Source organism: Diceros bicornis, chromosome 1 (assembly GCF_020826845.1).
Source record: "Diceros bicornis minor isolate mBicDic1 chromosome 1, mDicBic1.mat.cur, whole genome shotgun sequence".
Taxonomy (NCBI): Eukaryota; Metazoa; Chordata; class Mammalia; order Perissodactyla; family Rhinocerotidae; genus Diceros; species Diceros bicornis.
The window spans coordinates 83858045-84434760 of record NC_080740.1 but is presented as its reverse complement, the minus strand read 5'-3'; the positions used below and the strand labels follow the sequence as shown (position 1 = coordinate 84434760).

Below are 576716 nucleotides of genomic sequence, written 5' to 3'. Positions count from 1 at the left end.
TACAGAATCAAATGGTGATGAAATGGGGGAGTGGGCAGCCGCAGGGCTCCCTTACTCCATTCCAAGGACAGCAGGATTCAAATTTTCCCCTCAGTAGATGTCAACCGACCATGTGCCGCTCATTAACCTCTGGGGTGCCTGCCCATAGTCAAAGCCAGCAACGCCAGGGGATGGTAGTGTTGTGAAGCCACTATGGGTCATCTCTTCCGCAAGGCCAAATCCAACCGTCTTTCAGGCCACAAACACCCTCTCTTATTTTGATCTTGAGCTTTCAAACATTTCCAGGCTTATGTCTTATTATAGTTGATTTATTATTTTAAAATTTTTCCTAGTTACAAAACCAAAACCATCATGGAAGACTCAGAAAAGTACCCAAAAAGAAAAACAAAAAAGTCACCTGTAATCTCTCCGCGTAGGAAATGTAACTGCTAACATTTTTGCGCAAGTCCTCCAGTCTTTTCCCCCCATGTTGTACAGCTTTTGAAAAAGGATTATTCCTTCAAATGTCCTTATGCTTAAGAAAAGGGGATAAAAAAGTCCTTATGTTATCCCTTCCAGAAAGAACCCAAGTAATCCCTATTATGTAAACTCTTTCAAAGAAACAGTCTGTTCAGAACTGTCAGTAAGTCATTTGTTGCTATAGCAACGCTTGGCTCTACAGTGCAATAAACAACCATCCTGACTCTAGCCTCATAACAGAAGCCACCATTATCTCCCTCAGAGCTCTTCAGGGGGGCTCATTTTGCCAAAGCCATTCATTTAAATTAGCAGCTCCCTTCTTAGTCACTCGAATTTCTTTTGCTTCTTACCAAGCACGCCGGGGGGCTGAGAAAAGAGTTAGAGCAATAAATTGAGATGCTGAGGGCTGGGGGCAGCACTCCTTTGGTTGGTGGCCTTCTGGGGATCTGAGGGAAACGCAGTTTCTGTTCTGAGGAGCTCTCTCTTTGGGCACACAGTCTACCATCTTAGATGCATGTCATCCACGGCAAAGCAAGGTTAGGTTTCAGGCTTATGGGTGAAGTCCTATTATAGTGAAAATTCTGACAACACCATATTTAACCAACCCCATGTAACTTTTTTGAACTAAAAGTGCTGAGAAAATCTCACAGAGAACATTCTGGAAAGCTCTTTGTAACGTTGTGTACAGCTGCAGAATATTATAGCTGAAGGGCTGAGGGTTGGGAGTGGGGGAAGCGCTTTACACGCGTTATTTTATTTGATTCTGACAACAATCCAATAGCGGCAGGCAGCCTTTTTTTTTTTGTTTCCTGTTTTACAGAGGAGGAAGCAGAGGCTTAGAGAGATTAAGTGATTCGCCCAAGGTCCCTGACCAGAAAGTGGTAAAGCCGGTTTCAAACCCACGCTGTCTACCTCGGAGCCTGCTCTCTTGACCCTCGTGACATATTACCTTGAAGGACAGAAACAGACACATGTGGGCCCCTGCTAGAGATTTTACATACATTGTTTAAATGTCATGATTGGCCTGCATGGACATTATCATCCCCATTTGCCAGATAGGGAAGCTGAGACCCAGAGATGTGGTGTGCCCAAGGTTATCCAGCCAGTTGTAGTACAGAGAGATTTGAACTCACAGCTGCCTGACTTCAAAGCCTGTTCTTCTTCCCCTACACAGCATTGCCTGGAACTAGAGATCGTGAAGCCTACTGCCCTCTTTTTACAAATGAGGAAACTGAGGCTGGAAATACTAGGTGGCTTGCCCAAGCTCATCTCTGAAGGTCTAGAAACCACCTCCCTCCAGCCTGACAAGGAAGATGGAAGAGACTTCGTTTGCTCTAAGCTGGCCTGGTGTGCGAATAGCCCCTGTTCACTGGGCCAAGTCCCAGTGGTGTCTGCAAAAGCAACTGCCCTTGAAGAGTGTGTGTCTATTGTGGGATTACAATGGAGTCGAGCCCTTTCTGCTCTGTGCCTGGCCATCTCTTCTCCCTAAGCTGGCTTCGTCAAGCCTTACATCCAGAGAAGATCATCCTGGAAGTGGAGAATCAAAGGGATTCCTCCGAACGACAATTCTATTTATTACTCCTGCCCCCCTACCTCCACCCCATTGAGGCCGGTGCTGTCCTTTCCAAAGGTCACAGCTCCAGTCATCTCCAGTGACCTCTTGTTCCAGGTTCTGGTAACCGCTCTCTCCTCTTGTTCCTTCAGGCTAGGGGCAGAAATAGTGTGCCACTGTTTTTAGCCCTGGGGTTACTGCCCTATAACTTCTTACTTTATCTGGTCTTACCCACACCTTTGTAAACCGTCTCTATAATAAGCCCTCCTCATATTACCTAATTTGAATGTCTCCTTCTGGGACTCTGACTGATTCACACCCCCAGTTATTCTCTGACTCATCAACCAATTTATTTCCTTCCCCGTACTTACCACAATCAGTAATTGTTTCATTTATTATGTGTTTGCTTTCTTAATGTCTTTTTCCCCTCTAGACAATGAGCTTCAAGAGAACCAAGACTTTATTGGTTTATTATCAAACATTTTTCCCTAAAGTCAGGATGGCCATTTTTGCAGCCCAGCTGTCAGTTTTGTAGGAAGTTTGCAGGAAGGCCTGTGGGACGATTGGTTGCAACTGGATGTAATGTTGGTGTTTGCCTCAATTGAAAGGTCCCTTCCAAGACTCTTTCAGGGTAAGAGCACAGGTTGCATTTCAGATCTGTATCTGGCCCTGACTGCTATTTGCTTCTCCGGATTTGTCCTGGATAATTCCCACTGTCAAATTCATCTCAACCAACAGGTTGTGTCCACCTAGGACGTGCACTGGATGGTGCTGTGGTGCTGTGGCCTGTATCTGCTGGGAGGGGAAACCCACCCATGCAGAGCACGACCTGCCTTCAGCTGCCATCCTCAGATGGGTGTTCTCAGTAGAGCTGAGCACTTTTCAAGGAATCACATGGAACATACACTTGATTGGCAAAAGAAATGAAAACCCCACCCATAGATCCATTCAGATAATTTATCAAAGGCCGTTCAGAAGGAGCTGTGGAGTCCTCCATTTATTTGGTCCCTGAAGGGCGACACATTTCAGACACAAAGGGACCAGCAACTCCCAACATCAGGAGTCCCAGGGAAGCCCCTGGCTGCCTTGCGAGGATAGTCTCACCTCCACTTTGCTGGCCAAAGCTTTCCATCTATCATCAGCTTGAGAGACAGACAGCACTGAGCTTCAGAGTTCAGGCTCTGGAGTCTGATAATTTGGTTCAAATTCTGGCTTCTTCACTCACTAGCTCTGAGACTCGGTAATTTACTTAACTTTCCTAAACCTCAGTTTTTTCAGCTGTAAAATGGCAACACTCCAACGTACTCCCTAAACCGAAAGAGAGAATGCAAGAGAGAATGCAGGTAAGGTACCGGGCACTTGCTCGGTAAATGGTAACTCTAGCGATTTTAAGGAGGTGTCCGATTTTCCATCTGCCAAGTCTGCTGGGTAATTTTTAAATAATCCAGTTTCCTAGCCACTTACCCTTCCAACCCTTCTGTATTGTCTCACTTTGAGTTTCAGTGTTTTCCCAAAGCAGTCATTTAGATTGTTTTTTATTTCTAATCCAAGCCAAATTTAAAAGGTTTACTTGTCATTGCTATTGAATCTCCTAGAGTCCAGCGGAAGAAAATGCATTTGTGATATGAAATATTTCCCCACCAGTGCCCCCAGTCCTGCCCTGGGCTCTTTGACCACCCCATCTCACCCACCAGGTCGATCGTCTCCCAGGTCACCAGCTCTGCAGCTTGCCTGGAGCCCAGGAGTGTGTCAACTAGTGGAAAGAAGCATAGGCTCTGGGCCTGCACAGGTCTGGCTTGGGGTCCTGCGTCTGCCATTTACTCAGTTGCGTGGATTCAGGTGCCTTATGTAATTGCCCTGAGCCTCGGTTTCCTCATTTATGAATATAGTGTGAAAAACATTTGCACCCAGGGCTTGGAAATGGAAGTGATTTCTATTATATTTAGGATTTTATTCTTTGCCCTGGAGGAGCTCCTCATGTACTTGAGATGATAAAATGACTATTTCTAAAATACTCGTGATTGGGTCAAATAGTCACTAGCAGGTATAGGGCACTCCTACTGGTAAAAGTTCTTCAGCGACTGCATTTCTTAGCTTTCTAATCAAATTATAGATGGCTGCTTTTGACTGAAGTATTGATCTAATCAAAGGCTAATTTCTTTTCTTTGCTTTCTTTTTTCTTTCTTTTTTTTTTTGGAGGGAGTATGCTGAGGTTGGCATTCAGATGCACAAAACAGGACAATTCATGCAAATGGAACTGCCCCTGGCTGCTTCACAACCCTCAAAAGAGAGCAAGACCCTGGCAAGTGCTTTTGCAATTAGGGTCTATCACTCAATTCTTCATCACAGCTGAGAAAGCCCTCCAAGACCCCAGCCTGCCTCCCAGTCTCACTTCTCCAGCCCATCTACTCGATAATCCGCCATTCCCCAATCACACCAGGCTGCTTCACATGGCTCTGCCTCTGCCCTCAATGCCCTCCTCTCTTGTTGCTGTCTCCTTTCCCCTGGCTGAGTGTTACTTATTCTCGAAGCAGTGCTTCTCAAAGGGCGGTCCTTGACAGGTGCCAGTTTGCAAACTGTTACTGCTCCACGGTGAGATAGGTACAAAAACAGCAGTTTGACAGAGTAATTTTATGTCTGTTGAATCTAGTAACCATAAGTTTGTGCTCCTATTTTGTATGTCTTTGATTTTTTATTTGCATTTTTATTGTATTTTACAAAAGTCCTGGTGCGTGAGGGAGCAGAGAAACAGAAACAGAACTTGTGCTTCCCACAGCTGGTTAGAGAAGCTCTGCTCCAGCCAAAGTTCCCAGCCCTTATCTTGGCCTGCTTGCCTGTGACCCCTCCCCAGCCTCACCTTGCTCCCCATCTCTCCTTTCCACAGCATTCCTGCTCCCACCTGCTCCCTGCTTTGAGCCTTCAGGTGTGTGCTTCCTCCTGCCCGAGCCCTTCCATCCTCTCTCCACTCAGCCCTCTGCTCTCCAGCCCTCTAGGGCAGCTCAAATGTGACTTCCTCACCAGGCCTTCCCAACACACCCTAGTCTCACTTAGGGTGCTCCTTGTATTCCTGGAACACCTGTTATTCCTCTTTCTTCCTAGCACCAGATCCCAATTGAGAGTTTACTGGGTGTTCCACCGTTTAACACTAGACCTCCCTTATCCCCCCAACTCTAAGCTCCACAATGGTGGGTGTCATCATGCTACCCTGTCCATCACCATCTCCCTGGTTTCCAGTAAGATGCCTAGCACATAGTAGGTGCTCAGTAAACGTTTTTTTTTGCTCATCGGATAATTGAGGAAATGGATGATCACCGGAAGAGTTGCTCATTCCATCTTCCTGACCCCCTCTTAAGCCTCAATAAACCTTTTTTAAAAATAGAATTTTTCCAATATATACACTCAAAAAGCAAGGCTTTGGCATCAGAGAGAATTGAGTTTAAATCTTGGCTTCTCCACCAACAAGCTGTACAACCTTAGGCAAGTCATTTGAACTCTCTGAGACTCAGTTTTCTCATCTGTAAAATGGACATATAAACACCTACCTTACAGGATTGTTGGAGGATTAGATGAGATAGTGCAACTTAAAACACTGAGCAGAATGGCACAGAGTAGCTGCTCAATCGATATTAGTTCTTTCTCTTGTTCCCCCTCCTCACTCTGTTATGAGTTCATGAAGGCAAAGGTCGTGCCTTGTTTGTCATAGTACTTCTGGAGCCTGAGATACAGCGGGTGCTAGATGCAAGGGTGTTGAGTGAATGAATTATTAAATAATTATTGTTATTATTATTAAATTAAAAATAACTATACCAAGTGATCAATGTTTTCAATTTCTTAATCCACAAAATGGGGAAAATAACCTTTATTGTTGAGAGAATTAAATAAAATAATATATATGTGTTTAACACAATAAATGTTTGATAATTGGTAATTGTTATTATAATTAATAATAACAATATACCAGATGATATCCCCAAATCCTCAAGCACCAAGTTCACCTGAAATAAAGCAAACAGGCAAAGAGATAAAGGCAGTGAACAGTGGTCTGGCTGGACTTCTTTCCAGAAGTGTAGTGAGGGGATGTAAATTAAATCCCCACCCGCTCCAGGCACAGCTCAGGTCAGAAGCTCTAAAGCAAGTCTGGCTATAGTCAGGAGTGACAGCAGGGGGTGCTGTTTCCTTAATTAAGACACAGCCGACGCAGCGCAGCTTTGATACAGAACTTGAGAACTGACTTGAGTCGGAGGTTTGAGGAGCGGTAAGGTCCTTGTGGCAGGAACTGTGTAGGTTCTGAACAGAAATCCGTTGACTGACGCGCTCAAGTTTGGAGCCCTGAATATCAGCCTCTTTTCATCTTTGGCTGGCTTTAGGGTCGTGGGCTAGTCACTTACCCTCTCTTGCATTATCAACTTAAGGGAGGTATCATGTGTATACAGAGGGAGAGAAGCAGAGACATAGGACCCTAAGACCTCAAGGGGCCCTTCCCACTGTGTCTGGGTCATGCTTCTCTCAGCAGACCACCCTGGGGGCAGTGCGGAGAGGGAGTAGTGCTAAGGCTGCTGCGGGCTGCCTCTCCCTAATTCCTCTGCCTAGACATGTGAGATTTTCTCACTTGCACCAAGACCCTCTGTGAGCTTGCAGTAGCCTTTTAAAGCATACCTGGTATTCATCCGGGTGACCTTCTCTATTAGATGGGAAAGGCTTAGGCTTGGTCCTGTCCGCATGATTATTAACAACTTGGAGGAAGACATAGAAGGCTCATGTATCAGACACAATGATGCACAATATCTGGTCATCCTCTCTGATGACACTTAATTCCTGTGTCACCTCCTCCAGAAGCCTTCTCTTGCCTTCTAGCCTGGTTTAGGTGTCCCTCTATGAGCTCAGTACCTCCATTCTCCTCTACCATCACGCTCACCCCATGAGTTATCGTCAACTTTTTACCTGCACATTGCCTCCTTTGGACTATGTCATAGATTCTCAGGGGCAGAGACAGGTCATTCATCTCTGTGCCTTCAGCACAGTGTTTGGCTCAGAACAGGTGCTCAGGGAATGTGTGATGAACACATGAATGAATGAAAGAAAGAAAGAATGAATGAATGAGAACAAGGCTTGGGAAAATAGCTAGTATGCTGAATAATAAATAAGGACCTAAAAAAAGATGATACTCAATGGGAGGAGTTGCTGAAAGAAACAAGACAAAATGTATTCAGATTTAAGTGTGAAGTCCTGCTCCCAGTCCTAAGAAATCAACTGCACAAGGATAGGATGGGCCAGCGCTGGCCTGACAGAGCTCGTGTGTGTATGTGGTGGGGGGTGGAGGGGTAGAGACAGACCTAGGATGGAGAAGGGACGAGTTAGGAGAAGTGAAATCTTAGAATTTAGAAATTTCACTTAGAAGTGAAATTTCACGAGAAGTGAAATCTTAGAATTAACAGGAATATAGTGTTCAGAGCATGGAAGATGACAGCCTTTTCCATAGTCTGTTCTGGTTTGATCACATCTGGAGTCTAGGGATGTGAAGGAAGGAGGTACCCTTCTGGGCAGGGGATAGGGTGAGGCAAGAGGGGCTCCCAGGGAGCAAAGTCTAATAAGGTCCTCACTTACAGGCTCCTGCAATTCCAGGATGGGCACCTGAGACCTAGTGCTTCTTCAATGTTGCAACCTGGGCGTCTCTCTTTCTCACCTCCTGACCCTAGGGGCCTTAGAGAAAGTTCTAAGAAGTGAGGAACATTGAACATGGGAGGAATGTTTACCCTAAAGACGAGAAAACTGCATAGGGATCTGATAACAACAATTAGTTAATTAATTAAATGAGTATTTATTGGATACCCACACTGTAGAAGGCACCGTACTACATATTGGAGAGAGGTCTTCGGTACAAAAATGAGTCGGACAGTGTACTGCCTTCAATGAAGGCAAAGAGCTGGGCTGACTCTAGAATTGGTGAGCACCTATTGTGAAGGTACCCAAACAAAGCTGAGCGGCTCTCTGTAAGGGAGGTTTTAGAGAGATTCCTGCACAGGGTAGCAATTTGCACTACATGGTCTTCCTCTTATATGCTCAAAATCCTTGAAGACTTTAGGCCAGGGCAGCAAACTCTACGGCCCAGGGGTCATGTCTATGTGAGCAGGGGCAGGGAGTGGGAGGTGTGTATCTTCCAACTCACATTCAAGAACAAATCTTATTGAATGGTCAGTCATAACTTTCTTGCCATTGTTTGGCATAATGGTCTGAAGCTCTGGGGTCTGACTGTCTTGAATAATAACCTCCTGGCTGTGAACATAACAATATAACTTTGGGCCAGTTTCCTCCCTTGTAAATGGGGATGGAGGGTCTTCATAAGGAGGTAACAATGCAATGCCTGAAGAGCAGTAGAAGAATGTCTTATGCATGTAGGTGCTCATGGTTAATACCATAGTTGTTGGTGTTATTATTATTGTTGTTGTTACTTCGGCATCCTAAGTTGTATTTCTTTGGCACTCCTACACTCTGCATATTAAACAGATCTGGAATAGAGTGGTCTTCACTGCCACGGAGGAATGTGCTCTCTCAAATGTTTTCTTGAGATGCACAGATCTCTTGTGTCTACACTTTATTTTCTCGCTTTTGGCAGAGACAAAAGGAGTTGCAGATAAATATTCCCTATTATGAGAGAAAAATCTCCAGCTAAACTGTGGTGATTAATGGCCCTGACGCTGGGCATCTTGTGGGGGATGTGACAGAGGACGGGAGAGACTTGATGAACTAAGGAAAATGGGGCCTGTTTACAGAGGGCACCCACGCTTGAGCTCCAGTCAGCTGTTGAAAGGGAGAATGCGGGTACTACATCGCTAAATCTTCCAATTTTTCAAGAAATTTAGCAATTCAGATTTTTAGGAGAAGTCTCTTGAAATTTTTCTTTTTATTTTAATATTGGCTCAATTAAAACATACACACTAACAGTCCAAAGACTTTACATTGGTCCATGGACCATCAGTTTTCCACTCCGGCTTACCTAAAAGTCCATCCTTAGCATGATACTCAAAGACCGTCACTAATTCTCTGCTGCCTAATCTCTTTGACTCTGCCTACACCCGGCTGCTTATTCCTCTCAAGTTTATTTCAAACTTTTTACCTCCCCAGCACCTCTGCCTAGACCACCCTTCCTGCTTCTATCTGCTTGATGAACGTACACTCATCCTTCAAGGCCCAGTCAAATGTTACCCCCTTCCTCTTCTGGAAGAATCACTTAAACAGGATCACCTACTGCACTCCTTTTATCCAGTTCTGATGTTGGCTGGCTTTTCTGAGAATAAAAAACACCACCTACCAAGGCCGTTCTGTGCCTGTCTCCTCTTGTCTTCATTTGGAAAGATTCTCAATATTGCCAAGTAAAATCTTAGGTAAAGAATTATGTATCCCGTTTAAAAAATTTGATTATGGAAAAATTTTAAATACACTTAGAAGTAGAAAGAGAAGTACAATGAACCCACACGTATCATCACACAGCCTCAGTTATCAACTCATGACCAATCTTGTGTCATTTATATCCTCCTCCACTCCCTTGTTAAAATCATTTTGAAACAAATTTAAAACAATATATTTTCACCTGTAAATATTTCTATATATCTCTCTAAAAGATAAAGCCCTTATTTTATTATACAAAATTAAAAAAATATACAGAAGTGGGTAGACTACTATAATGAATCTCCATGTACTCATTATCTGACTTCAACTATGATCAATCCATAGCAATTTTATATTATCTATATACTCCATTTTCTCCTTCCATAGAATTTTTGAAACAAATTCTAGACAACATATCAATTCATCTTTAAATATTTTTATGTATGAGAACTCTGAAAATTAAATAACCCACGTGCAAAAGTGTGAAGTTGGACCCCTAACTCACACCATATACAAAAATTAACTCAAAACGGATCAATGACCTAAATGTAAGAGCTAATACTATAGAACTCTTAGAAGAAAATATAGCAATAAATATCCAAGACCTTGGATTTGGCATTGGGCTCTTAGATATGACATCGAAAGCACAAGCAACAAAAGAAAAAATATGTCAGTTGATAAATAGACAAATTAAAAATTTTTTGCATCAAAGAACATTATCAAGAAACAGAAAAGACAACCTACAGAATGAGAGAAAATATTTGCAAATATATATCTAAGCATCTAGTATCCAGAATATGTAAAGAACTCTTATAAGTAAACAATCAAAAAGATAAACAACTTAATGTAAAAAATGAGCAAAAGACTTGAATAGACATTTCTCCAAAGAAGATATGGCCAACAAGCACGTGAAAAGATGCTTGACATTATTAGTCATTAGGGAAATGCAAATTTATAATTTTATTTATTTAGTTTTTCCCCCAAAGCCCCAGTAGACAGTTGTATATCATAGCTGCACATCCTTCTAGCTGCTATATGTGGGACGCGGCCTCAGCATGGCTGGAGAAGTGGTGCGTCGGTGCGTGCCTGGGATCGAACCCGGGCCGCCAGCAGCAGAGCGCGTGCACTTAACTGCTAAGCCACAGGGCCGGCCCCTGGAAATGCAAATTTAAACCTCAATGAGACGCTACGTCACATGTACTAGGATGGTTATGATAAAAAAATGGAAAGTAACAAGTGTTGTGAGTATGGAGAAACTGGAACCTTCATACGTTGCTGGTGGGAATGTAAAATGGTGCAGCTACCATGGAACATGGTTTAGTGTTTCCTCAACAAGTTAAACATAGAATTACCCAGCAATTCCACTCCTAGGCATATCCCCCACAAAACTGAAAACACGTACTCAAATAAGTACCTGTACATGCATGATCATAACAGCTCTATTCACAATAGCTAAAAGATGGAAACAGCCCAATGGTCCATTAACAAATGAATGGATAAATAAATTGTGTGTGTGTGCATATATATATATATATATATATGCACACACACATATAATGGAATATTATTTAGTCGTATAAAGGAATGAAGTACTGATACGTACTAAAACATAGACGGACCTGAAAAACACTATCCTAAGTGAAAAAAGTCAATCACAAAGGTCACATATTGTATGATTCGTTTATATGAAATATCCAGAATAGGTAAATCCATAAAGTCAGATGCAGAATGGTACTTACCAGAGGAAGGGAAGGAGGAATGGGGAGCAACTGCTTAATGGATATGGAGTTTCTTTTGGTGGCGATGAAAATGTTTTGAAATTAGACAGAGGTGATGGTTGCACAACATTGTGAATGTACTAAATTGTTCACTTTAAAATGGTTAATTTTATATTATATGAATTTCATCTCAATTAAAATAAGTAAAATAACCCTAATACCATTTCCATACCTAAAAAATTAAGAATAATTCCTTTAATATCGTCATATATCCGGTCAGTATTCAAATTTTCCTCACATCTTTTTTTTTAAAACAGATTACTTAAATTGGGATCCAAATAAGGTTCATACATTCCAAACGGTTAATATATTTTTCAGTCTCTTTTAATCTACAGATTCCTCCTCCTTCTCTCTTTTCCTTTTCAATCTCTCTCTCCTTTTACCAATTTTGTTAAATTAAAGAAACTGGGTTATTTGTCTTGCAGATTGCTAATTTTGCTGACTGTATCTCTGTGGTGGTGTTGAACATATTCCTTTGTCTGCTGCATTTTCCATAATCTGATAATTAGACCTAGAAGCCTGGTAAGATTCTGTGTTTTTGTTTTGTTTTACTCTGTTTTTGTTCCCTTAAGGGGCAAGATTACTTCACAGGCACATAATATGTGGTTGTCTCTCTTTGGTGACATGAGCAACCACGGCCATCACTGACTAGATCCACTAATTCATTAGGAGTGTGCAAAATGGTGATATCTACCATTGCCTCTGCGTTTATTAGCTGGAATCCTCCTAGACAAAGAGTCTTCTCCTACTTAACTATTTGATTAGGCAAAGGAATGGTTCATATAGGAAAGGCAGGATAAATGCTTGACTTTTTCCCCTTTATTAACCAGTGTTGCAAATAAATGAGTTGGCTCTCTAGAATCTTCCAAAAGTGGTCATTTTTCCAATATCATTTATAAACTCATGAATTTGTGCATAGTTGATGTGTCTCGATCCTTTGCTGTTATCATCTTTATTGGTGCTCAAGTTGTTTCATGTTTGGCCAGGGGAAGCCTCTTCAAGTTGTCTTCTGAGTCCTTTTGTCACAGCCCTGGGCATCTTTGATGACTCTCTTGCTGACAAGATGTCTCAGGCTTATCTTGTACATTTCCTGCCCCAGACCTGGAATCAGCCATTTTTCCCATGAAGCCCTGGTTCATGTTAGTGGTTAATGACATTGAGAAGCTACAATCTGGAAGGGTCTCTTTTAAAAACATAACCCTACTGCCATTATCATACCTAGAAATTTAACAATCATTCCTTAATATATGAATCCCACTTAAAATAATACCCCTCATATGAAATTTTCAAGGCACTTTCACTTAACTTGACTTTCACATTCTATTCTCATAATCTATACTTCAAAAAACTTATTGTGTGAGTCAACAATACCAACAATATGTGCCAGTCACCATGTGAGAGGCTTCACACAGCTCACTCACTTTATACTTGCAACACACCACAGGGTAAGGAATATTATCCCCACTTCATAGATAGGAAAATGGAGGCTTAGAAACATGAAACCACCTGCTTATGAATAGAAGCTCATACAGAATAGTGTAAGTCACCTAATTCTGGGCCCTGTGCTCTTTATTCTGCAGCACATGAGGAATGGGGCATGTGTGGAAGGCAGTAAAATATGCAAATATGTTTCGAGATCTTTAAAGTGCATTTACATGTATAGTATTTGTTAGAAGCTCCAGTTGCCTAATGGATAAGGCATTGGTCTTCTAAATGTATAATATTTTTTGCTAGTTATTATGATTAGTGCTATCTTATTCTATATTTGACCAACTCCTCATAAAATAAATTACTTTTGATTTGGATGTAACTAGTTTATCTTTTTTAGAAGTATTATTATTATGGGAAATAAAATTTCACTTCCTAGCTTACAGAAAAGTCTGTGTTTATTTTTGTCTTTTTTATAGAGGACTTGAAAGTCAGGATCTTAGTGGAATCAATTTTAGGGATTTGCTGGAAAGAGTTGCAAAGCTGTTTATCAAATTCTCATTGATTTCTCCCCCATAGGAATTGCCAACTACACAGGCGGAACAAAAAAAGATTTTCTTTCTGCCTCCTTCCTGTCCTCCTGAACAGATAACCTTTGAAACAAAAATGCAGAAATAAATATACAAATCCATGGGCCCCAAGGCTCTGGGTCACAACCTGTAATTTTCTCTCTAGTTTGAGTTGACCACAAAGTACTGTCATTTACTTTATTTAACAAACACTTAGTATGAGGCACTGTTCAAAGCACTTTACAAATACCTACTCCTTCAATACTATCATTAGTCCCATTTTACTGATGAAGAAACTGAGGCACAGATAGGTGATTTGCCCAAGGTGTTACAGTTAGTAAGCTGTGGGACCGGGATCTGAAGTCTGTGCCTAACCACTGGGCTATGCTGCCTCTCCTGCCATGGGCCTTTCCAGCTGCAACATCCATGCCCACAGGACTGAAGACTCTGTAGCTGGTAGCCCATTTTCTATTGGTAAATGTACCCAAAAAAAGTACTTTGAAGACCCAAGAATTATCCTGCCTGACTCAAGTTTTCAGACCAGATTTAGCAGAACAAATCTGTCTTGGTTCTGGACTCCAGGGACCAGGAATTTGAAACGATGTGCTTTATTTTTCCCTAATCAAGTTTGAGTTTGACAAAGGAAACAGAAATCTTGTTTGCAGAGCTAGATTCTGCTTGAGGCAACACCCCCAGATGTACATCCAACATCTGGATGAAAAGTCAGCTACACTCCAGGTTTTTAGCCAGGTTTCCATGGCAGCAGCCTGCTGAACGTCTGTGTCTGATTCTTTTACTTTTAATGTGGCTTTAACAATAATAATAATGATAATTATAACACCATCACAAGTCATAATCCTAATGGCCAACATTTATCCAGTATTCGCCCGGGTCAGTCACAGTGCGAAGAGCTCCGTGCGTCTAACGTTTGATGCTCACAATAAAACCACGAGGCAGCGGCAATGCTTATCTGCATTTTACAGATGAGAAAACTGAGGTGTAGAGAAGTTAGGTAACTTGCTTAAAGCCACAGAGAGTAGCAGATCTGGGATTTGAAACCAGGTCTGTTTGACCAGGGCCTGAGTTAGTTTTCTAAACTGCCTCTCACGTTATGGAATCATGGCCTTCACTCAAAGCTCTCATCAATGCACATAGAAATTCAGTTTAACATTACTGTTTCGTTCTCCTTCCTTTATTTATTCATGGACCAAATATTTCCTGAGTCATCGTTCTGTACTAGGCTATGGCCAATAAATGGGGAACAAAACATAGTCTCTGCTGCATGGGACTAAAAAGAGCCTATAAAAGCAGAGACATGGGGCTTTCCAAGGAGATTAAGCTAATACCTTAGTGCCTGGAGAGCCCATAGGACGGGCACCTACCCTAGTCTAGGATTCGGGGACAGCTTCCTGGAGGAAGCAACATCTAGCCTGGAACAAAAAGAACAAACCAGTCTAGCAGGAAAAGTTGGAGTTAGGAAAAGAGCATTCTGGGCATAGGGAACAGCATTTACCCAAATGTGAAACAAAATCAGACCCTTTCAGGGAAATGTAAAAAATTTAGTACCGTCTGAATTAGGGGTGATGGAGGGTAGTAAGAGATGAAACCAGGAAGATGAAGACTGATTATTTAGGGGCTTATATGCTCTGCAAGAGTTTATACTCCATTCCTAGGGTGATGGGGAGCCTTCCAAAGTGGGTTCTCTCTTTGGATTCTCGTGAGCTGTCAGTCACAGAGGTCAGCCTTTTTCAACCCACTTATGAGGAGCTGTGGTCGACAGTGGGACCTGCCATTTGACAAGGAGACAAGCTGGGAAAGTGAGAATGCCTGGTGATGTTAACGATGGCACCTGGGGAATTGCCGGGGATTTCTAAATTCCCTATGGTTGCTCAGCAGCCAGTTGATGTCCCAAGGCAGGGAACTATTCATGCTACCTTTCTGAAGACACTTCTGCGGTAGATGAAGATTACTGACCCAGCACAGAAGATCGGTGCCCGGAACACTGAGTAGAGATTAGGAAGTCAGGTGTGCATCGTGGGCAGCACGCAAGCTGCTGTGTTAATGGGCATCTAGTTTATTCTTCTGCTGTGAAAGCAAACTGTTTATTTGTTAGAAATATTGCACTTCTATAGAAGTGAAGAGTTCGGGCTTTGGACTCAGATGTGTCTCAGTCCAAATCTGGGCTTTGTTGCTTATTTGCTGAGGGACTTGGGGCCAGTTAAGACACTCTCTGTGCCCAGGTTTCCTGGACTCTAAAATGAGGACAGTAAGAGAGGTACCTTTTTTTTTTTTTTGTGAGGAAGATCAGCCCTGACCTAACATCTATGCCAATCTTCCTCTTTTTGCTGAGGAAGACTGGCCCTGGGCTAACATCTGTGCCCATCTTCCTCCACTTTATATGAGATGCCGCCACAGCGTGGCCAGACAAGCAGTGCATCAGTGTGCGCCTGGGATCTGAACCGGCGAACCCCGGGCCACCGCAGCGGAGCGCGTGCACTTAACTGCTACCACACGGGGCTGGCCCCAAGAGTAGGTACCTTTTTGGCATTTGGAACTATCAGGTCGATTAGGTCAGACAATGCAGAGAAAGTGCTTACCATCGCACTTGGCACGTAACACTCACTGATGGTGAGTATTAACATTTCAAACTCAGTCTCCTTAAAACCTGAATGAGAAAGAACTCTCAAACGTATGTTCATTTAAAAACTGGACATGTAAAGCTGAAGGAATGAATTAGCATTGGTGGAATTCAGACAGAGGGTAAGAATTGGGACACAAAAAAGGGTTGAACTACCCTTGGAGTAGGACTCAGGAAATAGCTGCAAGCTCCTCCTACGACATCTGGCAATGCTCTTTCTCTCTCCTCTCTTTTTAACTTCTTATTTGGAAATAATTTCAAACACAGAAAAGTAAATATACCTATTAGATTCGTCTATTGTTCACATTTTGCCTCATTTGCTTTTTTCTCTGTATACACACACACACATGCATGCATGCACTCTCACACACAATTTTTTTTTCTGAACCATAGGAAGAAGATGCAAATACCATGGCCTTTACCTCTGAATACTTTACTGCATGTTTCCTGAGGATGAAGATATCCTTTTGCATAATCACAGCAGAGTCACCAACATCGTAAATTCAAGATGGATACAACACTTTTATCTCGTCTACCATCCACATTCCAGTTTTGTCAGTGGACCACAAAAGGCCCTTTACAGTATTTTTCCCTTCAGTATAGTTTTAGTCTAGGATCAGACTTTGCATTTAGTTTTCATATCTCTTTGGTCTCTTTTAATATAGAACATTCCATCTTTCCCTCTCTTGACATCAATTTCTCTTTCTAGGGAAAAAAAGGACGTCCGACATATCTGGGTTTGCACCCTAGCTTAACACTTAGGAGCTGAGTGACCCCAGGCAAGCTACTTCACCTCCTGGTGTCTCTGTCTTCTCCTCTGCTAGGTGAGAATAGTAATAATATATGGTGAGAATTCAGTGAAATCACATGGGACCCTAAGGCATCTAACAAGGAGGAGCCTGGGACCTAGTAAATGATCAATACATTTCATTACTATAACTAATGTAATACAATCAGCAATGTATTAGTGATTTATGTAATTAGTCCTGGCTCTGCCACTTGCTTGCTGTGTGACCTTGAGGAAGTTGCTTTGCCTCTCAGAGACCCAATGTCCTGAAATGTAAAACTGAGGTTTAACACCTCCCTCCTGGGATGGAAGGAGACAACACAGGTGAAGCATCCAGCTCAGGGCCGGTGCGTAGAGGTGTTCAGTTAACGCCAGCTCCCTTTCCCCTTGCTAAATGCCGACTAGCCTCTACCAGCAATAAAGCCTCCTGCTCCATTTCCCCTATCAGCACCTCTTTCATGCACAATTCTCAAAAGGCCAATACAGTCTTAGTGGACACTAATTCCAGGGACAGAGCCCTTACACAGGTGCTATCCTGTGAGAAGTTCTGCAATCCCAAAGGTGACAGCTGTGTAAAGGAGAAACTGGAGACCTCACCCTCCCCGTGGAGGCTTTTCACCGAGTGTATTTTGGAATCATCTTTCTCTGTTGGTCAAACATACTGCCATCGTGGGTGTGGTGGGCATGGTGGGTATGGGGGATGTGGTGGTGCTGGCAGAGTGATCGTGATTCATTGTTGATTGAAATTGGAGTCTGGGGAGCCTATGACCTGTGTGTCATCATGGAAACTCTGACATGGTAACTGCCCCAAAACAGAGCTCTCCAGGGCTGCCCAAAAGGCCCAGGTCTTCCTAGGGCTGGCTCCTTCTCAGCAGTCAGGTCTTGGTTCAGTGTCACCTCCTCTGGGAAGCCTTCTCTGGCCTCTGCATCTGATGATGACCCCCCTCCCACCATATCCCATCCCCTATTTTATGGTCTTCTTGACACTTAGCATGATCTGATAGCTGGTCTGGTTCATCTGTTTACCTGATTCTTCTCTGTTTCCCCACTAGGATGTAAGCCCCACGTATCAGGGAACATACCTGTGTTACTCTCCATTGAATCCCCAGCCTACAACACGGGAGGTCACCAATTTCATTGGTCACCAATGTTTGTTGCCTGAATAAATGAATCTTCTCCCATTTTGACCTCCCTGTGACAGTGGGGCCCAGCGAAGGCAAACTGGTGGGGCTCCCCATGCCGTGGAAACTGTTCCGACTTCAGGGCCACTTGGTGGGAGCTCAGGAGGGGATCTGTGATGGATGGACTAGGACTGAATTAGGAGAATCACGGCATTTGAGCCCCGGGAGCAGGGAGACAAGTTTCCTCTGTGGGATGGGGTTTCCTCTTCTCCTTCTTTAATCCAAGTTGGTGGTTGAGATCCCTCCAGCCCATCCTGGAGTCAGAAACCCTGGGGATTGCCAAGAGCTCCTGTCTCAACCGTTTTCTCAAACATGGGGGACATTCCTTGTCCAAATGAGCTGTAGGTAAAAAAATATGAATTTGTGGGTGCAACATGAGGTTACTGACTTGGTTGCTGAAACTCATACGACTCACCTAACGCACAGGACTGGTGTGGAGTGTGGTGGTCTGGAAAACGCATAACTGCTCACCTTTGTGCCCTCATTCTATACCCTTGGGCCATGGAATCAGAGCTTGGGGTGTGGATCTCAGTCAAACTACATAATATCTGTGTGACTTGGGAAAATCTTTTTCCTCTCTTGAGCATCAGTTTCCTCATTGTGAGTAGGAATGATAATGCCTACCTGACCTGTGAGGACTGAGTGACCTACCGTGTCGGGCCAGGCACCCAGCACATAAGGGCTTTCCTGACAGCAGGGAAGGGGGTGTCAGGCGGCGTCAGGCAGGATAGGGTTGAATTCAGGACCTAGACCTTTGAGTCAGACAGATCTGAACTTGTATCTCAACTCTCCCTCTTACAAGCTGGGTGACCATGGTCAATGCACTTCATTTCTCTCAAGCCTTTATTTTCTCATCTGTAAAGTGCCTATACCAATACTTGCATATTTCTTAGGGCTGTTCGGAGAATCAGATAGGGTGTAGTTTTTATGCAAAATGTCAGGCGTTTATTACTGTTTAAGTTCTTATAAATTTAAATCTTTCCCTCTCAGACAGAAATGAAACTATCACTGTAACCAGGTCTAATATGACACCCAAATTCCTAAATAAAATAACAGATTTATTATTCAACCAAATCCACGAAAATAGCTGATCTCGTTAGTTGTCAGTATGCTGCGTGACAAAAGGGTTGACGGCATGACCTTCAGCGTTTGCAGTGTGTGTTTGGAGGGGATAATGTCGCAGGGATAAATCCTAGAGAAACGATGGAGATCACCACCTCCTGTGCTTGCTCTGCTGCCTCTCCCCTTTACAGCCTCCTTTTGCCCAAAGCAACACTCATCATGCGTTTACTCAACCTCTCCCATGTCTCCCTCTAGGTCCTCAGGAAGCCAAGTCAGCAACACCTCAGATACCTTATCCTGAGATGTGCAAATCGGGTATGGCCTGCCGCAGAGGGCCTCTCTGTCCGAATAAATCTATACTGTAGGTGAGGTAGGCGGCCTGTGGCTCAGAACGGCAGGCTGGAAGTGACCTTCTTCAGCTCAGCTCCACAGGTTTGTTTGCAAGAACACAGAGACATGAGTGGCCGCTGACAATATGTGTTCCGACATCATATATGGGGCATATTTTGCTCAGAAACATGCCCTGTTAGTTGTTGAAACCTTTTTTGCATTCCCTGAAACAAAGGACACTACAGTGTATTTTCTTTTGGGGGGCAGTAAATAAAAGTCTTTTATGTTGACAATGATAATATTATATTCTACAATCTATTTGCATTTCTCTATTCTGTGGATTTTATTGCTTGGTATAAATCCCCGGGCTGAGGCACATTAAGCTTCACTCAGGCAGAAACAGTGCGTTTTATCATAGGGCTGGACAGCTACATGCAAGATGTCACCTGCAGCCATTGGTTTTTGCCCAGATGTGCAGGAGGAAAAAGAAATTTGTACATGTGTGCAGGTTTTGGTGGGTGCACACGAAGCCTGGAAGGATTTTCCTTGGATCCACAATCAAAATGGATTTCCAAGAAGGAGCTGGTCTGAGCACATGCCTCTTTCATATGCTACATATGGGCCCATCCCACCAGTCACGTCCTCAAGAAAGTGTTTGGCACCTGCTTCTGCTCTGGCCAGAGCTCTTCGGCCCATGTGGTGGGCAGAAAACTGAAATGACGACAGAGAAGCAACTCAGAGACTCGCAGAGGAGTGAGTCTCTCACCACCTTCCTGAAGGTCTCCTGAATACTTCTGAGCGTAGGAGCATCTTCTCAACAGGCAAGTCAGTAATTGCTGAGATAGACCTGGACGCGAGCTTGAGCCAGGGTTAATATTAACTGTTGACACCACTGAGCACTGACTGTGTGCCATGCATTGTGCTAAGCGCTCTCTCACTTAATCCTTACAACACTCCTGTGAGGTAGGTGCTATTATCCCCATTTTACAGATAGGGAACTGAGGCCCGAAGTTCCACAGCTGATAACTTGCAGAGAAGGAATTCAATGCCTGGGCAGTCTGGTTCCAGCTGTAGTTATTCATGCTGGGAGAAAATATGCTGTCTAAGTTTGCCTTGAGAAACCATCAGTGGTAGTCACAAAACCACTTGTATGGCCTTGCCCAGCAGGAGTAAAAACATAAAGACAGAATGAATGAGTAGTGGTTTTAATAGAATAATTGTGTCTGTTTGGTTGTCTGGTATATGTTAATTTATGTACTGTCTTTCTATTTCAATCAAGGCTGACTTCTTTTTTCTTTTCTAGTGAAGTTTCCTAGGCGAAGGCAGTGGGAGGTTATTGGGCAGACATATCTAAGAGTTTATGGCTCTGTTAAAGGGTTTGGTTGCAACTTCACCCCAAATCTCCTGGAAAAGAGCAGAGTCCCTGCTTCAGCTCCACCCCAAAGAATACCTCAAACCTGGTGGTTTCTGGGTCACTAGACTGGTTAGGTTAAGCAAACGGGTATTCTAAATAGCCAACATATTTTTTTATTGATGTTTTAATAGTTTATAACATTGTGAAATTTTGGGTTGTACATTTTTGTTTGTCCATCACCACATATATGTCTCCCTTAACCCCTTGTGCCCACCCCCCACTCCCATTGCCCCTGGTAACCACAATACAGTTTTCTCTGTCCATGTGTTGGTTTATATTCCACATATGAGTGAGATCATACAGTGTTTGTCTTTCTCTTTCTGGCTTATTTCACTTAACATAATACCCTCCAGGCCCACCCATGTTGTTGCAAATGGGACGATTTTGTCTTTTTTTATGGCTGAGTAGTATTCCATTGTATATATATACCACATCTTCTTGATCCAGTCATCAGTCGAGGGACACTTAGGTTGCTTCCACTTCTTGGCTATTGTGAATAATGCTGCAATGAACATAGGGGTGCATATGCCTCTTTGGATTGTTGATTTCAGGTTCGTTGGATAGATTCCCAGTAGTGGCATAGCTGGATCATAGGGTATTTCTATTTTTAATTCTTTGAGGACTCTCCATACTGTTTTCCATAGAGGCTGCACCAGTTTGCATTCCCACCAGCTGTGTATGAGGGTTCCTGTTTCTCCACATCCTCTCCAATATTTGTTGTTTTTGTCTTGGTGAATATAGCCATTCTAACGGGTGTGAGGTGATATCTTAGTGTTGTTTTGATTTGCATTTCCCTGATGATTAGTGATGTTGAGCATGTTTTCATGTGCCTGTTGGCCATCTGTATATCTTCTTTGGAGAAGTGTGTGTTCACTAAATAGCCAACTTTTAATGGAAAAGTTCTGTGGCTTGGATTATTAAAGTCATAAAATACTTATTTAATTGTGTTTCAAGTCCATTTACCATTTTTGAGTCTAAGGAAGATTCACTCAGTCAGAAGGGGTAGATGGAACGGGATTATTCAATGATTTCTCTTTTTTTCCCTTTCAACTTGTCTTGGGTCTCATTTGAATGACTGTTTTCAAATTGAGCTTTGAAGTAGTATGGCATTTGTGAGTGAAATTTCCCCTTTTGCTTTCAAGGTAATTGAATCCCATTTTTCACTTTCCATTTCCCTCTAGAAAAATGAAAATGTTTTTAGAACTTAGCTTCTCAGTGGGCGATTTTATAAAATGAGAACTTTGGCATCATAGAAGAGACTAGTCTGGCAATGACATTCAGGACAGGGGTGGTCAAGGCCGTCCTCGGCAGGTGAACCAACCCCACCAGCCAGCTTCGGATTGCATACTGATTTCACTGTGTTTGTACTTGAAACACCAAAGGAATGTCCACACCTCGTCCTTGGGCCAGGGCTGGGGGATGAGAGAGCTGGAATTCTGGTCAGAATTTTGTCATCATAGAGCAGCTGAGGGGCAGTATTACTCAGCGGAAAAGCTTGGAACCGTGTGGTAAATAGGCTTAGATCAGTGTCTCTGAAAGAGTTGGACAAATGAGAGTTGATTTTAGGTGCACTTGGATAGGCCTTTAAACAACATTGAATCACACAGTGACATAATGATTATCTTTCCAGCTCTCTTTCAATACCTCTGATGAGATCAAGGACAAAGTCTCAGTTTGATGTTCTGTGTCTTTAACATTTTTCTCATCTCTATCTTTTAAATAAGGAAAGACCAGGCCTGAGCCTTGGGCCTTTAGAAGGTAACAGTTTCTGGTTTGGATTTAATAGCTGTGTTTTGTTTTTATGATAATCTTGGATTCATGGCAATTTTAAAGGCAAAATATAAAGTTTCATTTTAAAACAAATGAGTTTAAGATGTTTTTCCCTATTAAGTAAATGATAGTGTTTGCGGATGTGGCAAAACTCACCCGCGTGGCACATGAACCCTAAACTTTGGGATGCACTGGGTTAAGTGGCACGGTGGGAAATGAAAGGAGGTTGGTTTCTCCCAAACTCGTGGGTGTTTGCCATTTCCTAGAAGGCTGTGTTCCAACGGTGGAGGCACCAGCATGGAGATCAGAGCTGATTTCCCATCTTCCCTCTGCTCTCACTAGCTGTGCGCCTCAGCTTCCTCGACTTTGGTTTTCTCACCTGTAAAGTGGGTATTGTGAGCAGCTGGAGGAAAGTGGGTGAGCTTCATTTCCTAAGACAGGGTGGGCGATGTGGTTGACATTCACCAGAAAGGTAAAACAACACAGACCTGACCGCTGGACCGAGCCTTGGGAAGGGCAGATTCCCCACCCCCAGGTCAGGCATCTTCTGTTTCCTTGTTGCCAGGGCTCTGAGGTTGCCACTGGGTGGGAGGGAGGGTGGGATGTAGCTCCTATCCCCTGCAGCCTGGTGAAGAAATGTCCTCCTGAGGCCAGAAAATCAAAGCAAACCCATCTGGCTGAGATAGCTCAGGAGCATGAAGGTCAAAGTTTTGTGCACAGGCAGCCTTTCCCCTTCTCAGGCTGCAAATCTTGGGCAATTGGAGGCAGGCTCTGAATTAAGCTTAATTAAAATCCACTCTTAATTAGAGCCATTACTTAAAATCAGCTCTATGTAATGAAGCTGTGTAATCATAATTAAGCCCCAGAAGTGGAATTAGAAAGCAGAGAATGCGAAAGCCAAACACGGATGCGCCCAGTGTTGGTGGGAACAGCAGTGGGACTTCTCGAATCAACAGAATTTTCAAATAGTCAAGAACCAATGATGCATTGAGAACCTCGGCAGCCATCGGGACAACACACTCATCAGAAAAAGGATTTGGGATAAACGCAACCCGGAAAGGCAAAGCTTGGTGATGTTGCCAGTGAGAGGATGGTGCAGCATCAGGTAGAGGGGCCACCTTGTGGTGAGGAGGAACAGGGATCCTCTTGGGGACAAAGCCTGAGGCTGGGCCCCCGACTTGTGGGTGATGAGGGCAAGTCTGCTTTCCAGACCCTGTTTCCCCAGCTGCGAAACCAGGGTCTAGGGCAGCTGTTTGCCAAACAAGGATGTCTCTAATGACTCTTTTTTTTTTTTTTTTTTAATTTTTGGTGAGGAAGAGTCACTCTGAGCTAACATCTGTGGCCAATCTTCCTCTTTTTGCTTCTGGAAGATTCACCCTGAGGTAACATCTGTGCCAATCTTTCTCTGTTTTGTATGTGGGTTGCTGCCACAGCATGGCAGCCACCGAGTGGTATAGGTCTGTACCCGGGATCCGAACTGGGGCTGCTGAAGCAGAGCACGCTGAACTTAACCACTAGGCCACAGGGCCGGCCCCTCTAATGACTCCTTAAACTCCTGCGGGGCTCTCTTTAGGGGATCTAAGGGCAGCAAGGTCAGGATCAATGCCATCTGCTTGTAGCACCAGAGGGGCCCACGTGGGGTTAGTTTTGAGGTTGTGGGCACCACCACTGTGGTGGTGGGTCAGTTTTAACTGCAGAAGGGAGGGTGGTGAGTGGCAGGGGACGTCTCCTGCTTCTACAGTGATAAGCACGTAAAGATTAGGAGCAGGAGTTTTGGAGTGAGATGATCAGAGTTTGACTCTGGATGTGCCAATTACTGGCCTAGCGATCTAGGCAGCCTTTACTTCACTTCTCACTTTCTTCATCTATAATGTGAGAATTATAATAGTAGATATCTCAAAGGATGGTCTGAGATTATACATCCGAAGCACTTACCACACAGGCCTGACACAAAACGACAACTAATTTTATATTGAGAACTCACTGTATATCCAGCACTGTTCTGCTTGTTATATATAAGCTGATTTTATTGTCACAGTTGCCCTAAGAATAAGTATTACTATTTTCTCTGACTTATAGATAAGGCATCTGAGGCTGAGTGAGGTTAAGTAACTCGCTCGAGGTCACACAGCAAGTATGTGGCAAATAGTAAGAGCTGCACAAATGATAGTTATTATTATAAACATACTATCTATCTGTCTGTTTGATCTGTTAGTCAGAGTTGGTAAGACCTACAGCCAACAAGTGTCCAGAAGCTATACATAAGTTACAAGAGAAGTCATCACTCATGCTTGTCCCCATGTCCCAAGCCTGTGCCTCTAACATGCCAGAGTAGGCCAGGGATTTGGGTTCAGAGAGGAAGGAGCTGTTGGATGCTGATTACAGAGCTGTGGACTTGGAGGAGGAAGAGAAAGCAAGAGAGATCCCCACCTCATATCTGTTTTCTGACTTAGCCTTTCAGTTTTCCTTGCTCGGGAGACCCTGGGAATTACGCTCAGTGAGGGGGAGGGGATGTCTAGGCACCTGCAGCTGACAAAAAGCTGGTTCCTCCATCAAGCCCCTAACTGTTCAGAGGATGCGCATTCCTCCTATGCCACATATATGAGTGCCAGCTGTGTGCCTGGCACTGAGTTGGGCTCCACGCATTATCTCATCTGGTTTTCATCAAAGCCCAGCAGGTCAGGAATGATTACTCCCGTTCTGTAGATGGGGAAACTGAGACGCAGAGAAGCAAAGCTATTGGCTCATTTGCCAACGTGAGCTACATCCTTTGACCCTCATATTAGGTTTTTAATTCACTCCACCATATACCATGCTGTCCCGGAGATGCTGTCCAGGTGGGGGTGCCTGCAGGGCCTGAGTGGGTGAATCAGCCTCCATGCCCAGATTTAGAACCAGCTGTGCCTTTGGTGCTGGAAAGTTCCTGCAGTTCATGTTTCCCAAACAGCCTCAGGCTGATGCAGTGATTCCCCTCGGGGCCATTCACTCTGTTTGCATGCCTCCAGTGATGGGGACATCACTACTTACCGAGTTAAATTCTTTGCTTTTGGACGACAGTGTAGAGCAGGAGGGAAATTTGGCCTAAACCTAATATTCAGGAAGGCCTTCCGATTCAGACTTGACATCATCTCTCTGATTTATACACATAGTCAGTATGCAAAAAGTGTTCATCTGTTAAATGCAAATGTTTCAATCATATCATAGTTTTTTGCAAAGCTGTGTTAGCATTTTCTCGTGTTTTAGTATTCCAAGAACCCGAATTGAAAAAGAAAACAGGATGTGGCCTGTTTTCTGTCCATGTCTGGGAGGCCCCAAGAATTAGCAAGAACATTCTTTATTGGGCTCTCGCCTGTACATTTTCAGTGCTTCTGCTTCCTGGGGAGGGTCCAGAGAGCCCTGGTTCAATTACGGCCTCTTGTGCCCATGCTGTCCTTAACTTGGGGGTGTGGGACCTGGAGGGAGGTCTTGCATTGATAAGGAAAGGTTCAAGATTACTGCTCAGTACCAACATTATACAGCCACGAACCCTGCTGCTTTTGAGAGGAGAGTACATGGTGGCGGGTAGGGAGGCTGATGGCCACCTCAGGTTTCTTAAGATTCTAGAGGCCCTGCTTTACAAGGAATAGTAGCACCTTCCCTGTGTGCATGCCAAGCTGCCCCACCGCACAACTCCAGGGGGCACCCTTCACATGGTGTTCTACATAAATGCCTCCCTATGGGATTGTGTTACGTGGAAGCCCGAATGCAAGCCCCAATCCCAGAGAGTACTCCAGAGGGAGCTAATGTCACATCAGTGGGCCGAACCCCAGATTGCAAAGGTGTTCACAGATATTGGCTCATGAGGAGGCCACTGTCCCTCTCCGGCCGTGACCTCTTTGTCCTTTATCCTGAGAGAATTTGCCTCTATTTACACTAAATAGATTCAGTGCCATTTGCCGGTTCCTGTATTTTGGGCAAGCCCAGCTGGAGGCCCCCGCAGCTGGTCTGAGCAGGTGGCTGTTCTGGTGGTGGTCACGCGGCAGGTCCTGCTCTTCCAACAAAGTTTAGCAAACACCTTATCTCCCACAAAGCAGGTGAGGTAATGTTTATGAGAGATCGCTCTGTCCCCTTCCACCAAGTGTGGGGGTGCCAATGTGACCACCTCATGCCCGTGGGTGGACTCCACTCAGCCACCTTGCTTCTCTCGTTCTCTTCTCTGCTCCCCTCCTTTGGGTGGAAAACCACACTGATTGATATCCTTTCTCACTGTAGGTCTTGGTGGAGTAAGACTCTCTGCTGACCTTCCCATTGGCCTTCATGTCTCTACTTTCTACATTCACAGCACTCTTGAGAAGTGTTATGGGCCTCATTTTACATATAAGGAAACTGAGGCAGAGAAAAGTAAGGCATCTTGTCCAAAGTTAAAAAGTAGGTTGGTGACTGGGCTGGGGACCCAGGGTCCTACCTCCTAAAGTCCCTTCTGAACTACTTAATTTGTGATAATCATTCACTTAAAGATTCCTGAGTTTTGATATGGAGGGATGGATGCATGGGTGGATGGATGGGTGCATGGATGGAGGAGTAGCTAGCTACGTGGATGGATTGATGGGTGAGTAGCTGGCTATATAGATGGAAAAACATAGCTGGACAAGTGAATAGATAGGTAAGTAGAGATATGGTTGTGTAAGTGTAGACAGTCCTCAAAGGATACATAAGAAACTATGGGCAATGGTTGCCTCTGGAAAGAGAATGGGGAATTTGGGTGAGAGAGAGAGTATTCTTTGTTTTTTCTTTGTTCCCTCTGAACTGTTGGAAAGTTTTTCATGTGCACATAGTAATTTAAAATTTTTCCTTTTCTACTTTTTTGCCCTCTCTGTCCTTATGTGTTTATCCACAGGGGAGATCAGAAGCTGAGACACTAGAAAAATTGCAGGAGGTTCCTACGGGGAATCCACAAAATAAGAATTTCCTTGTCAGGAACCTCCTCCTCCAGATGAATCAAATCCATCATCTGTCTCAGATCCTCGGGCAGATCAGGCTTATACTGACAAGAACAATAGTGGAAGGTGGGTGAAACCCAGCCTTTGGAGTCTGAGAGCCCACGTGGTTGCCCAGGTTACCTCCACCTCCGATTCAGTGACCAGAGAGGCCCTTAGCAGATGTTTATTTCACGGGTGCTTACAAATGTGACTGATTGAAAACTACCTACATGCCCAACAACTTGGAACTGGTGAAACGATTTTTGGTTCAGCCACACAATGGAATATCATGCAATCATTCAGAATAAATAAAAGATCTTATACTTTCCACCTTCAGTGTTAGATCAAGACTGAGCAAACACCTCTGCCTTATGCATCTGGGTTTGTGTGTCGAAGATGGGTTTCTCGGCTGATTTGAAACTCAGCCAGGGCTGGGGGCCGTCCTTCTGCAATTAGGGTTCCTCTGAATAGAATGCAGAGAAGTCCAGTCAAAATGTGCCAAAGATGTTAACAGTAATTATCTCTTGGATGTGATATTTTGAGAAACTTGTATTATTTTTCAGGCTTTTCCCCCCATTTCCAATGAGCAAATATACTTTTTTATTGCAAAAATATAAACATTTATAAAGAATACTCTCTTAGATTAAGAGCAATGACAAAAATCTCTGCACAGGTAGATTGGAAGGAAATAAGAAAAATTGATACCTTTGGGTGGTAATATCATAAATTATTTTTTTCTCCTTTGTCTTTATAGTTTTCTGAATTTTCTGCATTTGATATGTTTATTTTTATAATGGAACATTCATATTTAAGATGATTTCTTTTTTTAAATGAGTGGAGAGGGAAAGAGAGATGACACCGTTGAAGAAGCCAGAGCTTCAGGCTCCGGAAAGCTTATGCATGTTAATTGGTTGCAATTTCATGAGCGCCTGAAATGTGCGAGTGACTGGGCTGGGGGGATACAGAGGTGAAGGAGATGCAAATCCTTTAATCAGAGAAATCAGTCCAGTTGAGGAGATAAGACCCTTCATGACACAAGACACAAGGTCTTATCCTGGAGGTTAGGCTATTAGGATATCAAGAGTAATAATCACAACACGACGATCTGCAGACGGGCCAGGAGCTCCAGCTTCAAAACCGCCTCACCTGGGGAGAAACTCATCTCCATTTCTTAACCACTTCAGGTCTGAGCCTCAGTCTCCTCTTCTGTAAATGCAACCTCACTCATGGGGTCGTTGGGAGATTAAGTGGAGCCTGCACGTGTAGGGCTGAGCAAGGTGCTCTGCAAGCAGTCCGTCCTCAGCTTGGATCCCTGTCATCGTCATTCTGGCTCTTGTGTGCCGGGCCTGCTCTCTGGGAGGCAGGCTTCCACAGAGGTGGCAGAATTGGGATTTGAACCCACATTTATCTGATCTCAAAGCCAATGATCTTACCAACCAGCCACTGCATTTCCCCTCTAGGCTCAACCTAAATTCCTTCTAAACCTCACCCCATGTCTTGCGGGAAGAAAATCTAAATTTTCGTGAAAACATCAAAGGAGAAATGAATCTGTTTCAAACAACATCAGAGGAAGATAGAAACATCCCTTCATGAGAGATCTTGCATCTTTATCCTCCATCCTGCAGTTCGTGTCTCTTGGTGCAGGAGATGGCTTCGGCAGCCGTGGTGGCGACGCAGCACGGCAGGGCGAGTCCCACGCTGTGAGTGTGGCAGAGGGCCTGGTTTGCTCTAGCTGGAGGTAAGAGGGGCATGAATGGAGAGCAGGAGGAAGCGTAGGGAAGGGCCCGTGGCGTCTGGGAGAGCCCCAAGAAGCTTGACAACGAAAGCCTAGAGGAGTGCACCAATTGCCCACATGCTGAGGTCAAAAAAAACCCAACAGAGGTTCAGCAAAGGGAACAAGCAAAATCAAAGCAGAGGGAAAGTTCCAGTTATGAACCTCCACGTCATTCAGAAACTGGTTGACTCCTCGGGAGAGGCTTAATATTGACAGTTTCTCCCTGTCCTTCTGGTCAACTGTCTTTTTATGGGATCTGTGTAAACCCAACTATAGCTCATCCCACCTCATTCCTTTCTATTCCATTCACCACACTCTGTGCCAGGCACTGTGCGTGGCATGAGGAGTTCAGATAGGGACACTGGAGCACTGGAGGACTGTGCATTGGGATAAGGAGGAAACAACACATCAGGTGACAGTGTAGTCCTGGAGGCAGGAGCAACATGGTGGCTAATGGGGCAAGGTGGGCAGAAAAGGCTTCCCTGGGGAGCAGGTACTGAGTGGGTCTTCAAGAATATTGTGAGCAGTCTCCTAGTGGATCCGAGAGAGGAAGGTGATTCCGGGCAGAGGCACGAGAGTGAAGGATGTCCCAGGTGGACTGTAGTATCTGGATCACAGGCTTGTGCAGAGAAGGTTGGGGGCAAAAAGGCTACAGTGCAGGTGGGGTGGCCCCCAGAGGGCCTCGGCTGACCTGGTGAGGGACATTTCCCAGCAGAGGGAAGAGCCGGGTCTGGTTTGTCCCTGGCAGCAGGTACCCTGTGGGCTCAGGACCAGGACCCACGTCGGGCAAGATGGAGATAAGGCCGTGCTATCTGCTCTATCCCATCTTCAGTTGGGGAGAAGAAATTCAAAATTTATTATTTATTTAGCAGATGACTTTGGAAAAGCAGAGATCTTGGTGCTGAGGCAATCCTATCATTCATCCATTTGTTCATTCATTCATTCAGAACAGTTCTCATATGTCAGTTTATACTCAGTACTGCTGAAGTACTCTGGGGGCTACACAGTTGGTGAGACTTGGTTCTAATCTCAGCAACCTTCCAGCCCGAAGGAGAGGGAGGTGAGTACCAACTCCATGGTGTTAACCCACAAAGTGAGCTGGTCACGTCGCCTCCCCATCACCACTTAGAGCACTCAGAGGACTTCTGTTTCTCTCAGGAACATCACAAACTCTTATCCAGGCTGAAGCTCCCCTCTAGGGGCTGCCCCTGCTCACCCATCTCCTACTACCTCCCTCCTTCGCCTCCCACTTCAGCCTGTTTGCCCTCCTTTCAGTGGTCCTCACCATTCCCTTCCACCACAGGCCCTTAGCATGTGCTGTGCCCTCTGGCCAAGTCATCTCCGCTGGTTCATGTCTGCTCATCCTCCTAAGCTCAGGTAAATGTTGCCTCCTCAGGGAAGGCTTTTCTGGTCTCCCTGAATCAACCCTGTCCTTATTACACACTCTCACATGCCATATAACACCCTCAGTAAATCTTATCTCACTTACAATTATTTTGCATTTATTTGCGTGATAACTTTATTAATATCTGTATTCTCCACCAGATTGTAAGTGCCATGAGAGCAAGAACTGTGTCTTTTTTGAAAATCAATTTTATTGAGGTACAATTTATGTACAACAAACACACTCATTTTACACGTACATTTCAATGAATATTGACAAATCTATACAAAAATTTATGCACTTGTGTAACCGCCACCACAATCAAGATACAGGACACTTCCATCACCCCAAAAAGTTCCTCTGTGCCTCTTCGCAGGGGATCTGCCCCCTGCCCCAGGCAACCACTGCTCTGCTTCCTGCCTCTGTAGATTAGTCTTTTCTAGAGTTTCATATAAATGGAATCACACAAGAAGTGTTCTTTTATGCCTGGCTTCTTCCATTCAACATGTTTTTAAGAATCATCCGTGCTGTCATGTGTATCCTTTTTATCCTTTCTGAAAGGTTTGTTCTCTTTTTTTTGCTGAATAATACTGTTCCCCAATTGGTTCACGGGAGTAATCCATCAGCTTCTTGAGGACAGGGGCCACATTCTCTGATGCCTTTGATATTTGGAATGGGCCTAGGCACCCAAGGCATGTGAGTGACCACTCTGGACCCACACTCGACAGTCTCCCTGACACTCACAGCCTTTCGCTCCACACCCGCAGGCTGACCTTCTGGGCCCGGAGAACACAGCACATCTGTCTCCTTTCAGAATCAGTCTGATGCCTTCCACAGCCACAGAGGAAAGTTCTGGGTCAGCCACGGTAATTAGGGGCAAGGCCTGGAAATGGAGGGCAGATCCCTCCAATACTGTGAGCTTTGATTTCCTTACTTGTCAAACGGAGACACTGAGATATCTACCTCATTGGGGCCATTAAGTGGGCACAGGTGTGTGAAAGTGTTAGGCGAAGTAGAAAATAAGATACTGTACAGTGACAGTTAATTTGATCATTTAGTTTCATCCTAATCTGGATTAACTGCCTGTGTTACCTGGGACTCCCTTTTTCTCTCTGGATCTTCTGTTCCTTCACTTGTCAGATGAGGGGTTGAACCAGAGTTCTCTATGGCGCCTTTCATCTTGAATCTTCTTGGATTCTAAGGTGCTGGAATGCTGAGGAAAGAGCCTATCTGATCATCCAGGATTGGAAAAATTTGGGTGATTTTTTAGAGAACATCTGGCTTCTCTGAAAATTCTCTTCCCAGGTAAAGGATTCAACTCTAGTTCCCAGAACAAACCAGTGTTTTTGCAACAATAGGCTTAAGTGGGAAGCTAGTTTCAAGCCCACTGTGGAAATAATAGAGCTCCTTACTTCTGGGTGTGCTGGCTGGTGCTCTGAAGCATGTCTTGCTGGGACCTGGATCTTTGATGGATATGGTGTCCCCAAGGCACTGGTGGGGCAGGAGCAGCATTCCATTTTGTAAGTCAGAAATTTAGTTCAAACCATCTCTATGTGGGCTCTGTCATTCAACAGAGGATTTCTGAGGGCCTACTAGGTGTTAGGGGCTTTATATATATTGTCACTCTCAACAGCCCTGTGATAGAGGTATTAGACCATGTTTTAAGATGGAGAAATGGGCTCAGTGAGGTGAGGCTTGCTGTGTTCCCTCAGTTAGTAAACGACCAAGTTGAGGCTAGAACACCAAGCCCTTTCCACTGTAAGTGGGCCTGGATTAGGCACAGGGAATGCGAAGACAGTGCAGACAGACTTGAATTCTTTGTGGCCAGGAAGAGAAAGCAATAGTTTAATATTTACTGAAGAGAAATCCAAGAATGTCAAGATATCAGTAACTTATCACCTAGGTCAACTCCCTCATTTTACTGATGAGCAGACGGAGGTCCAGAGAGGGGATCTGACTTGTACAGGGTGAAACAGCTGGCTGGCTGCAGGCGGGAAGTGTTAACCAGCCTCCTGACTCCCAGGTTAGAGCTGTCATGGCTGCAGCACGCTCAAGGGCAGAATGGGGACTATTGCCAGAAAGAATAGAACAGAGAATTAGGAACAAGGCTATTTCCAAATCACTGTCTCCGGTCTGCCCTGTTCAGAGTAAAGAAGAGCTGAGGTCTGGGAACCAGTCAGCAGAGACGCTTTCATATCTGCCCTTAAAATAGCACAATGCCGTGTCCTTTTCCTGTGACCTCTGGCAGACTCAAGGACAAATTTCAAAACAGCCATTTTGTGAGACCTGTTCCTTGCTCCCAGCCCGCAGAGACCCTCACTTCTCCTTAAGAGCCAACGACTTCAGAGCAGCAATTCCTACTGTACAATCAAGGACTCCGTTTACTATTGGGCCCAACTACCCTTTGTTTGGAAAGATCTCGGCTAACTATGAAGTTATCTTTATTAATCAATCACAAATTACTTTTCCCATTCTATCTTTATCAAACACAAAATCTTCGGATCAGTGTGAGATGATCAGTGCATCGACAGTGCTAATGACAGCGGCCCCTGATTGAGCACCCACCACCTGTGAGGGGTTGTGCTGGGTGAGTACGGGATAGTTTTAGCTCGTTGGCTCCTCCCACCAACGCTTGGAGGTCATCCACTTATCATCCTCATTTCACTGTTCAGGGACCAGTGTTCAGGGAGGCCATCATGCTAGGAAGTGGCAGAGCTGGGAAACCTGAGCCCCTGAGCTGTGCTGGGAAGGATCCCCCATACCTCAGTGCAACTCACTGAGGCTGGAAGAGCCGGCACTCAGGTATTTTGAACCTAGAGCCCGTGACTGTCTCTGAGGGGCCTGACAGAGTGGGCTTTCTCTGTCTGGGAGGCCATTCCAGGGTTTGAGGTGGCTGAGGAGCTGTAGAGGGCAAAGGTGAGATCCAGGAGGACCCCAGCCGTCCTGGGAACACTGGGGCCACAGGGCTTCTCAGCACTGTGCGCGGCGACTGCTCACCTAATAGGACACAGGCTTCTTACAAGTGGGCACGTTCCCACGGATGACCCAGGAGGCAAGACAGCAGAGTGGGGTTGGGAAGCCATGTCAACTGGGATTCAGACCCGGATTCTTCCATCTAATAGCTGTGTGAACTTGAGAAGAGTTTTCATCTCTTCAAGCTTTGGTTTTCTCACCTGTAAAATGGGGCCAGTACAACCTATCTCAGTGTTACTTCCGATGATTAGGTGAGAGAAGATGTTGCTGATGCATTATTAAGTGCTTAATATTTGAGAGCTGCCATTCTTGCTATGTGGCAGGTCATCCTCTAAGAGTCCCCTTGCCCGTAAACCTGAAATACTGTATTTCTGCCTCACCCAGAGTCTGGAGCACAGTAAGACTGTGGCTCTGTCCTCAGTCATCTCTTGCACCAGCCTCCAGGTCCAGAGGAGCCCTCTGTGGGTCACGGTCCCCTACTTCACAATCTGGGTAGAAGTGTGCCTCCTCTGTGCAAAGACCTGGGTGTACCCCGTGGCGGGACAATGGTGCTGGATGCTTGACCTACAGAGTTTGACAAGCGAATCAATTCAAGGCAACAGAGAAGAGGAAGGATGAAAGAGAAGGCTGGGAAAGAGATGCAGAGGTGATGGTGGAGGCTAAATTGAACTTGCTAGGAGGCAGGACGTTGTGGCGGGTGGAGGACGCAGGGTCTGGCATCACACAGACCTGGGCGGGAAGCCTGGCTCTACCCTTCGCTACGTGTACATTTGGGCAAACCTCCAACTCTCTCTGCCTCAGTTTTCTTATTTGTAAAAAGGGGATAATAATGGCTCCTCCTTCAGAAGTTTGTTTTCAGAGAGGATTTAATGAAGTCCCATATATAAAGCACAGTGCCTGGCTCGTAATAACTGCTCAATACAACTGAGCCATAATCACAATAATTATTATTCTCTCCTACTGGCCAAGTACTCCTCTAGCTCTCTCCAAGGCTGTGTGTGGGTGCCATCATCATTATTCCCATTTTACAGACAGGGAAGTCAAGGGCAGTGGCAGAACCACCCCAGTGTGCCGATCCTTCACTTGCACCCTGTTGCCACACAGGTGGGCGCTGGGTGCCAGTCGGCGAGTGCCACATGCAGGAGCAGAGCCATTCTCAGCCTCCTGCCCTCCCTCACTGTCCTGCCACTCCCTCCCTGGGGCTGTCTGTCCCAGACTGAGACTCCCCAGCCTCCTCAAAGCAGGGCCAGCCGGGGCTCAGGAGCAAAAGCTGCAGAAGCCGGCCTCCAGGGGGCAGCAGGAGCCTTGGAAACCCCAGGCTGGCTGCAGGGCTGGGCGGAGCTGGCTGCCAGCTGGGAAGCCCAGCGCACTCAAGAAGCAAGGGGACGCTGGGGAGGGGGCTGACCTGCTGTGGCCCCACTGCTTGTGCTGGGAGCTGGAGTCAGGGCTAGGCTGCGAGAGAGGAGAAAGCAGAGGGTCACTGAATTAGGATCCTGGGCCTCCTCCCTGAATCCCCTCTCCCCGGACAGCCATTTCCATTCTGCTCAGTAAATAAGGGCTACACTGGGCCAGGTGCCATGGGGGAATAAATGCAACACATTCCCAGCCCTCCAGGCAGTGAGGGAGGCCAGGGCAGCCCAGGGAGTGGCAGGACAGGGGAGTGGGGGTGGTTGGGGTGCGTCACGCTGGAATCCAGCAGGGAGAGCATGTCCCAAGCCACTAAGGACTGCACAGAGCCCAGGGCATTTCTTAAGTCTACACCTGGACCCCTCTGGCCTCTGCTGAAGGAATTTGCTCACCACGTGGTTCTAGAGCCCAATGAGGGCCAGATTTCTAGGCCTTCCCCCAGGCTCCTGAATTAGAAGTTATGTCCTTTGGGCCAGTGGTTCAGGGGATCCATGTGCAGGCTCACATCTGACTGCGTCTGCTCTGTGCTGGCCCCAAGAAACCCTGACAGAAGGACCATAGTAAAGGAAGGTATGGCCGTTTACTGATCACCCCTTGCCAGGCTCTGAGCTAAGGGCCCAGTAGATATTGTTCTATGCATTTTCCCCTTCACAGTATTCCTGCATCTGTTCTTTACATATGATGACGTGCACTGAGGCTCAGAGAAGTGAAGTGATGTGCCCAGGGAACACAGCAGTCAGTACATGAGGCAGGATCAGAACTCAGGGGTGCCTGGTTCTAAAACATGATCACTTTCCCTCTCCAGGTAACCGGGCTTAGGGTGGGAGAAGCAGTGAGGCTGTGCCCAGGCCATGGTGAGGAAAGGACCCAGGATGCCCCTGGCCCTCAAAAGGGGTGCCTGCCCTGGACCCCCACCCTGGGGCCTGGCATGTATCAAACACTGAAACACTTGGACTTTTTAGAAACATTTGGTGATACAGGAAAGCTAAGCCTTCTGTTCTTGCCTCCATCCTGGCCTCTGCCAGAGATGGCTCAGTCCTCCTGAGCAGACCAGAGTCCATGCGGCTCTGGGCTCCAACCCTCTGCATTTTGGCAGGAAAGGGGCTGGGAGTGAGAGGGGAAGTGTCTGGGGCTGAGGTCCCTGGCAAGTGCTCTTCAGACACCTTCTGCTTCCTAGAAGCCAGGCCTTCCAGCTCTGCTTCCCTTCACCCTTGGTTTTCAATCTCAGTTCCCTTATATGAAAAATGGATCACCTGTTTGGCTTCTCTGGCAATTTGCCAGGATTCCATGAGATCATGCGGGAGAAGGGGGCTCTGGGAACCAAATGTGAAGCACAGATGTCAGTCATGACTTAGGACAACTGCTGGGCACTGTCTTGCTTTGGGATCAGAAATTGGGATCAGTGCAGGGTGACCCTCTGACCACACCGTCTCTCTACCCCACTAGGCAAATAAGATTCAAATACTCCGTTTGAATGATCCCTATGATGACCTTGTAAAAGTCAGGCTCTGGCTCGGGTAACTCAGACCTCTCTCTCATTGTGTCTCTCCTGGTGTCTCCTCACCCTATTCCATCTCTGATCTGTCTATCTCAGTTTCTTCCCTATTCAAATTAGTTATTTGAATGACTAGAAGCCAGAAGTTTCTTCCCAGGCCCCATGGCCCAGAACTTTCTGAAGAACTCTCCTCCCTCAGGCTTCTGTTGATTGAGAAATGCCAAAGTTCCCACTGGGCCCTGGCCAGTCCTTTTGCCACCTGAGATTTCTGCCAGGTAACGTGGTGTGGCCTACAGGTTATCAGCAAAGGATCAGCTTCCTCCCCAGCCTGTAGAGACAAGAAAAGGAAAAGCGGCCACATGGGCATCCTTAGGCATTCTAGGCAGGTGAATCTCTTCTGTCTTCTGGTCAAAGGTGGCACTTGGCCAGGATGTTGATGGATTGGTACCAGGGAGAAGAAAAGACAGTGACATTAATCACATTGATTGTTCCTGAGCAGAGACATGGCCCTCAGAGGCTATCCAGATGCTCCGCCACCAGACACCTCTCACCTTGGGGATCTTTCTGGTCTTCCTGCACCAGACATCTTCTGCTTATGCTCAACACACACCAGCAACTATGAGTGGTGACAGCTCTTCGTCTCCCTGGAGTTTGGCTGAGGTCTCAGAATCCCCCCATTTGGGAAAGTGCTTTCCTCTCTCTGGGCCTCCATTTCCACATCTGTATAGTGGGTACTCCCTATCCCTGCCCCCAAATTCTAGGATTAATAGGAAGATTTGATGAGATAATCTGTAGAGGCGAGTGCTTGGAGCTTAATAGAAATGGACCCCACCCTTCCAACAAATCTCCAGGCTTTCTAGAATATTGTCCCTTTGTAGTCAACAAATCTCTGACTCCTCAAGTAACGGTGCACGTAGTAGTTTCATTTTGACTAGAAATTGCACTTCTGGGACGCTAACCAGTAGAAATGAAAACTCGTAAGGATACATGGACATGGATGATTATTGCCCCATTGGTTGTATTTGTGGAGAGGGAACTAGAAAAAACCCTACAAAACTAATGCACATCAATAAGGGATAGACTGAATAAACTATGGTACATCCACAGTATTGGATTAAGCAGCTTACGAGCAATAATGAATTTTTACTCTTTCTATTGATCTGGAGAGATGGCCATGATGCATTCAGTGAAAAATGTATACACGGAAATACGTATAGTATAATTATTTATTTATTTTTTTTTTGAGGAAGATCAGCCCTGAGCTAACATCCATGCTAATCCTCCTCTTTTTGCTGAGGAAGACTGGCTCTGAGCTAACATCTATTGCCAATCCTCCTCCTTTTTCTTCCCCCAAAGCCCCAGTAGATAGTTGTATATCATAGTTGCACGTCCTTCTAGTTGCTGTATGTGGGACGTGGCCTCAGCATGGTCAGAGAAGTGGTGCGCGCCCGGGATCCGAACCCAGGCCGCCAGTAGCGGAGCGCGCGCACTTAACCGCTAAGCCACTGGGCCGGCCCAGTATAATTATTTTTTAAACAAACAACCTTTCCTTTCTCTCCACTTCTATAGATGAAAGTATATGTTTCTATGAACCTAACAAGAGATGTGGAATGATCCATACCAGCTGTCAACATTATTTACCTGCAAGAGAGGTACAGAAGGGAGACTTGAAGGGGGGAAAAGAGATTTGAGTCTATTAAATTTATTTCTATTCATCTCTGAATTGTTTGCTGTTTTCTAAACATGTGTCTTTTTTTTTTTTTGTAATGAAATAAAGTTGTTAGAAGGCCACTGCACAAAAAAATCCTCAGTGAATGAATGAAGCCTTTCAATCCTACCAGCTCACTCTTTTCAAATGGGAAGTGTTTTCATGTTCCAGATTCTCTACCAACATGCAGATACCTCTGAGGGGGGCTGATAAAGCCAACTTTGTCAGTGATCACTAATCTGGGGCTTGTCAGCCTCAAGTCCAAGATCAAAAAGTGTGTGTGTCTGTGTGTGTGTGCATGTGCACTTATGTGTGGGTATGCTTGTGTGTGTGTTTGGAGGGAGGAGGACAGAAAAGTATCATCTGTCAGATGCCTTCCGCGAGTCTAGCAACATGCTAGGTATCTTCATACATCAGTTCCTTGAGTACAGACACAACCCTGCAGTGTAGCCATTAGCCTCATGTTATGAACAAGAAAACGCAGGCTTAAAGGGTTTGTGATCATCTTGCCTAAGGTTATACCCCCAAAGGCTGAGCTGGATGCAATCTCAGGCCATCTGACTCTAAGGCAAAGTAGGATGGTTCCAACACTAGGAACTTTCTGCTTTAAAACCACACTAATGATAATAATGTAAGTAGTAAGACAGCTAACATTCATTCAGTCTTAGCGCCATCCTTGCCAGACCCTTTGCAAATACTTTAGATGGTTATCTCGGTTAATCCTTAAGAGGACCAATGATAGGCACCATTATTATTCCCATTTAATAGATGAGGAAACTGAGCCACAAGGAGGTAAGTACATTGTGGAAGGACACAAACTTGAAAGTGAAGAGAAGAAATTTGAAGGCAGTCTGTCCCAGGGCCGGCCTCTTCTGCCCCCTGGGGACACAGCAAATCCTTGCAGCTCCCTGTGCAGCGCTCTTCCCTCTATGCCAGGCTAACATGGGTCCTCAGGTGCTGCTCAAAAAGAGCAAACCCCGGTAGAGGGAGTTTGGAGGTCCCCAGTTTGCCTCTGGCTTCCTTGACAGGCTTTAGTGAAGCTTCCAGGGGTGACTCCAGCCTTCTCCGAGTCATCTCTGAGCATCTCAGTTCCGGCATCCTCCTGAACTTCCCGCTGCTCACTGTCCCCACGGCAAACCCCAAGCCGTCCAGGCCTGATGCGGCACACCTCCAGGGTGGCCAGGCAACTGCCTTCAGGGCTCTGCTCAGGAGAAGGCCATCTTCATTTATCTGAGACAGTGTAAGCCAGAATTCAGCCATTTCCTTCCCAACAGAGCCATTTTTGTCGTTTCTGCCAATCACCTGAAAAATTACTCATTACTATTTTAATTTAAATCATTGTTTAAAATTTAAAAAAATAAACTTTATTTTTAAGAGGAAATCTATATCACTGCTATAAATGGAAAACCAACCTGGCTTACCACAGATAGAAGGTGATTGTGACGTGAAGGTGATAAAAGCAGAGCAAAGCCATTCCATTCTAGCTGGATGCTGCAGCTTACAGAAGGGCCAAGCCTAGGCAGGCCTGCCCTCTGCTTGTTAAATGGAGAGAGTAGGGGTTGGAGAGGAGGTCAAGGCCTCTCACCACCCGCTGAGACTTTCTCCTGCTCCCTTCCGTGGGGCCGGGGTGGTTCCTATTGCAGCGGCGCCAGCCTCCGGGGCAGAGACAGGCTTGGATTCCAGTCCTCCCGGAGCTGGGGACACAGTGCACCTTGTGCTGTATTTTGAATCCAGGCTGAGCACTTACCAACCGGGTGATATTTGGCAAGTCGTTCTACCCCTCTGAGCTTTCGTGGGGATAAGACAACCTACCTTGAAGAGCTGCTGTGAAGCTTAACAAGACACCACACCCTGGTGCCCTGATCCACAACGTGACTTTGGTGTCTTGGCAATCAACTTGCCGTGCAACGCTGGGCAAATCACTGTCCCTTACTGGACCTCGGTCCTCTCACTAGCAAATTGAGGGTGTGATTAGATCAGAGGTCCCCAACTAGAACCCATTGGTCAGATCCGATTTTCAGATATGTTTTTGTAGGCTAGAAATATTTTCTGATTAGTTGCCAACATTTAAAAATCAGGCGATCGCATAAAGAAATCCAGGTTTTGCATGTCTCCTAAAAAATTTACAGGTCTGACAACATTGGGCCCATGTGGTACATTTGCTGAATGCTGGATAGGGGCTGCCCCTGAAGACAGGACTCAGCTAATGGGCTTTTTAGCCACTTAAGGTATTGGGCATTTAATATTCACAACAGCTGTATTTTACAGATGAGGAAACTGAGGCACAGAGAAGTTAAATAACTAGACGCAGGTCATACAAAGATGAATGAGAGAACCAGGACTTGAACTCACACAGTCTGGTTCTGGGTACATATTTATTTCATCTTGCTGCCTCTCAGCCAGAGAGCCAAGAACTGTGCCAGATGCTGGGGAGACAGATGGAGGCAGAGCGAGACCTCCAGTCTGCAGGTTCTCTTATCCCCTTCCTTTGCTGGGGAGGAGAGGGTTAATCCTACACTACTTGTCTCCACCTGTCCAGAAGCTGCCAGGATGGAGTGTGCGGGAGCTCACTGGAGGTGGATGAAGCACAGCCTCCCCATCTAATGACATCTAGTGTTGACCCTGACAGCAGCCCCTGGCCCAGGCTGGCCCCCAGCTGGCCCTCAGGGGCCCCGGGGTGCATGGGGTGCCCTGCGCTACGCTCGCTCTCTGTTTTGGCTTGGTAGAGGTGCATACCTGCGACCCCGTCACTCCATCCCTCCTGTTTACCCTACAAACAGCCAAATGCTCCACACTGTCATTTAGAGGCCAGGGGGCGGCTGCCGTGGGGCACCAGGCGGCCCAGGCCTGTTTGAGCTGTCCTGGGACCTGCTGCATGCACACGCGCCCAGAGCCCATTTGCCTAGGAATTAATGGGCCCCCACACCCCTTCTAGGCGCAGACACGAGCCAGGGAGGCAGCCAGGGAAAGCAAAGGGGAAGAGGTGGGGGAAGGAGGTGCTGCTGGGCTCTGGCTGACTCAGCTCCTGTGAACCTTGTGACCTTGAGCCTCTGGGGCTTGGTGCCTCAGTTTCCCCATCAGTATCTGGCTTTCCAGAACTTTGGAGAGTAGCAAACTCATGGACTCAGAAGATTCTGGTGAGGCACCTACTGCGGGCATGGCAGTGGGACAATAACACCAACATTTGACATTTATTGTAGTTAAAAGTGTTCAATAACAGGCATTGAACTAAGTCTTTGAAAACTTTTCATTGAAGTATCACATACTTTCAGAAAAGTGTACAAATTATAAATGTTTTGCTCAATGAATTTTCACACACTGAACATACCTGTGCAATTAACACCCAGATCAAAAAGTGAAAGATCCCCAGCACTTTGGAAAAAGTCCTCATGCCCCTGTAACCACTCACCACCATCTGACTGGTATTATCTCATTTAATCCTCACCACAATTTCATGAAGAAGGTACCAGACCATTCTTGTTTTATAAATGAAGGAACAGGGGCTCGATGTGGTCCATCACACCAGCTGGTGATTAGACCAAGATTTGAACCCAGGCCCTTTATCTCCAGAGCCCACATGTTAACCACTGTGCTGGGAAAAGGGGTGAGCATCCACTGAGGTCCAGACAGGGTCCTGTTACCTACATGTCCTTGTCTTCCAGGCACTTCCAGTCTTGGGGAGCTAGGGTAGAAAGTCTTAACTGCTCCTCAGAAGGCATAAATGTCCTGTTATTTCTCGTCTGTCTTCCCTAGCCCCTAGAGACAAGGACTGTGCCCTGTTTGTTTGCCATGCCAAGCCCTGCCCAGTGCCTGGCACACAGCAGGTGCTCAATAAATATTTGTCAGTCAGGTACCTGAATGAATGAATGAGGGAACAAATGGAAAGACAGGTAGAAAGAGAGGGAGGGAATGAGAATAGAAGGGAGGGAGCAAGGGAGAGTAAGAGCAAGTTCTCCTCCCCATTCCTAGGCTTTCTCTCTGGCCAGCCTCCCACTTCCGTCTACGAGGACCCACGCCCATCACGGAATCAGAACCATTGCTCCATACTCCTCTTTCTAAGTGTTTCCTCAGAGCAGCCCCAGGCCTCCCTAATGCCGCAGTGACTGCTTAGAAATGTGGATACCCAACTTGGACTTGACTTCCCTGAGGGTGGGCACAGGCCAGAGAGGGGTGAAGGAGTCAAGCTCACTTCCAATGGCTCCCGGAGCCCAGCCCCACTCACCTCCCCGACGCCTCTCCCCCCTGCCCCCCACCCCCACTACTCTTCCCTACTTATACCCTGCACTCCCCCAACCCCAGCCTTTGCTCACACTGCTCCTTCTGCCTGGGGGGGAGCCTCCCCTTGGTCAGCTCACCTGGCAGGAAGGTCAACTCGTCTGATCCTGTGGGACTTGCTCAAGGGTCACCCCCTGTCTCCTTGATGATGTCCTTCTTAGATGACTTCCCCTGCCCAGAGGCAGAATGCCTGCCCCTGTACCCCTTCCTCGAGTACATAAACCCACCTCCATAATCATTCACACCTAGTGAGCTCCGGGGACATATTCCTGGGTCTCTCTCCCTCATTAGACAATGAGCTGTGAGGCAGGCTCTTGGGTTAATTGTCTTTGTAGTCAGTGTTTGCCATAGTGCTGGATGCAGAGTAGATCCCAATAGAGCTTTACTCAGCCAAGGAATTAATGGATATCTATCCTACCTAGGTCCCCTATGCCTAAAATTCCACCTTTCAGACATATGCCTTTGTAATGAACAAAATTCAAATGCTTGCCGCCCCTGCAACTTGGTGGAAATGAGTGTATCAGATTAATTTGTTTCCAAGAACATATGTTAGAGATGAGCAGGGGGAGAAAGCAGGTTACTGGGGAGAATGGAGGAACTGACATTGCAGAGCAAGGAGCAGAAGCTTACCTCTCCAACTCTCTAAGGACTGGCCCCAAGTAGCTCAAGTTTTCTCCACCTGTTCCCCTCTGTTCCTCTTCCCAACATTATATACAGCCAGAAATCCTGACTTTCTTGTCTCCATCGCTAACTTTCAATGCTTTTGCTTTGGGATGGCATTATCCTGGAAGTCAGGAGATCTGGGCCTCTGCTGTGTGATCTTGGGAGAGCCTGTTCCCCTCTCTGAGCTTCAGTTTCCTTGTTGGTGAAATGGAAGGTGGGTGGTGTGGATCAAGATGATGGTTACAGTGTCCTCTGCTCTGACATTCTGACTCTCCTGTGGTTTCTTTGGTTTGTGCAGATATTCTCTTCTCCCCTACCTGAAGTTATGTCTCTCGCTTAAGTTAAAATGAATTTTATCAGGAGAGTTTTCTTAGGCTTTCATAGAAAAGGTTTCAAGAAGACTGGAGATCTCCTAACAGTAACAAGAACGCCAACAGAAACAAAAATAGCCATTATTTATGGAGTGTTTTCTTGTGCCAAGAACTTACCTTACATAGCTAAGTGCAGTGAATCCTGTTAATACTCTGTGAGATGGGTGCTATATGTCCCCATGTATAGGTGCAGATGCTGAGGCCCAGAGATGTAAAATGATTTGTTTGGGGTTACAGCATAAATAATTGGCAAATATTCCAGACCAAGTCTGCTTGATTTCAGAGCACGCGATCTTGATGAAGCTAGATCCTCCTGTGGCAGTGCGTTTCTGCCTTTTGAAAACTTCTTAAAACCATGACTGCTCATTGATCCTTGGTTAGAACCAATGCGGCAACCTGAGGAAGTTATGTTAGCTTCTGTTTCAGATAAGGAAACAGGCACAGAAGGGTTAGTGACTTGCGCAATATGGTGGTTCCGAACATTTCTGTGTCCATGGACCACTTTGGAATATTGGAATTTGACGGGCATACTCAAGAGGATTTCAAAGCAAACACCAAATTTTATAAAAGTAGGTTTGGGGGATACTGAAGGTTTGGATAGGTTTACTAAGTGCATAAATGAACGCCTGAATAGAGGAGTGTATTTTCAGCTCTGAGTCTCCATCACCTTCTCCAGGGCTGGCCACTTTGTAGGCCGGGTGTCTACTTTTGTTCATGGGAGGAGTGAGCACATCGAATGACACTTGAAATCTTAGTAACTTGCCAAATTCTGTCTGGAGGCCTGGGGTGCTGGGATGTGGTGTGGCCTCAGATCCAGCAGCCTTCTGGGGCGTCCCAAGGTGTGCAATTCCCACGCAGGCCAGAGAAGGTCAGTAGGAGGCTCTGGGACAGCTGCTATATAGCCTTTGACCCACAGCAGGTCAAGATGCCTTCTCAAGCTTAAAAAGGTTGGTGCTGGGGGGCCGGCCCCGTGGCTTAGAGGTTAAGTGCACACACTCCACTACTTGCGGCCCGGGTTCGGATCCCGGGCGCGCACCGACGCACTGCTTCTCTGGCCGTGCTGAGGCCATGTCCCACATACAGCAACTAGAAAGATGTGCAGCTATGACATAGAACTCTCTACTGGGGCTTTGGGGAAAAAAAAAAAGGAGGAGGATTGGCAATAGATGTTAGCTCAGAGCCGGTCACCCTCAGCAAAAAGAGGAGGATTAGCATGGATGTTAGCTCAAGGCTGATCTTCCTCACACAAAAAAAATAAAAATAAAAAAAATAAAAAATAAAAAGGTTGGTGCTGAGATGCTTTTTGTTTCAAATAATAAAAGACCTGGCAAAAGTGGCTTGAGCGGTGACTTCATTTATTCTCCCATTACAAGAACTCTGGAGTTATGAAAGTTCCAGAAAGTTCCTCCCATCTTTCTAATCCTTTGTACATTGGTTGATCTTGGGCTTGTCCCTTCATGGTTACAACATGGCAGCTGCAGATCACAGCATCACAGATATTCACGTCAATGTCCGGCCTAAGAAGTGTGTTTCCTTCCATGAGTGGATCACAAGCCCATGTGTAAGGAAGCCTGGGGAAGACAATGTCTAGCCTTTCCAGTCTCTATGATGAGAAGCAGGCTCTGCCAGCAAGGAAGAAGTGGGTGTGGGTTGCAGGAGAATGGCTGTTGGTAGGGTAATCAATAGCACATGCCACAACCAGCAAAGAAGAATCTATTGCTCACTCTGCCAATATAGTTCTGCAGTTGTCTCTCATGTGGGACGTGCACTGATGCAGCCAAGGGAAGCTCCTGCTGAGGTCAACTGTCCCAGCAGTGGCTTGTTCTCAGGCCTCTCCCCTTTCTCCTCATCCCAGACTGCTCACTTCATCTATGCCCCTACCCTGTGAGAGGATGGGAGGATGTAAGCGTGGAGAATCTCTTACTACAAAAACTGGTTGCCTTGAGTGTGCACAGTTTGCCAGGTTCTATGCTGAGCACTTAATCTATTGTTTCGTTTGTCCTCACAACAATCCCCATCTTACAGATGAGGAAGTTGAGGCTCAGGGAGGTGAAGGGACTTGCCCAGGTCACACAGATAGTATGAGAAGAAACTGGAGTTGGAACCTGGTTCTCTTTGACTCAGACTTGCCCTCTTAGAAGCTATTATTAAATTGCTCTGACTTAGAGGCTCTGGGGCTCCAATTCTAGAGCCTGGGCTGGAGCCTTAATTTGCATTCTGTTAGCATCTCCCTAGCATAAGGCCAAGCAGGCAGCTCCTCTTTTCCCCACCTGGCCTGGCCTCAGCTGACCTTTAATCTGGGTTCTGTCTCCTGGCTGACTCCTTCGTTCCTACTACTTACTTTCTTCTCTTGTGTGAGGAGGGGAGCGGGGAATGGGAGGGTCATTTCTACCTGCTGCCTTCAGGAGTGCCTCTCTCCAAGCGGCTCAGACCCATAGCTCCTCCAAGCCCCTGGCTCTGCCCCGGGCAGGCCTCAGAAGGTGCATGGGCAATCAGACCTGATCTTGGAATCACCGATGTGGAAAATCCAGGGGAACAAATCCTGTTGGCTCTGGGCAGGTGCAGCTGTCACTGTCCTCAGCCCCAAGTTCTGGCTGGCTGGACCCCTCCCTCGGGCTCAGGCGCAGGCAGGGGAGGGTGAGGGTGCTGCAGGAGACAGATGGAGCAGCGTGCTGTGCGTGCTCCACGCTGGCCCCAGCAGCCCCACTGCTAGAACAAACCTGTTCCTCACCTCATCAAGAAAACCCATTGGACAGAGTGAGGTTGGGCCTGCCAAATAAACATAGTTAAGCTTGTGGTGCGTTTTCCCCAAAGTAAAGGCTGTCAGACACCCTCAGTCTCCAGGGCCAGGCTCTTTGGGAAGTGATCCCCTCCTCCAGCTAGTCACCATGAGAGAATTCTGGCTCAGGGAGAGCCGTCAGATACACAGCAAACAACCTGCTGCATCTTGTCCATCTCCCTCCCCATGCCCCCTTCTCTGGGTCTCAGACGCCCTTATACGAAGGACACTCATCCTCCTCATACGGTGGCAGGAAGTGGTTGCCCCACAAATATTTCTAGAGCCCCTGAAGTGGGTTCACGCAGTCCTCCCCAGCTTAGACTCTGCACGTGCCTGGACCAGTATCCATCTATCTGTCCATCCATTCACACCCATCCATCCAACCAGCATTTGCTGTGTGCCGGCTGTGTGCCAAGCCCTGTGCCAGACACCGAGGACCACGGAATGGGATGTCCTGCCTGTGCAGAGCAGACAGACAGGTGGAGGAGACAGACAGGTCACGCTCTGATCACAGTGCAGGGAGCTACATGCCTTGATAGGGTCCATCCACGCTTCACCCCAGAGCTTTCAGTTTAACTGGGCTTTGCCGTCACTTCAACTCTTTCAGGAGCCGTGGATGCTCTCAGGAAACACCCAAGGCAAGGAATGATCGGATTTATGTTTTAGGAAGATAACCCTGGACTTGAGAGGGTGAGATTGGAGGTAGAAGCAGGCTGGGAGGCTGAGCCAGAGGTGAGAGGATGGCGCCCTGAACCAAGGCAGCTGGGAGAGAATGGAGAGGAGGGGAGAAGGGAATGGACGGGGCTGGATTTGAACACTATTTAGGAGGTACTGCCCGTAGGACTGGCTGAGAGATAAGATGGGGGTGGTGAGGAAGAGAGGGTCAAGGCTGATGTCCATATTTCTGCATTGGGCAATTAGGTGAATGTTGGGGGCCTTTGCGGAGAAGCAAAGGGACGCTGCGAGAGGGGCTGACTCACCAGGTCACCCACAAGTCAGTGGAGCTGGAACAGCGCTCTGCTTCCTGTCAAGGCATGCCATCCAGGGGACATGGGCTTTGGGTATCGATGGGGAGAGAGCTGCTGTTGGCTTAGGAGAGGGGAAAGGTGCTGTCCCCATATTATGATGGTTTTCAACTGAGGGTGCCCAGTTGACAAGGGACATTTACTAACGTCCGGAAATATTTTTGTTGTCACAACTCAGGGTGAGGGGTGGGGTGCTACTGGCATCTAGTGGGTAGAGACAGGCATGTTGCTAAACCCCTCTAAAGCACAGGGCAGCCCCGATAATGAAGAATGATCTGGCTCCAAATGCCAATAGTGTTGAGGTTGTGAAACTGCCTTAGAGAAGCCAAATAGCGAAATTCAATCAGCTCTTCAGGTTGAAATCTCAGCTCTACAACTTAGTGCTTGTCTGAGCCTGGGCACGTTACTCTGCGGCTCTGTGCCTCTGTGTTAACACATGCCAAGCATTCAGCACGGTGCCTAGTGTATAGGAGATGAGCATTTTGGAAAAGGTGAGCAGTCTCTAAGCTTGTCCACCAATCAGTTCAGAGGGCTGCCCCCTGGGAATGTGAGGGAGCTGACCTTTACCTGCACCTGCTCAGCCCTAGACACTGGGTGTGACACCTTTACGCAAGTTGGTTATGATCCCTCTTGTCATAATTGGGCTCTTATACAGAGTGCCAGGCACCACGCAAAGTGCTTTGCACACATTAGCTCATGTTACCCTTACAAAACCCTGTCAAGTAGGGATTTTATTCCCCATTTTACAGGTAGGAAAACTGAGACTCAGAGAGGTTGTATGCTAGGTACTAGTAATACAGAGAAGAATAAGGCTTATCTGGGATCTCTAGGACCTCAGTCTAGTTAGGGAGATAGGAAAATAAATCGACACAATAATAAAACAACAGAAAGTGTAATTTCCATTCTGCCTCATCTGCTATGCATTCAACAAATAATTGATGAGCATCTACTATGCGCCGGGCCTTGTCTCGGTCACTGGGTTCCTGCCTCGAATAGCTCACAGTCTAGTGGGCGAGACAGATTACAGGATAACGCCAGCTATGCAGATGCACCAGCATCCGTATTACTTGGCATTTCCCCAGTGCCAGGCACTAACATGCTTTGGCTCATTTAACCTTCAAATTTGTCATGACAAGGTATTATTGCTATCTTCATTTTACAGTTTGGGGCCTGGGGTTTTGAAAGATTAAGGAACTTGTCCAAAGTATTACAGCTGGTTTTTGGTGGAGCCAAGTGGAGGGGACTTGGTCTTTCTGACCCCACAGCTCAAGGTCTTAACCACTCAGATGGACCCCTGCCCTGTTCTATAGGTGCCACCTGCGCATGCCTGGCACAGTTCCTATCACCTCTGTCTGTTTGTCTCAGACGTCCCTTTGAACTTCATTCTTCTGGGAGTGATCAGCAAATCGGCCCTGGGCTTGCTCAACATTGAGGGGAGGAGCCTATTAATGGTTCCAAGATGGTGGGATCCTGAGAGATGGCAGCCAGAAGCTTGTTCCTATGGAGCCCGGATAGCGATAGACAGAGCAGGGTGACCCTAAGTCACCTCCTGGTCCTCAGACAGCATCCTGAGGGCACTTCTTACTCGCTAGACAGGATCTACCTGCACTGATGTGATCAGGGAAGTACAGGTTCAACCTGTTCTCTGAGAGAGGCTGTGGGCATGTGTGTAGCAAAGGAAGAGAAAGAGGGAAGCTGAAATGACATCTCATAAAAGGTGCTCCCCACAGGAACCCAGGGATATTCGTTCAGCTTCCTTTCCAAGTTTCTTTCAATGAAACCCAGTCAAACGACTCCAGGGAACTCACATTTTAGAAAAATGCAGGCCAGGGGATGCCCCTCTTCTAGGCACAGACTCCAGGGGAACCTGTGAGTTATTACAGGGTGCCAGCACACCAACCGAAGCCCCTGTTATTGCCTGCACACTGAACAACCAGCAAGTTGCACATTTATGTTCAACTCTTTTTTTAGTTCCATTTATTCCACGAATATTCCACAAATATTCAGTGAGCATCTCTAAGGTGCCAGACACTGGCATCTGAAAGTCATAATGTAAACGGAAGGCGTAATGGTAAGCCAAGCAGATATGGCGCCTGTCCTCAAGGGCACAGGGAATGGAAGCTGTTTTCGGGACTACTGTTATGGCTGGGGGTATGGTCTCTTGCCTCCAACAATAGACAGTCTTTTTAGCCAAAGAACAGACTCATCTAACTAGGATGTGGAATGTTCTGAGATAAGAGTGTCAGACAGCCTCTGCATTCATCTGGGGTCCCCAGAAAACCTCTCAGAGGTGAGGGCCGCTGACCAGGCAGGATTTCCACGGGTGGAGTTAGAGAAGTCCTTTAGGTGGAGAAAAAATTCTCAGAAAAAAATTTCCAACTAATTCTGAAGATTAGCTGGAAACCTTGCCATGTTCTGGACTCAATATGAGCTCCACAAATCACAGATGAACACAGGGCTTTCAATAGAGCTGGAGCTGAGTTGCCTCCCAGTCATTCACCCTTTCCCTCACCTGTTCATTCAACAGGTTTTTACTGTGTGCCTGGCACGCTGCTTTACATGGGTTATTTCATTCAAGCTACATAACACCTCTGTGAGGTAGGTACCATTAGCGCCCACATTGTACAGATATGGAAACTGAAGCCCGGAAAGGCACAAGGTGTCGCCCAAGTTTGCACAGCCGGTAAGTAGCACTAAGGCGACTTAGGTCAAATCCTGGTTCTGCCACCTTCAGCTATGTGACCCTGGGAAGTGATAACTTCACAAACCTTGGTTTTCTCCTGTGCAAAATGGCTATGATAATCCTTACCCCACAGCTGCTGTGGGGCCTACATGAGATAACGTCCCCAAAGGACCTGGTCCCTAGATGCTTTTAGTACACTTCAAATCTCCTTCCCTGTCCTGGCTCCCGGGGGTCTGGGCTGCATGCAACTCCCTTAGAACCAGACAGGGTTTGCTCTGTCCCTGAAAATTAGCCTCCTCAGCCCTCAGCCCACCCACTCCTGACCTGGGCACAGCCAGGACAGCCAAGTGGAGGTGTCCAGGCCCAGATCCCTGGCGCGTGTGCCCTGGTGTGCCCGCACTGCAGAGCAGGGCGTGGGGAGGGCAGAAGTTTCCTACAGCCAAGAATTTAAGGACTCAGCAGGCCTATTTCTCCTATCTCTGTGCCTGGGCACGGCTGCTGGAAACTAGCAAGGCAGTAAATGTTTTAAATGTAAGGTAATAAAAATTTGGAAAGAAAAAAATTGAAATCTTGCTGAAGTGCCAGCTCCTGAAAGGGCCCGTTTGTCTTATTCGGAGCAAGGTGAACCGGTTTTAACAGAAACACTGGTGCCTCAGCCCAAGAGGGATCCCCACTGCCTTCAACTCCTGGGACCTCAGTGTCCTAATGTCATTTTGAGGAGGGGACTCCCTGAGAAAACGGGCCTGGGATCCACTGGGCTGGACGATGCAGAAACCCAGCTTGCAAGACGGGAGTCAGATGAGGGGCAGAGAAGAGGTAAAGCTGGGATTTTAATCCTGGTTTAGCTCCATGCTATTTGGCACTGTCTCTTGCCAGGCACTGTGTGGGGTGCTATAATAAACGCACCATCTCAGGGCCTGACAGAAGCCCTACGAGGTGACAGCACGGACGTGATATCAGACACACCTAAGATTCACGGCTCTGTGTTGGGGCAGGCACTACAGTCAGGCAACGTAGGTGCCCAGCCACAATTTAAGGAGGCTCCCACTCTCAGGGTCGTGAAAGCACAGGGTCAGCATTTGAGAGTGAAGGCCCCCTTAAATGATGTGCTCTGGGGAACCAACTTTGCCTCACCCTAGTCCTCGTCCTGCTCTGTGACCTTAGGACAGTTACTTTTCCAGGCCTGGATTTCCTCGGCTGTGAAATTGGGTCTGACAGTGCCCACCTCCAAAAGTCATCGTGAGGGTGAAATGAGACGCACTGGGTGAAGGTCCTTAGATCATTGCGAGCACTTCCTAAACGCTAACTGATGTTATTATTGGGCCATTTTACAGATGAGGAAACTGAGGCTTAGAAAGACCACACAGCTAGGAGGCAGAGCTGGATTGAACCCCGGCTGGGGTGGGGGGTTTAGAGTGAGGTGAGGGTTGAGAGGAGGCCTTTGGATTTGAGGCCTGGAGGTAAGATAAAGAGGTAGGACTGTTATAAGGTCAGGTGGCTTGGACTTGGGTGGTAGCAGCATTGGGGCCTTGCTGTCAGATTCTGGATCTATCATGAAGCTATAGCCAGCTTCTTTGAGAATCTGATGGAAGCTGGCAACCTTCTTCCCCAAAACTGTACCCACCACACACCATACAACCTGTTGCACACACTCTCGGGAGGCCTGGACCTCTCTGAAGCCATCTTCGGTCTGCTCACGAAAGAAGCCCTTGGCTTTAGGATATTGCGTGCGTGCAGCGCAGCACGAGTCCTGGCCCATCCCTTTGTATGCCCAGCTTTGCTCAGAGTTTGTGTCCATTGCCCCGTCTCCCCTTCCTTCCCCTGGCGCTGTCCCGTCTCTCTCTTGCTAGGACCTGCTTGGATGGGAAGGCAGAGCCACTGGGCTTCCCAAGGGTTTCCCAGGTCTCCCTGCCCCCTGCTTGTGTGGGCCCAAGTGGTCCACGTTGAATTCCGGTGTCGTGAGCTACACCCTAGTGGATCTTCCTGCTATGGGCACTGCACACAGTGTGGGGCCAGCTCAGGTTACAGAAATGGAAGGGGAGGAGTGTAGAGCTGGCATTTACCAGGCACCCAAAAGAAGTTTGTGGAATCAGTACATACTTTTGCCATAGTCCTGATAATAAAATGTTATAGTTATTGTTATGTGGCCAGTGTCTTCCCCATTAGACTGTAAGATCTTTGAGGACAGAGGATAGCGACTGTGTTTCATTTACTTCTGAATAAGAGAGAGAAAGAGAGTTGAAAGGGAGGAGAAAAAGATGTGTGGACATCGTAGTTTCTGTTGGCCTAGCTAAAACCTCTTTCCTACAGGTTAACTAGGCTGAGAGAATGTCAAGTTGAGTTGCAGATTGTCAGAAGCAATCTGGTAGGAGAGAATGGTTGCAACACGGTGGGAGAAAGCCAGTCTTGACAGAATCATTAGAGCCACTGAATCCAGCCAGACCTGAAGGCACTTACTGGTTGTATGAGCCAATGGTTTTCTGTTTTGTCCTTGTATTTATATTTTTCCCCTGAAGCTAGTTTGCCTGGGGTATCCATCACTTGTAACTAAGAATCCCGACTAATACAGAAGGGGGAAAAAGTGAAGAGGGCAGGAGGGAGGGAGGGATGTCTGCGCTGTGCGGGGAGTACACCGGGGCTTGTGCCAGTTCTGATACAACAGACGGATCCTGAGGCCCCGGGCTTCTCTCGCTGTGGATCATGGGCTAGAATGCAGTCTTCAGGGTCAGTCAGAGAAGAGGGGTTTAGGGCAGGGTGAGAGGGAGGCTGCAGGAGGGGGGAGGTGGGGGAGCAGAGGCCTGGGAGGCGTGGAGACAGGATTAGTGGAGCCCAAGCAGCAGCTCCCCGTGTTTACAGCAAACAGGAGATGGGTGGCTGGCCTCCCCCTGGACCTCAGAGGGGAGGGATGGTTGACGGAGAACTCCTCCCTCCCGCCCCTCTGGGTTATTAAACAGGGTGGGGAGTGACAGTTGGGGAGCGTGGAGGCATGTAGGCGAGAGGGGGAGTCATATCCCCAGGTTTTCAGCCCCTCATCCCTGTAACCTTGGCTTCTTTCCCCTTGTCCTCTACTTCCCAGCAGACCCTGTCTGAGCTCTCCCCCAACCTCTCCCCACCACTATCCAAAGATCTAGATCTCAGTTGGGTCCTGGGGATCAGGATTTTATCAAACTTCCCAGGTGATTCTCATGACCTTCCAGGTTTGGAAACCACTGACCTAATTCAAAGCTCTGCCTTTTACAGACCGGAGACTGAGGACTGAGAAGGGGAGGGGCTTACTCATCACCGCAGAGTAAGCCAGTGGCTGAGCCTAGCACCCAGGTGCCCCAAGCAGAGTAAACAACGCTGTGTCCATGTCTCAGGGCCTGGGCTGTTGAACCCAGCAGGGCCTGGATTGTCTCCCTGGGCCTTGTTAAATTTGCACACCTTGAGGAGCAGGGTGAAGGTCTAGAGCCAGCCTTTGTGCTGTGAGAAGGTACAGATCGTGTTAAGTGAGAGTCGCTTGGCTCTGAGTGAGGGCTGAAGGCACCTACCCAGCTGCAAGGACTGATGGCGGCTGTAGAGTGACTGTCGATGCCTTTCCCTGCTCCTCTGGGCTTTTCAGGTTCCAGGGAAGCCTGACCTCCGAATAAGACAGTTACCGCTCTTGAACCTCTTGCTGCTCAAAGTACAGGCCCTGGACCCGCGCATCAGCCAGGAGCTTGTAGCAGCGCAGGCTCTCAGGCCCCACACCACGTCTACTGAATCAGGATCTGCATTTTAACCCTGGGGGTGATTCTCAAACACACTGCGGTTGGAGACGCACTGTTACGCTCCACTGCGCAGCGTGAAATAAACACAGGTGATTCTGCTGCAACGCAAATTGGCCTCGTTGCTGTATTTGGACGGGCTGCGAAATATTTGGTGTCAAATGAATTTTTGCAAGTCAAGTCTTCTTGGAAATCCACCAAAGGCATTAGCGAGTTAAAACAAAACAGCAGCAGCAGCAACAAGAAGCGTGGAAGCCTTGCTTTTTCATGTGAAGTGGCCCAACTTCCCATAGGAAGTTTACGTGTTATTTGATTAAATTTACTCAAACTGAAGCATGACAGCTCAGCCAATGTGCTCACGCCTGTTGAAGAGTTTGCATCTGGGGAGCTGTTGGTTGTGCCAGGAACTGTGCTGAGCGTTTTACCCACCTGACCTTGTGAACGCCTCACCACACCTTTGAGGGAGGTGTTGCTTCTCTTCTCATTCAGCAAATGAAGGTGAAATCACTCTGATTTTTGCATTTTATCTTGCCTGTTACTTTTGTTTTATAATCCTTTCCCTAGCATCTCCCACACCCCACTGTTCTGTGTTTCCTTAGATTCTGTGTGTCTACTCAGCATCCATTCATCAGAGGGCCATACTCTTGGCCAAAGTGTTGGCCTCTCTCCTGCAAGTCAGCTTGCCCAGAACTGGCCTTTCTTGTGCAGGCCAGCAGGTCCAAGCCTGAGTCCCCACCACCTTCTTCTCAGACTCTCACACACCAGGCCAATATTTCCCTTGCCCTAGGTCATCCCAGGGCCAGATACCACAACCAGACCTATCCGTCACCTCTGTTGTCCAAAGCCCGCCAGAATTACTCACACTGGCCAATCCTAAACTGCTTACCCTGCCTTCCTTTCCCCATGGGAACCCCAATGAAGGCTGTGGCCTCGGCCCTCCTCTCGCTTCTGCTTCAGCCTCCTGACGAAAACCTGATGCTTCCCACGTGGTCCTGCACAGCATGGGCCATCCTCTTGGGAAATGTAAATAATGGCATTGACCTCTCTGTGCTGTCACCTCCATAAATTAAAACCCCGCAGGTACCAATAAAACACCCACCCCCGTCACTGCCACGCCCTGACATTCAAGACTTTGAGCCTCCTGGCTCCTGGCTTCTGGCAGTTGACAAAGGCTTGTTGTGCAATGCCGATCATGTGTCTGTTGGGATAAGAGGCACCACACTCCCTGCTCTGAGGGTCCCCCAGACCTTGCTTGTCCTGCGCCTTGGACAAGGTGACATATCCAGGAAGGTAATGTGGGAAGTCTGCGCGATTCTGAGTAGTGAAAGACAATTCTCCATGGGTCTCTTGTGTTTCTACACATCTTGCAAGCTGGTTGTCTTTATTCTAGACTATCTTAAGACTGTGTGCATATTGAGCAGCCTTGGAAGCTAGTGATAGTGTCTTCCTCCAGAACAAAGAGCAGGTTTGCTTACTATCCAGAAAAATAAAGATAATGTCTCCCTCGGGGTAAAGGTCAAGCAGGTCATTATAAAATACTTACATTCCCTCGGCTTGGGGTTCCTCTCCCATAACACACCCCGCTGCATGTGCCAGTGTCACCTGGCTCTCTTCACTTCAATCTGTGGGAAGTGGGACAAGGGAAAACTGATGTGAATACGAAGCTCATGCTGCTTGCTGTGCTGTGATTAACAGTCCTTTGTCTCTGTCCCATGCGTCTTGTGTCTTCCGCCAGCATCTGGGAGACTGTAGCATGCAAATGTTTTAGCATGCAAGCAGGGTAAAATCTTAGATTCTTCACAATTCTTGACATTGGAGTCTTCTGGTTCATGGAGTTAAATAGACAAGTTCTACTTCCCTTGGAAGAAAAGACTTGGTCTTCTCACTAAGAACGCTGAAGAAGGACTCATGAGATTGTAGAGTGTGAGAGCATTGGGTCTGTGGTATTTACCCAAAAGAGCTGAAAACTTACATCTACACAAAGACCTGCACACAGATTTTCATAGCAGCTTTTTTCATAATTGCCCAAACTTGGAAGCAACCAAGATATCCTTCAGTAGGTGAATGGATAAATAAACTGTGGTACATCTAGACAATGGAATATTATTCAGTGCTAGAAACAAATGAGTTATCAGGCCACGAAAAGATATGGAGGAAACTTAAATGTATATTTAAGTAAAAGAAGCCAATCTGAAAAGGCTACATACTGTATGATTCCAACTATATGACATTCTGGAAAAGACAAAACTGTGGAGACAGTAAAATGATCAGTGGTTTCCAGGAGTTGGGGGAGAGTGGGGAGGGATGGATAGGTGGAGCACAGAGGATTTTTAGGGCAGTAAAATACTCTGTGTGATACCATAATGATGAATACATGTCGTTATACATTTATCCCAACCCATAGAATGTATAACACCAAGAGTGACCTCTAATGTAAACTAAGGACTTCAGGTGATTATAGTGTGTCAATGTAGGTCCGTTTGTAACAAATATACCACTCTGGTGAGTGATGCTGATAAAGTGGGAGGCTATGCACGGGTGGAGGCAGAGGGTATGTGAGAATTCTCTAGTATCTCCCTCCTAATGTTGGTGTGAACCTAAAACTGCTTTAAAAAATAAAGTCTTAAAAAAAAAAAAGCATTGGGTCTGGAGTCAGATGGCCTTGGTTTGAAGCCAGACTCCTGACCTAGGGCAATTTTTTAACCTCACTGAGCCTTAGTGGCCTCATCGGTAAAGTAGGGCTAAAAATTGTTCCTGTTTCATGGATTGTTGTAAACATTAAATGAGATAATAATATGATTCATTGAGTAAGTGCTTTGCAAATGTTAGTTTTTTATGGCTATCACTATAATCATGATCATTTTTCATCCTCCAGCCACTCATTTGCCTAGAGGCAGTCACTGAGGCTGGGTGGAGCTAGTAACAGTGACCCTTGACAGTGAAGGGTCATCCAGACCAGCTGTGAGGCATCCTCTGCTGGAACTCCAATTGATAGTTTAAGAACTGTCACCACCTCCCCTCTGTGCTAGATGTTCTCTAGAGGTCTCTTCCCCACCAACTTTACTCTCTCTTTATTAGTCTGCTCAGGCTGCCATAACAAAATAACATAGACTGGGTGACTGAAACTACAGATATTTATTTTCTCACAGTTCTGGAGGCTGGAAGTCTAAGATAAGGGGGCCAGCGTGGTCTCTGGTGAGGCTCTGGTGAGAGCTCTCTTGGTGGCTCAGAGATGGCCTCCTTCTCTGTGTGTCCTCACACGGTGGAGAGAGAGCTCTGGTGTCTCTCCTCTTCTTGTAAGGCACCCATCCCATCATGGGGGCTCCACCTTTATGACCTCATCTAAACCTAATTGTCTTCCAAAGGCATCTCCAAATACCATCACATTGAGGGTTAGAGCTTCAACGTATGAATTTGGGGGGGACACAATTCAGTCTATAGCACTCTCTATGCTTGTCCACCTTGCTCTGAACCCCAGGAGACTGGCCTCCATAGACTGCACCACCAGACACCTTTTCCCTCTGCCTTGTAGTTGGGGCCAGCCAACTGGTGGCACCAAATGGAGACTGAAGAGCCAGAGGAGAGAGAGATCAGAGCATTTATTTCCCCATGTCCTTCCCTCTGGACCACAGGTTGGCTGTGACTGTGCTTCTCCGCTGAAGGCATAACTGCTCCTCTGCAGGTCTCTCTTGTAGCTACAGATCTGGCTTGGTTCAGATGACCCCCCTCCTTTGTCCATGCCAGGGTGGCAAGGGCATCATGCGGTTGGCAGCCCAGCTGTGTTCTCATCCCTCTTGGTTTCCCTTGGCCCTGTCCACACTTTGGTAAGGAGTCCCTTCACTGAATTCTCCTCAGGTACCCCTTCTGAATGTGCCATCTGTTTCCAGTCAGGACCCTGTCTCCCCTGACACAGCCTGACCCCAGAAGGCAAGATTAACAGGCCTGAAAGGGTGCCGGGCACAGCTGGGCTGCAATCATAAGAGCACGGCAGGCCTTCCTCCTCTGCCTCATGGCAGCAGTTCTCAGGTTTCAGGACCCCTTCATATTCTTAGAAATTATTGAGGACGTCAAATAGTTTTTGTAAAAGTGGATTATGTTGACCCATGTTTATTAGAAATAAAAATAAGAAAATCTAAAACCATTTACTAGTTATATAAAAAATAAACACAAATACTTTAAGACAAATGTCAATGAAAGACATCTATAATTTCCCAAACAATACAATTAGTGAAAAAGATGACATTGCTTTACCTTTTTGCAAATCTCTTTAATATCTGGCTTACTAGAAGACAGTGGGATTCTTATATCTGCTTCTGCATTCAGTCTGCATTCAGTTGTGCTGCGTTGTTTTGGTTGAAGTATGTTAGAAAATGTGAGTGATGCTGTGCTGAGTTATTTTGAAACATATCCTTATATAATGTCTTTTTTTTTGATTAATAATAATATCACCAATCTCATCAGGAGTCTTTAAGTATTGGGAAGTTGTCAAGCTCACCAAGGCAGATACAAGTTTTCCAAAAGTCTATTTTTTGCACAAAAGCTCTAATTTTATCAATGCAATCAATCCTTTTCTTGAATTGACATGTTTACTTCATTTCATTTTCAAGAAAATGTCTGCCAAATGCTCTAGATGGAATAACCATAGTCATCTGTCAGTTGTTCTTTCAGGTGAAGATGGTGTTCCATGAACAATGTGGCTATTTCCTGGGCTGGCCCTGTGGCATAGTGGTTAAGTTTGGCACACTCCACTTCAGCGGCCCGGGTTCATGGGTTCTGATCCCGGGCACCAACCTACACCATTTATCAGCCATGCTGAGGTGGCATCCCACATACAAAATAGAGGAATATTGGCACAGATGTTAGCTCAGGGTGAATCTTCCTCACCAAAAACAAAAAAGAAAAAAAGTGGCTAGTTCAACTTGCAACGCAAATCCTAGCAGAAACATTTTCCTGGAGTCAACCACTGTGTGCAAACTTCAAATGCTGCACGCATGCTTTACACACTTCCTAGTTCATTTGCTAGAATATTGAAAAGACATGCTCAAGGGTCAAGATTTAATAAAATTAGTCATTGTTACTGCTTGATCAAGGGCATTCTTGAGTGAAACTAGCTTTCTCCTCTCCATGTGAGTAGTGGTGAAGAACGCAGTGACTGCTGGTGCAGTCTGCTGCCGCTGCCTTAAGTCCCTCTAGGCCTCAGCAGTTTGCGCTCCGTTGCTTTTGTACCATCAGTGCAAATGTCAACACAGTAAAAAAGGCAAATAATGTCTAGTGTTATCATTAGCTTGGACCCTGCGAATCCCTTGCAAGCGTCTTGGGGCCCCCAGAGGTTCTGGAATCACACTTTGAAAACCGCTGCCCTACAGCATAGAGTGAAGTGATGGGAAGCGTGACCACATCTTTATTTTGTTCAAGGGCCTTTCTACTCTGAAACTCACTTGAGCCTCTGGAATCTAAGCTCCATGAGGGCAGGAAGTCTTCATCCACAGAGTTTAGCGGTGCTTGCATATGAGATACCAATAAATAGTTAGAGTCTTATTTAGAACAATCACAAATAATTAGAAAGATTATAAATTATTAGAAAGATGATTAAAAAGACTTAGAGAATTTAAGTTCAGTATAAACCAAAAATACCATGTGTGCTTTCGATTTTTTTCAAGGAAAAGCTTCAGCCAAAAGGATGTAGTAAAGCATTTAGTATCTGTAAAATTGCACAGTTGAATCCACTTTTAATCTATTTTTCCATCTAAGGACTTCAGACAGCAAAGGATAGCTAATGGCTATCTCCCAGGGAGACAGAAGTAATCTGCATCCAGCAAACATGTTTTCCGAAATCTCCTGTGTTTTACTTTCCACGATTTGAGGGACCTTGTAATTCCGGTCTGTAAAATGTCACTGTTTATCTTAATAGAAAGCAACGTTTTAAACTACTTAGCAACAGCAAATTTTTGAACATTGATGCTCTATTTAAAGATTGATGGTCTGTTTATCCAGACGCAGTGTGGGGTCGCAAAGATTACAACGTGTGAATTTAAGTAAAAGTCCCAAGTTTGGGTGTCATTTCTGCCACTGTTTGTGTGACCTTAGGTGAGTCACATTCCTTTGGGTCTCAGTGTCTTCACTTTAAAAAATCAGAAAGATGCTGATCACAACTATAATAGTAAAACCATAATCAAGACAAATAGCGCCATCAATTGTATGGGGAGAATTCATGCGAGAATAAGACAGCAATGTATCTCTGAGTTTATGCAGAAATTCTGAGTGTCATGAAGTCACCCCTGACCCCCTGCCAACCCCTTAGATTCTCAGAAGCACCCACAGATGTTTTTACAGTATACTCCTGGTGCCCTAGGATTCCTCAGGGATGTGTCAGAGCCCTGGTGAGCTGTGTTAAAGAAAAAATTAAAACAGTGTGAGAGACTTTATTTAAGGCTATTGAAATAAGTGTCAAGACTATTGCAATAGGAGAGAGATCAGGCTCCATTCTGAATACAATGATGACAGCTGGGGATTTATAGCCAAAGAATAGGATAGTGGGTCAGTGGATGGAAAATTACTAAGAGGAAACAGAATTCTTGCTAAATTGACTTAGAATTCCTGCGGAAGGCAGTCAAAAGACTGCCCATCAAAGGTGGGGGATGAGGAATTTGATCAGATATCAAAGGTGATCAGATATCAAGGGTGGGGGGATTCTCACAGACTGACTTAGCAGGATTTTTCTAGAACTGGATTAATCATCATTCTGATTTTTTAAAGTGAAGACACTGAGACCCTAGGCAGGCCAAAGGCAAGGCCCAAGGATGAGGCCTAGTCAAAAAGAGGGCTCAGAGGAGTCCGTCTAAAGTTTGGCTAAGGAGAGTCTTTATCGGTTGGGCATGGGGTCCTCCTCTCCCCATACCCTATCCATGTGCACCTTATCAACTCTGTTTGCATTTGTTTTGATTTGGATTCTGGTTCTTCAGGTTAAAAAATATTGGGTAAATGGAGAGATATGCCATGTCCATGGATAGGAGGACTTAATATTGTCAAGATGTCAGTTCTTCCCAACTTGATCTATAGATTCAGTACAATCCCAATCAAAATCCCAGCAAGTTACTTTGTAAATATCAATAGTGATTCTAAAGTTTATATGAAGAGGCAAAAGATCCAGAGTAGCCAACACAGCATTGAAGGAGAAGAACAGTCAGAGGACTCATACTATCTGACTTCAAGAATTACCATAAAACTACAGTAATCAAGACAGGGTGGTATTGGTGAAAGATTGGACAAATAGATCCACGGAACAGAATAGAGAGCCCAGACATACACCCAGATAAAGATAGTCAACTGATCTTAGACAAAGGACCACAGACGACACAATAGAGAAAAGATAGTCTTTCTAACAAATGGTGCTGGAGGAACTGGTAACCATATGCAAAAATATCAAGCTAAACAAAGGCCTTACACCTTTCACAAAATTAACTCAAACTGGACTATAGAATTAAATGTAAACTGCAAAACTATAAAACTCCTAGATGATAACACAGCAGAAACTCTAGATGACTTCGGATTTGGTGATGACTTTTTAGACACAACACCAAAGGCACAGTGTACTGACAGGCTTTCGGCAAATGTTGACTATTTTCATGGTGAAATTCTTATGTGTATATGGACAAAGATTGAATAAAGTTTGTTTGCTGTTGTGATGGAATTGCAGGTAAGCCATTCTGTTGTTGTTGTTGTTGTGATTTAAATAATGTTAATGTTTCAAAATATATTGTATTTTTAACCAAAGCAGTCCCTTTCTTCCTCCTCCCTCCCTCCTTCCCTTCCTTCCTTACTTCTTTTTTTATAGGAGCAAAGCCAAAAAGTCTGCCCTAAAAGGGTACTGATGGTCTAGAGGGAAAAAGAATGAACCAAATAACCCTTCTGAGCCTGGGGCTATGTCTGGAAGAGCTTGATCCTGGTAGTTTTTCAACTAAGAGAATGAGGGCTCTTGTCCAGGAGGAAGAAATAGGCCGGAAAGTATGCATCCGGGCAATACAGAGGTCACAGATGACACTCTCCTCCCCATCCCAGGGGACTCAGTCTCACAGGGAGCATTCCCTGGTTCTCGGGGCACTGCATTCTGGCCAAGGGAGAGCTGGGTATGTTGTCCATTGCAAATAGTCAGAGGCTCATCATACAAACTTGGGGCTGTAAAGCAGAACATATCTCAGGTGGCTATGAGGCATCACATGAGGAGTCCAAGGCTCAGGGAGCTTGGGTGACTTGTCCTAACTCACATGGTGAGGTGGCAGAGCCTGACCCTGTGCTGCAGCAGGGCCTGGTGGGTAACGTGCATGACATAAGCAGACCTGGTGGGGAACATGTGTCTGTTTACAGGGAGCAGCTGTTACTCAGAGACTCAAAATGCTTGCCTAGTTTTTCCAGATCTTTCCAGATTGTTTTCAAGCAGAAGCAGAAAATATATACTGTCATGTGAAATCCCCCAAGTTTTGAATGAGGGCAATTCATTCAATATATTAAAGGACCACATGGGTCAAACACAGCTGGGGGTCTGCCATCGTGCCTTCGTGTACATTCTTCTGAACACTAGCGAAGATTTTTGAATTATGCTGGAGAGATAAATGAAAGCTCTTATAGATTAAGACAATCTTAATCAGTGAAAAAACTTTAGACCAAAGCGCACGTTTGCTTTTTCTTCTCTCAAACTAATATTTAAAGACTTTGGTTGAGACAAATTGAGCAGCCCTGGATATACTCAAGTGACATATTTCAATATTTAGGCTACAAATTAGGCTTTCATCTAGACGGGAACAAAAAGTCAAGCGAAAGTTAGAAGGCCTGGTAGTGTTTAAGGGTGGGATTGAAGCTAGAGAGGAAAGGATCATATTCTGAGGATTTTCCTTTCAAACCAAAGTGAGGGGGGTGAGAAATAGCGATCAGAGGCAAAACATTTCTGGAAAATGCTGAGTGATGAAGAGTCTATAGAAACAAACCTATTAAAGAAACTTAAAAATTGAGAATAGAAGCTGGGCTGATGTCTTCTTCCCTAGTGTAGCCAAGAAGCTCCGGCAAAGCTATAATGCTAGCTCATTGCGGCTCTCTGGGGACCTGGGTTCAAATCTCAGCCCCCTACTCACTAGGTGCTGTGATCTACGGCAGGATGCGAACCTCACTGAGCTTCAGGGCTGTTGTGGATAAAATGGGAAATGTAATACCAACAAGAGGGCTGTTATGGGAAAGAAGATTGATAAACGTAACCGCTCGCAATTGATGAACGCTTGCAGTGTGTCAGGTATGGATCGCTTCACTTAACCTTGTTACTCCTGCATTCTCACCATCCTCATTGTTGTCAGGATGTGTATAAGGCCCCAGTTAAGTGTAACAGTGCCACTTATATTATTGTCATCATTTTATTACAGGAGATGTACATACCTGATAGTCCAGGGCAGGAGGCAGCTTCTCTGAATCATGTTATTGATGCCCTGGGGAGCCCTAAACACACAAGAGTCCTAAATGATCCTGCCCCACAGAATCGTCCTCTAAAACATATGTAGGCTCTCTTGTCCTATGTTCTAACCCTTGAATGTATTAAGCAGTTTGAAATACAAATAGATTGTCTTTTTTTGCAAGCAGATTTGAAGAGTTCTCTTCCACATCTATTACCTCTCCCATAATGCTTGCCCAAGTACTGGACGTGTCATACCTGCTAAATAAATTTCGTGAAAAATAAGTTGTTTGTGTTTCCCATTACAAAAACAATTTCAACTAGTTATAATAAACTTGGGAGCTACTTGGGAGGCAGGAAGAAGTAAGCTCTGAAGGGCAGTGGATAATGCTAAGTGGTCTTTGGAAAGCAAAACACAAATCCCAACTTGGAAACTGGAGGTTGGAGGGTGGCTTTTTTCCTTGTCAAACCCCAACAAGCTGTGACATGTGGCTTACAAGGCTCTCGAGGGCATCTTGCTCATCTCAGCCCTGGACCCAGCACAGAGCCTGGCAGGAGAGAGCTGCTTGGTGAAGTTCTGAGTGCGATGCTGCTAACTGCCCCTGCCCAGGGTGTGTGCAGAAATGTCGGGGGCGGGGGAGCTTCTGATTGTCATAAGAACCTCAGTGGGACACTGGTAATGTGTGGGGAAGAGCTAGGGATGTGAGGGACAGTCCTGCACCCCCGAAGGCCATGAATGCACGGAGTGAGTCTGGATGAACATACAGCCCCGAAAGCTAATGGCGGTGACCCCCCTGGGCAGTGGAATGACGGGAGCTTTAGAATCATGTATCCTTTTTTTGGCTTTGCGTATCTGTATTTTAATTTTTTTTCCTGCAAAGAATTTATGTGATCAACAAAAAAAGTTAATGTATTTTCTTTCAGATTTTTTTCCCTGAAGGTAAGTATTATTTGTACACGCAGTTGGAAGATTCACATAGTGAAGGAGGAAATGATTGAGTGGAGTCCTTTCTGATTAAAATAGTAATAGATCAATGGACAGAAACCCTCCTTAGGGGCAGCGATACCCTCACCCTGCTCCTCACACTTGATCTCAACGGAACCTGGAGGGACAGAAAGAGTCCTTTATCTTTCTCCCAGGTCCCACCGCAAGCAGGTGGCTTGTTAGTCACCGAGGGGCCGGGGCCAGTGAAATGGAGAAGGCTGCTTATCGGCCAGGGCTGGGGCAGATCCTATCACTGTGGCCCAGACCGACACAAAGGCCTCAGCCCCGACTTGTGTTTCTAGCCTGTTCCCCCAAGATTCCCTGATAAGATGCATTTAGCTGTCTAGTTTGCATGGTCCTGACAATTTTCATTCAAAACATATGCAAATACTGGGGGCAGGTTGCTGGGGACAGAGGCTGTGGTGAAATGCTTCTAAACTTTTAACCAAATCAATCTATTAACCTCGAGAAGAGGAGCTTTTGATTTCGGCCTCTATTTGCATCAAAAGGACAGTTAGACCCCGTTCATTCCTTTTCCCATCTGGCAGCTTATCTTATTTCTGGGAAGGTGAAATTAATAGTGTGACCCGGTGACTTTCCCAAAGTCGCTAGGCTCCTTGGCTCCCAGTGAGGTGGCCGTGAAGGCCCTCTGAACGCTCTAGCTGGGCCCCGTGTGAGATGGAGGAGCGGGCTCCGGGCACCTTCCCAAGCCACTGGGCAGTGGTTGGAGCCAGCGCTTACCAGGAGCTGGCTCCCAGGTCTTCCGGGGCACCTGCCTCGTGTGTTTATACAGTGCAGGGTCAGCCAGCCAAGGAATTAGTGCACGAAGAGGAAAGGGCTGCAGAAACCCCACTGATTAATTAGTGCTCTGAAAACAGTGCCTCTGGAGGGGTAACCCGATACCCTGCCCAGGGAGGCTCAGGGAGGCCAGGGGAATTTTGCAGAGGCATTTCCTGCTTCCTCACCCAGGCCTGGTGGGCTCAGGCTACCATCTCCTAAATCCCAGATAGGACATCTGTTCAGACCAGTGGCCTCAGGCAGCGCCAACTTCACAGGCATGCAACCTGCAACCTGCGCTTTCAAGGGCCTGCCTTAGTTTAGTGCTCTGCTCTCACTATCTTGAAGTTCTTCAACATTTTTGAACAAGGGGCTTCCCCCTTTTCAGTTTGCATTGGGCCCCACAAACTATGTAGCTGTTCCTGGGCCTGGGTTATAGCATGGGGCCCTGGGAATTGCCAAGGGGAGCTGTAGCTCCTTAGCTTGGCATTCAAGGCCCTTTCCAATTTAGTTTCCTGAGTACCTTTCCGACAATCTCCACATTCTATACTCTCAGGAACCTGTGGCCTTCAGCCTAAGGTTCTGTCACACACCTCACTGCACGTGCACTTCTTGTTCCCTGTGTCTATAAAACTTTCCCTCTCCTCATCTGCCTGCAGACTCCTATTCATCCTTCAAGACCCTGGAGAAGAATTATTTTTTTTTCCCTGAAGATTTGTTTGAGGTCCTGCAGGCAGAGTTAGGGCTCCATCAGTGCTTTCAGAGGCCCTGACCACCTCCATTGGTGCTCCTAGTGAGCGGCAGCCTCTGTCTCCCTGCAGTGTTTAGAAGTATTTAACAGCTGGTATGGCAGAGGAACCAACCAATGAGAGCTGATGGAAGAAGGCTGGGCTTAGCTCAAGAGCAGGGTCACCAGAGGCCCACTGCAGGGCCTAGGGTTAACCCTTCACTTGCGGGATCATGGGAATCAGACGTCATTAGGATCCCAAGGCAGAGTCTGTTTACCAATGTTAAGGAATATTTCAGCCTTTTAGAGGTGTGTCCTGCTGTCCTGGAGCATCCTGGCTGACCAGCATCCTCGAAAGCTCCTCACTCGAACATGAGCTGACTTTCAGCAGGGCCCGTGGGATTCATCTCTCTGTCCAGGTGTCTGGGACAAGGATTGGCCCAGAGTCAGTGCTCAGAAAGGAGGATGGAAGGGTGTGGGGAAAGGCAGGATGGTCTATGGTACCCTGGGTTCCAGCATCCTCCTCAAGGGAGAGGGAACAAAGAGCCTGCTCTGGAATCTGGAGTCATCCATCTCTCCAGCTTTCCCCAAAGAACCACCCACAGCCAATGAGTCCAGCATATTGCAAAGAGTCCTGTGGTGGCTGGAAGAAAACAGAAAAAGGGGGCAGTCCCAGGCCACACGCACACAAGACACAGAAACACACACTTACTCACCAACATACACACAAACATGTCCAGTGCACACGCAAATCTACATATTCATGCTACTCACACACACCACATACTCCCAAATACACCCCCACATGCCCTAAAGCCAGGGGCGACCCTTAGAAGCCAGAGTGCGTCCAAGGCAGGCGTCTGTGCTGGGTTAGGAAGGTGGCCAGAGGGTGGGGCTGCACGGGTGCTCTGGAGGAAGAGAGGCCCGTGTGCTGGGTGGGTTTGGAGAGGCAGAGAGGCTGGAGGCAGAGGGCGCCAAGGAGGGGCTGGCTGAACAGGGGGGCAGAGCAGGGGGTCTTAGGAGGGCATGACGGAAGGAGGCTGCAGACGGAAAGGTTATGGAAAGATGAGTGTGGGGAATAGAGAGGAGGCTGGCATGTGCCGAGAACCTTCCATGCACCAGGCATACACTAGGTACTTCACAGACATCACCCCTTCTCATTCTCCACCCACCCCGTGAGGTGCAGGTGGTGATCTCATTTCACAGATCAGGCTCAGACCCGTGAACGTCTTGCCCAGGGCTCCACAGCCACGGAGTGGAGCCCACGCGTGGATCCAGGTCTGCTGGATTCTAATCCCCTGTTATTTCTACTTTGCACCCATTGGGTGAGCTGTGTATATTGGCCTTTATTCCCCTCCCCACCCTCCTCCCCCTTCCTAAAGGGTGCACCTAGGCTGACTGCCCTTCATCCCCTTATTACATTCTCACGAAGTCTAACTGGGAAAAAGTGGGAGAAGATGCCGTGCCAGGGATTTTGGCCGAAGCCGGGTTTCTCAACCTCGACACTGTTGTCATTTGGGGCCAGATCATTCTTTGTGGTGTGGGGCTGTCTTGTGCCTTGCAGGAAGTTTAAAAGCACCTTTGGCTAGTAGCATCCATTCCTTCTCCTCCACCCCTCCACTTCAGTTGTGAAGACCAAAAATGTCTCCAGACATTTCCAAGCGTCCCCTGGGGGGCACAGTCAGCCCCGCATTGAGAACCGCAGGGTTAGACAGATGGCGGGCTTGTGAGGCTCTGGAGGGGCTTTCACAAGTCTCCCGGGCCCTCCACACAGGTGTTTCAGCACTCCGGCAGACACCTGTCCCTCCGGCTTAGGTGCCCATGAGTCAGGCCTGGGGGCAGGGGGATGGACGCCACGACCTCCCAAGCGCCTTCCGGGCGGCCCTGCAGATCTGGGCGGGGCCTCCCACCCCCACCACGGGCAGCTGGGCTCCATAGAGACACTGTGTCCAGCAACTCTCTTCCGCCTGCACCCCCAGGACGTGCAGACCCAGGGGCCAATTATACAAATGAAGAATCTAGGCCTTGGCCTCAAATGAGTATTTTCCTTTGGCGTTTTGATTCTCCTGTAATAAGTGCCTGGTCACCAAGGAATCCCAGGAATGCTGCCTTGATAATGAAAATAGGCACCTGGCCCAGAGGGGCCCGCTCCCTGGGCTGGCACCGAGGCTGAGCAGGCGGCCTCCAAATCTGGAGCTGCCCTTCCCCTGCTAGGCAGGGGCACTTGCTGAAATTGGCTGTCCCCTCTCAGCCCTGGGCCTGTTCCCACATCCCTTCTTCCGGCTGCCTGACTGCAACACCTGCCACCTGAAGCAAGAATCTTTATGAATGTTTGGATTCACATCAGGATAAACAAAACAAAACACGCCTCCACCTCCAACTTAACATTTTTTGATTGTTTACTTTCTCATTTACAATCACCACAATGATACTATTATTATTACCATTTTACAGGTGAAGACATTGAGGCACAGAGAGGTTAAGTCACTTGCCCAAGGGCTCATAGCTGGCAAGTAGAGTTGCTGGGAGCTGAACTCAGACAGCAGTTTCCAGAGCTGGTGCTCTGAACAACTGAGCCTCGACTGCAGAATGACCAAATGGTCTGGGGCCCCCGGGGCTGAAACCTGGGTGCAGGGAGCCTTGGTTTTGAGTGTATTCTGGGTGGCTGGGACGGTGAGGAGCTCCGCAGGAGGCTGTGAGGACTCCTGGTCACTCCATGTCTCCTTGGCTCCGGGAATCTCACCATACTCTGTAAATGACGATATACAGTTGACAGGGAGGAGGGCTACCTGGCCGAGCTGGCCAGGGAATCCCACCTTCCTCGGGGCTCCGCCTGACGTTCTAATTCTTGACGGTTTACTTCAAAAGAGCATGCCCCAGTGCAGGACGCAGTCAGTGGTGTTTCCGTAGGAATCAGCCTAGTGAGGTAGTTTAGGGCACAGGCTTGGATCCCGAGGGGCTAGGGCTGTAGGGCCATCTCTGCTACCTGATACTATGTGCTCTCGGGCAAGTCCCTGAACACGTGGCCCTCCTCATCTGTAAACCTGAGAGAATAAAACCGGCTTTACAGAGTTGTGATGTTTAGTGAGATAGTGAACGTGAAGCCTGGCACCCTGGGACTCTCTGGAGATGCTTGGTTACTATTTTGGTGGAAGATGTGTGTGTGTGTGTGTTTGGGGGGGGGGGGGGGTCAATAAGGCCCTTGGGAGTTAGGAGTGCCTGCATCACCTGGGGCAGGCGGCAAAGCTCTCTGGGACTCAGTTGTCTCACCTGCAAAATAAGGGAAATAATGACATCCCATTTCATGGCACTGGGAGCGACAGGTGGCAGGCAAGGCGTGTGCAACAGCTCAGATGTGGGGACCACGCTGGCTGCTTCAGGAGTTCAGGTGGTTGAGGATGCCCAGAGAGGGCTACCCACAGGGTACTTTCGAGAGTTGAGGCTCCAAGGTGGGCTGGCTCCAGTTTTGAGGCTGAAATCCTCTCCTGGCTTCTGAAGTCCAGGGACTTGGAGGTACAAGGGATGGTGACACAACTGAAATGGTTATTGACTGCACGCTTTTATTCCCACCACCCCTGGGGCCCAGAGCCGGGTTCCCAGAGGAGTGAAGGCCTGCAGAGGGAAGGGAACAGCTTGGCTGGGCTGAAGAGGAAGAGAATTCCAGGGCATGAGGCCCTGGGGGCAGGCACCTCCTCCTCCTGCCCTGTGCCTTGGTCCCTCCCTGCACACATACACCATTATGTGGCGCTCACAGTGGGCTGATTGTGGTCACTGAGGACCCAGGGCAGGGGCTGGGCTGAGTATAATACTACTAATAATAGCCATCATTTTTCAAGGGCTTGCTGCGTGCGGGACATGGAGCTAAAAGCATCCCAGGCATTATCTCATTTAATCCTCACCAGGGGTCTGCAGCATAGGGATTATGCTACCTATTTCAGGAGGAAACTAAAGTTCAGGGAGGTTAAGCACTTTGCTCAAGGTCACACAGCTGGCAAATGGTAGAGGCAGGATTTGGCTGCAGGTGATCCAATCCCAAGGCCTTGACTAGTACACTCTCTGCAGCCCTTTCAGAGCCTGTTTCTCCTAAACAGGTGATTAAGGTATGGTGGGTACCCCTAAACCTCCTTTTCAAGCTCCATTTAGAGTTTATCCCATTGCATTTCTTTTTTCTTTTTTTTAATTTATTTTTTTTGTGAGGAAGATCAGCCCTGAGCTAACATCCATGCCAATCCTCCTCTTTTTGGCTGAGGAAGACTGGCCCTGAGCTAACATCTGTGCCCATCTTCCTCCACTTTATGTGGGACGCCGCCACAGCATGGCCTGACAAGCGGTGTGTAGGTGCGCGCCTGGGGTTCTGAACCAGGGCCGCTAGCAGCGGAGCGCGCGCACTTAACCACTAAGCCACGGGGCCGGCCCCCTCCCATTGCATTTCAAGTCAAGTTAGTTCAACATGTAGTGAACGATGTCTATAGACTGTGTTTTCTATATTCAGTGTTCTAAGATGTACCTATTTTAAGATGCATCATTGGTTTAATGGCGACTTTCGAGAGGAAATAAAGAATTCTGCCACTTGACGCCACCGGAATGTGAGCATCTCAGAATGGAGGAAATATTGGGCCAGTCTCCATGTTAAATGCCTGTAATGGAAATACGAATAATAAGGCTCATAGGCAAATTCATGCATTTATCTGTTCTTTCAAATATTCAATAGATTTTGTATATATTTTTTATTAAAGTGTAATTTACATATGGTAAAATGCACACATATTAAGTGAATTCCTTCATATGTGTACACCCACGTCACCACTATCTCTTCAGTGAATATTTATTAAGCACTATTTTTCAAAGGCCAGGAATACAATGGTGAATATCATTGGTGAGGTCTCCTCCCTCCACGGAGTGCAAAGTCTAGCAGACAGGAGACAATAACCAAGTAAACAAAGAGGTCTACAGCGTTAATGCAATTGTGTTTGTATTATGAGAAAACAAGCGGTGTGTGAAGATACAGAAGAAAGAGGAAGAATCTCCATTTTCAGTAGGGTGGTGGGGAGAATCTCTCTCCTGCAGGTAGCAGGAGCCTGAAAAATTAAATTGTGGTCCCCAGAGAAAAACATTACAGGCAGAGAGAACAGAAAATGTGATGTTCCTGAGGCAGCAAAGAGCTAGCAATTGAGCAGACCAGTGTCACTGATAAGACACAGGTAATGGAGAGATAGGTGGGCGTTGGCCAAGACATGCCAGGTCTCCCCAAACAGCCAAACATGGTGGGGAATTGGGAGTTGCTTCTTTGTACAGTGCCGACCACATAGGGGTATGGGTGTTGCTGCTGAGAGGTCAGAGAAGGCTTCTCAAGGTGGTACCTTCCAACTGCCATGAGGGCAGGGCAGGGAAAGGGCATTCCAGGTAGGATACTGTGTGTGTAAAGGCTCTGTGTTATGAAGCAAGAGTGCTTGCTCAAGTGTCTCCCTGGAGTGCTGCCTGGCCGAAGCCTAGTGGAAAATGAGTTGGGTGGGAAGGCTGAGCGATGAGTCAGGAGAGGCAGCCAGAGACCAGTCCTTGGTGGGCACTGAAGGAGTTTGGATTTCATCCAGAAAGCAATGCTTCAGAAAGGTCTTCTGGGCAGCGTGTAAGACGAAGTGGAGACTGCACAGGTGTGGCATGTGGTTGGTCCCCAGAGGCACTGGGACTGTTGAAAACAGCAATGGATGGGTCTCCTGTGAGCATCACAGTGCTGGGTACACTGTTCCCAGAACACCAGCGTCTGTCTCTGAGTCCCATCTGAGGGAAGGTGCTGTTTCAGTTTTAGGTCTGCAGTACCTGGACATAGTAGGAGCTCAGGAGTAACTGGCTGAAAGAAGGGATTCCCACCTCACATGCACCTCTTACCACCCCGGCCCCTTATCCATCCCTCGCCCCAGCATCCCTTCTGCAGACTCATTCAGCACTGCAGATGCCTACCCACCACACCCGCCCCAGTTGTACAGAGAAACACTTACAGGCCATGGGTATAGACAGACTTGGGGTCAAATCCTGGCTCTGCCACCTACTTGCTGTGTGACCCTGGGCAAGGTAATTAACCTCTCTGAGACTCTGTTTCCCTATTCCCTAAATGGAGGTAATAATAGTTGTGGAGGGCTGTGGAGAAGATCCAGTAAGCTAACGCACACTTCGTGGCCCATAGTGAGCCTTCGTAGGAAAGGAAGAGGTCAGGGAGCTATAAGCCTGCCCTGGCCGGTCTCAGTCCTCCCACTGCCACCCACAACAGAACAGACCAGGCCAGAAGGGGAGAAGCACAGGCTGTGGAAACCTGCGTGTGGTCTCTCTCCCTCTTGTGTCCCGGACTGCAGGTTGGTTATTTCTCCAAAGCCAGTATTAATCTGTAAACCAACCCAAGAGAAGAGTGTACGCTCCTGGGATCATTCAGTGACAAGCTGAAGTCTCCCCCCGGGACTGTGGTGACTCGTGGAGAGAGGCCCCACCACTGTGCCTTCCCCAGCACACATGCCAGTCCTGACTCGAGAAACATCACTGCATCTCCAGCTGGGAGAGGGCTATTCATTCACTGGAGTGAGGTGCTTAATTTGAAAATACTAAGTGATATAATAATAAGGATGGGAAGGTCTAGATAGTCCCCGAAGCCAGGACTTACTAAAATGCTTTTAACTGTGAATGAAGCCCTCTGAACAACTTTTCTTAGAACAATGTTAAGACTAGAGGGGCTGCTCACTCCTCCCTTTCTACTCCTCCACCACTGCCAGCACTCCCCGGCCCGAGGGCAGTGATCCAAGCTGTCTGGACTACCATCAGGGTCTTCCTTGGGCCAGCAGGTAGGCCCAGGGCTGAGTGGCTGCTGTCAGGGATTCAGCAGTGGGAGGAGAAGCTAGATCCCCATGGGCTTCTGCATAAGCTTTGAATGATGGGCTGGTGCTAAAACCCTGAGGCTGCTGGACCCACAGTCAAACCAAACACATGTACAGGTTACTTAGGGAGATGTTTAAGGCTCCCACTTGGAATGGGAGAGGCTGTATTCCCAATCTTGCCCCTTATTTACCATCTGACTTTGGAAAATCAATTGGAATTAAGTTCATGTGTGAATTGATAATAAATAATAGCAACTAAGTAAAATAGAAGTAAAAGTCTGAAGGTCAATAGTCCAGGGCTGATATGGCAGTCTTTGGTGCTAGGGACCCAGACTCTGCCATGGATGAATTTTTCCCAAGATCACCTTATAGGCCAAGATAGTTGCTGAAGCTCCAGCCATTATGCACACATTCTAGTTGACAAGAAGAAGTAAGGAAGGAGACAGAGGAGCCCCTCCCCACACCTCCTTTAAGAACACTTTCTGGAATTGCACACACCACTTCAACCTATATCCCATTGGCCAGCCTTAGTCATACGGCCACACTTGGACATAAGGGAGGCTGGGAAGATCATTATTCTGGTTGCCTATTTGTCCATATAAGAATCAGAGTCCAGACCTAAGGAACTAGGGAATATCATGTATTGAGGGACATCTAGTAGCCTCTGCCACCACTGGGAAAAATTGCTTCCTCTCTCTGATCGTCAGTTTCTTCATCTGCAAAATGGGGTTGACAGTAGTATTCATAGTGTTGTTATGAGAACTGACTGAGATTCTGTAAAGAACCAAGCACATTTCCTGGGATGTGGTAAGAGTTCAATGTGTTTAAAGAAATACTAATATTCTTGTGACCCACGACCCTCATCTTTAAATATCTACAATAAGAAGAGGAGGAATTGCCCTTTCAAAACCAGCTCAGGCTGTATTCAAGCCTACGCTGGACTGAGTTACTGTCACGTTATCTCAATGGCAGCACCTGGTTTGGAAGTGGAGCAGAGAGGAGCTTCACGGGGGATCCGCTGCAGGAATTGTCATTATCCCTATTCTGCAAATCAGTACACTGAGGCTCACGAAGGTGAAAGGGCATGTGCAAGTTCACCCAGTTAAGTAAGAGAAAGTGCTGGAATTTGAACCCAGTCTTCTTCCCAAGCCTTGGCCCCTAACCACTACACTGCACTGCCACTCTTCTGTGAATGCCTGTGGGCAAGCATCCTTCTGGCCAGGAGATTCCAAAGGGAAAGGCTTTCCTTGGCAGGCCTGTCTCATGCTGCAGGGACTTTTATAGCCAACCTTGTGTGCTCCAAGGGATGCTACCCAAACACCCCTGCCTGGGGATGAGCTCAGGGGCCCCATCCACCTCCCCTGGGAAGCCTGCAGCCCCTAGACCATGGCGGGAGGCTGGGCTTCAGGGTGAGCACCAGCCGCCACACCTCATAGCACCACAGCGTTGCAATGTGGGGCTCACATTGGTCCCAGCCTGAGCCCTGTGTGACATCACAGTGTTTCACTTTTTCACAATCACTACCAGTGGGTGCCTGTCTGGTGCTGGGGCTGGGGCTGGGGTTCCGGGTTGGCTGAGATACCCATAAAGAACCACGATTGCTCAGGGGCCTTCCACCTACAGGAGCCAAGGAAACCAAGCCAAGGAGCTCTGCCAAACCTGGTTCCAACTCTGCCCTTGGGGAGGTATTGGCAAAGACAGGGCTTGCTCTGCCTTCTCCTTGAGCTCTGGACGCTCGTGCCTGGGGACTTCAAGCTGAATTCACAGGATCCGGGCCCAGGTCCTTCTTGCAGCTGTGTCCTAGAAAGTTCTAGAAGACCTGCAGGGTGGTGGGTAAAGGAAATGTAGGGATGTAGAAAGAGGTCTACTTCTGAGAGTCTTGGGCTCTTGTCCTCACAATATCTCTTCACTGCTCAGGCTGGCTGAAGAATAGAGTACCAGGATGGGGAGAGGAGAGGAAGTCTCAGGGAACTGGGGAAACTGAGGCTGAGAGTCAACCAGGATTCCACCCTTAGAAGTCACCTGGGAGGGTTTGGATTTTTATCCTAAGAGTATGGGGAATTAAATATAGGCTTAAGCAGAAGTGGGACACCATTCAACTAGTATTCTAGAAAGATCTCTGAGGCAGTGTGGAGGTGGATACCCAAGTCTATATCAGTCAGGGTTCTCCAGAGAGATAGAACCAATTGGAGATGATCTATCTATCTATCTATCTATCTATCTATCTATCTATCTATCTATCTATCAATCATCTATCTATCATCTATCTATCTATCTATCTATCATCTATCTATCTATCTATCTATTGGGATCTTAAGGAATTGGCTCACGTGATTGTAGGGGCTGGCACGTATGAACACTGCAGGGCAGCCCAGAAAGCTGGAAACTCAGGCAGGAGTTGATGCTGCAGTTCGGGGGCAGGGATACCTCACCTATGTGCTATGATGTGCACCCAGAGGCCTCTGGGAGATCGAGGGTAGGTCATGGCCCTGAGCTGTGGGACAGTTTCTGCCCAAGCCAACCATGGTCTGGGCTTACCTTCTCCTGCGTCAAAATGACCTCCACACTCCCTCCCAGCACCCATCAGTGTATCTGTCCAGTCTGAATTGTGAACTTGAGGGCAGAGGCCAGGTCTTATATGCAGCTTTACTGCATTAACACAGTGCCTGGTGCATAGAAGGTGCTCAAGAAATATGAAAGAATCAATGAACTTCCATCCGGAGCCCATCCCTATGCCATGTATATCTCTCATCACCCGCTACCCTCCTTCTCCCCGTCTGGACCTCCTGGACACTCTGGTAGCCCACGTATCCCTGCAGAACAGAGGCGCTCACAGGCCGTGGGGTTTGGTATGAAGCAGGCCTGGGGCTGAATTGCGGTTTTGATATTCACATGCAACCTGTTAGTTTTGATTGATTGATTGATTCCTTCATTCATTCTTTTTTCTTCCTGTGTCTGTTCATTAAGCTTTTGTCAGACACCTGTGTGAGCCAGATTCAGATGCTGGATTCATACAGCAGAGACCGGCTATGATCTCTGATCTTAACAAGGTCACCATCTGGGCAGGAAGGATTCACAGAGAATAACAAAACAATGCGTCTTGAGGGCAGTGATAGGAGAGATGAGCATACACGGGAAGGGACACCTAACCCAGCTGGAGGGAGGGGCTCACTTCCTGCTGGAGGAGACGGCTGAGCTGAGCCTGAACAATGCATAAGAGTCATCCAGGCAGAGAGCAGAGTGAGGGCTGGCAGGGAGAAAGCAACCCAGGAAAAGGGTCTGCCTGGTATGGCCAGTGCAGCCCTGGAGCCCAGCGTACAGCGGGGGAGAGATTTCCCCATAGAGCAATTCTTTGTCGATCCTCCTGGGAATTGGGTATTTCTCTTCCTGAGCTGCCCAGCATCCAGGCCACCTGCTCATCTGGTTCCTACCTTAAAGAATCCACCTTATGCCAGGCTGAAATGAGGGCTCCCTCCCCTCCTCTGCTCTTCCCCTCACCCTGGCTTGGCGCATATCTTCTGCAGGGACACTGAGCCAATGGGGAGGGGCCTGGGGGTACTGACAGAGGCAGGAAGGGCAGCAGGGACAACCTCAGCAAGCTGGCTGTTGGCGGATGCCAGGCTTTCCTCATCCACAGAAATCCACGCCTGTCAAATGCAGGCTTAGGTGTTCCGCCTTGTTGTTCCATCTGTAAAATGGGGTTACACAAGCACATTTCAGTTAAATGAGGGCCATTTTATTCCCTGAGCCTGGCACAGAATTGGCCCAGAGTAATAGCTAGAACGTACTTGTTGAATAAATGAAAGGATTGGGGAAGACAGATGTTAAGCATCTGATTACAAGTGGGAGGAATGATCCCTCTGCAACGGAAACATCCCGGGGGCTGCTTCCCTTTACAATCTCCTGAGGTTAGTGCTTACCAGTGGTTTTGCTAGTTTCTCCTTTAGGGCAGGGACAATGTCTTATGGGATCCACCAAAATGTCTGGAGGAGCCAACGACCATTTACTAAATGCTCATCCTGTACCTCCCACTGTGTTCAGGCCCTTTCCGACAGGTTCTCTCTCCTGGTTTTCACCACAGCCCCTTGCACAGTTGAGAGCACTGAGGCTCTTACATCACTGGCCTTCTACAAACTTTTACAGTTAGATTGAATCACTGGGTTTGATTTAGACCAAAGATTATAAAAGGTTTTCGTTTCATGGGTCAACATCTCCGTGTATGGGTCAATTAATTTGAACACTATGCTGAGAAGGATTCTGTGGCTGTAGTGGGCTGCACGGTGGCCCCTAAAAACAAAAGTCCATGTCCTAACCCTTGGAGCCCGTGAATGGGATCTTATTGGAAAATAAGGACTGGAAAATTACATTTGCAGATGTAATTAAGTTAAGGGTCTTGAGACGAGCTTATCCTAGATTCCCAGGATAGGTCCTAAAATCATTAACAAGTATTCTTATAGGAAGCAGAAGAGGAGAAGACACAGAGAAGGGGACAAGGCCCCCTGAAGACAGACACAAAAGTTGGGGTTATGCAGCCACAAGCCAAGGAAGGTCTGGAAATGCCAGAAGTTGTAAGGGGCAAGGAATGATTCTCCCCTAGAGCCTTCGGAGGGAGTATGGCCCTGCTGACACGTAAGTTTTGGACTTCTGGCCTCCAGAACTGTGCGAGAATAATTTTCTGCCATATTAAGCCACCCAGTTTGTGGTAGTTTGTTAAGGCAGCACTAGGAAACTAACACATTGGCCTTCTCAGGGCTTGTGGGGAGGAGCGCCACGATAGATTAGTGATGTCTGCATGGGCAAGCAAGGGCACAGTCTCAGGGCACAAGCTCAGTATCAGCCAACCTTGATTTACATCAGCCAGGTCTCCGGTTGGGTCTTCCTCTGTGTAAGCAGATACCAGATCATTCTATCACAGTGATTCAGCACTAAATGGTACAGACATCCATCAGGACTTGTCTCCTTTAGCTGAGGGGAGGAGGGTGGAGGTGTGGGATGCAACAGCAGCATCAATGGCTTCGCCGACATGACATTGGCTGAATGAAATAATCCTGAAGGTGGAAAACCTTCTGGGAACTTGGCAGTGGCTGGTCTTTTTTTTCATTCCCCCTCCTGCCGCTCTGGGCAGGACCACAGAGAATCATCCAGAAACGATAAGTCCTGGCATTGGCAGAGAAGTCATCCTGGACGGACTTCTGCTTTTGTTGGAGTCTTCGGTTCCAGAGTCTGACAATCCTTCCTGTCAGCGCCTCCCCATCACCTTTCAGCCCTTCCTGCTACCATTTAAACCTTGGTTTTCCTGTCTTATCCTTAGCAGAATAGCAGCCGAACTCCCTCCTCCATGTAGCAAGAGGGCAGCCCAGTGTGGGGACAAGCATTTGGGGACATGGTCTCAATCCCTGGCTTTTACCTTTTCTTGCTGTGTGATCTTGGAGAACTTCATATCATCGGCCCTTAGTTTCCTCATCTGCAAAAAGGGAAGAAAATAACAATACCTGCTTCAAGGTGTTGCTTTGAGGATTCCACTAGATCACAGCTATAAATGTGCCCCGTATGTACACTTGATAACTGTGCAAAAATGTTTAATCCAAAAACAAAATGTTGAGACAAACAAACAGACACAAAATCAGTTGTCCAACTGAATTCTAGATCCTTTTACCCATCCTTATGGGTTTTCTTTCTGGACTTTTAGTAATCACCATTTATTGAGCACTGACTGTGTGCCAGGTGCTGTGTCAGGCTCTTTACATGTCACCTTATTCAGCCCATCACAACAGCCCACTGAAGTAGGTACTGTTGCTATGCCCATTTAACAGATGAGGAAACTGATGTTCAGAGACGAAAGTGGTTTGACTAAGATGATGGAGTAAATGGAAAGTCTGTCTCTGAGCCATCATATGGTGCAGCCTCCGTGCTGAGGATCCCCCTCCAAGGGCTCCTTTACTCCATTCGGCTTGGAGAGTGGAGCCCAGGACCCCTGTGATCCCCTTAGGGGATCTTTGAGGAAAGGACTTACAGACTCTTTGAGGAAAGGGAGCAAGCTCCTTTGTCTTTACATCCCAAGCACTCCACACTGAGTGTGGTGCAGGCTAACACTCACTAGCATAGGTCAGAAAAGGTGAAAGAGTGAATAAGCGAATAGTGGAGGGTTTTTAAAAACTGTCTTGTGTTTTAACAACGTGGAAACTTCATGCTCAGATGAAGGAGGTCTGAGTTATTGTCCCCCTTCTACCCTTATTTCCTGGGTGACCCTGTGCATGTCAGATGTTTCTTTTGTGAAATGGGGATAATAATATACTCTCCGCCTTGGCATGGAGATGGGGCTAGGGGGTCTTTTAAGAACGATTCAGCTTGAACACAGCTGGATGATGCTGGTCTTGTTCAGGCTACATCCCAACAATGCCAGCATACAGTAGGTGCCATGGTTACCTGCTGCATGAGTAAATGACTCAGCGCTTTTCTCAGCCGTTTCAGAGTTATTAAAAGCTCCAACGCCAGCTTTACATTGGCAGGAGCCAGGGTGGGGCTGAACTGTCCTGGTTTGGAGCAGGGCTCTCCTCTCTCCTGTAGGAACCAGCCGAAAACAGGGGGTTTGGTTAGAGCTGGTCCTTCAGTTGGAGTGGTGCGTATGTATCCACCTGCTGCCGCCTAGAAACGGTTAAACCTTCGGCAGCAGGGCCTGGGTGCTCTCCAACACTGCCTTGCCCCATTACCTTGCCTCCAGCTGAGATTAGGCCATTAGTTTACTTATAAACAGGTGGCACACTCCACCTGAGCAGCCAAAGATAAGGGCCATTTTCAAGCTGCAGCACTAAATGCTGCTCTCTGCTCCCCAGCCCACCCACACCTTGGTCACAGCAGTCTGGGAGGTTGTCTTTTTCAGGCAGCTGCTCTGTCCTTGGGAAACCCCAGTGTTTGTGTTGAGACTTTGGGGGCCGGGAATGGCCACACAGACAGAAATGGAATCCATGATCAGGCTTCCAGAATTGAAGGAGTCTTGGGCCAGGAGGGCGCTGGTCAAGTCCTGCCAAACTCGCCAAGGCAGGGGCAGTCTGGAGAACCCTCATTCCAGAACTGAGGCTGGTGTCTGCCCAAGGCTCCAGAAGCTTCAGTAGCTCCTTATTTCTAGTCACATCTAATCTCAATGCTTTGGCCTTCTTCCCAGGTCCTTCTTCCCTGCCAATCAGGTATTAGGGATGACCACAGAACATCAGAGCTGTCCCCTGACAATCCTGATTATGAATGACTGAACTTGTCATGTTAGACTGTGACCCGTGTGCCAGATCTGGCCCCCTACTTGTTTTTGTATGGCCCATGGGCTAAGAATGGTTTTTGCATTCCTAAATGATTGAAAAAAATCTAAAGCAGAAGACTATTTTGTGACACGTGAAAATTATAGGAAAGTCAAATTTCAGTGTCTTGGAACAAGACATGCTCGTTCATTTACCTGCCATCTCTGGTGGCTTCTGTGCTCTCACAGAACAGCATGGCTGCTTGGTGCCCCATGGATCGCAGGCTGCCACACATCTCAGCTGTCTGCCTGAAAGACACTGTCAAATACGAAATACGTAACATCCATTACAGATCAGCATCAACAGATGGACATTGCAACTGACTTCGATGATAGGTGACACTCACTTTGAATCCCAATGAAATGAAACATTATCCCCCCCAAGGGATCCCATCTTCTCATTAGTAGAACTGTATTTCAATGAATTGGACTCAATTTTTACGACTATATTTTTTCATGAATAAAAACTTTGGAGAATTTTTTTCTTTCTTGTACCTTCATAGTATCCTAGATTTTGCCTCTTGGCCTGCAAAGTCTAAAATGTTTGCTATCTGGTCCTTTACAGAAAATGTTTGCTGATCTTTGACCCAGACCATTGGACTGGGCCAGAAATTTCATTATTTTCATCTCCCAGTTCCATGTCCTAGGTTGTCTTACATCCACACAGAGCCTGGGAGTCCTTTACAGCCCACAGTCAGATTTGGGTTCAATTGTTCTCACCACTCTTAGGAGGCCATGAAAAATTAACAGGAAGCCTTGTTAAAACGCATCCCTTGTCCTGGCCTCCTGGAGGCTCTCTCCTCCCCTCCTGCTGTACCCAAGACCTCCTTCACACTCTCAGGGAAGCCTCTCAGGCTCATCAAGGGCTCATTGATTTTCCTCTCCTCTGCCCTGACTCCCCATAAGAGAAATTTAATTAATCCTGGTCGCTTGGTGATCAACTGCTACCAAACCAATGGAAAATTAATTCCCTTATATAAATATTTATCAAACATTGTGCTAGTGGCTAGATCAGTGGGAGATTCTATTTGGCATAAATCGCAACCCCCAGGACCAGGGTGGCACAGGGGCGCTGGATTCCACTGGCAGTCAGGAATCTTGAGCCAGATTCAGCTTGTGCCCCAAATCTTCCTAACTGTGCGACCTTCTTTAGTTGCTCCATCTCTCGCAGTCTGTATTTCCTCATCTGCAAAAGGCGGCGCTCAGGTCGAGTTCCCTTCAGGCTAGCCCGAAGATTTACTTTAAACCGGCTAAGCTGGCAACCAGGCACATCTGCAGGGACAGCACTGGGTATTGCCAACATCCTCCTCCTTTCCAAGCAATAAAACCCAGGCCTCCAGATTTTCCCACCCCAGGTCGGACAAAATGTCTCTTTAAGCATTTGCAGCCACATCCCTCCCTCCTTCCCCCTCACCCTGCAACCGCATGCCCCCAAGGAATTCTGGAGCAGACTCACCTCCCACAGCCCCAGGCTCAGCCAAGCCCAATTTCTTCATTCAGGATCAATTATTTTGTCTTCTTCTTACCTTAGAGAACAATAATGAATCAGACTGTCAACCCCACACTTTCTATTATTCCCCGGCTGCCTTTGGATTTCCTCTTTGGTTGCGTAATTTGGCCTTTACAATATCCTTTCCTTGCTAACAAAAATGAAGCCCTTGGGAGGAGGTGTTTGAGGACGATGGGTCTCCTATGCCAGGAATTTGGTGAGTTCCTGACTCCTACTTCTCCCTCACTCACCGCGTCCCTTCAGTCACCAAACCCTGCTGCCTTTTTCTCTTAAGAATGTCTCAAGTCCATCCCTCCTTCCAAGCCCCACAGCCACTGCTTGATTTGCTGGCCCCATGGCCTCTCTCTTAGTTTCCTGGGACTCCACTCTCTTCCCCAGCAATCCACTCTCCACAAAGGAGCCACAGGGATCTTTCTCAGTGCTGGTCTGGTCACATGCCTCTCCCCTCTTGCTTAAATCCTTCTATGGCTCCCCATTACCCGAAGGATACAGTCTAAGTTTCCTTACATATTGGTGGCTCACAGCTGAACCTGACACGGTTTGTCTGTCCAAAAGAATAATTTCTAAAACCACATTTGGATGACTTTAGTAAGGACACATGCTTAGCTGGCCCCCAAAGTGTCTGAGTGTGAGCTCCTACGAGGTTCTTACTCTGCTCACCTCCTGAAATGGAATTTGTTACATTTTTTTGTAGTTGTTCCTCCAGATTGGCATCCAGCCCCCTTTTTATTAGGGAAGAATTCTGTGTGAGTCTTGGAAGAAGGCAGGGCCCAGATGCCACCCCTCCCTACCCAGGCAGAAAGGGGGTGTAGGACCTCACTTGGTCAATTGCGTATTGCCCCTTGGGCTTTGAGTCTTGAGGAGTGGCCCAGGTAGGGATTTACTCCTGGAGGAGTGAGGATGTGCCAGCCCTGGGATTCTAACCACAGGGCCCAATGGCTGACCTAGACTGCAATCCGTGCACCTGGTCTTCCTCCCTCACCTTTCTCCTAAACCTGGTTTCCCAGTCTTATATTTGACCCATGAGCCACTCAAGAGCCTGCCCTTGTCCTTTTCCCCTTATCATTACCCAGAGTGAGTTTCTGTGGCTGCAAATAAGATTCCCAGCTACTGCCCTGAGTCCACCCCGTCTATGTCCCCTTTGCTCCTAGAGCTCAAGGCTCTGGCCCTGCTCTTTCATGTTGCTATAGATTTGCACTTGCTGGTGGTGGTGGGGAGCAGCCAGCTATATCATAAGAGTTTTCTGTTACGTGGGCCAACGAAATTCTCTTGGGAGGGAGTTTCTGCTGCTTGCAACCGAGAGTCCTAACTAACACAGTCATTAAATGATGCATTTCATTAAATTTAGAAAACATTTACTGAGCACCTACTATAGGCCAGGCTCAAGGGGATACCAGTGCTGAGCCTCATTGGCTGGCCCTGGATTGTTTGCCCACCCTGGAGCTGTTGCCCAAGGGAAAAATCAGGGCGCTTTACCAGAAGGAGGAGGTGGGGAATAGATGCTGAGCAGACAAGCACAATAGTCTCAATAGACACTGACTATCATCACTGTTGTCTTACTAATTTTGAAATTAAGGAAATGTGCTTTCATTAGGACATAAGATAATGGACACTGGAGCAGGAGCAGATGGGAGACAAGCTGTGACCAGGGCCAGAATGCGTTTCCCGGCGCCGGTTAGTGTTAACATCCTCAGTGCTGGGAAGAGAGGACGGGCAGACCATTTGCTCCGAGGTCGGCCATCAGCCGACTTTCTGCTCACACCTACTCAGATTGCCCCACTGCAGATCCCCGTTTTCAGTGTTATCAGGGAGAGTCACAGGGAGAGAACGTGGCACTCTTCTAATTCCCAGTTCCTTACGCTCCTTCCCACACTCCGTTTGTTCATTGATAGATTGAGGTTGCTCCCAAGGCCACAATTCAGAGTTGCCTTGCCCCATCTAGTCAAGTGACTTTTATCAAGCTCTCCTGTGTCCCCGTGCCTCAGTTTCCTCATCTGTAACACGAAGGAGAGTTTGAACCGCACTATTGACCTTGCATGCTTGCTGTGAAGACCAAACATGAGATTCCAGTTTTGAACATGCTGAAATGTGCAAAGTCTCATGGAAACATCAGCCAAAGGGATTTCAAAAGGTAAATGTGTTCACGTTTCTACTTGACTTAAACCATTTTGGTGGTGTTGCCTTGTTTGTAGATTGACTCCAAGGCTTTTCTCAGGTCCACAGAGCCCTGCCTGACCCGCCCCCTGCCAAACCTCCAACGTTGTCATGTGTTCCTTTCCTCTTCGTCAGCCTCCCTTCTGATCCTCAAAAATGCAAGGCCTCACTCAGGACTGGGCCTCATGCCAGCTGGTCCCTCCACCTGGCTCAGAGCTCTCCTCTCCTTTCCTCTCCTCTTTGAGGCTCAGCACACACCTGGCCTCCTCATGGAAGCCTTCCTTGATACACTGGTCCAAGTCGGGTGCCCTGATGGACATACTCGCAGCACCTGCACTGGGCCTGCTTCGCTCTGATCTCGACTGCAGTGAATTAATTATTTGTAGAGTGAGTTGATTTATGTCCGTCTCTCCTGCTAGAATATAAACTCCTGGAGGGCAGGGACTGTGAGAGACTTCCTCCATGCTCAGTCTCACAGTCCAGTTGAAGGTTCTCAGTAAATATTTACTGAAAAGAAGAAAGAATGAATAAATGCATAAAATAAAGATATTAATTTAATTCCTTTTCTATAGTAGGTGTTGGGGTAGACACTGGTTATGTCATATAATCTACTCAAATCAACAGATTGTGTAGAAATCCCAAGGCAGTTGGGATCTGTTAACAGATTCACGAGCAAATCTGCTCATTCAGAGAGAAACTTCACGGAAACCACTATTGCTACCAACCTTAAGACAATAGAAATCATGCAGGGGTGATTTGGACCTGACAGAGAAAATCCTCTTTCGTAATATTCAGAAACTAAAAAATCCTGAAGCCACATCCAACATTATATTTTCAGATAATTAATTAATAAACGTATACTATTCATTAATTGAGCAAATAATTATTGAGTGCCTCTGGGTGCCAGGCTCTGTGTTCTGCCCTGGAGTGGCTGAGATGAGCCACAGACAGGACCCTGCTCTCAAGGAGTCTACAGTCTAGTTGGAGAGACAGAAAAGAAACATATAAATGAACTGGTCCTGCACAAAGTGTCTTCAAAAAACCTAACTTGATTAATTATGAACTACTCTATAAATTAGGCATGGGTAGCCCCATTGTACAGAGGAGGGAACTGAGGCTCAGAGAAGAGAAGTGATTCACCCAAGGTCACATAGTTGGCGAGAGGTGGGGCTGGTGTCTGTTCACTTTGTCACTGAGCAACATTGTTTCTCTCTTTGTCTGGCACATCCTGCAGCCAGAGATTCAGGTGGAATGTGTCAGAGGCTTTGGTGACTGAGATGGAGCTGGAATTTTGCATAAGAAGGATTTACCGAAACCAGACCAGGTATCATCACCACCCTGCTGGAAACCAGGCTATCACCATCTGTATTTTGGAAAAAACAACCAATTTGAAGCACTGCTGGTTGCCCTTTAATTGACAGACATGTTCAGGAGCACTGAGGGCTGCTTCTGGATGGGTGGTAAGTCCTTTGATGGCCCTTCAGAGAGTCCCCAACTTACTCTCTTCCATCTCTCCTTCCATGAAAATTCTTGCCACCACCATTCTCCCTTTTAGATGTAATAAAATCCACACTCTTGCCAAGACCTGTGAGGTCCTACTAGTTTCTGCTCCTTGACCCTCCTGACCATACCGGTCTTGGGTTGTTCCTCATTCCCTCTCCCGGGCCTTTGCACTTGGCTCTTCCCACCACTTCTGCTGGAGTGGAGCTTCTTTCAGATCTTTGTATGGCTGGCTCCTTCACATCCCCAAGTCTCTGCTCAAATGTCATCTCTTCAGAGAGCCTTCTTGGACCTCCCTATCTTAAATAGTGTTTCAGTCACTGTCTGAGCCTTGCCTCTGCTTCAGTTTACTTCATAGCAATGATCACTACCTGGCATGGTACTAAATGTTAATAAGATTACATACCATGCTTGTGTTTTATTGGCTGTTTCTCCCATGGGAAGGTAACCTCCATGAGAGAATGGACTTTGCCCGCTGTTGTGTCACTAGATCAGCACCCGGCACAGAGTAGGTACAAAAGAAAATCTTGTTGAATGAATTAAATTCACAGATCTAGAGGGACCCCCACCCCCCACCCCCAGTCTCCATCAGCTACAGAGTCCTTCAGTTTTTCAAGGAGAAACCTCTCCTTGTTACAAGACACAGGAAGGCACCACTTGCATTGTGTTCTGTGTGAGTGGCGCCCCCTGGAGCCCACATAGTGCAGTGGAATTCCACGTAGGCCTAGCCTCCTGGAGTTGAGCAGCAGGGCATCCCTGGACAAGCAAAAGCCCTAACGTCAGACTGCTCTGGGTTTGGATTCTGGCTCCGCCACTTATCGCCTGTGTAGACTGGGGCATGTATTTAAGCTCTCTGTGTCTTAGCATTCTTATCTGCAAAATGGGATGATGAGATTACCTGCATTGTAGGGTTGTTATAAGGATTTAATAAGCTAATATACGTAAAGTGCTTAGCAATGTAGCTTACATATGGTAAATGCTCAAATATAAAAACAAAACTGCATACATCTATGCCTGGTAGGAGTATAAGTCAGATGCTGAATGGCACATGTGGAAGCTGTAGGGGCTAAATTAGGTACTAAGTGGTAACCACTACTATCACTCTAGCCATGGGTCACAAACCCAAAGGCTTCTAGGGCTAGGTGGGTCGCTTAAACGAGGGACACTGGCAGGGCGGCCACTGGAGAGGCAGCGCTGCATCCGCAGGCGTAGCTGCTGCTCAGCTCCAGCCATGGTTTGGTGGGGCATGGAGCGTGGAATCTTGGCTCAGCATTGCCAGAGCTTCCTACTTTTCAGAGAAGCCTAAATCTTCACATTTATCTGAAACCTCATAGGTTTTAAATATTGGCCACTAATTCATTCCGGTTCTGGAACCAGCCTCCACGAGGGCTCTAACCAGCATTGTCACTTCCTGGTGTGAATTTCAAAAGTCTCCTTTTTTTGATCAACTTCATTGAGGTATAATTTACCTGCAGTAAAATGCACCTATTTTAAGTGTACGTATCTATGAATTTTGATAAATGCATGCACCCATGTAATAACCACAACGATCAAGACATAGAACATTTCTATCATCCAAGAAAGATCCCTGGGGTCTCTTCCCAATCAGTCTTCACCTCTGCCCCCACACCAGTCCTAGACAACTACTGACCTGCCTTCTGTCACTATAGATCTGTTTTGCGTATTCCAGAATTCCACATAAATGGAATAATTCAGTATTTACTCTTTGTGTCTGGCTTCTTTCACACAGCATGATGTTTTAAAATCCTTTTAAATGTTGTGAGACTTGTTTTATGGCCCAGCACATGGTGAATAAACCATATGCCCTTGAAAATAATACATATTCTGCATTGTTGAATGTAGTGTTCTGGAATATCAATTAGGTCAAGGTGGTTGCTAGTGTTGTTCAGATCCTCTCAGTCTTTACTGATTGTTGTGACTGTTTGTTCTATCAATTATTGAGAGACAGGTGTTAAAATCTCCAACCAGGATTGTGGAATTGTCTACTTCTCCCTTTCATTCTGTCAATTTTTGTTCATGCATTTAAAGTTCCTCTATTTGTGAATATTTGTTTACAACATTGATGAGTTGACCATTTCATTATTCTAAAAGTCCCCTTTTTGCTCTGGTAATGCTCCTGGTTCAAGGTCTATTTTATCTAGTGTTAATATAGCTGCTCCTGCTTCCTGTGTTCACTGTTTGTGTCCATTTGCTTTCAGCTGATTTGTGTCCTATCTGTTTAAAACATACCTCTTATAGACAGTATATAGCTGAGTTGCTCTCTTGTATTCATTCTGAAAATCTCTGCCATTTACTTGTAGTGTTTAGTTCATTAACAATTAATGTAGTTAATAATATGGTTGTATTTAGAGCTACTATTTTATTGTTTATGCTGTGTTTTTTGATTGTTTTGTAATTTCTCTATTCCTCTGTTTCTGCCTTTTAAAAAATTATTTGAGTATTTTTAAAGTTCCATTTCAGTGTATATATTGGCTTGTTAGTTGCACATTGCATTACTTTGCTCTAGAGATTATAACAACTTCCTTAACTTTTCTATTAACAATCTACTTACAGTTAAGCCTATACCACTTCACAAAATATGCAGAAAAACTCTTGCAATCATATAGATCCCTTTACCCCGAACCCCCATCCCTTATGGTCAAGTTGCCATTTGTATTACATCTACATACATTATAGACTGTATGGGACAGTGTTATACTTTTTGTGGGCTTATGTATTTTAAGGAAATTAGGAAGGAAAAATAGACTTTAATATTTACGCAGATTTTTACCATTTCTGGTGCTTCTCATTCTTGTTGAAAGATCTGAGTTTCCATCTACTATCATTTCCCTTCAGTCTGAGCAACTTCTTTAGTTCAGATCTGCTGGTGATAAATTCTCTTAGCTTCCTTTTATCTGAAAATTCTTTATTTTTACATTCATTCCTGGTTTAAAAATAGCTTTACTGAGACGTAATTTGCATACCATACAATTTATCCATTTAAAATGTACAAATCAGTGTTTTTAACTATATTCAGAGATATGTACCACTATCACTACAGTCAATTTTAGAACGTTTTCGTTACCTCAAAAAGAAACCTTGTACCCTTTAGCCATCATCTCTGTAACACTCCATCCTTCCCCAGTCCTAAGCAACCACTAATCTACTTTCTGTCTCTGTAGACTTCTTTATTTCGGGCTTTCATATGAATGGAAATATATATTATGTGGATTTTTGTGACTGGTTTCTTTCACTTAGCATAATGTTTTTAAAGTTCATCCAAGTTGTAACATGTATCAGTACCTCATTCTTTCTTATGGCCAAATAAATCATTATATGGATATACCTCATCTTGTTTATCTATTTGCCCACTGGTGGACGTTTGGGTTGTTTCTACCTTTTGACTATTATAAACAATGCTGCTATAAACATGTGTGTACAGGCTTTTGTGTGGACATATATATTTTTTCATTTCTCTTGCTTATAGACCTAGGGGTGGAATTGCTGATTCATATGATAACTCAATGTTTAATTATTTGAGGAACTGCCAGACTGTTTTCCAAAGTGACTGCACCATTTTACATTCCCACCAGCAGTGTATGAAGGTTCTTGTTTCTCCACATCCTCACCAATACTTGTTATTACTTGACTTTTTGATTCTAGCCATTGTAGTGGAAGCAAAGTGGTATCTCATAGTGTTATTGCCCATTTTAAAATTGGGTTATTTATCTTTTTGTTATAGAGTTGTAGGAGTTCTTTATATATCTAGATACAATTACCTTATCAGATATATGATTTGCAAATAGTTTATTTCATTCTGTGGGTTGTCCTTGCACTTTCTTGTTGGTGTCCTTTGAATCACACAAGTTTTTAATTTTGATGATGTCCGATTTATCTTTTTCTTTTGTTGCTTGTTCCTTTGGTGTCGTATTTAAGAATCCTTTACCAAACCGAAGGCCATGAAGGTTTACCTCTGTGTCTTATTCTAAGAGTTTTATACTTTTTGCTCTTTGTAGTGTAAGTGCCCAACATTAAGCTTTTGATTGCCAAGGCGTCCATTTCAAAGACATCTATCTCAAATGAACATATTGCCAGCTACCAACTAAATAAAGAGCCAGGCCATCTCACCCATGAAGTTCCCCTTTTAGAAATTTCTGGGTAACCTAGATAACTGAATGTCTGAATGACTCTCCTTTTCCCTTCCTGTGCTTTAATTCCCACTCTTATGTTTTAAATTTACCAATAAAGTGTGAATCCATGAAACCATAGGCACCCCACCCTCAACTCCAATGAAGGCAGAACCCCAGGGTCATGCTCTGTTTTTCTCTCTCTCTCTACTGGCGACCTTGCTGCACGGCCCCAGGGGTGCCATGTGGCCTCCAGGACTTGTGAGTAATAAATAGTTTTGCAGAAGTGTGTCTTGCAATCATAATAAGAACAACAAGGGCCAGTCCACCCACAACCTTGGCTCCGGTTGGGGAAATGTCTGTGGGGGCTTGCCACAAGTAGTACGGGCCTAGATAAGAGCCCCCAAGCATTCCTAGCAGACAGCATCATTATCAACAGGCTGAGACTGACACAAAACACTCTTAAATTTAGGTCTTTGATCCAGTTTGAGTTAATTTTTGTATATGGTGTGAGGTAAGGGTTCAACTTTATTCTTTTGCATGTGGCTGTCCAGTTTGTCTCAGTGACATTTGTGTCAATACCACATCTGTCTTAATTACCATTGCTCCGTGGTAAGTTTTGAGACCATAAAGTGTGACTCCTCCTACTTTGCTCTTTTTGTTCAGAATTATTTTGGTTATTCTGGGTTCCTTCCAGTTCCATATGAATTTTAGAATCAGTTTATCAATTTCCACAAAGAAGTCAGCTGGCATCCTGATAGGGATTGCATTGAATCTGTAGATCACTTTGGAGATTATTGTCATTTTAACAGTGTTAAGTCTTCTGATCTAGGAACATGGGAGTATACTTATTCTTGAAGGATATTTTCCTGGGCCTTGTGTTTGTGACCCAGGCAGCCAGTTAACAATGCCAATTGTGTGCTTTGCATGGGTTGGTTAGAAAATGATGAGTGGGGCCACCAGTGATGAGAGGGGCCACATTGGTTACTTTTGGGGTGGTTTGAGCCCCCGGCCTGGAGGCAGGGCCAGGAAGCCAAGCCTTCTCTGTGGCCTCATATAGAAGGCAGTGTAGAAAATTTCACCAGGCCAAGGGTAGCATCCATGTAGGTGACAAGAGACCAGGCTTGCCTGAGGTGATGGCCTGTTATCACTGTTGGCAACATCTCCCATGGGTGCTGGCCAACCTCCTCCTTCCAGAATGCAAACCACTCAGCAGCCCTGACGGGGCAGACACCTGGAGGGTCTCACGGGAGGGACCACCTGCTCCAGCCAGACACAGATGGGGTCATCCCCTCTGGGGAAGGGAACAGGAGGGAGATGCCATCATAATCAACTATCAAGGGCAGGATCAGGTCCGACACTTTACCTCCAGCAACAGAGTTGCACAAATGTGGTCATTAAAGCATTACTTTTGCTTGTTTTTGTTTTATTTTTAGCCATGATCGCCTATTACCTATACCGTCATTCAGTTAATGTTTTTTCTTTAAATCAACTCATTTTTTCTAAAATAAATTTATTTGAAAAGGAAACTTTATGCCATTACTTTGGAAAGTGAACCAGCATCACTTGCTACAGAGAGAAGGCAATTGTAAAAGTAAATACAATAAAATAAGCTGTTATTCAATTATCATGGATACCATTTCCTCAAAGGGCTTTGAGCCTTTGTTAAATGGGAGATTAGCAAGCGTTAGGGAGGTGCTGCAGGCGCAGCACTGGCCCGGGGATTTCTCCTCTGCTGAAACAAGGCCTGAGCAGAAAAAGGAAAAGCTTTCTCCCATGGGTCAGTGTCACTGAATGCCTCGCCCATGACCCACCTAAAACCATCCTGTGCACGCCAGTGCTAGGCAGCCCCACGCTGGGAAATGCTGCCATACCTCATGCAGTCTTCATGGTCACTTGGCGAATCAGTGAGGAGGGCAATATGATCACCAGTATGTACGTGAGAAACTGGAGGCTTCAGTTGTCCAAGAACGGTGGCGGGAGCTAGGGTCTGGACTGGGGCTGTTGCTTTCCAAAATGCACAGTTGTTTCATGGCCTACCTCTCCCCTAGAAGTCCAGCTTCAGGGACCCCGGCCTGGAAGACTTGGATTCAAGAGCTGCCTCTCGGTTCTAAGGCCTGAAGTTCATTCCGTGTCTCTTTTTGTGTCAGTAGTTTCTCCCCCTCATATCCTGGACTGAATTGCCCCCTCTAAATTCATACGTTGAGGCCATAACTCCTAATGTGACTGTATTTGGAGATAGAGCTTTTAGGAAGTAATTAAGTTTAAAGGTCATAAGTGTGGGGTCCTAATCTGATAAGATTGATGGCCTTATAAGAAGAGGAAAAGACACCAGAGATGTCTCTTTCTCTCTGCCACATGAAGACACAGTGAGAAGGTGACCATTTACAAGCCAGGAAATGGAAGCTCTCACCAGAACCAGACCACGCTGGCACCCTGATCTTGGACTTCCAGCCTCCAGAACTGTGAGAAATAAATGTCTGTTGTTTAAGCCACCTAGACTATGGTATTTTGTTATGGCAGCCTAAGTAGACCAAATTTGGGGGATTTTGGCATCTACATTATCACTGATATGCTCTCACTGACTCTGTGACAGTACAGACAGCTCACAGAACCCTCTGGTCCCTCAAACCTGCTCTGTCCCTAATGTAAGGGCTCAGCATCTCCCCGTCCATCATCTGGGAAAGGGAGATAATTCGCTCCCTCATCTATCTCTCAGGGCTCTTTTGGGCATCCAAATATGATCATGGATGTAAAAAAGACAGTCAAAGCTAAAGGGAGCCTAGAGTTCATTTTGTCCTGCCCTTTCCTCTTCCAGATGAGTAAACCAAGGCTCTTGAGGGCCTGGACCACATTAAATAGGGCTCAGGCCAGAACGCAGACTCGGGGTATCTCCCAGCCCAGTGCTCTCTCCAGGGCCCCACAACTTAAGTAAAAACTGCTGGAGAAAGTGAGACTAGTACTCTTTGTAGGAGCAACAGAAGAAAGAATCCTCTGTGTCCACATTCACTCTCTCTGACAGTGCCATCTTCCTGTGGACTCACAGTGCTGGCGGTCAAGATGGCCAGTTATAGTCTCTTCCCACAGCTGCCCTTGGATTAGCCATTCTTCCTCCCTCCCTCTACTCCAGGTCAGAGAGCAGGGTCATTGTTTCTACCTGTCCCAGATCCAAGAGAGCAGCTCTTGGCCCAGAAGAAAGTGTCCTCCCCACCCCTCATCATTCCGGCAAAACTCTGTGGCTAAAGAATGTCCATCTTGAATTTGTGGCATTGTATATTTCCAACCACAGTTTCCTTCAAAATGCATAGTGTATTCTAAATAAACAGCCACCTTCACTCCCTTCTCCCCAGAGGTGAGGCAGATCGAGAAAACGGGCAGGACATGGCCCAGCTGGGGTGGGGCCTGGAACCTGGCGGGATGGAGGACCCTCAGTCAGGTGTATCTGGGTGCCTGGTACCCAACAATTTGTTCTGAGCTCCACGGCCTTTGCTAGGAGGCCAGTCCTATTATGAAGATTCTTACTACTGTTTCCCTATTATTTTTATTGTTGGAAAGACCTTGAGCTCCTGAGCCAGACGGACCTGGGCATAAATCTTGCCTCTGTGGGAATGTGAGCAAAACAATGTCTCTAAGTCACCTTTCCTTACCTGCTAAATCGGGATAATAGTGCCTACCTCGTGGGATTTTCACATCTGGCTTATGGCAGGTGCTTAAAACATGACAGCTGTTAATGTAAGCCCTTGTCTGTAGCGGTGCTTAAAGCTTTCTAAAGTACTTTCACATCCAATAGCAAACTCGTGCTCATTTTGTAGAAGAGGAAGCCGAGGCTTGGAGGGAGGGGGGTGCGCACAGTGTTAGGTGGCGGGGGTGGCTGTTGATGAAGTGACAGCTCCTCTGGGCATCTGTGAGCCGACTCTCTTTCCTGGTCTCTCTGTCACAGGGAGCAGAAGCAATGGCTCTCCCACGCGTCTTCCTGAGCCTTTTCACCAAGGTTAAGCTGGCAGTTAGTTGTCCGCAGGACATTTAACCCTGAGACATGCCTGGGTCAAACAGCTTGAGAGATCTGCCTCATGTATTTCCCCCGGTACTGTGTGCTGGGAGCTCTGAAGACTGTTCTGGATCCTGGGGGCCAGAGTCGGGGAAGAGGGTCCTTAGGAGCCATGGGGCTCTGGAAGAGCTGGCAAGAGTGCCAGTCCACGTTGGGACAGCATAGGACCTCTGAGGCCCAGTGACCATGTGCTAAAGTTCTGTGACCTGTGGAAGCGCAGAGGCTGGGGAGAGGTCGGCAGCCTCCTCACATGCAGGATTGATGAGGTCCTGAGGGTAGTCGGTCCCTCCCAGCAAGGATGCAGAAGGTGGGCAGGTGTGCCTGGGTGAGGAATGCCCCCATGTCACTGCCCCTGCTCCCCTTGTCTGTGGCCTGCAGCCATCAGATGGGAAGGAACGCACAGGTGCATTATGACCCAAATTGTACATCCATTTCCTCGTTGCTGGGCCTTTCAAGACCAAGAGCTGCAGGTGGGACCGAGATGGGACTATTCAGAGAGACAGATTGTCCTGATCGCCTCCTGTGTGCACATACATGTGCACATGCACGTTCTCATTGAATTCTCAAAACAGCCTTGGAGGCTATGACGATGGTGAATTTCTGTCTAAGATTGTGACCTCTGGCATCCCAGCTCTGCCATTTACTTGCCTGTGATCTTGGACAAGCTATAGTCTCTGATTCTTGGTTTCCTTGTCTTTAAAATTAGGCTGACAATAATCCAAGAGTTTATTGTGCAGGCTAAATGAGGTCCTAGGTAACAAGCACCTCACAGAGTGTCTGGGGCATATTTAGTACCAACAAATGTGAGTTCCCTGACTCTGTGTAACCCACACAGTGAGCCCCTTCCCTGAACATACACAGGCATCGGGTGGCCCTCTCAGATCTTCCTGAGAGCAAATCTCTACTTCCCAATCAGAGGACAAACTCCAGGGCAGCAGAGGCAATCCTGTCCCTCCTGGTCCAATGGTCTAGGTCCAAGCAGCAGAGGATAAAGCTCTTCCCCATCACCTATCGTCCAATAGCGGAAGCCTCTGCAGACAGGAGACTCACCATTGGTCACCTCAAGGACCACACTGTAGCGTCTGGTACAGAGGGGAGGGGGCCCCTTGCAAAAAGGCTTTGCTAACAAAGGCCCTTTGACCTCTGTAAGCAGAACTTCAGGCCCAAGGCAGGATGACATGTTAAGTTTGCCCATCATCAAGGATTATGGAATGATAGTTCCCTGGGCATAGCACCAACATTGCCAAGCCTGGGGGGTGTACTGGCTTGAATAACATGGCCCCCCTCCCCCAAATTCTTGTCCACTCAGAACTACAGAATGTGACATTATTTGGAAACAGCGTGTTTGCAGATATAATTAGTAAAGTTAAGATGAGGTTATACCGGGCCCTAAATCCAATATGCCTGGCATCCTTATAAGAAGAGGAGAAAACACACAGACGCAGACACACAGGGAAGAATGTCATGTGAAGAGGAGGCAGAGACTGGAGTGATGTGACCCCAAGCCAAGGAACGTCAAGGGTTACTGGTGACCACCAGAAGCTAGAAAGAGGCAAGGAAGGAATCTTCTCTAGAGCCTTTGGAGGGAGTGTGGCCCAGCCTTGGGATTTAGCCTTGATTTCACCTTGATTTCGGCTTTAGCCTTCAGGGAACTGTGAGAGAATACATCTCTGCTGTTTTAAGCCACCCAGTTTGTGGTAATTTGTTAGGACAGCTCTTAGAAGTGAATACAGAGGATGGCCAGAGTCTTCGGAGCCACAGAAGGATTTAGCCATGTGAGTAAGGGCTTGGCGAAGTCATTTGCGTATGAGAACAGGACTTAGTAATAAACGCTACTGCTTCCTGAGCGAATGCCTTGTGCCTGGGGCTTTACATTCATATCTGCTTTATTCCTCCTGGCAACTCTGCTGGGGTCTTATGATTATTCCCATTTTACAGACAAGGAAACTGAGGCTCCAGGAGGAGGTCATACTGGTGGTAGACGATATAACTAAGATTTGAACCCAGTCTGTGTGACACCCAAGACTTTGTGCTTTGTGCCCATGAGGGTTTCCAGGAGCTAGAGCCAGAGACTAGAGTTCTCAGAGTTCCTGTGACTGTCAGCCTCACTAGAAGGGTTTGAGGAGACAACAGTGCTTGGGCCTCCTGCAGATCTGCGTGAGGGGCCGGGAGCCTCCCTGGAGTGTACCGTGAGGGGCGTGCAAATGGCAAACCCCTCCTTCTTCCCCTCGTGCCTGGTCGAGGGCTGAGCTTGGGCCTTGCTCTCTGCCTTCTGCTAACACATGGGGTGGGGGTGGGGGTAAGGCTGGGGGAGGGTAGAGGGCCGAGCAAAGTGGGGCCAAGGAGGGGGAGTTCAGGTCTTTTGAAAATTACTTTTGTTGGCTTCATGTTTTTCTTCTTATAATAACAACGAATGTTTGCTACCTTAAAAAAATTAGAAAATATGGACAAAGGAGAAAATGAGAGAGAGAGAGAGTAGGGGAGGGAGATGAGGGGGAGGGAGAAGGAGGGAGAGAGTGGAGGAGGAGAGGAGAGTTCACAAGGGAAGGGAAGGGAAGGGAAAACTGTTACCCATTCAGAGGTTGGTATTAACTTGATTAGCTATCCTTCCACGTCTCCTTGCTTCTCCCTTCCTTCCCTCCGCTCTGTCTCCCTTTCTCTTGTGACATTCCTCCTTTCTCTCTTGATTTTCTTCCCCTCCTTTCTCTTGTGTATATTTTGCTCCATACATTTAAAAACCTGTAGCATATATTTCCATAAATAGGATATTTGACAACCTGTTTTATAACTTGCTCCCACTCCTCCCCTTTCAGTGTATTGTTCAGTGTATCTTTTCAGTTAGACCTGCAGGATCTAGCTCAGTCCTTTTAACAGCTGCATAGTATTCCAGTGTAACTGTACGCCAGTGTTATTTACTCAATTTTCTGTTCATGAACACGCAAGTTACTTACCATTTCACTAATATAAACTATACACTAATATGAACATCTCTGTGATGGACATTTTTGTATATACATCTCAGCTTCAAAAATAAAATTCCTAGAAGAGAAATATCTAAGTCAAAAGAGATTCACAATAGACCCTATCAAAATGTATCCTTTTCATGCACACTGTCAAAATCATCCTTAGGAAAGATTGCTTTGCCTTGTTCCCCCACCGAGAACGTGTGAGACGAGGGCACCCACTGTCTCCTGTGCTTGACAGCTCTAGGCGTTGTTAATGTGCACAAGAAGAGGGTATATCACTATTTTTTTTGATCATTAGTGAGACTGGGCATCTTTTCATATGTTTATTATCTATTTGCATTTCTTCTTTGGTGAAAATAGATTTGCCCATATTCTACTTAGAAGGTCTTTAACTTATTAATTTGTCAGAGACCTTCCTATATAAGGTTATTACAATTTTGACATGTATGCTGTAATATTTCCCTCTGTTTGTGTTCACTTTTCTACTCTGTTGATGGAGACTTTGCCGTGCAGACCCCTCTCATTTGTATGTGGTCTACTTTGTAAATCATTCTTTCACAGTTTCCACCTCAGTTGCCGTGCTCAGACAGGCTTCCGCCTGAGCTATGTTCTAGGAACTCAGGTTAATGCAGGAGGGGCAATGGCACCAGCCGTTCAGTGTCTCCAGTGTGACTCCCAGCATTGTCGCTCTCCTGCTTGCAACCTTTCCCTGATGGCAAGAGGAGGAAGGGTGAGTGCCTTAGCTGGATTCAGACCCCCACCATCCTGTCCCTGCTGCTCTGCTTCCTTTGCACGCTGAACTCCTGCCGTCTTGGAGCACTTGCACCTCCCTCTCATATCCAGGCCTTTGTGCATTTTCTATCTCTGCCCTCAATATTCATTCCTTTTCCTTTCCCCAGGAGAAATCCTCCTGGACCTTGAAGTCTGAGCCCAGGGGTCACAGACTCCAGGGAGCCTGCCTGTCCCCTCCCCTCCTCTGTGCCAATACATCCCGGCACAGGCCACAGGAGCTGTGTGAAGGGGTGTGCTTGTCTGTCTTTCCACCAGCCTATGATACCCTGGAGGGTGGGACTGTGTTGCTCACTGTTAAACCTCTAACTCCTAACACAGTGCTGGGCACACTGTAGCTGCTCAAAAGACATTTGATGAATAAATGGACTCTTGAATGAGTTTTAAACCCACCCGGTGTCAACGTCCTCCAGTCAAAGGCCACCAGGGACACATCTGTGGTTGAACAAGTTGGGTTTATTACTCGCTGCAGCGAGGGGAAGCGTTCAACACGGGCATCTCACTGAGAGGGTGTTAGAAAGGACTTGAAGGATTTGGGCTTGTATTAGGTATTTCAGGGAGAGTTCAAGGAAATGGGGCTTTGCCCTGGATGGGAGGGATGCTGTCAGGAAGTGGGTGTAATCCTAAGATTGGGCATCTCATTAAATCTTACGTGGACGGAGGGAGGACTAGACTGAGGCTGAAGCTGGAATGGGTGAAGAAGCAGGAGCCCCTCACGTGAGCCAGGATACGGGATGTTTGGTCATTTTTGTGTCTTAAACAATGTGTACGCTTTGTCTGTGTTTACACATGATTGCAGAGGGGGCTCGTGTCTTGATCCATTGTGGTCGCAGAGTGGGCCTGTCTGATGTGGATGTTCTGAGAAATTGTGCTCAACAGGAGAACGCAAGGCCTAGCTGTGAGTGCCGGGCCAGCTCCTGGATTGCCCACCAGCTGCTCACCTGCTCAGTCACCTATCAGTACCTCTCCTTTCCCCTCCTTCCTCCTTTCCCTCCCAGCCTCCCCCATTTGCTTCCCATCACCTCCATGCACCTCCTGCTCTCGCCCACTGTCAAACCTGCTCTCTAGACAGGGTCTGAAACAGATGATGTGGGCAGTGTGTCGAAGCACAAAGAACCCTGGACCACACAGGAAATGAGCATATTCACGCCTGGATGTGTGTCTGTTACTGACAGGCAATGTGCCACGGCCAGTCGCATTCACTCTGCAGAGCACAGAAGGCACTGCTGCTCCTTCCCTTTGTGAGTTCAGTTTCCTCAGCTCTGAAGTCATGGCCTTAGGACCAGATTTCTAATAAGCCATTTTGTTTCACTCTGAGGAGGATTGAAAGACCTCATTATGCTCTGGTGTAAGTCTTTATTCCCTGTTAAAACAAACAGCTTCTGGCATCTGTGGACAAGTGTGGGAGTTAAATGTGTATGTAAGAGTGTGTGTGTGTGTGTGTGTTAGGGGAGATGATTTTCTGGCACTTCTAAACCCCACCAGGAAGCAGCCTCCCACGTTACCTACTTTGAGGGCCACCTCTGAGTTTGGGAGCTTGGGAGCATGAGCATGGGAGGAGGGGAGCCAAGGGTGGTTCTTCGATTCCTGGGAAGGCACCATGTGTGTGTGGCCAAAATCATGGAGCTGTCCCAAAGGTGGGGTTAGGAAAGGCATGTTGGTGGACAGAAGGGGAGAGACCTCATTCTCCTTGTAATCTGTAGATTTGCTAGGTATCATGTGATTGGGACTTTGTTCTTCAAGATATATTGTTTTTCCAAAAAGAAACTATAAAATTGACCCAGCGCAGGATGTTAATGATCTACTGATTTGCATCAAATTGCAATTTGAAGGATATTTCCTCTGGGCAAGCTGCCGTGCCAGGCCTTTCCTGCACATTATCCTGCTTGATGTTCATAGGAATCCTGGCACTGCGTACATCCCTTATCGCCATTTAATAGCTGATGGGTCAGAGGCTCAGAGAAATGATGACACTTGCCCTAGGTCTCTAGCAAGTAAAAGCCAAATCAGGATTTGAACCTAGTTCTGTCTAGATCTAAACCTATGTTCTTTTTATTTCTTTTATTCTTTTTTCTTCCAAAGTCTGCCAGCTTGAAATGGTGAGTATGAGCCTTCTGTGTTTGGCATAAAAATAAGGCAATCCCCCTTTGCTTTCCTGTCTCAGTGTAAAGTTATCTAGACAAGCCGGGGCCTGGGATGGGGGTAGTAAGCAATAGCTTTTTATTGTTTCCTCTTTGATCCTCTTTCTTCCAACAGACACAGGCCCAGAGTTAAACCCAGTCATTACTAGACAAAGAGCCACTTGACTATCCCAGGGAAGGCCTGGGAGTGACTTGGGGGTGCATCATGACCAAGATTAATCTTGAGAGTCTGTCACGAGCCCAACCCCCCAACCCCCCCAGCCCCCACCCTGGGGCCTCAGAGAGTGTTAGGAGTGCTGGACCAGCCCGCACGCATGGGAGCCGGGGCTGCTGAGCGATTAGGAATTCCTCGCGGAGATGAATAGGTGTGAAAGATTAATGTCTAGTGGGAGATTTCATTCATTCATTCATTCATTCAACATTCACCAAGCACATTCACCATACCAGGGACTATGCCAACTGCCAAGAAAGCCATCAAGACCTGGTTCCTGTCCTCAGAGCTCACGGTCTACAGGAAGCCAGACAAGTAGAGAGAAAATGACAACACGTGGGAAGGGTCTCATGCTCTAAGAACACACAGGGCTGGGCCTTTGCCAGTCAGGACGGCTTCCTGGAGCAAGTGGCTTCTTAGACAAGAACTGAAGGCTGGGCGTGGAAAAGGAGGGGTTGGCAAAGAAGAAAGGACACCCTGGCAGAGAGAACAGCCTCTGGAAAAGCCCAGAGATGAGACGACAACAGCAGGAATGTGAGCGCACTAGTGTTGCAGGGCAGGGGAGTTGGGGGCAGGAACTTACCGGTGTTTATACCAGCGGTGTGCTGGAGCCTGCTCACATTGGCTCATAAGAACTGGTGGTTAAGGTTTTAGGAATTTTATAAACCAGTTGTTAAACACAGTTGTTATTAAATATTAAATTAAATAAACTTGCGGTTAAACAACTTACATTTAAAACAAAGGGAATAAATACTCAAATCTCATCGCTTCCAAATATTTTACTATTACCTATGCTCTTGATGTTATTTACATCTATTGTATCTGTGTGGTGGAAATAATATTTAACGTTGTGCTGTTGCACACATCTTCCCAACTCTGCCTTCAGTTGCATCACATGGATCGCTTGAAATCAGCTATGAAGGGAGTATTTACACCATGGAAATGGGCAAACTCTACAAATCTAGGCCCCTCTTTTTTTCTCCCGAGAGCCAGTTGTTAAACATTTACCAGCACACAACTGAGTTTAATGAACATACATAAAAATGCAGAAATCACAAGTGTTATCTCAATACATTCCCCTGAAGTGAACATATCTGCGTGTCCAGCCCTCAGGTAAAAAAATAGATCAGCAGCACCCCAGAAGCCCCCTCACCCCCTGTTCCTGTCACTAGCACCCTCCCTATATACACACAAGGGTACTCACTATGCTGACCTCCCTCACCCTCTTAGGAACTCTAAGGAGGGCTTCTGCCAGCCCCTCATTCCCATAGCCCCTCTTCCACATCTTGGGGTTAGCACTTAGTTACTTATTTTCTCACTATCCTGTTTTAAATATTTTAAAGTTACACTAAGAATACAGAATCACAGGCAGAAAAATTAGAGCACACACAAACGGAAGCCATCTCTTGAAGTAGCTGCCGCTTACATTGCTTGCCCTGGATGGGCAGAGGGGATTTGAATTTGGTTTGGTCTGATGCCACGTCCAAGGCCATAACCAGAGAGAGGCAGAGATAGATCATGAAAGGCTTGTGAGCCATGAGTGTGGGCCTAGAGGTGATGGGACCACTGAGGACAAGGGAGGCATGACAGCCTCGCCCCTTAGAAGCTCATTCTCTGCATGGGGAGGGAGAGACTGGAGGCAGGAGTCCACCTGGAGGCTGTCGCTGATCAGGAATGCAGAGATGACCGTGGCCCGAGCTGGGGCAGCATCTTTCTGAAGACCATCATCCTCCATATCATTGTTCCAGAGTCTGTGGAAAGAAAACTGTACAGTTAGGAGATGAGGAGTAGAAGGCAATTCTGCTCCTGGGGGGATACTGTCTCCTAATTCCCAGACTACCAGGCTCTCCTCGCATCCAGGTGAAGAGCACCAGCTCTGGAGCCAGGCGCACCTGTGTTTGAGGTCTGCCTGTGAGTCTTACTGGCTGCGTGAGCTTGGGAAAGTGACGACTTCTCTGAACACCAGTTTGCCTTCATACCAAATTAAAATAACTGTAGCTCCAGCCTCAGAGCTTGTGGTGATCATTAAGTAATCTCTGGAAGTACTTAGTTCATAGTAAGCACTCAATACGTGTTAAACCTACCTGACGCTGTGGCACCAGCTGCCTGGCCTGAAAGAAAGGCAGGAGAGACTCCCAAATAGCTGCACCACTTTCAGGACAGACCCTGCGTTCTTGGTCTTCTGAGAACCAAGGCCAGTGGGCTTGGGGTCCTGGCAGCTTCTACAAAGAACGAACATATGTCCAAGGGTCCTTTGGGGCCCGCAGGGAACTGGAAGGAAACAGATGGTGCTTGAACGTTACAGCAGTTCTGCCCCCGCAGAACCTCAAAGAAGCACTGAGTTGAAAGGTCAATTCCACAGAGTTTTCACCGCAGCCCCTGAGGGGAGACTCCCAGACAGGTTAGCAGAAAAGCAGCTTAGGCCTGTCTCCTCCCGGGCTGGAGGGAAGCAGCGGGCAGTGGACAATGTCTGTGTGCAGGGCAGGGGCTGAGCTAAGCCTTCCACAGGACACGGCTTGCACCCCCGTTGATGCGCTGGCTGACTCGGCCCCTCCTGATTGCGGTGCTGTGTCCCCACGTCCCTGCAGCAAGAAGACTCGGATGAGCTTGTTCAACAGCAGGCCTCACACAGCTCATTTCCAGGGGTATGAGAGCCTGAGATTTATCACATGGACCAGGGTTCGAATCTCTGAGCTGCCCCCCTTCCCTTTGACCTGAGAGATCTTCATATGTTTCCTAAACCTCCATAGTTTCTTGATCAGCCAAAGGGACACAACAGCAGCACACCCGCCCCACAGGGTCGTTGTGAAGATTACGTGAGATAAGAGTGTGCTGGCGTGCCTCCATGCCTGGTGCAGAGCAGGGCTCAGCAAATGCGCCTGCTCTGCTGCAGCCCCTCTTCCCTCTCCTCAAGCTCTCCTCCCTTCCCAGCCTCGTGCCTCATCTGTCTCTCCACCAGATCCACCAGGACCACTAAGGAGCACCTTAAAACCCTAAAACCCCCACTTGCATGGCTTGAGCATTTCAGGAAATCTGAAAATTTATTTTTCTGACTCTCATGTTCTAGATAGGCTGCTGGCCTTACACTGAACCACGTTACTGTGGTTCTAATGGTGGCTGCCTAAGGGCCGTACCATAGCAGCCTGGGTTCAGCTTGGCTCAGGTGTCAATAGGACCAATCATGGCGGGGGGGTTTGGGTGGGGGTATCACGGAACAACATGGCAGGTCTCTTGGGCCCCGTCATTGGAGGAGCTGGTTTCTGCAACGGAGGACTGGGCTGACAATGTGTTCACTACACATGAAGATAAGCATAAGGACGAAAAAATCACCTAATATTCCCTCACCCACCAGATGATGACTGTTAATATTTTCCAGGTAGTATTTCTTGATTTTTTTCCCTTGTAATTTTATCTATTAGAATAAATGGGATTATTATATAGTCCTATATTATACATATATATTCTTCTTGAGGCATGCTTCCCCCAGCCCCCCGTGTAACTTGGAAATTGAGATGTTCTAATTCAGGGTGTGGGGGCATTGGAGTTAGGTTGTTGAGGGTGAGCGCGTAAACCAGTGGTTTGGAGACCTCTTTGCATGAGTTCACGTCTACATTCCTTTGGCTCCAGTCTCACCTCCTCCATACAGCCTTCCCGGGCTCTCCAACATAGAGGAAGCCCTCTTCTCAGACCCTTTATTGGTGTTGGGGCACATATCTTCACTGTAGAGCCCAGTTGTAGGAAGCTAATAAGTGCATAAGTCCATCCATAGCAGGGTACACAGAACTAACGTTGGGAGGGAAGTCCTCTTCCCTCCGTCCCTTCCTTCCTCCCTCCTTGTCTTCCTTCCCTCCCTCTCTCAGAGGAAGAGAATCAAAAAAGGGGCAAGACCGGGCCGGCCCCGTGGCTTAGCGGTTAAGTGCGCGCGCTCCGCTGCTGGCGGCCCGGGTCCTGATCCCGGGCGCGCACCGACGCACCGCTTCTCCTGCCATGCTGAGGCTGCGTCCCACATACAGCAACTAGAAGGATGTGCAACTATGACGTACAACTATCTACTGGGGCTTTGGGGGGAAAAGTAAATAAATAAAATTATAAAAAAAAAAAAAAAAAGAGGGCCAAGACACAGCCAGTGGAAGCTGACCGGGGACACCCCCTTCGTGACCCGGGTCCTACCCTCCATCAGTGCACCCCGGGTACCTCTTGCGCCTCCCTTCCCGTGAGCTCCTGGGGTTGCTACCAGGAACTCCCCGCGTCACAGACGAGGGTGGGCAGGTCTTCCTGCTGTCAGAGCCCTGCAGACATTCTTTTACTGCTGTGCCTGTTAAATCCGGGGCTGAAGAAGAATGGAGACTTGAGTGTTGTGGACCTTGGCTCTAAACTGCCACGTCTCTCCCGGGCTGGGCTGGTGTCTCTTTGGGCCCCTTCACCCCCAGCGTCTTGCCCACAGCGCACCCCGGACAGACCTGCTGCAGGGAAGGGGTGGGGCTTGAAGAGCAGGCAGTGAGATTATCAATGGAGAGGGTGGGATTTTAGGGTCAGTTTGGGCAAATTTGGTGGCAATGGGATCTAGAGTGACAAAAAATCCTGGTCTGGGCTTCAGGGACCTGCATTTTACTTCCGCCTCTGACCCCATCTCTGGGTGATATTTGTGGAGTCCCTGCCTCTCCCAGCCTCAGGTTTCCTTTCTGTGCAGCAAGGAGTCAGCCTATTCTGAGTTTCCTAAGGCTTTTTATGGTCTGACACTGTATCCCTTCCCTTTAGCTCCCTCAGCCACCAGCGCATCTGCCTCTACTGCCAGGAGAAGTCTGCTCCCTGTAGGAAGGGATTCCCCAGGAAAGACTCTGAGGGGTTTCTAGGAGGCCCTGCTTTTTCTTTTCTCAGTTTCCCTGATTTTGCTGTCTCATGGTGAGTCCTGGGCGCCCCAGGGCTCAGTGCAGCGGATAAAAATTTCAGCCATGGCACCCACGGATCTGCGTTGGAATCTTGGCTGTGTGTCCTTGATCAAGCTACAGAATCTCTCCAGGCCCCAGTTTTCTCGCCTATAAAGTGGAGATCAATAGTATGGACTGCATTGGCTTATTTTGAGGATTAAATGCAATAAAGCAGGTCAAGTCCTAACACAGTGCCTGGCACAGAGTAAGCTTGCAGTGATCATCATCATCATCATCATCATTATTGTTGTTATTGCTGTTATTTACCACCTGCCCTCTGTCACTTCAGGGAAAGAGAGCCCCCACCTGATTCAGAGCCCGCAGTTTAGCGTGGCCTGTGTAGGTGGCCAAGGGGCCCCAGCTTGAGCCCTCTGTATGCACACCCGAGAAGGAGACTCCAACTAGAAGACCTCCAGCTTCCGTGCACGACTCCCCCAGCACGCATTGTGTGAGGGCCCCAGTGAATCGCCGGTGTACATACTCGTGGGCCGTTGTGAGGAGAGCTCCCAGCTGCACAACACTTGACCCAGAGCCGGCCCACAGCTTTCAGTGAGTTGTAGCCAACAGTACTGTTGTCATTGCCGCTAGGATTAGCCACATCTGAGGCTGTACTGCAGCATGATGAGGTGCAGGAGTCAGAAGACCTGGGCATGGACTGGCTGTGGACTTCAGGCAAATCGCTCAACCACCCTGACCCTCAGTTTTCTCCTCTGTATAATGGGACAATACCACCTTCACAGGGTTGTTAGGGGGATTAAATGATCACAGCACAGTTATAAGGATTGCATGAGCTATAAAGACTGGGATACGCCCAGTCCATGGTTTGTGTTCAATATAGATGGGTTCCTTCCATGCTCCTACCCCATCCCCCAGGCACCTCTCTTTTCACTGGTAGCCTTTGTCCTGTCTCCACACTGGTGTGGAGGAGGGAAAGAGCTTTGATAACCATTCTTTCTCTGCCTCCTGTTCCAAAAGCCATCAGCTCCAGGCTGTACTTGGCCCCATGTTGAGTTGCCCAGCAGATGAGAGACAGAACTCACAAGAAAGGCCACATGCAGTCTTTTTTGTTTTTTAATTAAAAAGAAAATAAGAAAAAAAACAAAAAAACACTTCCCAGGGTGTGCTGTGATGGAACATTACAGGCGTATAAAGTACACAGAAAAACGAGACACAAGTCCCAGGAGCTGCACATGTGGACCCCTGTGCGGCGGGCTGCAGGCCCCTTCCTGGAGGCCTTGTTTTCTCAGACAGTCACCTCTCCCTGGCCATAAGAAAGGAAGTGCTTATTCAGCCTTGTTTCTCTTGGAAGACTCACCATCTCCAGCTCACTGGTCCATGACGTGCACACAGGAAATTGGGCTTCACAAGATTTTTGCAGAAGGGCAGTGCCGGGGTAGGGGGGTTTGGGGCACATACCACTCCTCTCCCTGCCCTGCTCGAGGGCCCCAGGGCTGGGGAAGTGATGTCGCTCTGTGGGGAGAGGCTGGACATTGCCCTGCAGGGGCATGGGGCTAGCCTTCTGGAAGTAAGCCCACTGGTAGCTTCCCTCCTTGAGTGGAAGCAAAAGGAGTGTCTGCAGGTAAGTGGCGGGCACAGAATAAGGACTTGGACCAGGATGAGACGTGCCAGGGGCTGGTGCTAATTTTCGATGGTCAGCCAGAAGGCAGTGGGAGATTTGGACATGCTTGCCATAATCAGCTTTTCACACTGACCTTTCTTAGCTGCTCACCAATTCCTCCATCCCTGCCTCCGTTGACCCAAACCGGGGGTCACATAGACCCGGATTTGACTCCTGGCTCTGCCACTTCTAGTTTGTACAGCCCTGGGAAAGTTACTTAATTTCCTTGAGCCTCAGTTTCCTCATTTGTTAAGTGGGGAGGTTCATGTGGACCCCACAGCTGGCTGTAAATAGTAAGTGTGATCACACCTTCAAAGAGCCTATGACAGCACCCAGCACAGAGTCCGTGCTCAACAAGTGGCCGCCATGATTACTGCGATCCAGGCACCAGTATTTCCACTGCAAGGTTGGTGAGTGTGTGTGTGGATGTGTGACAAAAAGAAGGTTAACACAGTGTTCTAGAAAAAGGATGAATTCCTCTGAGCCTCCTGTGTGTGTCCGGGCAGTTCAGAGGTGCTGGACCACAGGGATGCTGGCATGGAGGGCCTCAAGTGCTTTTCTCTTGGGCGTGTCCATCTGGCTCAGGAGCTGTTCTGTTTCTAGACCTCGGTGCCCTCCCTGGGGTAGAGGACATTGTTCGTGTTGATGCTGTTGTAGAAATGAGGGCTGAATTGGTTGAGGACAGAGCCTCCGTAGCCGACAGCGTTGGTGGGCATGGGGTTGGCCCATTCGCCCCCGCCCCCGTGGCCGCTGAGGTTGCTGAGGGGGGTGTAGGAGCTAAAGTTCAGCAAGTTCTGTCCCAGCTTGTCAGTGGGCTCGGGGCTCAGTCCTGGTGTGGCCACAGGGCGGCTCACGGGGCTCGACCCGCTCACATAGGGTGTCATGGTGGAGAGGAAGTTGTTGAGGCAAGGGGTGCCGGATGGCGGAGGGGAGGGCTGCTTCTCTGGGGAGCCGGTGGTGCCCAGGGAAGTGCTGTCCAGGATGTCCTGGGGCTCCGTGGTCTTGGGGCTGCCCACCAGGAAACCGGTCTCTGTTTTCTCTGAGGCCAAGGAGCCCGTGCTGGAGGAAACATCCGATTTTCTCTTCCTCTTCCTGCGGAAATTTCCATTATCGAACATCTTCTCACAGTTGGGGTCCAAGGTCCAGTAATTCCCTTTGCCTGGTGCAAAAGTGGGAGAAGGTAAGTAGCGAGATTGACAAGATGCTTTGCTTCTGTTCCTTTTTATTGTCATAAACTAAAAACAAAGGTAACAAATGCAGAAGACAGAGCACAAAAGGCAGGGACTGAGAATGGAGGAATTCCACCAACCGACCACACACCTCAGCACACCCACCTTCATTCAAGCACCCACCCCACACCCAGGCGCTCTGGGGGCACAGAGCAAGTGAGGCAAGCGGTGAAGGAGTTTACAGCGCAGATCTCTTTAAGAAGGTCAAGAACGGGGGATGGGGGGGGTTCCTCCAATGCTGTCCTGAAAGAAAACTCAGGAAAAAATTCAGGGCTCCCTTGGGCGTGGAGTCTCAAGATGGACTTGAGTCCCGGCTTTGCTCCTGACTGACTGAGGGACCCTGGGCAACCCTCGGTTTCCTAGTCTGAAAAGTGGGCCCGTCGCATCTGTCCCTTCTTCCGCAGGCTGACAGTGAGAAAGGACAAATGTCCATGTGTAAAAGGGCCTTGTAACTGTGAGGTGCTGCCCCAGGGAAGCCTGCACTCTGCCTGCTCGTCTCTCCGCCTGAGGGGGAGGCCAGTCATTGGACAGGACGCCTGCCCTCCTCTGGGGGACAGACAGTCCCGCCCTCCCCAGCCTTGAAGGGGGCAGAGGTGGGGTCCTCTGAGCCTGACCCTGGCTTCCTGTGGTGGAACAAGAATGGACTTGAATTCTAGGAAATGGATACATGACTATATATCACTCTCTGCAGTCTCTGTATTTTAGAAATTCATCATTAAAAAGGAGAAGTTCACAGTCTTTGGTGTTGGATCTCCATTCAGATTCATGATCCATCACTATCACTTCATCTGTGTCACCCCAGGGGGGCTGTTTCACCTCAGTGTTATTTTCTTTATCTGTAAAATGGGTTTAATAAAAGCTACCCTGCAGGAGTGGCTTAAAGGGGATTACATAACAAGGGCAGGCAGCTCACTGTGGCCCTTAGTGGTTGCTCATCAAATGTCCCATCTCTTCCCAGCAGGCAGGAGGCACCTGGGCATCGTCTAGTCCAATCGCCCACCCCCAAGGCCTTTCCATGAGCTGGGCGCTGGGGCTTCAGATTCATCACAGCAATTACTGCAGGCCCTGGAGCACTTGCTGGCACCCATTACCTCATGACCCTGCCACAAGTCTGCAAGGAGCCACCGTTACCATCCCTATTTTTCAGACAGGGAAACTGAGTCTCAGAGATCTAGCCTGCCCGGGGTCACTGACTGGTCAGCGGTGCAGCGAGGATGGAAACCCAAATCTGCCTCCAGGGCCCACGTTCTCCTTCACTGCTGACTCCCCTCAGCCCCCAGTCTTGGGAGGCACGGCCATATTCAGAGCTTTCTAGAATGAGGTGTCAGGGAGGAATGAAGTGAGCCTTCCTGGGACGTTGCTGAAGCAGTGGGCCTCGCCCACAGGGCTGGCGGCCTCCCCACCCGCGCTCGCAGCCCCCTTACCGGGGTCGTCCTCGTCGCGGGGCACCTTCTTGAAGCAGTCGTTGAGCGACAGGTTGTGGCGGATGGAGTTCTGCCAGCCGGCCTTGCTCTTGTTGTAGAAGGGGAAGTTGTCGGCCACGTACTGGTAGATCTGGCTGAGGGTCAGGCGCTTGTCGGGCGCCCCGTGGATGGCCATGGCGATGAGCGCCGAGTAGGAATAGGGGGGCCGCACCAGCTTCATCAGCTCCTCCTGCGAGGGGATGGGCAGCCAGCCCAGGTCGCCGCCCCCCAGGCCGGACATGCTGGGCAGCAGCTGCCTCTGCACCCCGTAGGCCTGGGGCAGGAAGGGGCTGGCGTTGGTGCCGGGCAGGTAGGGCGGCGGGGTCATGGCCGGCCCGTTGAGCCAGAGGTAGGGGTTGGGGGTGGCCCCGTACTCGCCACCTCCTTCGAAGGAGGGGGGCCGCTGAGGGCTGGGCACGCCCTGGGGGTGGAAGAAGTTCTCATAGTAAAGGTTCATCTCGGGGGGCTCCTGACCGATGCTGGGGAACTGGGGGCTGCAGCGAGGTGGGGAGGGCGCCTGGAGGTCGAAGGAGCTCATGGTGCGGCTGGGCTGGCGGAGCCACCTGCCTGGCACCTGCACAGGGAGCTGTTCCCGACAGGTGCTCCGCAGGCCCCAGCCGCCCACTTATACCCCCGCGGGCTTGGCCGGCGGCCCCACCCAGGGGCGGCCACCTGCGGCGGGCCGCCCCGCCCTCCTCCGACGGCCGTGCCGAGGGGAGCCGGCCTCCCGCCGCCCCGCACGCTAGTGACGCGCTCAGAGCGGCGGCACGGCCGAGATTGGCACCGACGGGGCGCCCCTCTCCGCCCCGGGCCCTTTTCCCTCTCCTCACTCGCTCTCCTCGTGCTCATCACCGCATTCTGTCTCAGTTTGTCTCTCTTGCCTCTTTCTCTGCCTCTCCCATTTCTCTCCCCTTCTCTCTGCCCTGTCGTCCTCTCTGCATCTTTTTCTTTGTTTCTTTCCGTCTTTCTTTCCCATTTTCTTTCCCTTCTCTTTGCCTGTTATGTCTTCTCTCTCTCTCTCTCCTTTCTCCTCCTGCTTCTTTTCTGTGTGCTGCTCTGGCCACGTCTCCCTCCCTCACTCTCTCTCTCTCTGAGCTTGTTTCCAGCTCCTTCTACTTCTCTGTCTCCTCTCCCTCACTTCCTCACATCTCTGCTTCTCTCCGGCCTTTTGCTCTCTCTCTCTCTGTCTCACATTTTCTCTGTGTCTCGGAGACACATCCTCGGACTCCCTCTGCTTTCCCACCTGACCTTCCTTCTCTGCCCCCTCATCCTGACTGGGCAAGGCAGTTTATCAGAAGCCACATATTTTGTCTTTTGATGGAAGACACACTTTCTGGAGTTTCCAGGAAAGAGCCTGGCCCTGGAGAACAAGGAGAGCAGAGAGGCAGCCGGTTACAGAGAGCCTCCCTCCACACACACACACACACACACACACACACACACGCACACACGCACGCACGCACTGCAGGCACGCAGAGAAGGAAGGAGCTGTGCACAAGGTCCGTGGATTCTCCCAAAGGAGCAGAGCTCATAAAAATAACAACAAAGGAAGAGAATGTGAATGAGACTTCAGGGTAAAACACGAGAGAACTTGCACTATCCAAGTTTCTTTCTGGCTGCAGGGACAAGGCAGGTCCCAGCTCCTTATCTGATCAAAGTCCTTTCATGTTTCAGCTTGCAGAGGCCCGGGGAGCTGAGGGCAGGAGGAGAGCCCTCACCTCCTCGACTGGCCATTCCCCTCACCCCATCTCTGCCTCAGGCTCCAGAGGCAGGAGCTCCAGCCTGGCCCAGCTTCTCCGAGCCTTGTGGCGAGTCCCCCCATCTGGGCTCCATTCTCCATCTGTAGCTTGGAGATGACTTGTCATCCCAGGGGTGGGCCTTCAGCTTGGGGACTGGGTCCCCCTTCTCAGAGGATAGGCTGCTGTCCCCTGAGCAGCCTTCAGTAGCAGCCTGAGACTTCTCTCTGGGATCAGCAGTTAATATTTCGAGCCTCTCTTGTCACCATCCCTCCTACCCTCTCACCTCTACTTCCTTCTCCCCATTCAGCTTCCTCTCTTCCTCCAGACCCCATGTGCCTTTGAGGCCAGAGAAGGAGGTCGCCTACTGTCTCAGCTGGAGGAGGTGCTTCTCAGAGGATTCTCCTCTCCTCTCTCTGCTCCCCTCCACAGCGGCATCAGGATGCACGTGGGAAACCTGGACGCCATGGAATAAATCTCAGTGGCAGCATCTTGGTGCCCAGAGGATGAGTTCAGGTAACTGGGTGGGAGGCATCCTCCCAGGCCCTGAGAAACCACCTGTCCCCGCCGTGGAACAGTGAAACAAGTGACTCTGAAAGGGCTTCAGTGCCCAGGTGAAGCACGGGGTAAGCACACTTTACACTTTTTTTCCAAAGAGGAAAGCAAAAGAGGCCACATCTTTGTTTAGAGTTTCTCTATCAGGCCTGGCTTGCTGAGGGCGGGGCCCTGACTTTTCAAAGAACAGTCACATTGGAGCCCACCAGCACAACCCAAAGCCTTGCTGTGAACCTGGCAACCCCACTTCTGATAATTCATCCTATGGAATTAGAGCAAGAATTAGCTACAGGGGTGTCCACGATGGCATGATTTATAGCTGTACCAAACTGTAATTCACCTGAATGCCCAAAATAGGGGATTGGTTAAATAAATTGCACATCATCCAAATGATGAAATATTATGCAGCTATGAAAAAAATAGATTGTAGATTATTTAGTGATGTGGAAAGATGTTTATGTTCTAATAATAATTATTTGGAGAAACAGGCTGCAAAATTCCATGATTTTTGGGGGGAGTAAAAATATATATTCATACATGTATATGAAATATGTAAATATAAATGCCAAACTGTTAATTATTATTTCTGGGTGGAGCTGTAGTTTGACTTAAATGATTAGAGAAAGGCAAGCACACTGGTGATTTGCCTTTAGGATTCCGTATAAAAGGCCAGCCAGAGGCCATGTAGAAGAGACATAGCAGACACGGGCTCTGAGATCAGGAGGACCTGGGTTCAAATCCCAGCTTTGCCACTGAATAACTGCAAACCTTGACAAGTGGTTTAACTTTCCTCGGCCTTGGTTTTCTCAGGTGAAAATGGGAATGACACCACTACTAAACTTGCATAGTTGCTGTGAGCATTCAACGAAGGGATTACCGTAATCAATGTAAGCATTTCACATGGTGCAGAGAAGCACTCAAAAATATCAGTTATTATTACATAGGAGAGCCAATGCACATGTGATATGTACAGTCCATCCCTGAGTTTGCTACCTCAAGAGTTAATCGTCCCCTCTCAGTAGCCTGCAGGGAGGAGTGAGGAGGGGGGTGACAATGGAGGAATGGAGGGAGGAATACTCAGTGCAGACACGGATTGTACACCTACCATCTGCAGCTGATGGTCAGAGAGGCCCCGAGTCACATGACAAGTTCACGACTGAGCTGGGTCAGGACCCGGTCTCCCAACCCCCTCTTCTGCCCTCTGCCTGTTGCTGGGGTCTCCTTCCCAGAGATGTTTTTTGAGGAATGCTCACCTGAGCCGCCCTGTCGCACCTGGGCCCTTGTTCTTTCCCCTGGAGATCAGAGAAAGCCTGGCCTGTCTTGGGAGGCCATGCCCACCTGGAGCCTCTGGCCTCCGGAGTCTGTGGCTGGGATCACAGGCTCTCATGCCCTCCCCGCACCTGGCCACAGCGTCAGGCTGGGGGTGCCCCAAGCATCCCCAGAGGCCCTCACTGCAGAGTTTCATGAGCACCGCCTGTTCTTGGGGTAGTAACAAGAGCTGTCTGTTCCTACTCCCCAGGGGAGGGTTGAGAGTTACATCCCGGAGGCCCCCTGACCAGTCCCAGGGCCTCTGGGAAAAGAATCAAAGGTCTCTATAAACTAGGGTCCTTTTGTAGATGAAATTATTTCAGGCTTTTCCTATTTTAGGAAATTTCCCAGAAGTGGCAGTCCAAACCTGAGAAGATACGGCCTGCTCAACTTGAGGGGAAAAGATGGAAAGTCAGGCTCGTGGGGGCTGAGCCAGCCTAGACAGTGCTGGGGCTGCAGTTTGCATATTACAGCACAGAGGGAGGCCTTGAGTGAGAAAGACCATACATTCTGAACCCCAAATGGGGATATTTGAGATGAGGCAATAGAACCTGGAAAACATGGGCTCGGGTGTTGGGTGGAGCTGGGTTCAAATCCCTGCCTTGCTAATGGCGGCTGTGTGATCTTGGCCACATTTCTTAATCTCACAAGGCCTCAGTTTGCTTATCTCTTAAATGGAGCTGCAAACAGAACCTGTCTCGTGGATATTGCTGGAAAAAGGAATGTGATATATATATAAAGTGTAGAGCCCAAGATCTGGCAAAAACTGCTGCTGACGAGGATGATGATGATGGCTGCCTGGGTACCAGAGGACGGGAATTGACGAGGAGGTGGCTGTGGGCAGGAGGCCCAGCTTAACCCTCCTCCAGCCAAGCTTTTACCATTTGCTCTGCCCTTGGGAAAACCTTGCCATTTGGGGGCGCTGCCCGGGGAAGGAGGGAAGGCCTGCCACCCTCTGGAGTATGTGCCCAGCAGTCAGCTGGTGTGCACTGCCGGGTCCAGAAGCCCAAGCTGGCTCAAGGGCTGCAGAAAGGGTGAATGTGCACAGGCCCCACCCAGACGGCAGCCAGCCAGGACCACCACCTCTGGCCTTGACTTTCAGGGGGTAGAGGATGCTGTGAGGAAACAGGCAGGGGAGGGTGAACAGCCAGAGACACAGGAGGCGGGTGGGATCTGAAGTGGCTGCTACTGCATCACGGGACAGTGAGGGCACAGAAAGCTCAGGTTCCGGGTCTCCATCCTGCCTCTGCTCCTTAGGTGCTGTAGTTCTCAGATAGCAAGCGATGGTTCTGGGCCTGTTTCCTCGTCTGTAAAATGGGGAAACCCAACTCCCCTCGAGTGTTGCTTTGAGGAGTAAGTGCCAGGCGTGTAGCATGTGCTCAGTAAACGTGAGCTCTCATTAGGGACCAGGGAGCCCGAGAGTGAGGGAGAGGCTGGTGGTCCGCCAGCTGGGGCTGCCACATCCCCCTGCTCGTGGATCTTACCTGCCTCCCCCGCCCCATTCCCCTTTGATAGGGGCTTGGCTTCCAGGGCTCTTCTTTCTACACGTAAAACACAAACAGCCTCTGACTTCCAGGGTTTCCGGGAGCCTGATGGTGGAAATAGGCTGGGATGGGGAATCAGGGGATCTGGGACTAGTTGGAATCTATCTGAAACTCTCTGCCCCACAAGTTTCCTTTTCTGTAAAATGGGGGATAAGATACCGCAGTTCTCCCTGCTGTCTACAAATGGTTCTCCATGGACGGCAGTGAGCTGTTATCTGAGCTTCCTGTCCTGCTGTGTCTTGTGTACTTTGGAGCCTGTCGTGGGCTGGCTTCTCAGTCCTGACTGTGGGCTTCTAGGAAATCTGGCCGCGCCGTCAGCCAGGCTGAAGCTGGTCTTGGTGCTCTCTGCTGCTTTTTGGCGTCTGGTTGCGCTGGCGAAACCTAGGCCAACACCGCCCTCTGGTGGACATCTTTTTAAAAGCAGGAGCGGAGTGCAGCGACATTTCAGGTTGCCGCCAAGGGTTTCCCAGCCTCTTAATAAAGGGACGGGTTCCCTGGACCAACAGCAGCTTCAAGGAGGAAGTGCGCCCCTGGAGAAAAACACCTTCGCTCCACTGCGATGGAAATAGTGGGAACTGGCTTGGCAATGGGGCAAAATGTCTTAGAAGGCGGCCAAGGGGCGGGTGGACTGGCCTGGATTTGAAGGCGACTCTTCAGGTTATATTTTCTGAGGGCCTCGATGTTGTTGAATCTCCCAGCCTCTGTTTGCTCCTCTGTAAGGTGAGGATTGTCCGGGTTCCCTCCCTCAGAGGCCTGTGGCAAGGACTGAATGAGACAATACAGGACATGCCTCTGAAGTGATGGTCGGCAAGAACTCATTCCTTCACTTCTTCAGCAAGCTCTGATCGCTGATAGACGGTCCCCGCTGTAGCGCTCCGGGCGGCTCTGCAAGACCCTCACAGTCACAGTGTTGAGGGTCGCACCTGCGGGATCTGCCATCTTTGCGTAGTGCCTGTAGTTGGATTTACTTATAATTGTTTACTTGGCTCTCATGCTCTCTTTTTTTACTTAATGAATTTATTTTAAAAATAAATTTCAGATGATATCTGGAAGTGGGTCATCAGTAATCATATCTCTTGCCATAAATAAAATAAGAAGAATTGGCATTTATTTAGAGCTTACCCTGTGCGGGGCACAGCCTGAGCTCCTCACCTGTGTTATCTGTCAGTCCTCAACCTCACCCGCAGGTACTATAATCATCCCCATTTGCTAGATGGGTAAACTGAGGCAGCACAGGCCTGAGCGTGCTCACTCTGCTACAATGAGAGATCAGCAGGTGTCAGAGAGGTGATGAAACATGCTGACCAAGGACTTTCTCCTTGGAGAAGGCAGAGGGATTGGATGAGGATTGAAAAGGGGGGATTTTTCTCACCGTGAGTGTGGTAGGCAGAACAATGACAACCCCTCAAGAGGTGGACGTCCAAACCCCCGGAATCTGTGAGTTTGTCATCTTCCAAGGTAAAAGGGACTTGGAAGAAGTGATTAAGTTAAAGACCAAATGGAGCAATTATCCTGCTTTATCCAGGTCAGTCCAGCATAATCAGAATTGTCCTTATAAGAGGGAGACAGGGAGATGGACTAATAGAGAGAAGGTGTGACAGCAGAAGCAGAGATTGGAGTGGTGCAGCCACAAGCCAAGGAATGCTGAAGGCCTTGCAGCCTTCAGAAGTTGGAAGAGGCAAGGAAATAGCCTGTCCCCTGGAATCTTCTGAAGGAACCAGCCCTGCTGACACCCTAAGACTTTGATTTTCACCTGTGAGACTTATTTCAGAGTTCTGACCTCAAGAACAGGAAGAGAGTAAATTTATGTTGTTTTAAGCCACTAAGTTTGTGGTTCTTTGCTATAGTGACAATAGAAAACTAATACAACTGGATTCCAGGTTATGTGAAGCTGTGACCCCGTCCACCCACCATACCACCAGCGGCCTTTGTCCTGCCCCTGGGGAAACACGGTCTGCTTGACAAGGGGTTCCCCCTCCCTCCCACTCCCCCCCTTTCCCCTGCCCTCCCCCATCTCTGGGTGAAGAACTCTGGTTCGTTGGGAGCAGTGGATCTGGGCTGGGCTTGGTTACTTATTCCTGTCTCACTCTGGGACTTTGGTGGGCCATGATGGCTCCTCACCCCTGACCTCAGTTTCCTCATCTAGCAAATGAGAGGCAAAGCTGTGTGGTTTTGAAGGATCTGCCGAGCAGGTCTCACCTATGGAGCTGGTAAAACACACTCTCCTATGTCCAGGCCCCAGAGAGTCTGACTGGTGAGGCCTGGGCAAAGATGCTCTTAATGAGTTCTCCAGCAGCTCCGATGCACACCCAGCTTAGAGAGCAAGTGATCTGGGGATCCAGGCCGTGTCCCCAAAGTTACCCGTTGGAAACATGCCACTCAACCGTCTGTTCCATGGACCCTGAAGCATAAAGTCCTTGTTCTACCACTTCCAAGCTGTGTGACCCAGGACAAGTGCCTGTGCCTCTCTGGGCCTGCTTCCTCACTGTAAACTGAGACTTGTAATAGTCTGTATTTCAGAGGATGGTCGTGAAGGTTCAAACATTATTAATTGCATGTAGTAGGTCTCGTGCATGTTGCTTCCCAAAGTACCAGCTCCTCAGCATGGCATTCAAGAACAAGCACACACTTGGCCCCAGCCGACCTCTCCTGTCCCATTCCCGTCCACTCTTGATGCCCCTTCTCAGGTTGTGGCCACATGAGCTCCTCACAATTGCTCAGGCCTCTGCCTGTCCACGTCATCTGGAATGCCCTTCTCCCTCTTCTCCACCCAGAGAACTCCGACTTACCTTCAGTGCCAGCTCAAATGCCACCTCCCCCGGGAAGCCTTCCTCCTGGTTTCCAGGCCACTGCTTCCTCCACCTGCTGCATTCCTCCACACCTAGAACCCACCATGGCTCACACTTTCTGTGATGACCAGTTTATCTCCTGACTTCACTATGGGACTGTTACTGCACAAAATTGGGGTTCACTTGCCCTATGAGCATAAACAAGCCAATTAATTATGGCATCAGCCTTAAAGGGAACAGCTTTATTCTGTGAGATTGATCTGCAGGGAGAACAGGGGGCATGTGCTCTCAGATCTGTCTCCCAGATTCAGGATTTGGGGTGAAATTTAAGAGGTTAGGGAGACAGGCTGGCATGCAGAAACGCTGGTGGGACAGGTTTTGATTGGTGGGCTTCAAACATTTATGGTAGAGTTTTAACCATTTATGACAGGCTTCTAAACACTTATGATGGGGTTCTAAACATTTTTGTGAGATAGGGAAGGAATTTTAACACAGGATCTTCCTGAATGAGGGATCCCTCGCTTCTGATAAGAGCCCAACTGTCAGGTTCTGGTCGTGTCCCGGTCCTTGGGTTCCATGGGAAGGAAGATCTTTGGATCCGTGGTTGTTTCTGGTGACGATTTCTTCCTTTGCGCATGCCCCGGCTACATGACGTTGCAGATTTTCTGAAAAGCAATCCTTAATCACTCTGTTGATAAGAGATGGGGTCAGTTGAACTGGCCCTGGAGGGCCCACAGTTACAGGACCCTTGAGGGTGGGGATGGTGTTTCCTTCAAGCCTTTGGATAATGCTCAGCACAGATTAAGCTCTTAGCACATTTGTGAGGGAGGGAGAACAGGCTGTGAAATGATCTCTTCACTTTGGTTCATCTTGTGGAAATTGGGGCCACGGCGGTGACCATCCCATGGGTCTCTGTAAATCAGAAATGAGTTGACGCCTCTGCCTGGCCCAGTGATCACTCACTCTCATCTCTGTGTACCTCCTCACGGTCAAGTACGCTCACCCAGGTCCAGCTGGGTGGATTTTCACGTGACCTTCCTCGAATGCAGTTCCTAAGATCAAGGGAAACCACACAGATTCACTTGTAAATGTGGACACTTAACCTTGGAAGCCAGGCAGCCACTGTTCACATGAACCTCATACTTTACCAAGTGTTCATTGCTTTAAACTTTTGGTAATTAACATTAGATGTTTTATAACATTTAACACTAACTACGTTATCTATTTTAAATTTTAAGCTCTTTTTAAGATCTGTGTGAACTTTTGGGGTGTGTCCTAGGGACTGATTTTTCACAAAATCTACTTCCCTTCCTCCCCAATTTCATAAATAGTCATAAATAACTGGATCCAACACTCTTAAGAATTTTCTCATTGGAGTCATTGAGTTGAGTCTAAGAAAGGAAAATTGTACTTATTATTATAAGAGTGTGGGTTATTAGCTCTTATAATTATAAGGGTTATTTATTATAAACCCCTCCATAGATCACATTAATATTTTATAATCCACTGTTGAAGTCCTCCAGCGTGGGCCTGCTCTGTGGGTTTGCTGAGGATCAGCTCTTGCCTTTTCTGTACCCTGTCCTGACTCCCGGTGGGCAGAGGAAACCCGCTCTAAACGCCCTGCCCGCTCCCCTCAGAGGGGACGATTTCCTTTCCCGCCAACGTCTCTGTTCTTCTGCTGACCCGCACTCTTCCTTCTCCAGCCTACCTCTGGCAAGAATCCTGTGAAGAGAAAATTTGGCTTCGGAGCCGGTCCCTTCCTCTTCCAGTGACCCTCATTCCCTATCCTGGGTCTCATTCCCCTAAGGTCTTGCTCTTGGCAGTATTAAACTTCTCCACCCACACTCATGATGACCCTGTCCGATGGCATGTGCCCCGTCCCAGGGACACTTGCACCGTGGAGAGCAAACGGATGGGTGCTCTGCATTGAATATCCCTACGTGAGAGGCCCTGGGCTGGAGGTTCTCCATTTAGCCCTCAGTCTCAGGACCATTATGAGGACAAGGATGGGAGCTCTCCACGCACTGTTCTTGGGTTATGTCTTTCCTTTGGGAAAGGGAGAGTGAGAGTTATTCTGGACCCAAGTCCAGAACTTGGCACTGGCCAATAAGTTCTATTCACAAGAATGTTTTAATTGCTACCATTAGTAAATGTTGTCTCTTTAAGCCAAGTCAAGCAGTTGAGCCAATGGCAGTCTGGAGCCCTCTCCAATGGGCGGATCTTGGGAGTGAGTCAATCAACGATCATTGAGCCCGCACTTCCTCTTAAGGAATGAGGCTAGTGATGGCCTTCGCTGCTTTTGTATCTCCAGCATCTGCTGCAGCACCAGACAACAGTGGATGCTCCCTCACTGTCTGTGATTGCCCCTGGGGGCATGGGCCTGTGGGGCAGAAGCGGGAGTCCGGGACCTCTGAGCCAGAAGCATTCTGTCTGTTGCGCAGTGCCTGAGATTCGGCTGATCTCTTTGAGGGTCCCTGGAAGACGCCTTGGCAGGGCCCCGGTGCAGACAGTCTGGTGCAGCTGCGGTCTGTGTGTCGCTGATGATGCAGCCGGCACCCGCCATATGCGCCCTGAGCTTGTACCTCCTTGGGACGGGGGTGGGAGGTCAGGGAGGGCAGGTGAGTGGCGCCACTTCCATTACTGTCCTCTGTCACGACTGAAGGTCTAGCCTCTTGTCAGGAGTGCGCAATGTAATGAGCTGCAGGGCTGACTCGGGGAGAACCGGGAAACACCGTTGCCCCATGGCCTTATCCTCCAGCTGGCTTAATGGCTGTCTGGCATTGTCCCTTGTCACAGATGAGGAAACTGAGGCTTAGAGAGGTCAAGTGCGTTTTCCAAGGTCACAGTCTCTGATTACATCTCTCTGCGAACCACAGATTCTTCTGGAATGACATTCCCTCATTAATATCCTCAGGGATTTCTGGGGCGCTTCCGAGGTGAAACGCAGAGAAAAAGGGTGCCGTCTAAGCCAGCTTCAGTCTGGGGGCCGTGTCCCTCTGCACACCAGTTCTTCAGATCAGAATACTCCCTCACTCTCTGCTAAAAACAAACCAGAAACAACCAAGCAACAAAAATGGTGGTGGGGACAGTCCACCTGGCCCCCAAGTCCCAGCGAATGTTCGGAACACAGGGCTCAAAAGAACGAATGAGTGTGGGGAGGTCTGAGCCAGGTCTCATCTGGCTGGGGTGATCCTGTGTCTTCCAGTGGGAGTCAGTTAAACCTGCCCCACTGGGTCTGTGTCGTCCACACCAGGACCAGGGAGGCATCTGGACAGGAAAGCTGACCACTGCCCCTACCCCGACTCCGCACAGCCAGGCTGACCAGCCACACTCCCTGAGTTTCCGGCTGATCCTGATGTAAGTAAAATGCTGTATGATACGATGTGAGATCTGCCTTCCCAAGTGCTGCCCGAGGGGCTGGAGAATGTGGCCTGAAAGTGCAGGGAATTAGTAATTCTCTTTGACCGGTGAGAAGCGGGAGACGGAAGGTTCTCCGTAAAGCCTGTGTCCCGGGCTGCAGGAGCGGACGAGCAGCCCGTCTGTGAGCAGCCGGCGTCTCTGCAGCTTGTCGTGAGGCTGTGGCAGCATCTTGAGTTGCTCCCCGGCCTTCCCTGCCTCACTTCTCTCTTCCCTCACCCTGCTGCCTGGACCTGCCCTCCCAAATCCCCGGGGTTGTGTTTTCTTGGACCGCGCTTCTCAAATTTTAACAAGCATTTGAATCACCACGGGGCTCTTGTTAAAATGTAGAGTTGCTTCAGTGAGTCGGGGTGGAGCCTGAGATTCTGCATTTCAGAACGCTCCCAGGTGATGCTGATAATGCCGGTCTGCAGACCACTCTCTGAGTAGCGAGATTCTAGGGGACTCAGGTTATCATAATTGGAACAGAACAGATTTAGAAAACAAACTCTTGGGATGGGATTTCGGAGCTGCACTGGCCATGTGTCTGAAGGCAATAGGACCACAGTGCTGGTAGCAGGCGGGGTGCTGACAGCACATTCGGTGAAGTCATAATTCCTCATGCTTCCCCCTGTGAAATGCGGTGCAGGGGGAGCATGGCATTGGGTGGTCAAGTAGCTGGGTGCTTAACTGGTTACAGGATAATGAAGTTACAAGAACTGTGGAGTAAGGAGGCTACTCTGATAGCACTGGAGATCTTCCAAACAGAAAACGATGGGCTGGGGCAGCTGCAGGTCAAAGGGCCTATACCAGTTTCCTAATGCTGTAACAAATTGTCACAACGTAATGACTTAAAGCAACACCAAAGCATTATCTTAGTTCTGTAGATTGGAAGTCTGGTGTGGGTCTCACTTGGCTAAAATCAGAGTGTTGGCAGAGCTGTTTTCCTTTCTGGAGGCTCCAGGGGAGCATGTTTCCTTGCCTTTCCACCTTCCAGAGGTTTCCTGCTTCCCTTGGCTCATGGACCCTCCATCCATCTTCGAGGCCAGCAATGGGCAGTGAGTTCACTTCACAATGCATCTTCTCTTCTGCTGCCTCCCTTTCCCACTTTTAAAGACCCTTGTGATTGCATTGGGCCCACCTGGGTAATCCAGGATACTCTCCCTTATCTTAAGGTCCACTGATTAGCAATCTTAATTCCATCTGCAACCTTAACTCCCTCTGCCACATAACTGGCCATATTCAGTTTCTGGGATTAGGATGTGGACATTTTTGCAGAGGGACATTATTCTGCCTATCACACACCCTTTGGAATTTTTCAGAGAGACTCTATCTCATGCAGCTGCAGAGCAGACTGTGCTGAAATCGGGTCAGAATCTGATGATAAGGGTGACAGAGTTTCAAAGACACTAGTGCAAAGCCTCAACAAGTCTCCTATGGTAGAGTTAGGACCCTGACAGGAAAAGAACAGATCCAAAGATCTGATATAGGACCATTTGGTGTATGACCCTGAGAATCTGCTCATATAGGCTAAAAAACCTCCTGCCTGGCAGAAGGAGCCCCTTCTCTGTTGTCAGAAGAGAACAGCCTCCCCTGTGTCAGAGATTCACCTGCAGCTGCAGCCCTGCTAGTTGATGCTTTTCCTCCAGAGAATTGACCCACCATCACCTCTCACTGCCTCTGCCTGGTAAGCACAGTGAGGTCCTCGCACAGCTGGAGAGAGATGTTGTCTGTCCTGCTTTGGGAAGATACAGCTTACACGCAAGGGAATTGGGCACCTGGATGTAGGTACTGGGAACATGCACAGGAGTGGAGCTGGGGGTGTTGAGGCTTAGGTGGTTGTAGAAAATAAGGCTGGATAGGGGAAAGTTCATTGGCATAGGGCAATTATTCCTTACTCAGGATTCAGTGTTATAGCAAGGAAATCTGGAGTTGGTTTTAATAATTTTCTCAGATGGTTTCTGGAAGCTTGAATTGATAGTGGCCTACAGTGAATGGAGTGGAGATGTTTTGGTTTATTTAATACTATTATTGAAGAAGAGGCCTGCCCCACTTCACCAATGTGAATGTCACCAGTTTTTAGGGCTCCAGGGATCAGGACATGCTGGGACAACCTCTTTATACATGACAAGCTGTTGCATCTCACATTTCCTACCACTAAAAAAGAGGCATAGAAGTTGAGTCTTTTTGGATTTTGGACAAAGAAAATTTGGGAATACTGCTTCACACTCTCTATCAAGTGACTCTAGAGTAAGCCAATTTGAGTGAGGCCTAGAGAAAAAATACTCTGTAGCAGGTCCAGGCTGTGGTTCAAGCAATTCTGCCTCTGGGGCCATCTGGTCCAGCAGATCTGGTGATGCAGGAGCTATTTGCGGTAGACGTGCACGCCGAATGGAGTCTCTAACAAGGTCCAACAGGATCACCACAGCACATACCTGTAGGAATCTAATGCAAAGCTATGTTCCCCTCAACCCCTGTTTGAAAAATAGTTCCCAGAGTGCTACTGGGTCCTAGCAACGGCTGAGCATCTCACCAGGGAACACCAGGTGACTATGCAGCCTGAGATGTCCATCATGGGTGTCTCCAAGTCATAAGGTGGGTGGACATGGCAGAAATCCATCAAATTATAGAAGTGGAACATCTGGGATGAGGCTCAAGCAAATATGGAAAGTATGAGGAAATCACATAAACTGGTGGCCCAGAATCGCATGGTACCTACTTTTGCTACACTGATGTCTCTCCTTCAACCCACACCTATGGACTCATGGAGGAGTTCCATATGGCCAACTTACGGAGAAGGTAAGGACTAAAGCCTTGCTTACTCACATGGGGGCCCTACTGTGTTGGTGCTAGCTGGAGATGGGCTGATGCTATGTTATAGCCCCACTCAGGGCTGAATGGAAACCCTCCCAGTGGCAGAGCTACAAGCAGTACACCGGGCTGTCCTTGGGCTGAGACAGACATTTACACTCCCGGGTGGTAAAGAATGACTTTGTTGGTTGGTTGGTCGGAGGACTGAAGAGAGTAATACTGAAAGATTGATCACTGGGGGTCTAGGGAAGGGGTACATGTGTGGTCCAGCAGGAGTAGACTCAAAGCTTGTAGACCCATGTTTTAATGCCCACCAGAAAGTCACCAGATCAATCTTGCCAGAATCAGGTTCAGTGGATGACCGGTCCTGTCACTCAGCGTGGCTCCTCAGGAACCCCTTGCTTGCTCAGGGAGCCCACGAGATGAGCAGGGGTGGAGTCTCTGCATGGGTCCAACAGCGTGGGATCCCTCTCATCAAGGATGACATAGTTATGGCTACTACTAAGTGACCAACAGAGACTGACACTGAGTCTGTGACATGGGACCATTCCTCAGGCCAGCGCAGTAACACCCCACCTCCCATCACTTCCTATCTCTTTCCTCCCTCTCTCAATGCCCCAGGATTGCTCAGCCCCCCAAAAAGCATGGGCATTCACTCAATTTCTGAGGATCTGTTTCCTGGGGAACCGGAGTTACAACAGGAAGGCAGAGGCTCCCAGGGTTCCGAAGGAGCAGCCAACAAATGTGTTCCAGGTTACAATGTCTGAGGGCAGAGCCCAGCCTGATTATAGATGCTGGGAAGGCCATTTGTTTTCTCAATTTCTCTCCTACTTGTTGACATAAGCCTGAAAGTCTGGAAGAAAGAAAGAAAGCTTCCCTTCCACACTTAGAGATATGGCTAAAAATGCCCCTCCCCTAAGGAGAGGGAACTTGGTGCCTTAGATCACACTCAAGTGTGAATGGCAGATATCAGCCCTGTGTCGAAGGCGGAGGAAGGGAAAGCTGCAAGCAGGAAGTCTCTGAGTGTTTACAGGGAGGCTGAGGGAGCGCCACTGAGGGGGAGTACCTAGAAGGAGACCCAGGCTTCGAGTCAGGCGGGCCTGACTCCAGATTGAGCCCTGCTGATCACAGCTGCGTGGCCTTGCGTGAGTCATTTAACTCTGTGAAATGAGAGGGTTAGATGAAATGATCTCTAACGGTCCTTGAAAACTCTACATCAGGAAAGGAAAAGATACATGGAGTGGATCCATTCCATCCCCACCCCATTCCATCCTCCCACCTGGGAGCTCTGAAGGCACCCATACCCCTTCCTTGACATTACTAGCTTGTTTAGGACAGCCCTTGCTCACAATAAGGGAACATCTGGTGACACAAGTAGAGTGTGCTGGTCACACAGCCCCACCTTCATTTACCCTGGTTGCCATCAGTGGCATTCTGGGGGAGACTTTCAAAACGGGCATGGAATATATGAGTCTGACATTGAGCTGAGGTCAAAGGTAGAAGAGTAACGTGTGGATTAAGATGTTGAGGCTGGAAGTGCACAGAGCTGGCTGTGCCCCTTACTGGCCGGGTGACAAGGGCACAGAGCAAACTCCCGGAGCCTGGGTCTTCACGTCAATGCAGTTGGGACCCTCGTACCTGCCTCGTGGGATGTGTGAGGATTTAAGGGAAGGTACAGAGAGTAAGCGCCTGGTAAATGGCAGCTGTATTATTATTGTTTGTTGTTGTTATTACTGTTGGCATTGTTACGGCCATGTAACCACAGCCTCTGGAATTCTCCTGACAAAGTGCCGACTGGGCCATCATCCTGATGACTGGCCTAATGGAAATGAGATTCGACTCTCAAACTCTGTTTAAATAAGAATCTACAAGTTTCATTTTTTGCTCCATTTCTATGGGAAAAGGGGAGTGCCCAAGGCCCCTTCAGACTTAATAAAAACTCACCGATACTGATAATTTTCAGAAAACAGGAACTCAGAAATATTACCGGGGCCACACATAGTTGAGTGAGGAGATCAGAGCAATGGGATTTTTAGAAGTTAAAGCTGACTTCCCTGGACGTAGCAAGTCTCTGAATCCGGGAGTCTTGCAAGACTCCTTAGTGAGAAATGACGTTGGCAGTTTCAGGGTGTAGTTCCTCTCTGTTGTCTGCAGTTGTGGGAAAAGGGGGAACCATTTTCTCGTCCTTGATGAGATTTTTCCCACCAGTGGTCGGAAGGGCTGACATTTCAAGGTTAAACTTTAGGATTTCATTAGTTTGGACGGGGAGAAAAAGCAGGCCTGAGAGCTCAAACCTGTAACCTGGAGAAGAAAGGACGGGACGGGCTTGACAGACACCACAGGGACACAGAGCTCCGGCGTGTGCACGAAGCTACGAAGATGCCCAGGGGTCCAGCTCCTCAGCTGCTCGGGGACGCCCCCCATCCACGTGCACTCCTCTCACCCCTCTGGAAAGTGAATTCAGCCAGATTCCAAGCCTTCGTGATACAGACAAAACCCAACCACCACCGTAACAGGACCTTCTGGACTGCTGAGGAAATTGGAAGCTGGACCAGCAATTGGTGAGGGGACATGGAGGCCACCAGGAAGAGACTGGGCTGGACAAAGGCTACAGGGACTCAGGATGTCCTGTGCACGAAGGCGTCCACGAGACAGCGCAGGGTAGTGGTGAAAAGCCAAGCTCCCCACCCGGCCGCCGGGTTGCAATCCCAGCCTTTCCACGTACCGAGTGTACGATCTGAGGTCGCTTCAGCCTCTGCGTCTCAGCTTCTTCATCGGGTGATAATCGCACCCGCCCCCCAGGGCTGCTGTCAAGATTTAGGAAGCGAATTCTGTCATGTCTATAACACTGTGCTGGGGACAGTCAGAGCCCAATAAATTTGAGCATCATCATCATTCTCTCTCATGCCTCACTATCCCCAGGGACTCAGCCCCTAAGAAGTGAGCTTCTACCCCGAGGTCTAGACAGCTCGAGCTCTGAATGCCATGCTGCCCTGCACTTAAATCCACCCAGTATCGACTTCCTCCCCTTTTGGAGTCCTCAGCCAGGACCCCTCCCCTGCACAGCTCCCTTCAGGCTGTGGAGGTGGGTCCCACTTCTGCTCCCATCCTCTCCTCTCTGCCTGGAGGATTTCCTCGCCTCCCTTGGGCCTCATCTGAGGAACCTGGGGAGTCCTCCCAGAAGAGCCACCACTTCTGACCTGGTGACAAGATCCAAAGGCCGGACCATCAGTCACTGGACATCAGCCCTCTCTTTTCCTAACTCTTGAGCATTTGGGTGGGTGGCTTTGCCGTCTCTTTCCAGAAGGAAAGAAATGTCGTATGACACTCCCCACTGTGCAGATCACATGAGGAAGATTCTGGCAGACTTTGCTGGCATCCCTGTGCCCCAGCGTTCAGCCCCTAAGGAACCAGAGTCATGGAGAAGATTCTTGGGGGTGGCACGAACAAAGTGGGCAAATTTGGCATTGGGACGGGCTGGAGCGAGGCCTCGTACCACCACTGCAGGCCCTGGGCTGGCCTGCTTGCCTTCCCGACCATCTCCAGAAGCCACCCACCCAGTCCTGGGCCTCAGGGATTCGGGTGACAGAATTATGCAACAAGGCTTCCTTCCTTGAGCCGTGGATCCATTTTTATTGTCAGTAAGAAATAGCAACACTTCGGAGATGATCAGCTGGAAAAAAGACTGGTTGGCTGTATTAAAAATGTCAAGTACAAAACTGTTAAGCAAAAATAAAAGAATATTTAAAAGGCTTTTCTGTTAAGTGCTAGGACTTAGAAAAGGAAATAAAAATACAGCTCCTTATACCTAAGAAACTGGGCTATAAAAAATGTGCCAAGGATGCTGGGGAGAGCCTAGGGAGAAAGCATTCTTGCTGGTTCCTCGTGCGGGCAAGAGTCCGGTGTGGGGCGTCCTCACCCACCACCTGGGTCACTGTCCCCAGTGATGCTGGGTCTGTTACCACTAAAGTTCTGGGGCCCGGCTCAGCCTCTGTTTCCTCTGTCCGAGTGAGGGCAACTGACAGGAGGTCTCCCACTCTTCAAGCCCTCATGTCGCACCGTGTGTCTCCTCTTCTGGAAACTCCTCTCCCTGGCTCCCTGCGTGCAGCACTAGGCAGCAGCAGCTCACGGGTCGGCAGACGGTACGTCCTGCTTGCCTTCTTCAGCAGCTTTGCTGGCCAGCTTTGTGGGAGAAGAGAAAAAACAGAACCCCGAGATGGGATTCTTATGAGCAGCCAAGCGGGGCTTCCCAGTCCCAATCACAAGGGCCCCTAAACTGACCCCTGCCCAAAGCCCAGTGAGTGTAAGCTGCCGTGCCCTTGAGTGTGGCCAGGAAGGCAGTACCACTCAGTGGTTAGAGCATAGGCTTTGCTGTTTTGTGGACCATGTGAACTTTGGCAAGTCACTTAGCCAACTCCGTGAGCCTTATAAAACCCCATAGGGAGAGCGGAGGGTCAATGAGCTAATGTCGGACGGTGCTCGGCACGGCCCCTGACTCACCGCGTGCTCGCGGTAAACTTGCCGTTATTAGTAGCAGCAGAGCACTGCTTTAATTCCATTTGGAGGATCAGAAGGATCAACGGTACCTTCTTTACCTTGAGCAAAGACCGACAAGTAACAACAGGAGATGGGACTTGAAAAGTCAGGGCTTGGAAACTAACTTTTAATTAGTAGGATTTTGTAATGTAAGTTGAATAGGAAAGCTCTTCCAACAAAATTAAAAAGCACTTTGAACTTCCAAAGACAGCCGGCTGTTGTGGCTCTGACAGGCGCACAAAAGGCAGTTAGGCAAAGGACGGCTACCAGTTCTGAGGTCCCAGGGGCCCCGCACATCCCCTTGACACATTCCTGCAGCCCAGCTGGGGTCAGTCCTGCTCAGAGGAGTGACCAGGGCCCAAGAGGAGAACTGCACTGTGGGCATTGCTGGCCCTCGGGCCCCTGACCATGCCTCCCCGGAGTGACCACACACACATGTCCATTTCCTCCTCTTTCTGCGTTGCTCTCTTCCTTCCTCCTCCCCACATCCCCATCCTTCTACCCGTCTGGGTCCTCACCATCGTCTTGAAGAACTGATTTACTTTCTTCCGTTTGAGCGTCTTCTTGTCGCTGTCTGAGAGAGGGAGGAAGGTCTGGCTGAGGCGCGGGGATGAGTTGGTGTCGTCTGTCCCGGGCACGCCCGCCACCGAGAGCGTGAGGGCTAGAAGAGAGCAGAGAGCAGGCGTGAGCGGGTGGGTGGAGGAGGGGCGGTGCCCAAGGGGCAGGAAGGGTGACTTGGAGGAGGCAGATGGGAGACAGGCAGGGGGACAGAGACAGAATCCGGGGAGCACGGGGTGTGGTGAAGCAGGAGGCGGGGAGGCCCGTGTCCTGTGGAAGCTGTCCTCTTCTGTGAGGCTGGCCAAACCCCACGGACACTGGCCTGCCTCCTGGCCTCACTGAAGCCTTGTCTGAGGGCTTCTGGGTGGGACACAGGGGGCTGAGGTGGGGAAAGGACCCCTGCCCCGGGGCCCTGACTTTCTCAGAGAACACAGGGCCTTTTGCCCCAAGGTGGGGAGACAATGCGACCTCAGTCTTCCTTCACCTTCCAACACCAAAAGCCTGCATTTCTTGTTGTCCCTGGAGGCCAGGGCCAGCGGGGAGAGCCGGTGGTTACAGCCCCTGGCTTGGAGGCACACAGACGTGAAAAATCAGCTACCTCCTGACCCTCGGATTTGACATTGGTAAAATGGGGTAAAGGCACACCCTCCAGGTATCATGAGGCCTACTGAGGGGACGAGAGTGAAATGGCTGGTGCTGGACAAACAGCACAGCTGTGTGGGGCCATCCTGCCCAGTGTGGCTGGGCAGGGTTAGGGGACAGTTCCAGGGCAGAGGGCCTCCGCCACTTAGTCACCTGCGACAGGCAGGAGACTGACACTCTCGGTGCCTCAATTTCCTCATCCATACAATGAGCTAATAACACTATCTCCTTCAGAGGTGTGTAGAAGTGTAGATGAAATGATGAGGCAGAGGCAGTTAGCACAGGGCTGGGCACCAGTCAGCACTCAGAAGATGGCAGTGCAGAGATAGCAGACATCTTCGCTGAGACCTGCCTGCCGAGTCCCATGGGGCAGCCCCAGCTGGGTCTGTCCCTTGCTGCCCTAGCCCTTGGCACAGAGCGCCTGACAGAGGGGCAGACACTGGAGCCGGCTCCAGGCTGGATGGAGTACTCTTGGGCATGCCACGTGCCCAGTTAGGGCCTCGGGTCCCCCTCTGTGAATCAGGAATGGTCATCTGTGCACTGCCAACCTCCTCACGGGACAATGAACAGCAGCATCTGTGCATCAAACACTCTACATCTGTAAGGGGTGGTGGCAGTTTTTGTAAGCTCCAGAAATGGTCTTTGAGGCCCAAAAAGGAAACACGAGGCTTAGGGACATACCAGGGACAGACTTCTGGCCCCTGGGGAGGCCTGGCTAACCGCGAATAGAGGGCCACCCAGGTGACAAATGGATTCCCAGCACATCCTGAGGACCAGAGGGACAGCAGGCCTCCACCCTGCTCTAGCTGGAACCTGCTGGGATGGCCTCACCCATAGGAGAGGTGGGCGTGGGGAGAATTCAGAGGACAGGAGGGCTCTGAGCAGAGCCTCTTGCCCCCAGGATGCCTGGCCTACTCTGCCATGTAGACGTGGTCTCCGCTCATCTTCCACCCCCAGGCTGGTGGCCCGCACTACCTCTATATCCCCGTGCTGGTGGTGGCAAGGTGCATACCTGGGATGGTGGGCATGGACTGGCTGGCAAAACTCATTTGAGAGAGGATGGATGCCCTGGGGGGGATGGCCGCATGCTCCGAGAGGTTGGTGTCACTCATGAACTCGTGCTTCCTGGAAAGCTGATGAATACACCACACACAAACACACACACAACACAGAGGCTTAATATAAGGCAGCTCTGGGCCCTGAAAAGTCAATGGTGAGAGCTTGGCAGGGCTTCTGTGGCCCCAGCTCCAAGTTCCTTTATTCTCTTTTGTATCATTCCATGCCAGCTTGCCACGTGTGGCTGCACAGGTTGCATACTATACAACTCCAGGGGTGGGGGGGCATTCATTTAGACTATCATGTGAATGACATCCCCCAGAATTGTGAAACACAGAAGACGTAGTTCCAGCCTTCTTCCCCTGGAAAGAGTAGCCTCTGACGCCTATAATGAAGTTGTGGAGGATCGTTTCTTCACTGGAAGGCATCTCAGCTGGCCCCTTGCCGTTTCTTCTGGCCCCCCTCACTTGCCAGGACAGTTAATTCTCTCCCCCTCCCAGGCTCCCAGAATGCGTTCAACAAACCTCTCCTTCAGGGGGAAGGCAGGATTGAACCCAGGGCTGCTGGCACCAAGTCTCATATTAAATAGTTACTAGTTTATAAGACGAAAACTCCCCAAGTCGAGGCAGTGAGATTTTCCACTCTGCGTCCCTAGCAGGGCTCCCGGTACACTGGAGGGGCCTAGCGGAGTCTGAGGGGTCAGTAGTTAGAATGGCCCTGGGGACAGAAGCCGAGAGATGCGGAGACGCCCGGGCCGGCCTTCAGTTCAGCGGGTGAGACGGGCGGCTTCTCCACAGCCTCACAAAGCCCCGTGCGATGGTGGAAAGGACACACACAGGCTGGAGGCCCACGGCCTGGGTTCAAATCCCGGCTCTGCCACGTCCAGGCCGTGTGGGCCCCGGCGAGCACTCCCCCTCCCCGCTCCTCAGACGCTGCCTCTGTCACACCCGCCCACCGAGAAAGCGAGGCTCGAGAGAAGCCATGGCTCAGAGCCTGGGTGCTGTGCCCGCGCGCAGCAGAGCTTCGCTAATGGTGGAGGACGGGCACCCTGTCTCGGCCACTCACCCGCTTCAGGTCGGAGTCGGCCGCTGCCTTCTCGTCCGCGAACACCACGCTGCTCCTCTTGGCCCTCTTCTTGGACCTGCGCAGCTTGACCTCCGGCAGAGTGCTCCCGGGAGAGATCGGCTCCTCCGGCTCCACTTTCGGAGTCTTGGGCGATGCTAATTCCAGGTCGAAGCTGAACGGCAAGAGAGACAGCAGTAGAAACTGCAGTTAGAGCTTCAGTGGCACTGCCTCTCAGGGATCCAGGGGGCTTCAGCCTGACCCAACTGTCACTGCAGTCTCAGGGGGGTGGATCAGCTAACCTGGCAGAGTTTGGGGAGTCTCTTCCTTAATTTGCAAACATTCAAAATACAGGGTAAAATGCAATTGAAGGAAGACAGTCATAAGAAAGAAAGACTGGTGGTGAGAAGAGAAAACTGGTTAAAAATATAGTTCTGGATTCAAATCCAGACACTGCCATTTTTTAGCTGAGTGACTGTGGGCAAATCACTCAACCTCCCTGAGCGGTTATTTCCTTTTTGGTAAATGAAGGTGTTTGCAGTGACCTTGCAGAGTGGCCACGAGATGAGGTCTGAGGGCCCCTAGCACGTTCTTGGCCCATGGAGAGCACTTAGTTCTCCGTACCTATTATTCGAGTGTCGAGTCGGGCAGTGTAGAGCAGAGGGCTCCAGGAAGGTGGTAGGGGAGAGGCTTTTCTTTGGGTGGGTGGGGGGACCCCAGCAGAGGGATGGGTGGGTGCAGGAGGAGAAGCTCTGACAGGATGGGGAGGGACAGGAGCCCCAGCAGAGGCAGAGGTGAGAAGGGGCCAGACTGAAGCCGGGGCTGAGAGGAGCTCTGGCCGCCGAGATCACTGGACGCGCAGTCTGCAGGCTGCGGGCGAGTCCTGCTGGGTCCTCGGGAAAAGCCACCTGCCTCCCGGGCCTCGAATGACCCTCTAGCAATGGCACTAAGGACGGCATCTCACGGGGTGGTTGTGAGGGTTTTAATGAGGCACCAGGTGGGGAAAGGCTTTCAAGCAAAAGGGCGCGGAGACAGGAAAAGGGTGGCCCTGGGGCAGAAGGAGAAGCAGGAGGCTCTGCGGGGGGGCTGGGCCAGGCGGCGGGGCTGCGGGGGCTGCCTGGGGCAGGGACTGACCTCTCCGAGGTGGTCTTGCTGGGGGTGCTGCAGTCAGAGTTCATAGAAGCCATGGAGATGATGGACATCTGCCTGTAGGAGCGCAGCATCGACCGCGGGCGGCCCACTCGCCGGTCCTCGAAGTCGGGCTGCGGGCGGGGAGAGCAGGGTGGTTAGCAGCGAGGCCCCACAGGTGACGGGAGCTGGGGTGATGTACCCTCCACTTTCTTGCCCCCTTCCTCCTCCACCAGGGCAGGCGGAGCTGTGGGGCAGAGCAGGACATCAGGGCAAAACTTCCTGGCTGGCCGAGGCTGGGGGTGGCTGTTTGATAAAGAATTTGGCTGGCCTTCATTCCTGGTTCCTGGGAGGTGATCTCTAAATCCTCCGTGCAATGTCGCCAGTGACAGGAGTGTCTTTCTTATTCACGGTGGCCCCTTTATCCTAATGAGAAGACTCAGAGTGGCGGCTGCCAGGCCAGAAAGACCAACCACGTGATTCCAGGGCTGGGGCTTTGAGCCAGGTAATATCAGTTCAACCTCCGGGAGGGGCTTCTGGGAGCTGGAGATTGATTCGAATCACATGGCCCATGATTCATTCAATCATGCCTCTCTAACATAACCCCGATACAAACCCCGGACACTCAGGCTAGTGTGCTCTTTCCTGGTTGGTAATCCCACATCGATGTGCCGGTAGGGTTGGTGGGGTGACGTGTCCCGAGGACACAGAAGCTGTGCATTTGGGACCCTCCCCGACCTCACCCTATGTGTCTTCATTAGGCTGGTCTTGATTTGTATTCTTTATAATAAAACTGTAGTCATAAGTATAGCACTTTCTTGAGTTCCGTGGAATCATCAGACTTCAAAGGATAGTGAGAACCCCCAAAGTTATAAGCAGATGATCAGAAGTGTAGGTGACCTGCGGACCCTGGAGCTGGCAGCTGGTGTCTGCGGTGAGGGGAGTCTTGTGGAGGACTTGCCCTTAACCCTGAGATCTGACCTCACCAGGTAGTTGATCCCTCAGTCATGATCCCTCAGCATTGCCTGAGGGATCATGCAGGAATGTTGGAAGACAAGCTGTCTCAAAGAAAAACTCTTGGGCCAGAAGACATGAGACCTGAGTTCACCTCCATGCTCTTCCAGTAACTCACTTCCCCTCCTAGGCCCCAGTTTTCCCATCTGTAAAATGAGAGGGTTGGGCCAGATGGCCTCTAAGGGACTGCGCAGCCTTGACACTTGAGGACTCCACTTTCTGGGGAAGAGGATAAAGAAGATGTCGCTGTGAGCACCAGGCCAATGGCCTCTTTAGGTCATGGAGTGGCCAAAAGCACTGGCTTTGGAGGCCAGCAGAGCCAGGTGCAAATTCTGACCTGCACTCACTTGCTATGTAGCCTTCAGCAAGCTACTTAAGGCCTCTGAACCCCGAGAAGAGACATGAGGGGTTAAAATCATTCCCACCTCCCAGGCTGTTGTGAGGACTAAATGATGTAGTAGATGTCAAGTGCTTAGAGCAGACCAGGCACATAGTAGGTGCTTCATCAACGTCAGTTTTATTATTAGCACAGTCCCTTAATTGCAAGGGCTCAATTTGTACCTGGTGTTTACCTGGGGGCGACTTGTGAGGGACCATGTTTACAGGACGCTTCCCCTGGATCACCAGCTCCAGCAAGGCTGGCCCACAGGCCCTTCTCCTCCAGGGCAGCCTCCTCTACTCTGGTGCCCATGGTCCTCCGCTGCCCCACCTCGCCCTGGCTCACCCTCCCGGCCACAGGGACTGCTCGTACCATCTCTCTGACGCCATACTCCTTCTCCACCTTCACCTTCAGGTTCTTGAAACACTCTTCCATCCGGTCGTGGAAGGGCCGCAGATTTTCGGACACTCTTCTCTCGTGGATCTTAATCCCAGCTCCCAGGAAGGGGATCTGGAGAGAAAGGTGCTAATTGATGAGCCAGAAAAGCTAGGGTGAGCCGAGAGGCTGAACACAGAGGAATGGGTTGAAATTCTGTGCAGGTGTGTTAGATCTCCAGGCCCCACCACTTCACCTTGTGGCCAAGTGTTATATTTTCCCATTTCCCCAACAAGCAGGAGCTTAGCCTCTGGAACAATCAGAACAAAGAGCTCTGGCGCAGGGTATCAGGCACAACAGAGGGCAGGGATGAGGAGCTAGACTGGAAACAGGGGGTTGAAGGCAGAGTCTGCATTCTGATTGCCAGGCCTTCACTTCCCAGATCCCAAATTCCAGCAGCGCAGCAGCCAGGAGTATCTCCCTAGACAACAGCCTGTGGGATGTGTCTCTGGAGGAGCTGAATGGCCCCATGTTGGCACAGACATCTGTGGCTCACTCAGGTACCATACAGTAACGCCCTCAGTTGACGAGGCCCCTCCCACCTTCACAGGTTTCCATCCAGCCCTTAGCGCCTCCCTATTAATGATGAAGAGACTGCCAAGGGTCACCAGGCAGTGGAGGAAATTCTCCAATATTAAAGTCACAGGAAAGAAAGCAAAAAAGGAAGGAAGGAAGGAAGGGATAAACTTGGAAGAAACAGAGAGAATGAAGACAGCCTAAGAAAACATTATTTTTAAAATATTTTAATTAATATATAATTAAATATATATAATATATAATTAATAAATAACAGAAAAGATCATCCATCCATGAAACAAGACAAAGATTTTATACACACACACACATATAAAAGGAAGGAATGATAATGGAAATGCTATATAAAAAAACTTGTGAGATATAGTTAAAATTGTAAATAAAGGTAAATTTATAGCTTCAGTTTTACATTTTAGAAAAGACAGAAAATCAATAACTAAGCATCCTTCTCAAGACGTTAGTAAAAGAACAGCCAATTAAACCCAGAGAGAGTAAAGGGAAAAAAATAATAAAAGAGTAGACATGAATGAAAAAGAAAACAAACTTACAACAGAGAAAACTGAAAAAGCTAAAAATTGGTTCTTTGAAAAGATATAACATTGATAAACCTCTAAAAAGACTAATCAAAAAAATAGAAGGTACCAATAACCCATATCAGGATTAAAAAAGGAATATCACTATAGGAAGTAAAAATGTTATAAAAGATCATAAGAGGATATTATAAAAAAGTTTATGTCAATAAGTGTAATATTTAGATAAAATGGACAAATTGCTAGAAAAACTCAATGTACCAAAAGGACACAAAAGAAACTGGAAATCTGAAAACTATTAAATAAATTGAATACATACTTTAAAACATTCCTGGCCCATACGGCTTCACCAACAAATTCTAGCAAACAGTTAGTGGATAAATATTATACAAACTCTTCAAAAAAAATTGAAAAATAGGGAATAATATCCAACTCACTTTTTGAGATTAGGATAACTTTGTTATAAAAATTGAACAACGATATTACAAGAGAGTAATTATAGGCTAATCTCTCTTTTGAGCATAGATACAAAAATCTAAAAGAACATATCTGCAAACAGAATTCAGCAATATATAAAGATGATACATTGTGACCAAGTGGGGTTTATGTCATATATGCAAGGTTGGTTTAATATTCCAAAATAAACTAATATAATTCACTGCATTAGCAGAATAAAGGACAAAAACAATATGAGTATCTCAATTGATGCAGAAAAGGCATTTGACAAATTGAAAGCCCATTCATGGTAAGCTAGCAAACTAGGCAGAGAATCAAGAATCATCACAACATCCTGCTCTGTGAAATACCGACTGTTGCCCTGACACAGGGGCACGGACGTACTCTCTCTCTTACATTCATCAGTGTAATAAAGCAAGAAAAATGATGAAATGGTATGAGACTGGAAAGGAAGAAGTAAAACTGTTCATATTAGCTGATGATATGATTGTATCTGCAGAACATCCACAAGAATGTACAATTTGACAAGTGAATTTTGTAAGGTTGCTGGATACAAGGTCAACATACAAAAAAAAATCGATTGTGTTCATACTGACAAACAGAAAGTAAAAATTAAAAAACAGTACCATATGTAATAGAATTAAAAATATCAAATACCTAGAAACAAATCTAATAAAATATATGAAAGACCTCTACACTGAAAACTACAAAATTTTGCTGAGGGAAGTTAAAGAACTAAATAAAAGAAGAGAGATTCCACGCTCATACAATGGAAGATTCAGTATCGTTAAGATAGCAATTCTCCCCAAATTAACCTATATATTTAATGTATTCCTAACCAAAATCTCAATGTGTTTTGGGGGTGTGTGAAAATTGGCAAGCTGATTTTAAAATTTATTTGGAGATACAAGGACTAGAAGAGCCAAGACAAATTTGAAGAAAACAAAAGTTTGGAGTACCTTCTCTACCAGATCTCAAGACTTACTATAAAACTAAGTAATTAAGATAGCATGGTATTGGTGCAAGCATGGACAATACACCAATGGAACAGAATAGAAAGTCCAGAAACAGACTGACACATTTATGATCAGTGTATCTCAAAGTTGGGGGAAATAATAGTCTTTTCAACAAAAGGTGCTGGAGTAACTGGAAATCTGTATAGAAAAATAATTTACCCCTTACTTCACATCAATCAAAATGGAAAATAAATGTGTAAGACAAAATCATAAAACTTCCAAATAAAACAGGAGAATATCTTCATGATCTTGGGGTTGTCAGAGATTTCTTAAAGTGGATATGAAAGTGCTAATCATTAAAAAAAATTCAGGGGCCGGCCCGGTGGCGTAGCGATTAAGTTTGTGTGCTCCACTTCAGTGGCCCAGGGTTCGCAGGTTTGGATCCTGGGTGCAGACCTACACACCGCTCATCAAGCTGTGTTGTGGCGGTGTCCCATATACAAAATAGAGGAAGATTGGCAACAGATGTTAGCTCAGGGCTAATCTTCCTCACCAAAAAAAAAAAAAAAATTGATAAATTGGACTTTATCAAAATTGCAAACTTCCGTTCATCAAAATACATCATTAAGAAAGTAAACAGGCATGCCACAGACTGAGAGAAGATATTTGTAATACATATACTTGACAAAGGACTCGTATCTAGAATATATATAAACTCCTATAAATTAGTAATAAAGGACAATTTAGCTAATAAAATAAGTAAAAGATTTGAAGTAGCATTTCACAAAAGGGTTATCCAGTTAGCCAATAAACACATGAAAAGGTGATGAATTGCTCATGAAGGAAATGCAAATTAAAATTAAACTGAGATACCACCTCACAACCACCAGAAAGACTAAAATTAAAAAGTCTCACAGTATGAAGTGTCAGTGAGAATGTGGAGCAACTCAGACTCACAGAAGTTGTTGGAGGGAGTGTAAACTTGTTCATCCACTTTGGAAAACTGTTTCCTGGTTTCCAGTAAGACTAGACATGCATGACCCAGGATCCCACTACTAGATCTATACTGAGGGAATTGAGCGCTCTGTCCACCGAAAGACACGAACAAGAATGTTCATAGCCACTTTATTTATACTACACAAACTCTGAAAACAACCCCAATAACCACCAACAGAAAAATTGAAAAATAAATCGGTGTATTATTGGCATATTGTATATTCATACAACAGATAACACTTAGAAAGAAAAACGTCTGATATATGCAACAACCTGGATGAATCTCAAAGGCATTATGTTGAGCAAAGGAAGCCAGACACACCACAGTACATACTGTATAATACCATTGATACCAAGTTCAAGAACAGGCAAAACTAAGCTATGCTGATAGGAGTTCGGCAGGATCTCCTAGAGCCAGACATCCTCACATACCACAACAGGCAATTCCACGCCTAGGTGCCCACCTGACAGGAACTGTGCCTGTGTGTGCCAAAAAGACGTGTACGAAGGTGTTCAGAACAGCATTACACGTGATAGCCCCAAACTGAAATCAACCCAGCTCTCCATCAGCTGAAAAACGTTTCAAATAAATACGTTTTGGTCTAGTTATACAATTTAGCAGTATAGACTAATATATAGCAACGAAAAGGAATGGATGATAATTATGTACAACAAAATGAATGAACTTTACAGACATAACATTGAGAGAAATCAGACACAAAAGAATGCATAGTGTGTGATTCCATTTGTATATAGGTCAAAACCAAGCAAAAGTAAACAACAGTGTTTAGGAGTGAGTGCTTTGTGATAAAAACTTCCTGTAAAAAGCAAGGAAATGATTACTGATTTCAAGCAGGATCATGGTCAACCTTGGGGAGGCTGGCAGTGACTACAAGGAACACGAGATGGCCTTCTGTGTGCTGGCAGAATTCTGTTTCTTCATCTGGGTGGCAGTCACACGGGTGTACGCCTTGTGACAAACGAATGTGCTGTATATTTTTGTTATGCGTACTTTTCTGTATGTACTATTTCACAAAACATTTAAAAGAATATATTATAGACATCTTTTCATGCCAATAAATATAGAGAAAATCTTTACAAAGAAAAAGTTAAGAAGCCATCAATCTTGAAATCTGTAAAATCTTGAACATAACAAGCTTTAGCTTTTGTTGGATTGCTAGAGGCACAAGTACATTCTCCTTTGAAATCTAAGGTTCTCATGTTTTGAGAAAATCCAAAGAGTATGTGGCTTTGCGTAACCAAGATCCAATTGAGAATTCAGCTCCAAGAGGGCAGGGAGCAGGCCCAGTTTTGTCCAGCACTCTATTTCTGTTGCTTGGCACACAGTAGGGGCTCAGTAAATGTAAGTTGCAAGAATGAATGGAATGAATGGATGAGGAAAAGCTAATTTGCTGTGGGTGCTAATGTAACATGGCAGCCTGCACCATGAGCAGGGCAGCACCTTTTGAGTGCAGGTGCCCACAGTTAGGGTGCCTGGACTCTAGGTGGGAGGGAGGTGGCCCAGGGCAATTGTCTTTGCTGGGTTGAGCGGGCCTCAGTCTGTAACATGGCGGCAAGGGGAGGGAGGATGGTGCTAAAGAGAAGGCAGCCATTAGGGGGCGCTGTCTGAGGAGGCCTCGCTAATGGCTCTTAGATGCTGTGACATCTAGTGTATACTTTCAAAGTCTCCTTTCTTCATAGCGCTCTTCCATTAGCGCCAAGACTTGGGCGGAATTTCCTTAGAAGGCACAGCTTGGTATTAGCTGTGCTGTGAGGCCGAGGTCCATGCCTTGGGTGAGGTGGACACAGCATGAAGAAGCCATTATTGGGTGATAAGACTTCCCAGTGGAGAGGCCCAGGGCAGGGATATGGACCGAGAGTGACACCCGACAACTAAACAAATTTGTGTGACATGTGAGCCCTCCCTGGGCACCCCAGGAATATCTGAGGAAGGGAACGAATCGAAGCCGGGCCTTCCTCCTTCCCCAGCTGTGGGTGGTGAGGGGGAATATTATTATTTGAGTATTAAAGGGCATGATGACCTCAGGGACAAGGCTGGGGACCTTGAGATGTTTGGGTTTCACAGGTGGCACAAGGTAAGAAGGGAGAGAAAATTCCAGACACACAAAATGCATTCAGGAAACAGCATCTGTGCAGCACTTGGCATTTCATTTTTAAAGCCTCACTTTGCATAAATTGGCAGAGGCAGAGAAGGACCTGCATTAGGAATCCTTATTTTAAGAAAAGAGGCTGCACCCAGTGCTTCTCATTCCCTGATTTCCCTGGAGTAACAAAAACTGCTGCCACAATAGCTTGCTTTTCTTTGCATGGTGACTGGCAAGAAGGGAGGGAGGGAGGACAGGCAGCTGCAGATGGCTGCCCCTGCTCTGGCACTCACCCCCTCCTGCTGGAGCCCACCGGCTGCTCTGGGTGCTGAGTGGTCCCAGCAGAGCAGGGGGATGTTTGAGGATGGGGCTGCCGCGGGCCTGGAGGGAGAGCCTGGTCCTTTGAAAGCCTTTGGGGGAGGGGTCTGGTGGACTGTTTCTTCTCTAGGGAGTGGGAGAGAGGGAGAGAGAAAAATAAAGGGAGACAGAGGGAGAGAAAGGAGGGGAGAAAGAGGGAGGGAAGTGGAGAGAGAAGAGGAAGGGAAGCAGAGAGGAGTAAGATGTGAGGGGGGCAGAGAGAGGCAAAAGCAGAGGGGAGGGATAGAAGGAAAGAACTTCTGAGAGAAGGAGAAAGACAGACAGAGGCACAGCAAGAAAGAGTCAGGGAGAAGGAGAGCCTGAGGGGAAGGGAAGGAGTGCAAGGAGAGGGATGGAGGGAAGACAGCGGTTAGCACTAGCATGAGAGCGGGGGAAGGACTCAGCCTTCCCGCTCCTGGGGCTTGGCTCTGAGGGGCTGAGCCGCCTGTGCAGAAGGCAGGCCCTCTGACCAAAAACCAACCGAACAAAGGCCTCAATTATTTTCAAAACCTGATATCCATCTGGGCATTGTCTGCAACAAACTGGGTCAGCCTTACGAGGAGGGGAGGTGGGGGTGCGGGCCGAATTCTGCTATTATGTGATTGGTGTGCTGGCTGTGGCAGAAGGTGGTGGTGAGTGTGGGGGCCTGCCTTTCATTTCAGTCCCCCGGGGAAAAGCCACCTCCTGAATGCAACATCCAGTAAAGCAGTCTTAGCAACACGCAGCACAGCATCGCTGCCTGGCACCTACGCGGCACCCCAAGAGTGCAGTGCCCCAAAGCCCAGGTCCAGGAGGAGCCTGCTCAGGCGAGACAGAGTCAGGAGGGCTGAAAGCCGAGGGACAGGAGACCGGGTGAGGCTAGGCCACTCCAGCCAGAGGCCAGCCGGGAGAGGAGAGGAGGGAGGGGCTGGCCTCTCCCCGTCCAGCTCCACTTTACCTGCCAGGCAATCAGGTCCTTGAGGCGGCTCAGCCTGTCCTGGTCCTCAGGGTGGTCCCTGGTGTACTCTTCAGTGAAGAAGGCCTGGGAGGACAGACAGGCACATGCGGTTCATTTGGCGTGGACCCCACCACCCATCGCCACGGCACTGGGGAGGATTCCACTTGAGAGGGGCAGGAAAGAAGTCACATGTAGTTGGATGGGGCACTAGTCAGGACCTGTGGGGACTGACATCTTTCTCCTTCCTGGAGGCTCAGGTCAGTACCCACCGGGAATATGGGGCACAAACCCCACGAAAGTAGTTTTCGAAGTGGGGTCCCCAGACCAGCAGCATCAGCATCACCTGGAAACTTGTCGGAGATGCAAATTCTCGGGCCCCACCCAGACCCCCACCTAGAATAAGAACCTCTGGGGGTGGGGTGGCGGTGGAGGTGGGGGTCTGCGTGTTAAGAAGCCCTGCAGGGGATTCTGATGCACATTCAAGTTTGAGAGCATTGCTGCAGGAAACAGAACTCAGTAAGGAATTTCACCTGTGGGTGTTCCAGCTCACCTCACCACCTCCCTCATTGCGTGTGACTTTGGCAGCCCCTAGCAATTTCTGGGGCTCATGTCCTGAGTGTGTGCACATATATATAGAGACACATCTTACCAGCTCTCAGGGCTGAACAAAGGGTTACCAGTGATGACTACTCTTGGGGTATCCAAGAGTAGCTGGAAGGACTGATTGGGTGACTGGAATTACTGTCCCTGAATTATACTACTGTGTTGTATTCTTAGTTTTACATCAATGGACAACATAGAAAAAATAATAGGGAATTCATCATGAGACTTATTTGAATAAGGAGTCCATTTTCCCCTCTGTGTCCCATTAATGTATGGCTTAGGTGAAAACCAAATAAGGACTTTCTATTCTACTTCAATGCCAGGAAAAGCTACATTCTCCTACTGAGAAATTGGTATTTTCCCCAAGTGGAAAATGTGACTCATATAACTGATGGTTTTCCCTTTTTGCCATGGACGCTAGGAGGCTCAAAAATGAAATCTGTGGCTCAAATGTGTGGGGATTTCTGGAGGGACCTTATAGCCTGGATATCTAGATTATAACTCCCCCATCCGGAGTTCATCTCCTATCCTTTCTATATTTTCACAGATTCTGGGTTTCATTTCTTTCCATTTGTATAGGTCATTTCAAATCATGTACTTTGATGTGTGGTTCCTGTACTTTTATGGTCTGGCTTACGGTCATCCCAGAGCTTTTCCTTGACAGAGGCATCTGGACGTGCCCAATGAAATAAGGGGCCCTTATGGCCCCTGCTCCTTCCTGCCCCAGCAGAGTGTGACAATGAGGGTGGGAAGGCGATGAGATCGAGGCATAGAAACTGGAAGATGTGTAACGTCAACCAAGCTGAAGTGTTCCTTTAGAGGGCAAACAGCCACAGTAAGATGAGTGACATGTAGCTGCGTCTGCCCCCTGGGCCCTCCTGCCACTGCTCTGCCCCCCACCAGGGCCCAGAGAGCAGAAGCCCTCACCTTCTCGTACTTGGCGAACCCTCCCATGACAGCAGGGTCCACGATCCCATTCAGGAGCATGGAGAGTGGGTTAATGGGCAGGCTCTCGTCACTCTGGTACTGGTTTATCATCATCAGGATCTTTTCGTTGGCCGTAGACATGGTTTCGATGGCATTCTCCAGAGGGCTAATTGTGGTCTGTTAAAAACAAGATCACAGGAAGGAAAGGCCTTAGCTGGTCCTTTAAAAACGGATATAATCATTGGTACTGATTTCATTTGGGGTTGGAATTCAGAGGAGGCGATGCTCTCTGAGGGGCTGTAGCGGGCTCTTGTGGTAATCAGTAAGCTGTGGGGGCTGTCTGCTGTCTAGGGAGAGAGGCTGACTTTCTGCTCAGTGAGAAAGGGATTTCCCTGGGGAGGTGGAGGCAGGCAGTGTAAGGCACTTGCTGGGTTTTCAGAGGCTGGGTGTGCTCCAGGAGGGTTTTCTCTTATTATATGGGTGAAACGTGCTCCAACTCAACCCATCGGTATCCATTGTGCACCTACTATGTGTGAGCTGTCAGCGGGAGGGATCAGAGCAGCTGGCAACGTGATCACCCAGCCTGGCCCGTCAGGGGTCCAAAGACTGGTTGTTGTATGAGGGTCGCTGGTCCAAGGTAGATTGGGTTTAGTTGGGAAGATAAAACTGAACACCTCTCAGACACCTCTTAGAAAGTGATATAAACAGAGCGCCATCAAATGCCAACTGGCAAAACAGCGCGGTTCTCACGAGTATGGGATCTGGAGGAAAAAACGAAACAAGCAGTCTGCAAACTTTTTCTGTGAAAGGGCCAGATAGTAAATATTTTAGGCTTTGCAGGCCATATGTTGTCTGTTGCAACTACTCGATTCTGTTGTTGTAGGGAGACAGCATCTACAGGCAACATGTAAATGGATGAGCATGGTTGTTCCAATAAAACTGTTTACAAAAACAGGTGGCAGGTAGGCTCTGGCCTACAGGCCATAGTTTGCTGACCCCTGAACTAAACTAACCAAATTAAAACTAAGTACAAATCTCAGCTCTGCCATTTTTGCTAGGTGTGTGACCTTGGGCAAGTTTCCTGACCCCTCTGAGCCTCACTTGACTAATTGGTAAAATGATATAGGAAAATCTACTTCAGAGAGTAGCTGGTAGCTATTGTTATTAACTCTTGTGGGTATTAGGACAGAGAACAGCAGTTGTCCTAAGAGGAGGAGACTCACTGGCAGGGTGGGGGGGGAGCTGGAGGGAAGGGTCAAGTAATCAGAGAAGACCTCCTGGAGGAAGGGATCCTAAGTTTTATCATCTGTAAAGTGGTGGTGATACAGTGCCTGCCTCATTGGGTATGCAGCAAAGATGGGTTGACATAATATGACACTTAACTCCTAGCAGAGTTCTTTAAATAAAATAGTTATTATAACCATTGGGTATATGAGAAGGGCAGAACCAGCCTCTAGAGCCATGTCGTGGGTCATCTTCTTAAACCATTCTAGCCTCCTCACCGCCTTCCTTGTTTCTGGACATTTTGGAAGATGGCTGCTCCCTGCAAGGAGAAGGCCCTGGGAGTAGACTCTCCCTCTCTGCATCACTGTCACGCTCTCTTTCTGTCACACGCACACACTTATACACATGCACACACACGTGCACTCACACTATGCACATATACACACACCCACAATGTGAGCTGGAGGGGAGGCTGCTCAGCCTGGGGGGGCCGCAGTCCGGAGTCCACAGGTGGCAGCCCATGGTCTCGTTTCCATCAAGCGCAAAGACCAGCCCAGCAGGGCTTTACAAAGCCAGGTCCAGACTGAGTTCTAAGGAGAATCTCTCCCGACCACTTGGCTGGAGCCAGCACCGCACCTGGATTCCCACAATAGCCTGGCGTGTCAGAAAGGCGCGGGCTTTAAGGCGAGTTATTAAAAACGGAAAGTCCTATTGATTGGCTTTCCTCCTCATTTCTGAAGCTATTTTTGAATCTTGGAGTCTTTAACCTCATTATAGCCATCAGGAACAGAGAATGAGAATAAAACTTCCTTTGGTTTCTCACCTACGGGCATTTGTGTAGACTGAGTATAAAGCTCTCAGAGCAGAGCAATGGGGGCTAATATATTTGATGGTTGAAAGGCCGAGATGTCAGGAGCTGATAACAGGAATAAAAGCAGTGAGCATGATAATGGAGATGGCTCCATTTAGCGATTGCCTCCTGTGTGCCAGCCCACGGTGGGCACGTCCACACATGCTCTCGTTTAATGCCCCCAACAACAGGTCACGTCGCTTGCCCAAGGGCGGATGGTGGCAGAGCTGGGGAGAGAACTCGGGTATTCCCGATTCCCAAGGCAGGCTTCTCCCACGACATGCAGACCAGGCTCTGCTACCAAACTTGTCTTAGACTGGTTGTTAGGACTTAGTCAAGCCCTCATATCTCTGGTCTCTCTCCTAAGCTGAGTCTCAGTTTCCTTATCAGCAGTATAGGTGCCCAACTTGCTGTGAGGTGGAAATAAACGATCGAGGGAAAATATTTTGGAAACAATTTTAAATGGGGCGAGAAACATCAGTCAGAAGATGAAGTGATGGTACTCCCTTGCGATCAAGTGGTGTTTCATGTTCTTCAAAGACATTTCCCCCATATAGCCTTTTTTTTTTTTTTCAGGAAGATTGGTCCTGAGCTAACATCTGTTGCCAATCTTCCTCTTTTTTCTCTTTTCTCCCCAAAGCCCCAGTACATAGTTGTGTAACATAGTTGTAGAGTTGTAGCTCTTGTATGTGGGACGCCACCTCAGCATGGCTTGATGAGCGGTGAGTAGGTCTGCGCCCAGGGTCTGAACTGGCGAACCCAGGGCCACTGAAGCGGAATGCGCAAACTTAACCACTACGCCACCGGGCCAGCCCCCTCATATCACTTTCTTAAATCCTCTTAGGAATCCCATGAGTGGCACAAGACAGCGTGATTATTACAGCTGACTTCTGCCACGGATTACTTTGGCAGTTTAAGCCCCATCTTCGAAGGGGCCTCAGTTTCCTCATATGCAAAATAATAGGGCTGGACAAGAATCAGGAGGGGATGGAAAATTGGAGATCTGTGGGCCAACCTGGGCCTAGAGAGGCCTATTGTGTAGCCAGCACAGGAGTTCTAATTTTTTAAAATTTAATTCACTTGGGCCGGCCCTGTGGCTTGGCGGTTAAGTTCGCGCGCTCCACTGCTGGCGGCCCGGGTTCGGATCCCGGGCGCGCACCGACCCACCACTTCTCCGGCCATGCTGAGGCCGCGTCCCACATACAGCAACTAGAAGGATGTGCAACTATGACATACAACTATCTACTGGGGCTTTGGGGGGAAAATAAGTAAATAAAATTAAAAAAAAATAAAAATTTAATTCACTTATTTGCCACAGTTTCCACCACTGTCTGTTGTCTTAATGTGACTATTTCACATATCTTCCTGGGCTCTGAAGGTATCTGAATTTGTAGCTCTTGGACTAAACAACCTCTAGAATCCCTTCTAGCTTTGAAATTCCATAGTTTTGCAATCTGTTTTACGGATGATGAAAACTAAGGCCCAGAGATACACACTGTTTGTCCAACATCACGTAGCTAATGACTGAGTTGAATTTGGGTCTCAGACCCCTAGATCAGGGCTCATTGTAAAGACTACACATTCTCAGGACCAGGAACAAGGACAGAACCCTCAATAAGTAGAACTTACACTTGAACCCTATCAGAAAACACCTCTCTGTACAAACAGTACTGTAGCCATGACAATTCACGAAAGAAACAATTGAGAATGAGATACAAATTCATAAAACACAGAAGCAATGCTTGGAAATGGACTCACTCAGCAGGCAGGAAACTTGTGTCTGAGACATCCTGGGATTCCTGGTAACTCAACGGAGGGAGGCTCTTAGAGAGAAATCGTCTCCAGGCAGCTTGTTGGAGTTTTCCCAGCCCCTTCTATCACAAGGCATCGGGATAAAAGGAGCAAAGCAAAAATGCTATTTCTTTCCTAACTTCAGAATCCTGAGATCATAAGATGAGGGAACCGGCTCAGACACTATGGTGCCTGCACAGTGATTGATGATTGACTGACTGATTTAGTTAACAAATACTCTTGAGCACCAGTTATGGGGCTGGGGCTACTTGTACTTGGAGATATGACAAGAACAAAACACACAAAAATCCATCTTCCTGGAGATTATATTCTAATAGGTTATATTATATCTAATATTCTCGATATTAGAAATCCACACAGAGGCGCAGTAGTCTCTCGGGGCTGATGGGGGCTTTGAGGAGAAACACAGTGGTGGAGGGAGCGGGGAGTGCAGGCAGGGCTCCCGCAGTTTGCCTGAGTCTAGAGGGGTTGGCTGAGGGGAGCGGCGCCTTGCTGATCGCCCCCAGAGGGAGCGGCACAGCCAGGACCGATGGGCAGAGGCTACAGACTTTAGAAAGCTTCTGATTCCTCACCTCAGAAATGGGACTAAGAATAGTATGCACCTCACAGGGTTTTATGAGGATTAAATGAGATTTTGCTATAAAGCCCTTGACACAGTGCCTGGGACACCTGTCGAGGCTTATCATCCATCAGTTTTTCCCATGAGCAAGTGCGTGAATAGTTTCTTCCTTTCCAGGGTATTACTTATTGTTGGGGTGGGCTGGGGACCCACTGAGGAAGAGGGAGAGAGTGAGTCCAGTCCAGTACCTGACATGGGGGGTTAAAGTCAAACCCCACTTCTTTTACAAACCTTGGACAACCTACTAACTCACTCGCACCTCAGTTCCCTCATCTGTAAAATGGGAGAGTAATAATCTCTCTCTCTCTCTCTCTCTCTCAGTGTTGTGGAGGGGTTTAAATGAGATCATGGATGTGAACAGTTTAGCTCATGCTTGATAAATGTTTGTTAATGGCTTCATCATTATTATATTTTCCCCAAAGTCTAGGCCAAGCCTGTGGAAAGGAGATTGGAAGGCCACTGGGCTGCTGAGTTTACTGGGAGGGAGGTGGCCATTAAGGGCTGGAGTGGGATGGTCTCAATGCTGACAATACAGTAGCTTGAAACTGTCAGTCAGGCCACATCCCTCCTCTACTCATGGCTCCAGGCCACTCGGTGGAAAAGCCAAAGTTCTTATGGCCTATAAGGTCCTACATAATCTGGTATCAAACTACTACTACTCACCCCTCACTTGTTCTGATTCAGCTACAAGCATGTTCTGGCCCCAGGGCCTTTGCACTTGCTGTTCCCTCTGAAAGAATGTCCTTCTCTTCAATATCTGCATGGACCACTCCCTCACTTCCTCCAGGCCTTGCTCAAAAGCCATTTTATCTAGGAGGCTTTCTCTGACCCCTCCTCTGTCATTTTTCTCTTTTATTTTTCTCCATAATGGTTATCACCATCTGGAATATTATATATTTACCTTGACTTTTTAGTCTGTCTCCCCTACTAGAATGTAAGCTCCATTGCAAAATATCCAGATGTAAGTGCTTGACGTGTGTTAGGTACTCATTAAGTATTTGTTTAATGAATAAATGAATAAGAAATCCTGAATATGTCCCTACTTTTCAGGTTTCCTCACAACCACCTTGGCCCTTCCCCTGTATCCTGGGAGCTGCAAGATCCTCAGCTGTCTGACAAGGAGACCCTGCAGTGTGTTGAGAAGCAACATACATGCTCTCTGCACAAAGGAGTTCAGACATCTGCCTTCTAGCCAGAGCTTTGCCTCTGCGTGATTTCCTCCCTCTGAGCCTCAGTTTATCCAGCTATAAAATAGGTTCATTCTGCAGAGTTGCCCTGAGGGACTGCTGGGATGGGAAGAAATGAGGGGGTGACGGAGCAGATGGAGTTCCAGGCCTCTGCTCCCCCCTGCACCCTACCACTGAAGTGCCCCAGCCATCAGCTTTATTGCTGGATTCTGTGGTAGGTTTCATTTGCAGGGGAAAAAAAATTATCTGACACTTAAAAAACAAACCTGAAAGCAGGTAATCTGAATGCTGCCTCAGGTCCCTTCCTGCACCGGAATTCCAGGATTCTCACAGTGGCTTTGGACAAAAGCGGATCCCCTTTTTACAGTCAAAGGGGCCCCCCGAGGCTGGCTGTGCCCTGCCTGTAGCAGGGAGAGGGTGTGCCCCAAGGCCCGTAGACTCACCTGGGACATGTGAACCACCTCAAACCAGCGCAGGATCCCTGGAAGCTTGTACGCAGTCACGAAGGAGGTTCTCTCGATCCACATCGACTGTCCAGTAGGGGGTGGCAGGGGCAGGAAAGCAAGATACTTATGAAAGACCAGAGAGATTTGGCGGGAACCCAGCCAGGCCCCCAGGGCTCCCATCTACCCGAAACTGAAATAAATATTGCAGGACCCAGAAACACACTCCCACTTTACCCTTAAGAATTCTTTCCCAACTTGAAGTTTGTTTTCCCTGGATTTAGGCCCTGTAAATTGTAACCTGGGTCCCTGAACGGCCAGATGTTTTAGGCAATATTGAATGCATCCACCTGCATTTTCTGGGGGAGGGTCACAGTGTCCATGAGACTCTCACAGGGGCAGGGACTCCCAAAATATGGAGAATCACAGTCTAAGGCAAAGAGCTGAGAGAGACCTGGAGCCACCTCCTCATGCCATCCTTGGCCCTTGGGAAGAGAAGACAGGTCCTCGCCGGGAAACACAACGGGGACAGTGGGGACTGAAATCGCTGTGACTTCTTATTGGTATTTCCTGGAAGGTTTGACTTTATCAATACCCCTTCTTAGCTGGAGGGTTCCTACCTTCTGGAAATGCCCGAATGCCCTGTGGTTGAAAGGTGCATCTCACACAGGCCCGGGTTATATCTTAAAAGTGGAAAAGCTCAGGAAATGAGGGAATGGGTGTCATGGTATCAGTGGATGTTGCTTTTACTTCCTTTGGCTTTGGATCAAATTCCCACCCCTTCTGAGGCTACAGGTGTGTGCTCTGGCTGGTGGCCCAGGAGAATGACCAAGGCTGCTGACGGGTAGGGAGATACTCACAGCAAACTCATTCTCGGGGTCGACGGTGCCCTTGCGCACAGGCCGGGAGTAGTGGAACTTTTGCACATAGTTGGATTTATAAAAGCTGCAAGACAGGAAGAGGCTGAGGCTGCTGGTAGCATGCTCGCTGCTGACACAGAACCTGGCCTGACCCCGTGCTGTCCAGGGAGGCCCACTGCACTAAACCTCAGTCTGGCAGAGTCCTTGTGGTTGCATTTAAAATCAGGCTTTCTTTGCAGGGTGATCTAGAAGCTAGACTTATGGTCTTATGCCCTCATGAGAACACAGCATCCCTTAGGGTACCCAAGGGGGTGGAATTCTAGCATTAATGCACATAGAGTTGCCTGGCTCATCATTTTCTGTGACTTCAATGAAGGATCTACAATCACCTAAGGTCTGAGCCTAATGTCCCAGGGATGTCTTCCAGGAATTTCTTTAAGTACCCCAGCCGGCCCCCGAATCGCTCTTCCTGTATGTCTAGGGAGATTCTAACATCAGGCCAGCAGGGCATAGAGCTGGCTGTACAGTTGTCATCCCCCGCCCACGGTGCCTGACTGACAGGTGACAGGCAGCTGAGATCCAAGCTGAGCTGCACCTGCTCTGCTGCGTGCACTGGTGTAGAGCTGCTGGGCGGACCACCCCACCCTGAAGTAATGGGCCCTTCTTCTCACAAAGGAGCTCATGCTTCTGACTGGTCCTCCCAGAGGAGAGCCTTTTACTGAGGCACTCGAGGTGCTATATTTGGTGCCCAGGCCTGAGGGAGGTGAGCTGGGAAGGGTGCAGCCTTGGGCCCCAGAGACCCCACAGGCCCCCTGCCTCATCACTGACCTTACAATCTGGTATTGGACAGATTGACACCTGCCTTCATGCTGCTTCCTCTAAGGCCCCTTTATCACAGTCTGAACATATCCATGGTCAACGCACAACCTTCACAAATACTGGAAAGATGTCCCTTTGGGAGAATGTGCTCAGCATGAGCACTGTCCCCAGGCCCCACCCTGCCTGTCACCTGCCCGGCCTGTGCTCTCTAGCTGTGTGGATTCCTTGGAGCCACTCTGAGATCAACTGCTCCACAGGCTTTCCGCATCCAGTTCAGTGGATCTCCTGCTTACTGCTCGATTTGCTGGGCTGCAAGGTGAGCCGTACCCTCGTTCCTCCCATCCATCTCTGGCTTCAGCCTTTTCTGGGGCAAAGCCCAGATGGCTAGTTGGGGTTGATTCTTCTCCCAAGAGGAAAGGCGGAACAGGCTAAGATAGAGAAGGAACTAGAAGGGCACAAGGGCCTGTCCTGCCAACAGCTCAGCTTGGTGGCCCCATGGGATTTTCTTCCCCAGCCCTCCTTCCAGGGAGCTTCGGGTCTTACTTTATAATCTGGTCAGGCACGGGCTTATTCTTGAACCTGGGGTGTTCATCCAAGACAGGCTGGACGGTGAAGCACTGGATGTCTGGGATCCCTGCAGTTAAGGGCTCACAACACGTCTGTCAGCTGCAGAGACAGCTCCAAGCGTAGCGGGCTCGGGCTGAGACCTTTCAGGCCAGCCCTTCTGAGGCCAAGTTTCTCTTGAATGACCAACCTCAGCTTGCTGGCTGCCAAATAGGTCCTAATGACCATTTAGCAGTCACCGTGGTCCTTATCGGAGCTGCCCTAGCCCAGGGCTCAGCCCCTGCTCACAGTTGGTTAGGGGTCCTTAGTCATCACTATGATTGCTATATTAGCAATAACACCATCTCAGTCAACTGTAGAGCATGTCTCCCCATGGTCTTCTTTCACCTCTCCAATTCCACTGAGCACATTATTAATATAAATTGTCCCCATTTCATAGACAAAGACATCAAGGTCCAAGAAGCCAGACAACCTGTTGAAGGTCACACAGCTTGTGAGAACAGAGCAGAAATTCGTATTTAGGGCTTTTCACCCAAAGCTCAGGGTTCTTGGACTCTAGATTGCTACGCAATGTGGTCCTCTAACCAGCAGCATCGGCACCACCTGAGAGCTTGTTAGAAATGTGAATCTCATGCCCTACCTCAGACCTACTGGAGCAGAGTCTGTATTTTTATAAGGTCTTCAGGTGATGCATATGCATCCTCAAGTTTGAGAAGCACTGCTTTAGAGCATGCTAATAGATATCATTTTGCATTCTAACTCTGCAAGTTTGAAAGTGACTGCCTGATGCAGGGTTGCAAGGCTGTGTCCAGGCTCAGTGGGAAAGAGTTCCATGATTGATTAGTGATGCCTGCCGTGGGCACAGGACATAGGAGAGGCACTATGTGGGCCAGATCTTTCTCATGCCTATTCTAGACCTGTATTCATTTTAAGCCAATAATACAGCAAATCAAATGAACAAAATCAGTCGTCACTGGTCCCATCCCTGACTCCTACTTCCCTTTCCCTCCCTTCCATGTCTCCTTTACCCATCTCTCTTCTTTAGGTATCCAAGTTCTCTCATCCTTCTATTCTACCCGATGACCACCATAACTCCAAAACTCCTCTCCTGGGCCTGATATTTCTGCCAACTAAGGAAGCACAAACTCCTTTTGCTGGCATTCACAGCTACTCTAGCACGACCCCAACCCATATCCCACCATGATCTCTCAGTATCCAAAAGATTCTACTATTCCCTTTGCTTGAAATATTTCCTCACATTACCACCTCTCCCTGCGAGCCCTTTAGGGAGATGTCAAATACCACAGCCTCCACGAACATTCAATTTACCCTCAGTCAGGTGTCATCTTCCTCCTTTGACTCTCCACAGTATTTTTTCTGTACTTAGGACTCTTTTCTCTCCAGCCCTGTCTTCCCCCACCCTCACCCCCTCCTCCTCAGATTATGAGCTTTCTGATGGAAGAAGCTGTGACTCTTTCACACATAAGAAATGCCCAAAATATAATAACAAGTTAAATTCAATTGTCCCCCCTCTGATAAACTCATTCCATACTAATATGTCGAGGATTTAATTGTTTTACCTCTGAAGAATATTTCCACGTTAAAGGAGAGTCCCTCAGAGAGAGAGAAGGAGAGGGAGAGAGGGGGAGAGAGAAAGAGAGAGAGATGGAATATAATGCTTAACACAAATGAATAAACCTCACTGGAAGGATTTCTGTAATAGTCAGGAAAACCATTTTCTTTCTCAAGCCATATAGCCAACAGCCTTCTCCGGGAGGGAGACCTCTCTGGATAAAGTCTAGGGCAGGAGTTGGCAAACCATGGCCCCCGAGTCAAATCCGGCTCACTGCCTGATCTTGTAGGTTCACAGCTAAGAATAATTTTTATATTTTTAAATGTTTGAAGCAAAAGTATTTTGTGACATGTGAAAATATTAAATTCAAATTTCAGTGTTCACAAATAAAGTTTGTTGGAACAGAGCCACACCCAGCCATTTATGCATTCTCCATGGCTGCTCTCCCCACCAGAGTTGAGTAGTTGTAACAGAGACCACATGGCCCACAGAGACTAAAATATTTCCCATCTGGTCCTTTACAGAGAAATTTTCCAACTCCTGTTTTAGAGAAGATTCAAGGTCATGTCTACTGATCTTACCGACTGGTCTTGGTCCAAAAGGAGAATCCAAACATGTCCTGGGGAAGCCAGTGACACCAGAGCCCTCGAATCATGTCCAGGAGAATGCATGGCTAGACTCTCACCATGTGCTGAATCTATGCATGGAATTGTGGCCCCAAGGTCTGGGCAGGGGGAGGGTGGGGGACAGGAGACACCCAATTAAGAGACTTTTGCTTTCAAAATTTGTCTTCCCCCACTTGGATACTTAAGTGAGAAGACATGAGATCCGTCACCTTTCCAAACTGATTGTCAACTTCTCACTCAGGGAAGCAAGAGAACAGAGTGTTAAGAGCCCAGATTTTGGCAAAAAGCAGACCTGAGTTCAAATCCTAGCTCCCTCACTTCCTGGGACCATGTGCACACTGCTTATATTTTTTTGAGTATCAGTTTTCTTATTTGCAAAATGCAGAGAGTAATAATACCCAGCTCACAGGATTATTATGAAGATAAAATGAAACAGTGCATTAAAAATGCCTAGGACATCGTGAACAGCTAATAAAGAACATTCTGTTCATTAATCTTAAACAAAATTATGGCATTATAGAAAGAATATAGACTTTGAGACAGATAGATGTGGGAGTTCAAATCTCAACTCCATCACTAACTACCTTTGTAATCTTAGGCAAATCACTTTACCTCTCTGCCCCACATATTCTTTCTCTATGAAATAGGGAAAATTAATATCCATCTTATAGGGTTTTATGGGGATTAAAGAAATAGTGGTTAAAAAGCTCTCAGTCTCACGTGTGGCATGAAGAGGACATTTAGCAAATGTCAGCCCATCCTCTTTCCTTTTCCACCGCGTTCCTGGTGCCAAGTCAGGCCTACGGATGATGATTGGCCAAGTAACACCTGCTTTCTCCTCCACCCCAAGTTAAAAGCCCACGGGCCCAAGCTGTCCACTTTGAAGGGCCTCACTACTATCCCGTGTCTCACCTGTAATCAAACTCACATTTGTAACCAGCCAGCCCTGCCACCAGTTGCATTTCCTCCTGCAAATAACCCTGGTAGAGCAGGCATGAAGGGCAGGCGAGCATAATGAAAAGGTTACAGATGAATATTTATCACCCTAGGGAAAAATATTTGGATTAAGGTTCGCCAGACTTAGCAGACCAGTCATGCAACACGTCAACCCCATTTTAAAGGCTGTAACTTAATTTGTGCTAAAGGGTGCAATGCTGGGAGCTGGGCTGGGCTAACCCACCCTCGCTCAGCTGTCGGCTTGATCCTTGGCTTATGTGCTCCCTGCCTCCTGAGTCCCGCCTCCTGCCCCGCGTCAGCTCCTAGCCCTACGGACACCACACTCTGCTGCACGGGAGCCGTCTACACCCCACCCACCCAACCTCACAGCATCCTTTCAGGTCACCTCTGTGCACCCCAGTGAGCTGTCTCCTCCCTGCCTCCCTCCCTCCTTCCTTTCTCTATTTATCGATCTCGCTTTTCTTTCTTTTTCCTCCTCTCTTGTTGTCTTTGTCTTTCTACTAACCAGCAAGTATTTTCTGTGAGTCAGATGTGTGCCCAGGACTGTGGGAGATGGGGACTTACTCCAGAGAACAGGCAGCAAGTCTCTGCCTTCTGGAAGCCTACCTTCTAGCTTACACATAACTCTAAAAAGCACAAACAACGACGACAGATTGAGATCAGTTCTCTAAAGAAAACAAACAGGGTTTGAGATTACAGGGCCATGAAGAGTTCAGACAAGGCCACTTTAGAGAAGGTGACCAGGGAAGTTGTCTTCTAGGACGTGACACTGAGTTAGGATCTGATGGGTGAGAAAGGAGCTGGGGGAAGGGCATCCCAAGCAGAGGGAACAGACAATGCGCAGGCCCAGAGGTGTGAACAAGCTGGGCGTGTGTAAGGAGCAGAAACGAGGCCCCTATGGGCAGAGGGGCAGGAGAAAGGGGAGAAAGAGTCGGGGGCGATGACATCGGAGAGGCAGCCAGGGGCAGATGATGGACAGCCGCACAGGCCTCGCTCAGGAGTGCTAATTTTATTATAAGAGCAGTGCGGTGCCATTTCAGTTCTTGGAACCTGCTATGCTCCTTCCCACTCAAGGCCTTTGCACATGATGGTCGTCCCTCTGTCTGGGACATTCTCTCCCCCTCCTACTAACCTTTGGCTGGTGACTCACCTTAAACATCATCTTCCTCAAGGTAGCCTTCCCTGCCCTCCCAATCATAGTACCCTTCATGGCTTCCTCTCGGCATTGATCACATTTTTATAAATACATATTTAACGGTGCAATTAGTTGTTAAATGTCTCCTTTACTTGCTAGACTGAAACTCCCTGAAGGCAGGACCACTTTGTGAGTGTAATCTCCAGAGCTTTGGACAATGCTTGGCATAGAGTCAGGGCTTGATAGACTCATTACAAGAATGAATGAATGAGTGAATTAATCAATGAATGCAACATTTAGAGTTTCCTGAGATGGGTTCTTTGGATCCAACACTGGACACTAATATTGGCTCCACTGCAATGATTCTGGCAGCCGCTCTGAGCTAAAGGTGGGGCTCTGTGGGCTGAAGTCCTCGCAGGGCTGCCCATGCCTAGCCCTGGGCTCGGGCATTCTCCAAGGATACACTGGCCGGGGGCATTCTTCACATCATCCCCGGGGGCAGAAGTTGTGTTCATCTTCTCTGCATTGGGGAACTGGCTCATCAGCTGCATCTGAAAATCTTCTCTTCGCTCATACTCCTTCCCGCGGTAGATGAACACTTTGTTCTGCAGAGAAATGATACCCATCAGAGATTCCAGGGCCCAGGCTTGGAGGACGTGGTCCAAGCAAAGTTGGGAGGCTTGTGACACGAGCACAGGGCTATGGTGACCTCCTATAGATCTCTCTCCTCTCTGTTTCCCCACCAGGGAAAGGAGGAGCTCAACTCATTGACCTTTAGCTGGGCACACCACTTCTTAAAAATATGTTTCTAAAGGGAGAGAAGATCATGGGCGCTGAGAATTTCTCCTTCACACTGTCCTATGTACAGCTTTCAGAATAATTCCTTATCCAACTTCCACTGTGTCTCATCTACTTTCCTATTTACATGACCACAGATTTTCCCTCCTGCCTTTAATGGCCCATATGGGCTGGACCTGTGGGCTAGAAGGGACCAACATTCGGGTCCTTTGTCACTTGGCTCCTGGCCCTAATTCCGTGGAAACACACTCTTTACCCTTCTTGGACCCTCTTCTAGACCAGTAGTTTTCAAACAGGGCGTAGTTTTGCCTCCTAGGGGACACTGGCAATGTCTGGAAACATTTTTGGTTGTCACAACTTGGGGTAGGGGAGCTACTGGCATCTAGTGGGTAGAGGCCCAGGATTCTGCTGAGCATCCTTCAATGCACAGGACAGCCCCCACAGCAAAGAATGACCTGGTCCAAATGTCAGCAGAGCTGAGGTTGAGAAACCCTGTTCTAGACCACATCTGTGCCACCTGTGCCACCTCTAACGGCCCTAAGTTCTTCTGTCCAAACCCGTATAATCTAGCAGATCCTTGAAGCACAGAGGGACAGATGAGATGCCAAGGCCCTGGGACCCTGGCCTGTGTCTGAGTTACCCGCAAACTCACCCGCAGAAAGGAGGGGAACCCCTGGCCGTAGTATCCAACAGCAAAGTAGTCTGGCTTGGGCCTGAGAATTTTCATGATATTTTCATAGAATTTTGCCTGCTGGATCTGAAAGAGGAAAACTCACAGCTTGTAACAACACAGATGTATATCAAAGGCACATTCAACTCAGAGAGGCCATGGTTAAGACATAATCGTTATATCAGCACCAATATGCCAAGTGCACATATTTGCATATTTGTGGAAATGTCTGTAATCGTAACAGTAATAGCTCTATTTACAATATACCAGGTACTGTGTTCATCACTCTACCCACACTAGCTTGTTCACTTGCATCATCCACACAACAACCCCATGAGCATTGTATTTCTGTTTTGCAGATAAAGAAATGGTTTTTCACAGTGTAGCCAATACGTATGGAACTGAACCCAGCCAGCTGTGCAGCGCCCCCACCATTGCCTCTCTGCACCCCCCTCCATGCACGCTGGGCATGTGCTTGTGACAGTCCATGGATGGATGCGTGTCTCTGGATACAGATGTCTTCCGGTGTATACACACTTATATTTCATCAATTCTGAGAGGTGCGTGTTCTTCATGTTTTGACATTCCTTTTTTTTTTTTTTTTTTTTTGTGAGGAGATCAGCCTTGTGCTACCATCTGCCAATCCTCCTCTTTTTTTGCTGAGGAAGACTGGCCCTGGGCTAACATCCATGCCCATCTTCCTCCACTTTATATGTGACGCCGCCACAGCATGGCTTGCCAAGAAGTGCGTGGGTGCGCGCCCGGGATCCGAACCGGCAAACCCCGGGCCGCCGCAGCAGAGCACGCGCACTTAACCGCTTGCGCCACCAGGCCGGCCCCATGACATTTCTGAAAACAGTCTGCATCTTACTTTACACATGATGGCATCTTACAACTGCTATCAACCAGACAGAAATCATGACACGGCACATAAAAAGAGAATGGTGCACCTCACAAATGATGGCATCTTAATTTTGATACAACATGGAAGATAAATGTGCATGGACCTGAACATGGGCCGGTGCAATGTGGGCTTCGTACACAGATTTGCATGTAGATCAGCATGTGCATGAATGTGTACTGGGTGTGTGTGCATGTGCATGAATGCACACATTTAGAAGGCACATGTGCCTCCATGTCTGCAAACATCTATGTGGATGTATGCGTGGGGCAGATATAAGTGTTTCTTGGTGTGAGTACGTGTGTGTTTGCATTACATCTTACACACAGTGCAAACAGCCAACAGTTGTTTTTAACAAGAATACTATGCTCCATACCCAGCCCCCTCACCCAAAAAAGCTATAAATCCTCCCAACATTCTGACTCTCATTTTATAATTCCCTGGAAACAGCTGGACTGGCCTCTCAAAATGGGCTAAGATGGGGCCCTGGAGTCCTGGCTCTCAGGCAGCAAGGAAATCTGTGGAGGGGTGTGAGGGGGAGCAGCTAAAATGTCCTGTATTTTCCCTGCAGAGGTCACCTCCCGCCAAGCCCTGGCCTCTGCAGCAGAAGCCGGATAAGCTGGCTTCCTCCCACTTTTCACTTCCTTCACCAAATCACGAGCACCAAGGAGCTAATGGGGAATGGCCAGATGGGGAGCATTTTAATGTGATTTATCTGTTAATCAGAAAGCACAAATTTGCGTTTTTATTTAATTGGCTTAGTGATTTGTGGGAATTTTACTGCAAATGAAGCACAGTGTTTATCGGGTGTGCAGCAGCCGCAGCAGCCCCAGTGCCAAGCAGGGACTTAATGCTCCATCCAAGGAACGGGCACTGATGGGTTTTCCCAGAATACCTCCCTTTGGAAATATTCCCAACTGGGAGGGAGCCACTCAGCACAGCCTGGCTCAGTCTGGACCCTGCTTGCATTCTTTCTCTAGAGTCCTAACCCAGCCTGGCCTCCCACCCCTCGCCCCATCTCTCTGGTGAGCTGAGGCCCTGAGTGCCCAGCCTCCAGGGCACATGGCGCCTCTCGGGCTGCCTTACCAGGTTCTGGCTCAGCAGCTCGTAGTCAAAGATCTCCATCTCGTACTGTTCCGCCAGCTCCTTGCACAGACTGATGGCCTCTTCCCACATCTACAGGGTGGTCAGGGAGACAAAGGTGAGGGGGCGCCTGAGGTTTGCAGAGCCCTAGCTGCAGAAGGGACCTGCGCGGCTCTGCCTCCTGGGACTGGGCCGCAAGCCTCGCTCTGGCCCAGACCCGGCCCCACATACAGAGAGCCGAGTGCTTCTCAGGAGCATGACCCTTCCTCTGCCTCTCACTCGAGTTTCTTCATAAATAATGGAGCAGCCACAGACTAGGCTAAACACTTTATTCGCATGCTTTCTGGATCTTCACAGCCGCTCTGAGAGGTGACTAGTAACATCTTCATTTCCCAGGACAAAATGGAGGTTCAGAGAGGCAGAGCAACCGCCCCAGGGCAGATGCCCAAGAAGAAGCAGGGCCAGGATGCCTACACGCGTGTGACCTGTGGCCTTGCACTTAATTCCCTGCTTTAGGAGATCTCAGTAAATTAACCCTTGACTCCCTCGGCTTCCCCGTGTGGGGGTGGGGCAGGGAGGTATTGGCCCCATTTTCCAAAGAGGAATGGTTCACACAGAAGTAAGCAGGAGGCCTAAGGCCAGAGAGTTTCTGGAGACAAAGTCGGGGCCAGACCCAGTTCTCCTGATGTTCACTCTTGGGATCTTCCCACTCTGCCAATCCTGTCACTTGTATTTTCTTTGGCGAACTTTCTTTCCTCCCTCCCTCCCTCCGTCCATCCTTCCTTCCTTTCTCTCACTCTTCTCTTTCTTTTCTCTTTATTGTAGTAAGGACACAACATGAGATCTACCCTCTTAACAGAATTTTAAGTGCACAGGACAGCACTGTTAACACAGGCCCAGTGCTGCACAGCCGACCTCCAGGACTCAGCAGTCATCCTGTGTGACTGAAGCTTTATGCCCACCCCTTCTTCCTGGGGCTATTTGGGGTGTGTGAGTGGGCAGGGGCAGCACAGAGGGGAGGTAAGGGTGCTACTAGAGTATTAAAAAGAGTGATGAAAACTTTTTTTAGTATGTCTTTTCCATCTTTAAAAAAAAATTCTGAAAAAACAAACCCTGGAACAGGGGACCCTTTCCCTCTGCTCTGTCTTAGGCTGGAGTCAATAGATCATCCCTCTGTCTTAGACTGAAGCGGGTCGGGAACTCTTGCAGAGCGCAGAGGGAGAGGTAGGGTGGGTGGGTGATCTGGCAGTCTTAAGGGACACCCGTGACATTTCACAATCGGTTTAAAATGGGAAACGCACCTAACTGGAGAAGCTGGGGGAGGAGGTGGAGGAGAGAGGGGAGGCTGCCAAAATGCAGTGTGTGCTCTGTAGCAAAGTGCTCTCTCTGCATCCAAGCATAAAAATAAATAAAAGCAAGTGCCGAGTGGAGGAGCCGCGGCTGTAAACCCACAGACAGCTTGGTGAATGGCATAAAGATGCTTTATGTGCCAGGAGGAGCCAAGCCTGTGGGGCAGCCTGGGCTGGTGCTCTCTCTTCAGCCTGAACAAGAAGGTGGTGGTAACAACCCTGGGCTGGGCCAGGGGACTGTTTGGCTCAAGTGGAGGTCTTTGCCAACTTCCCACCATAATGTGCTGAGATGCTCTCCCCATGTGTTAAGACACCACTAAGGGACCAGGGAGGGGGCCAGGCAGGGAGTCAGAAACCTGGGATTGCCTCCCAGGTCTGCTCGTGTGGTCACTGGGAACTCTGAGTCACTGATCCCTCTGAGCCTCACACATTCATTATTGAGGACCTGCTAGGTCTTAGGCATGGCATGATATGCAGTGATGGAGCAGACATACAGATGGCCAAGACACAGTTTCTGCTTTCATGAAACATAAGTGGGTAAAGCATACACACAAATAGATGTAATAGTTGGGTTTTGAGGGATGTACAGGAGTCCACCAGGTGATGACAGGTGGACTTACGGAGTAGAAAGCCATTGTGTGTGTCTGGAGCAATGAGTCTTCATGAGGGGAGGTGTGGGGAAAGGAAGTTGACCGGGTGCTAAAGAATTTGGGCTTCATTCTAGAGGCTTCAACAGCAGTGGCTTTCAGAGTGAGCTGTACCCATCTGCTCCCACCTCTCTGCTCCCAAAGTACTCTGACACCACCCTGTGCCCGCCCCCTTACCCGTTATCGCACAACACCCAAGGGTAGTGTGCAGAAAAGATCGTGATTGGCATGCTTTGCCAACTGGACAATGAGGTCCTTGAGATGGGGATCGTGCCTTTTTCCTCTCTGCTCAGCACAGGGCAAGCTGAACTGGTACCTCGCAAAGGACAGCTCAACACGGACTTCTGGACTCGCACACTGTGGCTGACTGACTCAGCCGGGAAACCAACAGCGAGCTCTGACCTGAGGCCCAGCGGGCAAGAGGCTCTGGAGATGGCCGAGTCTCTGCCCTCAAGAAGCTTATAATTGTAAATTATAAAAACAGCGTTCAACTGCTCAACTCCTGGGAATTTACAAGCCCTTCTACAGACATTACCTCATTTTATCTTTCCAGGGAAGGTGGGGAGATCAGACTAAGACAGATGCGATGAACTGCAGCGACAGGGCAGACCAGAATTAAGTGTTAAATTATGTCCTGAGGAACTGGAAGAGGCCGTGCAATTCAGAGGGGAGCAGGGCTGTAGCGAGGCTGGGGGACTCAAGAAAGGCCTGATGGAGGGAATGGCCAGTCAGCGGGTGCCTTGAAGGAGGAGGGTAATGCTGATGACAGTAACACCTAACAAGATATTACTATGTACCAGCTCCTACACTAGGTGCTCTACATGCACTTTCTCACCTAATTTTCACAATACAACTAGGAAATAGGTACTATTAGTATCTCACTACCGTGGGTGGGGAATTGGAGTCTCTGAGAGGCCAGGGGAATTACAGGTGGTAGAGGAGCACGGTGTGAAAACCAGGCTGTCTGGCTCCAGAGCACTTAGCCACCACGCCATGTCTCCTACAGCATGAATGGTAGCATTTGGGTAGCTGTTTCCTGAAGGTCCACTGGAGACTGGAGGATGGGCAGCAGTTGGTCTGGCCAATTTCCTGACCAAACCCAACAAGCCTCCTGTCCTTGTTGTTTGGAGATCAATGCTGGCACCACAATGTCATTCACACCTTCAATTCATTAATGTATTCAACATGTATTTATTGGGCCCTGCATGTCAGGATCTGTGCTAGCCACTGGGCGTTCAGCAGTGGACAAGACAAGTCTCTGTGCTCACAGCATTCTAAAGTGGGGAACCAGACAATGAACATGTAAAAACAAAATGAACAAGGTGATGTCTGATAGTGACAGACTTTGAAGAAGCAATAGGGTGACTCAGGGTAGGGGTGCTGCTTTGTCTAGGGTGGTCAAGGAAGGCCTCCTTGAGGAGGTGACATCGAGCAAAGCCCTGAGCTGTGAGAAGGAGCCAGCCATGGGAAGCTTCGGAGGAGAAATGCTCTAAGCTGGAGAAAGCAAATGCAAAGGCCCTGAGGTGGAAAAGAGCTTGGTATAGAGCATGTGAGCAAGAAGGAGCCTGGTAGGGATGAAATGAGAAAAGCAGTCAGGGGACAGCTCACGTGGGGCCTCACAGGTCATAGGAAGGATTGTGTAATTGGTTCTAAGTGGGGGATCTCATCTAATGGGGGAGCCATTGAGACGATCACCCTGTTTCCTATATGGAGGAAGACGTGTTGGGGGCAAGAGAGGAAGCAGGGAGACTGCGTAGGACTCACTGAGTGTCCAGGTGAGCAATGTTGGTGCCTTGAATGGAGGTGGTAGGAATGGAGATGGAGAAAAGGTGGAGAGAAGTGATAGGACTTAGGATCTGGAGGGAGAGCTGACCAGACCTGCAGATGGATTGAGTATGGGGTACAGGAGAGAACTGCCCTTCCCAGTAGACAGGGTCCCCACAGAGAGAGGAAGGGCAGGGACAAATTACCTTTCCTTTGTCAAAGTAGCCTATGATGGTCTCATAGAGAGTCTCCTTCAGCTGTCGGTGGGTCTGGGGGTGCTGCTGGCCCGTCTGCATGACCTGTGATGCACACTGTTCATCTGACCACTGTGGAGAGAGAACACACGGGTCACTGGGGGCTGAGGGGCAGCCAAGGGCAGGTGTCTTCCCCACTGATGAGCCTGCAAGAAGCCCTGCAAACACCCCTGCCGGCTTGCCTGCCACCCTGGGTGTCAGGGTCGGTCAGAGAGATGCTGGTCTGCAGTTTCCATTGGGAAGCACCTCCTGATTTTTGCTGAGTTGTGCTTATTTGACTCTCTATTGGCTCATGTGTGGTTGGTAGGAATTTTCTCTGAATCCCGAGGAGACGTGGTCCCAGTTCTTCAAAAGCCAAAGGAAATACTTCTGATTTTGTCCAGCCACAGCAACATTTTCAAGAGAAGGAAAACAGCTCACTGGGCGTGCTAATGATTTATAGTTGATGTTTGGATGTTATATAAAGCAGTTTGGATGTTATAAAACCGAAAAACATATCTCGGGGGGTTATTGTTGCTGCTAAATGTGAAGGTCACTCGAAACCTCACGTGACAAGGTGACACAGTGCAGAAAAGTAACCCGCCTGGTCAAGAGCTTCAGGATACACAGAAAACAAAATTTATTTGGCTAATTCTTTTTCTTTTCTTTCTAACTTTTCAACTCGCTATGAGGGCCCTAGCAGATCCTAGCATGAATCTGCTTTGCTGGAAGGGCAATACCTTTAGAAGCCAGGTGTGGAGAAGGAGCGTGTACGCAGCCTCTGTGTAATTGTCACAGTCCAGGTGAAGATCACGGAGCTTGTACAGGTACCTGTTTGGGGAGATATGCTGAGTGACCAGGTACAGGTGATAAGGAAGCAGGTGGTAGGGCCAGGTAGGAGTCAGATAGAACAACTGGGCACAACTGGGGTCACGGGGAGGCCTCTACCCAAGCTAACCAGCCCCCCTGCATGGGTGATAATGATAGCACCCAGTGTGTGGGGGCACTCATGACAGGTACTGTGCTAAGTGTTTTAAATTCCTTAGGTCATTTAATCCTCATGACAACCCTATGAGATGGGCCCATTGAGGAATCCCATTTTTAGCTGAGAAAACTATGGCTTAGAGAAGTTAGGTACCATTCCAGTTGGTATTCAACTTGATACTGACGACTCTGGCCAATGCAATATGACAAGTAAAGGAAATCAAGGAAGGAAATATAAAGAACTTGTCAGAAGTAATGTGCTAATAAATGTAAGAGCTGGAATGTTATCCCAGACTGACTCCCCTCAGAGCCCATGCTCTGATCATTATACCATTCCAGGAGCATGAACGAGCCATAGCACTGTAAAGGGCAGCTCCTTCCCTCTCTTCAGAGTTCTCTGGGTGTAAAGGAAGCACATTTTCTAGTAAGAAAAGGAAGTGGACCAGGGGCTAGAGAATATTTAGTCTCCTCATGTGGGGGCCTCGAGCCGACAGCAGAGAGAATCTACTATTCAACCATAATCACATTCCCACCTCCTGTCCCTTTGCAAAGTGACGTTCAGTTCTGAACCCTGGGATGACACTACAGTCGAGGCATATTGAGGACAGGAACAGGAACAAAGGAAGAAAGCTTTGGTCAATTCTTAGATATTTGATACATAATAAGTATTAAGGGCCAGTGAATTAACTTCTCTGTGCCCTAGTTTGCTCATCTGTAAAATGGAAATGCTCACTGAACCTACCTATAGAGTTGCTGAGCATTTAAAGGACCAAAAAGGCCACGTACGTAAGGCTCAGTAAGTGACAGCTAGCATTGCTGCTAATAAATGTGAGTGTGCACTGAAAGTGATTAGCCTATAGCCAGTACTGAGCAATGACAGCTATTATCTATTATCGTTGTGAACTAGGTTCTTCTACAAAACATTCCCTCCTGCCCCTGATGGAAACAGAATCCAGAGCCAAGAACCACTGCTTTGGTGGGTTGCATGTCACCAGAAGCATTTATTTAAACCCAACCGGTAGTAATTTGGTGCAGGGAAGATGCTGTGATGTGATGTCCTTGGTCCCTTCCTCTGAGAGGAAAGGCTCTGTCCATAATCATGCCAAGATTCTGCCTGACTGTCTGACCACAGGGAACAAAGGGCTTCTCAAGCATCTGCACTCAAAGCAGGTCTCAGTGCTCAGGCTTAGGTTCCTTAGAAGAAAGCTTTCCGCACAGAATGTCACCAAAGGAGGAGCTAAGCATTTAATGTCCTTGGCCATGTAAGACGCGGTTGGTGGGCCAAATGCGGGCTGCCTGACCTCAGGATAACGACTGCCAAAGATTTTTAGTTGAAGGAAGGTCCACTGGTAGTTTTTTATAACTAATGAGCCAGGACACTCTAGTGACCTTTTGCTCGTTCCTTTACTCAATCAGCAGAGTTGTACTGCGCACACAGGCTATACCAGGCATTAGCGATAAATGATGGCAAAAGCAGACACCATTCTCAGGGTTCCAAATTTATAGTGTAGGAAAAGAGACAGATGTGAATCAAATAATCAAGTAAATAATTGCAGAAATAGAGCTGTGATCAGTGTTGTGAAGGAGAGGTCGATGGTACTACGAGAGCAGGATTTATTCAGGTGGGGAGAGGAACAACTTCCAGAAAGGTTTCTGTAGTGTGACAGGTAGGCTGGGATCTGAAGGCGAGTGGGGGAGACTTCCAGATGGAAAGACTCATTCATTCATTTGCCTGTTCACAAATGAGAGCTTTATATAGTATATCAATTCATCTTCCCAATAATCCTTTTATAGATAAGAAAACTGAGACCTCTGTTAAAGTAGACAGAGCTAGAAAGAGGTTCAACACCAGCTATTTCTGCCTCTATTGTCATGGCCTTTCCACTCTCCTCCTCCTTTAACTTTCTGCTGATCAATCAGAGCTATCAGTGAACTTGCACATGGCCTGCACGTAGGGAGTGTTGAGCCTGTAGTCCACCTTTAGAGACCCCTATGAACATGGCTGAATCCTACCCTATCTCTTCCTGCCCATCCCTTAGATCCCTAGATGTGGGTCCAAAAAACTTGGGAGAGCAGCCAGAGAGACAGCTTCCCTGCTACTTTTAACTCCTTAAGAGGCCAAGGCACTCTCTCCTCTCCTTTGTCAACTCAAGAGTTTGAGGATCTACTACAGAGCCCAAAGGAAGCCATCCTGATGTGCCTGAGCAGGGATTCAAACTCAACACCTACAGGTGCCAGACGGGCAGCTTGAGTGAGGTGTACGGGTTGCAGTTCAACAGGAATGGAGACGATGTCGTGACTAGAGCGCTCCAGCCTCGTCTGAGGGGGCTGCCACCAGCCAGTCTAGGCCACGGCTGTCAGGACAAGATGAGTGTCCAGTGTTGCCACACCTTCTGAGTTTTTCTGAGAAGACGGAATTTTTGATTTTTATGTAAAATCTCTAGATTTTTAAAATTTGGCAACCAATTAAAAAATGTCTTTAAATACTACGCCTGCCAAACAGAACAGGTTTTCAGACTATGTCCTATTTACAACGTCTGTTTTAGGCAAATGTGGTTTTCCTAGATTACTATAGAACTCAAATCTCCAAAGCTTATGGAGATCTGGGATTCACCATCTGTGTTTCTAAAATGGGAAGGAGAGGAAAGAGGGTGGAGGGAGGGAACCATGTGCCAGGTACTTTAACTATAGCATCTCATTTAATCCTCAGAACTGAAGGTAGAACGGAAACATTCTACAGGGGGAAACCTCAGCCCAGGGAGACAGAGTGATATATCCAGGGTCACAGAAAAAACAAGGGACACTCTCAGGCCCTGTGATCCCCAAAGCTTGGTGCTACTACAATAAGTCATGTCGAGTGATGTTATAAATACTATCCAAGCTCAGGACAACCTACGGAATTATCTTTTTTTCCAAATGATAGTTCCTATTTCTGGAATAACACTAAACTAAGTACCTAAAAATATCTGCAGTAATAGCAGAGTGAGTTCAGATTCGGAGTCTCCGGCCTTGGACAGAACGTGTCGAAAGCCTTGAAAGTGCCGTGCTCCTTAACCTTCTGGTCAATTCCACTTTGTGGGTTCTTTTCTCACAAGGATATACACATAGACATGTGTGCAAGAATTTTGTCATTGTGCTATTTTTGACAGGAAAAAATTGGAAACAACCTAAATAGTCAACAATGTAAGATTGGCTATATAAATTACGGTATATTCTAGAAAGGGAATTTTATAGTTTCATTAAAAATGATGTCGAAATACATCTGTTGACATGAAATTCTTGTCAAGCAAAGAATAAATTATGAGCAATAAGATCCCATTTTTACAAAGAAAATGCATGCATAGAATTTGATCTATATACAAACATAAGAGGGTCTGGGAGTATGTATGGATTATGGCAGTTTATTTCATTTTTTTTGTTTTGCTTGTTTGTATATTATGAGTTCTTTTTGTTTTGTTTTGGTAATAAGTATGTATTATTTTTGTAATGACTAAAAATAACAGTAATAATAATAATGATTAAAAAAACTTTGGAGAAAAAATATGAGATTCTGAGAAAAACTGGCAAGGGAGTTCTTTGCTCCAGGCTAATATCCCCCCAAAAACCTTCATGATATGTTCAAATAAATATCTTTTAAATGCCTACAAGGAAGTGGGCATCATGCATCTTCGTATATTTTTTCCTTCAAAACTGGGCTGGCCATGGTCTAACTACATGCCTCACAAACTCTGGACTGGGCTCCACGTGCCAGCCCTGTAACTAATGCAGATGCAGTCACCAGCTCAGTCCACAAGGTGGGTGAAGGAAAGTATGATCTGTGGATACAGCAAAACAGCATGGCGGCTCAGAGAACTCCAAGCGGACTTTGGAGGTTGACTGTAGGAGAATGAAAGGAGCTGAATCTGGAGAGATTGATAGCAATAAGAACACAGAGGGCCTCAGTGTCAAGAAGATAAGTTTAAATTCTATCCTGAAGGCAGTGGGGAGCCATTGATGAATATTGAGCAGGAAAGTGACAGAGCAGGTCTGGGTTTTAGAAAACAGAAATCTTACCTTATGTACATCTCCTCCCGATTGTTATCTTTGTAGAAATTCTAGGTAGGGGAGGAAAAACAGCAATGAGTGTTTTTCTTTGCAGAGCAGCAGCGGTGGAGGGTGTAATGATGGAGATAAGAAGAAGATTGCTATTTGCTGTCTGGGCACCCTGAGATGGGAGCAAGAAATTTACTTTCCTGAATGCATCAAACAGTCTCATGAGGAGATTCTGCCTTGAAAGTCACTTCCCTGATCCTTAGACTGTAAAGGGACAGACGAAGTATTTCAGCCATCACATATCAGGGGGAGCCATTGAGCTATTTGCTGCACTAAGAGCTGGGCTGCCAAGACTGAGGCAGTCTACTTCAGCAAAGTCTTCTGTAAAAGGCAGCCCGGTTTGATCTTTAAAAGCTCAGATCCTGTACTGGGCTGCCCTGAGTTGGAATCAGAGTTATAGCAATCATCAGAGTCATAGTACAGTCGTCCCCCCTTATCTGGGGACACATTCCAAGACCCCCAGTGGATGCCTGAAACCACGGAGAGTACTGACCCCTGTATAGACTATGTTTTTTCCTGTACATACATCCCTATGGTAAAGTTTAATTTATAAATTAGGCACAGTAAGAGATTAACAACAATAACTAATAACAAAATAGAACAATTATAACAGTACACTGTAATAAAAGTTACTGCAGATCTTAGCAACCTCGGCATACGATTTTTTTTCTTTCCTTATTAACTCAAGAACTTGCACCCTTTTACATAAAGGAAGCACTTTATAGCATCTCTCTGGCATATATCTGATCTGTCAGCATCACTACTCTTGTACATTGGGTGCATTATTGAGTAAAATAAGGGTTACTTGAACACAACACTGTGATACTACGACAGTTGATCTGATAACCTAGACGGCTACTAAGTGACTAACTAAGTGGGGGCAGGAGGGGGCTAGCATATACAGCATGGATAAGCTGGACAAAGGGGTGATTCACGTCCCAGGTGGGATGCAGCAGGATGGTGTGAGATCTTATCACACTACTTAGAATGGCGTGTATCTTAAAACTTATAAATTATTTATTTCTAGAATTTTCCATTTATTTTTTTTGGACTACAGTTGACGGCGGGTAACTGAAACCATGGACAGTGAAATCATGGATAAAGGGGGACTACTGTAATAGTAATCATAATAGATCCCAGTGATAATAACAGATCATAACTCCTGATAGTGCAGAACTATCCTGACATAACTCCTAATAGTGCAGAACTATCAACAGTTATAAGATTCCACAGCCAAAAACATTTAAACTAGCAATACCCAGGAAGCCTGATTCCTATTCCAGCTCAGGGTCCTTTAGGCCATTAGTCATCCTGGGCTCCACCACCAGAGATCCCAGTTCCATGCATTTTTAAATAAGTCCTTACAGATTTTGAGGCAGGAGGTCATGATCCGATCTGTGAGCCACATTTTGAGAAAACCCTGTTTCAGTTTTGTTTTGTTTTGCTTTGTGAGGAAGATTAGTCCTGAGCTAACGTCTGTTGCCAATCTTCTTCTTTTTGCTGAGGAAGATTGGCCCTGGGCTAACATCCGTGCCCATCTTCCTCTACTTTATATGTGAGATGCCACCACAGCATGGCTTGATGAGCGGTATGTAGGTCCGTGCCTGGGATCAGAACCTGCGAACCCTGGGCCGCCACTGGGCCGGCCCCAAGAAGACCCTGTTTTAATCCAATGCACCCACATGCACCTGAGGCTCAGAGAGGGGGAGGTGATGTGTTTCAGGGCACACAGTCAGGGGACAGAACCACACTAACCTCAGCTCTCCTTACATCTCCCTTCATATCCTGTCCTCTTCCCTGATACCATGTTTAAGCCACACACTAAAAACTAGCAGGGTCTAATTGCTTATGGAACTGCCTGTCCCAAGCTTTCTCCCTGGTCAGAGTCTGACTGTTCAAGGTCAATTTCTTCAACCAACTTCTGTCTCTCCATAGAGAGAATCTGCTGAACTCCTGGAGAACCCCTCCTCATGCTCTTGATGTAAATCGGGCCTGGTGGAGTTATTAACAGTGAATTCTTTTCTGCTGTAATCAGGATTTTTAAACTCCCATTAGCATTTAAGAAAATCAATGGCAATGTCTAGGCTGTTAAAAAAGAGTCAACCTAGGGTAAACAGAGGCCACACAACGGAACCACGGGGACAGGATTTGCATTTCTGGAGCACGAGGGTTGATGTGATGGATGCCACGTGGTCTTTTGGCCAAATTGATTCACTTAAGCCACTTTAGCGGGGGCTGACATGGTGGGTATGAAGCACTGTGGCTGTTACCACCTGTCTCATGACCACATCACAGGACGTATGAACGGAGACTGCTGGGGAGCTGGCCCAGGGCTGGTCACGTGGTATAGGGGTGAAGAGCCTGGTTTGGGATTAGCTGCTCTGGTTAGCCTGTCCCATAGTAATTTTCTATAAATTCTAGTTATTAGTATTACTCCATTCTGTAAGAGAAGGGAAGTAATATGCAGTGAGCATTTAACCATGGGCTAGGACTGCATAACCTATAAAACAGGTGCTAGTATTTTCTCCACGGAACAGATAAGCAAACGAAACCTTCAGAAAACTTCCTTGACTTGTCCATTCTGTTAAAGACTAGGGGTAGGATGAGAACCCATGGGCTGTGTGACTCTAAAGCTCATACTCTTAACCCATCTCTATGGCCATCTTCCTTCTAGGTCATGTGTTCAGTGCTAAAGGGAATATTCATTATTCTCATTTCATATATAGGGAAAGTGAGGCACAGGAAGGTAAAGCGACTGGCCTCAAGACACAGAGATAGCAGATGGCAGAGCAGGGATTCAATCCCACGTTTTTCCGGTCTCCAAAGCCCTTAGTGCTACTTCTCTATCAAGAGCAATAGTGAAACCAAAGCCAGGCCTGCCCCAGGTCTCTGGTCTGACCGGCCCATAGGAGGGCTGGCCAGCCCCACATACCAGCAGGTTCACAGTGCAGCTCATGCGGTTGTCTTTGCTCTCATCTGTCCTCACAGCCCGGTAATCCAGCAGCTTCTCCAGGAGGCCTTTGACCAGGGTCACAAAGTTCTCCACTGACTTGGAAATAGTTGGGTGTTCCGCAGCACACTCCATCAGGCTGTGGGCAAAGATGGGAAGGCAGTGAGCTCATGGCCAGGGAAGAAAGAGTGAATCAGTGAAGCCAACACAGGAACCAGGATTGGTTCCTGTGTTGACTCATTTTGTTCATTTACTCAATCACTTACTCATTTATACACTTATTTGTCCATATAGTGTTGCAAGTATTTAATTTTTTTTCCCACTCTGGTATGGGAAAAATAAAAATAGAAATGAATTTCCAGTGTGGGCAGTAGTGTGGGGAAATGGTCACTCTTACACACACACATTGAGAGGAAATCAGTACAACCTTTTTAGATAGCAATTTGCACAATATCTATCAAAATTGTAAATGCATATATCCTTTGACTCAACAATTCTACTTTGGGGAATCTAGTCTAGAGAAATATTCCCAGAAGTACACAAGGATATATTTATAATAATTATAAATTGCGTCTAATAGTGAAGTAGCTGGAAACATCTTAAAGGTCCATCAATAGGGAAATGGTTAAATAAAGCATATTCACAAAAGTAATTCTACAAAGCCATTAAAAAGTATGAGAGATCAATATATTTTGACACAAAAAGCTCTATAAAATATACAGTTGAGAAAAGTGATGTCTCAGAACAATATTTGTTTTTTAATTAACCAACTCACATTATGTCCCAGGTATTATTCTACCTCTTACAAATTTTAACTCATTGAATCTCCCATCACAGTCTTATGAGATGGGATGTTTGCAGATGGGGAAACTAAGGCATGGAGAGGTCAGCTAACTTGTTCCAGGTCACACAGTGGTAAATATCAACAGTCTTGCACCAGCATCTGTGCTTCAACCACCAAACACTGCATGTGAGTGGAAGTGCGTGTCTCTATGTATTTATAAACGTGCCATATGTAGTCAGGAAGGATAAACATCAAACTCTTCAGAGTGATTGCTTCTGACAAGGAGTATAGGTGGGGGAATAGAGGAGGACAATGTTCATTTTTCAATTTAAATGTGAATGTATTATTTGAAAAATTTACATTTTTGTAATATTAATATTCTAAATTTTAAAAACAAAAATAAAAAAAGTGGCATTCTTTAAGCATCTATGAGTTGCTAGGCGTTGTGTGGGGTAGGGATGGGGAGAAAGACATAAAATAAAGAAAGAAATATAAAAAAAATCATGCCTACCCTCAGACGGCCCATGGGTTAGGTAGGGAGAGCCAGGTGGACCAAAATTTTGATTAGTGACTACTTCTTATTAATCACTTATTCTGCACCAGACACTGTACTAATCACTTTTTCTTAAGATATCATCACGGTAATTCTGATAAGTAAAAAGTATTCCCCTCATTTTACAGAAGAGGAAATCAAGGCTCAGAGAGGTTAATGACCTTCCCAGAATCACTCGGTAGTCACCGATGACCTTGGGAATCAAGACAATCGCTGTTCAGTATCTTCCTGCAGAGAAACACTGCCGTGTTCTCAGACATTCCAGTAGACAAGCGTTACCTGGGCTACCATTTGTTTCTGGCTACTCTCCCAGGGGCAGTTTAAGTCCCAAGAGCTCCTAGGAGGGGCAAGGGGACAAAGGCAAGGACTTCAGAGGGTCATTTCCTCCCAGAAGCCAAACCAGGCTGCAAGGAGGCGACGTCTCAAACTGTGGCCGTGATCAGACAAATCCGTCTTCACGGTGAGAGAAGCACCTGTTCCTGGGATCTCAAGGAGAGACGCAAACTGCCCTGTGATTTAGGCCTGTCTGGCTCAGTCACAGCAGTGCCTGACTCCTTCTGGGACGGGGCACTCCCGGCCCTGCTTCCCACCCTACTGACAATGCAGTGAAGTTCCATCACAGTGTTTGGGTGTGATTCCTCACAGCCCCCCCGGCGCAGAAGGCATCTCAGGGCCTGAACGCAGCCAGACCAGTGGTTCTCTGCCCTGGCCGCAGGTTAGAACCACCAGGGGGACTTTTACAAAGCTCAGTGCTCACCCTGGGTCAATGACTTTGTATCTTTGGGGGTGGGAGCTAGGCAGCAGTATTTTATTTTTTAAGCTCTCCAGGTGATTCCGATGTGCAGCCAACATTAAGCAGCACTGGTTTAGCCCACTGTTGTGCAAACTTCAGTGTGCATGGGAATCTCCTGGGCATTGTGTTAATCAACTCTGTTTCAGCAGGTTTGGGTTAGGGCCTAAGATTCTGTGTTTCTAACAAGCTCCCAGGCGATGCCAATGCTATTGATCCTTTGAGAAGCAAGGATTTAGAAGAACAAAATTTTGGCTTTCTTAGTTTTTCTATTCTTTAGGCATGAGGTAAGAAAGCTGCTCACATGGTCTAGGATTGGTGAGATGGATGGGCAGATTGACTTGAAATCATCCGTCCATCCATCTATCCATCCATCCACTCAACATGTAAAGTTATAGGAACTAGGGATTCACTGACCTCCAGGAGGTCATAGTCTAGCAGGGGAAGCAGATATAGAAATAAAGCCTAACCATAAAATATAATGATACTACCACTTATTGAATACTTCCTGTGTTCTAGACGCTCTGCCAAGCCCGTTTTATTGATTATCTTGTTTAACACTCACAGAATCTCCTTGAGGTGGGCATTATGATAACCTTCAATTTATAGATGAGGCCTGAGGCCCCGAGAGCTGGGTCTAATCTTGGTCCTGCCAAAGTCACACAGCTGTTCCTTTCCTTTGTGTCCCATAATGGAGTATAAGTGACAATGAAAAAGAGCTGTGAGACTCTGGAGGCGATGCAGATGATTCTCCACTCAGTGGAAGGAGGGATGGCAGAACACTCAGCTCCTGGAGTTTATGCTCCTGCCTTGTGGGGCATGGGGGTGGCTGGAGGGAGCTCATGGCTCCCTGGAATTGACTGGCTTTCTGCCTGGGAGGCCTTCAGAGAGGAGCCCAGGCTCATACCCTCGGTCGGTGCTGACAGAACTGGATTTTCACTTATTCTTTTAAAAACTATTTTTGGTGGTGAACATGATGTGGTCTATACAGAAGTCAAAATATAATGATGTACATCTGAAATTTATATCATGTTATAAACCAATGTGACCTCAATAAAAAAAATTAAACCAGGGCCAGCCCCGGTGGCCTAGTGGTTAAGTTTGGCATGTTCTGCTTTGGTGGCCCGGGTTTGGTTCCTAGGCACAGACCTATACCATTTGTCTGTTGGTGGCCATGCTGTGGCGGCAACCCACATACAAAAAGAGGAAGATTGGCAACAGATGCTAACTTCCTCAGCAAAAAAAAAAACAGAAAAAAATAAAATAACTAAAAGCTATGTGTGAAGAGCCTCTTAGGACAGATCCTCTTTCAGGTACCAAACTGGTTTGGGTGGGATCTAGGTCCCTGGAACACACATTTTCTGTTCTCTTCAGTCTTTCAGCCCCCTTGCCGCTTCTAGAAAAATTCCTAGACAGGCGGAATACAGGAGGGTAGAGTGTGTCTCATTACTCCATTCAATGTGGGACCCTCACTTTAAGACAGATGCGGACTAATGGGAGTGGGCTCTGAGGAGAGCGCTGAGGGTAGGGAGGAGTGGAATGCTGTGTAAGGTTGTATAGCTTGTGCACTGTGCAAGAGCACATGAGGGCTGAAATGCATCCCCACTCCATGCCCTAAGCCTTGTGCCCTGGTGCAGGGCTGCAGCTGCCACAGGAAGGGAAGCCACGTTCTAGTCACAAAGGCACTATGTAATTACCAAGCTGTGTGCCCACAGGACTGTGTCTGCCCAGAGCGGGCCCTATATACCAGTGGAGGCCCTGAGTGAGGGGCAGAGAAGAAGCGCTGGAGGAACTGAGGATGGCTAGCCTGGAAGAGGAAAGACAGGTAGGCTCATGGCCTCAAACAGACACATCAGTATCCACCTGGAGAACAATAATAATAGCTAATATTTCCAGACTACCTACTAGGTATCAGAAACTGTGCTAAGCCCTTTACATGACTTTTCTTATTTAATCTCAACAAAAACTCTAAGAGCTGGATAGTATTTTTATCTCCAATTTGCAGATAGGGAAACTGAGGCTCAGAAAGTTCAAAGGAAGGAGCAGGGACTGGGCCCTGGACGTTTTGATGGGGCCCTGACTCCTCGGGTTGGGCTTGATTAGTTCGGTAAAAAATCATTCACACCTGTCTCTCAGGAAAAAAGTAATGAGCTGTTTTTAATTTCCTCGACCTTTAAGGACTCCTTTTATAAATAATCACTCAGGAAGGATTTGGAAATCCTGCTGATGGTCTGAAGACTGCCGCAGAGCCCCATCCGCTTATAAAAATGGAAATTGCCAGCGCCGTACATGGTTTCACTCCTGGTCAATATTTAGATTTTCCTTTTTAGAACTTTAAGATAAACACTGACTCAGGCAAAATGTCATTTTTTCCCTCAGACAATCAGCCTAGATACCCACCTGAGGAGCAGGTGGTGGGTTTCTCCTTCTGGCTGAGCGGTGTTGGCATTCTAGGTGTTTAGTGAGGGCTGTGCCCAGTGACAGGAGGGGCTGCCTGGGATTCCATTCTGCCCGCTGGGCAGGGCAGGGAGGGTCATTGTGAGGGTCAGAGCAAGGCCTTTAGTTTGCTTTTGTTGTTAAAGTTTTAATATTCAAAAAAGATTGGGGAAAGAATTAAAAATCAGAGTTATATCAGAGAATCATACAAATCAGGGAATCTACAATTAGGAGGAAATTTGGGGTGTCTGAACCACACTCCTAAACCTTGGGAGAAGTCCTCATGAGGGTGGCAATTACCACAGTGTCAGGGACAGAGACAGAAACTGGGAGCAAGGTGAGGGATCAAGGTACATTTACTGAGCTTTGACCTGCTGTGTGCCAGATGCTTTATAGCTGTTCAGTCTTCAAAACAACCACAGGAGGCTTATTATCCCAATTTTATTACAGATGGGGATACTGAGGCCAAAGATGCTGTGTGATTGGCCCAAAGTTGTGCAGCTGCTAGGTGATGGAGCCAGGATTAAAACCCAATATCTTTCTCCAAAGATATGCAAATGGACAACACACACATGACAAGATGCTCAACGTCATTAGTCATGAAGGAAATGCAAATCAAAATGCCAATGAGATATCACTTCACGCCCACTAGGATGGCTGTAATCAGTAAGACAGATATTAACAAGTGTTGAGGAGGATGTGGAGAAATTGGAACCCTCTACACTGCTGGTAGGAATTTGAGTGGTACAGTTGCTTTGGAAAAAAGTCTGATGATTCCTCAAAAGGTTAAATATAGAGTTACCATATGACCCTGAAATTCCACTCCTAGGCATGCACCCAAGGGAACTGCAAACATATGTTCATACAAAACTTGTACATGAACGCTCACAGTAGCATCATTCCTAATAGCCAAAAAGTGGAAACAGCCTGAATGTCCATCAACTGATGAATAAACAAACAAAATGAGGTATATCCAAAAGTGGAATATTATTCAACAAAAAGAATGGCAATAAAAAGAAATGAAGTATTGACATGCCACAGCGTGGATGAACCTTGAAAACAAGCTATATGAAGGAAGTCAGTCACAAAGGAACATACGTTGTATGATTCCATTTATATGAAATGTCCAGAACAGACAAATCCACAGAGACAGAAAATAGGTGGGGGGTGGGGAGTGGGAGGGAGAGAGAATGACAGCTAAGGGGTTCTGGGCTTCTTTTGGGAGGTAACAAAAATGTTCTAAAATTGACTGTGGTCTTGATTGCACAGTTCTGTGAATATACGAAAGGCCATTGAAGTGTACATTTTAGGTGAATTGTATGATATGTGAATTATATCTCAATAAGCTGTGAAAACAAAACAGTGTCCTGATTGCAAGTCCAGCGCTCTTGAGTACTGTCCACCGTCCACTGCCTCACCCAGGCCTGCGCGCTGGAGTCAGGCAGAGCCGGGTTTGGGTCCCGGCTTGTCCACCCGACTAGCTTGGCCCAGTTTCCTTGGACAAGAGACTTCTCTGAGCCTCAGGAGCCACCTCTGCGACATGGGGATCAAAGAGAATAAATGCCACTAAACGAGACAATACACAGCACTTAGCATGGTGGCCATGCTGTTGGCTGTGATCAGTATCTGCCAAAGACTAAAAAGGAAAAAATAGCAAGAATTTTTCCACAGCTAAGAGAAAACAAAAGCAAACATTTTGGTGGATTACTTCCCTCTTCCCAACACAAAGTTTCTTTTTATCTGGCTCATCAATATCCAAAGAATAGCCACTCTAGAGAGAAATGTGAGGTTTCTTCCAACAGTGGAGATTCTCCAAGACCCGGGAGCCTCCAGGCTGATCTTCAGGGGAGCACAGAGCCCCCAGAGCCCCGGAGCCCTGAGCCCTCCAGCCTCCCCCAGCCCTCCCTGCTGGGCGCCGAACTTACATCGACTGCAGGAGCTGCATGTACTGCTCGTCCCCTCGGCCCCCTTCCACCTCGTGGTCCAGCTTGAGGATGATTTCGTTTTCAAACTGAAGAAGTCGGAGATGAAAATCAACCATAACAACATTAGAAGGCTCAATGTTGAAATTAGTCAATTCGGTATTTTAACCCAAGCTTTAGGGAGCACCTGTCATCTCCTGGGTTTAGTGCTGGGATCCGGGAATGCAAAATGGAACAGGATACTATGTCTGCCTTTTACGAGTTCCCAGAGAATGAAGAGGAACAAGAGATGATAAGTGCTGGAGCAGAGAGATGCGCATGAGGGAGACAGAGGGGGGGAGGGGAAGGAGGGAGGGAGGGAGGGAGGGAGAAAGGAAGAGAGAGAGAGACACAGAGATAGAGAGATGGAGAGAGAAAGGAGAGTCAGGAAAGGCTTCTCATGGCCCATGCCATTTGAGGTTGTTCTCAAAGTTTACGTTGAAATTTTGCAGGAAGATGAAAAGGGGAACGGCATTTCAAGCAGAGGGCACAGGCACAGCACGTACAAAGACACGCAGGTATGTGACAGAGCACTGCATCCTCAGGGAATGGCATGTTGTCACGAACAGCTATTATTTCTGCTGGCCTAGCATTCTTCTCTCCCTATGGTGATCACACGGGCCCTAATTTTAGTCTGGGGTACTCGGGTGAACTGACCACACCTCCCTAGCTCCAGGTGTGGGTACCTGACACAGGCCTAGCTCCTAATCTGTATCTTCCATCAGCCAGACCCCAGGAATAGTAATTGCCCAGGCCAACCCAGTGAGACTCAGATCTGAGGCTTAGTTGGAACTCTTAGTAAAAAGAGTCTTTCTGTTCAATTTGAAGATGGAAGGTTGTAAGCCTGAGGCTGCTGGAAATGACCACAATGAAAGAGCCTGCCTGAGAATGACACCAGTACAGAGGAAAGCAGAGAGGAAGAGACGAAGAGAGACTGAAACCTGATGCCATTTTTGAGCCCTGGGATCCAGCCACACCTGAAGCTGTCCCATTTAACGAGCTGAAGCCCCAGAGATCAAGACTGGTGACAACCGTAATGGTCAGAGACCAGACTTTATAAATGATCTGAAAGTAAATACGGACCTACAGTTCCACCAAATCTTGTTACACTGAAGTCAGAGAGTGTTCTATCTCCCTATTTTCAATGTCAAGAAGCATCTCACTCAGTTGAGTTCATGGCTTATTCAACATTTTGAAGGGCCATACTGTATCTCTTTTGCATGGCTGTAATGCAAAATTGTTTGTACTGTTTTAATATCATAGCCTGATGAGTCTATCCAAATCATGCAGTCCACCGCCCCCCCTTCCCTTCCATTTTATCACCAAATAAGAAACTGGCACCTGCAGAAGGGAAGGAGGCCTTGGTAAAGGTCACCAAGGTCAAGGGAGCCCTTGGGTGCTCCTGGCTCCTAACCCAGCCTCTTCACACTCCGTCCTCACAATAACTCCATGAGGTCTGGAGGTTAAGGATCGCCTTTACATGCGATAATGCATGAAGAGCAGCCAGCCCCTGCTTGGCACCAGTTTCAGTGTCAGTTACTATTACAGATGAAGAAGTAGAGGCTCAGAGAGTTTAAGTGGCCTGTCTAAAGTCTCAGATGAATGGCAGAGATCTTTGGCACTCTTTCCAGAGCACAAAGGATCAAGCCCCGTCTGGTTAATTGGAATCTTTAGGTGATGAAGGGCAGGGCCCAGATTCACATTTCCTCTGGTTCACATATCATCCGTGCTGCCATTGTTCTCTCACTTTGGTGTGCTGAGGGTCAAAGGAAAGGACCAGAAGCTTGTGCTGATACAACACAAATGAGAAAGAATGGCCTGTGAGTTTCCCCAGTTAAGTAAGATTTATGGAGGGAGATACACAGGCCTGGAAGACTGGTAGGTTTGTGATAAATATGAAAAGGGTAGAGGGAGTGGAGTGAGCAGAGGTGTGAAGGTGGCAATATGGAGAAAAATGAGGACAGCAGGTCAGCTGGAGAGGAGAGTTCAAGAAAGAAAGGAAGAAGAACCGAGACCTAGATGAGGGCCAATCTGGCGAGGGTCTGGCTGCCAGTCTGCACGAGAATCACGCCCCTTAGAGGATGCATGTTGTGAAGCATTTTGTGTGTGTCCAGTATTATCCAAAGCTGGGGGCTGGGGGCTATCACGATTAGAGATATCTACTGTGCCAAGCCTCGGGCAGGAAGAAATACGCCCAGGGACTACAAAAGTGGGCTCTGATGAAAGACTGTCTGGCTCTAAATGTCTGCTCCATTCCTTCCCCCATCTTGGGAAAGCTAGCAGGTCTTTCCAATCCTCAGTTTCATAGTTTATATCAGGGGTCGGCAAACATTTCTGTAAAGGGCCACGTAGTAAATATTTTAGTCTCTGTAGCAACTACTCAACTCTGCTGTTGTAGCACAAGAGCAGCCAGAGATAATACATAAACAAATCGCCACGGCTGTATTCCAATAAAACTTTATTTACAAATGTAGGTGGCAGGACAGATTTGGGCTATGGGCCATAGTTTGTCAATTCCCTATCAATATCATAGGGATAATAGTGGTACCGACCACATGGGGTAGTTAGGGGCCTAGAGGAGATTATATATATAAAGCACCAGGGAGCGCATCCACTCAAGCGTGCCCTGGGTTTGCTCATCTACGTATGATTACTGCTAATGTTATTGTTATTCCTGCTGAGTGTTACTGGAAAGCAGCTCTGGGGGAGAAACTAGCATTGTTTCCTGTCTGAGTTGTTCAGTGGTAAATGCTGGCACGATTCCTCCTTGTGAAATGAACTTTTGTTCGGAGCAGAGAAGTGGATGGGGTAAATAAGCACTTGTCTCAGGGTCACAAAAGAGCCACAGGGAGGGAAATTACAGGGTGCTAGGGGATGTGCAGAGCTGGATGACGCCCGCCACGCCCTAGCCCTCGGGGCAGGCTGGAGAGTGAGGGTCTCAGTCAAGTGTAACCCCGGGCAGACTCTGGCCCATCCTGCTCCCAGGCAGGCACTGGGCTCAGGAGGGGCTGTGACCACAGCCTCTGGCATCAGACAGACTCGGTTTGTATCTTGCTTTTATTATTTTCCCCCTGCCATGTGACCTTGGGCAAATTAATAAGCATTTCTGAGGCTCAATTTTCTCATCTATTGAATGGAGATTTAAAATAGGCCCTGCTTTACAGTGGTGCTGGGAGAAGTTAATGGGAAAACCCACGTGAGAGGCCTCGCAGGGCACCTGGCCCATAGTAAGTGCTCAGTAACTGTTAGCAATTATCATGACATTGTAGACATTGTCCTCATCATTGGCATCGCAATCTCATTTAATCTTCAAACAGCCAAAGGAGACGGATATCATCATCCCCGTTTTACAAATGAGGAAACTGAGGCAAAGCAGGACCTTTGTCTTAGGTTTCAAAGGATGCATGAACTTGACCTAGGTAGGCCCAAGGGTCCAGCATATGGTCCCAAACATACACCACGCCGTGTCACTGTGACAGGCCTTACCCCCAACAGTGTCACTATGCAGAGCTTAGGATGAAGCTCGGCTCCTCCAAATTAACTTCACTTTCACCCACAGCTACACGACGGCATCACATCATTGGCTCACCCCACCCCTGAAAGGTGAATGTTTGTTAAGGAGTGTCCTTAACAGCTTACTTTCACAGAAGTCAGATGCTAGAGACCTGACATGAATCTCAAGAAGCCCTCCTCAGGAAAGAGGGAGTGAGCTCCAGGAGCCCAGACCCCAGTGGGCCTCCCTCTTCCACCAGAATAACCTCACATGGGCCTCACATTTGCATCCTGCCTTCCCTGGGTTGCTTCTGCTGCCTCTCCCGTCTGCTTTAGAACATCTTGGCTATTTTCACCATCTTCTTTGCCTAGAACCCTGCTGAAGTGTGCAACTGAGGGAACAAGAGCCCTTCCTCAAATGTATGGTGCTGCCTTTGACCTGGGAGGGGCAGAGAAGGTGTGAAAGGCCAGGACGGCAGAGGGATGAGGATGAAACTGACACCTGTAAGTCAGCCTTCAGCCTCCTTTGTTAATGAAATGCCCATTGTCCTGGAGCGGGCGGAAGCAGACTTGGGAGGAAGCTGGAGAAGATAATGTCATGTGAGAAGGGATCCCTGGGGGAAACAGTCCAGCTTCCTAATTTTCTTTGAGTTATCTCATCTCTGCCTGCTCCAGCTCATCCCCCATGGGGCTTGGGTTTGGGAACCTATAATGGTATTATGATACCCATTTTATAGATAGAGAAACTGAGACTGAGAGAGGTTAAATAACTCACTCAAATTTATTCAGCTTATCAGCAGCAAGTCTGTCTGACTCCAAAGCACAGTGTCCAGAAGACAGTGGGTGCTCAGTACATATTTACTGAATTGATTTGCTCTTTTCCACATTATGTTCTAAGTCATTTGAATCATCAACTTACTCCATGCCAAGACTTAGTCTCAGTGAAATCTGCCAAACTGATATCTCTGCCCATTAATTCATTCAACAAGCAATTATTGAGCTCCTGCTGTGTTCCAGACACTGTTCTAGGTGCTGCTGTCCAATGCTATCATCTCTTCCTCTCTGAGAGATGGGTTCTCCCCGGGACCCCCTGCCTGCCGCAGGCTCAGACCCTCAGGCTGACTGGTACACAGGCTTGTTCTACAATCTGCATCATAGGTAGCTGCTCTACAATCTGCATCATAGGTAGCTCCAGTCTCTATGCTCCAGGATCCCCATTCCTTCCCACTAACACCATCTAGAAAGCCCACAGCCCCTCCCTCCACAGAGAACGGGCCAGCAAGACAGCTGGTCTATCTAGCCCTAGGGGTTACTCAAGCAGCGGTCAGCCACCCTCATTACCCTACACTATAAAAACATTCGCTGGAATGTTTCTCCCTATTCTGAGGCCCTTCCTCTGAAATGTGGTGGGATGGGGGTATAAATGCCTCCATTCACCCTGGGAACGTTGACATGGTACACACCACACTCATGTCATGCTCTCACAGGTGCTGGCAGGTCAGGGCTGAGAGATTGGCTTTGGCCTTCACAGAGCTCACAGTCCCGTGATGGAGACAGACCTGTGAGCAGATCCTCATGCTCTGTGGGACAAGTGATACCCCTGCACCCCACGCAGGCAGGAAGAGATGCACGTCACCCTGACCGGGTCATGGCCATGCCAGCCAGAATATGGCCAATCCAAGGCCCCTCTTGCCAAAACCGCCCTGTCCACAGTCCCACTGAGAGAATGGTGGAGGGTATCAAGGATGGGGCATCCAGTCCTGGGCAAAGGACAGACACCCTGAGATGGTCTGAGTGAAGTGCCGTATCATGAGGGGTAAAGGTTATCAGTCAAATGCATCCGCTCTCTAATTCGGGCTAGAGGGGGAGACAGGGAAATCCCGCAATGAGGTTGCAAAAGAAACCCAAAGCAGAAAGAGAGATTGCCCTGGAGCCCGCTCCCCAACCCCCCCACCTCCCACCCCTCAGTCTAACCCTTCCCGTCCCAGTTCCAGCCCAGCACAGCCTGTTTGAGCACATCTCTGTCTTGCATCCGGATGAACTACTGCCCCAGGCTCAGGAAGGGCTTTCCCAAAACGTGAGGCCTCAGCTGAAGGATGACGGGGATCTCTCTCTTCAGGTGAAGAAGTTGAAAGGAGAGCCCAAGCAAAGGCGTGACAGCAAAGGAACTGCCAGAAGCTGGGCGTCAGGCCAGGGGGCCTGGTGTGAGTTGGGAGCAAAGGCTCTGTTACGTTTGCCTCTTGGCTCCGCTATTTCCTTTAAGAAACTCAAAGGTTTGAAGAAAACCCTGTCATCTTCCGGGCACCTGGTTCTTCTCTTAGCTGAATACTTTGGCATCATGCACCAATGCCAGTTTGCACACGAGGCCCCCTGGATTTCAGACCCCGGTTCTGGGGTTCACTCTGGATCTGGCCGTCAGGGCTGCTTGGGGCTCATGGCGGCCTTGCCTGTGCCCTTTCCTGGGACACCCTCCACGCTGCCCACTCTGAACCAAACAGCCACACCTGGGCCCGCCAACCCACAGCTGAGCTCCCACCAAGCATGCCGGCTGGGTTTCCACGGGAAGCTGCCCCGTTAGTCAGCGATTGTCCCGTCTCTTTTGATAAGGGAGAAGCGAAGAGAAGCAAGTGGGGAACATGCTTACGGTGAACACACACCTAGAGTGGGAAGCCCAGGGAGGACCTCACTCACGGAAAACAGGTGGGGGCACGTCATGGGGATGTCGCAGTAAGGAAATCCTTCAGGACAAGAAAGTCACACCACAGGCAAGCCTCTGAAGACATGAGGCCCCCAAACCCCACTGTCAGGTCGCAGTCCAGAAATGACTGGTTCACTTCTCTTTAGGACCATCAGCTACTTGGAGTGTTTCTTTTGCACACCTGTTTCCAGGACATCTTCTAAACCAGCTGGTGCCCACACTTTTGGAGGGAGTGCTGATCTGAGGGTAAGCTCGATGCCCTTCATCTCATGTTGTGTGCCCGTCACATGTTCCGAAGCTCACAGACTTGGCTTCCCCCTCAAAAGGCAGCAGATTCCAAACTGCCTTCAAATGCTCAGCCCAGGGTTTCACCTTCCACTCTCCCCCACCCCAGCTGGCTGGATATGATCTCTTTCTCCATCTGAACTCTTCAGCCTTTTTTTCCTTTTTTATTTTTTTACAGGCACCTTGCAGAGAGGGCAGCTAGTCACTGGCCTTCCTGGGACTAGAAAGCCCCCACTAATCCCTGAGTGGGGAGATGGCCCTCTCACAGTGGTACCATCACAGCCAACTGTCAGTCTCTTTTTCTTCTCAGAACAATGTTTTCCAATGTGATTGGCAGAGTGGTACATCCAATAGACATTTATTGCACAAATAAATTTGAGAAATTAAACAGGTCTGTTCACTGTGGAACCTCCCAGTGCCTCGACTATGTTAACGTGCACTGGAAGTCTCCAAGAAGCATCATGATACGCAGTGGCTTCTTCAGGTATTTAACCTGGAAACCCTCCTCCCTAGAGCCTCTGGTGAGATCAGTGCTCCTCAGAACATATTCTGAGAAGGCACTGCTTGAGAAGATGCCATTCATTCCTTCAGTCCGTCAACGTTTACTGCGACCATACCGGTGGCTGGATGGGGCAGAGGACACAAAATGGGTTTGGAATCAACATGACTTGTGTGTTGCAGCCTCTGCTCTGCTTCTTTCTGATGTGTGACTTCAAGCAACTGCTTTCACCTTGCTCAGCCTCAGTGTTTTCATCCTTAAAATGGGGATGATAATGCTACCTACCTCACAGGGTTGTAATAAAAAAGACTGCATGAACTAACGTATGGAAAGTACTTATAGTGCCTGACACACAGTAAACACATGGTTAAAGACAGTCACTGTTGTCATCGTCATCACTTTTATTAGATGAGGATGAGGAAGACACAGGAAAACACACAGAAGTGAGTATAATGCAAGGTAGTATATAATAATCATACCTCAGACAGATCAAATGAAAGGCATAGAGGGCAAAGACCTCTTAAAGGACAAAGCATTGGGATGGGCTTTGCAGGATGAATAGGAGTTTAGACGGTGTTGGCAGGCAGGACTGCGAATGCAGCAGAGAAGTAGCAGGAATAGGAAATGCATGAAGGAAGATGCTCACTGAGGCCACACAATTCAGGTGAGCTGCGGGCATGTCTGGAGAATAGGTGAGGTGGAGGAAAAAGCTGGAGAAAATGGCTGAAAAGTTTGACTGAAAGCCAGAGCCAGGAGGGCCCTGAATGCAGGCTGAAGGGTTTGGACTCTACTGGGTGAGGATTAGAGAACCAATGAGCAATGGAGGGGTAAGATCCCTGAGGATTTTAAGGAAAAGCTGTTTGGAATCTGTTGCCTTTAAGCACCTGCTTTTAGGAAAATTGTCTGGAGCAGGATATGGTACAGAATGAGAGACGGAAATGCCGGGGGTGGGAGGGGAGGAGCCCAGTTAGGGGTAACAGGAGGTGAGCAGGGGGAGGAGAGGACAGGAGGGCAAGGTCGGGGGAACTGCTAAGCAGCCTCGACAGGACATAATGACCAACCTTCCTAAACTGGGTGAAGCTACTGAACGTTGCCAGGAACCTGTGTGGAAATGGGTGCTTATTCCACTCTCAGAAGCTTCCAGAGTGACTGGGCCCAGAAAATGGTCCTCATCCTTCAAGTTTGATGGAATTTTCAATGAAAATACTTGGCCAATGACCCTTGCGGTTTACACAAGTTGCTCACTCCCTCTCATTGGGGAAAGCCTCCTATTCCCACGGCAGTCCCACAGGTCCCTCCTGAGCAACTGGCCCCCAACTCCACTTGCTGTCAACCTGGATGCGTGGCCGTGTACAACACCTGGCAAGGGCGGCTCTTTCTAGACAACATAGATCTTCCAAGTGATCCTGACAGAGGAAGTGATGGACAGAGGTGGGTGCGAGATCAGGGCAGGTAGGAGGGCTAGGCCTTCAGACACACCTTGAGGGAACTCTCAGGTAGGGAAGTAAGATTCTTATACTACTGAGAAAGGGACCAAGCTGATACACAGCAAGAAAGTGCATTTTAATCTTGGCCTTGGGCAGGACAGCATGATAGAATACTGACCAAATCCGATCTGCCAGCTCATTCCGGGTACACGAATAAATGTCCCCAGCCTATCGCCAAGCCTCTGAATGAAGCCCAGGCAGATGGAAGGAGGATATCATTATGGGGAAATGGGCTGGGGATTAGGGATGCTGGCATGAGTTTCCAGCCTCATTTTTTACCTTTTTGAAATCCCCACTCCTTTGATATTCACACAGCATCATGTCGAAGAAGATTGGTATAGTGGCTTTCCGGAGCTCAGCCTCAGGGATAAGTGTCATCTCTAATATAGGTCCCACCATGCCTGGGATGAAGCAGATTTTGTTCTGGCCTAAAAGAGAAGAGGAACATGGACACATAAAACAGTTTTCATGATGCACAGGTCCTGCTCAGACCAAGCCTGTGGGAAGAAAAAGGTAGGCAGGACAGTAAAAACAATAGTTAACATCCATACGGTTGTTTACCAGGAGCCAGGCACCATTTGAACACTTTACATACATTACCAGCTGTGGCAGACGCACACATCATCCCAAACGAGTTCCGTTATTAAGGATAATAACCCGGGTGTGTGTAAAGCACATCACTGTTTACAAGGGTTTTCAGTTGCACCATCTCCTTTGCAAATGGGCCCCTGATGGAATAGGTTAGTGATAGTAAATCACAGCGATATTTGAAATTATGCCTGTTTGCAGCACAAGCGTCTTTCTGAGATTGGGAAAAAATGCGTTTACCAACTGCTTCATGAAACAAGAAAAGCACAATTTGCTGCTAAGAATCTGCTGTAATAGTATGGTCAACGGAATAGTGGGGTTAAAACATTGTTTAGGGTCAGATGAACTACAAGTTCTCATTTCTTCTGCCTCACTTCAAGGCACTCCCATGCCCCCTCCCCTCGCTCTCAGCATTCTAGCCACGCTGGCCTGGTTCCAGTGTCACAAACTCACCTTGCTTCCTCCACCGCCAGGCCTCTGCACACACTGCTCCTCTGTTGACAATATTTTCCCCTGCCTGTTCCCCAACACCTCCCATTACCACCTGGCTTCCCTACGATGAGTCCCACTGGGTGGACGTGCTGAGAAAAGCCCCCACCACATGCTCAGCCCACCCCCAGCTAGGTCAGATACCCTGCCCTGACTTCACGTGTTCTGTCTTCTCATCCAACTCTGCGATGATGTCTTTATTGGTGGAATCATTTGATAAATGTCTGCCTCCCCCACTGAGAGCTTTGTGAGAGTAAAGACCATGTCTGTTCTCACTATTGTGTCTGTAGCACTGAGAACAGAACATATTAGATGCCCTAAAAAATGTCTTTCGATTGAGGAAATAAATTTGTCTAATTCCTACACTCCTAGCTATATGCCTTGGATATGTGTCTTATAAAAATGCAATAGCAATACCCACCTGTTGAGAAGACCATGTGAAAATATGCCTGTGTGTACTTAGCACAGACCCTGGAAGAATCAGGGCCCAGGGGCACGGGTAGTGTGGCCTAATGGTTAAGAGCACTGATTCCAGAGCTAGATTGACTGAATTTGTAAACCGACTCCACCATCAACTAGCTATGGGGTTAGGCAAGTTGATCTCACCTCTTGGGACCTCTGTGTCCTCATCTGTAACATGGGATAATAATAGCATTTATTTCATACGGTCGTTGTGAGAAATAAACGTATTATTATTTATCAAGTGCCCAGGACAGTGCTCGGCACATGGCACACTTTACATAGCGTTAGCTATTACTGTTGTGGTGTTTGGCCAAAATGAACCATGAAGGGCAGCCTTGTTGAGCAGCACTGAACAGACTCCTCAGAACACACACATCAGATGTGGCCCAGAAGGGGAACGAAGAGGGGCACTAGGAACAGTGGGGATTTCCTGGGGATCGAGGGCAGCACGTCCAAGCAACTGTCATTGAAGCTGACACCCAAGTGTTTCATCGGCAGCTGCCTCCTTCTCCTCCTGAGTTTCAGAGCCCAAGAAGCCCATTCTGGTGTTCTCCATTGTCAGGTTGAACATTGGTGGTCCTCGCCTGGAGGAGAGGGCTCCTGGGGGTGCAGAGACTCACGTGGTATGGTGTATTGCCTGGCACTGCTGCTTTTGATTAAAGCTGAGGAAAGGAGCCAAGAGGGAAGGCAGCAAGAAAATGAATTTCATTCAGCCCAAATGAGACTTAATGTTGGAGTATTTCCCTAGAATTCAGATAAAAAAGGGCATCATCCTAGGAATATCTTCAGTTAGTGAGAATGAAATGGTGAAGTCAGGCAGAGAGTTGAATGAAACATAAAGACATTTTTCCAGGATATCAGCTTCATTATATGATGCATTTGGATTACACCTGAGCCTCAAGTCTTCGCTTTGGACCAAACAGAAAAAAAAAATCTTACTTTCTTGCAGGTTTATAGTAATTGCTAATCTAGGTTTCTGATTTCGTCCTTCAAGATCCTTTAAACCCACAGTGGGGTTTTAAAATTCAAAGTCGAGTGCAATAATAAGTAGAAGGTAAATGGAAAACTGTCAGATAAGCCACCACAGAATGGAGAAATTGCTTATGCAACAAAGGCCTTTAGAATTCTGGAGGGCATTGAGTATGATAATGATATATTTAAGGTAGTTTAAAATAAAAAGTGGACATGCTGTAGACCAGGGATTTCTTAGATACTTTTGACCTGCATTCTATGCAGTCAGTTGAAGAGACAGTTGGAGGAACAGGGAGAGAGGAGAGAGATGCTGATCTCTAAATATAGTATAATCTCAATGGCCCTTACAATGCTCCATAAAGAAATTGTATTTATTTATATCAAAAATGGAATTTCAGCACTTTGGATTTTGTGTTCAAGTAATGCAAATGTGTGTATATGTGTATTTTTATATACATAGATGAATACACACACACACACACAGAACATATTTGTGGCTAATTGAATGCAAACTCATTTGGGAAAAAAATCCTCATTCAAGAGACACACCTGCTGCTGTATTTGACAAAAGACAAGGAAGGGAATTGGTGAGAGGGTCTTTTTTATATAGTGGAAGCTCAATCTCACTGGGAACAGATACCAATTAGAACAGGCTTTTAAAATGCCAACAAGCCAACAGGATAAATCCAAATGCCGAATTACACAGGCTTTGGGAAAGGATCTGGTGGTAATGAGAGCAGAGAGAAGAGCTTAGGTGTGTGGGTGGAAAGGAGTCCTGTGTGTTCTCCGGCCTCGGTTTCTAATCTGTACAATGGCCTCACCCATCACACTTCTCAGGAGGAGAGTGTAAGACTGAATGTGACGGGTCTAAGGGCACTAAGATGATGACCGGGCGAAAAAGAAAAAAAGAGAGAAGGAAGGGAGGGAGGAAGGAGACAATTGAGCCCGGCAGATTTGGGCAAGTTGGGTAAGGCATCGACTTCATGAGGCTGATGTGAGGCAGAGTGGCACTTGGGCTGAGGGTACATCTCTCTCTAAAGGCTGCACAGAGTCTGAAATGAACAGGGATGAGAGCGAGTTACGACCCCCTGGATTTCAGAGTCCTGCAAGACTCCTGGGGACTCTGAAATAAAGCTCACAGATCAGAAAAGATCATTCATTTAGTTCAACAGGGGGAGAAAGTACATGGATCTTTGCTCTTCTGTCTCAGGCTTGGAAGAACTCCCTCCTGGCCCTGCTCTGAGACGGCTGGCAGTTCTTCCTCCAACGCAGAGCAGGCCCAGCCCCAGGCGCCCTCCAGGCCCTGCAGAATCTCTGAGCTCAACAACCTGGGTCAGGTCCCGCCACTGCCACTCCATGGGCATGTGCCTTTGTGGTGCCTGTCATTTAACTTCCCTCAGCCTCTGTTATCTCATCTGTAAAATGGAGATCATAATAATCCCTGCCTGGCAGAATTGTTAAGAAGCTTAAAAAGAGTTAATATAAACAAAGGGCTTTGCCTGGTGTCTGGCTCCTTAGAACGGCTCAGTAAGTGTTAATGTTGATTGTGATGATGACGGTAAGTATTGTAAGCTCAGCCTAGGCTGGGTTCTGGAAAAAGCAACATGAAAGGACATGGTCCAACCTCATGGAGCCCCCTGGAGCTTTTCGTGGAACTTTTCAGGTGGTCGGTTTATTTGTTCACCTCTAGAGTAAAGAGCTGGCATGGGGAGAGGGTTGGACGGGTTCATCTTCTCTCCCATGGCTGACATTCACGACTCTCCAAGCCCTTCTCTATCCCATCTAAATATGTTATAATCTGCCCTCAAAGAGGTTTGAAAAGCCCCAAGCTGATCACGCTGATCCACAGAAGCCTTCCATGGCTTTTGTCGCTATGGGGATGGAGCTCTGCAGGCCCGTGTGGTCTGAGGCTCCCTCCGCATACCCTATCTCATCCTCTCCTCTGCCTGCCCTCCCTCCTGTGGCCTGCCTCCCACCCCACCCCCTACCCCGGCACACCCTGCTCCCTCCTCCTTGGGCCTGCACACACACCCTCCCTTGCCCCCATGCTCTTCCTGCCCTCTCCCTGACCCCACTCCCACTCTGAACCCTATCCTCATACACCCCCACAAGTGAATCCTGCTTATTCGCTAACGTTGTTCTAGCCAATATGAAAGCTACTGGCCACGTGTGTCTTTTGAGCATTTGAAATATGGCTAGTCCAAGTGGAGACGTGATATGAGTATAAAAATTCCACTAGATTTCAAAGAATGAGTTCTGGAAAACAACAAAAAAACTTACTATCTCTCTAATGTTTTGTAGTGATTACATGTTGAAATGCTAACACTTTGGAATATGAGGTTAAATAAACTATATTGTTAACATTAATCTGTTTCTTTTTACTGTTTTTGTTTTTGCTGAGGAAGATTCACCCTGAGCTAACATCTGTGCCCATCTTCCTCTATTTTGTACATGGGTCGCCACCACAGCATTGCCACTGATGAGTGGTGTAGGTCCATGCTCCGGAACCGAACCTGGGCCGCTGAAGCAGAGTGTGCTGATCCTAACCACTAGGCCATGGGGCTGGCCCTGTTTATTTTTCTCTTTTAAAAAATGTGGACCCTAGAGCATTTAAATTTAGACAGGTGGCTCACATTCTAGTTCCACAGGAGAACACAGCCTGGAGCTCAGGGCACCCCGCTCTTCCCCATCGAGGCTGTCTTCAGCTCACTCACTAGGCAGGAGTCCTTCGTGGACTCTCTGGGTGCCCCAAGCTTCTGCTCTACACCTATTTCCCTTTTGAAACCATAATTAAATAGCTCTTCAGTTAGCCTGTGACTATTCAGTGTACTGATCGCCAGTCCGTGAGGTCAGGGGCTGTATCTCTAACCTGTTCTCAGTGGTAGCCCCAGCCGCTGGCATAGTGCCTGGCATTTAGAGGGTGCTTGTTTTGGTTTCCTGTTGCTGCTGTTATAAATCACCACAAGCTTCGTGGCTTAACAGAGCACAAATGCATAATCTTATACTCCTGGAGGTCAGAAGTCTGGGTTTCACTGGGCTAAAATCAAGGTGTGAGAAGGGCTGAGTTCCTCCCGGAGGGTCTAAGGAAGAAACTCTCTCCTTCCCTTTTCCAGCTTCTAGAGGCCACACACATTCCTTTGCTCATGGTTGCTTCCCTCATCTTCGAAGCCATGAGCGTAGCTTCTTCAAATCTCTCTCTGACTCCCCTGCCTCCTTTTTTGACTTATAAGGACCCTGTCACCACACTGTGTCCACCTGGATAGTCCAGGATGCTCTCACCACCTTCAAAATCCTAACGTAATCACACCTGAAAAGGCCACCTTGCCACGTCAGGTAATACATATATACAGGTTCTGGGGATTAAGACATGGACATCTTTGCGGAGCTATTATTCTGCCTACCACAGTGCTTAATATTTGTCATCAAATGAATGAATGGTAGGGTGGATGGATGGATGGATGGAAGGATGGATGGATGGATGCCTCTCTAATCCCATTTCCTATTTCTTCCCAGCAGCTTCTCCTCAACCCTAAGGAGCCATGCTTGCTTAGGCTGGTTGCTCCCCTGGAACACTTGCCCTTTCCCCCTCTTTCTTTGAGTCCTGACATGGGCCACCCTTTGGGGTCGAATTCAAGAGCCGTTTTCCCCAATGGAGCCATCCTTATTGTCCTCACATCTCCCATTTGCCTGAACTCCTGAGCCTCCACCACACAGTTCATGTTAAAGAACATACTCTTAATTTGTTCTTTAAACTCTTAGTTTGTTCTACTCTTAGAACTAGATGGTGGGCTCTTCCTGGCAGGGCAGGAACCATGCCTTATACTTCCCAAACTCTCTCACCCTTCCCTGGAGCTTAACACTGAGCTGGGCACTTTGTAGATGTTTAAAAAGTAATGGCCCAGTTGCTCTCACAGCTCTGGCAGGAGTGACCTCCCCACATCAGAAGCCATGATGCCAGCCACTGGAATTTGTCTGTCTTTCCCACAAAAACTGTTAACCCAAGTGAATGTGAGATGGTTAAGTGCAAAGTCATTTTGGCAAAATGTGCATTGCTTCACTCCAAGCAGTAATCAGATGTTATGATGCTACACTATCAGGAGAAGTACGTTACATTTGGCATTGTCCCAGGATCCAAAAACACAAATGGCACTAACCCTTCAGGGGCTGGGTCCTGGTAACCACATGCGGTCCTTCTCCCCATCAAGACCTCCCTGCACATACCCTCTCTCACAAAAGTGTGCACACACACACACACACACACACATCTAGACTTTTCCCTGAAGAATGCTGAATAATCTTCAAGCCTGAGATTATCTTTGCAATTAGCTATCTTATAATCACAGAGCTGCTCAAGTCTTTCCTGATGAGAAGAAGGAGATGATGATATGGATGATCATAGTGATGATGCCCTGATTACTTTGGGCATTAAAACAAAATTTTAAAACTTAACATGCATTATGATCTACTCATTATCAGCCATCTTTGAAAAACAGTTAGTTGGCTATTTCACACCCTTTAAACATAATTTGCATATTCTGAAAAAATTATTAGTAAGAACATTGGATTTGAGGTCAAGAGTCAGGCCCTTTTGCCTCAGCTGAGTCATTGACTTGTTGTTGACCTGGGGAGTGTCCTTGTGTTCTCTGGGCCTCAGCGACCTCATCTATAAAATTGGGGGGTTGAATTAGATGATGTATCAGTTAGGGATATAACAAAAATACGATTACCATGGCTAAACTCTGCTTTAGTCTTCTTCCTTAACAAGAAGTCAAAAGACAGTCCAGAGCTGCTCTTCTATTCTTAGCATGGCTTCAAGGTGGCTGCTGCACCTCCAGGCGTCTCGTTGTTTTCCAGAAAGCAAGAGGGGAAAGGACAATGGGCAAAAAATGTGTTGTGCTCAATGAATTTGTCCCCCTCCCTTTTGTTTAATTGGGAAAAAATGTTTTCCTGAAGCCCCAAGAAGTTTGTTCTTGCTGATTCTCATCAGACAGAGCTAGGACACACGGCCATCACCTGCCACAGGATACTGTCAACTGAGCAAACTGTGATCATGAAAAGAAATCAGGGTTCAGTCAGCCAGGAAGAAGGAAAGAATGGCTGTTGTGTGGGTACTCAGCCGCATCTGCCACAGATAGCCTCTAAGTTTCAGTCTGTCTTGGAGATTCCACGGATTGCACTTGAAAATCTATCATTACCCAAGGCAGTGTTCTAACTACATTGGCCCCTAGTGTAGACAGTGCTTGGTCTTGGTTTGGATTAGCAGGTTAACCTCATTAGCATATTAGGAGAAAGCATGCTAATGCCGGCTTCTGGTAGAACACAGGGTGGGGTGGGGATGGGAAACCATCCATTCGCTCTGCCACCTCTGTCTTGTTTTCTTATTCCTCTAATCCCATATCCTCCTGCCTGAAGAAAACAGGCAAGGAGAGGGCAGCCATGTAACTAATCAGCAACGGGAAAACCCCTTCAGGCTCATATACTTTCCTCTTTTTCAGGAGCCGGGCCAAAAGGTGAGGGAGGTGGCCACCTTTGCAAAAGCATCCTTTACTTCTTGTTTTCTGCAGTGGACATCTGTGGCTTTGTTTGACCTCTCCATAACTCCTTTTGCCGGTAATATCACCTTGGATTTTACTTTGGGAAACTCTGCCTCCCTCAATGAATATAGGCTTGGTGGGAGTATCACTGGAGAGGTCAACCAAGGAAGGCCGATGAAATGGTGTCCCCTGGAGACTGGATCTTTAGCAGAGTGCTACAGAAATGGAACATCCTGAAGGCAAAGTCACACCACCAGCCCTGGATCCTAGAGTGGCTCTGGCTTGTCCTTCGCAGCCTGGTTCTCCTTGCCCTTCCGATAAGTGCCTTCTTGGATTAAGGCAGCCATAGTCAGCATCTCTTTCTTGCAACCCCAAAATTCTGACAAGCATATCTTTTAATTGCATTAATTTATCCTACGGGTATTTGCAAACAGCAAGGAGTCTGTGATGTTTCAGGACAAACAGGCCAGTGTGCTTATCCTGAATCTGCCTGTAGTCGCCTATATGACCTGTACACACCTCTTCGCTTCTCTCTGCCTCCGTTTCCTCACTGGTAAAATGGTGAATTGGACCAGACCTGTAGCTTCAAACTGTTCTCTGAAGTGCTTCAGGATTTCTCCCCAGAAAATCCTCAGGGGTCTACGTGGGGAGCTCAGGAGCAGCCCCCCACCCCATTTCAGTTAGAATAGCTCGGCTTTCATCTAATTTATCTATTGAGCATGAGATTGTTTTTATTGGTCCTCAGCTAAAAATAAATGTTTGAAAAATGTTGGGCAATATGATCTCTAAAGGGCCCTTCCAGCTCTGATGTTCTGTGATTCTGAACAGGTGGAATATTTGGTAATATCTTTTCATTCATCAGCATAATTGGGAGCACAAGAACGCCTGCCAAAACATAATCTATATCTCAATAAAATCTTCTGCGTGCAGAACAACGGCAATGAAGGACATTCAGAAAAGAGCAGGCTGTGTGGAAGAACTGGAGACAAACAGGCACAGATCCCTGTTTTGCAATTCTGGCGATGCCTGGGGTGTAGATCTGGGAAAGGAAGCTCACCACCGCTTTGTCTAGTCTTTGCTATTGTAAAGCAAAGAATGCAAACTCATATTTGAACTGAATCTGGGCCCCGTGCTTCATTGAGCATACGCAATGTTTTAAAAACTTTCAATTAGTTATCATCAATATTCATAAACTGGAAAATGCATTTAAAAATTCTGTTTCCTGGCTTCTTTTGAAAGACTAGAAGATGTGACAATGTCGGCCCTGCATTCTAATAGGACAGCAGTCAACCAGAGCAGGACAGCGACTGCCCCTGTTAGCCGGGGCACATCTGCTTCACTTTGTTCCAGGCCCAGCTACTCCTCCCACATTCCCAACCCTGAGGCCAAGTGTTGGCTACCAGGTAGGCCTCCACTTGCACTATGCTTTTTTTGTTTATTCCTATTGCAGAGTAATGGTAAATGAAACATAAAATATTTCTTATATTCTTGTCCTTATCCAAAGTAGAGAAACAAAAGATAAACTGAGAAAGGCATCCTTTTCTAGAAAAACAGCGTAGAGATGGTATTTCTTTATGATAGTGGTTTTCAAACAGGGGTAGTTTTGCACTCCCTCCCTCTGGGGACATTTGGCAATGTCTGGAGACTTTTTTTGGTTGTTACAACTAGGGAAGATGCTGTTGGCAGATAGCGGGTAGAGGTCAGGGATGCTACCTAATATCTTACAATGCACAGGCAGCCCCTACGACAAAGCATTATCCAACCCCAAATGTTGACAGTGCCGTGCTTTACGGATTCCTGGGGATTTAACATGCCCCAGCCCCTTCACTCTTTTACATTACCTGCCTGGGCCCTGCCCTTCAGGCCCTAGTGGTACAGGCCCAGCTTTGATGATTAAGGAGCCAGAACAGGAAAATTAGGTTCTGTTCTGATGGGGCAAGAGTGAAAACAATGATAAAAACTCTGACAAGGGTGTGGCCCCCATGGCTTCACTCTCCCAGATTTTGCTCTTATGATCCTCATCAGTACCCTGGGAGAAGGTGCTATTTTCCCAGCCTAGGCCCAGTGCTGCTCAGTCCCCTCACTTTGGACCTCATAGCTTATAAATGGCAGGGCAAGGCCCAAGGCAGAAATGTGGCAGTCTGTTCTGGGCCTGGTTGTCAGCTCTCCCTCTGCTTTTGTGAGCCAATCCACAGCCTTCCCATACCAGTATACGTTCTCAGCCTGAGTCCCATGCTGCCAGCAAGCACAGAACCCAGACTGATAGTCTATCCACTGTGCTCCCTGTAGTGAATGGACCTTGCTGGAAAGGGCAAGAAACCGCTGTCCAGGAAATCAGATGGGGATGGAAAGACCCTAAGAGGTCTAGGGAAGCAAGAAACAAAGTCTGGAGAGGTAATTTAGGTTGAATCCAAGAGATGGGCAAGTCCCTGCAAGTGCCTCCTCTGAAGAGGGTCAACATCCAAGCCCAGGGCAGAGCAATCAGGCAGCAGAAAGTCAAAAAGGACGTATCAAATTGGAGGTAAAAATACCTCATTACTCATTACTGTTCATCCATCCATCCATCCTTTCAGCACATATTTATGGAGCAGGATTCAGGCCTGGGGCAAGGTATATGGTCTCTATCCTTGCGGAGTCAACACCAAGCTCTGGACTTGCAGCTGTTTGATCTCAAGCAAGTTACTTCCCTCTCTGAGTTTCCTGATCAATAAAAAGGAGGGGGAAGCTTTCTACCTTGCAGGAGGTGATGTGAAGATTAAATAAGATCTCTTTAACTCAGACTCTCAATAAATTTCTCCCTAATTCTATCTCTCTTTCCTTCTTCTCGTGGGTACCACTCAGCTCACACACGATTCGATTCCCATAGCTTCGGGGGTCACCTTCCAGCTTAAATCATGTCACAAATGACCCTCATCTTTCCTAGAATTGATTCTCCCCCAGGAGGTTGGAGGGTCTTTTGTGGATCACAACATTACATGAGAAGCAGGATGCAGAATAGCCCACCAATCAGCAGGAAGCATGCATGTGACGTGTAAGGACGTGAGTTCCCACAGCAGTCCTGCCCTTCCTCCTTCTTGTAAATTCCAATTTGACTTCTCAACCCCTTAGGGGTATCAAGCAGAAGCAGATCCACAGCTGTTTGGGGGGTGGGAGGTGGGGGTGGGTACCCTCTCTCATCAGGCTCTTATTAAGGATTTGGGGCACACACAGTGGTAAACTGTTATTTCAAGCTTCCACTGCTGAAACCCCTGTGGCCCTCCAACAGATGGCCTTCAAGAAGGAACTTGGCACGTGCAGATGTGTCTGTCTGGATGCATGGGCCTACTCACCAAGCTTGTACCACATATCACGGATGGAGAAGCCAATGAGCCGTCTCATGTCCCCGTACCTAGGAGGAACAAAACATGCCTGCTTCAGGTACCATCTCAGAGAATTTCATGAATCCCCCTGCAGGAAACCCAAACACGCAACCTACTTATTCAGGATTTTGTTGTACTTCGCGTGTGAGAACTGCTCCAGCTGCAGAGAATCCTGAGTGATAAAAGCCACCGCCAGATGAAAATAGTTGTTCCACAGCTGTAAATGAAAGAGTAGAGAACAGTCATGGAGACGGTCTGAAGTGGGAAGGCATATTAAATGCTGGGTAATGTGAATAATTTATGAAGATGGCAGAAGATAGAGGCAGAACCAGTTTAATTCTGTGCACTGCAATTTTCTAACTGGCACTGACTCTGAAATTAACATCCCGGCCAAAGCTAGGACACTGGATGGATTTCTCTAGGCGCTGACCATTGCCCTCTCTGACAACAGGATTTGGGCAAGGAGCAGGATTTTAGGGCTGCGTTTTTTTTTTTTTTCTTTGGTTTGGTTTTGCTTTGTTTTGTTTTTTGAAAGACAACTTGCCTCAGCTGGGTGCCCTGTTAAAATGGTTCCTCTGCCCTAGAATTAGAGGGTGATGAGAGATAAGCATTTCAGGGATTCTCAGCCTCTCTGGAAATCCTCCCTAATTCACCCAACAGTTCAGAGGACCAGCCTGCAACCCATTCTGTCTTAGAATACTTTGCCTTCTCCTTCCTCTTTGTTCAATGGTTTAAAAATATGGCCCCACACCAGCGGCATTGGCATCACCCGGGAACTTGTTAGAAATGTACATTCTCTGGCTCCACTCAAGGCCTATGGAATCAGACCCCAGAAACCTGTGTGTTCACAAACACTCCAAGTGGTTCTGATGCTCATTTAAGTTCAAGAACCACTGAGGGCCCAGCCGATATGCAAGTTTGTCATAATTTTAACATTTACATGATCTGTTGGTGCTAAATGCAAAGACTAATGCTAGAACCCACTCCACCGGCTCGTGGTGAAATAAAGTTGGCAAAGGGCTCAGCACATGGCAAGTGCCCCAAAAGATTAGCTGCAGTGATGGCAATACTGATACATGCTACAGAACTGAGAGATGGAGACCCGAACCAAGGTGTTGTTGAACCTAAGTGAACCTGTCTATAAATGGGTACCCTCTCTACCCACTGCAGAGGGCTGCAGTAAAGATGGCACGGGATGATGTGTTTAAAGGGCATGAATCTCAGTAAGAGCTCAAAAGCACTTGTTCCAGTAATTCCTTTGGTACCAAAGCAAATAGTACAACCTTGCTTCTTGGCTGCTCAAGGGCAATTATTACAAGATGCCATGTCCCTGCGAGAAGCAGGTGGGGGACAGCTGTGCTAGACAAAGCCCATCCACTTTCAGCCCCTTCTCAGAACTGAATAGCAAGAGGAGGGGTGACTCTGGCTAGAGAAATCACCCGCCATTGAGACCTTCGTCCTTAACTCATAGATGTTCATCGGAGGTTCAGATGGCCAAGACTAAGTAAAAGTCAGCTCTACGCTTACTAATGTCATTGTTGCTGCCCAGAACACTTTCAAATGGGCATGTGGCTCCAGTTTCAGAAAGAAGCAAAACAAGCGCTCCATTTCTATCATGGGCCAGGCACTTGCCCACACATCCCTTCTTTCATCTCTCAAAACTTGATAGCTCTTATTAGTCCCATTTTCAGATGAGGAGACTGAGGCCTGGAGGGCTTAAGTATTTTGCTGAAGGTCACTCAGCTTGTTATATACACAGCAGAGCTGGGATTTGAACTCAGGTCTTCTGAATGGCGTTCGAGGCTCTTTCCACACTCCAAGGTCAGTCTTCGGCTGAGGATGCATTAATACATGTTTAATGAACATCTTCTATGTGCCAGGCATTGTCACAGTGGGGGGATAGGGCAGCGGGTGCACAGACAGCAGGCCCTGCCCTCGTGCAGCTCACATTCTGTGGAGGGAATACGCTTTCCTTTACTCGAAACTTGATCTTCCCAGATCCAAGAGACCCAGCCGCTCCTGGGGTGCAGTGAGGCAACCTCCTGGCTTATGGCCCCCATGAAGTCAACTCTCCACACAGACCAGAAGGATCTTTTTAAAACAAGTTGGGTCCTATCACCCCCTTCCTCAAAGTCCTCCAAAGGCTTCCCATAACCCTTAGAATCAGATCCCAAGCCCCTCGTTTCTGCAGTAACCTCGCTTATCCAAACACACAGTGCAGGTTGGGTCTCCCCAGCCACGCAGACTGTCTTTCCTCCTGGCGCCCCCGGGACGTGCAGGTTGCAGTTTCTGAAAATGTGCTGCTTTGTCTGCTTACGCCCAGAGCTCACTCCTCCTCGTATTTAAGACCAGGGTATGAAACAACAAGCCAGGGGAAGGGAAAATCTGGCCACAGGACATGGAAACGGTTATTTTTAAGGTGAGAAATTCCTGATTTTAGGGGATGTCATAAGAGTAATCAGAGTACAAGTGGAAATAGACATATGACAAAGTAAGTTGAATTGCTGTTACTTTTGAGAATAACTCCAGAAATGTCTCAACACATTTGAGAACTCATAGATATGTCAAGTCTAGACAAGTCTAGGCTAGCCTCCATTCCACCTGACTTAGTCCTTCAAAAGAGTGTTTTCTCTGTCACTTAATTCCTGATTCTTTTTTTAAAATTGAGATATAATTCACATATATCATTCACTTTTTTTTTTTTTTTGCTGAGGAAGATTTGCCCTGAGCTAACATCTGTGCCAATCTTCCTCTATTTTGTATGTGGGTCGCTGCCATAGCATGGCTGCCGACGAGGGGTGTAGGTCTGCCTCCAGGAACTGAACCCGGGCTGCCAAAGCAGAGTGCACCAAACTTAACCACTAGGCCACAGGGCTGGCCCCTCATTTACTTTTCATAGTGTATAATTCAGGGTTTTTTAGTATATTCACAAGGTAGTAAAATCATCACCACTATCTAATTTCAGAACATTTTCATCAGCCCAAAAAGAAACCTTCTACCTATTAGCAATCACTCCCCATTCTCCCTCCCACCCCTAGCCCCTGCCAATCACTAATCTACTTTCTGTCTCTGTGGATTTGCCTAGTCTGACATTTTATAGAAATGGAATCATAAAATACGTGATCTTTTGTGTCTGCCTCCTTTCACTTATAATGTTTTCAAGGTTCATCCATGTTGTCACATGTATGAGTACTTTATTAATTTTTATCACCCAATAATATTCTATCATGGACATACCATATTTTATTTACCCATTCATTCATTGCTGGACATTTGGATTGTTTCCACCTTTTGGCTATTATGAATAATGCTGCTATGAACATCTACGTATAGGTTTTTGTGTTGATGCATGTTTTCAATTCTCTTGGGTATACACTTAGGAGTGGACCTGATTTTCTTTTGGTTCCCCTCCTTGAAGATCTTTGTGGACCATGACACCATAGACCCAAGTATCCTCTTTTCTTAGTGGATCAGAAATGGTGCCCCTATGCACCTCACCCACAGCCCCTGCCCGTTCTGCCCATAGGGTGTAACCCATAGGGCAGAACTGACCTTTGGAACTGAGGGGAGGTTGTCCCGGTCACTGACTCGGTGCAGTGCCCTGATAGGTGAGCAGTGGCCACGTCTAGACTGGCACTCACTGCCTCTGCCCTGGATCTTCCTTGACTCTTGCTCCTGAAGAATCAGGACCAAATGCACTAACCTGGCTTTTCAGGCCTCATTCAATTTCCAGTGTTTTCTCCCTCAACAAACTGCCTATTCCAGGGGGGCTGGTCTGCTCAGACTCCACAGATGCAACACAAGCACCTTTGCCTCCTTGGCTCTGCTCTGGGGTTCTCACATTTGCGACATCTAAGTCCTATTCTTTCATCAAAGCCCGGTTCGAGACCCACACCTTCATGATGGCAGAGCACATCAGGTCTGCCCAATCCCTTCCTCATCTGAGCAGCACTCAGTATGTGCCTCCACAGACTTTGGTCCACTGTTCCACAGCTGGCCGTGTGCTCCACTCACTTCCCATGACAGGATCACCCAGTGGTCAGGAGCACAACGCTGGCGTCTCCCAGACCAGGGTGTAGACACCAGCTCTCTCTCTTACTAGCTGCATTGTCTTCTGCTAGTTACTTGACCTTTCGAGCCTCATTTTCCTTACCTGTAAAATGGGAAAAATAATGGTGACTACCATAAAGGATTGTTGTAAGTGCTGGATGAAATATACACATGAGGGCATCCCCCACAGGTCTGGCACATGCCAGGTGCTCAGCCAAGGGAGCAGTGGTGTTGGCGGTGGCGCTGGTCGTGGAGTATTTGCACGCCCTGTCTTTCAACTATAAGCTCCACAATTACCAACAGTCCTGTCTGCCACTTATTTGTAACCTTAATGTCATATTTAACACAATGGCTCAAATACAGCCGGGCTCCAGAAAATACTTACTTATTGAGTGCTGTATTGTTAGAGAAATTTTCTGGTTGTTTCAAAAGGTCCCAGATTTTTCTTTTCTCCCTGCCTCAAGCTGCCTGGTGGCATTTCTACTACGTGCCCAGCTCAGCTGGCTCAGAGAAGCCAGACGGGCTTTAGCAAAACACCTAGGTCCCTTTTCCCCAGGGAAGAGGTGAAGTGATTTCCGATTGGGAATTTAATATTTTGAAATCATTGGACAATAGAAGGTGAGGGCTGGAATGAATTTAAGGGTCATCTGCTCCAACTCCCTCATTTCACAGATGCAAACAGTGAGATCCAGATAAACTAAATGAGCATCTAAACGCTAGTGGGTGTAACCAGAATTTATTTTTAATTAACTCTCAGAAAAATTGTGAGAGTAATACATGGTAAGAAAATTAAATGGTAGGAAAGATTAAATAATAAAAAGTTATTTTCCATCCTACCTTGGACCCTAGTCTAATTTCGCAGAAGAAAATTTTAACAATTTCCCGGATAGCCTTCCAAAAATTTTTTACGTACAAACAAATATATGCATAGACATGTTGTTTTAATAGTCTGCTGTACTTTGCTTTTTTCTCTCAGCCATATATCTTGCAGGTGTTTCTATATTAGCATATACAGATCTGCTCCATTCTTTTCTATTGCTGTGTGGTATTCTGCTATAAGGCTGTACTTTAATTTTAACCAGTTCCCTATTTATAGACATTTAGCTTGACTCCAACTTTTTTTTCCTCTAGCAACACTGCTGTAATCAACGTCCTTGTTTATACATCTTTATGCATGAGAGACTATGAGGGAGAATACATTCTTGGAGTTGGAATTGCTAAGACATAGGGTCTATGCAGATTTTGTTGTTGTTTGTTTGTTGTCTTTGTTTTCATAGACACTGTCAGGGTGCCTTCCAGGATTCTAATCCAATTACCAGCTCCATCATCATGGGCAAGTCACCCTCTCTCTCTGAGTCTCAGTTTCCTCATTTGGAAAATGAGACTAATCGTATCTAACTGGGTGGTTGTAAAGACTAAATGAGGAAATCGTTGCCTAGTAAACTCCTACTCAGGCTTACCAGTTCAAAATTTAAATTTATCAGTTCAAAAACTACTTCCCCGGGAAGAAGTCCCAACTTGCCCCGACGTAGTGGATTCGCCCATTGTTCACCATCATTACACCCTGTTCACGGGATTTATGACCTATTTTAAGCAGGACTAATTTATTTTCTGTCTCTTCTACTAGATGCAAGCATCATGCAAACAAACCTCATCTTTTTATTCACTGTTCTGTATCCAGTGTCTAGCGTTGTGTCTAACCCAGCAAGTGCTCAGGAAATATTTGTTGGATGACTGCACTAACGAGTCCAGCACTCTGCATGCATTCTTGTTAAATCCTTGCCAGAAACTGTGAGATTTGTATTCCTATTCTCCCCATGTTTGAAATCAGGAAACTGAGGCCAGAGAGGTTAAATAACTTGCCCAAGGTCACACAGCTACAAAATGGCGAAGCTGGCATTTGAATCCAAGTGTCTATCTCTCTCCAGAACTTGTATTCTCTACCACTCTACTCTTCTGCTAAAACCCCTTTTCTTTTCCTTTCTCAGTTTCCTTTAGCCTTTGCTGTTGGCTAAGCTTTCCACAGGTTCATCTGATGTTTTAGTCTTTACAGCAGAGACATCAAGGGTTTTTAATCCTATAAGATTCTTTCTCAACAGCCTTGAATTATTATTTACCCCAAATTCCAATTAAAAAGAAGAAAAAGCACCTAGCACATGGTGGTGCTGAAATGCAGTCAGTGAGCCCTCCTCTGAGCTGCTGTCACAGCTGCCATGGCCCTTCTGGGGATGCCGTTGATTCTGGGAGTGGAAGGTTCCAGTTATCGACTTGGGTTAGGAACATCAGGCCAGAGGTTGTCTGGGCCCCTCAAGCTGAGCAGGCAGGGCCAAACGAAGCAGCCATGCCCAAGCACGTGACCATCTTTCTGCCTGGTGGAGCCATTCCACTGTGAGCCTGGGCTTCCCTGCGGAGGTGCTGTGGGCCTCTTCAAGGCTTCAGTGAGTGCTCCCTCTGTGTGGTGCTCCCTCTCTCACCTTTTTTGCCATTACTGGTTACATTTCCCATTATAAAGACAAGCCTGCCCTCATTCCTCCACTAATGGCTGGGAATATTCTAGAAGCTTTTCATTTCACAGGGTCTCCAGTATAGGTTCAAAAATGATCCCCAAGGTGGTCTGGTGCCCAGAAGCTGATCCAGAAATTTCTCGAGGCCAAGGCTGGAGCTACCAAATGCAGAACCAATTACAGCTTCCCAGGAAGAAAGAATGATCTTAATAGCAATAAGAAACAGAAACAATTTCCCTGGAGCCAAAGAGTACATCCCAAGTGTAACCACTGATTCCTGGGTCAGAGTTTCCACTACGACAGTCTAATCCTACAGCCAATCACTGTAGAACTCTCTATCTCAGGGCCAGCAAGAGCTACCAAGGGCAGACAGTGTTTCTGGAGCTAAATAGACCTCTCTCCTAGATCCAAGAGGCACCCTGTTTCTAAGAGACAGTGCAGAAGAGTGGGAAGAGCTTGGGCTTTGCAGACAGGCCTGGGGTTGCCAGCAGCCCCACTTGGCAGTTAGATGGCCTTTAACAGAATAGTTAACCACTTCTCTGAAGCTCAGTTTATTCACCAGTAAAATGGGTATATCCAACCTAACAAAGTTATGATGAGGATCAAAGTGCCCTAAGTAGATGCCTAATAAAGGTTAGTCACCCTCTTCAAAGGCTTGGATGCTAGAAGACAGATTTATAGCATACTATCAAGGCTCCAAGATCCTTGAGGGCATGGCAATGTTCTACTTTGCTTCCAAATTCCTCAAAGCATATTGCAATAGCCTGTCCCATGAGAACTGCTCTTAAACATAAAGACTTGCTGAGTTGAATTCGAAATCCTCTCTTGGTCTTCCATGACCATACAAATGGATGTGAATGCCAGGGTCCAGCATCCTGAACAGGGCCTGAGAATACAAATTATTTCAGCCCCAAGCAAAAAACATCATTTTGGTAATTCCCAGGTCTTGTCACCTACTGAGTGGCACCCACAGAGCTCTTGCTTTCTGCCCTTTGAATCATAAAACCACAGTTCCGGAAAAGATATTAAGGATAATCTCATTGCACCTGCCCCTCCTCTGGACAGTGGCTGCCAAGGCCGGCCATGCTTAGTGATGGATGCTGTTCCTGCTGATATTAAATGCATAATTAATGAAACTGTAATAAGGAAACAAGGCGTGTTCCAGGCAGGGTACAGAGAACAAATCCATTCTCACCGGGGTGAGGAGAAGGTGGGCGAACAAAGATAAGGTTGAAAAATGATCCTGTTCTTGAATACTTTTCAATAAATATCTATGGAAGTCTCATTAGAAAAAGAAACTTATTTCATTTTGTAATGTTGGCCACTTTCCTGTTTTACAAAATCTTGTGGGTGTGACAGCCCTAGGCAATATTGTGGTGACCAGAAAGATGCCTACCTAATGTCCTGTTTATCCAGGACTGACATATGAGTTCCCAGACCTGACACATTTAGGACCATCATTATCATCGTCATACTGATAACAATTATATAATTATAATGAGCTAATATGTATTAAATAGCGACCATGTTCCTGGCACTCTTCTAAGTGCTTTACATAAATTAATCCATTTAATCCTCTCAACAATCCAATGAGGTAGCTACTATTAGTGTCATAATTCGATATTGAGGCAATGAGGAACAGAGAGGTGAAGTAATTTGCCGAAAGTCACACAGCTCATAAGCTCATACTTTCCATGTATGAAACCCCCACTTCTCTGGTCATCTCCAGATGCAGATTTTTTTTCAGGAAAACAAGATAAAACCTAAAAGAATGGCATGAAGGACTGAAGCTGAGCTTCTCTTGGAAAGTACCCCCCTAAGACCATGGAGGAGAGCCAGAGCCAGGAAAACAGGTCTGAAGCTGTAATTGCCAACGCCCACGGAAAGAGATGAATAAACCAGCCAGCAGTTTTATGGCCCAAACACTGCCCTGCTGCTGGCCTCTAGGTGTGTTGTTCCAAGCTGCCCCTCCAAAAAAGCAATGGCCTTATTAACTTCCCTGAACATACTCGGAAGCAGAGCCTGCAGGCATCTGGGCCACATTCAGAAGGGGATCAAATAGCCAAAATGACATGTTTTGTTCCCATGTCAAAGATGAATAACTCTCACCCAGACCCTGCCAGGCAGTCAACTCCACGCCGTGCTGAGACGCCATATCTACCACGTGGCCATGGTGATCCGTGGGCGTTGGTGTCAGCCACGCTGAGCTCTTGTCCCAACTCTGCACTGACACGCTGTGTGACTTCAAGCTATCTAACCATCACCTCAGGGTCTTAGTTCCTGCAGCCTTGCAGCTGAAAAAATGGTAGTAACTAACTTGTAGGGTACTTGTAAGGACTGAGAAAGATAATGTTCACAGAGCACATCCCACGAGATCTGCATGCATAAGCCGTCAGAAAATGGCAGCTCCTCTGTTTATCATCATTAGAGTTCAGTTGCCTGATTTGAATGCAAGGTAGTGCAAGAGAATCTTGTTCAAAGACAATGTTCACTAAATACTTATAGGCTGGTCCTCTCCAGCAGGGTTTGTCTCAGAGACCTCAGCCCAGGCATCCCTCCTCAAGGAAACCTCCTATGCCAGGCACAAAGCACAGGGTCTCTGTGAGTACAAGGTCTTTGCATCCATAAAGCTTACACTCTACCAGGAGAAAAGGGAAAGTGTGCACGTAGACAAATAAGAAAGATTATTTCAAATAACATTTAGTGCTATGAAGAGACCGCAACAGGCTAAGTGGTGATATATGACGGGGGGTCTGTGAGGGCCCCTCAGAGAGGAGTCAGTCAAGGGAGGCTCTTGGAGGAAGAAATATTTAAGTGGAAACCAGTGGGACCTTACAGGTGAATTTTCCTAGCAAATCCTTTGGCACATTCCAGTTCTAGAAAAACCCTATGAAGTAGAAAGAGTAGGTGTAAGCATGTTACAGGTGAGTCAACTTAGTCACGCACGCAGTCCAGGCCTTGCTGAGGTTGCTCAGCTGGTCTGTTCCTGTCAGCCCAGATAGGAACCGAACTCCTCAGATGAGCAGGCAGAAAACGCCATCGCCCAGTTCACTGGCTACTCCCCAAGCTTGCACTGCAAGAGATCTGGCGGTCAGGAACTTCCCTGGAGGGGGGCCTTCTCTCTCACATCTGTAGCCAGGGGTAGCAATCTGGACTTTTCCATGAGGCTCTGAAGAGTTGGTTCCTCTTGCCTGGGACTTGAGCAGATATGTCACTGTTTGCCCTAGGGACATGCTTTGAGGCCCTCCGGATCTCACAGAGGCCCCATGTCTTGTCTGAGGACTAAAAGTACCTTCCAGAGGAATCAGGAAGTCACAGAGATGTACTAGTGAGCTTTATTTTTCAGTGTCTATGAGGGGCTGCTTTTATCTAGGCTCCAATGAATAAAAAGTAGGAAAATGTGATACATTTTTAAAAGGTGGCACCCACTCTGATGATGAATGAATGCGAGTCTCCTCTTTAGCACAAGATACATTATACAGTCACATTTGCATATGCTGCTCAGTTAATAACTCTTTAATCAAGGGCCCAGTTCCAAACCCTGAGTACTTCCCTCCCCGCCCACACCCCTCTACGGAAACCCCCAGAGACACCAGCATACCTTGCATGTGCTTTGGGATGTGTTTGATGGAGCAATCAGCCCAAGATGCCAGAGCAGCCCTGCCAGGGCACCCCAAGTGCAGCTCCGATGCTGCACACTCACCTGGAACTCAAAGTTCGTGTGCTCCAGGAACTTCTGGTTCATGGTTTCCGCAAACTTGTTGATAGCTCTCAAGAAGACCCTAGGAGAGGGGAGAAGGCCACCAGGTCACCCGAGCATGCTACCTCAGGCATCCCTCCCCATGCTCCAGACCGCAAAGTTCTCTCAGGGAGGGGCTCAAAGGCCCAAGGGGGGCAGTCAACTGACTCACATTAACACTTGCTCACACCGCAGACCTGGGGCCACGTTTGCCCCAGTTTGCAAGAACTCAGGCACTGTCTGTTTGAATTCCTTTACAAAACCTGTATTATCTTTTGTTTAAACTATTACAGGCTTATGGTAGAAAATTCACGCCATCCAGAAAGATAGAAAGAGAAATTGCCCCCTCCAAAAACAAACAACACACCACCAAATCCTATCATCTAAAGAAAACCATCATCGATATGTTGATGAACATAATTTCAGAGGTCTCCCTAGACATATATACACGAATGATATTTTAAAGATACAATTTGACAAATGGGGTTAAACAATAAATGCTGTTTCACAGCCTGTTTTTTTCACTCAACAATAAATTGTGTCTTCCTTTCACACCAATGAATTCAGATATACATCATCCCTTTTAATCACTGAAGAGCATTCCCTTGTATGGATGTATCACAATTTATTTAATCAGTTTTTTATTGATGGACCTTTATTTTGTTTCTCAGCTTTTACTGTTATAAACAGTGTTTCAATGATCACTCTTCTGTGTACACCTTGCCCCTCATATATACATCTCTTCTCCAGTCTTCTCCTCAAAGTGGTAATACTGATCAAATGTGAGGCACATTTAACATTCTTGTACCTGTTGTCAAGTTGCATTTCTCCTTAAATGTCTTCCTGTCCTCTTTTCCTCCCCTTCCTCCTGCCAAGCCCTACTGACTGGTCTTGCAGCCTCCTAACTCTTGCCCCTTCAACCTCAAAAGCACCTTGCCCTATAGGACAGCTCCAATGGTGTCAATCACCCACTTCAGTGGCTCCCACTGCCCACAGACTAAGTCCAAACTCTTTCTCTTGACAGTCAGTGCCTTCCACGATTGAATCCCACATTCTTTTCTAGACTCATTTCTCACTATTACCCTGTGCTTCTAGTTGTTTTCTGAGTACATAGATGTATTCTTCCTTTGTATATAATGCCCCTCTCTTTCTAATCTCTTTAGGGCAGGGTCTGCTGCATCTTTGGGTCCCCCAAAGGATACTCATTGCAATTTCCTTTCCCGGCAGTCATCATGGTCTAGGATGATTTATTTGTGTGACTCAATAATGTCTGTCTCCTCCACTAGACTGTACTTTCCTTGAAATCAGAGACTCCTCCCATGATCTCACCCACTCACCAATCCACATGCCTTTCACTCCCAAATTTATGTCTTCATCCCTGGCCTCTCTTGAGCTCCAGCTCGCATTGCAGCTCTACGCTCTCCATCCTCAAAGGGACGACTAATAGTCATCTCAAACACACATCTCAAAAACTCAACTCCTAGTAACTGCCCTCTTTCTGTAGTCTTCTCATCTAAGTTAAGGATAACTCCAGTCGTCTAATTGCTCAGAGAGGGAAAAAATTTGGTAGCATCCTTGACTTTTCTCTCTCTCACATCCTACACCTGGCCTGTTAGCAAAACCTCTTAGCATTAGTTTCAACATATATCCACAATACGACTACTTCTCATCACCCCAATGCCACTGACCTGAACCCAGCCATCATCATTTCTCTCCTGGATTTTTGCAGTCACCTCCCAACTGCTACATGCCCTACTGTGGCCAAGTCTCCATTGTGTGTGTGTGTTTCTAAAGTCTTAGAGGGCAGTGGCCAGATCTTACCTGTACTACCGTCTATAATTTTTGATCAGTACACAATCAACAATTTCTCTATTGAATGGCTTGTCCAGGGAAAAACGCCTATTTGACCTACCTGAGACACAATGGGAAGCCATTAAAGGAAGTGTTTAGAGAATGTTATTGCTTTGGGTGATAACTGGGACTCAATTCTGCTTGGGAACCTCTGAGAGACTGTATAGAACACACCTGTGCATCAGAAGTATCCCCGCCAGGGGGTGAAGAATCTGGGCTAATTATCCACTAATGCCAACCCCTCACTGGCTGAAAGTTGCTGCTATGGACATTAAGCCCCTAGCACTTCTGGCCTGCCCTGAAGGTGGGCTGAGAACTCTCCTGCAGCCAGAGAAAGCCAAAAGAATGAAAGCAGGAGGAAGCTCTCAGGGTGTATGGGAAATGTCCACTGAAGTGGCAGGTATGTTTTGGGTGGGCCAAGAGTGTGGGCAGGGCACCTACAGCACCTGCTACATCGGGCATTGCTTGAAAGAAACCCCAGGCTGTGTATTCACTAAACACTTAAAGTTTGTTCAACAAAGAAGGGAGTACATCCTGGTATCGGGATCACAAGATGTGTACACACACATACACAATTGGATGTGATTTCTGGCTTTGCCACTTCCCAGCTGTGTGGATTTGGGACATGTTAATATCACCTTCGAAGTCTTGGTTTCCTTGTTTGTGAAAGAGCAGCAATGTAACCCCTTTCACAGGGCCGCTGCAGGGTTTAATGGCGAATGCATGGTAAGTGCTGAACACAGTGTCTGACACACGGTGACAGCAGTAACGTGGCAGCTATGGCCGCTTCAGACCCCTTTGGGTTGCTTCATTCTTCTTCAAAAGTCAGGGACCGACAGCACAATGGGCAGTCAGAGGACAAGGATCAGCCAGCAACCAGTTCGGAGGCAGGCAGGACCACGTGCCTCCTGGAAATCCAGGAAAGAAACGTCTCACAAAATCCGCCACCCCATCAGCCTGCCAAAAAGTGAGATTTCTTTGGTTTTGCTATTCTGTCACTTGCTAATATGCCTTTGAAAAATATCTATATTTTCTGCTTAAAGATTAGTATCTGATTCCTCAGATGGAAGTGCCTTGAGTGGACCTATAAACATCTCGGACTCTCTAATATGATACCAAAATGAGGGGTTTTACACATTCTCAGCAACAACAAAGCGCTCAGTAGTTTCAGTAACACTCATTATTTTGACTGTCAGCCTAAACCTGTTTTCAGCTCTCAAAGGCCAATACAATAACCAGGAATTGATCAGCCCCCTGTGCTGATGGTGGGGACCAGTGGCAGATGGGGGCTGGGGGACAGTAAATCAAGTGTCCTCCTCTCTCTGGATTCTTCTGCAGTCACCCTCTGGGAATCAGAATATCACTTAACTTTGGTTTCCCACATATGGGTTTGGAAAAGTACGTCTTTTTTCTTCTCTTTCTTCCTCTTTTTAAAAAATAATTGTACTTAAAGCCTAAGCACTAATATGTTGAAGTGGGTTGGAATGAAAACAGACTCAGCTCTCTCTGTTACTCTCAACAATGAACTTGAATTGTTGAAAACAAAGTTCATTATCAAATCTCAACCTAACACTTTCTGCATCTCATCTGTGATGCTTAACAGGCTCTATAAGGTCAATAATAATCACAGCCACAGTTACCAACAATGTGCTGGGCTCTTGCTAAGTACTTTGCACGGATTATTTCTTTCTTTCGCTTTTTTCTTTCTTTTCGTGAGGAAGATTGGCCCTGAGCTAACATGTGTGCCCATCTTCCTCTATTTTGTACATGGGACGCCATCACATTATGGCTTGATGAGCATGTGTAGGTCCGTGCCCAGAATCCAAATCTGAGAACCCTGGGCCGCCGAAGCAGAGCGCACGAACTTAACCACTATGCCACCAGGCCGGCCTCCCCCTTTTTCTTTTTTAACTCTCACATTGACTTTCTGAGTTAGATATTGTTTTCATTTTAGAAATGTGAGTTTAGGTAACTTTCCCAATGACCCAGCCAGTCTGTGGAGAACCAAGATTTAAACAAAGGTATGCTGCCTTCAGAACCTTGATATTTACCACTATGCTATTCTGTCTACAAGGAAAGCTCTGTAATTCTGCTCAATCCAAGTTATGAGCTCACCTAGCAATGACGGAAGTATCATGATTATCATTCATGTACCCTGCGCTAAGTGCTTTCCAGATATTATTTCATTTAATTCTACAAATTGAGATAGGTGCTATCATGGTACCCATTTAACAGAAGAGGAAACTGAGCACTGGAAAGAGCGTATAATTTCCCCACATTCACACAGCTAATAAACAGCAGAGTCCAGACCCAACCTCAGGTTTGTCTTTCTCTAAAGCCTCTGCAATTAACCAGAAGGATACACTGGCTCCCTTGAAGGCCAGCCTGCGTGGTCTGTGGCACTGGGCACACTCCTATTAATGCCCACCATGCACAGAGCCCCTTCATACTCTGTCCCTGTCATGCTGCCACCCTGCCCACAGCCAACTGGGCCCAGGGCCAACACTTGACTCAGGCAGTCTTCCACGGATGGCCAGCAGCCTATGGGTGATCCTGTGGGTACCCAGTGGGGGCACCCAAGCCTGGACAGCAGTAGATTAAATCCTTTCAGGCAGTCTAAAAGCAGGACAACCAGGGAGAATGCAGTTAACCTGGGCTCTAAGTAGAAGCCGTGAGCAGATTCTTCTGTGGGGAAGCAGAAGCCATATGCAAGAGACGTCAGCTGCTGTGAGTCGGAAGAAGCTGGCAGAAAGAGGAGCCAAAGCCAGGGCTGATATCCTGAACACCGCTCCACCGGAAGCCTCACTGCAGCTGCCGGACCCAGTCCCCTGCTTCCTACTTCCCTTCGTGTGGCAGAACCAATCCTGGTTACTGCAGGCAACCACGAGGCCCTGTGCTTTGTCTCCCGAGTAAGCCTAACACACCCACATGCACTAGTCCTCGGACTAGATGCCGGCGTGGGAAGCACACAGACTCCTGCAGGTGCTGCAGCAACTCTGCTCGGGTCAAATCCCCACTCGGCCACTCTCCCGTGCTGTGGCCTGGAGCTGGTCGCTTGACCGCTGGGAATCTCAACTGCCCCGTCTGTAAAATGAGCTGGTGTGAGGGCTAGAGGAGATGCAGCACATGAAGCTGGTGGCCCAGAGCCTCAGCACACAGGAGTCTCAATAAACGCCATTTGTCGCTGGTGTCATTATCCTTAACTGCCCAGGCACCATGCAGCTCTGGGGCAGGAGGAGCTAAGGCTGAAAATACTCTGACGTGACAACCAGCCCAGGGCCACAGGTTGTATGACGTGAATAAAAGAGGGAATGGGAGGTGGACATGCCCTTTCTGGGGAGAATGCCCAAGGCAGGGGAGGACCTCTCTGAATCCCATCCCCCTCCCTGCTGCGGCTCCTGCGATGTAGTTGATTCTCCTGGCCAAATCCTGAAGACGGAAATACAAAAGCTGGCCAGGAGAAGGGAGGTCTTACTCCTCCCCTTGAGGCACTGAGAAATCCACTCTCCCAGAGCCTTTAAGCTGCTTCCCTCGCGAGACACAGAGGCTCTATGCACGGAGAGGTTCGAGGGAATCAGCAGCTGCCAGCTCAGGGTCAGGGCACAGCCGACCCCGAGTGCCCCCGACACTTCTGCGTAATTTGAGATTCCAGTTAGGGATGCAGTAGGCTCCCGGAATCTAGAATCCTGCGGCCAGCTGGACGTCAGAATTAGGTGTGCTGTGCTGGCTAAAGAATCCATGGAGAGGTCTCCTTCTGGGCCATATGGATTGGAGGAGGTGGGGTCTACAAAAGGGACAGGCACGACAAGTTACTGTAGGTGGGAGGATGGGGAAGTGGTGTCGATGACTCATCCCTACACTGACGGAGCCCCCGCAGGATGGCTGGGCACTGCCCTACTCAACTCCCTTGGGTCAACTACTGTGACCCACTATGTCCTTTTATGTGCCTGAGACAATGTCAGACCTTGAAAGGTGTCACTGATAAAGGCAGACAAAGTCCGACCCAGATTTGCCTCTTCCATGAAATACTTTGGGTATTCCCAGACCATAGGTACATGAAAATAAAAACAATAGCTAACACTTATGAAATGCTTGCTGTGCACCAAATAACTGTTCTAACTACTTTATACATATTAATTAATTTCATTTTGATCCTCACAAAAATCCCTTGTGATAGGTACTATTATTAGCCCCATTTTACAGTGAGAAAAACTGAGTCCAGAGTGGTTAAGTAACTTTGCCCAAGGTCACATAACTATTAAATGGTAGAGGCAGGATTTGAACCCAAGCAGTCATAAATCCTAACTTCTTTGGGCTCCCTCTGTGCTCTGAAATCACTACAGTGACTGCAGCACTGCAGGGCCATATTTACCGCCTCACAACTAGACTGTAAGCCCCCTGCCTTCTGTGACCACAGCATAAATGGGCCTGTCCCTAGAGCCCTGAATGCCAGGACACTCAATAAATATGTATTGGTTGATTGCATTTAGAGAAGCTTGAGGGATGTGTATAAATCCCCAAGCCCTCTCAAAATGTTGGCTTTCCAGATCGAGGTGCAGATGGAAGAGGGGAAATGAGGTTCCTTGGCATAATTTTGTTAATTTACGATATTGTAAAGAACTTGTTCATTTAAAAATTAACCACATCATGTAAATCAGATCTTACTGAACACTGCATCTTACAAAAAGGAAAATGCTCTAACAGGAAGTATTTCTTGCAGTAGACACAACACTGCATCTGCATACACAAACAGTACACAGCGGAGGAGACACTCGCATCTGGAAAACTCCATTCCCTCCTCCAACAAACAGATAAACAAATAATATGTGGCTAACACATACATACATAAATCATAAGTGATAACAGATAAATTATAAAAACATAAATTATAACAGTATATAAATAATAAGAAAGAAAGAAGGAAGATAGTTGTGATGTATAGACTAACCAACATACGAAGTTTGCCTTGGCCACATGAATGAATGGAGCTGAGGCTGCATATTTTTAGAGAAGAGAAGATGGTGTTCTGGGGAATAGTGATCTGGGCTGAACTATGGTGTATGTTCTGTTTTCCCGATTTATGCTGCAATCTTTCACTAACTAGCTGCATGATCTTAGGCAAGTTACCTTTTGGGCCTTTTTCAGTTATCTGAGCCAATAAATAAGCAGTTTGCACATCCTTACAATGAACTTAATAATACAACCTCACTATTTCATAGGATGAAGCAGTACAGATTAAGACCATGGGCTCTGATTACATGGCTTCTCCGTTTCTTATTAGCAACTCGACATTGAGTAAGTTGCTCATCTATTCTGTGCCTCAGTTTCCTCATACATAAAATGTGGATTATAATAGTTTTCCATCATAAAGTTGTAAAGATTAAATGAACTAATACACGGGAAGTATTTACAACACTGTTGGATCTAAGTGCTTAATACATGTTAGCTATCATAACATCACAGTAAATGCAAAAACAGTGCGAAAGTGTCAAGTGCTCCATAAACATAAGGGATCCTTGTGGCCTGAAGCTGAAGGAAATCTAAGCTGTGTGCCTACAAGGAGAAAAATGGCCATCTTTCCTGGTTGACATTAGGCACATGCTTCTCTGGTCCAAGGTGAGTCTGTTGTCTGCATCTGGAGATGGCAAGGCTGCCACTCAGTGAGATCTTCCTGGGGACAAGCACTGTGCTGAGGAGTAACTCATCCTATCATCACAAAAAACACCATCAAATGGACACTATCATCATCCTCATTTTACAGATCAGGAAACTGAGATTCCGAGAGATTAAATGATGTCTTAAGAAAGAGAAGGTGACAGAACCAAGAAGTCTGCAACCTACGCTGTGTTTCTAAGTTTTTTGTTTTTTTTTAATGTAGAGACTTAAGTACTCAGCTGATCCTTAAGAGATACAAATGTTTCTATTTAGGAGACAATTTCACTTTCTTAGGTCCCTTAGAAAATTTTATTCTAATTTTATAGGTAGAAAGAAACAAGGATTATTGTATCTTCTCTAGAGGCCTGTCCCCAAAAAAGACTAATGTCCATAGCTAGCTGGGATTTCAGGAGGGGATATTCCTGCAAAGTACCTCCTCGTGTTTCGTCCAGAATGACTGGAGGCAGCTCAGAAGGAGAAGCTGGGCTAGTCAGGGCTCCAGAACTCTCTGGGCTCCCATCCCCCTCACCCTGTATCAGTGGTGAATGTCTGTGCATTTATTTGCCTATCCATCATCCTTTCCTCCTTCTGCTAATAACTCCTAGATTTGCCTTTCGAGAGCTACTCCCCCTGCCTCCCCCTTTGCTCCTAGGCTTTGTGGTATGGATAGATCTAACCACAGCATCCCAGGTCCAAAAGTGGGTCATATGACCCAAGTCTGATGAAACAGCATATTTCCTTCTCCTAGCCACAGAGGTTTATGAATGGGCATAGAGCTCAAGCCAAACCTTTGAAGATTAGCCTGGGAACTTTTGCTGCACCTATTGAAGAAGAGGCTTTTTCTTTCTATTGTGGTTGTTAGTCCAATGAGGCATATATCTGGAACTTCTAGAGCCCATTTTTCCCAGCAGAAAGAGAGCATCTGCCTAAGAATGAAGTCAACAGGGAAAGGAGCAGAGGTAGAGACACAGATTCCCTACAACACCTTTTGAGCACCCAGATACCTCCATGCCTGAAGTCATAACTCTGGGCTCTTTCAGTTGTTTGAGCCAAAAAATTCTCTTTCTGTTTAGACAAATTTGAATTGAATTTCTTTAAAAACCCTAATCAATAAGTATCCATTATTTACACAGAGTTCATTATACATATTTATGAATGTAAGGCTCTGTGCTAGGAGCTGGAAACACAGAGATAAACTGGACATAAGTGTTTGCCCTCAAGAAGCCCATTCTCTAGTGGTAGAAACAGTAATATGAAGAGATAATTACAGTACAGAAGGATAAGTGCTACAATATGGGAATGTGTGGAAACACAGAGGAGGGAACACATTCTCCTACTATGAGGGAATCTTGGAAGGATCCACAAAGGAGAGATCACATGGTCTAGAATTTGAAGGATGCTTTCACGTTGAGTTTGGTCTAGAAGTGAGGAAAGCCACAGTTTATGTCACTTCATTGGATAGGAATTGAGAAACAGGTTCTGAGAGAGACTTGGGTAAACGATGGAATATGAGAGACTTTGAGAGCCAGAGGAATGGAGAAAGTGAATATTAGAAAATATTGCTGAGTGTTATAATTTGAATTTCATTTTGATGAAATAACATTATTTGAGAGAAAGCATTAAAGACTGAAATTGTTTATAATTACCTCTCTCTAATGCCATGCTGGGCCACGTGGAATCTGAGCTATACTTGGGTTACATCGGTATTCTATGCGATGTCAATAGGTATTATACATACACACAGAGACACACATATATGCACACTAAATGATTCCAGGGGCAAAAAAGTCTGTGAAATGCTGTATCCTAAATCGTCCTTTCAGAGAATTCCAATTGCACATTAAAGGCTCTGAGAAGTCCTGCAGCACTGAAATCTGTTCAAAGTTGTTTAATCCAATGCTTCCTAAACTTATTTTACTGTATGTCACAGAATATATTTTATTATTTTGAATAAATTTTAAAATAATATAATTTTAATAAGGCTGACTTTTAGCTCTCCTGTCTCGAGAGTTTAGGGAAGACTTCACAGACAAAGTAGCATATTTTAACTGGTACTTGAAGAATGTGGGAGAAGGTGGGGAGTAGCCATATAAAAAGTATATTAAAAGGCATGAGAAGTAAAAAATTAATAAAAAGAAGGTTCAAGATTGGTGAGGAGTTCCCTGGGGTTTAAAAGTAGAAAGAAAGGATCTGTTCCACTTCAGTTTGTTTTCACCAGGGAGAAACTACCCCCACCTTATCTCCATCAGTACTCTTTAAAGTGACTGTTGGGGTGACATGGCTGTTAGGCAGTAGATGGCAGCTCACCTGTTCTGGACCATACTCATGGCCATCCAGTCTACAGGATACACATTTTTCCCAATGAGGTCCTTGAACATGATGAATGTCTCCATCAGGAAGTCCTGAAATAGTAAAGCAAAACACACTTGCCATCTTGTTTTAGAGGGACTGACTGGAACTGCCCAGATCTTGTTGGCTGTTTAAATTTTTTCTTTATTACAGTCATGTACTGCATAACGATGTTTCAGTCAAGAACAGACTGCATATAAGATGGTGGTCCCATAAGATTAGTACCTATAGCCTACATACGTAGTAGGCTATACCATCTAGGTTTGTGTAAATACACTCTATGATGTTCGCATAACAACAGAATCGCCTAACGATGCATTTCTCAGAATGTATCCCTGTCATTAAGCAGTGCACGACTATATTTTTTGGAAGGGCAGAAAAAGAAGGGGCACAGCCTTTCATTAAGTAAATCCAATGAAACCAATAGCAGTGGATTTTTAAATGAAAGCTTAAAGTTGGTTACCAGGAGACTGTTTCACAAATACAAGTGGAACGTGAATATGGAATGCAAAAACACTCAAAATAAAGCACGATTAATTCTGTCTTTGGGCGTAAAGAAGTAAATGCATTCCTCGATGTGGCAATTTTATAATCATCTTCTCCCAAATATGTATTTGAGAAGGAAATAATCTACACTATGTGAAAGCATCTCAGGTCATTGAGCAAACAAACTATTATTAAAATGAACATCTAATTAGCAGTACTGTAAACACAGCTAATTCATATGTCACAGCCATGTGCGTAGGCCGATTAGAGGAAATACAACAGGAATTCTTTTCCTCTCCTTTGAAGAGGTTCCAAGTGGACCTCAACACACCCCATCCAATTTTTCAGTGGGCCAAACTTGTTCTCCATCTTTGGAGAACACAAATTCAAGACAAATCCAGATAGCAAAGACCAGAACCACTGGCACTGGGACCCTTCAGAGTTGGAGGAAATGAAGGCATATTGCCTATACGCTTTAGGTAAAATTTAAAATCCATAGGAAACCTGTTCAGAGCTCTTTCCTTAGCCAGTGGCTTTCAAATTATTTTAACAGCAGAATTATTTGTTCAAAGAAGTTCTTACCTGGAATCTAATATATAAAATAGATAAAAGTAGAATAGCTGCGGTTGAACTGTGTGTGTATGTGTGTGTGTGCATGTTTATGGTAGAGGATAGCGAGGCTGGGAGGAATATAATTTGAAAATCACTGCTTTAAGCTAAATTGCAAAATTCTAGAAATGACATTGGTTCCTTTCCAGCAATCTTTACTTCTAGGGAAAATTACTTTAAGTCCCAGTTTCTGCATCAGCAGAATGGAGATAGCATCTATCTCGAAGGGTCACTGTGAGCATTAAGTACACACTGTCTATAAGACGCCTAGCACAGAGCCTGGCCCATTATAAGTGCTCATTAAGTGCTTGATGATGACGATGGTATTATTATTCATCCGTGATGTCACCTGGGGAAGTGTGGCTACTATCATAGGCACATTCCCTTCCTATGGGAATGGAGAAGCCCTCTGGCTCATGGATGGAACACTTGGCTTCTGAATGAGAAGATGTAGCACGGTGTGAGGGTTAGAGTAGATGTTCAAATCCTACCTCTGCCACATACTAGCCATGTGGCCTGAGCAAGCAGATTGTAGACTTGCAAAATGTGACTACTAACACCTATGTTATACTGTTATGAGGATTAGTTAAGAAAGTGTATGTTCAGCAAATAATTCCCTTTCCTACCTTCCTTCCCACCTATCCTTCCATTGAGGATCAAAAGTTAGGAATCAGTCTTTTTATTTCCATGTCCCATGACATAGAGAACTTGATGGGGGAAAATCCTGGGTTATTGAGCTTTCTTTTTGTTTTAATTTTTGTATATCCAGAAAGAGGTTCCATTTCTTGCCAATCTTACTCCAATGAGGAGACTGTCTCACTGCTGAATGGATGAAGGGACATTGACTTTCTAATGATTCTCTTTTTATGGACCACTCTCTGAAGTTGGTCCAGTTCTGATTCCCTTGGTCCCTCCAAGGAGAGTTGAAAGTAAGCCCCTGGCAGGAGAACTCCTGAATCTGGCAGTAGAAGGGGACAATGACAAAGGCGAGCATGCTGAGGACAAAGGGACTGCTATATCCCTGGGACAGCCCCGGCTGGGCTCTGTGTTGATGAAGTCATCTGTGGCAGAGGTGTGGGCCCACAGGTCACAGGCCACAGGCAGACAGTCCTGTAGCAAATGAGTCCCAAGAGGCTAGAAGAAAAAAGAGGCTCAGAGGCCAGGTTCCTCTTTGCGTTTGTTACCATAACATAACAACAGCTATCTTTTACTGGGCACTTAATATGTGAGAGCTACTGTGCTCTCATTTAACCCCTTCACAACCCTGTGACATAAATGATATTATCCCTACCTTACAGATGGGGAACTGAGGCTTAAGAGAGGTTAACATGCCCATGGTCACACAGCCAGCCAGTGACAAACTCTGGATTCAAATTCAAGACTGTGTGACTCTAACATTCATGCTCTTAAGCCCCAAAATGTCCATCATTCATCAACACATATTTGTTAACCCATATCTAGACTAGACATTCAGATCTTATCTCTGATATGGACTGAAGACATGTTCCAGAAGATATATACAAACCTGACTAGGAATGAGAAATAGGGAATCACACGATCATGTCTCTAAACTTAGACACACACATCCTCAAGGTCTGTGGGGAGACTTCATGCCCTCAACTCTTGAGAATCAAGAGTATGATATGTCTTCCCTACACTGCGCCCCCACCCCCAACATCCTATAGACTCACCACAAGTTCGGAGCTGGTCTGGAAGGTCTCGATATAGAAAGAATAGTGCTGGTCACCCATCTGGTTTAAGATGGCTGTCATACATGCCACAAAGTGACTCTGCAAGAAATAAAGAAAAACGTCATGAAATAGTGGAGAGGAGACCATGAGATTCACCTTCTCCATTTCCTTGACTTCAGACTGGAAAACACTCCAACCATCCCAGGCAAGGGATGGAGAATCTGTCTTGACCAGATCAGCAGGTGAAACTTCCCCATGAGGAAATGGCTCATTCATGGGATCATTCTTCCAAAAAGCATTTACTGAACACCTATTATGTGCCTAGGACTCTAGTAGGAGCTCCAGATATAGAAAATAGGGTCCGATCCATTACCTTTCCAACTGCTTGTACATTGGGAAAAGGGCACTGTGTTGGTGTCAGGAGATCCAGCCTATATCAAGATCCTGGAGACAGTTTGATTTTCTGATAAATAACTTTACCTGTTTAAGACCTAATTGTTTAGTCTGTGAAGTGGGACAATAATCCATCTGTATCGACTACCCCCAGAGGTGTATCAAAAGGATCAGATGGTTCCTATAGTGCCTCGAATGTACTGAAGTTCTCTGCAGAAGGATCAGTTGTTGGACCACCATGACTCAGCCAGTGAGAAGCCAGCAGCTACCAGGGACCAGCACTTAAGGGCTGTGGAGGATGAAAGAAATGAGAAGAGGTGGTTCTTGCTCTGCAGGAGTTCGTGATCCAGTTGGGAAAGCAAGATTAACATCCATGAGGGAAAAAGTAGAAGACCCTTGATCTGCAAAGCAGACCAAGTGCCAGAGGGATTCAGACAGGAGCAAAACCAATGCAAGGACTTGGAAAGGAGGTATGTCTGGAAGGATCCCTGGGATCAGAGGAGCGAGAACCACATCCTTTCATGTACTATAATACATCACTATACCCTTTTCTCCTTTTTCCCTCCCATATTTTATGAGTCTGTATCAGGGTGCATTTTCTGTTTGGGCTAGAGCCTGCAAGCAGCATTTAGGGAGATCTACTCTGGAAACCTGGTAAAGGAAAATCCACCACGGGGGAGAAGCCACTCGAGATTGTCTCCTGCAAGATTCCACTGGGGCTGCCATCTTAGCCAAAGGAAGTCTCACCAGGCTTAGTCAAGGGCAGGGTTGTGGGAGATGGCCTGCTTGTGTGATGCAGGCATCTCCAGGGACCCCCACTGCTAAAGGGAGTCAGACATAATGCACACCAGAGAGGTTGGCCTGGAAGTATTATGTTTGAACCAAGAAAATGGGTTTGGTATCACAAACAACTGTCTTTGTTAAAAACAAAAAACAAAAAAAAAACTTCTTCCTTTGTTAACAAAGTATAACAAATATCAAGGAAAAAATATCCTCCCAGATTATAGGTTTCCAGTTTAGTTACAGTGGTGGAGGAACAGCCTTGGTGTGACCAGGAGGCTCCTTCTACATTTCTCCACAGGAAGTCTTTTGGGTAATTGGATGTTCCTCAAGTCCACATTCCCAAAAATAACTCCCAAAGATACAGATTCTCATTACCTTCTAGGTTCTTTCCAATTAGGAGGTTAGGGAGAGTAAGCTTTCCCAGTCAGCAGGACCAGCTATGGAATTTGTGGGGCTCAGAATGAAATGAAAATGAAGAGTTCTTGTTAAAAATTATTCAGAATTTCAAGACAGCCATGGGGGTCTTCTGAGCACCAGGTCAGGTCACACGTCCAGGAAGCCAGCCCTGCCTATCAGTGACCACCACACTCACACACCAGAAATGTTTAGAAAACATGCAAAACTGGCAGAGAGTGCAAAGCTGGGACTCGCAGGAGAACACCTATGACGCTTTTAACAGGGACCTGGAGCCTCTACCCTGGGGTGAACCACCTTGGCCATCCAGGGAGTCAAATCCCCTCACCCCTCAGGCACCCAGGAGGTGGTGGTGAGTTTGTGAAATTATCCATGCCTTTCGAACCCGACAGAACACCACCATCACTACTATCTTAACCAGGTCCCACTGAAACCAAGAAACAAGCCTTACTATTGTTTATCCCTCTGGCCAGGCTGGATGCAAGAAAGGAGAGATCTTAGAGTCTGAGAGGTGTTTGTGTGCATGTGTGTGTGTGTGTGTGTGTGAGAGCACGCATGCAGGTGTTTCCTCTACTCCCTCCGTCCCTTTTTGGAGGAGCTTCCTCACAGAATTCAGCTCGTGGCCACTAGAGGTCTTTTCTTTTCACACGGAAGCCACTGTGCAGTTTGTTCGGCTTTTCATTTATTCCTACGTGAGCAGACCCACTACACTTCTTGCATATAAACAGTGAAAATTACAATGTAAAGGACTTATTATTCCTTCTTTCGGAGTAATGCTGCTGCTGGCCAAAGTCTGGGTCCTTTTGCAAGGAAAGGAGGACGTCTCTGCAGGTGATCACACTGCTTCAAGGTAAGAGATTGGGGCAGGTTTATTTTTTGTGATGGATGATCCTCTAAGAAAAAATGCTATTGTCTCTCGGACAGTAGTTTACTTTTAAAGCTTTGGCTTAAATGAGTCCTGGGATTGTGAGCTTGTGTGTGTGTGTGTGTGTGTGTGTGTGTGGTGGAAAATCCACCGTTGTCAGAACTGCAGGCTGCCCCAAATGCATAGATAGGGAATGCTTGTTATTTCCAATGGTTTGATTTGAATTTGAAGAGTGAAAAAAAAGCAGAAAACAAACCTCAGAGCTCAAGTTGCCTGGAATTACCTTGAAAAGGCTGCATTATCTTAAGCCTTGTTTAGAGAAACTTCCAGGCTTAATTTTAAAGGGAAATAAAAGGGGGAGGGGGTCCTAGTCCCTGTCTAGAGAGAGTAACCATTTTATGAAACAAAGCATCATCGTTTTAGAAGGATTTGTTCAGGGCGTACCGTTCACCGAGCCATCAAAATTACTTTGATGAGCTTGTGCATTTCTTCGTTCTAACCACCACATAGAACACCCAGCCGAGTGCCTTTCGGTGCAGTCTGTAGTGCGATGTGACTGAAGTTTGGACAAGTTACCTCCATTTGGCTGTTAATGAAAAATGACGGTGTTTGACTTCTGACTGAAAGCACCCTTTTCTTTCTACTCTGCTGTCTGGCCCACGTTAGTATCAGGTTTCTCAGAAATCACACCCGTGTGACTGATTGATTTGTGACATGGCATGAGAAACCAGCAGCAGGTTCGTATTCAGAAAAGTCTCCTCTCTGTCATTTAAATTAAAAAACAAAACAGAAAAACCTCTCTGTCACGCAATGATAGAATGACAGGATAACAGGTATCTCTGACATTTACCCCCTTTAGAGTAGGATCCTCAACATGGCAATCTACCTCTTTGCTTCCTGCCCCCTTCTCTTTTTACAAGTTCGAGACCTTAATCCTACATGGACCATGTTTTAAATGATTAGAAAGAGATATAGGGATCGGGGGTGGGGTGATGATCAGACTGCATTTGCCCAAGCAACTGAGATACTCCTAATGCTGACATTGCTCAAACTTTACAGTGTAGGAGACCAAACTCCCAGGCCAGTCGGCAACAAGGAAAAGCCTGAATACTGCACGGGGGCCAGCGCCGGGGAGGGATGCCCTGCAGTCCAGGCCAGTGAGAGCCCCCTCTTCCCATCCCTGGCAGAAAGTCTATACATCGACATATATTTATTACCCAGGCATGGGGCAGCCACTCATCCATCCGCAAGCAGCACGCCAGGTGCCTGGTTGGGAAATTGCTTCTTAAAACAGAATACCAGGGGGACCTGCATATTAAATTCTGGAGTGAAATTGTATCTGAGACGCTGGCACAAACCAGGCAGAGTCACCTCGGCTCCATTCGGAGTGGTTTAAAATGTAGCTAATGAATCACAGCATGAAGAGACAAGGTTTGAAACTAGGTCAAACGTGTAAAAATAAGTGCAATCATCACAGGCACTTGGCTGACGAGGGGCTACTTAACACCTTGAGTGGCAGGGCTTATTTGCCATATAGAACCCTCTTCGGTGGTCCCCGACAACCAACCCTCTTAATTAATTCAGCCCATCATTATGAAGGGAGGTCTTGCAAACCTGGAAGAGAGCTGAATCTCCAAAGGAAAAGAGTCAGAGTCTCTTCACCACGTGATGGTAACAGAGAAAAACAGAAACTCAATATTGTGAGATTAATATTAATTAGCTGGGATACTAGGTGCTTTCAATCAGGAGAGTAGCCCTCCCTTTGCATAAAAAAATCATCATTGTCATCACCATCATCATCATCACATTGATAAGGCCAATAGTTTTGGTGCACAACATGCAACTTAAACATATCTATTTAACCACCTCTACTGCAAACACACCTCCACACACAGTCAGGACCCCTGCAGTGCTGAGCGACCCAGGAAGAGGCTGTCAGTGTGCCCTGCCTTGAAGAACAAACAAAACGGGGAGAGGCGTATGGTTGCTGCGGATGTGTCCCCCACTCACCTGAGATTAGTGGGAGTGATGAGATCGCAGAGGGAGGGTAACAGCCAACTTCAAGAGCTTGCTACCTAAATGCCAACATTACTATGAGATACCAGCTGGTGACACGTTGCTATAGGAACTTCAAATAACGTGCACGACCAAAATAAAATAAAATATAGAAAGCGCCAAGGAGAGGAGATGGGGAAAGTTTGCATGCCGAGGGAGGCTTTTAGGGAGATGAAAAGTTCCGTCTACTGGGCCATCTATTTCCTTTGGAAACCAAGAGCAGCCAAACGCCACTCTCAGGTTGCTTCTCCATTCACCTCAGTGTCTGCCGTGCGGTTATATAACAGATTTTATTGTTGATGGAATTGGCGCTGTTAGGTGAATCCAGGACCGGAGGTGGGAGTCTATGGTGTCAGGAAAAACAGGGACCCTAAAACCCCTTCATCTTAGAGCTTTGCAGGCAGCTCAGAGCTGTAGTTCGCAACACTCTTTGGGTAAATCAGTGTGCACGTTCTGTCTTAGCAACCATCAAGTTCTGGGCACCGTGCTTGGTGCCAGGGTACAGCAATGAGCAAGATGGATAAGGTTGTGCTCCAAAGAGCTTACACCTGGTTCTGCCAGGATGGAGAGCCTCAAAGTGGGGGCCTGGGAGCCAGATAGCTTGAGTTCAAATCTCAGCTCTACCTCTGACTAGTCGTGTGACCTTGGGTAGGGTTTTGTGCCTCACTGTTCTCATCTGTAAAAGGGGATAGAAATATTCTGTACTTGATAAAGTTTTGATAAGGATTAAATGAATTTGTGTAAAGCAATTAGAACATAGAAAGCCCTCAGTAATTATCAGCTATTATTATCATTGTTGTTGTCGATGACTCTGGTCCAAAGAAACTATGCAGATTAGCTCATTGAAATTCCTGACCTGGGCAGAGGCAATGCTGTCTCCACCTACCCGTGACTGTCTGTGGACACATCAGGTGCTCCCAGTCACAGCTTGGGACAAACAGTTGAGTGCCCTTTGACTCTGAACACGCCTTTGGTTAACAACATGCCCAAAATGCAGTGTTTAGTAAATCAAGTGTTTACCTCTTGGAGCAGAGCATGCTGGGAGGTTTCTTTTATTTGGGGACAGTTGCTGGCAGGTAGGAAGAATGACAACAGTACCCAAAGTGTTCAAAAGCGTGAAATATAACTGTCTTCATTGAAAACTTAGCTCCCCAGCTGTTTGACTTCAGGAGGGACCTGTCTTTGTGTGCAGTGACATTCTTTGGTTACCCAGGGAGCCTGCCGTGTGATAGGTGACACCAAGTCACCTTCCTGGGGAAGCTTCTTGATGGGCACAGATCGCAGGGTTCTGTGTAGCCTGCTCTATGTCACAGGCATAACATCACAGGAAAACAGAAACGTGCCACTTGGATGCTGTGTACTCTGGACACACCCTGACACGTTCTGTCTGTACAACATGGCAACTCTCGTGGAGTTTGCCATGTGCAGCCCTGTCTGGCACTGTGGGCATTAATGATGGATCAGCTCGCTAGCTTCACTAGGGCTGGAGCTGCAGGCATGGAGTCTCCTCAGAGCTATCCTCAATGACAAGGAGCAGGAGGGGAGGGGTGACAAGGCTGCTTTGAATCAAGGATAGAAGAGGAGCCTGAATTGGTCACATACTCTTCCTTTCAAACTAACACTTTCTGACCCTGGTTGGAGTCTGTGCATGTGGCTCTGTAGTGTGGGGTCACTGTAAGTCTTCCAAAGAATACAGTGGGATGTTTAATCACAAGGGGAGGTGGAAGGCAAGCAAATTCCATTCATTCATTCCTTGTGCTCAGGACTCTACGTTCATCATCTCACTGAAGCATCTCAACAACCTCCTGAGGTGAGCTTTATGCCCATTTTACAGATGAGGAAAGTGAGATGCATGGAGGTCAAACAGCTTGCCTAGACAGACATTTATTATATGATGGGATAGGAATTAAAATCTAGGTCTTTCTGACTTTAAAACCTGTGTTCTTTTCATAAATCCATGAGGTCTCCCATGTCCCCATTGTCAGCTCCACCTGGGCAGAGATTTTTGTCCGTTCATTCATTGTTACATCGCCAGATTCTGGAATTGGACTTGCACATAGTATGAGCTCAATAAATATTTGTTATATGAGAGACTGAATTTACTACAGTATTCTCCATCTCTAAAAGAATGTTACAGGGACCACCCCCTGTTCACAAATTCTGAAAAGTTAGGGTTGTGTGTAGACAACCTTTGCCTTAGGAGAGACCAGAAATGAAAGAAGTTTTGTTCTACTTCTGAGCATACTCCATCTCAAATGATATTTAATCAAACCAGAGTGAGATCATTTTTTCACACATTCCTTAATTTAACAAATATTTCTTGAGTACCCACTATGTTCCAGACATGGTTCTAGATGCTGGGGATAGAGTCATGCACGAGAGTAACAAGAGATTTGTTCTTAAGGAGCTCACATCCCCATTGGGTTAGAGGCCCAGGGATGGGGAAACACACCATAAGCAAGTGAATACATAAGTAAGATCATTTTAGGCAGTGATATCAGCTACTAATGAAATATTACAAAGCAACAAGATAGAGATGGAGTAGGAAGGGACCTATTTTCAATAGGAGAGATAAAGGTGGCCTCTTAGAGAGCTGACATTTGAGTGGAGATCTGAATGATGAGAGTCAGTCATGCAAAAATCTGGCAGAATAGCATTTGAGAGCAACTGAACAGCAGGTGCAAAGGCTCTGAGGTAGGATGTGCTTGGAGTGCTGGAGGATCCAAAAGACCAGCAGCACAGCTGGACAGTACGAAATGAGGGAAGGCACAGCAAAAGATGACATCAGAGAGATAGGCCGGGGCCAGACCCTGTGGGCCCTTGGGGGTCAGGGGCGAGCGGCTGGATTTTCTTCCCAGGACAGAGGGAGGCCATTGATTTGGGTTTTAAGAAGTTTGCTCCAGCTGCTGTGTGTTTCAAGAACTCCTCTTTAAAGAGGTGGTTTGCATGTCTTACCACACAAGCCCAGCTCCAAGACACTATACTGGAGTTGTTCCCAATGTTGTGTCCCTGAAAAGCACACACTATGTTTTCAATGTTGACTCTTCCTCATTCGTGGTGGTGTCACCACTCCTCAGCAAATGTTTCTCACTAGATTATTTTATAGCAGAGTCTGGCCCTCCTTTGCCAGATGTGGATGTGGACTCTAGTTTTACGTGGATCCCATTTGTCTTCAAGTTCAGCAGGCTTGTCTCCCTGTCACTCAGAGCTGAATGAAGGGGAGCCTGCTCCGGCGGCTCCCAGTCTCTGATTAAAGCCATTTGAGTCTGTGGGACCTGAGAAGCCTGCTTGCCAGGAGAGGGGCTATCATTCAAGACTCCCCAGTTTTAACTGAACAGAAGATGATTTTTCTAAATGTTTCTAATTACATCCATGGAGGTGTGGGTGGGGAAGTTCACAAATGTGATTGCTAAAAGAACAATTTCAGAAACAAGGATTTATTCTCGGCACATCCACCAATGATGGTCTTCCAAGCTTCGCACTGATTGCCTTAGGAAAGGTTGTGCGGAAAAGTCTGTTTCGAGTCCTGGACAATATGGTACTGTCCTCAGCTCACATCTCCCTGAGAAAAATCAAAGCCGGGAGCATCACTAGGATGTGGCTCTGGGTGATTATCCTAAGCAGCCCCTGACCTTCTCCTGCAAACATCTGTACCAAGGTTATATATGACACAAAGGTCAACCTTCAACAGGAAAGGGTGTCCCAAAAGGATGTTATGTCTCAGGCAGGAGGCACTGTGTGCTGCAGGATAACAATAGTAACTACCATCTAAAGGGCTAAGCATGTGTTGGGCAGTGTGCTAAGCCCTCTATTTATCCATCAGTAAGGACTTCTTACAGGGTCGTGGCAAAGGAAGAAGCAGAAGCTAATATTAGTTGGACATCTATGTCTCAGACACTGTGCTACAAAGTATGCTGATGATCCAACAGCCACCAGTGTTGAGCAGTTACTATGGGCCGAGCACTGCATATGCTTTATCTCATTTAAGCCTCCAACATTCAGTCTATGTTGGTAAAACCATGTGTACTTTACAGATGAGGAAACCAAGGAGCATGAGGTGACATGACTTGCCTACATCAGCTTGACTCTAGAACGCTTTTGTTTTCTTTAGAAAAAAGAAAAAACCTTATTGTTTTGTAAACATGATATAATCTTATTAATGTGAAAATTAAGCAATACCTCAAAGTACAATGAAAAGGAAAAGTGCATAATATTTCACCTCGCCATGCCCCCTGCCTAACTAACTTTGAATATTAAGAAACATTCTAGACATCTCTTGTGCCTAATATAGAGACGGAAAGATGGACGTAGAGATGGATGGATAGATGAATAGATGGATGGATGGACGGATGGATGAATGGATGGATGGATGGAGCTAGCTCAGCAAATGATGTAGGCAGACAGACAAGTTGATAAGATAGACACACAGCTACATAAACAAGACCAGCCCTCTCAATGGCTATGTGTCATGGTTTATGAGTCTCCCATGATTTTAGGCTCAAATGAGGATAACCCCTCCATTTTCTGCATTGCTTGGGTCTTTGAAGGCCAGCAAGGGTTCAGTGTGGGATGCCAATGCCACAAACTAGAAAATATATCTGGTTTCCCATAAAAGCAGCTTTTCTGGAAGGCACTGAACAGGGGATCCTAAGTCCTGGGATCAAATCCCAGCTCTCTGACATGCTGTGGAACTTTGGACAGTTGCTTTACCTCTCTGAGCCTCAGTTCTCTTCCCTCTGATACAGGGGATAACAGTGCTGACTACAGGACTGCTGTGAGGACGGAGTAGAAGGCAGGTACAGAGGGTCCCGTGTAGAGCCTGGCACACCAGAAACACTCAAGAGGCTCTCTTGCAACGCTCAGCCTCAGCCCCCTTCCCGGCTCACCCAAAACAGTTTGTTGAGCAGCCGGGAAGTGTGGAGTTAGCTTTCGGTTGCCTCGTGGAGGATGATTTAAACCTCCCTGTGGACCTGGAGAGCTGCATTGCGGATAGTGATTTACACACTCTCTCCCTGCCCTTGGTGTCCCTTTACAGAGCCATCGCGGTAAAAGGAGTGGGGGCAGGCAGGCAAATAGGTTCCCAGACAACCACGCAGCCAAGCAAGAGAGTTTTCAGGAAGGAGTTTGTCATCCTCCTTAAGGATAAAAGGATTTCTTTAGTTTACCCTTTGTGTTTCCTTCATGAAGAATGAAGAAGAGGGAAGGAAGTCTCTCACATCATGTTTGAAACTTCAAGCCCAACTTTTCAACCAGACCTCTCCTAGTACCTCCCCTACATCCCCCAAATAGGTCTGGTTGTCCCTGCTGCAAGCAATCTGCTAGTCCCAGCACACTCAGGTGCCAGGGTCTGATAACAGCTTATGCGTGTGTGTGCAGGTGGCCTCTTTTCAAGCTCCCTGAATTGCTCAACTCAGCAGTGCTTAACCAAACCAATGACACATGCATGATATAACTCTTAATCCACATTAGGGGAGGGTTTCCCCCTTCCCAGACAACTCTTCACTCCTCACTTCCAATTAATCAATCAATTAGAAATATTTGCTCAGCACCTATTATGTGCAAGGAGCCATATCAGGTATGATCAGGACTCACACCCTGAAGGTCTCAGACTAACAGGGCAGATTATCTATATCATCTATCTATCTATCTATCTATCTATCTATCTATCTATCCATCCATCCATCTATCTATCATCTATCTAATACAGTGTTCTCAACTGGGGACAATTTTGTCCCTTAGAGGACATTTAACAATGTCTGGAAACATTTTAGTCTGTCACAATTGGGGAAGGGGGGAGGTTGCTACTGACATCTATCAGGTAAAGGCTAGGGATGCTGCTAAACATCCTACAATACACAGGTCAGCCCCCACAACAAATAATGATCCAGCCCAAAGCGCTGCTAGTGCTGAAGCTGAGAAACTCTGATCTGTAGAGAGATGTACATTAGGATGCTGAATGACAGGTGCACAATGAGTGCTGTGGGTAGAGTTTTCTCCAGGCTTTTAAGAAGTAGAATGACCTCTGCGGGTAGGGATGTTCAGGGAAAATTTCACAGAACATATGAGATTTGAGGAACTACAAGATTGAAAGAGATTAAGCCAACAATGGGGAAGGACATCTTAGATCTATAAGAGAAAATACATTTCATTTTATAATTTGATTGATTGGTAGTAACTGCCTAAAGAGCTGTGTGGGAAACGATTCTAAGGCCAAGTCCTAGCTCAGCAGGAAAGAGTGTGGCGATTGATTAGTGATGTCTACCATAGGCAAGGGAGGGGGAGGGATAGTACATATGCTGAGAAATTGCTGTCCCACTTTTATATGTGGAACAGGACGAGGAAAGAGGCAGAGGTGGAAATGAGCCAAGTGTTTTGGTACAGCAGAAGTTCACAGAGGAAGATCACGGGAGGTATCTGGAGGGGCAGCCTGGTAGGGCCTTGAATGCCAGGCTGAGGGCTTTGAACCTCAATCTGCAGGTAATGGGATGCCAGGCAGGCACCTGCCTGAGGGGTTGCCTTCAGGCCAGCTCTGCTGACAAGGTCTTGAGAACTAAAGAAAGCTACCCAAAGTCCTTGCTCTTCATTTCTATAAAGGGAGTACTATTTCATCTGTTAACAGTAAAAACCGGCAGAATCATCATGCTCTGGCTTTTGTGACACTGATCCCAATGATGAGAAAAACCCTATGAAGCTGAACTCAGAGATAACTGCTTGAAAAGCTGACTCCAAGGTTCACGTTAATGAGCTCCTGTAAAGCCCTTTTGGATAGAGCATTCCTTCTGATGTTATTCGTGCAAAAAAAAAAAAAAAGGCTCAAGGAGGAGAGGGCAGAAGGGAGTGGAGGGCCATTCCTGGGGCTCCTGTTCCAGCTGACCCCCTGGCGAGGACAGGGCACGCCTACTATCTTGTGCTTCCTGTCAGCCCCTGGCTCCCCGACAGGCTGGCTCCTTCTTAGGCAGTTTCCTCTCTGCCCTGGGAATGATACCTCATTGATTTACTGTTTGCAATTTTCCAAATGACATCATACTCCATTTTTTTCATTTTGTCCCTCTGCTCCCCTCCCTCCTCTTACATTCCCGTTTGTCCCACTTCCACTTCCCTGTCCTCTGGAGTGGCAGCAACACCTTCCAGTTACTACCCTCTGCAGTCCGCATCAGCCGCCTGCTGTCTCCCTCTCCCCGTCATCACTAATAAAGGTGACACTGCAGCTTGGCAGGAATGCAGTTCCTCCCCCACCTGCCCCACCCTCTCCTCTCCTGGAGCAGAAGGCTCCCTGGCCACAAAGCCCCTGCCTTTGATGCTTTCTTCCCACACGTAGCTCCCATCCCTATGTTCTGATCCACACTCAATTAAAGAAAAATCAAGTGACACAATGAAAAATGCCATCCAGACAGCTGGCCTGGTGGTACTCAGATATCCGATCAACTTACTACAGCCCCAAATCTACTAATTCCATCTGGAAAAGAAAAAAGATGTCACAGTTGTCTGGACTGGTTCTTTAAAACCCCCGCTGACTCTTTCGCCCTGGCAAGCCTGAGGAAATCTTAGCAAAAGTCTAATCAAAGTTAAAGCTCAGAGTTAGAGAGTTGATGGGGACGGTGATCCTTGGGAGTCCTTGCAAGCCAGCCTCCTTGTAGCACAATTGGGGAAACCATGGACCAGAGAGGTTAGGTGGTTTCCCCATGGTCACACAGCCTCTGAAAGTGGCAGAACTGATACTAAAACCCAGCCATTCTGAGCACACTGTTAAATCAACTATACCATTCTCTACCACCTCCAAACTCCAGCCCCTGAGCCTCCAAGTTCCCCATAAACAAAATGACTATTCTTTCCCAGGCCAGGGGGTGGCCTGATACCCAGAATAAATGACTTCAATTCATAAAGAAGGCTGATGTTTGAGATGCACGGTCTTCTTTATCTTCCTCACCACATAGGTTTCCAGATTTGGGAAGAACAAGCCATTGAGCACTAATTTCATTTTTCAAAAAAACTTAATAGTTGTCTCTATGACCACTATTCATCCGTGTTTTGATCTATTACATTCTGTGCCCAGCATCCAAATCTGGTTAAGAATGTCAAATTAAAAACCAAACGATTGATCACTGAAGTCACTCTGCATAGTGAACATCATCTGAATGTGTGTTTACGGGGCCTCAGGGCAGGAACAGGGTGGGATGTGGGAGGCCCTGCTTACGTCATTTTGCTCAGAGATCCTCACACTGGCAACCCACGGGCCTCACATAGCCCACAGAAATGCTTTGTTTGGCCAGCACGATGTTTTTAAAACATTTGACTTTTGTGTCAACACTTAAAAACCAGAAGCTATTGCATAACACTCTGGAAGATCCGAGATGCTATTCTGCATTCCCATAGGGCAGCACTGGGAGCTGCCTCCTGAATTGGGTGCGGGCTGGGGGAGGTGGAAATGCACTTTCCAGGTAGCCAAGTCCTGGCCTCGTTCTAGTGACTAACTCGTCCCAGTTTGCCTGGGACTTTCCTGGTTTTAGCACTGAAAGTCCTGTGTCCCAGGAAACCCTTCGGGCCCTGGCAAACCGAGGCAGTTGGTCACCCTACCCAGTTCTTCTTTTATGTACCTGCCTGGTCCCTGTGGGCACTTGCACGTCTGGCCTCTTCCCTACTGCTTCCTTTATGCCCACATGCCTCCCCAGAATGACGTTCAAGGCGGCCCACCATCTAAATCCTGCTTCTCCCTCCACCCACCTATGTGCCGTCTACTCTAAACTTCTCCTCACTCCCTTGGCATTTGCACAAGCCAGAGACACCTTCTTTTACACACCATGAAGTCCAATGAAGTTTTAAAGACCAATGCAAGTGCCAGTCTCTCCTCCAGGAAGCCTTCTCTGATTCCACCTGATGCTGGACAGACAGAGCCAGGCACTCCCTCCCTCTGCTCCAATAACACTCAATTCTTTCTCCTTTCATTGTCCTCGTCACCATTAACACTGGATCAAGTGAGGACACCCTGGGGGTGGCCTTCCTAAGGACTCAGAGAGAATCAGAATTGTGATAAAATCAAAAAATGTAAAACTGTGAAACAATTTTAAGTTACAGTCTCTCTACAGTTGTGAGTTTAGCACAATTCACCCAAATGAAAACTCAAAATCATCCCACAAGTATCTGCACCTACTCCATGGCAATATTTAACATCCCAAAGTCTATGAACATCCGGTCTCCCGAACATTGACACCCAGCTCTCCTTCTGCCTGCAACATGGATTCTTAATCACATGTCCGTGCATCTGTGTTCTCCACCAGCCCTGGAGAAACTCAAGGGCAGGGACCTGCGTCCGTATCCTGTATCCTCAGTGCCTGGCACATGGAAAGTGCTCAGTAAAAGATTTCCCAAATGACTGAGTGAGTGAGTCAGCGAGGGGGCGAGTGAGTGAGTGAACTCCCACCAAAGAGACTGGGGGGACTGTCTCATTTGCTGTGATTTTAAAGAAAAAAAGATCTTTCTAGTTGTCCCAGTGCCCACAGGGCCTCTGTTGCTTAGCTGATTGCCCTGAGTCATATTACAAGCTAGAACAACCAGTCTATGATTGAGGTCAAGCTGTCATTCTTTTGGTCATTTCTCGCAAGATCATAAGATTACAAAGTGTTGACAGCTTTAGGGTCTTTTCTGATAAATAAAGAGAATTCCAGGAGTCCAGCTTCCCACTGGACATTTCCCCCGGGACACCACAGAGGCAGTTCAGATAAACATGTCAACATCATCCTTCTCCTCTCAGACCCTGTCCCTCCTCCCTGTGTGGGGTGCTCCTTCCCAGAACCACCCACTAGCTCAGGACAATAATCTAGCCGCAGTCCTTGATTCTGATCTCTCTCTCCCTCTCCCTCTCTCCTCCCACATTCCATAAATCACCAAGCCCTGGAGATTTAGAAATTTGTCTTGAATATGTTCATTTCTCTGCCCCCGCTCTCGCTGCCCAGGTTGAAGCTACCATCTTCGCTACCTGGATTATTGCACAGCCTCCTAATTGGTCCCCTGCTTCCAGCTCTGCCCCTCTAATCTCCCTATTGCAGTCAGAGTGTGGTCTTCCTAAAATGGAAATGAGACTAACTCTCATTCCTGCTTAAAATCTTTAATAGATCCCACGACTCTTAGAGTAAAAGTCCCAACCTTGTAGCACAGGGTGCAATTCCCTGCCTGATCTGCCCCTTTTCATCTTCATTTCTTCCACAGTTCCTACTCGCTCCTTTAAACTCTACCAGCAGGCCACTCAGAACTTGTCCTAATTCCCCTCCAACTCATGTATCCAGATCATACTGTGATCACTTCTGACAGCCTGTCCACATGCTGTTTCCAGCCTCAGCATGTGCGTACGCGCACGCGTGCACACACACACACACCTTTAAACAATGTGTGTTCCTCACCTCTACTGAACTTCAGGTCTCATTAGAAATCACTTCCTCTAGACAGTCTCCTGGGATTCTCTCCACCTCCAGCTGGGGTGGGGGTCCTTCTCTGAGCTCTCATGCCCCTGGAATCATCACTCTGATGGCACTGATCACAGTTTTTGGGAGCCCTCTCCTTATCTGTCTATGTCTGCTGTAGGACTGTGAAGGCAGAGACTGGGTGAGGGTCCTACTTTCTTCTTATCTCTTTATCTGCAATTTAGTGCCTGGTGCATAGTAGGTACACAACAAATATTTGCTCAGTGAATGGATATATGATCCCAGGTGGAAGAGTAAATGGGCAGAGATTGGGAAGGTACCTGAATGGTGTGTGCTAAGTGAGGTCTGCTCTGAGGGGACACACAGATTGATAAAGGGCTCTCTTCTAATCAGATAGGTTCCCTAAGGGAATTGGACAAAAGTCTAGTCTGTCATGGAAAGTAACTTCCTCACTGTGTAATGGCTTGAGCCTGAGTGGGAAGGGGAACAGCTTTTGGAATCCTAGCCATTCCTCTGGCCTCATGTCTCATGGACACAGTAGGCAAAAACACTGGGCCCAGAGTTAGGAGACCTTGGTCTCATCTCCAGTCCTGCTACTTGCTTCCTATGTGCCTCAGGGTAAGTTGCTTTCCCTCTCTGGTCTTCATCTATAAAACAAGGCTACAGAGCCCGCTTCTTCTACTCTTGAGTGTGGTGACTTGGAGTCACCAAAGGCTGAATGTGCATCCTGGTTCCCCCAGTTCCTAGCTGTGTAGGCTTCTGTAAGTAATGCTGACTTTGTGGGGGTGTTACGTAGATTAAATGTGATTACATTCCTTAAGTGGATAATGCAGTACTGCTCACAGAGTAAGTGCTCAATAATGGTTACAATTAAGAGTACAGGCATGTCACATGGCTAAGTTATCAATGGTTCTAAGGTAAAGCTACCCAGAAACAGCTAAGATTTGGGCTCTTCAACTCTAAGTCATGTCAACCTCCCCGCCCCATGAAAGGCTGATTGTACATATCTGTTGCCCTGTATATCTTTAAAATGAAGCATCCAACAGAATTGACATGATGTCACAATTAAGACAAGAAGTGCTTATTGCACTGAATCAAGCCACCAATTATGGTCCTACCATAATGGGATTATATATTTCATTTTGGAATGTTAAAGCCCTTACAACTTTAAAGCATGATCTGTCATATGCTGTCACTTCAAGATTGGCGGGATATTATGAAGTAAACCTGCCCCTGTGATGTCAGATGATGCTCCCCTGAAGCCTCCTAGGTCTCATTTGAGTATCCAAGGTTGCAGCTGGTGGAGGAGCAGGAAGATAACTTTCCTATGAATACCCTGGGTTCCTGGAATCCTCCTCTGGCACAGGAACCATGCGGGTTGCCACCTTCCTCGGTGGTCAGAACAAGGAGGCACATGGAAAGTGGGAGCCAAGAGGCCTGAATTCTAGTGCCAACTTTGCCATTGCTGAGTTGGGTGATCTTGGACGAATCTCTTAACCTCTATAGGCCTCAATTTCCTCATCTGTAAAATAATAAAGAGGCCTAAAGCTCCAAATTCTGAAAGTCTGTGATTGGTACCTAAAAGTAGAAAGATTGTAAAATTAGGCCCCTTCTTTTCTTGTTCATTGGATGAGGCTGGGCTTGGATGTTGTAGTTCCTAAACTTTGAGGCACGTTAGAATTACCTGCTATCCAATTCCCCAGACATCGGGACTTTTAATGTTCCCTGGGTGATTCTAACGTGCAGCAAACTTTGGGAACCACTGCTCTCAGGGAGTCAGTGCAGCTCAACAGACAAAAATGAGGCAGCTGCCAGGACTCCAGACCAGCCAGCTGTCTGAAACAAGCTACGCAATCCCTATGAACATACTCTTCCTCATTTCTAAACTCATAAGGTTTTTGCAAGCAATAAGTGAGAGAATGCACGAGCACCTAGTGCCTTGCTACTCAAAGTGTGATCCATGGACCAGCAGCACCAGGGTCACCTGGGAACATTTTAGAAATGAAGATTCGCAGACCACAGTCCAGGCTTGATGAATCAGAATCTGATTCTAAGAGGATTCCCAGGTGTGTAGTGGGCCCACTGAAGTTTGAGAAGCACTGATCTAGCACTCAGTGCTATTCAATAAAATGTACCTTTTGTAACCTTCTCATTAATCCCTTCCTTTCAGTCATTAACCATTCATCAACATTCGCATAACATGTGCAGGGCTGGATGCTGGGCCACGAGCACAGCGACTGGCACAGAGAAGGGCTTCAGCAGACATTTGATGATTGAATGAATGGATACAAAAGAGAATCAGACCTGGCTCCTGCTCTCAAGGAGCTCACAGGCCAGAAGCAAAATTAAGACATGAAATCCAATATCCAGAACAGATTAAGAGTAATGAATGATGAAGGCTTCCCTTTATTTGCACACTTGCTATGTGGCAGCTATATGCTAAGCGATTTGCACGCATTATCTCTTTGAATCCTCACAACAACATTGGGGGTAGATGCTATTATTACCTGCCTTGTACAAAGGAGGAAACTGCAGTGCAGAGAGGAAAAGCAGCTTGTCTGAAACTATACACAGCTGGTAGATGGCCCCGATAGGATTTGAAGGCACGGCAGCCCCAGCTTGACTACTCTGCAGTACTGCCTCTGTGAGATGAAGCACTAGGCAATTTGTGGCTTAACAACTTTGACTTTGGCCCTTTCAAGGGCAGCCCTGTCCCCAGGTGCTGTGGGGAGAGGCAGGAGGAGGCCCTGCAGGCAGGGACGCTGCTGGGTCTATAGTCCCAGCAGAAGAGTCGGCCAGAGGGCTGAGCGCGCCCGCAGGCTGCTTGTCTCACACAGTGCACCACGTCCAGCTGCCCCTCTCCCCAGCCTCGCTCCTGCCACTTAAGAATGTATTTTACTTCTAAATACATTCTGCAGGCGATGCCAGGCTTGTCAATGACAAGTCCAGGCAACAGAAGGAAAAATCATCATCTGAGCTTGGGGATAGGAGCGGAGCAACTTTCTGAAAATCACCTGATGAGGAGCAGAGGCCGGGAGCTCCAAACCAGGGGTCCTGAGTTCCAGGCCAAAGAGTTGCCAACAAGGACAGGCCTGTGGTCTCCAGGGATAAAAGATATAATTAATTCCGCTGGGTCTTCCTCACCAAACAGGTGAGTTCCTGAAAATCTGAATCTAGATCATGTTTTGGTCAATATAATTTTATCTTTCAACAGGAGATGGTGGATGGCACAGTAATTAATTGAAATATTTATTTGTGCTTCAACCTTCCTGTAATTTTCCCTTCCTCTCCCTCCCCTATCCCAGCCATTCCCACACGAGTAGCCAGGAACTTTGTCCCTCACCTTGGAGCAGTGTCCTCACAGTGTGGACCAGCAGCAGCAGCATTACCTGGGACCTTGTTTGAAATGCACATCCTCAGGTCCCACCCCAGACCTGCTGAACCAGAACCTCAGGAGCAGGGCCAGTGATCTGTGTTTAACAAGCCTTTCTGGGGCTCTGAGGGAGAGAACATTCGTTGGAGAACTGCCGCCTTAGAGAGCTTCGGGGCAAAGCAGCTCCAGTGAGCAACTGACGCCAGGAGAAAGGAAGGACACATGATGCTGAGAGGGAGGAGGAGACAGAAATTGAGGGAAAAAGGGTGAAAGAGACTAGGAGGGGGGTGAGGGGTTGAGGTTCTAAGTAGCAAAGTTCAGTAACTCCTGCCATTGGCATGCCTCAGAGGGGACTGTGTCCCTAGGACGGCTGGAGCCCTGGCCCCAGTGGTACTGAACCAGCCAAGCCTCCACCCTTAGGGCCATGCATGATCACCAATGGCTAAATCAGCAGTGACCAGGGTGCGCCTAAGACCAGAGAGGTCTCCATGAATGCTCAGCTAGGCAAAAGCCTCCGGGGACTTTTCTATGATGCTCTAGATGGGCAGGGAGGAAGCTGAGATTGAGTCCTTGTCAATGCCAGCTGACTCACAGCAAGGCTGCTCCGGGTTAGATTTAACTTGATTTAGAAAAAAATCAGGCATCTGTCATCACGTATCTCACAACAGTTCATGGACGTAAATTTATACCCACTACACCTGTACTACTTTAAGGAAGTACCTCTTCGAAGAACATTCTCGGCCCCTCCCAAACTCTCTAGGCAAAGGCAACAGTGCCTTCTGAATACAGAACAAAGGGGTGAGATGTTTTGTTCTCTGATACAGTTGTTCCAGGGTCACCCAGTGGAAATCCAGGGACAGAGGCTGGGACCACAGAGACAGCCCAAAGCCCCGCTTCTGCTCTCCTCGCTTCTAGGGAAGAGGAATATCAGTTTCTCTAGAGCAAACCTGGCCAATGTTCCCCTGCTTACTTGGCTTCTTCATGGTGGGTAGGTTCCCTCCAGAGCCTCATTTTAACCAACAAAATGTCACTTTTCACAGCCTTGAGTTTAGCCAAGCTGGAGCTGAGAATCTAGGAAGCTTGCACCTCCCAGCCCACACCTGGCCAGGTGATGGTTGCAGAGCACTGCCCAGGCAGGTGTGGGTGCTAACGCTGTCTCTGTTCTGAGCAGTGAGAATTCTGCCTCATCTGAGTCTGACCTCGATGCCCTCTCTCCTCATTCTGACTTCTACCTTGATGTCCACCATCCATCATCTCAGCAGGAAGTGCTTTCCTTTTCCTTTTCCTTTCAACTCATACAGCCCTATTTCTTTCTTTCTCTCTCTAGTGTTTTTTTTAATCATTTCCTACCTTTTATTGTAATATTTTCTAATATGTCATCTTAAGCAATAGGCATTAAATTCCTAGAGGTCAGGGATCATGTCTTACATGCATCTTTATATTGCACCCACCCTAGCACATGACATAGGTTACGTCTTCAGTAAATATCTACAGAATGACTATATACACAACTACCTATTTGACAACTCCAGGTGCATATTTTACAGGCATCTCAAACTCAAGGTGCTCAACTGGAATTCTTGATCTTTACCTCTTCACTCAACTCAAATCTGATGCTCTTCCTTATCTTAGGAAATGGCACCTCCATCCTCCCAGTTCTCTATATGGAAAGCTTGAGGCAGCTTTGACACCTTCTCTTCCTGGCCACATCCAACTGTTGACCAAGTCCTTTCCAATTCTACTCAAAAAATATGGCTAGACTCTCTCCATTTCTCTCTACTCCAGTTCAATCCCCCACCGTATCTCCCCTGCACTACAGCAACAGCCTCCTAACCGGTATCTGCTTCCTCCCCTCCAGGGAGCAACCAGAGTGGATTTTTAAAAAATCCAAGTCTCATTGCTCACATCTGTCCTTAGCCACAATGAAACCTCAAGTTCTTCCTTTGGTTTCATCTCCCCCACTCCGCTCAAACACACTGGCTTTCTCTAAGTTGAACAAATTAGCTTGTTCTAATAGGCTCCACGCTTTATTATTCTTACAAAACTTTATATTTTCCCTTCTCAGCACTTGTCACAACTCTTAATTAGATATTTATTTATGCACTGACTTGTTTAGTGCCTGTTCCCTTTCCGAGGCAGAGCTCCTCAAGGGCAGGGACGATGTCTGCCTAGTTCACCATTGTCTTTCCAGCACCCAGAGCAGTGCCCGAATATAGGAGGTGTACAATAAATATTTTTTGAATGAACACATGTTTAAATTCTAAACATTACGCTCAGCATGCTATGCTTCCTCTTGCTCTGTTGTTGGAGTTGATTAGCTAGCAAAGGTGAGACATTCTCCTGATGTAAGGCACGACTAGGCAATTCAATTTAATTCTCTTCAGTGCAGTTCAAGTATTTCAGTTATATTCAACTTATTTTAATTTAATTCAACAAACCTTCACAGACACCAAAAATCTGACAGCCTTTGTGCTAGGCGTGAAGAAATCAGTGACAAGGATTATCCATTCCCTGCCTTCAGGGGGATCCCCATTCATTGCTCCTCATCTTATGGCCAATGATGATTATAGGACAAATGACTGAACTTATACTCAGGAAATTGCAGACAGTCAACTGGTCGACTCAAACTGGCTCTCATTGCCATCACTTACCAATGTAATGTATTGGGGTCTCCAATGACAGCTATAGAGGTTTAAATATTGCACAAGACCTGTGGAAGTGAATAATGAGAAGATGACCAAGAATGTTGAGTCCAATGACTCATCCTCCATCATTGGTCATCGTTAGCAACAGAAATTCTCCAATCCGTATTGAAAACCTATCCTAGGACCTCATGTTCCTTTCTAATCGATAATTTCTCCCTTTTATTCTATTTAATTTTGAGTATATGAGATTTTGGCCTACTTACTTCCCCCAAAATGTGAGATAAACGACAAATTAAAACACAAGACATATTATCAATGTCCTGTAGTGAGTTCATCTATTACAAGAAGCAGAAATAGTGACTTTCAGGCACCACCACTGAGCAGATGTAAGTACCCGAGGATGTGGCTCTGAGTTCTCTGGAAGCTAAGGCAGAAAAAAAGAGAAATATACCAATTTACAGAATTTTAATTTTCTGACGAGGAAGGCAAGTACAGCTTTCTGCAGGGACCACATTATTTTCTCCTCTGTAACTACACACAGGCAGGAATTTACCATGAGTCTTTATAAAAGGACTTAGAGAAGCAAGTAGACCTTACTTTAATCATTTTCGCAAAAGCAACAAATGAAGCTCAACCCAACTGCTCTAAGATCCACTCTCAATAAAGGCAATTCTTTCAGAGATTGATAGCATGGGATCCAACACTCTACCTCCTGATGATCCAGCTTCATACTCACTTAATATAATTTAACCCCATTTCCTGTTATCTGCACCTCAAAAGAAACCAGACAACTGTTTGCCCTCCTCCAAGTATTACCCACTTGGCTCTCTGAGATGCTTCTGTTTCCTCTTTTCCAGGACAAATCTTCTTTCCACCCTGTCACCATAGTTCCTAGTTTTTCCCTCTGAATATTCTACCTGGTCTCCACACTACTCTTTCTTGATCTTTCTAGATCTATGATGACTCTTAACATGGGGGAGGCACAACTAAGATAGCATTTGTTAATAAAATATCTGGCCAAGTATAAGAAACACAAAGTCAGAGGATCAGAGAACTGGAAGGACCCTCCAAGGTTATTTAGTCTAACACTCACCCTCACGCATGATCCCCTCTGTAGCATCCCCAATAAAAGATCCAATCGCCTCTGTTGAAATAACTCCAAAAAGAGAGAAATGTCCACCTAACCAGGAGTTCTACACCCCTACGGACAGTTAGAATTGTTAGAAAGCTCTTTCTTATGTTGGGTTGTAAACTTCTTTCTTGCAACATCAAGACATTGAGCCAGTTTGGCTTCTGGAGAATGATCTTCTGATTCTCCTAAAATATTCTGAGAAGTTTACACTTTTTATACACACTCACTCCTGCTCACTGGAATATTCTACTATTCTACCTCAATTTTCATATGTTGTTTCTGCCAAGTCCTAGGATTAAATACTTTGGAAGTCAGTAATTTATTAATGAAATCTATGTGATCTAGATTCTGGAACCTGTGTCATTCCTTTCCAAACCCACCATGAGCTGGTCATGCTGATAAAACACAATTATTTGAGGAACACAAAGCATACTATATATTTTTTCCCACTGTTTTATTTTCAGCAAAAAGGAGAAGCATGAAAAGGTAAGAGTCCTTTACCCTTAGTCAATTATGGTTGGCTGGGTGGCTGATAAATCACAGCCCTTTGCATGAACGGCCTGGCCTCTCTATTGCTGGGCATTGCGGGCGCACCAGCTTTTTTCCTGGTCTTAGTACTTATTGAACAATCTTGAAGAGAGCTCTATGCCTAACATAGAATCTTAAAAAGTGACATTGTTCTTATAAAATGAATATTTAAACCACATGCTGCAAACTCATACCATGAAAAAAGGGAAAAAAATACCCCCCTTGTCCTCTATTTTAATGATAAGAAGAAAGGGGGGGTTGGAGGAAGAGAACAGCCACCCTGCACGTGTATGGAAAGCTATAATTCAAATGTGCACACCAGGGTTTCAGTGAGAACGTTCCAAACCATCAGCCCTGCTATTCAGATGATGGACTTTTCAGACTGTTTGCCTTGCTTTTGTTTGCCCCTCTCAGGGGCTTTTCATTACCCCCAGAAATCCCAGCTTAGACTGGGGAAGGAAGGCAAAGATGTATCTAACAGCCTCATAAGCTCCTCATTAACAACAGTGCAGCAAGGTGTGAAGAGGGTTAAGTTCCTTTTCCTGCAAAGCAGTTTGCGAATTCTCTGTGTCCATCTGTAGTCAGGACGCGCTCTTCCCCACATGAGGGCAGATAAGTCAACTAAAGAGCGTGCTTTGTCCATCCAAGTGCATGTGGACATAATGTTTCCCGCGGGCACACCTGTCCGTACGTCCATACGTTCAGGGACAATACCCACCGGTATTGCAAATGTGTCTGCACTGCCGCAATCGTCAAGACACAGCACATCAGCGTCCCGGCCAAGGTGAGCCTGCAGGGCCTCTCTCGGCCCCGCGCTTGCTCAGGGTGGACTTTGCAGCGGAAATCTCCTCGTCTGCTGCTTAGCTCAGCATGTCTCTGTAAGCAGGCTTGTTTAAGGAAATAACAAATGCGTGTGAGCAGGGGCAGTCAAGGGGGAGAGAAGGACAGCACTGACTGGAGCCCCACCAACCCCGGAGCTAACAGGGCCATGATCAGATCAGGACTCCAAGAAGATCAAGGCCCTTCACCCCACAAACCCAGGACCCTCTGAGAGCCTGGAAAACCCAGAGGGATTTCCATATGTTCCTGAACCTTCCTAGCCCATTGCCTCTGCTGCTCCATGAGCAGGAATGAGGTCTCTCTGTGGTTTTCATTCACTGACTGTTCAGCAACGGAAAGAGTCCTAGTTCTACCTGTGACCTTGGGCAGGCACCTAATATCTCTGAGCCTCAGTTTTCTCATCTGCTCAGTGGGGATGGTTATATTTATCTTCACAGGGCTGTGAAAAGGAAAAAATGGGAGCATTACATTAAAGTAATAATAATAGCTAACATTGGTTGAGTTCTTACATGTCAGGCAATGTGTTAAGAGCTTTCTATAGTTTGCCTCATTTAATCCTCATAACAATCCTTTGAGATAGGAACTCGTACTATCCCCATGATATGGATGCAGAAACTGGGGCTCAGAGCAGTTAAGTAACTGGCTAAAGATCACACAGACAACTAGTACTGATGGTGCTGTTTTCCCTCATTCACTCATTCACTACACTTTATAAAGTGTTTGCTCCATGCCAGGGACTGAGAAGCAAAACCACACACGCCCCCTGCCCCCAGGGCCCTCAGAGTCTCATTCCTGGAATGCACAAAGTGCAGAGCAGATGGAAGGGGAATCGAATTCCAAATTCCACTCAGCCTTCAGTGGGCCCAGACTGAACACTCTGGGACAAGCGCTGCCCCGTGTGGACGACTGAGACATGCTCTGGGAAATAGTGCTGGTTCTACAGATCCTCCAGGGACAGAAACCAGGCTTATTGGCCAAGGCAGAAGGTCTTGTGTGTTTTCCTGGCTTGACGCATTCCCAGACTTAGAGGTCTGAAAGGAACCCTGAGAATAAACTGAGTCCACTTCTCTGCCCTGAGAAAGACTGCATTTGTAGTCTTTTTGCTGAAGCCAAGGAACCTCGCTTTAAAAACCTGGTTAAACAAAGTCTGTATTTACAAACAGGTGAATTTAAGGGCATTTCAGTGCCTTTAAATAGTCAGCACTCCCTGTGCATTTTAAATTAGGATTGATTCAATGTATTTTCTTAGCACACATCTTTTCAGGAATGCAAAACACACCTGTGCCCAGCATCTTAAGGCTTCTGAAACGTAGAGGATGCCTTTCTCCTGCTCATACCTCTAAAAGCATTTGTATGGAAGTCCTTCCTTAAATCTAACCTGAATCTTACCTGAGATGCTTAAGGTCACTTCAGAGAGAGGGAGGGACTTGAGGGAAGAGGGTGAATCTGGAGTGGATGACAGCTTTGCATTGAGGATTCCCGTGAGATCTGTCTGGGACAGCCTCTTGGTTAATAACACCACTTGTGGCTGAATCTTGGCGTTATTTCCCTAATTCTGATCTAGCTGCTCTCAGGTACTCTGAAAATCCTTTTCTTGAAGACACTTCAAGCAGCATCTGTAATTTGTGCCATGAGCTTAGCACTTGCTCAACCAGGATGAATCTTAGAGATCGACGAGTCCTGCCCTGGCAGGACAGAGAAGGAAATTGAGAATCCAGGAACTAAAGCGTTTGACCAATGACATGCAGCAAATTTGTGGCAAAACTGGGAAGACCATCCAGACTCCGGACTCCAAACCTGATGATATTTCCTTTACAGATCTGAGTCTCCTCCCCTCATGTGACTCTTTGTTTCTCTAAGGTCCAGAGCTGTGTCTTGTTCTTTTCTAAGAATGCCACAGCCCAGGTTTAGGGACATTAGTTGTCCAGGGCACCTTTGGTTTGCTTTGACTTGAATGGGCTCGGGCAAGACCACCTTGGCCGTGAGACATGAAGAGGGACTGAATCTATGGAGCCTCTGCACCTATTTGTACATATAGACCTTTTCTAACTAGATTTTTAAAGTGAGCTTCCCTGGCTGAATCTCTCCCGTGGAGAAGAGTACAAATACAGTCTCCCTTCCTTCCTTCCTTGCACACTTATTAAATATGTTCAGGAAGTGTTTGAGCCTGGAACCTTCCTACTGGAAAGAAAGGCCCATCACTCTCTGAGCATGCCCTGGCACTGTCCACATGACCTTCTGCCCCCAGTGGTCCTGGGAAAGGCATTCCCCCTTCCTATCCTCCAGGACCACTCTGAGACCTAATTAGATGGCAGAAGCCTGGCATTCTCACCCCTCTGGGAATGGACATGCAGCTCCTCAGCTTTCCATCATTCCCAAATCTCTGCAAGGTTACAGACTGCCCAGCTCAAGAGAGCCCAAAAGTGCTTAGCTCTGCCTGGGTTTGCTCTGGGCAGGTGGGGTCCTACAATTACTCTTCTACTCCCCAGAGCTCTCTTCTTGGAGGTTTGCCAAGTCACAGGAGGCACCGTGGGTGACTGACTCCTAGTGCCCCTGCTAAGTTTAACCACTGGTGAGAATACCTGCTCATATTTCATGGACACTCCCCTGGTTGGTGGTTCAAGTCACTATTGATTTAGTCATCGGGTTGCACATGTGCAGCCCTGGTGGACCCTTCTGAGCCTTCCCAAGCATCAGTGACCTTGACTACTCATGAAGTCACTCCCCTTGAATTTGGGAGCTACTCCTTGAAGATATGTAAAAAAACAAGTTTGGGAAGGCCCAGGACTCTGCATTTGGGGAATCAAACTATCTTTTGGGCAAGTCACTCCCCTCCTTGGACCCCATTCACAAAATGGGAGACCAAGGATAAATGAGCTGGGTCCTTTCTGTGACCAAGTCCCACCTGACTGCCAGGTCACTGCTGTGGGGGAGGGGGGAGAGGTTTTTCTGGCCACCAGCTGACTGCCCATCATAATTACCTTGCCTGAGGCTTGAAAAAATAATTTTTACAAGAAGAAAAAACTGCAAAATCAAAATGAACAAATGTTCAATTAAATGTCTACATAATGTAACATAATATAAATGCCATTAATTGTTAAATTTGATATTTATAAAAATTCATTATATTTAAAAACACTTGGTTCCTTAGAATTTCTCACTGTGAAAGAATTTTCAAATACGCCCTGTGACTATCGAGGGCTTTTAGCCATAAGTTATTCACAGCCAAATGCTTTCAACAGCCAAACCATAAAAAATCCCTTTTAAATATTTCACAGCAAAAAATATTAATGTGGAACATGAGTAACTTTCAATATGTTTGATAAGACGTGAAGTGAAATCTCCAAAAGTAAGAATGTCCAGGACCTTTGAAAATCTTAAAATTGTCCTAGAACCAGAATATATACTAAGAACTAATATTTATTAAGCACTTACTCTGTGCCAGGCTCTTTCTAAGCCTTTTGCATGTATTAGCTCATTTAATCCTTGAGACTATCTTTGTGGATAGAAACTATTCCCATTTTACAGATGAGAAAACCGATACAGGGTAAGTAACCTTCCCAAGGACACCAGTCAGTTATCAGCATAGCTAGGATAGGAAACCAAGGACTCCAGGGCTCGGGCTCCACCTGGCATCCCTGGGCCTTTCCAGAGGAGGAAACAAGTGCTGGCAGGACGAGAAGGAAGGGATGCATGTCTCCACAAATTAGGAGCGCAATTTATGCTGCATCAAACGGAATCCACCCCTTGCTTGGCCCTGCTGCTATTCCTCCCTCCTCTGTAGTTCTCTTCTGCCCAGGAAGTCTCCTCTGGAGCTGACTCTCAGCCCCATCTACATGCTATTAATATGCAAAAATAATTTTTTTAAAAAAAGAGCTAACAGCCACTGACGGCTCCGTCAGCATTTCATAACACACTTAATCTTATTCAGTCCTCACAACAGACCCCATCTTATGAACAAGGGATTTGAGGTTTAGAGACTTGAAATAATTTGCCCATGGCCACATAGCTCTCAGAAGTAGTGGAAGCTAGGATTTACACCCTGGTCTTATTCTAAAGCATATACTCTCTTTTACATTAGGGATGTATGTGTATTGTTTAAGCAATTCAATTAATCAGAAGTATACTGAATAAAGAAGTGAAGCCCTCCCTTTCCCACAACCAACATACCTCCTTTCCCCTATCTTATCCCTCCTCCCTACGTGTCGACAGTTAATAGTTTGGAGGGCATCCTCCAGACTTTTGCTATATATATTTACCTATCAATCTAGTTATCTATCCATCCATCCATTCCTTCCTCACTTATTTATTCTGGTGGCTTCACTCTCTACGTGTGGCAAACCCCAGGATGGAAAAGGCAATGACAGCCCCTTACCCAAGATGTTGAAATTCCAAGGGTGAGGCTGCCCAGAGCCCTGATATATATCCATAGGATCAGGGAAAGCAGGTGGGGTGCTTCTCAGCCCTTCTATCTGACTACCCCTTTGCAAGGTTTCTTTGGTTAACACCCTAGTTCTGTGTGCTCCTGCACGGTCTCATGTGCTGGAATGGCACACTGAGTTCTCAGTCGGGGAGGTCTCGGGGCTCAGCTGGCTCAGATCTCACATGTGGGGAGCTTTGAAAAGAACAGGGCACCTGCATAAGACTAGTGGCAAAAATCTGACTCACTGCTGCTTCTCAGTCTTTTGCTTAAAGGGGAATCATAATTAGAATTATCCAGAAGAGAGAACCAGGCAATAGATTGAATTACTTGGGGACAGGACCACAGTGCATTGATTTTTGCATACCCAACACTAGCAGAGAGAGCATCTAGTTCACAGTAGGTACTCAGTAAATTGCCAGATGAATAAGTTGGTAGAATAAGAACAGGGTCTCCTCCCAGTGTTGCGTGCAAAAAAGTTCTGTTACAGTGAATTTTTTATTTTCAAAGATGAGAGATTTTCAGTCCTCTGGTGGATTATTTTTTCCTTTTATTTTCATAGTCACAGTTCAGGGGCAAAGAAAAGCTTCTATCTCTCTGAAATTGTAGGAGAAATCCATGGGGTTTGGGTAACTTAAACTACAAGGCTCTCTCTTTCATGTCACAAGGATAGGAATATTTAACAATTGCACTGACAAGGTCACCTGTGTAAAAGGAGTGACTTCCTGGCTGAGAGATGGTCAAGATAACGTTGTGCCTAGGCGTGCAGACTGGGCGGTCTGCGAGCTCGGGGCTCTGGCTCTGGCGCCTGCTTCTTGCCTGTGTGATCTTGGGCAAGTTACTTAACTTTTCTGTTTCTCAGTTTCATCATCTGTAAAATGGTGATAATAACAGCACCTACCTCATGTAGTGTGTGGAAGAGGATTAGGCAAGATGATATAAGCAAAATACTGAGCAAAGTGCTTGGTGTAAACAGACGTGTGTGTGTGTGTGTGTGTGTGTGTCTGTAGATATTAGGAGTTCAAAATTATACTATTATTATTAATAATAAACTCTGGACACCCCATCATAATGCTATTTGCAATATCCACGAACTGAGTTTCTATTGACACTATCTGTGGAGTGAACGAATGAATGTACTACATTGACCACGGTGAGAAGCTACGGCAGGTGTCCCACCTAGCTCATCTCTGAGTCACCAGAGTCAAGCACACGGCACACAGCAGCCTTTCTACGTGAGTTAGCCAAATGTTCCTAATTCAGACGACTAAGCAGGGAAAGGGGCAAGAACTCCTGACTTTTAATCCAGAAGATCTGGATTCAAGTCCCAAGTCTGCCATTTGTCATCGTATGTGGAAGCATTAGGAACTCCTCTCACATACGCAGCTTCAGAAGGAATGTCCATGGAACAAGGACACTTTTACTTTCAAAGAATGTAAGCCAGAAAGGCCTCTTATACTGTCCATGCTGAGGTGGTAGGATCTAAAGTCTTCCCTTTTTTTTTTTTTTGTTTTGGGGAGGAAGATTAGCCCTGAGCTAACATCTGTTGCCAATCCTCCTCTTTTTGCTGAAGAAGATTGGCCATGGCTAACATCCATGCCCACCTTCCTCTACTTTATATGTGGGACGCCTGCCACAGCACAGCTTAATAAGCAGTACATAGGTCTGCACCTGGTATCCGAACCTGCAAACCCCAGCCCACCGAAGCGGAGTGCTCAAACTTAACCACGCCACCAGGCCAGCCCCCAAAATCTTCCCATTTTGATAAAGAAACAGGTCTAATAACACTCCCCTTTCCTGTTCTTTCTACTCTATCCCTGCAAGAGTGACAATAAGTGAGAGCAGTTGAGGAGGCGAGAGGGAATGGTGGGGACTGTGCCCATCTAAAGCAGGCAGCTCTGATGGGCTTTAGCCAGTCACAGCCATGTAGGAAGGCAGGCCCAATCAAGCCAGCTAGACTGACTTCTGAGCAGCTGGAAATCTGGACGGTCATGTGAAGCCTCCCAAATTTCATATGTTCCCATCTAACTCAAAATTAATTTTATAACTTAGACTGGGTCAGTAATATGAGGGACAACCCAAACACTGTGGGCTAGATTCACCCTATGGGCTGCCAGCCTTTGACCTCTAATCTAGTCCAACAGGTTCAGCCCACAAAGTAGGACCCTGAAGCCAGATCACCTAAAGAGCCTGCCTAAGCTGGTGGTTAGTCATACAGAGTCAAGGATGGGATCCGGTCCTGATACTCCAGCCAATCTCAAGAGATCAAATAATGCTGCAACAGAATGTCACTGCTATAAAGAATAATGACAAAATGCCCAGAAAAACACACTAGACAAAATACTTCATAGGTGAAAATAGCACACCCGAGGCTTCCTGTCACATAGAAAATCCACAGCAGAATCCAGGTTCTGACTAAAACCAAAATAGAAACTTACACAAGCCTCAGTGAACAATTCCTCTGGTATAAGACAGGGCCATGTCGTGCACCCCCAAACTCGAGCCTCTCAATCCCCGTCACACAGCGACCTCCACTCCTGTTTACTCGGGTTTGTATTCAGAAATCTTTTGTTGTTTGAAAGTCCGAAAAGGCTGTTGTGCTGAGATAATACTAATATTTATTGAGCTCTTAGTACATGCCAGATGCCGTCTAAGCTCTTTGCATATATCAGTGCACTTAATCCTCAAAAACTCCTTGAGGAAGGCTTACCGTTCCCGCTATGAGGAAATTGAGGCCCACAAAGGTTAATAACATCCCCAAGGGCTCAGAGCTGGAAAATAGCAGCTCTGGGGTTTGAACCCAGGCAAGCTGGCTCCGGAGTCCAAGCTTTTACCCACCACCCATGATGGTTCCTGATTAATCTTATGATGCCAGAACAGAGAGAGGGTGAGAAGGGCACCACCATCTACTAAGAACATTGCAAGATGGGCTCTAGGATTCAGTGTGGCTCCAGCTTGAGCATTCTTCAGAACAGAGGGCACCCGATCCCTTAGTGAACAGTGTCTGTGATCCCCAAAGGGACACACCCTCCTCCCTTGTGATTTTTGTTTCCCCTTGTGAATGTGAATTCTGCCAGAGGATAACCTAAACCAGTATTCTCTCTAAAAGAAAATCGAGAAAGGAGGCTTGCTTGCTCACTGATGTGAGGATGTATGTATGTTCAAGAGTCTATTTGAATTCCTCACTTCAAAAATGAGACCTCCAGCTCTTTTATGAAGAAGTCTTAAATGACTGGGTGATATCTTGCTCCATCGGCTCCTTTAATTAAATGAACTCTGAAATGTTATACCTCTGTGTACACTCAGAAACTCTTCCACTCTGTTCCCTTTTGATCTCTGTAATTTATTTTACAGATCACATTTAACATGTTATTTGCTCTGTGAGCCACAGCCCAAAGAAATCAAATTCTAACCTGATCACAGCATTCCATTCCATATCGCCCCAATCGTCAAGAAGCTGCCACACTCCTCCACACCCAGTTACCACTGCCTCTGAATTAAGTCTAAATTCAGTCTGGAGTTCCAGGCTTCAGCCACCTTTCCAAGTTATTTTCCACTTTTCATTGACTAATTCTCCTCCCCTGCAGCTAAACTGGGCTACTGGTTGTGATCTCCTTCAACGAATATTTCAAAAACCATCCCTTCCTGCAGCCCTATGGCACACGGAATGGGTTCCCTCCTCTCATAGGTCTCCATGAGGCTTCCCAGGCACTGTATTTGTAATTCTGCCCTTGTTGGAATCTGCATTTTCACGATCTCCCTCCTGGGAAGTCTAAGTAACAGGAGGGCCAAGATTGTATCGTCAATGATTCTCTATCACATTTGACACACAGTAGGTATTCAACAAATGTTTCTAAAGTTGAATTGATCATCTGGAGAACTGATGCACAAATGGAATGGTCTTGGACTTTTGTGTTTACATTCAAAACAATGACAAGGAAACTCTACCACAGGGCGATACACTTTTATTTGCATGCTCTGATTTCCACTGAGTAACAACTCTCTCTGTTAGAAAACACAGCAATTCTAAGGTAGGGAGGGCACCTTAGAACAGTGGCTTCTGTTACACCTCTGGAACTAGATGCATGTAAAAAAAGGATGGGAACAGTCTTTTAATTTGGTAACTTAACAAACACTTGTAACGCCTGCCTTATGCTGAACACTGTGTTCAGTACAGAGGACATGGAGGAATAACCAGGGGCCGGTCACTGGGGATCTCTTGGTCAGCAAAGGAAACAGACAACCCCCCCCCCACCGTGAGGGTCTGGTCCTGAGTGGGTGGCCAAATTATCTGTGGAAGGAAGGAATAAGGTAGGGGAATAAGGGGAGGAAGAGGGAGGGAGAGAGACCTAGAAAGAATATATAAATGTGTGTGTGTCTGTGTGTGTGAGTAGGTAGATGACAGACAGACGTAGATTATGGATGGATATGAAAAATTAGAGAAAGGTGCAAATAATCATTCTCCCCCCTCTACCATCTCTCTCTGTAACGTTATCCTATTTTATCTTCTTTGTAGCACTTGTCACAATCTGAAATTAATTCATTTACATGTTTATTTGTTTACCCTTTATAAAAAGACATTCTGACTCCCCTACTAAAATGTAAGCTCTGGGAGACCAGAGACCTTATCTGGCCTGCTGCTCACAGTGTCCCCAGAGCCCAGGCCATAACAGACAAGTGACAATTTGTTAAATGAAAGAATAAAAGAAGCCATCAGATGGAATTTTCACACCTAGAATTTAAACTAGGAAGTAAAGAGGGTGTATATTGAATGGGTGGCCTGATTCCTCTCTTGGCGCCTTACGAGAGGAATTCTCTGGATCTCCCTAAGAGTGGGGTCAGCCCCAGGGGGACAGGCCTGAGGGGAACAAAAATGGCAACTGCTGACCCTGCTTCTAGCAATTGCCAGGATTCCCCCTGCACCCCCCTCCCTGGGCATAGCTTTTCAGAATACTGCATGCTATGGCATTTATTTTTTATTTATGGAATGCTTGTGTGCTCATGCCAACCCAGCAGGCACCATGACACAGAAGGATCCATTCCTGTTCCTTTCCTCCAGACAACAGGCAATTTGAAGAACAATGCATGCATGCTGACAGCCAGTCATTCACCCCCTCCAAGACAAATGCACTTATTGCTCAAGTTTTATCATAATTGAGGATTTTCATCTCCATTTTTAGAGGGGGAGAATAAGAAATAATGAAACAAAAAGGAGGCAGTTTAATGTGGAGGGTCAGAAAAGCCAGGTTCCAGCGCAGAAAGACCTGAATCCTAATCAGGCCAATCCCATGTTAGTTGAGTAGCCCTGGGCAGGACGCATCACCTCTCTGAGCCCTGCTCTCCCCTCTGTAAAGGGGCTAATGAAGTCTACCCTAGAGGGTGTGGTGAGGACAATGGACGAGAAAGCGTGTGGCCCAGTGCCTGGCACCCAGCCTTGGCATGGCCAATGCATGCCAGTTCCCTCCTCATTCCCCTTGGAAAATGCTCCATCCTATTTCAAGATTCATCTCGTCTTCCTAATCTTTGCCCAGGCTTTGCCTTCATTAATTCAGGTGGGTTCACAGTGACTGAATAGTGTATGGGTTCCACTATCGGACTGCCCGGGTTCAAATCATGGCTCTACCACTCATTTGGTGTGTGACCTTGGAGGGTTGGGTAATCCCTCTCAACTTCAGTTCCTGCAGCTCTAAACAGGAACAGTAACAGGGACTCACAGAGCTGTGCGAGAATGAAGTGGATGTTGCAGCTAACACATTTAGAACTGTGCCAGGTACATCAGAAATGCTCTCCAGTAGGAGTGTACTCAACGCTCAGCAATAGCCCCCTTGGCCTTTGGTCTGTTCCTCCAACACTGCACAACTCCTTCCTGACTCAGGGCCTCAGCCCATGCTGTTCCCTCTGCCTGGAACACCATGCTCTCAGATCTTTGCATGGCTGGCTCCATCTCAATATTCAGACCCCAGCCTAAAGGCCCTCTCCATGGTGAGGTCTTTGCTGTCCACTCAATCTCAGTTAGCCTCCCTCAGCCCTGACATTCTCTATGACAAACTCCTATTGTGTGATTTTCAGAACACTTATTACCACCATTAATTATTTTTCCTATTTGGTTTCCTCATTTATCATCTCTCCCCACCCCACTAGAATGTAGGTCTCTGACAGCAGAAACCAGCCTGTCTTATTCCTTGAAAACAGTGTCTGATGCATAATGAGTCCTCAGTAGATTTGTGAAATGAGGAAGTAAATGGATGGATGAATGAATGAAAGACTACGCCTCCAGGAGAGAAAGTGAGCTGGAGCACCTAATTCTTTGCAGTGTTTTGCTGGGGTTCTGCCCACCTGATGCCCAACACAGGAGCCGTGGTACAGGCCAATTTCCAAAACCCTCCTGTCCTTTCCTCCAAATATGAAAACCAGCTAATGACACACTTGATAAAGCCTAAAGATAGCATATGGGGGAGAGCCCCCTGGGACTTCCTGCGACTAATCACCCTCAATCGTCCAGTTAAGAGAAGCTAACATATCTCATCCCTCAGATTCCTGCCTCCTGATGGACCAGCCAGGCTGGATGTGGGGGGCTGGAACACTACTCTCCTCACTGCAGCCTTCCAGAATGGCTCTCTTCTTCTTCTTCAAGTGACCAGAAGCTTGGGTCCTTTTCTCCCTCAAGGGCAAAAAGACTATTAAATTACAACTTCCTCACATTTACTGCTGCTGAGATTGCCTGTGGAATGATCCGGGTCCTCTTGGGTAAACACAGCTTTGGCTCTGAAGAGCCTCACCCAGCTGATGGTTTGTGAATGGATGGTGGACAGCAGGGAGGAGGGGAGGGCATCAGGGTGTTGCACCAGGCCTGGAGCCTGCCTGGCCTGGCCCACGTGACTTTCTGGAGTTGGCAGTGTGGGGGATGTTCATGTTTCTGGAAAAGAACCACGTCAATATTCTGGGTGACTCTTATGCAAATAAGGACAAGTCTTGGGGCCTGAAGCCAGGAAAAAATCCGGCTGCACAAAGGACTGAGGCCATGGACAAATCAAAATAATAAACAAAAAACAGAGGTGCTGGCTGGGAGCTAATAATTCCATAGGGAAGTATTCTGCGGGCTGGAAGAATGAGTGATTTTCAAGTGGGAGGAGCACACCTGGCACCCTTTCTACTCCTTCTTAGTATACATGTCAGGTGGCTGCTACAAACCTGCTGACACAGCCCAGCCAGTTATTAACTGAGGACTTTGGGCAACCTACTTCACTTCTCTGAGCCTCGATTTCCTCACCTTTGAAATGGGGACAATAATATCTCCCTAATTCGAAAAGAACTCTTAGGAAGATTAAATGAGACAATACATGCAAAATGCTTAGCACCACGCTGGGCACAGAGTAACAGCTCAATTAATGGTACTGATTATTATCATTGCAGTTGAGTTTATTCCCACTCATTTTTCACTCTAAGACCCAAAGAATTCAAATGTGTTCTACTCTATCTTCCTGATCTTTCTGCACAAAATGACATATCTCCTCTAACTGGAGGAGGGAAGAGAACTACCACTCCTTATGCACCTGCTGTGGCATTAGTAAGGTATTATTGACCCACTGTACAGATGATAACACATTCCCAGAGAGGTGAAGTGATTTTCCCAATGCCACACAGCTAGTAAGTGGCAGAGCCAAGGTTGTTTGGTTTTAAACCCCTACTCTTTGACCCATACCAAAGGGTTCTTCCTGGTTCAGGAGGAAGAGAAGGGAACTACGCTGTGTTCCCTCACCTGAGAACAGAGGGTCTCCGTGGATGTGAATGCTCGTTTGTCCTGGTCATGTCAAGAAAATAACACTGAAGCTGTAATAAGGATCTAAATCCTCCTACAGTCATTTTCTAGCCATTCTCAAGGAAGACAGAGCCCAGAGAGGAGGTCTGAAAGGAAAAAAAATTTAGAACATTTGGCTGACGGAGGCAGGGTGATGAGACAAGGCATCTGGGAAATGCAGCGTTCCCAACGAATGGAGCCCACTGGGCTAATTGAGGAGGGAAGTGTCTTCCTACAGTCAGAGATTGCTCAGCTTCTCCATCATCACAGCCAACACCACAAGGTGCTTCTAAAGCTGCTCGGAAAGGGCAAGGATGCTAGCATTGATGACAGCCACACAGTGCCTTTTAGAAACCTGCTTGCTCATTTAATCTTCCCAACCACTGTGAAGTGGGTATCGTTGTCCCCCTTTTGCAGACAAGGAAACTGAGGCTCAGGGTGGCAAAATGCCCTCCCAAGGTCACACCTGGTAAGGGATGGAGTTGCGATTCCACTGAGGATTGGCAGGTTCCAAAGCCTGGCTGGTACTCACTACACAGGGCTGTTTGCTCTCCCTCCCTCCAAACCTCCTTATTTCCTCCAGCATCATTCCCAGTGTCACTGCCTGCTCCTTGTAACTGGGGCAGGGGAGGGCTACTGCTGCCATGTGCTATTTTTGATAATCCTCCTTGCTCGGCAGAACATGCCTCTGCCTGCCTCAAAGGGCAGTCGTTACCTCTCAGACACCTCTCCACACAGGCAGACCACAGGAGGCGGACTAGCAGGGAGCCAGGGGCTCACCAGCTCTCAGGGTTACGTAAAATCAGGGCCCTCCGTGGCAAGGACTTTGGCATGTCCTCTCACTTCCCTGTGCCTCACTATCCAACTCTGTAAAATGGGTCCTCAAAGGGGACCACTGCAACAGTCAGGACGAAGGACATCATCCAGGTAAAGTGCTCAGCCCAGTCCTGGCACTCAGTGAGTGCTTTATGAATGCTAATCGTTAGTCCACAGACCTGAGGAATATAGAATCACACTGTGCTCAGGCCATGAGAGCCTTGGAAACCAATTAGCCCCTGACTCTCTTGCTTTACAGAGAAGATGACATTAGAACCAGTTCCCTTTATTCCAAAGCCCATGCTCCTTACCCCAGGGCAGGGTTCTCAAACACAACCAGCATCACAGTTACCTGGAAAGTCAGCTAAAGTGAAGAGCGCTAGGCACCCCACAGGTTCTGGGTCAGGAGGTCCGGGTGGGGCCTGATAGCATGCATTTCTATCAAGCTCCCAGGTGATGCTGATTCTGCAGGTCCCAGGGCCCCCACCTTGAGAACCACTGCCATAGCGTCGGCAAACTCTAATGCCTGGTGGAACTGGGCAGGTAAGTTATTATAATTGAGAGAAGATCATGTGGGTCTTGTGGGAATAGCTGCTACTCCTTAACATGGGATAGTGTTGTGCAGAAATGTGGGTCCTGTGTTTCCAGACCTTCTGTTTTCTCAAGAGAAGCCATACATCTATTTTTTTATGTGAAAATTCCTAGCATTTAAATGTTAACAACTAATTCACATTTTTAAAGTGTTTGGACCAATAAATCACATACGTGTATTGAATTTGGCCCACAGGCCCCAAGTTTGGGACCTCAGTGCTGCCCTGTCCGTGGCGCCTGGGTCTGAAAGTGGAACCAACACTATGGACAGATGCTGCTTGTTCTGCAGGAGAAATCCAATCCAGAAATCATGGGTTTTCCCCAGAAGGGAACATACTAATGAATATTTTAAACTGTGTTCATCCAGTTCACATTCCTCATGCATTCTCCAAACCTGAAACTCACCTTCTTCACCCAGGAATGTCACAAAGCGGGGACATTTGATTTGGATTTGGGGAAAACTCCATGTCACCCTCCATTTAATGGAGCAGAGAAGCTGCAGGGGGCATTCCAGAGCCGTGTGGGCTCATCCAGCCCACCCTGGAACATTCCTATACTTCTTCTTTTTTGGTTATTGATAGCAACAAGAATGTTCGTTGTATGTAAACAATTTGCCAGGTATTTTACATATTGTCTCATTTAATCCTAACAATATTGTGAAGAAAGTGTTATTATCCCTGTACTCAGCTGAGTAAGCAAACCAGAGAGAGCATCTGCAGTGGTCAGTGATGGAGGAAGAGTTCACACCAGGCTTGGGAGCATCAAAGGCAGTTAACATTCCTATAGGCTGTGTGGTGGTTTAACTGGTTCCTGAGCCTGTGTGGTCTCCCTAATGCAGAGGGCAGGGACTATGTCTTCTATTTCCCTGTATCCTTTACAGGGCAAGGTCAGACTCTGCCCACCTCATATCCTCAATGCATAGAAGCTTCAGCCTGTGGGACTGGCACCATCTTGGCAAAAAATTCCTCCTCCTCACCAGAATGGTAACTTGGGAGGGAAAATTACAGTTTTCTGTAAAATATGGAAATAGATGCTTATAAATGAGTTCAAATTTATGATAATTTCCCAATACCTCAAGATAGCCCCCTTGAACAGCTGTATGGTTTATGGATGAGTGCATGAACTGTTGCTAATCAGAAATGAATTGTGCCAGCTCCACAGACCTGTGTTTCCCCCATTTTTAGATTTTTTTCCCCTCCCACTCAGTCTCCCTCTAAGTTAATTAGACCATGGGAGAGGCATGGATACTCTGCCATGATTCAGAGTAGGCAGAAGACACTGGGGAGAGAGAACAGACCAAGGAAAATATTTTTCTTGCCTTGACAGTTGATTTTTTAACTCCCTTCTCCATCGCCCATGCACACACTGCCATAAATAAGATATACTACAGACTTTCTCAGGTGTCAACATCGTAATGAGAGAATCTGCTTTCTGACACCTTGGAAAAGGTCAATAAAGAAAAAAGAAATCAGAGACAGGCCCGCATCCTTCTCATGTTGAACTTCCTCCATTCATGCTAACGGCGGCACTAGAATTGTTATTTTGCAACTGTAGAACAGATGTGAAGCCCAAATGATATGGTAGAGTTTTATTTTCGAGTGGTGCATATTTTTAAATTGGAGGAAAGGATGGGGCTTGACATTTATGGGTGACAGAGTTCCTGCTGCACACAGACCCTGCTGTTAGGCACAAACTGAAATTGGCAGCCCCAGAGAAATGAGGCTCTATTCTGAGGGGCCTGGCCCCACCCCATCCCTCCACCTGGAGCAAGCTTGTGGTGTTAAAGGGCTGCTGGTTTCCTATGGCCATTCTTTCCCCTCCAGTCTGTTTTCCACACCACAGTCAGAGTGATCTTTTCCAACCCAAATGGAATCATGGCATGCCCTGCTGGAGACTCTTCAATGGCACCCACAGCTCTTAGAATAGAGTCCAAGATCCTTAAGATGGCCAAGGGTTCCGCCTGGTCTAGTTCTTCCTTCCCTTATCATGCATTACATCCCTTGTATTCTCCATTCTAGCCCTTGGGTCTTCAAATAGCCATTCGCCCTGGCTCCACGGGGCCTTTGCAACTACAGTAACTTACGTCTAGAACCCTCTCACTCTCCCCACCCTCTGTGGCCTTCGGGCCTCAGCCTCCTTAGATCTCCCAGACAAGGGCTCCTCGTCATCTCCTCTCCTTGTACCACATGCTTTCCCTTCAGAGCACTTCTTCAGTTTGTAATGAAAGACTCAATTGTGGGTGACCTGAATGATTCCTGCCTCCCCCACTGAACCACACTCCACAAGGGCAGGCTCTCTGGTTTTGCTCACCTCTGAATAGCTGAGACTTCGCATGGAGCATGGTTCCCCAACCTCGGCACTATTGACATTTCTGGTCAGATAATTCTCTGTTCGCATTGGGGGTCTATCTTCTGCCTTGTAGGGTTGGCATCCCTGGCCTCTACCCCCTAAATGCCAGTAGTGACCCCCAAGTTGTGAAAACCAAAAACGTCTCCAGCCATTGCTAAATGTCCCCTAGGGGGCAAAATTGCCCCCAGTTGAGAATCACTAGACTAGAGTCTGGCACATAGTTGGCACTCAATAAAGGCCCATCCACTTTCCAAAGCCCTTTTTACTTCTTTTTTAAAGCAGCAGATACCTTTTGAAAAATCAGTAGAATACTAATACAGGAAACAGTGGACCAAGGGGCTGCTCCAGCAGAGGAATGGAGATCTTGGGACCCACCTATTCACCACTTCCCCCTACCGGTAGCCAGCCCCCAGCTCTGGAGAACACAATTAGAAAACTCCCAGGGAGATAGGGGCCATATAGGTTTGAGGGTAAAAAATAAAAGATGACTCTGCCAGGTAACCTTGAGCAAGTGACTTAAATGCTCAGGGCTTCCATTTTTCCATCTGTAAACTGGGAAATGACAGTCTCCCCCTTACAGGTTTGTGGTAAGGAATAAATAAGCTAAGGAGAGCAGAGTATCTTATTTAGCACCTGACACATAGGATGAGCTAACTAACCATAGTTCGTTATAAGGATATAAGGTCCGCTTTTATATCCTTCAGGGACCTTAACAGAGAGCTGAGTTGCTTTCAAGACCTTTTGAGTATCTTATTAATTTTATATGAAAACAAATATCTGGACATGGAGATCCCAGGAAGAACCATTTATTTTTATGCAAAAAAAAAGGGCATGTTTAAGGTGGCAGCTGGCCTGGGTAGTGCTGTAAATATTGCTTGAATAGACTATAAGCTTTGGCGGGGCAGGGTTGCCCCTGTGAATTGGCCAGTGAATTATAGGCACACAGTAAATGTTAGATGAATAAATGAATATCTGGCTGTTTCCAAACTCAGTGGTTCCTGGGATCTCAGAATTTTAGCCAGCCTGAGTTTTTACTATTTGCCTCGCCATGCCTGGAGCTGGCATCCATGGTGATATCCACCTCCCATTATACTGTACCAGGCAGAAGTTGGTCTGAAAGGCAAAGAACCAAGACTAGGCTGGCAGAATGGAGAAAGGGACCCACTACTGTGTGAGAGAAGACACTTTTTATTTCAGTGTTGCTAGTGACCAACAGTAGAATGGTTGGCTGACTCTCCTGACACCCACTGGGTCCCGGGCCCTGTAGTGCCAGGGATAATGAGGCACATCAGAATCTTGCCCTTGAGCAGATTACCATCCAGTAGAGGAGGTACAGCTGGGTAAAAGTGTTATATACAGGAGGTAAATATAAGCGAGTTTAGAGGAAGGCATAAAAGAAGAATAGTACTCTTTTTTCATCTGAAAAATTAAAATAATTATAATATCTACCTCATAGGATTATTGTGGGTATTAAATGAGTTGATATATTTAAAGCACTTAGAACACAGTCTGTCACATAGAAAGCATTCGATACACGTTACTATTATCATTATTGTTATTATCATCATTAGCCCTTATTGAATACTCACAAGCACAGAGGAACGTATATTATCTTACCTCCTCCTCATAGTCTCAGGAGACAGACTTCATATTATCTCCATTTTACGTGTAAGGAAACCATACATAGATCAGGGAGGTGGGAAGGATCCAAGGTCACACCCCAGGGAAGGATAGATCCAGGAAGCAAACCCAAGTCCAGAGCTTGGCAAACTTTTTCTTTTTCTTTTTTTGGTGAGGAAGATTCGCCCTGAGCTAACATGCGCCGCCAATCTTCCTCTTTTTTTTTTTTTTTGTATGTGAGCCACCACAGCATGGCCACTAGCAAATAAGTGGTGTAGGTCTGCACGCAGAACTGAACCCAGGCCTCCGAAGCCGAGAGCTCCAAATTTAACCACTAGGCAATCGGGGCTGGCCCTTGGCAAACTTTTTCTTAAAGGGCCAGATTTTTCTTAAAGGGCCAGATAACAAATGTTTAGGCTGTTCAGGCCAAAAGGTCTGTGCTTCAACTATTCAACTTTTCCATTGTAGTGTGAAGCAGCCATAGACAACATGTAAACAAATGGGCATGGCTGCGTTCCAATAAAACTTTATTTACAAAAATAGACAGCTGGTTGGGAGTTTGCTGGCCCCTCTAAACCACTACCATATACAGTCTCTCGAAAGTGTCTTCCAGCTGCGACATCAGCAAGAGCTGTCAAGACTGTGATTTAGGTCACAGAACGTAGGCTAGGACACGGCCCTAGAGAAGTCCCCTAACCAATTCCTCTGCCCATAAGTTGGTCAGCCCTTACCTGATCATCAAATACCACACTTTTCCCCCCAGAATGTCCAAGTCGCCCTGTTTGCAAAGCAGCAGTGGGTGAGATGGTGGGGGATCTAATTCATGATAGAGAAGCTTGTTTGATTTTTCTCTAAGTATGCTTGAATTATTAAGTGTCTGGCTCATTAAGTGAAGGGTGCTGTTATAATTCTATCGCTGGAGACAAAATTGCTATTTAAATTGAGTTTTGCCAATTTAGCTAATTTACTAAGTGGGCATTGCCACATCTTAATTGTTAGCCTTTGATCACAGATTATTCATGAGGACCACGCAGTGTTGGTGCACCAAATCTATACAGGCTGGAGCACAGCCCCCTGGGAGATTAGTGCACTCTGGAATGCTTCATCCTCAAGTGGATGGTAGCCAGACTGGTTCCACCAATGATGTGCAAATATTTGCTAATTCATAAGGAAAGAAATCCAATAATCACCGTGATAAAGACCTGCTGATTCTCCCTCACCCCAAAACACACACAGGAGAGAATAGACGTCATTATTCATCTCGATTATCTTACAATCAGCTGTGTTTCCCTCCCTCTGCACTAGGTCTGCTATTGACTTGCAGTGAGACTTTTGATAAGTCACTTCACCTCCTTGCACCTCAGTTTCCTCCCCTAAAATTACCAGGTGAGTTCAGAGTTTTGGAGCAGGGCCCAGACTAGGGTGTGGGAGGTGAGGTGCCCTGAGCTTACATGAGCCTGCTTGATGTTGCCTCTTTAAAATGGAGCTCTGGACACCTCCCCTGCCGCACCCTAGCCCCAGCCCTGCGGAGAGGCAAGGACATTCCCCTCCTCTGTAAAATGATGGCTGACAGCCTTATCATTCTTTGGTCTTTTAAAAAAAATTCTGTGCTGCTGTGGATTAATTCTGTGTGTATAGTCAAGATGCAGATTTTGTGGATTTTGTTCTCTATCTCCTGAAGGGCAGACAGGTGGTTTTGCAACATTTTCAGGCAACTGGAGAACTATTTTGTTCTTATTTGCAAGAATACTTAGGAAACAGAAAATACTTCCTCAAAGTTGTTTTTTCCCCCCAAGAAAAAGTTCCTGCTAACCTCCTAAAAGCTGTCTGCTTGGCCTTTTATTAGTCCTGTTTAAAGGCGTGAAACTGGAACCGTTTAAGGATGTGGCTGATAGAGAATGTTGTTTTCTGCATGCTCTGCTGAGTAAATGTCATTCCTAATTATTATTTATCTGCAGGACTTTTGAGTTATAATGTCTCGTTCTACCAGAAATGTCTGATTTTTGGTATTTTTAGAGAACCCGTTTTTCTCCTATGAAGTCAATGTACTCTGCACAATTTGACAAGTTTTAAGACATAATGTAGTGGTTGGAGCTCTAAGCAAAATAACAGGGTGATGAAGGATGACTTCCCCGCATCTGCAGTGTTCATCACTGCCTCACTATGAAGACCTTCATTTCACCGCAAAGTAGGTAGGACATGATGGAGCACTGACTTCTCAACTAGCATATATTAGTGTGCGCTTATTAATACAGTCTCCCAGACATTGACCTGTATATGAATGGCTGCTCTCCAAAGGTGCTAGTGGTTTTAGAAACTGGTTCTCAATCTAAACTTCCCCACTCAGTTGCTCTTTCAGCATGTCAGACCTCGGTGACTTAGCACAAAAGAAGGGAGAGAGAGCGAGAGCAATCCAGACTTCTGTGATGGCTCAGCGGGATCAGAAGGACCTGCCTGACATTCAGTTTCCCTACACTGGCATGGGAGTAAGACCGTCTCCTTTGCTGATTTTAAAGTCTGATCCAATAATGTACAGGAGGGAGGATCTCTGCTGTGACTCACAGATCTTGGCTCTTGCAAGTGGTGTCCAAATTCACTCAGAAGTGGCAACAGCACATGAACTGCAGGCCATCCTTGTGCACTGCTGCTCTCTCCAATTAAGAGCACTCTTCACAGCACAGGCCAGCCCTTCTATAGCAACTCTGCCAAGTTGTCTGGACTGCCGCTTAGCTGCCCGCCTGATGGACTCTCTCTCCAGTGCTCTTTCTGTTAATTATCAGAACTTCCCGAGATTAAACCCCCCATCTCAGATGGCCACAACCATGATGTTGGCAGCTAACATTCACATTCTGGCTAATAGTGTATCGGCTTACTCCTGCATAGCACTTTCACTTTACGAACTACTTTCTCGTGTTTATTATTTTTTTTAATCAGAGTTAATATCAAGGCTAAATGATTAAAGTTGTTTTGGTAAAGTATCATAATTTATTTGCCTACTTGCAGATGATGTTAAAATTAACTTATCACACAGATAATAATGAAACTAATAATAATAATGGCATCATAACTAACATTTATCGAGTCCTGACCCCGTGAGCAGCACTAACAATTTGCAACACTATCACGTTTAATACTCATTAGTACCCGATTGGTAGGATCCTATCACTAAGTCCATTCTAGAAATGAGAGAGACAAAGCCTAGCAAGGTGAAGTGTCTTGCCCAAGGTCAGGCAGCCCGGAAGAAAAGAGCAGGATTTAGATCTGAGTCTGTGTACGCACCTACGTTGTGAGAAATGTGGATGCTGACAACGCTCCATTCCAGCCTGCATGCATACACTCACTTGCTATACTATGTGACAAAGGCTGGGCCAGGCACTGGGGATCCCTGCCCTCAACGGTTTTTGTTTAGTGGGCATGAGGATAGATGAGTCAGTGGGGACAACCCAGGGTGGTCTCAGCTATGATCCACTGCAGGGACAACCACCCGAGTATCTAGGAGGGAAGTGTAAATCAGCCCAGATGAAGGACGACTTCCTGGGGAAAGATGGCAGAGGGGACTTGTCCCAAGGGATTCACAATTTGATTCCATTTCTACTAAATGAAAAATAAAGCAAGTGACACAAGCCCTGTCCCAGTTCCTGGTTACTGCCACCTCACAGCTGGCACGCACTTAGTCCCCTGCCTTGGCAGGTCTCAACCTCAGGACACCCCACACAGGGGTGAGCTACAAATGCAAACACCGGCTAAAGAGCAGCATGAACAAAGGGAAGACTGGCTCTCTCTGCTCCGGATGGTTAAACCTCACGTTAGCCATAGACTCTGGTTAAGCTGAGTGAGAAAAAAGACAGAAAAGTAGGCGAGGTCCCTCAGTCAGCACCACTAAAGATGACACCAGAAGAATGTTCAGGAAGTGCGGCACTCCTGGAGCACACCTCGTTCATCACTTGGTGATTAAACTAAGTCTGGACCCCAGCCACCCCCATCAGTTCCCCGCCTTGTAAATCTGCAAGATGAAGGAAATGCAAGAAGGGAATGCAAAGGCTGGTGACTGCCTGGAAGTTGGAGAAGTGGGTGGCTGACCCCAAAACTGCTGGAAGGCTGATGCACACAGGTGCTCTCCTAGCACAGTCATATTTCTGGTACAGAGCCAGCAAGGTCCCTGGACTTCCACACGTGTTGCTCCTTCTCCTCAGGAAGGAGACTGAATCAAAGAAAAGGGAATGGGTTGGACTGGGGATGCACTGTTGCTGAAAGATGGACAATTGAGCAGACTGCTTCTCCAGCTGAATGTGATATCAATATTAAAATATAACAAAGTACTGAATTCATTTATGCTGACTCTTGATGCTCAGGGTAATGACTAATTTACCAGAACAGGAAGAGGTGACCTACGGCAGTTGCTCTCAACCTTTGCCTGCACATTAAAATTACCTGAGGAGGCCCAGGCTGCAACACAAACTAATGAAATAGAATTGTTAGCGGTGGGGCCCGGTGTGGGTGTATGTGTAGCTCCCAGGTGATTCCAATGTGTAGCCAAGGTTGACAACCACCGTCCTACAGGCCAACCTGCCACACTCCAATAGAGGAAGCTACTAGTAAACAGAACCTGGTTTCCATGACAACGTGTGGCTCAGCTCCTCTACCTTTCAGAGCACATGGAGAGGTGAATTATCTAGTTTCTTTGTCCCTATCCCCACCCTGTTTAGGTGATAGGGCCTTGAGTGGCAAGGAATCTCTTTTATTTAATGACTGGAGGATGGGCTGGGGGCCACGTTATCATCTTGCCTGTAAATACCTGCTGGAGAAACCATTTGTTTGTAGAAAATGGCGGGCAGATGTGGAGTGTGCTGAGGAGCGGTTAGGATGTGACAGAGGGGGCAAGAGGGAGGCTTTTCTATGAGAACTGCTGTGGTTTGAGGATGCAGCATTGATACTAGAATATTCTGGTAGTCTTTCTTGGGATTTGGTCCCTCAGAAACTACCACAGATCTCTCCTTAAAAAAAGGAAAAGAAAACCACTGTTTATTTTCAAACACTATGCATGTGTAAATGTTTATATATTTATAGTAAAAGATCAGAAAGGATGCACATTTCACTTTTAATATTGGTCATGTTTGGAAACGGGAAACTGGGGAACAGTAAAGGGCTTTTACTTTACACTTGGGCTTTTTACTTTACACTTGTCTATAATGCTTGGATTATTTAGAACAAGGAGCATAGATATTGGCTTCATGGGCCAGCCTTACCCACATCCAGTGGTCAGGTCCACATGTCCCAGATCTAAGAACTCCAAAAACTAACTGCAGGAGCATCAGCGAGGCAGGCACATTTTTGCTGAGGGCCTCATGAGGAGGCCCAGGAGTGTGTCACATCAACTGGGACATCTCCAGCGCCTTCCCTCTCTCTTTCCCACACAGCTCCCCAGGTGGCAGCTGCCATCTCTCCCTCCCACTGCTCCTTACTCCACATTGCCTGTTTTCACCTTCTCTTTCCCCTCCTCAACTCCTCTTCAGCCCAGCTCATTCCAACCATTTTCCCACCTCCTACATCCCCCCCACCAACCAACTCTCTTCATGCCCTTTGTCCTCCTCACTCCATAAAATAAGGGACTCACCCTCCTTACTGTGTGTGCACGGGTGTGTGTATGTGCACATGTGCACAGGTGATCTTAAAGATCACATACTAGCCGCTAATATTAAATAGGCTTCCATCACCTCCATCATATCCCCTTATTCTACTTTATATTTCCACACAGCACTAATCACCATCTGACATCATATATTCATTTTTTTATTGTGTCTGTGTCCACCTCTCCACCAAAATGTAAGCATCATGAGGTCAGGACTCTTGTTCACCGTTGTATCCCTAGCACTAGAGCAATTCCTGGTATGCGAGAGCTCTCAGAGGTATTGACTGACTATATGAATGAATGAATGATATTTTCCCAGGCCCACAATGAAGAAAGAGGAGCAAAGAAGAGGGCAGGGAGGAGGAAACAATTCAGAAGGCTGGGTTCCCTAGAGGAAAGTTTCACACTGTTTTGGGGCTAGATAGGAACTCCCTTCTGGATTTCTTGGCTGCACCTGCTAGAACCCCAATGCTAGCCACCTTACCACAAGATAAGACACTATACTGGAAACTTCACATTCCTCATTTATAACCCTCACCACCACCCCACAAGGTAGCATTAGCCCAGTTTCACAGATGGGGAAACAGGCTCAGAGACATTCTGTCACTTCACTAGTCAAACAGCCAGTAAGTGACAGAAATGGGATTAAAACTCTAGTCAGTCTGACCCCAAAGCACTGTCCATGAAACCATACCATCTCATAAAATAACCAAATCTCATTTTATAGGCCAGAGGTTTAGTGCACTTGGATAGGTGGGGAGGGTTTCTTCAAAGAAGCCTGAAGGTTCAAGCAACCAGGTGATAATTCTTCAGCTGCCGAGAGATGACAATATCAAGCCAAGCCCCTTGGAGAGGCTCTGGTGTTTGTGTCCTTCCCACTGACCCACCGTGGGTAGCAAGGCGTGTGTGTTGATGGCTTTTGTTAGCAATAGGGCTGAGGTGAGCCGAGCCATCCTCACTCTCTGTGGGTCCTCTTTGGGGTGCACATGTATTTGTAAGATGGCTCCCGGGGCTGGGCTCTGTAAGAAAGAATCATGATCGAAAGCATCCCATCAAGGCTTAAATCCTGAGACCAAGGATGTCAACAGCACAGTGACTTTCCCAAACGAGCTGACCAGCCAAAGTCATTTCATCTTTCCCAGGAGGGAAACTAATTCACTTTTCCCAGCTCATGTGTTCCCCTCTCTGGCACACATGTGAGTGCACGCCATGGCTGTGCAGGCACACCTTGTGAAAGAGATCTGCCCATGGAATTTGAAGCGGATACTTTCTCCCTTGTTGTTTTCTAATACTTATTTATATAGCTAAAATGTTGCAAGTGTGAGAAGAAAAAGAAATGCAAACCTGGATTATGAGCTGAGAGCAGGAGAAAAGAGACCAAGAGAGAAGGTTGCTCAACAATCTAGAAAGAGAGGTTCACCCATAGAGTACTTTCTGCCTGACACTCTAAGGGCGAAGAAGATGTAGATTTAAGAGAGAGAAACAACGCTTCTTGAAATTAATAATTCAAGGCAAAAATCACAAAACTTAATTGCTCCCTGTCAGCCACAGCTCATCCTTGTCTTCCGTAATTTTGCACAAATTGATTTGGCAGCATTAAACAGCCACTACATTCATTTTTAAAGGACTTTCTTGTTATCTATAGCCTGTTAATACGTTCATCCTTCACCTCCTTAAGTAATTCCGGGCAGAGTTTTACTCATTTGGAGTGAATGAAGCTCTCGTTTGATAGGAGGAGGGAAACTGTCCAAGATGAAATGTCATCCTGGAGGACACACATCACCCTAAGAGCTTCCGAGGCCCCTTGAGCCCAGACAGGAGCCCAGAGTTGAGTGGGTAAGGAAGGAAGCAAAGCCGAGTGTCTTCTGAAGCTGTGTTGAACCACTACCCACACGTGGCTATTTAAATTTAAATTAATTAAAATTAAATAAAACCAAAAGTTCCATTCCTCAGTTACATTAGCCTCATTCCAAGTGCTTGATCAACACATGTGGCTAGTAGCCACCATATTGGTAGCACAAAACATGATTTCTATCATTGCAGAAGGTTCTATTGGACAGAACTGGTTCATAGCTTTCAGACTCCAATAGAGTGGCTTCTTAACTGTCTTATTTCATTCCATGAAATAAGATAAACTAGGCTAAGAGATAAACTAGGTTTTTTGCATACAATTTGCCACAATCCACTCTGTGGAAAATCCAGATGTGAAAAGCTATGGGCTTTGTCTGTATCTGTTCTTACCCACGTGGGATGATCTTGTTGGTGTCAACAGGGCAAAGAATGGGGAATGTTTATCATGTGGCCAAGGATGGATGAATCAGAGAGAGGAGAATACTGGTCCTGGGGGGCCTGGCTTGTAAATGTCTTCTGCATAGAACTTGAGAACACCTTTAACCCCTGATGTGCCTAAGTGCCATTTGCATGCATGCTGCAGGTGCCCTCTGAGCCTGTGTAGGCTTACTGCACAGGCATTCTGGTTTCCTTTTCAAGGCAGAGCATGGTAGAACTTTAGTCTACTGGGCCAGTGTGGGCTCAAGTTGACCTCGAGCATTCCATCTGCTCTTCTCAGGGCACAAAGATAAAAGGGATGCACAGATACCCCTCATCCTACATGTTTGCCCTTTAGCCTATCTCCAAGCAAGACTTGGCATAATTAATAGTGCAGTTATCAGCCAATTATTCCACTATTCAAGCAGGACTATAAGTACCCGGGGCATAGAGTGAGCATCATGTGTACAATTAATAATTTTCATCACTCAATTACTTGTGTAGTATTTAACCTAATAACATTAGATGTGCATTATTGGGCTTTGCTGTTTTCTTTCATCCACCCACTCGTGTATAGCTGTTCTCTATGAAGTTGTCATGATTTGTTGACGAATTAGGTTTTGGTTTTTTTCTAATTTCTTACAATTTTCAACAGTTTGGATGTATCTGCGCCTCTCCGTTTCTTCTACAACTTTTCTCTACTTTGGCCTCCACGATGCTGTCGTTTCCAGGGTTTCTTGGCTTCTCTTGTGGGTGGACAGGCTTCAAGTCACACGCTGGGTTTGTCCTCCAGGCCAGTAAAGCTGTCCTCATAACTTGGATTCACTCTCAGCTCCACACACTCATGGGGAGGAAAGGAAGCTGTGCTCTCGTAGAATTGAGGCTGGGAGACTTGACTGACCACATGAAAATAGTGGAACATTGAGGGAGGGCAGGGGAAACACACACCTGGTTCATTCAGGTGGAGAGTGGGTGTCCTTGGTCAGTGCCATTGGTTGGGGGACTTTTGTTCACCACAAGATGCAAGAAGTAGAGTCCAGTCTCCTACAAGATGGTAGAGGAGGAGGATGACAAGAACAAGCTGGCCCACCTGCTGGTGGATGGAGGTTGCTGCCCATATTGGTTTGGTCTTGGCAGGGCAAGCTAGTGAAGTGGGTGGCCCCAAGTCTGCAGGGAAAAAAGGTTGGCTAGGAGGGCTTGGAGAAACTCCAGTAGGCAATACTGTATTTCTGCCTCTGTGCTTCTCCCCTACATTTATACCCTCTGTATCACCCATTTGTGAGAGCCTTGTGGATTTGTGAATTCCCACATCCACAGAAACCATGGAAGATTCCTGCTGGCCACCCATCTCATCATCCAAGCCTAACTAAAGAAGTTTTCCTATATATTTTACCTCCTGACCACATGGGATGGTACCTTTGGAATTATTTTTGATTCCTTTTCCTTTTGAAACCCATATTCAGTTGGTTACCAAGTTCTGCCAATTCTATTAAACATCTTTCTGATAGGCTTCTCACTGCCTTAGAGCAGTGGTTCTCAAAGCCTGGTCCTTGGACCAGCAGCATTGGCATCACCTGAGAATGTGTTAGAAATGCAAATTCTCAGGTCCCACCGCCAGAATCAGACACTCTAGGGATGGGGCTCAGCAATCTAAGGAGCCCTCCAGGTGACTATGATTCATGCTCAAGTTTAAGAACTACTGCCTTGCACTACAATGGGTGCAAGCCTCTTACTGCGGCCTCCAAGGATCTAGATGACCTGGCCCCTCTCTTCCTCTCCAAACTCATCTGAAGCTGCTCTGCCTACTCAAGACTCTCTAGCTGCAGTGGCCTTCTTCTAAGTCCCAGGGCCTAGGATCTTTCCACCTTAAGCCTTTGCAAACACCAGTTCCTCCTGGAATGTTCTTATGGACTTTGCTGTTCTTCCCACTTTTCACATGGCAAGCTCCTTTTAATCTTTCAATTCTTAGCACAAATCTAGAGGTTATGCTTGGCCACTCTACCTAAGTGCCCACCTCCTCTCTGCCCTATCCTTCAGTTCTTCCTTATCTCTGCTCCCTGGTTGTTAGTTTTGTATCACAATTTACAATTCTTTTTATGTTTACTGGCCTTTTATTTTTTTAAGATTTAGAGGTTGGGACATTCTCTGTCCTGTTCACCCTGTGTTTTCAGCATGGTGTCTACGACACAATGAAAGCTCAATAAATAACTAGTTGTTGAACGAATGCATCTAGCCTGCCTTCACCTCTATTTACAGAGCTACAAGCCTTGGAGGCCTTGGTTTGTTTATCTTCAAATGATCTTTGTGGGCCCCTCTCGCTCTACTCCATGGTATAATGGGTGATGTGTGATATAACACAATGCAGCAAACATTATTTGCTCTGATTAAATCCTAGTTCAGCCTGCCTTGGCCAGCCTTTGAGCCAAGTCAGTGCCCCCAACTTGCAGCCTTATGCAGCCGTCAGATTTGTCTTCCTTAGTCATCGTTTTCACCATGCCCTCTTTGGTCTCGGCCATCAGAACTCATAGAAGATTGATGCAGACCATTCCCGTTCTGAGGCTCATGCGGTAGGAAAAAGGGCCTATTTTCTAATAGTAATGCCAAGGCTTATATGGTAGTTCAAAAAAAGTAGAAGATGAGAGGCTCATTTTGCAGACACTCATCATAAGTAAGAAAAGTGCCCTTCCATGTAAAGTGATGGTGTCCTTTTAACAGCAAGGAAGGGGCAGCGTGCTGCGACTAGGTCTCCATGTGGCAGGTGAGACCATGAGATGAGTGGCCTCCCTGTGGTCCCTAAGATGGGACCTGGATCCACAGCTGTGGGGACTCTTGGTCTTGCATCCCTTTGGCCTCACTAGCTTTACAGACCCATGTTTTCCCAGATAATCCCACTTGATTCTGAGAGAGGGATTCCCTTTGCCAAGGTCAGCTCTAAGCAACAGACCCAGAAACCAGAGCTGATGACACCTTGCTGAGGCATGTGGGCCATGTTGTGGGCACAGGTTATGCTCACAAAGCACCTTTAGGAATTTCACAGTTTGTCTCTGGGAAAATGTGAGACCTAATCCTGGGCCTGCTGGCAGGGGACATCTCTTTCTCAGAGAATAAGAACTTGCTAAATTCTAGGAATAATGACAATAATGGCTATAAATAATATTTATGGAGGACTTATTCTATTGGTCTGGCACCCTGCAAAGCACTTTACAAGAAAGATCTCTTTTAATCCTCCCAACACAACCCTATAAAATAGGTGCTATTATTACCCTGCTCTACAGATGAAGAAGCTGAAATATGGAGGTCCCCAAGGGTCACACAGCCAATCAACAGTAGGGCTGGGATTCCATCCAGGACAGTGCTCTAAACCCTGACCCACCACCGCAGCATCCCCATCCCCCCTCCCATAAGGCAGGTATGACTTGCTCTACTTTATAGATAAGGAAACTGAGACTCAGCCAGGGCTTCTCAGCTGCACCAGGTCCTCAACTCTCTACTATAGAGTCCATTTCTCCCCTCCTTACTATATGTTAAACTTTTTGGCCTTCAATAAAAGAACAGATGAATCGGAGGCAGGGTAGTACAGTGAAGAAAAAGCATCACAGAGAAAAAAATCTGAAAAAAAAAAAAAAAAGGAAAGTCTAATGTTATAGGTGGTTAAGTTACTTGGGGAAAACAGCCAGAGACAGACTTGAGAGCTGCCTGCTAAGATGAAGCCTTCTCAGGAAGATTGGAAAGGAGCAATTGTGCCTAGATGCAGACTGTTCATTTCCCGTTCTAGGGTCTTCTAGAGGAAACAGTTACTAGTGAAGGCCCAAATTGAGGAGTTGTAGCCTGGCTTTCACCAATATGTCTACCTATCCACATGCCAGGCCAGAGAGACCACCGGAATCCTCCAAACTGATGAAGAGAAAAAAAGGTCAGAATAGATGGTTTTGTTAATTATTCAGTCTTTAGCCCTCCTTCCAGAGAAGCATCTCAGATCTGCTGTAACGGCAGAGACAAGGCTCTCCATTTTTCAAGTAGGATGGAGTTGCTAATAAGAAGTCTCAGTCCCTTCAAATGAACTTCAACGTGATTGAATGGAGCCGAAGAGATGAAATAGGTGTTCAATGAGAGGCTAAATTGCAATTCAAGAAGAGGCCCGAAGATCATCAAGATTCTCAGGTCCTAATTCTTCTTGGAAACAAATGAATGAGAAAAATCCGCTCTACTTGAGAGAGTACATGAGGAAATCTGACTTGCCAACAGCATGGTTGGAGGAAGGAAAAACGGGTCATTGGACACCAAGAAACTGACAAGGCAGAGGTCGAGCTTTGGGGAGAAAAGGTGAGAGGGAAAGAAGATGGAGGCAGAGAATTTCTATGTATATTAAAACTATTCCCTGCCCGAAGCCAGATGTCTTCTAGGCCTGACCTCACTTCCTAGGGCCAGAGCTCATCTGTGTGCCTGGTATAACTCTCACCCCTAGTACCCACTCATCAGATGGCTGTGGCCCCATGGGACTTTCCAGACACTGTGTAGGGAGCAACATAGTGAGAGGATGCAGGTGTCTCTGCCTCTGAATTCAAGGGGGCACAGCAGGGCAGGAGGAAGTGGGGATGGCAGGAGGAGGCAAGGGGGGGGGGGGGTCAGCTAATTACCAATTACCAAGCCCTTTGCAAACACAACGGCTCCACCTGCATGACAAATGTTATTACTCCAGCTCCATTTTGCCAACTGCGACGTTTCTACTTGCAAATTTAGAGAATTCTCCAAGGGAGCAGCATATTGCTTATGCCACAAAACTTCCCCGCTAGCTCACATCCTAACTGGCTAAGGGCTGCAGGATAAAATTCTTCCTGGCAAACTTTCCAAAACACAAGTTGCATAACATCTATGCAAATAATGGAGAATGGAAGCTTTTAAAAACATGTCATAAATGTCTTTACCTAAACAGAGTCATTTACATTTTTATAGCACTTTTAAACTTATGACGTATGTGCACATTCAGTGTCTGACTTAGTCTTTCTAACCTTGTATGAAGTAATATCATTCTTCATTTATCAGATGAGAAAACAGCAGCTCAAAAGAAATGCAGAGATATGCCCAAGGTCACAAAAGGAATGCGCAGAAAGGAAAACCTAGGGGCTTAAAGACAACTTTCCTGGCTCAAAATTCCCCGTGTATGAGTATGTGTGTGTGTGCGCGCATTTGTGTTTGCCAATATATCTTTCAGCACCTAAGATCAAGGCTGCAACCCTATGCTAGAATGTGTTTTATGTATATGCCTTTTATTGTTATGAAAGTAACACAAATACCATAGGAAATTTAGAAAATACGTGAAAGTATGAATAACAAAGTAAAAAACATACGTATAACCTTACCACCTAGACACATCATGTTTAGAACAAAAAAATCTCTCAATCTGAATGACCCTCGACCTGATTTTTCTACCCAACTCCATACCTGCTTAAACAGAGGAGAAGAAAGGAGAAGGGCATGGTCTGGTGAAGAGCACAGATTCTGGAGCCAGACAACCTGAGTGCAAACCCTAGTTCTGAGAGGTGCTGGCTCTGTGTCCTCAGGCAAGTGATTTAGCCTCAATGGTTTTAGTTTCCATGTCTGTAAAACAGAGTAAACCAGGTGAACTAGTTCCAGATCGTTAGGCTAACAGCTTCAGTTTGTTGACATTATTTACATTGACATTATTTCTTGGCGTTTCAGGTGAATATTACCATGGTTCTACCTGCATAAATTAGGGCTCATCTTCTCTGAGGCTCCACCTCTTCATTCAAAAAATGGGAAGATTCATTCTTTGGAAGCAATAAATACCCTAGGCAATGCAGACACTCTATCGGAATTCTTTCTGGAAAGCTTCTTCCAAAAGCTGCACCCCAGCTATGCAAATACTGAGGAGTGACATTATTGCAATTTGTGTTAACATTCTCTCTCAAAAGTGGAATGGCATTAAAGCCAAAGAAATGAGTGAACTGAATAGAAAGGTCATTTGAGCTAAGGCAAAGCTCTTCAGTAATAGTCGTCCAGGCCCAGGATTTACATGGCATTCTGGTAGACCAGAAAAATTCTAAACTCCAACCCCTATGGGGCAATTTTTTTTAAAGATCATCCTTCCATTCTCAAGGGAACATCACAGTATTACTATGCTCCTTGCAGCAAAGGGGCAAAACATTGTAGTTGTGCACTCTTCAATTGAGGAACTTAAAAGTTCAGTTAAGATCTTGGGAAAAGATCGTTTGTCATTAACACTGTTTACAACATGTTCTGAAGAGTGTGCCCTAATCATCAGTGGAAGCAGTCATCTCAATGCACCCCATGGGTACAGAGTGTAATCCCATCTCTGAAGGCAGCTTCTCCTGAGCACTTCCTCTCCACATGGGCTGTGGAAGGTCTCTGATGAAGAGGGTTTGGAAAACACTGGGTTAAACAAAGTAAAACAGACATCTTTACTAGATGCAGGAAATCTCAGAGCTTTTAATGTACCAGAAATTTGCCAGTATAGGGCAAATTTCTAAGAGAGGGATAAAAGAGACAGAGTTCCCAACGAGAATTTGACCACAGAACTGTTGATCTCTGGGCCTGGCTTTCCATGGACTATATTTGGGAAAGTTTGACTTGAATATAAACCTCATCTTTAAAAAATATCGTAACAGTTCTCAATTACTCAAAAATTCAGGCTCATTGATCTTTCTGGCTAGCCTCTTGAAACTTGATACTAAGAAAGCAAAAATATATGAATAAAGAAAAACAAAGATTATGTGGAGTTAGGGCAGCTGGTTAGTTCAATCGGTTAGAGCAGAGTGCTAATAACACCAAGATTATACAGGGTTTCTTGTTAGGAAATGATGAACTTGAATGTTATAATCCAAAATCTCACATCAGGAGCAATACGGATTTAGTTCAAATCACGAATGATTCCCTGAGAGCTTTCCCTAGTCCAGACACTTTCCTGGGTTTGCATTGCATTTGCTCCTATTGACTATTACCCGACATGCTTTTCCTTCACGGCAGTAAGACACTGACATTGGGACTCTTTTTTTAAACATTTGTAGAAGGAATTGGAAAATAAATAACTTAGAAGGATAAATAGTACACTTGCAAAGGCAATGGAGAAAGTGTTTCTATGGACTGAGTGAAGACCTGACAAAATGAATCTTAGTTCATTTAGCAAACTGTTAACTACGTGTTTTGACCTTAAGAGCTGCCAATCTCTAGGAAAACAACACTCTGCCACTGGGCTTGGAGGAGCTCCAGGTGTCCTTGGGTGGAAGTCAGAAAGCTGAGAAGAGCCTTCCACATAGATCAGGGTGAGCTCAGCCATTCAGCTTTCAGGCTTTCCTGTAAATCCAAAGGAAGGGCCAAGTCCCGGCCATAAATTAAGTCTGTGGAAACGGGAATGAGCACAGAGCTGATGTGCTCTCAAGGGTTAGGCTGTCCATCACCTGCCACTGGGGCTGGGCTATCACCTTTTAGGAATGCTTCAGCTAAGTTACAGCCATGCCCTCTTACCAAGTCCTCTGTCAATTACTCAGTAAGTGATGTGTGAGCTCCCTGAGTGGTGTGAATGGTGAGACCAGAGGTTGCATTTCTCTCTCAAGTATGAGTGCCAGCCAGCAAACATGAACCAAGAAAGAAGAGGGGCGGGTAGAACCTTTTAAACTTTGCCCAAACCCATCCAGTTTCTGGAATTCTACTAACAACTCTCAGAGAAAGTGTTTATTCTCTCCTTGGCATTTCTGAAATCAAAGTATGCAAATGAGTTCCCACACAACTAATTGCATATAATTATATCTTACATAATATTATATTTTATTGTATTACATTATGTTTTGTACAATCTTAATAATTACGTAATCATGATTATGGCACAGCAATATGGCATGGTGGTAAGGAGCTGAGGCTCTGAAATCAGACTGCCTGGGTTCAAACCCAGCTCTGTCTCCTACTGCGTGACCTTCCCCAAGTTGTTAAATTTTGAGGAGCCAATCTTTTTCTCAGTCTTTATCTATTCAGTGGAGATAAAAATAATCTCTATCGCACAAAGTTGTTTTGTGGATTAAATGACATAATTCACATAAAGTACTGTATTCTAAATTCAACAACATAGATGACAATTAATACTAGGATGTGTATTAATGATTAACAGAAAGTGTAGTCATTTGCTGTAATTTCAGGAAAATTAAGAAGGCAAAAAAAAGTTCAATAAAATGCTTTCTGTTAATCCTTTCCACTAATACTAATCTGCTGGTTGATGTCTAAGCTTCTACCTTTAAAGTACCGTCAAATTTAACTTCAGGTCCTGATCTCTGTTAGCATGCAAACGCCCCAGGGAAGAATCACGTTTCAGCTGCTTTCAGTTGCTTGCACAGTAGCAGGTTTCACTGGGGCTCAAGGAATTAACAGGGAGGAAAAGGCCATGAGCATACTGCTTACGTGAGGAAAGACGGTGACACAAATCGAGGCGGGTGACCCCGTGATCATTGCAATAAAAATATGTCAGGAAAACCCAACTTGCCATACATTCACCATGTCTTCAAACCATTAATGACCACTTTAATGTCCACATCAGATTAACACGTGCTGGAGAATTAAGGTCAAAACAAAACCAGATAGCAGACTCCAGGGAACAAGTCAGGTGGCCGTCAGCCTGGGATATGTGGATGGCTCAGCATCCCTGGCTGTTACTTTTAGTCTGGGGTTGAGAGGAAGTAAAATTTGATGAGCATGGTTAAGTTTGTGTCCAGCCATTTATTTCCATGGAGTTAAGTCAACTTAATAAATCTTTATAAACCTTGGAGGAGAGTATCATCCACTCAGAGAATAAGAAACAGGGTGACAGGAGACTCATTTGGGCCTCAGCCCTGCCCCGTATTCATGGTGTGACCCTGCAAAATTTATGTGGCTTCTCTGGGCACCAGTTACCTCACTTCCAAACAGTGAGGTGAGCAACAGAACCTCTAGAACGTTGTTTTAAATTTAAAATTATATTTAAAATCAATGGTCAATTCCACAAGTAATATGATATTATAGTGTCCATGTGAGAAAGCTGAAATGTGACAGTTTATATCATCCTTAACCACCATATCAAATCTCAACCCATCACTTCTATCCAGCTTAAGCCCTGTTACTAGCTTGGTGAATGTTCTTTCATTTTTCTGCCTTTACATACTCAAGTGTCCCCTATAATATATTTTAAATTAGCTTGCATCTTTTTAAGTAACCTAAACATTATCTTATTGGAGAATATTCTGAAAATTGTTTTTTTTCCCTCAAGACATATCTAGGAGATTTATCCATTTCAGTACATACAGATCTATCACCTTCTTTTAATTGTAAGATGGTGCTCCCTAGGATGAACACTCCGCAATTCATTTGGCCATTCTCCTCCTAGGTGGCATTCATATGGTTTTCCATGTTGTGATATTACAAACAGAGCTGCAATATCTCCTTGTGCACACGTGTGAGTAGGTTTCTAGGTTAGATACTGAGCAGAGGATCACTGGGGTATAGATACAATATTATTTATCATCCAAACAAGGACAATTCTAAAATATTTTAATTATACCAGCACAACAGGCAAAAGCTGGGACTATCCTGGGGAAACCAGGATGTACCGTCTTCCTAGACAAGGAGCACGTGTGTGTTTGTTTTTTTTAAAAATTTTAATAGTGACAAATGCCATCCAAAGCAAATTGAATGAGATATTTTTAAGCTTTCAAATTCTACTATCTAAACTTTGAGTTTTTCCCCCAAAATGAAAGACAGAATACAAAAGCTTATGCTAATGCTCAGATGCTAGCTAAACATCTTCCCTTGCTGAAAGGCAGAATTCATTAAGAGAGGGCACATTAGCTCAGAGTTCCTTCCAATCCTAGTTTTGACAGTTTGTAAGTTCTCCCCTAGAATACGGGGCCATTCTTTATTTAATGCCCCACTGCAGTTTCCAGAATGAAAGTACCAGTGGAAGAGAAAGACCAGCTTTAGCACAACTCCTCCTTAATTACCAGTCTCATCTCTCCACTGCAAGGTCTTAATGTTCTACATGATGTGGCCAGAAAAAGGCCCTTTCTGAGTGTGGAATTATGGCTTCTGTTATCTTCAGTTACTTTCCCTGTGGGCAATTACTACCCTATGGACATGTTCTCTTGTCTGCTTCTCTTTTTTATGCATATCTGGTTCCTTTGGAAATTTCTAATGTTTCACAACCAATAAGAAACAGCAAACAATCAATTAAATAATCATTAGCAAACAACATTCAATTTCCATTTTATCCTACAATTCTCTTGATTGGAAACCAAAGATTATCAGCAGAGCCTCACTTCAGTAAAGAGTTCTCTTTGCAGACATAAAAGAGATATGATAGTTTAATTATCAACAAGTAATTTGCCCCATTGAATTCACAGGAATTAGAGAGCACTAGATCCAACTTTTCACCAAAGGAAACTCTAGAATTTCTACCTTGTCTGCTGGAAAAATCTGTAAGCAACAAGGATTGTTGATATCAGGGTGCAAAACAAGTGGAACCAATCCATTCACTGGTATTCATTGAAGCTTAGAGTGTCCAACACTCATGATTGTTGAGGAAGATAAGCTGTTGTATAAACATGCCCTAGTATACCAAGAGTTTATAATCTAATCGGGGAGCCAACACTGGTAAGAGCAAATGAAAACAAGATGGGAAGAAGCACATGGAATCCCTAGCCAGATTGGTTGCTGTGGATTTTCTTTCACTAAAAAGGCTGAGTCTTTTGTCCAAGGAAATGGTTTGATTTGATAGCTTGATTATATTAACCTTTCTGACTTTAAACTGTCAGTGATAAGTGAGCAATATACGTGCCCATCTTCTGCCCCAGGCTCTCAGGAATCCAGCATACCTACAATGAACGAATTCAATCTTGGATTTGAAAGAGTCAGAATAAAGATGATTTGTGTATCTTTACAGCACAGCAGTTAAGAGCATGGGTTCCACAGACTGCTGCCTGCTTTCAAGTTTGGGCTCCACTGCTAACCGCTGTGTGACCTGGACATATTACTAACATTTCTATGACTCAGTTTTCTCAATTGAAAATAGAGATAATAATAGTATTATCTTCTGTATTCTGTATATATACCTTATATATTCTGAAGATTAAATGACTTAATATCTGCTAAATTCTTGGACTGAGCCTGGCACATGACAGGGCTCAAAATACTAGTTACTGTTACCAAAAGCAATATCTCACACTTTGAAATGTTACTTAACAACCCCTAATCCAACTTAACCCACTATGTTCCAGGTACTATTCTAAGCCCTTTAAATGAATGAATTTGTTTGATCTTCTAGCAGTCCCAGGAGGGAGGTCCTATCACTATCCTCATTATATAGACGAGGGAACTGAGGCAGAGGAAGGTTGTCCAACAGCGAGCTCATGGCAGAGCCATGGTTCAAACCTAGTGCTCCTAACCATTCCATTACATGGCTCTCACCACTCTAAGATCCTGTGTCCGCATGGCAAGATTTCAGTTCCAGAACAAGGATAAATGGGAGGGCCAGAAGCATAATGTGACCAAAGGGACATTGACAAAAGGGCCCCTGCCACAGTGACTGGTCCCTTAGATCCACCCATGTGTAGACATGGGTCATAAATAACAACTCTTGTTTTGACAAACATACCTAGAATTATTTTGCCCACATCTAGGCACCAGACAGCTCATTTAAAATAGGTTCTTTGTACCACAAAAAAAAAAAAAAAAAGAATAGGTTCTTTGTGAACCCTACACTCTCGGAGGACTCTGTTCTCAGAGTTTCAGCAGCTTATGTTTCATCCTGGCGGAGCAAAACATAACCTAGTTTGAATTCTCATTAACTGCCTCGGTGATGCTCTGTTCTGTCTTAAGAGTTCCCCATGCTATATTTGAGTATAAACATGAGAAAACAAGAAAGGGAGAATCAAGGAGTTTTTTCAATATTTCTGGTCTAGTGTGACATATTACTTACAATCTTACAGAATTCAGCATAAAATTTTTTGAGAGGTAGGATTTGCCCTGATGGATTATTTTTCTAAACAAAATTATATTCTTTAATCAGATTTACTATGGGGATCAAATTCTGAATCACCTATCTCACACCTGCATTTCTTGTATTTATTTACCAGCTCACTTTTAGTGTACTTATTTACCATCTAGTTCCCTATGTGGACTCTTCAGTAAAATACCTTGCTCACTGGCCCTTGATGGTTTAATCCGGCTGAATTGATCATGATGAAAATTTCCTGTAAATGTTGAAAATAGATCTAGATAATGAACATCAGTGGGGAAAGAATCTGCTTAACCCTTGACAATGGGGGTTACAGGTTTGTTTATAAAAGCTTTACACCAATGGTGTATGTGTGTGTGATATCTATCAATCCCCCAAATATGCATATGATCAGGCAAATTGAGAAATAAGCCAAAGTCATTAAAAAATTTGAGAGATTGAACATATTAGTTAGATGACCTTGTACAATGACTTAATTTCCTTGGGTCTCCGTTTCCCATCTATAAGATGAGAACAGTGGGTTAACTTACGGGAGACAGACAAAACACAATAGGCCTGCAATTAATATTAACTGTTGTTGTTGTTGCTTCTGCTGCTGGTATTGAGTCAAGATTTTGCAAGTAAAACCAAAAACCAACTTCAAGAATACTAACAATCAGCATTAGTTTCTCTAAATATTATGCAGTCTTTATGTGCTTTTGCTCAACTGTTCTCTCCTTATTCACTTCTGATTCATTTGGCTCTTACCAGAGATAATTTCTAATTTTATGGTTTTGTTGGTTTTATTAACTTGCATTAAATCTCTTGAAAATTTCAAATAGTGAGGCCTCAACATCAAGGCCTGGAATGGATAATAAGGGATGACCCTGGGGTGAGGACAGCTGATCACTGTCTAGGGTCTGAATGTACTCTGAGTTTGCCCTATAAAGATCCAGTCCCTTCTGGGTCCATACAGATTCTCTTTGTCTGGCTGCTGGCTCTGGTCCAGGTGCCACCAGTGGGGAGAGGCCACAGTGGTGCCATGGGAAGCCAGACAACCACAGCCATGTCAGGATGCGAAGGGACTTTGTAGATTGTTTACTCTGGGGGTTGCAAAATCTAAAGTGTCGATGGGGATCAGCAGATCATGTAAATGAATGTAGCTGGCTAGGCCTAAGGTGTGGTTGAGACAGAAGTGGTGAAAGACCTCGCTCCATCCAAAGGGAGCAGAACTGCTCACATCACAGGGTTTGTGGATTCTGGCCTTGTGGGGATGTGGGCCCAGATCACCACTGAGGTGCTAGAAATCCAGATGGTTTTTATGTGGGACCTCTTGGTTTTAAAATGTTACCAATTAATTCAATTTTTAAGACACTGTACAGGCTAAATTAAAAATAACTACTTGCCACATCTGCTAGTTTTCACATTCTGATTTAGCCTTGGTCTTCTGAATCTAAATTTAGCGCTTTCCAGTGATCCCTCAACCTAAGAGTGTAAACTCCATAAAACAGGAACCTATCAGTCTAGTTCACTGATGTACCCCAAGAGCAGCTCCTTGCTCAGAGTAGGCGCACAACATTGTTTTCTTTTCTGAATGAAAGAAATTTTCATTTTCTCATTAATCAATGAGATTAATCTAAGAAAGGTGGAAGAAGAGAATGTTACTGATATGGGTTATGAAAGAGGCAGAAAGGGTGGGGTAAGGCTCCTTGAGCTTTAGGACACAGCATGAGGGAAGCATCAAGCTGAAAATCAACAAAGCACGGGGTTGGAGGAAAGCAGGTCAAGAGAAGACAGGAGCTTTGTTGGAGTCAAGGCTTGCTTCAAAGAGCTGTCTTCAGCACATAAACTTCAGAAGATATCCACCTCACAGAGCTTCTGAGGAACAATGGCATTTTGTTTCTTCATTCAAAAGCTTCACTTGAAAGGGCATCTTCAGTAAACCAAGGGTGTCCATCCAAGTCTGCCACCAGCCTGTTGTGTGACATGGGTCCAGACATTTGAGTTTTCTGAGGCTATTTCCTCATCTGCAGAAATGGATGTGATCTTACCTACTTTATCAGTTTGGTAGCCAAAATTGAGGATTAAAAGGGAGAGTGTTCTCAGAGCCTCTTGCTTGGCACACAAAAAGTTCTTAAGTGGGATCAACATTCTGTCCTCACTGATAAACTGGGAGGGTGAGACCAGCGAGATCAGTTTTTAGACCTAATTTCGCTAGAAAATGTCCAGGCAGAGGCCGTGATAAGACCACATCATCCCCTCTGAATTCAATAGCAAAGTTTGAAATAGCTCTGCTCATAAACTACTCACTCCCAGAAAGCCAAAAGCATAAAAAACTGCCACAAATATCATAGGAAATTTCAGTATGCTTGTTTTTGTTTCATTTCAAATTTTCTAGAGCTCCTTTTGAGTGATGTACTTAAGTATCATCTTCTAAAGATTGAAAGAAGCCAGTTGAAAATAAGACTAAACTGCACTCGACTGTCAGAATTTCCTTGGCAATGAGCTTGCTCTATTCCCACGGTATTCTTAGGGAAAGAGGAGGTCAGGAGAATCACAAACAGGTTCTTGTGAGGCTCTATATTGCCCTAACCATATATCAGGCTGATAAACAAGACTCAGGCAGAGTGGAATTTAAATGAAGAAACTTTGTGTACAAAGAGAAAGGTTATCTCTACTCTTGGGACGAGTATAGCCAAATAGTTTCCATCAGGAACTGCAAAGCTCCATAAACTTCAATAGCACATCTGACTCTCCTAGCACACTAATGCAATAGTAAAAGTATAGTTGTCCTTTAAATGTTTGTGCCTGAAGTTATGACCTGTTTCAAATGACAGGAAACTGGAGACAACATTTTAATGGTTTGATGTCTAATGAGAGTTGAGAAGGCACCGCAATTGAGAACAATTTACTACCGAGAAATCAATTTGAAAATTCTATACAAGATTATCATCCATTAAATTGTCTTTCTTCAAAACTGCAGGCCCTAAAACGTTACTTCTGGACAACGAATTTTACAAACAATAAATGCTAATTAAGTAATCTATTCAAATGAGTTGATTGAAAGAAAAACAAAAAGGAATCACATCTTGTGAAAAAGCTCTCAACATTCTTGTTATATTGCTGCTGTTGCTGCAGCTCCTACTTTTGGTCCTCCTTTCTTTATTAAAAACTAAGTGACATCGGGCAATAAACTGGACCACTCCATTTTCCCATCACCTTCACACGTTACGGGTATAATGCAACGTGAATGAATGTTCATACACAGACTCACACACACACACACACACACACACACATTCCACCACACACAGTGACACATAAAGAATCCTGTTTATGATGTAATGAATTTAAGTAGACAGAGATAGTTATGCATTGCAGCAGTTACAAAGGTAGAGGAGAATGTTGATGTCTGAATAAGATTCTAAGAAAACACACACGTGCACACATGCACACACACACACTCATCACACAACAAAAGATGAATTCGTGCGTGGCTAAGACTATCTCAGACCCTCTGCAAGCAGAGCAACAACGCTGAGAGCCGACAGATAACAACAAAAGGGCATGCAAGTAAGAGCCACTCTTCAGCCAAAGAAGGCAGTGCATTTTCTAACCAAAAATATAAAGAACGTCCTGGCCTACAGCTGAAACATAAAATAAAAGACATCGAAGCAGAAGAAAACATAATAATTTCCTCTTCTCATATCCAGGGCCCCTCACATCATCCAGAGTCTTTCAGTAGATGCTGTTTTCTAAAAGAGCAAGGGCTTAGTTTGTTTTCCGGCCTGACGCACATGGGTACCCAGTGAGCCCGGGCCCTCTGCTCTCAGAGATCTTGGATGATGACACCATGCTAGAGAAGATGCCTATTTGACCCAGCAAACAGCATGGAAATGAAAGCAAAAAGATGTTTAATGGCCCTGTGGCACTTTGGAAGTAAAGAGGATGAGGCATTATTTCCCCAACAGTTGATTAGAAAACACATCCCTCCCTCTATTTCCTTTCCTGGTGTCTAGGCTTTCCATGGGACTCGGGGATATGAGGTGGTGACCCAAAACACCTCCCATCTCGTGTTGGTTTTGCACAATTAGGCAGAGGGCGTTAAGTCAGTTTTCACCATTTGTGTGGCACCGACTACTTGGCTAAGTATGGGAAACTTTAACATTGTGCTCTTTAACTTGAACACAGACAGAAAAGTATTGGATATGAGCACTGATTTAACATTGTATGAAATTAAGCCTGAAGGACATTACGTCCTCATAAAGCATAATTACACCTAAAGTTTTATCTCAAATCATCTCAGAGGAACTCTTACCAGCAGGTAATAAACAGTCTTGGAAAAATGTCACTGGCCACATCAAACATCTCCTAGTCTGGACATGGAGGGCAATTGTATATACAGCTAAGGGGAGTGGGAATAGCCCTCAGTTCTAAAAGCCCCCCTGGCTCTGATGGCTTGTGAACACCACAACATGGAAAGAGAAGTGAAGAGAGGTTCTCTGACAAAGAGCGGTGTGTACAAGATCTATATGTGTGTAGAATGCAACATGGCCTTAACAAGGATCTGAGGAAGGCATACAACTCTTAAACTAATTAAAATCTTTCTTTTCTAATCCTCTGCTTCTAAGTGTAGCCCACACTTGACCTGTTAAATAAATTAACTGAAGAGGGGCCATTTTGTCAGTGTAAAATAAAAGGAAATAAAAATATTAATGAAGGAATAAGAAAAGAAATGAAATCACTGAGATATTAGCAGCCAGAACCACAGCTACCTGCAAGTTTGCCAAGGAGCATCAACAAAAGTAGAAATACCTTCCCGGGGGAACTGGAGGGAGCTGAGGGCTTTGCTTGTCACTCTCACGTCCAGAGGACTCACACCCCAAATATACGAAGGGCTCAGAGATTGTGTCTTGTCTGAGATAATGCCCAGGGTGCAGACGGTTAACCTGCTCTGATGATAAACCAAGTGAGTGGGCTGGAGGGGGCCTAGGGTCCAGACAGACCACAACTGGTGGCCTCACCAGAGACAAAAGGGACACCTGCCACGTTCTCTGGAAAGCTGTGACCTGAAAAGTTCAAGGTCATCAGTTCAAATTCCTCCAGGATCCCACTTGAAACTGCCTCTCTGCTTCCCTTAGTCTTGTAGCTGGAGGCATAATGGTTCATTTTGGAGACTTCATTGCCATGCCCCCTTCTGGGTCATCAGCTGTGAATGTGGCTTATTGTTTTCACTCAGGCCTCAACACTTAGAGCTGCGAGCCTCAGAGAATCTCCCTGCCACAGAGGGAATGATGCTGAAAACAGGTCAGGAATGTTTTATGAATCAGGCCTGAGAAAAAAGAAGCACATCTCCAACTACAGGCAGCACAATCCATCTGCTGATCTTTTTTAAAAAGTTAAAAGAGTAAGCAATAAATCAGCAGTGAGGGGTAGGTCCTTTGCTATCGAACTGTCTTGAAATGCAATTTTAAATAACTTTGTAGTGACCTTGCCTCTGTAATTTCAGGGCTCAAGAGAAATCTTCCTCACATATTCCATGCAGTGACTCTCTTGGAAAAATGTCCTGCTTCTCTCAGATGGCCACTTCTAACCATTAGATGCCTGTATGGTGACTCGCTTCTTTCTCGTAAATGGACAGACTTGGGATCTGGATTTCTGATTCTAATCATCTAAAGCTGAGAAAGCCATCTGGGCCAGGAAGATGTGTCATAAGAACATATGGTTCAGCTAGCACCAGGCCACAGACATGGAAATAAGCCTGGCTCTGGTGCCGTTAAGAGTAAACTTGAGTTTTTATCACTGCTCTTCCAAGGCAAACCTGTTCTAAGCACTGAGAGAAAGGCACTCTGGTGACTTGCAGAGTCATGAAGAAACAAAGCTGGTACAGAAGTTGAGTGGCATTTTGTAACTCAAGCTGTATAAGGGGCAACTGTGTGACAGGAAAGAAAAGAGTAGAAGATTAGGCCCCAGGAAATGACTCAGTGATACTTAGGATAAAGTATGTCTTGTGAGATTCTGCTATTGTTTATCCACTCAGAGACTTCCAAAAGCTCTAAATCTTGATTATAATAATAATCCTTGTAAGTGATGATCTTAGAGTGTTTCTTATTCAAAACAACATTGACTTTGGGGTAGAATCAAAGCTCCTATTTTTATTGAGGACTCACGACTTAGAACAAAGTAGGTGTATGGGTTTGGAGAGAAGATCTGAATTTGAATCTTTGCTCTGCTACGTAGAAGATGCATATGTTGGTCAACTAAACCTCAGTTTCTTCATCCATAAAATGGGGATAATAACACCTTGCAGGACTGTCATAAAAATTAGCATGAGGAAAATATCCCTGCCTGGTACCTGACTGAGAATGGATTCATAACAAACATTTAAACCTTCTAGCTTAAAAAGCATAAACTTAGATTTTTTGTCAAAGTTCATTGCAAACTGAATAACACCTTTCTGAAATACTATATACCCCACAGGTTTTATTTCCTTAATTTGATCACTCTGATCTGGTTTCAGCCAGTAGAGGGACATGTTCTGCACTGTCCAATATGGTAGCCACTAGCAACACGTGGCTATTAGCACTGGAAATGTGGTGAGTGTGACCAAGGAAATGAATTTCCAATTTTATTTATTTTTTATTAATTTTCATTTAAATAGCTCCATGTGGTAAGTGGCTCCTGCAATAGTAAACAGCACATCAAGTTTGAGCCCCGACAGATAAAGAAGGAAGGATTTGGAAGTGCAGACATAGCGAAGGTGAGGAAATTACCCAGACTCTTCACATGCACAGCAGCCCCTGAAGGCATGCTGACTGGCTCAGCCTGGCTCATGTTCACTCCAGGGACTGGTGATCACGACAGAAATAGCACCAGACAGCAGAGGACGCGAATAGGCAATTTTCCAAAGAAGACCTGCAGATAGCCAACAGGTACATGAAAAGGTGCCATTATCAGTAATCATCAGTGAAATGCAAATCAAAACCACAATGAGATACCACCTCACACCTGTTAGAATGGCTGTCATCAAAAAGATAAGAGATAACAAGTGTTGGTGAAGATGTGGAGAAAAAGGAACCGTTGTGCACTGTTGATAGGAATGTAAACTGGTACAGCCAATATGGAAAACAGTACAGAGGTTTCTCTGCCAAAGCCAAGTTCTGTGACCTTGGACAAGTTTCCCAATTGTTCTGAACCTGTTTTCTCATCTATAAAATGGGGATAATGCCTCAGGGTTTTCAAGGTGAAATGCAATAACCGATGTCAAAATGATTTGGAACCCGTAAAATGAGAGACAACTGCAAACATAGTTCACTGTATCCTTGGTTTTATAACATTGGTCATGATTCAACCTCTTTTTTTCCATCTTTATTGAGGTATAATTGGCAAATAAAATCTTTAAGATATGTGAAGTGTACAATGTAATGATTTGATATACGTATACACCCCGATTTAATTAACACATCCTTCACCTCACATATTTGCCTGTTTTTTTTCGGTTAGAACATTTAAGTTCCAATCTCTTAGCAAATTACAGTTATACAATACAGTGTTATCAGTTATGGTCACCATGTTATACCTCGTATCCTCAGACCTTATTCATCTTATAGCTGAAAGTTTTTTTTCAGCTTTTTACCAACCTCTCTATTTCTCCCACCCCCTAGCTCCTGGCAACCACTTTCCTATTCTCTGTTTCTATGAATTTGATTTTTTTTTATATTCCATATATAAGTAATACCATGCAGTGTTTATCTTTCTCTGTGTGCCTTATTTCACTTAGCATAATGCTCTCCAGATTCAGCCACATTGTCACAAATGACAGGATGTCCTTCTTTATTAAGGCTGAATAATATTCCATTGCATAGATGTACCACATTTTCTTTATCCATTTATCTGTCAACAGACCTTTAGGTTGTTTCCATACCTTGGCTACTGTGAATAATGCTGCTATGAACATGGGAGTACAGATATCTCTTTGAGATAATGATTTCACGTCCTTTGGATGTATAGCCGGAAGTAGGACTGCTGGATCATACGGTGGTTCTATTTTTAATTTCTTAAGGAAACTCTGTACTGTTTTCCATATTGGCTGTACCAGTTTACATTCCTATCAACAGTGCACAAGGGTTCCCTTTTCTCCACATCTTTAAGAACACTTGTTATCTCTTATCCTTTTGATGACAGCCATTCTAACAGGTGTGAGGTGGTATCTCATTGTGGTTTTGATTTGCATTTCCTTGATGATTACTGATAATGGCATCTTTTCATGTACCTGTTGGCTATCTGCAGGTCTTCTTTGGAAAATTGCCTATTCATCTCCTATGCCCATTTTTAATTAGGTTATTTATTTTTTTGCTATTGAGTTGATGAGTTCCTTATATATTTTGGATATTACTCCCTTACCAGATATGTGGTTTGCAAATATTTTCTCCCATTCCATAGGCTGCCTTTTCATTTTATGGATGGTTTCCTCTGCCGTGCAGAGGCTTTTTAGTTTGATGTAGTCCCACTTGCTATTTTTGCTTTTGTTGCCTTTGCTTTTGGTGTTAAATCCAAAAAATCATTGCCAAGATCAATATCATAGAGCTCATCCACTATATTTTCTTCTAGGAGTTTTATGGTTTCAGGTCTTACGTTCAAGTTTAATCCATTTTGAATCGATTTTTGTGTATGGTATAAGATAGGGGTCCAGTTTCATTCTTTTGCAAGTGGCTATCCAGTTTTCCCAGCACCATGTATTTGAAGAGACTATCCTTTCCCCATTTTATATTTTTGGCTCCTCTGTCAAAAAGTAATTAACCATACATGCATGGTTTTAATTCTGGGCTCTCTATTCTGTTCCATTGATCAATGCATCTGTTTTTATGCCAATACCATACTGTTTTGATTACTATAGTTTTATAATATACTTCGAAATCAGGGAATGTAGTGCCTCCTGCTTTGTTCTTCTTTCTCAAGATTTCTTTGACTATTTGAGGCATTTTGTGGTTCCATACAAATTTTTTTTTTAATAATTTTATTTATTTATTTTTCCCCCAAAGCCCCAGTAGATAGTTGTATGTCATAGTTGCACATCCTTCTAGTTGCTGTATGTGGGACGCGGCCTGAGCATGGCCAGAGAAGCGGTGCATTGGTGCACGCCCAGGATCCGAACCCGGGCCGCCAGCAGCAGAGTGCGCACACTTAACCGCTAAGCCACAGGGCCGGCCCCCATACAAATTTTAGGATTGTTTTTTTCTATTTCTGCAAAAAATACCATTGGAATTTTGATAGGGATTGCATTGAATCTGTAGATCACTTTGGGTAGTATGGACATTTTAACAATATTAATTGTTCCAATCCGTGAACATGGAATATTTTTCCAGTTATTTGTATCTTCTTCAATTTCTTTCATCAATGTCTTATAGTTTTCAGTGTACAGATCATTCATCTCCTTGGTTAAATTTATTCCTAAGTATTTTATTCTTTTTGATGCTATTATAAATGGAATTATTTCCTTAATTTCTCTTTCTGATAGTTTGTCGTTGGTGTATAGAAATGCAACTGATTTTTGTATATGGATTTTGTATCCTGCAAATTTACTGAAACCATTTATTAGTTGTAACAGTTTTTTGGTGAAGTCTTCAGAGTTTTCTATACATAATATCATATCATCTGCAAATAGAGACAACTTTACTTCTTCCTTTCTGATTTAGATGTTTTTTAATTCTTTTTCCTGCTTAAGTGCTCTGGCTAGACTTCCAGTACTATGTTGAAGAAAAGTGGTGAGAGTGGGTATCCTTGTCTTATTCCTGATCTTAGAGGACAAGCTTTCAGTATTTCACTGTTGAGTATGATGTTAACTGTGGGCTTGTCATATATAGTCCTTATTATGTTGAAGTAATTTCCTCTATACCCAGTTTGTTGAGAGTTTTTAATCAGGAAAGGATGGTTGAATTTTGTCAAATGCTTTTTCTGCATTTATTGAGATGATTTTTATCCTTCATTTTGTTAATGCAGTGTCTCACATTGATTAATTTGCAGATGTTGAACCATTCTCGATTTCCTGGAATAAATTACACTCGATCATGGTGTATGATCCTTTTAATGTATTGTTGAATTCGGTTTGCTAATATTTTGTTGAGGATTTTTGCGTCTATGTTCATCAGGGATATTGCTTATAGTTTTTTTTTTTTCTTGTAGTGTCTTCGTCTGGATTTGTTCAAGGCAATGCTGGCCTTATAAAACGAATTTGGAAGTGTTCTCGCCTCTTCTATTTTTTGGAAGACTTTCTAAGGTCTGGTATTAGTTTTTCTTTAAATGTTTGGCAGAATTTACCTGTAAAGCCATCTGGTCCTGGAATTTTCTCTGCTGAGGGGATTTTAATTACTGATTCAATCTCCTTACTAGTAACTGGTCTGTTCATATTTTTCATTCTTCATGAGTCTGTCTTGGTAGATTGTACATTTCTAGGATTTATCCATTTCTTCTAGCAATTTATCCATTTCTTCTAGGTTGTCCAATGTGTTGGCATATAATTTTTTATAGTAGTCTTTTAGGATCCTTTGTATTTCTGTGGCTTCAGTTGTAATGTCTCCTCTTTTCATTTATAATTTAATTTATTTGAGTCCATTCTCTCTCTTTTCTTGGTAAGTCTAGCCAGTGGTTTGTCTATTTTGTTCATCTTTTTAAAAAAAAAAACAGCTCTTAGTTTCATTAATCTTTTCTATTGTCTTTTTAATCTCTATTTCATTTATTTCTGCTTTTGTTATTTCCTTCCTTCTACCAACTTTGGGCTTAGTTTGGTCTTCTTGTTCTAGTTCCTTGAGGTGTAAAGTTAAGTTGTTTATTTGAGACTTTTTTTCTTAATGTAGGTGTTTATCACTATCAACTTCCCTCTTAGAACTGCTTTTGCTGCATCCCAGTGAGCACTGGGTGAGACATTGTGTTATGTACTTCCTACTCATCTCATTTCTTATTCCTCACAGTACTTTGAAGTGGTTTATTATAATTCTTATTTTATAGATGAGAAGACTAAGTCTCAGAGAGGTTTGTTAATTTGCCCATGGTCACACAGCTACTAATCAGTGGAGTCAAGATACAAACTCAGGGATGTCTGATTCCTAAATCTGTGCTCTTGACCAATCTTCTATACTGACTCAATAAAATGAATTGGGAACAGAAAAAAAATCCCATAAGTTTTGGTATGTTGTGTTTCCATTTTCATTTGTCTCAAGACGGCTTTTGATTTCTCTTTTGATTTTGTCTTTGACCCATTGGTTGTTCAGAAGCATGTTGTTTAATCTCCACACATTTGTGAATATTCTGTTTTTCTTCTTGAGATTGATTTCTAGTTTCATACCATTGTGGTTGGAAAAGATGCTTGATATGATTTCAATCTTCTTAAATTTATTAAGACTTGTTTTGTGGACTAACATATGATCTATCCTGGAGAATGTTCCACGTGCACTTGAGAAGAATATGTATTCTGCTGCTGTTGGGTGGAATGTTTCTGTATATGTCTGTTAGGTCCATCTGGTCTAATGTGTAGTTTAAGTCCAATCATGATTCCATCTTGCAATAAGTTACTTGTGTTTATGGGTAAACAAAGCACCATCCAGGATCCATATACTTTGAGGAAACTATTTTCCCTAGCTGGTGGGAATTTATTTGTGTTCTTTTCTCTATTCGCTCCACCTTGGGCCATCTCATAACTTGGGGACCACATTCAGATGACCAAATGTCCTGATCTGGGAGTCAATTTTAAAACATAGAGCAGAGAGAAGGATATTCTTTGAGCGTATATGAGTATGCCTATATGTGCATGAGGAGTCAGAATTATATTTGCAAATAGCACAAGAATCACATGTGCTTATGTCCTTTATTAATTTTCCTCAGCTGTTAAAAATGCCTTAATAAATCTAATCGCTACCAAAGGACCAGCTATAAAAATGAAGCCCAGCTTAAATTAAAGGTGACACTATTAACAGTTGTCCTGCAGCCTATAAGACTCTAATGAGTTCCTTTCCAGCATTAGTGAACCTGAACCTTGGCTGAAATGCGGCTGCAAAACCCATTGGGTTGTCCCTTGTTCTGTTATTCATTAAAAGCTTTTCCTCGGAAGGGCTTGATCTAAATTTTTCCATCACGAGTTCTCAGAAGAAGATAGAACAAGCGAGGATGTAAACACAACACTTCCACAGAGATTGGGAATATTTATAAAATGCAAAATGCTTCAGCAAGATACGCTTGCACAAGAGATGTTTAGTGATGGAGACAGGGCAACGGTAAATGCTGGGGCTCTACAGTAGGTTTTCTTGACTGCAACTCTATTGACATTTTGAGCTGGATAATTCTTCATTGTAGGAGGCTGTCCTGCATATTGTAGGATGTTTAGAACATCCCTGGCTTCTACCCACTAGATGCCAGTAGCAACCTCCTCCTAGTTGTGACAACCCAAGATGTCTCCAGACTTTCCAAAATGTCCCCTGGGTGTCAAAATTGCCCCTAGATGAGAACCATTGCTCTAGGAACAGTTAGACCTGGTTTAGTTTCTCCTTTGCCATTTTCCAGCTGCATGACCTTGAGTAAGGATTTGACCTCTCTGAGCCTTCATTTCCTCATGTGTAAAATAGAAATAATTGCACTTTCAATTATACTGGGTTGTTTGTGAGGATTAAATTAGATAATGCATGTAAAGCATTTACCATAATGTCTGGCAGATAGTCTTCACTAAGTGGTAGTTACCATTATCATTAACTACTTTGACTTTCTAAAATGTTCCAAGGAAACAAGCTGCAGACTCTAGCTCCTTCTCTGCATAAGCCCACTTACCAAGCACTTGGTCCAAACAGAGAGTAAACAGAGAAGTAGAAATGGCCAAAAGAATCTTTTCTCTTGGCAATGCATTGTTGGCCAAAAGAATCTCCCTCCCGGAAATGCATTGCTACTGCCTCGAGATGAAAGCAGGCACTTCTCCTAAAACCGGGCTTGTTGGTCTGACCTGGACACCTTAATTTATCTTTAGTAGCCCTAAGAATGAATGCAAAACAAATGCAAAGTCAAGTTGCCTGTCAATAAACAAAAACCATTTCATTAGTGACCAAAACGCCTCAAAGGCCATCAGACGTGAGTCCCAAACGCATTTCCAGCCACAGCTTTTGCTTCCTTTTGATTGATGCTTCTAACATCTCGCATTTACATTTGCACATCTTTCCTTCTGCAGGATTGGGACAGACTGTAAGCTCCGTGAGGGAAGCACCTCTGCTCTGTTCACTGCTGTGTTCCCAGTGACAAGGACAGTGCCTGGCTCAGAGAAGGACTCAGTAAACATTGGTTGAATGATAGTATTTCCCTCCAAACAGCATATGTGTTCTCAGCACCCTGAGCATTGGTCTTTCGCACATTTCCAGCAGGAGAGGGATGGCTGGCAGTCTTTCTTCCTTAGCCCCCAAATCCCTTGTAGTCTTTACAGAGCTTAAATTTAAGACTACAGTAAAGTAAGGAGGCCAGGAATGGTTTGCCCCCAACAGGTGATTTGGTAGAAAGACAATGGCTTTGGTGACTGGCTGATCCCAGCTCTAGCACCTACTAGGTGTGTGACCTCGGACAAGTTAATTCATCACTTTAAAACTGGGGATGGAAGTGGGGATAACAGTAGCAACTCCAAAGGTTGTGGTGTCAATTGAGATGAATGATCATTTAGCGGCTAATATTTGTTGAATGCTGGCCATGAGTATACACTGTCTTGTATAATCCTTTGAATATCACATGAGTTAGCACTATTATCATCCTCATTTTACATATGAGGAAACTGAGGCTCTCTTAACAAGCAGCAATGCCTGTATTCGATCTCAGAACTTTCTGACCATCCAAGGCCCCTGGAACAATGCCTGCTCTGTGGTAGACATGCATTAATTCATTAATGAATTAATGAAAAGAAGTTCAAATTCGGGACTGGTTAGTAATTCTTAGTGTGAGAAAAATGTCTTCATATTCATTAGCAATTAGTACCCCATCTACTTCCAATGGCCCAACAACTGCTGAGATATTAAACCTAGCATAAGAGAAAATGTTTATGGTTAGAGTGGAACAGAGGCTTTCCGCAGGCAACAGACATTTTAGATATAGTCAGTTTCAAGACAGTTGATTTTAAGAAATCAGTTTGACTCTGCAAATGAATGTTCAGACATCCTCTTGTCGGAAACTGAAAACTTCCCTGGCTGCTACAGTTACCCCAAAGTGGCCTCACTTCGTTCACGTCTGAAAAGGACAGAGAACCAAATGGCAGCAGTGGTGAGCCTGGCACACCTGAGTGATTGGAACTCCTGCATGGAGGTGCCACCATTTTGCTGGCCACCTCATGGGGACCCTCGACCACAGCATATGACACAGCACATTTCTCCAATCCCTGCCCATATCTCTCTATTTCAGTTTGAATCTGGACATCACACAAGTCCATACACTGGACCTGATGAATGAGCTATGTTACCCTGGGAGGAGGGGGCGCATTTCACCACTTCCAACCTGCCACAGGCAGAGTCAGCTCGTAACATGCCTTGTGCCCGCAGCCTGGAGCTATTTATATTTAGGACCCAGTTTTAAATTAGTTGCTGCAGAAAGGAGAACCCAGAGGTTGGAAAGGGGCAGCTTGCAGATGTGTTTGGTTTGCCTCCCAAATTGCTTAACAACTTTAAATCAACTACCAACATTAAAAATTGGAATATTTAACACTAAATTCTGGCTTCTTCTGAAAAATCATTGGCTCTAATAACACTGGACCTGGATATCATGTGACAATGAGGGCTGCAGCTGAGCAGCAACTGTCCCCTTGATGGCATTTTTCTCTCTGCCAGTCTTTCCCCCAGCCTGCTTCATTCAATTATGTGACCTTGAGGGCCTCTGGGTTTGCAACCCTTACTAAACCCATTATAGAAAAAATAATAGTAATAAGGGTACCTCACATTCACTGAACACTCTGCATGACCTCATATGATTCTGACCACAGCCCAGTGAGAGGGTTATGACTAGCATCTCAGTTTTGTAAATGAGTAACCAAGGCTTAGAGAGGTTCAATCACTTGCTCAGGGTCACATAGCCGGAAAGTGGAATGGCAGGGATTCAAACCTGGGTTTCCTGTTCCAGAGGCTGGTTCCTTCCCTAACACTGAACTACTCTGGTTGGGGAGCAATCCCAAAGGTGCCCCTAGCCCTCCATGCAGGTACTCTTACATGGAGATGGATCCTTGTTAGGAGTGATTTGGGGGTTAATAAACCCACAAATTAGTTCCATAAAGTGTTACTGATGGAAATTCCACTGTGGCTAATACAGTTAATACGGTGAGCTGCGGCCACCCATGGTGACTGTATCAGACTGTCACTGCCCGTTTAAATGATGGAGAGCCTTCTCAGTTGACTGAGGAGCCCTCACTAGGGGGAGGAATCATTGGGGGGGGCTTCTATGTGACTGAGAAAGGATGAGCTGAGGAGGCTCCTGAGGTTGCCAGCATCCTAAAGGCCCATGATCCCTGCCAGCCCCTCCCCTCCCCTCTCCTACAGGCTCTCCTCCTGCCTGTCCACATCCCTCCCCTCTACTCCCATTAAGGAGAAGCTACCCAGAAATGGGACCTCGGAAAGGTGTTTGAATATGCTGGTAGAAATCCCATAGACAGGCAGATGACATGGAGCAAACAAGTAGCTCTTTAAAAAACAAAACACATCTCAACTGCTTGGCAAGCCCAATGTGGAAAGGAGGAGGGACAACTTCCATTAAGACTCAGAGGGAAAACCCTCCTCAGAGCCAAACAAAACCCTTTCTGGGGACCACGTCATCAACTCTTGCCAAAGACTCCATCAGCACATCACTTTAACCCAAGAAACGTACAAAGGATCCAGACTGCCCCAGAGAATGCGTTACCTTCTCCTCCCCTCAAACCCATGGGATACTTTTCGTTGCCCTCGGTGTGAAGTCCAAACTCCCTGACACAGATGATCGAGCCCCCGCTAATCTTTCTCCAGACTCACCTCTGTTCTCACACCTGCTCTAAGTGCATTCTACCCTCCAGCTCTTCCAAAGAACCTGCTCTCTTATTTCCATAGTTGGAGGCCTTTGAATCTAGTGTTTCCTAAGTGATTTCCCCTCCCCCATTGCCCCATTTGCTCCCATCCCCCAAACACTTCACCTGGCCAAGTCCTACTCATATTCCATGCCTGCACTAGATGTGCCTTCCTTTGAAGATAGTCCCTTACCCATGGCCCCTCACACTCAAACCACCACCAAAATGTATCAGGGATGCATGCCACTTCTATGGAGTCCTACAGCACGTGACTTCCTCATGGTGAGTGTTTACCACACAGTGTTTAAATTAACCCTTTTCTTTTATGACTCCTTCACTACCCTGTGAGCTCTGGGGGAACATCTCAACTCACTGCTGTATCCCCAGTGCCCACCCCAGTGCCTGTAGATCAAGGGTGTTCAGCAAGGATTTGAGGAGGGAATACATGAACAGGAGGAGGGCTCTCAACTCTATGAAACACTCAGCAGCACACTGAGAACCTTAGTTCCCAAATGGCCCCACAGACCTCAGTAGCATGCAGCCTAAAGAGCAGTTGAGACTCAGTACTTCCTACTTTTCTCAACCGAGGTCAAGGCCTTCCCCTCTAGGAAGCCACTCTACTTGACTTCATCACATTGAAGCTAAGAGCATGAGCGCTGGAGCACAAGTCTCTGGACTCAAACCCCTGCTGTCCTCCTTACTGCTGTGGGAGCTTAGCAAAGTCACACAACCTCTCTGTGCCTCAGCTTCCTAAAGTAAGGTTCACTGGGTAGTTGTGAGGATTAAATGGAATAGCATTCATGGCCTTTAAAAGAGGGCCTAGTCCACAGTAAGTGCTCAGTGATGGTAGCCATTATCATGACTCCCAGCTCCTGTGAGAGGTCTTCATGGCAGCTCATCAGCTCCTTTTTTTTTTTTTTGTGAGGAAGATTAGCCCTGAGCTAATAATCATTGCCAATCCTTCTCTTTTTGCTGAGAAAGATTGGCCCTGGGCTAACATCCATGCCCATCTTCCTCTGGGATGCCTGCTACAGCATGGCTTGAGAAGCGGTGCATAGGTCTGTGCCTGGGATCTGAACTCGTGAACCCTGGGCCGCCAAAGAGGAGCAGGTGAACTTAACCACTACGCCACTGCGTTGGCCCCTCCTCAGCTCCTTTTTTGGGGAGCTAACACATGCCAGGACTAACCTGTTATTATCCTCCTGCACTTGCCTTGGTCTTTTTAGTATTTCTGTGGGGTTTTCCCTGATAGGTGGCCTAATCCCTGCAGGTCAAGCTGCAGTCTCATTGGCATCATGGCTCCCATAGTGACCCTGCACAGAGAGCTGGAGAACCAGACAGATTGGCATCTGGGTGGTCTTTTTCTTCTGAAGGGTTGTGCCTTAGATGGTATGGTGCACACCACTCACGTTTCAAATACGAGGGGAGGAGAGGACATCACTGCCCCCAGAGCCACATGCTCTTGCAGGTTGGCCACCACACAGAAAAAGGAAGTGCCTTTCTTAGCAAACTACGTAAGCAAACATGGTGGTCACATCACAGCCCATGGCTGAGCGGATCCAGAAAATCCCTCCAAGTGGCCCTGGCAAATCCTAGTTGAAGCCATCAGTCTAGGTGACTCAAAATGTTGCTTTCTAAGTCAAGTCAACTCCAATCAAATTAACTTCCTCACTCTACATATTTTCCCCCTCACCACCACCTTGAATAACTAGTCTATTATCAAGTTTACCCAAAATATTTTTTGAATTTACCCAATTCGCACTATCTTTACTACTACCACCTAGTCTGCTACGATTTGTCACCCAAATGACTATAATAGTTACCTCGCTGGTCACCCTGCTTCCTATTTTGTCCCTGTCCAACCCCATTTTTCTCAAGACAATCCGAAAAGTCATTTTCTCTCTCTCTCTGTCTCTCTCTCTCTCTTACACACACACAGTGCTTAAAACTCTTAAAGTCATCCTGTTGTTTTCAGAATCAACCAAAAGACTTAATATAGCCTTCAGGACCAACATTATTGCTCCTGCCCATCTCTTCAAGGCCAACCTTGGCCTGGTCTCTGGGCTCCAGCCACAGTGGCCTTCATTTAGCTTTTACATAGGCCAAGCACCTGCCTCAGGGCCAGTATGCACAGTACTCTTTTACCTGAAACACCCTCTTTCCATGCCCATCCCTTCACCTAGATAATGCCCACCATCACTCCTGAACTTAAATGTCTCTTCCTCAGAATGTACTTCCCTTACTCCTGATGTAAATTCTGTATCCCTATTATTCTCTCATTGGACCCCATTTTTTTTCATAACACCTAGCACATTTTATAATTACATACTCATTTGTTTGTTTATTTGCTTAATATTGACCATCCCTACCCATAACTGAGTTCCAAAACAGGCAGGACCATGACTGTTTGGTATACCCATTGTATCCCAGGGTGATCCACAGTGCTAGGCACACCGTGAACTCCTAATCAATTATTTGCTTGTTTTTGTTTATCAATTTACTTAAATTCAACTCTGCAGTAGGTTTTATATGCATCTTGGTAATAGGAGGAAATAGTTTTCAGTTTTTTCACCACCAAGAGCCCTTTTGTTGCTTTCCCCTCTCCGCAGACTTCATGTATTGAAAGATAATGGGTAGCAAACTCTACATAGTAAGTCATAATTAACTCATTTTATCACTTTGTTCATCAAAGGCATGTATAACTGCTAATAAAAGCTTCTAATCAGTAGCAGTGGACCAAGGAGACAGCATTCTTGACATAATTACAGCCAAAGGAGAGAAACTTGACATTTAAGTTTGCTTCATAAATGTACAGTTTACCTAAGCTTTAAGATGTTGAAAGAAGCTCCAGGAGAATCTGTTTGGCCTGTGAAGTCCTTCTTTCACTGCCTCCTCCCAGCCAGTCTCCTCCTGACATTTGCCACTTGCCCCTGCCCCACAAGAACCAAGTTCAAGTGGAAGGAACAACTTTCATTTCCCTATCTTGACTAGGCACTCCATTGAGTCTGCTGCTTTCTTCTCCTTCACCTACTTGAACTACTCATCCTAAAAAGCAGGGCTCAGGTGTCCCACCACCAGGAAGCATCTCCTGACTATACCAGGTTAGGCACCTGAAGGTGGATTTCCACAGTACCCTGACCTTGCTTAAAGCTTGCCTCTTACCATACTGTCTGTAACTTGCCCAGTTCATCCTTTAAAGTTGAAAACTTGAAGGTACTCCTGATGCCCAACACAACGTTTGGCATAGTGGGTGCTTGAGAGAAGAATATTGGAAGGGAGAAAGGAGGGAAGGAAAGAAAGAGGGAAGGGAGGGAGGGGGGAAGGAAGGGAAGAAGGAAGGGAGGAAAGGAAAGGAAAAGAGAGTTTGTGGTTTCCAGTGTTGGGAACCAAGAGGACATTTTTTTAGAATCCCATGAATTTAGTGGAGAGAGATGAGATAATTAAAAATCAATACCAATTAGTACATGATTAGGGCAGAGATGCCTAATAGCATTAGTTAGGGCTGTAAGAGTCCAAATATTTTTTTCTGGGAAGTCTGAGACAAAGAAAGTAAGAAAAACTTCTGGAGTTAAAAAAAAAAAAGCACAATATGAACACTGGGGAGAGCCATTTGTTAGGCAGTACTCATGCGTCAACGAGGAGTGGAAAGGAACATTGTGAGCCTCACCTTTGACAGCAATATCTTCTCTGAACAAAATGTGATATGCAGAGAGGTCCGTTTCCAGGACACTAATATCAAACAAAAGCAATCTGAAGCCAAGGGCCCTCCCAGGCCTGCTCCAAACTCCAGTCTCCAGGTGGCTCTGTGCAGCCCGGGATGAAATTCACATGCTCTATTACTGGTCTTTTGGCCCTACTGTTCTCAGATCCACTTGAGGAGGATGCCAAAGCTCACTTCTGCACCCAGCGACTGCAGTCATTGATTTTGGTGCTGACTCGGCACCATATTTCTAGGTGGGTGGTAGGCAGGCTCTCCCTCCATGGTCTCACGGTAGCTGCCTCTGCAGGGAGAAAGCCAGGAACACTGGCTCCATTTACAGACAGTGAGATAGAAGGCTCAAGGCAGGGTGCCAGGCACTCTCAGGATCGAAAGCCCTTGTTCTACCTAATGAACCATACTGTCTGAGCATCCTCAAGGCAAGGGGAGGCTGTGGTTCCCTTTGGTTTAGTTCAGTTCTTTTAACAGTCCCTTCGTCGTCATCATCCTCATTGCCAAACAACATTTATTGAGCTCTTACTAAATGCCTGGCACAATGCCTCATTATCTCTTTTAATCCACACATCAGCCACTTGAAATAGGTCCCTTTTCCTTGCCATTTTGCATTTTATATATTAAGAAACCAAGGCTCAGAGAGCATCCACCATTCACCAAAGCCAGATTTAAACCCAGATCTATCTGACTTACAGCCTGAGTTCTTAACCACCATCTGCTACTGTTGAAACCACCATTCTACCACCTTTTGTTTCTTCCCTTTACATCTGGTCACCTGACTTGCTGCTTCATACAATTACAGGTATCAATAAACTATGGCCTATATCTTGCCCACAACCTATTTGTGCAAATAAAGTTTATTGGAATACTACCACACGCATTCCTTGATGTATTATCTATGGGTGCTGTCATGCTACAATGGCAGAGATGAATAGTTGTAACAGAGACCACACAGCCTCCAAAGCTGCAAGTATTTACTACCGACCCTTGATAGAAATAGTTTGCCAACCCCCAACATAACAGATAAGGCAACCACTATGCTAAAAGCTTAATTTTTATTATCTCATTTAACTGATACTACAATCGTTTGTGTGTTTGTGTGTGTGTGTGTGTGTGTGTGTGTGTGTGTGTGTGTGTAGAGGGAACTCTTATCAATTCCATTTTACAAATAGGGAAACTGAGTCTCAAAGAGCTCAAAGCTAGTAAATGATAGAGCCACAATTCAAATGCAGGCAGTCAGCTCAAGAGCCCATGCTCCTAACCCTATGCTCAGCTGTTAGTTATGGTCACGTGATGCAAGATATGGCCCTTTCCAAAAGGAGCCCTGGTGAGGAAAGAGAGGACGGCAGCCCAGCTGATGAGTGCCTGGATGGAGGAGAGCTGGGGTGGGGCTGTGGGAGCCTGGGGGATGCACACTTGCTCATGTTGATGGCAACTGGGACACACAGAGGAGGCTGGTGGCGAGTGACAGTCATTCTGACAAGGGGAATGTTTCCCCGAATCCGCTGACAATTGCTTGGCCAAATGATTTCCTAATAGTCTTTATCTAAAATAACAATTTAAAAAAGTGATTTGGCTGCTCTAGCCAGCTTGCCCCTTGAGTTCTAAGTGAGCAGCTTTGTAGGGAACGGTTTTTGTTAGCATTGTTAATCCACATTCAGGGGAGAAGAACTCGTCTCTTCTTTCGAGAGTCTGCTCCTCCAGTACATGGACTTGGAGAATTTGCAAGTGGCCTGGGACGCAGGAGTCATCTCTGTGCTCCCTGACAGTGCAGTGAGCCTCCCCACATGGCCCTGACAGGTGTCCATCCAGACAAACGCTTGCCTGGACAGGGAGCTCACAGCCTCATGGGCCAGCTCACCGCATTGTTGGATTACTCGAGTTTGGGTGAATTTATGTCTTTAGCTGAAACTCAATTTGCATCCTTGAGGCAGTCCAACACGGGGTTCTGGTTCTGTTTCAGAAACATTGTAGAACAGCGCTACTCCCCACTTGATGTGGTAGTGAAGTCCTCAAATGGAACATCACGCTCCCCACAACCATTTCTCTTTTCTGGGTTAAAGAGCTCATAATCCTTCAACCATTTTTACTGTGATACTTTTCAGATCTCATCAGAATTTTCTTTTCTCTTGGACTTTAGGCCTCAAATTTTAGATTTGCAAAAAAAAATCATAATGAATAGTCTTACGATAAGTTTTTCTTAGAGCTGACGGCTCTAGTGATGATATACTTCCCAGCACCAAGTAATAATAATGACATGTCCTATTGGGTTTCCCTTTTTGTCATGGTTTACTGGGAAGCTCACACCAAAGTTTACGCTCAGTTTTTCTCCTCTTTCCTAATATTATTTTTTTGTCTCCTATCTTCTGTCAGTTACTATTGCTTTGGTTTTATGGTATCTGCTTTTTATTATAAACTATCTCATACATGCACTTCTATTTTTTCCATCAATTCTCACACCTACTATGTGCAGTGGCTGGGAGATGAATTATAAATACTCGTGTCTGACAGATAGAGTTTGTGTGGCATGACTGGTGAGTAACAGAAGTCTTTGTTGGTTCTTACACTTTGATAATAATAATGATGCTGCCAATAGTAATGATACTAGCAATGACAACAGGAGTCAACATTTATTAAGTGCTTATGGCCTGACGAGTACTTTTCTGAATGCTTTACAAGTATGACTTCATTTAAACCTTAATTATAGCCAACTTATGAAGTAATATTATTAGCCACATATTAGAGATGGGGAAACTGAAGCACAGAGAGGTTAAGTAATTTACCCTATATCATAGATTCAGAAAATGGCAGAGCCGGCTTGAAGCCTAGGCAGTCCATTTTTAAAATGTGTGCCCTTGTCCACCGTGCTATACCACCTAAATTATCAGACCACTTCAAAACCCTCAACATGGGATTTAAGGGGCCCTAGTATTTCAGATGAAGAGAGCTAGTCACAACAACTCTGGAGCCATCAGGTTCTGGACCTTATCCTAGGGAATGTTGATATGGGCTTTGGGGAGTGGTTTCTGGCTCCCTTATTGTCTGTCGGCATGCTCTGGGTGCTCCTCCCAATCCTGTGCTGTGTCCAGCAAACCAGGCTCACACACAGGACCGGGGTACAGAGAGGCGGCTCCAGTCACCGGCCCAGCAGGGATCATGGAGGGCGGCCAGGGCCTGGCTTGAGACCATATCATTTGTATAAAGGTCCTTGTTCAGGCAAGAGAAGGGGGGCGGGACGGGGGTAGGCAATCAGAGGACAATGTCCAGTCTAGAAAATAGGAAAGAAGGAAGGAAGCCAAGAGGTCTGATGGCTGATCCTTACTATACCTATCACATGCCAGCCACTTCATTACGTAAGCCAAATATTCTTCTCATCTTAAAATGAGGAAACCAAGCTCATAGAGATCAGATGACTTGTTCTAGGTCATTCAGCAAATGTAAGTGTGAACACGTGAATAACTGTTTGTAAGAAAGAGGCCTCATCAATAATTAGAAATATTTAACTCCAGGAGATGGAATGCCACCTCTACTCCTGGGGGCTGTGGTTAGAGCTGGGGATCTGGAGGGAGGGCAGGATCCCTGGTGGCCGGAGTGTGGAGAACACATGGGGCCCTGGGAGCGCCGGGAGTGTGACCCTGCTCTCAACAGGAGAGGACAGAGGAATGTGGCTGCTTCTTTCCAGGCTAGGGGAGGGGAGAAGACTTGGGTGAGTGCAGGTGGCCAGGAGTGAGGACCCCGGGCCCCCAGGAACGGGGCCCCCCAGCTCAGTGCCTTTCTCAATCTCCTACCCGGGAGCGTGAGAAGGGGGCTGGGGCTGGGTGCAGGCTGGGCTGCTGCCGGAAGGTGATGCCTGGCTCTCTCTGCCCACATGCCCTTCTTCTTGCAGGAAGGAAGGGAGGGAAGGAGGAGGCAGGAAAAGGAAGGAAAGGAAAGAAGAAAGGAGGAGGAGGGAAGATATTTAAACACAAGCTTTTATGCTTTTGTGATTTGACCAACATCAGTGTGTCACAGGACAGCCCTGTCACTGGGCAAACGCTGTGGGCCCATCAAGTGCGAGGCAATGAAAGGCGTCCTCACCAGCCTGTGATTTGCATGCGAGGCAGATGAGGCGTCACAAGTAGCATTGGCAGGAGCATATGGGAGGGCCAGAAGGGGACACTGAGTCAGCAATGGTCTGAGGTCCCTGCAGCAGAGGACCGGGAAGGAATCAGAGAGGAAGATAGAGACAACAAAAAGCCACAGAGACATTCTGGGTCCCTTGGGAAATACCAGCCTCATGAAGAAAAACATCAAAACAAGAGGAGACATTGGACAGCATTTTCTCCTTAAACTTCATTTTTATCGCCTCTACCCTTAATGTTACTCGAGATTTGCCACAGCTCCCAGCAGGAACTTTCAAGTCCTGGGATCTTGTCCTATCTCGGTGTGGCCTGGGGCCCGGTGAACAGTGGTGAATATGGTGACAATAAGAACAGTGGCCGCACTGAGCACCTACTGCGTGCCGCACGTGATGCTGGCTGGGCACACCATTTGCCCGTCTCAGAAACGAAGGGCGGGCTCTTTAACAGCACCGGAGTCCTGTGCTTCTGCAAACTGCTGGCTGCCACTGAGTTCTCAGTTCATCTGTGATTAGATCAGACCATAAACTTCCCCCCTTCCCTTCTCCTTGTGAAAATTCTGCAGTGTAGGCAGGGATCCAGAAGCAGGAAAGCCTTCATTTCAGCTGCCTGCCAATGCTTTGCGGTACTGGGGTGGATGGAGCACTGCAGAGTTCAGGGCTTGACAGCTGTCCCTGGTGGGTGTGTGGTGTGTATGTATGTCAGGGGTGGGGGTCCCCAACAAGCCGGGGCCGTGAGTCACTTCTGCTGGCCCTCACCCAAGGCGCCTCTGATGGGCACTGGACTCCCTCCAGGCCCCCTGGGAGTTCCCTGATCTAATAAAGTTTTGAGGTCCTTTTGGCCCTGCCAGATTGCTCTCATCTTGGGCAAATCTTTCCCCGGCCTTCCACAGTTTCCTCATCTGCAAAATGGGAGTGATAATGTCTGGTCTCGGCAGAACTCAACGTGAGGTCAAAATGAGCTAATAAATCTGAAAACACTTTGAAAACCTTAGCATAGGTATTAAAGAGCAAAGGGTCCCTGGAGCCATTCTTATTTTTAGTATAAGCACTAGTATTTTAATCAACCAAATATGTCTGATGGGTTTACACGGGAGCATAGACCCCTTTGGAATGGGAAGACTTTTCCAATTCTACTCATAACAGCTCTAGACTGTCTCCAGGATGAGATTACCAAGTGTAAACTCGGACCAATTAAGAGGGGAACAGAGTCACCAGGTGCCACAAAACCAAAGAAGGTGGTGTTGAGATGCAGAAGGAGTCTCCTGCCTTCTTCCACTGCAACTGGACCCTCCCCCACACTGAAACAGAAAGTGTCGACACCTCAACACTGAAAAAAACCTACAAGTGGCCTGAGGCAACTCCCTACCCTATGAATGAATCTGTGTATAGCCATGCAAATCATTGGCTATCCAGCTTCTTGATGGCTTTTCTGGATTTGAGCTCATGGAGAAGGGGAGTGAGACATAACCACTCAACCCTGTGCCCCACTCCCATCTGACACATAGAGTTATTCCTCTGATGATAAATTCAAAAGGGTCCAGATTCTTCTATACGTCTGAGCAGGCAGCTACCCCAGTGTCGGGCCCCAGGAAGAGTAAATCAAATTCTTTAAAGTCAAAAAAGAGAGGGGCTGGCCCGGTGCCATAGTAGTTAAGTTCGTGCGCTCCACTTTGGTGGCCCAGGATTTGTGGCTTTGAATCCTGGGCACAGACCTACACACAGCTCATCACGCTATGCTGTGGCAGCATCCCACGTACAAAGTGGAGGAAGATTGGCACAGATGTTAGCTCAGGGACAATCTTCCTTAAGCAAAAAGAGGAAGATTGGCAACAGATGTTAGCCCAGGGCCAATCTTCCTCACTGAAAAGAAAAAAAAAAGGGTATAACCTAAAAAAAAGTAAGAAAATGTCCATAGTGGTGTAGTGAAATAGAAATGTGGTGAGAGATACCAGAAAAACTTTCTGGAAGGAATTCAAAATGCTGAGTAAAATATAGAGATGTATCAGGCTATTGCTTTTTTGCTCTATGAGAAGAGGCTGGACAATAGTTTGCATCTGACGCAATTGCATCTGATGGTGGTAAAACTTTTCCCCTGGAGAGAGCAAGCTGGAGGTCACCTTTCAGAAGTAGCAGCAGGAGCAGCCAGGGAGACACATGGACCAACGTACTGTCCCTGCAGGGCAGGCACCCTAAGGTTTGTAGGAGAGGCAATCCCCAATTCAGTACTGAACTCCGGCCCTTGACATGGAACAGGCAAAGGCGTGAGTCACTGACCCACCAGCACTGATCGGAGATGCAGATGAGGAGGGAGGGGTGTGATAAAGAGGGGGCAAGAGAGGTGGCAGGGCAAAGAGAGTGGGGGAGGAGACAGAGAGAGAAATAAGAACCAGGGTACAGAAGAGGAGGAGAAGGAGCGGGGAAGACAGCAGAGCAGAATGAAAGGAGAGAGGAGAGGGAACGGAGGAGGGAGGTTTCTGCTGGATTTCTAAGCTTCTTTCTGAAGCTGGGCTGTGGGCTCATGGTGTCTGTCATGTTCACTCTACTCTCCTCAATGCTGCTTTGCAGGCCTGAAACATTTTGTAAGTAAAAAAAAGGAGGAGGAGGGAGAAGAAAGAGAATAAGGATGAAGAGGTCGAGGGAGATGGGAATCATGTCTTCCCTGGTTTCTTTGACAAATGCAATCAGAGGGCTGGAGTGGTAGGAAAAAATAGCATTGGTGGCCTGCCCATCCATGTGAGAGGCCTCCAGCAACAGGAAGTTGGTCTTCTCCACCAGGTCTTGTTCCAAACGAGGCACCTGAACTGAACCAGATGGAAGCCATGGTCCCCCTGCCATCCTCACTGCTGCCCTGGAGAACACAGGCCCTGGACTTGGCATCCAATTCCACTTCTGCCTTCAATTCAGTGTGTCGCCTGAACAATTCAACAAACATTCCCTGAACTCCTGCTCTGTGCCAGGAACCGGACTAGGGGCTGAGATACAAACCAGCAACCCGGTTCTTCTTGAGGAATTTACAGATAGAGGAGAGCTGCTCAGAGCCTCAGTTTCCCCATCTGTAAAATGAGGGACTCTGTCTCAGTGGTTTTCAAATTGGGCTTGCTTGGAGCCCTAGGATTCCAGGGTGTAGCTGAGAGTGACTACAGGAGGGCTGCATTCCCCACTTTTTCTAGAACAGCTCTGCTTTATTCTGTCTTAGATATCCGGATTGGGCTTAAGCTTAGATTTGGAAATATGGTTCCACTGCTAAAGGAGATTTTAAAACCATGGAATGAGATGCTCCCCAAGGTCTTAAGTTTTAAGACTCTGTTCTGTTTCTAAGGTTGTATGATTCCTTGAAAACTCTAAGAATCACTTGCTCACTCATTCATTCAACGAATGCAAATTAACGGTCCTCAATAAATGGGGACAGAGACAGATAATCAACAAATAAACAAACAAGCTAATAGAACAGGGGGCTGCTGCACAGAGGGACGTGGATGATGGCAAGGAGGTTAGGGAGGGCCTCCTGGGGGCTTCATAGGTAGAGAGGTCAGCCTTGCAAAAGATCTAGGGGGAGAGAAGTCCAGACAAAAGAAACAGCCAGTGCTAAAGCCAGATAATGAGAATGAATCTGGCATGTCCTGAACCGGGGAACCAGGTCATAGAAAGCAACGGGAAAAGTGGTCTGAGATGAGATGGGGTCAGGAAGGTAGGCAAGGCCAGGTGTTGTAGGTCCTTAACAGATTTTGTAAACAATTTGGATTTTAATTTAAATTTGGTAGAATACCTTTGGAGGGTTTCAAAGAAGGGCCTGATGAGATCTGATTAAATTTTATAAAGATCACTCTGTCTGCTATGTGGAGGATGGATGAGAAAAGGGGCAAGAATGAAGACCTCTCTTTCAGTGGTATGAAGGAGAGATGACAGAGACCTGGATACAAATAGCAGAAATTGTGAAAAGGTCAAATGTGGCATATTGAAAAACAAGGAAGAGATTCCATGATCTGATATCTTTTTAGACTCCAAATACATGAGTTTTGATCTTAACCTCACCTTTTGGGGCCTAATTCTGCCCCTGAGTACACCTATGCTTAGCAACTCCAGATGGCAAAGAGAAAGCCAGTTCCCTTTGGCTTCTTGACCATTTGGAGGAAAGTATAGACTCAGACAGACCTCAAAAATTGACCAGCCCTCTGTACTTTATTGAGAAAGCGGCCGGGGCAATTCTCAAATTGGAAAGGCAAACAAAGGCATGGACCACATATTAACTCTTTGATTTCAGATGGGTATGCAGTAATGCTTGCCAACAGATTTGACCAAGCAATTAACTGAATACAAATGGAAGGGAATGGAAACTTTGATGTGGAGAACCATAAGACCCAGGGGTGAGTGATCAGTAGTTATTTTTGAAGTGTATCCCACAAACTCAGCACTGTGCCTCATACTTTGGAGGATATAAAAGGAGTATAAAATATATTCCTACCCTTTAAGAATGCACTGTCCAGCTGGGGAAACATGACCAACACATAAAATGGTTAGACTCTGGCTGGCTAAATGGAGGGGAGACATCCAGCTGGTTAAATAGAGTGGGGGGGATTGGGGTCTCCACTAGAGCCCCGAGGCTGGCATCAGGAGGTTTCGGTTCCAGTCCCACCTCTGTGACTCGGGACAAGCCATCTAACTCTTCTGGGTCTGATTCCTCTTCTTTAAAACAGGAATGATGCTTCCCAATATTCCTAGTAGGGATTAGATGGGATTTGAAAATGCTTTGTAAGTTGTAAAGTGTGGTATAAATAGTAAGGATTATTATTACTGACTAAGTACAGAGGCGAAGGGAGATGGCAGTGTGTCAGCAAATAGAGGCTTCTCTGAAAAACAAAAACCACAGCAATTCCCCATTGCCTAAAGCAGGGCTGGGTTGGCAAACTGTGCCCTGGCCCCCAGGCTGTTGGCTGTTCCATTGCCTGTTTTATAGACTAAGTTTTATTGGAATACAGTCACAGCCATTTGTTGACATATTGTTGATGACTGCTTTCTTGCCACAATGACACAGTTGAATAGTTGCAACAGAGACCGTATGGCCAGCAAAGCTGGAAACATTTACTCTCTGGCCCTTTAAAGACCAAAATTGCTGACTCTTGAAGTGAAGAATCAAGTCTAAACTCCATTTAAAATGTAAATCCCCTGATACCTCAAGCAGGATTTGAATACATAAAATGAAGCGTATATCTTCCTCCAAGTCATCCCCAACTCTGTACAACATTTTGCCCTACTTCCCAGGGACTGATTCCACATGAGGTGGTATTACAAGGTCCCTTCCTAGAGCTACAATAGGGATCAGATCTTATTCCTTTTTGTAATCTCCACAATGTCTATCACAATGCCCAGGTCATAACAGGTTCTCAATAAAGTTGAACCAAATTAAATCTGAGTCATAAATAGAGTAAGCATACACTGAAGGACAGATATAGTTCATTCGTCCCAGAAACCTATTGATATATCATTGAAAGAGAGAGCAAGTGGGAAGTGAATTCATTAATTTGCTCTTAATTAATTAGCTACACAAATATTTATTCCATGCCAGTGATACAACTATTCCAGACCAGAGAAGCTAAGGCAAATAATGTAATATGGGATCATATTCATTCCTTTGACAAGAATTCACTTAACATCTGCTCTGTATCAAGCTAGGGTAAGGATGTGGGGTCAGAGTGGACTGTGACCACCTTCTGCTCTCAGGGAGCTTGCAGTCTAGTTGAGGAGGCTGAAGGTCAGCAAATAATCACTACACAGGGAGACAAGCGCAATGCCAAAGTGGTACACGAAGCATGGAGGTGGCAGGGAGATGGACAGGATTCCTAGGAATGTCATCCTTGTACATTGCCTCCTGTAAATTTACCTACAGTTTCCTCTCTCAAGGGAAAGTGGATGGGCCAAGACCCACTCTCAAGAATCTTGTGATCTCCAGTTGGGTTCTATCTGATGAGCTAACATTGACCATGCCGACCATTTTATATAGATTATCTCATTTAATCCTCACAGCAACTCTACGTGGTTTTACGAAGGCCAAGTCACTTGTTCTAGGTCAGTAAAGTAGAATATTCTAGTCCAAGTCAATCATAAGCTAAAGCCTATGCAATTAACCCTTCCCTCTATAGCCTAAATACATGCCAGAGAAGAGAACCATAGTCCATTCCAGAGAGAGTTTAAAGTTTGTGACCAATAGAGATAGTACTAAATATTTCTCTACCTACTAAATGGACACTGATTTCATGAGGACCATCTCATGTGGACCAAAGGCATTGTTGGAACATAAACAGTCGGTTTGTGTCAATAAGTCAATAATTAAGGGAGGAGAGAAAAAAGTGTTGCAAAGATCAGCAATAACTCCCAGCTTTGGGTCATGCAACGGGCCGCTGCAACCACCTCTGGGGAGCGATTCTGGACTCTGGCCAGGATATTAATTAAGCCCTAACCACCGAGGCCCAGGGAACTCCCTATCAATTAATGGCCAGCTGGGAGCCTGTGGGACCTGAGGCCTATAGAGAGTCATTCCCTCTAGGCAAGTGTACCCCCCAGGAAATGTCTGTGCAAAGGTCATGGTGGGCATTAGGGGCAGAAGAACTGGAATATAAATATGCAATTTTTTTTAAATAGAAATTTTTATATTTGCTAAACTTCCTAGGTTATATCTAGGACATAAGAGTTTCTACATTAGCTTAATTTTTCAAATTGTCACTTTCAACATTTCATTCTTTACCCATACCAAATGTAGTGTTAAACTAATAAACATATGGAAAAATGCCCAATCTTAAATTAATTGCATGAGAGACAATTTCTTTCCCATTTTATTGGCAACAATGAAAAAAGTCATCAGAAATAGACCAAACTCAGTGACAAGGAGGCTTCTCGTGCAGTAATAGAGGGGTTGTATATTAGCAGAACTTTCTGGAAGGAAAAGCAGTAATATCGACAAAATGTAAAATATGTGGATACTTGAACCCACTAATTCTTCTTCTAGGAATTTATTCCAAGGAAATAATTAGACTAGTGCTCCAAGGTTTACATACCCCCAAAAAAATGTTATTTACAGGATTATTAATAATACCAAATATTTAGAAACAACCTAAATATCCACAAAAGGATACTATTTAAATAGATCATGGGTAACTAAACAACAGAGCCCTATTAGGCTACTTGAAAGGATGGTGTGAATCTACACGCCATAGTGTGGACTTTCTCCACATGGTTCAGTACAGAAAGCCTTTCTGTGAACTTGCATGTGTGTGCAACGTGCACGTGCGAGTGCCGCACAGCGAGATGTCTAATGAGCATCACCAAATCCTTGGTGCACGGCGGCTCTTTCTGGGTGGTGAGATTTCAGGTGATTTTTTTCCTGCCATTTTTTGTTTATCTACATTATTTGAATTTTTACAATGAACATATAATAACTTTAAAAACAGAAAACTGGGGCCGGCCCGTGGCGCAAGCGGTTAAGTGTGGGTGCTCCGCTCAGGCAGCCCAGGGTTCGCCGGTTCAGATCCCAGGCGCGCACCGACGCACCGCTTGTCAAGCCATGCTGTGGCAGCATCCCATATAAAGTGGAGGAAGATGGGCATGGATGTTAGCCCACGGCCAGTCTCCCTCAGCAAAAAGAGGAGCATTGGCAGATGTTAGCTCAGGGCTGATCTTCCTCACAAAAAAATAAAAAATAAAAACAGAAAACCAACTGTTTATAAGATCAAAAGAAAACATCTCAAGGGTATATAAATTTCTTGGAAAAAAAAGAAGGGCTAAGACCAGAATAATGGCTAACTTTTAGAAGAAAAACAGGGAGAGACTCTGAAACTTGCCTGCCAGCCTTTCACAAAAGGTCCTTTCCCAGACCTGGAGAAGGAGGAAGGTCCAGTGGTTAGGAGCCTGTGCTCCAGGGTCAGTTCTCGGGTTCAAATGTCAGCTCTATCATTTACCAGGTCAATATAAAATGAGGAGCTGTTAGCACCTGCCTCTAAGATCGTCATGAGGATAAAAGAAGAGAGTAAATAAAAATACCTATCACAATGCTGGGCTCACATTCAGTGTTCACTAAACATCAGCTCTTACGAAAACCAGCTTTAGACAATTGTAGTCTACGTGAGTTAACTCTCCCAGAATGAAGCCCTAACGAACAGTTAAGGAGAAGGAGAAGGTAGAGGACAATTAGGAAAAGATGTCCACAGAAATAGACATATAAATCTCTAGGCTCTGGAGCACAGGAGTTAAGGGTATGGGCTAGGTGTTTTCAGGCATGTGACTGAACCTCACAAGTCTTAATTGCTCATTCTGCAAAATATATGCTGACGACCATTTTAAGGATTAAACGCCAAGTGCTAGCACAGTGCTTGGTAATAGTAAGTTTTCAATAAACATTTGCTACTATTAATAAAATAATAATTAAATAAAAATAGTTATTGGCTAAAATTAGGTAGTGAGCTCCTTGTCACTACAGGTATCCAGGCAGGCTTACTTGTTACTTGAAGAGGATGAGGTAGAGAGGACTTAATCATGGGACGAGGAGACGAACTACTGTATTCTTCCAGACCTAAAAATTCTGTGCAGTCATTGAAACATGAAACTGATTTTAAAAGTGGGGCTGTTTGGAATTGTTGTGCAGAGTGACCAGGGGACCCATCAGCAGCGGGGCCATCTCCCCAAAGAGTTATAGGATGATGCCATTCCCAGAGGCCAGCCCTGCTTTTCAGACAGATGAGGCAAGTGCAAAGTGGTTCCCTGAAACTCTGCCCATTCTCTGTCCCAAGAGTGGCGGTACCAGCTCTGGAAAAGCGGCAGATAGTGGTCCTTCCACACACTCTCTGGCATTCACAACAAGGTGATGACAACAGTATTAGCAGCAATAGCACAGCCATCAGCCATATGATCACTTCCTGCATGTTGAGCTCTGTGCTGAGAGCTTTGCATACACTGTCTCACTAACTTCTGCCCTCAGACCCACGCATCTGTGAGCGTCTATGCTGAGTGTCTATGCTGAGTGTCACTGCATTTTATAGACAAAAAACTGAGGCTCAGAGAGAACAGGGGTTGCCCCAAACCCTTCAGCCAGTAAGGAACAGGGGTTTGAACCCAGGTCTAAGGTACACTGGGAATGTGAGGAATAGTTGCAGGGCCTCAACAAGTTGACAGCTCATTAGCATTATAGAAGATCCTATTCTCTTTCAGGACCTGCCACTCAACCCCAGCCCCACTGAGTTAGTTGGTCCCTGTCAAGGCAGCTGGGAGCAGGCAAAGCTGGAATTGCCATGGGCATTATCTAGAAATTCCTTGGGAAAGTGAAAGACTGAGGAACAAGGCTCAGGCTGCACCCACAAATGGGTACCCCAGACAGCAGGATGGAGAATGTTTGGGGAGCAAAGCACCCATGCTTAGAGAAGCCAGAAGTTTTAATCAGTGCAATAAGGCTGGGCACCGCAGACGGAACACTCTCTCAAAGATACCCACTTACTTATGGACTATTTTATCATTTCATTTTCTTTTAAAATCCTTTTGTCAACCCAGGCAGGCCTCAAACTCGCTTCATCCCAGTGTGATCCCTCGGACTTGCAGCAAAGAGGTTCACTCTGCCATGGCAAGGCCAGGGGACAGTCCCCTGCATCTCTCCAGACCGGCAGTGGTCTTCAAACTCCATTTTCAAATCACTATCACCTGCCCTGCACACTGGGCAGACCCCAAGGGGACAAAGTCATAACCTCACAGTAGGAACCCGGACTTTGGAATCACAGAGACCTGGGTTCACATCTCAGCTCCTCCACTGAGTACCTACCCTCTCTGAGCCTCAGTTTCCTCATCAGGCCAGTAGGGATCCTGATAGCTCATAGGTTTGTTGTAGGGATTAAATGAGATAATGCAATGCCGGAAAGGCAATGGGGTGTAGACGTTAAGAGCACAGGCTGTGGTGCCGGACTATTTAAGTGCAGACTCTGCCTCCATCACTAGCTGTGTGTCCTTGTGCAAGTTACTTAACTTTTCCGAGGCTCAGCTTCTTCAACTGTAAATTGGAAATAATGATAATATCCTCCTCTAAAGAGTAGAGAATGAGTGAGTTATTGCTTGGGAAGTGCTTAGAACAGCACCTGGCACATTAGTGGGTACTCAGTAAATGAAAGTTGTTGTGATTAATGCATGTAAAGTCCTCAGCATGGTAAAAATAAGTGTTCAATAAATGGTAACTGTTATTATTACAAGGTATACTTTCCACGGAGAATTTTATGCATATTTATCTCCTGGAAAGCAATCAAAAACTGGAAACATTAGGGGAAAATCTTGTCCTCAAGTAAATGTTTCCGTCATGGTAGAAAGAACTCACCGTGCCGTTGCCCTGGCAGGATACCCTAGGCCCCCGAGCCCAGGCTCCCCTTTACTTCCAAAGGCCCCTCATTCAGATGTCCACTCTTTCAACAAACACTTCTTAAACACCCACAGTGAGCCTACAGGAGGGCTGGGAATACCCAAGCAGTGAATATGATGGCTCCGGCCCCTCCATCCTGGAGCTTACAGTGTAGTGGGGAAGATGCACACTAAATAAAGGCATGCCAAAACAATCATGTCAGGATAGCTGCAACTGGTGTCATGAAGGATGTGATGAAAAGGTATATGAGGGGAGTCCTGATGTGGTCTAGCATTGGAGGTGTATACGTTGGAGGAGTCATTGGAAAGCCTCTCTGAGAAAGTGACGTTTAAGCTGGGACTTCATGGTTGAATAGGAGTTGGCTGGGTGATGCCTGGGAGTGGGAGGAGGAAACGATCCAGGCAGAAAGGCATTTAGTTCCGAGGCCCTGCAGCCACAAGGTGGCTGGCTCACCAGGGGAACAGAAAGAAGGGCAGTGTGGTTAACTTATTCCTAGACAATCCACTCCAGAGCACTCAGCTGGGAGTTGGAATTTGGAGAGAAACCCAGGTCCACAGGAACTGCATTCTCAGTTGCAACTGTTGTCTCTTCCCTTTCAGATCTCCTTGCCTGCTGGCAAGACTGCCAGGTCTCAGACCCCGAACCCTGGGGCCAAGTGAACACTATTCTTGGCTCAGATTCCCTGAGGCTGTAGCTGTGGCTCACTTTGCCCACACGTGACTTCAGCCCAGACACCACAACGGGGACTCTGCCCTCTGCATGCCCTCGAATGCCTCAGTCCTGTCCTGGTCACACCCAGTGGGTTTTGTGAGGCTATTTAGGAAGATAAGTTTCCCTCACTGAAGAAAAGGGAAACAGCATGAAAGAAAACAATGGCTTCAAAGGAGGAATTTGTGATTGACATGAATGGGGATGTTTCCTTAGGAGCATCATGTATCATCAAAGAAGCAAACCCCCAGGTCATTTATTTCTCTGCCTGTTTACATGCTATAGAAAGAAGATGTGTTTAAGTTTCCTGTAGTTTTACACTGGAAATTGAGGCTTGGGGAACGGAAGCCGTATGTTCCAGACGTAGCAGGTTTCTTTTGAAATTCACACATTGGGAATCTGGCACTATCCCCTAAATGGTACTTTTGTCGTCTTTTTGTTCAAGACAGCAAGTTTCTTCCAGGATCAGAACCGCCTGCCGGCCTCCCTTGATAAACAGCCTACCAGCTCTCTTGGTAGATCAGATATTTAATAATTAACCTAACTATTGTTTATCTAAGTGGCAATTATCACTGGGATGAAATAATATTTTAACTGCAGGGGAAGCATTACAGATTGCTCCCAAGTAGAAACTACAGGCTGGGAATGGCCAACAGAGCTTCTCATACTCAGAGGAGAGGACCACTCCATCTTGGCTGGCAGATCTCCGTGTCTGAGATGCCATCATTAGATGCTGCACCAATGACCTAAGGAAATGTGCCCAGGAGAAGTGTATGGTCCCAGGCCTTTCAACTGAGGCTCAATGGCCCAGCAAAATATGAAAGTGCGACCTGTGCTTCTAAAGCGTAATAGTCTTGAGTCGGTGGAGTTTGTGAAGCAACCTCACCACCGCAGGAGCAAATCTCAGCAGGTGCGATTTAAGGAAGATGGGACCAGTAAGACTCCATCTCACCTAACTGAGGTTGATGTCCAAACTTCTGAAGAACTGACTTTAATGGGTAAGACTCAAGTACCCAGGCACCATCATCTCCCCACATATTCACTCTCCTTCCCCAGGTCTCAGAAGGCAGAGGCCTTTCGGAACATCGCGATCCAAACTTCCCCTAGTCTCAGGAAGCATTTCCCAGTTTTCAAAAGGAAGAGACTCACAGCCAGCAAGTCCCTGGTGGAAATGCCATCAGCATCCCAAAGTGCCATCCAGGTCAACGGCAACCTCTCTGAACAGGACATTGTGTCTTCTGACCTTGCCTACTTAAGGCTGGCTCAGCATCTTGAGGATGGGCCTCAAAGGGTCAAAGCGTCCCACCCATTTCTCCCTAGAAAGTCAAAGGTGCAAAGCAATGGACCTGTTAGCATATGCTTGGCAGAAGGGAGTTGGAAGCCCTCAGAAAAAGCAACAGCTGCCATTCAGGTCCCAGACGATATTTATCACAGTCCTACCTGGGCAGCTAGAGAATCCACTTTCAGCCCAGACAGGTCTGCTGAAATAAGCAACTCCATACACGCTTTGGTTGACATGTGTCCAGTTGATGGGAGAACAGTGCCATCATCAGATTCAGAAAGATCCCCCTCCTGCTTAAATGCCACCAGCAGTGCCAACCACATGCCAGGCACAGGAAAACTTAAACCCGAATTGCTTTTGCCCAAAGACAACTCTGATGACAAAGACTTTGGCCCACTGTCATCTCAGTCAAAGGAAACATATGTTCCTTCACCTCCACGGACTCACAGCTCCCCCTTGCCAGGCTGCCACAGCCAGCCAGCCCATCCAGGAGGGGCTTCAGACTGTTTGTCATCGAGTAACAATCACCAGGATCTGCTGTCACTCAAACCTAACAGTGCATCAAAATCTGCCCCTGTGTGTCAAGAGCAGACAGCGAAGAACCCCACCCAGTCAGACACCCCGGAGTTTCAAAATTGTCCAGAAAGCGACCACCTCCCACCCTCTCTTCCGAGGAGGGAGACCAAACTTCAGAGCAACAGGGACACGGGTGGGATTAGTCAGATTCACCTGGCACAGGGGGAACTCTGCGACCTCCAAGGCAGGCTGCAATCTGTGGAGGAATCTCTACACTCAAACCAAGAGAAAATTAAAGTCCTTTTGAATGTAATTCAAGACTTGGAGAAAGCTCACGCTCTCACAGAAGGGTAAGGTGAATTTTTTTATATTAAAAACTACCAGGTTAAGTCATTTGCCAGGACAGGGGCAGAGAGAGAGCACTGGTTTCCCTTAGTAAAATGTCTCCAAAATGTCTGGGGTTCTGTTATTTCCCCAAATCATAAGCAATGGCCTCCCTTTGTTCTGACTGGGTTTCATTCAATTCTAGGCTTTGGTGGATTTCCATTGTCATTTGTTTTTGTTTCCAGGTATTGACAGACTGGAGAAAGGGGGCAATGAAACAGCAAGGTCAAAAATGGTTTTTATTAAGATGGGGATCCAACTGATAAATGATGGGGGAAAACGATAGTATGCAGGTACTTCCCCCATCCTATCCTCATAGCAAATTACTGTATTTGCACAGTATTTTAGTTTTTTGCCTGTTTGTCACAAAGGACTTGAGGTGGCCACTAAGCTTACTGTTGACCTTCCCCTCCACTGACCACTTTGATAGGTTGGGCCAAAGTCCATTGCTGACCAACTGACCAATTAAGTAGGAACTGAAATGAGATCACAATTCTGCAAAGAGAAAAAAGTCACAAAATGCTTTTCTGAGTGACTCAGCACCAGTCTGGGGAGGGGAAGGCAGTTATTGTTCAGATGTGGAATGTTAATCCCTAGAAAAAGTGCTCCCAGAAGACTGAGAAGAAGGAAGGGCAGAAGATAATCAACAGAAGGGGAGCAGAGGGAAGATATAATTAACTGACATTTGCTGATATGAATCAGAATCAACGTTGCCTTATAAGAGAGAAGCACTGTGATGAACAGAGAGAAATGCACTGAACTAAGGGGTCAGGAGTTTTAATAACCTCCCTTCTACCCATTTGCAAAGTCCCTCAGTTTCCCCATCTATCATGTGGGAGTAAGAATAACTGACTCATCTCACAGGATTGCTGTCAGCATGAAAAAACCTCGGATTTGAAAGGGCTTAGACATTTATAAAGCCCTCGAGAAATGTGAGATCCTGTTATCACGGGTTTCTTGTTTTTTAATTTGCTACCAATGAGAAGGGGAATGCTGTGTTGTAGGGAACGAGTCAGCAGAATGCATGTGTCCCATGGGGCTTCTACCCATAGATTTACCCAGCAAATGCTCTGTCTTGCAGGCGCAACTTTTACCGAACTGGCCAGGATCTCAACAATTGCAGTACCTGCCAGAACACAGCGTGCATCATATACAGGTACCTGCCACACTGAGGCCTGCTCTGTAGAGCACGGGAGCTCAGGGTCCACAGAGCACTCACGTAAACTCTCTTAGACGCACAAAGTCAAGCGAGAGGCAAAGACAGGAGGCCTTTGATTACCTGAGACTTAAAAAACAAGGTGTTGAAGGCCTTGCTTTGTTTCCTTACAATAAGGTCTATGAGCAAATCCTTTTGAGATAATCACCCTACACTTATGGAACAAGAAGTCCAGGCACTGTGCTAAGCTCTGCATGCACATCTGCATCTCATTCCACAATTATACCTCAAGGTAGGTGTTAATGTCCTCAGGGAAGTTAAGTCATTTGGCCCAACTCATATAAAGCATTTTCAGAAAGCAGAAGTGGCCAGACTTAGGCCTTAAGTTCAGACCTTTCTGATCCCAAACCTTGTGATCTTCATTACTCTACCACACTGCCTCTTCTTCAACTGTAGCTCTCACAGGCCAAGCTCTTACTATGTGTCTAGAACCGTGCTGAATACTTTGTGTTCATTTCTAAGTACATCATTTCCTTCCAGCAGGGGGTAAGGATGCTGCAATAAAGTGGATTTTTATAAGTAATAGAAGGAAAACATCATAGAGTGGTGAGAGCACTAAACTTGGAGTTGAAATCCCCAATCTGATGTCTGCTCACTTGTTTGGGCTCAGTTTCCTCATCTGTAGAGCAGAGACATTTAACCCAACTCAGAGTTGCCATCAGGAGCAAATGAGATAATATATGTGAATGTCTTTTGTAACTGCAAACCTCGGAACAAATCTAAGGGCTTATTACTGTTATTACCAGAAAGATCAATGCCTCCCTTGCTGGAAGTCCACTTTCAGTGGCGCGGTGAAAAAGCGGTGCAAGGCAGTCATTTCAGTTTGATGGCATCTAATTTTGTGTGACAAAAGTGTATGGTTTTGCTTTCTCCATTACTTTCTTCTCTCAGATGAGAAAGGCAGAGAGGGCCTCAGCAAACTGAAGCCCAATTGGGCTGCCTGGGTCTTCTTTTAAAAACTTCTCATTCTCTCCAGCAGAATCCTGAGATTTCATCCTAACAAGTAACAGGGCCTGGAAGTCAGGAGGCCCCTACACTTAGGCAGAGCCTTGGGCATGTTCTCACTGACTCTCACACCTTACACTAAGGAACTACAGGACCACATGTTCTCACCAAATAAGAGAAGTGTCAGGACCGCTCACAGAAAATGCCATTTACCACAGTGCAAAATATCCCCTGAAAAAGGGGGCCCTGGAAGGGCTTGTGGCATTGGAGGTCTAAGCAGGCAATCTCATCAATGGCTATCTTTTTGCTGCTTCGTTGTTTACATCTCCTATCTTAAGCAAATTTCCTAATCACTAAGAGGACAAAACTTATTAAATGTCTAGATAGCTAGGGAGGACAAAAAACTATTCATCATAAACATGACTTATTTTTAACTAACCTCCACTTAAATTTTGGATAATCTCTCTTTTCTTCAGCAGCCAGATAATGTATTTTCTATTACCTCAAGATGACTTTTTATTTAGCTTATGTAAGTGAAAAGGACAAGCGGTTATTTCCCAGGCTACTGTGAGTTTCAGGGCCTGGCCTTGGGCAAATCATTTTTGGCGTCTGAGTTTCCTCATCTGAAAAATGAGGGCCTTTAATTAGATAGTCCCGATGGTCCCTTTCGCTTCTGACATTTTGATGTTCCGGGCTGAATTAAAAGGGGCAATATTTGGCTAAACTATGACCTTGCAAGAAGTCTGAGAATGTTTGCATTTTTCTAGTACTCACTTCAAACATCCCAAGCAAACATTCTAAATTAAGTTACACCCCTGGACGGGTCAGTAAACCTTCACGTACACATCGCTTTCCACTTCTCCAAGAAGAAAAGGCATTGTACTCATCGATCCCTTATTACCATTCAAAGTCAGACTGTTCTCTCAGACAGTATTTACACCCTTGTAGCTAAGCCATTGCAAAGGAACGGGCAATTAATTTGATGAAAGCAAAAAGATCAGAACAATATCTCCGTCATAGTAACAGTGGGAAGATGAGAGTTGTCATTTTTTTTTTTTAACATTTCAAATGACTTCAAACCCTGTGTTGTGTCCTGGAAAGTCAAATCTTACAAACTAATGAATAAGTGATGTGAAATACTCATCCTCAGGCCTTGGTAAGCTGCAGCCTCTCTCCCTGATGACGGAGGGGCCCAGTGCATATCACTATATATAAAGACATGGGAATGTGATTGACTGCCTGCCGGGTCTTCTTCTCTGGAGATGTTGCTGCGAAGTTAGCAACACATAAGGTGTTCTAAGTGGCCCCATCAGCTGAAGGTTATGGCTATGCTACGTGCTTCCATCAAGACATGTGGGGTCATCAGTTTTATTCAACTCTTTCTCTCTGCTCCAAGAGGAGCTTTCTGCCACACACCCCCAAGCCTCACTGGCTTTCTTCTCACCATGGATCACTTTGGTAGATCCTACCTCACCAAGGAGAACAGCACCAAACACCAATGCCTAAAGATTCCATGCATGGCTCTCAGGGACTTCCAGCGGCTTCCATACACCAGGGAGAATGGATTCCTTAGAGTTTTGACTGCGGTAGCCTCCAAGGGAAGAGTGTAGGAATTGGCTGTATGCCTTAAGCTGGTTCCAGGCTGTTCAGTCCCCAATCACTCTCCTCACCTGTCCTCACCATTAATCCTAAAAAGTTACTCAAAGGGTTGGGTGAATGCCCCCTGTGGTACCCAAGATTAAATAACACGGAATTACTTAGTGAGAAGGTTGTTCTCTTTTCAAATTTATTTCAATCCTTCTGATTACCTATAGGGAAAAATCTGAGTTTGGCGCTAGAATGTCTTCAACACCTTCCTAATGCTTGCTTATCACACTTCTTTGCTGAGAGAGCAGGTCTCAGGTTCACAGCCTTAGGCAAGCAACCATATCCAGCCAGAATGTAATCATTTTTATTTTTTATTGAAGCTTTTAACTTTTAAAGCTAGTCCTCCAATATATTCATTGTAAACGATGCAGGTCTCTATTTTCAAAAGTGTTATTGCCTGTTTTGTATAAATGTTTTTAAGTTTAAAAATTACATTGATTTAGAGAGAAAAATACAAGTGAAGAATTGTGTAGACAGTATGGGGAGTTTCACAAAAACCATGAAGGTGGTGAACGAATGACTGAAGTTTGTGAAATGGTGCCCTAAGGAATCAGCTCCCTTTCCTCTTCTCAAAGGCATGAGGTCTCTCCAAGCCACATCCCTCCTCCTTCCCTCACCCTGTTCTCTGCTCCTCCAGCCATATCGCACTGCACTTCATCGTCACGTTCACTCTAAAAATAAACGTGGAGGCTCTTGGAGGTCTTTGACTACACCAATCATGCATTCATTTTCTGGACGTAGCTCCCAGGAAAAATCTGCTTGGTTTAAGTTGTAAAATCCCTCAAATGTTTTAAGGGAAAAGAATAGGAAGTCTTTTTCAGAAAAAAATTTCCTTCTACCATCCAAGCATGTTGCTTAGGAAATGGAAATAAAGAGGAAGCTGCAAACTTACCATTTGCAATGGGTGGAAGGAGAGGTTGGCCATGTAAGATTTAAAAGGTGCTAGAGAGGAAGAGTAACAGAAGAACTGTCTGGGGGGTCTACCCAGACAGGCTGTCTCCCCTTCTCATCCTTAGCCTCTTTTCATGGCTTCAAATGCACTCATGGATTTTCAGTTCATTTCTGTGACGCCACCTTCCCCTACCTTTTTCATGAGCGTGTTCTCTCTCTCTTTCTCCCTAGAGGTAGATAGATGATAGATAGATAGATAGATAGATAGATAGATAGATAGATAGATAGATAGATAGACAGACAGACACACAGATAGATAGATAGATAGATAGATAGATAGATAGATAGATAGATAGATAGATAGATAGACAGACAGGTAGATAGATAGATAGATAGATAGATAGATAGATAGATAGATAGATAGATAGATGGATAATTTCCATCTTGATGTCTCAAAGGCACCTCAAATTCACCATATTCCAAAACACACTCCTTACTTTCCCCCACAAAATTAATTCTCTTCTTATATTTCTTACTTTGTTCAACACTATTAACCATGACTCTGTAAAGAAACTAGAGTCCCCATTGCCTTACTTGTCTCCTTCACAACACGCATCAACAATTCTCTCTGCTAAATCCAGCCCCTAAGCTTCATCTCCTCCGTCTCTGGTCAGTAAAGGCCTCATCATTTGTCACTTGAATGCTAACTGGTCTTTTTGCCATAGGCCCCTTTTGCCCCATCCCAAGTAATCCTCCACATGGATTGCTAAATTACCTGAAAAGTAGAATCTGACCATGTCACTCCCCTGTTAAACAATCTTGTCCTGGCTCCTGTTGTTTCCTTTAGCTAATTTTTCCAGGCCCTTTGAACGTGATATTAACCTTCTTACCTGCTGGGTCTCCATTTTCCCCCAGCCACAGGGAACTACTCAGCTGGCTTCAAATAACACGTGTTCTATCATGCCTTGGTGACTTTGCATAAGTTCCCTCACTTCCTGAAATACCTTTTCTGCCCTGCTTTGTCTGGAAATTTCCTACTCTTGCAGCTTGAAAGCCAGTTCCTCTGGATAACACTCCTTCCTGAGAAGGACCCCCATGGCCTGCACATTCCTGTGCTATGCCCTTTATCCTTTTACCTTGTAATGCAGTGTTGATGAGTTTCTTTCCCTTGGCAAATGGCTAGTATTTCAAAGTCATGGGCCAGTGTCTAATGCACAGTTGGTGCTCAAATATTCTTGTCAAAGAAGGAATGGCCATACTGACTGGGGGAGGAATGAAAAGCAGTGGTGGGCTTGAGACAGCTATTTAGATTGCCCCAAAGTAAAGTCATTGTTACCGTTTGTGTGTACCCCTACCCTTAAGTGGGGAACTGGAGGGTCTTAATTAATCAAACGTTCTTATTAGGGAAGGAGGGCTTCTATGCAGCAGGTCCTCAGTAGATCTTTCCGAACTGAATCAAACAATGACCAAATGCAGTACATGGATTGTCAATTTTCAAATAGAGTCATGCATCACTTAAGATGCTTAAGACAGGGATATCTTCTGAGAAATGTGTCCTTGGGTGATTTCGTTGTGTGAACATCAAAGAGTGTACTTACACAAACCTAGATGGTGCAGCCTACTACACCTAGGCTATATGGTACTAATCTTATGGGACCACCATCGTATATGGTGGTCCATTGTTGACCGAAATGTCATTACACGGTGCACAACTGTACTTGGAACACTGCATACTCTCAACAAGATGGAACCTAATCAAACCTTCCTTTGATGACTCAGAGAGCTTGTTGCAATTTCACAAGACATTGAGATCCTCATTCCTCATGGCCATCCAACATTACTGCCCAGCACTTCTGTACCAGCTATGTTAGGAAAGGCAAAGTTTGATTTGTGGAAAACCACAAACTCCCTCCAGGTTAAAATATCTCCCTTCTATGGTATCTGAACTGTCCCAATGATCTCTTTGGGGGAGGGGATTAAGGTATTAGATCTGCAGGTTCTCTTGGTAAAACATCAAAACCCAGTGTTGTAGGCAGGATAATGGCCCCAAAAGATGTCCACATTCTAATTCCTGGACGCTGTGAATATGTTACAAAAGAGACTTTGCAGATGTGATTAAGCTAAGGATCTGGGATGGGGTGAGTATCCTGGATTGTTCAGGTGGGCCCAATGTAATCATAAGGATCCTTATAAGGGAAAGAGAGAGGCAGGAGAGGCAGAGTCAGAGAAGGAGACGTGACAAGAGAAGCAGAGGTTGGAGTGATGTGGTCACAAGCCAAGGGATGTGGGCAGCCTGTAAAAGCTGGGAAAGGCAAGGGATGGATTATCTCACAGAGCTTCCAGAGGGAACACAGCTCTGCTGACACCCTGGTTTATAGTTCTGGAGGACTTCTGAATGCCAGAAATCTAAGAGTAAAATTTGTGTTGTTTAGAACCACTAAATTTGTGGTAATTTGTTTAAGTAGCAATAGGAAAGCAATGTACCCAGATTAAACCCTTATAATTCATAAACTACTCACATCTGATTGGAGGTCAGTTTATTTGACTATTTGTTGATTTTTACAACTATGACAGCTAGGAGAGGGCAGGAATCGGCTGGGATGAAAATCAGGTGAAAGAAGTAAGAAGAGAGCTACCACTTCCTGAGCATCTGTTATTACTGGTTGTTATAAATACCTTTTGGGGCCAGCCCCATGGCTTAGCGGTTAAGTGCATGCGCTCTGCTGCTGGCAGCCCAGGTTCGGATCCCGGGCGCGCACTGATGCACTGCTTCTCTGGCCATGCTGAGGCCGCATCCCACATACAGCAACTAGAAGGATGTGCAATTATGACATACAACTATCTACTGGGGCTTTGGGGGAAAAAATAAATTAATTAAAAAATAAATAAATAAATACTTTTTGTTTTCACATTTACTCCTTACAACCATGTGAGAGAGAGAAAAATACTCCCATTTTACAGATGAGGTAACTGAAGCTCAGGGCCTTGCATGATATTCAGATAACACAATTGAGACTGAGAGAGAGAGGACTTGAACAATTATTCTGGAATAATAAGTGGCAGTGACAAGATTGGAACTTGGTTCTCTCTGCTTGCTAGCCAGATTCCACAGTGTGCGGCCTTCAGAGGCCAGCCCTGCCTGAGGGGTGTTAAGGCTCAGGGGAATGTTGTATGGCTAAGTTCTCCTCAGCCAAGAGCATCGTGAGGGTTTGCGTTTAAGATGCAGGCCCTCAACAGTGTTCTCCAAGTGTGATCTTGGACCATTTGCATGAGTCTCCTGGGTCTCTGTGAATACTGGTTGCTGGCCTTCACCCCCCAAACCTGCTGGATCAGAGGGCTGGGGTGGAGGATGGGAATCTGTAGTTACAGCAAGCTCCCTGGGAAAGTCTGATCCCAATGAAGCTTGAGAATCATTCAACTAGGTAAAATCAGGGTCTTGAAAGGAGGAGGTGGCAGTGGATTTACTAGAAACTTCTGTGGCAACCAGCCTACACGACCATAAATAGAAAATTCTTGCTAATAAAATAGCCCAGAAACTAGGTTTCAAATGCATCAGTGAAAAGATGATTTACCTCTCTGCTTGACTTCAATTATAGGGTTAGATGGTCATACACAGACCTAACTAGGGGTGCAGGTGAGAGTGGGGGCAAAGGAAAAAGGAAGAGGAGAGAAGGGTGCTTGCTCATGGAGTAAGCATATCTTTTGATGTCTCCTGTTTCCAATGAGAAGAGAAAATGAGTCTACGTCAGTCTACTTTGGGGGCGCCTGGGTTGCGTTATGCATTACTCAGGGGATTCACCTGAAGCCTCTCCTTCCTCCCACATCTCCCAGCTCCTCCGGCCTCTTCTGAGATCAGGAATGGAATGGCAATCGCTGCTGATATTCGTCCTCCAAATAAGCTTAAGACCAAGTAAAGCCCAATTCTGCTCCCAGGCCGAGAGCCCAAATGCTAGGTACTGCCGTCGGGTGAGTCCTGGAGGAGCAATTACACACCTGACAGGGTGGGCATGCAAAGTGCTGTCAGCACCCCCCAATCAGGAGAGGGGTGTAGTCACCCCATGCTCCATGCTCCAGAACCAGGTAATATGCATGAAGCTGAATGCAGGGATCTTCCACCATCCTCTCATTTCCTCATACTCCACGGACCACAGGCTGCTTTTTCATCCTATTGATCCCTCCATTGTTACAACTCCTTCTGAACCGGACAGAGAAGAAGCTATGGATATTCAAGAGGAGATTCGCTGCCAGCAACTCCCTTTGTACCTGGCACCCAGCATTCCCGTGCCTGGCATCCCCACCTCACAGTTTTGATATTCAGAACTTGTCACAAGGAGTCTCTCTGGAACACAGGCCAGCCTTACAGCTGCGTGCCCTGTGGGGAAAAAGCCAGGCCTTCACCTCACCAAGGAAAGAGGCTCTGGAAAGCTACATGAGTTGCCTGGGGTCACATAGTGAGTGGTGCTGAGAGCCTTCCTTGAGTTTCCTTCTGTGGTTAAGCTTTTTGGCCACTGGGTGTTGGCCTCACCTGCCACTTAAAGCTATTACCTAACCAGAGGAAAAGGCATTTCACTAGAAATACAGTATGTACCCATGCCTGTGGGTTTAGCAACCAACTTTCCACTTAAATTATTTAGTGTTTTTCTTTTGTCTGCCTATGATGCTCTCCCAGCAAGGAGCCAGGTGAACTGTGAGAGCCTTGTCTTCCAGCCACAGGCCTCTCTCTGGCCAGCAACGAAGTCCACAGTGAAAAATAATTACAAAGCACACAGCATTTCTGTTCTTTCTAGTAATCAAAGATGCATCTGCAGCTTTCATCACATTTCAGTGTGGACTGAGCAGCATTCACGTCAAGGCTGGAATGAGAACATTATGGCCATACCATTCAGCGTCCTCAAACAACTGCCACCAAACATAGCTCAAGCTGTCTCTTTAGGGAACAGGCATAAAGTCTGGATACATACGGAAATTTCTCTGAGCCCCAGATAGGTTGATCCCTAAGACATTTGCTCTAGTCCCTGTCTCTCTCTTGGCAGCCTTATCCCTTTCTTCTTCTCCTGAGAGTGGAAGGGAAAAGAAATAGGATTTACAGCATCAGCAATTTATCTGCAATAAAAATGAAACCTATTACAATGCATTAATACTAAAGAGGCTGAAGTAGGACATACATATAAAATCAAGAAAGTTGAGAATTTCACAGGAATAACAAATGGATGGCTGCTGGCACGGAGGCCACCATTGACCACAGAATGACCCAATCTTTATTTCCCTGTCAACTGAATGTAAGGATCATTTCCATTTGTTGAGCCAGGCACTGTGCCAGGCATTTTGCTAAATACAAGTACAGGTGTCATTTCATTTCAGACTCCCAACAACTCTCAAATATGAGTATGGTTATTATTGACATTTTACAGATGAGGAAACTGAGACAGAGATTATGTGACTTGTCCAAGATCCAACAGAGCCAGGGCTTAAACCGGTCTCACTTTCAGGAGATTTTCCTGTCCCTTCCCCTCTTACCTTTCAACCTTGCATAATCAGTGAATATATGTGTTCACGTTCTCTGAGATGAGCTACCCTTTCTGAGGGCTTAATTTGAAGACTTTCTCGATACACAGTCGCAGAACCCAGAACACAGATTTCCTTCTCAGATAGAGATCGGCAATGAAGATTTCTGCTGCTTAGTTCTGTTTATTTATGTGCCAAGAAGAGAACCTGTGATTCTCAGAGGACTCATCAGCAGACAGATGCCCTAGGAGGAGGGGTATACTTGCCAACTTGAAATGGCTGCAAGTTGTGAAGCTTAAAATTACACCCTATAAATAATGAGCAAACTGGTCATTAGGAGAAAATTTCAGGAACAATATCCCTTCCAGGCTGGGGGAAGAAAAAGCAAACTAACTAAAGCTCCTACTTTCCAAGACTGTAAGTCTTCCCCAAAGATACTTTCCAAAGTGGTGTGATTTATCCAAGTGGACAGGAACCAAACCACCCTTGCTGATTCCATTGTTCCTACAGCTAAATATTTAGAGAAGAAAGTTGCAGGAGGTCAATAAATCTGTGGTGTACTTGGGTTCTCTGGTGAGAAGGGCCACAGAAATGTTCCAACAGAGACAGAGAAGAGATGGAGAGGGATTTGGAAGATATTTTGTTTTCAGAGAGATGCCCTGGATCATTAATTTCTCAGCCAACTTGCTTGAAGTGTATGGTTTATGGCAGTGGCTTGTCACCACTTCTCTTTATAAAAGAGCAAGACCCACCTGCTAAGAAGGAAGTGGAGAGGGCCCACTGCAGACTTCAGCAGCCTACACCAGAGTCAAGATTGCAAGGTGCAGATATTACCTTGAATAAGCTGCCTCCTAAGGGGGTGCCCCTCTTCTCTGGACATTCAGCCTCCCTGTCAGAACTGCCCTGCGATCTAGAAACATTACTGCAGGATGGGCTGGTCAGCTGGGTCATGAAGGGTCCCCCATATGGCCTGGCTCCATGTTGGGTCTGACTCTACAGGGGGCTGCGGGTCTTTTAGGTGCACCAGGCTTTGGTCACCACCACCTCAAAAACCCCACCCCCACACATTCTGCAATCAGGATCTCACACAGATAAAGATCACCATGTTCTTTCAGTGCAGTATAACTTAGTGTCCAAGCTTGGGACTCGGACAATGTAGGCTCAAATCCTGGCTCTGTCGCTTACTAGTATGGGCCCTTGGCAGGATATTTAACCTCTCTTTGCCTCAGTTTCCTCAATTGTGAAATGGAGATAATATTTTCTATCTCATGGGGCTGTGAGAATTACACGAGACATGTAAGAATTCCTAAACTTGTAGTATAGCATATATAATATAGATTTCACTCCACAAATGATAGTCCTCCTCCTTCTTCTTCTTCATATTCTAATTATGATTATTATTACTCATTTAAATTACCCTGTGTCCTAACCTAATGTGGTCCAGGTACTCTCTAGTTATTTCTTTCTTCTTAGAATAAGGCCCTGGTAACAATCAGGCCCTGAGCTAAAACACTGATCCCTCATTAGGAAGAACAAAGGACTAGGAGTCAGGAAACCAGGTTTGGATTCTGATCATAACTAACGATGTGACTTCCCTTTACCAACTCGCTTATCTGTTTAGTGGGGATAACAACCTTCCCATCTTCCTGGGCCATCATGAGGATACAACGAAAACACAGGTCTGAAGTACTTGCAAATTTGAAGTGTTATATAAAAGTAAGAGGGTTCTATTATTTGTCTGTTTCTGTATAAACTTTTATCTCCTTTGGCTTACCCAGCTTCAGTTTGCCCAGCCAAGATACTGTATCTAGAACCTGGCTCTGTTATTTGCTTATGTATTTATCTACTTTTTGCTTCTCACTGTTTCTTCTTCCAGACAAGCCATGACTTAGGCTTCTTGCTGTTTTCCAATTACCTATAAAAATCATCCTTCTGCTTTTTACCTAGCGTGATGGCTGGAGCATTGATCTGCCAGCTAGATTGGCGAGGTGCCCTCAAGAGGGAAACCTGAGAGCTCTCTTCCACTCCTGGTTTACACACAGCACACTTTCTAACTGCAGTGTGGCATCATGCTCAGACGTCTTGTATGTGAAGGGCTCTAAGGCTCCCCAGATGGTGAGCTGGGCACCCCTGAACTAGATGTCAGGTATTCCATGCAGCCTCAGAGGACCAACCCCACAGGCCTCGAATGCTCTGGTCTATCTCAACAGCTCCAAGTTTGAATCCTGTATTGTAACAATTTTTTGACCACCATTTGCCCCTCGCTGTGAGCCAGAGCTCTGCAGAAACTAAGCACTCAGCAATCCTGATTATGAAGAGTTAAGAGATGAAGAGGAAGGAGAGAAGGAGAGGAGAGGTGAGGTTGGAAGTTACTGCTATTCTATCTGGATACCAAACCCGAGGCAGAGAGTCATTCCGCAAAATCTACAAACAACCCTCTGCTAAGAGTTTACTTGAATTGTCACCAAGCAGGCAACAAAGTCCCCTTTTCAAAAGGTTGCTGAACATAGTGTGGGTTGGCTAAGTAGGAAGCTGAAGATTAGCCCCTCTTCTCCACCCAGCCTCGAGATGAAACACAGATGAGCGAGGGCACTGCCCCCTGCCCATTTATAAGGCAGCTGCTACCAAAACAAAATATACTCCCCGTCCTCCCCTCCAAACTAAACAGTAGTTTGTCAAATGGATGAATAAGAAGAAAAGTGACCATTTTCCTTTATGTTAATAAATTGCTTTGGCCTAAAAAACATTACTCAATTTCTTTCCAAAGTACACACGCTTCTCCATACTCTGCTATTTGTCTGGCCTTGAAAAGAAAGTCACTTTCAATCCCCTTTAAATTGTCAAGACCAGTGGGGGCAGTTGCAAGAGGGGAGTGGGGAGCTCCCTCAGTCCCAATGATTATAATGGAAACCTGTGGTGTTTCCATAGAAAGGTAGAGTGTATTCTTCCCTGAATGTGTACGAAGGGGAGGGGTGAAGAGTAATGTTGTTGGCAAGGTGTATAATTACTGAAGAGCTGAAGGTATGAGTGAGGAGGTGAGGCCTTCAGTCCCTAATCTAGGAAGACAAAAGACAGTGAAGAGTGGAGTGGGCAGAGAACATATCCTGCGTGGGGACATTTCACCTGTTATTGCATCCTATCTGCACAACTACCCAGTGAGGTAGCTTTATAACCCCCATTTTCAACTGAGTCTCAGAGAGAGAAGCAACTTGCCCAAGGTCACCCAGCCAGTAAGTGGTGCAGCCTTGGTTGAAACCCAGGAGAGTTCCACTCAAGAGCCCTTGCTCTGTCCTCTATATTGGGCTGCACTTTAAGTTGTGATGATGAGACAGAGTTGATATTCTGTCTCCTGCCTCTTCTCTCCCCTGGCCTGCCAGTTCTGTACACATTCTGGAATCACCCAGAGCATTACTTTTTCTAATTGGTATTAGGACACTGTTGTGAGTCGACAAACGCAGGTGGTTTGTTGTTGTTGTCATTTGTTTGAATTATGAAGTCAGAGAATGTCACATATAAGGAGAAGAAGGAGGCTGATTTACCTGTGTGTTCACATAATTTGGTAGAGGTGTTTGGATAAAGAGCTGGAAAGCAGGGGTAATTGAGATAAACACAAAGCATATTTTTAAAGCAATTTTTTGTTTAATCATCTGTCTCACATGCTGGGAAGTAAGATCCACAAGATCAGTATCTATATCTGTCTATACTACTATTATGTCCTTTCAACTGAGCATAGCATCAGGCCCAGAGCCGGATAGATGGAAGGAAGGAAGGATGTAATGATGGATAAGGATGGCTGGCTGGCTGGCTGGCTGGCTGGATGGTTGGATGGATAGATGGATGGATGGATGGATGGTTGGATGGATGGATGGATGGATGGATGGATGGATGGATGGATGGATGGATGGATGGATGAAATGTCCCATACCAGATAGCATAGGAAATTCCTAGAATGAGCAGGGGGCACCTACTTTCTTTGGCTTCATCTGGTGCTCTAGGATGAAGGTTACTTTTCTGCCCTGGGGGAGAGAGACAGGGCTATTTCAGGAGCTGGGAGAACCGTGAATGTGGATGTTCCCTATCTGTGAACTAATCCGAGAGGGGGTGAGAATTAGAGTTTGCAACTCACTGCTTTAAATTCCTTCCTTGAAGCAACGCAGAGGTTGTCAGAGACAACTCTTCCCCAGCTTCTGAATCCATCTCCTTAAGTTTCCACTGGGGAAAGTGAGGTGCAGGTAGTGCAGACAGAAACCCATACCAGGTCCAGAGAAAAACAGGGGTGCAGGGCTGACATTCTGGAAGTGGGAGCCTCAGCATGTGAGTCAATGGATACCTTTTCTCATTAACTTGGCAAATCTTGGGCTTGGCTAGAAGGTCTCTAATAGCTCTTGAAGTTGGCTAGCATTTACCGAGGACACAAAGTCACTGTACTACCAGTGCCAGGAGACCAGGGATAATGTCCGGCTGTTTGTCTACCACTCCTCCCCCAGCACCTAGCACAGGGCCTGCACATGGGAGATACTCAATAAAAGTTTGTTGAATGACTGGATAAACACTTGGTGCTCAGCTCTGAGCTGAGTGTTGCACATGCATCATGTTGTTTAAACTTCACTGAGGTCCTATGAGTAGGTACCATGCTCATTTTGTGGATGGGGACACTGTGGCTTGAAAATGAGAAATGACTTCCCCAATATCTCACAGCTAATCAGTTGTGGAGCTTTGCTTTGAAAAACACAGCTTATGTTTCATCCATTATATAGGCCATCCAGCCAAAAGTATGTCCCCTATAAAGGGGAGCAGGGAGGAACAGAAAGTGAAAGGATATAAGCTGAGGAGAAGAAAATCTGGGTGAAGATTATCAAAAATACAGAAACAAAATAATCAGACACCCCTCCCCGATGCTCCCTGAGCACTGACACCCCATTGGTCTGGCTAAAAAACAGGTCACCTGGTTCTTCTGACTCTAGCTTATGCCATTTCAGAAAGCCTAGTGACAAGGCACCATTTAGGGGCTTCATTAGTCATGATGGCAATCATGATTTGCCTTTTCAGTAGCATTTACTCTGAACTTGGGTCTCTGGGAGGTGACATGGGGATAGTAAACAAGGACAAGTGTCCCTTGAATGACAGCTCCTTTTCAGCCCTTGCTGGGTAAAAAGGCTTTGGCCAGTCATGCTACATCATAAATTCACATGGGGTCTTTTCATCTTTCACATGAAAGATTTCACTTCCCTCCTTGCTAAACAAGGAGAATGCACTGTTTTCATGACTCTGCATTTCCTCCGCTTTCCACATCCCACGCTGGCTCCTCATCTTCTGGCCTCTGAGAGCTCTAGTATGAAACCAGGTAAAAAACACAGCTAAAAGCTTAAGAGCCTTTTACAAGTGTCTGGGTCCTGGAAACTCCTCCATAACTAAATCTCCTAGGGAGGAAGTGGACAATTTAGGACAGAGGGAGCCCAGGCACAGCCTGCAGGGATATCTGCAGGATTCACTCTTTCTGGCCTGGCTCTCCAGGTTCTGGGAAGGCTGAGCCAGAGTTCTGAACAGGCTGACAGTCCCTGCTGCCTGCCGGCCTGACCCACAAGCCCTCAGAGGTGGGGGAGCACCCACTTTGTGCAGGCCAGAGGTTCTGCACTCCCCAGCTTCTGACTCTCTCAATCTCTGGGAACCCTGGTCCCCGATGGAGTCATGTTTATCTCACAGACCTGTGTACAGATGATTACAATGGAGCCTGTACATTAATGACTCCAAAACACACAAATAAAATAGCAAAAAAAAAAAAAAAAAAAACAGAGATTAGGAAATGCCCATCAAAGGAGAATGTTTAAATATGTTGTACTGATGGAATGCTTTATGAGGTAAGCATATATGTAGAGCTTTCCAGGACACATTGTTGAGTTGAGAAGCAACGCAAAGAGCAAGACATAACAATAGTAGTAGTAATAATGTTGACGATAATAATAACAGTAAAAGAAGCTAACACATACCGAGGGCTCACCACATGTCAGGCACTGCTCTAAGCATTTCATTTATATTCTTTCACTTCATCAATATACGTATTAATACCAAAGAAAGCCTTTGAGATAATGCTATTATTATGTCCATTTTATAGATAAGGCAACTGAGTTGTCAGTTTTATTGTATATTCCACTATATTATTTAAATCTCTCATAATGAGGCAGTTTTCATGCATAACATGTAAAAAGAATTAACAATTAGAAGCATGAAATAAATGTGAGAGAGAGGTTAGAGCAATCTTGACTGAACACCTACCACCAGGCGGCCATGTTACATGCCTCATTTAAACTTAAGAACATCCCCAAGAGGAAGGCATTACAGGTGCCAATTCAACCAATGAGGAACTGGAGGTTCAGAGAGATGCCCAACCTAAGCATCTCAAAACCCATACTCTTCCACGTCAGTTGGACACTTGGTGAGGCTAAATCCGTATGTGCTGATTTGACTTTACTTTCCTTCCTTCCTCTCTGTGTTTTTCAGTGTAGAATATGATTTTCGGCAGCAGGAAGGCAGGTTCCATGAAGTTCTACAGAGTCTGGAGGAAGCGGAACCAGTTGAGGAGGCTTCTCCCCCACCAGAGTCCCCAGCAGAACCCCCAGTCCCTGAGAAACAGGACTCACGGCGGAAAACCAAGAAGGTGAAGAAGAAATGCTTCTGGTGGATCTGAGCTTGTTGGGACCCTTCCCTCAGCCCTCCCCAGACACCTCCCTGAGGAAGGGAAACCACTGCCCTCAGGCCTCCTCGACTTCTTAGCAAAGGCCCCAGGCTGTGAGCCTCTCAACCTGAGACCTGAGAAATGGGAAAGACGCGGGCTGGTTTAGCCACTGCTGGACACCTGACCACCAACCTCACCTGAGTGAGTGCCACTGCTTGCTGAGGACTTCACGGACCCTCAAGTGACCACTTGCCTAGTTCCCTGTCACATCCGACCAGGCCACATCCTGGTCTGCGAGTCTAAATTCCCACCATGAGCAAAGCTCCCATCGCACTTTCCAACACCTCCATGATGCTAAGCACTTCTTTCCCATCCTGAGTTCATCACCCCAAAAGACAGAAAAATATGCTGTGCAGAGCAGGAAGCTAGAGGAGGGTTATAAGCAGATACTCCAGAAAAAATTAGATCCATAAACTGGCAGTTTTCTAAGATATTGGTGTACATAAGCACAACAGAAGTGGGCAGGGCATAAAAATGCAAGATCACCTGGTGGGTTGGGTCATTTTCATTTTTAATTAGCCCCTTGATCCCAAATCAAGGATTTGCCATCTCATGCTGTGTGGGCCCTACAGTCTGTGGCAGAGTGAGGTCACTGCAAGGTACAATGAACTTGTTGGTGTGGCTATCCTGCAGTGGTAGCTCCTCCAGAGCCCACCTCAAACCATCATGCTTCTCAGCCTGGGTCCTGAGACCCCCTGACAAAACGGTGAGATCTAGTTTGGGTTTCAACTTAAAATTCCACAGTTAATTTCCCTGAACATTTAAGATCATGAGATCCAGCAGCCTGTCTGTCCGTTTCATCGCACCAGTAAACAAATAAGACTAAGATAAAACACAACACTCGTTCTTGTCCATTCGTCCCTGCAACAGCCTTGTAGATAGGTGCAGAAGTATATTAATCTACACAGTCTCCCTTCCTGGCAACCAGGCAATGGTCACCTGGCTGAAGAAGCAGCAGGACTGGTGATGATGACATCCTTTTTTCCATCTTAGTATTAAAGACCTCTCCTTCCCAAATTCTTGGAATTCCCAAGAATTTCCTGAATTCTTTTAAAGTCTGGCTCATTCTTTTGACAAGACCCCCATACATGTGGGTCCAGTCAAACTTGCATGGCTGAGCAAACTACTACAGTAATATAATTAAGTAATTGCTACCTACACTTGGGAATGAGAGGTAGGTTGGCAAGGCTCATATTCCTTCTCGTTAAATTCTCCACCAGCCTGCGGTTGGATTGATGCTGCTCAGAAAAGGGATCCTAAAGCTCAACCCGCATTCAGAGAAGAAGGCATTTCATAATCCCCGTTGCTGAATATCAGCTGTCTGGGTTAGCATCTTTGCAGAGCGCAGCATCCTATGTGAACGTGGGATGTACGTACCCCACTGCAAATTGAGACTAATTGAGCAAACCACTCCAACAGTTTCACCTCCCCTGTCACAGCGCTGCAGTGCACAAAGCTATTTCAGTAAGAGCGAGAGGGAAATTTGGCAAGGAATCTTGGCTTACACTATTTAAGTCTTGGAATGTCATTCAAGATGTTCTTGTTCTGTTTCTAGTGTAATGTTTAAACCCACAAAATGAGACCAGAATCTATAATGTTAAATTAGAATTAAGATAAATACACTTGTCATACTTAAGAAGCCACATTTCAATAAGATATGCTACTACTGGCTAAGAGCCACAGATCTTTCTGTATCCACACAATCAACTCTCAGTTGGCCCCAACAATGGAAAAGAACAGCACAGAGGATAACCCAATAAAGCAAAATCATTCAGGATCTCTTATATAATTTTATCTTGTAGTAGAGCTTCCATCTTAATTTGCTTTGCTTACGCTAATTTTCAAATTAATTTATACTCTCGGGCAGCATGCTAGAATGAAAATAATCCTTTTCCCAGAATTAAGAGACCTAGGCAACAGAACAGTCTATTTCCTAATCTTGGACAAATTACTTAAATTTTGGGGGCCTGTTTGTCCATTCTCGAATGGAGATATAAACACCTACTCTACCTACTTCATAAGCTCTGTGCACGTTCCAACATCAAAGGAGCAGCATGACCCAGACCCGAGCTGGGTCATTTGTCAAAGTTAGCCTGGAATGATGAAGAGCTGTCTGAGGTAACTCACACAAAAAGCATAATCCAACCCTTGCATAATTAAGACGTGCATGTTGTCATACACTCACACTGATACTGAATTAAACGAATTCGGGATTGGAAAATGTTGACATTTCTAGAAATAAAACCAAACGAGGCTATAATGATTCTATACCAAAGCACAACGCAGCACTGTTCGGGCCACTGACCTGAAACTGGGAAGGAGGTATCTTCTGAAAACTGAACATTTAAAATCGTTAGGAGGGAAACAGATTCAGTAAACACCTTCCTGCTAAACAAAAATGATCATCTCTACGTTTAAAAAAAAAAAACACACATCTACATATACCAAAACTCTATACTCATCTACTCATGTGAAAATCGCTTCTTTGTAAAATATTATGTAACATCTACCATGCTATTCTACAGAAATGCTGTACTTGAGGTTATACGGTTTTATGGAGAGATATTAATTTAGCAAAAACTACTTTTATAAAATTGAAAGGAAAAAGACCAATATATCAACTTAAGTTGCAGGAGTTTATGTAGCTGCTTTCTCTGTAGTTAAAAGAAAAGTGCATACTCAACTATACTTGGAACACAATACCAGCTCATCTGTAGACCACCTTCTTAAAGACTATGTACTAACGTAAGGTTTTGTAAATTTCTAAAATGTTTTAAATGGGATATTATCTTTTGCAATAAACTTACATATTTTTCCTAGGTTTTAAGACTCCATTACTAGCTTGGGTGGATCTGGGTTCTAAAATTTAAACTTAGAAAGCTGGCCTGGTGGTGTAGTGATTAAGTTTGTGCGCTCCATTTCGGCAGCCCAGGGTTCACGGGTTCGGATCCTGGGCACAGACCTACACACCACTCATCAAGCCACGCTGTTGCAGTGTCCCACATACAAAAGAGAGGAAGAGTGGACACATGTTAGCTCAGGGACCATCTTCCTCAAGCAAAAAGAGGAAGATTGGCAACAGATGTTAGCTCAGGGGCTAATCTTCCTCACCAAAAATGTTAAATAAATAAATAAAAATAAAATAAAATTTAAACTTAAGAAGGATGCCTCAGTGGTCCTAATGACAAGGATAGTTTTCATGATAATTGCTTCTATATGTTTTCCAGGGAAACAAATAAGCAAAGAACAGATTCAATACTCAGAGCCACAATGATCCCAGGAAGCCCCACACGTCCTGGGAGCAAGGGAGGCTGTGTGAAACAGTGGAACAGCTTCCAGCCAATCAAGCGGATACACATTTATGATTTTCATCATTATTCTGCCCTCACATCTGAACTATAATCTATTCAATATTTTTATTTAATTATTTTTCCCATAATTTTCTTCCTTAAAAGGCAACTTTACATCATCACCATGAGGAAAACCAATATGATGTTCCAAAAATGGAAGATGAAATCAAGACAATTTTATTCAATTCTTGCTAGTGACTATTGAGTATTGAAGGCACTAAGCTTGAGGCCAGCTCTTTGTTAAAAAGGGAAATTAGCAAATATTCAACACGTGCTAAAGCCACTTAACACCAAACACATTTTCTACTTGACTAATCAGGATGTTTGAGAGAATTGAAAAGAAAACAACTTTCCCATCATATGATTCAATTTTTCTTTCCTGCATTGTCCATGAGCCATCAAAAACCAACTTGTTTACCAATTTAGGGGAAAAAAAAAAAACTGGACAGAGAATCAGAAGTCTTGAATTTGATACTATTTTTCAACCTTCTTTTTGCTGTGACCTTGGTAAGGTTAACCTCTGTGAGCCTCTGATTCCTTTCCTTATAACGCTGAACATAACCCTTGCCTTACAAGGGTGTCCTGACAATTAAGTGGGAGAAAGCCCTGAGCACAATATACGGCACACAACAGGTGCTCAATAAATGCGTGTTCATTCGTTTGTTGATTGAAGTAATTGGGAGAGAGGTCAGAAGATGCCTTCATGGGGCTGCAGTGGTTTTTCAGAAAGAGGCTTGAGATTTTTCTCAGGGCAAAAAGCGGTGTTGGTAAGGAAAGAACTCCTCCTGGCCTTATTAAGACCAGGAACCATGACAATGAATGTTAAGTAACAAAGTTCTCAGTGATCCAGGAGAATACGCAGGCATATAAAGCACAGCACAGCACTCTGGGGAATGAAGGATTCTTGTTGCGTGGAATCAAATATCCTAGAAGCGAAAGGCATTGCAAGAGCCGGGCCCTCGCCATTTTAAGCAGGAGGCAGTTAAGTAAGGATGGTGCTTCGTCCCAGTGCTTGTAGCAACCACGTGGGTTAGTCAGCGTTGGGAGCAATGTAATTGGTGGGTGGAATGTGTGAGGGCCTACCAGACATCACGACTCAGGGCAGTTCCAGGAACCACTGATGCTAGACTTGAGACCTGTTCTGACCTCCAGGTGCAGTTTCTTCATTAACTGAGCAGAGGCCTCAACACAGCCTTCACTTGAAAAGGCTCTCACTGTAAGCTGCTCAAGGCAACTCACTGTCTGCTAAAAACGTACTTCTTTTTGTAAGTTCCAAGAAACATAGATGTTTTATGATCGTAATGTCCTTCAAGCATGGCTTGCAATAAAAAGAGCTGAGGGACAAATCCACACCCAACACCGTTCCTGTTTGGCACAAACCATGTCTGACGGGCTTAATGGTCATAACCCCCTTTCCAGTACTTTCATCTAAACTTCCTCCCCATCTTCTTTCAACCAATTAACAGCCTGAATTCCTGTTGATCATGTCTACCACCCCTACTCCTATGGTTTCCCAAATCTATGATTTCTTCCTGCCTCCTACAGGACCCTCAGTCCATGAAGAGCAAACTTAGAGCTTGGGTTCCTCATTGCCAGACTAAGGCAGGTTCCAAGGTAAGCATGCCTTTCCCCTATTGGTATCCTGCTCCAAACCCCCTTCTCTCTCAGCTGGCCCCCACAGAGTCATCACGACTGGTCTCTCACATGCACTCCCTTTCCCTTCCAGCACATTCTCCATGCAGCAGTGAAGCAATCATTGCAAAATTTAGATCTGAACCATGTCACATTCTGGCTGAAAACTATTCAATGGCTTCCCAATAACTTAGGAAGTAAGACCAGGTCTGTCGCTAGAGCCCAGAGGGCCCCACTGGCCTCTCCTGTGGAAGCTCTCATCACAGGCCCATGTGCTGTTGCTCTCCAGTCACATTGAGTCTCCCTGTGTTCCTCAGACCCATCATGCAACACTCCCTAAAGGATCTGTGCACACTTTTCCTTTTGCCTGGAGTAATCTCTGCCATGCCCAGTTTCCACCCTCCCTGCCCAGTTTCCAGCTCTGTTGGGACTTCCCAGGTAAGACTTTCCATGACTACCACCAGCACTGCCCCAGACCACACCAAATACCCCTCTTATATGCTCACCTGACACCAGGGACTCCTCCATCAAAGGCCTTGGCACAGTTGTCCTTATACATATACTTGTGTCATTCTTTGATGAATGTATTTCTCTTTCATTAGCCTATAATCTTCCTGAGGTAGGAATCCTGCTTATTTTTATTCACCTTTGTATCTCCAGCACTTAGCACAATGGGATTCAAATATTTGTTGCAAGAATAAATTAATGAATGAATTGGATCTAGTGGAAAGACAGGAAGAAATGATTCCCGGGTTTTTTCTCTGTCAGTCCTCACATGGCGCTGGCACACTGGTGGGTACAGGCTCTGTCTGTGCTCCCAGGAGCATCCAGCTTTCCACTAATTAGAGCCTTCAGCAGCTAAAGTGCCCAGGGCTTCTAATTCCACTGTGGTCCACATGGCATTCAGGACCCAGGAACATCAAGCCACGGCCATCCTGCCCTACGGCCACCTCCCAACACCTTTATCCTGCATACTGACAGCCCAGCTTAACCTTGTTTCTGAACAAATTGCCCTCATAATTAAATCCCAATGCATTTTGCACATTTTACCAAGATACTGCCTTACCATATGAAAGAGAAAATTAGTTTTGAAATTAAAGCAGATTGTTAACTATTTTCGCTATAATGTTTCCATTAAAATGCCAGAATTTATTACATGTGACCTCGTCCACTTCAGACAAAATGCAATTTAAAGGAGACAGGGTCTGTCTAACTAAAGAAGCATTTTGGGCAGAGCATTTTGCCTTGACTTACACCACAACGAAAATGAAAAGACAACAAACATCACGCCAAAGAATTATTTGCACCAAAGTAAATAAAAGCTTTATTCTCATGAATGGCTTTCACAAATTCTCAGAATCCATAACTATATTATATTAAATTTCACTCAAATGAAACCTGTATTTTTTTTCTCCTGGCAAAACCTCAATATATATATTTTTAAATCATCAGCTAAGCACGGTGACCTCTCCTGGGTGCCGGGGCTTGGTTTCCCAGGTAGCAGGGTTGTGATACCCTGGTTATGCTGACAGAAAAAGCCTTCTTTCTCCAGAGCCAAAGGGGCTGAGTCATTTAATTGTCGAAAGCGAGAGTGGTTCGGAGAGCTCTTCAGCAGAGCACGCCAGCCCCACGGACCCCAACCCCACATGCAGGATGAGCACATGCCCTTTCCTGATTCGCCCCCCCTGGATGTCACACCCCCTCCGTTTCACCCCCTTAATTAACGCCGTCCTTGTTATTCTCTTGTGTTGATTATTGTCCTCAATTATAGCTATTTCCATTTTTCTCCCCCTTTGCCCAGTGTACATTCAATGTCCTGAGAGGAGGAATTGCTTTCCTCGCCTTGTAAAGTCTGAAGTCCAGGAAGTCTTTGTTGGAGTGAAATGAAAGACTTCCACCTCATGAGCCCTCGTCTGTGCCATGTGGCCCGCTGCACTGGCCTTCCCCCAAGTCTACTTTCCCTTACCATTTACCAGCCCCCTCAGATCCAGCCTCCTCCCCGCTGGCTGGGGATCTCTCTAAGATACACATCTGGCCGTGTCATTCCCTGGCTTTTATATCTCAAATCACACCCCACCACCATCCTAGAGCATAAAATTCCTCCCACAGCAAACAAGGTTCCTTACAATCGGAATCCTACCCAGTATGTGGAGCCTAACTTCCTACTACTCCACTTTCCCCTATACCAATCTCCTTACCACTTTCCAAAAAGTCAGAGACTATTATATATCAGTGACTTAGCACATGCTGTTCCTCTACCTGGGACACTGTTCCATTACTTTTCTTCTTTGCGAAATAATTTTCATTTTGTGAGAATAAAGGAATAGTAGCCATATTGCTAATTATGATAATAAAGGCCCTACCTTCTTGGGGCTATTATTAAATAGTTTGCTTTCATTATCTTATTTATTCCTCAAAAAATTACTGCAAGATAGCCTATGATTACCTCCATTTTCCAGAAGAATAATCAAGACTTGGAGGGAGATGAGTAATTTGTCAAAGTCCACAAGTATGAAGTGGTGAAGGCTGGAGTTCTTTCAAGGTCTGACAAACTCAGGAGCTTGGCTCTTAACTCCTAAGCCAGACAGCAAGTTGCAATTTAAATGTCACCTCCTCTCTGTCACTTTTTCTGATCATCCCCTGCCCCTGCCACGGGATTAGTCACTCCATCCTCTGTGGGCTCACAGCGCTTTGTATACAGGCTGCTGCTTATACTATCTTGGCATTTCTTTTGTCAATCTCTCATACTCTTCTCCACCAGGGAGCAAAGTCCTGGGGGACAGGAATTGCCATTTGCATCTCTGGGACCCTCCAAGAGTTTATCACGTTGCCTGAGGTGCTGTGAATGCTTCATATATGTTTGTTGAATGAGTTAGAAGAAAATCCGGAGATGAAAACGCTAAGAGGAAAAACAGTCCAAGGTAGAGAGAGACAGATTGAGACAAGGCCAGGAGTCCTGACGTCTGCCCCTGATTTTCTGCACAATTTTGAATAAGTACCTTCACCTCAATCTCCCACCTCTGTCTTTAAAATAAAACCATCTGCCTTTCTGACTTCACAGGCTGTTTAGAAGAGAAGTGAAATTATATACATGAAAATGCTTCAGTAAGTTTGAGTAACTCATTAATTCCTATTTTTAAAGAAACAGTGTTTGATGGTTTTTTTCCTGATTATAAAAGGAAAGCAAAATCATTTCAGAAAGGATGAAACTACAGAAATGTACAAATTGTGTGTCCTTTAAGCAGAAGATACCAACATAATTTTAGCTTCAGAACGGAGTCCCTGGGTCTGACCTCTAGGAGATCCAGGGCCTCTGGTGAGGGGCCACATTTCTTCTTTCCCTGACCTCCAGGATCCCTGATGACTTTTTTGTTGTTGTTATATTTCTGTAACCCTTTCTATTTAAGTCATAGAATGTTCTCATTTATTAAAAAAATCATCACAAATATTAATGGCTGCACACATGCATCACTGTATGAAAGTAGCACAAATCTAGAAAAATGGGTTCTAATTTTTTTTGGTGAGAAAGATTGTCCCTGAGCTAACATGTACTGCCAGTCTTCCTCTATTTTGTACGTGGGACACCACCACAGCATGGCTTGAGGAGTGGTGTAGGTCCGTGCCCGGGATCCAAACCTGCAAATCCCAGGCAGCTCAAGTGGCAAGTGCGAACTTAACCACTAGGCCAACAGGCCGGCCCCTGGGTTCTGATTTTGAAGGATCATTTGACAGAATTAATTCCTTCAAGTCACTTAAAAAGGCAAGTGTCCCAGGCAGGGACGACACGGCCCAGAGACTTGTGGGGAAGCCTGTTTCACTGGCACCTGTTCCAACAGGGTTTCTCCATGGGCAGCTCCATCCCTCAACAACACTCCCAGGGAAGGACACTCCGTGATGGAATTTCTCCTCTGGTCTGGGATTCGAGCCTCTGTAGCAGACATATGGGGGCTGGTTGCAACTCAAGGGGGCTTTATTCATAACCCAGCCATAGCAACAGTTTAATGTTACTTCACAAATCCAGGAAAGCTCCCAAGTCAGGGCCATAAAATAGTTGCAATCTGATTCATCACACTGTGTCACAGTAGGAGAAAACCACGGCACTCAAGAGGAACAATATGGCTCTTATTTACCAAGGGCCTGCTGTGTGTTAAGCCCTTCATGGCCATGGGATTGACAGGTAACAACCACAATTAGCCCCATTTTACAGACAAGGAAAGTGAAGCAGAAAACTGTGAAGTGAGGAGGCTGTCTAGCAGTGGAATAAGGCCTCCTCACTCTTTGAGGAAAGGAGGACCAGTTCCCAGCCAGTGAAATCCTTTCAAACTCCATACCTTGTGCCCCAACTCCATAGCCCTTAGAAAGCAATGTTCGGTGTGAGGGTGCTCAGCCAACGGCCAGACAGCAGACATTCTAAAGTTCTCAAGTATCTAAAGTTCTCCAAGGACAAGAGGAAGCTGGCCTCTCTTTCAGTGCCTAGAAATAGGACAGGAGATACAGCGGAGTCTTACCTTTAAGAACACACTTTAAATGACTTGTTCAAAATCAGATCTGTCCAGCTCCACTAACAGAAGCCGAGAGGCACTCATATATTTTGAAGTAATTTCATTAGGATGATGAGGTACTGGTCATGCATTTCCAAGTACTCACTTGTACAATTCCCAGACTTGATCTCTGCCTCTCCCTCTCTGGGTGCAGACAATAGCAGCCACTGGGTGGCCAGCGGAGCAAGGGAGCCAGCATGGGCCCCAGCTTCTGCAGGGCCTGAGCTCACCTCCTGCAGAACCACGAGCATGTGCTCCTGAGCCACGTGTGAAACTGTGATGGCAGCAGCAGCGTGTGTATTATGTAGGAGCTCTCTCCTCAGAGCAAAGATCTGCTAGAGCGGGCAGACCAGGGAGAATGCCGTAGCTGTTTTAACAAATTTAGGAACCTCACATTTCCTCAAAATTTCCATTTCTGTGGTTCATCATGGAACAGAAGGAAGGTCTGGAAAATGAAACCAGTTCTTTTAATGCCCCAGCTCTCAAACTTTAATTTGTCTAAAAGAATTCTACCACACAGGGCTAGTACAGTATTTGCGGATTTTATATTAAAAAGATCCTTAAGGGAAAACCTAACATGAAACAAATATTTTCTCATCTTATTTTTTTATATCAATTCTTTTAAAGCTAGACATTAATTAGTACTTTTAATTAGTTTGTTTTTCCTATTCATTCACTCCCAGAGCTTGGATAAGTGCCTGCTACATGCCAAGCCATGGTCCTATAGACAGGAACCTCAACAATAATAGGACACAGTCCCTTTCCTCAAGAATCTTAGGCTACTGTGGAACATAGATAGGTAAAGAGAAAATTCCATTATGACATGGTAATGCTGTAATTGAAAAATGTACAAAGAACAATGAGGTCACTGAAGAAAGATGATCTTGAGGAATGAGGGAAGGTTTCACAGACTAGGAGATGGAGATAAGGCAAGAAATGCTACTCCCACTTACAATGCCCTGACCCTCCCTCTCCACCAATTCAAATTGTTCATGTCATTCAAGAACGAGACCCAGTTCCATGAAGTCTACCTTGACAACTGACTTCTGCCCACATATGCTATAGGTTCCTTGGGAGTTGAGACATTAATCCATTTTTTGCGTATATATTTTAGGCTAAGTGCTCCTTGATGTGCAGTTACCAAAATCCCTATTAAAGCAAAGCTTCCCCACCCATAGGACACATGCATCATCCACATCACCACATCAAGCAGCAACCAAGCGACCCCAGGTTAATGATGCCACCTTTTGGTTACCAACTGGAATTTTGGGTCTCTTGTATAATGTTTATTTTCTTTCCTAACCTGATTCACCTCCTGATCTCTTCCTAACACGCGTGAGCGCGCGCGCGCGCGCGCACACACACACACACACACACACACACACACTTTCTCTCAGAAATTTTCTCAATTAATTTTATCTCAGGAAAACAATTTCTCAGACATATATAGCAAAATGCTTCAGAATGTGGGCTTTGAACTCTGTAGACCTGGGTATGGAATCTGGCTTCCTCCTTCCTGGGCATGTGATGCTGGGCCAGGAACTTAAACCCTCTGATTGCTACTCCTTTTTGAGACAGGATGATAATTTTTGCCGACCTCGCAGATTAAATGTGATAATGCACTTAAAGTACCATCTCTGTCATATAACAAGTACTCCGGAAATGTTAACTGTTATTATTACTGACACACGCATCCTCTGAAGAGAATGAATGCATCCTCCCCCATTCCTTTTCCATTTGGTCCAGTTATTCAACAACAATTCTCTCTCCTCCTTACTCTCTGAGTCTAATCACGACATAAAGGTCATAATAGTAACACTTTATAGGGATAATGAAAATACCACTTACATGTTAAGGAAAGGACTGATGGTTTGTATGTAAATAAAATAGATAGCAGAAATCTTTCATTCCTTCAGCAGACGTTCACTGAGGTCATCCTGTATGCCAGGAACCCAGTGTTTACTAGAGATGCAGAAGTGATGAAGATGGACACAGCTCTGCAGCACTGGGAAGGACGTTCTCATGACAGTATGATACGTACATGGGGGAGGTTCAGGCTGAAGAAAGCAGAGAGGTCCAAACTTGGTTGAGTGGAATGTGGGTCAAGACGTGCCTCCCAGGCCAAGACATGGGGAGGAAGAGGAGATTCTGAAGGTAGAAGGTCTTGGAAAGAAAGGTAAGAGGAGTATGCTCTCGACAGAGAGAATGGCATGCAGGAGGGACAGAGAAAAGTCTGGGACTAACAGAGTAGTTCTGTTGAGTTGGCGCAAGAGTGGGAGGTAAAAAGTACTGGAGAGAGAGGCTGGTCCAAACTGGGCGCCTGAGGCCTTCATCCTCGGTTGCTGCAGAGCCATTGAGCCTTCCTCACCAAGGAGGGTCTACTTTAAAAGACCACATTGACGACAACAGGAAAAATTCAAAGGGAGGAGAGAAGAGGCAGTGCGTCTCACTAGACGACGCAGCAATGGCAGCGGTGAGAGATGGTCATGGCCAGACCCCAGCTAGCGGCATCAGTGGTGAGAGGAGCATCTGGATTTGAGGGCCTTCAGGAACCAGAACGAGCAGAACCTGGAGAGGAGCTGGATGTGGAAGAAGAAGAGTCCTTCTCCCTCCAAATCCCTTTAGAATCTCCTCATCTCCGTTCTGGCTTTGTCCTCTTCTGTTACACCTGCTATTTCATAAACAGCAACAATTAAGTAAACAAAAAGTTCTTGTCCTGGTTTTATAGGATTTTACGGTTCAATTACCAGAAGCGAAGAGATTGATCCTAAAGACATCATAAAACCAACAAAAATTCTGTGCCTTTTTATAGGTTTCTGAAAGTTGCCAGATAGGTCATCCCATGAGATTCCATGGTCTACGCAGGGCAGCAGCTGGGTTTAAGTTGTTCATTATTACCTTTAAAATAGTTGATGCCTAAAGAACAACATCAGGTATTAATAGTGTAGGAGTACATAATATGCTACTTAAGAGCAGGGAGTCTAGAAACAGTACTGCCTGGGTTCATATTCTAGTTCTTCCACTAACAAGCTGTGATATAGGCAAGTTACATAACCTCTGTGCCTCAGTTATCTCATATGTAAAATATGAGTACCTGATGCAGGTTAAGTAAGGCAAAACACATAAAGTGCTTAGCTCTCTGCCTGGAACACAGGATATTTGCTCAATAAATCATAGCTTTATTATAAATATTGTTTTTAACAAGATGTTGGGTCGCTGAGTGGAGGTCAAGAGTCAACCGACCACTTCTGGCTGGGACCCCCACCTCCTCACGTCCTAGGCAGTCCTCACACCTGCTCTCGTGGGATGGGTTGGGTGGGGCTGGCACTAAGTGTCTTGCGGTGGCCCCTGCACAGGCCTCCTGGAGTCTGTGGGCTCACAGTGTGGCAGAGGGTGGTCATGAACGTGGGCCATTTGCCATTTGGAAAGTGAAGTCAGAGCTTTAAAACTCTGTCTCTCTGATGACTCAGGTGTTTTCTGGAGTCTTCGCTGCTGTTGTGAGGTGAAGCAGTGGAGGATGGGGTAATTTCCTCTGGTTTTTTTCCTTTGTGAACAAACTGCTCTGAATTTCTGGAGCTGGCATGATGCCAACTGCATTTACTTTTATTTAATCATTCCATAGATTCCTCTGTGAAAACTGGGGTAATTGGGCCCAAAATATATCACCCAGAGGCTTATTTTAACTATCCGAAATAAAAGCTAGATCCCAATTTCAACAAAATTACCAGATCGTTTCCCTTCCAAGAACTTCTGGCAGTGCTTATGGGATTGTGGGTCCCCGGCCCTGGGGAGGCTGGAGGCAGGGGGCAGTGGTCTCTAGAGCAGTCAGCAGCAGGATGCACTGCCCTGGAGGGTGCCCTGAGACACCACGCTCTCCTGCACAAACAACCTGGAAATTTTTCCTCACTCTGCCCTGAGACCTGTGGGACAACACAGCGTACACACGCTCTGTCATCTGAAACCCCTGGGTGCACGTCCTGCCTTGCTACTAGCTGCGTGACTTTGGCCATGATGCTTTCATCCTCTGATGCTCAGTCAGCCTATTCTCCTGAACAATGGGATACCATGATAATTACCTGTGAGGACTCAAAGACCTGATCATCACATGGTAGAGATTCGTGGTCAAAGTTTCTTTTGTATATTTTAACATCTCTGAAGATTACAATCAATGCAATAATAAACCACTGTGCCACTGTTTAATTGGTAGCATGTTCTCTTTCTTATGGACCCGTAAAATCATGGTGCATCTTACATTTGATAAAATTTGACATGTAGTATGTAGAAACCATTCCATGGTAAAATGTAAGCTCTCAGATGATTGGTTTTTCCATTACTTTTCTGCTCTTATACCACAGCCTTCTTAGCGGAACCAACATATGAACCAAGAATATGTGGAAGAGAATACTGGTTATACAAGAGCTTTTGGACTGGACCAGAAAAACACCAATGATTTCAGTCAACACATAAGATTTGCAAGTATCCTGCATACATCACTGTTCTCCAATATTATGCTTTTGACAGACATCACTAATCAATTCAGCACTGCTTCCCACTGAGCCAAGATGTAACCTCTGAATCCTTCTCAATGCAGTACTACAGGCAGCCAGAGCTGGCACATGAAGCGAAATGTATTTTCTGTCCCTGACTCAGGAGCTTGGGAGATAAGGAAAGATGGAAGGCCTTGGACAAATCAGGAAGCTTAAATTTATGAAAAAGATCTTGAAAATGATGGAGTTTATCGCACAGAAGAAATGAAGGTCTGGAGAGGAGAAACTGGCATAGATACACAAAGTCTCTGCAGAAGGAGCGTGGAGACTTTCTCCTGTTCTCTCTCTTCCAAAATGTCCTTTCTACCAGCCTGTGCTGCCTTTCTCAGCATCAGAGTCAAACTCCTTGGTGACTTAAGTAAACAAACATGTATCGGACAGATCAGACTCTGGCAAAGAGAGGAAGAGAGGGCAGCAGTCATGTAAAAGATATCTGCTTTTTGTTTTTGTAAAATTTCCTTTTGCTCATTTGTCACCATCAACACTTCATTGTTCAGGCAGGCAATCTACAGAAAAAATCAAGAATGCTTATTTCCAGCAAACGATAATTAAAGTGCACTGTGTGCAAGAAGTGATCCATCCTAGCCCCATGGTTCCCGTAATTGTAATAGCTAACACCTTTTATCACAATGTTCCTACTCCTACAAATAAGAAAAAAAAAGTCATTATTTAATCTCACATAATGATGGGAGAGCAGCCAGCCACCCCATACTTGATGGAGGCCTTCTTGGGATTTCAGAAGTAGTACCAGACATGTCTGGTGTGTGCTGCAAATATTGATTGTTCAATATTCCCAGGCAATGGAAACTAACCAAGAAAAGTCATGTCTGGAAAATTAAAAGTGATGGTTGGAATGGGGATCTCTCCTCCTTGTCAAATTTCAATCTGAAATTAAATTGGGGCCTTTAGCGCTGAGACAGGGACCCCTGACCTCTAAGTAATTACTTTCCACAATACCATTTTCTTTAATTTGGAGGAGATAATTCTATTGTAAGAATTGCTGGAGAGGCACATTTTATGAAAATGAAGCCATAGCTTAAGAAGAGCCCGTTTATTTCTCCCTTCTAGTTGGGCCCCATTCCTGCTCCTGAGGTGGGCTTGCTGCATGCCGCCAGTACTCCCCACTCACCACTCTCATCGTCGTCAGTACACCAGCAAACTCAAGAGTCATTGAGACGAATGACACAGCTTGCAACTTAGAACCTCTGCAAGGCTCCTGGAATCAGCCCAGTGGCTGGGGAAGTCTGAATAGGTAATTCCTCACCCTGCTCCCACACTCCCTGAGATGCGGGTTCCCGATATTTAGAAAAAGCATTTGTTGAAGAAGAAAAAGCAACCTAAACTGAGGGAAAAGCATATATAAAAACACGAAGGTATGGGGGCCGGCCCAGTGGCGCAAGCGGTTAAGTGAGCGCCCTCCGCTGCGGTGGCCCAGGGCTCGCCAATTTGGATCCTGGGTGCACACTGACGCACTGCTTGGCAAGCCATGCTGTGGTGGCATCCCATATAAAGTGAAGGAAGATGGGCATGGATGTTAGCCCAGGGCCAGTCTTCCTCAGCAAAAAAAGAGGAGGATTGGCAGACGTTAGCACAGGGCTGATCTCCTCACAAAAAAAAAAAAAAATATGAAGGTATGATATAGCACAGCATTTTCCAGGAGCACTTCACTCATTCATTAGCTCAACAAACATTTATTGAGTACCCACAGTATGCCAAGCATCCTGCTGGGTGTTAAGGATAAGAGAATGAGTAAAATGTGGTCCCTGCTCTCAGGGGGTTCTACAGAATGTAGGGGCGTGGAGCACAAAAACAGAAAATCACCTTGCAACGGACTAAGGACAACGAGCCTGATGACTGAGAGTGTGCAGGGGCTGGGAGGGCAAATGAGGGAGCCAGGTGGGGAGGGACTGAGGCCAGATGTGCTTACACAGCAAGACTTAGTGGGTATTAGAAGTGGCAGGCAGGTGAGTGAGAGGAAGGGAGTCAGCACCATCGACGGAGACAGTGAACGCAGGGAGAGTGTGGAGTGGGCTCCGGTGGGCTGCTGATGAGCGGGGTTTGGGATACAGTGAGTTTGAGGTACTCGAGAGACGTCTCGTGGAGGAGGTCATGGTTTCCTTGAGGGCACAGACCACGCCTAACTCACTTCTGCGCTGAGAATAGAAGTTATCACAAAATACTGAATAAATAAATAAATGAATATTATGTACAAGAAACATGTGTGCAAATGCTTCTCATGCATTATTTCATTTAATTATCACAGCAACTCTATGAGGAAGGTCTATTATCACCCCATTTTACAGATAGGTCTAAGCCACAAAGTCTCATGGTTTAGGAGAGGAGCTATGAAGGCAAGTTCACAGACAAAAATGACTCAAAAAAAGAGGCAGAGCACATGGAAAGATGCTCAACATCATTAGTCGTCAGGGAAATGCAAACGAAAGCCACAATGAGATACCACTAGAATTTTTATAAATCCACTAGAATCGTTATAATCCAAAAGACTGACAGTATTAAGTGTTGGTGAGGATGTAGATAAACCAGAACCCTCATAACATTGCTGGTGGGGATGTAAAATAGTACAGCCACTATGGGAAACAGTTTGGCAGTTTCTTATAAACTTAGACATACACTTCCTGTAGGCTCTAGCAATTTCACTCCAAGAGAAATTAAAATATATTCACACAAAATCTGTGTGTGAATTTTCATAGCAGCATTACTCATAATAGCCAAAAGTTGGAAACAATTCAAATAGCTGTCAACTAGAGAATGGATAAGCAAAATGTGGTATATTGATACAATTTAATACTATTCAGCAATAAAAAGGAGTTAAGTACTGATATATCCTAAAATATGGATGAACCTCAAAAACATTATGGTAAGAAAAGAAGCCAGACACAAAAGACCTCAAACTGTGTGATTTCACTTACATGAAACTTCCAGAAAGGGTAAATCTACAGAGACAGAAAGCAGATTAGTGGTTGCTTAGGGCTGGGGGTGGAGGGGTTAGGGATGAGATGGAAAGTGATTGCAAATAGAACTTTGGGGAGTGAAGGAGGTGTTCTAGATTGAATCGTGGTGATAGTTGCACAACTGTATAAATTTACTAAAACTCAACAAACAATACTTACAAAGGTTAGATTTTAAAGTATGGAAATTATACTTAATAAACTGTTTAAAAAAACAAAAAGGAAGCGAGAGCAGTGTGATTTAGAAGAGGAGGGAGGTCCCAACCAGGTTGGTGAGATTCAGGGCAGCTTCATAAGGAGCGCATTTGTGCCGGACCTTGAAGACTAGGTAGGATTTCAACAGATTGAGAAGCACAAAAAGGAATTCCAGACAAAGAAAGCAGCATGACAGTGAGAAAGTGCTGGGCACATTTGGTCAATATTCAAATATCCATTTTGGTTGGATATTTGGATGAAGAAAAGTAGTGAAGAGGCTGAAAAATTTCGCTGTGGCCAAATCACAGAAGCTGAGAATGGTCAGGCTAACGCAATTATGACTTAATTTGGTAGACAGTGGGGAGCAACTGAACGTTCTAGAGTAGGAGAGTGTCCTGGCAAAGATTAACAGGGCAGCAGTGAGGAGTGTGTGTTGGAAGGGTGAGCAACCAGGCAGAGCATCAAATAAAAAGCTCAGAGAATTGGCTGTAGTGATTGAGGGCCAAACTGTGCTCACCTGCCTATGTCGATAATGCAAAGGGACAGAGAGAGGCATTGTACCAGATAGAAAGGAAAACAATAACAGACATCAGTTATTGGCTACTTTCTATGATCCAGGCACTGTTTTAAAGAATCACTGTTCTAAAGGCAAGACAGAGACTTGAGAGCCTGTTATATACAGAATGAGCCAAATGGACTGAAGATCATCCTTAGGCATAGCCCCAAAGAGAAGGAATAAAGATTAGGAAAGTCATAAAATGCTCATTTGAGGCATGTTATAGGAACCACAGATATAGAAGTTTGTCACTGAATAAGAAATGGTGATACTTCTAAGGTGGAAGGATGGTAAGTGAGACAAACGGCAGAGACCAATTTACATGGCTCTCTGTCCCAGGAAGGCAGGAGTAGCTGGCACTGTTGGCTCTCTCTATGATGTCAACACTCCCTTAAGTGTACACAATATACATTAAGTCAACACGTGTTTACATGGGTAGACAGAACCAAAGAGGTATAAGGAAGATTGTTACACTCGGCTGCTTCTAGAGACCAAATTCTTGCCCAGCTACTGTTAGAATAACACTCAGCACCTTACGTTTTGCATCCATGAAGCAGAACTACAGTGTATCGGCAATTAACATCCCCATGCCTGGCTCACGCTGTACCAGTTTGAAGCAGAGACTCCCAAACTGGCTTTCTGAAAGCTGAATCCAGCTTTTGAGGATCACAGAGTGTTTATAAATATTTTTTAAAATTAGCAGCCAACACTTAAGTATCAGGAAATTGCACTTAAATTATGGGGATTTTCAGCTTCTCTTGAGAAGTTGGGAGTTTTGGCAACTATATGGCCCAAACCCACATGGTGTCAATCAGAGCTGAGGAGCTCCTGTCCTCTTTAAATGCTACAGCCTCTGCCTGCTACTCTTCATTCATTCACTCATTCACTCAACAAGTATTTTTTCAAGCACCCATTATATGCCAGGCATGGGTATAGGGCCTGGAGATACAAATAAACAAAACAGGCAAAAATCCTTACATTCCTGGAGCTCATATTCTCAGAAGGAGAGCCAGACAATAAACAAATAAATAGAGGGACCTCTATTTCCAGTGGTGATAAGTACTAAGAAACAGAAGAAGTCAGGGGTGGAGATTGAAAGAGGATGGAGAGGTGCCAGTTGTGGTACTCAGGGCAGTTAGGCAGGGAAGCCTCTCTGCTTAGGTGATACCTGAGCCAGGATCTGAGTAACACGAGGGACAAGCCCTCAGACCAGAGAGAGAGAGAGGCCAGGCAGAGGGAGTAGCAGATGGAATCGTGTTGTATGTGTGGGGGGAACACGTAAAGGAATGAGCGAGGGGCAGAGGGCATTTCAGGCCCCAGCAATGGTTCGGATTTTATTCTGAGTGAGATAGGAAACCACTGGTGAGCTTGAGGAGAGGAGTGTCATGGTTGGACACACTGATTTATGTTGGTGACTGGCCCCTGTAAGCACTAGAATTTTGGGCCCTTGGCTGAAAGCAAGAGGGGCAAGGGTTAAAGGGTTAGAGATGGGCTCTGTGTCTGGAGAGGGAAAATAATCAGACTAGGGGGCAGGAATCTCCTGATCTTTAGAAGATAGTGTTTGTGCAGAAGTATTCTTTGAGAACTAACTCAAAACATAGCAATGACTTTCAATTAACTGACATCTTTGGGCAGAGTTAACACACAAAAAGCCACTTAGAAAACCAAGCTCACAGGACCCTGAAAGTGGGCACTGCTGGACTCTAGGCCAGAAGAAAATGTTCCTGGGGGACGTGAATGTGGAGTTCCCGGCCCACTTACAAAAGGCTTCTCTCACTCCTCCATCTTTACTGGTGACATTCCATCCTACGGGTACACTCAACTTGGTAGACAAGTCCTGTCTTGTTTCATTTCAGCAACTTGAATTAACTCTCACATTCTCCAAATTCAAATAGAAAAAATCTGATGCTTGCATTCCAAAATAAAGCAACGATCGGCGCTGGGTGTTTGACATGATCTGGTGATCCAGAAAATCCATTCCTTGACCCTAAACAGTCTGAAACACTTGACAAAAGGAAGAGATCTACTCACAATTAGAATGTGATCTCGCCCCATCGTGATGACCGTCCGGTTCACCGTGCGAAGCAGCTGGACCATGATTTCTTGGATGTGGTGGTAGGTGAAGGCCTGTAACATAGTCAGAGACATCCGGGTAACAACCGGGACATTGTATCTGTGCACCTTTTCCAAAAGACATACCATAGCGGTCAGACATGATGATCACCAAGACCACCAGCACCATCGTCATCATCATCATAGTCATTGTCATCATATCTCCATCACCATCACCATCTAGCACTGGGCTCCAGGAGTTTCACTAACCACCTTAAATATAAGTTAGTGATTAAGAGCTTAAGCTTTGGAATCAGAAACTTTTGATTTAGAATACTAACTCTGTCAGGAATTATTGTGCTACATTGGCTAAGTTACTTAATTTCTCTGAACCTTGGTTTCTTCATCTGCGCAACAGTCGGGACCTAACCTGGAATAAGGAGAGAGTTTAATGCAGGAACTTGGTTATACAGGTGATGAAGAAGCTGAGACACCTAACAAGGTAACCTAGAGATTAGCAACAGCAGGAAGCCACTATCACCCCTAGGCTGGAGGGACGATAAAGGAGACGGTGTTTCTGAAGCCCAGAACTGGGGTTATGTGATGGAAACTATAACCATGGGGGTGCTTGTGCAGTAGAAGCTGCATTATCCACGTTGCAGGGAAATCCATGGTGAGCCAGGTTGTAACATTTACAGGGTTCTGCCCACTTTAAACACAAGTCATGGAACCTTGGGTATGACTTGCTGACGCTTTTCGAGCATTTGCTGTGGTAGGCAGCGGTTTCACGCATAGTCACCTACATTCTCAGATCCTTTTACCGGCATAACCTTAAGGCCCAGAGTTTCATCCACGCATACCTGGGAGGGTGGCCGTGGACAAGTGGAAAGACCCTGGGATTTTAAATTCAGCAGATCTGGGTATCAGTGCCAACTCTGCACTTGGCAGCTGTGTGACCTCACTTATCACTTAACCTCTCTGAGCCTCAATTTCCTCATCTATAAAATGTGAAAGCTTCCTTCACCAATCTTTTCAGGTTGATGTGAACATAAAAGTGACACATGCAATTCTGGAAAAATACATGTGCCTAATTCCACTGTAGGAGATTCTGAGGGTCTGAGATAGAGCCTGGGCATCAGCAGTTTCTGAATTTTATGTGGGTTATTCTGGTGGCTGAGAATCATGACACAACACACAGTGAAGCTCTGAAGATGGAGGCTGGAGTTTGGCAACAGCCTGTGTGTCTCCAGGACCTAGCTAGAGCCTGACATAAAGTGCTAAATAAATGGTGGCTGAAAAAGCGGACGATCACTCACGCTCATTCACGAGCACCTATTAACCTTTGCTGCTTTCAACTTAACTGTGGTTTGTCTCTTAATGTAACCAATGAAAGGAAAATAGATCTGTAGTTGGGGAGGGCAAGAAAAAGAGTAAAGATATGCTTATTAAAAACTGTCCTCCCCTCCCACCGTGCTTTCAATGACTACTGGCACCCAAAGATGAATAACCTAGAGCTTGCTCGCTTTCTCTGCCCCAGACTCACTTCTTTTGCACTTTGGCTAACCCCCAATTCTCCAACTGTGTGGGGCTCACCAGCACACCTCTGCCACCAGAGCTTCCATCAGAGCACATATTTTATGGAAACAAGTTCTCATGCCTCATCAAGCCCAGCCAGACCTCAGTCTCTTGCAAGATTTGAGCTCCCCCACCATCCAGCCCTTTCCCTGTATCTGGCATTTTCCTCCTGATCCTCAGGGGTGGGGAAGAGAACATCTCCCTTTACTTCTTGGCTGCACGTGAACTTCTCGCCTGATTTTCCTCTCCTTTATTGCTTCAAGCCTTTTTACTGACTTATAATCTCCTATTTCTTGCATTATGTGAATGTGATGCTCATGGTAATAACAACAATAGCTAACATATTTTGAGTGCTTACTGAAAGCCTGGCACCCTGCTAAATACTTTTCCTCATCTCACTGCAAGGTGGGCAATATTATAGATCTTCATTGTTCGGATGAGGAAACTGAGGCCCAGAGAGGTTAAGTAACTTGTCCAGGGTCACCTCGCTAGAAAGTCAGGGGAAAAGGATTCAAACTCAGCAGTCTGGCTCCAAAGCCTGCTCCTTGCCCAAACTCACCCAGGCAGACTGGAACATGAACACAGATCTCTGGTTGCTACTTTGAGGCCTCATCAGCCTCTTTCCACCTGTCAAGATGGACAGACCCGGCCCTCAAATGGGCCAACTTCTAAGGGCCTTCAGTGACTTCTGATCTTTTCTTTCCCTTTTAGAAAATTTTCCGTGCTCTGTATTCATTACTCCCTTATCTTCTCTGCATTCCTTTGAGATTTCATCAACCTAAGCCCACTGCAAATGCATATAATGGTTTCCATTTGATGTTATTTCTTCCCCAGCATTACATCTCTTCCTTTATCAATAGAGATAATAAAAACCCTTTTCTCTTGACCTCCTGCCCCCTGCTCCTTTTAATAGCCATTTCTTCTTTGTCCAAAGAGCAGCAATTAGACTGCTCAGGAAGTTTGGTATTTAAAAGTGGAGAACTGTCAAATTCAATTCATTTCACTCTGAAAGCTCCCAATATGGGAGGTTGTGTAGCAGAGAGTTTTGGGATCAGACAGACTTGAGTTTGAATCTCAATTTTGCTAATTTGAGCTGGGTGACCTTGGTCAAATTACTTTTCCTCTCCAAATTTCAGTTTCTTTATTTATAAAAGGAGGCAAACAATAGAAACCTCAACATCCTGGTTTGAGGAATAAATAAGGTAATGCAGGCAAAGCCCTCATACGAAGAGTTGGCGCATAGTGAGCCCTCAGTCAGTGACGGCTGCAACTCATATTCCCCTTGGTCTGCATGGGCATCCTGGCCGGGCGTGCAGATTCCCAGCACGTAGCAGAAAGTGCAGTACAAGGCAATGCATAATCTAAACTCTGGATGATATCGAAATGTCACCCCAAGAATGTAGAGCATATATGCAAATGGAAAACTTTCAAGATGATAAACCTCTGCTAAGCAGTAAAAATGCAGCCACAAATCACCCACTGTTAATTGTTCCAGCACCAGGCAAGTGGAGGGGGCCTCTAGGAAAATGTCTTCTGGGCTCGATCTAAATGGTGGCTTGTAATTGAAATGACAAAGTCAGTCTTCCCATTACGGCCCTGGCAAAGAAATTAATCCATCCAGCCTAAACACACCGCAAATCGTAGTGATTTTTTTTAATTTTAATAATTATAGGCTGTGACATCTAGAAGGAACTTGGAGTTCTTTCTTGAAATGAAATCTCACGCATAGGTCCAATATATAACGTAGTAGAAGGAGAGCTGTGGCTGGGGGCCTGCCTTGTCTTCTTGGCTCAGCCCAGGCCCTATGCTAGCCCCAGGACTTTGTAGAGTACAGTTTAAAACTACTCATCTCCCACCGTATTTCCAGAATAATGATAGAGCATACCCTATATGAGAGGATTTTAAGTAATAATACACAGACACAGCATTTCATAACATTGAATTAAATTCTATGAACGGTGTCCCCTTTTTTAATTTTTCTGTCAACCCTCTGACAACACCAAGTAGAAAAGTCTCCCTTTGGTGCTAATATATCTTTAACACCTCTCTGGTTCATGCAAAACTCCTTTTTTAACAAAGAGGGAAGTCCTCAAGTTAAAGCAGACAGTACACAACAGCATCTTGTTAGAACTTAATAACCTTGTTTCATTTTTATTGTGTTTATTTTTAAAGATATGTATATGGTAACTGTTCAGGAAAAAGATCCAAAACTTGGAAATAGAGCAAAATAAGAACTGCGTGATTTTTTAATAGAGCATTTCTGATAAGCCTAACTTGGGAGGTGGGGGGGGGGGTCCTCTTACTCTCTCGGGAACCTAACTTTGTTTAATTAACTATCCACAACTGATTAGAAACCAGAAGTATTATAGCCCCGTAAAGTTAGAGGTTAACTTGTAGAAAAATGACAAAGCGTGATGTTTGTTTGCTGGTTTGCTGAAGGTTATAGTTCTATTGATCTGTAGAAAGTTGGTCATATCTAAGGACAATTTTATATAAGCAACTCTTCTCCCACCAAAAATCAAGAATCCTAAATACTTTTGAATCAGCTCTTTTGTTACTCAGCTTTTTCCCTAGTTTATTAAATAAAACTTTGACACATGCTCACTATCTGATTGCATAAGATGATATTTTTAACCATTTGAGAATTCTACTTTTACATAAGTGATGCTGACTACTTAATGGCGGTGATATAAAATTTTGTTTATTTTTATCCAAGTTACCACTGTATATACTATAAAAACATTCTCCAAGGTTCATTTAAAAAACAAAACAACAACAACAACAAAAATAGCAGTCCCTCATGTTCCCCTCGCCAGAGGAACTTCTTTTAGCTGATATAATTGTTATTTTGGTATTCATGACCATGTTACCAATAATATGCTTGCATTACTCCTTGTTTAAACACTTTTTTTTCACTTTCTGGTATTATCTATTAACTCTCTACCATAAAAGACAAGGGTTGTCTCTCCTTCCTCCCCCTGCTCCATTAGACACCTGCATCCTTCCCATTTCTCCTTCTTCCCATACAGTTGTAATTTTGGTTTCATCAATATGTAATGTTTAAAATATTTTGACTATGTAAATGCCATTCTCGTCTAAGTTGTAAATTATGATGAATTCCCATTTCTTATACAACTTTTCATTCCCCAAAAGGAGAAAAGCAATCTGGGAAAAAATCAGTAATTCTTTTTAGTTCTTTAAATGTTTGTTTTTTATTCTTTTTCCGGATTCGTGATTGCCTCTTCTCCTATTTTTCAAAATTCTCTCTGCCTGTTTTTTGAAGTTTGCTTTGCCTTGCAGAGTCTCTCTTTCCTCCAAGTCACTTCTCTTCTGTTTGCGTTTTGCACTCTCTTTCATGTAAGGGTTTCTCCTAGTTCTCTGTAACTGTGATGGCATGTTCACATCTCAGTGTGGGTGACTTGAAGGCTGGTTGCCAACTCTGAGCATGTGAGCAGAGCTTGTGGTCTTGGAGCTTCACTGCGGGGTGGTCTGGTTGGCGCAGTTAGTTGGACAGGCTCAAGTATCAACATATACAAGTCTTTCTTCTTGGGCTGGTCTGATTCCACGGACAAGAATTCTCTGATCTCTTGTCTGAAGGGTTAAGGCCTGACTGCCAGCATTCCAGGAGCTGAGGAGGAGGAAAATGCTGGAGGCTCCAGCTTGCAGGATGCATATGCTGACTGCAATCTTGTTTTGAGTATGGTATCACTGCCTTCAATTGTGCCTGGTGTATCCTATACCAGATGCCCTTTGTTTCATCACCTTTATAGAACAAACCCCCAGGGACCCAGCTGCACAGAGTCAGGCTGCCTCTTAAACAGATTTGCAACTGATCCTCCTTATCAGAGCTCCTCTCCTGCACCCCCACCTCCACGGGCACCTGGTACCACCATTTCCTGAAACTTAGGGGGAATCTTTGCATTAGATTAGATGAGTTTTCAGCTTTCCCCACTGTTGGCTTATTAATCACTCTCCCTGGGTCTGCTAAATCATTTACTACTTTTCCATATCACGTCTACCGTCCTTTTCAAAGACTCCCTTTACTTTTTTTCAACAGGTTTTCAAGAAGGAGCAAAACATGTGACTATCTTTCATCTATCATCTACATAGGGATTTCTACCCTAAACTTTCATGTTTAAATGTGAGTTAATTTAACTAGAAACATTAAAAGTACATATGCTATTCTTATGCAAATGTCCGAGGTTTTGAAAAGAGTTCTAGTGCAACCTCTACTTTTACAGAAAGAAAAACTTCAGCTTTGAGAAGAGGGTTTGCACACAGTCATGTGACCAGTGACATGAGACAAGTAACGTCATCAGAGCTAGAATGAGAAACCAGTTCTGCTGAGCAACGCCTGGCCCACTGCTTCTCCACTCCAGTGTGGGCAGCTTTGGTCCTGGTGTTCATGCCAAGGACGGTCCCACTCATCCACCTGCTTTGTCTTTATGCTTTTTCAGTACTAAGATGAAGATCACAAGGTCACAGCTACAGAGTTAAATCCAAAGACTTTTTTTTTTTTAACAAAAGAGAAATAATATATATTCTGACCACGAAAACAGCTGCAATCTATGGCCACTATTTTTGTCTGCTCTGTGTTCCTATATGAGAGGTCTTTCAACCTCTTATCTGGAAGGCACCACAAACACTCACCTAAAAAGAAAATATCCTAACTTTCAAAAGATAGTAACAGCAGAGTCATCCTCTCTTTCTTTGGCCCCTCGAGGTAATGGGGTTTTCCCATAAGTTTTAGGTTTAGCCTTGTCTTCTTTCCTCCTGTTTGAAATGCTTTCTGTCCTGAAAGACTTGACAGCTCATTGTGTGAGGCAAGCGACAGAGGTAGCCAGGGACGCAGAGAAGCGAGAGTCAGGGGTCAGTGGACTCAGGCAGGGGGCTTTGCTGTACCCCATCATCTCTGCTTCTCTTACCCACTGAGTGACCCCCATTTCCCAGGTAGGACTTGGGCAATGCCTTCTTGTGGTCACGAGTGTCTCTGCACCGTGGATTAGCCTTCTCTAGAAGGGGAGGTTTGAGTTGGTGGCAGAAGGATATAATAAAAAGGAAAAGATGTGGGTCTCATTCTGACACTGCTGTTACCTAACAAGTCTTGAGGTCATACCATATGCCAGAAACTGCATACAGACTTGACATCTACAATCTCATTTCATTTTTTTTAAAAACCCCCTTGAAGGCAGAGCGCAGGGGGCTTAGACTACACAGCCCTTTACCACCACACAGTGGCGGCAGGTGGAAATTGCAACCAGAGACTTCCAGGATGAGGAAAATCAAAACCAACACAGGAACCACAATGCAAAAATATATGAAATCACCAGACCAGAAACAAAATGACAAGCACCCAGAAATCAACCCCGAAGACACAGAAATCCATAAACTAAATGACAGAGATTTCAAAATAGCTATCATAAAAACACTCAACGAAATACGAGACAACACAGACAAACAATTCAATGAGATTAGGAGTTTCTTCACAAAAGAGATTGAAATCATAAAGAAAAACCTATCAGGGCTGATGGAGATGAAGAACACAATGGAGGAGATAAAGGAGAATCTGGAATCTTTAAAGAACAGAGCTGACAATATGGAGGAAAGAATTAGTATTTTAGAGGATAGGAATACAGATATACTCCAGATGGAAGAAGAGAGAGAACTAAGACTAAAAAGAAATGAAGAAAGACTCCGAGAAATATCGGACTCTATCAGAAAATGTAACATAAGAATTATAGGTATTCCTGAGGGAGAGGAGAGGGAAAGAGGAACAGAGAGCCTATTCAAGGAAATAATAGCTGAAAATTTCCCAAATCTGGGGAAGGAGCAGGAAATACCAGTAAGCGAAGCCAACAGGACTCCTATATATATTAACAGACAAAGGCCTTCACCACGACACCTAGTGGTAAGACTAGCCAGGGTCAATGACAAAGAAACAATATTAAGGGCAGCTAGACAAAAACAAAAAATAACGTACAAAGGAACTCCCATCAGGCTCTCAGCAGATTTCTCAACAGAAACTTTTCAGGCTAGAAGAGACTGGAATGATATATTCAAAATACTAAAAGACAAAAACTTTCAGCCAAGAATACTCTATCCAGCAAAAATATCCTTCAAATATGATGGAGAAATAGTAACTCTCCCAGATAAACAAAAGCTAAGGGAGTTCATGGCCACGAGACCGCCACTACAAGAAATACTCAAGAAGGCCCTCAGGCCTGAAAACAAGAAGAGAAAGGGAACACAAAGCTTGGAGTAAGGAGAAAAGTAGGTAGACAAAATCAGAGAAATAGTAGATCTTTACCGGAATAGGTTAGCAACCACTTAAATACTAAACTCAAAGATCAAAGGAAGAAACTCACCAAAAATAAATTTAACCTCATCACTGTAAACACACAGCCACAACACAAGATAGAATAAGGTATAACAAGAGCAACTTAGAAGGGGAAGAGGAAAGTGACTGAATTGACTTAGTATAAGGAAATAGGAGGCTATCAGATAATGGACTATCTCATACAGAAGATTTTTCGCCCAAACCTCAAGGTAACCACTAAACAAATAATCAAATTAAAACCACATATGATAAACAAAGAGAAAACTAGGAGAATCATAAGACAGAACAACCAAACTGAATTGGCAGTCCAAAACAAATGGGACAAGAAACAAAGGAAATGCAAAAGAACCAGAAAATAAGTGACAAAACAGCAACATTCAACCCTCATATTTCAATAATTACCCTAAATGTAAATGGATTGAACTCTCCAATCAAAAGATACAGAGTGGCAGGATGGATTAAAAAGCAAGACCCAACAATATGCTGCCTTCAGGAAACACATCTTAGCACTAAAGACAAGCACAGGCTCAGAGTGAAAGGATGGAAGACAATACTCCAAGCTAATGGCAAACAAAAGAAAGCAGGTGTTGCCATACTCATATCAGACAAAGTAGACTTCAAGATAAAACAGGTTAAGAAAGACAAAGAAGGGAAACATATAATGATAAAAGGGACACTCCATCAAGAAGACATATCACTTATAAATATATATGCACCCAACATAGGAGCACCAATGTACATAAAACAACTATTAACAAACCTAAAAGGAGAAATCAACAACAACACAATAATAGTAGGGGATCTTAACACCCCACTTACAGCAATGGATAGATCATCCAGACAAAAAGTTAATAAAGAAATATTAGACTTAAATGAAAAACTGGACGAGATGGACCTAGTAGACATATACAGAGCACTCCACCCAAAAACAGCTGACTACACATTCTTCTCAAGCGCGCATGGAACATTCTCTAGGATAGACCATATGTTGGGAAACAAAGCAAGCCTCAATAAATTTAAGAAGATTGAAATCATAACAAGCATCTTTTCAGACCATAAGGCTATGAAACTGGAAATGAACCAGGAAAAAAAAACTGGGAAAATGACAAAAATGTGGAGATTAAACAACATGCTACTGAACAACCAATGGATCATTGATGAAATTAAAGGAGAAATCAAAAACTATCTGGAAACAAACGAAAATGATAACATGCCATATCAAACCATATGGGACGCAGCAAAAGCGGTCCTGAGAGGGAAACTCATAGCGATACAAGCCCACCTTAACAAACAAGAAAAAGCCCTAATAGGCAACCTTAAATTACACCTAACAGAACTAGAAAAAGAAGAACAAACAAAGCCCAAAGCCAGCAGAAGGAGAGAAATAATAAAAATCAGAGCAGAAATAAATGATATTGAGACCAAAAAAACAGTAGAAAGGATTAATGAAACAAAGAGTTGGTTCTTCGAGAAGATAAACAAAATAGACAAACCCTTAGCCAGGCTAACTAAGAAAAAAAGAGAAAAGGTTCAAGTAAATAAAATTAGAAATGAAAGAGGAGAAATTACAACGGATACCATGGAAATACAGAGGATTATAAGAGAATACTATGAGAAATTATATGCCAACAAATTGGACAATCTAGAAGAAATGGATAATAAATTCTTAGACTTATACAACCTCCCAAAATTGAACCAAGAAGAAATGGAGAATCTGAATAGACCAATCACAAGTAAAGAGATTGAAATAGTAATCAAAAACCTCCCAAAAAATAAAAGTCCAGGACCAGATGGCTTCTCCAGTGAATTTTACCAAACATTCAAAGAAGATTTAATACCCATCCTCCTCAAACTATTCCAAAAAATAGAGGAAGATGGAACACTTCCTGAATCATTCTATGAGGCCAACATCACCCTGATACCGAAACCAGACAAAGACAATACAAAGAAAGAAAATTACAGGCCAATATCGCTGATGAACATTGATGCAAAAATCCTCAACAAAATATTGGCAAACCGAATACAACAATATATTAAAAAGATCATACACCATGATCAAGTGGGATTTATACCAGAGACGCAGGGATGGTTCAACATCCGCAAATCAATCAACGTGATACATCACATCAACAAAACAAAGAATAAAAACCACATGATCGTCTCAATAGACGCAGAGAAGGCATTTGACAAGATACAACATCCATTTATGATAAAAACTCTCAATAAAATGGGAATAGAAGGAAAGTACCTCAACATAATAAAGGCCATATATGACAAACCCACAGCTAACATCATACTCAATGGGGAAAGACTGAAAGCCATTCCTCTGAGAACAGGAACAAGGCAGGGCTGCCCACTCTCACCACTCCTGTTCAACATAGTACTGGAGGTTTTGGCCAGAGCAATTAGGCAAGAAAAAGGAATAAAAGGAATCCAAATAGGTAACGAAGAAGTGAAACTCTCACTATTTGCAGATGACATGATTGTATATATAGAAAACCCTAAAGAATCTGTTGGAAAACTGTTAGAAACAATCAACAACTACAGCAAAGTTGCAGGGTACAAAATCAATCTACAAAAATCAGTTGCATTTCTATATGCTAATAATGAACTAACAGAAAGAGAGCTCAAAAAGATAATACCATTTACAATTGCATCAAAAAGAATAAAATACCTAGGAATAAATCTTACCAAGGAGGTGAAGGACCTATACAATGAGAACTACAAGACATTATTGAGGGAAATCTACGATGACATAAAGAAATGGAAAGATATCCCATGCACGTGGATTGGAAGAATAAACATAGTTAAAATGTCTATATTACCTAAAGCAATCTACAGATTCAATGCAATCCCAATCAGAATCCCAATGACATTCTTCACAGAAATAGAAAAAAGAATACTAAAATTTATATGGGGCAACAAAAGACCCCGAATAGCTAAAGAAATCCTAAAGAAAAAGAACAAAGCAGGAGGCATCACAATTCCTGACTTCAAAACATACTACAAAGCAATAGTAATCAAAACAGCATGGTACTGGTACAAAAACAGACACACAGATCAATGGAACAGAATTGAAAGCCCAGAAATAAAACCACACATATACGGACAGCTAATTTTCGACAAAGGTGCTAAGGACATGCAATGGAGAAAGGAAAGTCTCTTCAATAAATGGTGTTGGGAAAACTGGACATCCACATGCAAAAGAATGAAAGTGGACCATGTGCTATCGCCATTCACAAAAATTAACTCAAAATGGATCAAAGACCTGAAGGTGAGACCTGAAACTATAAAACTCATAGAAGAAAATATAGGCAACACACTATTTGACATTGGGTTTAAAGGAATCTTTTCGGATGACATGCCTACCCAGACTAGGGAAACTAAAGAAAAAATAAACAAGTGGGACTTTATCAGACTAAAGAGCTTTTATAAGACAAATGAAATCAGAATCAAGATGAACAAACAACCAACCAGCTGGGAGAGAATATTTGCAAAACATACATCTGACAAGGGGTTGATCTCCATAATATATAAAGAACTCACACAATTGAACAACAAAAAAACAAACAACCCGATCAAAAAATGGGCAGAGGAAATGAACAGACACTTCTCCAAGGAAGATATACAGATGGCCAATAGGCACATGAAAAGATGCTCAACATCACTAATCATCAGGGAAATGCAAATCAAAACAACACTAAGATACCACCTCACGCCCGTTAGAATGGCTATAATCACCAAGACAAAAAACAACAAATGTTGGAGAGGATGTGGAGAAACAGGAACCCTCATACACAGCTGGTGGGAATGCAAATTGGTGCAGCCTCTATGGAAAACGGTATGGAGATTCCTCAAAGAATTAAAAATAGAGATGCCCTATGACCCAGCCATCCCACTACTGGGAATCTATCCAACGCACCTGAAATCAACAATCCAAAGAGGCTTATGCACCCCTATGTTCATTGCAGCATTATTCACCATAGCCAAGAAGTGGAAGCAACCTAAATGTCCCTCGACTGACGATTGGATTAAGAAAATGTGGTATATATATACAATGGAATACTACTTAGCCATAAAAAAAGACAAAATCGTCCCATTTGCAACAACATGGATGAGCCTGGAGCGTATTATGTTAAGTGAAATAAGCCAGAAAGAGAAAGACAAACACTGTATGATCTCACTCATATGTGGAATATAAACCAACACATGGACAGAGAAAACTGGACTGTGGTTACCCGGGAAGTGGGGGTGGGGGGTGGGCACAAGGGGTGAAGGGAGTCATATATGGGGTGATGGACAAACAAAAATGTACAACCCAAAATTTCACAATGTTGGAAACCATTAAAATATCAATTAAAAAAAAAAAAAAAAAAAAAAAACCCTTGAAGCCCCAGATGTGAAACATGAGGATCAGAGAGGTTTAGTAACTGCCCAGAAATTATCCACTCATAGGTGGCCAAGCCCGAACCCAAGCCCAATTCTGTCTAATTCTGTGCTCTTTCCATGATACAAAGTGTGGTGCTAGTGCTGGGGGGTTCGAAGGGGGACAAGCACTAGGCCCTCCACAACGTCTCTGGCAACGTTCTTCAGCATTATGAAAAGACAGAGTCTCTCCTTGCACAGAGATTATGGAGCTACCATTAACTTGTTCCTTCCTTGTGTTAACCAATCTTACCTCTCGGAGCATCAGTTTCTTCATCTGCATTATACCGGGCGTAATGGCACCCTCAGTATCAGAATTCTTTTGAGAATCAGTAGCTGGTTTTAATACTGATAGAGAATATATTTTGAGATTCTGATACATGTTACATACCCTTCTAAGTATTGTGCATACATTAACTTAAGGAATCCTGCAAGCGCCTATGAAATGAAGGAAACATTTCTATTATCCCAGATTTACATATGAGGAAACTGAGGCTCTGGCTGTGGTCACACACCATGTAAGTGCTGATCCAAGTTCCAACCCAAGCCTGTGTGGCTCCAGAGTCCAGGCTTATAACAGCACTGCCTCCATCTTTTAGGATCATAGAAATAAATGGATTCGGCAGCACTTTGTACATGATACATCATTCTGCAAATTTGTCCAAAGTAAACAATAAGACAAACATTTGTGTGCACAGCTGTTTATAACATATTGTATTGTTTATAATATCCAAATGTAGCAAGCAAGATAAATGTCCTAAATCAGGGATCCTATTATATAAATGAAGGCTTACCCATACAGTGAAGTAGGAGAAAGTAGATATGTCTTGATCTGGAAAGATATCCTCAATACATTCAGTAAAAAGAGACTACAGAGCACCATGTAAAATATAAGCCCACTTATGTTTCTGAAAAATATTTTTCTATGTCCAAAAAGTCTGGAAAAATGTATGGCAAACCATTTACAATGGTATCCCTGAGCAGGGGGAAGAGGGAGAGATGTGAGGTTAAAGGGATAATTTTACTTGCTACGACTGTTGGACATTTTCACAATAATCATGTATGATAATAAAGAGAATAGAACTATTTCCCAATCGGAACAAAATGAAAGTCAGTCTACATCCCCAAGGAATCATATTCACAGGGGACTGAGTGGATACACCAGGGACTGTGGAGCACTGCTGGAGCCCGGTGTTTAGGGGTGAGGTCGCTTCCCTCCCTGAGAGCTCCCACCCCATGCTGGGGCGGCCACGGGACCTTGGTGCTCACGCGCTGGAGTGCTGTTGCCAATGTTACTGAACTGACAGAAGAGCATACAAAGTAGCATGGGTTAACACTTAAAAGGCACAACCATGAAATATTTTATTCCATTTTTCAAATGCTTTTAACATCCATTTCCTGGCAGGTGAAAAATATCTACTTAAAGCAACCAGGAAAAAATATAACAAAACCAACGCCTCCAACAACAAAACAAATCCTGTTGCGCTTAGAGAGAAATGCTGCTTTTATTCAAATCCTGTAAGTTGCTTTGTGGGGGCTTTTATTAAAATGCACTGGAACTCCAACCTGCAGCCTAGAGCAGAAAAAATTAAACCTCCCAAGGTCTGTGAGTCTAACATCTTAATGCTGATGAATGGAGACTGGTTAGCGCCACTTATGAAGAGGTACCTCGGAGATGCTCTACTTTTATGCTTTGTTCTTCAAAATAGGAGGAGTCTGGGGACTGTATAAAGAGAAATGGATAAACACACCTAACATGTGTTGAATTCTCCCTATGTGCCAGGCAATGGGCTGTGTGCTTTGTACTTATTGTCTCTGCCTTGACAAAAACCCTGGGGATAAGTATTACCATACTTTAAGATGTAAAATAAGATCCATTCTAACTATTATTACCATTTAATATTTATTGAGCACTTACACGTCAGATAGTATAATAAGTGCTTTATATGAACATCTCATTTAATTCACAGAATAATCTTATCAATCTAATATACTGGTTCTCCTCATGTTACAAATGAGGAAATTCAGAGGTTTATCTAATTTGTCCAAAGTCAAAGAACTGTGGGTGATGGAGCTGGATTTGAATCCATGTCTTCTTGGTTGCAAGGCTCATGCTATTTATAGCAATTTGGTATTGTTTATAATATCCAAATGTAATAGCAAGATAAATATCCAAATGGCCCTACAGCAATGGGGTCCACTCTAGAAATGGGGGTCTGTGAACTGTTGTAATATTTCAAAAAAATTAACACAAATTGTATACTCACTCATCCTCAGTATTACCACATGGGCTAATTACAACATCAAGATTCCTTGTTTGAATAAGAACAAGATAAACTCCAGGCAGGCACCCTGTTTAACTCTGCTGGTCAGAAAATTCAAAATGGTGCTTATATATTATTACTTTTTTAAATGAGAAAATAAAGTACCTAAGGTTTAATACATGCTGGTTGCTTGGGAGACAATATATTTTAAAACATGCATCCATGGGCATATGATAAGAAATGGTGGTGAAAACCTTTGCTACTATTTACCCAGAAAGCCATTCAAATACGGCTTCCATCCCTCCATGCCCCAACTGCCCAATGAGCTTCCCCCTTCCCTCCATTTCCGCCCTCCTCTCTCTCTCCCCCTCCACTGGCAGTCTAGCGTTTCTCCTCTGTTTCCTTTTGCTTTATAACCCTGCCTTATTATCAGCCGTCATCCCCAATCCCAGGATGGCTTCTACAACAGGCAGAGAAGGTGCCTGCAGGGATCAGCGTGATTTTCCCCCACCCCAAATGATTTCCCAAATATACCTCCAACTATTTGTTGGTACTTTAAGTTCCATAGATAGAATGTCATTCATTGACTTAAGGCTAATTCTCTCCTGTTAAAATGCAGCCCTGAATGAGACCATTAAAATATTAGACTACAAGCTCCTCTGAGGTAAAAGTCATAACATATCCACTCCCTGACCGCCTTTCACTATTGAACACACAGATTGTGAACCATCTGTGAGTTCCGTGAGGATAGGGATTAGATCTGTGTCATTATTTTAGGTTCAACACCTAGCACAAATACGGGACGCACAATAAGTAATCACCATATTTTTATTAAGGGGATGTAGATTTCATTTAATTAATTAATTAGAAAAGCCAGTATGAGGTGTCAGATAATTTTTGTAGAGAGTAAGGAGAGATTCTTAGATGAGGGGATGGAATCAGAATAGATAGCCTGAAAGCTTCTTGGCATGGACTTCCCCAACTGTACTGGCAACACAGCTTGACCCCACACAAATGACCAAGGGGCTCTTAGACAGGGGGAGAGAAGAATCAAAAAACATACATAATTTTCTACCCTCCTTCCCACGGTGAAAATACCCCTAATCATCTGGCCATCCTCCAGAGAAAGAACATAGATATCAGACAGCTCATTCAGTTGTGATTGATCTAGTTTCCTCAGCAGGGTCTCCAAAACCCTACTATCCTCGTTTTTTTTTAATGGACTCTTTCTCCATAGATCCCTTCCAAATCAGGCAGACATAAAACTAAGTTCAGAGACGGTTCTCATGAAACATCCCAGTATCCTGTGCCTCAGCCAGAATTCATAGCCCACTCTCACTGACAAGTCAGCTTAGAGATAGATTACATGAGAAATTTTAGAAAAGTTACCACCAACAGGAGGCTTTAAAATCTTACCCTTGAACCTCTTTTCCTTTGCTGGGAAAGGATGGAGGAAGTACGCCAATCTTAAATGCAAAAGAATTGGCCAGAAAAGAGCAATAAATTTGAGGAATGAATGTCTATCCCCTGATCTACGTGTGTGGTTACACAGACATCAATGTTGTCTTTTCGGTTCAGATTGGGTACGATTAAAACTCTCCCCAGAAACTCATCTCTATAAAGAACAAGCAACAGAGAATCTGTGCCCCTCTCCATGGTGCTGATAAAATCACTGCATCCAGAACAAGGGTGTTTCTCTACATCTTGAGAAGTATGGAGTCTTCCGTCTCTCTCTCTCTCTCAATTCTGACCCCCACAGTGTATGTATGTGTCCCTGCTTTAATGTTGATAAAGCATTTGTGATTTTTTCCACTGTTACCTAGTTGTAAGGATGATTTCAACATATTTTTAAAGTTCTGTCACATGTCTAGTACTTACTATCATCTCCACTAAACTCTTTTTGGAAAATTTAGGTTGTGTGCTCCCTCCTCCCCTACTGTCTCTCTCTGACCAACCTACATATCTACAGTAAGTTTGGAAGAAGGAGAGCTAATTTAGTTTTCTGATTTATTCCAAGTTTTCTAATTTATCTTGTGGCTTTTCTGGATGAAAAGAATATGGCCACCTTATTTCCCAGTCTCCATCATATACTCAGTGCCCTCACTTTCAATCCATGGCTCTGATTCTTCCCTGACTAGCTGCAAACAGGAAAGCATATCTTCCAAATGCTCAGCCCCTTTATATTCTCAGCCAGTGAGAACCCAACCTGGTTGGTTAGTACAACCAATTCACCTTGAACCAAACCCATGTGTCTGCTCTTAGAAGTACATTAACAGCATGTAGCATGTAGAAGTAGTCTTCTGTTCCCAGTGTTCCTAACTCTGGGGTGAATTTAGAGCCTTGGGAAGCTACCTGAACATCAGGTTGCTGCTCCTCCCCCTACCCTACCAAAAACAAGATGGCCAAGATAGCATTCATTATAATTCAATATCTCCAGAAGCATTCTTTGAGCATCTACTTCAGTAGTTCATAACCATGGCTGCATTTTAGAATAACCTAGGGACTAAATCTCTGTGGCTAAGGCCCAGGCATTGTTACTTTTTGAAAGCTCTCCACAGAATTCTGACATGCAGCCAGGGTTGAGCACCACTGACTCACTAGGTACCATGTTCTGTCCCGAGTGCTGGGGATTCAGGGACAGAGAAAGCCCAGTCCCTGCTTTTAGGAGGTCATAGTCCACTGGCAATGTGTGACTAGAGAAGAACCACACAGTGAGGAAAGGACCATAACAGTGTTATCACAGACTGCTGAGGAAGCTCAGAAAAGAAACAAATAACCCAATCTAGGGGAATCTGGGAAGATGTCCTGAGGGAGGTACTGTCAGAACTAGCTAGGAGAAATGTGCACCTGATACATACCTTGCTATAGTAAGTAGGGCTTTATAACAAGAGTGCATTTCTCTAATAAGAGTATAATCTAATAACACATAATTACCCCTTATATATTCTTCCTACCAACCTTTTTCCCTCGGTCTACGTCAAGTCTCACCCTGTTCACATTGAGTCTTGGATTCCTATCTGTTCCCTAGAATTCTCACTATAATCTTCCCACAATCATGATGTCTTCATGAAGCAGAGTTCACCACACCTTAGCCTTGGACTGCGGGCAGCTCCTTGAAGGAGTTCAGTCCTTTGGGTCTGGTGAGGTTTTGTTTCTCCTGGGCCCTAACCCTTCCAGTCTTGGTCGACTTGTCCTTCCCACAGAGAGCAACCAGAATGCCTTTAAGAGCAGCTTTTTACCCATGTCTGAGATGCCCTTACCCCCTGGTCACCTGCCAATCTCCTACTCAGCAGTCAAAAAACTCAGCCCAATCATCACCTTTGGAAAGCCTTTTCTGATTCAGTCACTCTAAACTCCCACCTCACCCCAGGCAGGGTTGGTTGGTCTTCTTTTTGAGTTCCCACAAAACCTTATTCACACTTCTTGGAACTAGGAGACCATATCTTTCAATTTTGAATGTCCAAAGTGTAGCATCTGCTTGACACAGAGTAAGCACTAAGTACATGTATAAATATGTGAAATAAATGGGTCAGTAGATGGATGGTTGGTTGGAAAGATGGATGGAAGGATGAATGGATGGGTGAAGGATATTGCCTAAATTTACTTAACATCTTATAAATTCAGAGTTTGATGCAAAATAATAGGTATGCCAAGTTATTTATTCCCCAAAAGTAAAGATGTTGGCAATTTCTTTCCTTCTCTTTCTTACATGCACCATCTCTTTCTCCTCTTCTTTCACCTCTTTCCCTACAACCAAGAGAATGCGGTATTGCAACTTGTCTTCCAGAATAGGTTTCAATCAGATAAATAATTAGTCTTCTGGGGGTATTTTGGAAGATTATAACTACTTCTCTCTAACCTTCCCTGAATCATTTCATTCCTTGTCCCCAGATATGAAAGCATCCCTTTTGTTCCCTAAAGACAGGCTCCCTTCACAGAAAAAAATACTCCACTTGCCACAGAGGTTGCTTTCAAACTCATCAGATTGCTAGGGCCTCTCCACGAGGTTCTTTGAGGCATATCTGCCCTTTGTTACCTACTCACAGTCACAGTGATGCTTGTCAAGCCAGAAAGGGACAAAAAATAACAGCTTTGCCTGCATTTTTACGTTTCTGATCCCTCACAAAAATGTATAGGACAAATTACAATGTCTAACAAAATCAACTATCTCTTTATCACTTCAGATTACACCTCTAAATTATGCAGAGTATTCTTTAAAAACATGCATTTTTATTTTACAAACACTACCAGAAAAAAAAATGACATAATATACCCATAAGTCCAGCCCTCCAACACATCTAACTTCTCATTCTTCTACAACGCCTTCATGTTCTTATGCAGGCAAAATCTCTAAGCAGTGTGCAGACAATTTGTGTTCTGCTTTTTCCAGTTAACATGACAGAAGCATTTTTATTAACATGTTTGATGGCCAAGGGAAGTCTCTGTTTTTACTTAGCCTTTGAGGAGTGTAGGCAAAAGGTTTAGGTTTAGACAGACTGAATTCTAGCTCTGCCGCTAACTTGCTGTGTAGCCTGTGTGAGCCTATGTATTCAAATTTCTGTAAGCCTCAGTTTGCTCATAAGTGGGCATGGGCATGGGCATGATGACGGCTTACTCCCTGGACTATGGTAAAAAGTAATTGACTACTGTATACAAGACGCTTTACATAGTGTTTGACTTACAGCAGGCACTCATTAATGTGTGACTCATGAATAACGTTAATATTTTTAAAACATAGATCTATCGTGAATTAGAATATAAAGTGTTCATGAATAATTAAGATAACACACAAGACTGAATTCAAATAAAGTCAACCTTTGGGATCCACCCCCTGAATGTCGAGAGCTTATATTCATTCACCTGAAGTTAGTGATACTTATGTGGAAAAGCTTGAAAATAACAGACATCCATCAACACTCTTGTATAGATATGTTTGAGTGACCTGCCTCATAGCACACAGACTGTCAGAACCAGAGCTGGAAATAGAATTCACATGTTCTGAAAAGCTGCTGAAAGGCTCTGATCCTAAACATTACCTTCCCTGTTACCATCACCTCAATCACAGAGTATGAAAAGCAGACATCATTAATTAATTCATCAAATACTTTTTGAGGTATTACATTGGGGCAAGAGGGAAGGAAAGAAGAAACATATACTAGGTATCAACCACATGCTCACAGTCATGGTAATCATAACTAACAAAATATTATGGAGAGGTAAGCTGAGGATCAGAGAGGCCACATAACTTCCCCAAGATCACACAGCTAGTTAGTGGTAAAGCGGGATTTGAATCTATGTCTATGTGTCTCCAAAGTTTATAATCTTTCAACAAGAACTTAACTCGATGAAAATCAAGAGATATTTTTTGGCTGCCCAATCTGTGCCAGGTGCTGTGTTAGGATGTGGCAGTGAACAAGACAGAGGCAGTCCTTCCATCAATGGGGCTTATTGTCTAGATGAGATAACAGACAGTTTAAGGGTGAGCAAAGTGGGATGAGTGTCAGGTAAGACGAAGTACCTAAAACGTCTGTAAACTATTCATTCACTGAGGACAAGGAAATGTGAGCCTCTACTATATCCCAGCATTCGTTACACTCTAGGCTAAATATGCTCACACAGGCTGGCCTGGGAATTTGACCACCATTAGTCTTCTGCATTACTTCCATGGGAAAATGCATGCTGAATTCCAAACTGTTGTATAAACAACTTTGGGGGCACACCAATACTCAAAGTTGGTACCTGCTTTTTATGCGATGTGTTAATGCAAAAGCAGCAGATTTACCTTTCTCATTAGGTTCTGCTGAGTATAAAAAATAAAATTATTGTCAGCATGTATTTCTAGAAAGTAGATTAATTGAAGATAGGGGGTATCAATCAAACCACAAAAATTAATTATAGAGTATCTGCCCAGAATTCGGCACTCTGCACAGGCAGTGTAGAAATGCAGGAGAAATATAAGACTGGATCAGCCCTATCCTTGGAGAGTCTGTAAACTAGATCTAGGACACCCATATAAGAGACCCCCAGTAAGTGATAGGCTATATCAAAATTCCAGGGGCTGGGGGGGGGGGGTTGGGGGGGTGGGACACGGGACACGCATCTGTGGAATGGGCTAGGGGGGTCAGAGACAAGGGGAACCAACCCAGGCTTCAAAAGATAGCTAGGATGTGGATATTCAGAGGGAGTTCACAGTGGCAGCAGGAGGAGGGCTAACCACAGAGAAAGGCATAGGACAAGGTGTGCTCTGAAAAATGAAGAGACTGTTGAGGCCAAGGACCAGAGTTGGGGAGTAATAGGAACTAAAGTCCCAGAGGTGGTTCTGAACAAGAGGGCATTTGTCTTAATCACTTTGCACCCGCAATGCCCAGGACGGTGCCTGACAAACGGTAGGTGCTCAGTTAATGTTTAGTGAGCTGTGAGATGGAAAGACATCTCCTTAGTTGAAAAGAGAAATAACCAAAAAAGTGCTAGTCCTGTTTCAACATATGCCAGACAGGCCTAATACGACACGAACAAATGTAAAACTGCACATAATTAAGTGCTACATCCTATGATAAAGCCAAAAGTTGTCAGAATGCAGCAGAGAAAGCAACTAAGATAGGTGAAAAGGAACATGGGATCATTTCTTACTGGAAGGGGAAACTGGGTTGGGCCTATTAGGAAAGGCAAGATTTGGCTCTCAGAAGTCACAGTTCACATGCTTATAGGGGTGAGGCAGATAACAAACACGAGAATCCAGTCATCTAGAAACAATAGGAAATGGTGGGATTGTGGCTTTTATTAAATAATTCCGACAGCCAAACAAAATGTATCTGTGGGCTAGATTCAGGCTGTGAACCACCAACTGGAGGCACTCAAGACAGGCAGAAGGAAGAAAAAGAATGCCTTCCAGATGGAGGAAACAGATAAATGACACGGAAAGAGGAAAGAGCATGAAGGCTTGGTGGGAGAGTGAGAGACTGGTTTCCCTAGAACGCAGAATGCCGACTGAAAACAGTAGGAAATGTATTGGAGAGAAAAGCTAAGCTGAGCCTGAATTCCAGGTAGAAGAAAAGATAATAAATCGAGAGTCAATTTTAGCATGCGATGTTGCTTGGAGAAACTGTGCTGAAATTAAACCTTTTATTTTCTCATCTGGGCTGCTAAATCAATTGTGCTTATCTCTAAGACAATCGTTACCTAAAATCTCCCTGAGAAAATGTCCATTCTAGAACTCTTGGATTGTTTTCTGGAAACTTCTCTGGTGCAGTCACTGGTTGCGGCCCCCAGATTGTATACGACGAATGTGACACCCTAGACAGAGCTGTGGATCAAAAGCATCTACAAAAATAGAGTGCTTCCTTCCTCGCTTCACACATTTCACTTAAGGATTTAACATTTACACCAGCAGAGCAAATCAAAGTTATAGTTCCCTCAGTAACTGTAACCTGGACCAAACACAGCTATATTTTTCTGCTGCTGAGCAGGCTTTTAACTCATGCCTTCCACCTGTGACGGGGAGATTTAACTCAAACATTATGCAAGAAATGCTTTTTGGAAAGCAAGTGGCTGACCCAGTGAAGGTTTAGTGTAAATGGCTATTCCTTTCAACTTGGTGCTTCTATGCAAGGCTTCCCTGCAGACAGAAATCTCCCACAGCCCGCCACAGTCTTGCGAGGTGAAGGGAAAGTTACCTTCTCCATTCCCGCAAGCTGCCACGCTCACTCATTCATGGGTCAGAGCCCAGCTCTGTTATTGAGGGCAGCCGGTATTGATAAAAGGCGCCACACAGAGCCAGGACAAGTGTGACAGTAAGGTAATTTGTGAGGCACTTGCCCAGGGGGAAAAATTTAAGAGGCATCAAAAAACTCAGTAATCGAGACAAATCAAAACTAATGTCATATTTTTTAAATAAAAATTAATGCAAAAAATCTATGATGAACAAAATATTGACTTTTAAAAAAATATTGCATTGATATATTATTTTTCTTGATTACTGAATTTTTGGTGCCCCCTTACACTTTGCCCCTAGCCCCAGGCAAGTGCCTCACTTGCCTCACCTTCCTCCTGGCCCTAATAGGCAGTCAAGGTGGGTGTGGGATAGAGGATGGGGGTTGCGGAGCGAGTGCGGAGAGGCCAACACGGATTTGGCTATAGGCAAATTTCTGTAAACTGTGGTCATGGCAGATAAAGGAATATTGAAGAACACCTCAAGAAGTACTTCTAGTTGGTGCTAACAGAACAGAATGTGTTGGCTTATTAATTTTATTGGGGGGAGTTCTAGTCAACCGTTAACGAAAGCTGTATTCTAATTTTCCAGGTGGATCCCCTGAGAATAAATGACCCAAAGACCACCTGGTAAGTTATGCCAAACCACCCACTTTCCACACCTGCCACGCAAAGATCAGGTGACATTCAAGCCCCCTATCTTGGCCTAGGAATTACCGCATGGAGAGGGCTGTCAAATAGCCCAAGTGAAATGCTGTAGCCTGTGAGGTCCTGGAGACCAGGACAGGCTCTTACACTCCTCCACATTCCCAGTCCCCACAGCCTCGTCCTGGGTTAGTGCTTGCGATTGTTGGTTTAGTCAAGTAATTACCTAATTGCTCATTTGTTAGGAAGATACATCTGTCTCTTGACAGGTTGGGGCAGTTAATAGGGTGGTATCATCTAGCAAAACTAGTCTGTGGATTTTGTTGTTTTAACTGATAAAGCAGAGAAAATGCCCTACCTATCAACGTCGCTTCATGCTGCATGCTGGAACAGGTGTGCTTTGGGGAACTCCTCATCCTCAATATGCATTCTTTGTAAGTGAGCAATCATCCTTTAAATACTGCAAAAATAGGCTTTAAATTTTTTTTATTTCAAAAGAATGTTAGACTTATAGAGAAGTTGCAACAAATAGTACAGAAAGTTCCTATGTACCCTTCATCCAGCTTCCCTTAATGTTAACATCTTAATGTTAACATAACCAGAGCACAATTAACGAACCAGGAAGTTCACATTGGTACAATACTATTAACTAAACTACAGATCTTATTCTAATTTTGCCAATTTCTGGTCCATGATCCAATTCAGGATCCCACATTGAATTTAGTTGTCATGTTTCCTAAGTCCCCTCTGATCTGGGATGGTACCTTTGTCTCTCCTCATCTTTCATGACCTTAACTTTTGAAGAGTACTAGTCTCTTATTTTGTAGAATACCCCTTAATTGGGGTTTGCCGAATGTGTTCTCACTATTAGACTGAGGTGGTGTATTTTTGGCAAGATTCACCACATAAGGGGTGTTGTGTCCTTCTCAGTACATCTTATCAGGAGGCATATGATGCTGGTATATGCCCTTCCTGGTTGCTCCCTTTCATCACTTGGTTAAGGTGAGGACTGTTAGGTTTCTCCACTGTAAAGTTACCATCTTTCCTTGTGTCATTAATAAGTGGATACTTTGGGAAGATACTTTGAGATTATGCAAATACCCTGTTTCTCATCATGCTTTTTGCCCATCACTTTTAGTATCCATTAATGGTTCTTCCTTATAATAACTAATACTGTGGAGTTTGCCTAATCAAAAACGAACTTCTAATAATCTTTAAACCTGTCTAAGGCCAACAGGCCAAAACATACTGAGTTGAAAGATAACAATCTCCCTGTCAAATGTGCCTTTCCCACAGCTGTGTGGATTAGACATCTAGTTGAGGCATAGCAAACCCATGGCGCCTGAGTCATCACCCCACCCCTCGCCTATGGAGGAATCAGGCTCTTTCTCACTGGCCTACCTCAGTCCTCAAAATTCTCAACACTACTAGGAAAGAAACCATTGCCAATCAATAAGAATTGTCATGGGAAATGAAACATATTTCTATATCTCTGCTCTAGGTTGGGTGTTTAGTTTGTCTTAAAATCACTACATCCCTGGAGCATCCTCCCTTTGGTCAGTTTTATAAGAACCTTTAGACAGCAGCAGATCCAGGGCTGCTGGGAGAAGACAAATGCACAGGCAGTTCCCCTGGGCTTTTGGGTTTTTCTTGTTTTTGGCAATTCCTCTGAGTCCCAGGCAGTGGTATGATGGGGTAAATGTTTATCAACTGGCTCTCCAGAAAGAAAAAAGTAAAAGCCTAGATATACAGCGTTTGCCAATTCTGTGGTATGAGTACTCCTTTCACGGTTGATTTCAAGATACCAACGTGACATCACTGAAAACAGAGTTGGGAAGAGATGGGCGGCAGCAGAGCATTAAATAGTATTTCCACCATACAGACAGACACAACAGATGTAAATAACCTCAAACACATAGATAAGAATAAAGTAGCGAGATAATTAGGAAGTGATGCATTTTGAGTACCTATTTGTCTCCTTTGATTTTCATATAGTTATAATTATAGATATTTATATAAATTTTTAATAATGGCACTTATTTAACAAATAAGTCACAGAATTCCTAAAAATGTAACGCTTGCTTCTCATGAGCTGTCGTGAGCCAGCTTGCTGGAGCTGGCTCCAGCTCCATACAGAGGTTATCATGAGCCCCTAAGTTTAGGAATATCCCAAAGGAGCCCCTGAAAAGGCGGGATGACACTTTTCTCCAGTCTCTCCAGGATCCCTTATGAGGTCCCGATGCCCTGCAGGGGACGGCTTTGCTCCAGCGGCAGCATCTGCTATTTCTTGGCCAGCCTCCCATGGAGCCTGTAAGGGCTCCAAAGCATCTGACTGCCACCAGGGCTGGCTTGAAGGCTGCCTTCAGCACTAATGGGCTACACAGTCCTCCCCAGGCTTTTGCCAAGAGGCCGCTTGGCCCTTTACTGTTCCTAAAAGAATTACATGGAGGTTTTAGAAGCAGCCTGGAATAGCGGAAGGAGCGTAGGAGGGGAGGGGGACAGTGACGAAAGAAGGAAAGCCACGTGTATTGAGTATGGATTATCAGCCAGGTACAATGCTGCATGTTGTCACAGATGTAATCTGCCTTTTACTAACTCTCTGACCTTAGTTAGGAATGTCACCTAGCCTCTCTCTGAGGCTTGGTTTCCTTGCAGGTAATATGGGGATAACAAAACCCACCTTGCTATGTGGTAGCCAGAAACAAACAATTGTGATGCATGAGAAAGCACTTTGCAGGCTAAAGTGTGCCAGGAAAGAAAGTGTACCGTATGTCACCATCCCCGATATTGTAATGACATTCCACTGGCCTAGGAAGGGCACATGTAACACCAAGGAAGCAGAGGAAGAGCAATGGCTGAAAAGAAAATGGCCTTGGACATAGCAGAAGGGACAGGATTCTCATCTATTTCAATTTTCAGTGTGGGACTTAATTAGCTGCTCTCTGTTGGGAATGAACCACAGACAAAAGAATTTCTGCAAACCTTGTCTCCCTGCCTTTTATTTTAAATAAAGGGAGCAGATAGAAGAAAACCCTGCTGCTATTGCACGGTGGTATTGATTCCTGGGAATTAATCGGTAAAGCAAAGAGGCAGCAGCAGCCCCTCCTGGGCTCTGCTTCAGGCAGGCTGCCTGGGACCATCAGAGAGCCCAGAACTTAGGGGGAATGCACTTCAGAAGAAGACACTCAAGCACAGAAGGCAGAGTCTGCTTGCTTGTTTCCACATGGCAGCCTAGGGGCAGCCCTGGACCAAGATGCCCTCTAGTCTAGACTACTCCCTGTGCACACTGCAGTCCCTTCCCCCCATCAGAACCCTAATAGAGCTGACGATGCTAACATCCTTTTGTGTCAGTCTCTGACTCTCTTTAAGGGAGGGGCGTGAGTGTGAGTGTGTGTGTGTCTGTTAAAAAATATATGCACCCCAAATCACACATGCATATTCTGCACATTAGACAAATTGCCCATAGTAGTGGGGGAGGTAGGAGAATGAGATTGAGAGATGGGGATAAAAGGTAAGAAATACACACACACATACATACATACACACACACACACAAAACAAGGGAGGCCTTGCACAGACCAATGAGGTTAATGTGTCATAAACGGAGTGTGATTAATTCAATCCCTGCTCCTGACATCCAAGGAAGGCAAACAGAGGAAGGAGAATACCCTCCTAGCACTCAGAGCAGAAAACCCAAGGGAGAAATCAGGCCCTGCCATTGATCTGGGCAAGCCATATTCACTCATTTATTCATTCCTTCAACAGACAGCTTCGTGAGGCAGGCACCGTGCCGGGTGGGAGAGTGGCAGGTAGAGCTGCTGTAAGGTTGATCTCTCTCCTCACAGCACTCCTGCTTCCGCAGGCAGACAAGTCCACAAAGGATGACAACACGGGGGCTACAACAGAGCAGGCACAAGCTGCTCCCAGGACCACAAGAGAGGGGTAGGGAGGAGGGTTAGAGAAGGCTTCCTAGAGAGAGGGACATTTCACCTGACTTCTGAAGGTTAGGTAGGGTTTAGCTAAACAGAGTGGAGGTGATGCGTTCCGGCAGTGCAAACAGCACACACAGCAGCTGAGAAGTGAAAGAGTGCAGTGCGACACAGTTGAGGGATGGGAAGAATTCTAGCAGAGCAGGAGGATGGAGAGTAAAGGTGGAATTGGCAAGAGGCCAGGCTGAAAGGGTAAGCTCTGTGAAGTCAGGGGAGTAAGGATTGCACTCTGAGCTTCTGAGCTCAAAGCCTGGCAGGGGACACACACAGGAAAGAATGACACAAAGCAATTAGTGCTGTAATATCAGTCTGCATACACAGCTATGAAAACACAGAAGGAAGCCTTCAATTCTGTCTAGGGTTTGGCAGAGAGGAAGAGGGCATGGAATTGAGAAGACTTCAGAAAGGATGTACTATCTGAGCTGAACCTAAAAGGAGTTTAGGATTTTACTTGCATAGAAAGAACGGGAACCGAGGACACTCCAGGCAAGAGAAAATGCATGAGCAAAAACCTTCCCTGCCAGTGTCTAAGCTGATGAGTAAAAATATCAGAAATCCTGAACCACTCATGACTAGTAGAGTGCCTTGGTAAAACTCCCCAGGTTTAGTCAATAGACTCAAAGGGTTAAAAAAAAAAGCTGATTCTGTGCATTCTCTACCTCCATGATGGAGATACAACCAAAACCATCTCCTCTTCAGAATTAGGAGTCATGTTTACCCACTTTGTGATTGCTAAGCAGGGTACAAAATGATGACTCTCTTTTCTGTTACAGGAATGAAATATAAAAACAAAAACCCTGTTTTAAGAGGGAAGAAAACCAACTCCCCCTCGGTCTGGTGCAAAATTAAATTTTACGAGTTACTCAGCAGCCAGCCAGGCACAGAATGAAGCCAGTGTGAAACCTCCTTTCAAAGTAACCCTAACCAGAGTTGACAACTAAACTTTCTGGGTGAGGGGGAGAAAAGTTGTTAATAGAGGTAGGAATCAGCCTTTCATCCTTCACCTGGGCCTGTCTCTAGCGTATGTGTATGCTAAGTGCAACCTGGGTGACAGAATTTAACACTATCATTAAAAAAATATCAACACCCAGGCTAAGGTGGACATCTCTCCCTGAGTCATATGCCACCCAGGGTTACAATGAATAAGGTAATAACGGGAAAACATAGCTTCCTCCTGCCAGGCCTGCTGTGCTGGGCTGTAATTACCCAAACAATGAGTCTATTGAAGACAAGCCTCCTTTCCCATCCCCCAAACACACAATACCCCCCAAAAGGAAGCTTGGCATCCTGCACTATAATCGCTAAATTTCCACACGTGGTTCTGCCCAGGGCAATGGTTCCAGCAGGTAGACATAGTCTATGCTCAGGGTAGGGAGATGGGCTGCTCCACGGTGCCAACAAAGCAGCAGTAATAAATGGATGGTCATGCGGTTGTCAGCAGAGAGGATCCAAACAACCGGAAGAAACATCCAGAATATTTACCCTGGGAGCCTTTTGTATTTTTTTTCCAAATTTCCAATTTTGAGAAGTTGGTGCCTGCAGAAACCAAACAGCACATCCGATGGTCTGGATTTTCAAAGCAGGTCTGTGCACAGGCCATGACCCCACGACTGCACAACAATGAATTTATGAGTACAAATGGATGTGTTTGAAGTTGCCATTTTATGGTTTATGATTTTATAGACTGGAAGGGGCTCTTTAATTAAGAAGGTAAAGGACTGAGGATGAGCACAACTGTTCTTCCATGGCCAGTGAATACTGAAGATGAAAAAAATTAGGTCACATTAGAGTAGTAGTTCTTAAAGTGTAGTCTCTGGACCAGCAGCATCCACATCACTTGGGAAATTGTTAGAAAAATAAATGATTGGGTCCTATCCTCCAAACTTAATGATCGGAAACCTGTTTTAACAGCTCGTCCAGGTCACTCAGATGCATGCTCAAGGTTAAGACCTTCTGTGCTAGAGCTGTGGTCCTTCACCCTGGCTGCCTGTTACTAACACCTGGAGAACTGGTCATCGGGCTGCCCTGCCTACTCCAGACCAATTAAATCAGAGTAGCGAGGACTGGAGGCAAGGCATAGCTGCTGTCAAAAAGCTCCTCAGGTGATGTAAATGTGCAGCTAGAGTTGAGAGCCGCCATACACTAGAACAAGACAGATTTAGATTAGATACTTTGTGACTTCTGATTTTCAGGTTAGCTCAAAGTAATAATGGCTACTGAATGAATCTCCTTGGCCAAAGAAAAAGCTTTGAGAAGAGGAGAGATTTCTATCTTCATGAGCTGGAGAGGTTAGATGTGAAGCTCACCAAAAGCACCAGAATCTTGTACCAAACCCAATGGTAGTAATAGTATTTAATAACTCATCCAGCAGAGACAGTTGCTGACCCCAGGAAAGGGGTCGGCTAGTCCCCACAGTCAAAAGTTGTTATGAAAGCAATGTACTCAGAGGCAGTAAAGAGTGACACCACACCTCCCACACACCTCAAGTCCAGACACCACAATCCTCCGAGGGGAGCTCAGAGCCTCTCACTGACTTCTCGGCTTTGAAGTCCCAAGTACCCAGCGTGTGTGGGACAGCAGCCTCTTCTCACTAGGATCTGGTGTTACCCAATGTACAAAGTGATCACGACCTACCAGGGTAGAACTCTAAGGGGCCGCTCCTGTGGAATGGGCAGAGCCTCAGCATTGCTGCTTAACACATGAACGGTGAACTGGGGCCATCTTTCTACCCAAATCAGGAAATTGGCAGTTAGCTCATTTTAAATGTGTACCTCAAACTGGGGTCCACTGGCATAGTCCCAAGGATCCGGGATTTTTCCCCATGAAAAGGGATCTGAGCATTACTGAAATGTAAGAAACTTTGTAAATTCTTTTCAACAGGAAAAGGCAACATTCTTTAGGATGTTGCTGGAGAAATGATGGGCCAACCCCGATGTCCCTACAGTGTAAGAGAGAGCAAAACCAAACTCTCCCTTAAATTTTTTTTTTTAAAGATCAAATAGCAAAGAGGGAACCAGTTCAACAGCTGGCTACTGAATGTGCTTATGAAAACAACACCATCATCATGACAACTCCACAGAGTGAATCTTGAGTATCCAAGCTTTGGGGTATTGCACTCTCTCTCCCCAAGAAACAAGGGTGAGGATAAAAGAAAATGAGAGGGAAAAGACCATGCTTTTGTATCCCAATGCCCATGATTACACAGACTTTGAAGTCTAACCAACCTGAGTTTGAATTTTGACCCTGACAATTATTTGCTGTCTGGCCTTGAACACTGTCTATGAATTTCAGGTTTTTCATGCTTAAAATGGGAATAATAATCCTTAGCACTAATCAGAGTGAGTAGAGAGAAGGCATGGACTGCATTTAGCACAGTGCCTAGAAAACAGCAAATAAAGTAGTAGCTTTGATAACTAATTATTCACCCTTGAACATCCAGTTGAAGCTTCATTGTGAAGGCTCCTTTGTGAAGCTTTGTGAAGGCTTCTTTGACAAAAGTGCTTACACACTCAAACTCTTTGTAGCTCTAGTACTCCTAGTAGGCATCTAGATACTAATATTATATTATATTATATTATATTATGTTAAATGTTATATTGCAATTGCTTATTTACGTGTCTGTAATTATTTTCTTAAAGAAAGAGACCATGCCTTTGTGTCCCCAATGCTCGGTACACATCTGGTGTATCATATGTACTTATGAATGAATGAATGGAGCAAGCTACTGCATTTACCTAGTAATAAGAAGAAGCTTAATTAGAACAGACAGAAGAGAGACACACAAGGAAATTGATAATAATGGTGACTATGAGATACAAGCAGTAAAGGAATATTGCTCTGCAAAGTTTTCTAATTGTGGTCAATCATAAATATAGTTCATCCAGAAAGCCCTTACCTGAGGATCTTCCAGGGAGAAGTGAGGGTTGGAGGAGCGCTCACACAAATACTTAGAAAAGGGTTATTGGTTGTTTGGGTCTACGGAGTCCTCTGAAACCAGCCCACGTAGAGGCAGATACTTCCTAGACACTACTCAAACTAAGTTGAGGTTGCCAGAGGAACCTGAGTCAAATCAAAAACCCTTACCTCCCTCTTCCAAGTCTTAAGAATTCTAGGCCTGTGTCTAATCATTGCCCCTCAGTCTTCAGCCAGTTATCACCACTCCATCTGCCTTATCCTCTTCTGCAGACTCTGCCCTTTGGCAGGTTCCAGCCCTGCCTAATCTCTGAATGATGTCTACCAAATATACATTGGCTTTGCTGCTGCAGCCATCTTGCTACCACCATCCCGCTCCTTACCCCAGCCCTAGAGTCTTGGACTGAGCAATCCGCTCATCCAAGAAGAGTCTTAACCATTTTCACCATTGCAGGAGATCACTAGAGAAACAAAACCACAGTAAATCAGCTAAGAAAGCAGAAAAGACGGTTGTCTTGGCCATGTAGGCATAGGAAACTCCTCCTCCTGCCCCTGCAAACCAGGGCTTTGGTAAATGGACAAGCCATCTAAGAAGTCTGCAATATGTCAATACCTACACCCGAGAGAGCCTGTCCAACAAGAAATATGGTGACAAAAGGCTAAACGCTTAACTCCAGTTCCCAAGCCATCTTTCACAGCAATGAGGGTTAGTCACTGGAAAAGTAGGCCTGCTGAGCAAGCCAGTGACTTTTATCTTTAGACTTCAATTGCTATTCATCAGCATCAATATTTCAGACCTTAATCAACTCAGCCCTAGTCTGAGTCCAGGACATCTACATCATCACGAAGACTTACCGCATCCTGACAGCTGAGGACCTCCAAAATGCTGTTGAGCAATTCAACACAGTACTTCTTCTCCTGGACCTGGTGCATATCATCCTTCTGTTCCAACAGCTCCTTCAGCTCTTTGGTGATGACAGGAAGCAGAATGTCCCGGCATTCTGGAATGGAAGCAGTTCAGAGGCATTTGAGCTTCCTCATTTTTTAGTTTCTTTTCTTTCTTTTTTTTTTTTTAGCTAATTTTTCCCTAAATAAATAATTCATGAGTATATTCTCCTTGTAAAAAACTTAAATATTAAAGATTAAGATTTCCTTAGAATATCATTCAGAACTCTGGTCCCTCTGCTAGTCCCTGCACCCCAGAGGTGACCAGTTATTTTACCCTATACCTGTATACCTATGTACATACATATAAAAACGTATATGGTATATGTATATAAAAATGTACCAGTATGAAACATGTAATATCATTTGATTTGGCCTTTCATTTAAGTAAGACATATCATACTGTGATGATAAACCATTAAGATCTTTTCATATGTTTTACATATGCATGTATCAGTACAAAACACCTAGTGTCATTTTGCTTTTGTTTCCTTTTTATAAAAGGGGTCTATGCTGTATGTATTTTTCTATACCTTGATTTTTTTCACTCACCAACATTTCTTGGAGCACTTTCTATGTTATTACTTATAGGGATCAATCTAATTATTTGTAGCTGTTTTATAATATCCTTTATTATGGATATATTTGTTTATTTAGTCATACCTCTATTGATGGACATTTTTCACGGCACAAACAACACAAAAGTGAATAATCTTCCACATGCATCCTTCCTCAGAACGGCTTTCATTTTACATAAATTAAAACTTTTGCAAAGAAGGGTACTTCTCTTGGCATTGCTGTCTCAGGAAATTTCTGGAAAGCTCTGAAATCCTACACAGCTTTTTTTCTATATTTCTCTTAAAAATGGCAAACCTTTAGTGACTAAAAAAAATTCAAAAATTTTTCATGCCATCCCCACCCAGAAGCTTCTAGAGCTGAGATGTGAATCACATATACCAGAATTTCATTTTAATTCAATACAACAAATAGGTATTGAACACCTTTGATGTGGAAGGCACTGTATTTCTGGAAGTACAGAGATAAGATACGGTTCTCATCCATTATATACTTAAAATCTAACAGAGGTGATTAGCAACAAAAACAAAGAGCAATGGCAGAAGACAGAATAAGATAACAGTGGGAAGACATAGAAGACATCTCTTGTTCTATCAGCCCAACATCTATACCTTCTTCTGGCACAGCACCCTGGTTTCACTCTGGGGAGTCACCTGCTATGGGATACAATCCTAGGGATACTGTCATAAGGCTCCCTGCCCTCCTCTGGACAATAGCCTGGCACCTGACCCTAATTAGGATGACCCTTTGAAATTTGAATCTTGAGGGAACTGTAATGACAGTAATTGCTGATATTGCTAACATGCTGTGTGCTTATAATGTGCCAGGCACTGTTTTAAGTGTCTCACATGAATTCCCTCAGTTAATCTTCCCAATGACTCTAGGAGGTAGATACTATTATTTCCCCATTTTGCTGATGAGGAAACAGAGGGACTGACACAAGTGTACACAGCTAGTAAGTGGTGGATCCAGTCTGACTGCAGAACCTGTGCTCTTAACCATTAGAAGATGACTATAGTCCTTCTTGGAGCTCAGCTGTCTGCACAGAAGTGCCCTGAGGAGGCTGCCATGAGTGCCTGCTGCTTCCTCTCCCAGAGCTATTCTGGATCTCTCCTCTCTGATGACTGGTTTCCCAGCTTTTCCTCTGATTCTATGAACCACTCCCTATCTTCCAAATACATTTGTTTTTCCTTAAATTTACCAAAGTCATTTTCTGTTGTTCACAACAACCAAAGAATGCCAACTGGTAGAGTCATAAAATGCCATGAGGGCTTCAGAAGGAAGAAATGATCTCTGGATGGAAGGTTCATGGAAGACTTCACAGGCTCTGATAGAATTCTGTCCCTTCTCCCAGAACACCAATCTCAGTTTTTAACTAAATTCTAATTAGTGTAATTAATTAATGTCCATTCATTCAACCAAAGTATAAGCTCCATGAGAGCCAGACTAAATCTCAAGTGCCTAACACAGTACCTGGATCATAGTAGTGACTCAGCAAATCCTGGTGGAGTGAATAGAAGAGGTATCATTCGAGATGGTCATTGATGAGTAGATAATATTGCCATAGGAAGAGTGGGGATTTAGGGAACAGAGTGATTCAGAGTACATAGGTCTGGTAAGTAGAATAGTCTCTTGGAAGTAGAATAACGGAAGATAACATTTAAAAGGAAAGTCCTTAAATACAATGGAGATGTTAGGTTATAGTTCTACAGAAACAGAAAATTACAGGCAACAAAATGTTGATTCAGCTTTGCTTAAAATTATAGATGAAATCATAGGCCACAGGTTTAATTGTACTTAATTTGGACTCAAGAAATTGTTGACCTAAGGATTTATGGGAGTACAAAGTACTGAATTAGCTGTTACCCTTTGTTTAGAGAGATAAGGAAAGACTGGATAATATTTACATACCAATTACCATAACTTTTAAGTTAACCTGTACTTAGTCCCTATCTTGCCACTCTTGTCCAGATCTATTTATTAAAAGGGGTCAGGAAATTTCTTGCAATGTTCATTCAGAAGTTTGTTTTAAAAGTTATCTTCTAAAGGATGTTAACTTGTAACTCTGAAACTATTTGTTAGAGGAAATTATGTGTTAGAATGCCTGTTGTAGATGAGTTCATTTGAGTTGTAAATTCTTTGTCATTGGGAGATAAATGACCTCACCAACTTCATGAAACTTAACTTCCTAACTTGGCCTTCACTGATGTTGTCATAATTAAACCCAACCAGAAGATAAGGATAAGTTAGATAAGGATTGTAAAGTCCTCCTCTTCAAAAAGTTAGTTTTGCAAGTAAAATAAATAAGAGAGTCTAACAAAGGAAATTTAAAACACAATAAAACGTCTTGTTCTTCCACAGTTCTCTGGGCAAAAGAGAGGGAAGAAAAGATATGTTTTTAAGGAGATTCATGTCATTGCAGTGTATAGGGTAGCTGGAGGAAGAAAAGACCAAAGGACAGAGACCAGCAAATATGCCACTGCAGTAGTCCAAGTGATGACAATGAGAATAAAAGTGCTGGGTTCTGCCCCCCTGGATTCCTAGCTCCTGCACAACATTCTTGTCTTCTGTTGAAGCTGAAGATTTGATAAGATCTTGAAGGAAGGTGGTAAGAAACAGATCAAGAGTCAATTGTCTTGAGTTTAAAGAATAAGATGACAATGTTTTCAAGTCCAAAATAATCTTTTGTGACCCAAAATTAAAAATCATTTTGGGGCCGGGCCCGGTGGCACAGCAGTTAAGTGCGTGCGCTCTGCTTCGGCAGCCTGGGGTTCACAGGTTTGGATCCCAGGCACGCACTGACACACTGCTTGTCAAGCCATGCTGTGGCGGCGTCCCATATAAAGTAGAGGAAGATGGGCATGGATGTTAGCCGAGGGCCAATCTTCCTTAGCAAAAAGAGGAGGATTGGCATCAGACATTAGCTCAGGGCTGATATTCCGCACACACACACAAAAAAAAAAATTAAAAATCATTTAAAACTCTCTCCATCTGTAAAATGGGATCATCAGGACCTACAGGAAGGAGATATGTAAAGATAGATAAAGGGTTAATCCATTCAAGTAGTTAATTAACTCATTCTTTCATTTAGTCTGTCTAATTGAAGACTTGTGAAGTTTATTGAAGGCTCACTAAATGCCAGTCACTATTCTGGGATGAGAGGGAATGGCCAGGGGCTATCTGCCCATCACAGCAACAGAGCCAACAGAGATAAGAAGCAGACTTAAGTAGACAATAAAAAAATCTAGTGCCTTTACCTCTGGGGGAGAGGGGGAGTGGTGGCAACTTGTTGGGAGTGGCCATAAAACAGAGCTGTAGAATAATTAAGGTCAGGTTTTTCCTTAAGTTCATTCTGTTGGTATTCTAGTTGAGATGCTTCAGTTAGATCTCATTACAAAGATATGAATCCAAGGGAAAAGGCCAGTTGGGAGATTTTAGATATTATTGAAGATCTCCTTGGGAATTCACTAGCCTTTAAATTCTACTTAAAATTGAGCTAAATTAGTAGATTCTCATGGAAAGAGCTGGTAATGAGCTTCCCATCCCTAGAAGTATTTAAGCAGTAGGTAGCTGCTTATAGATAGGGATGATGAAGAGGTATTCAAAGTATCAGATGGAGGGTTAAACTGAACAATTGTTAAGTCCCCATGCAAAATTCTATGATTCCATAAAATAGCTTCAGAGGAAATGGATATATTTGCTAGGTGGAAAGACAGTGGATGTGTTTGCATTGTTTACAAATCACTGAAGTTGTGGGAGCTGCAGACCAGGCCCCCGCAGAAGCAGTGGTTTATCAACCTGAAAGTCATCTACTTTACAGATTATCAAACCAGCAGCCCCACCCACAAGATGAAGGCTCTTGGTGCTGAGAGTCAGCAAGATTTTAGCTGAGGAAACCATTAATAACATGGCCTGTTTTTCAGAAACGACTTTGTCTTCTCTTCAACCATGATTTCTCAGAAACGTCTGGCTCTTCTCTTTTGAGATAAAATAATTTTTCTCATTTGTAATTGGAGTCATGAAATTATATTAGTCTGTAAAGCTTCAGGAAGCAGAATTTCTAAATTGTGGCTTGATTGTCAAGCAAACAAACACAAATGGTTTAAAAGATAAATACTGCAGAGCCTTAAATCAATCTTTCTATGCAGAGGCAATGAGTATCAGAGACCTGCAAACCCAGCCTGGGTACCCAGTGTCTGACAAAGGCTGGGAGATCTGCCATGAGGTGACAAGTGCAAATTATAATTCAGACCAGGCACTTAGGAAACTGCAGAGCTACTCAACTCTGTATTTTCATAGAAAGGAATTTTCTTTTGTCAAAGTGACTGCAGAGAGGAAAATGCAGTGTTTCTGGGCTGTGTTTTTTTTCCTTCTTGGAGAAAGTTTTTTCCTCCTATGGCAGAAGGTGCTACTGCCTGAATTCATAGCTCTCTTGAAGTGTGATACGCTTTTGCAATAATTTCATGACTCAGGGACACTTCAAATAAGATGGTCCTTTCCCTCGTCTCCTTCTCAGCAATATCAGCCTCAGGGAAAGAGCAAAACGGAGATTCTTTGTCCACCTTGGAAAACCCACTTTCAGGTGCATCAGGCCAAAAATACATTTGTGACCACAGCCACAACCACAGCTCCAGAAGGAAACACTCCTATGGACCACATCTGAACTGAGCCATCTTCCCCAAAGGTCTGCTCCTTCTCCTTTGCTCACTCTCAGAGAGAAGACAAAGCCAGCCACAGAACCAACAAAGCAAGCTTGATTCTTTCCTCTCTCCATCCCCAATATCCACTCCATTACAAAGTCATACCCATCCTATCCGCAAGCCAACTTCCTCCATCCTCTGTTCCAAGTCTCCCAAACTGATCTCCCCACTTCCAGTCTCAGTAGCAAGAATTTCTCGAAACTCAAAACTGACCACAGGACTCCTCTCCTTGAGGCGCTTCAGTAGTTTCCTATTGTCCTCACAGTGAGTTTTATAAACTCTTTGGCATAGCTGAAGGCCCTCTGTGATCAAGCCCTTCCTTACCTCTCCACCCTCCACCTCCCACACCGTCCCAGCCACGGTCTCTCCCTCTCCTGATTCTGAGTTTTTGTATGTTATTTTCTTTGCCTGGAATGCTCTTATCCCACCCATCTTCACCTGACTAACTCCTTCTTACCTTCTATGTCTTAACTTAGACGCCAAATCCCCTAGGGCAACGTTCCTGACACCCCAACTCTGACTTGGGGGACCCTGTTCTGTATTCCTGTAGCATCCAGACTATACTTTTGTCTTACCACTTATCACACTATGTGGTCAATGTCTGTGTAACAGGACAACCAGTGAGATTCTTGTTGTCATGCCGGAAATGAAGCTGAGGCCCAAAGCTGAGGACAAAAGTTTTAATTCCCCATGTTGGTTTTTTTGAGAGGTACCGGTTCACTACCAGCCCTACACCAATCCGCAGGGACCTCATCCTAGAATTGAGGGAGGGTCAGCAGAGGCCTTTAGATATAATGCAATGTCCATAAAGAGAAGCCATTACTGCTCTCCTCCCCAAAGCTGAGGTGGAAGGAGGGAGAACCAAAAGAATCATTTATAAAACATGTGAAGACGAGACTGGCATCTTATAGCCCCACTAGGGAAATGTTTGCCAATCTTTGATCCCAGGTACATCTTGGTTCCACCACCAGAATGGAGAGACTTAAGAATCTTCTGGATCTCCTCTCTTACTAGGGGGAGGAAGATTAAACACAATCAACGTGTCTGTTTCAGGGCTCAGTCACATCCTCAGTGTGGTTACCCTGTTTCTAAGCCTGCCTGTGGCAGCCTTCCCTTGGAATCTCACTCCGCTCATGGCCAGCCCCTGACTTTGTCACCAGCATGGGTTAATCGACTCTTCAATCCTGTTCAATTTCTCACAGGCTTTAAGGTGAAACACATTCTGCTTTGTCCAATTTCCTATTGACTGAAAGGCGAATTCCACTCAGCTCGACCCTCTTGGGGGACCGTGAGAAACTTGTGGCTGTCAAGGCTCGCCCTGCCCTCCCCCCAGGCCTTTTGGCAAACAGGGAAGACCCCTAATTGAAACTCAAAATTATCCCAGGCAAGACTGAGCAGTGTGAGCCCAGCTCTGCTGGGTGCTTGTCTTCCATTCGGTTTGGGGAGCATTTGCAGATGTCAGAGGCCACTTGGTTTGATCAGTGAGACACGAAGGAGGACCTCCACACACAACTCTAGTCTGACAGACAGCAATTTGTTCTCACAATCTCCCTCCTCCAGCCAGCGTGTCATGAAGGAAAGTAATTCCACCCACTGGGAAATCAATAACTACCCACAAACTTCATATTCCAGATCAGGTTACAAGCCTTTACAACTCTGCTAGCATTTTCCCCCAATGCATTCTTCAGCAGCTCCTCATGATTCACTTTCCTTGCCTCCCCGAAAACACACCTAATTACAATATCCAGCATCATCACTCACTCCCCCTCCAGCCTGCCTCCACCGTGACGTACATCCCCACTTTATGAACCCTGAGGGCCTTTTCGTCTCCCCAGCTAAACTAACACAGCCTATTAGAGATTTCAGAACTCAGCAACTGTACAAATCCTCTTCAGTATCTTACAGGGGTGAAAATATGATTAGGCAGTGAATCCTAAAGGAGAAACATACTTCCAGAACTTTATGCTAGATACCCACTTAAAGTCCAAACTACATTATTGCTTTTACCATACATCCTTTATCTTTAATATAAAACATGATACCGCACTACACCTATAAGCAAATGCGCTATAAGTTGGTGTTTGCCATTCAGAAGCATAGCGACAGCAGGAAGGGGGGGACTGATACATAAGTGCTAGAATTTCTAGGAAGATGTGTGTTTGTGTCTAAAAGATTTCACACTAATTATAAATATAATTTATAAGCTCTGATAATCTATATGTAATATATTTATATCCTTAAACATACATATGTATATAGTCATAGACTATATATATATATAGTCTATGAATACTTATTTTAACAGGCACTGTTCTCATGGATGTTATATTCTAGTGGGGTAGTGGGGCATCCAAAACAATTTGAGAAGATAATAATTGTCTTAGGTTGGATTCTCCAGAAGCACACTCTGAGATGAAGTTTGGGTGAAGGTGACTTAAGATATGAGGAGGTGTTACAGAAAACACTGGAAGGGGAGTGGGGAAGTGGGACCATGGAGCAGGGAAGGAGGCCAGCAGGGGGCAAAAGCAGGCAAGTGTTACAGAAGGGGAGCTCTGGACAGTGTGGGCCAGAAGGGCGAAGCAGCCAGAGTACGTAGACCCTGGGGATGGCTGGTTCCAGGCACTCTGGGTGTTCTCAGTGCACAGGCATAGCAGGCCCTGCAGCCTGAGGGCAGCCCAGGAGGCAGGTGCTGGCTGTTGGGAAAGACGTCCTCCTGGAGCTGTTGTGCACAAAGATGATAATGGATCGCAGGAGATGTGGGTAGACCCCTGAGAGCTGATGCTACAACAACAAATACTGATGGCTGCCAGCAAGACAATTAACCGGGTAACATGAGAAAGAGAGTCTGGGGGTCAGGGAAGACCATTCCACATGGGGCAGTCAAGGCCTTTCTGAGATGGAGACAGTTGAGCTGAGACCTGAGGGTAAGAGGGGAACGCCTACAAAGGTCTTGGGGAGGAGCATCCCAAGCAGAGGAAATGGCGTGCAAAGGCCCTGGGGTGGAAATTTAACATGTTGGAGGAATCATGTGGAGACAAGTATGGTTGGATTAGAGGGGAACATCATATGAGATGACAGACTTGCAGAGCTTGGCTGGGCTAGGTCATCAGGCCCTGTGGCCCATGGTAAGGAGTTTGATTTCTGGTTGGAGATAACCATTTGTTTGTTGTTATATTTTTAATGGGGGATGAGGGTAGGCCTAGTGAGGAAGGCAGGAGAACACTGAGGAGGCTTTTTGTAGAGGAGGAGAAGAGGTCTAATATTTACTGAGCCCTCCCTCTCTGCCAGGCATTCTCTCTATGAACAAGTATATCATTATACCTACTTTATGGATGAGGAAACTAAAGCTCAGAGAGGTTCAGTAACTTGTCTAAGATCACACAGTTAGTAAGTGGCAGAGCTGAGATTGAAACCCAGGAAATGTGATTCCAGAGCCCTTGTTCACATCTACTAAGCTATCCTGCCTCATCACTGTAAAAGAGGAGGGGAGAGAAGATGAAAGCTTGATTAGTTTGTAGCAGGAGGGACAGACGGAAGTGGACAGACTTGGGTTACAGTTTGGTGGCAGAGGCAACACGTCTTGCTGATGGATTAGATGTGCTGTACAGATGTGTAAGCGTATGCATTCTGGACATTTGAGCGAAAGGACAATAGATTCACTAGAGAGTTTATCCAATTAGGATCTAATCACAGAGACCATTTCATTGCCTCAACCAGCCAGTAATGAAAAACTCCCATCCACATGTCTCCCACGGGGTGAAGTGGCTGCAGAGATGGCCCATCATCACATCCTCTGAAAGCTATTAGGGCATAATCAGAGTGTTCTGACAGGTGCTCGCACTTTCAGTTACCCTGTCACACTTTCTGAGATCATTGACACTGCCACTGCCGACCAGCCTCCTCCCTGCCAGCTCACTCATCAAACCACAATCCACTCCATAGAAAGAGCTTTTAGGAAAATAAAGATGCAGATATCGCCAACTGAATCTTGACCCCAAACTTGATTTGCTCCCTAATGCTTAGAATGATTACATTCGTGATGCCACACCAGATTAGCGTGGCTCAGCCTGTTTAGAAGGCTGTCTCACCCACCTCCGAATCCTGGCTAATGAAAGAAGCAAACGAAAAAGCTTGGGGCTGAACCAAGTGGCCTCTATAGTTGGTAATCTGGGCAGTCTTTAAAAGAAGATTCCCATGAAAGCAATGTGCTCCATTTCAAATTCACGCAAGAGGAGAAATGAGTCAAGGTAGCTTTGTGACAGTGAAGAGCTGTGTCTTACATTTCTTGTCCCCATTTGGTTCCAATTCAGTGACATCTGGAATCCCAATCAATTTATAAGCACTTAGGACACCTATTCTAACAGTCAGTACCAGCCACACCCCTCCAGGGCTTATCATCCCTGACCCACTGCCTCTCCTCTGCACCATGATACACAGAATCCCTTAATCCCTTCACCCCAGCCCTATCCCCTCTGGAGACTCATACAATTCCCTGGATCCATGAATTTCAATCTTTGCTTAACCAGGAACTCTTTCACCTTTAACTCTTGCTGAGCTAGTCTGTGGTCACACACTCAGAGTCTTCTCATCAGTAGGAGTCATTATGACAGATTTTTTTTTTTTTTTGGTGAGGAAGATTGGCCCTGAGCTAACATCTGCTGCCAATCTTCCTCCTTTTGCTTGAGGAAGATGGTCCCTGAGCTAACATCTGTGACAATCTTCCTCTACTTTGTATATGGGACACCACCACAGATGGCTTGATGAGCGGTGAGTAGGTCTGTGCCCAGGATCCAAACCCATGAACCCCAGGCTGCCGAAGCAGAGTGTGAGCTTAACCACTACTCCACTGGGCCGGCCCCAGATATATTTTAATAAAGGACAGAAACCATTTGTCTAGAAATCTATTGGGAGTGAAAGAGAGTGGCAGAGCGGAATGTTGAGTATGAGAGATATGTAACATGGGTTGAACTCCTGCTGGGTTCCAGGCACTGTTTTGGGAAGTTATTTAACTCTTACCAAAACCTGTTCCATATATTGCATTGTCCCCATTTTATAGATCAGAAAATAGGAGCTCCAAGCAGCTTGCCCAGGGTCCCTAAGCTATTACAACCACAACAGAGGTAAGATTGCAGGGCAGACCTGTCTGACTTCAATGCCAACGCTATTCCAACCTTATTCACAGGCTCCGGAGTGCAGACAATTATTCCCAACTCCTGGATTCCACAAGCTCAAGGCAGTCACGCTTTGAATGTGTTAGTTTCCTTAAGCTGGCCTTAAATGGAAAATCCAAGACTCTGCTTGGTTGGTTTATTTAACGGCTGGTTGTTTTGTCTTCTTTTAGTATATGTTAAGTCCTAGGAAAATGAAAACACAAACAAAAAAATCCCAATCCTGGAATCCTAGAATTAAACAATAATGAGCTTTCTTGGACTCAGTGATTTGGTCTGCAGTCCAGTCAGTCACTTCTTTCCTTTTCAATTCAACCAACCATTTATTCAACTACAATTGGTTGAGGTTACCCATCTCATTGCGGTTGGCTAGCAAACAGCAATCACGACCTTTAACCATTCACTATCTTTTCCTCAGAGACAGTGAGAGCCTGGGGTGGCAAGGCATGTCTCCTACAGTTCCAGGCACAGTGCCCATCACACAGGAGGATGCTAGTAAGTGTAAGGTGAATGAATGTGTGTTTGCTGATTTCAGAGAGGGAGCCCTGACTGCCTACACTTAGGCCAACTCTCAGAATCAGAACTCTATTTAGTGTAGGGTTATTTCAGTATTCATTATTCTGTTCTGTCCTTGAGGAAACCAGGTGGCAGAAGCTGGGGGCTGGAGGAGCAGTGCTTAAGAAGGAGAACTGTAGGAGTGTTTCTTTGCCTTCACCATTTCCCCCGAGCAGCCTTTCTTGCAATATCTTCCCATTCTTGGCTTTACCCTATCCCAGAGGCAGGTATGGGGAAGTGGGTAGAACTCTGGATTGAGGGTCCAGAGACCTAGGTCTGAATCCAGCCACACTACTGCCAAGTTGTGTGACCTTGGATAGGGCATTTTACGTCCCTTCCTCCAAAGATGGGGATTACAATGCCTATTTCATAAGAAGATCCAAATAAAACATTATACAAATTCAGTTGTAGCTATTACATGTCATGAGGCATGAGTATCTGATGCTGCACCTAAGATGTTTTGAGGTCAAAGCAGAGCATGTTGACACTTCATTTTCCTTCGGCTGTAGCTGATGTACACACTTGACAAAACACCTGGTCCAGGCACGCTGGAATGAAATGGACTCAAAGCTATTATCTGCGTCATTCAAACAAAGTATCCTTTTGTCTGAAATACCAAACTCGGAGAACTGAGTTCCAAGAGGCGGGTATAAATTGAAACGATTGGGATATGTGCTTCGGATTTTCGTGTTCCCTTTCGTATAGGGCGAGACTAAAGGAGAGCTCAGGCAAGCTTTCTCTGAATCTCCTTTCACATTTCTGTTTGCAACTTAGAATAATAATGCCACTTACCAGCAACCCTCAAGCTGCACGTGAACAATCCTATATCGCTGCCATCACAAAACTTACAAATACCACAAAGAACAAAACCAACAGCAATGTTTTGGATCAATACGAGCAGCCAGCATTCCATTTCTGGGAAAAGCACACATTAAAAGCCTCTTGTTTACATTTTAAGGCTAACAGAGGGGCCCTTCATTTCAGAGAATTAAATGAGAAAATTCTCCCAAATTCAAGCATTGGCAAAATGGAATGGTTGTGCAATTGTTTCCAATCATCATCTGATGCTCTCCTTCCCTCACCTTCCCCATAACAGCTTCAAAGGAGAGGAGGCTGGGGTCCCTCTCATTTACGGTCCCACATGTTTAAAATCTAGCGTGGTTTATTACAAAGGGAAAACAGAGAAGGGTAATATATTTCAAAAAAGCTGAAGAATTGAAAGCAAACTTCAAAGAGGAAGGGAAAAAAAAATCACTGCCATTTTACCGCCTATAAATAAAAATGGAAATGGGAAGAATTGCTCCTTCTGGCCCGGTTTTCTCTTCTAAAAGCACTCAGCTAAGAAGGTGGAGAACAGAGACAGCCCTGAGGGGGCCGGGGCTTCTGCCTGCTCATTCCTCCATTCAGGCAACAGAGCCAACTGAGCCCTCCCCTGGAAGGCCCAAAGCAAAAGAGTGATTTAAGAAATGAATCACACACTTAGGCTCAATATTTAAATAAGAGCATCAAAGAGATCCCATTTGGAATTGGAAGCCAATGAAGAGAAAACTGGGGAAAGTGTGAGATGGGTGGAAGTAAAGAGAATAGATATCAGTCAACAACATCTAATGAGTTTTCTGTACAAAGAGGACAATATATGGTCCTCACCCTTGGGGCAGTCCAAGTGTAATAAAGAAAAGAACCAGTCAATTGACAGGAACAGTATAAAAAACACATACAATGTAACAGGCTGCATTTCCAATTATCTTCAGTCCCTGCTGATGAATCTCAAATTGTACGCCTATGAAATTGACATTAATATTTTATTTAGGGCATGACATGTTGGTCTATTTCTTAGTAGTTATACATATTTCTTTCTATGCTACCTTAGACCAAAAAGAATAGAAGAAGAAAGACGACACGTCAATGGAAAAGTTCACATAGCACTCCAATTGCCCGTCAAATGTGGCCCCTGACTTGTGTGATAGACTCTCAGGACAGCAGATGAAATCATCCAAGTTCTAGAGTTTGCTGATCATTACGGAGAGAACCAATTCCTTGCAAGAAACAGCTTTTTCTGGCACTAAACTCTTAAAGAAATTTTTCCTATTGAGTTTTAATGTTAATGCCCTACATTAAGTTTAGTAGTGATTAGCTGCTTTTGACATCAAATTGAGGAGTTTTAGCTCTGAAAAGAACCTGGGAAAACCTAATGGCTTCAACTCATTTGACTGCGTTGTGTGCTCATGTAAAACAGAAAACAGTAAACGGAGGAGGGCTCGTGACTGCGTGCTTGTCCTTACACAGCACCTTCATTTATTTTTCATATGAACAAATATTTATTGAGTGCCTAGCAAAGGTCAGGTGTCATACATGGCACCAGGGTGTATAGGACCAGGGTGCAAGTGCTAAAGATAGAGAGAAGTGACCAGGTTCAAGGCATATATGAGAAAGATGCAAAGGCCTTAGTAATTGACTGAAAGTGAAAAATGAGGCACAAGAAGATTTGAGGGCTAGCTCCAAATGACTGGCAGAAAAATAACGCATGAGGTTTTCATGAACAGAACGAATACAACTTTGGAACTGTTGAGTTTAAGTACCTATAAGACATTCAAATAGAGATGTCAAAGGGACAGCTGGCTAAATGTGTCTGAAGATGATCTCACACAAACACGTAAGCATGAATTCAACCACGCGAAAGACACGCTGAACATGGCGCCTCCCACAAAGAATTTATAGCAGGTAATTATAGTGCGTTTAGCAGGGAGTGGCTTATTAAAGTTTATTTGGTGATGATCATGAAGACCCCGATGAAATGAAAAGAAGGAGAAGGAAAAGGAGAGAAAAGAAATCAAGGCAGACAAAGAAGAGGAGGAGAAAGCAAAGCAGCAACAACTGAGCTCTGAAGGGGGACCGGCTGGGGATACACGAATACGGGAGTTGGGACAAGGTAGCCACGGGGCTTGGAAAGACGAGGGATTTTCACTTGAAACGTTTAGATCATCACGAGGACAAGGTTTAGACAGAGCCCAGGGAGGGTTAAGCAGCCCAAACTGCCCAGGTGATCTAACGGAGAAGTTTGTCCACACTGTCACTTGACCAAGTAGTGCCAGTTGAGGGGGAGGTGGAGGGCAGGGTTTTCTGCGAACAATGGTCCATGACTATTTCTAGAGCACCCACCACACACCTGACTGTTGAAGCTGGAACAGTAGCTAAAGCCTGGCCTTCTCCCTCAAGGACTCTCCTGCTAGAGCATCATGCACAGCCTCCTAGCCCAGGACAAGGCAAAGTGAAGAGGAGGACTGGACAGAAATGTCAGCCATTGAGGAGGCTCCATTCTCATGCCTCTGATGCACTTAATAAGAGCCAGGCCGTGCGATAAGTGCGATACAGTCAACAGTGCAGTGGAGTGTGGACGTTAAGAGCAGGAACCTCAGTTACTGTCTCTGTGACCTGGGGCAAGTCACTTAATCACTCTATACCTTTGTTTCTTTACCTGTAAAGTGAAGATAATAAGAGCACCTCCCTTCCCAAGGTTGTGAGAATGAAAGAAGGTGACATACGCAAAACACTTAGCGCATCACAATTGGCCCATGGTAAGCACTGTGAAAGTGTAAGCTATTATTAATTTTTAAAATATCCATATGTAACTTTCTGGGTAATGGAAATACGCTATATCTTGACATGGGTGGTGTTTGCATGAGTGCGTACATGCATAAAAAATTCACTGAGCTGTACACTTCAGATTTGCACATTTCACTATATGTAAATTATACCAAAATTAAAAATATATATTGCTATCAGGCAGGTATTATTGTCCCTGTTCAACAGGTGCACAGTGAGGCTTGGGGAAGTAAGCAAATTGCCTGAGCTATTGCAGCGGGTCTCACACTCAGGCATTCAGACTCCAGAGCCTGCACACTTAAAGATGTGGCTGGGTTCCTGTGTCAGCTGAGCCTTGGTCCTCGATAGGGCTCAAGACAGCAGTTACCCGAAGATGCTGTTGCCAACTCTACTTGGAGAATCTCCTGCACAAAGAGAGAGCAGCTCTTCCCTCCTCTCTCACACTCTTTCTCCTACCCTCTTCTCATCTCAGCTCAGTCCCATTGTCTCATTAACTATTAAAACCCAAATCCTTGCCAAGTAACAACCTGGTGGTGATGAAGTGCACACATCCCAGCAGGGAAACACCCATCAGAGGACTGGCAGTGATTGAGGACTGAAGGGAACACACCCCAAGTTCTCCAAATTCCTAGGGGGCCTAAGATGCCTCACCACCTTCTGAAGCGCACCAACTCTAAGTACACAGGCAGCTCTTGCCAAGACAAAGAGCGTCAGCCAGAGAAGAATGAGTGATCATAATTTATGAGGTGCTGTAGAAATTAATTTTGTATGCCTCTTCCATTAGCAGTGTGTCTGAATTAACTTTAATATGCAAGTTATCATGTTAATCTTTGATACTAAAAAAGAATGTATCATCATTAACCTTCCTAGCCCTGAATTTAGCAATGCAGTTTTTTTATTAGCTGTAATAGAAGGAGCATTATTTCTTGGCATCTTTGTACTGTCCCTATCTGTATGCAGTTCCACCAGCCCCTTTGTAAAATCTCTGCTGATTCAGAAGCCCATTTTTCAAACATTTGACTCTGACTGCCCATAAGTCACCAGAAGTTGACTCCACCTTCCTTTTTTTTTTTTGGATTCCTCTAAATGAGAATAAATTTTCCACTGAAAGAGCATTTCACAAAAAAACACATAATGGCCTGTGGAAGGCGGTCCACGGCACCAGGAGACATGAATAAGTTCTGTGTGATATTTATGAAAGGCAAGCTCATGCCAGGCTAGCGGAAACTGGTCCTCAGAGCTCCAGGCTCTCTGGGTAACTAAGTTACAGGTAAGCAGGAACTTTTCTTCAGGGAACAGGAAAACGAATTAAGCCATATTGGAAGATGAGCTGTTAAAGATAATGAGGAAATCACCCAAATAGTGTCACCTCATACATCTTTCTTTCCATGTATTCACTTGATATGGCTAAATTATAAGGAAAAGAAAGTCACCTATGCCCCCATTTGATGAATAACTTTAATATTCCTACTCCATTCATTCCATACATTCTAATCTTTAAAATATGATAATAGTGGGAAAATGTTTGATCAATTGCATTTTGCCACCTTTTTCTTCCATTCACATCCTCTCATTGAACAGAAAGATAATCAGAAATTAAAGAACTTCTTAGAATGGGAAAACAAGACAAGAATGAGGTCTAAAATAGACTCTTAAAATAGAGAACCATTGAAAAATAAAACCAGTTTCTGGTCACAATCAATGCAATAGCATAATGTTTATAATTTAAAATATACACAAATATACCTACATACTGAGACTAAATTGGCTACCAATCCAACTTTTTGGCTTGTAGGAAAGCTACCAATAATGAGATTGTCAACATATCCGAGTTCATCTCTGGCATATGGATAGTTTTCATGCTCTCCTTTTAGATCTAATAATTGATTTTCTGGTTGCTACATAAAAAAGACATGTCATGAATAAAAGGAAACTTGGATTCAGCGACATCTATCCTCAAAGGGCTTAGAGTATTCTACTGGGCAGAATCAAATATTTTCCCAGCTTTAGTTAACCATTATTTTTGCTAATGTGAAACCCACTATGTACTCCTCATAATTTACAGCCTGCACTATCATTTACTTAATATTTTTTCATACTGTAGATTCATTCTAATCTGCTTACATTTATTTTGAAAGAAAAATTTGCTACTTTAAATGGAAAACCAGTATCACTTGCCATAGATGGAAGGTAAGTGTAACAATCGATACTATGAAAATAAAACGCTTTTATTAAATTCTAAGAGGAGCTTACGCCTGAGGTCTTCTCCCTTCTCTTATTAAAGGAGATTAGTGAAGAAAGATCAAAGACAAAACAGCAAAGGTATATAATCCATGACATAATCAGAAAGATTGAAAGAGAATGAATGATCTTCTGCTTCTGTGATACAGAACTTTATCTGTGCATACCTAAAATTACACTTCACGCCAAGGAAAATAATTTTGCATACGGTGGTACATATCCACACTTTGAGAAACACTAGTAAAAAGAAAGAAATCAAAATTGCGATTCCTGGCTTCCCCTCTCTTCCACTAACTCAAGGTGCAACCTTGGGCAGGTCATGTCCACTCTTTGGACCAGTTTCCTTGGGTGTAAAAAGAGGAAGTTAGGGGCCGGCCCGGTGGCGCAAGCGGTTAAGTGCGCGCGCTCCGCTGCGGCGGCCCGGGGTTCGCTGGTTCGGATCCCGGGCGCGCACCGACGCACTGCTTGGTAAGCCATGCTGTGGCGGCGTCCCATATAAAGTGGAGGAAGATGGGCACCGATGTTAGCCCAGGGCCGTCTTCCTCAGCAAAAAAAAGAGGAGGATTGGCGGATGTTAGCTCAGGGCTGATCTCCTCACAAAAAAAAAAAAAAAAAAAGAGGAAGTTAGATTAGGCAGTCTCTCCAAGGAGCTGCTCAACTCTATGTGTCTGTGCTTTAAGAAACCTTTAAAAATGTTCTAGAATCTCCTTATCATGTGAAGTATGTGGTTGTTAATTACATTTACCCTGTTATCTGAAAGTCTTACCAGAAGGAAATAGCAAAGATTTGAAAAGATCAGCTACTTTGGGGCAAAAGAGCCTTTTGAAGCTGTTGTGTTGAAAAAAATCAATAAAATCGACTGCAATCCAGGCACAACGGAAGCTGACTGTCCAGGATATATGCCCATGCATCCCTCGGCTTTGAAACCAGTGGGCAAAGCACTGCCTTTAAATTGGCCTTACAAACCATCCCCCAATCACTTGCCTGGGTCAGGAGGTAGTTTACGCCAGGTGAGTGATAGAGGGTGCTGATTCTAACTATCTGTCTTATCTCCCCCATCCTATGAGATAAGTAGACTGAGGGGGAAGAAAAAACAGATCAGTAGTTAAAAACCAGCTAAGTAACTGTAAGCTTGCTCATTTTTAAGATCCAGTATAGTTAAACAAGTTTCTCCATCTGTAAAAAAATGACAACCTACTTTATAAGATTTCTATCAGAAATTATAAAAAGTAATTGTTATAATTATAGTAGTACGTATGTATATCCTCTTTCTCACACAGTTGTTTTTCTTGTCTTGATATTCTGAAAAAGTCAATTTAAACAACATTTTATTTTTAATGCTCTACATTGGCTCCAACTCTGAACTGATAATAATGAAAATCGATATAATAATTATAAATGAATAATTTATGAAAACAAGAATTATTCTTATATTAATTTTAAGCTACCACGTATGGAGCATTTTCTACCATCCAGGAACCGTGCTAAGCAGTATTTCATTTAATACTCACATCAACCCTATTATTATCCCCATTTTACAGATAAAGAAACTGAGAACCAAAGAAGTGGCATGCCTTTTGCAAAGTCACTGGTGGATACAACTCAGAGATTATGAAACAAAACAAATAAATGCTGTAGTGTCTCTCTAGAACTCAATAAGTCTTTGGAAAGGAGCTCATCCAAGAAACCCTCTTTATACATTTGGGGCCAAAGTCAAGATCATGAAAAAAAATCAGATATTACCGAAATCTAGTTTAATAAATTGAGAAGGGCTGATCACTCACAGCTCTGAAGCTCTCTGGAGTTTCTTGTTTAGATGTTGTAAACAACAAGAAAGACTTTTGTAGAGCATTAAAATCATCTAGCTCTCTCCTCTAAAGTCCCGGGGCACTTTGCTTATATCTCTGCTATAGAATAATCATTCCTCATTTTAATAAGAGTGCCTCGTTTTGCAAATGAAGGCAACCCCCTCGAGAACGTCACTATATTTTTGCCAACGTTGTATTTTCTAAATGGCTACCCAATGCTTTGTTTATAGCAAAGGATCAATAAACATTTATTGAATTGGAAAACCTGTTCTAAGTGTTGTCTCTCTTCATTAAAAAGGAAGCCCCATCTATCCTGTATGGAATTCGAGATGTCCGAAAGGCAGTTAAAGATATGGGTCTTGAGGTGAAAGCAAAGACTTAGACTAAAGATTAAGATGGGGGTTGTGAGCATCGAGATGGCATTGAGCCACCAGAGCAGATGAACTCCCCTAGACAAGTGGGGGCAGAGCAAACTGGAGTACAGCTGAGGACTGGAGCCCCGAGTGGCAGTTGAATAAACTGAATTTGCTCCAAGGACGTGCTCCTCCTCTCTGCGCCCCTCATTCTCACCCTCAGGCATAGAAAGAAGCACGTGGAGAGCTGCAGCCAGGCAGCAGAGCATTCTGAGGACGTCCCCATTTCCCAGGACCAACCAAGAAAAAGAAACTATGGAGGGCTGCCCAGTGCTCTCCCCTAGTTGGCAAGAGAGAGAGAAAGGAATAGCTAGTTAGATTCAGGCCTGGGGAGCAAAAAGCTGCATGAAGGCTGGCCACAAGGACGGAGCTGGATGTCAGAGTTGCTCCCTTTCCGTGGAACAAGAGCAAGAAAATCATCTATCCCGCCCCACCCCACAAACCCCAGGGTTCATCTCTTGATGTACGCGGCCAAGATTTCTTGATGAACTAGGAAGAGAGGGCAATACATCTTATGTTCAAAGAATTGTCTTCTCCTTTTCCTGCTGAACTACAGTGCAAGCCATTCTGCTGTTTGCAGACTGGTCCCACCATCTGTCAAGATTTGTAACTTGCTGCAGGTCCTTGAAACACTGCAAATTTTCCTGAGAGGTCACTGGGACCTACTTGATTTCTTGGCACAGGCCTCAGACAGCAGAGCGCTATAGTGAACCTTGTGCTATCTGGACTACAACTGATTTTAAAATCTGCCACTGCAACCAGAGGGGAGCCCAGAATCCCCATAAACCAATCCAAACCAAATAAAGCATCTTATTGCACACACAGGTTCTGGTGAATCTGGGACACTGGCAGGGGCAAGCCTGATGAAAAGCAATTTTTTGAGACCCACAGAAATATTTGCGTGAAGAAAAAGTCCACCTGCAAGTGGGGCTCTGTCCTCCTGACTGCCGCTCCCTCTCCAAGGGCTCAGAAGACTGGTGGAGTCCCAGGTCCCCCACACCAGGAAACACAGAACCAGTCCCGACAAACCTCTCAATGACACACCATCGATTCAGCTATCGCCTTGTGGACAATACACTGCCCAGGATAGATCTGAATACAATGAATCCTTCAATGTCTTACATGTCAGTCTGACACTAGTGCCCTCAAAATCCCAGGGTAACAAAATGCTTTTCAAGCAGTTTCAATTGTACTTGAAGTTGCTGCCTCTTTTACTATGCTGTTCTGGTAATACAGACTCGCTGACTATCAGAGATGGACAGCATCTTCGGGATCCAACTCTCTGATGATACCCATGAGGAATGGAGCCCAAAGAGGCTAAGTGGTTTGTCCAAGGTCACACAGCTTGTTAGCAGCTTTCCTGGACTAGAGTTTAAATCTTACAACCTTAGTACAGTGTTTTCTCCAGTAGACTGTTACCTTCCTTCAGTTAAGGTAATTGTTCCTTCACCCTTTAAACACTTACTGAGCACCTACTCAGTGCCAATTATTCAGCATACAGAGAAAACACTCTTGACCTGAACTTAAGAAGGTGGTGTTGTGCAAAGACTAGGAAAATCTCAGAGAAGCATCAGAAAGAGGAGAGCCTGCCGAGGTCCAGAATAAGTGGATTCTCACTGTGTTGATTTGACTTTCAACAAACCAAATGTGAATCGGGAGGAACCCCCTACATGGCCAGAAGCTGCCAGCATAAGAGGCCCATTCGTTTTGGGAAGCCTGCAAAGATTTCACTAGGGCATGGTGTGTTAGAATGACCCAACATACACTTTTTTAAAAAAACAAAAATACACTTTTATTATTTGTTGGGGGGGGCGGTACTTAAAATTTAAAAATCTAATCAGAGTTGACTCTGTCCCTCCTGAGTAACAGAACCAGCTGCAGCCAGAGTAGAGGGCAACTCAGGGCAACTGGGCTCAAGCTAGAGAGGAAAGAGCCAAGTGCCTTTTAGCACAATAATGGCAGGGTTGGCTAATCTGAAAGGAGGGAGGCCTACGTTACTAGGGGAAATATGCTTGCCCCAAAAGAGATTAGAAATAATGATGCTCACCTTGGCAAGGTGTGCCTACTTCTTAGATGACTCGGAAAGACAATTGGTTGTAGCTCTCTCTGGGAGGGAAAATGACATGGGAGGGAAAATGACATGGGATGAATTCCTACAGCCCACACTCCCTCTTATGCGACCTATGGTCAATCACTACCCCATCCCACATCCTGAAACAGGAGAAGATGGGCTGCCTGAAGCCAGCTTAAGAAGAGGGCCAGGGGCAAGGTGGACTTTTTCCAGGATGGGGGTGATGGCAGCGGATTTAAAGAAGGGACTGCTTGGGTAAGATGTGGGGGTGGGGTAAGGGACTGAGCAACGACAGAGACAGAGACAGAGAGACATAGAATCAGAGAGTCAGAGACAGACAGGGAGATGGTTAGACCTGCACAGCTGGGAGCTGGTGGGTAGTGGGGTAAGCACAGGGCAGGCCTGAGCCACCACCTATTGTCTTTGAGTTCCTCTGAAGGCGGCCCTGGAAATCATCACCTCAGCCGGCTCACATGGGTTTGTTGCAGGGACAATGGTACCTGAGAGCCAGCAAAGGCAGAGACATCCCCCAACCCCTGGCCCTGCTGCGGGCGTGGGCAATGAGAATGAATCCCCTCGTCATCTCCCTAAGGCACTGACATGCACCCCTGAACCAGAAGGGAAGAGGACCCTGCCACACTGGAGTCACACTTCCAATGATAATGACTGATGTGGGGGCAGTTAACTGGCCTTGGAGGAGCCGCGCAATCTCTCAAGGCCTTTTCCCCTTCTCTGCAAAATGGACGGCGGGAGGGGCAGATCAATTTGTTTTTGTGGACATGTGTATTCACTGCATTTTTAACATTTTTAAAATAGACTTCATTTTTTAGAGCAGTTTTAAGTTCACAGCAAAATTGAACAGAAAGTACAGAGAATTCCCATGTACCCCCTGCCCCCACACACGCACAGCCTCCCTCATTATCAACATCCCTCATCAGATCCAGATCAATTTTTCAGAGATTTCTTTAGACCTAGAATTTTTTGTTTAAACCAAATTGTGTTGGTGTAGAAAGAGAGAGAGGGAGAAAGGAAAGGAGAGAGGGAGAGAACACTACTCTGGCAGAAGCAGGGGGAAGTGGGCCAGCTTGCTATCCATGAAAGGGAGAACCCTCTTCAAAGGTTCTCTGAATTGCTGAATTTAACCATCTCTGGGCAGCTGGTTGCTAATGTCCTTCCAGGTCAGACATTTGATCTACCCAGTGTGCTAAATTCTTTAATGCACACACGCATACACAATCCTTCAGGTAACTCAAAATAACGCACCAGCCAAAGAGAACAAGTGTTTATCAGTCTCATTTATGTTAAATAGAGCTGAGGTATCAAGGGCTTCCTCTAAAGGCTGACAGGAGTCTCTTTCTGGACTGTTTTTTTTTGTGTGTGTGTAAGGAAGATTAGCCCTGAGTTAACATCCCTTGCCAATCCTCCTCTTTTTGCTGAGGAAGATTGGCCCTGGCCTAACATCTGTGCCCATCTTCCTCTACTTTATATGGGATGTTACTACAGCATGGCTTGACAAGCGATGCGTCGGTGCCTGCCTGGGATCCAAACCTGTGAACTCCAGGCTGCCAAAGCGGAGCGCGTGCACTTAACTGCTGCATCACCAGGCCAGCCCCTCTTTCTGGACTTTTGTGCCTACGATTTTGGGGGGATTGAGTAAAAGAGAGAAGGGTGCAGTGTGAGCACAGCCCTGAGCTTAATCACCACCCCAGTCGTTCAAAAGCCTTGAGTGCAGCCAATAGATATGTATGAGCACAAGTGTGTTACCAGTCACTACACTGAGCGCTGGGGACGTGCAGATAGTGAAGTATAGTATGGATGTTAGGAACCTAGGGTTCAATCCTAGCCTCCTGTGTAAATCTCAGCTTCAGCACCCGCAAAACAAGGAGATAATAGTAGCAACTATCAGACGGTTGACATGAGGCTCCATGGAGGGACTGATCTAGTTCTCAGCACACGTAGGTCCACAAACCTCAGAGTGAAGGTGTCCTGATGTAACCCCTAATCCAAGCTTTGCATGTGAGAGATGAGGAAAATAAAACTTAGAGTTTCCTTCACTTCTAAATTGGAATAAATAAAAAACTGCAGAGTTTCAGCTCCGCAGTCCGTTCCACTATCAGATCATTACAAATAACAGTAATACTAATAATAGTTACTGACGATGATGACGATGCTCCACTTATGAGCCCTTAGAAGTACTAGACCCCACTGCGCCTCTCATAGCCATCATCCCAGTTAATGCTCACAATAAACCAATGAGGTGAACATCCTATACTGTTCGCATTTGACAGATGAGGAATCGGATGCTCCTAGAGGTGAAGGGTCTTGGTTAAGGCAGCAAAATCAGGACCCACCCCAGCCCTTATTCTGAATAACTGTCCTGTGCTGTGCCTACTTCAGAAATAGGATGTCTCTCCTCAAATAATTTTACCCTCTTTAGCTGAAGCCATGATTAGAGCCTCATTTGCCTTTGGATAATTGGCTTCCCTCTTTGCTCTGGTGTCTGGTTCCACTTGGGCAGTTGCTCCAGCCTGGAGGGTGTCACTCAGCAAATCCACTTTGGCTGCCAGGGGCTAATGAGGGCTCTCAGTTTGTTTGCATTTAAGTGCCTGGTATTGAAGAGAATGTCCATACGTAGACATACCCCCTACCATTCAGGATGGCAGTGGAGTTGTGAAAACATGTCCCTCCCAAATTGGATTATGCCACTCCAGCTCTTTATGAGAGGACAATATGGTCGGTTTTATGCTGAGTCTGTCGCATAGGAGGAAGCAAAATCCTGTGTGTGAGTGTTTGTGTGTGTGTGCATGTGTGTGTGTGTGTAAAGGGGAGGAAGAAGGGAGAGTCAAAATCCTCAACAAGCACTGCAGAAGCTGAGACCCATACCCAAAGGTGAAGAAATAATGAGCACAGGTTTGTCTATTAAGACTATAAATTCCAGTAAGTTTTTCTAGCATAAAATTAAATGAACTCAAATGTCCCTAAATAGGAAAATAGTGAAATAAGTTATAGCCCATCTATACGACGGAGTCCTATTAAGTCCTTAAAAATGCCATGGGAAAATATTCCCAATAATTCTCAGTGAAAGATGCAAATTACAAACCTGGCAAAACATTATCCAGATTATGCAAAATATATGATACAAAAGAGAAAAAGAAGAAACAATGGCTACCTCTACATCATGAGATCATAGGTGTTTTTTATATATTTCCAAATGTTCCTCAAAAACACAATATTTTGATAACACTAATTTCTATAAACAATAAATGTCATTTTTTCCAACACTGGACCAGCATTCCCAGGAGTATGCCTGACAGAGCTTATGGAGTGGTCTGAGGCCCTAGTAGCAAGGGAATATGTCAGGCAAGGATGAACCCCAAGTTCTCTTGAGGCTTGAAAGGCAGTGGTCTGCAGTGATTCGGTGCTCCAGCTCTGACACTACAAGGTCTCCCCAAAGACTGCTCTCCAGAGAGGGCCTATACCACACTCACCATCCTTTGATGCTCAGCTGACAACCTACCTCCTCCGTAAACCTGTCCCCAACATTCCAAAAGCACTATTCTCACTGGATTCTGGTAATAGTCATTCTTATAGGGTTATTTGTAAATAACCCTATAAATTTATAATAAATTTATTAACACCCTATAAATTATTTTAAACACTATAAATTATAAATTTACACCAGAGGCTGCTGTCCTGGATCCATATGTAGGTTTTGTTCAGCTTGCATATTGTTTAAAAAATATATCAGCAAGTTTCACATAAAAATCCATTTGGGGCACTTCTCTCCAAAAAAACAAAAAAAAAAAGGAAGGTCAGGTAGCATTGAGCTCACGTACTGACACAGCAATAATCAGTCGGCACTGATTCATAGCTATCGTATATACCCATGGCATGGACTCCACCCCAGTCCTAACCACTCTCTATCATCTTCCCACCCCGAGCTAAGTTTCAATTGATCATTCCGACTCTTGTTTTCTTAGTAGTAGAGAAATGTTTCTCTGTATACTTGTCTTTGTCGAAGGTGAGGAAATGAATGACTGACCAAATGGCACTGTGTTTTAAGAAAAAATGAAAGGAATCATATTTTTTTGTGAAGTGAAAAAAGTTCTCACATGTTTAGTAGGCAAGTGGAAAATCTGTTGTAAAGAATATAACTGAAGATGACATTAAAATATATATATTTGATAAAGTTATCTTATTAAATGGCATAATAACTATCACTCTGCACCCTCATTTCTACTACTTCCATGGCCTGTGTGGGCTCAAGTTTGAAGACCTTTGGAGTAAATCTTTTCTCTCCCAACTGTAAGCTCCCTGGCGGGGCCAGAAACCCTTCTGTCTCAGATGCCATATTGCCCAGCAGTTCAGAGAATGCACTTTGGAATCAGACAGACCCCCATCTGGAATCCTGGCCCTGCCATGCTACTTGGTCTGTGACTGTTGGCAAGTTTCTCAACCTCTTTGACCCTCTTTCCTCACCTGTAAAATGGGGATATTAATACCTACATTTTACAAGGATGTCATGATAATGAAATGAGATAATGTGTGAAAAAGCTTAGCATAGCAGCTGGCACAAAATAGTGGTTAAAGAAATGGTGGACATAAAACTATTTATTACTGTATTTCTTTCATATACCTCATAGCATAGTGCTGCTACATTTTTAGATTTCCAATGAATATTACTTGAATTGAGATTAATCTGCAGCTGGTCTTCAATTCAATTGTATCACGGTCTTAAGGAAACTTTCTTCTATTCTAGGAAGATATTGGGAGGGAAAAATCAGCAAAACCAAACTTAAACATGTCAACAGAAAAGTCTCAGAACATTCTAAAACCTGACTCACTATAATTCAAACCATCCATGACTGTAATTTCACAATGAAAACAAACAAAAAAAATGTTGAAGTAAACATATAAAGTTTAAAGATTTACATAAACTCCCTCATTATGTGTGTTTCCACTTACACAAAGAATCATCCCAAAATGGGAAAAGAATCCCATGGAACACAGATTGAAAGGTACAAGGACAGCCTGATTTTGCTGTTCTCTGGATTTAATGAGGTAAATTAAAAAAAAATGCAGAAGAGTTGATTTGGATTGCCATTAAAGAAGTGATCTGGGATTCCCCCCTCAATCAAATCATAATTCTTAACGTTATTAAAAGCTGCTATTCCAAGTATTTTTGGAGGTTCAAGAGGGATTCTTTTCTTTGATGGTATGCCAATTTTTTTTTTTTTTTACTTCAGCCAAAAAAACAGGACACTTATCTCTCTTGGATTTGTTCTGCAGCTTATTAAATCACTGTCTTCTCTGCTTCTGGATCTGAAGGTTTCCTTCTGAGATTAAATTCTGCAATCAGTCACATCGAAAGGGAAAGAGATGTGAGGGACAGCCCCTTCTCAGATCTCCAAGTGTAGAAGAGACGTTTTGGAACTGGATGTGGCTTTGTAACACTGTAGGTGGGAGGGGCAAACCCCTATTAGAAGATCTTTGATGCCTCCAAACGCTCTGATGAGAAAAAACTTAGGTCCTCAAAATTCAACAGCTCTTTCTTGAAGAAAATAAATTGGCTCCAGCGTGTAGATTTTTTTACCTTTTCCAGGGTTCTGAGTCTGGCTGTGTGATCTTGAGGGCATCATGAAATTTCCCTTCATCTGTTTAACCTTCTATAAAATGTCCTCATTCCTTGCTCAGAATTCAGGCAGGACATTTAGAAGTGTTGGGACAATAAATGGGAGGAGGGGTTTTTAGGCATGAAATGGTGTTAGAAAGATTCAGCAAAATTATCATTGTGAATCAGAGAATGATTTTTAAAATCATAGATTTTCATTGTTGGTAGAGCTCTGGAAAATCTTGTTCAGTTTCATGATTTTTTAGTTGTTCTACAGAGGTTGACTTGCCTAAGATCACACAGCTGTGCAGTAAAGAAATAATGAACATTAGTGTTTAGCACAGCTCCTGGTCCATAATAAGCACTCAATAAACTTCAGCTGTGGTTGCTACTGCTGATATTATTGTTGTTGCTATTATTCAGATCTCTTTACTCTCAGTTCAAGTGCTCTTTTGATCAGATACATAAAGAAACTCAAGAAGGTTACCCTATGGTCTCAAGCAATTTCTTGCTATAAGAAAAGCCATCATTCAAAGAAACAATCTCATTTCTTTCCTAACTGAGAAGGTCCAAGCTTGGAGGAGTGCTACATCTTGGCACATAATTCCAGGATACTAACATAACACAGCAACCTAATTTGGGGCTTGCCTTGGGAAGGAGAAGCTATCCTTTTTCCCTGAGCCTTCTGACCCTTCCACCCTCAACTAACAATAGCACAGAGGATCAGGGATTGAATCCAGGCTCCAAAAACTCTGCCCGCAGGGAAGAGTAATGCCCTAGAAATGCAAAATGACGCTGGCATGGAGAAAGGAGAGACTGCCCAACACTTGAAACTAGGAACAATGTATAGCCAAATGGCCAAAAAGACAAAATCAGATTCCCACCTCATACCATATGTAAAACCTAGGCTCTATAAATTGATTAAGGACTTGTGTATCAAAAATAAAATTACAGGGCCGGCCCCGTGGCTTAGCGGTTAAGTGCATGGGCTCCGCTGCTGGCGGCCCGGGGTTCAGGTCCCAGGCGCACACCAACGCACCGCTTCTCCAGCCATGCTCAGGCGGCGTCCCACATACAGCAACTAGAAAGATGTGCAGCTATGACATACAACTATCTACTGGGGCTTTGGGGGAAAAAAATAAATAAATAAAAATTATTAAAAAAATAAAAAATAAATAAAATTACAAAATGCTTGGTAAAAATATAAATGAATATCTTTTAGACTGCGATTGAGAAAGATTTCTCAAACAAGACACAAAAAGATTTGACTATTAAAATGATCAATAAATTTGATTGTATTAAAAGTAAGAACTTCTGTTTGAAAAAGTACATCTTAAGTAAAATGAAAAGACAAGTTATAAACAGGCAGAAGATATTCAAAATACATAAAATCAGTAAAAGATGAGTGTGAAGAATATATAAATATCATGCAAATCAATAAGAGAAATACAACCAACCCGAGAGAAAAGTGGACAAAAGACAAGGACAGACATATTGCAGACATGAAACATGAGTGGCAAAGAAACGTAAGAAAAGATTTTCAGCACCATTGGTGATCAAGGAAATGCAAATCAAGACAGTGATGACATATTTTACACTCATTTTTTGGCAAAAATTAAGCAATGGGACAATATCCAGTGTTGAAGAGAATGTGGATACACAGGATATCGCATGCATTACTGGAGAGAATGTAAATTGGTGCAACCACCTTTGGAAAACAGTTTAGCACTATCTCCTAAAGTTAAATATTCAGATCCCCTATAACAAAGCAAATCTACTAGTAGTCATATGCCCCAAACAGACTCTTGAATATTTACAACAAGAGAGATGTACAAGAATGTTCTTAGCAGCAATGCTTACAACAGGAAAAAGCTGAAACACCCCAGATGCCTAAAATTGAAAGCATGAGTGAATAAACCATGGTTTATTCACATAGTGGAATTTTCTAGTCATCAAAACAATGAACTCCAGCAACCTGCAATACGAATAAATCTTAGTATAATATTAAGTGAAAAAAAGTAAGTCCTCCCAAATTACACACAGTTCAATACCATTTTTATAAAGTTAAAATAACCACACTAGGAATATACATAGATGCAATAAAACTGTATAAAAAGGAAAGCAGCAGAATGATTAACCAAAGATTCAAGAATGTGGTTACATTAGGTGGGGAAAGACAGAGCCATGTGGTTACATGTAGGTGACCGTTAAGTTTCCAGTTTTTGTTTTGGGTGGTATGTACAGAGATGTTTAATTTATTATTAAAAATGACTAACTGAATGTGTGAATAAATAAAAGCAGGTTCTTGCGTGGACCAGTGAGGTGTATTATGAATCAAGTCCTGTGACAACTCCAGCTCTGTACCACTGAGGTCCTTTCTGTCCTTTCCTTTTCTAAGGGACACTGGCCATTGCATAATGGTGTATTTTACGGCCAGAATCCACAGAGCAGTTTCTGAGAGCTGATATCAGTATGACTCTAAGCAGACTGGCACATAAAGAAATAAAACATATCCCTATCCATAAGGAGTTCACTGCATCAACATAGACAGTCACTTAAAGAGACAAATGAGACAATGAAATGTCAGCCACGATGCAAGTTTGTGCTGTGCGCTGTGGGAGCCCCTTCTCTCTGCCCACACTGCTTTTCTTTCCCCCATTCAGGCTCTAGGAGCTGTGCTTCCAACTAGAGAGGGGTCAGTTGAGGGGCCGCCAGTATCAGAATCCCTTGGAGGGCTGATACCATGCACATTGCTGGCTCCCTCCCCAGATCTGCAGTGTCAGAATCTCTGGGGTAGGGTCCAGGATGCTGTGACTTTAACAAACTCCCCAGGTGCGGCTAAGGTTTGAAAAATCTCCCTCTCCGAGTTCTACACCTTGTTTTATTCCCTTTGTGAATCCAGGATAACATTTTGAGTGTACTGAACTCTCCACTGTCACACCGTCCCCCATTAGTCAGGCAACCTGGCAGCCATTCCACTTTTATGTCCCCGGGGAAAAGAGATGGGGAAGACTTCCCCAGAAAAGAAGAAGATGTGACAGGGGGGAAGGGCCATCGGCCCCTTGTCTTGATATTGAGATCTGAAGCCACAAGACATGTGTGCCCCAACATCCCCTCTTGAGGTGAAGTCTCCAAGAGAGCCATTTTAGGTAGCTTGTGGGAAAAGCCAAAAGCAGAGTCTTTCTTTCGTCTCCTCATTGAGTTCCCAGGACACAGTTCCAGAAGCCATTTTGGAGAGGAGGAGGGGATTATTTTGAATCAGAAAGACTGGTTAAATCTGCAAAGCCACCAGATACCATTAATTGAAAATTTTAAGTTGCCACAGTACAAAGTGAGGTGGAGACTCAAAAAGATTAGATTAGATTGAAAGCAAACACAGAAACAAAAACTAGAAGCTCCATCATCCTTGCACATTGAGCGTGGTGCAGAAATTTGTGAACTTGCCACAGCTATATCCCCAGAACCTCGCCAGGCCCTGACCGGCAGTAGGGACTGAGGTGGTATTAAATGGGTCTGAGCTGAAATGCCTGAGACATCAGGGAGGACACCCTGCAGACTGGATGTCTAGTTTGGGTCTTAAAGGGATAAGTAGAAGTTACTGTTTAGTTTCTAGGGGTAGGGGAAGGGAATGGGGAAGCTATAGAAGGTATTCCACGCAGTATTTGCAAAGAAAAGAATTGTGAAAAGGCATGCACAGTACTAGGAAAGATGAGAAGCCAGCCACGAGGCTAGAGCATGTTCTGGGAGGAAGAGGACTTGTTCCCTTACTGCCTTTTCCTTCAGAACAGTCTCAGTGCCCTGCCTGATGTGGACATCTCAAGTCTCAGGCAGCCTGCTAACACCGCTGCTTGCTGGACGGAAGCTGTGCTCTGAAATGCTGCAGCGACATAGCAACCACTGGCATCAAGAGTCCCACCTCCTGCTCAGGCAAAGGTCCCTGTACACAGCTGTCAGAGAGCTGCCTGGCATTTAGAACAGGGGCAGGGAGGGGGAATGGAAGAAAAACATCCGTCAGGAGGAATAGCGAGGTACTTTTTCTAATACGGGGAAGGAAGCACTTCCAACAAGAAAATAAACACTATCTTGTCCTTTTATTCTTTCTGAGAATAAAGCATGGTGTAGTGGAAAGAAGATCGGTTCTGTTATTCCAACTATTTGTGTTCCAAATATAGCTCTAATATTACCTGTGAGTGGCAGGGACAATGCTCATCCAATACTCCATGTGTGTCCCTTCACTCCCCCTATGCCTTACAGCTAGGTTGGGAACTTGTGATGGACTCTGGCCAATGGACTCTGGATGGACTTGGTGGGTGTCACTTTGAGGCTGAAGTAGTTAAGAGTAGTTGTACTTCCTTCCTCCCTCTCTTCCCTGCTGCAGGGAGGCCATGGGTACCAGTTGGAATAGCTTCAGAAGGGACAAAAGACACATGACCCTCATCAGACTTTGCACAAGAGAGAAATAAAACTTTACATTGCCAAACCACCGAGATTTGGGAGTCAATTTGTTACCCCAGCATCACATAGCCCAATACACTAATACTCTAACACATTGATTAATATTTTGTATCATTAGGATGAAAGTTACTTGACTTTCTAGGCCGTGATTTTCCCATCTATGATATGGGGATAATAATACCTATGTCATTGGGTTGTTGTAAGAATCTAATATATGTTTATGTCCTATATAGCACCTAATACATAGTTGGAGTTTAATAAATGTAAGTTTCTCTCTTTAAGATACTGTCGATGTCATTATTCTTGTGGCTATTATTTGGTTACTATTGTTATACAAAAACTTCAATAGATACCTTTAAATAAGCAACAACTGTGTCAGGCACTCTGCTAATTGTTTCACAAACATTATGCCATTTTTGTAGCTGAAGAAACCAAGGATCAGAGAGAGGTTACTTGTTCAAAGGAATACAGCTATAAGTGACCAAGCCAGGATCAGAAACAAGGATTGCCTGAATCAAAGCCCCTATTCTAACAGCAGCATTCCTACTCATGTTTTTCAGATGTGGAACCCTGGAGGCTCAGAGATGTTACCTAAGTTCACCAAGCAAAGTAATAAGTGCTTGAGTGAGAGGACTTTTCTCTATTCCCTGCCAAATGCGACAATGATGTGATGATTAGAAAAGATAAACCTCTACGGCATTGACACAGTTATCTGTGCCCCCTTCCCCCATAGTTGCCCAGCCCATTGTGAACTGAGGTCCCAGCAGTTCCAGATACTGTGGGCAACAGATAAGAACAGGAGAAAGAAGGAAACGTCTCAATAAACAGAAACCTGGATGCTTTGTGTTCAGAGAACAGCTTCTCAACAAAGTTTCCAACAAAAAAAACCCACTAGATGAAAAGAAACATTGGAAGTGTTTCTAAATCTCCATCAGGCCTCTGTCTCTCGTCTCTCTCTGTTTCTGTCTCTCTCTCTCTGTCTGTGTCTCTCTCTGTATCTCTGCCTCTGTCTCTGTCTCTTCTTCTCTGCTTCCCCTTTGCTGTTTGATTTGGAAGTTGAGAAAAACGAGCAATGAGGATCCTAAAGCAGTTTACAGTGACCAGATGGCGCATCTGATTAGCATCAGACTAAAAAGACACATTACTTAGATATTAGGTTCTCATAGGGACAAATCTGTTCCAAAGGCGCAGAAGGTTTGGTTTTCTCAGAGAATCCCCTCAGAGCTCTCTCAGGGCATATCTATTTATCCTTTCGCCTATCATCAGCACGAGGCAAGTCTGCGCTTGGGTTGCAGAAGACACAAAATTAGTCTCCACAGATTTCCCAGTTCTCCCCTCACTGAACCCTGAAGTCATTCACACGGGGCAAGCCACTCCCTGGGGGACCTTGGCTGCTGGGCACTTCTGACTCCCTCATACCCCAGGCTGACAAGCCGCATCATGCCATTGAGTCTGCACAACAACCCAATGAGACTCTGTGGTTCTGTGGTTATTTCCACTTCACAGCAGAGGAAATTGAGACTTACAAGGATTAAGCAATTTATTCAAGATCACAGGTCAAGTAAAAGTTGAGGCTAATGGAGGCTAATTGCCTCCATGAAAGAAAAAAAAACGTGTGTTTGTGTGTGTTTTAAAAGAGCCCTGAGGAGCAAACCATCATAGAGGATGGCTGTCAAGTATCCCAAACTATGTGACAATGTTGAGGCCTGCAGAGACGCAAACAACCAGGTGAGAACCACAAACAGCTCACCTGACCTCTGTTTCTTCCAGGCATACATAGCCTGGGTCATTTGCAAAAATACTCTAGAGAAATAAAATAAAAACTGGAGAAACCATTCAAAGCCAGCATGGGAAGCACATACAAGCCAAGGCCCTCTTATTCATTAAGTTCTGTATTTCTCAGACTCTCAGGAAAAACACGAAGCTTCCAGGGAAACAAGGAAGCCTGGCTTAAGGTTACGTGCAGCTGTCAAACACAACGAGACACACTTATTGCAAGGGATCTGAAGGTCAGGATGGAAGCTTGGAAAATGAAAAGAACACCAGAAATAATAACCACAACACCAATAATAACAGTGACCACTTAGTACGGGACATCGTGCTGTGATAAGCACTTGAAATGCTTATTCATCTTGTTAGTCCACACAACTTTCTAAGACAGACATTGTTATTATGTTTCCATTTTACAGATGAGTTTACTGAGGATGAGAGAGGTTAAGTAAATTGCCCATGATCACACAGCTGATAAGGGGCAAACCAGAAATCAAACCCAACTCTAGTGTGACCCAAGAACCGGAGCCCTTAACCAGTAAAGCTTCTCCCCTTCTCCACAGGATCCTGCTGAAAATAGGCCAATAGAAGAGTCTGCCAACATTTCAGAAAGTGCTTAAAAGCCTTCTGGCCCCTCTGCTTGGTGTCATTACAAATGTTCGAGGCTGTGAGTACAAGCCAATGTCACCGACAATACTCCAGGCAATTCGCACATCTGGCAGTTAAATGAGTGCAGGCTCAAAGCAAATCACATCCCTGAGGCACAGGACACTTCAGGGGAGAACAATGGGAGGGACTTCATTACAGCTCAGACTCAGCCAAGAAATCAAACTCACCTTCTTTCCGGATATAAAGGAGACATTCATCAAGAACCACAGACACCTCGTAAGCGCATATGAGTTCAGATTGTATTCATTTGGAACTTGAGCACTTAAGGAGAGACAGGAGCTGAAGTTTCCTTTTGGGGTTATTTTGGGAAGAGGGTTCACTTAGCAAATAAATAGTGTGAGAGGAGTTACCTTTAAGCTGTGCATAAGAGCATCTTGCTTTCACACCTGAACCAAGGATGGATAGACTAATTACACATAGCAGCCTCTTTAAAGTGGGTCCCTAAAGGGCTCTCTATTCACCTACTTCTAGTTTCTGTATGTATTTAAAGGTAAGAATTTTGCATTTCTTTTGTAATTGTGTACAACACTGGGGCTGGCCTTCTGTGAGTTAATATTAATCAGAGGGCTTTTACTGAATCTGAAACTCAGAGACACAGCAGGACTGGTGAGCAGCAGCTGTCTGGCCTGGCCTGTGATTATGCTAACCCTCGGGGGCCACCGCCCGGCCCAGGAGATGTAACTCCAGTAATGGAATTACTCCGACTTCCACTAGGCTGAAATCAACACCACATGCCCAATCCAGGATGGTGCTAGTAGCACTCCATCTGGCCTCGATGCCAAGCCCGGCCCCTGACAATGATGGCAGCTCTGAACAAGGAAGGGAAGCCAAGTAGCCCTGCTCTCTGCCGCTCGTGCAGCACCATATGTAGCTAGAGTCGTCCTTCTCACGTCCCTAGGACAGGACTCAATTCATCTCTACAGTGACACCACCTGAAGTCCAAGGAGGGACACCCAGGGCAGCAAGGGGCAGGCATATTTCAAAGCTTTCAGAGTGAGGGCAATTCATTCTGACGTGGAAGTCAGAACTTGAAAACCCGGGAATGCCCACCTAAAAATAACAAGTAACACAAGAAATGCCATAAGACTTACCAGGATTAGTTTCCAATTACCTTGCACAAACCACCTTGCACAAACAAACCATGTATGTATTGCATTAATCTGTATTCACACCATTGTCGGGAATCTACAGACATGAATACAAAATCACAAGAACACTTTTATTCCCATGCTCTTCTTCTACCCTTAACTCCAGGGATACAATTCAGACAGCAATTCTGGATGTACCATGATAACCATGCATTGGGGAAAAAAAAATCTTTACAGTGAAGTGGCTCTTGAATATTTCTGTGATTACTGAGCAATTTACATAAATAGTCACATTTCACTCTATGAATAAATTTCAGTTGGGTGATGACTGATCCTCTACTTTCTAAGACCTCTTGTTTCTTGCACAGTTTGCTTCTCATTTTATCACCGACACCCGTATGGACAGAGAGGAGTTTAAAATTGGAAGGCTTGGCTTAGGCTACAGAAAAGAGTGCTGATGCTCAAAAGACATCCTTTTCACCCTCACAGATAGGAGTGATGTCAGGAATGCCAAGTGTTGCTGGAGATGAGGTGGACAGTGAGTACTGCCTTCCAAGTTCTGTCTGGTCATATCTGGAGGAAGTGTGGCCACCTAGATCACCAACCTCAAAAACAGGGAACCTCAAAGCTCTTGACAGTGGGGTACTGGTCAGAGGACCGGTCATTACCAGAGATCAGTGTGGGTGAGCAGAAGCTCTGACCACAACTCGTGCCGAAATCCACTGTCATTCCCTGCTCTCCAGGAAATACCATTAAGTGAAGAAAGGCAAAGTACAGAGCAGTTGTATAATATGCTACTATTTGAGTAATAATAATAATAAAAGATCAAGGGAGAATACATAGTATATATGTATTGGATTCCTTATACATAGAGTATCCCCAGAAGCAAACACAAGAAACTGGAACCACTGGTTGCCTCTAGAGAAGGGATCAGAGTTGCTATGCACAAGGTCTAAAGGAATCTTCTTCATGTGGTACCCTTTCATACCTTTGCATTTTGATCCATGTAAATGAATTACCTATTCAAAAATAATTTACATTCTTAAAAACTGAAAAAATCCCTAATTCCTAATCAAGAATCTCTGAGATGGGTCGCAGGAATCCACATTTTAACAAGCTCTTCAGTTTATTCTTACACTCTGGAAATTTGAGAACTTCTCCATTACAAGTTCTTTCTACCAAAAGAGCCTTCACCTATTTCCTCTCAAGTTGAGGACGCAAGTATACACCATACGGGGAAAAAATCTGACAGCAGAATGATCTAAAGTATATGACTCCAAATTTACCACCTCATTACTCAGAAGAAACGAACAATGCAACCTAAGCTTTCCTAAAATCAACTTAGATTTTGATATCTAAGTTGTCAGCTACTTTCTACTTTTCATCTTTATTCAGACCAAGGGAGGTGTTAGAAAAGAAACCTTGGTCACTGGTCAGGTTGCTCTGTCCTGATGAGCACGTGAGGCGCCTGTGGGGCTTATGGCACCACTCACCCAGCCAGGGTGCTTTGCACTCACCTTGCTTCTTAAAGAGGTTGCTCTGGACTATCTCATTCATGGACTGGACTTTCTGCTTCTGGAGTTTCACGGGAGGGATGCAGGTGTAGAATTCATAGAGGAGTTGGCTGAGGGCAGGAAAACAGGAGCACAGACAGCCAGTTAGACCAACGGCCCTGCCTCATGGCACGTACAGTCCATCCCTGACTGCCAGCTCTGTGGAGGCAGAAATGATGGACATCTTGCTCCTTTGGCCCCTCAAGTCCTGGTAGAGCGTCAGGTGCATAGTACGCCTTCAGTAAACATGTTTAGTTGGTATTGGTGTGGAATACTAGTAAGTATTCAAAGAGATGTGAAAATCTGAAATAACACGAATAACCCTGAGCACTTGGTGTGTATCAGACACAGCTGCGCACTTTACATCCATTATGCCATTCAAACCTCACAACTCCATGTGGTAGATCCAACATCTATCTCAATTTTACAAATGGGAAAGCTAAAGTGTAGGAAGGTTAACTATCTTTCCCAAGGTTACACAGCTAGCGGGTCAAAGAAGCAAGGGTTTAAAACCAAGTTCTGACTTCATTACCATACCATTTTATTTACTAATGTTTTATGCTTAATAATGCTTTATGATAAGTCTTAAGATCAAAAAGTATCATTAATTAAAAAACAAAAACTATGAAGTTGTGGGTTAGAACCAGTTTGGGACATGAAAAAGGAGATAGCTCTTCCCAAACAGAGTGAAGATAAAAATACCACTGAAACAAAATTATAGCCCCTGTCAGCTTTCCAAAATAAGCTCATTGTGTTCATTCTTCTTTCAAGTACTTATTAAGCATCTATTTAATATGTGACAGGCAATGTGCGGAGCAGTGGGGATACAACGGGAACAGACTGGTCCCAGTTGGCATGGAATTTACATTGTAATGGAGGTCGACACACGACACAGAAGCAAACAAATCAATACAAGATGATATACGCAATGGTAGAAATAAAAATAGGGACTGGTGTCAGAGAGTAACGGTGCAGGGGTTGGAGGAGGAATTTAATTTATTTACAATATTCAGAGGTAGCTTCTTCGAGAAGATAACATTTAGTTTGAGACCAGAAGGATAAGAAGAAGCCAGCAGAAATCTTCATGTGAACAGAAAAAGGACATCAGTGAAAAAAACTGACAAGATCCGAATAAAGTCTATGTTAATTTCTCAGTTTTGATAAATATACCTTAGCTATATAAAATGTGAACATTAAAGGAAGCTGGTTGAAGGACATATGGGACCTGTCTATATACCATCTTTGCAACTCTTCTATAAACCTAGAAGTATTTCAATATAAAAAGTTTTAAAAATCTCCTATAAGTTCTCTTTGAACTTAAGTGAATTTAGGAAAAAGAAGAAAAGGGTATATCTGGCTCAGATGCCCCAATTATAACAGCATAATCACATTAAAATAATGCGTTCATCTCAGGAGAGGAATGGATGAAAGAGAAAGCAAAAGGGAATCCATCTCCATTATCCCCTTAAGTATATGTAAGTTGTTCTCATTTGTAACTATAAGGCTTACAAGGCAAAAACTGGCACCCCAAAATAACCTTCAAGCCCAGGTGAAATGGAGAAAAACCCTACATGTTTGCATTCTGTATCACTTGGAACATCAAAGAAGGATAATTACTTTATAGTTGGTTTTCACCAAAGTCTGACACAACAAAACAGAAATGTGAAAATCCCACACTGGAGGCCCTGTACGAAGCTCCTGCCATGTGTCCTCCCTGTCCCCACGCTGAGCGCCTGTCTGAAATTCCCCACAAGGGCCCTTCTCTCCCTCAGAACCCCTGGCTTGACAACAGAGCCAAGGAAAGTACATCATAAGCTCTCACCTGAGTAACTTTGCATCAAAGACTGTTTCCACATCATGGAGGACCGATGGGATGTATTTCAAAGCCGCCACCTAGGTGGAAAGTGAAATAAACATGAGTGATGCCCACACTTTGCAACATGACATATCAAGAGAGAATGATCCTGCATCCTGAGCACTGCTACAGTGATTCAAGACTCTGTATGTAGATTGAAACATTAGCATGTACTTCTCTGCATACAAAAGTAAGTCACAACTTCTTCTATCTTCTTCTTTTAGGAGGCAGTAATGTATAGTAGAATGATCAGAGACTGAAGTTATACAGACCCGTAGTCAAATCCTGGTTCTACTCCTTAGCAGCCATGTGGCTTTGGACAAAACACTTAACCTCTGTTATGTCTCAATTTCCTTATCTATAAAATAGAGGAAATGATGCCTATTTTGCAGGATTGCAATATAATATAATATATATAACATATATATTATAATATATTATAATATATATGTTATATATTATATATATAATATATAATATAATATAATATAATATAATATAATATAATATAATATAATATAATAATATAATAATATATATAATATATATAATATAACATAATATAATTAACAATAATATGAGTGAAGCACCCAGCAGAGAACCAGACACATTTTGAGTCTACTAGCTGGGTTAGGAAAACTGGGCATTGTGTGGATTATTTCTTTCATCTGTGCAAGTTAACTGATGCATTCAGAGGTGGAAGACACTCCCAGCTCCACGCATAACAGCACCGTTTGCTAAGCAGCAGAGCAGACTGCAATTTCCAAAGAAGGAGTTGTAAGGGATATGGCTGGAAAATAATGTTGAAGAATCTAGTCGAAATATGTATTTTTTATTTTCTTTTTCTTTTTCTATATATTCCAAGTGTTCTATAGTCAACAAATATCACCCTTTTACAATCATACCAAAATAAAAATAGTGAAAATTCCTTTCTTAATAAAAACCTTAACTCCTAGCCATATACAATTGAGCTTCTTAGTTAATATAAATAACAATTATAACTATTCTCTGAGAACTTTCAGTGGAGCAGACACCGTGCTGAACACTGTTGTTAGATTATCTTGTTAAACCCTATTTCAGCCCTACAAGGGAAATGCTATTTTCATAAGTAAGGAACCTCTAGCACATCAAGTTCAATAACTAGCCCAAGGTCATGAGCTTAGCAAGTGGGAGAGCCAGGATTCAAATTCAGGCAGGCTGCTCATAGAGCCACCCCTCTTAACCCTTAAGCTACATGCCCAGCTCACTCAAATAGCAACTGTCTCTCTATGCCTCCATCATTTTTTTTCTTGTTCTTTATGATTTTTAAAAGTCAGTAATATATGTTTGATGTAAAAAAATTCACATAAGATAAAATATTAGGGTGAAATTGTTCCTGAAGTCCCATATCTCCATCTCAACCCCAATTCCTACTCCCCAGAAAGGACCACTGTCAACATTGTGGTGAGTTTCCTTCCAGACTGCTTTCCATGCATGAATATGTGTGTGTGTGTGCATGTATGTGCATGCACATGTGTGTGTGTGATTTATACAGTTCCGCAAATGGCTTTATGCAGCTGACCACATACCACCGGTATTTTTGCATATCATTTCATAGGGTACATTCTCTTCCTTTCTAACCACTACACAGCAATGCCTGTATGGGTTCGCCATACCTTCCTTAAGCCCTTCTCTACTGATAGATTCCCTGCTATCTTTAGCTTTTCTTTGTTATAAAATACATGGTAAGAAAATATTTAACACATACATTTCTGTATCTATAAGAATCCCTGTAGAATGGATGGACTGCTTGAAGGGGAATTAGTGCATCAAAATGTATATACATATATACAACAGTAACATAAACGTATATACATATACATTTTAGGAGATATTGTCATATTACATTAGAAAGAAAAAAGAACAAATTTGTTTTTATTCCTTCCCTATAACTTTGCTAACACTGGTGTACAAATCTTTTTAATTTGTCAATCTGATACATAATTTGAAACTCTTTGGTTTCTAGTGCAGGTGGGCACCTTTTCTATATTTATTGAACACCTGCATTTACTAAATTGCTTGTCCAAATTCTTTCCTCATTTTTCTTTTGGGTGATTTCTTTCCTTATTGGTTTGTGGAATTCTTTATGTATCATTAATATTAACCCTTTTGCAGTAACACATTTTGCAAGAATTTTCTCTTGCTTATCCTGGAGTATACCTGTTGCTTGTCTTTTAGCTTTGTTTATCAGATGATTCATTGCACAGAAGGACTTTAATTTGTATGCTGTCAGATTTGTCAGAATTTCTATTTACAGTTATTGGATTTTATGTCTAGAGATTTATTCTTTATTCTTTCAAATCAAGATGACAAGAGATAACAAGATTCCAAAGCCGATGTTTCTAAAACTACATTCTGTTGAGACACCCCTGCCCCACAGGATGGTGTTAGGTATTCTGCAGGGTAAAAAGGATTCGCAATCAAATAATTTTGGGGAGGTTTGGTTTAAACAAAGATAAACTGGTAAGATTTTTTTTACTGCAAAATTTTTCAGAATTTTAATATGCTTAGATGCATTATGACGTTCCTCTAGGCAGTTACAGTAGACAGTACATTCCAACCTAGTTGGTCAGGCCATCTCTATCAGGAAAGACCAAGCAGATACAGCAAAAGCAGATGCTTGCAGGGCTGGGCAAGGAACAGAAAGGAGTGAAAAGGGACGAGCATAGGCCAGTGAGAAGTGCTGAGGTGTGTGGAACCCACACTTTGTCTAAAGAATGAGTCATTCTCATTCACTTGTGTTAACACTGCGCTAGCCAAATCAAACACATCTGCAGGCTGCACTTCTCCCTGGTGCTGCCAATTTACAGCCACTGAATTCTAAGAGACACCATATGCTGAGGCACATGCCCTGAAAAAGTGTGGTCCAGGCATGTGAGCAAACTGTTCCTTCATTCATTCTTAGGCCAAAGAACCCAGAGCTCTGGGCCCACAGGACACAGGCAGGGATCCCAGTGCTCCACCTAGCACCTGCGTGTGCCTAGGCCCATTTCTTCACCCCTGAGCCTCAGCGTCTTCACGTGGCATAAAGGGGAGTGATGTGAAATGATGTATGTCATGCACCTATTGCACTGCCCAGTATGCAGTAGGCCCCCAAAAGTGTACATGCTGGATCTCGCCTTATGCCATTTCTCACGCACCTGCCCTCATTGTCCAGTGCCTGGACAAAGTATAAAGTGTACTCATCATAATTAAGACCAAAGTGAGAGAACAAAAACAGAAACAAAACCCTCAGCAAGCTGGGGAAAGCCAGACTTCAGTGTCTGCAGCAAGGTGCTGGCTTTCAAGGGCCGCATGTCATTCCAGGGCTTTGGAGTGATGCTGTGGAACAGCAGTCTCCAGGAGTCTACATCGGCACCCACACTTCAACGCTTCAGCTGTCAGTGAGGAGGAGCTGGTCAGGGCCGGGAGAAGGACTGCCTCGGACAGAGCCGGTCTCCCCGGCTTCCCAGCTTTGGGCTGACAATAACGTAAAACAAACTGAGTAGCTGCCAGCCTGAGACTCAGAGGATGTTATCAACCGTGGAGTATTAAACTTCCATCTGGTCCAGGCGGCCTCACAGAGAAGGGGCAGGCCTGCGGTGTTCTTTTCCAATGGTCAGCAGCACTGGCCACAGGCTCCTGTCCACAGTCCTCCCCTTCACAAAGCCCTGACACACCTGGGGAGTGAGAGCAGGAGGTTCTGCAGGTGCGACCACCAAGCACCCCAGAAGGCAGGGCAGCTCAGCCACAAGACCCACTGCAGACCTTGACCTGTTACATCTTTCTAAGGCCTGGCAGCTAGAAACAGCTCAGCTTTCTAGACCTGTTCGCCTCCTAGGAACTGTGCTGCTGTACTGTTGCTATTATTTTTACTCTCATTAATACTATTATTATACATAAAATAATATTGTTGCATTATTCCTTTCACTCCATAGTATACATTCCTATATTGTATATAATACTTAAGAAATACATACACGAATATGTTTATATATGTGTATGAATACCTGTGTGTATGTATATATATAAATAGGATTATTAATCATAGGGTTTTAAAATAGCAACCATTATTGTAAACTTATGTGTGTCAAATACTTTACATGCATGATCTTGTTTCATTCTTACAACTACCCTATGAGTAGATACTATCACCTCTTTACTTATGAAGAAACTACGGCACAGAGAGGTTAAATAATTTGCCAGAAGCCACATAGCTAATAAACAGCATAGCAAGGACATACAGCCGGCAGTCCAACCGGCTCCTCACCAGTATGCTCTCCTGTCCACCTGTTTTAGGAAAAGCTTCCATCTTGGCAAGTGGGGAGGTCTCAATAGGGGGTAGAAGGCTCATTTAGGGGAGAAAGTAGATAAAGAACCTTCCTTCCTTTATGAGGATAGTTTTTAAAAGAAGGTACAGTTTTTCTGACATCTCTTAAGTTAAGGATCCTCCTCACCACATACATAGGGGGTTGCAAGGATAGCCACCAGGAAAACATCTGCCAGGTCAGTAACTGGTTTATCATGTGGCACCAAGTGAATTTCCTAGATTAATCCTCAACTCTGGGGCTCCTCCACCAGAGGCCAGGTAGAGCTCTCAGACTCAAAGCAATAGTGATTTCACTGGCCCAGAGAGAAGTCCTCCCATGACTTGGCAAAATGATTGCTATCCAGATAGACTTCACTAGGACTGATAATCCTGGGCTGCTAGCAAACAGCAAATGTTAAAAATAACAACAAAAATCAAAACCAAACAATTGCATTCTCTCAAACTCAGAGGAGACTTGTCTTCCGAGTGTTTCCAGACTTTCTCTCTTTCTCTCTCTCTCTCTCTCATGAAAACAGAGTAAGAGCGCACAATATTGGTGCCAGCACACAGACTCCTGGCCAAAAGAGCACATCTTGCAATGATGCAAGATTATACAAGAATGCTAGATATCTTCCTCATTCAAGAGCTCCGACAATATTCCCATCCCACCAGTTTTCAACCCTTTTATTTTAGCCAAGTGATGGATGGTCAAGGTCCATTGCAACTGGACAATGTCACAGGAATTCACCACAGCATGACCAGAAGAAGGCAGCTTCCTTAGGGATGCTGAGCTGTCCCTGAGGAAAATACGTGCAACTCTCTCAGGACATTCACCCTCATTACTAATCTTTCAGCGAAACAGAAGGGAAGAGGGACCAGCAGGTTCCAGAATAAGTGCGTCTCCATGCTTTCTATAACTCAGCATTATGCTGGCCCCTGAGGCTTGGCGGGAGGCAGGAGAGTTGAGGGTTTACAATGGCTAGCTAAAGAAACAGACTGTGTTCAAGTCCAGGTAGATCACTTTTATCCGTGTGTCCTTGGGGAAGTTAACTCTCTATGCCTCAGATCCCTCCTCAGGAGAATGAAAGGATAAAGTTACCTACTTTATAGGGTTGATATCAAGATTAAATGAAAAGTGTGAGCTATCAGGATGACTACGGTGGCCTCATCGGAACAAAATTTCATCCTACCCACCATAAATCCATCATTCCCAAATATTACCCCTAAGTGTGTGGCATATGGTTGAGAAGGGGACAGAATTAAGGAATCATTTAAAGATTTGAGATGAAACTCTAGCTCCTGCTGTTGAATATTGAGCCTCACTTCTCCTACCTCTGGGGATTCACTGTACAGCCTATAGATTACTTCTCAGGAATGGACCATATTCTTCCCTTAGTTTGGACATTTGAACATTTTACACCAATTAACAATGAAAAGAGAGGAAAGAAAAAGGCACTCAATTAGCTTGCCTTCATGACTACGGACCAAACATCTGCTCATCTCTACTGTTGTTTACTGTTGTTTATTGCTTATCTGCCTGGCATTTTGCCAGAAGACTTGGGTCTTTAATGAAACTATAGTTTGTTTGGTGGTGATTAGGAACTCAAACTCTGGCCTTACACAGCCTGGATTCAAATCCCAGACCTGCCACTTCTGAGCTGTGATTAAGTTACTCAACCTCTCTAAGCCTCCATTTCCTCATCTGTAAAGTGGAGAAAAGAAGAGTATTTACCTAATAAAGTTGTTGTTATAAAAATCAAATGAGCTAACAATGTACGTAAAGCTTTTTAGCTCAATGCGTGACACATCATAAATGCTAAAACATAAAACAGTGGAAGCTAGTAGTCATTCTTTCATTCATTTAGCCAAAAGTTATTTGAATACCTACTATGTAGCAGCCCCTGGTTCAGATATTGGAGGTATAAGAGACAGAGCCCCCCGCCCTCCTGGACACTCTAGTGGCTTTATTAAAAGTATGAGTGGCAACCACAGTGGCCAAGGCAGCATGTCATACAATATGAGTTGTTCATTTATTTCCACTCGTACCATTAAATTGGAGCACTATGATGAATCATGGACCTAAAGGAGAATGTATCAAATGGGTCTGCACAATGTCACCAAATGCTCTTTACTCACATTTAAGCTACATCCAATTCACAAGCATCTGGTGTTGACCGTCTCAACCTGCCATTGTTTTATCAACAATGCTCACAGGGCTGGCCCACACAGGGACTTAAGAGCATACAGCCCATTACTGAAAACACATGGAAACCCCTGGCCTAACTCATTCCTTACGACTTAGAGAAGAATATTAACTTTGAACCCGGTGGAATGAAAGCCTAGCTCCACCACTATGGATAGGTACAATTTGGGATGAATTATTTAACTTTATGAGCTGCCTGTGGACACTGAAGACAGTGATTCCTTGCAGATCTATGGCAGGATTAAAATCACTGTATGTGAAAGTCCAGCTTCGTGTCTGGCACATGGTAGGTAATCAATGGAAGGTGTTTTTAATGCTCTTTCTAACCTCTTTGAATGGCTTACTTTAAATTCTCCATAGTTTTGGGTGAGCTGCTGCCATGCTAACTCTGAACAATAAGGACAACTACAGAAAGCAATTCACAAAAGCCAGGTGAGGCTTAAAAATGAGAAATAACTTGCTTAGGTCCCAAAACTCCCAATGGACAAAGCTGAGACTGAACCAGGTTGGCTCTACTCTGAACTAAGGCAGGCATGAATTAGGGTTTCCACCAGAAGCCACTACCCAGCTGGAAGTATAAAGTTTGAACCATGAATGTCAATCATTGGCATTCTTACTCTATGCTTTCATCCACAACTTACAATAGACATTACTAATAGATCACAGCCCTCTTTCCCACTGTACCTCATGCAGACTCAGAGTCAAGACTCCAATCGTCCTGTACTATTTCACTAGGGGACATTTTGCCTTCCTTTTTTTTTTTTCCGTAGAGTCAGTTCTTGTGGGTTTATTCTCCTTGAAATTTATATCTGTGTTTCTTGATCTAGCTGGATAACTGAATGTCCTAAAACCATTCAGCCTCATGTGACAAGGTTAGGAACACAAATATCCCCTTCCAGAGTCCATTCTAGGAAAATGCCCCTAAAGATTCCGTTCTATGATGAGGTAAAGGAGGGAGAGGCATAAATGGCTCAAAATTATTTAAACTGAACTATGTAACAGGCACTATACTTCTCACTTTACATACATTACTTCATTTAATCCTCTCAATAATCCTCTCAATTAGACATTAGGCTTCCTATTTTATAAAAGGATGAACGGAGGCCAGAAAACTGAAACGATTTGCCCAATGTTACATGCCCAAGTGTGGATACCCAACTTCCCACCCAGGTCTTTCTGGCTCAAAATCCAAAGTTCTTTCTCCTACAGCAAATGCCAAAGTCTGAGAAGATTCCTTGTGGGGGGGTTTGCTAACATCACATGGCCTTGACCCCTCCTCCTCCACCAGCCCATTCCTCATACCCTAAAACAGCATTAAATTCTCTTCAAATGGTATTGCTCTCCATATTTGAATGTGACTTTAAAATCTTCTTTGATAACTTTACAACAACCATAGAAATAGGTGGAAAGCATCATTGATTTTATGTAAATCCCTGAAGCTAAATTTGGCCCTTAGAGCACATTAAAGAGGAGATGAAGCCCCTTTCCATGACATTGGAGTGGAAATCCATGAGGAAAACCAGCATAATCTGGCCCGAATCCCAGGGAAGATGAGGCATTTCTAACACAGCTATCCAGACAACAAGAACTGGGTAAAAAGACTTATTGCAAAACCATAATCATATTAGTTCTCCGCATTTGCATAGCATTTTGTAATTTGCTCTTTCACAGACAATGTTTATTTGATCCTCATCCAAACAGTGAAGTTTATAGATGAGGAAACTGAGACACTGAGAAGTTAAATGACCAGCATAAGGTCATACAGTTGACAAAGAAGAACATTCTTGTTGATCCAGGTGTCCTCAGTACAATGAATGCTCACAGTGCATCTTTGCTTCCTTGCTTCCTTTCTTTCTCCTCCTTTCTTTCCCTATCTTCTTATCCTCTCTGTCTCTTTGTTCCTTCCCCCAAGATATGTGTAGTTCATCATAGGAAAATAGGCGCTGGATTTGGAAAGAATGGCTCCATGATGGCTTATTCCCTCCATCTTTCTCAAGGTCACATGGTTTCTTTCCATGTACCACTATGTCTCCGGGACATCTGCCCCTTTCTCCTCTTTACCAACTGGCTTCCTCTGTGTTTGTTCATCATTTCTGCTCCCTCACACTTCTGCTTCCTTGGAGCCTATTTCAGACCTGACTCAATGCTATAGGCTCACTCATTGCAACCAGTCATCCTCAGCTCTCACTGGACATCCTAACGCTGTGTGTCCTTTCACTGGAAGCTCAGCTGCTTGCAAATCTTATCACATTTCTTCAAGCTATGCCCTGCTCCTGTTATTCCTTTTGCTTTAAAATGATGGGGGTTTCAAGAACAGAGAAAAAACTTAAAAAAGAAAAGAAACAGCAAGAGGGAAGGGAATGTGAAAACAGTAGGACTGTAGTCCCCATTCATCCAAGAGAAAACACCCATATTCCCATTAGGTGCTAAATGGATAGGATAAAGAACAGCGTAATGTAGCGGCTCAGAGCATGGTATTTAGAGCCAGTCAGGAAGAGATCTGAATCCCAGCCATACCCCTCACTGCAATGGATCCTGGAGGGAGTGGTATCAACACTCTGAGTTTCAGTTTTCTCAGCTATAAAATGGAGATTTAACACCTATCTGGAGGGTTGTTCATTCAACAGATATTGATTAAGTATCAACTATGAATTAGGACTGTTCTAGGTGCTAAGGATACAGTGACGAATAAGACAAAGCACCCCTCTACACACACACACACACACACACACACACCCAGCATTTGTTAAATCAAAAGAAGCCATTAGCAGAGTGATTCCCAAACTTTGCTTCACATTAAAATCACCTGGGGCCATTTTTAAACTCCCTTTGCCCTGGTCAAACTCTGTACTGACTAAATTAGAATGTGTGGTGGTAAACAGGCATCAGAATTTATTAAAGATCCCCAAGTGAATTCTAACGTGCAAAGTTTGGAACCCATGGTGTTAGCAGCAAACGCTCCCTAGACAGACTCCTGCCTCTGTCTCCTTACCTCCATTCTAGCTGAACACTACTACCTCATTCATTCTAACGGTCGGCTGGGCAATCCCAAGCATAGTGGATATTTAAATAGCAACTAAGAGGACAATGTTGATTAAAAGAAGAAGAAGTAATCTGCATTAACTCATTGGTTTAGATAAATGTGTTTGGGTTTTCTTATTCACAACCCATGAGGCAGCCCCTCCTGAGCACTGGCAAGTATATTCTGTGAAAGTTACAAAGTCTTCCTAAAACAGCTTCTCTGCTGCTAAACTCTTTTTCAAACATAGGAGTAGGCCTTAAGGTTTCTCAAAGATCACAGAGTTTGTAGATTAGCATCATGAACCACTAAATTAGAGGACCCCTTCTCTCCAAAGTATCTTTTGTTTATGAGGAACCTCTTTAATTCCCAAAAGGGCACCCAAGTTTAGGCTGTTGAGAATAAAAAGTGGACAATCTAGGGGCCGGCCCAGCGGCACAGCGGTTAAGTGTGTGCACTCCGCTTCGGCAGCCCGCCGGTTCGCAGGTTCCGATCCCAGGCGCGCTCCCTGTCAAGCCATGCTATGGCGGTGTCCCATATAAAGTGGAGGAAGATGGGCACAGATGTCAGCCCAGGGACAATCTTCCTTGGCAAAAGAGGAGAATTGGCATCAGATGTTAGCTCAGGGCTGATCTTCCCCACAAAAAAAAATAAAAAGTGGATGATCTAAGAGATTGCCACCTTAACTACTCTCACCATTAGAAGTGGATCGGGTTTGACCTATTTCCTTCCAGGTAGCAAAAGCTTCAGAGCTATTTTAAAAGAGACACTGCTACCTTCATGGGACACAAACAATAAATATGCTTTCTCATGTCCTGAGGAGCCCTTGGTGTTCATGATCCTCACACCACATGGCCAGCCCAGGCCTTCAATTAACACAGGGCTGTGTATTCAAGCAAAAGTAGACATTATCTCACCATTCTGTTATTTTTCAGATAACCAAGGGAAAAGAAATTTTTTTTTTGTAGTGTAAACCAACCTGCAAAAGGATGGTCGTTTTATATTGACTTTTCATCAGGTTGTTGATGGACTCAAAGAGCCGTCTCATGGATTCTTCAAACTCCATCTGTTCTTTGCCTTCATAAAGCCTGAAAGGAGACACATCCGGGTCATTTCTCACGCCAACAGGCAATCCCTTTGAAAGTGTGTGGCAGCCAGAAACTTCAGTTAAAATTGAAAAGAGAAAGGGATCTAAGGGGAGACGGCGTTGATTCAGCAGTCCCCGCACGCCTAATTCCCTCAAGGGAAAAACCTATGTCCACCACCCAGAACAGACACCCTCCAACTGACTCTGCATAATAAATCCACCCCTTTCCGTCTTCTTTTTTTAAACCCTGAAGAACCTCAAAGAAACGAAACTTGTCCAAGCTGAGGGGACATTAATAATTTCACCCTTCTGCAAGAATCAGAGGAGAAATTGTGGTTGTCAGATTTTCAAAGCATCTTAGAAACATCAAGGAGAGATGTTGTCACTTACGTTGCCGGTCCACTTAGCCACTGCCGGCCTGTCAGAGGAAGACGGACAAGCTAGTTCCACGTCAGCGGCCTGATCGTGCATTTCAGGAGTGTACCTATTACCTAACTTAAACCTCTGTTCCTCTGATTATAAAGGCCCTATGTTGTTGCAAAAAATGTAAACATAACAGAAAGGCATTACTTATAAAGTGAGACTCCTCATTAATCCTACTGTGAGATTATCGACTGTTAACATTCTGATGGATATCTTTGCAGAGATTTTCAAGACCTGTACTAATACATACATATGACTTTCTATAGAAACCACCCCCTCGTATAAAATTAGCCTCCAGGCCCCGAGTCTTATCGCCCTCTTGGCCCAGCCTTGGAGTGTTGTTCAGCCCAAGGCCTCTCCAAACAAGCCTTTATCGCCAACCGTAAAAAATCCGCAGCCTAATCTGTGGCATCCTGCACGAAATACAGAGAAGAGCACTTCTGTCTCCAATTCAGATAAAGAGCATCTCCTGTCACAGCCCTAGAGTCAAATACCACTCGGCTGCTGGCTGTGGTAAAGGTGCTTTCCTTAGATAAAGTGCTGACACACTTAACGGGTTTGTTTGCTCCATCAGCCACAGGACGGGCGGCCCATCGCCACTACCTCAGCACTGTCTCCGCTAAATCCCCACCTACCCCCTCACCCCTCTTTTCTTTCTGCTTCTCTTCTCCTTCCTTTCTCTGTCTTTGTGTGTCTCTCTGTTTATCTTTTTCTGAGTGTTATTCACTCTTAGTCTATCTGTGGGTCTCTCTGTTTATCTCCGCTTTTCTCTCTCTCTCTGACTCCACCTCTCTTCTGTCTTAACCACTCTCTGTCTCTCTTTCTCTTCTTTTTTCCTAACTAACCCCTTCCTAAAGCCCTCCTGAAATAAGAAGCTTAAGGAGAAGCCAGTGCTGAATCTTCCAGTCCATTACAGGGACCCGACAATTGCTGCGGACTTTCTGGGTATCTAGCTCAAGGTCATAGGGACAAGGCTGTGAGAGGAGCTAGAAGTCTCGAAGCGGCTTCTCTCCTTCTCCTCCCTTCTTCCCACCTCCGTCTCTTCCTTCCCCACCCTCCCTGTCCCCTTCTCCTTCTCTCCCTGTCCCCTCTCCTCCTCTACTCACTCCTGAAACTTCTTGTCCTGGTAGCACAGAGATGTCTGCCATAGAGTATGTGTTTTAGGGTCAGTCAGCTCTGGGCTCCAATCTCTGCTTGGTCCTGTACTACTGAAGACCTTATTAATAACAGCAAACATTACAGAGCATCACTCTGCCCCAGGCCTTGTCTGTATATATATTAAATCACTCACCCTCACACCATGAGGCAAGCCCTATCATTAGCCCCATTTTACAGACCACTGAAGCTTAAGCAACACGCCCAAAGACTCCACGCCAGTGTTAGGGCCAGAGTTCAAATCTGACCCTGCGGCTCCTGAGCGCCCCCTCTCAATCGGTTTGTATACCACTTTGCTCTACACTTGACTGTCTCTCTTAAGTCCTGTAAGTCCTGGCTTCTCACCTACAAAATGTTGGCTGTGACAGCACTGTGTCCAAGGACTGTGAGGAGACCAGCTCATAGGTGAAGTGCTGGGCACGTGCCTGGCCCCATGAACGTCAGCCGTTGTCTTGCTGTTGTTAATGGCGGGAGTAGGAGTATTACTATTGCTATCATTCCTACTTCACAGATAAGGACACAGAAAATTCTCAAGAGGTTGAAACTTCCCCAAATTCCATCAAAGTGGAAAAGGTGGGACCAGACCTAGCAGGGAGGAAGGGGGGACCCTAATTCAAAGAGGTGGTGGTTTCCCCACGGTGCTGTTTGTTTTCCTTTGTGCCCAAAGCCAAGCTAATGGATGGTCCATCCTCCAAGCCTCTTTCCCTTGAAATCCGTTACTATTTCCTCTAGCCAAAGCTGCCTGAAAACATTTATATACCACATCATTATCACTGTTACTGGTCTACAGTGTCTCCCACCCACATTTAACACCCAGACATGGCTGCCCACAGTGGACTCACCATTATTTACATATATATGGACTTTCTCTGAAGGTACATTTATTTACATATTTGCTCGTGTGCTGGGGTGGGGGTGGGGGGTTTCCCACCAGGTACTCTTCCTGGGAACCACCTGTGCTACCGACAAGAATGGCTCCAGCAGCCTTTTCCTGCTGGTTGTCCCTACCCAGCCCCACCTTCCATAACCGAATGGCCCCACGGTGGCTCCCTCCCTGGAATTTGTCATTTTTAACAGAGAAACATAAAAATGGGCTTTGTTGGGAATCATCTTAATGGCAGTGCTCCAGGGGGAATGTTTGTGAACTCCTGCTGAAGAGATCCCTGAGGCTACCCTGATTGCCAACCTCTCTGTGTCTGATTATTTAACTCTTTTTGGATTTTATGAGCCACACAAATATCTTTCTAATAACCTCCATTTTTGGCTTAGACTAGCCCTGGATTCATTGCAACCTCTCTCCGGTCAGAACTCTGCAGGGTGGGACAGGCTTCTTCCTGGGGCTCCTTGGGGTTCTAAACCAAGATCTGTGGGGAAGGCCAGTGAGCACCTAGTCCATGCTTCCCATTGTACAGATGAAGAAACTGAGGGTCAGAATGGGGAAGTGACTTGGCTTCACCGCCATCTTTTAAATGTTATTTGACTGAGGTGGGAAGGAAAAGAGACTTTTAGGCTATAACACCAAGTCAAGGCTGTCCACTCAACTTTAAACTTTGTAGGAAACTGAATTTAATTTCTACCAGCAAGACATATGTGATTTGCTCTAGGTCACAGACTACCAGTGGTATAGCTTGAACCAGAACTCAGCATTCCTTTCCTTCTGTGCCCTGAGACTCTAACAGGGGAGGGCAGATGACACAGATCCCCTGAGGCCAAGATTGGGGCATTTGCCTAGTGGGAATCCAAGCTGCTCCCTGTTATTCATGTCACAAGTTAATACCTTAACGCCACACTCTAATCCAGGGAAAGAAATATCTTTTGCATCTGCCTAAGCTTTATGAAGGATGAAAACAATTCTTTGGGGAAATGGCTTGCATTTTACATCATTAAGCAAAATTGTTGCAGTCTTATCAATCACGCGTGTGTGTATGTGTGTGTGTGTGTGTTAATTTTTAAGCCTAGGGTTTTACTTGGTAGGAAAGGGAAGAAGAGTTGGAGGAAATGACTACATTTGGGAAGAAGAAAGGAAAGAAAAAGCTTTTTAGTGTAAAGGGCTTCACTATCTGGCCAGACTCCTCCATATACTGGCTGTGTGGCCTCAGACAACATACGTCTCTGAATCTTACCTTCCTTATTGATAAAATGGAGACATAATGCTCACTCAAAGGGTTATTCTGAACTGAAAAAAAATGAGATAATGCCTTTCAAGTGCTTAATATTGCAGCTGGCACTTAATAAGTGTTAAGTAAATATCAGTTGTTCTAATTGTTGTTGATTCCTGAGAGCAGAAGTGATCATGTTGGCAAACTCTCTGATCTGAGTGTACATAAACAAAAGGAATATTTCGAGGGAAGGGTGATTAACGAAAAACATGCATAAGATTATGTGGAAGAAATAAACTGATGACGGGGGCCATTCAGCACTGTGGGGCATCCCCTGAGAAGCCTGAGGAGAGAAGAAAACTAACGCCTCATCTACCTGCAAGGTTTTCAGTGTGGCCTTGAAGTCAAGGACACAGCAGATGCAGTTTCAAGGCGCTTTTTTAGCACTTGGTTTCTGTTATAGCTTCAAGAGGGAAACATTTTTTCTGGCTTCAGAACGCCTAGAAAGATGCTTCAGAAACCAGCTGATTCTGCCAGGGAATGAATTATTGAAGAGTCCAAAGGCCCTGACCACAAGAAAAACTGGAAGAACCTGCGAGGCACTGTTCTGGGGCATGCGAGTCCAACACAGCAGGCCCTCCAGCTCCCAGGGCGGGGATAAATATAGTGACGCTCGGCTTGCATGTGGTTCGTTAAGGAGACACTCTGCACAGCTGAGCACTCACTAAATGCAAATGGGGCCCCATATGGTGTGTACAATGCTTTGTACCACCGCTTTCACACGCGTACATAAAGCCTCAGCCTAAAAGGGAGATGCCAACCTCAGGCTGGTGGCTCAAGGGAGCAGCATCTAACCAAGGCAACCTCAGGCTGGGAAAGCTAGTGGGAAGATTCGCTTTAGAATCCAGGGGTGGAGGGCTTCCTGGCGCCCAGCTCCATGTCATTTTCTACATCTCAGCCACTTCAAGCTCCTCTGAGCCACATTCACGGGCATCCTCCTGATTTCTTCCTCACCTCTTTGAGGCAATATAGAAATTTACGGAAGACTGCATGGCTTCCAAACTCTGCCCTGCCACTTATTAGTTGAGTGACCTTGGCTAAGTTTCTTAATCTCTAGAAGGCTCAGTTTTCTCATTAGTAAAATGGTACCAGCTCCATAAGGTGGTCCTACAATCAAATAATGTGTGTAAAGCAATTAGCACAGTGCCTAGCAATAGTAAACACGCAATAAATGTTCGCTGTTGTTATATAGTATTATATTTTTCTTCTGGATCCACCTGTTTTTGCTTTCTAAGCATTAAGGAGAAAGAAATCAGCATCTTCACAAAGACAATTATCATTTATTAAATACCTATTGTTTGCCAGGCACTGCAGTGGACATAAACATGAATAAGACTCAGTCCCTATCTCCAGAGAAATCATGAGGCAAGCCAACAGAGAAATCATGTATTGCTAGATAGTGAGAAAAAGTGAATAATAAAAGTTTAATATTATTACTGAGCGCTTCCTAGGGGTCAGGCACTGTGCTAAATTCTTCACATGGGTTAGCTCATTTGATAGAGGCTTTTAGTATCTACATTTTACACATGAGAAAAGAGAAAAAAATGTTTCAAGAGGCATGAACAAGGGGAACAGAAGTGCAGAGGAGGAGGGAGGGCTCCAGCCGACGCCGAGCGCAGTTAGCCACCTATCCGTGGCACCTCTCCGCTCTCAGCACCCCGCCCTCCCGTCCACCCGCACAGCCCGTCCTCTCCACCTCCTCTCTTCCGCCCCAGCAGTCCCAGAAATGCCCTGCAGGATTAGGCCTGGGCTCCAGCTTCGCTCTGCCTCCCTCACCAGGTCACGTCTTTGCCTAAATTTGCTCTCGGCGAGACACACACCTGACTCATTTCACAAGTGCCTGGGAGCAAGACCAGATTAATTAGAAGGTTTCTAAAATGAAAACTCTATTTTAAACATCTCCATGATCATATACGGAACTGAAAAAATTACTCAAATAATGAGGTCACACCATACCATTTTGTTACTTTGCCACACAAGGCAAGATAATTTTGTGTCCCCAATGATGCTAGGCACTTGAGGAATACTGTAGAAGGCAGGTCACATTTTTAGTGAATTTCTTTAGATGAATGATACGCACTTCACACAGCATTTAATGCAGACGGTTACCGCAACCGAGGCCTCCCCATCCAAACACATCATTCTTTATCATCACCACTTACTTGCCTGTCTTCTCCATTAGAGTCTAAACTCTATGCAGACAGAGATCAAGGCTAACTTTTTCATAATATCCCCATGTTTAGCAATAGGCCTGGAACATCAAAAGTGAGTTATAAACAAATGCCATCAACAAATGATAAATTATTAAATGGATGAACCCCAGTACCTTCACTGTAGCTGTACAGAAATGTCTTGTGAATCTAGAATTCATTGCAGTTCAGCTAATTGTAACAGTACCCAAACAAGAACTTAAGGATGGTATTAATAGTCATTTTCAGCTATGCAGCCTTTATTTATTATTATTACTTTTACTACTAAGACTACTATTACTACTAATAGCTGCTACTTATTAAGCATTCGCTGTACCCCAGGCACTATGCTAACTGCACAATTGTCACCCAACTAGTAAGTGGTAAAGTAAGAATTTGAGCCCAGGAGTGTCTGCTCCAAATTTCACTCCTTTAACCACTAGGCAATACTGCCTCCAGAGAACAGAGCAAAGTAATAGGCGATTGCTGGGAACTGGAACCAGTCAGGGTGGGTAGAACAGCATCATTTGCCCAGGGTATGATGTATGGGACTGTCAGGGAAGCTAGATGGCTGGCGCTAACCTTTTTCTGTTCAAGCTCTAAATTCAAGGTGAATTTAGATTGGCTGGTATTCCTACCCGTGAGCCAATAACACGCTCTATTAGAGTAGGTATAAATTAGTGACTTTACAAAAAGAACCATTAAGCCATTGTGGTTTCAGAAGAGGGACTACTCTGTAAAAACCACAACACTCTAAGACCAGAGCCTGCCTACCTCTCCACCTCTCTCCCTCTCTCTCTCTGTCCACCCGTCCCAACCTGAGAAGAAGAAGAATTGTAGCCACACCAGCAGCTGAATCTGTCTGAAAATCATCCTTGCATTTCTTGAACCAACTTACAGAAAGAAACCCTTCAGTGCACACAGCAGGCACACGTAAGTCAAAGCAATAGGGCTGGAAAGGGTGCATGAAAGAGAGGGTCCCCTTCCTGATTCACCTATTCCCTGCGTGGTCATTGTCACCACCCCCATCCCTTCTCCCACCACCAAGGTCTATGGACCTGAAATGAATCAGAAATTATAGAGTAAGACATAGAATTTGGGTGCAATGAGCCTGGAGTGAGCTGTCCAGCTCAATAGTGGCCAGAAAAATTCCCTTTCAAAGGCTAACAAAGCTGAAATGTAAAGCATTGTTCTGCCAGAAGAGAAAGAGTAAAGCAGCACCAGAAGGGGACTATGGAAGCAAAGGCTGGGGTAACTACGATGTTGCCAGTGTGTCATCAAGCAGCCCTGGTGGCCACGAGAACTCCACACAGACTTCAGTTAATTGAATACCACCAGCAGCCGATAGGCAGGGCTCAGACCAGCTCCTGGTGCCAATCCTTTGTCAATGACAAAATTATTTCTACTTGAGCTGTTACTTTTCCAGAGGCTGACATCTGAGAAGGGATTGCCCCTTAAGGCAAATGCAAAGAAGTTTTACTAAACAGTCTTCTTCGTGTAAATCGCCCCAGGAAAGAATGATTTGTAGATGAGAGGAAAAAAAGACAAACAACATGTGGGGATCCTGTTTGTAAAAATGTCTAGAATGCATGTACAAAAATTAATGCAATCCCTGAAGAAAAACTGCCTCAGATAAAAGTGTAAACAGCCAAAATAAAAAAATAGAAGTTAACAATATGGAAGAAATGAAAGAAAAACAATCCATCTAAAACATTCACTTTACTTTTAAAATATGGCAACCCAGTGTAATAAATTAATAGTAAGTAGGTAATAAGATGCAGGCAAAAGACTTCAAAAGAACTCTAAGTTATGAATAGAGTGTGATGTGTGCCCTGTGCCATCCTTCATTCTACTGAGAGGAGCTGCAGTCTTCATGTAATTTGGCAAGAACTGAGTTGCATAATTCTGTACTTAAGTGAATTTCTCCATTAGCATGAAAAATGGTATTCAGGGGTTTTTCCCTCAATATAATTAGAAATTGAGTGTCCCCAAAGCAATGTTCTTCAGGATAGAAACACACACACTTCCATGATTCCAAGACATATAGAGAAAAATATAGATTGCATCATCTACTCAAAAAAGAAGTTAATATTCAGCAGAGACCTTCCAGCTCTTTCTCTTTAGGCCCACTTGGTCTAAAAGTGTGAGTACCAAGAAGAAAGTAGGTTTTGATTGCTTCTCTTACCATTTCTTCCTTTAGGTTGTGTTTTTTTGGGGGTTATTTTTTTGGTGAGGAAGATTAGCCCCGAGCTAACAGCTGTTGCCAATCCTCCTCTTTTTGCTGAGGAAGATTGGTCCTGGGCAAACATCCATGCCCATCTTCCTCTACTTTATATGTGCGACGCCTGCCAGAACATGGCTTGATAAGTGGCGCGTTGGTCCGCACCCAGGATCCGAACCTGTGAACCCCGGGCCCCCAAAGCAGAGCGCCCGAACTTAACCACTATACCACCAGGCTGGCACCTTCCTTTAGTTTTTTAATGATAGAAAAAAATTAAGTTGCAGAATGATTACACATATACACACACATAGTATAATCTGGAAATCTATACATTAAATTCATAATTTCATTACCTCTTAGCAAAAGGATCACGTATGTCAACAGTCCCCTTATACACTTTTACATTATATTCTGATTTTTAAACAAGTAAATATTACATTTAATTTTCAAAAGAGATGTCTACTCTTTCTTTGGGGTGAATGTTTCTTGCCCCCCCAGTGCCTTTCTACAACAATCCTTTCCTCAAAGCCTTCGTGAATTCTCTCATTCCTCGCTGTGGGAACTTGGGCTGGAGCCAGAGGATGTAGCTCAAGGTCATACACCTGGAGGCAGGTTTCCCTCTACAATTACAGAATCGAGATGCTGATTTCTCACTTCTCACCTACCTCCTGGTTCCTGGCATGAACTGCAGGTAGAGAGACAATTGCCTAAGAAATGTCAAGTTATTATTACTCTAAATGGTGGTGATGCCAAGAGCATCTGAACTTGGTCCTTGTAGTCTGCGGCTTCTGGAGAAGAGTCATTAACCCCAGGCTTCCTGCTCTGTCCCATTGAGAGGCGTGACATTTGGTGTATGGACTTAAATAGAATTTTTAACATTTTCCCTACTAATGGTTCTGGGTTTAAAAATACATGTGCAGTAACACTCTTTGTTTTGAAATCTGGAAACACCTGAGGAAGCGCTGAGTTCAAACACACTAAGGTTTGCATTACTGGAGACCTCATTTGAGTAGTAGGATGGCTGAGGGCCAGAAAAGCTGCCAGCAGAGGGCAGTGTGGCAGACAGGGCAGTGGTCTGTGTCTGCAGGACCGCGTTAGTGTGTGTTGTGACCTTTAGCAGGTCGCTTCACTCTGGGCGCTGGTTCACTCATCTCTAAGTGGACCACATTACCATTGACGGAAACCTCCAGGATTCTTAACTCGCTTCTGTTGTCAGAGTCAGATAGGGCATGCCAATCATCCAAGACCAAGCCTGCTGGCCCTGCAGATTCCCCAGCAAGGCATATGGCCCCACAGGCACCCAAGTCAGAGCCTGGGGTAGGTAGGGGTGGATCTTGAAGAGCCTGCATGTCATTCAGCCATCAAGTTCTGTTAATTCCACCTCCCAAAGCCATTTTTTTCCAGCTTTATTGAGATATAATTGACATATAACATTGTGTGAGTTCAAGCTGTACAACACGATGATTTGATACACGTATATGTTGTGAAATGATTACCACAATAAGGTTAGTTAACACAGCCATCATCTCACATAATTACAATTTTGTGTGTGTGATGAGAACATTTAAGATCTACTTTCTTAGCAAGTTCCAAGTATATAATACAGTATTGTTAACTGTAGTCACCAAACCATTTACTATCCTTCATCTTCATCAGCACCACCTTCATCCAAGTCCCCATCACGTCTCACCTGTAGGGGTTTCTGAACCACCTCCCTTCCTTCACTCTTACACCCTTTCAATCCATTTTCTACACAATGGTTAGAGTGACCATTTTAAAAACACAAATGTGATCCTATCATCCTCCTGTTCAAAATCCTTTAATAGCTCCCCATTTTCCTCAGGATAATGTCCAGATGCCCTGGCCTGATCTTCAAGGATCTTCAAGATCTGACACTTCCTACCCCTGCAGGCAATCTCCTACTACTCTACCCCTCCATCACTGAATTCCAGCCACCTTGGCCTTTCCACAACTAAACTGAGTCAAGCTCCCTGCTATCTCAGGGACCTCTTTCCAGCTTTATTTTCACCGATTGCACCCTCTTCCTCTCCACCTGCCAACTCCTACTCATCATTCAGGTCACAGCTTAGATGGCACTTCCTCCAGGACACTTTCCTGACCCCATGATGAGGTCTGATCTCCTTGTTACATGCTCTCAAGGCACCTCACACATACCTCCCCTTGACTTCATATGCATCTGCATGACTATCTGCTTAATGACTTCCTTCCCAGCTAGACTAAAATTCCCATGAAGATTAGGCCTGAGTCTGTCCAATTCATTGTTGTATTTCCAGTGCCTAGCAGAGTGGCCTAGTGGCTACTCAATAAATATTTGTTGAATAAACACTTGATTGTTAATGCAAACCAAACCTCTACCACTAGACAAATATTTCAACTAGATAGAAACGTTCATTATCAACTCAAGGCCTTAAAAAGAAAAACCAAGTTTTAGGGCCCAGCATGCATGGGATAGGTATGTAATATGTTGGTGCTGAATGTTAGGAAGAAAAAATGCTGAGCTAAAGGCCTTCTAGAAGTTGTAGGCTGTAAGAGCAATTCTAAAAAAGTTGAGAGATACCCATGTACCAAAAAGCTGTTCACCATCTTTAGATTTCCAGGCCTGAAGTGACCTGCAGATGAGTTACAAGGCACACATTCCTCCTGCCCCCTGGATGCCTTCTGAAATGGGGGAAAATGGGTAAACCCAAGATTCAGAAAAGCAGGGTATTCAATGCACGTAGCAGAGAAAGGCTCCAGTGTGAGTCAGTGCAGGGCCCTCAATATGCTCTCTGTTCTCTCCTAGGGTTTAGGAGAGACCACCTTTGGACACTTGTTACAATCAAGAGGCACTAGATTATTACATTAAATCATAGTGGAGGGGGGACTGTTGATCAAGGAAGAAGGGCCCTGACCCAAACAGGGGAGCTTTAAAATCTGGGGCTGCATTTTAGTCACCAGATTGTGCTGCCCAGGTGTGCATTCCTGGCCTAAAACCAAATGTAGAGAGCAATCAGTTACCCCAGGAAGCAAGCCATGAGAGACGAGAGGAGGAAAAACTAAAAAATAATGGACTCTCTCAAGTCTAGGAGAAGGGCAAATTTACTTGGCTTAAGCAGGTGTGTTTGGGTTTCCATAAGATAATTTAACAAATAATTGTTGAGCACCTACTATGCGACAATCATTGTTCTATCAAGGAATTTATAAGGAGAAATAAAAGTCAACACCCAAATACGTATCACAGCTGCCATTTTACATATTTGGGTGTTGATTTTTATATCTCCTTATAAATTCTTTGATAGCACAATGACTGGCACACGGTAGGTGCTCAACAAATATTTTTTGTGATACATACTTGAAAGACAAAATACCTGGGCGACGAGAATTTAAAGAGATTTGACCTTGCCAGAAAATATAGGGATTGGTTCCCTGAGTAAGTGATGCTTAAGGTGATCCAGGAAAGGAGAATAAGAGAAAACTCAGAGAAAAGGAGAAGGAAGGGCATTCCATTCACAAGAACAGCAAGCACACAGAGCCTGTAGCAGAAAGGAGCCGAGTGGGTCAGAAGGACTGAATGAAGGCCCCTGAATCCAGAGCAGAGAAAATCTGGGTAAGCCACGTGAGAGGAGACTGGCAAGTAGCCAGATCCGCAGACCCTCACAGGCCACGTGAAGTTCTGTCTGCATCCTAAGAGCAAGGAGAAGAAATGAGAAGGTTTTAAGAAGGTGAGCACGTAGATCAGATCTGAACTGTGCAAAGATGCTTCTGGCAGCAGTAAAGTTTAAAGACTTCCACTTCTGACAGCGTGGTGGACAAAATGCCACGGAAAGCTTCTCAATGGAAATGACTACTAAAGCTGGATGCTCAAAATGAGTCAGCGAAGTGTCAAGAAAGCAAAGAATCCACAGAGGATCAACACATTTGCTCAACCCAGTGTCCTTAAACTTCTATTTAGACGGCTGCTTGGGGAGCAGAAGGGATGACACCAATCCTAGGGCCTGCTTATTAGAGACCCTTGCACAAAGCCGGCATCCCAAACTGCTACACCTTCTTGTAAGGGAGGGTGAGGAATAAATCTACTGCATGAAAGGGAACAGTTAGGAAATCCCCTTGCTCCCTGCTGCTGGGTGGAGAAGGAAAACACACTTCCATGGAGATTTCTTAACCACAAGCCAGTCCTCACTTGGATTTTGTTTTGTCTGCGTTTGTCTGTTTTTGTTTTTTCCAAATTCATGTTCCTTGCTTGGATCCACAAACAGAAATTTTAACTTTAAGAGGTCTCTGGTTGTTAGCGCCCCTGGGTGAACTACAGCAGGAAATTCTGATTTTCTTTGGAGGAAAATAAAGACTTTAATTCAAGACTAAAAATATATAACAACTGATAAATTTCCAAGGAAAATTAACTTTAAAAAATAATAGTAACAACAAAATGTACAAGGAATCAAGGTCACCCAAAACAGAGACAGCAGAATCAGACCCACAGAGACTCTTCCTATTGGAATTATACAACAAAGAATATAAAATCTCTGGGTCGGCCCCGGGGCTTAGCGGTTAAGTGCGCGCGCTCCGCTGCTGGCAGCCCGGGTTCAGATCCCGGGCGCGCACCAACGCACCGCTTCTCCGGCCATGCTGAGGCCACGTCCCACATACAGCAACTAGAAGGATGTGCAACTATGACATACAACTATCTACTGGGGCTTTGGGGGAAAAAATAAAAATAAAAAAAAAGAATATAAAATCTCAGATTTAATATCCTTCAAAATATAAAAAGGATGTTTGAAAATATGATTAAAAACAATTATGAAAATGAAAAATTAGATTTGAATAAGAACTAAATGGGATTTCTGAAAATAAATAATATAATAATTAAAATAAAAAACGCAGTCAATGAGTTAAACAGCATATTAGACATAGCTAAAGAGAGAAACTGGTAAGCTGGAAAATAGGTTCAAGAAATTAGCCAGAAGGAACCCAAAACAACAAAAAGATAGAAAATATGAGAGTTTATGAGAATATAATGAAGTCTAACATACATTAGTTGAAATTTCAGAGAGATAATAGAATATATGGGGAAAATGCAAATATTAAAAAGAATAATGAATGAGGGCTTTTTTTTTGAATTGGTATTAAAAATACCAAACTCCTGATTCAGGAAAACTAACTTCTACCCATGCAAACAAACTCATTCCTGAGTACATCATGGTGAAACTGCAGAACATCAGAGACAAAGAGATGAACTTAAAAACCAGCAGAGAGAAAAAAACAGAATGTCTAAAAAGGAACCACAGTAAGACCGACAGCTAACCTTAACAGCAGATCACAAGGAAAAAAAAAAAAAAAAAGAGCTAGAAATCTATGTCCGGGACAACTTCCTTCCAAGTTTCAGAAAAAAATCAGAGTAATTAAACTCGAGAGACTTTACCAATAAAATTTACTAAGGTTAATTATAAAAGATTTACTTCAAGAAGGAAAAAAATATGGCAGGTCAAAGATGACAGAAGGAGTGATGAATTTTTTTTTATTGTGATAAAAAACATATAACATAAAATTTACCATCTTAACCATTTTTAAGTGTATAGTACAGTAGTGATGAACTTTTATTGGTAAAAACATGTAAACAAATACCGTTTAAAACAGTAATAATGTCTAATTTGTGAAGTCATCCCCAAAAAAGCAAAACTAAAATACTGCACAATTTCAACAAAATATTTAAGAGGGAGGTGATGAGTCTTCTAAAATACTTTTATTATTCAGGGGGACTGTAAAGACATTAACTTTAGATTTTATTAAGTTAAACATGTATGATAGAATATCTAAGTAGCTATTAATAGATTGAATATAAAATGTAACTTTCAAACTAGCAAAGAGGAAAAAGTGTGTGAGAAAATTGAAAACAATCCAAAAGAAGGAAAGAAAAAAGGAAAAAGACAAAAAAATCAGAGTGGTGGGGAGGATGCAAAGCTAAGATGGTAGAAATAAATTCAAAACATTAGTGATCACAATAAAATCTAATATTGCTTCATGATGAACATTATTATCAAAGTAGTAATAGAAAGGGGCTTCTGATGCCTTAAACTGATAAAAGGCATCTAAAATTTTTAAAAAATCAAATACATAATATATATCACCATTTTCATTCAACACAGACCTAGAATCCTAGACAATGCAGTAAGACATGTAGAAAAAGAATGAGGAACAGAAACGAAGAAACAAAATTTTCCATATTTACAGAGTTATAATTGTCTATTTAGGAAATTCAAAAGACTCCATAGCAAATAGACTATAGGAGAACAAGGATGGAAACAGCAAGACCATTAGAGAAAGCTAACACAGTAATCCAGGTGTGACAGGATGAGAACTTTGAATAGGAAGTTGGTACTGAAGCTGGAAAGAAGTGGATGAGTTTGAGAGTCATTTAAGATGGGGAAAGGTTGAGACTTGACTGTGGTTTATATGGGAAGAAACAGAAAATGAAGTGTCAAAAAAATACTATTTTTTTGCCTCATGCAACACGCTGAATTGTAGCTCAGTGAGATGGGGGACATTTGGTTCTGGTTATGCTAATTTTGAATTGTCTTTGAGATATGAACGTGGGAGATATCAAGTAAATGACTGGAGACACAGATCTGAACTCAGTGAAAAGGTCAGGCTGGATTTCTGGGTTATCTGCACAGAAGTGGTAACGGCAGCAGTGGGTTTGAATTTGTTCACTGAGGGAGAGGGAAGTGAGTGAAAGGAGGAGCAGGTCAATCTGAGCATTAAGGACCCCCAAAGGGTCTGAGAAGTATGAGGAATACCAAGAGTTCTGTTATAAAATCCAAAGGAAGAAAGTGTTTCCAGGAAGAGAGAAAGGTCAGTGGTATAAAACGCTGTGGTTCATGCTATCTGGGATATTCTTAATTGTTGACATAATAGTGTTATCATCTATGGCTTATTCACAAAATATACTTGATTATGGGCAAGCTCTTCATTTTTATCACCCCTATGGTACCCAAGACTGGCAGGTCTGCCCTCCCTCTAGAATGCCCATCTGACAGGAAATCAAGAAATAATAATTAATGATACTATTTAGCCCAGCAAATTGTGATTGGGAAGAACATCCTTCTGAGGAAAAGTTCACCTGTACATGAGTATGCACCTCTGCATAGTGCACTCTAATGATCAAATCAAATGACTTGGACACAATCTGCTAATACGGGTCTTTAGACCCATAAATTAACAGATAATTGAGAAGTGACTATAATCATATATTAAAAAAAAAAAAAAAAAAAACTTGTCCGAACTGCAACCAAAAATTCATGGTGGCCGAAACATATATGGTTTTAAAAAATAGTAAATATTCTGACTGCAAAACAGTAATGTTAGTAGAGTTGAGAGATGCAAGAAAAAATGAAAGGGATTACCCAATGATTTGAGGATGCACAGGCTGTGTCTGTTCCCTAACCTAATTAAAGAATGGATGTTTTATCTTACAAGAGGTAATCAAAGAGGCTTGTGGGTATTATGAAAACATACTTTTCAAACCATAACTATGGAATTACTATAATCTAAAACAAAAATCCTTTGCAGGACAATATGCACTCTGCTTGAACTCAATGCCCTTTACTGCTGTGCAGAGTTGTGTAATTAACCCTGGGATTAACAATTCTGCCACTTCCCACTGAGCTGCCCATTTCAGGTACCACTAGTCACTCAAAGCTCCCTGTACAGCTACCTCTAAACTCAGTCTCAGTGTCCTCCTCCACACAAGACCAGGCAGCCACCACCAATCCATCCATGTGGCACATGACACAAACCCTCTTCACCATCTAAGTATTAGCACACTACCAAACAGTAAGACTCACAAATGTTTATTGAATGAGTGAATGAATATGTTTTTTGCAATCGGCTACATTAGGAGAGTAGATCTGAGAGACAGAGGGAATAGTGTGGAGACTTGAAGGACAGTGACCATATGCACCTCCTAAGTTCTTTTTAATTTTCTGTCCACCCCAAAGACACAATACAAAGCAGCAAGCCCAAGAACTGAGCAACATATTATTTCCTATTAAAGACATAAATTCTACTTTGGGGTGATGCCTGTATGAAATGCACTTGAAGTGGATCACAAAGTACATCTAGTCATCCTTATTCGGTTCAGTATCCCTGACAATTAAGTTAGCTTGGTGAATTTCACCCCCCCTGGCAAACTAGACCCTTTATTATCCTGCATGTTCATATTTAGTTACAGGCATTTGCAAACATATTTCTTAAATCTACATATTTATTCAGTAAATTGATCTCCCACCTAAGGCATTTTCTGAGAAACATCAGCCTCAGCATTTGACAGAAACTGCCATTTTTGCACGAAGGCAAGGATTCTGCCAGCAAGCTAGCTCCCACACTTCTAACAAGGAGTTAACAAGAAAAGGAAATCGTCTACCGCTTCAACCTGAAAGAATAAAAATCTTGTGTCTTCCTTGGCTTTCCTCTTAACTATCTACAGCGCAGATAGTCTTCTTCTGCAAAATTAAGCCATTTAAAAGGACAATGGAAGCAGACAACACCAGTGTCTTACACTTGGCTGTGAACAGAGTATGAGATTGGTGCCAAATAGGGAACTGTTTACTCAGCATCTGAAGGATGGGCAGGGGGAAGCCAATCTAGGATTACACGCTAGCAAAGGACAATCCACAATGTAAGTAATTCACATGCACATGATGGGAAATCAATTGCACCTCAAAGCTCTGATCCCTCTGCCCCCCAGTGCCCTCCTGACTGGATATTAGGAAAGATGCTAAGCTCTGGGAAAGGGTGGGCTCATTCACCAGACCGTCCTAATTGCAAAGCATCTTGCCTCTGATCAGTTTTCAGTCCCCATGACCTCACTGGAACAGTTGGTATTGCTGGCATTCCCTCCCTGAAATGCTCCCTTTACTGGCTCCTAGAATGCTAATCCTTCCCGCTTTCTCTCCTATGTCCCCAATCCTCCTTCCTTGGGACTCTCCCCTCGTCCATCCTTTCAACATGCTAATCTCCTGGCTTTCATCCCGAGTTTTATAGTATTGCTCACCTTGTGCTATAGCTTCAAATACCTCTTTGGATTAATGTCTACCAAAACTGTACCTCCATTCTCCAATCCCCTGAACTCCAAATCTGTAGCTAACTGCCTGCTGTACATCTCCACCAGGCTCTGCCAATAAACACCTCAAACCTCACATGTCTCAAACCAAACACACCATCTTCCCCCTCAAACCTGCTCCTCCCCTGTACTCATCATGCTAATGAGCAATGTCTGACCAAATGGGCCAGAAAAGTTCAACCTCAGATCCGCTTACTTGGCCCCTCCTTCAATTCCACTCCCACATGCAATTAGTTTAGGCAATCTTGCCACTGATAAACCCTTGTCTTCTTCCTTTCCTTCTTCTCCAGCCCCACTCTGACAACCTCAGTTCAAATCCTCTTGCCTGGACTATTGAAATAGCTTCGTCATTGATCTCCCGCATCCCCTCCTCTACACTGTCTTCCACGTATTAAACTTACTTCTACAGTAATCTTTCTAAAACGTGAATCTAATCATGGTAATCTTCTGCTTTAGAACTTCAAGGGCTCCCCTTGACAAAAGCAAGAGTTTCTAAACTGCTCCTATGAGAAAAAAATTTTAAGCATGATTCTCAACAGATGCTTATTTATTTATAAATTATATCCATGTACTATTCTAAGTCAAATGTTTATGACGTCTAATTTCTTTGTCTTGGGACAAAATAAAGAAATTTAATATTTTTACCCAATCCCAGGGGATTAGTTTGTATACCCGCTGGGGTGTTCACTCTGTGCTCTGAGAATGGAGGGAAGCATCTATGCCAATATCCCCCGGTGTGGAGAATGAGGTCAACTCCTTGGTCTGGCATTCAAGGTGTTTCACAACCTAGCTTCAACCTACCTCTTCAGACGCATCATCCCCACTGCTCCACCATCACGGCTTCACCCACTAACCACTCTTCTCCACAAATAGGCTATTCATGGGTGGGCACAGAACAGCACAAAGAACCTAGGCTTCAGGGTCAGCTCCCTCCCCATCAGCGTCCAGCTGTGTGACCTAGAGTCTCTTTTTGCACCTTTCTGGGCTTCAATTTCCCCTTCAGTAAAATGAATGTAATAATACCTCTACTTTGCAGGGTTGTTGTGAGTATTAAGTGAAGTAGAGTGAAAGTGACACAGGACCAAGCACAGACAAGGGGCCTAATCAATGGTACCTCGGAGTATCAGGCGTAATTGGAAGTTCTATTTCATATGTTGTTCCCTCTACTTGAAACTCATAACTCTCTTTTCTCCCAATGGGCGGGCCTCTTAAATACCTCTCAATATCTAGTTTAAAACATCACCCCCTCCGAGAAGAATTACTGATCCTCCTGCACTGGAGTTTGTCATTCAAACCCTAGGAACCATTTGCAAGCCTCCATTGTATCATATCACTGAGCATTGCTTACTCCTTGGGACCTGAGATTTTATTGCCAGTATTCATGTTTTTCCTGCCCACTAGATTGCGCTACTTGAGGAACTCTGACATCAATTTAGAGTTCCCAGCACTTAACAAAGTCCTTAGCACACAATAGGTGCTCAACAAAAGTTTACCAATATTTCCATATGCAAAGGGAAAAACGACTGTTTAAAAGTGCATGCACATGCACAATTTCTTGTTATAGTAACAGCAATTTACTTAACGGTTTACAAAGCACTTTCACATATGTCTGTAAGAAACAGGCTGTTAGCTCCCCCTCTGCACTGTAGCAACTCACAAAATCATAAATTAAAGAGTAACTGTTCAACAATATCCCTTTGATGACAGTTTTCTCTTCCATCCTGATGTGCTGCCAGTTAATGTTATCATAAAATAATTTCATTAACTGCAATTGTGCAGTTTACTGAGCTACTACTGTCATCGAAAAGGGAAGTTATATTCAAAACTGAAAACAGAGGCTTACATAGGAATAAATGGCATTAACATGCAAACAAATTACATGCAGGGGAAACAGAAATAGCAATGTGACCGGCATTTCAGCCTCTGCTCAGCATAAACGGATGATTACATTGTAATATTTATTCACACATGAACAATGAAAACAAATCATGCTAGCAAGTACCTTCGAGTTAAATTCATATTTGTTTAAAAAGTCAGAGGCTTATGTATTTTCTCCGACTGCAGGCTACACAGGGCATGCCTGAGCTGTATTCAGACAATTTTGCTGCCTAATATATTCATGACCTGGAGGATAAACCGCTATGTAGTATTTACATAAGAAATTGAACTGGTAGAAGGGTAAAGTAGGAGCTGGCGGGGGTGGGGCGGGCAGAATAAAGCAAGATGCAAAATAAAAAGGCAAGAGAGAGCATCAGAGAGCATCAGGTCATCTGATGCTGAAGGCAGTTAGAGAACGGGCAATGATGTTTGGCCCCTGGGTGAAGTGAGCCAGACTGGGGGTGTCTGCTGGAGGTGTGAACCATGCTCTTTTGATGCCTCATTAATGGAGTTGCAGCCTCAGGGCAGGCAAATGGCACTGTACACACCATTGCCAGACTTCCCGGCTCCTAGTGAGGGCTGGGGAGCAGGACAGAATGACTCCTGGAGATGCTGCTGCTTCCATCAGGATGCTGAGTGTGTTTCTCTTTCCCTGATTAGTGACTAGTTTCCAAGGAGTTCAAGCTCACCTGGGTCGGCCCCAGGTCAGCTTTTCTTTTTTCATTCCTTGGGAGGATACGAGGATGAAGTCACGGTTGCCTGGACCGCTCTGCCGTAATGGTGAGGATGTCTTTCCTGACATCTCCCGCTCCAAGCCATCGTTTCCTTTACTGAAATCCTGCTGTGCTTGGGGATGACAGCATCTAAACCCCGGCAGCCTCGTGCCTCTCAGCAGCCCTGTGGCACCCAGCAAGTCAACCTTTCCAGGAGGAGCTGCTCCCTCTCAGGACAGCCCTTCCTCTTGGCCAACCACATTTCATACTTGCGTGGTCCAGGAAAAGTTCTGATTCTCAAATGTGCTTAGTCGGATGAAGTAGAAAGTGAAGACTCACTCTGATAATTCTTAGCTGTGCAAACTTTGCATTTGAATCTAAGCCTCAGCACTCTTGTCTGTGAAAGGGAGACAGAAATGGTGTCCCATTTCACACTGGGCAAGTGCCAACTATGTGCCAGGTGCTGTTCTCAGTGCTTGAGATACAGTACGAAACAGTCAAATACTTCTGTTCTCCTGGAGCTGATATTCTAGCAGGGAGAGGGCAGTAAACAAAAGCATAATTAATTATTGTATAGTATGTTAACATGGGACTATTCTACGGAGAGGGAAAAAAGACAAAAAGTAGAGTGACAGGGAGGGGAATCAGATGTGTTGGGGGACGCGGCTGATATTTTAAATAGGGTAGTGAAGGAGACATTTGAGCAGAGATGTGAAAGAAGAGAAAGAGTGAGCAAGCAGATGCCTGGGGAAGGGCGCAGAGGAGGCCTGTGCGGCTGGCACAGAATGACTGAGGAGTAGGAGGAGATGAAGGCAGGAGATGAGGTTCTCCATAGGATTTTTGTGAGGACTCATGGAGAAAATAAGTGAAAAGATGTTCAACATCACTAATTATTGGGGAAATGCAAAGCAAAACTACAATGAGATATCACCTTTCACCTGCCAGAATGGCTATAATTACCAAGACAAAAAACAACAATGTCAGAAAGACTGTGGAGAAAAAGGAACCCTCATACACTGCTGGTAGGAATGCAAACTGGTGCAGCTACTAAGGAAAACAGTATGGAGATTTCTCAAAAAATTAAAAAATCCAGCTATCCCACTGCGGGGTATTTATCCGAAGAACTTGAAATCAACAGCTCAAAAAGGCTTATGCACCCCTATATTCATTGCAGCATTATTCACAATAGCCAAGATGTAGAAGCAACCCAAGTGCCCATCAACTGATGAATGGATAAAGAAGATGTGGTATATACATATATAATGGAATACTACTCAGCCATAAAAAAGACAAAATCGTCCCATTTGCAACAATGGATAGACCTTGAGGGTATTATGTTAAGGGAAATAAGCTCGCAGACAGAGAAAGACAAACACCACATGATTTCACTCATATGTGGAAGAAAAACAAACACATAGATAAGGAGAATAGATTAGTGGTTACCAGAGGGGAAGGGGGCTGAGGGGTGAGCAAAAGAGGTAAAGGGGCACATATGTATGGTGACAGATAAAAACTAGACTATTGGTGGTGAGCACAATGCAGTCTATACAGAAACTGATAAATAATAATGAACACCTGAAATTACACAACGTTATAAACCATTATGACCACAATAAAATAATTGAAAAAAAAAATAATAACCGCGGGCACTTGCTGTGTGACAGGCACTGTGCTAAGTGCTGTGTGACCCATTAGCTCATTTAATCTCACAACAACCCTGCAAAGGTGTTTCCATACATGCGTGTTTTACATACAAGGAAACTGAGTTTAGGCAGATTAAACGATTTGCCCAAGGTGATAAACATTAGTAAACGGTAGTGGTAGGATACAAACGCAGAATTCAAACCCAAGTAGCTGAGCTCTGGAAACTGTGCCTTTCACCGCTGAGCTGACTGCCCCTCATAAGGGGGCAGGGACGAAGTGGTGAACGAGGAGTCTGTGGACAGCAGAGCAGCCCCAGGAGACTGGGATTACACTGAGGAGGAGAAAGCAAGCACTGAATAAGCAGGTCTGTAACGAGAGCAGAAGGCATGATGCAAAGGAAAAGACAGGCAGAGCAAGCAGGGAACAGAGAGCTGGGCAAATGGCTGCTTGGGCCACAGGAGCCTGCCCACTCACACACGGGGGAGTGAGCGTGGCACACATAAGCAGGGCCCAACCAATGGGCCAGCAACAGACCAGGGTGAATTCATAGGGCTATAAAAGTCTCTACATTGTGGTCCTCAAAAAAAAGCACAGACACCTAGTAAAGGTGTCTCCTCCTAAAAAATACACAGCAAGAAATATTTAGGATAGCATGAACAGTAAGCCAAATTTTGAGCATGAATCAAGACACCAGAACTTCCTCTTACTAATTTAAATCTGAGTTTTTGAAGCAAGCACCCTTGCTGTCTGTCCCAGATGAAAATATGGTAATATTTATTACATTTATGGAATGAGTACAGATACTATGTAGAGAATTTTGCACACGTAATCTCATTTCATCATCAAAACACTGAAAGCTGGTTTATCCCCATTTATAGATGAGGAAACTGAGTCTCAGAGAGGCTAGGTCACTCACTAAGCCAGGTGCTTATAGGAACAGAAATATGACTCCCTCCAAGGTCTGTCCAGTGTGAACACTGACCATCACTGAGCCAACACTGACCAGTGCAACCTGAGCATAACCATTATCCCACACTGCCTCCTGCGTCAGCCTATGGCAGCATTAGGACTTGCCAGGAACACAGACAAGTGGAAGCAAATCCTGTTGCAGTACGATGCCCTGGATCTTCTCGCTTTTAGAGAGTCATCCTCACAGACTTCCTGCAGTCTCATTTCTATGTGCCTGGCCAGTCGGATGGGGATCAGGGCAGCACAGGCTGCTCCAGACACTGAGTAATTCCACAGCTCAGAACCTTGAGGATCAGCTCAGCTGGTTGTCTGAGCTTCAGGATAAAAGGCACTTCAAGGAGTTTTGTAATGAAGCTCAATGCCTAGAAGATAATCACTTTAGCTTTTCTGAATATTCCTCACTATGCTGTATACCTCCCAGGGGATCAGTCATTCTAGAAAAGCCTAGTGGATATTGGTTGCATTTAGGGCCACCCAGCATCTTTTGGACACACTTCCTACAATTTAGGAATTTCCCTTACTTTTAAGCCTGCCTCCTTACAGCTGAAGCTCGAACCTGCTCTGCCAGCTTCCGTTGCAGCTATGGCACAGGCCCGTGCCCAGAGACACCTGCCCCAGACTTTGACTCAGGAGCTAGTGACAGAAGAGGGGACAGGAAAATCACATTCTTTGGCTATGTGATAGAAATAAATAATCCTAAAAAAAATTCCAATCCTTCTCAACAACTTCTCTTCCTCCCTTACCCAATTGCATCCTCCATATTGATACAGGAAAATTTGTAGTCCTTGCAAATATTCGTGTGCAGTATGTGCAAAGACAAAATGGCATGGCAATAACTAATGGGAGCTAGATCAGCTGCAATTATGTGCATGAGGAAAGAAGACGAAGAAATAACAAGAAACAGAAACACAATACTGGACACAATAAACCTCAACAGTAATAATTATATTACGATTTCCCACCACCTGGAGTAGAAATCTCAAAGCACTGAACATTTTATTTTCTAGTTTCCCAAGTAAATGCCCTCCTAGTATGGGGAAATACCTCCATCACTTCCCAACGTCCTTGATGCTCCACTGGAGAGCAAACCATTGCTAAAGATTCTAAAATGAACAAGACACAGGAAACCTATCTTCCCTCAGCATGAGGTCCTAGACCTTCCTTGCAGGTCAGCCTACATTTTTGTTCATGAGAAACGACTCAAGGGCCGGCTCCGTGGCTTGGCGGTTAAATGCGCACGCTCCGCTGCTGGCGGCCCGGGTTCGGATCCCGGGGGCGCACCGACGCACCGCTTCTCCAACCATGCTGAGGCCGTGTCCCACATACAGCAACTAGAAGGACGTGCATCTATGACATACAACTATCTACTGGGGCTTTGGGGGAAAAAATAAAACAAAATTTAAAAAAAAATTAAAAAAAAAAAAAGAAACGACTCAAGATTAGGCCTGGGTTACCTTAGAGACAGCTCTTCTGACCAAGTGCATTCCCTTAGTCCCCAAAACGCACCTTAACCAACAAGTATTTTATGAGTGTCAGTGATGTTCTCTATGCTACGTTGGGCATACAGCAAGGAATAACAGATCACTCCATTCTTTAAGAAGCCAAAAGTCACTTAGATTTCCAACAGCACTGAATTTAAACTGAATGAAGAGCTAGAGGTTCTTCAAGATGACATGCCTTGAGGCAGAGAAGAAGAAAGCAAATGTACAAATGCTCTTTATTCCAGTGGAGGGAAGAGACAAAGACTAAGAGAGATAAGATGGAAGGGAGGGAGGAAGGGGGGAAGGGGGGAAGGGGGGAAGGGGGGAAGGGGAAGGGAGGTGGAGTAAAATAAATAAACCAAAGGAAAAACTGGGGCAGAAGATATGATAAATGGAAAAGATTTGTTCTTCTTGTAGATCTGAAGTTCTCACTTGCAAGATGAGATAAAATACCTTTGCTTATTAATCCGAAATTACAATGTTTGAATCCTTGAACTCCTCCAAGAAACTCAACTCAGAAAAACCCACGGTTGTGTCCTATTGGTTTTCAAATAATTGACAAGTATCTCTCGAACTTGGAAGAATACCCCTAAGACTTCACTACACAGTATCTGTCTTGGCTAACCGACAGAGCAGAGGAACTGAAACAGCTACTTCACTTTTGGAATAAGCCAAGTGACATATGTTTTGAGATATAGTTCAAGATACCCATCTCTTTCTATTTATCACCTGAAATCTCAAAGAATGTTTTAGGAGAATCCCAAATGATTACACATTTCAGGTACCTTGTCAAGTACAAAACTTTCGTAGCCTACCCATCACCATGATCAAAATGATGATTACAGACTTCTACTTTCTTTTCTAAAACCATCTCTCCAACTAAACAAATCCATACTCTAAGTGGCTGACTCAACCCACGGCTCCAGAGGTGTACATGTGACCACAACTACACAATCTGCATATTCATTCCCCTGGTCACACTATTTATCATCTTAGCACATGACCAAAGACAGTTCTTGGCAGAGAATTTTGCTGCAACAACAAGGAACTTAGGGTTGTTTAAACTAGAATATGAACCTGAGGTTTCCATTAGCTTCCACATTGGAAAAGTTGCCTCAGAAGGCAACCAATAAAAGGAAAGCAGAGCCAAGATCTAGAGAGACAGAGACTATGAGGATGACATTGAGCATCTGGATCCAGCCATGCCTAAGGCCAATCTACCCCCTAGATTTTTCAATAATGTGAAGTAAAACAAAATCTGATTCTCTCTAAGTCAGTTTGAGTTGAGCGGTCCTCATCTGCACTAATAAGAATCTGGACAATACATTCCCTATAAGTTTTTCTTATTTTCCATCACACACAACCAACTTGATCATACACAGGTTGGCTGGGGTATAGTTGTCTGAGTCTCCTAGAAGATCGGGTGAGAATAGAACTAGGATAAATAGAACTAGTATTAGGAATAAAAATCCTAGAATATCTTTAATTGTACAATAAATCCCTGCCTAACTTTGCCTTATAGCCAGGATGAACGTAACTTGTTCTTTCGCAGGTTGCATTTGAATGCCTCCATCTCTAAAGCCCTTCAAAAGAGCAGCTAACCTCTGTAATACTGACCATCAAACATCAAATCTCTTAGCTGCTCTAACATGTCAGCTCACTTCTTGGCCATTAGGATCTCAAGGACAGACAGGTCAACAGCAAACACCAGCTCATCTGTCATGCACAACCTGCTAGAGCCAAATAAATGTCAAACTCCCTGAGTTCTGCTCTCCCCACTCCCAGTGCCTCTATCATTGATATAGATTCCTGGAAAGTGTTCACCACATCTCAAATCAAATGAACAATGAAAGATGAAATACAGAGGAGTCTCAAATTACAAATCTTGTTCACTGAATGAAATATAACTCTACAACATGTTAGGATTTCTTATTTTCCCCAAATGAACTTAGAGGAACAATTACCACCTATTCATAACTCTCTAAGTTGGATTTTTAAGTTGTTTTTGATCAACAGCTGTTACAATTTTGTAAAAGAGTTTCTCCATTGGCACAAATACTGTTGTGTCTCAGAGGAATTACAGAACTAGTCAATCACTCTTACAGAACAAGTACTCACTGTGAAAACAACGTCCTTGACCGAACAATGAATTTGAAAACATATTCCAAAGCTTTCAGAGTTCTTAGGATCGGCTCACATTGCTCCCCTCTGCTGGAGGTATCCAAGTAAGTCTTCAGCACCGTCATCAATTTCCTGAATAAGAATTATATTTTCAAAATACATCTCTTTCCAGCCCACAGCATGGTAATTAGTTTGCTCAGTAAATTATAAAGCATTCAATCAAAGGTTTAAGGTGGTAGTATAGCCAAGCTCACTCACTCATTTACAAACATAAAAATAACTCTGCTTAAAAAAATATATTTAATACAGGGAGTAAATAAGTATTTCCTGCCCATAAAAAGCCAACAAAGGAAAAACTAGTGAGGAAAAACAAAAAATCTTTTGACTAGAAAAACTAGTCACAATCAGGATATGAGTGGGAATAATGGTGGTGATAATGTCCTTTCCAGCTTTTTCTTCCTACCGAAAATGTTCTTATAATATCATAGAACTCCCTTGCTTGGAAACTTTCCATGTTTCTTCATTACCAGAAAGGCAGACTTCAAACTGCTTGGCCCGCCTTTCAAAACCCCTCACAAACTGGCCTCTACCAACCACTCCAGCATCACCTTCCATCTCTAACCCTCAGTTCCCAATATCCAAACCATAATGAGCTACTTGGCATGTACACTTGCTTCTCTATAGCCTTTGAATCCCACTGTCTACTACAATAATTGTAGTAGACATTTATTGTACCACAATAAATGACTGACTCACTGAATGAATGAATAAATGAATACTTTCATGTCCTTCTGCCACCATAAAGTATTCATCCCAAACTATGAGTTTGCATATTTTTATTTAATACAAATAACCCAGACATGGATTGGCTTTTGTCAGAAAAGAGAGAACTCACAGAGGGTTGTGACAAAAGGAAAATACTCAAGTTCCTTTGCCCTAGGCATTCTGGCAGGGCAAGTAGGAGGTGGACAAGAAATTTCCATATGTAGTTACTTACTTGTAAGCCAAGGTAGCACTGAAATGCTGTTGAATGTAAGCCTCTAGAACAGTGTTGAAATGCTGGAATTTCCGGTCAGCAATGAGTCCTATTATGTAGATCTGAGGAAGATTCAAAGAATCAGTGTTATGGGGGCAGACTCAGGGCAGGAAGCCATATTCACATGGCATGACTAAACCTCCATCAAAATTCTTTTCTGCAGGAATTAGCTCACTAATATATCATCAGTCATTTTCCTTAAAGTAGTGTCTCTCCTAAAAAGCATTCATGAAGTGAGCTACAGGGTGTTCTAAGATAAAAGGGTTTCATGGTCAGGTAAGTTTGAGAAATCTCAAACCTTGATCTCAAAGTTATCTCAAATCTCAAAGGTTATCACTAGACTGTCTTCTTTATTGTAGGACTTTTCAGAGTATTTTAATATACTTACATGCATTGTGAATCTCCCAGAGGGTCATGCAATGTTCAGCACTTCCCTAAGTTATTTAATCAAAGGATCTTTTTGTCACAAAGCATCTTTCCTTAGGGCTACCTTTCCAGGAGAGCATCCTGGGAAGCAGTGGATTAAGTCACAGTTGTATCCAAGTAACCTCTTTAAAAATGTAAATGTCACTGACACAAGGGGTGAACATATTAGAACTTTATTGGTCACCGACACCCTAATGCAGATGCTTATGTTTATTTTGACATGACACTGAGAAAATGTGAGTTGGGACAGAGAGAGGAGGAAGAGACCTTTTGGGAAGATGGAAGAGGAAAGATCTGGATGGCGTACCACTGTAAAAGGTTCTGGGTAGGCAGGAGGAGTGTGATAACTCTGGTAAGCCAGAGACAATGAGGAAGAAGAAGGTAAAAGGAGAGTCAGGAAACATTTTGGGTGCTTCACAACCTGGCCAAGGACTTCCAGTATTAATGGAAAGCAGAAACGATTATTCATGGTATCCAGCTTCATGTACTTTCAACCAGTGCCAATCTGACATCAACACTTAAAATACCCCTTTCACTCTCCCTGCCCATGCTTTCAAATGAACTCGAAACAAAGGAAAGGAAACAGCAGCTCATTCATTGGTCTGGTTGCCAAATGTTACAATGTCTCCAAAAAATCCATGAAAAGGATCATGAGAGCCACAAGTTATCAGTGTTCTCACAGTAAAACACATATTAATGTCTAATGTCACTAAACACCTGTCCCCTCTCTCTTACCAAAGCATCAAAGACGAGGATGTCATACTCATCACTTTGAGAATGCTCCATCATGATGTTGAAGAGGGCATCCAGAGTGTCCTGAAGAAACTGGATAAAATAATGAAGGTTGCATTAAGAAAGAGTGCAGGTGACCCAGAAATCCTACTCCTCAGTGTATCCCCAAGAAAATGAGAGCACACATCCATCTCAGGCCATGTTCAAGAGGTCCAGCGAGCATTTTTCATAAGAGCCAGAACTTAAAGCAACCCAATTGTCCATCAGTAGCAGAGTAAATGAATATATGGTGCAATTTTCACACTATAGAATACTCCACAGCAATAAAAAAGAGCAAACTACTTCTATATGTAACGAGGAGGATAAACCTCGTGAGAACTGTGTAGAGTAAGATAAGTCAGACCCAAAAATGTACATTCTTTATTAATCTATTATTATGAATTCACAAACAGGCAAAAACTCATCTATGTGATGGAAGTCAGCATGCTCTCAAGAAGGCGTGTGAGGGAACCTACCACAATGCCAAAAATATTCTGCGTCTTGATCTAGGTGGTGGGTATATGGGTGCGTACATGTGTAAAAATATATTGAACTGTACTTGTAAGATCAGTGCCCTGTACATATTTTACTGTATGTATAGTATACTTCAATAACAAACTTTTTTAAAAAAGAAAAAAAAATGCAAAAGAGAGACACTGGAATTGCCTCCCAGATGACTTCATCAAGCTGCCCAAAGTTGACAGACCTTGGGAAAGGATGTCTAGGGAACTTCCCTGCCATTGCTGAACCAGGTAGGTGGGTCAATAGTGCACATTTAAAGCACTGATTTGGAAATTCTACCATTGCTTCTCTATGTATGGGCAATTAATTAAAATTTGATACTCCTCCTTTCTAAGGGTGGGTCAATATTTCCTAGAGTCCCTAAAAACACAGAGCTACCAGAGGAAGATGTATAATCTCAGAGTTTCCAGCTGTACCAGGTTCCTGATGGAAACAAGATCACCAGGACCTCCGGAAAACACTTGTCACAATTCATAGTGCTGGAGTAGAGGGTTGCTTTAATTAGATTTGCACTTCAGACACAGTATTCTCCACCACCATGAGGGCACAACAACACAGCTGACATTTGCACTGTTTTCTGCTTGGTTCACTTAAAGTGTGAGCCCTGATGTCTTTCCCTTTCTCATGGCAAATGCACATGCTCTCCAAGCAGTGGAAACCAAGAATACTTTTTATTTCTAACAGTAATGTATAGATAGTATAAAGAGATCATATTACTATAGCAACTTAACAACAACAAAAATAATTAATATTTACTATTTATTGAAGATTGTATGTTTTATATGCTTTAGTTCTAATATTGTGTACTATGTGTAAGAGACTATGCTGACTAATTTTTAAATATTATCACCTTGAATGCTCACAACAACCCTGTGAAACACGTCATATTCATAATATTATCACATAAAGTTGGCAAGTGGATGAGCTGGGATTTACACCAGGCTGATCTATTTCCAGAGACTGAGCACAACCATAGTTTTCTGCAGCTCAATATTCAGTGTCATTGAACCAAATCACTCCCCAGATTTCCCAGTAAAGGTTTCTTGTGGCAACTTGGGACACTGTGTCCCATTGTCAGAGAAAAAGTCCCATCTCCTTCAACACTTAATTTCTCCCCTGAAGCCACCCATGATTTAAAGCTCTGTCACTGGTGGATGAGTACAAACAAAACAAAGCCCCACTGACCTTCACCACTTCCTCTCCATCGACAATCTTCAATTTCTCTAAATTCTCCTGTAGCAGTTGAGGCTTCATACGCCACTTCAGCAAACCCAGCAAGCCCACTAAGATAGAGTCCAGACAAGCAGAATTACTATCACTGGACTAAACTGTCCATACTAGGACCGTCCTGGGCTTGCACATGCATACACACAGACATGCATGCATATGCATGCACACAACACACACACAACTCTCGATGGTTCCGTTACCGTTCTGAGTGAGCTTAGTGGAGCACACCAGGGTGGAAATGGAGAACACATCCCGGGAGCTGACAGAGAGCCCCCCAACACTGCTGGAGCTTCGACTCAAGGTGGCTCCCTTGTTTTCCACATGGTGTCGATAAGAAGGGAGGGTCAGGTAAGCGCTGGCATCCTCCATCTTCTTGCTGTCCCCCTGGAAACATCACTGTGTTTACTTCCCCACGCCACAGGTACATGCCCAATGCCACACAGGCCAGCTCACACATTATAAGGTAGGGAGGGTCAGAACTAGGAAAACCATCAGAGAAGCAATAAACATCAGCTGGTAAGGCAGGGCTGTTTTTCCACAAAATAAGCAAGAACACAAAGTTACATTAATGGAAAAGGGGTTGGTCAATCAGTTCAAGGCTCTGTGGACTTCATTAATGGCATAAAGAGAATTAAAGATTCTTAGATAGGCCATTTTAATTCCTCCTAAATTTTTTGAGATCTTAACACACGCCCACTAGCAAGAAAGGAATCAGCTTAAAGGAGAAGTTAACAGCAAAGGCCCTAGAGTCTAAAAGTCCTGGGATCTAGACCCTGTTTTACCATTCACAAGTCTGGGTCATCTTGGATATATTCCTTGTCCTCTCTGTGTCTCATTTTTCTCATGATTAAACTGAAGATTAATCATATTAGCTACTTCCTAGAGGTTCTGAGCAGACTAAACGGGCATAATGCATACAGAGCTCTGAGCAGAGTTGATAGGTACCTAAGTCCCTTGGCTGCTGAAATGAATGATTAGAGGTAGGTATCATAGGAGTTAACATTTATTGAGCCCTTACTCTGAACCAGACACTGCCCTGAGTGCTTTATATGCTTTAGTTCACTTCAACTAAGCCTCACAACAACTGTTACAGCTGTGAATACTGTTGAATACTGAATCATCCTCAGTTTACAGATAAGGAAACTTAAGGAGGGTGAGTAACTTGAAAACTGACTGCAACAGGGCCTCTGCCCCCATTGAGTTCACAATCTGTTGGGGGAAGAATGGCTTTCAAGCCAAGAACTACCTTGATGTGTCATAAATGAGAAAAAAGAGGCTGTACAGAAGAAGGGGGGGGGGCGGTTCTGCAAAAGTCAGAGAGACTCAGAGAAGAGTACCAGGTGATGAAGCCTTGATGAGCCTGTGTTTGCCACGCAGACCACAGGCAAAAGGGCAGTTTCAGCCTACAAGGTTGAGAAAGGTTTGACCCCTGTGCTAACCACTTAGCCTTGCCCTGTTTCACAGCCATATGTGCTTTGCCTCCAGCCAGGTGCTAGCAGAGGCATCCTGCTCTCTGTCACAAGAGGGGTTGTAGGAAAGCATGCAGGTGAGATCAAGTCAAACACTTCCCCACTTCTGGGAAACAGTCCAAGCCACATGATGTAAAAGTAACCACGGCTGACATCTGTACCCTTATGCATGGCCTTTTCGCGTGGGTCATCTCATTGGTTTGTCACAAATGTTATCATCACCACTTAAGAAAAAGGAAACTTAGATTCAGGAAGACATGTGAGATGATTCCAGATTTAGTCATCAGCAAGATCAGGATCCCAAATTCCAATATTTTTCCACTGGCTACAAGTGAGGCGTCTCTCAAATACTTCTTGCTATCTTCTACACATCCCACAGCGGTCTTTACAGAGTCAACAGCCCATTCAGTACGTAACAATAACCTTTTCCATTTATTGAGGGTTCTATGTACCCATCATTGTCGTGTTTACATGAACCGTCTCATAAATCCTCACAATTACTCATTGAGGGCTCACAGATAAAGAAACGGAGGCCCAGAGAAGTTCAGATTTTGTACAAGGCCACATAGCTGCTAAGCCCTGGTATGTGTGATTCCGGGGTCCATGCTATTAGCCACTAAGCAATCCTACCATATCCCCATTCATTTCCTTCACCTCCCACATTGCAGAGTTAATTCCAACTCATGGTACCTTTAGGACAACTAAGTCGTGGCATCCGTCATGCAGAGTGGTCCCATCTTCCTTCATCAACTTCACATAGGACATGGCAAAGTTCTTTTCTCCTTTATCTTTAGCTGGAAATAGCATTGTGAGGTCAAGAAAGAAAATGATACATGGGCCACCCAGCTATCCCACTTTTTTCCCCTTAGGGGAGCTGCAGAGATGCCATTTGGTTGGATACTCACATTCCAGGGATGACCGATGTCGAAACATGAATCGCAGATGGATCTTCTGCATGTCTTCAATAGGGACAGCCACCTCAGCAGGCAGAAACCAGAGCTCAGGAGACAATGAGTTAACAGTCCTCCCCATTCCACCCCACCCCCAAAAGGCAGTCTGACCATTTAACTGAGAGTGCTGCCTGCTGATTTATTACCCATCCATCAAACCTGATGAACTGTAAATAAATTACATGAGAACTAGCTATGAAGAGAAAATAAAGTACCAAATGTAACCCATTTGGCAAATTGCATTCCTAGCCAATGAAAAGAGGTCCGTAAATTATAGTGAGGAAAAATGAATCTCCCCAAATTGGTATAAAAGTCACATAACTTTAGCACAGGGCTTGATGCACTGCAAACTGCACAGTGCACATTTTCCCTCCACACTCCAGGAGTTCTGGCAATCGCAGCAGGGCTTAGCAAATTAACAGTGGTCATCAGGGAGTACGCTTGGGGACTCTAGTTTATGCAAATTAATAAAAACACTTGAATCCACTAATATTTGGGAAAATCCTAGGGCTCATTCCCATCCTTGGTAGGACACATGTCCAGATGCTTTTGCCTTTGAGGATGCTGAGCCAGGACAATAACTCCCTGGTCACCCCAGTTTCACTGTCCAGTGGCTGTGCTGCCCCCTTGACTGAGATGCTTTAGGCCTGGCTCTGGACTGCTCCACCTCGCAAGGCCTCGTAGCTCTCTCTGTAATGTGCAATTCAGGCCAAAGCCGAGAAGCTCAGCTACCCATGAGGAAACCTCTTTGATGTTTAGAAGGGACAAGTTTATGCTGTACAGTTGACTATTAAAAGCCAAACAGATGTATACTTTGGGGCACTTTCTGCTCCAGAAAAGGAAATTTGAGCCTGAAGAGGGCCATCATTAGTGTGTTTCAGACAGAGCAAAAGAACTGAGAGCCTCATGGGTGGCTGCAGTCCAATTCATTCATTCACTGTGTATTGAATGAGTATTGACTAAGCTACAACCATGTGAGGCACTGGCCACGCTGATGTGAGGCAGAGTCCCTGCAACTCAGGGAGTTCATGGTCTACATGGAGTAACACATAGCTATAATAGTCATGTGACAAAGGCTAGCAAAGAGACAAAACTGGGGTGCAAGAGAGCACAGAGAAGAGAAAAACAACCTGGCCCAACAGCTTTCCAACCCCGAAGTTGGACAGGTCATCATTTTGAAGAGGGTGAGTACAGAGAGACCCACTGAGAAAAATAGGAATATAGGTGACAAGGTAAGATCCACTGAGGTCTGAATAGCTATCTCCAAAAGAGAAGTGATGTGAACACCTTGAGTTTGGGTCCAGGGCACAGGGTGAGTAAAGACTGATACTAATTATAAGGCAGAGATATTTGATGCTGTGATCAAGCTTCACTGTTCACTAAATTAATTCCAAACTCTTCTTCCAATGCATGACATTCCCTTCTGCTTAGTGTTACAATCTGATAATGCGAATATTTGTGATTAATGCCATTGTCGTCCAGTCACCCTCCAATAGGATCTCTTTCAAGCCTTAAGTGGCCTTGTATAGCCTCATATTTGCTCAGAGCTCTGTCACTCCTCACTGCTGAGTAGAACGACACAGCTTGACGGATAGGGCACCGTCCACAAGAGGACTATCTGACAATTCCATGGTGGCTAGGTCCTGGGCCAGTGAAGGGTGATCAGGAGAACCAGGGTGCTCACCCATTGGGCCACCATTTCCACTGCCTGACATACCACAGGACACATGCTAGGGTATTGCTTCAGATCTGAAGGAAGTGTCTCAGAGTCCCTAGGTACATGTTTGCTGCTATCATTATTATTATTATTATTATTATTACCTTGACTGTTTCCATCCACCGTGGCTGCTTGACCTGATAGTACACGACGGACCGATATTCACTCATGGGCTTGTCCCCAGCTCCCACGCAAATTGCATTCTAACCCAAGAAAACAAAGAGAGAGAAAACACTGCAGAATTGCCATTTTCTGTACTTGGGAAATTTTGGTTCCAAGGCTAAGACTGGCCTTAGAGCCTGGAAAAACCTGGCTTTCTGCCAGGTACCCTTCTACATTACGGATCTATACATGAACATCACTGGCCCCAGGGGTGACAGCTGCTTAACTGCAGAAATTCTATTACTTACACTCTGGAAACCACTGGAGCATGCCAGGCATTGACAGGGCTGCCTTATTGTAAACGGTAACTAGCCTTAGAGCTACTGAACGCTGCCAGTCTTATTAATCCTATTTGTTTCCTAAATCTGAATGTGCACAAAGTTTACAAACACGCTCAGATGGGCCAAGCAGCAGCTTGTTCTGATGGATTTCTGATGCTAACACAACAAGGTGGCAGCAGGAGCTGGGCAAGGGGAGGGAGCTTGGGCTTCAGACAGACACTCTGGCAGAAGTGGCAGAGGGAGCCCACAGTTACAGAGCGTCTTCCAGATACCAGGCCCATGTGAAGCACTGGGATACTGGCACGAGTCAGATATTAAACCTGACATGAGGGTTCACAGTTTGATGGAGGGACCATTAGATGAGCAGACAAATCACTAAGCAGTGCAATGTGATGACAGACGTATGTGTTTACTACTCCAGGGCACAGAGAAGGGACACACAAGTGCAGCCTGAGGACTCAGGGAAGATTTCTTGGAGGCCGATTATAGTTGAGGATCTTGAAGAAAGATTCTAAGGTCCTTTGAGCAGAAATGTGGGAAGGACATTCCGAGCAGAGAGTGAGCACAGAGCAAGCATACCTATGTAGGATATTTATTCTTTGCCATAAAACTCACCCCCAGAGTAACAAAAAATTATCTTCTAATAGAGTATGCCAGCCCCTAATTCTGTCTCTCTCTATTCATTCCAGCTGTTTGGTCTAAGCTATGGTTACCCAGAAAGGGCCTAAGTGTGGTTGTTATACCAGACCAGCAGACCGTAACCTCAAGTCTCCAGAGATCTAGGGACATGAGGATTGGTTTTGGAGGCCCAGGCCCCAAAACTGCAAAACTGTGTGTCTCTGGGCATTTTTACGGTGAAGGAGTCCGTGCCTCTCATCAGATTCCTTCCAGTTCTCCAATGGACGCTGGGTGAACCAAGTTAAACCACAGGAGGAGAACCTGCCCCTCTCACTGGGAAGCTCCCTCCTCACTTCCAAGCTATAGGGAAAGAATGAGCTCGGTTTCAGCATTGACTGATGGTACTTGCAGCCAAATTGAATGCATTTGAAAACAAGGATATTGCGTCCTGTCAGAACTCATCTCTAAAAAACAAGGAAAACCAGTGAACCGGAAATGAGGGAAGACACGCAACTCTCTTGGTTTTCAACAGGATGAAGCCTTTCAGAAATTCTTGAGGCACTGAACTAGAAACGCGCTTCCAAAGTTTTCGTAACCATTGAGGGGGTGCTTTGTGTCCAACATTATGCTAAGTCCTTTACATGCACTACCTCACTTAATTCAACCCTCACATCAGAGGGTTGAGTGATGATCACTATCATTATCCCCATTTCAAAACTGAGTAAACTGAGGCCCTGAGAGGTTAAGTACTTGCCCCAAGAGGTAGCAGAGCTAGGATGACATCTCAGAGCCTCTGATTCTTCCTCCAGTGTTCCTTCTATAACAACCTAGATGCTTCCAGCCTCCCAAGATTTATATCTAGTGACATTTATGGGCCTAGAGTTTCTGTAGCTCCAGTGAATCCCATGTAGCTTATAAAATCTGAAAATACACATACATCTCTGGTGAAAGTAAAAATTGCTGTACGGCAGGCAACTGAATCCCACAAAACTATCTTGACGATGAAAAATTTTGATTGCCTAAGCCTGGAGAAAAAGGTCTCAGTACTATTCTGAGAGAGGCCTAAGACAGTGACCTTACCCTCAACACTGCAGAGATAAAGCTGAACGCTGCCGAGCGTGCCAAGAGAGCACTGTGACCAGGGACTGAACCCCGTGTTAGGGGAAATACAGACTTGTATAAGTCTCAAGTAAGCCTGCTCAACAATTTTCCCTATTGCCCACCCCTGCAGCCCCAAATGAACAGTAAGAGCCCCTAGTTGGCTGCAGGCCAGTTGAAGAAAATTTGGATGGGAATCAGGAAGCCTGGACGCTTTAATGCTGGCTTGGCTTTGGCAGACACACTTCAGCAGGAGGAAAAATCAGGCTCCCAACACAGGCCCTGTTCACCTCGTAGGTATCACCTGAGGAACAAACGACACCATGGATGTGAACGCACACTGAGAGCCAGAAAGCGTTCAACACCAACAAGACCACATCACGGGAAGATGCCAATGAGCATCCACAGGGCAGGAGGCAAGCCTGGAGACTAGGAGACTACTGTGTACTTTCCTAATAATTACAGCTAACTCTAATAAACATCTATCATGTACATTACCTCAGCTGATATTCACAAGAGTAAGGTGCCACTGCTGGTCTCCTTTTCAGAGAATCTTAGGTGTAGAGAGATTATGTAACTTGCTCAAGGTCATCCTGCTAATCCAGGCTGAGCTAGGCTTTAAGCCTGGCTGCCTGCACCCGAGGTTATAGGCTTAACCACTATACCACACTGTCCCCATGCCCTGCCTCCACCCCGGTAAGCTGGCTGGTCTCAGAAAAGCAGAGGTTTCTCAGCCCAACATCTGAGCCTTTTTACTTCTCCTTAAACTTCAGGCATCCACGTTGGATTGCCTATTTGACTCCCTCAAATCCCTTCCAGGGCTTCAACCCGCAGTTGGTCTGCCTTCTCTGAATGATACTCTCCTTCCTGTTACTGAGTATTTACTGCATACCAGATGCCTTACACCTACCATTTTGTTTAACCTGCAATCCCATGAAGAAGAGATTCTTCTTCTTCTTTTATAAACAAATAAACTTGCCCAAGATCACACATCTAATAGGAGGGGAGGCTGGGTTTTCAACTCTGTTTGCTCCCAGAGCCCACGCTGTTACCTTCTCTGCTATGGCCCCTGCTGAGCAAGGTCTTTGACACCCCAAAGTGAGCCAAGGACAAGTCTAACCTACTCTGTCCTCGGGCCGCATTCTGCCAAGGGCAGTGTGCACCTGGAAAAGGAGGAGAAATCGATATTCCTACCAGGACTGTTCCCACAGGAACCCACCAGTACCAACCAGGAGTGTTTGAGTGTACTGCCTGATACTTAATTAGGCAGTAATATTTATTTCTGCAAATAGAGAAAGAAAAGCCTCCCACGGGCTTCCTTAGCAATTTTCAATAGTCAGTCAACTGAACTCCCCCATAGCTTCCCTAAGAGATGAAACTGCAAATTATCAGCATGCCCCACAGTTACCTCTCCATTTCAGCCCCCAGAATACCTGCTTATATACTCATCTCTGATAAGTGCGTCTGTTCAGCCTGGTCAGGTGTGACTCAAAAGGGTGGCAGAGGTGGAAGTAAGAATGGTTCAGAAACGAGATAAGACACCTGCTTTCCTGTTAACTGTTCCTTCTAATTTGTCCTTCAGCGACATTGAAGGCAAGCATACCAGTGTTTTAAAAAAATGAAGCTGAGGTTTAAAAGTTCTTCAACAGGTAGTTAGATAAAAATAACTTCAAAGCAACGGTCTATACATTCACAAAATGCAATTTCCTTTCAGATAAAAACACTCTGCTCTTCCCTTCTGTTCCTTTGAGTGAAATGTCTCACACTTACTTCATTTTTCAGAAAAGTTTCAGAATCCAACAAAAACAGGAAGAGTTAAATGCTTGGATTTTGCTCAACTAGCTATTAATTAATGGGGCCAGTCTTTATGAACAAAAAGGCAATTATGAGGATTTCTTTAAATGTAAAAAATAATTATGAATCTTTCCAGAATTTGATAGAACCAATTATTCACCTCATTTTTAAAATGACATAAATTGGCAAATTTTTTTTAACTGAATAGGCATTATAGAGAAGTGTTTAAGAGGCCCTGGAACCTGGAATCAAACCCCAACTCTGCCATATACTAACTTTATGACCTGGGGAAAGTTGTTGCACTTGACAAAGGTTTGGTTTCCCCCTCTGTAAAAATAGGAATAACAACAGTAATGCATTGTTCTTACCACAGTGCTTGGCACACAGTAATTCTGCTGTGAATGCTAGTTATTCTTAGGTAGAGGGTAGCAAAATCTGCCTAAGTGCCAGGCCCCCAGGCCAGAGCAGATGACTTATTAATACTCACACCCCCACCCGACTGTACTATCTGATCACCTACTATGGTCTTAGGGGAATATTTGCCCACGCCGAAACTTCTCTTGAGAGCGGATTTTATTTTCAGCTAAGTACTCCAAAAGGAGAAATTGAGAAGCAAAACCCTCCTATACACTGGACACAGCTGCTGACAACCTTAAAGAAAATGTAAGTAAATAAATGTAAACACACATGACAAATATTGTGCAGGACATATGTTGTGTAAATATTTATAGCAATGTGCTTTGCATTCTTAAATACACTCTGCCGGCCCTCTGGAGACCAATTTACGAATAAGGCTTTCCACCAGAATTTCTGGCTGAGTGTTAGTGAGTTAGATTAAATGTTGGGAACGTCTGTTTTGAGGACATCCTGAGTCTCTACATCAGCCCAAGGCTCTGTATTGATCCCTTTTTCTTGCCATGAATTTTGCCTGAATAAACCAGCTTAAGTTTCAATGAGAACAACATTTTAACTGCAAACAGCTAACCTAAAACTGAGGCAAGCAAAAAAGAAAAAAAGAAGAGGTCATGAAAGGAAAGGAACAGACATTGAAAAACTGCTTTGGTGTAAAGAAATAACACGAGGTCTCATTATGGGCTACTGTGCTAACCAAGCTCTAAACGTGTAGATCACATTACTCAACACTGTCTCGAAGGCCCCTGGCATTTAGAGAGCAGAATTGGGGATGGGAAAAGCAATTCTTTCTGAGCAGAGGCACCCAAGAGGGGCCCTGTCCCCCAGAGCAATAGCAGAGTTCCTTACAGGCAGCGTTTTGCCATCCTCCGAGCACACACACATGATGACTTCCACATTCCTCTGCGTCGTCTTGTTGTACTTGTCAAAGTCGCCTTGTAAGAGAGTGATGTAGATGTCGTTCCTGACATCCCCTGAGGCAGAGGGAGAGAGAGATAGGAGTTGGAGTCTACCCAGCAGGAGAGACACTGACTAGAGGGAATGGAGAGCGGGGGAGAGGGGGGAAGTGCCCCCTACCTTGACGTCTGTTAATGAAAATCAGAACTGTTTGGAAAAAGCATTTTTACCTCATCAGGGAGGCTGGAGAGGTAGGTAACAAGAGTTGGAGGAATGCTAGGAAATCAGTTGCAAAAAGGGAGGTAGGATGGTCACAGTGGGCCATGTTTTTCTCTCCATTAAAATCATTTAATTTTCATGCTCTAGTGACACCTTCTGGGAAGGCAAAGGAAAGCTCCAATTGGATTGATCTTGCCCCATGAATAACAACCACAACATCCACGGATCTTTTACCGTGTAGAAGCAGATAGAGTGACTTTGTGTGTATCCGAGGAACACGGAGTCAGGGACGGGGTGCAGAGGGTCTTCAGGAATGGGGGGCAAAATAAGAATTGAAATTCCCAGAGGGGAATGTAGGAGGAATTGACGTCTCAGGTAAAGCAAGTATAAAGGAATTACAGTACAGACCTCCAGTGGACCACCCTACAACTGTGGAGAGAAGGGGTCGGGCAGCGACAGCAGCCATGGACACAAGGCCAAGACACAGGTTTAAGACAAAAAGAGAAGTTTCCAAAAGGTGTTATTATATAATCTCACTTATTTTCTTTTATTACATACACATTTGGAAAATGTTAATAGTAGTGATTACTTCTGGAGACAAAGATTTGAAAGAGCTTTTAACATTTCACTTTATATCTTTTCGTGCAATTTGAACACTTTACAATGAGCGTGGAGTCCTCTGGTAATGAAAAAATAGTTTAAAAATTTAAGAGAATGACAATATTCCCCTAACAAGAATGGAATTACTCTATATAAAATAGAAAGGACATCAATGATAAATTATTAAGTGATGAAACAAGTTGCAGAAGACTATATAAAGTATATGAAATAATGGCATATAAAGTATGATCCCATTTGCGGGAGACGAAAGTGCATGTGTGTATATTTATGTGTTTCTGTTTATTATGTGAATGCATACAAGATCTTTGGATATACAAAAATTGTTTTCAGTGGTTACCTTTGGGGAGAGAAATAGAGAAAGGCAGTAGAAAAGGAAGGAGTTGACTCCTTACAAAGAACATGGATTAGACAAGCTGACCCACCACCCACCCGGAAAGGCCAGACCTGGCATGATGATCTCCGGAAAGCCCAGCTTCCTGGCCACCACGGTGGTCCTGTCCACCAAGTGTGGATAGTCCTTGCGGATCTGAATGATGTCACCCACCAGCATCTTCATGGTCACCCAGAGGCCTGGAAGGGAACGCTAACCATGAGGAGCTAGCTTCTTCAAGGTGTTCTCTCAGTCTCACCCTCCCACCAGCTCTCCCCTCAGTCTCTTTCTGGAGAAGACCACTGGAAGCTGAGACACAACCCAGGGGGAGGAAGGAAGGTGAAAAGCAGAGGGGCTCTGGAGCCGGACAGCTCTGGGTTTGAATCCCACCAGTTACTTCTAGTAGTGTCAGCTTCTCTCAAACTATCTGACATTTCTAAGCCCAGTCTTGGTAAAGTGAGGTTAATACCATCTATTTCACAGGACTGTGGGAAGGATGAAATCAAATAAGGAAACACATTAAAGTGCCTGACACATAGGAGATAGGATATATCAGTCCCTCTCTTCCCTTGGGCACTAGGACGTGCCTCCCAGCTTCGGGAGATGTGGTTTCCATTTCTATAGATCACATGCTCCCATTCTTTGCAATGTTCTGTCTGGAAGGAAGGCTACATTTCCCAGGGTTCAGGATTTTGATCTGTTTGCCGAAGAATCAAGGGCTCCCAAGCCAGAGTCCGGCCCAGCCCACTTGGCGCGCTGGCACTGTACCTTGCCCTCCGCTGTCTCCCTTGGAGGCAGTGACTTTGCCCAGCAGGCTATGTAGGAAGTCATTCTCAGCTGTCACTCTGGAAAGGAAAAGACAGCAGAAAATGTTCACATGAGGCCCTCATGGGGTCCGCAACTTGTGGTTCCACGTCCTTCAGAAAGTTGCCCAGCCCCTCCTTACACCTTAGGTGAAAAGTGAGCCTGCCTATGCGAGCTCAGAGAGCATACATGCCATCAAGAAACATGTCTCTCTTTTTCACAAAGCAACATAGCTCTGAAATTTGGGAATACCAATGCTATAAGTAAAGGCCATTTTTTATTTCTAGGAAGACTCCTAAAAAGGAAGGATTCCCAAGCCCTCAAAAGGAACATCTGCTCAGCAAGGTGGCAAAGACTTCAGCTGCTCCTGCTAAGCCCTAATCATGTGCCTTAACCAGAGCCACTGACCTCACTACCTGTACAAAACACATCCTCCCTGGGTAACAAAGTAAGAACAACATTCTCAGACTGAGGGGTCCTTCTTTCTCAGCCTCCTCTTTAGAGCGGGGAGAGGACATCTACCATCCTCACTACCCTCCTCTCAAGTCATAGCTATTTCTACCCACAAGAACCAGGATTCTCTGTTATGGTTCCAGAGACGCTGCTGCTTCACAGCTTCCTGATTCCCATCACACTTGTAATTAACAGATTGATCTTTTGTTGATTATCTGTTTAATTCGCCATCTAAATACAAGCTCCATGAAGGCAGGGCCATGTTGATCTTGTTCACCATTCATCCCCATGCCTCCTGCAGTGCCCAGTCCTCTGCCAGGCTTCAGTCAGTCTGTTGAATAAATGGCATTTGATGAATGGATGGGCACAAAGCCTTAGCACTGAGACCATTGTTCTGCTCCTGCCCTCCCCTTGGGAGGCCCCACCCTGCTATCACAAACTCAGGAGCCAGGTCAGCCTGCTCTGGAGCGGCCCTCAACGAGGAAGGGTGTGGTTTAAGAGAGCAGAAAGAAAGGGGAAATGTCTCACGGGTGAAAAGGAATGAAGTGCTGCTTTTCTTCATCACTCTCCACTTTCCCCTTGATGACATCTGTTATATCCATAACTAGGAAAAGAAGAGAAACGAATTAATGGTTCAAGCCCTCCTGCTCCCAGGAAGGGGTGACAACGGGATGAGACTGTAGGACAAGAGGTTGGGTCAGAAAAGTCTGAAAAGGCAAGCAAGCCAGCATCAGACCCTACAGACAGTGGGGGTTCATAACGCAGCACCCGGCAAACCCCTCTGGGCAAAGCAGGCTGTGAGGTCCGCAGGCCATGGACACATCCAAGAGCCTGTGGTTTAGCAGAGGCCAAAGGAAAGAGTCAGAGCAGTGGCTATGGAATTAGGCAATTAGGTCTGGATTTGACATGTCTACTATGCCTACAAAACCCAAGCACAGCGACTACCTGTGGGATCTGAGAATCTGATGAAAACTATTCACTCTCTTTTCATAAACGTATGCATATGCACAGACACATAACTGTAGGATCCTTAAACTCTGCAATTCCAGAAGGATCCTGGATCCTCTGAAAATTCCTCTTAAATCAGCCACTAAAGATCCATAAAACCAAGGTGAAGAACTCTTGCATTAGAGTAGGGATTATGGAAAAGCCAGTCAAAAAGAGCCAAAACCCTAGTTATGTGAAATGCCCCATCACTCCAGGCCCTGGTCAGGGAGCCATTAAAATTGCTTGAGTAAAAATCAACCAGTGACTGCATCTAGCTCAAGAGAGGAGTTAAGGAGCTGAGAGAAAGAGGGAAAACTGTTATTTGAACCTCACCAGCATCCATTTTCTCTGATTAACAGACCCTCTCACCCATTCTCAGTGAGCATGGTTTGGGTGGTGCAATCTCCCTCTGGCTCCAGAGCTGTTCTTGTGACCTGACCGATTAGAGAACCACATCCCCTTGCCCAGAGTTAAGTACTTGGGCATGAGCACATGACCTATATTTAAGCTCCTGGGGCTTCTGCTGAAAATAACAGGAAAGAAGTGCTCTCTTTCCGCAGGATTGCTAAATTGGTAGGATGCAAGCTTGGAACTGCTGGTCAACATTTTGTCAACTAATTGGACAGCCATCTTCAGAATAAGCCAGCAAGAGGACATAGGATCCGAGAGACAGAGAGATGTAAATTCATTTTAGTTCCTGAATCCAGCTATGCTGGAAGCAATCTATCCCTGAACCTTTCAGTTACACCAGATTGCTGTCACCTGAAACCAAAACAGAGAACAGACTGCAGCTGGGGACAAGGGCAACCTCACCTTGAGGTAAGGTTGAAGGACCTTCACTGTCTTAACAGGGACATTGTGATGCCAGGAGTGTCCCTCATATAGAATTAGAGCACTTTAGAACAGGTCATGGATCAACCAGATCCAAGTCTCTCATTTTGCAGACAATGAAACTAAAGCCCTGGAGAAAATGCTTGCCCAAGATCACCTAGCTAGCTAGCAACGATGCCAGGTTAAAAAACCAGTTAGCTCAGTATAAGCTAACTTCTTCCACTCTACCACTTTGCAAGCAATGCCAGCAGACTAGTTGGAGAGCCAGCTGGTGTGTGATTACAGAAGATCAGGGCATCCTGAAGGAAGGACCCTGAAACACTGGGTTTAGATATGGTACATATGGATTATAAATGGTACATGACTAAAAACTTATATTTTAATAAAAAGAAATAAAACTGGCATATCACATTGCTATTTCCACAGGCATTTAAATTGTCTTTTAAGAAAAAAAACGTACTTTAGTTTAAATAAAGTGGGTTAATTAAAAAGAAAATATATTAGGTAAATAATAGTGCAAGTGATAGTCAACCATGAAAAAATCATAAGAGTGGGACAGGAATGGTGAAGTCTTGGAAACTCCAAGAGAGCTAAGGCCTGGAGAAAAATGCGGAGGTGAGGCTGCTCCAAAGCAGCCTCACCTGGTCACGCCGACTCTCCAAACCTCCACTGCCATCTGGAATTTAGATGTATGGCAGGTGACTCATCCTGTCTAACTGTATTTCCTGTCCTGGATATTTTTTTTAAAAGATTCGTTCCTCTTAATTAGATCCCATTCATATTGTTCTTCCTTTTCACCACGCTGGGAAGCAAAGGCGCCAACTGCTCAGACTGCACCATGCTCCCTATGCCCTGCTGCAGACGTGAGGACTCCATCATTCACTGTCTTCATCATAAATCTGGACTTAGTCACCAATTATTTCAATTTAGTCACCAGAAATGTAGGTATTAGGGGCTGTCTGGCTTAAATTTTTTTGGTGGGGGGAAGGGAGCAAAGAGGAGAGGGAAAGAAAGAAGGTGTAAAATTCAGCCACACAGAATGTGCACCCCAATAAAAGTTAATGGTGCATAATGTGTCATTACCTGCCACCCCAAAGGGCCGCCTCAGTCCCTGCGTGCACTTCTTAGTGTTAGTATCCTTAAGATCCATCTTCCCAACGCGGACTATTTGACAAATCAAGTAAATTTTATCCCTGTTGAGGTCTTTGTTTCCAAGATCCTATAGGGCAGGAAATGAATAGTTACACATCATGTGTTTAATGAGAAAAAGTAGAAAAGGAAACCTAGTAAGTCAATTCTGGGGGATGTGCTTACACTTAGGATACATAGACCAGTCATGTAATCAGTCCTGGGAATAGTAGAAAACAAAGCTATGACGCCCATTTCACAGATAAGAAAGGTGAGTTTTGGAAAGGAGACTGAGTGACAGGATTCTAGTATTCAATCCCAATTCTTCCACCTCAAACTGATAGGAAGAGAAGGATAGAGGTACAATATCAGTTACAGAGGCAACATTCCCTATATGCCAGCTGATGGAGCCAAAAAATAGCATGTGCTACAAATAACACCATCCATCTCATCATTGCTCAGCACCTCTGAGGGAGAAAGCAAAAGGAAGAGGGAAAAATCCAAACAGTTACCATTTGCTGAGTACCTAATGTATGCAGTTCATCAGGGTTGAGTTGTCATGGCACCAAACAACCCCAATATTTCATCGCTCATAACACAACAGAAGTTTACTTCTAGCTCAGGCTACAGGTCCAATGGAGATGGGTAGGGGCTCCTTTCACTCACTGACTCTGGGCCCCTGGCTGACGGATGATCTCTCTTGTCACAATAGGTGCTCCCACTGTCCCCACAGTAGGGTAAGGGAACATGGCAAATCACTTACTGACTTTTAAAGCTTCCATACAGAAGAGACACACATCACTTCCACTCACATTTCATTGGCCAAAGCAAGGCATGTGGCCACAGCTAACTCCAAGGGGGACAGGGAAGTGCACTCAGCTGTGTGCTCAGAGGAGGAATGGTAAAACTGGTGAACTACACTAATGTCTCACGCACGGTGCTAAGTGTCTCTTACATCATTGTCTTATTTGATCCTTAACAACTCTCTAAAGTAGATATTATTATTGCATCCCCATTTTACAGATGGGGAAACTGAGACACAAAGAAGATAAGGGGCTTCCCTAAGGTCATGACTTCAGTCCTTGGAGACACTGTCCACTCACTCTGACACCAAAGTCTATAAACCTAACTACCACAATACATCTCGCTCACCATCAGAAAGGCACGCCGGAGGGAAAACCTTCCAGACCACCCCAGCATCTCACTGGCCTGCTCAAATCTAAAAGCTTCAGTGTTCCTGGGACCTCCTTCCACCTGGGATCAGCTAGAGAAGGAACATCAAGGCATGTTGTTGGTATCCGAGCAGAGAACCCTGGGCCTGGCCTCACTGGGGAATAGTTGCTTCTCCTCCGAGTTAATCCTCACCCAGGCATCAGCACTGGGCATAGCCTGTCAGCTCACATCAGAGCCAGGGCCCGGGCAAAGCAGCCATCCCCAGTCTCTCACTGTGGCTGGTGTGGGAGTAAGTGGATGGGGGTGTGCAGACTTTCTGGGAACAAGACACGGCCCCAACGTGGTCCACATCTTCCTGCTTGGGGGCTGTGATGGTTAAATTTTATGTGTCAGCTTGGCTAGGCTATGGTGCCTCGTTGTTGGTCAAACACTAGTCTAGATGTTGCTGTGAAGGTTTTTGTAGGTCTGATTAGCATCTACAATCAGCTGACTTTAAGTAAAGGCAATTACCTTCCCTAATGTGGGTGGGCCTCATCCAATAAGTTGAAAGCCTTAAGAGCAAAAACCGAGGTTTCCCAGAGGAGGAGGAATTCTGCCTCAAGACTGTAGTACAGAAACTCTGCCTTAGTATTCAGCCTGCTGGCCTTCCTTACAGATTTCAAACTTTCCAGCCCCCACAATTGCATGAGCCAAGTCCTTAAAATAAATCTATCTATGCACATATCCCATAGGTTCAGTTTCTCTGGAGAACCTTGACTGATATAAGGGCTTCCTTTCCACAGCTGGAGAAATGGACATCTGCTTCCCCACTCTCCAATGTCTCCCTGCTGGGCAGGGGGAGAGAGAAGGTAGGAGAGGAGGGGCCTTTCTGACTAAGGAAGCCCCTCCACTCATTTGCATTTCCTCCCTTGCCAGTAGGAAACTGAGTTTGAGATCCCAATTATCTCACATCCATATAGTTGCATAGCCTTTTCTCTGGCCTGCCTGACTTTCTTCCAATCCACCCTGAAATCCCCTACAAACTCCTCTTTAGGAGCCACATTCATTATTTCATTTCTCTCCCCCAACAACGTTAATAACTCCCTATTTCCGACCCTATTAGTGCTAATCTTCCCCGGCTGATGGGAAAGGTCCTAGACATAATATATTTCCAGCTGTCCTATCCAGCTGATTCCCCACTATTCTCTGCATGTAAGCACTCTATTTTTGTCACAAAGATTTCTTTATTGCTCCACAAATACACAGTGCTTACTTTCAACTCTGGATCTTTCTTCCTAAGCCCCCTGTCCGCATCTCCACCTCAAATGCTTACCTCTTACACCTCTCTATATCCAAATCCTTTCCAACCTTAAAAGCTCAAGTCTTGCTTCCTTTATAATGACCTCCATCCCTCATTGTTTCTCGCCTCTCATTAGGATTTTTGAATTATTTATATTGGTATCTTTCAGAGGCATTGGTATCTTTCAGAGGCATTGGTATCTTTCAGAGCCACAGAGGCCCTGGCACATGCAAGTTTCCTTCGTAGATATTACGGGCTGAATTGCGTCCCCTCAAAATTCATATGTTGAAGTTCCTAACCCCCAGTATCTCAGAACGTGACTGTATTTGGAGATAGGGCCTTTAAAAAGAGGTGATTAAGCTAAAATGAAATCATTAGAGTGGGCCTTAATCCAATACGACTGATGTCCTTATAAGAAGAGGAGATTAGGACACAGACACACAGAAGGAAGATCATGTGAAGACACATGGAGAAGACAGCCATCTGCAAGCCAAGAAGAGAGGCCTCAGAAGAAACCAACCCTGCCAACACCTTGATCTTGGACTTCCAGCTTCCAGAATTGTGAGAAAATAAATTGCTGTTGTTTAAGCCACCCAGTGTGTGATGCTTTGTAATGGTAGCCCTAGCAACTAATATACTACATAAACGTATAAAGTTCTTAGGTAAGCCCCCACTCTACCCTTCTTCTCCAAAAAGATTTCACTGGCTCAAAGGAAGACACCAGACCTTTAAGAGCTGCCTCATCAGAGACCCTTGGCATTAGAGAATCTTAATATGTTACATAAGCACAGCAAAACGCTTGAGCACAGGCTATTCTGTGGAGAGTGTGTAGACAGGCACACCTCACTCAGAGTGTGCCCCAATCTGTGGTGTCTCCCAAACATTTCTACTTTGGCCTTACAAAACTCAGTTGTATTGGGGAAGCTTAGGCAGGACAATGAAACTTAAAACACGTGTCACCTGATTTAGTAATTCATTAGTACTCCATTTATCCCGTGTTAGCAGCAACCCCCAAACTGAGCAAAGTCTGAGGGAACCTTGTGGTATATGCTGCTTTCCTCTGACAGGGCCAAGGAGGGTACATGCTTATAAAGCAAACAGAGGGGAAGTCCACCACTGGCCTGACCCACATGCCAGCTCCTTAGACTTTGCCCCCAAAGAGGAAACTAGGAAGAGCTAACATCCGGAGACAAGAGAAATAAGGCCAGTGAGGCCCATGCCTGCTGAGTCTTATCTCATCTCTAACTTAAACATCACCTCAATGCCCAATTAAAAGTAACTCCTAGTCCAACGCTATCACATCACCCTGTTTAAATTATCTGCGTTGCATGGGTTGCCTTCTGACATTTCTCTTGTTTATTTATTCATTCACCTATTTTCTGAATTCCCCCCATCACACCATGAGAGCAGGGGCCTATCAGCTTATTCACTGCTGTATCCCCAGCATCTAGCACCGAGCTTACACAGTAGGTACTCACTGGATAGCTCTTGAATCAATAAAAGAAGCTAGAGCACCATGACCTTCCTTGTGCTGAAATGAAGACTACCATCATTTCCAGAGAGGGAAGTATCAGCCTGTTGAACCAATCAACCAAGGTTCTCAAGTTCATTTGCTGTGGGAAGGAGAGGTGGCGGCACAGGCAGAATTCCATGAAGGCAGGATCACAATCTCATTAATATCAAGTGACACAAATTTACCGATGCCCTTTCCCACGTTGTTTACATCATGAATTGGTTCTCTGCAAAATGAACCACTGATTGATTCCCTGTCCCTCTCCCTCTCATGAAACATCTGTCTCTTGGTTTAATCAAGAAGCCCATGGGACTCTCCTATTTATCAAGAAAATAAATAGGCTCCTCCTTCTAACTAATAATAGATAAACAGGATTGAGGCACATTTATATACGCCAAGAAAACTTTGTCTAAGCAATCAGGACCTGTGATCTTATTCCATGCCTCTGGCCCATTTTTCAGGAAATAACAAACAAAAATCAGCTGCACTCTAATCTAATTGTGACATAACATAAGACATTGCACCTAATGGGCTGTAACTGGAAAATTATTGTAGAGCAAGGTAGGTTAATCTAGCATGTCAGTCACTCCTGGATCAAACACACCAGTGTGGTCCATGCCCAAATCCCTCCCTGGCTCCTCCTCTGTAATTTCCCTTGATAACACAGGCAACACAGTGAAAAACTTCATAAATGCATTTCTTCCCAAAGGAGCCTGCAGACAACAGCAATATCCTTAGACACCTTAAGATCATACTCTTAACACATTTTCATGGAAACAGGACAAGGGAACGATCTCTGCTGGAAATGATAACCCTATCTCCTTCTTTCCACTGTGTCTCCTTTCCAGAGCTAAAAAGCCAGGTTCACTCTCAGAAATAAATCATCCAAATAACAATTGATTTCAACATTTCTACATACATCTTGCCCAGTGAGTATTGGTATTTAGAAGGATGATCCCAGGGACCCGTAAGATCTTTAGTCATCTATGACTTAATTATGTTCAGAATATCCAATTTACCAAGGCAGTCAATGTTCTAGGAAGGTCTTTTTTTTTTTCTGATATATTTCAGAAAGGTTTTTAGAAGGTCTGAACCAAAGAAAAGAACTCAGTGTAACCGTGAATTAACTAGAAAATCAGAATAGCTGCTGTACCCAGTGCCCCTAGACATGATTGCTGGAAGAGGTTTGTGCTTGTTTACATAGATCTCTGCATGTGTTCTCTGTGTGCACAAGCACGAGAAAGAGACAGGGCAGGAGGGAGAAAGAGACAGAAGGAGAAGATCCACCTTCCCAACAGCTTCCTGAGGGCACACAATGCCCTCCACCTGCTCCGAATCTCTGCAGAAAGCCCAGAACATGGCTCTGCACCGAGGCTGCACTCCCTGCTGACCAACTGACCAGCCGTATTTCCAAGATCACATCCTTTGAGTGTGGAACGTGGTAATGAGAAGACAGAGCACACCCACCGTGAAGACCACCTTCAGGTTGTTGAGCATCTCGATCTCCTTCGGGAAGCCCCTGCTGCCCCATCGCACCAGGTAGTTCTCACTGTGAGAAAAGGAGTGGCAACCCGTTACTGCCAGGGGCTCAACATTCATTCAGCAAAAATATTCACACAACATCTGCTGTGTGCCTGACACCATGCTGGCCTCTGGGGACACAGTAGTGTTTGAGACAGACGTGGTCCCTCTCTGCAAGATCACAGTCCCACCAGGGAGATAGACGTTAGACAAGCAGGGGCAGAGAATTACTAACACGTGTATATTCACAACCCCCTTCCCTCTCCCATCTGCTGGGCAAATTCTGGCCCAGATGCCTAACATTTTTGAAGAGCAGCAGCTTTCTCTGTAGAGGTTATTAAGGGTGGCAGAGATGAGGGTGAAAGGATTTTTGTATGTTTTGCTGGATATTAAGAATGTATGATTTCCTTCATTAAGTAGTAGATAATAACAACAATAAACAAACACATAGGGACAGAGATTGGATTGGTGGTTACCAGAGGGGAAGGGGGGAGGGAGGAGGGTGAAAGGGATAATTCGGTACGTGTGTGGTGATGGGTTGTAATTAGTATTTTGGTGGTGAACATGATGTAATCCATGCAGAAACAGAAGTACAATGACGTACACCTGAAATTTTTACAATGTTATAAACCAAATGTTACTGCAATAAACAAAAAATAAAAATAAATAAATAAATAAATAAAATAAAATAAAAAAGAATGTATTTACCCTTCCCACCGCACTCCCCTTTCAAGAATGAGTAAAGATTTGAATTATTTTAAATTATCTGTTCGATGGAGAACTGTTTCCTTGAACGGAACGTCACACTGTGATGGACTGTAGAGGGTCTTAACCATTATCTGAGATAAGTTTAAATAACTATTTAAATACAGTTATGACAACAATTTATACGCAATTGTGCTATAAAGAAAAAGTTCAGGATGTTGTGATAATGTATATCAGAAGAGCCTGGCCTAGTCTTGGTGGTCAGGGAAGTCTTTGCTGAGGATATGAACATAAATAAAGTTGGTCAGGAAAAGAGAGTGGGAAAGGGAAATGTTTTAGGCAATGCAAACATGTGTGCAAAGGCCCAGAGGCAGAATGGAGCTTGATGCATCTGAAAAACAGATCCAAGGGGAAAACGGTAAGAGAAAAATTAGAGAGAGAGGCTGGGCCACGTAGGTCTTATAGGCCATTCAAGGATTTTGACTTGATCCTAACAGTCATGAAAAATCCCATTGAAGGATTTTATGAGGGGCAGTCACACAGATCTGACATAAGGTCATTTATCATCTCACATCTTCTAGCAACCATACATCACCTGTGTGGTTCCTTCTCGTCAGTGCAACCGCACTGGGAAGATCAGGAAGTCTAGTGCTTCTTTAATTTAGGAGAAGCTTAGTACCCTTTGCTGAGTTGAGTCATTAGGTTTCCCATGCCATGCAGGAGCACATAGTTGGTGCTAAATAAATGCCCATTTTCTTGAGTTAGGATAAAAACTAAATAAAGCTCAAAAACCAAGTCAGCTCAAAAAGGTACAGTAAGAGAATTCAACAAAGTAAAGGAGAATTGCCTTCTTCTTAGAGATTTGTTCTCTCTGACGTCTTGTTCCTCTCTCCACTCACCCCTAGAAGACGAATGAGAGTAGTCCAAGCTAGGTTCAAGGGGGAAATGGAACTGATAACAAACGAACACAGCCCCAGGTTAACCAATGGCTAAAATTCAATCAGGTTAAATGTACCCTTTTCTTTCTTTCTTTTTTAGTAAGATCTAAACATTATCGTGGAATTTTCAGCAAACTAACCACAACCCTCCAGGGCTCCATCCTCAAAAAAAAAAAAGGATTTTTAACAATTATTTCCCGTTGGTTATTTGCGGACTGTCGTAGTGAAATAGCTGGTTATTTCCCAGGATCCTTCATCACATGTAGCATGCCTAGTCGAGAACCAGCCTGCTAGGTCAAACATCAGGCACCAGCAATTTTTTTCTAGGAGAAATGCAATCATAAATAAGAAAAGTAATTTACAGGGCCAAGCTGGCCCCATCTATCCTTGCCCAGGAAGACCTGGGTGGTAAATCCAAAGGTCCACCTGGCACCAAGATGGGTGAGACCTCCTGCAAATGACTCCCTCCTCAGGGGAAGGGGGAAGACCATTCCAATCCTCCTTGAGCTCTTTTTTGAAATTAGCCTTGCCACTGGCCTGATGCCCAAACTGCTTCTTTTTGGTCCTGCAAAAATTTACCTTAAATTTTCCAAACCAGATCTCTTCAGGCATCTACTGGACTCGGACTATGATTTATCTCAACATTGAAAGGTCAGTTCCAGCCAAATCCCCCCCAGTCCACATCTGGGCCACATTGCAGATGTCCTAAATTGCCTATGGTTCGCTGTATGTCAACCCAAGCTGGGGCAGGCAGGAGTGGAGAAGACTGGTTTCTTAGGGAGAGAGCAGCCATCCAGAGTCAGACTGACATGTGGGTGCTTCCAAGTTCCCCTGCCCCTTTCCTGTACCATCCCTCTTCGCTTCTTTCTTTGTTTTCTACTGTTTTTTTCTTTTTTTGGCTTCTGCCCTTTTTGCTCACCTCCTCCTCATCTCTCACTCTCCTTAGGGCTTCTCTGTGTCTCTCAGAGGCATCACTCAGGCATGCCCCATCGAGCACATCATCCAGCGTGACACATCAGGGAACAGAGCTGCCATCCCACTGATCCATCACCTCCCTCCACGGAGCTGGTTCAGGCCATCCACCACTTAGATGGGCCAGTAGGCCAGGCACCCTTGTCAATTCGGCCATGAGATATCCTTGCGTTTCCTGAGAGGCAGGGGGGTCCTATGAGTGCTTTCAGGATCTTTGTCACAGGCGCCTTGAGAGCAGCTGACAGGGAATAGCAAGGGGCCTATGACACGCAGACTACTACAAGACTATCTCTAAGGAAGCAGAAACACTGGTTTGCAGCTTGCACTGAGGCCTAGCCAGGTGAACTGGGCTGACTCTTTAACACTAGGGATTTAGGTTCACTATAAAGAATAGCTTTCCACCATAGCAGTGCTGAAACCCTGCTAAGATCCTCTCAGGATATTTGATACAACTCTTTTCTTGGTGACAGACTAAAGTGAGAGCTAGCTTGTCTTTGGAGTCAGACGGACCTGGGTAGAAATCTCAGCTCTGTCATTTATAAATATGTGTGACTTTGGGCAAGTCACCTGACCTCCCTGAACCTCATTTTCTCACCCAAATGGCATGAAGTAATGAGGATTAAATGAGATCATGTACAGACCTCAGGTCAGTCTTCTTAGATGGACAGCCCCTCCATGTTTCATAAACATCTCCAGGAGAGCCATTATTTCCTAAAGCACCACTTTTCACTGGGCACTGTACATTATCTTACATAATCATCACAACAACCAAGCCAGGAAGACATCGTTTTCTCCATAAAGGCAGAGGATCATGCTCCAGCTCCATTTTGATGCATCAGTGCATCAACTCGGACCTCAATTCATGGGACCATGTGTTGGCCCAAAACCCTACTGGTGGAGATAAGCAGTGGTTGCCTGGGAGGAAGGATGGTCTCAGCCACAAGCAGAGGCGAGGGGGCTGACAGTGGGGGCTGGAGGTGTATCAAAGTCTTTTCCCTGGAGATTCTCAAAGGTGTCTTCCCTTCCTCGAGCTGAGGCACTCAGAAGTTCCCTCAGTTCCTCCGTTCTCAAGAACAATTAAATAATAATTAATAATAACAGCCACTGCCACTTGGAGCACAGAAACCACATGCCGGGCCCCGTGCTTCATGTGCTTTTTCTCCTAAAAGTCTGACGGAAATGACCCCATGAGGTTGGCACTCACATTTTGCAAATGGGAAACTCAGGCTTAAGAAAAGTTAACAACCTTCCCAGGGTTAAGAAAGAGAAAAGGGTGGGACCAGGATGTGAAGCCAGGCAGATTCAGAGCCCACAATCCTAGCCCATCACTACCATAGGAAACGGAATTGTCATCATTCATTTCCTAATTCCCAATTTAAGAGTAGATATTTTTATTTTCTCCAATGATACCTGTCTGAATCTTGTTGTTTCTGGTTGTTTTCCAGTAATCAGAAACATATTTACAAAGCCCTACTGTGTAAGCATAACCCCATTGTGGGAAAAATTTGGTGGTGAGTAATATTTCCACCTGACTCTCACACCCTTAAAGAAGTTATTTCCACATTCTCAGTTAGGCTGAGTTCTCTTCCAGGGGGGAATTTCTCCACAAGAGATTGTGGAAAGAAAAGATGTTCCGTGCTCTGCCAAGTCCAACCTCCCACATACAGAGAAGTAAGGCAATATTGAGCACACCTACCTTATGACCATTTGCTTGTTGGGGTCATAGAGAGACATGAAGAGCTCAGCATCTTCCCCAATTCTGCACACAAAGTTTCTCACAAAGACATAGAGGCTGTGGGTGGGGGATGAGGAGATCCGGGAATACATTCCATAATCTGGCTGGTCTTTTGACTGAGAAGTAGAAGGAAAAAGGGAAGAAGATAGAGAAAATTAGCCCAGCACCATTTAGGACAACAGAAAGACGGTCCAGGACATTGAGAGTTACATAGGTTTCAAGCTTGAAAATTTCAGCGTTATACCCAGGTCTACCACCAAAAGTTTCTGCAATCTGAGCCAAGTCACTTTAACTCTCTTGGCCTTGATTTTCCCATCTTGGGAAACACCACCACTGACCCAGCCTTTCTGGTAAAGTTAGTGTCATTAAAATCACAAACTATAAAAGAAAAAATTGCTTAAATGGACTTCATCATAAGTAAAAACTTTTGCTTTTTGAAAGACACATTTAAGAAAATGAAAAGGCCAGTACAGACTTGAGAGAAAATATATTTGCAAAACATATATCTGATAAAGAATTTGTATCCATATTATACAAAGAATTCTTACAACTCAATGACAAGAAAATCCACCCAATTAAAATGGGCAAAATATTTAAGTAGACACTTCACAAAAAAAGATACAAATGGCAATGGTTAGTCAACACTAGTCATTCAAGGAAATGCAAACTAAAACCACAATGAAATACCACTAGAATGGCTAAAGTTAAAAGACTGACAATGCCAAGTGCTGACAAGAATGTGGAGCAATTGGCATCCTCATATATTGTTGATGGGGATGGAAAATTGCACAGCCGTCCGGGAAATGGTATGCCAGTACCTTAAAAAGCTGAAAATACACTTATCATATGATCCAGCAATCCTACTGCCAGGTATTATTCAAAAAGAATGAAAACATATGTCCACGCAAAGATGTGTATGCAGATGTTCATAGCAGTATTAGTTATAATAGCCCCACACTGGAAACAACCCAAATGTCCAACAGACAATGGTATTCACATAACTCTAGTTTATAGCAAGTCAGCAAGGAGAAGGGAAAAACACTAATATACACAACAACATGAGCCTCAAAAATATCATGCTGAGGAAAAGAAGTCAAACACAAAAACCATACGATTCCATTTATATGAAACTCCGGAAAAGACAAAAGTATTGTCACAGAAAGCAAATTAGGGGTTGCATGGGGCTTGGGGTTGGGGAAAAGGATTGACTGTAAAGGAACTCAAAGAAACTTTTAGGGTAGTAGAACCATTCTATATCTTGATTGTGGTGGAGTTTACCCAATACTATATATTAGTAAGATTCATTAGACTATAATTTAAAATGAATTAATTTTATTGTGTGAAAATCATATCTCTATAAAGCTAAAAATAAAGTTGCTTTCAAATAATATAAATTGGCTAAGATGATTTTGTTTTAAATATAAATCATATTATGTTAACCTTGAAAAGATTATGTTTCCTTGAAATCTTTCTTTGGCTTCCCACCACATGGAATAGCATCTAAACTCTTTTCCATGACCCCTCTGGTCCTGTAAGAGCTGGCTCCTGCTACCTACCTCTCCAAATCATTGCCTAAACTCTCGCACTGCTCTTCATGCCACATTGACTCTGACATTTCTACTCCTTGAACATTCAGAACTCAGACCTACCTCAGGGCCTTTGCACTGGCTGTTCCCTCTGTGTACAATACCCTGTTCCTAGATCTTCCCAGCCTGGTGCCTTCACATTATTCAAGTGTCGTCTCAGATGTCACTCCTCAGAGAGGCCTTTCCTGATGGTACCTTTTAAAATAGCTTCTGATTCACTCTGATTCACATAATTCTAGTTTATTTCCTTTTAGAAACATCACCATCTGGAATTAATTTGTCCATTTATTTATTTACTTTTTTATTGCCTTTCTTCTCTTCTCCTCTCTGGAATATAAAAGCTCCATGAGAGTAGGAAACTTGCCCGGCACTAAATTACCTGTGGGATGGATGCTGAATGAATCACAGATCCAAGTACAAAAACACAATAAAATGTGTCTGGTTACTGATCATCTCAGGTCATAGGACAGATGTCCCCTTGAATAATATATAGTCTGGTTAATTAGCCTATTATTTTAAGTTTATGATGTGCCAAACGCCTGCCTGGCATGGCCAAAGCCTGTTTCACAAAGCTCACCATTTCTTCCTTGATGCGCTCTGTGATTTTATCAGTTGCTTCCTCATGTGCATGGAACAAGCTGATGACGCTGGTATTATCTGGGTCTAAGATATTTCCGTCTTCATCTCTGACAATCAGATCAAGCTCAAGGATTCTAAAAAGCAAAAACAAGAGGTAAGGATAAATCAGGGGAGGCTGAAGAGCTGAAGACTTTAGGACGTTGGTGAGAAGTTTCTTCTGCAAAGTTCACCTGATTCTGAGGATCACAGACCCCCACAGAACAGTTAGCTCTACGTCGAGGGCCTTGCACACAATGGGATTCACACTGGGACAGTTCAGCCTCCTTGGGAGGTACTGTAGCAGTGTGTATTAAAACTTTTTAAAATGTATATTTCCTGCGATATTGAACCTAGAGAAACACCCACACTTGAACGAGGGTGTGAGTTGCAGCATTGCTCACATCAGCAAAGTGTTGAAAGAAACCAAAATGTCTGTCTAAGGGGAAATGGCTAACTAAACTGTGATCTGTAATGAAATTCCATGCAGCAGGGTTTAAACAATATGATATAGTTTTGATATGTTTAATGATACATCTCAGTGAACCAAATCGAGTATGGAAAAACGCATAAGCAGTGTGTTTTATGTAAAAACACAAACTGAGCCAGATATGTTACCAGGATGCATACACGTGAGTGACAACGGACAGAGAGAAAAGTCTGGACAAAAAGCACCAAACTAGCAATACTACCTGCACAGTACCTGTGAGGAGAGGAGAGCCCTGGGACTAGCAGGGCTGGAGGGGTCAAAGGGCACACAAGCCATAGCTTAATTTGTTTAACGTTTATATAATATGATATAGTATAATATAATATAGAATAATATAATAAACATATATGCAGAGAAGGTACTCATGTATTATTCACTCAGTAACAATTTGAAAATAGTTCTTGGGGGAAAAAAATCTTGGATATATTGATTCTTACCCACAGCTTGCTCTTTAGCTCTTTGATTTCCAGGCCACAAGCTTTTCCTTGTTTGGTATTGATTTGTTTCACCTGTACCTGCCATTCTGATTGGCACTGAAGATACCAATAACAGCAAACACACAGCACGTGGGATAAGCTCACACATGTTAAATGTTTTACGTATACTAATGCATTTAACCCTTATAACAACTCTACGAGAAAGGTACTATTAATACGCCCATTTTACAGGTGAAGAAAAGACTGAGGTTATGGGTGCTAATTAATTTGCTCAAGGTCACATAGCTAGTAAAAAGTAATATGGCATCCTAGTGTGCACTCAACCTCTATGGTATACGTTCTAGATATCAGGTGCTTAGAAGCAGTATTGGGTTGGGGCACAGGGGGCAGGTTTGCAGAGGCATTAATGTGAAGCTGCTTTTGCATTTGATGTCGAGATGGAGAACATCAGTTGTCCATAGAAAGAAGGTAGAGGAGATCGATGGAGACTCCTCCATCGATGAGAAGGCCAACAGTGGTACAGCTTAGGCACCACTACAGAGTACCAGATTCAGGAAGGGCAGCAAGGACAAATGAATGAGACTAAGTTTTCATCTCTTATTTGAGAATCAGATTGACAAGCACATCTCCCATCTCATCCAAATGCAAATGGAAGGGAGCCAGGTTCACCCATTTGTCCACATTGATTAGGAAATTAACTTCCAACTACATATGACTCATAATGTTGCGCAGCCATGCTGCCAAATGGGCCACGATAACGGGGAATAAATGCATTCAACTAATGCCAAGCAGAGGCTCGTGCGACCTCGGAAAAGATGGAGCATAGCCAATACATAATTTAATGCCAAGATCTCTCTAGCTCTTTCTCCTCAAAATTTATCAAAGTGGATTCGGTTCTAAAATGTATGAATAAAACACTCTCCTGGGCCCAGCTATCTTGGGATTTGGAGGAGTCATTTGAGGAATCTTCACTCTTTGAGTACCAAACAGTTTGTCCATTCCCAGTCTCACTTGGAACTTTGGAAGCTTTAGTAGTCATGGGGCAGGACTGTCGGGATGCCCATGAGCCAGGATCAGGAGAGGCTGTGCCCCAGAAGGACAGCTGACCATTTGTCTTGGACAACTGAGCATTTTGACATTTTTTCCTCAGGAGGTAGTCCCACTGCTCTCTTCTGTTCAAGAAAGTGATAAAATGAACCCAAGATGAGGGCAGGAGAAGAAGCCCCCACTATACCCATTTTTCAAAAAAAATATTTTTTTTAATGATAAAGGAAATAGAAACGGCTCCTTCTGTGGCTTCCCATCACCCTCTGGACAATTCCCCACTTCTTCACTTGGCACTCAGGCCCTCAAGGTTCCAGCCCCTGCCTGCCTTCCTCTCCATGTTCATGTCATCTCTCAGCTCCTCCCATGTTCTCTCTCTCTCTTGATTTTCTCGACTCATAATTCCTGCTAGTCTTGTTAGATTCAGGGCTGGTGTCACCCCCTGCCCTGCCTCCCACCCCCAGTCTCCTCCCACCCTCTCGTCCATGCTTCTCCTCTCATGAAATCATGACTTCCTACTCAAGTGTCTGTTTACTTGTCTCTCTCCCTCCCTCCTCCAACGCAGTCCTTGGGAGGCAGTAGAATGCAGCAGGCAGGTGCTTGAACTCTGGAGCCAAGCTACCTGTTCTAACTCAGTGCATCCTGGGAAAAACGACCTAACCACTCTAAGCTTCAGTTTCCTCATCTGAGAGATAGGGATGATAATAGTACCTGCCTCACAGAGTTGTCATGAGACTTAACTGAGTTAACACATGGAAAGTGCCTAAAACAGTGCCTGGAAGAGAGTAAGCACTCAGCAAGTGACTATCAGTTCTCACCGCTTGCTATTTGTTGTTGTTATTGTTAAAGATAGAGGCTGCATTTTGTAAATGTCTATATCCTTAGGGCCCACCAGTTGCTCAACAACAGTTTGATGTCTGAAAGAAGGAATAGAGTGAATGAGGAAAGACAGGCTGATTCTGATCAACCTTCCAGCTCTCAGTTCCAGTCGTGCTTCCCTGACCCTCACAGCCTGAGGCCGTGCTCCCCACACGGGTCCTGCCACTGCCCAGAGCTCTGGCCTTCTGGCTGTCAGAAAGCCGCTCACCCTCTCAGAGCTCTGAGCCCCCGGGAGACCGGGCCAGTGTTAATGGAAGGTGCCGAAGTCTCTCCCACTCCCAACTGAAGTCATCAGGGAGGGGAGGCAAGAAGCAAGGGGCCCCTCAGCTCAGGGCCTCAGTCCCCAGGGTGTCTCTCACTTCCCCAAAGCAACCAACCGAAACTGAAAGCACAGGGCTGCTCTGGGCGAAGCTGCAGGGCGAGGCTGGTTTAGGGAGGACCCTCCTTCTCCTCTTTCTCCCATGACCACCATCCATGCACTCATTCAGTCCTCATTCACTGGGCACCTACTGTGTGCAGATTGCATTCCCAGCACACAAAGAGGAACTGCACAGTGACTGTCAGAGAGCTCCCAGCACAGCAGGGAGACAGGCCCGTGAGGAGGCCATCACCGTTCAGGGAGCTAAGGGCCTGCAAGAGTGCCCAACCCAGCCCGGGTCAGGAGGGGGACAATCAGGGTAGGCTTCCTAGAAGCGGTGACCGTTTCTTCCACCCTTGGGCCTTTTTCTCAGGAGCCCCAGTGAGGAAACAAGATCTGAAGGTCACGGAGGCCGCTACTGTAAAGCAGCAACACTCCCTCAGTTCCCATACTCCCAGATGCCACTGTGCTGAGCTCAAGACGTCACGGCACCAATGGCGGCATCAGCTGCGTGGCAAACTCTTCCTGTCACTTTGGGATAACGTGTTATAAGCAGATTTGGACATGCTTGCTGGCTGCCAGCAGGGTAACCAGCAGGGGGACTGTGCTCCTGGGACGGGAAGCAGGTCTAAGTTGAACCCACTGACTTTCCTCTTCGGATCTTCTTCCTAGTGCATGTGACAAAGGCTGTTTGTTTCCCAGCAGCCATGCTGGGAATTTTCTTCTCACTCCCATTGAATAGGTTCTTTCTACTTCTCCCTCAGGCCCTATGTTCCAGCCTTCTGACCCACTTTGCAATATTCTGAACACATCATGCTCTCTCATGCACTCTCACCCTCCCTTTTTTAGCCTACTTAATGCTTCTTTATCTTTCAAAATTCAACTCTGGGTCACCTCCTCCAGGAAGCCTTCTTTGACTTCCTTCTCCACGTCAAATTAAGAACACTTTTGCTTCCTAAGCCATCAAACATACCACAATTCATAGCATAGTTCACTTGTAACTCACTCCTAACTGTACTATGGTCCCTTAGAGAACAGGAACTTTTATTTCTATAGCCTTGAAACCTAGCAGGAAATCAGGCCAATCATAAGTGCTCAAAACATGTTTGTTGTTGGGATAAATAACCAAATGAGTAAGATGCTTAGAGGGCATTCAAATCACGGGAAGGGAGGGACGGCCTTTACAGTTCTCAGATGCTATCCAAGCAGCGCAGTGGTGAGGCTCATGGACTCTGGAGCCAGACTGTCGGGGTCTAAATTCTGGTTCTGCCATTTACAAGCTGTGTGCCTCTGGGCAAGCTACTCAACCTCTTTAAGAGCCTCAGTTTCTGCATCTGAAGAAAAGGAAGACAATAAAACTGCAGACCTCAGAGAGTTGTTCTAAGAATTAAATGAGACAAGGCATGTAAAACACTTCACATCAAGCCTGGTGCGTAATAAGCTCTGATGAAATGTTAGTTAATAATATTATTATCACTCTTATTATTATCAGTGGGTTGTCCTGCCTCAAAAGTTGTTTCACGTCTTCTTAACTTCACAGCATTCAAACTCCAACCAGTTTCTGCTTCTTCTCTTTTGAGGAAACGCTTCTGTAACTGGGCATATGAGGTAGCTGATGGCATGAGGCTTGGATAATTTAGGATGAGGGAAGGGACATTAAGTCTCACACTGGGGTCTAAGGGAGAGTTTTGTAAATGTAGGAATAAAATGACAACTAAGCTGAAAGTGAACCAGCATGACTGTACTCCCCAGCCCCTTGGAAGTAGGTTAAACGAATGTCTTAAATCTCTCAGCCCGGTAAGAACCACTGCATAAGCAAGGCTTCTCTCTGCTTGCCTGTCCCACAGGGGTGATAACAAAGGCACACAAGCACGGCCATTGGTAACAGCCTTCTCTCAAATAGAAAGTGGCAAACTCACATCTAAAAATGAAAACAAGCTTCTTGGAAGGAAGACAGGGAAGAAGGGGGTTGGGTCAGGGAGGAAAGTATCTTTTCAGAGGAAAGAGAGGTTACTTGTTGCCATAGTCGATTTTGGACGTGACTTTCTGCTTCAGTTCCTTCAGCTCGTCCTTGGGCAGAGTTCCTGAGAGGAGCTGGGACCGCCACTCCATCAGGTCGTACATCATGGACTGCACCTGGAGGAACCGCTCCTTTTTGCTGGCCTAGGAGACAGGAAACAATGTGCAGTCACCTGTGCCGAAGGTGCCTGGGCAACTCTCTGACAGACTGTGCCCAAGTCAGGCGAGCGTGCTCAGGGGCCATAGCCTGAGCGTCTCTCCCGGCCCTTCCTCAGCTGTGAAGGGATTGCGTGGTGGGTGGTCTCAGTCATTGACATATTTCCTCCCCTGGACCACAGGGGTTTCCCAAAAGCAAAAGTAATAATCCTAAACTCTTCTTAGTTAAAGAAAGGGTGATTTCTGACTCTTATCCAAAAAGACACTTGTTGAGCAGGAATGCCATGAACATCTGCATAATGCACATCCTGGAGCTCAGGCCCTTTAAGGCTGGGAGCCACGGCCACTTCTGTGGTGACAAAGGCTCATTTCTAGGGCAGTGTTCCCCCAAGTGTGACACGTGTACAACCTGTGGGACACAAGATGGCTTTGGGTGGTACAAAGACACAACATCAAATATGGTGATTCTCTTCCACTCTCCTTCTATCCTGCTTAAGGGAAGGAGAAAGCTGCAGTTTCGTGGTATGTCTTTAACTTCTCTCTCACATTTGTTAATTTCATTTTTAACAAAGAGAGAGAGATCTTGGGCTCAGAGCTTTTGATGGGTACTGTAACAAGTATTTAATAACATGGTCTTGTTTTCATTCTATTTATTTGAATATTGTTCTTCTAATTGTGCCAAGTACTTTTTTTTTTTTTTGAGGAAGATCAGCCCTGAGCTATCATCCATGCTAATCCTCCTCTTTTTGCTGAGGAAGACTGGTCCTGAGCTAACAGCTATTGCCAATCCTCCTCGTTTTTTTTTCCCCCAAAGCCCCAGTAGATAGTTGTATGTCATAGCTGCACATCCTTCTAGTTGCTGTATGCGGGACACGGCCTCAGCACGGCCAGAGAAGCGGTGCATCGGTGCGTGCCCGGGATCCGAACCCAGGCCGCCAGTAGCGGAGTGCGCGCACCTAAACGCTAAGCCACGGGGCCGGCCCTGTGCCAAGTACTTTTGACTTTCCATTTGGGAAAGCATGTGTGGTGTAATAAAATATATTTATATTTGGTCTTCATTCTCCTTCTTGGCACAGAGCTCCTAAAACCCTTGGAATTTCCTGAGTGATAGGAGCTTCTCTTCTTATTCTTCTTTTGACCATACCTAAGTTTATGCTAATGACATGATAGCTTCAGGATGGGGGCTGGATGCCAGACAAAGCAACCACGTGATTAGAGGGCTGGAACTTTTAGCCCAGTCCCCTCACGTCCCCTATCCTCAACCTCTAGGGAGGGGAGAGGGGCTAGAGACTGACCTCGACAACCAATGGCCAAAGATTCAATCAATCATGCCTATGGAACAAAACTTCGATTAAAACCCTTGAACAACAAGGATCAAAGAGCTTTCTAGACAGTGAACATATCAATGTGCTGGGAGGGTGGCATGCTGGAGAAGGTGTGGAAGCTCTGTGCCCAGCCCCACCCCAGCACCTTGCCCTGTGTATCTCTTCCATTTGGCTGTTCCTGCATCATATCCTTTATAATAAAACAGTAACCATAAGTATAGCACTTTCCAGGGCTCTGTGAGTTGTTCTAGGGAATTATGGACCCTGAGGTGGGAGTGGGGAGGAATTGTGGGAACCTTTGAACTTGTACCAAGTTTGGACAGAAGTGCAATAGCCTGGGGACCTGAGACTTGGGACTGGCATCTGAAGTAAGGACAGTCTTGTAGGACTGAGCCCTTAAACCTGTGGAGTCTGGTGCTGACTCTGGGTAGTCAGCATTAGAACTGAATTGAATTGTAGGGCATCCAGTTGGTGTCGGAGAACTGGAGAATTGTTGGAATGATGCAGCATGCTATAAAAGTCCTTACGTAAATTATTTAAGTTTACTAAAAAGGAAGCCAATTTAGGTATTAAGTAAATATTACACAGGTGGTATGCAGATATAGCAAGAATCATGAAGGTGATACTGAAATACTGGAAATTTAAGGATCTCTTTACTGGGGTAAAAGGCATGATGGACTTCCTATTCAAAGATTTCTCAAAGGAAAATGCCAAGTTTCCAGGGTTCATGTGTATGTGATGCTTTAAAAGGAGTAGTGGAGATGAATAACTAACCACTTGAGCCTCAAGTCTACTGTTTGCCCCCTAAACTTTCCTAACAACTTTTGGGAAACTTACCGAATTGGATGTGCCAATTACCACATATTATGAAATATCCACTTGTGAGTTAACATGTACAAACATAAAAGTTAAGTCTATAAATAGTATGTGTATACCAGTAGATGTGCGTGGTGCTGTAACAAATGAGCAGTAAGCTTCGGTTGACATTTTCACTCTCAGCTTAATGGTTTGCTTAGCTAATTGCTTTCATTAAGGAGCTTTAGAGGCATCAAAGGAGGATTTAAAATTAGATTTGCTTCAATAGAGGGAAAACACACGCAAAATGCATTCTTTGTTTTTCCAGGGTCAAAGCTTCCTCATAGATTTGAGGACAATAGCCATTAGTTAATTAATATTTGAGAACAGTATTTCTCAAGTTATCAGCAGACCACCAAATCAAAATCCCCTGAGTTTATTAAAAATGCAGATTACTAAACCCCATTAAAGGAAGCTCTATTTTTTAACAGCTTTCAAGGTGATTCTTATGCATACTTCAGTTTGACAACATTCGCACTCCTTTAAAAACAGAAGGATCACACCAGACCCCATTTATTATGGCTCTGTCATTAGCTTGCTGTGTGACTTTGAAAAAAATCACCTAACCTCTCTGGGCCTTGATGTCCTCATACATTATACTTACTGTCTGTTCTACTATGCCACTAAAGCCACTCTGGTCTGCTCTTCTCAAGGCTAAATTCCAAATTTGAACCAAAGCAAAAACTGCAAGAAGCTTCCATCCCAGGGAGGAAGGTTTTGAGTCTCACCACATAGAGCTGTTTCCAGATGCTGCCCCATTCCCAAAGTGTTGTTGTCACTTCTTGTGCCAGAGGAATTTCTGCAGGAATGATGTTCTCGATATTTCTATTTAAGGTGGGAGAGAAAATGGTGTGAAATTGAGACCCAGGTGATAACAAGATAAAATACTGGCATATTTCATTACATTGCAGCTGCTGAGAGGGGCCTTGCTAGCATGAGACTGAAGTGCCTCCAATAACCACACCAATTACATTATGCAAATGCAAGGGACTTCCTTTTTAATGTTCTCCTCACTGGTGAGGGGGGCCTTCAAGCTCATTATTCAGGATTATTCTACTTTAATACTGTTCAAAAGCAGCTGCCAGTGAAAAGTTTGATTCTCCAAACTTACTAATACCCCTCAGAATCAGATATGAACAAAAACCAATTTGGATTAGATCTCCCATCAAGTGAGGGAAAGGAGACACCCAAATAAACACAGGCAAGAAGACGACGGATCTACTGAGCATCCTTCACATCTGCCAAATCAGGTTTTCAAAGCAGACAGGACAGAGAGGCATTGGAGGGTCAAGTCTGGCAGAGAATGGCAAATACCTTCTTTTCTCAACTGTCACTTCCTTGATGTGTATAAAGGATTTAGGAAAAATGCCCTGTTGGAAATAAAATAAGATAAATAAAATAAATTAAAATGACATATCCCTACAGAAAATAACTGACCCCAGGTCTTCATGATTTTCCCAAAAGCCACTGATTGGTAAAAACCTCAAACTTTAAGGGAATAATTCCAGAGTCACACAGAACAGAGGGTGGATTCTAAATCCACTCTTAGGTCTGGTTCCCCTCCAGTTCTCCATCAGTTTTTCTAGATCCCACAATAGCCCTGGATTCCAAAGGATGCTCCAACCCCCTGTAGACACTTATCCTATCAGATGGGCAAGACAGGAGCACTTGAAAGACTCATTCTAAGTGGGACAAGGTGCCCTGCCTCTCCCCTCTCCCGCCCAATTCCGGGAAGTCAGCCTCCCTTCACAGTCACAACAGCAGAAGGTCAGGTCCTGAAGCAACAGTGTCCTTGGTTGCATGTGGGCTAGTTAGATCTGAACCTATTTCTCCCTGCATTTACTTTACTGTTCTTTAGAGAGCAGAGTAGGATCATGCCTCCCCCACAGCATGTCAGGGAGCAAGAAAGAACCGTCTATTATTTCCTTGCTCCATGAGCATGTCTCAGTTAACAAGAGAAGTTTATCTATTACTTGGAAATTCCTTCATAAATTCAACGAATGTGCACACTGGGACATCCAGTCGCTGCGCTAGACCCGTGAGCAATACGGAGACACCATCACTCTCGTGGAGATGATGGTGTAACATGGGGTTGGATCAAGTGAACTCCCCAATGGCAGAGACTGGCCCTATTCTTTCTAGATTGTGTTGGATACGCAGGTGAGGAAATGATGAATGCCCCACACAAATCTAAAGAAAGGCAGTAGAAGACAAATTTCAAACAAAAAATGCACAATTCCATGGGGACTTAAGGAAGGGAGAAATCATATGCGGTCAGCCCATAGGGAAAAGTTTCATGGAGAAGAGAGCTCTGGAGATTGGCCTTAAAGAATGAGTGAAGGGGGTAGGGAGCATTAAGACGCAGCAAGGTGTAGAGGTGGGAGAGTACTGGACCCCAGGAGGGAGGAAAAGGACCAGTTTGCTGAGGAGCAATGGTGGGACACAACTGCTCAGGGTGGTGACAGGGCCAAGTACAAACATCCAGTACTGTCCCAAATAAAAATAAATTGACCTTACCTGTAACAGTTTGTGCTTTACGAGGTATCCCCTGTACCAGTCTGCGAAGAGAAAACAAAGAAATGAGTCTCTCATCTATTCTTCCAAGGTCATTGCTGGTTTTGTTGTTGTCATGCCATTTATTTGTTTTTAACTAGCAAAGAAACTACCACAAAGTGCTTTAATCCTTAGGTTCAGACCAAAGTCTGAAAGCCACTGGGCTTCAACAATCTGTTCAACTGGTTGCCAACATCTGCAAAAGGTATCCAAAAATACAGGGATTTCACAAACTAATGCAAATTTCCTCCTTCTTTTGAAAAAACAGGAGGCCCAGTGATGGTGGCCAGTGCTCCCCCATGGCCACAATTGGCTGGTGGTGAGGGGTAGCTGGTTCCGTCAGACAGAGCAGGTGCCTGGACCCAGCCCTTCCCTGATTTCCATTACCTGCCTGGGTCCTGTGTTCATGTGCACATTTTCAACCTCTGCCTTAGGGACATAGAAAGGCTGAGGGAGTTTGGCAAACATCCTAAAATAATACCCACAGTTCTCACAGCAGCAAACGGTATCTAAAATGTAATTTGCAGAGGTTTGTCATTACAAAACAGACAAGTTCAGGGATGGGTAAAAGTCTAGGGATTTTAAAAGATTCTTCCCATTGCAGGACTATCAAAAATGATTCAATTAACAGAAATCCAAATTACACACAGTCCTCAGACAAAATGAGCCTCAGTGTAGCAAGTATTGATGACTATAATGAGTCCACCAGCCTTTGAAATGATTCAAGCGTAGTCAAGTAGTGGCATTTGTCATCTTTGTAAATAAAGAGTATCTGTTGGGAGCCTCATTAGCAAACCCTCATTATGGGGCTGACAGATTGTTGTTGAAATATATTCTCAACAGACATCTGTGCGAGCCCCAAAACAACTTAGAACGCGAAGTCACCCATCACAGGCACGAGCCAGCCCAAGGGTCAGGTCCTAAGGAAAGTTCTAAAGCAACAGGGGCCCACAGGGGCTCCTATTTTGAGAGACAGAAAGAGAGAAGAAGGAGAGAGAGAGAAAAGGAAAGAGAGAGGAAAAACGGGAAGGAATGGAGGTTGGGGAGAAAGAGTCAGGTTTGGAATAAAGTAGCATTCTAAGCACTCTTCGTATATGAAGGCTTTCAATCTTCATAAGAAACATATGAGGTAGGAACTGTAATTATCTCATTTTATAGAAGAGTGGCCTACCTGACGCACAGAGAGGTAACGTGCTCAGGGTCACACAGCTAGTAAGTGACAGTGTCAGGATTTGAACACAGGCAGCCATCATACTGTGCTTCCTGTCTAATGGAGGAAGGAGTATGGTGGTGGCCTAATATTTCCATCCTCCCAACACTTGAACCCCCAAAACTACATCCTTACTAAGCTACTTTCCAACTGAATACTTCCAGTGGTGGAAAACTTCTACTTCATGAGGCATCACATTCTATTTCCACAGTCCTCTAGTAATTTGTTCATAACTATTGGTAATAATTAACCGTTAACAACAGTGCTTATCCTTTCTGAGCGCTTGCTGTGTGCCAGGAACTCTGGTAAAGTTTTTTGTTTTGTTTTTTCAAATTATAAGTTAATTTTCACAACAATCCTATAAAATAGGTACTATAACTGCCTCAGTTCTGAAGAAGAAAATAGAGAGGCACAGAGAGATTAAGCAACTTGCTCATGGTCACACAGCTAGTAGGTGATGCAACTAAGATTTAAATCCCAGAATCTCACTCCAGAGATGACACTCTACAGCATTGCACAATAACAACCTCCTTTATTTGCAGTTCTTCCCCATCCCACCAACTAGATATAAGAGCATCTTTGTAATATTACTTTGTAATATTACCGTTTATTGACTGCTTAATGCAGGCAAAGCTGTATGCTAAGTGTTGTACATGCATTCTCTCATTTAGTTCTCATAGCAATACTGTGAGCCAAGTATTATCATTCCCATTTTTTTTTTTTTTGTGAGGAAGATCAGCCCTGAGCTAACAACCATGCCAATCCTCCTCTTTTTGCTGAGGAAGACCGGCCCTGAGCTGACAGCTATTGCCACTCCTCCTCTTTTTTTTTTTTTCCCTTTTTCTCCCCAAAGCCCCAGTAGATAGTTGTATGTCATAGCTGCACATCCTTCTAGTTGCTGTATGTGGGACGCCGCCTCAGCAAGGCCGGACAAGCGGTACGTCGGTGCGCACCCAGGATCCGAACCCGGGCTGCCAGTAGCTGAGTGCACGCACCCAACCGCTGAGCCACAGGGCCGACCCCATTCCCATTTTATAGATGAAAAAATTGAGATTCCAGTCAGTTGATGTACTGGGCCAAATCACACAGCCAGAGTTCAAGGAGAAGTCTGTGTCACTTCTAAGCCAGCCCTCAAAGCTGTTCCACCACATTGTTCCCCGTGCGACAAGCACAAACATAGATTAGGGTCTCTTGGTTGCAGTGATGAATACACTTGATCACCAAGGGCACCAAAATCCACCAGAAAGATGGAAAACAATCAAGGGACCAATCGTCCTTACCCAAAGTTCATGCCCACACCTTCATCTCCATGACAGGGGCTCCATCAGAGTCCCTTGACTTCCTAGTCGAGGACTCTGCCTGCTCTGAACCTTGAGACTCAGTTACTTGTGCACACCTTGTATGTTTCTTGATTCTCAGAACTTCGGCTCTCTCTTGAGTAAGGAATCTATTGACTCTTACCCCAGCATACACATTCTGGCTCCCAGATTCAAGTTCAACCAACCCTGACTGTGTACCTACTATGTACATGACACTGGGTTAGGAGCTTTCAGAAATAAATCCCCAGTGACCCTTGATGAGAAGGGCTTATCACCACCTCCACTTGCTAGATGATGATAATGTACCAACTACATCAGGGCTGTCCTTAAGACTTTTTCCGGCACCCCTACCCCTGCTGGGTCATTGATCTCCATGGCCCCTGATGTCAGCTCCCTCATCTGGTCACCGGTCAGCTATATCCAGCAGCATTCCAAGATCTGACAGGACAGACAACAATAGTTGGGACACACAGCAAAACCCACAACAATGGACACCATGATCAACAGCAACCTCAGCACAACACACCACTTACCACACCCCAGGGCTTGCTCCCGGCCTCAAACCCCTTTGGAGCTAAATAGCAGCAAGGGCAGTTTTGCTAACTCTATGCATGAGATAAGCAATTTTTTTTTTACTAGAAATCTCACAAAGTGCATCCTGGGGGAAGATGAGAAAAGAAGACTTTTTACCATCTTCTGGACCATTATGAAGTGCCAGCTACTCAAATGGTTCTCCCTTCCCACATCCCAAATACCAAAATGAAATGTGCCCCAATTCTTCAATCACCTAGGAGTTTTGGGGGGAGGGAGAGAGGGAGGAGAGATTAAAATATCCTATAACATCAAAAAGGAATCCAGGGCTAGCAATCCCATCTTCTCTCTGCCATCTCTGGGCAGCAGGATCTTTGGTCATGTCACTTAAACCTCAGTGTTCTCATTTGTAAACTTAGGAAAATAACACCTACCCCACAGGGTTGTTGCAAAAACTATTTTTTAAACAAGATTATGAAGGAAAACATATCTGGTAAAGGTACATTGGATGGGAAGAAAACATAGCAACTTCAGGATAAGCGTGACCTACAGTGTAGACGAAAAACCAAGAACAAAATAGGGGAGGGGAAAACAGGGGCTTCAACTGGATCTAAAATTTCTATTTCTTAAAAAACAAACAAACAAACAAACAAAGTAAACATGGAAAAATGTTAATATTTGTTTATCTGAGTGGTGAATGCTTGGGTATATTTTACTTTCCCGTATGATTGAGATAGCTAATAAAAGATTAAACAGAAGCACGTACTTATCAGTGGTCAAGACTATGAGTTCTGGAATCAAAGCCTAGGTTTGAATGGGGATCTAAAACATCCTGTCTGTGTGATCTTAGACAAGTTACTGCATTTCTCTGAGCCTCAACTTCCTTATCTGTAAAATAGGAATAATAATAGTGCCTGTCTCATAAGGCTTAAATTAGATAAGGAATTCAGAGTTTGCCCAGTGCCTGGAACATGCTAAGTGTTCAAAAATTACAAAATACCATTCTCTCTTTTAAAAATCAATAATAATAATCAACCAGAGAAAGTTGAGCATATTTACTATTGTTTTTGTTTTGGTTTTTTGGCGAGGAAGATTGGCCCTGAGCTATTGGCAACATCTGTTGCCAATCCTCCTCTTTTTGCTTGAGGGAGGTTGTCATTGAGCTAACATCTGTGCCAATCTTCCTCTACTTTACATATGGAACGCCACTGCAGCACGGCTCGATGAGCGGTGTGTAGGTCCACCCTGGGATTTGAACCCGAGAACTCTGGGCCACCGGAACACGTGGACTCCACCACTATGCCACCGGGCCGGCCCTCTATTGTTTTGTTTTGAGGAAAATGTCTTGGAGTAAATTTTAGGTTACTGTAGCTAATTTGTTTTAGAGGAACTTTGTTTAAAAGAAAATGGGATCATTCTGAACTTTGCAATGACCTTTTATACATTTTCTGAAAATGAAACCAAATGATTAGCTACGTGAAATGATTTTTCAATGAAGTTGTCAGCATTTTATGAAAAACTAGAAGTTATTAGATGAAAGCAACAATTGAATCTTTAAAATATACTTGGTCATGCACAAACAATAAGTATTTTTTTCTGTTAAATTGGATGCAAATCTATAGTATCTATTAGAAGTAATATAGCCAAAAAATGTGAATCTGAAGAATTTTTTTGCCAATACTTTATAGCAAGTATATGAACCAAAGTGATTTGAGTTTGTAAAAATGTAAAATAGTAGGAACAAAATTTGCACTATACCAGATTTGAACCTCTAGTGAGATTCACATTCATATTAAGTTTTCGGCATTGTGTTCTTTTTGCATTCATTTTTTACTTTTACTAAAGGTTCAAAACCAAAAAAAAGGAAAAATCCATAACAACAAAGTAAATGAGACGCGCTTCAAATTCAACACGATGGAAGTTCACTGACGTTTTAGACTCACCTTCATTCAGAAGGGAAGAACACTTCACTTACAAACCTCCCGTAATACAACAGCTTTCCTTAAGAAAATGAAGTCTGTTTCACACGGACCTGTCTCTAGAGCAGACCCGAACAAAGGACCACCTCTCTGCAAAGTGATGCTTTAAAAAGATACCCTGTTAAGTGCTCATAATGTCCCCCTCTTACCCTAAAAGCAAAGAACTTAGACGTGTCAAGATCACTCTTGGTGGAGTTGTTAGTACGGAAGCTGCTACATGCTCTGGGTATACCCCACTCTGCTAGTGGTAGACTCATAACTCCTCGTGTAGAGCTCTTCGCAGCCAAACCAAGAATGAGGTAAATGCACATGTGCCAACTTAGAAAGAACTCCAGGTATTTTTAAGTGAGAAGAGCAACTCTCAGAATGAGATGCACAGCATAGTCCTGCTTCTAGAAAACGACAACAAAAACTATACCTTACCTTAAAAAAACAAAAGATCCTGTGTCAACCTCCTCCCTCGGCCCCTCCCCTTGTTTTGTTTTACTGGTAAGTGAAATTCAAAGCTCCTTGGGAACCACTGTCTAGAAATCCCATTCTCTTCCCCACTAGTGGGCCCGCACGACCTGGAAAAGCACGTGCCTCAGTAGGTGGAAAGGGACTTCCTCTGTTGTTCCAGAAAGGAACACTCAGGTAGCGAATCCCTGAGGGAGGAGCAGACATTCCCCCTGAAGGGCTTATAAAGAAGAGTCTAAACAAGCCGAACTACCCCAAAGATCATCCCCCACCACAGTCTACATAATCAGAAGACAGAGAGGGACAGAGGGGTCTTGGGAGGTGGCAGTGGTTGCCTTAGGAGGGTATGGTATAGCTCCCCCATCCCCAAACCAAACCCAAGTATGGGGGTGCAGCCCAGGAGATTCACTCAGAGATGTTGGGGCACCTGGCACCTCATTCTCCAGCTACTTGGCTACTTGTGCAGGAGACTGGCTGATCTTTGGGCTTATTTGAGCAGGGAAGACAGAGAATTGGAAAGAGAGCTCTTCAAACTCCCTCTCACCCCCAGTCTTGTTGAAGTGGGTGAAAGGGAAGAAGGAGAGGAGCATTGAACTGGATATGGGATTGAAGTCTTCTTTTGAGATGTCATTAAATATCAGGAAAGGTGTCAACCAAATATGACTGAAGGAAGTGACTAGGGAAAAATAACGCTGCTTTTTTTATGTTTATCCCCTCATTAGGAGTTCTGACTGCTGAAGAAACACTTACATGCGTTTTCCATATATAAAATCAGGACACAGAACGTTTATGCTGCCTCCGGGTAGAAGAGGCAGCCTGAGAGATGTAATATGGACAAAGAAATGAGCATTAGAATGTCTAAGGCTTAGCAGTGGGTATCCTTCCAAACTGTTTGAGTTTTTATCACAACAAAACATTATCTTTCTAATAAAAAGTTCATCAAAATGTTTGAGCTGTAGTGAAAGGAAATTCATTCATATCTAAGGTTCCAGGTCAGGTTTTTGTTTTCTCCATTCATCCAGCTGAGTAAATTTAGTACATAGGCAAGGAGTGCTAGCCTCACCCATTCCAGGAAATCAGAGGGCCAGCCTCCGGGTTCCCTGGGCCATATTGTAAAGATACACACCTGCCAGTCTCGATGTAGTTCTGTATAAGGGGGGCAGGGATGGAATTAACTGACACAGCACCCAGGAGCCAAGCATGGGGCTAGACTGCTTCTCTACCTTCTCTCATTTTATCCTCATAACAAGCCCAGGAGCAAGGTGATGAGCACCCATTTCACAGGAGAGAAAATAAGCCCACCCACCCAAGATCACTCAGCTAGTGGGTCGTGGAGCAGAGAATAACTTTCTGATTCAAAGGCCGTCCTCTTTTCTTTCCACTTTTTTTTTTTTTTTTTTGAGGAGAGGGGAGATTTAAAAACTACTGAAAAGTACAACGTGTAAAATAACAATTATTCATATACCTAGAATTAATCACTGCTAATATCTGGAGATATGTGCTTCGAATCTTTAAGACTATATTATTTTTATCTAAAATTGATTTGTGCTTCTATAAAGAATTTAAACTAAGCAGAAAAGTACAAATATAAAAGTTAAAAGAATCATCCTGAATCCCATTACTCAGAACAAGAAAAACACTATTAACATCATTCCAGTTAACTTTTCATTTATATTTATACACACAGAATGACAGACGCATAAATAGATAAAATATGACCTTTTAAATACTCTCATAAATATTAGCATATAGTAAAGAGACTACGTAAATAAAAATCTCACATCTCAAACTTAATCTTATTCGTATTTAACAGAAGAAAAAGAAATCAAGTGAAATCGAAGGAAATGTTGAAACTCCAATTAAGTGTTTCTTCTTCACAAAAAAGATTTCCTAAAAACTCTTCTAAAATGAAAATAGTTATGAAAAGCACTAAAAGATTGGAGTGGTTATGGCTTTTTTAATTACATGTTTTATTTCTAGTTAATATTGACGACTCTCTGTTATGAAAGCCATATCATACAGTTAATCTGCTCTCTTCCATTCCTCTCTACACTTCTCAATTTTATTAGTTTTTTTTACATTGTACAGTTTCCTAACAATAACACTCTTTTTGGTAGCCATAAATATTGTAACTTTTAATACTAATTTTTAGAAATCAATTCATTTGGACTCAACGCTCACCACTATTTCCTTTTATCACAGCTTTTCAATTACTATATTTTTAAATTTTGACTCGTCGCTCAATTGGCTGGATTTTGTTTTTCAAGTAGGTTTCTATAAGAGCGTTTCATGGGCACACCCAAGTTCTTTCTACTATACCATTTTGACTAATGTCTGACTAACACTGTAGTTTTCACTTTTTTATATTTGCGGAGGAACCGTTTATCAATCAGAATCATAGGCAGAACTCCCCACCTGCAAAGCACACAATACCAGGCCTGATCCTAGAGCCCTTAGCTGTCCAAGGCCCTCAAGGAAACCCTAGGTTCCCATAAATCCCAGTTTGAAAACTCTCTACAGGTATGAGCGTATGCATGATAAATCCTAATAATTTGCATCCCAGTTCCTCAGATATCTAGAATCATTCCAACAGACTTCTGAACATTGTATTTTCAAAGTATTCATGCATTGGCAGTCACTTACTAAACTAATAAGCCCAGCTCTTTCCAGAATGGTATTGTGGCTGCTTATTACAAGGATACGTTAAAATAAGACTAATAAAAATGAATTAAAAATGGAAAACCAGAACCAAAGAGGTTAGAAGCAAGGACGCTAATCCCAAAGACAAATAAAGTTGGCTTGAGTCAGCAGGTGCAGGCTTTCCGAAGGTCGGGCTCCAGGCCAGGCAAGAGTAATGGCAGGCTCTGACTCTATGCACCCTGTGTGGTCAGTTTACCGCCCTCAGGCTCTTTCTCCAGGGAAATTGCATGAAAAGAAAAGGAAAAGACTCATCTGAATTTCAAAATGCAAGGAGGAAAAGATCTGTCTGAATATCAAAATGTAGGACACAGAAAATAATTACGGAGGCTTTTTCACTCTCCTGGTAGGCATAGGGTGGAGGAAAGAGCGTGGGCTTGCGGACATGGGGTGGGGAGAACGGCCACTGGCTCATTGTGTGACCCTAGGTGCCTCATTTCTCCTCCCTGAGCCTTGGTTCCTCACCTGCAAACGTGAGGTCTCCCGCCTGTTCTCAGTATTAGCACTCAGCACATAAGAGACACTGAGGAGAGTTGTCTTGCTGTTTTTATTTTCATTCTGTACCCTTGGTGGACACCTAGAGTCTGCTTATCTGCCACTGGGTAGAACTAGATTTGTAAAAGAGAGGGTTGCACTGTGCGGAGGGGCAGGGTGTTTGGAATCACACCTCCCCTCCCTCAGCCAAGCCCCCACCCCCAGTCTCAATCCCTCTGTGTGTAAAAGGTTTGAAGAGGCCCAGGCTGGGATCCCCAGAGGCCTGGACACTGAAAAGTGCATGCTATCTCCTCACATGTAACCCAAAATAACAATAATACTAAAGCAAGAAATACATGTTAGGAAGGTGAACAAAGTTCTCGCTTCCTCCGTGATGACTTCTTTAAAACTGTTTTGAAATATCAAATATCAAATTCTTTCCCCCAAAAAGAGGTTTTCCGTTTGTGTTTTGTTTGCACGTATGTATCCGTGTGCCTGTGTATGTCCACCGTATAAGTGTCTCTGTGTGTGTGCATGTGTGTGTGCATGTGCACACCTACACTCATCTGCAGAATTGCCTTGGAAGTTACCTGTAGCTAATCCAGCGGCGGAGATACTCCCTGTCCTGCAGGTTGCTATGAGGAGTAATTAGACTAACGTGTGGTGAAGAACTTAGCACAGTGCCTGGTATATAGTAGGAACCCAAAGACAGCTACTTCTGTAGGGAACCTCCCCTCCTCTGGCTGTCTGTTTGCCCTTGAGGGTGGCCTCTTTAACAATAGCACCCCTGCCCCTCACTCCCATCGCTAGGCAGGAGGAGGGCCTCGCCTGAGGGATTAGCTGTGGGGGAGGGACAGGGCCTGGGTGCTCAGCCCTCTCTACTCTTCCTTCTCCTTGCTCTGCGCGGCCACAGGAAGGACACACTCTACGGCCTCCATGCAGTAGGATTATAGGCAGGCCCAGGCAGGGAGAGAACCGCTGTGGTCCAGCTAGGCTACTGAAGGCTGGGAGAGCCTACCTGACTGGCCAACACACATCGCAAGCTCATTTGGCTCTTATACCCAAGCCACACTCCCAATATCAATTTTATCAGTGACATAAGTGATATATTGATTTCTAATGGCATGACTCATGAGTACAAGGCCATTAGCCTTTGTGCAAATTTTAAAAAGCACTCCCTACCACCACCACCACCATACGTGGACACAGCCCAAGAGACACTTGGCTTCACAAAAGGATAGCACCTCTATGGGAAGAAAGAGATGTCACTCTGCCCAAGACAGGGCTTCCAGCTTGATGAAGGGTGTGAGCACCACTCCCTGGACGAGGTGCAGTGCCCAAACCACACAGCTGTGCACAGCAGTCCTCATGGAATCAGGGGTATAATTTAATGGGCCTTTCAAAACCCTAATAATGCTGATTTTCCTTTATAATGGTATTGATACTAATAAAGAAGTGTATCTAGAAGATGTCACAGGCCCAAACAGCCCCACGGCCATGGCAAATGGTGAGCACAATAAACATCAAACCACCCAGTCAGGCCTTTGCTACCAAGCATAAATTCCTAAAATGGTAAAGCATTATTTTCAGTGAATTCCAATTACCAATATTAGCAAAATGTATTTAAACAGACCACACATAGTTGCAGGTTCTGAGAGAAGACTGGAGGTGCTGGGTACGTAGTGGGGGCATCCCAACACCATCAGCCAAGGGTCCTGGCCTCCGAGGGTCGCCTGGTCCAGTGACTCACCTCCACAAGTCTCCTGTATTCGCACCACATCACCAATCTGCAGGGAGAGCTGGGGGGCTCCATTCCCTTGGAAGTTGTATATGGCTGTGAAATAGAAAAGAAAGGCAGCCTGGTGAGACCTCTGGATACTGAGAATCTCTGCTCCTTCCTGCCCTCCCTGCCTTCAGTTTATCTGACACCCATGTAGCCCACATGGGCTAAACAAAACCAGTAGAGAAACCCACTGCCCACAAAGACCCACAGGAGTCAGTGCAGGCCCAGCCTGGTTCTGAAGGCCTCCACTCATTAACCAAACATGACCTCTCCCTAGCACAGGTCCTGCACTCCAGCTGAGTGACAAGGAGGGTGTTTGTATCATCTACCATGGTTGACCCCTTACTGTACACCAGAGATGCACTCAGCACATCTTCTCATTCCATTCTCACAGCAACCTTGTGAGGTATAAACTATGATCCCATTTTACATATGAGGAAACGGAGGCACTGAGAGGTTAAATAATTTGGCCAAAGTCATCAAGCTAGGAAGTGACAGGAAAATCAGTATCTAACTTCTATATTCTCAACTGCTATGATGGGCTACTTGTTGCTCCCCAATTACTCTATCCTGGTGACAGGAGCCTAAAATGCCAATCTCTGCACTACTCAAAGGCCACACAACCTTCATCGTCTAAGGAAGCCATGTCTTTCTTCCACCCAGCTCTAATTAACCTTTGTTCCTCTATCAAAAGGTGCCTGTTGCTCTACCTTCTCCAAAGCAAATCCTTCAGGTCAGAGTCCTGCTTCCTCCATGAGGCCCTCCCTGGCTTCTCCAGGCCACACTGACCCCCCCATTTCCTAATGGCTGGTAGGACTCCTATGAGTACCTAACATTCAAGAGTGTGCTCTGCCTTCCCATTTACACTGTCTGTTCCTAGGGAGCAGTAGTTGGCTTGAACACGCCAACAAGTCCACTCTGTGCTGTCAGAGCCTCCGCTAATCCCTTGGAACATGAGATCACATCACACCATTGCAGCATTCAGTCCCTGCTTAGCATCACTTGCTAAGTGAGGACCAGAACACACTGTTAACTTAGATTAAGGATGCAGTCTGTTTTCCAAGGACTGAAATGTAACCACTAGCTTGGGGGGTCTTCAAGAACAGAATAGGACACAATGCATGTGGTTTGATTTAAGGAAAGACCCTCAGGAGGATGAATAGTATGATCCTACAAGGTTGTCATCATTCATTCATGCAGCAGATATTCAGTAAGTGCCTGTGATGTGCCAAGCACATGCTAGGACTGATCTTGCTCTTTTTGAGAACATATAAATAAATATAAGATTATAAAATATGATACATGTGATGGAGGAAACAAACAGGGTCTAGCAGAGAATAACAAGGGGCATCAACTTTTGTTGGAGGAAAGGCCTCCCTGAGTAGATATATGAAGGATTCGAACAAGTCAGCAACGGGGACAGCCAGGGGAAGGGCATTTCAGGACAAGGGAATAACATGTACAAAGGCCATGAGGAAGGAAACACTTGGCATATTCAGACAGCATAAAGGAAACTGCTGTGGATAGAGTATATAAGAGAAGAGGCGGTGACATAAGATGAGGCTGGAGAGGCAGGGACCAGGTCATTCAGGTCCTCAGGATGAGTTTGGGCTCTATTCCAAGAGAATGGGAAGCTGGAGGGATTTTACTTATTTATTTTGTAATAGCTTTACTGAGATATAATTCACTCATTTAAAAAATATATTTCAATGATTTATTTACAGAGTTGTGCAACCATCACCATGATTAATTTTAGAACATTCTCATCACCTCAAAAAGTGTCCCCAGCTCCAAGCGGCCACTAATCTACTTTCTGTCTCTATATATTTGCCTATTCTGGACATTTCATATAAATAGAACCATATAATATGTGGTCTTTTGTGACTGGCTTCTTTCACTTAGCACAGTGTTTTCAAGATTCATCTATTTTGTAGCAACTGTCAGACTTCATGCCTTTTTGAGGCTGAATAATATTCCATTGTCTGGTAGACCACCTTTTGCTTATACATATACCAGTGGATGGAAGGGTGAAGGGTGTTAAGCAGGGGAGTGACATAACCCCTTTACTCTGACTATTGTTCTGGCTGCTGTGTGGAGAGTGGATGGACGGAGGCAGAGTGGATGTGGAGAGACCCCTGAGGAGGCCATTGCTTTGTCTCTCTAATCCCAGTGGTCTCCAAACCAAGTTGAGACTCACTGCTGATGAACCGTGTGACCAAAAAGGGTAGAAGGCAGATTGAACTAAATGATTGAACTAAATGAGAGGAATCCTGAGTCCTCCTAGTAGTCCTACTATTGACTCATTTCATTCCCTCTCCCTTTGGTCCTCAGTTTCCTCATCTGTAAGCAAAACAAAATGCATTCAAAAACTACTTCTTAGGGTGGCATCAGCAAAAATGGTGGAGAGCCCATCCCTCCAAAGAAGCAATGAAAAATCTAGTAAAAAATTGTCAGAATCAACTTTACCAGAACTTTGGAAAATAGTCAAAAGTTTACAGCAACCAAGCAAACACCTAATCAAGAAAAAGGCAACTGAAACCTGGTAAAGCTTTGTGGCATTTTAATTTATCCTTGTCCCATCCTCTACTTCTCATTCAGTGGCAGTCTTGAAGATGGTATTCCATGTCTCCGGTGTGGATTGCTGGGGCTGAAGGAAGCAGAATGGACCTTGTTCTAAGAAATTGTAGTTGTCTGTTTTGACCCGTCTTTGTGCTCCCTGAAGGACTAAAGCCATGAGCTTGCCTTTATTTCCCTGACTTGGGACTCTCTTAGGGCAGAGAAGCAGCTACGCAAAGGGCATTGGTCAAAAACATTTCAAGGCGAAAGAACTACATGCTTCCACATGGGGCAAAGAATATAAGTTGGGGCAAACAATAATACTACCAATAAGCCTGGGAGAAAAGGCTTAGTAGTGAAATGTTTTGGAGAATAAGAGCTTTGAAGAATACCCACAATACCAGGGGATCTAGAAGGCTATGCACAGGGTTGGACACATGCTGAGAAAGGAGGTGAGAAAGCCATAAGCACTCAACTCTGGTTGACCTTCAAGCTCCATGCAGACAGGAAAGGCAGGCTAAGGCAGAGTTGTAAGTGGCCTGGCTAAGCAATGAAGGCATGCCCCAACACACATGCACAGAGTCCAGCCACAAAGACCAGATTTTTTTCATTCAACTCCAGAGACTTCAGTGCCCACATGTAACAAATAATACAGTCTTCATAAAAATACTTTAGAAAAGTCACTAAACAAATGAACTACTACAACCTATATAAAGCAGCAACAACAAGCCCTGGCAAAGAAGGAGAATCTGACATCTGAGTTTGAACATTATAATATTCAAGATATCCAGCTTTCAACACAAAATTATGAGGTATGTAAAGAAACAAGAAAGGATAGCCCATTCATAGGGGAAAAAAAGAAATTAATAGAAACTGTCCCTGAAGAAGGATAGACATTGGACTTACACGACAAAGACTTTAAATCAATTTTCTTAAATATGCTTATAGCTAAAGGAAACTACAGACAAAGAACTAAAGGAAATCAGGAGAATAATGGCTCAGAAAATAGAGAATATCATTAAAGAGACAGAAATTATAAAAAGGAATCAAATTGAAATTCTGGAGCTGAAAAGTACAATAATAATGTGAAAAATTCATTAGAGAGGTTCAACAGCAAATTTGAGCAGGCAGAAGAAAGAATCAATGACCTTGAAAATAGGTCAGTTGAGGTTAGCCAAACTGAAGAGTAGAAAGAAAAAAGAATGAAGAAAAATTAACAAAGCCTAAGTGACCTGTGGGACATCATCAAACACACCAACATTCACATAATGGGAGTTCCATAATAAGAGAAGAGAGAGAGAAAGGGGCAGAAAGAATATTTAAGAAATAATGGCCAGAAACCTCCGTTTGATGGAAGACACAAATCTACATACCAAGAAGATCAATAAAATCCAAGCAGAATAAACTCAGAGAGATCCACACCAAGACATAATAGTCAAATTGTCAAAAACCAAAGACAAAGAGAGAGTCTTAAAAACAGCAAGAGAGAAGCAACTCACCATGTACAAAGAATCCTCAATAAAGCAAACAAATAATTTCAGAAACCATAGAGGCTAGAAGGCAGTGGGATGACATATTCAAAGTGCTGAAAGAAAAAAAACCTGTCAAACAAGAATTCTGAATCTCACAAAATTATCCTTCAAAAATGAAGAAGAAATTAAGAGATAAACAAAAACAAGGAGTCCATCACTAAGAGACAATTGGACAGACAAATGTATAAAATGATAATGACAAATCTATGATAATGGGCACACAATGTAAAAAGACATATTGTGTGGTAATAATATGCAAAAGGGGAGAGACAGACTTGTATAGAAGCAGAGATTTTGCATACTATTGAAGCTAAGTTGGTATTAACTCAAACTATATTGTTATAAATGTAAGATATTAATTGTAAACCCCAACTTAACCACTAAGAAACTAACTAAAAAATGTAGAGAAAAGTAAACGAGAAGGGAATCAAAACAGTAAGCTAGAAAAAATCAGTTGAACACAACAGAAGGTAGTAATGAAGAACTGAGAAACAAAAAAAGATGTAAGATATATAGAAAACAAATAGCAAAATGAAAGAGGTAAGTCCTTCTTTATGAATATTTACTTTAAATGTAAATGGATTAAACCATCCTGTCAAAAGGCAGAGACTAACAGAAAGGATTTAAAAAAAAAAAAAAACACCATGATCCAACTATATGTTGTCAAGAGATTCACTTTAGATCCAAAGACACAAATAGGTTGAAAGTGAAAGAATGGGAAAATAATTTTTCCACACACATAGTAAGAAAAAGAGAGCTGTGGTCAGTATACTAATATGAGACAAAATAGACTTTAAGTCAAAATTGTTACAGGAGACAAAGAAGGATATTATATATTGGCAAAAGACTCAATACGACAAAAAGATATAGCAATTATAAACATATATGTACTTCCAACAAAATATATCAAGCAAACATTGACACAATTATAAGGAGAAATAGATAGTCCTACAATAATAATTGAAGACTTCAATACCCTACTATTGATAATGGATAGAACAACTAGGCATAAAATCAATAAGGAAGTAGAGAACTTGAACAACACTATAAATGACCAGACCTAACAGACATATACAGAATACTCCATCTTACAATAGTAGAATACACAATCTTCTCAAGTGCACGTGGAACAATCTCCAGAATAGACTATACATTAGGCCATAAAACAAATTTCAATAAATTAAAAAAAGATTGAAATCATACAAAGCATCTTTACCAATCACAAAGGGATGAAGCTAGGAATGAATAACAGAAAGAAAACTAGAAAATTCACAAATATGTGTAAATTAAACAATATCCTCTTAAACAACCATAGGTCAAAGAAGAACTCACTAGGGAAATTAGAAAATATTTTGAGACAATTGAAAATGAAAACATAACCTTATGAAACATGGGTGCAGTAAAAGCAGTGATCACATGGGTGAAGAGGCTTTAGAGAAGAAATGAGAGCAGAACCCTCCTCAAACACAAACAAGTGACATTGATAATGTTGCTCCACTGTGTCGCAGGGAAGCATATTCTCAATTGCCCTTTCAGGTTATCATCACAACTACTGCGTGAGGTAGGAACTATCCCCGTTTTGCAGATGAGGAAACTGAGGTTCAGAGGTTTGAGTGGCTTACCCAAGATCCCTCCTCACCCGCCTGGTGGTAAATCACAGAGCCAGGAGTCAAACCCAGCCCTGTGCCTTGTTCATTCTCTGCACCCACTGCCTCCCCACAGCACCTGGATGGCAGGTGCTCAGGGTTAGGGCCTGCTTCATGTTTCAGTCTTGCCACATTCTCTAAGGGAAAAGGGGGAAACTTGCAGGCTATTTAGTCCAAAGACCTACACAAATCAGCCCTTTCCCCAAGGGACCAACTAGCCTTTGTGGGCATTCATAGGGATGGAAAGTCGCAATCCTGAGAGACAATGAAGCTTGGGAGTTAAGAGCCAGTGTCTCTGGAGTTAGGCAGATGTGGCTCTTGAGCCCAGTTCTGTCCTTTACCAGCTCTGGCCTCCAGCCTGGGGCCACAGCGTGTGATTGTGCAGGCTTTGTCCTGCATGAGGCCACCCAGCCAAGAGAGCAGTGGAGCCTGGCACCCAACGTGTGATCCACTTGCCAAGGCCTGTGCCCTACCCAGACACTGTGTCCACCATGGGAGGGGTGTCTTTTTTTGTAATCCACACAAAGGCACTGTAGGGGTCAGAGGCAGCCTGCTTGAGCAGCAACTTCACCTCCCTGAGACTCAGCTTCTCCAACTGTAGAATGGAGATGATGGTCCCTTCCTTGCAGGGTTCCTTGGAAGCTCAGCTGAGACTAATGCACAGAAAGGGCTTGACTCTGTGTCTGGCCACAGTAAGTGCTCAGTAAATGGTAGTCACTTTCCTCTTTTTTAGCATTATAATACCTCCTAAAGCAATGCATTCAGAAGAACTCCTTCAGAGCTCTTCTTTATGTCTCCTTTAAATCTGCTTCCCTGCCGTTTGCAACCAATGGCACTGTAGTCACAACTGAATAAAATTAATCCTTTGTCCAAAAGCAAACCTTGAAAGGGCTCAGAATTCTCTTCTGCATAAACATGGCCTGTTTCTTCATTCCTTCCACACTTGGCCTGATTTCAAACCCTGTCCTCACATAGGCTGCCGGCATTTGGACACGCTCCAGCTTGCTGATGCCCTAACTCCGCAGACTCTCCACTCCCTGCTCCCTCCAGCCCCAGAGGTCTGGCTGAGGACATACCTGCCAGGAAACTGGGCAGGGCCTTAGAGGCAACTGAGGTTTCTAACAGAAGAAAACCACCCATAATATGCGTTTGCCTCTGGAACACTAACAAATTAGGTTAGTCGATCAGATATTTGGAGGGCAGGGCAAGACTGTGTTTTTACCTGACTATTCTCTCTCCATCTTTCCTTAGGAATCTCTTCCTCACCCTCTGCCCAGCTCTGTCGGGTGAGAAAGTTCCAGTAGATCAGCCTAAGAAGATGGTGTTAGCTCTTGAAACTTGGTATTCAACATGAAGGTCTGTATTCATTCCAAGGAGTCACATCGTATGAAAATGAAAGTAACTGGTGTTGCCACTTAATTTATAAATGTACATCTGTCTGCATAAGGGCCTCTGTTCTCAAGGCTCCATTTGGGGAAAAGCAGACATTACTGACAAAGGAAGTGGCTTTGCATACCAATACCCAATTCTGTTAAGTTTTCTAAATGACTAACAGGAAACTTTGAACCAGAATGCCACTCTTCTGAAGTTTGATTGTTTATCTACGATCCTCACTCGAGCTGTTTCCGACCAGTATAAGAACAGGTCATCTTCTTCCCCATTCCCTGTAGGCCTAGCCACTCAACTTCTGAGTGAGGGATGATGGAAAGGGCAGAAAAACATGAGGAAGACATAAGACAGAGAATAAGTGAAAATGCTGAAATCATAGCCTGCCCTGCCCCGACCATGCCTGCCCTGCCCCGACCATGCCTGCCCACAGAAGATAAAGTAGGCAAAGGATTCCCACAGATTCCCATTCCAGCTTCTGCTTTCATATGAGGTCTCCATGCCCTGGAGAATATTGACACTTCCCCATGGAAGATTTGACTTCTCCCTGTGTCAAAATACTATACTCAGGAGCCAAGGCAGCAGCTGGTTACTGACAAGCCCGCCCAGACCAAAATTCTTATGGCCAAGGATCAAAGGGGTGTTGCAAGTACCAGGGCCACCTGGGGTCATTGAACCCAATGAGGACTCTCGTGTTGGAAATCCCAAGTTGGCAAGCCAGAGGAAGCAGCTACCTTAAGACAGGTGGGATTTCCCCCAACCCTGGAAATCGAATCCACTGACTAGCCGCTAATTCTACTTAACATATTGAAGTACCTTGCTCATAAGGAGCCCAAATTGAGAGAAACAGGAAAAAGTAAACAACACTGTTATAGCATATAGCTCATAGAAACAACGAGGGTGGGGTCTCTGTGCTTTGTGTGATGTTAGGAGATAAGTACAATGTTTCTCTTGGATTTATAGATGAGGAAACTGAGGCACAAGGAGGAAAAACAACTTATCTACCTAATAAGTTAGTTGATTGATAGATAGATAGATAGACAGACAGATAGATTCAGAAGTCTAGATTCTAACCACTGCACACATTGCTCCCCCCAAAAATGGTAAACATTTATTGAGCATATACTATGTACCAAGCACATATGATTTTTCAACAGATATTCATTTGAGCACCTACCATGTGCTAGGTACTGTTCTGAGTACTGGGGTTGCAGTGATCGATAAGACAAGCAAAATCCCGAGCATTTTACTTGTATCAGCTCATTTAAGCTTTTACACTAAACTTCCAAGGCATTACCCTCCAGGTAACATATGAGAAACTCAAAGAGAGATTAGGAACTTGCCCGTGGCCACACAGCTAGAAAGTGGTAGAAAGTAGATTCAAACCCAGATTGGAGTTCAAAGTCCCGGCTTTCCTGAGCAGCCCACTGCTGATGTCATAATTTATTTTGTGCATGTGTGTGTGTATATGTATGTGTGAGTGTATATATATATATGTAAGTATGTATGTATACATATATACCGTACTTGTTCATTTCCTCTCTTTCCCTCCAGCCTCAGAGAGGGTAGAGACTGAGTCTGCCTTGTTGACCACTGAATTTCTAGTGCTGAGAACAGCACCTGGCCCACAATAGAAGTTCAATTAATATTTACTGAGCTTTAATAAATACTTGTTGAACTAAAGGGCTGCGAACATGAAGGGCAGGTATGTCCCTTGTTCTGGCTAAGTTCTTTCTTGCATTTCTTGAGATTACTTCAAGGGATGCTGACCCAGCTTGGCTGCCAATTTTGATTACAGCCATCAAGTGCCCTATGACCCTTCAGGATAGATTCGTACCTCATCTGGGGCCCTGCCATTTGCTGACATGTTTGAAAACAAAAGCTTCAGCAAACACCAAGTGTTAATAGAGTTTGGACAAGCAGCAGTAGAAGAGGAACAAAAACAATAATGGAGAAAAAGAATGTAATTGCCTGAAGGTCACTTCTTTAGTCCCTGAGCTAGGCTTTGGAGGGTCTCCGCTCCAGGGGTAAATAGAACTAGCCAGCAGGTCCACTTTGGATTCAAGTGAAACACACTGATTGAAATGCACAGGCAGTTTGCCTGAAGTCTGGGCAAGGTGTTGACAGCCTCAGCACGGAGGCAACATCCTGGCATTGCATCAGGGAGGGCAAATGTGATGACCCAGCAGAAGCTTCAAGCAGCAAGGCCAGAGCTCACACTCGGTGCAAGTCAGCAATGAACGAGGCAGGAGAATCACAGCCAGAGGGAACCAAGGAGAAGGAGGTGTTCCTCCACCAACCAGGAGAGGACAGAGGAACTACAACCTCTACTGAGCACTTTCTATGTACCAGACACTATTCCAAGGGCTTTACCCACAGTCACCTATTTAATCCTCGCCACAATTCTTATGTGGGTACAATTATTATCATCCCTATTTTATAGATGAGGAAACTGAGTAGTGTGAGAACAAGTGAATATCCCAGGGTGACACAGCTAGGAAGGAGCTGAGCCAGGATTTCACCCTAGGCAGGCTGGCTCCAGAACACACACCCTCAACCAATACACCACACTCCCTCTCACTAATGGATACGTATTTAGCACCTGCTCTCCGCTGGGTGCTTTAGGACCCCTGTTGGATTCTCATAATAACCTCATGGGTTGCAAATCATTGTGCTGTTTTTCTTGAGACCAAGTACATTCCCAGCCAACAAGAGGAAAGTTGGGATTTCCACAAGTTCTCTAAAACAGTGATTCTCAACTTGGGACAATTTTGTCTCCAAGGGAACATTTGTCAATGTCTGGAGACATTTTTGGTTGTCACAACCTGGGCGGGGTTGGGGTGGAATGGAGGAGCTTCTAGCATCTAGAAGGAATGCTACTAAACATCCTACAACGCACAGGACAGCCCCATAACAAAGAATTATCTGGCCCCAAATGTCAACAGTGTCAGGGTTGATAATTCCTGTTCCAGAACATCATACTAGGATTCACTCTCTCCTTTCTAGTACTCCTGTAGACACACGCACACAAACACTCACACACACACACACACTCTCACACTCTCCTACATTCACACACTCACACACTGGAGTTGGAATAGAGGCTTTATGATGAAATCAAGAGCTGATTTCTCAGTCCCTCCCCCTCCAATGCAGGGTGTGTCTGGCACTCTGCTGGATCTTGAAAAAGGTTAGAAAAGGGGGGTGAGAGGGGATGGCTTCTGCCCTCCTGGAGCTTTTGTGAAATCTAGTTGAAGAGATAAAATGAACACACAAGAAACAAGAAGCTATCTTAAAAATGAAGGGCTAAACTGTGGGCCACAGCAGCTATGAGCTCTCAGAGGAAAGAGATCAAGAGAGGCCTCATGAAGGAAGTGAGACTGGAGGGAGAGGGAGGGGCAGAGGGAGGTCAAGGGGAAGGACTGCAGTGAGAGCCCCTGAGACGGTAGGTGGGGAGTGAAGGCGGTAAGGGCAGGGAGGAGGGAGGGGAAATTAGCTTGACATGTGCACAGTCCCAATGAGGTACAGCAGGGCCATCTGAATGGAGTGTGAATGGAGGGTGAGAACTCTGGGGCTTGGTGCAGTGGCCACCTACAGGGGTCCAGGTGTTTGGAGAAGAGTTCAAGAACACCATATTCACTACTGTGTTGTTCTCACAGGACCTAGCCTCCTGACAGGGAAGGGGGTAGCGGTGAGGAGATGAAGGCAAGATGGGGCAACTCAGTCTATTTGAACCTTAGGAGGCCAAAAGAAAGTGAAAAACCTCCAACCCTTGTCCCTGATCCATCCACCTACCTACTTATCCATCCACCCACTCATCCATCCACCCACCCACCCACTCATCCATCCACTTATCCACTTACCCACCAATCCATCCATCCAATCAACAAGAACTAATTGAGCACCTGCTCTGTGCCAGGCACTCTGTACTGGAGAAGAGCAAGAAACATGGTATTGCTGTCATGGAGTTCACATTCTGTAGAGGAGCCAGATAATTCTACACAAGGCTGCAATGAAATATGATGGGGATGATGGCAGGAGCCATTGTAACATGAAGGAAGGGGTACACCCATTCCCAACCTGTGAAATGGGGACATTAGTACTAATAATGGTGTTTTTTGCTGCCTCAAGCAAAAAGAAGAAAGAGAGATTACTACTGGATTGTAAGCATCCTAAGGGCAGAAACTGCTTTTTTCAGCTCTGGGCCCCAATACCCGGCTCAAGACCATCACTTAGCACAGGTTTATTGAATTTAATTAATCTTGATTGATTATTGATCTGAATAGACCATAAATATAGTTTTCTTATTCTTGGCAGCTCCCAGCTCCAAGAATTCACACCTTGGGCAGAATGCCTTGGCTGTCTATTGTATTGGTTTACTAAGTAGTTACTGAGTACATTCTACCAGGGTCCTTAAGTGGCTGCCATGAATGGGCCTTAATGAAACTGTAAGGCAAAACTGCACATGTGGGGGCCTGCCCCGTGGCTTAGCGGTTAAGTGTGCATGCTCCACTACTGGCGGCCCGGGTTCAGAACCCGGGCGCGCACCAACACACCGCTTGTCCGGCCATGCTGAGGCAGCGTCGTCCCACATACAACAACTAGAAGGATGTGCAACTATGCCATACAACTATCTACTGGGGCTTTGGGCGGAAAAGGGGGGAAAAAAATAAGGAGGAGGATTGGCAATAGATGTTAGCTCAGGGCCGGTCTTCCTCAGCAAAAAGAGGAGGATTGGCATGGATATTAGCTCAGGGCTGATCTTCCTCACAAAAAAAATTAAAACTGCACATGTGCACATTTTGTAGCAAGAGGGTTTACAGCTTCCATTGGATTCTCAAGGGGTCCCATGTTACAAGAACGATCAGTCTCTCTGACCCACCACATTCCTGCTAGTTCCTTGGAGCTGGATGGACTCAAAGTTGACCCCTAACAGAGCTCTGCCCTCAGACAATACGCCACTCGGTGGGGGAGATGACATGTAGCTACATAACCAAAAAACAAGATGAAAAATGAAGACTTCAATAAAACAGAAGAAGTTTCTTCCAGGGATGAGGTGTAAGAAAACTGCCTGAAACAGGTTGCAATTCAGTGGGCCCTCGAAGCTCTCTGCTCCTCAGTTTCCTCGCCTGTGAAATGAAGATAAAGGTACCCACTTCTCCGGGTGCCTTTGAGGGTTAAACATGATACTGCAATGCTTTGTAAATGTACCATGCTGAAAAAAGGTGAGGTAATGTTATTATTTATGACAATGTAGATGACAAGATGGATCAAGAGTTTAATGAAGGAAGTCCTGTATGCCATTCTATTCTTCCAGCTGCTCAGACCGAAAACCCTGGAGTCATCCCTGACTTTCTCGTATACCCATATCCAACCCATGAGGAAAAGCCCATTTGCTCCACCTACAACACACGCATGCAGAATCTAAGCACATCTCCCCTCCACTGCCGCCCCCCTGTTGTGAGCCACCACCCTCTCTTGCTTGGATTATCGTAGCAGCTGCCTTACTGGCCTCCCTGCTTCCACATTTAATTCCCCTCTTTCCATTCACCATAAAACTGCTAGAATAATCCCTTTAAAACAAGATGGATGCTTCGACAATTCTCAAAATCCTGCAATGCCCTAGCCCCTTCCATCCAAAGTAAAAGCCAAGATCCTTACAACACAAACCAGGCACTACCCAAAACGATCTCCCCTCAGAGAATTCATTTCCCACTGTTCTGCCCTTTGCTTCCTCTCCTCCAGCCACACTGACCTCCCACACATCAGAGAGCCTTCCTCCTCAGGACCTTTGCATTGGCTGTTTGTTCTATGTGGAAGACTCTTTTCTAAGACAACTCCCTTACTGCCACCACCAGAGAGGCAAGCAGCAAAACCCCACTTCCCAGGCAAACCCTCAGGGTTCACTTGGCACCAGGTGTGCCCCTCTGCCACAGCCTGACATGCCAATCATGCTGTCTGAGGCCTGGCATTGCCACCACTTAGTCTAGTCCAACACATGCCTGCTCAGCACCCACTCTGTTCAGGCCCTGTGTTGGATCCTGCGGCATCTATGAAAGTCACATTATCCACCGATGTCTCCTTCCACCATCCTAGTTTAGGCTTTGACTCAAGGGATCATGCATTGTCAGGGGAACTCTCAATGTCCTGACGCAACGTCTGGAGAAAGGTCTGGAAAAGTGCCCATGTTGTCAGTCATATCCTCCTCCAGCCCCAGCTTCTGTGACTATAGCTCTAAACCACTGCAGAAGCTTACAGTGACCTGGTGGGGTCAGAGGGGCAAGGGATGACTTTCTCCAAGGAGAACTAAAAACCAAGTAAGACTTAAGAGGCTCACAAGCTCAGCCCAACTGCTTTTCAATTCACACCAATTAAAGGAAGTGGGAAGAAAGGAGAAAATACCTATTAAAGGGAACATTTGTGGCATCTCTACCCAGATTCCTCTGGAGTTGGGTGACGATAAGCGCTACCATTCCCCCTTTGCAGAACATACGCTACAGAAAACAGACTGTGGACCCCATGTGTGATTTATTATTAAATGAAGCTTTTTTTGGAAAAACAAAAAGAAGTCCAAAGGTCTGGAAATTAGCAGACTATTATAGTGACTACATTGCCTGTCTCAAAATACAGCAGCAATACAAGGATGCTGATCTCAGGAGGAAGCAGAGCTTAGCAAACAGTCTGTCAAGGCTCATTCAAACACAAATATTATGGTTGGGGGCAACATGGCCACCGACTAATGAGGATCCCATAAGCCTAGGGATTAGGACAATCTCCTTACGTGGACTCAAACAGCCAGCCCAGCAGACGCTCCTAAACAATCCCAAGTTGCTGAAGCATCAGAAAGTAGGAGGCCCAGGCACCTAAGAAATGGTTGGAGAAAGGAATTAATTTCCAATCCATGTGTTTTTGTTGCACCAGACTAATTTCTGGGGACCAGTCCAAAGATACAGTTGGCTCCATAGCAAAGATACATGTACTAAGATCCCTCCAAGCATTCCCTTTGGAATTCTTTTCCCCATTGTTCCTCAGAGGGGCTTCTCCGGCCATCTCAGACCTCCCTCTGATATTCTCATTCACGGAACAACTCTCTTTTGTTACAATAACACATATCACAATTTGTAACTATATGCTTATCAATTTGTTCATGAAGTTCTTTTTTGTCTTCCCTACTAGACTATAAGCTCCAAAAAGGTAAGAACCATGTTGACCTAATTCTAGTAATCTCAGTGCCTAGCACATAGGAAACGCCCAGCAAATATTTAAGAAATAAATGAAGAAAAAATGAGTAAATGAGTGGACAAGTTAGTGAGCGAATGATGCTCTCTGTCCCTCCTCCTTAAATGTTGCCTTTGGCAACAACAGCAGTGTAACTGGTCCCGCTGTAGCAGAGTTCTGCCCTGCTACATTTGGGATGCATGTTCCACTCATGCCTCCTATTCAAAGAATCTGGTCCCCTACTGCTCCTGCTAGATAAGTATCAAGCCTCATGACCCCACCCCATAGCCACAGCTCATTGGACCAGGCAGGGGCAGTATCCTGATCAGAGTGGGACTCATTCTTAGGCTGGCAATGACCTCTGACTTGAGTGGCCTTTCTTGAAAAGGTGAGGCAGTCCACTCAGATCTTCTCTTTCAGGACTTTGAACAAATAAACACAGAGAGAAGATTCAGTGGTTGCTCGAACTGCAAAGTCATGCAGAGTTGTGGCAGGTGGCATGCTGGGGCCACAATTATGGCGTTATCAGAATATCACCACTATGAAGGAGCAATGGAATTAGAAGGAAGTTAGTGAGGAGAGAAAGGAGAAGAGAGCCGACGTGTTTAGAGAAGCTGGGAAGCCATGAGAAGAGAGGCAGAGGTTTCCAGGGCTGCCTCAGTTCAGGCCCTTCCGGAGGCTTGCTGGTCATGTTTCCTGGATTTCTGTTTGATTTCCCCTGACCCTTAAAATATACCATTTCCCCTCCTCACATACACAAACACACCACACATCTTTTAATTGAACTAGTTTGAGTGGATTTTGTTTCTTGTAACAAGAGTCTTGGCTGCAAAAGACTCAGGTGCCCATTGCCCACTCCAAATCTAACTATCCCAGCATGGACCAGCTCTGTCCAGGGTCCTGGGCTGCATCAGCATCACCAGTATCCCTGGACCAGGGGGTAGTCTCAGATTCTTCCATATCCCCCAACCAAGATGTAGGAAAGACTCCGTCTCTGCGTTTGCAGAGGCTTTTATGGTTCAAATTGTTCCCCTCCCCACAAACAAAAGGTGTTTTAGAGTCCTAACCCCCAGTACCTCAGAATGTGACCTTATTTGGAGATAGGGTCTTTACAGAAGTAATCAAGTTAAAACGAGGTCATTAGGGTGGGCCCTAATCCAATATGACCGTTGTCCTTATTTAAAAGGAAATTTTGGAGAGAGAGACACACACGGGAGAATGCCATGTGAAGATGGAGGCAGAGATCTGGGTGATACTTCTATAAGCCAAACAACACCAAAGATTGCCAGGAAACTACCATGACCTAAGGGAGAGGCACAGAACAGATTCTCCCTCGCAGCCCTCAGAAGGAACCAACCAAAACTCCCCAACACCACACCCAGGTACACAACCATGACTAGAGACAAGTTGCATTGAGAATAGGTTTCTGGCATAACTGATGCCCCTACAAAAACCACCTGGCAAGTCCAGCTTCAGGGAAAAAAAACCTTTTTCCACCCTCACCCTCTAACTGAGAACCCCTAAGTCTCATACCACAGACCACAGGTCACCTGCTATGGACTCAACTGTTGTCCCGCCTACAGCTGCAAATTTGCATACTGAAGTCCCAATCCCCAGTACCTCAGACTGTAACCATATTTGGAGATCAGGTCTTTAAGGATGTGATTAAATTAAACTAAAGCTGTTAGGGTGGGGCCCTAATCCCATCTGACTGGTGTCCTTACAAGAAGAGGAAGAGACATCAAGTGCAAGCATGTATGAAGGGACAACCCTGTGAGGACAAAGTAAGGAGAAGGTGGCTGTCTGCAAGCAAAGGAAAGAGGTCTCAGCAACCAACCTGCTGGCACCTTGCTCTTGGACTTCCATCCTCCAGAACTGTGAGAAATAAATTTCTGTTGTTTAAGCCACCCAGCCTGTGGTATTTTGTTATGGCAGCCTGAGCAAACTAACATATCATCCCCAGTATCCTTCCTCCCCTCCTTCCTTAGGAATGGCACTCCTATCTTTTAGCTGGATGCATGGCCACCTACATTATAGACTACATTTCCTAGTTTCCCTTGCAGCTCCTTTTGGTCATGTGATTAGGTTTTAGCCAATAGGCTACAAGAGGAAGTGTCAAGTGGGCCTTAGGAAAGTGTCCTTAAAATGAAGGGTCATGCCCTTCTTGTTGCCCTCATCCTTCTTGCTGGATGGAAGGAGACTTGATGGTTGAAGCTTAAGCAGCCAGCTTCGTTCAGGAGGCAGAAGCCTCGTGCCAAGTGCAAGAGAGAATGAGCCACCCTACCACCTCTTCACGGACCATTTCTGGGCTTTCCATGTGAGAGACAAATAAACTCCTAGCTTGGTGAAGCCATTATTTTTGAGGTTTTCTATCATCCATAGTCACACTTAATCCTAACTGATATTACTTACTCTTTCTACCTCCTCCTTTCCTGCCTTTCCTTCTCTCCTCCAAGGAGAATGCTCTCATCCACTGACAAGAGTCTCAAGCAGAGAGGATTAAGATAGCAAAGGCCAAAAGGAAATGTTAATTATAAGCGGACTCCTGCAAGATTAACTAATCAGGCAGTCAGTAGACAGGTAAACTGTCACCCACTTCTGTTCTTCCACTCAATCCCTGCCCCTCTCCCAATTAATCACATTAACTTCTTACAGATGACACACCTGCTCAAAAACTCCATTGCTCACAGAATGAAGTCCAAATTTATAAGCTTGATACTCAAAGCCCTTCACAATCTGGCTGTAATCTATCTCTCCAATGTTATTTTTCACTACAAACATCCACTAAAACCAAAGAGGTCTATTTATCGTTTGACCCAACCCACACATTCCAACCTCCTGCCTTTATCTATGACATTCCATTCCTCCTCCCAGATTCCCTCCTAGTGTGGTGCAAAGGGCCTGAGGTCAGAAGTCAACTGAATTTAACGTCCAGCCCAAGTACTTCCAAGTTACATGAACTCTGGGCCTCAGTTTCTTCATCTGTAAAATGAGAATAATAATACACTGCATCACACCCATAGTCTGAAGCCAGACAAAGATATTGCATGAGAATGGGTCTTGTAAATCATAAAATACTACACTCTTGTAAGGCATGATTGTCCTGAACCTGATATTAGGGTACATTACCCTGTGTCTCTCCTGGCTCTGTAACTGTTAGGTAACCCCCTTGACCTTACTAACTTTCTTTGAGCCAACAACGTTACTAAGTGCTTTTCATGCATTATCCCATTCAATCTTCACAACAATCTCATAAGACTCATATAATCATTATTACCCCAGTTTTATAGATGAGGAAACAGGCCCAGATTTGAACTCAGTTCTAACTTCACAGCCCAAGCTTCTAACCTCACACATATCTCCTCAAGGGCAGAGGCTGTGCCCTTTCTTACTTCATAGCCACACTGTCTTGTCCGTGGAAACTCCTACCCCACTTCTACGTGAAGGTTCTCTCTGGAACTCTAATGGACCACACGTTAACGGTCCATCAAGGAAGGAAAAATAACCTGGCCAGGGATCTACATGAGGGTCACCCTGGCTGCCCACCAGACAGCAAGAGGAGCGAGAAGTCAAGTGGTTCTGGTGATGAAGCCAGCCCCCCAGCAACAGACACCAGCAGCCCTCGTCAATTAGGCCAGAGGAACGATGGCTAAATGCCACCCACGCTCAGGAAGAAACCAAATGGGAAGCAAAGCTCAGGTTCTCCTTGTGCTAGGCCTGGCTGAGACTCCAGAGATATTCCAAGAACCCGCCAATCCCTCACATGGCTCTACCTCTTTATCTTCTTCCAGGCACCCACACTCATTATCTCAAATGCTCTTCATAAAAGAATGCTTTGAAATAGAAAAGTATTAATACCTAGACTTACAGTGAGAAAACTAGAGCACAGATCTGCCTGCAAATGGTGATGGTGTCAGAACTAGAACCCAGACTCCTTATTCTCAAGCCACTGTTCCTTCTGTTGGATAATCTAGTCCCGTGTCTCATCATAACCTAAGCCTTTCCTTTCCATCTGCCCAGAGCCTGCAGATGAGGGCGGGAGGTTACCTTCCTTAGTTCTGACATTCATCTGCAGAGAAAGAGATCCCTTTGATGAGCAGGCACCTACCAAGTGCTCTCTGGCTCCCAAGAGGGTCATAGACCTTCTGATCCCTCATAAAATAGAATTTTCATAAGTAGGCGTGAAAAATGTCAGCTATACCATCAGATCAAGAAGGTTCCGGGCCTGAAGCCTAATAGAGTTCCCAGTCCCTGAGCACAGAGGTGGGATTTCCCCTGCTAGGGAGGGTGAGAACCCTATTCCATCCTGTAGCCGCATTCCATCCTGTGATGTCATGTCCTCAACTGGACCCCAAGGAGGACAAAGTCTAAAAATAATAATTGATAATATTTAGTGAGGATTATTTTGTACAATTGTCATTCTAGGCACTTTATGTGGATTAACTCATGAAGTCCTGCCACATGCCTGGGAAGCAGGTGCTGTTATTATCCCCATTATACAGACAAGGAAACTGAGGCCTGGACAAAGTAAGTAACTGTCTAGGTCACAGGGCTGGGAAGTGTGGGAAGCTGAAATCCAGGAACAAGCAGTCTAGCACCAGAGTCCATGGTCCTCACACCACAGCACAGGGCCTACACAGCTGAAATGCACTGCAGCCCTTGGGGCGGTGGGCGGACTCTTCCACCACACGTCAATCTCCCCCATTAACTGCCCTGAACCACCAAAACTGTCCTTTGTCTACCACCCAGGTACCTTTGCTCTTCTGTCCACCCAGCCTCCGTCTACACTAGCTTCAGCACAAATCTGCTCATGCCCCTCCCCTGCTCAAAAGCCCTCTATTGCTCCCCACTGCGTAAGTGGAAAAAGTCTCAATTTCTTAGCCGGGCATTCATACCCTTCCAAAATGTGGTTCCAACTTACTTTGAGCATGATCATTCTCTTCAATGCACCCTCCCCTCAAGGCAAAAGGAGCTACTGCTCTTCTTTCCTGGATATGCCCTTCACGTTCAGCTTTCATCTCCTGGACCACATGGGTCCCTCCACCTACAATGGCCTGTCTCATTTAACAGTCCCCATCTTCCCTAGAGAAGAGTTTCAGCCTGATACCTCCAGCTGGAAGAACCAGAGTTAAAGAAGCTTTGAAGCTAAAAAGGGTCCTTATTGAGTCTAGTTCAAATTTCCCATTTTATAGATGAAGAACTTGAGCCCCCTTGAGGGTGTGAATAGTTATTCGTTCTCTGGATGGGGACAATTCACCTTAAAACACTCTATAGTGCCTAGAGCCCAGTAAGCGAATGGATAAAAGTTGAGCTCTCCAGGGCAGTGTTTCTCCATCAGTGGCCTTGGGACCCCCTGCATCTAATCACTCTTGGTGCCTGGATCCTCCAACCTCTGACCTGCTCAATCCTCATTTCTGGGGGTGGTGTCTGGTATCTGCCTGTGTAGCAAGCCATACAGTGGTTTTAAAGTTCACACTTAAGTTTGAAAACCACAGTGAGTCTACGGGGATTGCACCACGGACGCCACTTAGTAGAAAGAGTTCCAGTACCTGAAGCCTCCCTTCCCCCAGCCACCACTTCCGCCCCTGAGCTCAGGCAGAGGCCTCTGGGAGTGTAGATGGCTGAAGCTAAGAGGCTTACTTCTTAGACATCCTCAGATAACCTGGCAGGATCCTTTCTCTCCAGAAGATCTCTGGGGGCTGAGTGAAGGATCCCGCCACCCAGACCCACCCCCCAAGCCTGCACAGCCCTCTGGATGCTCTGCCAAATCAGGCGTCATCTGACCCAGGAGGAACAGGCAGGGGAAGCAGGCAGAGGAGTGCCGCTTTGGACAGGGGTGGAGGGAGGCATGCTGGGCCAAGCAAGGCCAGGCCAGGGGAGAGAGCGGTGCTCCCTCTATGAGGACAAGTCTCCAGATGGGGCGATGGAGTCCACTCCCTGGAACGCTGGGAGCCTGGTGCACAGAGCCAGGATGCCAAGCGCTCGGCTAGACCCCATCTAGGAAATGCATAAGCGTTGGGGAGAAAAGGCGGCCCGCGGTGGGCGCGAGAGGGCGCGGGCTGGGCGCAGCCTGCTGGGCGGAGTGCCCACCTTCCTCTCCCGCTGCATCCTCTTCCCCGCCCAGCTGGCCTCGCAGCAGGCTGAGGGAGCCACGGCGCCCTCGGACCTTGAGTCAGCGCTCCCTGCCCGCGCCCGCGCCTCCGGCTTCCGCAGCATCTGCCTGCGTGCGGTTCTCCGGCCACCTGCCCTTTCCCTGCTGCAGACCCCATGCCCGCACCTACCCACTCCGTGCCGCTCCTTGTCAGTTTTGCGCCAGGGGCCCATAGCTGAGCCGGGGGCCTGCGGGCGCCTCGCGTAGTCCTGTGGGGAAGCAGCCAGGGGGTGGCTAGGCGCTCTGCCGGGCCCCACTTCCTTCCTCTTTTCAAACAAACTCCATCTCAGGGCCCGCCCTCCCCTCTCCTGGGCGCCCCGCTCCTCCTCTTCCCTCCCTTTGGGCAGGGGCACATTAGAAGTGGTTAGAAGGCCAGAAAGCCCCCGCAAAGCTTAGAAGACACCCCCAACTTGTCTCCTCCCCAGGCGGGTGGGCAGAGGCCAAGCAGGTACTTGGGACGACCCATGCCGCCACCACAAGTGCAGCAAGTTCCCCGATAGCTGAGCCTAGTGGTTGAGCAGAATCCTCCCTCCCTCCTCACCCTCCCAGCACGAGCTTTGGTGTCAGGTGTAGGTTCAAATCCAGGCTCTGTTGCTTATCAGCTGTGCAACGAGGACAAATGTCTCTTCTAAGCTTCAGTTTACTCATCTGTAAAATGGGATACTAGTACCTACTTCATATGATTATTGTGAGGATTAGAGAAGACAATGCCTGCAGCAGGTGACACATAAGAGTTACTCTGAAGATTAGAGGAGATAATGTCTGCAGTAGGTGACACAGGAGAGTTAAATATCCACTTGAAGGGGAGGTCATTTGTGGTTTTTATCCTTTTGGTGCCACAGACCCATTTGAAAATCTGACAAAAGCTCAGGAATCTCTCCTCTGAAAATACACAAGCATAGGATTTACCGACAATGCCAGGACGTAGGCGTGCTCTAACAGCCAGCAACAGTGGACTCCACGAAAAGAGGCCTAGAGTTAGGCTACCGGAGACATTTCTTGGAAAGATCTCATTTTTGCTCTAGAAACAGATTCTATCAAGAAACAAAAATGTCTCTGTGATCCACAGTGATAAGACCGACAAAGTCTTCCTGAATTTTCTTTCTTTATTCATAACTCTCACTACCCCTTTCTGCCTTACACTAGGGAGTCAATAAGATAGATTAGGCAATATCACAGCCAACAGGCAGCTATGGCAAAATATTAATTTCATTTTATTTAAAGTTATTTTCTTTTCAGTTTTCTAGCAGCATAAATTGGGTAGTATCTTTTATAGTGAGCAGTTGAATAAGTCAGGATTCCTCCAGAGAAACAGAACCAGTAGGATGTGTACATATAGAGAGAGATTTATTGCAAGAAATTGGCTTATGTGAATATGGGGCTGGCTAGGCAAGTCCAAAATCTGTAGGGCAGGCCATCAGGAAGCACAGGCTGGAAACTCTCAGACAGGAGCTGCTATCCACAGACTAAATTTCTTCTTTTTCAAAGAAAGCTCAGTTAAGGCAATCCAACTAATTGGATCAGGCCCATTCAGATTATTGAGGATAATCTCCTTCACTTAATGTCAACTGATTGTAGATGTTAATTACATCTACAAAATACTTCCACAGCAACACCTGGATTGGTGTTTGACTGAATAATTAGGGTCTATAGTTTTGTCAAGTTGACTCATAAAACTAACCATCACAGCTGTATTACAAACTGAACTAAACGTCAGAGGTTGGTGAACTTTTTCTGTAAAGGGTCAGATAGTAAATATTTCAGTCTTTGCAGGCCAATAGGCAAAATCAGGATACTGTGTAGGTATTTATATAACAGGAGAGAAAACAAATTTCCACAATTTTTATTGATAAAATTCAAAATTTGACATTAATAATTGATATTAATAAATAAATAAATTTGACATTAATAATTAATAATTTTGTGATATAGGTTTAGTAATGAGAAAAATAAATTTTGGGGGGAGATCACATTTCACTTCATTGGAGTTCAGAGTTAGTGTTCCCTTTCATCAGATTGGTTGCAGATGTTCATCTGTTCATGCTGATCCATAATGAAAGTTTATATGCTTTGTCTTTGAAAATTTCTTTTCCCACAGGTGGTATGTAGTGAAGAATTAACCTTGCCCAAAAAGAGGTCTGATATTTGTCCTCAGCTACTGGGAGGTGATCTCTAGGCCCTTGGAATGTCACAGTTTGCCTAGGGAACTTGGGTCACACTGGACAGTCTAAAAATATTATTTAGGTTGGTGGCTGACCACGCTAGAAAGATCAGCAATGTGATATAGGTGGGGGCTTTGGACTACACGGTATCAGTTGACCTGGAGGTTGAGATCAACCATTTGGCCAATCAATCAACCATACCTATGTGATGGAGCCCCAATAAAAACTCTAGACATCAAGGTTTGGGTGAGCTTTCCTGGTTGGCAATACTCCACACATATTGTCACACATTGATGCTGGGCAAGTAACGCATCCTGACTCCTTGTGGAGGAGACAATGGAAATGTTTGGTACTTCCTGGACTGTGCTCCATGCACTTCTTCCCTTGGCTGGATTAAATCTGTATCCTTTCCCGATAACAAATGGTATCTGAGCATAACAGCTTTCACTGAGTTCTGTGAGTCTTTCTAGTGAATTATTGACCCCAAAAGTGGTTTTGGGAACCCATCAAACCTGCAATTGGTGTCAGAACTGAGAATAGTCTTCTGTGGGCTGTGTACCCTCTAAACTTTGTGGTTGGCTAACTTTCACAGTTGGCTAAAACTCTCAGAGGAAGGTACTGCCAAATACTGATATTAATCCACGAACATAAGATTTTATTAAGCATCTTCATTGCTCTGAAGGAATTTACAGAGTTCTATTAAATCTTCTCTTGATGTTTGCCTTTTAGCACATCATTATATTGCAAATTAATCAATTCCAATTGAAGGTTAGATGGAAGCTCTTCAATTGCACAGTTAAATAGGTTTTGAAATTTAAAAATTTCTTCTGCATTTGTTTTGAAGTTTGAAAAACATTGCTGGAACTGTGATTTGAGCCTGAAAAATACATTCCCTGAGAATTTGTGAAGGAATGGAGATCTCACTTTTGGTTTTAATTTTTGACAGCACAGGAAGTTTTAAAAACAGCTTGACATTACTTGTGATTTAAACATTAATTTCCATCAAGATAACTTTGCCACAGTGTTCTGCATATAACCACTGTTTTGCTTTGTAATTCTGGTTGAATCTATTAAGAAACATTACGAAGTCTGCAGCAAAGCTAATTTCCAAAGCCATTAAGTATTCAATAATAGTGGTTGAGGGCTGTTCTTGTTAAGAAAAATTTCAATCTTGACCCGAGCTCAAAAAGTCACAGATGACTTATTACTGTTAAGCCTTGGAACTGCTATGTGGTTGGTAGGGCAAGTCAAGATATTCAGCTTCTATTTTTGACAAAAGTTCACAAAATAGACAATGGTTAAGTCCAGATGAGCTAATGAAATTCACCTTTGACACAATTGGCTTGATAACACATGATAGATTTAAATATTTTCCACAAAGTACCTTCTGTGAATATTACAATAAATTGGCATAGGCTTTAAACACTCTACATTTTCACAAGCTTTGTAAATTTGTCCGAAAAACTTTTTTCTGCTCCACACATATTTTTACCACCAATAGCTGTAACATCTTAGCAGATTCCACTTCAGGTTGTACTAAATTAGTTTCCTCATTTTCTTTGAAAATATTTTTGTCCATAGTTTTCCACACGAACTATTCAAAGAAGCTAATTCTTCATTCACTTCAAACTCAGCATTGACTTGTCAAATAAACAACTGAGCTATATTGATAACATCTGTCAACTTATCAAAACCCAAGGAAAACCACTAGAAATCATTCGCCTTGTTTTTTTGTGTGTATGTGTGAGGAAGATTAGCCCTGAGCTAACGTCCATTGCCAATCCTCCTCTTTTTGTTGAGGAAGATTGGCCCTGGGCTAACATCCATGCCCATCTTCCTCTACTTTATATAGCACACCACCACAGCATGGCTTGACAAGCAGTACGTTGGTCTGCACCCGGGATCTGAACCTGTGAACTTAACAGAGGGCATGAACTTAACCACTGCACCACCAGGCCAGCCCCCTCATTTGCCTTGCTTTTAAACTGATTATTAATGTTGCTCCCAATGTCTTCAACTCTTCAAGCAACCACTGTCACCAAAAGGCTAATAGTCTTAAACTACTTTATTTTCTCTGAACATATTTCATCTGCTGCTATAATCAAACATAATTTAATTAACTCACCATTAATAAATGTCTTTCCTTGCATGGTTAATAAATGAGTCAATTGGAAACTTACTTTGGTTGCAGTCTCATTTTCATTTTTTTTTTTTTTAAAGATTTTATTTATTTATTTTTCCCCCAATGCCCCAGTAGATAGTTGTCTGTCATAGCTGCACATCCTTCTAGTTGCTGTATGTGGGACGCGGCCTCAGCGTGGCCGGAGAAGCGGCGCGTCGGTGCGATCCCGGGATCCGAACCCGGGCCGCCAGCAGCGGAGCGCGCGCACTTAACCACTAAGCCACGGGGCCGGCCCTCATTTTCATTTTTTTAATTTTTTTTTTAATAAGTTGTGTTGTGATGAGATAATGTTTTAAATTTTCCAATTTTTCTAGCCACTGCTTTTTTGCAGTTGGGAATATTGTGATGAGTGCTTACTCTGTTATAGTGTATTCTTCTAGCACAGTTGTAGTGTCACTGCATAATAAACACAATGCTTTCCTGTCTAATTTGATAACAAAATAATCCACACTCCACTGTGTCTTAAAAATGTGACATTTGGATCCCACTATTCCTTTCTTCTTTTTTTGTTTTTGTTTTTGTTTTGTTTTTGCTTTGACATGATGTCTATTGCACTGGTAGTTAAAATAAAATATTTCTGTACAGTGATATGCATAGCACTTGAAACCCTGTGGAGTTATAACCACATCCCTGAGATTTGTAGGTTGCTGAACAGCACTGCAAAGCAATGAGAGCACTATATACAATCTTTATTGCAAGTACTCAACTCTGCCATTGTAGTATGAAACCAGCCGTAGATGATATATAAGTGAATGAGCATGGCTGTGTTCCAATAAAACTTTATTCATTTATAGACAAGGAAATTTGCATTTTGTATAATTTCCATGTCATGAAATATTATTTTTCTTTTAATTTCTTTTCAACCATTTAAAAATATAAAAACTATTCCTAGTTCATGGGTTCATACAAAAACAGGTGGTGAGTCAAATTTGGCAAATGAACCACTGTTTGTCATCCCTTGCTATACACAATTCAGTGTATAAAGTACTTGGCGGGGGGCTAAGGGTGGGTTTTGATGCCAGAAGGTAAATAAGTTTGAGACTTGAGGAATACTGAAGATTTTTTTTCCTCCACTCAGCTTGTAACACAACCTAAAATTGGAATCCATTTTTTAAATAATGTTAAACAAACAAATTATTCAACATATTATAAGAGTTGAAAATTGCTTATAGTCGAAGGAGATGAATTTTAGAAAGTTATTCTGACTTAAGGTTAATTAACTTCTTAATGGAGTGGTTTCTAATATAGAAATCTTTAAACTTCATACTGATTAGGATATGCTTTTACATTTCTGAAATATAGGCTTTTTATTATGGTTAATGTTTCTATGGCACCATGAAAAAGTTTTCATAAGACAGATTGATGGTCAAATATAAAAATCTGACTAAAACCACTTAAAGAATTTACAATTATCCTAGTCAGACAATTTTATTAAACACTATCTGTCAGATACCTGGCTATTAGGTAGTGCACTTTTGATGACTATAATTTCACATAGACTTTGAGAGACGACTGTGGGAACAAGGACTTCTCTGGCCAAGACCTCTCCTGAGGCCCAGACCCATGTGTCCAGCTGCCTCCTGGACCTCCTCTCCACACCCCACATTAATGCCTCCATTTCCAAAACCAAGCTCATCACCATAGCCACACCCCAGACCTGTCCCTCTTCCGATTGTTTCTACCCTATGTAACACATGAAGTGATCAGACTCTGCTCCAACTGATGGACTAGAATCCCAACTCTATCTCTTACCTAGCTGTAGAGTTTAGAGCAAATTGTTTAACCTTTCTAAGCCTCAGTTTCCTGAAGAAAAAAATTGCTAACATTTATTGAGCACCTACAGTATGCCAGTCCCCAATTTAACACTTTGCATGCATTATCTCATTTAATCCTCAAAGTAGCACTATGACATAGGTACTTTATTATCCCCATCTTGCTAATAAGTAAACAGATGCCAGAAGGGTGAGACCCCTTACTATAGCCATCAACTACTATGACTGTCTATGCGTGGTATCTTCATCCTCCACTGCACTCGGGTCAGAAACTTAACTCATCTTAATCTCCCTTTCACTCCAAATGATCATCTCAGAAACAGCTCTTGGATCTGCCATCTCCTCCATGCCACTACCTTGTCAAGATCCTCTTCATTTGAAACTTTGACTTGAGTTCCCTGTCTCCAGTCTTGCCTCTTTCCAATCTTTTCATCACATTACTTCCAGGACGCTTTGTTCAAGAGATTGTGGTCTCCTCAAAGTCCCGAAATAAGCTAGAAAAGATAAACAAAGCAGGTTTGTGGTAACTTGGGAGATTTTACTACTTTTGTGAAATCAAGACATTCCACAGAAAAGCACCAGGCAAAGTCTCAAGTGCAGGTCAAAGAATCCATCTGGACCCTTGTTTAGGTAAATTGCAGAAATCTCTTTCCACAAGGCACAGCAGAAGAGGAAACTTAATGTCCATCTTTCTCAGAATCATAGATTCAGGTCTGAGATTTTGCTACAATTCACTAGTATGGCTGTAACAATTATTAAATATTGAAATATTTCCATACGAGTTGCCAAAAAGCCCCTGATGTGCCCTCCTCCTATTCCTGCCTTGGGAAGCCCTCAGTGGTGGTACCCGCCAGCTTGTCCCCTATAGTTCGTGGGTGGGTCCCCTTACCCCAATAGTTTGTGGGTGCACCTGGCCCCAGGGTAGGGAGACGTCTACCTGGAGGTAGCATTGGCATGTCAGTAGGTAAATGCTGGGGTCTTCTGGCCCTCCGTCCACTTGTGTCCAACATGTGGCTGCCTGTGGGAACTGTAGCCTCCAGTTTGGGAACTGTAGCATCCCAGCACTATTCAATATTTTTACCATCATCTCTTCTTGTGCTATTCATAGAAGTCATGGCAAATAGCTTCCACGAGCACATTCTGAGCAATTCAAATAGTCCAGACCTAAAACTTGTACTTACCTAACTCTTACTTATCAGAGGAAATTCTAAGTCCCTATCAGAACCAGACAAGACTCTACGTAGGAAGAACATGAGTGCTCAGAATTAATTAGGAATCAGCACTAAAGGATCAGCAACAGCAACAATAAAGATTACATATGGGTAAGGAGGCATTCAAATATTCTGACTTAAGGTAACAGTCAAATCTCTAGAAGTGAATGTGGGAGTGGGTATTGGAGATGAGGGAGGATCAAAAGCTTTCCTGCTTAATAGGGTTTACTCTGTTTCATTAAATGTTAGTAGCCTTAAACCTTACTGCTAATTAACTCTCCACACTCCTGCCAGGGGGATCTATCTAAAATGCAAGACTAAGGTGTCAAGGCCCTGGTTAACATCCCTCACAGCATCCTCTATACCCTTAGGATACCAGTTAAACTCCTAAGAACATCATACAGCCCCTCATGATCAGATTCTAGCTCTCCTCTCCAGCTTCATTTCCTGCCTCCTCTGCACTGCCCCTTCTTTCACCCCCTTCCCCCGGCACCCCTCCCCCCCACATAATCACTCTACATCACAAGATATCATATGGCAAAGCTGGTGTCTTGCTACACGTACTGTTTGAAGTGTCCTAAAAGTGCCACAAGTTCTCACATCTCTGTGTATTCTCGACGTTCCTCCAACAAGAACATCCCTTTTTCCTCTCTAGGCTAACTTGTTCTGGGAAGACTTCCTTGGTAACAGCCCCTCCAACTCCTCCTCCAGTTGGACAACCCTCCTGGGAACCCACAGCAGCCCACGCTCATGAACTGCTATTCTTACTATTTAACAGCCTGTTCTGTCCAGAAGCTCTAGGGAAAGCTGCCAAGGCTCATATCATGTGCACAGTGACATCAGCCCTGTTCCTTCCATGTCTGATTAGCACTGACTGATTCCTCATCTAGAGACAACTACATTCAACAGAGGTTCAGCACCAGCAGTCCACAGGCCAAATCTGGAGGCTGACCTATTTGTTTAACAAGCACATTTGATTCTCACAGTGTTTAATTTAAAAAAATAATAATTGCCAACAATTAACAATCAAAGGATTTCATCTAAACTTCTAGATCTCTAGTTTTTCTTGAAATAAATGTGAAAATCTGGCAACACAGGGTCTGAATTTCCACAGGGCAGAAATCAGCTGGAGTAAATTCAGCTGCCATTCTTTAGCCAGAGCATACACTCTAGTTTGCCATGGTCCCTAGCACTCCCTTTTCTTCCCCCAATATGGAGGCCAAGTCACAACCGTTTTTTATCCTTACATTTACGCTATTGTTTTTCTTAAGGTAAAGACAAAAATGAAAAACTATAAACAAAAATGGAGCTCATGTTCCATCAAAAGTGGGAAAACAAGAGAGACTGAGAGAATATACGTTTCAGGAAACATAGGTCAGGGTGTATATATTTACAGATGTGAAGAATAGCAGTAGATGTACGTCTATGTCAAAAGAGTTCTTCTTAAGCTGCCATAATAAATCAAACCCAGTTTACATCACTCATTTAAGGTGCCTGCCTAGTCCCTGTAGACATTTGAGTTGTGATCCTGGTGGGTGTATTGGAAATGAGGGAGGCCAACACTTTCTGGCCAATGGGGGGGCTTTGTATTGAGTGAAAGTAAACCAACCCAGGCAGGTTCTCTCATATCAGAAGTATAAATGCTAGGCGTTCCTGGAAAAAGCAAATTGCTAGAGCTAAGGGAACCTCTTGAACAATCTCAGTCAAGGAGCAATCAAGACCAGAGCAAGTATAAGGCTTAACAGGAGACGACAGATTCCTCACAAGCTCTTGTGTTCTGGCAGTAAGCCTCCAACAATTTGGGTGTGTCTCTTCCCTAAGAAGTTCAATGCACATCTGCACACCATGTTGTAATTGTTGACTTACTTGCCCTCCACCCATCCCTAGAGGATGGGAGCTCCTTTACTCCCTAAACATTTACTTATAGCCAATCATGTGAAAAGCACTGTGATAGGCACTGAGGATACAACATGGTGAACAACACAGACAAGATTCCTGCTGTCATGGATCCTATAGGCTAGCAGGAAAGGCAGGAAATCAACAAGTACACGGTAAGGTTTAATAAAGAAAATAAAACAGAAATTATATAAGGAGTGCCTTGAGGGAGTAGAAAAGGGAAGGGTCAGAGAAAGACTCCCTGAGGAAGTAATATTTAAGAAGTGACAGCTGGGAAGAGAGTATTCTGGTGGGAAGTAACCACAAATGTAAAGGTCCTAAGAGGAGAACAAGCTTGGAACATTCAAGAAACGAAAATAGGACCACAGTTGTGGGAAAGTAGTGACTGTGTGGTAGGAGATGAATTTGGAAATTAGGTAGGAACCAGATAATGTAGGACCTTGAAGGCCATGGTAAGGAGTTCGAACTTTATTCTAAGTGTACTGGGGAGTGAGAAAGAGACAAGCAGCCTCTGACAGTCAGGAGCTGGCCTGGCTCTCACAGCTAGGCTGTGCTGTTCTCCTGTCAAACATCAACAATTTCTCAGAATATTAACATCAGATAAGGCCAATCTGTGGCCATGATGGATAAAGACAAAAACAAGACCACTCTGTAATCATGACTAAACACAGAAAAAATATGAATGTTGTATAAACCACAACAATCACCAAATGTCTCCCTATCATTGCTAATATGAGTGACTGCTGTATATTTCTTTTAATCAATTTTTTTTGCTTTAGCCTCATTCTAATCTTCCATCCTTCCAGATGAGATTAATATATCTAATCATGAAACTAACCTTGTTTCCTTAAACATTTCCCCAAATCACCAAGACAAGCCCAAATCCTATAATAAAGTCCCTTCTAACACCCTCTTACTGAGGCACCCTATGGATCCCCACTGTGTGTGGTCACAAGCAATAAACCCCACTTGTTCTACTTTAGGTGTGTTGCTGGTGGTCTTTTGATGGAGAATATTGATAAATGTCATTGGAAGATTTTAAATAGAAGGTGATATAACATTTTTTTTAAAATTATTCTCATTGGAAAGTAAACTCTATAGGTCAAGAATAGAAGCAACAAGACCAGTTTGAGGCTGTTTCAGCATCCAGGGGGAGATGATGGTATATTGAACCAAAATGGCATGGTAGAGCAGACAAATTCAAGATATATTTCAGAAGTGGTGTCAGCAGGACTTGCCTATGAAGTGGTTGGATACATATATAGAAATAAGTAGACAGCTAAAGCCAGAGACCCAAAATAAAATTAGCTTAGACAAGATAGAAGTCTATTTCTTTTTCACATGAAGTCCTACTTGGCACAGCTGCTCTATGAAATCATCAGGGATGATGGCTCCTTCTTTCTTGCTATTCCACCATCCCTCATTTACAAACATTAAGTGAATGATCCAAGATGGCTCACTACTACATTTTCATGCCAGCCAGCAGGTAGGGAGACAGGGGAAGAAGAGCGTATTGTCAAGAAGTTGCACCCATCACTTCTGCTCACATTCCCTTGTCCAGGACCTGGTCCTATGGCCACAGCTAACTGCAAGGAAATTTGGGAAATACAGACTTTATTCTGGGTGGCCTTACGTCCAATTAAATGGTCTATTATGGTAGAAGAATAGGAAAACAGTTATTGAGACAATAGAGATGAAAGATAAAGCCAGGTTGGAGTTAGCCAAGGGAGAATATAAGACAAGGAAATAGAAGCAGTGAGTATAAGCAACTCTTTTAAACAGTTTTACTGGAAAGGAGAGCAGATAAATGGGGTGGTAGCTGGAGGATACCATAGAATGAAGAGGTTAAAAGAGGTATGGTGACCATGGAAATGTGCCTTTCAAATCTCCTACTGTCAAGAACATAATTGCCTGTGGTCTCAGGTGCTGTGATCTGAAATCCTTTCCTTCTCAATCACACCTAGATTACACTTCCCACGGGCTGCTCACAGCCAGCAACTAGGGGTGGCAGTGATACCAAGGTAGGCATGTTCCTGCATGACACAGGACTCCTCTGACTGACAACTTTGGCCTAAGGACTCCCTATTGGCATTGCCAAAACTTTCTTAGAGTTGCAATGCAATCTAAGACCTTCCTTTGTCCCTTCCTTCCTTCCTTCTTTCCCTCTCTTCTTCACAGGTGTCAAATCTGCATCATGATCTGATGGCTCTCCCAATCTTCTTCCCATTTTCCCTTACTGTGTCTGTGAGAGAAATGTCTCAATACATTTTTTGCACATCTAATCCTGTCTTGGAATCTGCTTCTTGGAAGACCTGAACTGATGCAAGAGGAGATATGATGGGAATGATTCAGGCATGAGGGGGGAAAAGTGATCATGCTTAAGGGAGAGGGGATTATTACAGGTGGCAAGTCCATGAGTATATGAGATGAGATGGGAAGCATGTCTTTAAATAAGGGTGCACAGGGTCACCCGCTGTAAAAGGAGGGAAGGCAGAAAACATGAGTGCAGATAGAGATTGATGGGTAAACGTGATCAGAGGAAACAAAGACAGTTATTTTCTCTTTGTTTCAGCATACCATGAGAGGTGGTATTATGAGGTGGGTGAGAGCTGGAATGTGGAGTCAGCCTAACTGAGTTCAAAGGTAAATTTCTTCAAGTACCAGCTGTGTGACTTTGTTTCTCAGTTCTCTAATCTTGAAGATGGAGCTATTTTGCAGCAACTACTTCAGAGAGTTGAGAGGACTAAATGAGTTAATAATTGAGAGCACGTAGAGCGTTAGTGTTTAGCACATAAACAGGAAACAAATGTTAACTATTATTTTCTCAACAAAATATAAAGGTCATCAGCTGAGATTAAGAAAGGAAAGAAGATAAAGAAAGAAAAGTGCAAGTCATCTTGAAGAATCGGAAAATAAGCACTCGCTGGTCATAAGATTAAAGTGAGAGAGTCAAGATGATGGAGTGCCACATTCAGCCATTTGGGCACGGAAACAAATTAGGCCAGTGATTCTCCACTCTGGCTGCAGTTAGAACCACCTGGGGAGCTTTTAAAACTTACTAATATCTCAGCACCCCCCTCCAGAGTCTGATTAATCTGGCCTGGGATGGGAGTCCAGCAAACTTTTAACGATGCCCAAGCAATTCTAATACACAGCCAGAGCACAGAAGTATTGGAGTAAGGGAGGAGTTTAACTGAGTCAAACTGAGTTGGGTTTAACTGTGGTTTGGGGTCTTTCCAGGGGAATTCAGAAGAGGAGAGATCAAGAGAGGGATTAATTATGAATAATAGAATCTAAGTTAGGTAAGAAAAAAATTGAAGGCTTTCATGATGGACAGTGAAAAAAATGGTTGTCTTGGTAGGTCGTGGAGTTCCTACTGGAATAAAATAGTTGACATAGGTGGGACTCTGAGAGCAGAAATAGTTCATGATCATATATCTTTGTCCGAAGTGCCAAACACACTTACTCCCCTCAAATGTTCTACTATATAAACAACACAAAAATTTAAGTAATTAAAGTACACCATGAGAATGCTTCTCTTTCTGATAACTATTTTTCAAAATCCAGCCTAAGAAGTTATTATTTGAATCTAATTGACCTAAGGGGTTTGTTCTAAAAGGATCTCTGTGCTAGGAGTTCAGTTACAAAGAACAGAATCTACTCTAACTAATTTAAGTAGGAAGTTGTGTATTACAGAGTATTAAGTGGATCACAAAATTGATGAGGCGGCTGAAGCAACAGACACTGGATTTCCAGGAATAACTAACTACCAAAGCTACACTATGGAACTGGGCTTAGCAATTTTTACAACCACCATGGTTGATGTCCTCCTTCTGTGACGAATCAGCAAGCAAAACCATCAAATAAGAGAGCACCAAATACAGACCAATGCAATCTTAAGTCATTTGCATACGGCTGCTTAGGTGAGGTACAAAAGCGCTAATAAGTGTTGAAAACTATGTTTTATTGTACAAGGTGTCCACAAAGTCGAGAAACATGGAATAAACTTATTTTTAAAGAGTTATCAGTTACTTTGACAAATGACATACTCAATGTGTTTTTCTTCATCGCCTTGATATCTTTCCAGGTGGAGTACCTCTAAATTTAAGACAATGGGTCCAATTGTTAATCTAAAAACATGTGCAATAAATACTATTTTCCCTGTTATTATACTTTTTTTTCCACATCAGCAGTTAGACCCATTGCTTTAAATTTAGCATATTTTACCTGAAAATTTCTGGAAGCTATTATTTGAAAACGTAACTAATATGCCTTTTGAACATAAATTTATCCTATGTTTCCCAACTTTGTGACCAGTTTGCATAGTAAAACAGCTTAGGCCAACTCCCCTCTCCTTGCTTTTAAAGCACAGCACCAAAATGGGGTTACTTTTCAAAAAAAAGAGAGAGAGTTTCACAACCAGAATCTAGGGGAAATGTGAATAATAGATTATTCACGGCAAAGAGCTCCTTGTAACCAGATAGGAAAAACATTGTTTCAAAGTGCTATCTGTTCAGTTAAGATAAATCATTTTTTTAGGTTTTAAATTTCACCATTCTTTTTCTCTTTTGAATTATTCTTTGCCTGTGCTTCTTTTATAATTTCTTTGCTGACTTTTTATCCTCTTTTTCTATATAAGGTATCTCTCAAGGCTCAAAGGAAGTACCATTATTAAGAAGAACCAGATATGGAGTCAAAATTTCTGGATTTAAGACTGGGATCTAAAGGCAAATTACTTTGTCTTACATTTACATCTGCAATACATTTAGAATTGATGTTTGTGTTAGGTGGAGATAGGGATCAAGATTTATTTTTTCCCCATATGTTATACAAATTGACTCAGCACTATTTTTAAAAAGTCTATCCTCTCCTCCCTCCATTTATTGTCATTTTTGGGTCACAAATCAGATGGGCATATGTGTTTGACTCTGTGTATGGATTTTCTATTCTATTCTTTTGATATATTTCTCTGTGTTTGCACTTATATCACATTGAATTAATGATCGTCTTATAAGAGGTCTCAATATCTGTTAGTGTAAGTCCTCCACCTTTGTTCTTCAAGATTTCCTTGGATATTCTTGGCCTTTTGCATTTCTATGCAAATTTTAGAATCAACTTGTCATGTTTCGGGAAAAAAACAAAATAAAACAAAAACAGCTTGCAAGGAATTTATTGGAATTGTGTTGAGTCTTTAGATCAATTTGGAGAGAAGTGATGCCTTTACTATGGTGTATTCCATCATTTATTTAGATCTTTTTTAATTTATCTCCACAATGTTTTGTAGTTTTCAGTGCAGAGGTCTTATACATCTTTTTGTTGACTTTATCCCTAGGCAAGTGATATAATTTATGCTATTGTAAATAGTGTAATTTAAAAAATTTCCTATTTGTTTTTAGCTGGTATAATTGATTTTTAAAATTGACCCTGTATTCAATGAATGCCCTTAGTAAATTCGGTTCTTAATTTTAATAGTTTATCTACAAAGTATTTCAGATTTTCTACATATACTGTCATATCATCAGCAAATAATTACATTTAAAAACTTCTAATTTTGACATAATTTCAGACTCAGAAAAGTTTCAAGAATAGTAAAAAAAAAAAAAAGAAATCTATAGACTTTTTACCCAGATTCTCCAAATGTTATTTCACCACATTTGCTTAATCATTCCCCTTTCAATATATATAGATACATTTTTCTGAATCATTTGAGAATAATGTGCAGACATGATGTTCTTTTACCCCTAAATACTTCACTATGCATTTCTTAAAAACAAGGGCAATACAATGATAAAATTCAGGAAATTAACAGTGATACTATACTATCAGCTAATCAAAGTCCTCATTCAAACTTTGCCAGTTGTCCCATTAACGTTTTCTGTTGCAAAAGAAAGCTCCATATCACAAGTTGCATTCACTTGTTATATGTCTCTTTCGTCTCCTTTAATCAGGATCAGTTCTTCCACCTTTACTTGTCATTCATACCTCAGCATTTTGAAGAGTATAGCCAGTTATTAAGTAGAGTACCCCTCAGTTAGGGTTTCAGGATGTTTCCTCATGATCAGATGGCAAGTTATGCATTTTATGGCAGGAACACCACATAAGTGATGTTTTCCTCACTACTTTACATCAGGAGGTGCATGCTATCAATTTGTTCTGTTACTGCTGATGTTAGCTTTGATGATTGGTTAGGGTGATGTCTTCCAGGTTTCTCCACATTAAGGGTGATAGTTTTCCTGCTGTAATTAATATGTATTTGTGGAGAGATACTGTGAGACTATATAAATATTCTATAACTCATCATACTTTTAGCCCATTAGCTTTAGCATCTATTGATGATTCTTTCCCGAATCACTTATTTGTATGAGTGATTCTAATTACCAAATAGAGATTTTTAAATTTTATCATTCTTTCTACATTTATTAAATGATTCTACTGTGAGAAAAACCTTTTCCTTCTTTATTCATTCATTCGTGTATTTATTCATTTATTTAAAATAATATGGGTCCATGTTTTCTTGTTTTACTCAATAGGTTATAATCCATTACTATCATTTATTAGATGCTCAAACTGTCCTAGATTTGGCCAGTGGCAGCCACTTCAAGACAGCTCGCATGTCATTTTGATATGCCTCTTTCGTTCTTTGAGCACTGTCTTACATTTTAGGACAAGACATTCAGGGCTCATCTCATTCATTCTCAGCCTAGTACAGAAAGTAGCCATTTATCAAATAAATGGTTCATTTAATTGAGATGTGGGCGCCAGATGTGCTAGATGCACTCATTGCTACTGAGATGCTATTGCTTATATGGCTCAGCAGATAGAGCTAGGTAATACATATATACATATACATGTATGTATATATGTGTATAAATACCTGTTTGTCTGTGTGTCTGTATGTCTATGTGTATACACATATGTGTGTATCTATCTAAATTTTTTAAATCTATCTCCCCCAAACCATATTGATACCTGCAATTCTAACCCAACACCACAGGGTTCATTTTTAGCCTTTCTCTTCATTCATCTAGCTTTCCCATTGATTTTTACTCCCTTCTCCAACAGTGAGAAATCTGGCTCCAATTATTCACACCATGTTTAGTTATTTGTTCAATTCCTCAGTCCTTTTGCAAAACTTTTCCCAGTCATGTTTTGTTGGAATGATTACCTTTAGGAAATTCCACAAGGAGCATTCATGAGTATAAAAACCTCTGAATTTTAGCATGTTTAAAACTGTTTTCCTATAGCCTTGATGCCTAAAGAATAGCTTTAATGCAAATAAAACTCTTGGTTCACACTTTCTTTCCTTAAAGTTTTTTTAAAAGCCTTCGTCATTAATGCCTTCTTCTGAATGCTGTTCTCAGAAAGTCTGAGGTCAGACTAATTCTCTTGCCTCTGTAAGTTATTTGATTTTTTTGCTTGAGTTCTTGAGAATTTTTCTTTATTTAAACAAAATCTAATAGTTTTGAATGTTTTAGATCAATTTTCCCAGTTTGGAGTGTTGTGTTCTACTTTGCTTCTCCTTCATATAGCTTTTGAGAGGGGAGGGCAGGGGGGTTCATCATTTCATGAGGTGGTCTTGTTTTCTGTTTCCTTTATAAAATGGTTTTGTATTGCTTTAGTCTGCTTTTGCCTATTTATGTCATGGAAATGCAAGGTGTTTTTACAAGGTTCGTAGTCAAAGGGCACCCCCTTCTGTCAGTGCAGAAAAGTATAGTCTGTAATAGTTTTTGTTGTCAGTGACGGGGGTGTTGAGAGAAGAGTTCTAAGTCCTCTGATATGATTTTTCTTATAAGGCCCCACATTTTCTCTTTTGCTTCTTTTCCTCTCACTTTTCAATCTACAAAGCGAGACTCTCCCTTTTCTTATGATGGAAATTACATATTTATTTCTATTTTTAAATTAATAAACTTTATTTTTTTAAGAGCAATTTTAGGTTTACATAAAAACAGAGCAGAAAATACGGAGTTCCCATTTACCCATTCTCCCCCACCCGGCACAGTTTCCTGCATTATTAAAACATTGCATTAGTGTGGTACATTCGTTACAACTGATGAACAAATATTGATACACTATTATTAAGTAAAGTTTATAGTTTACATTAGAGATTATTCTTTGTGTTGCACAGTTCTGTGGGTTTTGACAAATGCAGAATGTCATGTATATACCACAACAGTTTCATACAAAATAGCTTCACTGTCCTAAAAATCCCCAGTGCTCTGCCTAGTCATCCCTCTCTCTGTCCCCACTCTTCCCTCAAACCTCTGGCAAGCATCAATCTTTGTCCTGTATCTATAGTTTCACCATTTCCAGAATGTCATAGAGTTGGAATCATACAGTATGTAGCCTGTTAAGACTGGCTTCTTTCTTCTTTGTATCTGCATACATCAAAATCTGCTGCCTGAGGCTCAGGATTCTAACTTAGCATGCATCTAGGAACTAAGTGTGATCCTCCCTGGAGATCAGGAAAGACTGTGGACACCTCTCCTGCCCTTTCCCTCTAGCCTGCTGCAAGTCACTACTATCTCCCCTGGAAGGAACTTGTACACACATCTGGTGCCCCAGCTTTTGCAGCTGCCACCCAAGGGATGGGCCCCTGAAATGCCTGGCTCTGACAGCCAAAGGGGCTTGCATTCATGAGTACCACAGAACTGTAGCAAACAAAGAAGCAGTCATTAATGAGTGCAAGTGCACAAACCCACAGCTATACACCCAGTCCCAGTGCAGAGGCAGCAGGCAAAAAAGCTCTTCTCTCAATTTCTCCCTGGAAGGGCCCTTGCTACATACTTTCGCAGCTGCTGCCAGAGGGTCTGGCTTCCAATAAGTCTGGATCTAGGTGCTGACTGCGATCCTCTCCTTCAGGACACTGACGGGTCTTGATACACCTGCAACTACTGGAAGCCACTAAGAACAAAGAAAGTGGATTGGACAACCACAAAGGTATGTGACACAACAAAGAGCTCAGGCCAGGCTGAGACATAAGGTTCACCTCCTAAACCAGACAAGTCCGTCAAGACTAGGAGAGGTGGCTGTTTTATGCAATGTGCAGAAATCAACACAGAGAGTCAAGGAAAATGAAGAAACAGAGGAATATTTTCCAAAGAAAAAGAAAAGACAAAAATCCAGAAACAGACTTTAATGAAACAGAGATAACAGATTCATCTGATAAAGAGTTAAAAATTACAGTCATCAAGATGCTCACCAAGGTCAGCAGAACAATGTGAACAAAGTGAATTTCAACAAAGAGAGGAAGTACCAAACAGAAATCACGGAGATAAAGAATACAATAGCTGAACTAAAAAGTTCAATAGAGGGGTTCAACAGTAAACTAGACCAAGTAGAAGAAATGATCAGTGAACTCAGAGAAAAGACAGTGAAATTCATCCAAACAGAGGAGAAAAAAGAATAAAAAAGAGTGAACATACCTTAAGGGACTTGTGGAACAACACCAAACAGACCAATAATGTATTATAAGTGTTCCAGAAGGAAGAGAGAGAGAGAGAAAGGAGAAGAAAACTTATTCAAAGAAGTAATGGCTGAAAACTTCCCTACAATGGGGAAAAAAAACCAGACATCCAGATCCAGGAAGCCCGGAGAGTTCCAAAAGATGACGCCAAAGAGACGCACACTAGGACATATTATAATTAAATTGTCAAAAGTTAAAGACAAGGAGAAAATCTTAAAAGCTACAAAAGAAAAACAACTTGTTACATACAAGGGAACCCCCATAAGACTATCAGCAGATTTTTCAGCAGAAACTTTGTAGGCCAGAAGGGAGTGGCAGGATATATTCAAAGTGCTGAAAGAAAAAAACTGCCAACCAAGAATACTCTATCCAGCAAAGTCATCCTTCAGAATTGAAGGAGAGATAAAGAGGTTTCAAGACAAGAAATGTTGACTTCATTTCAGCCAGCTTTATAAGAAATGTTAAAGGGACTTCTTCAAGCTGAAACAAAAGGATGTTAATTAGTAACAGAAAAATATATGAAGGTACAAATCTCACTGGGAAGGTAAATATATAGTTTAACTCAGAGTACTCTAATGTTGTAATGGTGGTTGGTAAATCACTTATAACTCTACTAGGAAGGTTAAAAGACAAAAGTAATAAAATAAAACTACAATAATTTCCTAATAGACACACAAGGTAAAAAGGCATAAATTGTGACATAAAAAACAAAATATTTGGGGGTAGTAAAAATGTAGAGCTTTAGTATGTATTCGAAGTTAAGTTGTTATCAGCTTAAAGTAGACTGTTATGAATGTAAGTTGTTTTATGTAAGCCTTATGGTAACCACAAAGAAAAAACCTATAGTAGATACACAAAAGATAAAGGAAAGGAATCTAAGCAAACCACTACAAAAAATCATCAAATCACAAAGAAGAGAGGAAGAAAGGAAAAAAGGAATTACGAAACAGCCATAAAACTATTTAAAAAATGGCAATAGTAAGTCCATATCTCTAAATAATTACTTTAAATGTAAATGGACTAAATTCTCCAACCAAAAGACATAGAGAGCTGAATGAATTAAAAAACAAAAAACAAGGCCCAAATAACTATATGCTGCCTACAAGAGACTTCTTTCAGCTTTAAGGACACACAAAGACTGAAAGTGAAGAGATGAAAAAAAAGATTCCATGAAAATGGAAACCAAAAGAAAGCAGGGATAGCTATACTTATATCAGACAAAATAGACTTTAAACCAAAGACTATAATAAGAGACATTGAAGGTCATTATATAATGATAAAGGGGTCAACCTTGAATAGGATAAAACATTTGTAAATATATACACACCAAACATAAGAGCACCTAGATATATAAAGCAAATATTAACAAACCTGAAGAGAGAAAGAGATAGCAATACAGTAATAGTAAGAAATTTCAATGACCCACTTTCAACAATGGATAGATCATCCAGACAGAAAATCAATGAGGAAACATTGGACTTAGTTAACTAGATGTCAGACCAGATGGACTTCACAGACATTTATAGAACATTCCATCAAATAGCAGCAGAATACACATTCTTCTCAGGCAAACATAGAATATTCTTCAGGAAGATCATATGTTACACTACAAAATTAAAATTAAATTAAAATTTAAGAAGATTGAAATCATATCAAGCACCTTTCCAATCACAATGATATGAAACAAGAAATCAATCACAAGAAGAAAACTGGAAAATTCACAAATATGTGAAGATTAAACTACACGCTACTGAATGACCAATGGGTCAAAGAAGAAATCAAAAGAGAAATCAAAACATATCTTGAGACAAGTGAAAATGGGAATTCAACATACAAAATTTATGGGATTCAGCAAAATAAATTCTAAGAGGGAAGTTCATAGGAATAAATGCCTACATTAAGAAAAAAGAAAGATCTCACACAAACTAACTTTACACCCTAAGGAAACAGAAAAAGAACAAACTAGCCCAACGTTAGTAAAAGGAAGGAAATAACAAATATTGGAGCAGAAATAAATGAAATAGAAACTAAAAAAACAATAGAAAAGATCAGTGAAACCAGGAGCTGGTTTTTTTGAAAAGATGAACAAAATTGACAAACCATTGGCTAAACTTTTATCAAGAAAAAAATAGAGAGGACTCAAATAAATAAAACTAAAGGAAAGAAGAGAGATCACAACTGATACCACAGAAATACAAAGGATCATAAGAGAATACTAGGAACAATTATATGCCAACAAATTGGAAAACCTAGAAGAAATGGATAAATTCCTAGAAACATACAATCTACCAAGACTGAATCATGAAGAAATAGAAAATATAAACAGACCAATTATGAGTAAGGAAATCAAATCAGCAATCAAAAACTTCCCCAAAAAGAAAAGTCCAGAACCAGAAGGCTTCATGGGTGAATTCTACCAAACATCTAAAGAAGAATTAATACCAATACTTCCCAAGCTCTTCCAGAAAATAGAAGAGAAGGGAACTCTTCTAAACTCATTTTAAAAGGACAGCAGTAGCCTGACACCAAAGCCAGAAAAGGACACTACAAAAAAAGAAGGTTACAGGCCAATATCCCTGATGAACATAGATGCAAAAATCCTCAACAAAGTATTAGCAAACTGAATTCAACAATACATTAAAAGGATTATACACCAAGATCAAGTACCCTTCCTTTTTAACTTCTCCCTGAAAGAAATGGCTTTAGATGACTACCACATCATACTGCATATAATTTTAGGTCCCTTCCTTCTACAAAATGCTCTGATAAATCAGGACTATTTTTCAGTATTTTCACACTTCAGGGAGGACTTTCTCTTTCTGGTAGTGGTTAGATCGATCTTAGGTCTTCCATTAGCTTCTTTCTTCTCTCTACGTAGTTTGTCCTGGATGGCCTGCAGACTGTGTAAAGACATGTGGTGGAAGCCCTGAAGAGTTACTCAATGGAATTTGATGTTTACTTTTCTCCCTACAAATAATTTGAAGTTTGGGCTTTGCCTGTCTTGTAGTTACGATGCATGAGTTTGTGTATTTTTTTGTTGTTGTTCTTGTTCTTCTATATTAATTTTGGAGAATGAGTTGGAGGATTTGAATATATGCATACCATTATCTGAGTTACCCCAGAAATCCCAATAACATTTTAAATTCTTCTCTTTCAATTCCTGTGGGGTTTTTTCTTCTTATTGCACTTATAGGTAGGGCCTCTAATACACTGTCAAATAGAATGAGTGAGAGTAGGCATCCTTACATTTTTCTTAATCTCAAGTGAAAACTTTCAATGTTTCTCCATTAAGTACAATTTTGGCTATAGGTAGTTTTGTAGGTACTCTTAATTAGATTCATAAAGTCCCCATCTATTCTAGTTGTTTAAGAGGTTTTTTTTTTAATAATTCATGATCATTGACATTTATCAAACAATTTTCTACATTAATTGAGATGACAATACAACTTTTTTTTTCTGTTAATGTAGTACATGTCACTAATTTTCAAATGTTAAACCAATGTTGCATTTCTGGAATAAACACTGTTTCCTTATTCTCTATTATTCTTTTTATATATCGTCATATTTAATAAATATGTTGTCTAAGATTTTGCATAATTTTATAAGAGATATTGATCCACAACTTTATTTTAATATCCTTGTCAGGTTTGATCTCAAGATTATGGTGGCCACATAAGAAAAGTTGGAAAATGCTCTCTCCTCAACTTTTTTCCTCTATTCACAGGAAGATTTTAAGATTGGTATATTGTCCTTACTCGTTCAGAAAAATCCACTAGTAAAACTATTGGGGCTTGGGTTTTCTTTTTTAATATCAGACAATTCAGATTTTTATCTTATGTCAGTTTTTGTAAGTAGTGTTTTTCAAGGAATTGAACAAATTCATTCCAATTGTCAGATTTATTGGTGTAACCTAATTACACTAATAACACTTATCTTTTAATCTTATCTTTTAAATGTTTGTAGATTCTGTAGTGTACTTCCTTCCTCATTCCTGATATTGTGAATTTGTATTTTCTCTTTTTGACTTCACCAGTCTGGTTTGGGGTTTATCAATCTTATCAACCTGTTCTGATAATCAGCTTCTGGCTTTGTGAATTCCCTATTACATACTTGTTTACTATTTCATTGATTTCTGCTCTTATTAACGTTCCCTTCCTTGAACTTTTTTTAGGTTTAAATTGCTATAGTTTTTATTTTTGTAGTTTCTTGAGATAAAAGTTTAAATCATTAACTTGTAGTCATTCTTTTTTCATTGTAAAGATCTGAAAGCTGCTTTCCACAAGATTTTATGGATTGTTTTTTATTGTGGCCAAATAAACATAACATAAAAGTCACTATTTTAGAGCCGGCCCCGTGGCTTGGCGGTTAAGTGCGCGCGCTCTGCTGCTGGCGGCCCCGGTTCGGATCCCGGGTGCGCGCCGACGCACCGCTTCTCCGGCCATGCTGAGGCCGCGTCCCACATACAGCCACTAGAAGGATGTGCAATTATGACATACAGCTATTGGGGCTTTGGGGAAAAAAAGGAGGAGGATTGGCAATGGATGTTAGCTCAGAGCCGGTCTTCCTCAGCAAAAAGAGGAGGATTAGCATGGATGTTAACTCAGGGCTGATCTTCCTCACACACAAAAAAAAATAGTCACTATTTTAACAATTTAAAAATGTATAGTTCAGTGGTATTACATACATTCACAATGTTGTACAAACATTACCACTATCTAATTACAGCACTTTCTCTTCACTGAACAGAAATCCTATACCCATTAAATAATCCTTTCCCATTTCCCCTCACCCACCAATGCCTGGCAAACACTAAGCTGCTGTCCACGAGTTAGCCTATTCTGGATATTTCATATAAATGGAATTATACAATACATGGTCTTCTGTATTGGGCTTCTTTCACTTAGTATGTTCTCAAGGTTCATCCATGCTGTAACATGTATCAGTACTTCATTCCTTTTGATGGCTGAATAATTTTCTATCACAAGCATATGCATTTTGTTTTTCCACTCATCCATTAATGGATTTTTTTTCCACATTTTGATTATTGTGAATAGTGATGCAATAAACATTTATGTACAAGTTTTAGTTTGAACACTTGTTTTAAATTCTTTTGTGTACGTATCTAGGAAAGGAATTGCTTAATTCTATGTTTAACTTTTTGAGGAACAAACTGTTTACACAGTTGCTACACCATTTTACATTCCCACTAGCAATGCATGAGTGTTCCAATTTCTCTACATCCTCCTCAACAAAGGTTCTTTTCTTTTTTTTTATTCTCATTTTGTTTTTTGTTTTTATGGCCATCTTAGTAGGTTGAAGTGGTTTCCTATCTGTAGGTTTTATTTGCATTTCTCTAACGACTAACGTTGAACATTTTTTCATATGTTTGTTGGCCACTTGTATACCTTCTTCGGAGAAAAGTTTACTCAAGTCCTTCACTTATTTTTAAAAATTGGGTCGTTTGTCTTTTTGTTGTTGAGTTGTAAGAGTTCTTCATGTATTCTGGATATTAAACCCCTATCAGATATACGATTTGTAAATATTTTCTACCATTATGGGAGATGTCTTTTTCTCCCACTTTTTATTGGGATGCGGGATGTCTTTTTACTCACTTGATAGTGTCCTTTGACAGACACTTTTTTTTTTTTTTTGTGGAAGATTAGCCCTGAGCTAACATCTGTCGCCAATCCTCCTCCTTTTCACTGAGGAAGATTGGCCCTGGGCTAACATCTGTGCCCATCTTCCTCTACTTTATATGGGATGCCGTCACAGCATGGCTTGACAAGCAGTGTGTTGGTGCACGCCCAGGATCCGAACCTGTGAACCCTGGACTGCTGAAGGGGAGCACGCGAACTTAACTGCTATGCCACTGGGCTGGCCCCCAGACAAATGTTTTTATTTTGATGAAGTCTAATTTTATCTATTTTTTCTTTTGTTGCCTGTGCTTTTGATGTCATATCTAAGCAACCATAGAAAATCTAAGGTCATAAAGATTTACCCCTGTTTTCTATTGAGAGTTTTATAGTTGAGCGCTATATTTAGGTCTTTGGTCCATTTTGAGCTTTTAGATAGTATATAATCTAAGGGTCCAACGTCATTCTTTTGCATGTAATTCTCAAGTTGTTCCAACATCATTTATTGAAGAGACTATTTTTCCCCCATTGAATGGTCTTGGCACTCTTGGTGAAAATCAATTGGTCATAAATATATGGGTTTATATCTGAACTCGCACTTGTATTCCATTGGTCTCTATGTCTATCTTTATGCCAGTACCACACTGTTTTGTTTCTGTAGCTATGTAGTAAGTTTTGAAATTTGAATGTGACTCCTCCAAATCTTTTCTGTTTTGGCCATTGGAATCCCTTACAATTCCATATAAATTTTAGAATCAGCTTTTCTGCAAAAAAAAAAAAGGCTATTGGAATTTTGTGTGGGTGTGTGAGGAAGATTAGCCCCGAGCTAACATCCACTGCCAAGCCTCCTCTTTTTTTTTGCTGAGGAAGATTGACACTGGCTAACATCCATGCCCATCTTCCTCTACTTTATATGGGACGCCACCACAGCATGGCTTGACAAGCAGTGCGTAGGTCCACGCCTGAGATCTGAACTGGCCAACCCCGGGCTGCTGAAGCAAAGCGTGTGAACTTACCAGCTACACCACCAGGCTGGACTCCTAAAAAAAAGGCTATTGGCATTTTGATAGAGATGACATTTAATCTGCAGATCACATGGAAGAGTGCTGTCATATTAACAATACTATGTTTTTCAATCCATGCACACAGGATGTCTTTCCATTTATTTAGGTCTTCTTTAATTTATTTTAATAATGTTTTGTAATTTTTCACGCATAAAAGTTGCATTTCCTTTGTTAAATTTATTCCTAAGTATTTTATTCTTTTTGGTGCTGTTTAAATGGAGTTGTTTTCTTAATTTCATTTTCAAATTTTTCATTGCTAGTGTATAGCAATACAACGGATTTTTGCCTGTTGATCTTGTATCCTACAACTCTGCTTAAATTATTTATTAGCTCTAATAATTTTGGGGGGAATTCTTTAGTATTTTCTACACATAAGATCATGTCATCTGCAAATGTAGATATTTTTACTTCTTCCTTTCTAATTTGGATGCCTTTTCTTTTCTTGTCCAGAACAATGTTGAATAAAAGTGGCAAGAGCGGACATCTTTGTCTTGTTCCTGATGTTAGGGGGAAAGTTTTCAGTCTTTCACTATTAAGTATGATGTTAGGTATGAGTTTTTCATAAGTGCCCTTTATTAAGTTGAGGAAGTTTCCTTCTATTTCTAGTTTGTTTAATGTTTTTATCATGAAAGGGTGTTGGATTTTGTCAAATGCTTCTTCAGCATCAATTGAGATGACCACATAGTGTTTTTTTCCTTTATTCTATGAATATGGTGTATGTAGTGGGTTGAATAGTATCCCCTCAAAATTCATGTCCACCTGGAACTTGAGAATGTGACCTCATCTGGAAATAAGATCTGTGCAGATATAATTAGTTAAGGATCAAGATCAGACTGTACTGGATTAGGGTAGTCCCTAAATTCAGTGATGAGTGTCCTTATAAGAAGAGGAGAGGACACACAGAGACACAGAGAAGTGAGTGATGTGAAGACAGAAGCAGAGATTGAAGTGATGCATCAACAAGGCAAAGAATGCTAAAACTTGCCAGGAGCCACTAAAGTTAGCAAATGACAAAGAAAGTTTCTTCCTTAGACTTTTGAGAGCCTCATGGCCCTGCTGACATCTTGATTTCTGACTTTTAGCCTCCAGAACTGAGAGACAGTAAATTTCAATTGTTTTAAGCCATTCAGTTGGTGGTAATTCATTATGGCAGTCCTTGCCTAGTGTGGCAATATTACCCTGATTTTCATGTTGATCCACCCTTGCACTCCTGGGGCAAATCTCAATTGATCATGAAGTATAATTCTTTTAATATGCTGATTGATTGGGTTTGCTAGTATTTTGTTGTGGATTTTTGCATCCATATTCATAAGGAATAGTGGTCTGTAGTTTTCTTTTCTCATGGTGTCTTTGTAGCTCTGGTATCGGGTAATACTTACCTCATGGAGTGAGTTAGGAAATGATCTCTGCTCTTCTGTTTTTTGGAAGAGTTTGAGCAGGATTAGTGTTAATTCCTCTTTAAACTTTTGGTACTGTTCACTAGTGAAGCCATCTGGTCTTTAGCTTTTCTGCTGGGAATTTTTCTGATTACTGATTCAGTTTTTTTTTATAGCTCTATTTAGATTTTCAATTTCTTCTTGTAAGTTTAGGTAGTTTGATTCAAGGAACTTGACCATTTCACCTAGTATATCTAATTTGTTGGCATACAATTGTTAAAGTATTCTCTTATAGTCCTTTTTATTTCTGTAAGGTCAGCAGTATTGTCTCCACTTTCATTTCTTATTTTAGTAATTTGAGTCTTCTCTCATTTTTTTTCTTGGTCAGTCTAGCTAAAAGTTTGCCAATTTCGCCAGTCTTTTCAAAGAATGAACTTTTGGTTCCATTGAGTCTCTCTGTTGTTTTTCTCTATTTCATTATATCTGTTCTAATCTTTATTTCCTTCTGCTAGCTTTGAGTTTAGTGTTCTTTTTCTAGTTCTTCAAGGTACAAGATAGGTTATTGTTTTGAGATCTTTCTTTTTTAAATGTAGGCATTTACAGCTATAAATTTCCCTCTAAGTACTGCTTTTACTACACCCCATAAGGTTTATGTTGTGTTTTGTTTTCATCCATCTTAAATTATTTTTAACTTTCTTTAGTGATTTCTTCTTTGATCCATTGGTTATTTAAGAGTATGTTGGTTTATTTCTATATTTTTGCAAATTTTCCAAGTGTGCTTGTTACTGATTTCTAATTTCATTCCATTGTGGTCAGAGAAAATACTTCGTGTGACTTCAACTGTTTAAATTTATTGAGAATTTATTTGTGGCCTAACATATGGTCTATCTTGCAGAATGTTTCTTGTGCACTTAGGAAGAATGTGTATTCTGCTATTGTTGGATGGAGTGTTTTATATATGTCTGTCAGTTCTATTTGGTTCTCTAGCATTATTCAAGTCTTCTATTTCCTTTTTTATACTTAGTTCTTTCTATTATTGAAAGAGGACGCTGAAGTCTCCAACTATTAATGTTGAATTGTCTATTTCTCCCTTCAATTCTTTCAGTTTTTGCTTCAGATATCTTGGGGCTCTCTTGTTAGGTGCACATATGTTTACAATTGTTCCACTTTCTTGATGGATTGACCCTTTTACCATTATATAATGTCCTCAGATGTGTAAATTCATGTCTGTAGGGGGTTCAAGGGATTTGGATGCTATCAAGGAAAAAGATATGACTATGAGAAGCAGTAACACACAATAAGCTTTATTAGGTGGCACTTGGACTGAGTTGCCTGAAACAGGAAGTCCTTCACAGCATAAGACTATCCAGAGGCTACAGGGCAGGGGTCTCCAGAAGGGGAGAGAAAGGGAACTCCTGGAAAAGAAGGGAACTGGAAAGAGGGCTTACATGTCCAGGCGATGTTGCTCAGCAACACAGTGGGAGTCTCTGAGTTAGAGAACTCCAAAGAGCAGCAGCAGCTTAGGACCTTACAACCACAAGGCCCTCGCTTATTACGCAATCGGTAATGTGATCAATTTTGCAAAGTATGCAAAGCAGGCAAGCTCTAAATGGTTAAGAATCTGCTTGTGTGGGCTATTTTTAAAATAATTGGATGTGTACAAATTTGACTTTCGCACTGGTGGGCTTTTGAGCTAATGGGTCTCAGCCTGTAAGGCAGAAATAAACAAACTAGGAGCAGTACAAAGAGGCTATCTTTCACTCATTCATATACTAATGTCTGTCACCAAATTTGGGGAATTTTTTAGCTATTATTTCTTCAAATATACTTTTTGCCCCTTTGTCTTCTTTCTGGGATTCCTATTATGCATATGTTGCTCTGCTTGAGAGTGTCCCATAGGTCTCTCAGGCTTTGTTCATTTTTTTCTTTTCATTCTTTTCTCTTCCTGTTTTTCAGCCTGAATAATCTCAATTGGTTAGTCAAGTTCACTGATTCTTCTACCTGCTCAAATCTGCTGTTGAGCCTCTCCATTTTCTCATTTGTTATTGTACTCTTCAACTCCAGAGTCTCTATCAGGTTCCTTTTAATAATTTCTATCTCTTTGTTGATAACCTCTATTTGGCATTGTTCTCAAGGTTTCCTTTAGGACTTTGTCCATGGTTTCCATTAACTCTTTGAACATATTTAAAATTGTTGATTTAAAGTTTTTGTCTAGTAAGTCCAATGTCTGGTCTTCCTCCTGGACAGTTTATTAATTCCTTTTTTCCTATGTATGAGTCACACATTCTTGTTTCTAGCAAGCCTTGTAATTTTTGTTGAAAATTGGACATTTTGAGTATTATAATGTGACAATGCTAGAAATCAGATTCTACTCTCTCCCCAGAGTTTGTTGTTGCTGCTTGTTGTAGTTGTTGCTGTAATTTTTTAATGACTTCTTTGTATTAATTTTGTAAAGTCTGTGTTATTCGTTGTGTGTAGCCACTGAAATCTCCATTCCATTAGCTTAGTGGTCAGCTAGTGATTGATCAGAGATTTCCTGAAATGCCAAGACTAAGCTGATTTTCCTTAATTAACTGTTCACCTGGTTGCTGTAAACCCTTGATTAGTTTCCAGAGTCCAATAAAATTGATTCTGACAGTCCTTGCCAGTTTATTGGCTGATTTTGTGGAGGGACAGGCTTTGGGTGTTTCCTATCCACAATTTTTCTCTGATATCACTCAGTATTGTAACTTTTATCCAAGAAAGAGGATGAAGATTCTATCTACCTACCTCCCTACCTATCTATATCTGCTATGTAAAGGAAAAAAACCTCATAAAATTTAAATGGTTCCTAGTGGGAGGAGGAAACAGAGACAGAAGCTAGATTTCTTCAAATACACCTTGTTTTGTAGATTTTACTTTGGACCCACATATTTTACATAATCATAAAAAACATATTAAAAAAGCAGTACCTAATTCATGGAGTCATTACTACTTCCAGAGTCGTAAATTTGCCCAGGTCTAACATTTATATGGAGAAGTTGAGATTTGAGTTCAGAAAGTCTAACTATAGATGCTATAATATTAACTATTATGCTAAATTATGTAGTAGTAAGAGATATAACATAGGTAAAGCACCCAGCAAATCAATAAACATCAGCTCCTTTCCACCAATACCTTATTTGGGGAGTCAAAACATAATTATTTTGCCATCTTTGTTCTAGGCCCATACACATGGCTCATTATGTCTAAGTGGAAACTGAATAAATCAAGGCTATGATTATGAACATTTGACCACAACGCCACTTTTTTGTGTGTGTATGTGTGAGGAAGATTAGCCCTGAGCTAACATCTGTTGCCAATCCTCCTTTTTTTGCTGAGGAAGACTGGCACTGGGCTAACATTCATGGCCATCTGCCTCCTTTATATGTGGGACGCCTGCCACAGCACGGCTTGATAAGCAGTGCGTATGGCCGTGCCTGGGATCTGAACCTGTGAACCCTGGGCCACCGAAGCAGAGCATGCAAACTTAACCACTACGCCACTGAGCCAGCCTCAAGGCCACTTTTTGAATAATGATGAGGAAAAAAAAGTGCCTACTAGAATACAGTTACATAGGTCTTACATTTTCCTTATAAAAATAAAGATTTGATAGACATTACTTTTGATTATAGAAAGATACATGAACACATCCCTTGCCCCCAGTATGGACACCCCACAGATACCTGAATAAAAGTATTCATCAAAAGTGAAATACTTCCCACTCCTATTTTCTGTTACCACCACCATTTATCCACATACAGCAAATGTACCTTTCCCCCAGAGTCCCACATCCTATTTTGCCAACAACTCTTGACCACTTTGCTTCTCTAAACAGTATCTTAAATCCAATGACCACTCTACATTCCCACTGCCACTGCCTCAGTTTACACCTATATTTCCTGCCTGGACTATCAAATGGCCAAACTAGTCTTTTCTGCCTCCATTCCTATCTTTTTCTAAATCCATTTTCCATTATGCCTCTAGAGTGTTTTTACCAAAAATAAATTGAATAATTTTTCAACCTTTTAAATTTATTCAGTAATTGCTTTGCTTACATTATTCAGTTGCTTCCCATCATCCACAGTGGTGATTTTTCAAAATATATTCCTAAAAGACTCAATAGAATTGCCTCAGTTCCCAAGGGTGATAAGGCAGAAGCTAGATGGTTAAGGTTCTCATGCATCCCTATTCTTCAACCTTCAATCAAGTTCCTTAATTTCTTTATAGGTCTGTGTAAGTTTTTGTTTGTAAAATGGACTTCCCTAACTCAAGCTTTTCATGATTTTGCTCTTAGCTATCTCTTCCGATTCAATTTACTGTTACTGCTTTTCACAAGCCCCACAGGTTCAGCCATTTTGAAGTCTTCAGTTTGCTGAATTAGAGATGCTGTTCCATGCTTTTATTTTTTGAATAGCTATTTCTTCTACTTGTAATGCTATTCTTTCCTTGCCTTAGGAAACCTCTGAGGCAATCTCAGCTTAGAGATGACAAAAATATAAAAAGCCCCCAGGCAGTTTCTTGTTTCTTTCTGTTCCTCTAGCATTTTTTACACTCGATTACTACTTCTACCATTCTTTAATTTTTTTCATCATTTACTAACACTTATGCTCTTGGACAAGTAACTTAACCTCTCTGAGGCCTTGGCTTCCTCATCTGTAAAATGAGGATAAATAAGTATAATACTTAGCTCACAAAGATGCTGGGATGGTTAAATGTGATAATACATGAGAGGGCTTAAAAGAGTGCTTGGCACATTAGATCAATTCAAATGTTAGATATTACTATTACTAGTTATACCACCACTACCACTACTTGCCTATGTGGCTCTATTAAACTGTGAGCTCTGGAGGCTTATTTTTGTACCCCTAGCATACAGTTCATAGTAAAATCTCAATCTACATTCTATAATATGCAATGAATATGGTCATTCATTTGTTGTTATCCTCAGGTTAAAATTACTTGTTCCCTAGTTCCTTCAGCTACTTCTTTTTGCAAGATATTATTTAATGTGAAATTTCTAATTTCCTTAGAGTATGCCTTTTGCAGCAAATTAAAAGTTTATTTGATTTATTTACAAGTGAGAGGCAATTTCCTTTTACCTAATATATCTCAACAGACTTATCTAATTAACCCACTGTGATGGTTATTTGTATGTGTCATCTTGGCTGGGCCACGGAGCCTAGATATGTATTCAAGCATTACTCTGGATGTTTCTGTGAGACTGTTTTTTGGATGAGATTAACATTTAAATCTGTGGACTTCTGAGTAAAGCAGATTTCCTTCCATAATGTGCATGGTACAATGCATGCAACTAGTTGAAGCCCCGAATAGAAGAAAAAACTGATCTCCTCCTGAGCAATGGAGAATTCTGTAGCAGACAACCTTCAGACTTGAACTACAACATTGGATCTTCCTGAGTATCCAGTCTGCCAACCCACCCTGCAGATTTTGGACTTGCCAGCCTCCATATTCACATAAGTCAATTCCTTAAAATAAATCTCTCTCTGTCTATATATATATATAGGCTAATACAACCCCTATAGTATATATGAAATTAAGTTACAGACCAGGCTATAATCATTTAAAGGGAAAAATGTCTTTATTTGGAAATTTTAGAATTAAAAATATATGTGTGTGTGTATATATAAAATTATATAGGGGCCGGCCCGGTGGCGCAAGCGGTTAAGTGCGCGCGCTCCGCTGCGGCGGCCCGGGGTTCGCTGGTTCGGATCCCGGGCGCGCACCGACGCACTGCTTGGTAAGCCATGCTGTGGCGGCGTCCCATATAAAGTGGAGGAAGATAGGCACAGATGTTAGCCCAGGGCCGTCTTCCTCAGCAAAAAAAGAGGAGAATTGGCGGATGTTAGCTCAGGGCTGATCTCCTCACAAAAAAAAAAAAAAAAAATTATATAGATAAGTTATATATATACACAAAAATTTTATGTACCAGGGAATTAAGAATCCCTGAAGTTTCTTTTTTCTTCCTTTATTCCCTTTGATAATATCCTATTATCTATACAGAGTAAGAAAATAGAAAGGGGATAAATTATTGCAGTTTTATTTTAAATTTCAAAATTACTTCTTCATATGCTTGAGACATAAAATTTAAATCATGTATATGAATACAAAGATGAACACAGGTGCTTAAACACTGACAAAATCCAGTTACAATATATAGTTTTGAAACAAGTTTTCTACTTTTACAACATAGTGAAAAACTACATCCATAAAAAAGCACTAGGAAAATATAAGTTAATGATTTCAGTGTTCTCTTTTCAAATATACGGCTCTGAAGGTATGTGTTAATATCACTTTAAAAATATCACTTAGGCAACAAATAGATTTATAATAACACTTTCCTTCAGTTAATAGTTTATTCACTATGATTCATAGAAGCTCCATGAAGAGTCATCCCTTAAGGAACTCTCCTGGTTAGAATCCCAACCAAATTTTGAACATTTGGTCCAAGAAGCATGAAAATGCCAAGGCCTGGCACAATGAGTAGAAACAAATAACCTACAAGGTGGTATACTACAGATCAAGACAATCTTAACTAAGGTCCAAAGGAACTAAGGTCCACTTTTGGGCAAGTGGCACCTTACTCTCATTAAAGAAAAGTCTTTACTGCTGAGGGCACTGGGTCTCTGGAGTTGATTTGGAGGACACGTATAGAATTGGGTGTGATTTCTTACAAGTTTCCTTTTCCAATTTGCTTGCAGTTTCTTTCCCTTCTTTAACTTCTGTTTGAAGCCTTGATTCAGCAGCTAACCTACAGGCATTAAAGCATCCACTCTGAATTCAAATGTGGTTAAGAAAAATTAAAGAAGAAACAATCCTCTAAATATAATGGGCCTCTAATGAGACACGGTAATTTTTTTTTATGTGTATGATGAAAAAAATTATAGTTGACTCCAATACCATTAACAAAACTAAGTCAGTGCCTCTCTAAAACAATCTTTTTAAATCAAAAGACTTAATTTTGCAAATGTCTAAAGAAATATCTTTAAGGTTGATAAAAAGTCATGACAAAGCCTAAAGAATTAAAATATAATGAGGGTGCCTATCATGACAAGCACACCTAATAAAAAAATTAAAATGCTAAAGCACTATTTTAATGTTAACATGACATACAAAAGGCAAACACAAGACAAAAATAACAGGGAATCCTGGACTGCATGAAAAGATGTCTATTTGTCTCAAAAAACAAAAACAAACTCAAATTGAGTTTCAAATAACAGAATAATTAAAAAAAATAAACAGTGCAGAGATATTTTAAAAGGCCTATAAAGATACTTTATTGCAAGAGCATCAATTAAATTTATAAAGCATGCATAGTGAAGTTCCCAATAACGCCCATATTTATTGTGACAATATTATAATAGATTGTGTGTCTAAGTTAATCATGCAGAGAGCAAAAGGTTGGAAACATCTTAAGTTAGCAGATGGACTCACACACACACAAAAACAAATGTTTTGTGGTATTTTATTTGTTTTTGTTTAACTAGCAAGACAAAAATATTCCAACATGCTACTTAATTTGAGTCAAACAAGTAGCTACATTCATTTGCTTAAGTAATTTTTATCAAGCAAAAAAAGGCAGAAAAAGAAGTGAAGACAACACAGATAGCAAGGTTTGCACTGATCAATTCTGGAAATCCACCTCCAGAAATATACAATGGTCAAGCACACTTACACAATGAATCACATATATACAAGCATAACCTGTTGAACTCCTTTCAGAATACTCGGAACCATGTGTGTGCGTCAGATATCATTCATTTCAAGTTACTTTTGCCTTGAGAATATCAAGCTTTTATTTTATGTGACTTATAGGTTATAATGTTATTACATAAAAATTCAAGGAATGGAGTAATAAATTACTCCTCATAATAATAATAATAGCAGCTAACATTGTTGAAATGCTTTCACTGTTGAGTACTACACTTAGTAGTACTGAAGACTTAAAGAGAAATCAGATAAAACATACAAGAAAGCCCTTTTACATAAGGTGGGCTATGTCTTACTATTTCAGCTCAAATGCACACTAGTAAAATGTCTTATTCTGTACCCCTCCATCTAAGACTGATGAAGCCCTAGCAGCACCTTAAAGATCTCCTTTCACAGCAGACAATCCAAGCTAACTGTTTTCACATCAATATGTGAAATGTCTAAAGATACTTACTTTAAATGCATCTATCATTCTGTTCAATAAAGACATCCTTCATCTTTTATCATCTTATTCTTACCTTCTCCATTTTCCTCATTCATTTCTTTTTCTCCCACTCTTGGTCCTGCTGTACATACCCAGAACCTGTTTCTTATTCCACTTTAGTCTCAGCCACTGTTACCTACCTTTCCTTCCACTCACTTTCATTTACCTTCTGGCCTCTATTTTTTTAATTTTTTTAAAGGATAAGGCCCTTAAAACATTAATTCTGACAGACATACATGTCTAAAACTTCGTCTTTACAAACAAAACAAAATCAAATATGCAGAAACTAGAGGCTTTAAAGTTTTGGTGTAAAATGAAAATAAATTACCTTTGATATTTTAAAATGTCAAAATAGGTATCAAAGCCCATTCTTGAAGGCTTAGGATAAACAATTTTAAAAGCCATAAAAAATTTCATCTAACAGTTTTCTAGAAGGTTGAAATTTCTTAGACTATTGGAAAGACCTTTTAGGAGGCAAGTTAATTTTTCTTTCATGGCCATTCTTGAACCAGGAAAAAAAAAAAACAGTACATTTATTCAAATCAAAACATTCAGAGATGTACTAGACTGTGATATTTCTGTTTCATGAAACAGAAAGTGTAACTTTTTAAAATAATTCCCTTATTCAAGAGTCCTTTCCCCTTGCAATCATTTTAGTCTTTCTTAAAGTTTTAGAAAAGTTGAAGGTAGGCAGATGAAATTGGGGAAGTATACTGCATGCAATACTAATAAAATAGATAAAGAAACAGATAGCACAGTTCATGCAGCGATAGAGAAGAGATGGACAGGTCTGCTGGTTGCCTTGAAGAAAAGAGGACACTGACCTGGGAGAGTTAGGGGTGTTTCCACTTCTCTCACTTAAGGCTTCAGAGTCAGCTGGAACTCCTATAAGTTTCACACATTTCTTTTCCTTTGTTGGCAGAATATCCATGGGCAGATTTTTGTGAGGAGAAAGAATGTCTCCTGGTGCGTTTTCAGAAGCCGTCTTTTCTAACTGCAAGTTGTTATCTTCTAAATTATTTGGACAGGGCTGTGCCTCCTCTTTCTGAGGTGCTAATCTATAAACTTCTTCCCCAACAGCACTGTTGGCATATACATCGTTAGGGGTGGTTAAATCCACAGGCAGTACCTCACGTCTCTTTTTGAGTACAGGCACTTCAATTTTCTCTGAGAATAAAAACCATTAAATATATATCCAGTCCATAAATCAAAGAAAAAAAGCAACATAAAGAGGTGGAAATAGTTATAGAATTTTTTCCTTTCCCTTTTCCCATTCTTTTAAAACCCACTCATCTCCTTATTGAAATATACCATTTCTGTCTTTTATCCTTTCTTTTTCATGGACTCCATTAACTATATCTTTTAAAAGTTATCTGGTTATAAATTTTTCCTTGTGAACTCAATATATTTGGCTCCAGGAATGAACACTTAAATGTTCTCTTCTGGTATTGTGAAAAGTTGCACAGGGCTTCATAAGATCTCAGCGTGGAGATGAGGGATGAGGTGGCTAAGAGTCAAGAAATCCAGGTACAGATCCTAGTACTAGCACTTTGCAGCTGGGTGACCTTGGAGAAGTGCTTAACCTCTCTGAGCTTTATTTTCTTTATCTGTAAAATTGGGATTAAAAGCACCCACCCACTTCACTCAATATTGTGTGTTTTACAGGTTAAATGAAAAGAACAGGTCAAATTCTCTGAATACGGTAATTTGTGCCTATTAGCCTCACCCTCAAAATATACTCAAAATCTGAGTACTTCTACCATGGATACCTCCCCAGTTCAAACCGTATTAGGCCTCACCACATACTACTGCAATAGTCTTCTACCCCTTGTGCAGGTCCATATACCCAGTCACTGAATAAATTGCTCTAATACCTTTTCCCTATCCCCATACCTATGTGTTTTTTATTTTCAAAATCAAAATGTTAGTGAAGTTGGAGAAATCATGGTTCGACAGGAGATTGGTGTTCCTGCTCTACACTGTTGTTTTTAAATCATTATTTTCCCTTTCCCTTGCACTACTCCTTTGAAACCCACATCATCTAGATTCACTACATTTCCTGTCTCTTTGCTGTCTTCAGTCCAACAGACCTTTGAAATTCATCAAGGACAGTTCTTAATCAGGAAAGGCTATGAGAATCAGGGAAGAGAAAAAGAAAGAGAAAGAGAAGCCTTTTTTTTGCTGAGAAGGATTCACCCTGAGCTAACACCTTTGCCAATCTTCATTTTTGCTTGAGGAAGATTCACCCTGAGCTAATCTGTGCCCATCCTTCTCTATTTTATATGTGGGTCACCACCACAGCATGGCCGCCGACGAGTGGTATAGGTTCGTGCCTGGGAACCAAACCCACAAACCCAGGCTGCCGAAGCGGAGTGTGCTGAACTTAACCACTAGGCCATGAAGTCAGCCCCAAAAGATGCCTTTCTGAACTACAAAAAAATTCTTACTATTGCTGACAACCTCCCCACTATCACTGAGTATCACTTTGGAGTCACTGAGGCAATAATGAAGAGTCTTAGACATGTGAACAGTGCAGGGGCAAAAACTGGCTGAAAATCTATAACCTAAAATATGTAACACTTTTTTTGGTCTAAGAACCATCAGATTCTTAGACCTTTTTACTTTTGGCTTTTTACTTTTTAATTTACATACAGCAAAATCACTCTTTTTAGTGAATAAGCAGCCTGTATGGTTAGGTTATTTTCTATCTCAGTGATTAGACTTGCTAGTTGTCCTCTAATACCTGTCCTACTATTCTTCCTTAATAACAGAATCTCCAGGATTTAGCTGGGAACATGGCCCATGAGAATCAAGACTACATTTCTCAGCTTTCTTTACAGGTAGGTGAGGCCACATGACTAAACTTGGCTAAAGGAGATGTATGCTGACGAACAGCACAAATGAAGCCTAGATCCTGACACTGACCAGTCCTGGAACACCTCCTCCAGATTCTTATCAGGAGGATGAATAAATACCTATCTTGTTTAAGTTTCCATTATTTTAGGTTTTCTATAAACAGTATTAATTAACATAGCTCCCAAAAATCAGTTGCCTCAACAAAACTGAACTCTTTGGTATTACATAAGATGCTGCAACCTTACATGGAAAAGTATCAAATATCAAGGTTCTACTATACAGATATCCAAAAAGAATACCTATCACATTCATGCACACCCAGTACCCAGTTCTCTTTGAATTTTCCTACACATTTTGTAGCAGTAAATTTGTTTTATTAAATACAGATACATAACCACAAATTAGTTTGTAATAATAGGATTTGCACAAAGCTGTAGTAGAAAAAATTTTGATATGATTTCTCAGTTTCCCATGATTAAAAGACATACATACCTTCAGGTTCATATTTCAGTTTTAACTCATCTAGTTTAGCTCTTAGTTTCATATTTTCACTTTGGGAAAGTTGGAGGCATCTTTCATTTGCAAAAAGTTTTCGCTCAATATCCAGGGCCCGCTGGCTCTCAAATAATGCTTTCATTCGCTGGATGGACAGTTCACCTTTAGTGTTTTCATTTTCTTTGCTATATTAATGAAAAAGGAGAACCAAAGAATATTAAAAATAACATATAAGTGTAGTTGTTAGCGCAAATCTTTTATTATAAATTTGAACTCTTAGTTTAAAATACATTTCCTTGGGGGTTTTAGTAACAAACAATAAACAAAATAAGCCTTATCAATAGCACTTTCAAATAAAAGAAATCTCATGCCTTCTTCAAAGGAAATGGACAAAAGGGGAAACTATTCTTCCCACATTTATGCATGTGTAAATAAATTCCTTTAAGTTTTAAATTATGTGATATTTATTCTTGAAAAATTTAGATTATAAGAACATTTTCTACATTAAAAGTCTTTTCACTTACCAATCTAAGAAGCTAAACACAAAGAAATAAACACAATTACTCATTGAAAGTATTTTTTCTTCAATCATCAGCACTAATTGTATCTTGAATAAATCTCATTTGCTGCACAAAGATATTTTTGTTGCTTTGCTTTTCTGGAATTTTCTTTTGGCAATTTTAAAAGAAAAATTTATAGTCACTAATACCACTTATTATAAAACAAGTCAAAAGAGTCTCCATCTTTCCATCCACCCAACACTTACTTTAAGTTGTCAAGCTTTATCTGAAGTAAATCTGTATAATAGGTGTTATCTTCCAGAGCACCAGAGTTGGCTGAAGACTTAGATTCCATACTTTCATATAAACTCTAAAGAAAACAATTCTTATTACTTAAAATACATAACAAATTAGATTAGCATATGTTTATCAATAACAATAACAGCTATCACTTACTGAATGTTTATCATATGGCCAGCACTGTGCTTAGCACTATCCACTTAACTCTTTTACCTTCTGAAGTAGGTACAAGAATGAGCATTCCTCTCTTACAGGTGAAGGAACTGGTTCAAGATGCCACAGGCAAGTAAACTGAGAAGAGAGAATCTGAACCCAGATTGGTCGCCAAAGCTTCTGCTCCTAACTATACCTGTATCCTCTGGTTTCCCTCTCTTGGCTTTTAAAATGGAAGAAATAAATACTTACTGGGTTTAATTCTGGACTTTATGCCAAAGCCATAAATTAGAAAAATATGAAAGAGTGGAGATCCTTAAACTTAACTGTACAGAATATCTGTACAATTTCTCTAGGGGGGAAAAAATGTAAATCTGCTTAAAACCTGTAAACAATTTCACAGACTGCAGGTTAAAACCCCGATTTAAAGCCATAATTTTCAAAGTATAGTGCTGAACCCACTGGTGGGCCACATACGCCTGCCAATTGATGCACTGCAAATTTAACCAAAATTGCAGTCCTTTCAACAGGTCTTATAAGGAAAGAAAGCTACACAAACTTAAAATTTTATGATACATTAACGGCTACAATTTAGAATACCCAAGAGGTTACTAATATTTACAAAAATTCATCATTTATAAATTTTAATTAGCTCTTTAGTTAGTGAGAAGATATCTGTGCTCCCTAAGTTAATTTATAAATTTAATATAACCCTAATAAAAATACCAACCAGCTTTTTTTGGAACTAGACAAGATATTCATAGAGAAAAACAAACATACAAGAATAGTCAGGAAAGCACTGAGAAAGAATAGCTATGGTGGGGGAAGAGTCCTCCTACCAGACAAAACATACTATAAAACTTCTATAATTAAAACAGTGTGGTACTAACATGCAGATAAGTAGACCCACAGAACAGAATGGAAAATCCAGAAATGGACTCAAGCACATATGCAAATTTGATATGTGATACAGGTGGCATCTTAAATCACCAGGGCCAAGATTGACGTTTTAATAAATGATGCTGGGACAACTGGTTAGTTATTTGAAAAGATAAAATTAGATTCATACCTCACACCACACATAAGAATAAACTTCAACCATACAAGTACTAGTAGAAAATATGGGTTAATTCCTCTATACACACACACACACACACACAAATAAATACACATATGAACACATGGTTCAACTTCACTCATTATTAGTTAACTATGAATTAAAACTACACTGAGATACCATTTTTCATCTATCAAAAATTTAAAAAGACAACACATTCCATTGGTGAGGCAATGGAGAAACAAGTACTCTGATACATTCCTAGTGGGAATGCAAATTGGTACAAGCCATGTGGAGGAGGTTTGGGAATATCTAACAAAACTACATATGCATTTACTTTTGACCTAGCAATCGCACTGCAGGAATTATCCCTGATGATACATCTACAACAATAAGAAAATGCATATATATGCAAAATGTGCTTTGCAGCACTGCATGTAATTACAAAATACTGGAAATAATCTAAATACCCAGACACAGGAGAATGGGTGAGAAGCCATACAACAGAATTCTTTGTTGCTATAAACAAGAATTAGGAAGATATTTATAAACTTGAGATGAAGTGATTTCCAGGATACAGTTAAATGAAAAAAAGGAAAGTATAGAAGACTATCTGTATTATGCTACATTTTGTCAAAAAAAAAAGAAAAAGGAGGAAATAAAGCATACACAGAGCTGTTCATTTTTGCAAAAAGAAACACAGCATGAGTAAACCTTGTAAGGGGAGGAGGGGTGGAAATAGGGTAGAAGGGATCGGGAAGAGGGACACTTCTTTGAGTATACCTTTTTCATAGTTCTGACTTTTAGAACTATGTTAATGTTTCACATACTGAAAAAAAATAAATAAATTCAACAAGGATGGATGGAGGGCAACAAAATGACATAGAAACAAAAAAAACAAATCTAACTATATTTCAGATGAATAACATACTCATACCCAAGAGGGGAAGGGAGGAGGGAAGAAAAACCCCACACAACCCAAGTAACTTTTGAACACAGTATTTTGACCTATATACCCTCAGGCTAAAAACAAAAAGAACTGCAAACAAACCCTGAACTCTAGTGAGCAGGATAATTCCAAAACTACATACATTCTAAGACTGAGTAAATAAGCAAATATATTGAGGACAGTAAGAGCCAGGTTTTTCACTGTTGGAAAACAGGGTAGGCAAGGAACTCTGTGGTATTAGATGCAAATCAGAGTTATCAGTATGATATCAAGGTTTTATTATGTTTGTGTGTGTGCATATACATATATATGTACATACACATTACTTACACATACCTAAATACACACACAAAACATTCATAAATATGCATACAACACATATATAAATACACTAAATATATGCACACAGACTCCTAGTTCTGTCTGCTGACAGTCTACAAGTGATGACATTCAGGTAGCAACAAGCCCATCTAGTGCCCAGGTCTTGGTTTCTAAATATCATTCTCCACTAAAAGGAACCAGTGCTCCTTGGAGAAATGTTGATTCCAGGGCTGGGGCAGGTGAGCTTGTTGTGCCACAGTAAGAAAGTACTCCTACTGGCCAAATCTGGGACAATTTGCGTATCAGAGTAAATAAAGAAAAGCAGTAGATTATAATCCACAGGATAAAATGAGAATTCATGAGGCTATACTGATACAAATAAATGAATAAGTAAGGAGAAAGGTTCTTCTTTTCCATCTCTTTATTATTACTCTAACTAATAAACGTAGAAAGAATGATGGAATTACCATTTGGCAATCATCATAGCAATACCCGTTTCAGGCAAGAATCATCAATGGATGTTCAAGTATAAGCAGAAACAGACATTTACTTGGTCTAAGTATCACCTCACGAGATATTTATTAATTACAAAGGGAAAAATCATAACTTGAAAGTAGAGAAACCTGGCAGGCATAATCTTAACCAAGCAATCAAGGTTAATATCAGCAGTAATGGCACAAATAGATATCATGTGCCACTTGACGTGATGCACTAAGAAGGGTATAGTAATACTCCTGCAGTATTCCTGTCAAAAATACATAGCCTGAATCTAATCATGTCACAGAAACCCAAAACGAGGGACAATCTACAAAGTAATTGGTTGTACTGTTCAAAAACGTCAAGGTGATGAAAGATAAAGAAAGACTGAAGAATTATTCAAGATTAAGGGAGAATAAAGAGACTTGATTAAATATAATATGTGATTGTGGATTGGACCCTAGAAAGGAAAGCATTTGGGGTATTTTTGTTTTGCTACAAAGGACAGCGGTAATTGGTAAAACATAAAAAGCAGCCTAGCTAATACTATGTACCACTGTTAATTTCCTGATTTTGATCATCATACTGTGGTTATATAAGAGAAGAACTTCAATAACATTCAGATACAACTTAAGAGTGAGAAGAACTTCAATAACATTCAGATACAACTTAAGAGTAAAGGGATATCTGTTTTATAACTTATTCTCAAATGTTTAAGAAAAAAATATACACACATGGATAGACAGACACAGAAAATAATGAAGCAAATGTGGTAAAATTGACAAGTGGGGAATCTGGGTGAAGAGTATACAAGAATAATTTTACAATTTTTCTGGGATTTTTGAATTTATTTCAAAATTTTTCTAAAAAGTAGCTTATTAAAGACTTCTATGAATTCCAATTACCACACAATGTTAGACAAGGTGACAAAGCTCCTACTGTGCATCCACTAAAAAATGGAAGTGGATAGTACTGAAAAATAATCAGTTGCTGATAATACGCAACAGGAGGAACAAATCTTATTGACATAGTGTTGAGTGGAAGACAGAAACAAAAGAGTATATACCGAATTATTCCATTTATATGAAGTTCAAGAGTATTGCTCATGTAATGCTGATAAAAAGTTAGAGGGTAGGAGTCCTCACTTAAAAGGGACATGGCAGAGCCTTTTTGGAGTGTTAGAAATATTTTATATCATGAGCTGGGTAGTAATTACAAGGGATATATATATGTTGAAACTTATTGAGTTGTACACTAAAGATACAGGCACTTCAAGTTATAACTTACAATAACTACAACAAATATGGGGGAAGTTAGCTCAGTTTGGCTCTACTAAGGAAGCAATAGTCAAAAACACTGAAAAGCAAAAAGAAACCAGAAGAAAAAAATGATTCAAATATTAGTTAATCTCAACTGAAACTATAAATTAATTATATAATAAAAAAAAACCTATTCAAGTTAAAAGTATTAAAATATTAAAACCAAAATTTGGCTGCATTTTTTAAAGGTGTTACGCATACCTTAAATTTCTCCAGATTTCTAATTTCACCTAAAAGATGCTTAATTTCACCATTCTTCTGCTCCAACATGGCAAGCAACCGTTCCTGCTGCTCAAATTCAGTTTGAGACCCTTTCATTTGTAGCAATGTGGCAATTTGTAACTAGAAAAAAAAAAATTAACCCCCACCCCAGCCCATAAAATTGAGTTGGGGAGAGGAAGATTCTGATAACTATATTTTTGGTACAATTCATATTTTGTAATATATTACTTTCAACATATTTTGGAAACTAATTAGCTGTTTCTAATAATTCAATAATTTGAAAACATTTATATCAATAAGTTTAGTTATAGACATAACTCTTGAGTACTTATTTTGACTACTTATGAGTGGTATCTGAAGTCTGTAACAAGTATTCGTACTTCTGTGAAACATAATGGAACTGCATGGCTGTGGTCTGGAAGCACGTCACTTAACTGGTAAAAAAAAAAGCCTGGCCAGATGCTGTACTCTACTTATCATATGCATTCTTATCAAGGGTCTGATGGACTTTCTCAAAACTTCAGTTAACTTCAATAGTATTAAGTGG

The 576716-nt window shown here is 44.4% G+C and overlaps 4 protein-coding genes across 7 annotated transcripts in view; 1 reads left to right on the top strand and 3 right to left on the bottom strand.

Moving 5' to 3' along the window:
• Positions 1-105157: 105157 nt before the first annotated feature.
• FOXI1 (forkhead box I1) lies at positions 105158-108888 on the bottom strand. The gene is made up of 2 exons (XM_058545697.1): positions 108311-108888; positions 105158-106816 (listed from the first exon to the last, which is right to left on the bottom strand). Exons 1-2 carry the CDS (start codon positions 108885-108887, stop codon positions 106257-106259), a joined length of 1137 nt encoding a protein of 378 aa, XP_058401680.1. The 5' UTR covers position 108888; the 3' UTR covers positions 105158-106256.
• Positions 108889-126097: 17209 nt separating this feature from the next.
• DOCK2 (dedicator of cytokinesis 2) lies at positions 126098-532747 on the bottom strand. Its single transcript, XM_058545716.1, has 52 exons — positions 532659-532747; positions 512007-512090; positions 501555-501595; positions 500352-500407; positions 499766-499862; positions 496697-496845; positions 491437-491572; positions 489235-489389; positions 484870-484951; positions 479393-479528; positions 477020-477095; positions 476003-476079; positions 475309-475434; positions 473977-474101; positions 468868-468966; positions 467002-467074; positions 466787-466890; positions 464828-465011; positions 464583-464680; positions 462840-462929; positions 461640-461740; positions 460640-460774; positions 434464-434572; positions 423903-423973; positions 422045-422151; positions 385710-385855; positions 353980-354075; positions 219163-219261; positions 216335-216429; positions 206486-206564; positions 196345-196445; positions 196199-196257; positions 185104-185252; positions 176328-176413; positions 169822-169978; positions 166851-166891; positions 162554-162644; positions 161787-161906; positions 157824-157913; positions 155819-155923; positions 154832-154973; positions 150057-150138; positions 148695-148779; positions 147835-147921; positions 141700-141876; positions 140170-140253; positions 133236-133373; positions 131477-131604; positions 130346-130517; positions 129237-129357; positions 127543-127685; positions 126098-126670 (listed from the first exon to the last, which is right to left on the bottom strand). The coding sequence occupies exons 1-52, from the start codon at positions 532699-532701 to the stop codon at positions 126614-126616; spliced, it is 5484 nt and encodes a 1827-aa protein (XP_058401699.1). The 5' UTR covers positions 532702-532747; the 3' UTR covers positions 126098-126613.
• INSYN2B (inhibitory synaptic factor family member 2B) lies at positions 315842-334110 on the top strand. Its single transcript, XM_058545728.1, has 3 exons — positions 315842-317187; positions 318303-318377; positions 333924-334110. Exons 1-3 carry the CDS (start codon positions 315842-315844, stop codon positions 334108-334110), a joined length of 1608 nt encoding a protein of 535 aa, XP_058401711.1.
• A 33134-nt stretch (positions 532748-565881) lies between the features above and the next one.
• The window catches only part of SPDL1 (spindle apparatus coiled-coil protein 1), a 22181-nt gene continuing 11346 nt past the window's right edge, over positions 565882-576716 (bottom strand). For 3 of the 4 annotated variants that reach the window (XM_058545682.1, XM_058545672.1, XM_058545691.1), the window contains exons 8-11: positions 576149-576289; positions 571638-571741; positions 570869-571056; positions 567809-568687 (exon numbers count right to left, since the gene is read on the bottom strand). In XM_058545682.1, the coding sequence (XP_058401665.1) occupies positions 568146-568687; positions 570869-571056; positions 571638-571741; positions 576149-576289 (975 nt within the window). In that variant the 3' untranslated portion in view covers positions 567809-568145. Of the gene's footprint in view, positions 566078-567808; positions 568688-570868; positions 571057-571637; positions 571742-576148; positions 576290-576716 lie in introns of those variants that run through there. The other variant, XM_058545703.1, reaches the window with a different exon arrangement.

Excerpts from the sequence above, each read along its gene's own strand:
- DOCK2 (XM_058545716.1), bottom strand. The coding sequence starts at position 532,701 with ATGGGCCCCTGGCGCAAAACTGACAAGGAGCGGCACGGAGTGG. Across the intron at positions 154,974-155,818 it reads GGTTCCCCTCCTTTCTGCGG|AACAAAGTGTTCATCTACCG; the intron begins GTGAGTTTGCGG and ends ATTTCTCTGCAG. Across the intron at positions 126,671-127,542 it reads ATCAGTTCTTCAAGACGATG|CTGGCCAGCAAAGCTGCTGA; the intron begins GTGAGGACCCAG and ends TCTCCCACAAAG.
- FOXI1 (XM_058545697.1), bottom strand. The coding sequence starts at position 108,887 with ATGAGCTCCTTCGACCTCCAGGCGCCCTCCCCACCTCGCTGCAGCCCC. Across the intron at positions 106,817-108,310 it reads CCGCGACGAGGACGACCCCG|GCAAAGGGAATTACTGGACC; the intron begins GTAAGGGGGCTG and ends CTTTTGCACCAG.
- INSYN2B (XM_058545728.1), top strand. The coding sequence starts at position 315,842 with ATGGCCCAGCAAAATATGAAAGTGCGACCTGTGCTTCTAAAGCGTAAT. Across the intron at positions 317,188-318,302 it reads GCTCACGCTCTCACAGAAGG|GCGCAACTTTTACCGAACTG; the intron begins GTAAGGTGAATT and ends TCTGTCTTGCAG. Across the intron at positions 318,378-333,923 it reads ACAGCGTGCATCATATACAG|TGTAGAATATGATTTTCGGC; the intron begins GTACCTGCCACA and ends TGTGTTTTTCAG.